The sequence below is a fragment of the Scyliorhinus canicula genome, chromosome 10 (assembly GCF_902713615.1).
Source record: "Scyliorhinus canicula chromosome 10, sScyCan1.1, whole genome shotgun sequence".
NCBI classification, from domain to species: domain Eukaryota; kingdom Metazoa; phylum Chordata; class Chondrichthyes; order Carcharhiniformes; family Scyliorhinidae; genus Scyliorhinus; species Scyliorhinus canicula.
The window spans coordinates 22,428,608-22,927,737 of NC_052155.1; the positions used below are offsets into that span (position 1 = coordinate 22,428,608).

The following is a 499,130-nucleotide window of genomic DNA, read 5'->3' on the forward strand; positions in this document are numbered from 1 at the left end:
GTCTGCAGCCCTCGCGTCCCTCAAAGTAGACCCCCCCTCCTTGTTTGCTAATCTCACTCCCGATTGCAAACCCGTCGCGACCCGGAGCAGACGGTACAGCGCCCAGGACCGGACCTTCATCAGGTCCGAGGTCCAGAGGTTGCTGAAGGAAGGGGTCATCGAGGCCAGCAACAGTCCCTGGCGAGCCCAAGTGCTGGTGGTCCGGACTCGGGAGAAAAACCAGATGGTCATCGACTACAGTCAGACCATCAACCGGTTTACGCAGCTGGACGCGTATCCTCTCCCCCGTATTTCCGCCATGATAAACGAGATTGCGAAATACAAAGTCTTCTCCACGGTGGACCTCAAGTCCGCTTATCACCAGCTCCCCATTCGCACGAGTGACCGCAAGTACACCGCGTTCGAGTCAGATGGGCGCCTCTACCACTTCCTCAGGGTTCCATTCGGTGTCACAAATGGGGTCTCGGTCTTCCAACGGGAGATGGACCGAATGGTCAACAAGTACGGATTACGGGCTACCTTCCCGTATCTCGATAATGTCACCATCTGCGGCCACGACCAGCAGGACCATGACACCAACCTCCGAAAATTCCTCCAAACCGCAAAACCCCTTAACCTAACTTACAATAAGGATAAGCGCGTGCTTAGCACCGACCGTCTAGCCATCCTCGGCTACGTAGTGCGTAACGGAGTGATAGGCCCCGACCCCGAACGCATGCGCCCCCTGATGGAACTCCCTCTCCCCAATACCCTCAAACGCTGCCTGGGTTTCTTCGCTTACTACGCCCAATGGGTTCCCAATTACGCCGACAAGGCCCGTCCCCTCATTCAAACCACGACCTTCCCGCCGTCGTCAGAGGCCTGCCAGGCCTTTAGCCGCATCAAAACGGACATCGCAAAGGCCATGATGCGCGCCATCGACGAGTTCCTCCCCTTCCAGGTCGAGAGCGACGCATCAGAAGTAGCTCTGGCGGCCACCCTGAACCAAGCGGGCAGACCCGTGGCCTTCTTCTCCAGAACCCTCCAGGCTTCCGAACTCCGCCACCCCGCTGTGGAAAAGGAAGCCCAGGCCATAGTCGAAGCTGTGCGACATTGGAGGCACTATTTGGCCGGCAGGAAGTTTACCCTCCTCACAGACCAACGGTCAGTAGCCTTCATGTTTGATAATGCACAGAGGGGCAAGATTAAGAACGACAAGATCTTGCGGTGGCGGATCGAGTTGTCCACATAGAACTACGATATCTTGTATCGTCCTGGGAAGCTCAATGAGCCTCCTGATGCCCTGTCCCACGGTACCTGCGCCAGCGTGCAGATAGACCGCCTCCGCTCCCTCCACGCGGACCTCTGCCATCCAGAGGTGACCCGTTTCTATCATTTCATAAAGACCCGCAACCTGCCCTACTCCATCGAGGAAGTCAGGACAGTAACCCGTGACTGCCACATCTGCGCAGAGTGCAAATCGCACTTCTACCGCCCCGAGCGCGCGCATCTGATCAAAGCATCCCGCCCCTTTGAACGTCTCAGCATAGACTTCAAGGGGCCCCTTCCCTCTAGCAACCGCAACACTTACTTCCTGACGGTGATCGATGAATACTCCCGCTTCCCCTTCGCCATTCCCTGCCCCGACATGACTACATCGACCGTCATTAAGGCCCTCCTCTCCATCTTCTCCCTGTTCGGCTACCCCGCGTACATATATAGCGATCGGGGGTCCTCATTTATGAGCGACGAGCTGCGTCAATTCCTGCTCAGCAGGGGTATAGCCTCTAGCAGGACGACATGCTATAACCCCCGGGGTAACGGACAGGTCGAGCGGGAGAATGGTACCATCTGGAAGACCATCCTACTGGCCCTCTGGTCCAGAGATCTCCCTATTTCCCGATGGCAAGAGGTTATCCCCGATGCCCTACATTCTATCCGCTCCCTCCTCTGTACAACAACTAATCAAACACCTCATGAACGTCTTCTTGTTTTCCCCAGGAAGTCGTCCTCCGGATCCCCTCTCCCGACGTGGCTGGCCGCCCCCGGACCCATCTTGCTCCGGAAGCATGTGCGGGTGCACAAGTCCAACCCATTGGTGGAATAAGTCCAGTTACTCCACGCTAACCCGCAGTATGCGCATGTGGAGTACCCCGACGGTCGGCAGGACACGCTCTCCCTCCGGGACCTGGCACCCGCCGGCGTGCGGCCTTCCCCCCCTTCACCACAGACCCCCCCACCCCTTTTCCCTCAGCGCCCCACCCAGGCCACCCCTTCCCCATCCATGGCGTCTCCACCACCAGCCCGGGGTATGGAGACAGTTCAAGGACCATCGCTCCCGGAGTCCAGGACATCAGCTGAACCACCACCATCGGCTGAACCAACGTCACCAACTCCACTGCGGCGGTCTGCCAGGACGTCACGGGCAACGAAAAGGCTGATCGAGTCCATTTAACTTCAACACCACCATGGACCTTGTATAGACAATATGTACTGTTGCTAAATGTCTGGCCCAGTGGGAAGCCAAGGATACATTTTTTTTCTCCTTACTACTCATACCACCAGTTCTCCCCCCCCCCCCCCCACCCCCCCAGCTCTCGTTGACACCCCCCCACCGGCTTCTTTCTCCGCAAGGAGTGAATGTGGTGGTATGATTAGCATAGCTGCCTGCCATTGGTGCAGAACACCAGCTTACCATTGGCCCTGGTAGGTCATGTGCCTCTCGACCAGTTGGTTGAGACCAGTCATGTGACAGCTCCCCGATTGGTCGAGAGGCTGAGTTAACCCCACCTCCAGGACGGGGTATAAATACCCAGTACTCCCGGCGGTCGTCCTTCTACTGTAATCGACCGCAGGGCTTAACATCTAGTATATTAAAGCCATACTTTTGTTCAGCAACTCGTCTCGCGTTCAATTGATGGTATATCAGGGGCGTGGGTGGAAATCAGAGGCATAATTGTGTTATCCTAACAGAATATTTGGATGTTTTGCCTGCCATGGCCGAATAGCTGGAGGTTATGTGGAGGGTTGACGAGAGTTAATAACAATCTTTATTATTGTCACAAGTAGGCTTACATTAACACTGCAATGAAGTTACTGTGAAATGCCCCTAGTTGCCACATTCCGGTGTCTCTTCGGGCTCACAGAGGGAGAATTCAGAATGTCCAAATTACCTAACAGCACGTCTTTCGGGACCTGTGGGAGGAAACCGGAGCACTTGGAGGAAACCCACACAGGCACACGGAGAACATGCAGACTCCGCACAGTGACCCAAGCCGGGAATCGAACCTGGGACCCTGGAGCTATAAAGCCACAGTGCTAACCACTATGCGACCGTGCCGCCCACTGTCAATGTGAGGGTGCAGTGGGGAATTTGGATGTTCCTGCGTGAGTACTGAGTGCCAGTGAGTGTTGATAGGTGAATGGTTTGGGTGTCCTTCAATGAGCACGCCAAGCCAAACAGCTCATCTTAAAAATTCTTTCTATGGGATGTGGGCCGTCTTTGGCTGGACCAGCATTTAGTGCCCATCCTGGATTTCAGAAGGCATTTTAAGAGTCAACCACATCGCTGTGGGTCTGGAGTCACGTGTAGGATAAGCTGGGTGAGGACAGCAGATTTCCTTTCCAAAGGGGCATTAGTGATTAGGTGGGGTTTTTGTGACAATCAATAAGGGTTTCATAGTCACCGTGAGACTTTTCATTCCAAATTTCTTTTATTAAATTCAAATTTCACCATCTGCTGTGGTGGGATTCGAACCCGGGTACCCAGAGACCCCCTGGGTCTCTGGATCACTCGTCCACTGATATTACCAACGCGTCACTGTCTCCCCATAAAATAAATCAATCGTCATGGGGGCACACAATTCGGGGCAAGGGCAATAACTGAAGCTGATTGCCCTTTCAGAGGGTGGGCACTGTTTTGCCACCCGCGGTCCACTGCACACACCTGTCCAAAACCACCAGTTGCTGTTGCTCAGCCATTGGGAGTGCTCCGGAGTGTTTTTGGAGGTGTTGTGGCGCGTTCCTGGATTTGGCAGGGACTGGTACTGTATCCTTCACAGAGAGGGCACAGGATTTGATGACCTGTCCACACAAAGGTTGCAACAGATATGGGGATGGCAGGGGCAGTGGCACTGGATCTGTACAGATGGTAGTTGGAGCACAAGCTGCCAAGAGGGGAAGCTCTGTGCAGTGCCCTGTGCCAACTTGGAGACAGACTGCTCCCCGCTTCCAGAGACTGTCCGGCAGGCTGGTCAATGCATCAAGTATCTCAGTGTGCATTCCTGTATGTCGCCCCATTGACGTCCTCATCTCAGTCCCCACCTTTACCTGCTGGCCTGGTTGTAGCCCAGTCATGTTCAGTGACTCACCATGTGATGACCCCAACTTTACACTGCGCTTCAAGGTATCAGATCTGCTGGCTGTATGTACTGGACCAAGTGATTATCTTCATCAGTGCTGTCCTCCATCTCTCTCTTACTCCTGGGGCTGCAATGACTGGATAGGTGGCCGTTCTCAGGTATCTGAGAGCCGAATGTCAGATGGGAAAGGTTAGGGAAGAGGAAAAGGGGCTGGGGTGGAAATCAAGATGTCCACGGTGACACCATCTGCAGATTGCCAACCATGCCAGGATGAGGATGAACAGCGAGGTGAGAAGGGGCATAACACAGGAACATACTGCCGTCGTCAATAATTTCAGATGCCATAGGATCTGTCGCAGCCATTTTCATGATGCAGAGAAATATGTCCTCTAGGGCTCAGGAGATATAGGCATCTTTGCCCCCTGCCAGCTCCAATTCCATCTATTATGTGCCACCTTGTCCTTTTAAAAATTATTTCCTAGGATGTGGGCATCGCTGGCTAGGTGAGCATTTGTCGCCCATGTCTAATTGCCTATGAGAAGGTGGTAGTGTGTCACATTCCCTGGTAACCCATAATGACCCAATGACAGTGAAGGAACGGCGGGCGATATACTTCCATGTCAGGATAGTCAGTGGCTTAGAGGGGAACTTGCAGGTGGTGGTGTTCCTATCTACCTACTGCCCTTATCCTGGTCGGTGGTAGAGGTTACAGGTTTAGAAAGTGCTGTCGATGGAGCTTTGGTGAATTGTGTAATGCATCTTGTAGATTATGCACTCTGCTGTCACTGTGCGTCAGTGTTGGAGGGAGTGAATGTTTAGGGCGGTGGATTGAGTGTAAGACAGAGGTCACAATGGCAGTGATTGTGTACCATGTCCATTCTAATGTATTTTTTGTGTGTGTTGTCCACTTGAAGCTACAATAGATATATATAGGGTGGGATTCTCCAACTCCCCGCCGGGCGGATAATCCCCAGGAGGTGGCGTGAAGCCCACCCCGCCACTCTGTCGCCGGCTGCCGCATTCTCCGGCGCCGGTTTACGGGCGGGGGTGGGGATCACGCCTTTAGCAGTTGCCCCCTGGCAATTCTCTGGGCCCCGATGGGCCGAGCAGCCGCCCATTTGTGGCCAGTCCAGCCGGCGTGAATTGGACATGGTCCAATCCTTACCTGGCAGGTAATTTGGCTGGTGCAGTCCTCGGGGGGGCACGGGGGGATCTGACCCCAGGGGGGCGTCCCATGGTGGCCTGGCCCGCGATCAGGGCCCACCGATCTGTGGGCGGGCCTGTGCCATGGGGGCACTTCTTCCTTCCATGCCGGCCCCTGTAGGGCTCCGCCATGGCCGACGCGCAGAAGACACACCCCCCTGCGCATGCGCCAGCATATGCCGGCCGGTCTGCGCATGCGCGGAGCAACGCAGGTTAGCGCGGCGCCAACCCCTCCAGCACTGGCCTAGAATTCCGCAACTTCCGGTCGGCCTGACACCGGAGTGGTTCGCACCATTTTTGACGTCGGCGCCAGGCCATCGCTTCGATCATGAAGAATCCCACCTATACTATTATGTTCTGTGATATAACCATTTTAATGATGTACACAGAATATATAGCTGTTTAACTATAAAGATGATTTATTAACAAACACGTGGAAAAGATAACTAATGAACTATAGTACAGACGATGACTACTAAATGTATTCAGTGAATTCTCCTGGAGATTCTCTAAGTGTAACTATCTTCTTGTATAACTCACTATCAACTGGTGAGTGTCCCAAGTCACGTGATATGAAAATGAAATGAAATAAAAATCACTTATTGTCACGAGTAGGCTTCAATGAAGTTACTGTGAAAAGCCCCTAGTTGCCACATTCAGGCGCCTGTTTGAGGAGGCTGGTACGGGAATTGAACCATGCTGCTGGCCTGCCTTGGTCTGCTTTAAAAGCCAGCGATTTAGCGCAGTGTGCTAAACCAGCCCCTTATATAGAGATATATCTCTAATGCCATCTGCTGGTTGGAGGTCGTACCGATAACTATGTGCACTGATAGACAATTATATACGTTGATGTGTACATGCATATCACCACATCCCCCTTCCTTTGGAAGTGTTAATATTTACCTGATATACATACTAACTTTAAACATATATTGTACACAGTTTATCTCAGGTTCAGTCTGTCGGGTTTATGCCATAATCTGGTTGACCTCCGGAGTGATGGCTGAATCGGCGATCGTGTTCCACCTTCATTTGTTTTTGGTGTTCCTGCTCGTTCCACACTTATTGCTGCGGATGCTTCTCTGATCACTGGCTCTGTTGAATGGTCTGTGTCCTCCTCAAGTGTTTTGGGATTGCACACCAGCTTTTCTGCTGGACTCAACACAAAAGGACCTTGCACTTTTAACAGCGTTCTTCGGTTCCTTCGCAAAATCCTCAGTAAGAACCAAAACCGAATGTGGACCTGCTTGTTGCAATATCTTTGCCAGTTTTACCCATCCATTTCCATTGGCATCCTCGTGTCTGACTGCACCTGGGTGCAGTGGCTGGAGCTTCCTTGTGGATCTATTGTAGAACCCTTTCTGCCTTCCCTTTTGAAGAAGCAATTTCTGCTCCGGTGTTCGATCCACAGGGTGAGTAGCAATGGAAGGCAGGGTCGTTCGTAGCTGCCTATTCATTAGCAGCTGTGTTGGTGATAGCCCATTGACAAGTGGCGCTAACCGATAGCTTAGAAGTGCCAGATAGATGTCTTCCTGGCTATCAATGACTTTTTTAAGCAGCTGTTTTACAAATTCCACATGCTTTTTCGGCCATCCCTTTTGACTGGGGATATAGAGGGCTTGAGGTGATATGCCTAAAATCATAGTCACGGGCAAATTCAGTCCACTCATAATTTTTGAAACAGGGACCATTGTCAGACATGACAATGCTTGTATGCCATGTTGGGCAAAAATTGCTTTGGCGTTTTGTATGACACACCGAGCAGTCGAGTTTGCCACCTATGCTACCCCTGGGTAATTAGAGAAGTAGTCAATAACTACAAGGTAGTCTTTCCCATTAAAGTGGAAAAGATCCATGTCCACCTTTATCATGGACTTGCTATGATTTGACCCATGTGCGTCGGCTCTTTGCTTTGCTTGTAGTGGAATTTGTTAAACAAATGGATGCTGTGGTATGAAGAGATAAAAGTCCAGCTCCTTTTCACAAACACCTTTATTTCACTTTAACAGACTATGCACTAAACTCAATCATCACATCACAAGATCCAGAGTCCACCTGAAGCCCCTTTACATATCAGTGTCAATCATTGAACACTTAACATAAATGAGACAATCATTGAACTGTTAACATAAATGAGACAACTAATTGCAATGTCTCTTAACCCATTACTTAACAGAATTTCTGACTGTCACAGTGGTTGACTATGCCCGCAATGACTTGGGTGATCCCTGGCCCTGCGCTTGCACTTCTCAATGCCCAGGTGCCCTTCATGGAGTTTCTTGAGCATGAGCGGCCCCAAGGAATGCGGAATCACAATCCTACGCTGTCGCAGAAGAAGGCCATTTGCCTCACTCAATTCTGGCCTCACATTGTAGTTACCTGAGCAGGAACCTTTAGGCCATCCCTCTCAGAGACATTTGACTACCTTTTGTAGGACCACGTCCTTGGCTGTTTCTGCCTTTATTAAGCGCGACTTCTCATCAGAGACTGGAAGCGACACAGCGACGGAATTGGCATGTAGTTGCACATCCGCATCAACCAGGTGTACTTCCTTGATGCCCGTGGCTTGAGAAAGTGTGTCAGCGATAGTAAGTTACTTGCCTGGTGTGTGGATGAGGTCAAAGACGTAGCGCTGGAGCTTCATCATCATGCGCTGGATTCTCGGGGGCATTTGGCACAAATTCTTCTGACAATGGATACAAATGGCCTGTGGTCAGTCTCCACCAGAACGTCAGAAGCCCATACACATAATCATGGAATTTTTCCAAACCCGTGACTAACCCAAGGCATTCTTTTTCAATCTGCACATACCTGTGCTCCGTTTCAGACATCGCTCTGGACGTGTATGTCACCAGCAGCTAGCTATCATCTGCACCCTGCTGCAGCAATATTGCTCTTAGGGGCACATCGGTCGAAATATTTGTCTTTTTCACCGGGTCAAAGAACGCGAGAACTGGCGCTGTCGTCAGCGAGATACACATGCTTGCCACTCCTGCTCATGTTTGGGAGACCATTAAAACACTCCGTCCTTTTTTATCGAGTCTCATAGTTAGGATGTTTTGGAGGCCACATTTGGAATAAACTTGCCAACAAAGTTGATCATCCCTAGGATACGTAAAATGGCGTTTTGTTTGTGGGCCGTGGCATCGTCAGAATGGCCTTTATCTTTTCATTATCCAGCTGCACACACCTTGTACCGAGAGCCTGTCCCCGAAAAAGGTGATGTATCAACTCCGATTTGACGTTTTGTTTTATTGAGCTTGAGGCCATTTTTTGAGACCTGTTGTAAGATTCTGAGAAGTTTTTCATCATGCTCCTCTGGTGTGGACCCCCAGATTATGATATCATCGACATAAACACTGATGCCTGGTAACCCCTTAACTATGTGCTTCATGGCACGATGGAAGATTTCAGACACAGAGATTATGCCGAATGACATTCTTAGGAAGCAGTAGCCCCCGAACGGTGTTAAACGTGCACAGCCAGGACAGCACGGTGGCACAGTGGTTAACATTGCTGCCTCATCACGCAGGTCCCAGGTTCGATCCCGGCTCTGGGTCACTGACCGTGTGGAGTGTGCGCATTTTCCCCTAGTTTGCGTAGGTTTCGCCCCCACAACCCAAAAGATGTGCAGGGTAGGTGGATTGGCCACGCTAAATTACCCTTAATTGGAAAAACTTAATTGGGTACTCTAAATTTCAAAAAAAGTACACAGCCTGGTGCTCGCTTTGTCCAGCTTGAGCTGCCAGGAGCCCAGTGACACGTCCAACTTACTGAAACACATCGCTCCAGGCACTTTGCACGCTGTTTCCTCTCTCTTCGGAATTGCGTAGAGCTCCTTTTGATGTTAAGGTTCAGGTCTATGGGGTCCATGCGTATCTTCAGGTCATCATTCCTATTTTTAACGCACACCATGGAGTTAACCCAGTCGGTGGGTTCCTCTATTCGTTTGGTGACTTCTAGAGTTGTCATTCTGTGTAACCCAGCCTTTAGTTTGTCCTTCAGTGGAGCAGGTACACGTCTTAGTACATGCACGTCTGGCTTCTCATTCTCCTTCAACTGGATGCTGATGTAAAAGGCAGCAAGCCAAAGCCTTGAAACACCTCCACAACGTCCGTTTTGATGGATTCTACAGATACATGTTGCCAGAGAGCCATGCTTTCTGAAGTGTACACCCTCCTAACAAGACCAAGCTCTTCACACCCTTCCACTCCTATCAGTGGTTCGCACTCCGTCTCCACTATGGAAAATGTGATCATGCCCATTCTGTCCTTGACAGTGACTGCAAGCTCACATACTCCTAACGTTGTGATCTGATGACCATTCTATTCCTTCAGTAGCACTGTTCTTCGGACCATTTTTGGTTTAATTTTCAGTCGTTTCAACACTAACAAAGTGATCAGATTGACCCTCACTCCCATGTCGAGCTTGCATCTGATTAGTGTGCCATTAACCATCAACGGAATCATCCATCTATCCTCTCTGGTCTTCGCATCTGCATCACTGTGGCTGCAAATGGTGAGGAAAAATTGAGTATTGAGTACAAGAGTTGGCACAAAGGAGAGGGACAAGATGGATGTTGAGGCTAGGGATGGATGTTTAAATACTCTCGGTCAAGTTGTCATACGGAAGGGGGAAGTTTTGGGTATTCTGAAAGACATTAAGGTGGACAAGTCCCCAGGACCGGATGAGATATACCCCAGGTTGCTGAGGGAAGCGAGGGTCGAAATAGCGGGGGCCTTAACAGATATGGGCAGCACGGTAGCATGGTGGTTAGCATAAATGCTTCACAGCTCCAGGGTCCCAGGTTCGATTCCCGGCTGGGTCACTGTCTGTGCGGAGTCTGCACATCCTCCCCGTGTGTGCGTGGGTTTCCTCCGGGTGCTCCGGTTTCCTCCCACAGTCCAAAGATGTGCGGGTTAGGTGGATTGGCCATGCTAAATTGCCCGCAGTGTCCTAAAAAGTAAGGTTAAGGGGGTTGTTGGGTTACGGGTATAGGGTGGATACGTTGGTTTGAGTAGGGTGATCATGGCTCGGCACAACATCGAGGGCCGATGGGCCTGTTCTGTGCTGTACTGTTCTATGTTCTGTGTTCTATATCTTTGCAGCATCCTTGAGCACGGGTGAGGTCCCGGAGGACTGGAGAATTGCTAATGTTGTCCCTTTGTTTAAGAAGGGTAGCAGGGATAATCCAGGGAATTATAGACCTGGGAGCTTGACGTCAGTGGTAGGCAAACTGTTGGAGAAGATACTGAGGGATAGGATCTATTCACATCTGGAAGAAAATAGACTTATCAGTGATTGGCAACATGGTTTTGTGCAGGGAAGGTCATGTCTTACAAACCTAATAGAATTCTTTGAGGAAGTGACAAAGTTAATTGATGAGGGAAGGGCTGTAGATGTCGTATACATGGACTTTAGTAAGGCGTTTGATAAGGTTTCCCATGGCAGGTTGAAGGAAAAAGTGAAGTCGTATGGGGTTCAGGGTGTACTAGCTAGATGGATAAAGAACTGGCTGGGCAACAGGAGACAGAGAGTAGTGGTGGAAGGGAGTGTCTCAAAATGGAGAAGGGTGACTAGTGGTGTTCCACAGGGATCCGTGCTGGGACCACTGATGTTTGTGATCTACATAAATGACCTGGAGGAAGGTATAGGTGGTCTGATTAGCAAGTTTGCAGATGATACTAAGATTGGTGGAGTTGCAGATAGCGAGGAGGACTGTCAGAGAATACAACAAAACATAGATAGATTGGAGAGTTGGGCAGAGAAGTGGCAGATGGAGTTCAATCCAGGCAAATGCGAGGTGATGCTTTTTGGAAGATCAAATTCAAGAGCGGACTATATGGTCAATGGAAGGGTCTTGGGGAAAATTGAAGTGCAGAGAGACCTGGGAGTTCAGGTCCATTGTACCCTGAAGGTGGCAACGCAGGTTGATAGAGTGGTCAAGAAGGCATACAGCATGCTTGCCTTCATCGGACGGGGTATTGAGTACAAGAGTTGGCAGGTCATGTTACAGTTGTATAGGACTTTGGTTCGGCCACATTTGGAATACTGCGTGCAGTTCTGGTCGCCACATTACCAGAAAGATGTGGATGCCTTGGAGAGGGTGCAGAGGAGGTTCACCAGGATGTTGCCTGGTATGGAGGGTGCTAGCTATGAAGAAAGGTTGAGTAGATTAGGATTGTTTTCGTTGGAAAGACGGAGGTTGAGGGGGGACCTGATTGAGGTCTACAAAATTATGAGAGGTATGGACAGGGTGGATAGCTTTTCCCAAGAGTGGGGGTGTCAGTTACAAGGGGTCACAATTTCAAGGTGAGAGGGGGAAAGTTTAAGGGAGATGTGCGTGGAAAGTTTTTTACGCAGAGGGTGGTGGGTGCCTGGAACGCTTTACCAGCGGAGGTGGTAGAGGCGGGCACGATAGCATCATTTAAGAAGCATCTAGACAGGTATATGAATGGGCGGGAACAGAGGGATGTAGACCTTGGAAAATAGGAGACAGGTTTAGATAAATGATCTGGATCGGCGCAGGCTGGGAGGGCCGAAGGGCCTGTTCCTGTGCTGTAATTTTCTTTGTTCTTTGTTCTCTTGACATGTGTGTTTTATATGCTGGTTTTCTTTTTGCTCTGTTTCCGGCTGGGACTGTCTGTTGGATATGGGTGAGGGGTATGTGGGGAATGTTGGGGGTTTGTGTTTTATATGTTCTCTTCTGTACGGGGCTGGTGTGAAACTGGATTTTGGGGAGCTGCGTCAGAAGGGTGGGGTGTGGCAGTGTGAAAGCGCGGGCTTTCCTCTGGTTTCCCGCGCTGTGGGGCGGGGGGGTGGAGCTGGCGGTGGGGGCGTGGCCTCTACTGGTTTTCTTTCCCGCGCTGAAGCAATGCTAAGGAGGTGTGGTAAGAGGAGGATGACCCCATGCCAGGAGGGGATGGGTTCTGGCGGGAGCTGCCGGGGTCAGCAGAAGTCAGCTGACTCACGGAAGTACCATGGAGGGTGCGTCGCGGCTAGGAGGGGTCCTAGCCTGGGGGGGTGGGGGGGATACCGGGGTGCTGCTGGAATGGCCAGGAAGGAGCTGGTGTGGGCCGGGGGTTGGAGGAGAGGCGTTATCGCCATGGGGAACGGGTCGGGCGGGGCGAGCTGGCCTGGGGCGAGCAGTCGATAAGCTATGGCTAGCCGGCGGGGGAGGGGGGCAGGTTGCCCTCTGATCCGGCTGATTACCTGGAACGTGAGGGGGCTGAATGGGCCGGTTAAGAGAACTAGGGTATTTTCTCATCTGAAGGGGTTGAAGGTGGATGTGGCTATGCTCCAGGAGACCCACCTGAAGGTGGCGGACCAGGTTCATCTGAGGAAGGAGTGGGTGGGGCAGGTTTTTCACTCAGGATTGGACGCGAAGAACCGGGGGTGGCGATTCTGGTGGGGAAGAGGGTGGCGTTTGAGGCGGCTGAGGTGGTGTCGGACAAGGAGGGCAGATATATTATGGTGAAGGGTAGGCTGCAGGGAGAGAAGGTGGTGCTGGTGAACGTATATGCCCCGAATTGGGATGATGCTGGCTTCATGAGGCGCTTGTTGGGCCGCATTCCGGACCTGGAGGCGGGGGGCCTGATCACGGGGGGAGACTTTAACACAGTGCTGGATCCCACACTGGACCGGTCCAGTTCAAGGACGGGTAGGAGGCCGGCGGCGGCCAAAGTGCTGAGGGGATTCAGGGACCAGATGGGAGGCGTGGATCCCTGGAGGTTTGGGAGGCCGAGAGCGCGGGAGTATTCCTTTTTCTCTCACGTCCATAGGGTTTATTCCCGGATAGACTTTTTTGACCTGAGCAGGGGATTGATCCCGAGGGTGCAGGATGCCGAGTATTCGGCCATAGCAATTTCAGACCATGCCCCGCACTGGGTTGATCTGGAGATGGGGGAGGCGCGGGACCAGCGCCCGCTCTGGCGTCTGGATGTGGGGATGCTGGCGGTGGAGGAGGTGTGTAGGAGGGTCCGGGGAAGTATTGAGGGGTATCTTGATACCAATGACACGGGGGAGGTCCGGGTGGGGATGGTTTGGGAGGCTCTGAAAGCAGTGATCCGGGGGGAGCTGATCTCCATCGGGGCCCATAGGGAAAGGAGGGAGAGGAAGGAGAGGGAGAGACTGGTGGGGGAGCTCCTGGATGTGGACAGGAGATACGCGGAGGCACCGGAGGAAGGGTTGCTGGGGGAACGGTGTAGTTTGCAGGCAAAATTTGACTTGTTGACCACCAGAAAGGCGGAGACAGAGTGGAGGAGGGCGCAGGGCGCGGTATATGAGTATGGGGAGAAGGCGAGCAGGATGTTGGCGCATCAGCTCCGCAGGCGAGATGCGGCTAGGGAAATTGGTGGAGTGACGGATAAGGGTGGGAATGTAGTGCAGAAGGGGACAGAAGTAAATGGGGTCTTTAGGGACTTCTACGAGGAACTGTACCGGTCGGAACCTCCGATGGGGAGAGGGGGGGATGGAGAGCTTCATGAACAGGCTATGTTTCCCAAGGGTTCAAGAGGAGCTGGTAGAGGGTCTGGGGACACCGATAGAGTTGGAGGAGCTAGTCAGGGGGATTGGACAAATGCAGTCAGGTAAGGCCCCGGGGCCGGACGGGTTCCCGGTGGAATTTTATAAAAAGTATGCGGATCTGGTGGGCCCCCTGTTGGTGCGAACTTTCAATGAGGCACGGGAGGGGGGGGCTTTGCCCCCGACGATGTCGCAGGCACTGATCTCGCTGATCCTGAAGCGGGATAAGGACCACTTGCAGTGTGGATCATACAGGCCTATCTCGCTCCTCAATGTTGACGCTAAGTTGCTGGCGAAGATCCTGGCCACCAGGATAGAGAACTGTGTGCCAGGGGTGATACACAAAGACCAGACAGGATTTGTCAAGGGACGGCAGCTCAACACGAATGTGCGGAGACTGCTAAATGTTATTATGATGCCGGCAGTGGAGGGGGAGGCGGAGATAATGGTGGCACTGGATGCAGAGAAAGCGTTTGATAGAGTTGAGTGGGGGTACCTGTGGGAGGTGCTGGAGCGGTTCGGATTTGGGGAGGGATTCATCAAATGGGTGAGGCTGCTCTACGCGGCTCCGATGGCGAGTGTAGTTACCAATGGAAGGAGATCGGAGTACTTTAGGCTCTACCGTGGGACCAGGCAAGGGTGCCCCCTGTCCCCCTTGCTCTTTGCACTGGCGATTGAACCTTTGGCTATGGCGTTGAGGGAGTCAGGGAGATGGAGGGGTCTGGTGCGGGGTGGGGAGGAACATCGGATATCGCTGTATGCGGACGACCTGCTGTTGTATGTGGCGGACCCAGAAAGGGGAATGCCGGGGGTGATGGAGCTGTTAGCGGAATTTGGGGGCTTCTCGGGCTATAAGTTAAATTTAGGCAGGAGTGAGGTATTTGTAGTACAGCCGGGTGATCAGGAGGAGGGAATTGGGAGGCTCCCGTTTAAGAGGGCAGTGAAGAGTTTCAGATACCTGGGGGTGCAGGTGGCCAGGAGTTGGGGGACTCTCCATAAGCTTAATTTTACCAGGCTGGTGGAACAGATGGAGGAGGAATTTAAAAGGTGGGACATGGTGCCGCTATCGTTGACGGGTAGAGTGCAGTCCGTCAAAATGACAGTTCTCCCGAGGTTCTTGTTCCTCTTCCAGTGTTTGCCCATCTTTATCCCTAGGGCCTTTTTTAGAAGGGTGACCAGCAGCATCATGAGCTTTGTTTGGGCGCATGGGACCCCGAGGGTGAAGAGGGTCTTCTTGGAGCGGGGTAGAGATGGGGGGGGCTGGCGTTACCCAATCTCTCGGGGTATTATTGGGCGGCCAATGTGTCGATGGTGCGCAAGTGGGTGATGGAGGGGGAGGGGGCAGCATGGAAATGGATGGAGAGGGCGTCCTGTGGAGATACAAGCCTGGAGGCCCTGGTAACGGCGCCGTGGCCGCTCCCTCCTACGAGGTATACCACGAGTCCGGTGGTGGCGGCTACCCTCAAGATTTGGGGGCATTGGAGGCGACATAGGGGAGAAGTGGGGGGCTCGATGGCGGCTCCGTTAAGGGAGAACCATAGGTTCGTCCCGGGGAACATTGATGGGGGATTTCAGGGTTGGCACAGAGCGGGCATCAGACAGCTGAGGGACCTGTTTATCGACGGAAGGTTTGCGAGCCTGGGGGAGTTGGAGGAGAAATTTGGGCTCCCGCCGGGAAACATGTTCAGGTATCTGCAGGTAAAGGCATTTGCTAGACGGCAGGTGGAGGGATTCCCTTCGCTTCCCGTGAGGGGGGTGAGTGACAGGGTGCTTTCGGGGGTCTGGGTCGGAGAGGGGAAGATATCTGATATCTACAAGGTTATGCAGGAGGTGGAGGAGGCGTCAGTAGAGGAGCTGAAAACGAAGTGGGAGGGGGAACTGGGGGAACAGATCGAAGACGGGACATGGGCTGATGCCCTGGAGAGGGTTAATTCTTCCTCCTCGTGTGCGCGGCTTAGCCTCATCCAATTCAAGGTGCTGCACCGGGCCCACATGACTGGGACGAGGATGAGTAGGTTCTTTGGGGGTGAAGACAGATGTGTCAGGTGCTCGGGGAGTCCAGCGAACCATGCCCATATGTTCTGGGCATGCCCGGCACTGGAGGAGTTCTGGAAGGGGGTGGCGAGGACGGTGTCGAGGGTGGTGGGATCCAGGGTCAAGCCAGGATGGGGACTCGCGATTTTTGGGGTTGGGGTGGAGCCGGGAGTGCAGGAGGCGAAAGAGGCCGGTGTGCTGGCCTTTGCGTCCCTAGTAGCCCGGCGAAGGATCTTGCTACAATGGAAGGATGCGAGGCCCCCAAGCGTGGAGACCTGGATCAATGACATGGCTGGTTTCATTAAGCTAGAGAAGGTCAAATTCGCCCTGAGAGGGTCGGTACAAGGGTTCTTTAGGCGGTGGCAACCTTTCCTCGACTTTCTGGCTCAACGATAGGGTACTGGGACAGTAGCAGCAGCAACCCGGGGGGGGGGGGGGGGGGGTGGGGGGGGGGGGGGGGGGGGGGGGGGGGGAAGGGGGAGGGAAAAGAGGGGGGGGGGACGTTGACTATGTTTGTTTGTTTAATTTTAATTTATTCTTAAGTTCTCTTGTTGTTTATTGGGGTTGGGGGGGGGGTGGGGGGATGTGATACATGCATTGATGCGGTCTGGGGGTGTTACAGTTATTATGGGTTATTTTGTTGCATTTCATTGTTTGTCGTTATATTTTATATTTTCTGTAAAAAATTCCAATAAAAATTATTTTTTTAAAAAAAGGAATACGGTCAGCCAGAGTTGGCAATGTTGGTCCCATCTGGTAGTGGTTTGCTGCAACTTTGTTCTGCAGCAAAGGCAACAAACAGCGCCACCATTGGGTCAGAGTCTTCAGTTTGCTGAGGGAACGGAAACTAAGGACAGAGAGAATGGAGGGAGTTCCCAAACAACACCTGCAGCCACAGGTCGTTGGCAACATCTTATTGAAGAGCTTTTCAGTCCAACAGTCCCTGCTTCCCAGAGTCAGCAGCCATGGGCAAAATTCATCACGGCCTCTCCACTCTCAAACAAACAGCATTCACCTGAAGACTAATATTGCAACATCGAGGGCCGAAGGGCCCGTACTGCGCTGTAATGTTCTATGTTCTATGTTCATGCAGGGGCATGGGAACCTGGATTGTAGTTTTGGGGTACGGGAGATTGAGAGTATAGAGGTCAGGAGCACAGATTTGACTTCGCAGGAGGGAGCCAGTGTTCAGGTAGGTGGTTTGAAGTGTGTCTACTTCAATGCCAGGAGTATACGAAATAAGGTAGGGGAACTGGCAGCATGGGTTGGTACCTGGGACTTCGATGTTGTGGCCATTTCAGAGACATGGATAGAGCAGGGACAGGAATGGTTGTTGCAGGTTCCGGGGTTTAGGTGTTTTAGTAAGCTCAGAGAAGGGGGCAAAAGAGGGGGAGGTGTGGCGCTGCTAGTCAAGGACAGTATTACGGTGGCGGAAAGGATGCTAGATGGGGACTCTTCTTCCGAGGTAGTGTGGGCTGAGGTTAGAAACAGGAAAGGAGAGGTCACCCTGTTGGGAGTTTTCTATAGGCCACCTAATAGTTCTAGGGATGTAGAGGAAAGGATGACGAAGATGATTCTGGAAAAGAGCGAAAGTAACAGGGTAGTTGTTATGGGAGACTTTAACTTTCCAAATATTGACTGGAAAAGATATAGTTCGAGTACATTAGATGGGTTGTTCTTTGTACAATGTGTGCAGGAGGGTTTCCTGACACAATATGTTGACAGGCCAACAAGAGGTTGGGTAATGAACCAGGCCAGGTGTTAGATCTGGAGGTAGGTGAGCACTTTGGAAACAGTGACCACAATTCGGTGACCTTTACGTTAGTGATGGAAAGGGATAAGTATACCCCGCAGGGCAAGAGTTATAGCTGGGGGAAGGGCAATTATGATGCCATTAGACATGACTTAGGATGTGTTGGTTGGAGAAGTAGGCTGCAAGGGTTGGGCACACTGGATATGTGGAGCTTGTTCAAGGAACAGCTATTGCATGTTCTTGATAAGTACGTACCAGTCAGGCAGGGAGGAAGGGGTCGAGCGAGGGAACCGTGGTTTACCAAAGAAGTGGAATCTCTTGTTAAGAGGAAGAAGGAGGCCTATGTGAAGATGAGGCGTGAAGTTTCAGTTGGGGCACTTGATAGTTACAAGGAAGCGAGGAAGGATCTAAAGAGAGAGCTGCGACGAGCAAGGAGGGGACATGAGAAGTCTTTGGCAGGTAGGATCAAGGAAAACCCAAAAGCTTTCTATAAGTATATCAGGAATAAAAGAATGACTAGGGTAAGAGTCGGGCCAGTCAAGGACAGTGGTGGGAAGTTGTGTGTGGAGGCTGAGGAGATAAGCGAGATACTAAATGAATACTTTTCATCAGTATTTACTCAAGAAAAAGATAATATTGTGGAGGAGAATGCTGAGACCCAGGCTATTAGAATAGATGGCATTGAGGTGCGTAGGGAAGAAGTGTTGGCAATTCTGGACAAGGTGAAAATAGATAAGTCCCCGGGGCCTGATGGGATTTATCCTAGGATTCTCTGGGAAGCCAGGGAAGAGATTGCTGAGCCTTTGGCTTTGATTTTTAGGTCATCATTGGCTACAGGAATAGTGCCAGAGGACTGGAGGATAGCAAATGTGGTCCCTTTGTTCAAGAAGGGGAGTAGAGATAACCCCGGTAACTATAGGCCGGTGAGCCTAACGTCTGTGGTGGGTAAAGTCTTGGAGAGGATTATAAAAGATACGATTTATAATCATCTAGATAGGAATAATATGATTAGGGATAGTCAGCATGGTTTTGTGAAGGGTAGGTCATGCCTCACAAACCTTATCGAGTTCTTTGAGAAGGTGACTGAACAGGTAGACGAGGGTAGAGCAGTTGATGTGGTGTATATGGATTTCAGTAAAGCGTTTGATAAGGTTCCCCACGGTCGGCTATTGCAGAAAATACGGAGGCTGGGGATTGAGGGTGATTTAGAGATGTGGATCAGAAATTGGCTAGTTGAAAGAAGACAGAGAGTGGTAGTTGATGGGAAATGTTCAGAATGGAGTTCAGTTACGAGTGGCGTACCACAAGGATCTGTTCTGGGGCCGTTGCTGTTTGTCATTTTTATAAATGACCTAGAGGAGGGCGCAGAAGGATGGGTGAGTAAATTTGCAGACGACACTAAAGTCGGTGGAGTTGTAGACAGTGCGGAAGGATGTTGCAGGTTACAGAGGGACATAGATAAGCTGCAGAGCTGGGCTGAGAGGTGGCAAATGGAGTTTAATGTGGAGAAGTGTGAGGTGATTCACTTTGGAAAGAATAACAGGAATAAGGAATATTTGGCTAATGGTAAAATTCTTGGTAGTGTGGATGAGCAGAGGGATCTCGGTGTCCATGTACATAGATCCCTGAAAGTTGCCACCCAGGTTGATAGGGTTGTGAAGAAGGCCTATGGTGTGTTGGCCTTTATTGGTAGAGGGATTGAGTTCCGGAGCCATGAGGTCATGTTGCAGTTGTACAAAACTCTAGTACAGCCGCATTTGGAGTATTGCGTACAGTTCTGGTCGCCTCATTATAGGAAGGACGTGGAAGCTTTGGAACGGGTGCAGAGGAGATTTACCAGGATGTTGCCTGGTATGGAGGGAAAATCTTATGAGGAAAGGCTGATGGACTTGAGGTTGTTTTCGTTAGAGAGAAGAAGGTTAAGAGGTGACTTAATAGAGGCATACAAAATGATCAGAGGGTTAGATAGGGTGGAGAGCGAGAGCCTTCTCCCGCGGATGGAGGTGGCTAGCACGAGGGGACATAGCCTTAAATTGAGGGGTAATAGATATAGGACAGAGGTCAGAGGTGGGTTTTTTACGCAAAGAGTGGTGAGGCCGTGGAATGCCCTACCTGCAACAGTAGTGAACTCGCCAACATTGAGGGCATTTAAAAGCTTATTGGATAAGCATATGGATGATAATGGCATAGTGTAGGTTAGATGGCCTTTAGTTTTTTTCCATGTCGGTGCAACATCGAGGGCCAAAGGGCCTGTACTGTGCTGTATCGTTCTATGTTCTATGTTCTATGTTCTATTATTCAGGTCAGCTGCCCATTGCTGGATTCCTGTTACTTCAGGAACGCCTCTCTGTACAAACAGCTTTCAAAAAGTATTAAAATTGTAATGGCTGATGACACCTATTCTCACCCTGGTGACAGCCTTTAATACTTGGCCCAACAACAATTGTGTGTCAGCACTTCATTGTAGAAAACATCCAAGTGCTGATTTTCCTGCTCTAGTTCCTTCTGTGTCTCTGCTACCAGGAAAGGTTTGTGCCTCAAGAGATGCATAACACCAATATAGTCTCTTTGTACGAGAAGGGGATCAGAGCGACTGGGACAATTACCGAGACGTTTTCTTGTCAAGTATGGAGGTGGGGGGGGGGGGGGGGGGGGGTCTGGATTCATGTTGCTCTGACCAGATTACAGACCCTGACATCCCGCATCGACCCTGAATTTCAATGTAGTTTCAGAGCTGGCAGATAGAATCCCTACAGTACAGAAGGGGGTCATTTGGCACGTCGAGTCTAAACTGTGATAAAATGGCCAATGGCCTGAATCTTAGGGCCGATATAGAGTTTTTTTCAAACACATTTTATTCAAACTTGTATCAAAGTAGGTTACAGCAAATAAACACCCCGGGAAACATTGCTCCCAACAATCAACTATACAGTCTGTACAAATTTTCTCCTTTTTCACCCCCCCTCCCGATGTCTTGGCCTTCCTCCTCTCCATGAGCTCCGGCTTCTCTGAAACCCCAAATATTGCCACCAAAGGGTCCAGGTCCACTCCCTCCTCCACTATCCTGGCTAAGACCGCGAACACCCTCGCCCAGAATCTTCCCAATTTTTCACAACCCCAAAACATGTGCACATGATTCGCTGGCCCCCGCCCACACCTCTCACACTCATCTGCTACCCCCTGAAAGAACCCACTCATTCTCGCCCGAGTCATATGCACCCTGTGCACCACCTTAAACTGTATCAGGATCATCCTTGGACAAGAGGAGGTCCCGTTTACCCTTCGCAGTGCCTCACTCCATACTCCCCAATTGATCTCCCCTCCCAACTCCGCTTCCCATTGCTCCTTGATCTTCACCATCCGCTCGCCTCCCTGCTCCCCCAGCCACTTATATATATATCCCCAATTCTTCCCTCCCCTTTCACATCCAGAAGCAACAATCGCTCCAGCAGGGTGTATCCTGGCAATCTAGGGAACCCCTTCCAGACCTTTCGTGCAAAGCCCCTAACCTGCAGATACCTAAACTCACTCCCCCTCGGCAGCTCTATCCTCTCCCTTAGCTCCTCCAGACAGGCGAACCCTTCCTCCAAATACAAATCCCTCATCTTGACCAACTCCACTTCCCTCCACCTCCTGTATACACTATCCATCCCCCCCCGGCTCAAACCCATGATTCTCACACTGCGGCGTTAGCACCAACATCCCTTCCACCCTAAAATGCTTCCTCAGCTGATTCCATATCTTCACCGTGGACTGCACCACTGGGCTCCCTGAATACCTACTCGGAGCCATTGGCAATGCTGCCGTCACTCTCTAACGGATCCGAACCATACAGCAAGAGGTCATCGGCACTGAGCGACAGCCGATGCTCCCTCGGTCCCCTCATTATCCCCTGCCACTCTGCCGACCCCCTGAGAGCCATCGCCAATGGCACTATGGCCAGTGCAAACAGCAGCGGCGACCCTGCCTCATACCCCTGTGTAAGTCAAAGCTTTGTGAGCTCATATAATTCGTCCTCCCCGTCGCTCTTGGTGCCACATACAGCAACCGCACGCATGCCACAAATCACGGCCCAAACCTAAACCTTCCCAAACCTTCGAACAAGTACAGCCACTCCACCCAACCAAATGCTTTCTCCACGTCCACGGACACCACCAACTCCGGTACCAGAGCTCTCGACGATTCACCATCACATTCAAAAGCCGTCTAATATTACTTGCGAGCTGCCTGCCCTTCACGAAGTCTGTTTGATCTTCTGCAACCAACCCCGGGATACAATCCTTCATCCTCCCCGCCAACAACTTAGCCAATACATTCACATCCGTGTTCAATAGTGATACGGGTCTATACGACCCACATTCCACCGGATCCATCCCTTTTTTGGGGATTAGTGTGATTACTGCCTGCTTCTTCATCTCCGGCAACTCCCCCATCTCCAGTGCTTCATTAAACGCCCCCAACAGATGCGGTGCCAGGTCCGCCACAAATTCCTTCTAAAATTCTGCCGGATACCCATCCGGCCCAGGGGCCTTCCTCGACTTCACCCCTTGATACTATCCAGCACCTCCCTCAGCCCCAGGGGCTCCTTCAATGCCTGCCTCTTTGCTGGGGTAATTCCAGCATGTCCAGAAACCACCCCATGTCCCCCTCCTCTCCTCCTGGGTCTGCCTCATAAAGTCCCTGGTGATACTCGCTAACTGCCTCATGTATCTTCCCTGGCTCTGACACCACATCCCCAGTCCGGATCTTTAATACTTCCCAGGATGCAGCCTGCCTCCATAGCTGGTGCGCCAGCATGCGGCTCACCTTCTCCCCATACTCGTATTGCATCCCTCTTGCCCTACCGCCCTCCCCGTTGTTAGCCTGTCAAATTGCCCCTGCAACTTGTTCCACCTCACCAATCCCTCCACGGTGGGCACCCTTGAATATTCCCTGCACGATCTCCATCTCCACGATCTCACTCACTAGACAGTAATGTTCCACCCTCCTTTCCTTATTCGCACGAACCGTAAATGAGATAATTTCTCCCCGGACCACTGCCTTCAGTGCTTCCCGAAAAATGTCCGCCGACACCTCCCAATTCTGATTGAACTCCACATAATCCCTAATCGCCAACCGCACCTTATCACAGAAACCTCCATCCGCCAACAACCCCAAGTCAAACCTCCACCTTAGCCTCTGCTCTCGTCCCGTACTGAACCGAATATCCAACCAGTGGGGTGCATGGTCCAAGATAACTATCCCTGCATACTCTGCCCCCTCCACTCCAACCAAAATCTCCCCACTCACTACAAAGTAATCAATCCTCGAATACACCTTACAGAAGTGTGAAAAGGAATACTCCCTTCCCCCTGAGTTTCTGAAAATGCCATGGATCCACCATACCCATTCTCTCCATAAACCCCCCCCCCCCCAGCTCCCTTGCCAGTTGTACCCTTCCCACCGACTTGGGGCTCGATCTATCCACCCTCGGCTCCATCCCATGATAAAATCTCCTCCCATGATCAATTGGTCCGTGGCCAAATCCTTATAAAACCCACATTATCCCAATTTGGGGCATACATATTTACCAACACTACTTGTGGCCCTTCCGATACCCCACTCACAATCGTATATCTCCCACATGGATCCCTCACCTCCTTCCAATCCCAAATCACATATTTTTGCTCATCAAAATCACCACACCCCTTTATTTCAAATCAAACCCCAAGTGAAAAACCCGACCCACCCCTTCCTTAACCTAACCTGGTCCTTCACACGGAGGCGTGTCTCCTGCAAAAAGACAACCCCCGCTTTCAAGCTCCTGAGGTGCGTGAACACCCGCGACCTTTTAACCGGCCCATTCAGTCCCCGGACGTTCCACGTTACTAACCTTACCGGAGGTTTGCACCTCCAATCCCCTCTACCGTCCATCATCTCCCCCACTTAACTCCCGCCCCTTTAATTCCACTCTGTACCTAGCCCATCCCAGATGGCCCCTTTCTTCGCCCTTGACCAGGTCATCTCTCACTCTCTGCCGCATCACAGAAACCCTCCCCCCGCTTTTCCCCTTCCCCTCTTCCCCCCCCCCCCCCCACTTCCTCTTTCCCCTCTCCCCCCGGCCACCCCTCTTGGCCCTTCTCCCCCACCACCTCCGTTCACCAGCATAACCTGCTAGCGTGGCTGCCCCTGCCCAAAGGCACATCCTAATGAACTCCCTCTCCCCCCCCCCCCCCCTCCCCCCCTCACTCCTCAGCTCAAAGAAGGCGGCCTCCTGCTGGCCTTACCCTCTCCCACCCAAACAAGGACTTCTCCTGACCTGCAGGTAGCCTTCTCCAAAAGCAAACAGGCAGATGTTAAACACAAACAGTCCCATAAAACAGGAGGGAGAATGGGAACATCCATCCCCACCTAAACTTTTCACCCCGACAACTCCTTACAATCTGAACATTGAACAGAACCCCCCCCCCCCCACGAAAGAAAGGCGAAAATCCCCCAATCCCTACACCCACTTCAACCATGCTCCCGACCATTACATAGTGCCAGCATCCCAGTTTCCAGAACATTGTCCACTCAGTTCTCCCCCAGTTTATGCTGCTTAATGAAGTCTTCGACCACTTCTGGGGTCTCGAAATAATACTCCCGGCCTCCGAACGTCACCCATAATTTCACCGGGCAGAGCACCCCAACCTGATCTGCCACGCACCGCCTTGACCTTATTGAAACCTGCCCGTCGTTTTGCCAACTCGGCTCCGATGTCCTGATAAATCTGGACGTTAGGGCCGATGCAGGGTTAGACACTTTCAATTGAAGTCACATTCAGAACCACAGGTAGGCCAATTTGGATACACTGGACAGACAGACAGCCGGGGGGGGGGGGGGGGGGGGGGGGGGGGAGACTGGGCTTGTCCACATCGGAAGACAATCGGTCCCATTCAAGTGGTTCGATTATTGCGGATTGGCCAGATGAAGCCAGACTTTCTGACACATAGATTTACCATCGTTACCTTATATGGATAAGGTTACGTGCGGACAATGCAACTAAGGATGGTCCCTGCGGTGGGAGTTCCTGGTGTCCTGCAGATTTGCAAGCAACGACTTATTTGTGTGTTGTGACCCCCCCCCCCCCCCCCCCCCCCCCCACCCGCCCTGCAATCTCATTGGCCTAGGGCCAGGGAAACTTCTGGAATGGTGCGAAGAGGGGGTTAAGAAGAGACACTCAGAGACTCTCCCCAGTGAAGACATGATGCAGAGGCGAACCAGAGAACGGACGGAAGAGGCGTGGGAGACCCACCTTCACAGACGAGGGCCCTGAGATGACTGAGACTCAGAGGATCGGACCCACAGCTCGATCAAGTTCATCGGCACGGGTAGTATTCGAAACTTGGGCATATCGCATTTGGAATAATTTGGGAGAAAAACTGTTTTATTGTGTTTGTGAGTAAATTTGGGTTGAATCGAGAGCTCATGTTTGTCCTTTGTGCATCTCACAATATGAGATTGTCCTTTGTGCATCTCCATTTCACCTCCTGCACCACTTGCTTTTTTGACTCCCACACATTAGTTCAGAAACGTTCACTTGGCGGGCAGCCAATAATGTGAGGGAAGATGGTGCCCAGGCGATTCACAAAGCACCCGGAAGACAGAGGAGTGTGGAATGGTTGATGAGGTGTCGCATTCCCATTGGAAGCCCAGAGGCTTCAGAGCAGTGCAACTCAGTGCTCATGGGTACTCTCATGGAATGAGGGAAGATCACACTTTCCCAAGACTCTCAGGATAGACTCTGGATGTGCAGCAACTCACAGCAGTGGCTTGGGAGTCTACAATCTTCATCTTCATTCACAGCAACAAGAGTGAAGTTTTTCCTTAACTGCAGGATTCAATGGCATCTTCACAAGAATCTGTAGCAGCAATCATCTGGCATCGCCCCATCATCAAACCTGGCCCAACAATAGTCGCTGCCTTTCCGCCATGGGAGCGCAGAGCAGGTTCGGGCGGCTGTAGCTGGGGAGATTGATCAGTATGCTGCATACCAGCTCAGACTCTGTGAGTGGGATGCCTGCTTCTGTCTTTCAGACCTTTCAGGGTCTGATACCTGCCGACCAACCTACTGAACAGTGGATGTTACAGCCTCAGGGCACAATGGAGTGATGAAGGAGGCTTACATCGCTCAGGACAACTGCAGAGGCCCGCATCCAGCCTTCCCTGTGCCTGTGATACAAAGGAAATGAGTCCAGGTTGTCCAAGCTTAATCTCCAAGGATAAAGCCAGCAGTGTTTCCATCTAATCAATGTTTTATTTCTTTATTTTTAAATAAATTTAGAGTACCCAATTAATTTTTTCCAATTAAGCGGCAATTTAGTGTGTCCAATCCACCCACCCTGCACATTTTGGGTTGTGGGGGTGAAACCCACGCAGACACGGGGAGAATGTGCAAACTCCACACGGACAGTGACCCAGGACCAGGATTCGAACCGAGGTCCTCAGCACTGTAGGGAACCACTGCACCACCGTGCCACCCCCATTTAATCACTGGGCTGCTACAAGAGAGGGGGCCTCATGCACTTCCTGACCTTTTATTGATCGATGATGTTTAAAGGCCCATCTCTTGTCTCTGCCTTGTTTATCATTATTGGTGGTATTTGAGTAACGGCACTGAAGATACTGCGTTTTGACTGAATTAAAAAATTGCCTTCGTCACTTTGGCCTGGAAGTTAACTCTGTTTCTATCACCAGATGCTGCCGGCGAATTCCTCACCGCTATCCAAAGACGCTTCGTCACTTTTGTGGGCCCTGGGGAGTTTCTCACTGGTTTAGTCCACACTTTGGGCAGGATTCTCCGGCCGTACTGGTCGGGCGATCGGAAATTGCCGGACGAGGACAATGGACCTTTATGTGGTCCGCGTCCCACCCATGGCAGCTTTCAGTGAGTGCGGCAAAACAATCCAGCCCTTTGAATTTTTTTTTAGCACTGGAGAGCTGAAGGCAGAGATCGGGCCACCATTTTGAAAGGGTGCCCCGAACTCTAAGTAAACTTGTGGATCCCACATCCGCCACACGCATGGACACTACTCCACATTCCCCAAGTGAGGACACCCTGCTAGTTGGTCCATGGGGGTCCCCCCTCTTCAGGCCCCCCATGCTCACTTACAGGCCCCTCCCCTTCCAGGACCCTCACCCACCCCCCCCCCCCCCCAACTCCCAGAGGCCCCGACCTACCTGCCCTGCACACCCCCACCTTTCAACCCCCCCCTTCCACCATCCTTTCATGGGCTTGGCCCCCCTCGGGCCCTGACCCTTGGCAGTGCCACCTTGGCACCTGGGCACCCTTGCACTGTCTCTCTGGCACCCGGGCAGTGCCAAAGCGCCAGCTGGGCAGAGCCAAGGTGGCTGCATTTCAGGGGGAGGGCCAGGGAGTCACCCTGCACTGCTCTGTAAATAAAAATGCCAAAGAAGAATGTTGTTTGGAACAAAATAAACAGAATAAAGTAAACATATAAAAAATATAGGTAAAGGAACATGAGGGAATATCAGAGTGCTATTAAAAGCTTGAAAAACAGCATGCACACAAAAGGTCAAAACTTTGATAAAATTTGAGAACAAATAGTGGGCATAGGAAAAGATCGTTAAGAAAGTTGCAGTTTTTAAAATAGGCAGGAAAGCTATCAATTATTTTAAGACACGTAACAATTTTTTGAAACCTTTGTGGAAAAGGGGAAAATTTAATTTTGGAGACATGGCAAGCTTGAACAATGAGGGCCTTGAGCCTTGAGCAAGGTGTTAAACGGCTTAAAGCTAACACGCTTGGCAGAGGAAGTTTTTAAAAAATGCGAATGGTTGAAAAAGACAAAGATAGAAACAACTTAACGGTTTTTTAGACTTTGAGCAGAATGCAACACGTGTTTTTTGAAATGTGTGACAGTCTTGGGCATGATGCGAAATCACGGTTTTAAAAGTAACACATCTATTTTGTTAAACATGAGACAATGCTTTGTAATTGACATGCGCTGGAGAGACAAACTAAAAATGTATAAAGTCTCGGAATGCCAGTTGCAAAGGTCACAAGCAGAGGAGAGAGAGGGGAAGAGACAGGCTGAGCCATTCGGTTAGAATTTATTCTTCGATTCGATCCAAATCAGCTCCCATAGTTCCCATTTGGTATCAGCAAGGGAGTCTGAGGATATAAGACCTTAAAGTGGCCAACTAGTTAAGAAGTTATAGGATATAGTAATTCAGAAAGGATTAATATCTTTAGTCTTAACAAAAGTTGATCATAAAAATGCATGGTGCCCAACGTGGGGCTATGGATAGAGAGTTTTGAGCCAATATGTGGTTTGTATAGTGTAGCTACCTGGGGTGGCCACTTCCCGATTCCAAAATGGATGCCTGCATAGAATGTAGGGAAAATTGGCCAGGCACAGGAAAACAAGCAGGTGCAAGGTTTCCTCTGTATTAAGACCTGCAGAACCCAGACAGAACCGAAACTGTCATCTACATACTAATGAGCAATCCCCAGGAACAATTAGAAACACTGAAGCGATCGGGACCAAACCAGACTCCCCGGCGCCAGCGGGAGCCAGGACAAAGGCAGGCCAACGGACACATAGGGCCCGCCCAATGATCAGGGAACAACTCCAGTATTGGAGGAAATCGATGAAAACGATTGGGACATGGTCCAATTGATTGGGACCAGGTCCGGGGTCTGCCCACTATAAAGTAGAGTCCCCAAGTTCAGTTCGCTCTCTTGGCAGCTCTCAAAGAACACTTGACCGGGACTCTCAACGAGGAGAGACCTGCCTAGCAGCTGCACCAACCAAGTAAGTCTCCAGTCAACGCACGCTATGAGATAGATGCTCCTAACTACTATTCCATACCAGCTTGAAGCCTGCAGACTCAGGACCGGACAAAGGCCATTGTTCCTCTGACCTGGTGGGCCATTTGGAAGCTAAGTATAGGCCTTTAGTTGCAGTGATAGTTTAGTAAGTAGAGTTTTATGCACGAGTAGTGATTGACTGCGTGTATAATAAATGTGTTTTGATTTGAAACTTACTAACTGGTTTATTGAGTTATTGATCAGCACTTGGCCTTGAACCCCGTGGTGGTATCAGAAAGATACCTGGTGACTCTAGAGCAAAGGTTATTAAAACAGAGCAATTAAGTAAAAGCACACTTAGCAACAATAGTCAAACCATACCTGTCGTGTTATGCTTAATAGCGATTGCTATTTTAATCTCACTTCGGGACCAATCTGTGGATTGTGGGGCTGGAGAACAGGGGCGGAAATACCTGTAGTTGAATCTCACTGTACTCATAACCCAGAACAGTTGGTAAGCAACATTAAACTGGAATACGCCAGCCTGGTAATAGTCGGGTCCATTACCAATTAAGAAGGAAACCCAAGAGCACTAAGTAAGGAAGGATAGGTGACAAAAGAACCTAGAAATTTGGGGACGCCCTTTATCACTAGACAAAGTTTCCTACCCTTAATAAGGGGGAGAGAGATGGTGAAACACAGGATTGTGGAAAACCTTGAAACAAGAAAGATTAAGTTGGATCAGGGAAACTGCATCTGATGAATCAGTCAGTTTCTTTGTCAGGGTACCCAGAAAAACCCAAAGTCGAGATCCATTAGGTTCAATGAAGGCATGATGTAAATGGGCAGATGAAATCCAAGCAAAGGAAATGGTAGTCACTGGAACGAGGCAAATCAAGTCGGCAGCAATGGTTGGAGCAGTGTATTCCAGGACAGTAAAAATTATCGACAGAGATACTGAGCAAGAAATAGTCCAAGTAAAACATCCTCACAGGACAAGCAACAAAGCAATTCCAGAATATAAAAAACAGTCACAGAAAAATGAGATACTAGGAAAAGAAGATGAAGGTGAGTCGGCAGATGATACAGATGGGACGTGTCAAAATACTTGGGCAGGACAGGAAAGATCAGATGAAGACCAAGAGGGGGACTTTGAAATAGCGGGTGCAAAATCAATGGGAGGAAGTACAGTAGTATTAATACAAGGATATTTTGGTGAAGCAAATCAAATGACCCAAGTAAACGCATCAAACTCACAGGGACAATTGGGAGAGGGTATATCAGGGATACTAAAGACAAAATTTGGCCCAGAACTACAGAGGTTAATGAATGAGGAAGTAGCTCTACATGGAAGATTCCTGGTGGGAGAACCCAGACAATTCCAGGCGGGAGAAGCAAACAAAATGATAGGAGGAGGCTTAACAGGCCTCATTAGTAGGATGTATGTAAATGATCCAAAAAACAAACCAGTTAGACAAGAAAAGAGGAGATGGTGGCTGAAGGAAATCAGCTATTTCTGATAGGTAAAAGGCCATTTTAATGTAAATATTAAAGCCCAGTCTTTAATACCCATTTTAAAATAAGGATTTCAGTATTCATAACCTTAGGCCATGACAAAACACATAACTTAAACAGAGGTACAAAGCTTGACACATTTACAAACAAGTTGAAGATAAAGGCAACATTTCGACTGACGGGCAGCACGGTAGCATGGTGGTTAGCATAAATGCTTCACAGCTCCAGGGTCCCAGGTTCGATTCCCGGCTGGGTCACTGTCAGTGTGGAGTCTGCACGTCCTCCCCGTATGTGCGTGGGTTTCCTCCGGGTGCTCCGGTTTCCTCCCACAGTCCAAAGATGTGCGGGTTAGGTGGATTGGCCATGCTAAAATTGCCCGTAGTGTCCTTAAAAGGTTAAGGGGGGGGGGTTGGTGGGTTACGGGTATAGGGTGGATACGTGGGTTTGAGTAGGGTGATCATTGCTCGGCACAACATTGAGGGCCGAAGGGCCTGTTCTGTGCTGTACTGTTCTATGTTCTAATATGAACTGACTCGTTCTAATGAACAGATTTCATATTAAGAGAGGAGCTGTACCAGTAATCAGATCAAGGTCGAAATAAGCACCATAGCGACATAAAACCACCATTGTTCAGAATATGGATAAAATGAGAGTCAGCAGAAAATCAGTAAGAACCAGACTCGATTACAGCACAAAATCACATTCCATAGCACACATTCAAGCATGAAACATTTCAAACTGATGTTGCACATTGAGGATTGACAGTTAAGTATCCAATCAAATGTATTTGAAACTCACCCAAACCAATTAGGACAACATAGAGGTATGGAGAGATGGCCTCAGACTGATAACAGTTTCCTTAAACATGAGAGTTCGGACAGCCATTTTCTATCCAGGATCACTCTATACTTTGATCTAACTACTTGCTATCTTTATTTTCCTATTTTCACTTTTCCATTCTAACTCTTGAAGTTCGCGCAAGCTGTTTTGCTTTAAGCAAGAAACCATTTCTGTATTATTTTTGAACATTAAAATTGTTTTATAAGTTACTTCTCTTTAAGTCTTTTGCTGGCAAGTCTTTATTGAAAATAGATTTAAGTTTCTCTCAATTGTAATCAGTAGAGGCAATAAAAGATTCTTACTTCACATCCGAGGAGTGTAACTCAAATTTCTACCGAGTTTTGAAGTGTATGCGAGACTGCACTTGAACCGCATGGTAGATCTCTACAGTGGCAAAGGAGATCTGGAAATTCCAGAGTGGGTACTTCTAGAATCTCCAAGAAATAGATGTTGAATGAAAAATGATAGGGACCCTCTCCACCTAATCCAAATTGTTAATTATGATTTTGCAGATGGAGAAAATACTTGGAAGATAGATAAGTGGAAGAAAATCGTCACGGGCAAGGATTGGAATAAGCCTAAAAATAAGGAAGCTTTGGGTCCAGAATGCAAGTAAACTAGATTGGTTAAAATGGGGAGCGAAAATGTTAATGGGGGTTACAGTAATTAGTTTGGGAATATTAGTATGGCTAATCACCATAGGAAAATCAAGTGAAGTAATGGGGTATGGAAAAATAGACAACAGATTGAATCACATAGAACATGTAATGAAAATAAGAATAATCAAATGTTTAAACATAATGGTAAGAAATCATTAATTTCCAAGACGTCGAAGAGTTAGGCGCGATTCTCCGCAAATGCGGAGAGTCGTGAAGGCTGCCGTGAAACCAGCCGTGTTTCACGGCAGCCTCCGCGCCCCCTCCCTGGACCCGATTCTGCTCCCCGGTCAGGGCTAGCAGTGGGGCCCCGTGAACCTCGGCATCGCAGACTTAGCGAACTCCGCTAAGCCCGCGCACCAAAGTTAACGACGGCTGATGCGCACGATGACGTCAGCCGCGCATGCGCAGATTGGACGGCTCCAACCCGTGCATGCGCGGATGATGTCATCACGCATATGCGTGAAACCCGCGCATGCGCGGGCCATTATGCCCCTCAGCCACCCAGCGGACTGATCCAGCGGGGCGGCGGAGGAACAAAGAGTGCACGGGGTTCGGACCCGCTGCCCGCAATCGTGCCCACCGATCGCGGGCCCATGGCACCCTTGGCACGGCCGTGGTGCGGCCGTGCCAATCGGTGCCATGGTTCCCCAGAACGGCACTTTGTGGCCGTTTTCACGAACGGTGAGAGCAGGTGTGTTGGAGTTCGTGAAAACGGCCGTAAAGGCTGGGAAATCGGCCCATCGGCTAGGGGAGAATCGCTGCTCGGCGTAAAAAAATGGTGAGCAGTGATTCGTGTCGGGGGGCGGCCATGGGGGGGGGGGGGAGAATAGCGGGAGGTCGGGAAAAATGTCGGGAAGGCCCTCACGCTATTCTCCGACCCGTCGTGGGGGGCGGAGAATCGCGCCGGTTTGACAGCAGTATGTTAGAATCAAGAAAAAGCGTCAGTAACAACATGTTCAGTAAAATGTGGGGAGTGCTTCCAAGCAGCCTGGGATACATGCTAAACCTATCAGACAGATTAAGGATTTTTAGACAATATTGGGGAAAAACTAATGGTACTCAATGGGACCCCAGGAAAGGGCAGGTTAAGGAAAGGGCAGGTTAAGATAGGAAATACGATACCAAACAAAACCACAAGTAGGAGAATGAAACAAAATAGATGGAAGAATTGCCAGAAACCACCAATAAAAGGACGTTTATGTGAATTAAAACCTAATCTCACAGGGATTAGGGATGTATGAGTGAATGAAGGATGTATTGAGTTAACTCATACAGAACAGGTATGGGTAAAGGAAATAATGAACAGATTAGAAGGCCGGAACTAAGTCACTATAACCAAGAATGTAACGTTAGTAGGTAGAGGGATATGTTATGAAGTAATACGCTGAGAGGAAGTCATAACCCAAATTTGTTTAGATAATCCTAATACTAATAATAATAATAATAATAAAGATAATAAGATATCAGATAATCAGATGAAGACCTGGTGGAACCATTTAAAGGAGAGGTGGCGGAAAGGGTTACCTGGCATTGCCTGTTATTCCCATGTTAATGAGAGGTGGCAGAACGGGTTACCTGGCATTGCCTGTTATTCCCATGTTAATGAGAGGTGGCAGAACGGGTTACCTGGCATTGCCTGTTATTCCCATGTTAATGAGAGGTGGCAGAACGGGTTACCTGGCATTGCCTGTTATTCCCATGTTAATGAGAGGTGGCAGAACGAGTTACCTGGCATTGCCTGTTATTCCCATGTTAATGAGAGGTGGCAGAACGGGTTACCTGGCATTGCCTGTTATTCCCATGTTAATGAGAGGTGGCAGAACGGGTTACCTGGCATTGCCTGTTATTCCCATGTTAATAAGAGGTGGCAGAACAGGTTACCTGGCATTGCCTGTTATTCCCATGTTAATGAGAGGTCCGGTGTGGCTGGCCATAAGACCAGAGGATAAGAACAAAGTAAAGATAGCATTGAATATTTCCTTTCCATGGGTACATTATAGGGAGGAATGGGGGCTGGCTACATATTGGGGGCAAAAAACTTCTGGACAAACAGTCAATATAGAACGAATTATTGGCATCCGAGGAAAAAAACTAAAACTAAAAAGAAATATGTTACTAATGGGTGGAAGGGTTTGGCCACCCATTCAGGAGATGCTGAGGGATATTAGGTCCGTGTAAAGAACAATGTGTCAGTAGTAGTCTCTCTAAAAGAGCAACAACTTGCGATGCCTCTGAAAGAAGATACAACTGTACTAAGCAGTTGCATGAAGAAAGAATGGAAAAATATCTCGTGAGACAAAGTGTAGCAGGAGGATTTAGTCAACTTGAGGCTTATAAAGGAAGTTTAGGCACAGCCTATGAGTTTATTGGATTTACTGAAGGAGAGCTGATTAAAATACTGGAAAAAACCAACAATATAGACACCTGAATATACGTTAGTATTGGCAAAATGGTTTGGTGGCTTCTTTATCAAAAATTCATTAAAAATAGCGACACCAGGGCAGCACGGTGGCGCAGTGGGTTAGCCCTGTTGCCTCACGGCGCCGAGGTCCCAGGTTCGATCCCGGCTCTGGGTCACTGTCCGTGTGGAGTTTGCACATTCTCCCATGTTTGCGTGGGTTTCGCCCCCACAACCTAAAGACGTGCAGAGTAGGTGGATTGGCCACGCTAAATTGCCCCTTAATTGGAAAAAATTAATTGGGTACTCTAAAAAAAAAATAGCGATACCATAAAGAGGGAGATTATCAAGAGGGAGATATCACTGGAATAGAGAAATTAAAATTGCATCAAGGGCAGTGAACACAGGACATAGGGCTGTTGTTCCAATCCCTTGGGTGAGAACCAAGAAAGGATATAAATTTTTAGGAAAAGTTAGTAAATGGAGAGAACCTACGAAGGAGATTGAATTTATACAATGTCAATGGGGAAATATGATGAGGGTGAAAGATAGTAAGAAGGGAAACCACTGTGTTTAAAAAGAGAACACCCTGAAATGGGGCCAAGTCTGATGAAACAGTTAACAACAAGATATGGGGTCAAGAAAAAGGAAGGTGTGTTAGCCACTTGATATTGAATCGAGCCGTCGGGACAGGAATAGTGTGTCAGGTAGATGACAATGAAATGTTAATGGAAGGATGGGACGATTTCAAGAAATGGGAATAGTGCAAGTGTGGAAATTGGACCCAGACAAATCCAGATAACACAATTAACACTTGTATATCTGGAATAGGGCACCTTCCATATTACCCCAGCTGGAGTCATTTCGGAAACGATTGAATAGATGTCAGCATAAAAATTAAAGAAACAGCTCAAAAAGCAATCAAAATTGTGATAAGTCCATTTCAATGGTTTTGGAACAATTTAACCTGGATTCTAAAAAATTGGTACTTGTTTGTATCAGTAGCGGGAGGAACAATAATCGCTATATTCTCTGGAAATTGGGAGTTTTTAAATTATGTCGAGTCTTATGTTGCGGATGTTGCAAAAAATGTCACTCGGCAGAAAGAAAGAAAAATGATGAAATTGAATGACAAGGGCGAAGGAAAGCTTTACGGGTTAGAGATAAACCAAAATATCAAATTATCACCGAGCAGTGAGACATCCAGTCACACATCGCTGACTGGACATGTGTCCTGGACGTCAGTGGATGGTTGATCTGCAGTCTCCACAAGGCACATGCTACCCAGTTGCTTTATTAGGGTTCTCGGCAGACGGCGGCCACTGACGAGGAATCCATACACGCTTAATATAAATAGCTTCAAATTTCAGCAACAGCAGCTTGATGATGAGTGCGCCAGGCGGATATTGCCGGATACCGGCAGTAGAATGGGGAAATGTGGGGGCATGTGTTTTATTGATTGTGATCTGTTGCGCGATTGTCGGGTCGAAATGGTGGGATTGGAAAACTATATGGTCCCTGTTAAGTTTTCTGTTGACCTTACTTTAATGTATTCGAGGGATCACCAGGCGTTCAAATACTTTTTCTATCTTTCCATGGAACTGCTTTTGAAACGCTGGATTCTAGGATCCCCATGATACTTACAACTTTTCTTTTTTTTAAAATAATTTTTATTGAAATTTTTGAAAAATGTATAACAAAAAAACAATAATACTAACAATAATAAACACCCCCCGGACCGGTAACAACGCATATAGCGAACCCCCCCAACCCCCCCAAACCCGATGAACAACAAAATAAATTTAAAATAAATTAAATTTAACATAAACAATACCCCCCTGAACCCACCCCCCCTTCCCCCCCTCCCCCCCCCAGGTTGCCACTGCTGCTGACCTAGTTTCCTATTGTTGAGCCAGAAAGTTGAGGAAAGGCTGCCACCGCTTAAAGAATCCCTGTACCGACCCCCTCGGGGTGAATTTGACCTTCTCCGGCTTAATGAATCTCGCCATGTCATTGATCCAGGTCTCCACGCTTGAGGGTCTCGCATCTTTCCATTGCAACAAGATCCTCCGCTGGGCTACTAGGGACGCGAAGGCCAAAACACCAGCCTCTTTCGCCTCCTGCACTACCGGCTCCACCCCAACCCCAAATATCGCGAGTCCCCAGCCTGGCTTGACCCTGGACCCTACCACCCTCGACACCGTCCTCGCCACCCCCTGCCAGAATTCCCCCAGTGCCGGGCATGCCCAAAACATATGGGCATGGTTCGCTGGGCTCCCCGAACACCTAATGCACCTGTCCTCACCCCCAAAAAACCTGCTCATCCTCGTCCCGGACATATAAGCCCTGTGCAGTACCTTGAACTGGATGAGGCTAAGCCTCGCACATGAGGAGGAGGAGTTCACCCTCTCCAGGGCGTTCGCCCATGTCCCCTCCTCAATCTGCTCCCCCAGCTCCACTTCCCACTTAGCCTTCAGCTCCTCTACCGACGCCACCTCTACCTCCTGCATCACCTGGTAGATGTCAGACACCTACCCATCCCCGACGCACACCCCCGAAAGCACCCTATACCTTACCCCCCACGGGGGCAGCAAAGGGAACCCCTCCACCTGCCGCCTAGCAAACGCCTTGACCTGAAGGTACCTGAACATATTCCCCGGGGGAGCTCAAACTTCTCCTCCAGCTCACCCAGGCTCGCAAACCTCCCGTCAATGAACAGGTCTCCCAACTTCCGTATGCCCGCCCTCTGCCACCCCACATACTTACAACTTTTCAATTGCTATCTATGTATGTGGGGTTTGTTGGTAATTTTTGTGAGGGTACGAAGACATATGCAATACTACCACCCTTATTATTCATTTCGGGATGTGCTGCTATTATACTTGGACGGCTATATAGAAAGGTGTTGCTTGGTAACGTGAAAAACATCATTCAGATGATTTTGTTTAAAATAAGAACATAAGAATTAGGAGCAGGAGTAGGCCATCTGGCCCCTCGAGCCTGCTCCGCCATTCAGTTAGATCATGGCTGATTTTATGTGGACTCAGCTCCACTTTCCGGCCCGAACACCATAACCCTTAATCCCTTTATTCTTCAAAAAACTATCTATCTTTATCTTAAAAACATTTAATGAAGGGGCCTCAACTGCTTCACTGGGCAAGGAATTCCATAGATTCACAACCCTTTGGGTGAAGAAGTTCGTCCTAAACTCAGTCCTAAATCTACTTCCCCTTATTTTGAGGCTATGCCCCCTAGTTCTGCTTTCACCCACCAGTGGAAACAACCTGCCCGCATCTCTCCTATCTATTCCCTTCATAATTTTATATGTTTCTATAAGATTCCCCCTCATCCTTCTAAATTCCAACGAGTACAGTCCCAGTCTATTCAACCTCTCCTCGTAATCCAACCCCTTCAGCTCTTGGATTAACCTAGTGAATCTCCTCTGCACACCCTCCAGTGCCAGTACGTCCTTTCTCAGGTAAGGAGACCAAACTGAACACAGTACTCCAGGTGTGGCCTCACTAACACCTTATACAATTGCAGCATATCCTCCCTAGTCTTAAACTCCATCCCTCTAGCAATGAAGGACAAAATTCCATTCGCTTTCTTAATCACCTGTTGCACCTGTAAACCAACTTTTTGCGACTCATGCACGAGCACACCCAGGTCTCTCTGCACAGCAGCATGTTTTAATATTTTATCAGTTAAATAATAATCCCTTTTGCAGTTATTCCTACCAAAATGGATAACCTCACATTTGTCAACATTGTATTCCATCTGCCAGACCCTAGCCCATTCACTTAACCTATCCAAATTCCTCTGCAGACTTCCGGTATCCTCTGCACTTTTCGCTTTACCACTCATCTTAGTGTCATCTGCAAACTTGGACACATTGCCCTTGGTCCCCAACTCCAAATCATCTATGTAAATTGTGAACAATTTTGGGCCCAACACGGATCCCTGAGGGACACCACTAGCTACTGATTGCCAACCAGCGAAACACCCATTAATCCCCACTCTTTGCTTTCTATTAATTAACCAATCCTCTATCCATGCTACTACTTTACCCTTAATGCCATACATCTTTATCTTGTCAAAACTTTCTGGAAATCCAGATATACCACATCCATTGGCCCCCCATTATCTACCACACTGGTAATGTCCTCAAAAAATTCCACTAAATTAGTTAGGCATGACCTGCCCTTTATGAACCCATGCTGCATCTGCCCAATGGGACAGTTTCCATCCAGATGCCTCGCTATTTCTTCTTTGATGATAGATTCCAGCATCTTCCCTACTACCAAAGTTAAGCTCACTGGCCCATAATTACCCGCTTTCTGCCTACCTCCTTTTTTAAACAGTGGTGTCACGTTTGCTAATTTCCAATCCGTCGGGTCCACCCCAGAGTCTAGTGAATTTTGGTGAATTATCACTAGTGCATTTGCAATTTCCCTAGCCATCTCTTTTTGCACTCTGGGATGCATTCCATCAGGGCCAGGAGACTTGTCTACCTTTAGCCCCATTAGCTTGCCCATCACTACCTCCTTAGTAATAACAATCATCTCAAGGTCCTCACCTGTCATAGTCTCATTTCCATCAGTCACTGGCATGTTATTTGTATCTTCCACTGTGAAGACAAACCCAAAAAACCTATTCAGGCCTCAGCCATTTCCTCATCTCCCATTATTAAATCTCCCTTCTCATCCTCTAAAGGACCAATATTACCTTAGCCATTCTTTTTTGTTTTATATATTTGTAGAAGCTTTTACTATCTGTTTTTATATTCTGAGCACGTTTACTCTCATAATCAATCTGACTCTTCTTTATAGCTTTTTTAGTAGATTTCTGTTGCCCCCTAAAGATTTCCCAGCCCTCTAGTCTCCCACTAAACTTTGCCACTTTGTATGCTTTTTCCTTCAATTTGATACCCTCCCTTATTTCCTTAGATATCCACGGTCGATTTTCCCTCTTTCTACCATCCCATCTTTTTGTTGGTATAAACCTTTGCTGAGCACTGTGAAAAATCGCTTGGAAGGTTCTCCACTGTTCCTCAACTGTTTCACCATGAAGCCTTTGCTCCCAGTCTACTTTAGCTAGCTCTTCTCTCATCCCATTGTAATCTCTTTTGTTTAAGCACAAAACACTAGTGTTTGATTTTAACTTCTCACCCTCCATCTGTATTTTAAATTCGACCATATTGTGATTGCTCTTTCCGAGAGGATTCCTAACTATGAGATCATTAATCAATCCTGTCTCATTACACAGGACCAGATCTAGGACTGCTTGTTCCCTCGTAGGTTCCAGTACATACTGTTATAGGAATATATCGCGGATACATTCTATAAACTCCTCCTCAAGGCTGACTTGACCGACCTGGTTAAACCAATCGACATGTAGATTAAAATCCCCCATTATAACTGCTGTACCATTTCTACATGCATCAGTTATTTATTTGTTTATTGCCTGCCCCACCATAACGTTACTATTTGGTGGCCGATAGACTACTACTATCAGTGACTTTTTCACCTTACTAGTCCTGATTTCCACCCAAATGGATTCAACCTTATCCTCCATAGCACCGATATCATCCCTAACTATTGCCCGGATGTCATCCTTAAATAACAGAGCTACACCACCTCCCTTACCATCCACTCTGTCCTTCGGAATAGTTTGATACCCTTGGATATTTAACTCCCAGTCGTGACCATTCTTTAACCATGTTTCAGTAATGGCCACTAAATCATAGTGATTCACGATGATTTGCGCCATCAACTCATTTACCTTATTCCGAATACTGCGAGCATTCAGGTAAAGTACATTTATGTTGGCTTTTATACCTCTGTTTTGACACTTCGATCAGTAACCTCTCCTGAGTTATATTTCCTCTTAACTTTTCTCCTAATTTTCCTTGTCGTTGAACCCATATCTTCATGTAACAACCTGCCGCGTCGCTTACCATTTATGTTTTTACTTCCCGTTTTATTCCTTTTAGTATTACTGGGCCTATTCACTGAGCTCCCCTCAGTCACTGTACCTTGTACTGTTGCCCTTTTGATTTTTGACTCTGGCTCCTCTGCCTTACACTTTGCCCCTTACTGCCTTTTGTTTCTGTCCCTGTTTTACTACCTTTCGACTTCCTGCATTGGTTCCCATCCCCCTGCCACATTAGTTTAAACCCTCCCCAACAGCTCTAGCAAACACCCCTGCTAGTACATCAGTTCCGGCCCTGCCCAGGTGCAGACCGTCCGGTTTGTACTGGTCCCATCTCCCCCAGAACCGGTTCCAATGCCCCAGTAATCTGAATCCCTCTCCCTTGCACTAGCTCTCGAGCCGCGCATTCATCCTATCTATCCTGACATTCCTACTCTGACTAGCTCTTGGCACAGGTAGCAATCCTGAGATTACTACCTTTGAGGTCCTACGTTTTAGTTTAACTCCTAACTCCCTGAATTGAGCTTGTAGGACCTCGTCCCATTTTTTACCTATGTGCACCACGACAGCTGGCTGTTCATGACGTCATGACATCACTTGCTTTCTCCTTGTTTAGGGAGGAGATTTAACATTTAAGTTTGGAGGAATGCAGGAGATGGAAACTGATTCTTATGGGGTAATATTTAGCAACAGGTGAGAATGGAGGTCTACATGGAGCCGGTAGGTGTTGGGTTTGAAGTGAAGTCGCTGACCACGAATGGAGAATGGTGGAGGCGGATCATTGTCTCCAATGCGGCAAAAGCTGTTGTCACGGAGGGATGCAATGCACCATTGAACGTTTATGCCCCGATTGGTATAAAGAGAAATATAACATGCATATTTTAACAGACTATTATGTTGAGGAAAGGGATAAAAGTGAGACATGGCTAACTTTGCAAACTGCTTGCTTCCCGGATGGAGTTAGGAAAACGTGGTTTAGGACCATGTTGCGTATGAATGGAAGGTGCCCGTTTGACAGTGCAGGAACGCTTGAACCATATTGCTTATTTGAGCGGTGTGGAAGGTTGAAGTCCACTCTATTCACTTGTGTGGAACATCAGAGCTTCGTAAGGTGATTAGGTTGGGTCCCGATTGGGATTTGACCTTGGCAGGACCAGACAGAGCTCCGTTTTGGTTATTACCGGACTGACGTTTGCTGTTCTGTTGCAGGTTGGGGACACTGGGAGCCTGGTAGCCTGCGCCTTCCTGAAGAAGATCTTTGCTTTGGGAGGGGTGCAGCGCACAGGTATACATGTTGTGTACAGTGCTTGGAACCGCATTACAGTCTCTCGGCATTCCGGATGAAGGATTTGGCCATTATTAGACCTGGTTTAGCCACGGGCACAGTTCTGAAGAAATAACAATACAATCTTGATATTTGGGAAACTGTGGACAGGGCGAATGGATGTATGCGAGTAACATCTGTCGGGGGAGGTAGCGGTGATGCAGTGTACATCATGTGTACATGGGCGGGATATGGCTAACTCTGCACACTACTTGTTTCCCGGATAGAGTTAGGAAAACATGGTTTAGGACCCCATGTTGCATGTGAATTTATGTTAATATGTGTGAATATTTTGTTTCATAGACATAGAATTTACAGTGCAGAAGGAGGCCATTCAGCCCATCGAGTCTGCACCGGCTCTTGGAAAGAGCACCCTACCCCCTACCCAAGGTCAACACCTCCACCCTATCCCCATAACTCAGTAACCCCACCCAACACTAAGGGCATTTTTGGACACTAAGGGCAATTTAGCATGGCCAATCCACCTGACCGCACATCTTTGGACTGTGGGAGGAAACCGGAGCACCCGGAGTAAACCCACGCACACACGGGGAGGATGTGCAGACTCCGCACAGACAGTGACCCGAGCCGGAATCGAACCTGGGACCCTGGAGCTGTGAAGTGATTGTGCTATCCACAATGCTACTGTGCTGCCCAAGGGTTAAGGGTTATTTTGTTCCAAACTCAAGAGGGGGTGTAAATGAACATGGGAAAGAAGAATGTAGTTTGGAACAAAATAAACAGAGTAAAGTAAGCATATAAAAAATATAGGTAAAGGAACATGAGGGAATATCATTAGAGTGCTATTAAAAGCTTGAAAAACAGCATGCGCACAAAAGGTCAAAACTTTGATAAAATTTGAGAAAAAAAGTGGGCATAGGAAAAGATGGTTAAAAAAGTTGCAGTTTTAAGAATAGGCAGGAAAGCTATCAATTATTTTAAGATGTTAATAGTTTTTTGAAACCTTTGAGAAAAAGGGGAACACGTAATTTTGGAGACATGGCAAGCTTGAACAATGAGGGCCTTGAGCCTTGAGCAAGGTGTTAAACGGTTTAAAGCTAGCACGCATGCAGAGGAAGTTTTTTTAAAATGAGAATGGTTGAAATAGACAAAGATAGAAACAACTTAACGGTTTTTTAGACTTTGAGCAGAATGCAACATGTGTATTTTTTAATGTGTGACAGTCTTGGGCATGATACGAAATCGCGGTTTTAAATGTAACACATCTACTTTGTTAAACATGAGACAATGCTTTGTAATTGACATGCGCTGGAGAGACGAACTAAAGATGTATAAAGTCTCGGAACGGCAGTTGCAAAGGTCACAAGCAGAGGAGAGAGAGAGGGGAAGAGACAGGTCGAGACATTCGATTCGAATTTATTCTTCGATTCGATTCGAATCAGCTCATCGGTCCATGGGAGTCGGAAGATGCTGGAAGACTGAAGAATAAGAATAACCACAAGCTATCAAAACAGAAGAAAAATCGTTAAAGAGAGCTCCTGAAGTCTGATCAACTAAAAGAGCCTTTTAAATACAAAGTAATTTGTTAAGATTTTGTAAAAGCAAATAAAAATAAGTGTGATATTAAATTTAAACCTGAAATAGTGGTTTACCCATAAGCCTCGCCTATACATCCTCAACAGATCCAGACCCTTAAAGGACATTGAGTGGGAAGTGAGTTAGAATTCTTCCTTGAAGATTTGGGATCCTATAATAACTTGAAATATAGTTTGAAATAGATTAGTTCCCATCTGGTATCAGCAAGGGGTTCAAAGGGATAGAAGACCTTAGAGTTGGCAACTAGTTAAGTAGTTATAGGATATAGTAATTTAGAAAGGATTAATATCTTTAGTCTTAATGAAAGGTGAGCATAAAATCACAGATCCTAACCACCCAGTGGTCTCTGATAGCCCGGGAGACCCCCTGGCTGCCATTCTGCCTTGTCCATGTTTGTGTGGATTAGTGCTGAACAGTGCCCGGCTATGGCCTCACTGGGGAGGCCGGTGGATGCCCGGTGAGCTCGCTGAAGTCGGTTTAAAACCGGCTTCGGCCAGCTTGCCATGTTTCTGACTCGGATGCCTTGCGGGATTTGGGGTGGATACCGTGTGGAGTGAAGACTGCCGGGCAGCCTGCGAGAGGCCCCTCCCGCCATTCACCGGCTGCACCGCGTGCGAGCGAGAGAGCAACGCAGCCGGTCAATCACGCACAACGTTTCCAGTTCCTAGACACTTCATCAGAACTGAAGAGAGGCAAAATGCATTCGAACTGTAGAAACAGGGCCCGAGTTCGATCCCGGCTCTGGGTCACTGTCCCTGTGGAGTTTGCATATTCTCCCCGTGTCTGCGTGGGTTTCACCCCCACAACCCAAAGATGTGCCGGTAGGTGGATTGGCCACGCTAAATTGCCCCTTAATTGAGAAAAAAATAATTGGGTACTCTAAATTTATGAAAAAAAGAACTGTAGGAACTGCAACTTTAAGAACAAGAGACCTGTGCGAGGTGTGTGTGTGGGGGTGGGAGAGGATGGGAGGGGTTGCATTGAGGCAATACATTTAAAAAAGAATTCAGAGTACCCAATTATATTTTTCCTGTTAAGGGTCAATTTATTATTTAGCGCAACCACATAACCTGCACATCTTTGGGTTGTTGGGGGGGGGGGGGGGGGGGGGGTGAGACCTGATGTGATATCTGTGTTGGTTTAACACAGACTGCAACACAATGCAGTATCACTTAAAAACAGGCTTCCAGCGCTGTAGATGGTTCAACACTGCTTTATTGAATTTGTTGAGTAATGTACATAGTGATGCAACCATCAATTCACACGAGACAGAGAGTTGAAGTGAACAGTGGCTTTAATCAACTAGAACAGTGCCTGCCTGCGACTGCTCTGCAAGTGAGAGCCGCCTACAGGGCAGCTGCTCTGTATACCTCCCCTCACGGGGGCGGAGCAAGGGGCGGAGCCCACAAGGGCACCAACATGATACATTCCGTGTAGTACAGTACAATGGTCCATAGGTGGAGCCCACATGGGCAACAGTGTGATACAATGTAGTACAGTGGTGAATGGTTACTATAATACGTTCACCACACATAGTTCGCTGTGAGTCACCACTCTATTCATCTAAGCTTGCTAACCTTGGTCTGGCTTGCCCAGACTTGCTCTATGCCATGTGTAGTGGGTGCTGACTGTACATTGCACACTGACTGTTGCTACAGCGATCACCAGAACGAAGAGGCCGAGCCTTCCTGCCTCGTGTGTTTTATATTGGTAATGTACCCTGCAGTGTCCTGCCCGGTGATTGCTTGTTCTGTATTCTGTGTGGTGATTGGTTCCTGCGTGTGTCCATCACTGCCTGTCTGTATCTCATTATGAACATGAGTGTATATTATGACATCTCCCCTTTTTAAATAAATTTTGGATGCTTGTGGCTGTGTGCTTGTATTTACATGTTTTACTATGTGCAAAATGGTGAGTGAGTGAACACATATACATGGGAAGGTGTCTATCATGCATAAACAAGATCAACAAAATTTACACAGTTAAAGTCTATGGGCGGGATTCTCTGACCCCCCCTGGCGGGTCGGAGAATCGCTGGGGGGCGGCGTGAATCCCGCCCCCGCCGGTCGCCGAATTCTCCGGCACTGGAGATTTGGCGGGGGCGGGAATCATGCCACGCTGGCCGGTGGCCACTCGCAGCGCTCCCCCCCCCCCCAGCGATTCTCCAACCCGCGATGGGTCGATGTCCCGCTGGTTCTTTGCCAGTCCCACCGGCGTAGATTAGACTAGGTGCCATACCGGCGGGACCTGGTGGTGCGGGCGGGCTCCGGGGTCCTGGGAGGGGGGGGCGCAGGGCGATCTGGCCCCGGGGGTGCCCCCACGGGGGCCTGGCCCTATATCGGGGCCCACCGATCTGCGGGTGGGCCTGTGCCGTGGGGGCAGTCTTTTCCTACGCGTCGGCCGTGTCAGCCTCCGCGATGGCCGACACGTTGGTGAACCCCCACCCAGCGCATGCGCGGGGATGATGTCAGCAGCCGCTGACGCTCCCGCGCATGCGCGGACTCGCGCCGGCCGGCGGAGTGCCTTCGGCCCCAGCTGGCGTGGCGCCAATGGCCTTCCACGCCAGCCGGTGGGGCGCAAACAACTCCGGTGCCATACTAGCCCCTGAAGGTGCAGAGGATTCCGTGCCATTGGGGCGGGCCGACGCCGGAGTGGTTCACGCTACACCATCCCGCCGGGATCCCCCGCCCTGCCGGGTACGGGAGAATCCCGCCCTATAAGTCCAATCTTTGTGGTGGGCAGCGAATTCGTGTCGACCGCCTCAGAGGTGGCCGGGGGAGGAGGGGGGGGGGGGGGGGGGGACGCCGGCGTCTCGACAGGCGGGATTGCTGCCACATTGCGGGCTTGTGGTTTGAAATGTCTGGAGGAGGCGTCTTGACATATGGAGGGGTGTGGTCAGGTGGTGGTGGGCAGGCAACTTTGCGCAGCGCCCTTCTGTTGCGCCTGAGAATGGAGCCATCAGCCATGTGAACAACAAAAGACCTGGGGGCAGCCCGTCGTACAACAATAGCTGGGGATGACCAACCTCCCTCAGGCAGCTCGATGCGAACAACATCTTCTGGAGCCAGCACAGGCAAATCAGTGGCATGAGCATCATACGTGATATTCTGCTGGTCCCCGATTCGCTGCACTTTTCTTAGCACCGTGAGGTGATCAAGGTCTGGAACGTGAATGGCTGGAACAGTTGTCCGCAGGTTGCGATTCATGAGGAGTTGAGCCGGACACAGACCAGTCGACAGAGGGGTTGCCCTGTATGCCAACAGTGCAAGGTTCAAATCAGATGTAGAAACTGCAGCCTTGCAGAGCAGCTGCTTGACAATGTACACACCTTTTTCCACCTTCCCGTTTGACTGCGGGTAATGGGGACTGGATGTGACATGTTTGAAGTGGTAGGATCGTGCAAAGTTGGACCACTCTTGGCTGTGGAAACATGATCCCTTCAACCACCGTCAAATCATCCTTGACATTAAAAAACTGGGGGCATTGCCCCTTGCGCCACCCATTTGCCAGGTGGTGCATTAACCTTTGAAGCAGAGGGTCTTTGGCAGTTTCTGCTCGTACCTGGACGACACGTTCATCAGTGGCCGGGAAGTTGCTGGCGCACATCTGCAGCTGTGCCTCAATTTGGCGAGTGAAGTCTACATGTTGGCAGGGCATGGTGATGGATCAGGATAGGGCATCAGCGATTATCAGCTCTTTGCCCGGTGTGTAGACGAGGTCAAAATCATATCGGCGGAGACGAAGAAGTATTCGCTGTAGCCGGGGCGTCATGTCATTTAAATCCTTCTGGATGATGTGGATGAAGGGACTGTGGTCTGTTTCCACCGTGAACTTTGACAGACCGTATATGTAATCGTGGAATTTAACGATTCCTGTTAGAGACCCAGGCACTCCTTTTCAATCTGTGCGTACCTTTACTCGGTCGGAATCATGGCCCTGGAGCGTATGTCACTGGAGCCCAGGACGAGGAATCATCTTTCTGGAGGGGCACCACACCAATGCCGTCCTGGCTTGTGTCCATGGATATTGCTTCCTTGGTCGGGTCAAAGAACGGCAGGACTGGGGCCGTGGTGAGCTTTGCCTTGAGCTCCATCCACTCTGCTTGATGTGTTGGTGTCCACTCGAATACTGTGGTTTTTTTACTAGATGCTGGGGCTGTGGTGTGGGATGCCATGTTAGGAATGAATTTTCCCAGAAAATTCACCATCTCCAGGAAGCGTAGTACCGCCTTTCTGTCCTCTGGGGTCTCCATGGTATTGATTGCCATGACATTGTCGGAATCAGGTTGCTCACCCTGCTGGGATATTTGGTCACCCAGAAATTTGATTGAAGACAGATCAAATGAGCATTTGACCCTGTTTAGCTTGAGGCCATTCTCGTGGACCATTTTAAAGACCTGTTTGAGCCGATCTATGTGCTCCTCGGGGGTCGTGGACCAGATTATCACGTCCTCCACATACACTCGCACACCGTCAATGCCCTTCAGCATTTGCTCCATTATGCGGTGAAAGACTTCGGAGGCTGAAATGATACCGAAAGGCATGCGGTTGTAACTCTTTCATACATTTCATAGAATTTACAGTGCAGAAGGAGGCCATTCGGCCCATCGAGTCTGCACCAGCTATTGAAAAGAGCATCCCACCCAAGGTCAACACCTCCACCCTATCCCCATAACCCAGTAACCCCACCCAACACTAAGGGAAATTTTGGACACTAAGGGCAATTTAGCACGGCCAATCCACCTAACCTGCACATCTTTGGCCTGTGGGAGGAAACCGGAGCACCCGGAGGAAACCCACGCACACACGGTGACCCAAGCCGGGAATCGAACCTGGGACCCTGGAGCTGTGAATCAGTTGTGCTAACCACTATGCTACCGTGATGCCCTTTGTACTGGTGATTGCTGTAGCAACAGTCAGGGTGCAATGTACAGTCAGCACCTACTACACATGGCACAGAGCAAGTCTAGGCAAGCCAGACCAAGGTTAGCAAGCTTAGATTAATAGAATGTCGACCCACAGCCAACTGTGTACATTACTCGGCAAGTTCAATAAAGCCGAACCTGCCGAACGGAATGTTAAAGGTGCAGAGCTTCCTGCTGGAGTCGTCCAGTTGTATCTGCCAGAAACCACGTGAGGCATCCAGCTTGGTAAAGAATTTGGCGTGTGCCATCTCAGAGGTTAATTCTTCCCGCTTCGGGATCGGGTAGTGCTCCCTCATGATGTTGCGATTGAGGTCTTTGGGATCGATACAGATTCGTATTTCACCTGAGGGCTTCTTCACGCAGACCATGGAGCTGACCCAGTCTGTTGGTTCCATGACCCTTGAAATGGTGCCCTGGCTTTGGAGCTCTTGCAGCTGAGCTTTTAAACGATCCTTTAGCGGAGCCGGCACCTGGCGTGGTGCATGAATGACTGGGGTGGCATCTGGCTTGAGTAGTATTTTGTAGCCATACGGGAGTGTGTCCATCCCATCGAACACGTCGGGATATTGCGTGAGGATGTTGTTTATGTTAGGCTGTAGATTCACATGAGATGAGGCAGTTGGGGGAGCAGAGGACATGGCATGGATTCGCTGTACCAGATTAAGGAGTTTACATGCACGGGCACCGAGCAGGGATGCCTTGTCAGGCCTGACAATCTCAAATCTTAATGATTGCCTTGTGGGATACAACTAGATGACACGATCCACTGGCAGCTATGGCATTGCCATTGTAATCAAGGTGCTGGCAGGCTGGCGGAAGAATTTTGGGTTGGTCTCGGATGATGTCGAGGTCTGCCCGGGATGAGGTTTGCAGACGCACCAGTGTCCAGTTTGAATTGGATTCTGCACTGATTCACTTTAACGACAGCGCGCCATTCGTCACCAGAATCCACACTTAGGATTGAGAGGCGCTTTGCACGAGTGGAGGAGACCGTCTCACGTGTGGTGACAATGCCCACCTGATATGGAGACTCGAGGCAGTCATCATTTGGGTCCGTTGGGCTTTTGGGATCGGAATCCTGCATGCCTTGCTGTATGCAGTGGACAGGTCTGCGTTGCTGCTGGGATCGCTGGCTTTTGACCGGTGAAGCAGACCTGCATAAGGCTTCATGGGGCTGGTTTAGCACAGGGCTAAATCGCTGGCTTTGAAAGCAGACCAAGGCAGGCCAGCAGCACGGTTCGATTCCCGTACCAGCCTCCCCAAAGAGGCGCCGGAATGTGGCAACTAGGAGCTTTTCACAGTAACTTCATTGAAGCCTACTCGTGACAATAAGCGATTTTCATTTCATTTCATTTCAATGTCAACATCTCCTTCCTTTGGCTGGGCATTGCCGCTTTAAGTGGGTGGAGGCACAATTTTGGAACGTCATGACGCTAACGTCAGTGCATTCCGTGCGCCTTCGCGCCTGCGCAGTGCGGTCGGCCGACGTTCGCACATGCGCAGGAGGATTTTCGGCCTCATTGCCCTCCCAGTCGCTGTGCACCTGCGCGGGGCCCTGTGGAAAGTCCGCGAAACGGCCACTGGAAGCTGCGAAACGGCCACTCTCCTCAATGCTCAGGCCCTGCAGCCTAGCGATAGCCTGTACGCTTTCTGCCTTGTGGGAGGCTAGTTTTGCCGTTTCTGCCGCCTTGATGTGGGAGGAGCGATTTCTGGCATGTTCAGGGATAACGCACGTTTCGATGGCGATCGGGAAGGTCATAGGTTTTATTTTAAGGAGCTGTTCCCGCAGGGAGTCGGAATGGACCCCGAAAACGATCTGATCCCGGTTCATGGAATCCGCATTCGAGTCATAGTTACGTGACTGCACTAAGATGCGGAGATGGGTCAAAAAGGAGTGAAAAGGTTCATCCTTACCCTGAAGCCTCTGTTGGAAGATGTACCGTTCAAAGCTCTCATTCACCTCGACTTCACAGTGGCTGTCGAATTTTTACAGAATGGACTGGAACTTTGCTTTATCTTCTCCTTGGGCAAACGTGAGTGAGTTAAAGATGTGGATGGCGTGATCCCCCGCCATCGACAGGAGCAGCGCGATTTTCCTGGTATCTGATGCTTCCTCAAGGTCGGATGCCGCGAGGTGTAGGAGGAACTTCTGTCTGAAGACCCGAGGTTGCCGGAGATCCGGAGTTGAGGAGGGGCCTGGATCTTTTCCATACCACTGGCTGTTTGCTACTTGCTTTCCGGTCGTTTCAGATTTACTTGAGGTGGGTCCGTTAGAGTTAATAGTTTCCTGGTACCATGATGTGTTATATATGTTGGATTAACATGGACTGCAACTCAATGCAGTATCACTTAAAAACAGGCTTCCAACGCTGTAGATGGTTTAACACTGCTTTATTGAACTTGCCGAGTAATGTACACAGTTCGCTGTGGGTCGACACTCTATTCATCTAAACCTGCTAACCTTGGTCTGGCTTGCCCAGACTTGCTCTGTGCCATGTGTAGTAGGTGCTGACTGTACATTGCACCCTGACTGTTGCTACAGTGATCACCAGTACGAAGAGGCCGAGCCTTCCTGCCTCGTGTGTTTTATATTGGTAATGTACCCTGCAGTGTCCTGCCCGGTGATTGGTTGTTCTTTATTCTGTGTGGCGATTGGTGCCTGTGTGTGTCCATCACTGACTGTCTGTATCTCATTATGAACATGAGTGTATATTATGACAAGACCCACACAAACTCCACACGAACAGTGACCCACGGCCAGGATTGAACCCAGGTCCTCAGCACTGTAGGCAGCAATGCTAACCACTGCACCACCGTGCTGCCCTCATTGAAGCAATGCATTGGTGGGATATTAAAAACAAGAGGGGTTTAAGAGGGAGGAGAAATGTTCAAATCTAAAGCTGCTAAACTCAATGTTGAATCGCGAGGGCGGCAAGATGCCCAATGGGGAGATGAGCTGCTGCTCCTCCAGCTCGGGCTGGACTTCACTGGAACATTGCCACAGGCCAGGGACAGACAGGTGGGCATGACAGCGATGTGCTGAGTTAAGGAAGACATGCAGAAAAACGGACAGTAAGAGTTTCTACAGGTATATAAAGAGACGAGGGTAGCTGAAGAAATGATGGCCCCTTAGAGGGTGAGGTTTGAGAAACAAGCAAGGGGCAGGAACTTGGAGCAAATATTTTGTGTCTGGAACCCATAGAAAAGTGACGCCACACATAGAAAGGCCATTCAGCCCAGTGTGTCTGTGCCGGCCAAATAAAAGAAACTTGCCATTCATTTTAATCCCACTTTCCAGGGCCTGCACGGCAGCCATGCAGGTGAGAACACTTCTTTTTTTTGGGAGTTTTTTTACATTAATTCACAGAATATCAGACGAACAACTCACTAACCCAACAAACAACCCCAGATTACCAAACCCTCTGATATCATCACCCCACCACATCCCCACTCCCCCCTTGCTGATCTCTCAATCCTCCTTAAAGAAATCAACGAACGGTTTTCACCTCCGGGTGAACCCTTCTACCGACCCTCGCAGAGCGAACTTGACCTTCTCCAATCTCAATAATTCTGCCAGGTCTCCCACCCACACTCCTGCCCTTGACGGCTCCGAGACCCACCAGCCCAACAAAACTCGTCTCTGGGCTATCAGAGAGGCACAGGCCAATACACCGACCTCTCCCCCCCCCCCCCCCCCCCCCCCCCCCCCGGACTCCCGGTCCCCTGACACACCGAATATCGCCACTTCTGGATTCGGCACCACCCCCACACCCAGAACCTCAGACATAACGTCCGAGAACCCCTGCCAGGACCCCCTCGGTGTTTGGCACGCCCAGAACATATGGACGTGATGTGCAGGCTCACCCTCCACCCTGTAGACCTCCTACACCTATCTTCAACCCCCATAAAGAACCTGCTCATCATTGTCACAATCATGTGGGCCCTATGCACCACTTTAAACTGAATGAGGCTTAACCTTGCTCGCGACGAGGAGACGTTCACACTCCGCAAGACCACTGCCCACGTCCTAGCCTGCACTTCCCCTCCCAGCTCCTCCTCCCACTTGCGCTTGATCTCCGCCATGGGAGCACCCTCCCCCTCCATCAATCCCTTGTCTGTATCCGACACCTATTCTGTCCTCCAACAACAGTTTATCCTGCAACACCGGAAGCAGCAGCCCGGGAAGGTCAGCAGCTCTCTCCTCACAAAATCCCATCCCTCAGGTACCTAAAGCCTTAAGCAACTCATATAATTCCTCCAAACTCCTCCAGGCCCGTGAACGTGCCCCCGATAAACAAGTCTCTAAAATACTCAAACCCCACCTACTGCCACCCCCGAAACCTCACGTCCAGCTCTGCCAGCACAAACCTATAGTTGTCGTTTTTCGGCACCCACAGCGACATGCCCTCCAGCCCAAAATGTTGCCTGCACTGCCCCCACACCTTTAACGCCGACACCATCACTGGGCTCATGGAGTACCTGGCCGGTGAGAACAGCAGAGGTACCAACGACAGAGCCCTCAAAAACCCTTCCCCTACACGACGCCGCCTTCTCCTCCCACCCTGTAATTTATCAAATTCAGTAACACCAGCCCCCCCCCCCCCCCCCTACTTCGCCCCCGTCCCAAAAATACCCGCCTCACCCATGGGGCCTTCCCCGCCCACACAAACCCCCAAATTGTTCCATTGGTCTTCCTTAAAAAAAGACTTGGGGACAAAGATAGGGAGGTTGTGGAACATGATTAGGAACCTGGACAGCAGTGTCATTTTCACTGTCTGCACCCGCCCATCCAGCGACAGTGACAACAATTCCCACCTCTTAAAATCTGCCTTCATTCCCTCCACCAATCGAGCCAAATTCAACCTTATGTTGCTGGGCCCAGCTTCGCTCCACCTGGATACCTGCGCCAGTGTGGGGGGATGATCACCCCTTTCTCTCGCCTCATTATATGTCCTCACCAGCAGTAGCCCCAGCTCTGCCCCCAACTTTTAATAAAACTAGAGGCGTATTACCTTCCCTGGGCACACATACACCATTTGCCCTCAAAAAAACCCATTCGGGTGGGGGCGGACCTAACAATCAGAGAGAGAGGGAGCCACCAAAAGTGCGACCACTCACTCCATGGTCGCCACCGGAAGTCTTTGGTGCTTCTTTCTCACATGCAGATGCTGATGGCAGATACTAGTGTTTCTCTCGAAGCAATTGTTTACACACATTACCATGAATGCCAGACAATGCAACCTCTCACAGGTTCGTCCGTGACGGTGCTGAACGTGCTCCTTGTGGCCAGGAATTTTAAAGTTGCACTACAAGACTGTACTACTAACTTTGGTTAGTAGTGTTAAACACGTCTGTCCAATGTGATATCTTTTACTGGCACGCATATTTGTTCGAATTTCTTTAACGCTTCTGGGTCCTCTTTCACCCCTTGGAAGACACAGGATTCAAAGTTTTAGATTGCCTGGGGAATACTATATTTAACTGTGTGTACGCTTGGACCTTTAAAAAAATTTATTGCAGAGGCCAGTACGACAGTAGATGCGCCATTCTTTTTCAAACTTGGTCCAGCTATCTGTGATGCTTTCATTGAAAATGAGCTGTAGATCAATGTCCCTGTACCAACTCTGCCAAGGTCCTGACACCATGGAGAAGTTATTGGATTGAATAGGCTAACGACAGGGGATTAAGAAGCAGCAGGGCCTATTCAACAATCTTATGAGCTCTTTAATGCTGTGTTTCTGCCCGTGCTGGGGGAGATCACCTATGCTCCTCACAGGTCACTTCCCGTGCCCACTTTATCCCAATATAGAGGTGACCGCCTGGTCTACCTGGGGTTGTGTTATAAGGAAATATTGAGACGGTTTGCCCTATACTTATGGAAGTTCAGAAGAAAGAGAGGTGATCTTTTTGGCTTAATAGGATCGTTAGGAAAACAAGGGTAGTTTTAAGGAATGAATATTTGTATTGGTAAACATTAGAAATAAGGTACAATTTTAAGTGGGTTTAATTTAATGTTTCTATGGAAGGAAGGTTAAAACCTAAATTTCGGGTCATGCTGGAAAAGGTTCTCGTAGGTGTGACGGTTAGTTCAGTTTCAACTGTGATTCTGTTGTAAATAAACCAGCAGTGGTTGCTTAGCAACTGGGGACCTTGTAAGGTAGAAAAGCTTTCAGGTTTTTAGCTGGATATATTGCAGTTGAAGGACACCAGGGAGTGAACACCTCTCAACTTTGTCAGGAGAAAGACTGGACAGGTAGGGAGCTGCAAAGAGGCAAGCTTCCCAAATAACCAATTACTATCTAGTTAACCAGGGATTGGGGACATAAAGAAAATGTCTGAAGTGACTTAAGTTATAGGGGGGACTGTATGTGTTAATGGTGACTATGGGTGGTTCCTGATTCTTTTTTGCTTTTGTTTATGTAAACATGTGGGCTGCAGTTTGGCGGTTTGGTGGGAGGATGGGATTGTTAATAATCACTTAGTGTCACAAGTAGGCTTCAATGAAGTTACTGTGAAAAGCCCCTAGTCGTCACATTCCGGCGACACATTCCATGTTGTTGTTGATATGGGGATTGACATTGTATTCATTACTGCTTATTGTTTATTGTTGGTGGGTGTAGATTTGGGAGAAAATGTGAAAAAGGAGAATAAAAAAAAGATAACTTAAGTTAAGAGAACATAGACCAAGATATTGTTCAGAAAAATTAAAGAAAAAGAAAACAATGTTCTCAGTTTAAGAGACAATTGCAGTAACCAGGGTGAAAGTTGGAAAGCAGACTTCAGAGGTAAATCAAAAGTTTGATGTCATTTTACTAGAGTCTGGGAATCGAGAGTTAAAGCCATTGTGAACAATTTGCACAACAGTGAAGACAAAGATATCCTGGAACAGGGACCTGCGGAGGTGGGACCCGCTTCCGTTCTCCTAGAGGGGGGGGGGGGGGGGGAAGAACCCTAGGATACGTAAAAGTGTCCTGCAAAGGAGGAACATGTAGGGTTTGGTCCTTCTGAACCTCCTATTCCACCACTGGGTGGCCAAAACAGAAAAGGTCGGGGGGTGGATTCAGGCGCCAGATGTAGAATGGAGGAGACTTTCTGCACAGGGACATCCCCCTGAACAATGGCCTCGGCCCCACTCCCATTTCGCCCAGCCAAGTATTCAAGGCGCCCGTTCGTGGTGGCCACTCTGAGATCGTGGAATCATTTCCATCTGGGTGCAAATTCCCCGTCAATACCATAAATTCACCCCTGCAACAATAGAGGTCTCCTTTAAAAGGTGGAGACAGGATGAAGGGGTACTGATAGTAGAGGACCTATATGTAGACGGCAGAGTAGCGACCCCCAGGGGGAACTAATGGACAAGTGGGGGAGCAGGGACTGTAACAGACAAAGGGAGAAGGGGGGGGGGGAGAATGGGGTAGAAGGGAGCAGGGAAAATACCACCTAGGGTACAGTGAAAGCAGGGCAAAGGAACCGAAGGGCACTGAAGGAAAGAGAACCCATGGTGCAGCCACGACAACAACAACGGGGTCTTCCTTGGTGGCTGCAAACACGCCCCTGGTATGCTTTAATACTATGGGGCCATATATGAACAGTCAAACCGTGCGGTTATGGTAACCAATTACTGGGAGCCCAGTGTTGACATGCTCTGTATCTATGTGTATATGTTTCCTATGTATTCAGAACTGATTACTTTGTTTTCCCTTTCATCATTGTATTTTTCTGTATGTATATTTTATTCTTTTGCTTTTTACAATGTTGTCACAATCAAATGCAAAAACTATTAAAAAATAGGGAATGGGACAGTTCAGCGCTGACGTTTCAGCGCCGCCGTTTCAGCGCCAGGACGTTTCAGCGCCAAATTTTTCAGCGCCAAATATTTCAGCGCCAGGACGTTTCAGCGCCAAATATTTCAGCGCCAGGACGTTTCAGCGCCAAATATTTCAGCGCCAAATATTTCAGCGCCAGGACGTTTCAGCGCCAAATATTTCAGCGCCAGGACGTTTCAGCGCCGCCGTTTCAGCGCCAGGACGTTTCAGCGCCAAATATTTCAGCGCCAGGACGTTTCAGCGCTCATTCATTCAGAAATCATTCTTGAGTATGGTCACAGGTATGACACAGGTATACCAGCTTTTACACTTAGTTATTTGGTCGTTTCATCGTTCTAACTGTCTTTAGATTTTGTTGGAGTTTTATTATGATTACTGTTTAGATAATGTTAGAGTTTTGTTAACAAGTTTTTATACTTACTTAGTTATTTGGTAAATTTCTTTTGGTAAATTTGGTAAGTTCCATATCTTTAAACCCATGGCTGAATCAGTGAAAAGCAAGCGAGGCAGAGAGAAGTTCTGCCATGAAGGTTTTATATATCGTTTCAACAAAGAAAGCAAGAAACAAAAGCAAGTTAAGTTTTGGCGATGCCATGAGGATGGTAGGTGCAAGGCTCGCATTCACACGTTAGAAAGAGAGGTGATCGAAAAGATCAACGAACATACTCATCCCCCATCTGCAGTTGCTATCGAAGTGGAAAAGGTCATAACTGATGCGAGAGACCGGGCTGAAAAGACTTGTGAGCCTCCAAGTACGATTATCAACAAGTGCATTGAAAAAATGTCCGTGGCAGGTATGGCACAGTTACCAAACAGGCAGGCAATGCGAAAAATTATTCGTAGAAAACGAGTTAATCAGGTCCCCGATAATCCAAGATCGATTCAAGAGCTTCAGTTACCTCATGAATACATGATGTATAAACCCACCCCTGGGTTTTGAACGCGCTGCTTTTACCGCCATGAAAGACTCCTTCCCCAATATAGAAGTAAGAGGCTGCCTTTTTCATCTGTCTCAAAATATACTTAGGCAGATAAGTGGTTTTGGTCTCATGCGTTTATATAAGAGCAATCCCGATTTTGCATTACATTCGAAAATGATAACTGCCCTATGTTTTGTGCCAGTTGACGACCTTGACAGTCACGTGGATTCTTTAGCAGGTAATTTACCGGAGGAGTTAATTCCGGTTTTAAACTATTTCGAAGACAATTATATCGGCCGTCCTAATCGCCGAGGAGCAGGCAGACAAAGTCCTTTATTTCCTACCGAGATGTGGAATATGTATCAAAGAACCTTAGATGGGGATGACAGAACAAATAACTACGCTGAGGCGGCCAACAGGAGATTGAAAAGTGAACTGTTAATGTCACACCCAACTATCTGGAAGTTCATTGATGTCCTTAAGCATGTTCAAAAGGGAAGAGACGAGCACTTCGAGAAACTTTTAGCTGGCAATGAACCTCAATTAAAATTACTTAAATATAGAAAAGCTGATGAGAGGATATTGAAAATTGTTTCCGAATATGGCAGCAGGAATGAAATTGACTACCTTCGTTCAATAGGGCACAATTTAACAAACTAAATGCGTTTTTTCCAATGAATATCCAATGAATGTCCAATGAACTTTCTTTTTAATGATTGATTTTATGAACTTACAGATTTGTAAATTGTTTTAATGTACTGTTTTTGGATCTTTATAAGTGGATCTTTTACAATAAAAACATTTTGTTATTTTATGTTCATTTTATGAACTTACAGATTTGTAAATTGCTTAGTGCCAAAAAAATTCTGTCATAACTATATGACAACATTGGAGAATTTTTTTTTTCTGGCGCTGAAATGTCCTGGCGCTGAAACAGCTGTGCTGAAACGGCGGCGCTGAAACGTACCGCACCCTAAAAAATATTTTTAACAAGCTGGAGCAGAGGTTTTGTTTTAAAGTAATTTGGAAAACCTGGACTGGATTTCGGAATGCCTGCCCGTCTTCTTCTTTTCTACCTTATCAATACATGGTTTTAATTGATATCGGCCTGACACCCGATTTCTTTATAGTCATAGTTACTCTTCTCACTGAAACATAATACGCAGTCTACTGACCAATGGCCATTAAATGTATGCTTGTTGGATCTCATACGACTTCTGCTCATTTCGGTCACCCGGGTAGGGAGTAACGGCACTGATCCCTGCCCTACCTGAGGGTCCCAGAATTATCCGGTCAATCAAGCTCGGGTAGTGGAGTAACGGCATTAACCTCCAGCGGCCCACACGCACCTCATCTTCCCTTCACGCTCCCTGGAATGGTTTACTACACGCTACACTGATTTGGGCAGATCTTGAATCTTTCTTCCGCTCCACAGTCTAAACCCTTACTTCTTTCACTTTTCTTTAGAACCCTTCGGGTCGCTTCCAAGTGCTATTTACACTTAAAAACACAATGGTTGTTGATCACTGCTGCTACCTCTGAGCCCCTGGGATGAAACTTTATGAAACTGGTCGCCCTAAAATTTGGCTGGTTAAGCAAAGCCTCCACCTCCCATGGTTGTTAGTAAAGATGGACACTGGTTGAAGAAAGCATCCGCCCACTCCTAGCATCGACCACACAAGCTGTGAGACACTTGAACAATTGCATTGCGGCACTTGGATTAGTACCTCTCAACATTTTATTTTTAAACAAAATGGGGAAGTCACACATGGCGACAATCATAAAGGGTAATTGGAACTAAGAGAGAAAGACTAATACACACAGATATTAACCCAAGAACAGACACACCGTAGGATGAATCCAGGACACATATTCTTCACATGGATAATCGCTGGATTTACCGAACTCCGAGCGCAAAACACCAAAGACTCTCCACAGCCCAGCAGCTTGTGGTATAAACCCCCGGATGCAGGGGAATGTGAGGACGGGACACTTTGGGTCAAGCCCAACAGAAGTATCCTATTTGGGTGTAATAACAAAAGGACCACATCAGAATGTTACATCAGCACAACTGGGAAAGGAGATTCATGGGAATTTACTAATGAAGGGTGCCCCGAAATTGGATGTTTAAAGAGAAGATAGAGGTGTACAAGGTGATGAGAGGCATGGATAGAGCGGATAGCCAGAGACTTTTCCCCAGGATGGAAATGGCTGTCACGAGGGGACATAATTTTAAAGTGATTGGAGGAAGGTATAGGGGAGATGTCAGAGGTAGGTTCTTTACACAGAGAGTGGTGGGTGTGTGGAACACACTGCCAGCAGAGGTGGTGGAGTCAGAGTCATTAGGGATATTTAAGGGACTCTTGGACAGGCACATGGACAGCAGTAAATTGAAAGGGTGTAGGTTAGGTTGATCTTAGATTAGGAGAAATGGTCGGCACAACATTGTGGGCTGAAGGGCCTGGACTGTGCTGTACTGTTCTATGTAATGCACACCACTAATGTAAAGCATTGCGAAAGAAGATTTTTTTAGCCCGTTTTTATGGGAGTGGTGTTTGGAAACTCTCACGTGACGATTAACTGGGAAGATTCTGAGGAGAAACCCACAGAAACTAAATTGAGTTCAGAGCGGACTGTGTGTATTTGACCATAGCCAATTTAGAGGGACTTTGCGTAATGGGGACCGTTGTATCTTAAGATATACATTGTAATTAATGTTCATTTTAAAATCTGTGTGCATTCGTTAAGGAAAGGGGGGTAGGGGGAAAGAGGAGTAAAGATGTCATATAATAATCCAATTTTCATGTTTAATGATTTTGTTCAAACTAATTAGCCATCCTGTTGTTCTATTCCTCCACGTTCTATATAAAAATAGTAAAAGTTATGCAGTGGAATTCTCCGTCGGTGGGATCCTTTGGTCCGCTGACAGAGAGTCAAGGGCTATGACAGGAAAGTGGAAGTCAAGCCACAATCAAATCAGCCATGATCTTATTTAATGGCAGAGCAGGCTTAGGGGCCAAATGCTTTAAAAAAAATTCATTTCCAGGATGTGGGCGTGGCTGGTTAGGCCAGCATTTATTGCCCATTCCTTGTTGCCCTTCAGAAGGTGGTGGTGAGTTGCCTTCTTGAACCGCTGCAGTCCTGGAGGTGTAGGTACACCCACTGTGCTGTTAGGGAGGGACTTCCAGGATTTTGTCCCAACAACAGTGAAGGAATGGGAATATATTTCCAAGTCAGGGTGGTGAGTGATTTGCAGGGGAACTTCCAGGTGGTGGGGTTTTATTTCTTATGCAATAGGGGTGAAAAAAGGCACATTTAGATTCCTCGGGAAAGCACGTGTCTGAAGAGTAGCTTGGCCGTTGGAGTTTGTTGTGTCAAGAGATAATGTTCATTTTTGTGTTTTGTTCATAGTATCATAGAACTTACAGTGCAGGAGGTCATTCGGCCCATTGAGTCTGCACCAGCCCATGGAAGAGCACCCTACCCAAGCCCACACCTCCACCCTATCTCCATAACCCCACCTAACCATTTTGGACACCAAGGGCAATTTAGCGTGGCCAATCTACCTAACCTGCACATCTTTGGACTGTGGGAGGAAACCGGAACACCTGGAGGAAACTCACACAGGCACGGGGAGGACGTGCAGACTCCGCACAGACAGTGACCCAAGCCGGGAATCGAACTTGGAACTGGAACTGTTAAGCAACCCCTGGAGCTTGTCATACACAAATGGGTGCACTGATTATGTGTTGACTTATTCAGGTAGAGAAGTAGGTCCATTTCACAGAAGATATGAAATGCAAAAACCATCACACTTTATAGACACAATGATAGAGGATACTGCAACGACATACAGTGGCATCACACTCAATGTCATGGGGAAGGCCTTTGCTCTGTCATACTTAAAAGACTCCATCATTATGATACGTGTCATTTGGTGTTTTTAAGAATTAAATGTAAATAACTTTGCAGGCTAAAATGGAACCAATTCAAAGTTTTATTAAAAAACAATCTAATTTAAACCTGCATTTCACTGGATTCTCTGGGGTCCTTTTGTAACCATCCTTAATTCAATTGGAGTTATTTTTCCCTCCAGCTTTCACAAGTCTGTTTGCACGTGTGGTACTGGAAACACGCCAAGACACATAGGCCAGGAACAGAAACTACCACAAGGCCCTGGTTTAACTGATACTGGTCATCTGCACTTAAGTCAACACATAAACGCATTATTGCTATATGGGCTGTGTGATTACTCATCCACGTTTACCCAAAAAGCAAGACCATACTATGACTGTAACGAACTTCCAGACACAGGCGATCAACTTTGTAGCAAGACAAACAAGAGGCCATCAGACTCCATATGGAGCTAATAGCTGGTCAGACAAGAGTGTTTCAGAGGGCAATGGATCTTGATTGAATCACTCTGGCTGAACACGAGTATCCTGTTTATTCCCATTAACAAGTTTAAGTCTGGATGGGACTACAGAACTCAAGCCAGGTGCAGGGAGTATGCCTATGACACAGGGCTAGTAGACCGGCATTAAAGAAGGAATATTCGAACAGATCTTCAGCAATAACCTGGGTGACCGCAGGCACAACCATTGCAAGAAGGGACCCTGTGTTTTGAAGCCCAGAGAAGATATCCACATTGAGTGATCATTGCCTGGCCAACCTCCTTCATGAAGTGCGGGTAATACGTAGAGCTCAGCTCTGAGTCATATATTGAGAGAGTGAGAAAAATGTGAATAAAATTGTGAATCTGTTTTGTCCTTTGTCCATATCGCAAATAAGGGGTAAAATGTTTGAATAATAAACTGGCTGAAATGTCTGAGATTTTAGACACAATACATGTGTGAATCTTCTGTGATAGTGCTTACAATAAACTTTTTAATAGAATCACAGACCCATATCAAAGATCCTTTGTATAGCATGTTACTCTTAAGAACATAAGAACAAGCAGCAGAAGTAGACCGTCCGGCCCTTCGAGCCTGCTCCGCCATTCTATAAGATCATGGCTGATCTTTTCGTGGTCTCAGAACCACTTACCCGCATTCTTGCCATATCCTGTAATTCCTTTATTTTTCAAAAAAAATCTACCCTATCTTTAAATATGTTCAATGAAGTAGCGTCTACTACTCCTTTCGGTAGGAATTCCATACTTTAACCACCCTCTGAGTGAAGAAGTTCCTCCTTGATTCAGTCCTAAATCTGCTCCCCCTAATCTTGAGGCTATGCCCTCTTGTCCTACTTTCACCTACCAGTGGAAACATCCTTTCTACTTGTATCTTATCCATTCCCTTCAAAATTGTATATGTTTCTATTAGATCCCCCCTCAACCTTCTGAATTTCAGTGAATATAATCCCAATCTACTCAGCCTCTCCTCATAAGATAACCCCCTCAACTCCGGAATCAGCCTAGTGAACCTTCTCTGCACCCCCTCTAGTGCTAGCACATCCTTTCTCAAGTGTGGAGACCAAAACTGCACACAGTACTCCAGGTGTGGCCTCACCAGCACCTTGTACAACTGCAACGTTACCTCTCTACTTTTAAACTCAATCCCCTTCGCAACGAAGGACAAAATTCCATTTGCCTTCCTAATTACTTGTTGCACCTGCAGACCAACCTTCTGTGACTCATGCACAAGTACACCCAGGTCCCTCTGCATGGCAGCATGCTGCAGCTTTTTACCATTTAAGTAATGATCCAAATTCCTTTTTTCCAAGTTTCAAATTCCTAGGGGTGCACATCACCAAAAATCTATCCTGGTCCACTCATGTCGACGCTATCACCAAGAAAGCACAACAGCGCCTATACTTCCTCAGGAAACTAAGGAAATTCGGCATGTCCACATTAACCCTTACCAACTTTTACAGATGCACTATAGAAAGCATCCTCTCGGGCTGCATCACAGCCTGGTATGGCAACTGCTCGGCCCAGGACCGCAAGGAACTTCAGAGAGTCGTGAATACCGCCCAGTCCATCACACGAACCTGCCTCCCATCCATTGATTCCATCTACACCTCCCGCTGCCGGGGGAAAGCAGGCAGCATAATCAAGGATCCCTCCCACCCGGCTTACTCACTTTTCCAACTTCTTCCATCGGGCAGGAGATTCAGAAGTCTGAGAACACGGACGAACAGACTCAAAAACAGCTTCTTCCCCACTGTCACCAGACTCCTAAATGACCCTTTTATGGACTGTCCTATTAACACTACACCCTGTCTGCTTCATCCGATGCCAATGCTTATGTAGTTACATTGTATATCTTGTGTTGCCCTATTATGTATTCTCGTGTATTTTCTTGAATTCTGTTCAATTCCCTTTTCTTCCCATGTACTGAATGATCTGTTGAGCTGCTTGCAGAAAAATACTTTTCACTGTACCTCGGTACACGTGACAATAAACAAATCCAATCCAATTCAATGATCCGTTCTATTGTTACTCCTACCAAAATGCACGACTTCACACTTATTGACATTATACTCCATCTGCCAGACCTTTGCCCACTCACTCAATGTGTCAATGTTCCTCTGTAAAGTTTTACAGTCCTCAGGCCACTTTGCTCTGCCACACACCTTTGTGACATCTGCAAACTTGGATACCTTACACGTAGTTCCCAATTCCAAATCGTCTATATAAATTGTAAATAATTGTGGTTCCAACACCGATCCCTGAGGCACACCACTCGTCACTGATTGCCAGCCAGAATAGCACTCATTTATTCCCACTCTTTGTTTCCTGTTAGACAACCAATCCTCTAACCATGCTAGTACTCTACCCTTAACACCATGCATCCTTATCTTATGCAGCAGCCTCTTGTGCGGCACCTTGTCAAAGGCCTTTTGGAAATCTAGGTACACCACATCCACTGGGCCCCCTTTGTCTACCTTGCTCGAAATGTCTTCATAGAATTCCAAGAGATTCGTCAAGCATGACCTGCCCTTCATGAATCCATGCTGCGTCCGTTCAATGGGACAATTTCTATCGAGGTGCCCTCCTAGCTCTTTCTTGATAATAGACTCAAGCATCTTCCCCACGACAGAGGTTAAGCTAACCAGTCTATAATTCCCCATCTTTTGTCTACTTCCCTTTTTAAACAGTGGTGTCACATTTGCTGTTTTCCAATCCTCTGGGACTGCCCCAGTGTTCAGCGAATTTTGGAAAATTACCGCCAGTGCATCTGCTATTACTCCAGCCATCTCTTTCAGTACCCTGGGATGCATTCTATCAGGGTCAGGAGACTTATCTATCCTGAGCTCCATTAGCTTGCCCAACACTTGCTCTTTCATGATAGTAATGGTTTCCAGGTCCTCACCTACCTTCTTCTCTCGGTCAATTGCTGGCATGTTATTAGTGTCCTCCACTGTGAAGACCGATACAAAATATTTGTTCAATGCCTCCGCCATGTCATCATATCCCATAACTAAATGACCACTCTCATCCTCTAACGGACCAATGTTTACTTTAGCCACTCTTTTTAGTTTTATATAATTATAAAAATTTTGCCATCTGTCCTTATATTCTGTGCCAGTTTTTTTTTGTGTTCTATCTTACTTTTCTTTATGGCTCTTTTTGTGGCTTTCTGCTGACCTTTAAAGTTTTCCCAATCTTCTAGTTTCCTGCTGATCTTGGCCACTTTGTAAGCCTTCTCTTTCAATTTGACAGCCTCATGTATCTCCTTAGACACCCATGGTAGATTACCTCTTTTCTTACAATTCTTCCTTCTCACTGGAATATACTTTTGTTGAGCACTATGAAAGATTTCTTTGAAAGTACTCCACTGCTCCTCAACTGTCCTACCATAAAATATTTGTTTCCAGTCTACTTTAGCGAGGTCCTTCCTCGTTCTATCGCAGTCCCCTTTGTTCAAGCATAGGACCCTGGTATTGTATTCTATCATCACACTCTCCATCTGTATACTAAATTCAACCATGCTGTGATCACTCCTCCAAAGAGGATCCCTAACGACGAGGTAATTAATTATTCCTGCCTCATTACACAGGACCAGATCTAGAATAGCTTGCTCTCTCGTCGGTCCATTACATATTGTTCCAGAAAACTATCCCAGATACATTCAACGAACTCCTCTTCAAGGCTACCCTGACCGAGCTGATTTGACCAATCTATATGCAGATTAAAATCTCCCATAACTGCTGTACCCTTTTCACAGGCATTAGTTATCTCTTCATTTACTGCCCGTCCCAGTATGATGCTATTATTTGGTGGCCTATAGACTATGCCTATCAGTGTCTTTTTCTTCTTAGAATTTCTAATTTCTATCCAAATGGATTCAACCTCATTCTCCATAGAACCTATATCATCCCTCAATGCCACCCTGATGTCGTCCTTGATTATTAGTGCTACTCCACCTCCCTTACATACCTGTCTATCCCTCCAAAACGTCTGGTACCCCTGGATATTTAACTCCCAGTCGTGACCATTCTGCAACCATGTCTCCGTAATGGCTATCAAGTCATATTCTGTCGCGATGATTTGTGCCGTTAATTCATCAACTTTGTTACGAATGCTTTGAGCATTCAGGTAAAGTGCCTTAATGCTGACTTTCTTATCATTATTAGAGAAATTGGACATCATGAGATGTCTTAAGTTATCCTTCCTTTTTGCTTCATTCCTAGTCTGCCTTGAACTTAAACCCACCTGCACACGTGCTAACCTGCTGCTTATCCTTCCATTTAACTCCCTACTCCCTGTCGCTTTCCCTTCCCCCCGACTCAGAAGTTTAAAGTCCTACTGACCACCCTATTTATCCTTTTCGCAAGAACACTGGTTCCAGATCGGTTCAGGTGGAGACCGTCCCAACGGTACAGATCCCCCCGGTTCCAAAACTGGTGCCAATGCCCCATGAAATGGAATCCCTCTTTCCCACACCAATCCCTTAGCCACGTGTTTACTTCCCTAACTTTCTTATCCCTATGCCAATTAGCACGTGGCTCGGGCAGTAATCCGGAGATTATGACCCTCGAGGACCCGTTCTTCAATTTCCTTCCTAGTGCTTGATAATCCCCAAACAGGTCCTCCACCCTAGCCTTGCCTATGTTGTTAGTCCCAACGTGGACCACAACAACTGGATCCTCCCCCTCCAGTATCCTTTCAAGCCAGTCGGAGATGTCCCGCACCCTGGCACCGGGCAGGCAACACACCATGCGGGACTCCCTATCCGGCTTGCAAAGGATACTATCTGTCCCTCTAATTATAGAATCCCCTGTAACTACTTGTCATTTTGCTCCCCCTCTTGAATGGCCTTTTGCACCATGGTCAGCTGGCTCATCCTGTCCACAGCCCTTTTCCTCATCCGTTCAGGGAGCAAGAATCTCATACCTGTTGGATAAGGTCAAGGGCTGAGGCTCCTGCACTCCGAATCCCCCTACGTGCCTCACTTACAATCACACCCTGTTTTTCTTGAACACTTACTGAATTTGAATTACTTAATCTACCGGGTGTGACTGCCTCCTGAAGCAAAACGGCCAGGTAACTCTCCCCCCTCCCGGATGTGCCGCAGAGTTTGAAGCTCAGACTCCAGATCATCAATTCTGATCCGGAGTTCTTCCAGCAACCAACACTTGCTGCAGATGTGGTCACTGCCGTTCACAATGGGATCAGCCAGCTCCCACATCAAACAGCTACAACACATCACCTTTCCATTCTAGGTGTGATGGGCAGCACGGTGGCGCAGTGGTTAGCATTGCTGCTTCACGACACCGAGGTCCCAGGTTCGATCCCGGCTCTGGGTCACTGTCCGTGTAGAGTTTGCACATTCTCCCCGTGCTTGCATGGGTTTTGCCCCCACAACCCAAAGATATGCAGGGTAGGTGGATTGGCCACGCTAAATTGACCCTAAATTGGAAAAAATGAATTGGGTACTCTAAATTTAAAAAAAATTAAATTCTAGGTGTGAATCCTTTCAGGAATAGGGCAGGGTGGGGGGCGGGGAAGAGCAGGGGTGGTTTAGCTCATTTGGTTCGGTGGCTGGTTTGTGATATGGAGCGACACCAACATCGTGGGTTCAATTCCTGTATCAGCTGAGGTTATTCTTGAAGGTCGACTTTCTCAACCTTGCCAGTCACTTGAGGGGTGGTGATCCTCAGGTTAAATCACCAGCAGTCAGCTCTCAAAGGGGAAAGCAGCCTATGGTCATTTGGGACACTGTAGCAGCTTTACGAGTAATATTACATTCTTGGAAATGAATGTCTATGTCAGTTGCAGAGCTAAAATGTCATTCTTACACTAAATGGCAAGAGTCTGTTCCTTTAACAAAATTACTGTTAAACAATGATTTTATATGGAGCTTAATTAAGAGACTTCTGTTCAGAACAGGGTATGCCATTTAGCGTCTCAAACCTCTTCCGCCATTCAACAAGATCAGGCAGGTATGGCCCAACTCCATCCCCGTTTAAAATAAATTTCTATAGATGCCAATTAAGAGACTCCGGATATCCTGAAATAGAAACAGAAAATGCTGGATACACCCAGTTCTTAAATGGAAACTAGAAGATGGTTAAGTGGCTAAAAAGGTAGTTAAAGAGAAATGAAAATAGAACAGGCACCTGGGATTAGGGCTGCTGCTAGTGGAAGATAAACACCACCATGGAGCGGTTATGTTGAGTAGCCTGTTACCATTTCACAATTTCCATGAAAAACCTTTATATTTATTAGATAGAGAGATTTATGATTTACAGAACAAAGTCTAATGCAAGAAAACACTTTTGACCAATGAAGCGTCTGTGCGATTATTCTATCATGGGTGCTGGCTCCCAAAATTTAACTGCAGTTAAAAGGTGTTCTTCTGACTAAAGCAAATAGGAATTGGTTATCTCAAGTTCAAAAGCAGACAATGAAACAATCCCCATTTCACTTGCACAACCAGAGACAACTCCATTTAATTAACATGACCATTAAAATTTATTTAACAATATATTTACATGTATTTACATATTAATCAACAGGTAAATATTAAAATAAACAATTTACACTTTTAGAACTATAATTCAAAAAGCATTTGTGCTGAAAAAATAGGTTCTGCTGCAGATTTTTCTTCAGGGTGTGGGGAAAGAGGGGAGGAGAAGAACAGGACATTGAAGATAACCTGGTAATGCATGCATTGCATCATAAGTGTAATCTCAAACAGTTGCGGCAATGTAAAAAAGCAAACCCAAACACATGCCTAACAAACAAGGTCAAACCACAGCACACTACAATCAATATAAAACCAACTATCAATTGCAACTTTGGTCCATTGAAACATTAGACAATTAATGAGCTATACAATCAAAATAACTATATAATTTTCTTTATACATACTTTAAACAATATTGTTAAATACAATGTTATTTACATCTGCGCAATGATATGTAAAAAATAACTTATTTTTAAAAAAAGACAAAATAATACATCTGTGCAGAATTTCCCCTGCCCCAAAAACAAACAAGACAATCTGTACAACATTGACGATCAGAACAGATAACTGTGAAATGAACAAGGTGGGACTATTCTTTTGTTACTAATTTGTCTATCCTTTCTAAAATTCAACTAAGTCTTTTTCAGAGTATAGTGCTTGCCTCTTCATGGCAGTAAAGCAATTAAAGCCCCATGGTGTATTTTCTGAGGGTACAATTGCTTATTGGGAGATATAACAGGGCCCAGCTATAATGTACTACTTGGGAGCCAGGAAAATAGGTTACAGTGAGGAACAATATCAGCATGTCTACTAAACTGCTTCTATATTGCTTTAGGGTGCTGGCCATGCCACTGACTCCTCACATGTAGATCGTGTACAACGGGTGGCAACATCAAAGCAAGCATATAGGATTAATTAAGGCCAATGATGGCGAACGCTTTTAGTACCGGGGTCTTCCCAGTGGCCAGCCTTATCAAATGCAGTAAATTACTTTGGTGCTGGCATTGGCTGCACAAGGCCTAAGCATTGGGAACTGGTGGTTCTCCTTCAGTGTTAAACAAAAGGCAGCTTTAAAGAATCCCAGTCTTCTCTTTTGTAACCACTTCATTCTCTTTGGCGAGAATAATATGGCTGACAAGAGATCAAGGCCACACCTTCGTGAACCCAGAGTGAGGATGGCTTGAGCAGTATGGCAAGCTCAACACTTTGGCTCAGCTCAGCTTTTCCCAGTCTTCTCAAGATGACCCAAATGAGAATGGTCAACTCAAATAGCTTCTCTAACCACCTGCAACCAGAAGCCAGAGTCAAGATCAAAACTTGAACTACTGCCTTGCATTTAACAGACATGTGCTCTAACCTTTAGTTGTTTGGGATCATGTTTTTATAAAATGATAGTGAACAAAGTGGCAGCAGCAGAACAGGATAGTGAATAGCGCTGGGAGAATGTTTTATTTTAAAGTCAAAGCTCTGCATCCATCTGAGCAAATAATGAACATCTACAGCAGAGCAGCTTGCTCAAGAAAGGTGCATCCAACCTGTAGTCCTCAGTCTACATGTGACTCCTGCACCCCAGCAACTTTAGTCCCATTTATATGTTTTTTGGTGGTTTGTACTGGCTGAAGTTTGAAAGCCTGGAGGTTTAGAAGGGATTGTTGTCAACAATGGCAGATGACTCCTTTTTTACATTCTAACACTTACCTGTTACCATCAATACCTTGATATCAGAGGAAAATAATTGGAACATGAATCCAAACTTCTTTCGAGCTTCCCCACCAAAGTCTCCTTCACGAGCCCACATGCCCACAAAGACAAACACTTGGATAGCCCCCAAGGTAAGAGACATGGAAAAAGTGTTTTTTTTTTTAAAGTAAGGTGATGAAAATAGTTTGAAGTGCTCAAAACAATAAGGTGAATAATTTTAACAAAGTGCAAGCATGTAAACAGAGAATGTATTTAAATACCATTAATTTCTGAAACATTTACCAAACCAGCAAGTGCCTCTTAATGCAGTAGTTTTTGTTTTAAATTGAGAGAAAGATACAGTAAAGTATGGTATTTTCTTTGAAATTAGATAGACAAATTTGAGTTCTTTGTTAGAATGTTATCCAAAAACAGATCTGTATATTTCAAGATGAAAAGTTTATGGTAGTTTTGAGCAATTGTGTGATGTTATAAATGAGGCAGCACTCTACCCATGAGTGCTAATGTGAGGTTCTACTGTACCATGAATTCCTTCTTGGGGATAGAGTATCACTGGTCTATGCCCCTATCACCGTGCAGCTGCCAGCGCTGCTGGTATGAACATAACGTAGCATATGCAGCAAATGCCCCCATCTTGTAAACTTTAAAGTATAGGCAGATATTAAGAGTGAATGATACCTATATATCAGCTATGTATACTACAGAAATGTAGTAGTGGTTTCTGGTAAACAGCGATGGGAAGTCACAGTGCGTTAGTGCTGAATCTCACATCATTATGCAAGAATGGTACTGCACCTTCGTTGCCACAAGCACCCATATTCTCAGTTCTTCACTTATCTTCAAAGTGCTCTGGAGCCAAATATGCAAGCCTGTCTGTAACTGTCCTGTATCTTTCAGCAGTGACTGTAACCAGGTCATTTTATCCACTTGCTTAAAACCTCCAAAACACATGCACAATCATATTGGTGTCAAGTCAAAGTCATCATTGACATCAACAAGAGGGATGTAAAACTCGGGAATCTCAAAGATGCTCAACGATTTGTGTGAAGAAGGATCAAGTTCTTGTAGTTTCAGCTGCCACTCTAATCTTTGCACTGCATTCATTGCTGCAGCTTCGTGCTGCTGTCTCATAAGAAGACATGTCTGTAATACATTAATCAGAAAATATTAATTGCAAGGGGCAATTAAAAGGCATCATTTAGTCTATTCAATTAACATAGGAATATTGGAAATAGGAGCAGTAGGCCCATTCAGCTCTTCTCAACCATACTATTCGATCATGGCTGATCTTCTACCGCAATGCCATTTTCCCGCACTATCCCCCATACACTTTGATGTATTTAATAGCTTGAATTGTATCGATTTTTGTCTTGAATATATTCATTGAGCTTCCACATCCCCTGGGTAGGAGGATTCTAAAAATATAATACTCATTGGGTGAATAAATTCCTCCTTATCTTAATAAAAGCAAATTACTGTGGATGCTGGAATCTGAAACCAAAAGAGAAAATGCTGGAAATTCTCAGCAGGTTTAGCCGCAGGAGAGAAAAGAGCTAATGTTTTGAGTCCAGATGACTCTTTGTCAAAGCTAAATGACATAGGAAGTGGGAGATATTTATACTGTAGGGTGAGGGAATGAACGATGAGTCATAGCCACAGAAATCAAGGGAAGAGAGAGCTAATGGCAGTCCCCAGAGAAAATGAAAAGTGTGAAAGACCAAATGGCAGAGAAACTAAAATCAGAGGGTAAGCTGTGACAGATGTAGATGTGGGGGGGAGGGGAGACATGGGTGAGAGAGAGGTAAAATGAGAAAACAACGGAGGGGAAAAGGGGAAGCAAAGGGGAGAAAAGGTAAGGAAATGGGGGGTAAGATAGGGGGGGGAAATATATATAAAGATAGGCCAGAAACAACAAAAGATAAAAGACAGTTAAAATGAAATGGAATAAAAACAAAGGGGTCGAGGTGGGGTAGAGCTAATCACCTTCAACTACCTTATCCTTAAAACACACTGGGCTGGATTCTCTGCCTCGTGCCGCTAGTAGCGGAGTTCACAATGTGGTGGAGACTCCAAAGAGAATGTTTCCGATGCTCCTGCCCCCCGATGGTGTCAGTACCGAGGTTCGCACCCTGTGCCAGCGGGAGGATGCAAATGCATCATTAAGGCCCATTTTCATCCTTTTAACTGGCCGAGCACCATATTCTCTGTGACCGTATGATTCTCAGGTCCTGTGAACCAGGAATCATGTGGCCATGAATTGGTGCTGGTTATGACAAGCGTGTATTTGCCGTGGTGGACCTCGAGGTGGGCCAAGGGAGTAACTCTTTAAGGGAGTTGCCCCAAAAGTCCAATGGATAAAAGTCCAACTCCAAATGATAGATATGTCCTTCCCACCCCACCAGACCCCCCCCAAATTAAAGAGATGGCCCACAGACCACCTAAGGCGACCCACCCAGAGACTCAGTAAATAGAGACCCCAGAGCCCGCTTAAATAAAGAGATCCCCCAGAGACTCCGTAAGTAAAGAGACCCTGGGAATTCCTTGCAATCCTCGCCATGCAAAAATTTGCAGGGAGGATTGTGAATCCCTTCTTGATTTGTGCTCCCAGCATGAGCGCAAAGCAGGTGCAATTAAGCTCCGGCAGAAGAACATAGTCTCCCAAAATGAGAATCCTGCCCATTGTACCAAGTGTCTATATATCCTCATTCTTCACCTCCTCCACTTACCCTCTGGACTCATATTTCCAAAACATAAATATTTTGCTGTATTTGCTTTTCAAAATCATTAGCACGTAAATGAATGGAAAACCGCATAGAAAAGAATCTGAACCTAACAGTGAAAGCTCAGTGGACAGTATAGTTCTCCAATGGAAAGTTTACTTTGCATAAGCATTTATGATTGATGGTGTTGATTAAGCTGTGCTAACACTCTGAGTCAGAGTGGTGGAAGCAGATCTGCATCTCCAATCTTAACTATGTTCAATGGTGACATAATCAGAAATAGAGCGACAGTGGAAGGAAAACTGGAACACATCTCCATGTTACTTATAAAGCTCCAATTGGTCAGTTGCATAGCAGTATTAGCTGAACCTGGAAACTGGGAAAGGTATCACGTCACATTTTCTCAAAATGAGCTAAAGAAAGAAATAAGACTTTTTTTTCTTTCGTAGGATGTGGGTGTCACTGACATGTCCAACATTTGTTGCTCATCTTTAACAGCCCTTGAAATGAGTAGTTTGTGAGACCATTTCAAAGGGAAGTTAAGAGTCAACCACATTACTAGGGATCTGGAGTCACATGTAGGCCAGATCGGGTAACAGCAGATTTCCTTCCCTGAAGGACATTAGTGAACCAGATGAGTTTTTGTATGCTTTTCATGGTCACCATTATTGAGACTATTTTTCAAATTCAGATTTTATTAATTGAATTTAAATTCCACCATCTGCCAGGATGGGCTTTGAACCAATGTCCCCAACGCAATAGCCTGTGGGAGACTAGCCCAGTGGCATTACCACTAAGTCACCTGTCAAATCAGGATTATATGAAGAATGAGGAGACAAAGAACTGATTTGCCTCATTGCAGTGACAGGCATATTCAGCTTTCAGGCACAATGGGTTATCCCTCTATTGCGTATTCATTTACTATTAATTGTTCCAGTAAGCCATTACAATGGCAGGGGACAGCTCCATAAACATCAGTATCGTTAATGATGGAGGAGCCCAGCACATCAGTGCAAAAGACAAGGTTGAAGCATTTGCAGCTATCTTCAGCCAGAACTGTTGAATAGCCTCCCCCCCCCCCCCCCCCCCCACCGAGGTCCCCAGCATCACAGGTGCTAGTCTTCAGCCAATTCCATCGCTCCACGTGATATCAAAAATAATAATAATCTTTATTGTCACAAGTAGGCTTAAATTAACACTGCAATGAAGTTTTTGTGAAAAGCCCCTAGTCGCCGCATTCCGGCACCAGTTCAGGTACACAGAGGGATAATTCAGAATGCCCAAATAGCACGTTTTTCGTGACTTGTGGGAGGAAACCCAAGCAGACAGGGGGAGGACATATAGACTCCGCACAGACAGTGACACAAGCTAGGAATCGAACCTGGGACCCTGGAGCTGTGAAGCAACAGTGCTACACACTGTATTACCGTACTGCTCTTAAAAAACTGCTGAAGACACTGTATACCGCAAAGGCTATGAGCCCTGACAATTTTCCAACGATAATACTGAAGGTTTGTGCTCCAGAATTATCTGCGCCCTTGACCAAGTTGTTCCAGTACAGCTGTAACACTGGGATCGACCTGGCAAAATGGAAAACTGCCCACAAAGAGTCCCCCCCCCACCCCAATGCTGCTGCTGAACATTACTGCTCTCCTAGAAAGTCGTGGAACGGCTGCCACCTCCGAGAAAACCCCGCCATGAACCCTCTCAAGGCAAACTTTATTTCCTCGAGACTGAGAAACCCAGCCATGTCACTAACCCAAGTCTCCACACTCGGGGGCTTTGGGTCCCTCCACATTAAAAGGATCCGTCTCCAGGCCACCAGGCAGGCAAAGGCCAATACGTCAGCCTCTTTCGCTTCCTGAACTCCCGGATCGTCCGACACACCAAAGATCGCTATCTCTGGACTCGGCACCACCTGCGTGTCTAAGATCTTGGACACTGCCTTCGCAAAACCCTGCCAGAATCCCTTAAGAGCCGGGCATGCCCAGAACATATGGACATGGTCTGCAGGGCTTCCCGCACACCTCGACTCCAAAGAGCTTGCTCATCCTGATTGCCGTCATGTGTGCCCAGTGGACCACCTTAAACTGGATTAAGCTAAGCCTGGCACATGATGAGGAGTAATTGACCCTGTTTAGGGCATCCGCCCACAGGCCCACATCTAGCTCCCCGCCTAGCTCCTTCTCTCATTTACCCTTAAGTTCCTGCACTGGGGGGCAGCACGGTGGCTCAGTGGGTTAGCCCTGTGGCCTCACGGCGCCGAGGTCCCAGGTTCGATCCCGGCTCTGCGTCACTGTCCGTGTGGAGTTTGCACATTCTCCCCGTGTTTGCGTGGGTTTCGCCCTCACAAACCAAAGATGTGCAGGCTAGGTGGATTGGCCACGCAAAATTGCCCCTTAATTGGAAAAAATGAATTGGGTACTCTAAATTGATAAAATAATAAATAAATAAATAAATAACAGTTCCGCATCCTGAAGTTCCTGGTAGATGCACGACACCTTCCCCTCCCCTACCCAAGTGCCGGAGACCACCCTATCCTGTATCCTGCGTGGGGGTAGCAGCGGAAATTACACCACCTGTTTTTTCAGTAAGGCGCGTACCTGAAGGTATCTGAAAGCATTTCCAGAGGGTAAACTGAATTTCTCCTCCAGCACTTTCAGGCTGGGAAAGGTCCCTGGGCGCGATTCTCCGCTGCCCACGCCGGTTGGGAGAATAGCGGGAGGGCCTCCCGACATTTTTTGCGCCCTCCCGCTATTCTCCCCCCCCCTCGCCCGATCCACGTCATGAATCGCCGCAAAGCCGAGCGGCCGGGCCTTTACGCCCGTTTTTTCACGGCAGCAAACACACCTGCTTGCTGCCGTCGTAAAAACGGGCGCTGGATGCCCGTTTGGGGCGGGAGCACCACCGTTGTGCTCGGGAGGGGACAGGCCCGCGATCGGTGCCCACCGATCGTCGGGCCTGCGTCCAAAAGTGACGCACTATTTCCCCTCCGCCGCCCGACAAGATCAAGCCGCCACATCCTGTCGGGCGGCGGTGGAGAAATGCGGAACCGCGCATGCGCGGGTTCCGTCAATGGCGTGATGATGTCACCCGTGCATGCGCGGGTTGGAGCCAGCCGCGCGTCATCTTGGCGGTCGTTAAGGCCGCGACGCCGTGATTCCCGGGGTCCCGCTCCTAGCCCCGATTTGGGGGGGGGGGGGAAGAGAGAATCGGGTCCCGGGAACGGGCGTGAAGGCTGCCGTGAAACACGGCCAGTTTCACGGCAGCCTTTATGACTCTCCGCATTTGCGGAGAATCTTGCCCCCTGTCTCTGAACAGGTACCCCCATCCTTTTAATGCCTGTCCTATGCCAGCTTTGAAACCCTCCGTCTATCTTGTCCAGGACAAATCTGTGATTGCTGCGTATCGGGGTCCAGACTGAGGCTCCCTCCACCCCCCTGTGCCTTCTCCACTGACCCCAGATCTTTAATGCCGCCACCACCACCAGACTGGAGGAGTAGCGCGCCGGCGAGAACGGCAGAGGTGCTGTTACAAGTGCCCCTAGGCTGGTACCTTTGCATGAGGCCACCTCTAACCGCTCCCACATTGATCCCTCCCCCAATACCCATTTCCTAATCATGGCTATGTTAGCCGCCCAATAGTAGCTGCAAAAGTTCGGCAGCGCCACCCCACCCACTTCCCAACTGCGCTCTAGATACAGTCTCTTTACTCGTGGGGTCTTGTTTGCCCATACGAATCCTGAGATGATCTTGTTCACCCGCTTAAAGAAGGACTTGGGGATGAAGATGGGAAGGCACTGGAAGACGAACAGGAATCTGGGGAGAACCGTCATCTTAACGGTCTACACCCTCCCCGCTAAAGATGGCGGGAGCAAGTCCCACCTTTTGAAGTCCCCCTCCATCTGCTCTACCAGCCGAGATAGCTTAAGCTTGAGGAGGGCATCCCACTTTCGAGCCACCTGTATCCCTAGGTACCGGAAGCTCTTCTCGACCATCTTCAGCGGAAGCCCTCCCAGTCTCTTTTCCTGCTCCTTAATCGATGCAGCATTTGACCGAGTGTGGCATCAAGGAGCCTTGCTAAACTGGAGTCAATGGGAATCAGGGGGAAAACCCATTACTGGTTGGAGTCATATCTAGCACAAAAATAATATGGTTGTGGTTGCTAGTGGGCAATCATCTCAGTTATGGGACATCACTGCAAGAGAGTTCCTCAGGGCAGTGTCCTAGGTCCAACCATCTTCAACTGATTTATCAATGACCTCCCTCCATCATAAGGTCAGAAGTGAGGATGTTTGTGGATGATTGCACAATGTTCATTAGTACAATTCATGTATCAACAGACACTGAAGCAGCCTGTGTCCATATGCAGGAAGGCCTGGATATTATTCAGGCCTGGTGTGATAAGCGACAAGTACATTCGTTCCACGTAAATACCATCGACAAGGCACAAGTCAGGAGTGTGATGGAATACTTCCCACTTGCCTGGCTGAGTGTAGCTCCAACACACTCGACACCATCCAGGTCAAAGCAGCTCGCTTGATTAGCACCCCATCCACCACCTTCAACATTCACTTGCTCTACCACTGACACATAGTGGTAGCAGTGTGTACCATTCTACAAGATGCACTGCAGCAAATCATCAAGGCTCTTTTACAGCACTTTCTAAACCCACGGCCTCTACAATATGAAGGACAAGGGCAGGAGTTGCATGGCAACATCACCACCTGGAAGTTCCCCTCTTAAGTCACATACCACCCCGACTTGGAAATCTATTGTCACACTTCACTATCGCTGGGTCAATTCCTGGAACTCCCTCCCTAATAATGCTGCCTACCTACACTACACAGACTGCTGTGATTAAAGAAGCGAGCTCACTACTCAAGGGGAATTAGGGATGGATAATATATGCTGCTTAGCCAGCCCACCCACATCCCATCAATAAATAGGGGAATTAGGGATGGATAATATATGCTGCTTAGCCAGCCCACCCACATCCCATCAATAAATAGGGGAATTAGGGATGGATAATATATGCTGCTTAGCCAGCCCACCCACATCCCATCAATAAATAGGGGAATTAGGGATGGATAATATATGCTGCTTAGCCAGCCCACCCACGTCCCATCAATAAATAGGGGAATTAGGGATGGATAATATATGCTGCTTAGCCAGCCCACCCACATCCCATCAATGAATAGGGGAATTAGGGATGGATAATATATGCTGCTTAGCCAGCCCACCCACATCCCATCAATAAATAGGGGAATTAGGGATGGATAATATATGCTGCTTAGCCAGCCCACCCACATCCCATCAATAAATAGGGGAATTAGGGATGGATAATATATGCTGCTTAGCCAGCCCACCCACATCCCATCAATAAATAGGGGAATTAGAGATGGATAATATATGCTGCTTAGCCAGCCCACCCACATCCCATCAATGAATAGGGGAATTAGGGATGGATAATATATGCTGCTTAGCCAGCCCACCCACATCCCATCAATAAATAGGGGAATTAGGGATGGATAATATATGCTGCTTAGCCAGCCCACCCACATCCCATCAATAAATAGAAAAAATGTTTTTAAAAACACAGACACATGTGCGTTTGTTTACTCTTTGCAGAATTCTTTGAATGCGCCAACATATTTAATTGTTCATTTTTTTGGGTACTAGAACTTTTATTTATCTCTTTCGTACTCTTCCCCAAATTCCAAACTACATCTTTGTAGAACATCACTAGTTACGATCCACTCTGCTCCAGAAAGATTTTTCCTATCGCATTCTTCCCCCACTGCAGCTTTCCATTGCTGGCATACATTTTTATCAGTATTAATTACAACATGCCACCAAAATCCATCTGAAACTTGAAATAATTTACAAGCACTTTGTTTCCCTCATCCACTTACTCTTTTGTAACAGAGTGGAAGAGATCAGCCAACGGATCCTGAGCGCTCTGTATCCACTACAGGAGCACAGCTTTAAAAAAAAATTACATTTCAGAATGGCCAACATAGTATAGTTGAAAGAAATCTTTAAAGGCTATTAAGGTCAATCAGGAACAATTCTCAGCTAGGAAGGATAAATGGCAGTAAATTGATTCAATTGGGGAGTGGAGATGAAAGTACTAAGAGTGAGAATTTGTGTGCTGGAAGGTACTGTTACTGTTTTGGTCTCTGCAATTGAAGAAACAACTGGACCATTTCCCTTCCCTTTAACTTTACATGCTGGGAGTCGTTCCTGATTGACCTGAATTACCTTTCAAGATTTCTTTGAATTATTCTTTCCTGATGATTGTGATATTTTATACAATTTCTTAAAGCTGAACATCTATAATGGTTACTGAGCCCTCAAAAGCTGATGCCTCACATTGTCCCTCTCACTGCACCCTCCATTGTTAGCTCTCCAAAGAATTCTAGCTGATTAACAAGTCATGACTGTTGCTCTAATTCATGTTCTACCCGCCAAGAAGTTCTGTGCTTGCTTGAATAGCTCTCATTATAAACAGCATTTAATTGCAGAATATTTATTACACCTTATTTAAATACTTGCTGAAGGAAACTTACCTTTAATTTATCAAACTTATCATCTACATCCTGCAACCATGACATAAATTGACGTGCATTGAATCGATCCCTCACTGATGTTTTGTTTTCATCACCCTAAAGCAAAAATTTTACAACAATAATTTGTAAAACAGCATTCAGGGGCATTTAATAAAAAGTATTATTTCAATTCGATTTTCCTCTTCACCTGAGGATCCTGAGGCATATTGTAAACTTCTGCATCCAGAAGTACAGTACAGGCACTGAAGGGCAAAGTCTGATTTGCTAGTGTCCTTGCTGCACGGTAATGGACTCTCAGAACTTCCTGCTCATTTGACATAATGAGTTTCTCCTGAAAGTAAACACAAGGAATACATTTAAAAGAAAATAAATGATGCCTCAATGAATTATACTCCCTCAATAACGTAGTTATGTACATTAACTGTATACTTTGCACTACCAATAAGCTTTTGAGAATTTTTTTTACTGTAGTGCAATTTCAACCATCATTCAAGTAGCTAGTGCAAATATTTTGAACCAATCAGCGTCCGGATAAGATAAATTTGCTCACAGGATCGGTTAAAAATTTTAGGGTCCAGATCTTAAGATAGAAATAACAGAGCTGATTGCTATTGAAGTGCATCTTGGCCAGCAAATTCTGGTGATTGCACATGCAGTTAAATGGAAATCCAAAAGTAATGTTTCCCTGCACCATACCGGGATATCACTGAGAGACTTAGCATTTAAACAGATGCAATGGCTTGAAGCTACTGTACTTGTGCAACGTTTACCTACAAACAATTGCAGAAGAAAACAGGGCTCATCTATGCCAAGTAATTTTAAAAATTATTATTCATTAATAATTAAGGTTTTGGGGCGTCGCTGGCTAGGCCAATTTTTATTGCTGATTCCTAACTGCCCTCAAGAAGGTGGTGGTGAGCTAATTTCTTTTGGGGTGCAATAAACCTTAATTACTGCCAAATGACCACTCTGACACTGAAAATTAACTTCAACAAATGTGAAGTCTCATTCCTTCAGATTTAAAGGAATACTTTTAAAAACTTTTTCTTTCTGTATAAAACACTCTCAGTCCTATATTTCTTTCCTCCTCTTTCTTGTCAAATTGAATGAATGCTGGAACTATTCATTTGTCGCTGACTGCAAAATCCAGCCCAACAGATTCACAAGTTGGGCAGATTTGAGCAGGTATATATTTGAGTTCATTGACGGCATGTCAGAAGTTTAGAACACTCTGACAATCTGTAAATGTCCTCTCATGTTTTTGAAGAACGTTTAATATTTACGTTGAAAGGACATAGTTTGAAGGCCATCCATTTGGTCGGTTCCAAGGAAATGTAGCTAGCTCCCAAATCAACACATTATAGTGGTGAGTTTCAAACTGTATCATCCAAGAGCTTCAATGCTCAAAATCATAGTCCTTAAAAAAGAAAAGTACCCGTTCAATACTATGCTGTAATCGAAGCTTCATTCGTATAACTTCATGTTGCCTGAAGAGTTCTTTCAGTGCTTCTGACAATGACGGAGGAGGAGTTATCTAAAAAAACAAGTGATCAGTATTAATGTTAAGTGCAGCAATTTGAAATCATTTTATTAGCTCATGCTGGAAAAATGCACCAAAAATAATGGCGTTACTATTCTCCTAAATGATAAATTATATACACTGTGATGACTCCTTGTTGCAAATACCAGGAACTGGTCACGAATAAAGGAGTAGAATCTTCCAAATAAAGTTCTTTCCTGTGTTAGTGCTGAATTTGCACCTTTCTCCAGTTTCCCCTAATTCTCCACATGCCCTTTCCAGTTCATTTTGCCCACGAGACCTACTTCCGCTCCCTCAACCCTATTCATGGCACTGTAAATTCTTTTCCTTCTGGTTCTCATGTTAACTGATATTATTAATAGTCCTTCCCTTCTTCAGGTGATGTCCCTCTCCTTTATACCTTCTGCCATCACCCCATCACTTTTAAAAACTTTTCAACCACCATCCATGCCAACTACTGTCCCATTTCCAACCTCGCTTTCCTCTCCAAAATCATGTTGTCCTCTCCAAGTCTTTCTTGGAATCAAAGTCTGAATCCTTCCAACCAGGTTTCCACAGTACCAAAATGGGTTTTATCCTATGTGATAGTGACAAAGGTAACCTGTCTGTTCTTACGCTCTCTGTCTTGTCTGCAGTCTTTGGCACAGCTGATCACACCATCCTCCTCCAGAGGGTGGGACTTCTCTCACCTGGTTCCATTCTTATCGATTTAATTGCAGTCAGAGTATCACAATCAATAGTTTCTCTTCCCACTCCCAGACCATTACTCAAAGTCCCTACACTGCAGAAGGAGGCCATTCGGCCTCTGTTACGACCCTCTGAGGGAGCACCCCACTAGGCCCAACCCCACCTAACGTTTTGGGCACTAAGGGACAATGTAGAATGGTCAATCCATCTAACTTGCACATCTTTGGCACAATTCTGGTTGCCACACTGCCAGAAGGATGTGGAGGCTTTGGAGATGGTGCAGAGGATGTTGCCTGGTCTGGAGGGTTTTAGCTCTGCGGAGAGGCTGAATAGATTCGGACTGTTTTTATTGGAACAACAGAGATTGTGGGGGGGGGGGGGGGGGGGGGGGGGGGGGGGGGGGGGGGGGGGGGGGCAACCTGATAGAGGTCTAAAAGATTAGGAGAGGCCTAAAGATTAGGAGAGGCATGGGTAGAGTGGATGGGCAGGTACTCTTTCCCAGGGTGGAGGTGTGGCGGGGTCAGTCTAGGGGGCATAGGTTTAAGGTCCGTGGGGCAAAGTTTAGAGGAGATGTGTGAGGCAGGTTTGGAACGCGTTGCCAGGAGAGGTTGTGGAAGCAGATACATTAACGACGCAAAAGGCATCTTGACAAATACAGTCATAGGATGGTTATAGAGGGATACAGCACTAAAAAGTGCCGAGGATTTTGGCCAAGGGTGGCATCATGACCTATACAGGCTTGGAGGGCTGAAGGGCCTGTTGCTGTGCTGTATTGTTCTTTGGACTGTGGGAGGAAACCATTGCACCCAGAGGAAACCCATGCAAACAATGGGAGAAAGTGCAAACTCCGCACAGATAGTCACCCAAGGCCGGAATTGAACCCGGGTCCCTGACGCTGCGAGGCAGCAGTGTTAATCTCTGTGCCATCATGCTGCCCCTTCTGGCGTTCCCCATGCATCTATCATGACGCCAATCTATTTCCAATCTACGTGCTGTATCATCCAAAAGCCAAGTACTCGTTTTCTCTACTTCACCACTGCCCCTTTCGATTCCTCTAATATTGTTAAACTATCAGACGGTTTATCTAACACCCAGGTTTGGAGGAATAGAAATTCTCTCCAATTAAATGTTGGATTGAAGCCATTGTTTTCAGCCTCCTCTCCAAACACCATTCCTTAGTTTATCCAACTTCCCTTACAACAGCCTGGAGGTTAAATCAGTCTGTTCATAATCGGTGTCATAGTTTTCATTTCTTTCCAATTAAGGGGCAATTTAGTGTGGCCAATCCACCTATCCTGCACATCATTAGGTTGTGGGGGTGAAACCCGTGCAGACACGGGGAGAATGTGAAATCTCCGCACAGACAGTGACCCGGGGCCGGGATCAAACCTGGGTCCTCAGCGCCGTAGGCAGCAGTGCTAACCACTGTGCCCCTGTGCCGCCCACTTGGTCTCATCATAGATTATCATAGAATTTACAGTGCAGAAGGAGGCCATTCGGCCCATTGCGTCTGCACCGGCTCTTGGAAAGAGCACCCTACCCAAGCCTACACCTCAACCCTATTCCCATAACCTAGTAATCCCACCCAACACTAAGGGCAATTTTGGACACTAAGGGCAATTTATCATGGCCAATCTACCTAACCTGCACATCTTTGGACTGTGGGAGGAAACCGGAGCACCCGGAGGAAACCCACGCACACGAGGGGAGGATGCACAGACAGTGACCCAAGCCGGGAATCGAACCAGAGATCCTGGCACTGTGAAGCAACAGTGCTAACCACTGTACTACAGTGCCGCCTGATTCAATTGCAACACTTCTCTACCTTTATACTCTAGTCCTTTTGCAATAATGTCAACATTCCATTTGCCTTTTTAATTACATGCTGCACCTGCATACCGAATTTCTGTGATTCATGTACAAAGACACCCAGATCCCTCTGCCCAGACACACTTTAAATCTGATTTCCATTTGGATAATAATTTTGTTTTAAGAAATTTAGAGTACCCATTTCGTTTTTTTTCCAATCAAGGGGCAATTTAGTGCAGCCAATCCACCACCTGCACATCTTTTGCTTGTGGGGTGAGACCCACGCAAACATGGGGAGAACGTACAAGCTCAGTGAAGACAGTGACCCGGGGCCGGGATAGAACCCAGGTCCTAAGCGCCATGAGGCAGCAACGCTAACCTCTGTGCCACCATGCCGCCCTTCCATTGGATAATAATTTTCCATTCTATTTTTTTCGGCCAAAATGGATAAACTCACAATAAGCCCATCAGAATATCATCAGCTGTTCCTTATCTAGCTTCCCCTTAAATGCATTTATATTGTTCATTAAACCACTCCACATGATAGCAAGTTCCAAATTCTATCCACTCTCTGCATAAAGATGTTTCTCCTAAATTCCTTATTGGGTTTACTCATGACTATCTTATATTATGGCTACAAGAGCAGGTCAGAGGAAGTCTGCAAGTAACTCACCTCCTGATTCCTCAAAACTTGGCTGGATGAGTGCAGCTCCAACAACACTGAAGAAGCTGAACACCATCAGAACAAAGCAGCCTGTTTGATCTGCACCCCATCCACAAACTTTCATTCCCTCCACCACCAACAAACAGTAGTAGCAGTACCATCTATAACATGCATGCAGCAACTCCGCAAAGCTCCTTGGGCAGCAGATTCCAAACCAATGACTGCTATCTTCTAGAAGGACAAGGGCAACAGATACCTGGGAACACCGCCACCTGGAAGCTGCCATCTAAGTCACTCGCCATCCTCATTTGGAAGACTGTCGCTGTTCCTCCAGTCGCTGGGTCAAAACCCTGGAATGCAGTCCCTAACATCACTGTGGATGTACCTACACTACAGGGACTACAACAGTTTAAGGCAGCTCACCTTCTCAAGAACAATTAGGGATGGGCAATAAATACTGGCTCAGCCAGCGGCACCCACATCCCATAAGTTATAATTTTTTTAAATTAAGGAACCTCATTTTGATCTCTTCCACAAGTGGAAACAACTTCTCTACTTCTACCCATCAAACCATTTCATAATTTTAAATGTCTAATTAGGTCACCACTTAGGCCTTCTCTTTTCTAGAGAAATTAACCGAGCCTGTCCACATCTTTATCGAGAGTTATAACCTCTCAGTTCTGGTACTACCCTGGTAAATGCTTTACACTTTCTCCAGTGTCTCTACTCAGTCTGGTCTACTGAAAGTTCGACAAGAGTTTCACAAAGCTATTCTTCTATTTCATTTTATTCCTCTATAAATGACCCCCAATTCTTTGATTGCAATATAAAAAATAAAATTCAGAAAAATGATTGATTCTGTCAAAGTATTTTATTCTCCACTGCCCTAAAATACTACCCTAACCATTCTCAAATACAACAGATCATGGTAGGTTATTATTCCACAAGTTTGAGCAGTTATTCTTTAGCATCCCACTTACAATGCGCAAACCCGAATAGGAAGGTATCGGGGATTACACAAATATGGATGGCAACATCAACAGCAAAACAGGAACCGGATATCTGCTGTTATCCACAAACATTTCCAGCAGAGGGTGCCTTCTCCCGCAGGTAAAAGTTGCTCAAAGACAACTAACTCTCGTAATGTCATCCTGTGATATTAACTAATTCAGAACAGATTAGTATTGAACAGGACACCTCCCTAGCTACAGCAGTGATGGTGCCCTGGAATTTCCAATATTGCACAGCATAATTTATTCACATTAAGCACAGCATGTTTAAGAAAATCAATAGTGCAGACTTTACTCTTTTTGAGGTAATAGATTTCAATGAAAGAAAAAGGAAGACCTATAATTATCTAGCACTTTCCAAGACCACATATCTCTGCAGTTGCATCTTTGCTCTGTTATTTGCATATTTAGACGGGGGATCTTTGTTATGTATCTGGGAACACATTCTTGCTGGTTTGTCACTTGATTTGTAGTGACATCAGCAGAGTGTTTGCACGGGCTTTGAGCAGATCACCATCCTAATTGTTTTTAAAAATTCATTTATGATGTGGGCGTCGTGGTTAGGCCAGCATTTACTGCCCGTCCTTAGTTGCCCTTCAGAAGGTGGTGGTGAGTTGCCTTCTTGAACCGCTGCAGTCCTTGAAATGTGCTGTTAGGATGGGGTTTCCAGGATGTTGCCGCAGCGACAGTGAAGGAACAGCGATATATTTCCAAGTCAGGATGGTGAATGACTTGGAGGGGAACCTCCAGGTGGTGGGGTTTCCAGGTATCTGCTGCTCTCGTCCTTCGAGATGGTAATGGTTGTGGGTTTGGAAGGTGTTGTCTAAGGAACAGTGGCGAGTTACTGCAGTGCATCTTGTAGATGGTACACACGGCTGTCACTGCTCGTCGGTGGTGGAGCGTTTGAATGTTTGTGAAAGGAGGAGCAATCAAGCGGCATGCTTTGACCTGGATGGTGTTGAGCTTCTGGAGTTTTATTGGAGCTGCACTCACCCAGGCAAGTGGAGAGCATTCTGTTACACTCCTGACTTGTGCCTTGTAGATGGTGGACAGGCATTTGGGGGGTCAGGAGGGGAGATACTCGCCATAGGACTCCTAACATTTGACCTGCCTTGGTATCTACAGTATTAATATGGCTAATCCAGTTCAGTTTCTGATCAATGGTAACCCCCAGGATGTTGAATGTGGGGGATTCAATGATGGTAATACCCGAGCTGAGTGACCACGGTGGAACCCAAACTGAACATCCATATTGGGCAACACCCTTAATAAACCTCTTATTGTGTTTTACGAGAATTCAGAATATGGGCACTCCAGCGGCTGGATTCTCCACCGACTGGATACTCCGTTTTGCCGGTAGCCCGGGGGTGTACCAATGGCGTGGGACTGCCCCACAATGGGAAACCCAATTGACTGGCCGGTGTAACGGAGCATTCTGCCGACTGGGTGAAATTGAAATGTGGGCTGGGCGGAGAATCCAGCCCCATACCTTTTCTCTTTGCAGCAACAAAGAAATATAATGATCAGAAAAAAGAATAATTTGCAAACTCATTGATCAGATAATATATAAAGTAGAATCGGCCCCAAATCATTTTGGCTCGAGTTTTAAGATTTACAGAAGTACTAGGCATTATGAAATGCTATTGTTACTAGACATAGCAAAGGCGCAATTTAGTGTAATAATATTTATCAGGTAATTTGAAGTAAGGAATCCTGTAGATCATGAATTTTAACTGGGAGTGGGACACGAGGAGGTGGGCAACAGCACAACGATAGTGATTTTAAAATCCTGGCCTCATCTAAATGCTGCTCACCAGCTTTCCATTGTGAGGGAGCAGGGATTTAATGATATGGCAGCAGCTATGAACAAAACTTTTCTCCATTTGAACACTGGGAAGACCAAAACCATGGTTGTCAGTCCTTGCCATAAACTGTATTTCCTAACAAACAATGTCATCTCCTTCCCTGAGCTTGAGTTGAGTTTCTGACCCTATAATCCATCCCCAACAGTGTATTTCCATCTTCATAAAATTACCCATTCCCGCCCCTGTCTCAATTCTTCTGCCGCCGAAACCGTCATCCATGAATAGACTAGACTATTCCAATGCTCTCCTCGCTGGCCTCCCACATTCCATCCTCCAAAAACTTGCCAAAAGCTCTGTTATACGTGTCCTAGCTTGCACAACACAACCTCTCAGTTTTTAGGTCACCTGTCTTAATTCTTCCTTATGTGGCTCGTGTTAAATTTTGACTAACGCTCATAAAACACATAGGGACATTTTACTACATTTGAAATTGCCATAGAAATGCAAATTGTTGATTTACCCGCAAGAATATTCTCCCCCATTGCCACCTGATTTCACTTCCTTTTTCCTATTTATTTATTTGCATAGAAATCATTTTCCCTTAACAATGGAAGGGAAGAACGTTATTTGAGGGTGTTTCACATAGAAAGTAGGAGCAGGAGTATGCCATTTGGCCCTTCGAGCCAGCTCCGCATTCAATATGATCATGGATGATCAGCCAATTTAGTAACCTATTCCCACTTTCTCCCCAAATCCAATGATCCCTTTAGCCCCAAGAATTATATCCAACTCCTTCTTGAAAACATACAATGTTTTGGCCTCAACTGCTTCCAGTGGTAGAAAACTAATTTCTCCTCATCTCACTCCTCAAAGGTTTACCCCGTATTCTTAAAACTATGACCCGTGATTTTGGACACTGCCTCCAAAGGGAACATACTTCCTGCATCTACCCGGTCTGGTCCTGTTAGAATTTTAAAGGTTGCTATGAGATACCCCCTCATTCTTTTTTTTAATAAACATTTTATTGAGGTTTTTTTGGTATAGCGACAACAAAATAAATAATATACATGAAACTATAAACATAGTGCAAAAGCCATTTACCTCTTGTACCTCTTGTACTACCCTTATTGACCCCCTACTCTAATCTAAACTACTCCTATCACCCCACGATTAATTTCCCGCAAAGAAGTCGGCGAACGATTGCCACCTCCGGGCGAACCCTAACAGTGACCCTCTAAAGACGAACTTGGTTTTCTCCATACAGAGAAAGCTAGCCAGGTCTCCGACTTCGGGGGCTTTGAATCCCTCCATGCTAATAGTATCCATCTCCGGGCTACCGGGGAAGCGAGGCCAGGACATCTGCCTCTTTCTCTTCCTGGATACCCGGGTCTTCTGACACCCCGAAAATCGCCACCTCTGGACTCAGCGCCACCCTTGTTTTTAACACCGTGGACAGGACATCCGTAAACCCCTGCAAAAATCCCCTAAGCTTTGGACATGTCCAAAACATGTGGACATGGTTCGCCGGTCCTCCACCCCAAAGAATCTGCTCATCCGGGCCACTGTCATGTGAGCCTGGTGGACAACCTTAAATTGTATCAGGCTGAGCCTGGCACATGTTGCAGACGCGTTGACTCTACTCAACGCGTTTGCCCATAGACCATCCTCTATCTCACCTCCCAGCTCCTCCTCCCACTTGCGCTTCAGCTCCTCGGTCTGCATCTCCTCCGACCCCATAAGCTCCTTATAAATGTCAGAGATGCTCCCTTCTCCTACATACCCTCTTGAAACTACCCTGACACCTGTTTACGAAGAAAGTCACGCACCTGCCGATACCCGAATTTGTTTTGCCTCGCCAACCCAAACTTTTCCTCCAACACCCTCATACTCGGAAAGCTCCCCTCGCTGAACAAATCCTCCATCCTCTCAATCCCCGCTCTCTGCCATAACCGGAACCCCCGTCCATACTCCCCGGGGCAAACCGGTGATTATCATGCTCCCACATGCCGCCTCCACTGGCTCCAAACTCTCAGGGCCGCCGCTACCACCACTGGACTGGTGGAATACTGTGCTGGCGGGAGCGGCAGAGGCGGAGTTACCAATGCCCCCAAACTGGTGCCCTTACATTAAGCCGCCTCCATACGCACCCATGCCGACCCTCCCCCCACCACCCACTTCCTGATCATGGCTATGTTAGCCACCCAGTAATAGTTGCTAAAATTTGGCAGCGTCAGCCCGCCCTCTCCCCGACTCCGCTCAAGCATTACCTTCCTTACTCGCGGGGTCTTGCCCGCCCAGACGGAGCCCGTGATCACTCTGTTGACCCGCTTAAAAAAGGACCGCGGAATAAAGAGGAGACACTGAAATACAAATAGGAAATCCCCCCTCATTCTTCTGAATGCCAGTGAATATAATCCTAACCGACTGAATATCTCCTCTGACATTAGTCCCACCATCCCATGAATCAATCTGGTAAACATCTCTTAGGACTTTAGGATTTTCTCTCAGGCCCGTTTAGGTTTTTCAAAGGAGTAATCATGGCTTCCCCCACCAACCTCCAGGTATTCCACTTAACGTCATATTAATGCAGCTAAATCAAATTTATTCCCTGCACATCCCTCATTAAAGAAAAAGTAAAACACCCACTTTTGAGTGTCTGAAGTTCATCTAGCTATGCTGACAATTGAGAAAAAAAACAGGCCTGTACTACATTGAAGCCAGGAGGTTGCAGGTACAATTTCCACTGTATGAAAATGTGCATTTATGTAGGATCTTCTTGGTGAAGTGCTTTAGAGTGCTGGTTAAAAGATATGAAAATGTCAGTTTTCCTCCGACTAAAAAGCATCCTTCTTCCTTTAAGAAGCCCACTTTATAGGGATAAGTCGAAAGACTTGAATGCTACATCTGGGGTCTTGCAAACAAGGGCTACTGTATTACAGCATCATCAGATGAGGAATTGTACAGTGAAGAATTTGACAATAATGCATTATAATACACATTTCACTAATGTGTCTCCTGAATATTGCTCTCTCACCAATGGCAAAAGTGGCTTCAGAAGGAAATCTGCAATGTAACAATATTGTCATCACATTATTAGCAGCGCTCTTCATAGCCATTTCCCAATAGTAGCACATAAAAGTAATTGAATTGCACAATGCAGAAAAGGCCCTTTGTATCTGCACCGACAATAGCCACCGCTAATCCCATTTACGAGCGCTTGTTCCATACTCTGGTACTTCAAGTGCTCATCCAAGTGCTTTTTAAAGGTTGAGGTTTCCAGCCTCCACTACCTTCTAAAGTGTGGTCACTGACCTCAGGTAGCAAAGTATTGTACACACCCCTGTCTGCATCAATGGTGCTGAGGTGGAGATGGTTGACAGCTTCCAATCCAGATGTGTGCACAACACAATCTGTCCTAGTCCACCCACGTCAATGCTATGACCAAGAAAGCACAACAGCACCTATACTTCCTCAGGAAACTAAGAGAATTCGGCATATCCACATTAACTTTTACCAATTTTTACAGATGCACCATAAGAAACATCCTATCTGGCTGCATCACTGCCTGGTATGGCAACTGTCCGGCCCAAGACCATAAGAAACTACAGAGAGTCGTGAACACATCACGCGAACCCGCCTCCCATCCATTGGCTGTCTACACCTCCCGCTGCCTTGGGAAAGCAGGCAGCATAATCAAAGACCCCCCCCCACCCAGCTTACTCATTCTTCCAACTTCTTCCATCGGGCAGGATATACAAAAGTCTGAGAACACGCACTAACAGGTTCAAAAATAGCTTCTTCCCCACTGTTACCAGACTCCTGAATGACTCCCTTATGGACTGATCTGATCCCTTCCCACATCTTCTCTGCTGAGTAGTAGTGCACTCCTGTATGCTTCACCGGATGCCTGTGTCTATGTATTTACATTGTGTATTTTGTGTACATTGTGAAGGGGCTGGTTTAGCATAGGGCTAAATCGCTGGCTTTGAAAGCAGACCCAGGCAGGCCAGCAGCACGGGTTCAATTCCCGTACCAGCCTCCCCGATCAGGTGCCGGAATGTGGCGACGAGGGGCTTTTCACAGTAACTTCATTTGAATCCTACTTCTGTGACAATAAGCGATTTTCATTTTTTTTTTCCATTTTTCATTTATGTATGTCCTATATTTTCATGTATAGAACAATCTGTCTGCACTGTATGCAGAACAATAATTTTCACTGTACATTGGTACACGTGACAATAAAACAAATCCAATCCGCCCAAGCAGAGCATTCCAGATTCTTAACTCCCTCGGAATCTCCTGCTCCTCACTCTAAACTATGCCCTCTTGTGATTGACCCCTCATTCAAGGGAAACAGCTGCTTCCTATTTACCCTGTCCAAACCCCTCAATCTTAAACACCTCAACAATATCCCCCCTCAGCATCGTCTGCTCTAAAGAAAACAATCCAAGCTGATCCAATCTCTCCTTTTAGCTCAGACGCTCCAGCCCAGGTAACATTCTAGTGAATCTTCTCTGTAATTCCTCCAGTGCAATCACCTCCTTCCTATAGTTGGTGACCAGAACTCCACAAAGTACTCGTGCTGTGGCTTAACCAATGTTCAGTACAGCTCCAACATAACCCCCTTGCTCTTATATTCTATGTCCATGAGTGATAAAGGCAAGTGTCCCATATGCCTTAACTACCGTATTCACCTGCTCTGCCTCCTTCAGGGATCTGTGAACAAGTACCCAAAGATCCATCTGTTCTTTGGAGCTTCCTGGTGTCCTGCCATTCATTATATACTGTCCCGTTTCTTCTTCCAAAGTGCACCACATTACACTTATCGGGTTTAAATACCATTCGAAAATCGAAAATGAAAATCGCTTATTGTCACGAGTAGGCTTCAATGAAGTTACTGTGAAAAGCCCCTAGTCGCCACATTCCGGCGCCTGTTCGGGGAGGCTGGTACGGGAATTGAACCGTGCTGCTGGCCTGCCTTGGTCTGCTTTAAAAGCAAGCGATTTAGCCCAGTGTGCTAAACCAGCCCCTCACGTTATCACGTTGAATAAAGAGCCTGAATGAGGGACATGCGCCTGAGGTCACACATAGCCCCGTTTTGTAGAGCGGGGAGCTCCGCTCGCCGGAACTCCCCAGTGTAGCGAGAGATCGGAACAACATTTTTAAATGGTGTCCCGATCTCCAAGGCACCCCAAAATGATTCCCAACCGTGCGCCCCAGCCAGAACGCACTATTGGAGGGTCCCCCCAAACACACGCGCAAGGCACCCCCAGTTCAATCGGAGACTGGGTGATCACTTTGCTGAGCACCTTTGGTCTGTGCGCATTCAGGACCCTGACCTTCCGGTTGCTTGTCAGTTTAACAAAAGAACCTGCTCCCATGCCCACATGTCTGTCCTTGGCCTGCTGCAATGTTCCAGTGAAGCTCAACGCAAACTGGAGGAACAACATCTCATCTTCCGGTTAGGTACACGCCAGCCTTCCGGTCTCAACATCGAATTCAACAACTTCAGATGATTAGCTCTATCCACCTTGACCCATTTGTTTTCATCCTATTTCATTTTAACTGTCTTTTACCATTACTTTCCTTCTGGTCTTTCTTAATATATATTTAACCCCCCCCCCCCCATCTTATCCACCGATCCTTACCCTTTCTCCCCTTGCTTACCCCTTCCCCTCCCCCCACATCTACATCTGTCACAGTTTACCCTCTGATGTTAGTTTCTCTGCTGTTTGGCCGTTCACACCTTCTGTTCTCTCTGGGGACTGCCATTAGCACTCTTTTCCCTTGGTTTCTGTGGCTATTAGCACCCCGTTTCCCTGGGTTTCTGTGGCTATGACTCATCTTTCATTCTCACTCCACAGTATAAATATTTCCCACTTTCTCTGTCTGTTAGCTTTGACAAAGAGTCATTGGACTCGAAACGTCAGCTCTTTTCTCTCCCTACAGTTGCTGCGAGAACTGCTGAGATTTTCCAGCATTTTCTCTTTCGTTTCAGATTCCAGTATCCGCAGTAATGTGCTTTTATTTATTAATTAAACACTTGTGTTGGAGCCCCTGCAATTTCTGTCCTTGCCTCTCAGCAGCCTGGGATCCAATTCACCCAGGCCTTGGGTGTCTGCTTTTACGCCCGTCAAAGCTGCCAATACCTCCTCACTTCTGTTGTCAAACTGCTCAAGGTCCTCACAGTCCCATTTCTTGAATTACATACCTATGTCCTCCTTCTCCTGAGCGAAGGTCGATGAGAAGTATTTATTTAACACCCAAACAATGCCCTGCGGCCTCACATAGAGATTGTCCCCTTGGTCTCTAATGGTCCCTACTTTTTCCCTGTTTAACCTCTTCCCTGTAATGTATTTATCGAATATCTTAGGGTTCTCCCTAATCTTATTCGCAAGTTAGTCCTTTTTCGTGCTCCCTTTTTGCTCTTCTAATCGCTTTCCCTCTTACACTTCCCATATTACTTTCCGGCCACAGTTGAATTTCTCTCTTTAGTCTTGCCTTTCTATTCCTCCTCATCCAGTCCTGGATTGTCCTAGACCTCCAGGGATCGTGAACTGATTGCTCCTACATTTCCCTATAAAGAACATGTTGGACCTGTACTCTCCCCAAATAATTTTTGAATGCCCTCCACTGCTCCGCTGTAGATTTTTCTGCAAGAAGCTGTTCTCAGTCAACTTTGGCCCGATCATGCCTTATTTTATTAAAATCTCCCGTGCTCTCCAAAACCGTCTTTCGCAAGTCATCTTTTTCCTTGTCCATAACAAATGTGAACTGTACCCTGTTTTGGTTGCTATCACTAAAAGGCTCCCCCATTGCCACATTGAAAACTTGTTCGGCTTCATTCCGCAGAACCCGATCCAGCACTGCTCCATCTCTGGTTAGGTTTTCTACATATTGATATAAAAAACTCCCCTGAATACATTTCAAGAATTTTCCCCGATAGAGGCCAATGTTGAGGCCTGGTTCCAGATAGACCACAGTTTCAGTACAGACAGGTTGATTGAGTATTGAAGAAAACTGATTCCATTTGGTTATAATTCTTTCCAATGGAAGCAGTTGAATGCAAAACATCTATCAATACCCTACATTACGGACCAAAAGGTTCACATTGTTTACCAGGGCACATTTTGAATAAATGATTCAAGTGAGATTCTTATAGTTGACTTGCAAACTGAATAACAGCTCTGAGTAACTTAAATAAACAAGTTCTATAAATTATTTTCATGGAAAACACTTACAGTTGGTATGCAAAGTCTGCTCAAAGGGTTTCCATCCAGCAGGTATGATCCAGTGAATGTAACAAATTCATCGTAAAACTGTGGTGCCTGAGGGGTGACACTACATAGCACTTTACGTTTTTCTTCTATCTTTTTTCTAATGTGGAGATATTCATAGTAAGGGTTTGCTTTTTCTGAATGGTAAGGTTGAATTTCTTCTAGCTTTAAAGAATCTACAATTGCTGCCAGCGATTGCTGCGTCTTTTCCTTAGCTTGTTGCAGTGTTGATTTTACTTGTGCAGGATGCGGGACTCGTGACATCTTTCGTTTATGTGGATGGTGCACCTGACCTTCTTCCTCCTCTGTAAACTTGGACTTGGTTTTCACAGGTGTGGAGGATTCTGTATCTTTGTCAGACACCTGTGCACAGTTGACAGCAGATAGTTTGCTTTGATTGGCCAGTATATTTGCTCTGTTACGAGTAATCCTCTGAGGAACATCTTGTTCTGTTCGGTCAGCTTCCGTTTGCTCTTCCAGCTCCTCTTTAATCGACTCAGTGGACTGCCTTTGTTCATCTGCCGCTGCCTCATGCATCACTGCAGCATCTTGAGCAGCAGTTGTAGAAAGTTCAGAAACTTCCATCTCCAATGAGGAATCTTGGTCTTGATCTTTACTTTCCAAGGGCTGAGGCTCATCACTAATTGAATTTGTGTGCTCATGTTCAGTGGAAGATGTTGCTTCAGGTAATTCTTCTGTTGGCTCAGACTGTATTTCATCAACTATGGCTACTGGGACTTTGACTAATATTGAGCTCTCTTGATTACATGCTGGCTCATGACTAGCTGAAGTGATATTTTTTGTACCTTCTTCGGTCTTTTCTGGAGATTCAGTTGATATAGTCTGCACAGGCCTCGTTTGGTCTACAAGGCTTTCGTTCATGTTATTGCTATCTGATAATGTTGTGGATGATGGAGATAAATTCTCTTCCAAGCTCTGCATTTCATCTGATTTGCAATAGTTCAAAACATCTTCCACTGTCTTCTGACTAGTATGGTCCACAGCTGTGTCAAGAGGAAGACATTTAGTATCCTTCCCATCAGCTAATCCTACACAGTCTGACTGTGGTTTGCATGAAGCTGAAGGCTGTTCGGTATCCTGCAAAGTTTGAGTTTGTGGTAGATCTTCTGGAGTTCTACATTTTGGCCAAAAGAGAACTCGAGGGGTAATATCATTTTCTAATGATGGCCTCATACAGGATGTATTGGAAGAATGTGTAGGTGAAAAATAAGATGGTGCTTCTTGGAGATTTGCTATTTGGGAAGGTTCACTGCAGGGTGTTTGTGGAGACTTCGATACCAATTCCGATGTTAACTGGTCTGAACATCCCCACTCTTGTGAAACATGTAATGGGCTAAAAATGTTTTTCTCACAAGCTGAAGATGAAAACCCATCATTGTTACTGTGTGAAGGAGGATCAAGCCCATCATAAGGCATTTCCAAAGGTTTATTGGGCTGATTGCTACCAATTACACAGTTTAGTTGTGGCTGTACCACAGTCATCTGCTGGGAAGTATTTTGAATTATGCTGTTGGAATTTGCATCCTGCGTTAAATAATTTGTGCTGCTTGGCACAATGACAGCAGGTGGCGTGGAAATAGAAGGCTCTAAACAGGAAGTACTATCTTCCGTGCCACTGTCTGGAACTGGTTCTGGACGAGGAGAAGTACATGCTTGCAGTTGTACTGCTGGCGAAAAACTATATGGTTTTTCACTTGAAAGCGGCAGGTTACCTTCAAGATGCTTGTGAGACGGTTTATCATGTTCATTTGCAACAGCTGGTATACTGCATCTCCGAATATCACCTACTAACCGGCATTCATTCTCATATCTAGTACTGTCAGCAGAGACTGATCGCAGATAAGATCCTGAAAGTTTACTGGAGTATGGTGATTTAAGTCGTTCTGGCAAATCAGCTAAAACATCAGAGTCTCGGTCATATACAGCAGGTGATTTGGCACTGGACAGAAATACTGACTGAGAAAAGGAAGACTGAGACTCAGAACCCTCAATAGTGAAATCGGAGTCATAGTCTGTTAAAGGCCGCGGCGTTGCTACAGCTGAAGTCTGACAGGAGTCTTCTGAACTTGCAACAGAAATCATTGATATGGATCTTGATGTTAGCCCTGCCCGATCACGTTCTTGTCTGGGAGATGCAGTTAAATTACTTTCACAACTTATGAAAGGTCTTGGTGTGTCTGGCAAATTCTGTTTTGCATCAGTGGACAGTGATCTCACATTGTTAAGATCTTTCAGCTGCTTGTCTTTAGAGTGCACCTCTGAAGGATCTGAACTTTTTGATCTAGTAAGTTCTTTGCTTGTTGTTGAACTCTTCAGTTTTTCTCGTTCTTTTATTTTTGTGAGCTCAATGCCAGATCGATGCCTCTGTCTTTCCTTTTCTTTAAGCTTTATCTTCTCTTTGTGCTTTTTGTGCCATTGTTCAATTTCGAGGTCCTTCAAACTTAGCATCCTTTCAAAACTGGTCTGCATTAAATCATCATTTACTAACCTCTTCTCTTTTGGCCGCACATCCTTTGCAGAATTAGAGTCTTTAGACTTCAATTTTTCAGTTTCTACTTCTTTATGCTTTGCTTTAACAGTGGTATTTACTTGTATTCTCTCTTTCTGTCTGTCTTTTTCCTTCTTCTCCTTCTCCCTTGTTTCAGGAGTTTTAAGAAAGTCCTCCTTGATTTTATCCTTTGAGGAAAATAATTTATCATGAGATGCTTTGTTACTCTCAATAGTGCTACGTTTCTTCTCGTCTTGCAAGTGCTTGGAGTTTGTCACGAGATCCCCCTCTCTTTCCCTAGACTTCTCTTTCTTCTTCTCCTTTTCTGTTTCTCGGTCTTTCTCTTTCGCTTTTACGGCCTTACTGGGAGTGACATCTTGCACATCTTTTTCAGATAATTTTGCCTTCTTCTCCGTAGCATGCTTTTCTTTTTCCACTTTGTCCTTCATCCCACTAGAATGCCGCTCTCTTTCACTTTTTTCTCTCTCATGCTTTTTCTCCAATTTTTCCTTACTCTTTTCTTTCTCATCAGGCTTTCTAACCGAAAATATATTCTTCAATTTATCATTTTCCCGGTGGACCTTTTCTGCAATGGAATACAAGTTACTAGATCGATCTTTTTCTTTTGTTCTCTCTCCACTGTCCTGTAATTTACTAAATGTTTTCTCCTGTGTTTTTTCATGAGGCTCAGACTTGTCTTTCTCCAACCGGTTTTCATGTTTTATTTTCTTTTCTCGATCAGAATATTTTTTCTCACACTTTTCCAAGTCCCTCTCTTTAGTTGGGGACTTTTTTTCACTTTTCTCTTTGTTTTCCTTTTTGTCCCTATCGGGAGTGTCAGATTTGTCTTTATCCATAACTTTCTCTTTCTCAAATAACTCCGTATGCTCTTTCTTCATAATGACACTCGAGTAAATAGTGTCATCTTTGTCCGCAAGTACAATTTCCTTTCTTTCTTCCAGATTTGGAAGTTTAATTTCTTTTTCTTCTTTAGGATGTTTTTCTTTTTTAATTTTTTTAGATTTTTCCTTCTCTCTGTCCTCTTTGCAAGGCCTTTCTTCTTTAAAATATTTCTCCTTTGTTTTCTCTTCTTTTACTGGAGTTTTGTCTTTCATTGACTTTTCTGATGGGGTTAAATCAGAATTTTCATCTTTGAATGTTTCGTTAGTGTCATCATTTTTGAAAAAGTTCTCTTTCCAGTATTCTCTATCAAACTCAGGATATACATCTTTTTCATTCTCCTTTTGTCTGTGTTTTCCTCTTTCGTTTTCATGCTCTTTTTTAATTTTGTTTTTCTCTTTATCTTTATGCTTTAGTTTATGCTTTTTTATAACTTTGCCATCCTTGTCTGTCTTTTTAAGCACTTCTTCCATGTTATCAAACACGCCTGTCTCCTCATCTTTGCTTCTCTGTCCAGACTTATCAACAAATTCCACATGTAGGTCCTTTTTGCGATGCTTAGTCTTCGCTTTGTACTTAAAAGACTTGTTGCTGGAACTCTCAGAGGTGTAGTCAGAGTCTGTAAGATGATCAAATCGTACAACTTCAGATTGGAAAGACATGTCTGAGGCTCCTGTAGATGGGCCAGTTTTGGCATTCTCCTGTTTAAGTGGTTTTGCTCGTTTTTCACTTAATCCACATGCATGTTTAGGTGACTTGGCAGTTGAAAGGTGGAACTGATGACCTGAAGAGTCATCTTTCATACACAAAGACTTTCTGAATGAATCTTCCTCTCTTGTACGTTCTAATGAGTCCAAACCAGAGCAAGTGGAGAAAAGTACCAATTTAGCATTTTCCTTCTCTTCTTTCTCCTGTTTGAACTCTTGGTTCTCTTTGTTTTTACTTTGTTTCTTCATCTTTTTCTTCCCCTTTCCTTTCTCTTTTTGTTCAATGGCAACCAGATTTTCTTTCTTCATCCTTACATCAGATTTACTGCTATCTGGAACAACATCTAGAGAGCTTGTTGAACAAGTTTTTTTATCTTGATGTAGCTCTTCATCTGAGCTTTCAGAGCTTGATGAAACAAGAACTCTTGCTGATTTTTGCTTTTTAATTTTGAATGGTTTCTGCAATTCTAGCTTTGGTGGTGTTAAATAGCTGCTGTTCTCTTTTATCATATTCTTTTTACCATCCTTTCTTCGAATCCTTTTCTGATCTACAAGTTTGCCCAATTCTTCTACTTCTTCATCTTCCTCGTCATCATCATCCTTGAATTCGTATTCATCCAGTGCAGACGATGCAACTGATTTGCAGGGTGTTAATTGCTGGTTGGCATCAGTTTTTAATTCTTTTTCTGGTTCGGAATCATCCACGTTGTCATCCACGCTAGATGGATTCACAGAAGGCAACTCTTCAGATTCTAGAAGAATGCACAAATAAAACGGAGTAGACAGTTGGAAATGGTGCAGTTTTTTTCTAATGCTGCCCGCGCATAACAAATAAAACAATGTAAGATCTCAGCATGCCCCAGTTGGAAATATTCCATATATGGCAGTTTTACTAATGCCAATTTATATGGGAAAGTTACAACAAAAAGATGGAAAACTGAGCTGAAAAGGAATTTTCTTGGACTGGAAAGATGGCTTGAGCAGTGTTTTGTTTTTATTTACCATGAACTGCTCACAGGAATTGAGGAAACAAAATAAAAATTGATTGACGATACCAAACAAGTGTACGAAATCTGTTGAAGACCATTTTAATACATTTGTTCATGGGATGTGGGCATCGCTGGCTGGGCCAGCATTTATTGCCCATCCCTGAGGGTATTTAAGAGTCAACCACATTGCTGGGGGCCTGGAGTCACATGTAGGCAAGACCAGGTAAGGACGACAGATTCCTTCCCTAAAGGACATTAGTGAACCAGATGGATTTTTACGACAAGTCGACAATGGTTTCATGGTCACCTTTCAACTTATTTCCAGATCTTTTTTATTGAATACAAATTTCACCATCTGCCATGGCGGGATTTGAACCTGGGTACCCAGAGCAGGATTCTGGGTCTCTGGAGTACTAGTCCAGCGACAATAACACTGCGCTACTGTCTCCCCGTGAAACGAAGACAGAGGTTGGCAGGATGAGATGGCAGATGTCATTTAATGTTGATAAAATATTAAGTATTTGAATAAGGAAAAGAAATACATCTTAAATTGAGTAGACAGAAGTACCTTAGTGTCTACGTAGTCTGACACTAAATGCTAGTAGTTAAAACCATAAAAAAAATTAAAAGAATCGATATCAACTCCAAAATGATTCTAAATATAAGCATGTGAAAAATAATTACTCTAAGTACAGTGGGACATTGGCTTGTAGATATAACAATAATCAATGACCTATATTGGAGTGATAAAAGTGAAGAGATTGAACTGGGGTAGCGAGGAGATACTAAAGGTCACATTAAAAAAGTAGCGGGAAGGGGAAGAAACAGGTGATGGAAGATGGCATCGTTGGAAAATTCTTGTCCATAGGATCACAGCATACAGTTCTGCAAATTGGAGCTCATCATTGGCCTAGTGAAATACTGAAGTCAAGGGGCAGGAGGCTAAACATTTTTAAAAACAGCTACGCTGACTTTTGGCAAACTCTCACGGGGTCAAGTGAAAAACTGCAAAAAGTTATTTTTCTTCAGAAATGTTTTCTGTAAACTGTTGGAGACACCAGATTTGTACTTTGTTTTACTGTCAACATTTAAATAGAATGTAATGCATTTATGAAATATAATATATTTAACTGGAATATACAGTCACTTGATTATGTGAATGACTAGATTAATACTATGCTTCTATAATGTTAAAACTGACAGTAAGATAACATGTTTAGTTTAAAAGGCTCTCTCATAACCTGTACAACTGTCATCATCTTCATCATCAGAAAGAGGAAGCTGTCCTTTCAGAAGCTGCTCCATTTCGTCTGAATCAGCTACATCTACAGGACGCTCTCCACGGTGATTCATTTGATACGCATCCCCACCATTGCGCAAAAGCAGTTTCACAATCTAGAGAGAAAGATATTAGTCTGAAAATTCGAAAATGGCTGTCCCCCATACGAGGTCAGGTTTAGCAAAATTATGCTTTTAAACAAGTGTGAGAGTACCAAAAAGTTGAACAGGCTATCAATTGAGGAAGTAGTTTGAGTCAGAAGTTGGCTTTTAAAATACATCATACTAATCACTATTGAAGGCAAGACATGGGCGACTGGTGAACCACATAATAACCAATACACTTTTCTATATAGTTTTCTGACGCTTTCACAAAGAAATCACAAGCACTTGCAACTTGTATGCATATTATTTAGTCCAACAATGTGAAATGCATCATTCATTCATGTTAATGTTTTCTGTCAGGGAGTTTTGAATACGTGGGATTTAGTGTAAAATGTTTGCTATTTAAAGAGTTTCAGGAGGAAAGAACAAAGTATGTGTGTCTTAAGCAAGTTTTGTAAACTGGATTACAATCAGCATCAGCAAGGCACGTAATATTATTCAAAGTAATTTGTTTTATTACAGCAGTGGGCTGGAACATAATGCAACAGTCTTACATTTTGGCCGAAGCAGGGTTGTAGTGAATATCAAAAACAAGACTAGATGTCCCAACCACTTGTATGCAAGTCCTCAGACTTTTTTCCTTTAAAAGTTCTCAAGGTTATCAAAGAAACATTAAAAATCAAAAGTTGCTCATTTCATCTTTTAAGGAACTGTTCTAATCGGACAGTTGCTTCGTGTAAAATCACTACAAAATTAAACTACTGAAGCAATAATTTTACAAAATCTATAATGACGATGGGGAGATAGAAAGAATGATTACTGGAATTCCATCAATTCTTTTGCACATCAAATATACCAATTTCCCCCCTACAGTATTGCAGGCATCCATCTCTTTGATATTGCAAAAGGACAAGGATCCGGAGCAGTGTGGATCGTACCGTCCGATATCGCTACTGAATGTAGACGTCAAGTTGCTGGCAAAGATGTTGGCTTTGCGAATTGAGGACTGCGTCCCGGGAGTAATGGGCGAGGACCAAATGGGGTTTGTGAAAGGGAGACAGTTGTTGGCAAACGTGCGGAGGCTGCTTAATGTGATTATGATGTCTCCGGTGGGCAGGAGGTGCAGGTGGTAGTGGCGATGGACGAGGAGAAGGCTTTCGACCGGGTGGAGTGCGAATATTTGTGGGAGGTACTGGGGCGGTTCGGGTAGGGGTTTGTGGACTGGGTCCAATTGCTGTACAAGGCATCGTCCGAAAGTGTGCGAATGAACTGCTTGAGTTTGGGATAACTCGGGCTGCATCACGGGACGAGGCAGGGGTGCCCACTCTCCTCGTTCCTTTTTGCTTTGGCTACAGAACCATTGGCAACGGTGCTTAGAGCATTGAGGGATTGGAAAGGGGTTCTTTTGTGTGTGTGTGTGTGTGTGGGGGGGGGGGGGGGGGGGGGGGGGGGAAGGAGAGGGAGAGAGAAAGCGCGAGTGAGCGAAGGAGAGAGGCGTCGAGCACAGCTGTATGTGGATGACGGGCAGCACAATAGCAGTGGTTAGCACAGTTGCTTCAGAGCTCCAGGGCCACGGGTTTGATTCCCGGCTTGGATCACTGTCTGCAGAGTCTGCACGTTCTCCCAGTGTCTGCGTCAATTTCCTCCAGGTGTTCCGGTTTCCTCCCACAATCCAAAGATGTGCAGGTTAGGTGGATTGGCCATGAAAATTGCCTTTAGTGTCCAAAAGGTTAGGTGGGGTTACTGGGATAGGGTGGAGGTGCAGACCTAAGTAGGGTGCTCTTTCCAAGGGCCAGTGCAGACTCAATGGGCCAAATGGCCTCCTTCTGTACTGTAAATTCTATGATCTGCTGTTTTATATTTTGGACCCATTGGGTGGCATTGGCGACATCATGGGGATTTTGGAGGACTTTGGCTGGTTCTCCGGGGGGTTGTTGGGTTACGGGTATAGGGTGGATACGTGGGTTTGAGTAGGGTGATCATGGCTCGGCACAACATTGAGGGCCGAAGGGCCTGTTCTGTGCTGTACTGTTCTATATTCCTGCTGGTATTTCGTAACCTCCCTATCTTTGTCCTGAAGTCAGGGAGGGAAGAGAGAGGAGAGACCCGCGGGTCAAAATGGCTTTTTTGGAGCGGGGGAGGGGGCTGGCAACGCTGAATATAGTGAACTACTACTGGGTGGCGAGCATCACCATTCTTATGAAATGGGTTGGGGGATTTGGCATGGGGCCGAATTGAGGTGACTTCCTGTAGGGGAACGAGCTTAAGGACATTGTTAACAGCCCCTCTGCCGTACTCGCCGGCTAGGTCCTCCAGTGAGCCAGTGCTTCGCTGGTTAGGCCAGCATTTATTGCCCATCCTTTGTTGCCCTTCAGAAGGTGGTGGTGTTGCCTTCTTGAACCGCTGCAGTCCTTCAGGTGTTGGTACACCCACTGTGCTGTTAAGGAGGGTGTTCCAGGGTTTTGTCCCAGCAACAGCGAAGGAACTGCGATATATTTCCAGGGGGGAGAGGGAGGAAGGGGCGAGAGCACGGAGCGGAGGTAGTGGGTGTTGGTTATTTATAAAGTTGAATAATTTTACTTCTGCTTTGGTTTGTTTTTTATGAAAATACCTGAATAAAATATAGATATATTTTTTAAATTCCAATTTCATTCAGTTTTCTAATTGAAATTGCAGTATTAGCTTTATGTAACATAACTTATAAATCATAGTGAAAGTTGCCATAGTCCCATGAGAGAGAGAGAGAGGGAGAGCGGACCGGTGATGATTTAACCAGAGGGTCACCACACTTCAGGCGAGAGACAAGGTTGAGAAGGCAGGGTCTTCATGAATAACCTCAACAGCTAAGGGAATTGAACCTGCGCTGTTTGCGTTGCTCAGCATGACAAACCAGCTGTCCAGCCAAGTGAGCTAACCGACCCCCAATGTAGTACATACATCTCTGTGTCCATTGCTTGCAGCATCATGCAGTGGAGTATCATTATCAAGTCCCTGGGTGTTCACATCTGCTCCTGCTAGTATTAGCTGTTTAGCAACTTCATAGTAACCCAAGTTGCAGGCTTCATGCAGTGGAGTCCAGCCTAGATAATAAGAAAAAAAATAAAAAAGCACAATTATTTACCTCTATTGTAATCTCCTTGCTTCAACTACTGTCTTCCAGAATCCAGTGTTACGCATAAAATTAATTCTAATTATTTAACTGATAACAACAGCAAAGGTTACAAAAATTGATCATCATTTCATCTATACAACAAATTTTTTAGGTGAAGAGAAAACCTTAACATGTAGACTGTAATTTGGGCTGTTGCACCTATGCCATGTTACCTCTTCAACTGGATATGCCTACCCTAATTCAATTTCCTTAACTTGCACAAATCCTGATCTGTTCCTTTTCAAACATCTATCCAACTTTATTTTGAATGCTGTACATAGGATCTGCCTCAATAGCTACTTGTGGTGAATGAAGCATTCCATTTTCTAATAAATATTTTGTGAAACAAATTCTTCTCAGCGCCCACTATTATCATTCATGTGATACTTCAGAGTCTGAGACCTTAGTGCTAATTCTTCAACCACAGAAATATCTTTTACTGTTACCATATCATAACTGCATCGGCAGTTTCTGCAGGACAGTTGCTGCTTAACGTCAGTCTTGGCCTGACTTTTGGCAGAGTATGCTTCATAGAGTGGGGAGCAAGAGAGAACAAGTGTGAAGGACACAGTCAGAGTCAGAATTTAAAAAAGCTAGCCACAATACCATCTCCCAATTCGCATGGAAAGGAACAGGTGAAAAAAATTATAAAATGCTCCGTACTCCTTTGCTTTTAGTGCACTGTGCAAATGGAAGCCTACAAATGTCAGCAGTCAACCACTGAGATTCAGAATCTCTGGGACTTGTCAGACTTCTGCTGCTTTGGAATCAAAAGTCCCAATGAAGGAATCAGTCACTGGCCTACAAACGTTTTTCGAAATCATTCCCCTCGTACTCATATCACAATAAAATTATTTGGGTAAAGACTCCTCAGCCTTTACCACTGGAGATTTGGTTACACCACTGATGACCAGAGGGGGCTGTGGAATAGTTTCAAATACAATCACCAGCTGAACAAAAGTCTTCAGACATCTGCACTCTCAATCTGTAAATTGGATGACATCCACTCCACATTGGATCCTTGAGTAAACTTTAAAAACTGTGGGAGAATTACATTTTCTAATAGCCTGTAGAGGGTGCAGTGGCGATGTCCAAGAAAGAAAGGAGACCTAAAACATAGCTTTACATTTCCTTCAATAGGACTTTCAAGCCTTCCTTAGCAATCAGTTTGCAGTGGAGACCTCCTGTTAAATGTGCACGACTACGACTTCCGGTGACGGCGGGTGGGAGGCAGCCGCGCGTTGGAGGGCTCCCGCTCGGGAACGGCATTGTCGGGGGGGGGGGGGGGGTAAACGCCCGGTCCTACGGGCAGCGGAGGCAGCAAAAGTCGGGAGACAGCACAGGGGGAGAAAATATTGAAGATCAGCAAAAAAACAGACGTGAAAAAAGCGGCTGAAAGTCCGTCGGGGAGTGGAAAGGTCACCGCGGGGTCAGTAAAGAAAATGGAGGCTAGAGCACCAGGGGAGGCTGCATTGCTTACGGCTGAAGAAATAACTAAGGTGATAGCCGTGGAAGTCGAAAGGCAGTTTACAAAACACATGGAGGTAATGAGGAAGGAGATGGGGGCGGTTTTGAAAGCGCTGGTGGAGGAGGCAATTACCCCAGTGAGGACGGCGGTGGCGAGCGCAGTGGCGGAGGTGCGGGAGCAAGGGGAGATGCTGAAGGAAGTGGAGGAGACATTACTCTAGCACAGTGATCAACTTACCTTGATGGGGAAGGAGATGCGGAAGGTGACAGAGATCAACAAGGATCTGTGAGGCAAAATGGAAGACCTGGAAAACACATCCAGGCGACAGAATTTGAGGATTGTAGGGCTGCCCGAAGGAGTTGAAGGACCGAGGCCGACTGAGTATTTTGCCACGATGTTGGCAAAACTGTTGGGGGAGGGGGAGGACCCCTCCCGATAGGAACTGGATCGGGCCCATCGGTCGTGGAGGCCTGTACCAAAGGCGGGTGAGCCGCCAAGAGTAGAGACTCTGTGCTTCCGTAGCTACAGTGTAAAGGAGAAGGTCCTGTGCTGGGCTAAGCAGAAGCGGGTGGTGCAGTGGGCTGGTATACGTGTATACCAGGACTTTACGGGGGAGCTGGCGAGGAGGCGGGCTGCCTTTAACCGGGTGAAGAGGGCACTGTTCATTACCAAGGTGCAGTGCGGCATTGTATATCCAGCGAAGCTGAGGGTGACCTACAAGTTCAAGGACTTTTATTTTGGGATGGCGGAAGCAGCAGAGGAGTTTGCGAAGGCAGAAGGACTGTGGCAGAATTGAGAAATGGTCTTGTACCGCTGTAGCCTCATGACTGTATTTTTTCTTTTTTTTTGTTTCACTGCGTGCTGGTGTATGGGCTATAGGAGCCAACGTTGTATATATTTGGACAAGGGAAGAAATGGGACTTTCAGTCGTAATGAGGGTTCTTTGGGGTGTGGGTGTATATGCAGGGTTTGTGTGCTAAACGGGACTTCTGGGTTTTTCCTGGGGCCGGGCAAGGGGGAAAGAGACCCGGGCGGGGGCCTCCATGCCGGCCGGTTTAAGCTGGCCAGTGAATGGGGGTGAGGTGGGGGAGGGGCTGCGGCCATCGGAGCCTGGCAGAACAGGGTCCGAGGGGTATAGCCGGGGTGGAAAGTTGGGGGGAAGGAACCGAGGTTGGGGGGGGGGGGGGGGGGAGGATTTTTACAAGAGGAAGTGGAGGGGAGGAGTTGGGGGGGGGGGGGGGGGCAAGACGGGGATGACGACTCTATTGGTTAATGGTGACCATGGGCGATTCCGGACTCCTTTCTCTGTTTCGCCTTTGTTTTTTTCCCCACCGTGGGAAGGTTTGTTTTATTTTATGCATATATTGACAGGTGCAGCACGGTAGCATTGTGGATAGCACAATTGCTTCACAGCTCCAGGGTCCCAGGTTCGATTCCGGCTTGGGTCACTGTCTGTGCGGAGTCTGCACATCCTCCCCGTGTGTGCGTGGGTTTCCTCCGGTGCTCCGGTTTCCTCCCATAGTCCAAAGATGTGTAGGTTACGTGGATTGGCAATGATAAAATTGCCCTTAAGTGTCCAAAATTGCCCTTAGTGTTGGGTGGGGTTACTGGGTTATGGGGATAGGGTGGAGGTGTTGACCTTGGGTAGGGTGCTCTTTCCAGGAGCCGGTGCAGACTCGATGGGCCGAATGGCCTCCTTCTGCATTGTAAATTCTATGATCTAGGTGGGCTGTTGATTGAGGTGATGGGAGGATGGGATCGTTGCTGATGTTAAGGGCATTGATTTTGTATCTGTTACTGTTTACTGCTTGTTGGTGGGGTATAAATTTTGAAGGAAAATGTGATAAATGGAGAATAAAAACATTTTTTTAAAAATGTGCACGACTACACCAAGCTTGGGAGAGCACTTGCTATTGGCTAATACCACCTGTTACCGTATATTTGAAAGCACCAAGTTCGATTGGTACTTGGGGAAGTGGTGAGCAGATCCACTTTCCTTTTATGCCAAAGGTGCGCTTCTTAAACTTCATCTGCCAACGCAGATAGAAATTTCACCAAGCTGATTTGAAAAAAGCCACCTCCGATCATTGAGGACTAGTTCCCACCACTGGACAAGTCCTACACAGGGTGCTAACCAGTATATTCTCATTGCTGCCACTAGGCAGCAAAGAGTGTGTCACCTAGGGTGAGACACCTATACCCAGAGGTCTGAGCATTGCCTCTTTTAGTGTTTAGGGATGAAGTACATTGATGTAGTACCCAAAGAACCAAAGCCAATTATTACTACCAGCAGGATTTTACTCTTCGAATCAGTCTGCTGGTAGGATTATTAGCTTGGGTACTGACAGCGAGTGTGATGTGAAACTGGATCCATTGATCTGCCACCAACACTGTCCCACAAGTTCATCTATGCTTATGACCTGCAACAACCACGTCTCGCAAGTTCATTTATACTGATGAAGCCTATTGTGCCATCCTTCTACACTCTGGACCAGATTCTTAACAAAAGCATTACAAAGTTGACATACTACTGCAGCACATGGTGCCTCATGTCAAATTCCTCCAAAACCATATCCTCTGCATTTCACCTTCATAATGCCACTGCTGAAAAAGAACTGCATATCTGCATGGAAGGCTGAGATGATCGCAACACAGCTTAGTTGAAAGTGGGTTGAGATAGACTCTATCCTTCTGGGAACATTTGAAGAAAACAGATGGAAAGGTCAAAACCAAAAATAACTAACTAACCTAATTTTCTGGATCGAAGTGGGGTCCTGCGGCCACAACACTCTCGCCCCATCATACTCCGCTTGAGAGAACTGCGCATCTGACTGGAAAAGTTCATCACACACATCTTGTTGACACTCAACTGAATGCAACAATGTACATCATAACTCCCTGCTCAACATCCCTCCTCTGGCTTCCTATTCTTGCAAATGTCACTCCTCCACACATCTGCCCATTGATGAAAACTCACAAGGCTGGCTGCAACCATCCATGCGTCACTTCACTTACCACTCCATGTTGACCTGCTTAACCCACCTATTGCCTGCCTTCCATCTCGGTACCCCAAATGGAGCACCAGTGTTGAGCAAACACTATCAGCAGTTATCTTCTGCCCTCGGAAAAAAAATCTCACCTGTCTTAAATGTTTTAAACCGTGACCCCTAGTTCTAGATTCTCCCACAAGAGGAAACATCCTTTCCACGGCCACCCTGTCAAGACCCCTCAGAATTTTATGTTTCAATTAAGTTGCCTCTTAATCTTCTAAACTTCAGCGGAACAAACTTAACCGTCTAACCTTTCCTCATAGGGTAATCCACCCATTTTTGGTATTGCTTCCAATAGTGCACAGTGGTCTCACCAGTGTCCTGTATAACTAAAGCATAGCCTCCCTACTTTTGCATTCCATTCCCCTTGCAATAAATGATAACATTCTATTAGCTTTCCTAATTACTTGCTTTACCTGTATACTATTCTTTTGTGATTCAAGCGTTAGGACACCAAGATTCCTCTGCATCTCAGATCTCGACAACCTCAGCGGTGGCACAGTGGTTAGCACTGCTGCCTCATGGCGCTGAGGATCCGTACTATTAACTACAGTACATCAACAGCACATGTTACTTCTTCAAAGAACTCCAGAAATTCTAACATAGAACATACAGTGCAGAAGGAGGCCATTCGGCCCATCAAGTCTGCACCGACCCATTTAAGCCCCACTTCCACCCAATCCCCATAACCTACCCTATCCCCTCCTTACCTTTTTGGTCACTAAGGGCAATTTATCATGGCCAATCCCCCTAACCTGCACATCTTTGGACTGTGGGAGGAAACCGGAGCACCCGGAGGAAACCCATGCAGACACGGGGAGAACGTGCAGACTCCGCACAGACAGTGACCCAGCGGGGAATCGAACCTGGGACCCTGGCGCTGTGAAGCCACAGTGCTATCCACTTGTGCTACCGTGCTGCCCTCAAATTGGTTAAACATGATTTCCCTCTCAAAACCTTGTTGACTCTGCCTGATTACCTTCAACGTTTCTGAGTGTCCTGCTATAACATCTTTAATGATAGCTTCTAACATTTTCCCATTGACAGATGTTAAGCGGAAGTCTGACAAGCCCCAGAAATTCGGAGTGTCAATGGTTGACTGCTTTAGATCAAGGAATAGAAAACATGATAAGTTATTAACAAGCTCCTCATGACAAATATGGACAGAAGAGCTGTACTTCAGAGGTGTCCATGGATTGCAGTAGCGGTCAAAGAATGCAGCTCACCACCGCCTTCTCAAAGGCAATTAGTGATGGGCAATAAATGCTGGCTTAGCCAGCAAAACATCCCATAAAAAAATTAATTAAAAACCCGGAATGGCAGGCTTTGAACTGGCATGACGACAATGCTCCTTACGAAACAGGTTGAGGACAGGCCAGCTCCCCTGCGCAACCTAACTCCATTACTGTAGAAACCCCCATTTGCAATTGTGGGAAGACAAAAACAAATGCTGCATATTACAAGAATGTCCCTTCTACATACTAAGTGGCTGACCTTAAACTCAGAAAATGAGGAGGCTATCACTTGGATTTGCATTTGCTAAATAATTAATTAACTAGCAGGGTTAAAAGTGTGTCAGGGTGTGGCGTTAATGCACCTCTGGTTGATGCCAATCAAAAAATATACAATCCTGATATTTCAGGAAAACAAGGTACCTGCGGGGCAGCATGGTGGTGCAGTGGTTTGCACTGCTGCCTCACGGCGCTGAGGACCTGGGTTCGATCCCAACCCCAGGTCACTGTCCGTGTGGAGTTTGCACATTCTCCCCGCGACTGTGTGGGTCTCACCCCCACAAACCCAAAAGATATGCAGGGTAGGTGAATTGGCCATGCTAAATCGCCCCTTAATTGGAAAAAATGAATTGGGTACTCTTTGGATTGAAGCACTTTACCAAGACTGCTGGGTCACTCAGTTACCAATGGCTATGTCCGAGTATATTTGTTAATGTGCTCAAATTCAAAGTGCATGGGCAGATGGACATAAACTTTTAAAAATAAAAACTGAGCGAAAGGTACTGTGAAAAAACACACTTCTTTATCTGAATAGATTGTAACAATTTTCTAAAAGATTCAAGTGGATGTTATAAAACTGCCAACAAGCGAAGAACATGTGCAAACAGCCCAGATAAAGTGGTGCATGGGAAGGGCAAGTGAATGACATTTGGAAAATAAAATCCTTCAATGTATGTGGACTCTCCAGAGACAATTGCCCAATCAACCATTCAGGTCTATTCCTGTGGAAGGATGCAGGAATGAAGATTTTGTTTCAAATATTTATAGTTTAATAACTTATGAGGACACTGTACTCTATTTTACATTAGATTATGCTTAGTGACAAATATTAGAGAACCTGTTGTCTTCCATACATTAACATCTCCATCACACAATTTATAATAGCGAAAGTCTATAGTCCAAAGTAAATCTGAAAAATTAGTTTACCATTTAGCTCTATTTTAATCAGTCATACTATTTCCCAAATTCCATGTATATTAGCATTAAGGTGACAACCAAGACCTCTCCCCAAACCTTTTCTGAGTATTATCCAATTTCCTCCCCATCCATCTCCTACAACGTGCTGGCTGTTCTCCATTCTGTTTCACCAGCAGCCATTATTCATGTGAGCTTTGAAGACTGCTTTATCAATAAAGCGGCTGATGGTTTTTTTGCTCCCTAACAGAGGGGCACAGAGATCAAATCACAGAATCAATCATGGAATTTACAGTACAGAAGGAGGCCACTTTGCCCATCTAGTCTATGCCAGCCCCTGAAAGAGCACCTCACCTAAGCCTATGCCTCCACCCTATCCCTGCAACCCAGTAACCCCATCTAACCTTTTTGGACAGCAAGGGCAATTTAACATGGCCAATCCACCTAACCGGCACATCTTTGGACTGTGGGAAGAAACCAGAGCACCTAGAGGAAACTCATGCAGACACGGGGAGAAAGTGCAAACTTCACACAGTCAACCGAGACCGGAATTGAACCAGGGTCCCTGGAGCTGTGAGGCAGCAGTGATAACCACTGTGAAACCATGCCGCCCGGTGCTCAACTCAACACAGACCCAAGATTGAACTCGGGATCTTTCAGTCAGGCATGGCTCAGTTTCTACAGAAATAAACCCAGAAACATCAGAGGAAACCAAAGCCTCAAGCCATTAAGTAATAAGGACAAGAGATCATAGAAACACGTAAAAAAAAAATCTCCACTTCTCTAGTACTTACAACCTTAGAAAGTCAGATATCATCGACGTACCAGCAAAGTCCTTGACATTAACATCAGCGCCCTGACTGATGAGCTCTTTGACCTGCTTGGATTCACCTCGAATGGCTGCCATGTGTAACGGAGTTTCTCCTCGCTCATTTCGTTTATTAACTTTGTCTTTTTGTCTGGATGAGGAACTTGGAGTCTTTTTTTGCCCTGGTGTTGTTTGAGATGGGTGGTTCGGAGTAGAATCTAATAAGGAGAAAAAATTAAAAAGTCTGTTCAGTAAACCTGTGCCAAACTGTCCAAATTTATGTTTATTCCAACAGACTAGTTTGACTTCATACATGATGCACAAAAGTGTGAGCATGTAGCCTGTGCAGTCATTTTCTTATCCAAGGGTACAATTTTCTTGCACTCCCTTTCCAGCAAATTCTTTTGTCCCTACATCTGTAGTATCACTGGCCAAGAGGATGGGCAACCACCTTCCACCAATGCTATCAAATTATCTTCAGGGAGATTCAGAGTTTACTGGAATAAGGCATGAGGCGCAAACCACATCTGAAAGACTGACAGTAACTATTCTGTGGCACGATTTTTAAACATAGTGGTGAGGTAGAAAGGCTGGACTGAAACTTTCTTATATTTTCCACTGGTCTTTCCGAAATCAAAAGAATTGAAGGACTGATACGGCGCATCTGTTAAAGACCTAATATGGAAATTTGAGTATAATGTACAACATCATGCATGTGCATTGTTGTTTGGATTTTAACATGGCTATGTTGTGAATGCACAAAGAGAAAAAAAACAGTGCAAAGAGAAAAGGGCAAGAGAAACAAAAATCCATAACACAACTCTAGTCTGTCAAAGAATTACTGGAAATGATATTCGTAAATGTGGGTCCAAATATTAGGAGAGACTGTTTCCTGAAACAAGAAGCACAATGCTTCTATCTAATGATAATAATAATCTTTATTGTCACAAGTAGGCTTATATTAACACTGCAATGAAGTTACTGCGAAAAGTCGCCACACTCCGGCGCCTGTTCGGGTACACGGAGGGAGAATTCAGAATGTCCTTTTCACCTAACAAGCACGTCTTTTGGGATTTATGGGAGGAAACCGGATCACCCGGAGGAAACCGCAGACTACGCACAGTTACCCAAGCCGGGAATCGTACCAAGTCCCTGGCACTGTGAAGCACCAGTGCTAACCATTGTGATACCGTGCCGCCCGTTGCAAGACATAGGTGAGAGTTTGTACCAATTCACTTGGAGGGGCATGTCACAGTGAGTGTGAAATTAAACAGGTTTTGCTTTCTGAATTTACTTTGCTGGACCTGAAGAATTTTCTGTGCCACTTGTGTTTTTGAATGCAAAAGTACCATAGAATCCATTATACTAACAGGCTTTGCAATATCAGTGTTTATCAGAGGGCAGTTAAAAGGCACCTTACCATCAAATAGAGCATATTTATGCTATTTTGTATTACTGCAGCGGAGGATCTTGCTCCAAACCAGAAAGGTGCTATTTTGTTTATTTCAGGGTTTATTTAATTTAAAGTTTATTTCCTTTTGAAATTATTTAAATAAAAAATCAAGAGAGTGAGTGAAGCTTTTACTGCCCCCACATATGACAAAAGAGAAAGGAAACACTAATTTTCTGGTCATGATACATTTTTTCCCAGAGATGGAATGGCTCAAAGAGATGGAATGGCTCTCACAGTAAAGGGCTCCATCTTGTGGTTTCGCCTAAAGCCAGTAAAGTACTTTTGTTAAGAAGCATCAAGATTAAATAATGATCAAGACAGGGAATTAACTTTTGCACCTGACATTACAGACGTTTTATTGATCATTATGTGAAGAACTTCCTCAAATTATTCAAATTTTGCCATTTAACTTGTATCCTTCTGATAGTCAGATTAGTTTGAAGTACTGATCTGGATCTACCTTTTTATATATTTTATGTTTTAGCATACCCGTACAACACAATCTTTCAGTTGCCTCCGTTCAAGCGGATGTCTGAATTTCTTCAATCTTTGCTTCTTGTTTCTTCTCTAAATTGAACTCTTTTCATGGTTGAGCAGAGCATATAGGGCTATCGGATCTGCTCCACCACTTGACTGATCTCATGTTGGCCTTAACTCCATCGTCTTTCCGTTCTCCGTAACCCTTCAACCCATTACCAATTAAAAATCTGTCTAACTCCTCCTTAAATTTACTCACTGTCCCAGCATCCACCGCATTCTGGGGTAGCAAATTCCACAGATTCACAATCCTTTGGGAGAAGTAGTTTCTCCTTTACTCTGTTTTAAATTTGCTATCTCTTATCCTAAGACTATGACCTCTCGTTCTATAGTGCCCCGCAAGAGGAAGCATCCACTCCACATCTACTTTATCCATACCATTTAACATCTTGTATACATCAATTTGATCTCCTCTCACTCCTCCTCTCACTCTTCTAAACTCTAGACAGTATAGGCCTAAACGGTTCAATCTCTCTTCACACGACAAACCCTTCATCTCTGGAATCAACCCCTCTCTGAACAGCCTCCAATGCCACTACATCTTTCGTCATATTTGAGGACCAAAACTGTGCACAATACTCCAGGTGTGGTCTCACCAATGCCATGTATAGTTGCAACAACACTTCCTTACCTTTATACTCTATTCCTTTATATATAAATGCCAACATTCCATTCAATTTATTATCTGCTGCACCTGCATGCTAGTTTTCTGTGGCTCATGAACGAGAACCCCCAGATCCCTCTGCAATGGAGCATCCTAAAGTCTCTCCTCTTTTAGATAATAGGCTGCTGTCCCATTTTTCTGCCCAAAATGTATGACCTCACACTTATCCATGTTAAACTCCATCTGCCACATTTTGGCCCACTCCTAAACTATCTATATCCATTTGTAAGGTTCTTACTTCCTCATTGCAACTTACTGTCCCACCTATTTTTGTGTATGGCTCCCATTGACTTTCTTTTGGACACATCATTTCAGCATTTTTTGTTTTAATCACTGCTACTTCAGTGATTGGCCAGGCTGAATCTGGTAAAGTACTTTAATTTATCAAGAATTAATTTTAAGTTGCACCAATCACTGATATTGCTCATATCTGTTTGCAGGATCTGACAGTCGTTCATTTTTAATTTTCCACTATTTTCCACTTACATATTTATGGTAGTTATTTTGTAGTTTCCAAATTACCGTACATTACTCCTAGCCTAGAATGGAGTAACACAAGCTCTTTGTTTCGGAGTTTGAGCAGATGTGTTGTACCTCAATGGGATCGATTTGTTTGTAGGGTGGTTTGGCAGTGCTGTTGGGCAAGATATTTACTAACTTGGCAGGGAGATGGAAACCAGGATGTAGTATTAGGAAGGGTAAATGAGGTGCACAACAGGATTGGGAGAGACAGAAAGAAACGGAGTAAGAAACATTAGGAATAAGGTGGGCTCAGACGAAGAGGAAGTAGTACATTAAGACCATATTCAGGTTCACAGTGCATGCATATAACTGCATGGAGTGTGGCAAATAAAGTTGGTGAGCTACAGGCATAACTAGCCAAATAGGAATATAACTTTGTGGCAGAGAGCTCTGGCTCAAAAAGGGGCTGAACTTGAGACACAATTAGCTTAATTCTCGGCCGTCGGGATTCTCCGTTTTGCCAGCAGTCCAGGGGTTTCCCGATGGCGTAAGGTTTCCTCACAATGGGAAATCCATTGACCAGCCGGCAAAACGGAGAATCCAGACAACATGTTGAACCAGAAATCTGGTGCGGCAGGACAGAGAAACCCGCCCAATATTCCTGGATAGGAAAGGAAAGAAAGCAGAGAGTAAGAGTATTGAGTATATTATAGTATTGGAGAGAGAGGATGTCCTGGAGAGAACAAGGACAAAATCTATTGGCCGGTATTGTCCGTTGGCTGACACTGAAATCGTGAAACGCAATTGTGCGGAGAATAGGTTCCAACGCCAAAATCGCGATGGGTGCCGATTTGACGACAAATCACAGTTCTCCATCATCTCGACAGTGGCATCAATGTGGCCCAGAACACATGTTAACACCGTTTTCATGGCAGTGGCATACCTGACCCGGTATTCTCCAGGTCCTCCATGATTCTCCGCCTCCGATCGGCATAGTTCCCGACAGCACGGTTCACTTGTGCTTTTAAAAATCGTGAAACCTGGATCGTGGCTGATGAGGGAGAGAGAGACAGAGAGGAGGTAGGAAACAGAGACGCGCCTGAGGGCCGTCTGGCTTGGGTCCTGCCAGGGCCGGGGGAGGGGTGACGCGGGAACAGGCCAAGTGGCCAGGGTGACCCCATGGGACTGGGGCGGTGTCCAGTCACGGATCGCCATTGCCACGGCCTGCAATGCAGCCATCTTGCTCCGCACCACACTGATCACCCACCTTGGCCCCTGGCTCTGCAGAGTGACACTGGCCGTTTGGGTGCCCCCCTCCCGGGTGCCACCACCAACAGGGCCAGGGCTGTGGAGACAAAGTCCACAGTGCTAACCGGGGGCATCGTGTACTCCGTTGGAGCTGGTTGGGCATGAGGGTATGCAATCTGCAACATGTCGGCCTTTCACCCCTGCAGATAATGGATATTGTAATTCAACCCAGCAATGGACGACATGGTAGCACAGTGGGGTTAACACTGTTGCTTTGCAGCATTCAATTCCCGGCTTGGGTCACTGTCTGTGAGCAGTCTGCATGTTCTCCCTGTGTCTGTGTGGGTTTCCTCCCACAGGTCCTGAAAAAAGTGCTCGATAGGTGAATTAGGCATTCTGAATTCTCCCTCAGTGTACCCAAGCAGGCACCGCAATGTGGCGACTAGGGGATTTCCACAGTAACATCATTACAGTGTTAATGTAAACCTACTGTGACACTAATAAAGATTATTATTACTTAAGTGCTGTTAGCAGAGCTCCTAATTTTTACTCAGAATACAATTCTACAATCATTTTGATAATTAGAACTAAATTTGACTATTTTGCCTGTGTGTTTTCAAGTGGCCTGATGGAGTTATGTTCGGTACACTGGGGAAACAATCCCCTAAACTTAGAAAATTACAAGAATACATCTATACTTGGAAAAACAAGAATTGTAACAGGATCAAGATAAAAATGGCTGATAAATAATTTAAGCAAAATTATTTTAAAAGATACCAGCAAACAACAGCAGTAAGGACAGTCTGAATGGGAGTCAGACAAAATCAACTGGCCTATGAAATTTAACCTTTCTCCTTCTTTATACCTCCATACAAAACTATTATTTGGGGTAAGAGTGGTGATGGGGACAATCGCCATTAAGGACAATCTCCTTTTTCAGTTTAAATAATTTCTCTGCCATCTTTGCTGACTCTTGTACTATTGATACACAACAGGTAAAGATGTTCAAGCTGACGACAGCACTAGTCTGACTTGGTCCATTAAGTTTGACATTTATCAAGATGATGTAACCTAGATGCACTATAAATCACATGCCTTCCCCCTTGCTGTCATCTCCTGAAAGTTATCTTAATTTGTAAATAAATGTAAAAGTTGATGAGATCAAACACTTTAGAAGGTGTATAAAAATAGACCTTCTCCACTCCTCCCATCCAAAACAAGATATCAAGAACATTCCAAGCAATAATACAGCTGAAAGAGACGAACATTGGTCTTCTATAAACTTTGTATGTGAAGGTTAAGAAGGAGCAAGCTTATACCTCTGTTAGTAATATAGAATTCTTCCTCATTTATTCAATTTAATCATGGAAAGAGTAAATGTACCACAATTGTATGTGATACTTGAACAGTTTCCAGTATTACTGGGCAACTCGAGGACAATGTAGACAGCTGGAGCTGACACAGAGAAGATTCAACAGGAAAATAGTGTTCTGAAAAGTCATGAACACTGTCCGAAGTAGGTTCCGTGGAGCCATTCTTCATGGAAACTCATACATTAGATCTCCACACCCAATGTATATAACCCCAGTCAAATAGAAGCTTTTAAGGGCAACATTTTGGATTTGTCCTTGAGCGGAGGTGGTTTTATCTGCAAATAATCAGGAAACGCTGAATTTATTCACCGTTATTAAGCTGTTTGTGAAGTTGTACAGAGCAACAATAATTTCTATCGATCCCCTACCAGGTCCAACATATGAAATAAGTTAGGAGAGGAAATATATAAAGAGGCTGGCTGGTCATCACTTAGCATTTTGACATTTACTGACATTGATTAATCCAAAATAATTGTGTGCATGTGTGTGAACATTCATACTAGTACCTTAATATCTGCCTCGGCTGAAACAGAGAGCTGTGGTAGTGAAAATTAAGCATGTCACCTGGACACACTCTGTCATAGGTTTTGATCCATGTTGGATGATAGCGTTTCAGAGTCGAGATTGTGCCTTGAAGGCCAGGCTCAAAAACTGAGGCACATCTCAGTAACCAAATGTGGGAGGAGATTGCTTACACTGTCTTAGTACCTTCTTTCCCCACGACACAAGTTTCCATGGGATGGGAACACAAAATTTATTGAAGCATTTCTAGAATATTTTATCTCCCATTGATCCATGATTGAAGTGTTTCAGAAGTGTCTGTACTAAGTTTCCCTGAATCTGGATGATCTGATATTGGACACATTAAAGGTTATAATTCCTTTACAGTAATTTTGATGAGCTCTGTGACGACTGCAACTAGGTTTTGAACAAATTTTATGAGTTAAAATTGGAAATCAATCAAAGAAACCAGCACAACTTTGCAGGTCCCAGTACCTGAAAGATTCTGTGATCATGTAAACATATTATGAAGCCTCATATTGGTTTGAGGTAAAACAAACAAATCTACATTGCCACATAGGTGCTAATTGGATATTGACTTGTAGTACTTAAAAAAAGTAAAGCAAACCTGCAAAGAAAATACAGAGAATGACGTAAAACGTAAAGCCATTGCTTTACTTTTATTCCTTAACAGAGCAAAATTGAATACTATTGGTTACAGATGCAGTTAACAGAACATGCATTCCACATAACAATTAGGCCGAGATTCAATAAAAGAGAGAGAGGACACCTGCTTTGAAATCTGAAATTACAGAAGGATACAGATCCTGACCAAAAATAATGACACCCAAGGGTTAGAGAGAATTCCAATTTGCACATGTGCTGACAGACGAATATGGAGTATATAAAAAAAATTAGGAGTACCCAATTATTTTTTCCCAATTAAGGGACAATTTAGCGTGGCCAATCCACCTACCCTGCACATCTTTGGGTTGTGGGGGTGAAACCCATGCAGACATGGGGAGACTGTGTAAACTCCACACAGATGGTGACCCAGGGCTGGGATCGAACCGGGACCTCAGCGCCGTAGGCAACAATGCTGACCACTGTGACACCCTACGAAAATTGAGTATTAGAAGAAATAAAAGGACAGCAGAAAATCTGAATGCGTACAAAAAAGCCACCTCATCGATTAAATAGGAACCTAGATTTTCTCCCAAATACCGCTTGTTCTTCATAATAATGGAGTAAGCGGTGGGTCAACCTGCTGTCCATTTTGAAAAATTGCCAGTGGCATTTTCCTTTGTCCTGTTAATGATGGGGTATAGGCTTGGATTCACATCCTATATGTCAGTAATTATCTCTGCTTCCCCAGGAATAATGTCTGTATCAAAAAGGTGTTTGAAGTCTTTTGGTGGCTGAAGCGAAGTTGAAAGCATTACGACATTGAAGTCCTCCTTCAGTTGTAGGTACTTCTCGTTGCTGTTTCCTATCGTTTTCAGAAGGATTATTTGAAACAAAAACCTGCTTTTCAAATTTTTCTGAGCTGCTGACCTGCCACTTTCAAGTATTGGAAGTGAGTGAAACAGGATATTCCCTCCCACATTGTAGCCATTTTGTCTTAAGAATCTATAATGTATGAAAGTAAAAAGCTTGTATTATGAAAAAAACCGCGAGGAATGATCAAGTTTCCTGTGCCAGATGACATAAACTCTAGAATCCTCAAGAAAACGATAATGAGGTAAAATACCAATTATGCTCCCACTACTGAAACTGCTGATTCATAATGAGGTGTGGGGTACCATGGCATACAGCAGCACTCCAGGATCAACAAATGGCATGCTGCACCTGCAAATTTTATTTTTTAATAAATTTAAGAGTACCCAATTTTTTTTCCCAATTAAGGAGCAATTTAGCGTGGCCAATCCACTTAACCTACACATGTTTTGGGTTGTGGGGGTGTGACCCACGCAGACACAGGGAGAATGTGCAAACTCCACAAAGGCAGTGACCCGGGACCAGGATTGAACCTGGGTCCTCAGCGCCGTAGGCAGCAGTGCTAACAACTGCACCACCCGTCACATGTGAATTGTAGACATCGAGTTTCAGTCATAAATAAAAAGATGAAAGATGAAAATCGCTTATTGTCGCGAGTAGGCTTCAATAAAGTTACTGTGAAAAGCCCCTAGTCGTCATATTCCGGTGCCTGTTCGGGAGGCTGGTACGGGAAATTCAATCATGATAAACCAAAGGAATTGCTGCCCAAGGAACAGTGAGGGGAATCAGCATCTTCAGAAGAGATGGGAAGAAAATTAAATAAAAATTAAATCAAGAGAACATAGGTAGTTTATTTTTCTCACAAATATTCTCTATGCTCATGTGCTGTTAAGATATAGTATTATAAAAACAAAATACTGGGTATGCTGGAAATCTGAAATGAAAACAAGAAATACTGGAAAAACGCAGCAACTGTAGCAGCATCTGTGGGGAGAGAAAAACCGAGTTAATGTTTAAAACATTAACATTGTTTCTCTCTCCACAGATACTGCCACACATGCTGAGCTTTTCCAGCAATTCCTGTTTTCATTTCTATTAAGAAACAGGATACCTAGATAACGTCCAGTAAGAAGTCTTACAACACCAGGTTAAAGTCCAACAGGTTTGTTTGGAGCTACTAGCTTTTGGAGCCCAGCTCCTTCATCAGGTGAGTCACCTAATGAAGGAACTGGGGTCGGAAAGCTAGTAACTACAAACAAACCTGTTGGACTTTAACCTGGTATTTTAAGACCTCTTACTGTGCCCACCCCAGTCCTTCACCAGCATCTCTGCATCATATATAATGCCCATCTAGCAAGCTTGTCATCTTATACTGGAAAACCTCATATTGTGCACCTGGATACAGGATAGCTTACTTCTGAACTAAAGTTAACTGAATTTGTCAGGGGATTTTGCATGTTCTCACAGCACTTCACATTTGTCAATCTCAGTGTGATGAACGTTGCAACATTATTCATTATTCTACATGAACAAAGAGCTTAAAAAAAATGAGGAGATCAAAGATATTACACAGTTATACAATTTAATAAAAAAATTTGGTTGGTATAACCTGGACTGTTATCTCTTGCAGTCATCTGCATCACTAGAGCCATCTGCTGACGTTCCGACAGTGGATACCCAATAAGTATGCCGCCAAGCGTGGCTTTGCAAACAGGAACAGATTTTTTGCTTCCGGGTTCCTTTTTCATTTTCTTTTTCTCAGGACCTTCCTTTTCTGAAATTTAAAAAATATTGAATAAGTTACTTTTAAAAAAAAAATCTATCTCTGAAAATTTACACCACTTCCGCAGCTCACTTGGTTACAATAATTTAATAATGCATGATCTAAAACTAGTATGAAAAACACTCAACAATTCAAAATTTCCGGTCCCATTGTTTATATTTCACGGGGAGGAAATTATCCTTCAGTGTGCATACTGTACTTTGGTCAGATCCCATCTGGAGTACTTCATTTTAGTTTTACACACTCTACTTCAAGAAAAATATTGATCTAGGAGAGGGTGAGTACAGATTCACCAAAATTATGCCAAAGCTTAAAATGTTAAATTGAGGACAGGTTGCGTAAACATGGTTCTTATTCCTTGAATATCGAAGAATTTGACTCTGATTGAGGTATTAAAATGTTAAAAGGATTTTGTACAGAGAAAATATTTCCTCTAATGTGGAAATCAAACATGATGGGGCATAATTTTAAAATTAGAGCTAGGCCAGTTAGGCTTTTTCTACACAAAGTGCAGTAAAGATTTGGAATGTTTTCCTCCGAAAAGACACTGGCACAATTGAAACTTTTCAGGTTAAAATCCACAGATTTTGTTTGACAAGGGATTGAAGGGGCAAAGGTTGGTAAGTGGATTGGAAGTTCCAATCAGCCATGATCTCACTGAATGATGAACAGGCTCAAAGGGCTGAGTGGCCTACTCTATTCATTGGTTACGGCAGCATTTAAAAAAGTATAAAGGCTCTACTGAACTACCGGGCTGACAGCTTGAATAGACATCCTGTAGGTTATTTCCCTTTCCTGGGAGACAACGCTAGCCTACATTCAGCATCTATGCAGCGTTCATTCTGTAAGAAGCTAGGGGAATAGCCCATGTCCCATCACTCTAAATTGCAGTATAGCTGCCTTGAGCAATACAAAATTTAGGATTGTGGCTGCCAAATAATCTTTTATGAAAAACACAGCTCTAGCACCAGGATTTGAACAGCTTGCAGAGCAGATGAGAATAAACGTTAATGTTTTAAGAGTTGTAAGCGTGGCAATAAAACATACTTAAAACAGATCTTGTTCGTGAGCAAGTGACTTACAATGATGTTCCTCAATGTTCTATATCTTAGATTAGGAATGGTCGGCTCAACATCATGGACCAAAGGGCCTGTACTGTGCTATGTTCTAATACAAATTCCAGATTCAGTTCACCATTTTATTTAGCATAGCCTCTTCGAAAATCAATGGACGCAAACTAGCACAAAATTAGTTTTTACATTTGAGATTTGCAAAAAGATCTTTTACAGTACTTTAATAATCTTCCATTTCAGCTTTAGAATCTCCAAGGAGATCAAGGTGAATAAAGGTAATCTACACCATCAATTTACAGATGGTTAATCTTACTGGACACTTCATTAGAAAGGCAATATGTATTTTAAGTTTGAAACTGTAATTTAAAAGAATTTGGGTGTAATGCAGTTCAGAAATGTGCCCATTTTAACTCATGCTTCCAACTTCCATTTCAATTGGTACCAACTGCAGTTTAAGTTACAAAACTGAAAGGAAAAGAAAAGCACAAAAATTATTTAAGTTTGATCTGTTATATTTTGAAGCATTTTCAACAGTCAACTTTACTGGAATAAAATAATGATATTTTTAATCACACCACTTAGACAAAATATTTGAAAACATTTCCCTGTTTAGACCATTATGGTGAGTACCAGTTACTGAATAACCTTCTGGAATTTTTCTACTTAATTTACCCAAGATTGGAAATATTAGTGAACAAGTGCTGCTTCTCCCTTTGAAAATTTGCTGTCTTGTGTTGGCAGAAGCAAGGCAAACTATAATTCTCCATAAATGCCCAGTTGATGTATAACGTGCAGGTTTTAAAGGTAGCAGTAAAACAGATGACCAGGTTAACCAGCAGAGAGAGACAGAAGGTACAGCATGTGCGACAATCATCTCTTTGTACAACAGAAAGCCTGAGCCGAGAAAGATAAGACAGCTGGCATTGTGATTAACTGTGTTCCTGCAGACATAATAGACCCCAATATTAGTGTTAAATCACATGACCTTGAAGGTAGCATTGATTGTACAAATTGACTTTAGAAATATTAAAAGACTTAAATGAGATTACCATGGATACAGAAGTGTAGTGGAAGAATGGTGAATGGAGAAACCTTGAGAGATGAGACCTACTGTCTGTACAACAGAACGAAACAAAGTCTGTTTCAGTCATTTCTTTGACAAGTAGAATAGCAAACGCATCTTGTGACCAAAGTCTCTGTGTTAAAGATGACATAAATAGAGAATACACTGCTGTTCTGTGGCCAGCTGAATGTGAGTGAGTTCAAGCTCAGGATGCCCAAGTTTCTGCCCAAGTTGCAGTTAAATGCAAATATACATGAAGGTGATACATACCCGTGTGATGTTTGATAGGCCAAAGATAGGACAGAAGCTACCCTTGTATTTCTTATTAAGATTTCCGAAACTGGGCTCCTGAAGCTACCTGGAGCAACGATATTCGTAGACAACTCATTTCAAAATCATGAGGGGTCAGATAAGAATAGATAGGGAAAAATTGCTCCCCCACATGAAAGGATTGAGAATGAGGGGCCATAGATTTAAAATAATTGGCAAAAGAAGGAAAAGTGACATGAGGGAAAAGCTTTTTCACGCAGCGAATGGTTAAGGTCTGGAGTGCACTGTCCCAGAGTGTGGTGGAGGCAGGTTCAATCGAGGCATGCCAAAATGGAATTAGACGGTTGTCTGAAAAGTAAGAATGTGCAGGGGTATGGGGAGAAGGCAGGAGTATGGCACTAAGTGAATTGCCATTTGAGAGTCCGTGCAGATACGATGGACCGACTGGCCCCCTTTTGTGCTGTAACAATTGCGATTCTGTGAAGTTTCCATGGCAGAACTGCAAGTTAAACCAGAGGAGCTTTTTTTTTGTTGCAGTTTTTAATTGTGGGGCATAATTAAATAGGTTAAGAAGCAAGTGGGATTGGCTACAGAATGCGGTCACGTTGTAGCATACTGCACACACCAGTGGGAAGTAAAAAAGATAAATTGTCACAACCATTAAATAAAAATAACCGGGAATTAGACATTTTTTCAAGTAATAATTATTTGAAGAATGGGAAAGAGACGCTTTCACAAAAGTTAACAGCATTTACCAGAGTATGTCCTATAAGGTGGTACTAATCGTTCTCCCCAGGTTTCACTTGAGTGTCCTGGATCTGAATCTAAAGACCAAGAGAAATAGAAAATGCAGAGTAAGAAAAATATTGAACATTGAAGTATTTTGTTAGCAAAGGAAATCCTGTATTCTTTAGTAAGCTCGGGTGATGAGGAAGTTGAAGCCCGATTGCAGCCTGTTCAAAAACGTTTTCATCAAGACCATGAACAATTTTGTGATGTTTCAAATGGAGGCAGCATTTACACATTTTCAAATGACCACAGCCCAAGTATTGCCGAAAATCCCTCCCTTCTCCACCATGAATACTGATCAAAACTGCTCCCGGGTTTGCCAAGGAGAACTTGGCATAATTTGAGGAACAAAATTCTGTCCATAAACATTGATCAATGAGTAAAATATCAAAGGTTTGGCTCTTTTATGTGTTGAAAGAGAAAGTTAAAAATCCCACAACTTACTAGGCTGAAGTAATGAAAAACAAGCGTGTGCAACCTTCTCAAGGTTGAAATACATTGTTGAAAAACATGTGTGCTCCTGTGAAGTCTATTTTTAGATCCTTGCAAACCACCATCTCAGAAACTTAAATTTCCAGTCATGTGAATTTGGTCAAGTGGAATGTCCATAACTAGCTAATCAAATAGACAAATTTAAGTCACGTGACTCGAATCTAAGCTAAAAGGGACTTTCCTTTCTGTATTTGTAACATATGTGTAATTGAACTGGGAATAGTAGCACAGTGGTAATGTTACTGGACAATTCTGAAGGCCAGACTAATACTCCGGAGACACAAGTTCCAATCCCACCAAGACTGCTGACGAAATTGAAATTTAATTAACAAGTCTGGAACAATAAGCTATTCTCAGATTGGTGAATATGAAGCTACCAGATTGTTGTAAAAGCCCATCTGGTTCACGAATGTCCTTTAAGGAAAGAAAATCCATCCTTGCCCGGTCTGACCTACATGTGATGCCAGACCAACAGCAATGTTATTAACTCTGAAATGGCCATGCCACCCAGTTGTAACAAACTGCTACAGAAAAGTCAAATAACATTAAAACCAACAACCTGACAGTAACATGCAGAATCATACCTCACAGCTAATGTCCCAGACTCTTTCACAATCACCCCTGAATTTGTCCGCCAACCATCAAGACAGACCCACCAGAGGCACAGTGGTAAACAGTCACGAGTGAGCGGCCCTGGCAGTCCTCAACATTAACTCTGGATCCCATGAAATCTCATGATAACAACTGGTCAAACGTGGGCAAAAAGCAATGAGAGAAGATTGCAAGGGCACAAAATGTATTGTGGGTGGGGGACTTCAATTTCCATCACCAACATGGCTCGGTGGCATCACTACTGGCCAAGCAGGCAGAGTCCTGAAGGACTACTATACTGGGCCTGTGGCAAGTGGTGAGAGAAGGGAAAAGCCAACTTGACCTCAACCTCATCAATCTACTCATCACAGATACATCAGTCCCTAACAGCTTTGGTAGAAGTGACCATGGCACAGTCCTTATGGAGACAAATCCCATTTTTACAATCAGGACACCATCCATCATGTTGTGCGGCACCACCATTGCACTGAATGATTATATTCAGAACAGATCTAGTAGCTCATCTGGGTATAAGACAATAACACATAGGAGCAGAATTAGGCCTTTCGGTCCATTGGGTCTGCTCTGTCATTTAATAATGATAATGGCGGAGCGTTGCTTCAACTCACTTTTCCAATCCTCTTCCCATATCCCATAATTCCCCATCTATCCCAGCCTTAAATGTATTCAAAGATGGACCATCCACAATTCTCTAGGGTAGAGAATTTCAAAGATTTAGAAACTTTTGAGTGAAATAACTTCTCCTTAGATCAGTTTCAAATGATCTGCTCCTTATCGCGGTGTTTTAGATTCCCGATCAGCGGAAACAATCCATTAGCATTGACTCTATGATGCCTCTTCAGAACTTTGTAAGATTCATGGAGATCACTTTTCATTTTTCTAAATCCAGAGTGTAAACCCAATTTACTTGGTCTTTCATCATAAGAGAAGCTCCTCATCCCAGGGTCCAATTTAGTGAACCTTTGATGTACTACCTCCAATCTAAGTATATACCTTCATAAATGTGGCCTCCAAAACTTGGACAGTACTCCAGATTTAGGCTCACCAAAACCCTGTATAACTGCAGCAAGATTTCTTTATTCTTGTACTCCAATTCACTTGCAATAAAGGCCAACATACCATCTGCCTTCATAATTGCTTGCTGCGCCTGCACGCTAACCTGCTGAGTTCCTTGAATGAGCACACCCAGCCTCTTTGAACATGAACACCATTTCTCACTTCAAAATAAAATTTCTGCTTTTTTATTCTTACATTCTCTTAATATTCTGAATACGTGAAGACTTCATCAGCAATAACCTGCTTACCAATGTTCAGTTGGGTTGTGTCAGAGCCATTCAACTCCTGACTTTATTACAGTCTTGGTCCAAAAAGTGAATAACTTCACATTTTCCTACACTATACTCCATCTCCCATCTCGTTGCTCCACTCACCTAACCTATCTATATCTCTTTTCATCCTCTGTGTCCTGCCCACAGTTTACCTTTCCACGTAGTTTGGTATTCAATGGGTGCTGTGGACCATCAGCAGAATTGTATTAAACCAGGATCTGTAAGCTCAAGGCCTGGCATATTCTTCACTCCACCATTATCATCATGCCAGAGGATCAACTCTGCTTCAATGGAGAGTATGCAAAGAGCAGTACCAGTTATACCTAAAAATAAGTGGCAACCTGTGGAAACTGCAACACAGGACTACATACACATTGGACAAAGGAAGCAGCATGTGATAGTGAATTGACGCATGACCCTCAAAACCTGCAATTCCTGCCACATCCAGTCGTGAATGATGGTGGACAATTAAAGAACTAACAGTGGAGGCAGCTGCACACAACATTCTCACCCTCAATGATGCGAAAGCCCAGCACATCAGTTCAAAAGACAAGACTGAACTATTTGTGATCATTTTCAGCCAGAGATGCCAAGGAGATGATCTCTCTCTGGCTCCTGCAACCAACACAGATGTTAGTCTTTAGCCAATTTGATTCATTCCTTGTGATATCAAGAAACAGCTGAAGGTACTGGATACAACAAAGGCTATGTGTCACGAAAGGATTCATGCTAAACACAGGACTATCATTTTGACTATTGTCCAGGTACACCCTCTCCATAGAAAGGATCAATCAAACATCGTCAAATGTTGCACCCATCAGGCTACTCTCAATCATCCGCAAAATAAAGGAAGGTGCTGTTGACGGTGCTATCAAAAAGCAGTTTCACAGTCCTCTCAATATGCGCTCCCTCTAAAATATCTTTTAAATGTCTGAATGTGAGAAAACTTCATCAGCAATAACCTACTTACTAATTTTCATTCAGTTTGTCTTCTGTCAGGGCCACTCAACTCCAGCCTTGGTCCAAAAAAGTGTGAGTGACTGCCCTTGACATCAAGGCATCTTTTGACCAAGTGTGGTACAATGGAGCCTGAGTAAAATTGAAGTCAATGAGAGCCAGGAGGAAAACTCTCCACTAGCTGGAATCATGCCTGACACAAAGGCTTTGGTTGTTGGAGGCCAGTCATCTCAGTCCTAGGACATCACTGCAGGAGCTCCTCAGGGTAATGTCCCAGGCCATCCATCTTCAACTGCCTTCCTTTCATCATATGGTCAGAAGAGGGAACGTTCACTGTTGATTGCACTCTGTTCATTTGTGATTCCTCAGATACTGAAGCAGTCTGTACCAAAAGCAGCAAGGCCTGGATATCATTCAGGCTTGGGCTGACAAGTAACATTCACACCATACAATTAGCAGGCAATGCACATACAAACATGGAGCAAGAGTGGACTATTTGGCCCCTCCAACTTGCTTGGCCATTTAATAAGATCATAGCAAATCTGATTGTAACCTCAAATCACCCCCGACAACTTTCACTCCCTTGTTTACCAATAATTTATCCACCTCTGTCATAAAAATGTTCAAAGACTCTGTTCCCACCTCCTTTTCAGGAAGGGAGTTCCAAAGACACATGGCCCTCAAAAGAATTTTGCCTCACCTCCTTTTTAAATGGACGACCCTTATTTTTAAAATAATGACACCTAGTTCAGATTCTCCCATAAGAGGAAACATCCTCTCCACATTCACCCAGTCAAGACCCCTCAGGATTTTACATGTTTCAAACAAGTCACTGTTTAATTTTCTAAACTCTAGCCTAGCCTAGCCTAGCCTGTCCAACCTTTCCTCATAAGACAACCAGCACATTCCAGGTATTAGTCTGGTAAACCTTCACTGAACTTCTGCCAATGCATTTGCATCTTTTTCTATGTTCTATAAATAAGGTGACCAATAGCACTGCAGCTGTGGTATCACTCTACTGGCCGTCACGGTAACTGTGGTTAGCACTGCTGCTTCACGGGGGCAGCACGGTGGCACAGTGGTTAGCATTGTTGCCTACGGCGCTGAGGACCTGGGTTCGAATCCCGGCCCTGGGTCACTGTCCGTGTGGAGTTTGCACATTCTCCCCGTGTCTGCATGGGTTTCGCCCCCACAACCCAAAAGATGTGCAGGATAGGTGGATTGGCCACACTGAATTGCCCCCAATTGGAAAAAATAATTGGGTACGCTAAATTTTTAAAAAAGCAAAAAAAAAAAGCAATGCTGCTTCTCAGCACCAGGATCCTGGATTCGATTCCTGCTTGGGTAATTTGTGCAGAGTCTACACATTCTCCCAGTATCTACGTGGGTTTCCTCCGGATGCTCCGGTTTCCTCCCACAAGTCCAGAAAGACGTGCTGTTAGATGAATTGGACATGCTGAAGCATAACCTCTCTATTTGTGTATTCAATTTTATCTGGAATGATCAACTCCAACAAGAGAGGGAATCTAACCAGCTCCATTATCATCGCTGAATCCCCCACCATCAACATCCTGGGAGGTTGGGGGGGGGGGGGGGGGGGGTTTACCGTTGATAACTCCCCTCCCTGTCCACCTTCTACAAGGCAAAGTGTGATGGAATTCATTTGTCTGGATAAGTGCACCTCTAACATTCAATAAATCTGACCTTGTCAGTGATGCTCATATCCCATCAATGAACAAAAAAATTAGAATATGTTTGGAATGTCCAAAAGGTGACAAGTATGGACTATCTGCACCATATTATGGATGAAAATTAACTCATTACCGTGGTAGCACCTGACAAAATGACTACGTTCTCTTGAAGTAGCGCTGGAATAGTTTTTTAGTCCCTGACTGACTTAGCAGTTCTTATAGGTGAAGGGAAACTGGGATTTTATGGGTACTTATTTTCATATACAGAGGTTCAACAATACCACAGACCATCCATGAGCAGAAGCATTACAGTCGCATGTCAATTTAAATCTGAAGATGATAAGTTTGAGCTCCTAATGATGTGATGTTAGTGTGGCATTAAGGGAGTGCTGCTTTGCCAGAAGTGCAGTCTTTCAGAAATATTAGAGGGAACGTCCACATGTTCTTTACATTCCCTCCTGTAACAAGTGTCACGTGTAGTCCCCGCAAGTACAGAAGACAAATCCACAAGAAACGCAATTCAATTCAAGCAGGTTCTCTTTCCCACAGACCATAATATGTTTCATCAGGGCGCTCCCAAAGAACCGTGCCAAGATAAAACCCGCAGGTTTATCTCAAAGACGTCCCCTACATGCTATTCAAATGTCACACTGACGTTGAACCAGAGTGTTTTTGAAGCTTTGATGTCCTATTAAGCTATGAGCTTCAAACTCATCCTCATCACCAAGACTGCCACTTCCACTATTTCCACCATATCCAGCCCAGCTCTGTTGCTGTCAGGCAATCAAATGCAAAAACTGACATCCACGACTTGGTTCCCTTCTAAATTCTATTCCAAAGCACTTGGGAGAAGATGGTGGTGTAGTGTCACTGGATTCCAGAGGCCAAAGCTAATGTTGGGGGCATGGTGGCTCAGTGGTTAGCACAGTTGCTTCACAGTTCCAGGGTCCCAGGTTCGATTCCCGGCTTGGGTCACTGTCTGTGCGGAGTTTGCACTTTTTCCCCATGTCTGCGTGGGTTTCGGGGGGGAAGGGAAAGGGAAAGCGACAGGGAGTAGGGAGTTAAATGGAAGGATAAGCAGCAGGTTAGCACGTGTGCAGGTGGGTTTAAGTTCAAGGCAGACTAGGAATGAAGCAAAAAGGAAGGATAACTTAGGACATCTCATGATGTCCAATTTCTCTAATAATGATAAGAAAGTCAGCATTAAGGCACTTTACCTGAATGCTCGTTCATTCGTAACAAAGTTGATGAATTAACGGAACAAATCATTGCGAATGAATATGACTTGATAGCCATTACGGAGACATGGTTGCAGGATGGTCACGACTGGGAGTTAAATATCCAGGGGTACCAGACGTTTCGGAGGGATAGACAGGTATGAAAGGGAGGTGGAGTAGCACTAATAATCAAGGACAACATCAGGGTGGCATTGAGGGATGATATAGGTTCTATGGAGAATGAGGTTGAATCTATTTGGGTAGAAATTAGAAATTCTAAGAAGAAAAATATACTGATAGGCGTAGTCTACAGGCCACCAAATAATAGCATCACACTGGGATGGGCAGTAAATGAAGAGATAACTAATGCCTGTGAAAAGGGTACAGCAGTTATCATTGGAGATTTTAATCTGCATATAGATTGGTCAAATCAGCTCGGTCAGGGTAGCCTTGAAGAGGAGTTCGTTGAATGTATCCGGGATAGTTTTCTGGAACAATATGTAATGGAACCGATGAGAGAGCAAGCTATCCTAGATCTGGTCCTGTGTAATGAGGCAGGAATAATTAATGACCTCATCGTTAGGGATCCTCTTGGGAGGAGTGATCACAGCATGATTGAATTTAGTATACAGATGGAGAGTGTGATGATAGAATACAATACCAGGGTCCTATGCTTGAACAAAGGGGACTGCGATAGAATGAGGAAGGACCTCGCTAAAGTAGACTGGAAACAAATATTGTATGGTAGGACAGTTGAGGAGCAGTGGAGTACTTTCAAAGAAATCTTTCATAGTGCTCAAAAAAGTATATTCCAGTGAGAAGGAAGAATTGTAAGAAAAGAGGTAATCTATCATGGGTGTCTAAGGAGATACATGAGGCTGTCAAATTGAAAGAGAAGGCTTACAAAGTGGCCAAGATCAGCGGGAAACTAGAAGATTGGGAAAACTTTAAAGGTCAGCAGAAAGCCACGAAAAGAGCCATAAAGAGCGTAAGATAGAACACGAAAAAAAACTGGCACAGAATATAAGGACAGATAGCAAAAGTTTTTATAATTATATAAAACTAAAAAGAGTGGCTAAAGTAAACATTGGTCCGTTAGAGGATGAGAGTGGTCATTTAGTTATGGGATATGATGACATGGCGGAGGCATTGAACAAATATTTTGTATCGGTCTTCACAGTGGAGGACACTAATAACATGCCAGCAAATGACCGAGAGAAGAAGGTAGGTGAGGACCTGGAAATCATTACTATCACGAAAGAGCAAGTGTTGGGCAAGCTAATGGAGCTCAGGATAGATAAGTCTCCTGCCCCTGATGGACTGCATCCCAGGGTACTGAAAGAGATGGCTGGAGTAATAGCAGATGCACTGGCGGTAATTTTCCAAAATCCGCTGAACACTGGGGCAGTCCCAGAGGATTGGAAAACAGCAAATGTGACGCCACTGTTTAAAAAGGGAAGTAGACAAAAGATGGGGAATTATAGACCGGTTAGCTTAACCTCTGTCGTGGGGAAGATGCTGGAGTCTATTATCAAGAAAGAGCTAGGAGGGCACCTCGATAGAAATTGTCCCATTGAACGGACGCAGCATGGATTCATGAAGGGCAGGTCATGCTTGACGAATCTCTTGGAATTCTATGAAGACATTTCGAGCAAGGTAGACAAAGGGGACCCAGTGGATGTGGTGTACCTAGATTTCCATAAGGCCTTTAACAAGGTACCGCACAAGAGGCTGCTGCATAAGATAAGGATGCATGGTGTTAAGGGTAGAGTACTAGCATGGATAGAGGATTGGTTGTCTAACAGGAAACATAGAGTGGGAATAAATGAGTGCTATTCTGGCTGGCAATCAGTGACGAGTGGTGTGCCTCAGGGATCGGTGCTGGGACCACAATTATTTGCAATTTATATAGACGATTTGGAGTTGGGAACTACGTGTCAGGTATCCAAGTTTGCAGATGACACAAAGGTGTGTGACAGAGCAAAGTGTACTGAGGACTGTAAAACCTTACAGAGGAACATTGACACATTGAGTGAGTGGGCAAAGGTCTGGCAAATGGAGTATAATGTCAATAAATGTGAAGTCGTGCATTTTGGTAGGAGTAACAATAGAACGGATTATTACTTAAATGGTAAAAAGCTGCAGCATGCTGCCATGCAGAGGGACCTGGGTGTACTTGTGCATGAGTCACAGAAGGTTGGTCTGCAGGTGCAACAAGTAATTAGGAAGGCAAATGGAATTTTGTCCTTCGTTGCGAAGGGGATTGAGTTTAAAAGTAGAGAGGTAATGTTGCAGTTGGACAAGGTGCTGGTGAGGCCACACCTGGAGTACTGTGTGCAGTTTTGGTCTCCACACTTGAGAAAGGATGTGCTAGCACTAGAGGGGGTGCAGAGGAGGTTCACTAGGCTGATTCCAGAGTTGAGGGGGTTATCTTATGAGGAGAGGCTGAGTAGATTGGGATTATATTCACTGGAATTCAGAAGGTTGAGGGGGGATCTAATAGAAACATATAAAATTTTGAAGGGAATGGATAAGATACAAGTAGAAAGGATGTTTCCACTGGTAGGTGAAAGTAGGACAAGAGGGCATAGCCTCAAGATTAGGGGGAGCAGATTTAGGACTGAATCAAGGAGGAACTTCTTCACTCAGAGGGTGGTTAAAGTATGGAATTCCCTACCGAAAGGAGTAGTAGACGCTACGTCATTGAATATATTTAAAGATACGGTAGATGTTTTTTGAAAAATAAAGGAATTACAGGATATGGCGAGAATGCTGGTAAGTGGTTCTGAGACCACGAATAGATCAGCCATGATCTTATAGAATGGCGGAGCAGGCTCGAAGGGCCGGACGGTCTACTTCTGCTCCTAGTTCTTATGTTTCCTCCGGGTGCTCTGGTTTCCTCCCACAGTCCAACAATGCGCAGGTTAGGTGGATTGGTTATGCTAATTGGCCTTGGTGTCCAGAAAAAAAGGTTAGGTGGGGTTACTGGGTTGCGGGAATAGGGTGGAGCTTTGGCCTAAGGTAGGGTGCTTTTCCAAAGGGCTGGTGCAGACTCGATGGGCCGAATGGCCCCCTTCTACATTGTAAATTCTATGATTCTGGGGACACGGGCTCGTTTGAAGCCCATTACAGAATTTGAATTCTATTATTAAATCTGGAATTAAAAAGATAGCTAATGGTGGCCATAAAACCACTGTCGATTGTCGAAAAAACCCATCTGGTGTACTAATATCCGGTAGGAATTCTGCCGTTCTCACTTGGTCTGGCCTACATGTGACTGCAGACCCACAGCAATGTGATAAGACTCTTAAATGCCTGCTGAAGTGGCCTAGCAAACCACTCAGTTGTATTCAATCCACTACGAAGACTAAAAGGTGTGAAACCGGATGCATCATCTGGCATTGACCAATGGAACCAGAAGCAACAATCCCACACTGAGCCCTGTTGAGCCTCCAAAATCCTCCTGGGAGCTTGTGCCATAATTGGGAGAGCTGCCCCACAGACCAGTCAAGCAATAGCTGAACATTATCTGCAAGGTATAATTCTGAGAGTGTCCCAGACATCACGGTGGCACGGTAGCACAGTGGTTAGCCTGTTGCTTCACAGATCCAGCATCCCAGGTTCGATTCTGGCTTGGGTCACTGTCTGTTTGGAATCTGCACGTTCTCCTTTTGTCTGTGTGGGTTTCCTCCGGGTGCTCCGGTTTCCTCTCACAGTCCAAAAATGTGCAGGTTAGGTGGATTGGCTATGCTTAATTGTCTGTAATGTGGGGTTATTGGGATAGGGTGAAGGTGTCGGCTTAAATAGGTGCTCTTTCCAAGGGCTGATGCAGACTCGATGGGCCGAATAGCCTCCTTCTGCACTGTAAATTCTATGATCACCATCAGCATCCCTGGGTATGTCATAGAATTTACAGTGCAGAAGGAGGCCCTTCGGCCCATGATGTCTGAATCGGCCCTTGGAAAGTCCACCTGAACCCACACCTTCACCCTGTCCCCGCAACCCCGCCTAACCGTTTTTGGACACCAAGGGCAATTTAGCATGGCCAATCCACCTAACCTGCACATCTTTGGACTGTGGGAGGAAACCAGAGGAAACCCACGCAGACACAGAGAAAACATGCAGACTCCGCACAGACAGTGACCCAAGCTGGGAATCGAACCTGGGACCCTGGAGCTGTAAAACAACTGTGCTAACCACTGTGCTACCATTCTGTCCCACCAATAAGAGAAATCCTCCAGAGATGGTGGCACAGTGGTATACAGTCAGGAGGGAGTTGCCATGAGAGTCCTGAATATGGACTCTGAATCCCATGAGGTCCATGGCATCAGGTCAAACATGGACAAGGAAACCAGCTAGTTACGCCTACAACCTACGATCCCCACCCTCATTCAATGCAATAATGCTCTTCCATGCTGAACACCACTTGGAGGAGCACCAAGAATGGCGCAGGCTCAGAATGTACTCTTGGTCGGGACTTCAATGTCCTTCATTAAGATTTATTGATTGATTTAGATTTGCCACGTTTACCGAGGTACAGTGAAAAGTATTGTTCTGCGCACAGTCCAGGCAGATCATTCGATACATGAAAAACATAGGGCATATAATAAATACACAACGTAAACAATTAGACATCCTCAGTAGAGAAGATGCGTGGAGAGATCAGTTCAATCCATAGTGTCATTCAGGCGTCTGGTAACAGCGGGGAAGAAGCTGTTTTTGAACCTGTTAGTGCGTGTTCTCAGACTTTTGTATTTCTTGCCCGATGGAAGAGGGTGGAAAAGAGAATAGCCCAGGTGGGAGGGATCCTTGATTATGCTGCCCGCTTCAGAACATACAGTGCAGAAGGAGGCTATTCAGCCCATCGAGTCTGCACCGACCCAGATAAGCCCTCACTTCACCTTATCCCCGTAACCCAATAATCCCATCTAACCTTTTTGGTCACTAAGGGCAATTTATCATGGCCAATCCACCTAATCTGCACGTCTTTGGACTGTAGGAGAAAACCCACGCACCCACCCGGAGGAAACCCACGCAGACACAGGGAGAACGTGCGGACTCTGCACAGACAGTGACCCAGTGGGGAATCGAACCTGGGACCCTGGCGCTGTGAAGCCACAGTGCTATCCACTTGTGCTACTGTGCTGCCCAAGGGAGCGGGCAAGGTAGCTTGGTAATTAACACACAGAGGGATGGTGCAGGCACGGGGGGGACGGCGCAGGTATGGGGGGGATGCAGACAGTGTGAGCGACAGAGAGAGGAAGACGTACAAGAGGCAAAGAGGGAGAAACAGAGAAAGAGATAGTGACGCACACTGAGGCAGACAGAGAATGGGAAATGACAGTGAGAGACTGAATGGGAAAGGAGGGAAAAGAGAGACAAAGAAGGTTAAGGAGAGCATGGAAAAGGAAAGCAAACAAAACACTGAACGAGTTTCAGGAGTGCGAGACATAGCAGCTATGCTATTCAGGGACTGTTTGGGTGATTTGGTGTTATTGAAATTGAATTTACAGTATTCTATGCATTATTTTCAGTGCCTTATTTTATCTTGCAAGTCATTCAAGCTGGAAAAATGTAGTGCCTCACATCTAGAGTACAGTGGATCAACTTGTACGTTATTTTTTTCCAGGCAAGAAATGAATTCCAATTGGAACACATGATTCATTTAAAGTAATTTCATTGAAAGTCATGATTTTCAGGAAAGCAACCACAAAGCGAGGACTTACTCTGCTGAACAACTGTACTTTTGGCACTCAATGTCAACAGGCATTTTAAAATGAGTTGCAACCTGGTCTCTTCACTTATTCATCAAGTTTCAAGTAACATTTCTGAACAACCTTTCAGAGAATTTAGGACAGACCTTGAATAATGCCACAAGTCTACATTACTGGACAAAACTGGAAAAATATTGGAAGCCATTATTACAGATGTTATAACAAGGCATCAGGCAGAGAGTTATAATGGTTTTGTGAAAGGGAAATCATGTTTAACCAATTTATTGCAGTTTTTTTAAAGGCGTCACATGCGTTATGGACGAAACCTGTTAATCATGGTTTACTTTGCTGTTGTTAGATGAGCTTTTGAAACTAAAAAGTAAATTGTACCACTGGATATCTTTCAAAAACTAGTATTGACACCTTCAAGAATTTCAGAAAATGAGGACAGTTCAGCTGGTTTTGAATATTAACGTATGATCTCCCCACTTAAACAAAAACTAAACTACAGGCATTTCATCAGAGATATTAGGTTAACTGATAATTTTGATCCCTTGTGATCTTTACTGACTCCCAATCAAACAACGTCTTGAATTAAATTTTCATTCTCGCTGTCAACCCTCTGTGACCTCACCGGCTCCCTTTCTTTACAATCTCTTCCAGCCCCACAATCCTCAGATAACTGCACTCTTAATTCTGGCCAAGTGTGCATTCCTGATTTTAAATCACTCTCATTAGTGGTGGCTTTGCCTTTAATTGCCCAATTTCCAAGCTCCCTACAACTCGCCTCCTTCTAAAATCACTTTCCTCCATCACAATACCGCTAAAAATATATCTCTGATACTTTGTCATCCAACTTATATCACGTAGTTTAGTGTCACATTTTGTTTGACAATGGTCCTTGGGTTTTTTTATTCGATTTGTATAGAAACTTTAATGTAGGTTATTGCTGTTTGTTTTTTTACTATTGGAATAATTTAAACAATTTTCCAGTTCTCAGGTACTACACACTTTATGGAACTCCTAAATAACCATATCCAATCTCATCTCTTAAAAAATATAATGCTTACATTCATAGCAACTCAAACCACACTCTAGATCTGTTTAAAGCAGCTTTCAGTTTAACAGAAAGGCTCTCCTCGTATGAGAAAATGTCTAGTAATGGGGAGTGGTAGAAAGTTATTTTTAAAAGAGGTGCCTGAAGGCATGGCAGTGTGGTTTTAGGAGAGTAAAGAGCTGGAGCAAAGTGATTAAGACTTCCAAATATGGAACAGAGGGAACAGCCGAATACACAGCAATCCATGAGGCGGCAGGAAGGTGCATACCATACAAGTGAAAAGTGACCGTAAACAAAGACAAAAATCTTTAGGTTGGTCTTCCTTAAAACTAAAATTTTAAAAAAGACCAAAATAATGGCAGCACAGCACCTCAGGATCAACTTCCATATTTTCAACAATCAGAATTCTGTAAAATGATTAGTCAATAGCATAAATTGGCAAGTAAGAGAAAATTAACTCTAAACGTTCTATAGTAGATAACAGTAGACAATCAGAAATGTTTTGCAGGTGACTTCCGGTTGCGGCTACGCGGAGCCAAGTCACACGTTCGGCAGCTCCCGCTAGCATAGGACTTTTGGGCTCTTTTTAGGGCCCGCTACGCCGCTTGTTCGACTTATCCTGGTGTGGAAAGGGAACAGCAACATTTCCCTGCTGGTGTATGGATTGGACCAGGAGCGGGGCGATTCAAAAAGTGGCATTGGAGCAGAGAAAGGTGCGAGGGAGGAAGACCAAGATGGTGGCGGGCGGGGACCAGGCAGCGTGGATGCAGTGGGCGCAGGAGCAGCAGGAGCTGCTGGAACCGCTAAAGGCCTCATTTGACAAACTCCTGGAGACCTAGACGGCCCAAGGGGCGGCGAACCGGGAGGTCCGGGTAAAGGTCTCGGAGAACGAGGATGAGATCCTAGGCCTGGCGGTGAAGGTGGAGGCGCACCACAAGACGTGGCAGGCGAGGTTCGAGGAGATGGAGAACCGGTCGAGGCGTAAGAATCTGCAGATCCTGGGCCTCCCGGAAGGGCTGGAGGGATCGGACATGGGGGCCTATGTGGTCACCATGTTGAATTCGCTGATGGGAGCGGGGACCTTCAAACGGCCCTTGGAGCTGGAGGGGGCCCACCGAGTGCTGGCGAGGAAGCCCAAGCCCAGCGAGCCGCTGAGGGCGGTGCTGGTGCAGTTCCACCGGTTCGCTGATCGAGAGTGTGTGCTTAGGTGGGCCAAGAAGGAGCGGAGCAGCAGATGGGAGAATGCGGATGTCCGAATCTACCAAGATTGGAGTGCGGAGGTGGCGAGGAAGAGGGCCGGTTATAATCGGGCAAAAGCAGTGCTGCACAGGAGAGGGGTGAAGTTTGGCATGCTACAGCCGGTGCGCCTATGGGTCACCCCCAAAGACCGTCATCGCTATTTTGAGTCCCCGGAGGAGGCCTGGGCCTTTGTTCAGGCCGAAAAACTGGACTCAGACAGGGTTGGGGGATGGTTGTGTTGTGCTTCGAGGGGGGGTTCTTTCTTTGTTCCTTTGTTCTTTGGGGGGTTGATGGGGCATTGTTCAGGCCCGCCAGATGGGCTCGTGAAGGGGGGGTTAGGCGCTTAGCCTGGGGGGGTCTGGCCTAGGAAGGAAGGGCTATGGCTGATCGGGGGGGGGGGGGGGGGGGGAGGAGGGAGAGAGAGAGAGAGAGAAGAGAGAGAGATCAGGTAAGGTTGAGAAAGGGGTGGGTAGGACAAGTGTTCCATTCAGGCTTAGATGCGATTTTGGTGGGGAAGGTAGTATCGTTCGTGGCGTCGAGCGTGGTGGCGAACAGTGGCGGCAGGTATGTGATGGTAAGTGGCAAGCTTCAGGGGGAGCGGGTGGTGCTGGTCAATGTGTACGCCCCGAATTGGGACGATGCGTGTTTCATGCGGCGTATGTTGGGCCAGATTCCAGATCTTGAGGCAGGGGGTCTAATAATGGGAGGGGATTTCAACACGGTGCTGGACCCGGCACTTGATCGCTCCAGGTCCAGTAGGAGGTCGGCGGCGGCCAAGGTGTTGAGGGGGTTCGTGGACCAGATGGGAGGGGTGGACCCCTGGAGATTTATGAGGCCGGGGGTTAGGGAATTCTTATTCTTCTCCCATGTCCACAAGGCCTACTCCAGGATTGACTTTTTTGTCTTGGGCAGGGCGCTGATTCCGAGGGTGGAGGATGCGGAATACTCGGCGATAGCCATCTCAGACCACACTCCGCATTGGGTGGACCTTGAGTTGGGGGAGGAGAGGGACCAACGTCCGATATGGCTTCTAGAGGTGGGGTTGCTGGCTGACGTGGAGGCGAGTGGGCAGGTCCGGAGGTGTATAGAGAGGTACCTGGAGACTAATGATAATGGGAAGGTGCAAGTTGGGGAGGTTTGGGAGGCGCTGAAGGCGGTGGTTAGAGGGGAGCTGATCTCCATTAGGGCACACAAGGAGAGGGGGGAGAGGAGAGAGAGGGAGAGGTTGGTGGGGAGATGGTAAGGGTAGATAGGAGGTATACGGAGGCCCCGGAGGAGGGATTGCTGAGGAAGCGACGTAGCCTCCAGGCTTAGATTGATTTATTGACCACCAGGAAAGCGGAGGCGCAGTGGAAGAGGACGCAGGGGGTGGTATATGAATATGGAGAAAAGGCGAGTCGGATACTGGCGCATCAGCTTTGGAAGCAGGAGGCATCTAGGGAGATTGGGGGAGTTAGGGACGGAAGAGGGAGCATGGTATGAAGCGCGGCGGGCATCAATGGGGTCTTTAGGAGCTTCTACGAGGAACTGTACCGGTCAGAGCCCCCAGTGGAGGAGGGAAGGATGGATCGCTTCCTGGACAGGCTGAGGTTTCCGAGAGTGGAGGAGGAGCAGGTGGCGGGGTTAGGGGCGCCAGTTGGACTGGAGGAGTTGGTCAAAGCGATAGGGAACATGCAGACAGGGAAGGCACCGGGGCCTGACGGGTTCCCGGTTTAATTCTACAAGAAGTATTCAGACCTGCTGGGCTCGCTGCTAGTTAGGACCTTCAACGAGGCAAGGGAAGGGGGGCCTCTGCCCCCGACGATGTCCAGGGCGCTGATCTCCCTGATCCTGAAGCGGGATAAGGATCCCCTACAGTGTGGGTCATATAGGCCGATTTCACTCCTAAATGTAGATGCAAAGTTGCTGGCAAAGATATTAGCCATGAGGATTGAGGACACCGTGCCGCAGGTCATACACAAGGATCAAACGGGTTTTGTGAAAGGGAGGCAGTTGAATGCTAATGTACGGAGGCTCTTAAATGGTATAATGATGCCGGCAGTGGAAGGGGAGGCAGAGATAGTGGCGGCGATGGATGCGGAGAAGGCCTTTGATAGGGTGGAATGGGGATACCTATGGGAGGTGTTGAAAAGGTTCGGGTTTGGAGAGGGGTTCGTTAGGTGGGTGAGGCTGCTATACGAGGCCCCGGTGGCGAGTGTGGCTACGAACGGAAGGAGGTCAGAGTATTTCCGACTGCACCGGGGGACGAGGCAGGGGTGCCCCCTGTCTCCCCTGCATTTTGCGCTGGCGATTGAACCCCTGGCCATGGCGCTGAGGGAGTCGAGGAACTGGAGGGGGATAGTGCCGGGGAGGGGGGGGTGGGATGTGCTGCCACTCTCCCTAGCGGGCAGGGTCCAGTCAGTCAAAATGACGGTGCTCCCGAGGTTTTTGTTCTTGTTCCAGTAACCTCCCTATCCTGATTCCGAAGGCTTTTTTCAGGCGGGTCAATAGGAGCGTTATGGGGTTTCTGTGGGCGCAGAAGACCCCGAGGGTGAGAAGGGTGTTCCTGGAGCTGGGCAGGGATGGGGGGGGGGGGGTTGACGCTGCCTAACCTCTGTGGGTACTAATGGGCCGCCAACGTGGCGATGATACGTAGGCGGGTAATGGAGGGGGAGGTATGGAAGAGGTTCGAGATGGCTCCTGTGTGGGCACGGGTCTGGGGGCGTTGGTGATGGCGCCGCTACCGCTTCCCCCAACGAGGTATACCACGAGCCCTGTGGTGGCTACCCTCAAAATTTGGGGCCATGGAGGCGGCATAGGGGGGAGGTGAGGGCTTCAGTGTGGTCCCCGATACGGGAGAACCACCGGTTTGTCCCAGGGAGAATGGACGGAGGGTTTCTGAGCTGGCACAGGGCAGGTATTAGGCGGTTGGGAGACCTATTTGTAGATGGGAAGTTTGCGAACCTGGGGGAGCTGGAGGGGAGGTTTGGCCTCCCCCCGGGTAACACCTTCAGATACATGCAGGTAAGGACGTTTGTCAGGCGGCAGGTGGCGGAGTTCCCACTGTTGCCGTCAAGAGGGGTTCAGGATAGGGTGCTTTCGGGGACGTGGGTTGGAGAGGGGAGGATTTTGGTAACCTATCAAGTGATGCAGGAGGGGTAGGAAGCCTCGGTGGAAGAGCTGAAAGGTAAGTGGGAGGAGGAGTTAGGAGAGGAGATCGACGAGGGGACGTGGGCGGATGCCCAGGGCAGGGTGAATTCCTCCTCCTCTTGCGCAAGGCTCAGCTTAATTCAATTTAAGGTGCTGCATAGGGCGCACATGACTGGGACAAGGCTGAGCTGGTTCTTTGGGAGAGAGGACAGGTGTGTCAGGTGTTCAGAGAGCCCAGCAAACCACACCCACATGTTCTGGGCGTGCCCTGCGCTGGAGGGATTTTGGAGGGGCGTCGCAGAGACGCTGTCAAGGGTGGTTGGTTCCAGGGTTGAGCTGGGCTGGGGGCTCACAATATTTGCGGTAGCAGTGGAGCCGGGAGTGCAGGAGGCGGAAGAGGCCGGTACTCTGGCCTTTGCGTCCCTGGTAGCCCGGCGCAGGATTCTTCTACAGTGGAAGGATGTGAGGCCCCCGGGCGTAGAATCCTGGGTCAACAATATGGCTGGGTTTATCAAACTGGATAGGGTCAAATTTGCCTTAAGGGGGTTGGTGCAAGGGTTCTTCCGGTGGTGGCAGCCGTTTCTAGACTTCCTGGCGGAGCATTAGGTGATGGTCAGCAACAGCAGCAACTCGGGGGGGGGGGGGGGGGGGGGGGGGGGGAGAGAACGGATGGATGGAGACAGAAAACAGGAAACTACAGGCCAGTTAGCCTAACATCTGTCATAGAGTTAATGTTAGAAGTCATTATTAAAGATGTTACAGCATGGCATTTGGAAAAATGGCAATCAGGCAGAGAGTTATCACGGTTTTGTGGAAGAGAAATCATGTTTAACCAATTTATTGGAGGTTTTTAAAGGAGTCACATGTGTTATGGATAAAGGGGAACGGGTAGATGTACTGTACTTGAGATTTCTAGAAGGCATTTGATAAGACACCACATCAAAGGTTATTGCGAAAAATAAAACCTCCCATGATCTGTGGGGAAACATATTGGCATGGATTGAAGATCTGTTAGCTAACAGAAAACAGCTGTCAAAAATGGGTCTTTATCGGGTTGGCAGAATGTGACGAGTAGTGAGCCACAGGGATCAATGTCGGGGCCTCAACGTTTTATAATTTATTTAAAAGACGGGTGAAGGGACTGAAGGTATGGTTGCTAAATTTACTGACAACACAAAGCTCGGTAGGAAAGTAAATTGTGAAGAGGCTACAAAGGACAGGTAGTTTAAGTGAGTGGGTAAAAATCTGCCAAATGGAGTATAACGTGAGCAAATGTGAAATTGTCCATTTCGCAAGAAGAATTTAAAAAAGCATGTTATCTAAATGGTGAGAGATTGGAGAGCTCAGAGGTGCAGAGGGATCTGGGCATCCTATTGCATGAATCACAAAAGGCCAGAATGCAGGTACAGCAAGTAATTAGGAAAGCTAATAGAATGTTATTGTTTATAGCAAGTGGAATTGATTACAAAAGTAGGGCGGTTATGCTTCAGTTGTGCCCGGTATTGCTGAAGCCACATCTGGAGTACTGTACACAGTATTGGTCCCCTTATTTAAGGAAAGATGTAAAGGCATTTGAAGCAGTTCGGAGAATGTTTACTACACTAATACCAGGAATGGGTGGGTTGTCTTACGAGGAAAGGTTGGAAAGGATAGGTTTGTATCTACTAGAGTTTAGAAGAGTAAGAGACAACTTGATCAAAACCTTTTAAAGATCTGAGGAGTATTAGCAGGGTGGGTGTGGAGAGGATATTTCCACTTGTCGGAGAATCTAGAACTAGTGAGTCTCGGCCCATTTCATTTAAGACAGAGATGAGGAGAACATTTTTCGCTCAAGAGTCTTGTGTGTCGCTGGAACTCTCTTCCTTAAAAGGCAGAGAAGTGGAATGTTTGAAATTTTTTAAGGCAGAGCTAGATAGATTCTTCATTAACAAAGAGGGCATGGTGGTGAAAGGTTATCGGGGTATGCAGGAATGTGAGGTCGAGGTTACAATTGGATCAGCCATGATCTTACTGAATATTGTAGCAGGTCCGAGGGGCCGAGTGGACTACTCTTGCTCCTAATCCGCATGTTCGACGAATGACAAAGGAATTTAAATCATACAAAAGAGGGATATATGATACACTTGCTGGTTCTCACCATTTCCGTGGTATAGGCTTTCAACTGCTGATTAAACCCAACACTGGATAAACATTTTGTGCAGATCATCACCTGACACAACCTCACAAAATTCTGGTTTAGTACCAGGAGGACAAGTGCACCTCGCACACTAAACCCATTTTACACGTTTCATTGAACAGCAACTCAATAAAGGTCAAGGACATTGTCAAAAAAAAAACATCTGCTGTCTTCATCTAACAGTTTAAATAAATAAAACCATGGTGAAGGACACAGTTGTTGTTTCCATTTGCAATATTTAATATTTAGTGATTGGTCAGTACATAATCAGCGTTTCAACTGTGTTAATTGAGGTATATTAATTGAGTTAATGTTAAACTAAGTATTTATGATCTAACCAATGTAATCCATAACAAAAGCCGGCAATCAGTTTGTAAATAGTTCTTAAACACAGTCATTGCTTCCAATGACATAATGCAGGAGGTTTGCCAAGATTCCTTTGCTCCCAATGTTTGAAAGTGCAGATGTAGGAAGATTTTGCATTCTGCTACTTGCTTACATCCTGTTTCAACTGTATATCAATTTATTTTTTAAAACTCAGCATTGCAAAGTCGAAATCAGTCAGTAGCGAACAAACAATGCTTGCCATTCATTCCACTTGCAGCTGTCCAGACTTTTAGTAAGCTTTTGTGTATCACTTATGGTAATTAGAGTGCCATTTCAGTGTGGCATCCTGCACAGGAGATGTGTGTGAACAGGGCAAGCAATAGTTCATCTTTTCAACCAACTGGATTAAAGAACCCTTACTGAGACAAGTAGAGTCAAAACTAGGAAGCCAAAGTTTAAATTACTCTATGCAAAATTACGTACAGAAAGAAAAATAATTATTTTTAAATTTCCAATAATAAACCTGCTGAAATAATTTTCAGTGCTCGGAAGTTTGGTAGTAATAAAGACTCATCACGCCAAACTTCTGGTGGTGGCCATGGAGTGAATGGTTGCACACAGGGCAGCTACAGCTTAAAGGTGTTGGTTTGGGCATTTTATACCCGTTAGTGGGTAGCTCCAACAGGAAAATGGTTCACAAGGAGAGGTTCTCACCAGGATTGGCAAGTCTACTGGCTACCAGACCTGGCAAAAAACAGTCAAAGACCTGGCTAAGGAACTGGAGGGGACCTGTGGCACAGCAACAATTGTGAAAATGGTGGAGGAGGAAGGGGCGACCCAGTGGGAAAGGCCCAGATGGAACAGTTGATGAATTATGACAGCAAGGAAGGAGATGCATGGGGACTGGACGAAGGTCATCGAGCGAGCAGCAGCACCTATGTGAGGGTCTATGGACAGAGTAGAGAAGTGTCTTGAGGCACAAGGGGCGAAGATACGAGAGGTGGAGACGGTGGTGTCTGACCAGAGCGACCGGAACGTGTCCTCAGAGGCGGGGATCTGGGGGACTTACGCAAGTCGCTGAGGGTGAAGGTGGCGGAGCAAGAAAACAGGTCCAGGTGGAGAACCTACGGATTCTGGGGCTGCCAGGTGCAGAAGGAACGAGTACCACAAAATATGTGTCAAGGATGTTAACCGGGCTGGTGGAGCAGGGAGTGCTGGACAAGGCCCCGGAGGTGGACAGGGCCCACGGGTCTTTGAGGCAGAGGCCAAGAGTGGCGGAGCCGCCGTGGGTGGTAATTGTGCAGATGCACAAATTTGTGGCGAAGGAAAAGATCCTACGATGGGCCAGGGAGAAGCGAGACTGTGAATGGGAGGGGAACCGTGTCCAACCAAGTCAGGATATTGTGTGAAGTGGCAAAGAGGCATGTAGGATTCCACAGGGCCAAGGCAGTGTTGTACTGAAGGCAGATCCGGTTTGGGATGCTGCACCCGGTGAAACGGTGGGTCACTTTTGAAGGCCGGGAGCACTATTTTAAAATGTCAGAAGAGGCTAATGACTTTATAAGGAACCACAGGCTGGAACGAACGGAGTTGTTGTGAGATACATAGAATTTACAGTGCAGAAGGAGGCCATTCGGCCCATCGAGTCTGCACCGGCTCTTGGAAAGAGCACCCTACCCAAGGTCAACACCTCCACCCTATCCCCAGAACTCAGTAACCCAACCCAACACTCAGGGCAATTTTGGACACTAAGGACAATTTATCATGGCCAATCCACCTAACCCGCACATCTTTGGACTGTGGGAGGAAACCAGAGCACCCGGAGGAAACCCACGCACACATGGGGAGGATGTGCAGACTCCGCACAGACAGTGACCCAAGCCGGTATCGAACCTGGGACCCTGGAGCTGTGAAGCGATTGTGCTATCCACAATGCTACCATGCTGCATTGATGGAGCTATATCTGTAAAGGTTGACTGCTATGGTTGTTGTATGTTTCTGGAGTGTGTTTTTTTCCATCTTTTGCTTGTTGATGTTTTTGTACTTTGGGGAATTGCAAGTTTGTCCAGGGATTGCTGCTGCCCCATCCCCCGTCCTCTGTGGTGTTTTTCTTTTGGAGGGGGTGGTTTGTGACTGGTTATTTTCTATCTACGGGGGTATTGTTGGGGGGGAATATGCGGGAATTGTGATATCCGATCATGCGCCTCATTGGTTGGAGGTGAAACTCAGCGAGGGGCAGGTCAAGAGGCCACTATGGAAGCAGATAACAGATTCTGTGAAAAGGCGAGGTCAGCGATTGGGGAGTATGTGGAAATCAATCAGAACGAGGTGTTGGCGGCCACATTCTGGGAGGCGTTGAAGGTGGTGGTCCAGGGGAGATTATCTTGTTCAAGGCACACAGGGACAGGAGGAGGAGGGAGGAGCACGGACGGCTGTTGGATGAGATAGTCTAGATGCACAGGAGATATGCAGTGGTCCCCACTAAAGAGCTGCTGGCGGAGAGGAAGAGGTTGCAAGAGCTGTTCAATCGGTTGATGACGGGGTGGGCAGTGGGGCAGCTAAGGAGGGCAAGAGGGATTCAGTATGAATATGGAGAGAAGGCGATCCGCATGCAGGCCCACCAGGGAAATTTTACGGTGCGAACGGAGAAGGGGGAGATAGTCAGAGACGGGGAAGATAAATTAAGTGTTCCGGGGATACTATGAGAAGTTATACAGGGCAGAGTCGGATTGAGAGGAAGGTGATATGGGACAGTTCCTGGATGGATTGGAGTTTCCAGAGTTGGAGAAAGAGAGGGTTTGAAGGAGCTGCTGGGACTGAGGGAGTTGATTGATAGCATTACGGAGATGAAGTCGGGGAAGGCTCTGGGGCTGGATGGCTTTCCAGCAGAGTTCTATAAGGCATTTGCAACGGAGTTGGCACTGCATTTGTTGGGAAAGTTTAGTGATGCACTGTTAAGGGGGAGCTGCCAGAGACATTGATGTAGGTGCCGATCACGCTAATCCCAAAGAAGGGGAAGGATCCGTTGGATGCGAGTCTGGGTTATCTCGGCCCATTTCATTGCTGAATACAGACGTGAAGGTGCTGGCTATGTTGGTGGCGGGAAGGAAGGAGGGATGTGTGCCGGTGGTGGTTGCGGAGGACCAAACGGGTTTTATAAAGGACAAGCAGCTATCCAGCAACATCAGGGGGCTGTTATATGTGGAGGCCATTTTCTCTATGGATGCAGAGAAGGCTTTTGATCAGGTGGAGTGGAAGTAACTATTTGTGATCTTGGGGGTAGGTTTGGGTTTGACACAAAGTTTGTGGCATTTGCGCGCTTGTTATATGTAGCTCCGGTGGCAAATCTATGTACAAACGGGACGAGTTCACGGAATTCTGGGCTGCACAGAGGTATGAGACACGGGTGTCCGCTGTTGCCGTTTGCGCTCGTGACTGAGCCCTTGGCAATATCCCTCAGGCAGTCAGTGGAGCGGCAGGGGATTGTGAGGGGGAGCAGAGAGCACCGGGTGTCGTTGTATGCAGACAATCTGTTGTTTGTTTGTGTCGGACCCGCTGGAGAGTATAATTAGGATCATGGGAATATTGGAGAGGTTTGGGGCGTTTTCTGAGTATAAGTTATATGTCGGGAGGAGCAAGGTGTGCCCGGTGAATGCAGCGGGGCTGGGGGCCAACTTGGGGATGTTACCATTTAAGGTAGCTAGGGAACGGTTCAGGTATCTGGGCATTCAGATGACAAGGGAATGGGCTACAATGCACAAGTGGATTTCGACAACATTGGTGGAGGAGGTTAGAGGGGATTTTAGGAGATGACACTGGCAGGGAGGGTGCAGGTTGTGAAAATGAATGTGCTGCCAAGGTTCCAGACACTTTTTTCCAGATTATCCCGGTCTTTCTTGTGAAGTCCTTCTTTTGGAAATTGGAGAGGGTGATTTCAGAGTTTATATGGGCAGGGAAGGTGCTGAGGATAAAGAGGGACCTGCTACAGAGGCAGAAAGGGGGGTTGGTGCTCCCGAAACTGCTGCACTACTATTGAGCAGCAAACATGGAGAAGGTGAGGGCTCCACTGCTGTTAGCTCCAGGAAAGCATACAGGGAGTCGGTGGTACAGTGGATGGTACAGCTGAGGAGGCACTTTAAGTTGGAGGGGATGTCTGTGTTGGTGCCACTGTGTGGGAACCATAGCTTTAAGCCAGGGGAGATGGTTGGGATATACGGGAAGTGGAGGGAGGCGGGTCTGGAGAGGGAAAAACTTGTATCTGGAAGGACCGTTTGCGGGTCTGAATGAGCTGAGGGAGAGATTTGAATTGCCGAGGGGGTGTGAGCTTAGATATCTGCAGGTGTAGAGCTTTGTAAGAAAGGATTGGGGGGCATTTCCCAGGTTGCCGGGTATACCCTAATGGAGCAACTGCTGCTCCCAGACGAGTCGCGAAAGAGTAGGATTGGGGACATGTATGGGAGGTTACAGGAGCAGTGGTGAGGATTAAGAGTAGGTGGGAGGAGTAGGTGTGAGGGGGTGGGGCTGGGCGAGAATAGACAGGGGTCGGTAGTGTGAGGCGATGCGTAGGGTGAATTCAATCTTTTCTTGCGTGAGGATGAGCTTGGTTCAGTTCAAGGTAGTGCATAGGGTGCATATGACTCGGACGAGTGGTTCTTCCAAGGGGTTGTTGATGACTGCGGAAAGTGTGGGCGAGGGCCGGCAAAATCATGTGCACATGTTCTGGGGTTGCAAGAAGCTGTAGAGATACTGGGAAGCAGTGTTTGGGAAGTTGTCGAAAATTATGGGGGTGGAAGCAAGGCCAGACCCAATGGTGGCGATCTTTGAGGTATCGGAAATGCTGGAGCTGATGGAGGGGAAGGGGACCAATGTTGTGGCCTTCGCCTCTCTAATTGCCCAGCGAAAGATCTTGCTGAATTGAAGGTCGGCACCCCGCCGGGGGTGGCGGCCTGACTGGGGCATGTGTATGACTTTCTTCGGTTGGAAAAGATCAAATTTGAGTTGAGGGGGTCGGAGGAGGGCTTTGAGACATGATGAGGGTTGTTCATGTCAATGTTTGAGGAACTGCTCGTCGTGGACGATGTGGGGGGGAGAGATAGTAGGAAGTAAAAAGGGGAAAAATTGTACACACTGTATATTGAGGTCGTAGAGTGTGTCGATGTATATGTTAATGTTTTTACACATGTTTGTAATAAAATACATTTAAAAAAGAAGACCCATCATGCCATTACAAAATTTACTTAAAAATGTTTTGTGGATATCTAGCAGATAATTATTGGAACTTCATGCCCTTCCTGGAGTTTTAATACTGAGTCTCTTGGCGAGTTACAGGTGTAGCAAAGGTTGTGAAAGAGGACAAAGTAGATGGCAATTTCCTGATTTTTGCATTTAACTGTGCATGTTCAAAAGCTGGAAGTTGCAGGATTTATAAGAGATCACCGATAGCCTTCGCATTATTCCTACCGCCAAAATGGTGTGAATAACTCCTTGCGAGGGTTCTGTTCCATGGGTGCTGATGCTTCTCAAGCCTCTCTGCATAACTACTTCTACCAGTCCAGTAAATCGCCTCTGCATCCTATTCAAAATCTTGACACCTTTCCTCAGGTGCTGCACCCAGAATTGGACATAATATGCCACCTGAGGCCTAGCTAGTGAATTATACATGTTTAGTAGTTCATTTAAAAAAAAAGGTTTGCTTTTGTATCCTGTTTCTATTTAAAAAACTAAGGATCCAACAAGCACATTTCACCAAGGATTACTAAAATAGCCGGAGCTGAACTCCATTTTATTTCTTCCTAACTCACTGCCGTTCAGGCCAAATATAGCACACCTATTGTTCTCCCAAAGGTTACATAATTCAGCGCAGGCTGGGATTGAATATGGTAACTTCCTGCTCCAGTGTATGAGATTGTCAGTTGGTGCACTGTGCTCAACTTGCTCTTCTCATCAACGTGCACAGGACCCCAGCAGATCGATCCGACTTGAATAGTTGCATGTGATGATAATGCTCTAATAGTTCCTCTTGTAGGATTTCTCAGAAAAGAAAGATATATGCATCTCTGTCTTCCTGCAAAGGTGTCCCACACTTCCCCAAATTTTTGCTTTTGATCTGTATTCCCCATTCTTTTTTGCCTATTTCTCTTTCTCTATGGTTAGCATACATTACATTCCGTTACTGCCTGCAATTCTCCATTTTTCTCTAATTGTTCCCACCTCACTGCTTACTTTGTTCTCTCCAAGTTTTTATCATTTTCACTGTATGCCTCTTGTACATGTTGCCGTACTATTGTACTCAACTGTAGCATTTTTGAAACTTAAGGCATGTACAAAGATGGCAGCATATATTACAAACGTAAGGGTACATAGAGTCCTTCACGTTTCTTTGATCACCTAGGATTAAGGTGGATTTTCTACCTCAACTCCATTTTACCACTTAATAGAGGCTCAGACGGAGCCAGGTGAAATACAGTGGCTTGAAAGTAATTGGGGCTCAGGACAGGAGACAGCACAAGGGCAGTGTCTTGATGATAGGAAAAAAATGGTATTGGGAAGGAAGAAATAGCGAGGTTTATGCTTGCTTGACAAGGTGTAATTTTCTGCTAATTATAATGAAAAGAGAAAATAAGGAACAAGTGAGTGCAGAAGTGGAAAACCCCACCCACTTTGTACAAGTAATGCAATCTATTTTGTAGTTATTTACTGCATTGTGTTTGCATTACAATTTCAGGCATTGTATTGTTGTTTTTGCCAGAACATATTTCATTGCTAATACCTGTTGTAAAGAGTCACCATATTCACGCAGGTAACAGAGGCTTCAGGAGCATCATGCTCCTGGAAAACAGCCCTCAATTTCTGGGTCACTTGCAAGTGTGCAGTTGGTTTGTTGTGTCAATTTCTTTATTATAACATGAATGTGGAACTCTGAAAAAATATTAGAATCTCAGGCTCAGTTGAAGAACATAAGCTCCGGCAACCTCAGACCTGGAGGCTGGTTTAGCACACTGGGCTAAATCGCTGGCTTTTAAAGCAGACCAAGGTAGGCCAGCAGCACGGTTCAATTCCCATACCAGCCTCCCCGAACAGGCGCCGGAATGTGGCGACTAGGGGCTTTTCACAGTAACTTCATTGAAGCCTACTCGTGACAATAAGTGATTTTCATTTCATTTCATTTCATTCACCTGTGTGGCACTTTGCTTCCCTGGGTGCAGAACTTGTCTTGGGAAAAGAAAAGAGCTAAGAATCATGGTGCATGTTGGAACAGAGGGCAGTAGGAGGACGAGGTTTGAGATCCTGCAGTCATATGTTTACAGAGCTAGGAAGTCAGAAAGCAAAACATTCAAACCTTTAGATTATTTTCAGTGCTATGAGATGGCGAGAATAGAAATAGAGGGGCATGGCAGGTTAGTGCATAGTTAAGAGACATGATACAAGAGGGAAGGCTGGAACATGACAGGAAGTACCTCTTCAAGAAAGATAGCTGTAGCTGATCAGAGCTGGGCCATTACTCTGGAGTACAGGTTAACGGTTACTCTGGGGGAGGAGTTAAACTAATTTGGTTAGGATTTCAGCATAAAGCTATAGTAGAAACTGTATTAAATGGGGCAGTGATTCATTAAGGGCAAAAAAGGGGAGGAATTTCTCAAATGTGCATTTTTCAGGATCAGAATGTTCCATTGAGAAACAAAGTGCTTCAAGTACAGAGTGTCACTGTAGTAAAAGGGTTAACAGATGGGATATGCATGTAGATGATGAGGTACTACTGACATTAGTCAGTCAATCAGTCATCTGTTTGATGAGAGAGAGAGAGAGAGAGAGATTGGCATCATATCTATTTTTTTAAAATTCAGATTACCCAATTCATTCCCCCCCCCCCCAATTTTAGGGGCAATTTAGCTTGGCCAATCCACCTACCCTGCACATCATTGGGTTGTGGGGGCGAAACCCATGCAAACACGGGGAGAATGTGCAAGATTGGAATCATACCTCTGAGCAACATGCCTACCTTGTAGCCTGTTTGGATGTAGTACTAACAAACGTTAAGCAGACACAATGGTGTACCTATAGTCTGTCTACTAACCAAGCCCCATGACTAAAATCCAAGATAGAAGGACCATCTTGTAAAATGTTGAAAGCAGCTTGTGAAAAAATCAACAGAAGTACAAGTATGCATTGGTGGTGATCTTCCAGGATTCTATAGACTCTGGAACTGTCCCTGCAGATTTGAATGTAGCTCACATCACGCCGATATCCAAAAAGGGAGGTAGAGAGAAAGCAGGGAATTTTTGACCAGTAAGCCTAACATCGGTAGTGGGGAAAATGCTTGAATCCATTATCAAGGACTTTATAGCGGAACATTTGGAAAGCAGTGGCAGGATCAGCAGAGTCAGCATGGATTTATGAAGAAAAAATCATGTTTGACAAATCTGTTAGAATTCTTTGAAAAGGTAACCAACACAGTCCACGAGGGGAGCCAGTTGATGTGGTATATTTGGACTTTCAGAAGACGTTTGACAAAGTCCCGCATAAGAGATTATTGTGCAAAATTAAAGCGCATGGGATTGGGGGAAATAGAAAACTGGTTGGCAGAGAGGAAACAAAGTAGGGATTAATGGGTCCTTTTCAAATTGGCAGGTAGTAACTAGTGGTTTGTGCTAGGACCCCAGCTATTCACAATATATATTAATGATTTGGATGAGGGAACAAAATGTAACATCTCAAAGTTTGCAGATGATACCAAATTAGGTGGAAGAATGAATTGTGACGAGGGTGCAGGGATCCTACAGCAAGATATCAACAGGTTGGGCGAGTTGGCAAATCAATGGCAGATGCAGTATAATTTGGATAGGTGTGAGGTTATTCATCTTGGAAGCAAAAACAGGAAGACAGATGAGAGGGGAGTGTGCAGCTGGACCTGGGTGTTCTTGTGCACCATTCGCTAAAGGTAAGCATGCAGGTGCAGCAGGCGGTAAAGAAGGCTAATAGTATGTTGGCCTTCATGGCAAGAGGTTTAGAGTATAGAAGCAAGGATGCATTGCCGCAATTGTACAGGGTCTTGGTGAGGGCACACGGAGTATTGTGTGCAGTTTTGGTCTCCTTCTCTGAGGAAGGATGTTCTTGCTCTCGAGGGAGTACAGCGAAAGTTTACCAGACTAATTCCAGGGATGGCGGGACTGTCATATGAGGAGAGATTGACGAAGTTGGGATTGTTCTCGCTGAAGTTCAGAAGAATGAGGGGGATATCTCATAGAGACGTACAAAATTATAAGAACATAAGAACTAGGAGCAGGAGTAGGCCATCTGGCCCCTCGAGCCTGCTCCGCCATTCAATGAGATCATGGCTGATCTTTTGTGGACTCAGCTCCACTTTCCGGCCCGAACACCATAACCCTTAATCCCTTTATTCTTCAAAAAACTATCTATCTTTACCTTAAAAACATGTAATGAAGGAGCCTCAACTGCTTCACTGGGCAAGGAATTCCATAGATTCACAACCCTTTGGGTGAAGAAGTTCCTCCTAAACTCAGTCCTAAATCTACTTCCCCTTATTTTGAGGCTATGTCCCCTAGTTCTGCTTTCACCCGCCAGTGGAAACAGCCTGCCCGCATCTATCCTATCTATTCCCTTCATAATTTTAAATGTTTCTATAAGATCCCCCCATCCTTCTAAATTCCAACGAGTACAGTCCCAGTCTACTCCACCTCTCATAATCCAACCCCTTCAGCTCTGGGATTAACCTAGTGAATCTCCTCTGCACACCCTCCAGTGCCAGTATGTCCTTTCTCAAGTAAGGAGACCAAAACTGAACACAATACTCCAGGTGTGGCCTCACTAACACCGTATACAATTGCAACATAACCTCCCTAGTCTTAAACTCCCATCCCTCTAGCAATGAAGGACAAAATTCCATTTGCCTTCTTAATCACCTGTTGCACCTGTAAACCAACTTTCTGTGACTCATGCACTAGCACACCCAGGTCTCTCTGCACAGCAGCATGCTTTAATATTTTATCGTTTAAATAATAATCCCGTTTGCTGTTATTCCTACCAGGACTAGACAGGGTAGATGCAGGGAAGATGTCACCAATGATGGGTGTGTGCAGAACCAGGGGTCCCAGTCTGAGGATTCAGGGTAAGCCATTTCGGACAGAGATAAGGAGACATTTCTTCACCCAAAGAGTGGTGAGCCTGTGGAATCCATTATCACAGGAAGTAGTTGATGCTGAAACTTTTAATATATTCAAGAGGCAGCTGGATATAGCACTTGTGGAGAATGGGATCAAAGGTTATGGGGTGAGTGCTGGATTAGGCTCTTGAGTTGGATGATCAGCCATGATCGTGATGAATGGCGGAGCAGGCTTGAAGGACAAATAGGCCTCCTTCTGCTCCTATCTTCTATGTTTCTATCTATGCTGCAGTGGTTAGCATTGCTGCCTCACGGTGCTGAGGTCCCAGGTTCGATCCCGGCTCTGGGTCACTGTCTGTGTGGAGTTTGCACATTCTCCCCCGTGTTTGCGTGGGTTTTGCCCCTACAACCCAAAGATGTGCAGGGTAGGTGGATTGGCCACGCTAAATTGCCCCTTAATTGGAAAAAATGAATTGGCACTCTAAATTTTTTTTTTAAAGTGCAGATTGAGTCATAGAGTACAAAGGCTAGGAAGGTACGCTAAAACTGAAATAAAATACAACCTGGAAACAGCTGTGTCCAATTCTGAGTAACACACTTTAAGAAGGATAAGATGACTTTGAAGAGAGTGCAGAAGCCATGATACAATGGTTTCAGGAACAAGGGATTACAGTGTAGGGGATAGACTGAAGAAGCTGAGATTGTTCTCCTAAGAGGAGAGAAAGCAAAGATGACATTTGAGCTTAAAATCAGAGTTTACAAAATGTAAAGAGAAATTGTTTCCAACAGCTGAAAGACTGATAGCCAGAGACCAGAGGACACAGATTTATGATAATTGATATAGGAACTAGAGTAAACAAGATGACTGCACAATGTTCAGTACAATTCACAACTCTTCAGACACTGAAGCAGTCCGTATCCACATGCAGCAAGACCTGGACAAGCTTGGGCTGATATGTGGCAAGTAACAATCGTGTAATACAAGTGATGAGGACAATGACCAGAATTCTAACGATTCTCACCTCAGCATTCAATGGCATTGCAATTGCTGAATTCCCCATCAACATCATTCAGGGGCGGCACGGTGGCGCAGTGGTTAGCACTGCTGCCTACGGCACTAAAGACTCGGGTTCGATCCCGGCCCAGAGTCACTAATCGGGTGGAGTTTGCACATTCTCCCGTGTCTGCGTGGGTTTCACCCCCACAATCCAAAGATGTGTAGGTTAGGTAGATTGGCCACGCTAAATTGCCCTTAATTGGGAAAAAAATAAATGGGTGCTCTAAATTTAAAAAAAACATCCGGGGGTCACCATCGGCCAGAAACTGAATTATCCATATAAATACTGTCGCTACAAGAACAGATTAGAGGCTGGGAATTATTTTGCTGAGTAAATTACCTCTTGATTCCCCAAAGTCTGTCCACCATATACAAGTCACGAGTATGATGGAATACTTTCCACTTGCGTGGATGTGTGTGGCTCTAACAACACAAGAAACTCAACACCGTCCAGGACAAAGCAGCCTGCTTGATCGGCATCTCGTGCAGCACCGTAAACGTTTACTTCCTCCACCACTGATGCAGAGTAACATGGGTGCATATACCTTATACAAGATGCCCGACAGCAACTCAACAAGCCTCCTTTAACAGCAACTTCAAAACCAGAGACTCCGAACATCTAGAAGGACAAGAGCAGCATATAGCTGGGAACACCACCACCTGGAGTTTCCCCTTGCAGTTCCTTGATTGTTGTGAGGTCAAAATTGTGGAAATCCCTCCCTATTAGCACCATACGTCTCCTTACACCTTTGGGATTTCAGCAGTTCAAGGCTGCAGCTCAGAAGGGCATCTAGGGATGGTCAATAAATGGATAGGGTGGCCTAAAGAGTGACACCCACATCCCGTAGAAATAAATTAAAAACAACTATGTTGGTTTATGCAGGTCTCTACTAGGTTGAAATATCGAACAGGATATACTATTGGATTTTGAATCCTGTTTGGAGTACTATTAAATTACATAAATTAGTTGGCAATGATAACCTTTGCAGAATTTGCTACAAAAATAACCAGTGAGTGGCAGCATGTGCTGAAAATCATGAAGTTATAACATGCTTTCAGTTGTGCTTTTCTTGCAATTATTAAATAAGATGAAGATACATTTTTACAGGATGATTTCATAGTTTGGCAGAGCTGTATACTTAGATAAATTTCCTCATATTATGTTGCAATTGTTGCGCCTGAAAGAAAAAATGTTCACACCTCCTTGACCATCATCCCTTTCAGGCCTGATCATTTTGCATTCCAGAAGATGACAGCCTTAAGTAATTAAAGCTGATGGCTACCTCAGTAGTTACAAAGTTCTCTCCTTTGAGGCCTGCTTGAAAGAAATTGCAAACCAGTGCTTTACTGCTGTGCATTTTTAACTTCTCAAATAATTATTCAGTTTTACGAATGCAAAACCAAAATTGTCCAAAAATATAAAAATGTGAAACTATTAATTGTTAATGTATTAATTTATTGTACAGCGAGCCATATTTAGTTTCCTGAACAGTTAAATTACCATGGAATCATAATTACATTTCCATATGCTGGGAGACATCTTGAGGATGCTGAATGGTGGTATATTTGATTATGCCTTTGTAGAGTATTTAGATATATTTTTCTGCAGGTAAAATGGTATATAACGGCAAGTCATTGTTGTAGCTTTATACAAATGCAAGTTTTGTGTGTAGGTAGAACTTGGATGTAATATATATAAATTGTTACTTTAAAAAAAGCTTTATTCTACAGGATACTGTATGAGAAAGGATTTTTGTTATGTTGAACAGATTATTGGAGCCATCTTGCCCAATATGTAGAAGTAAATACGATCAGGCTCAATAGTAAATGGAATGGAAAACAATTACAGATGTGTCACCATCTGGAGTAGTGGGTGCTGGATACCATCCAATACTTGCCATGAGATGTCTGAAGTACAAGGAAAGGGAACAGACGGCAAGTTGGTTTTTAGTAGAGAAAAGGCCAAGTGGGGATCTTATCAAGGAACATGAGATCATTCAGAATATAGTACTGACAAGCTGAACCCAAGAATGACATTGGAGAGGAGAGCTTGTGATGTTTTCTGTTTTATTACATTTTATGCTCATTGTAATGTCAATAAACACAACTGGATGTACGTGTATTTTATTCTTCACAGTGCACAAAAATAATAAGATGCAAAAATTCAAAAGTATCACAATCATACATTTAAACAGTTTAAAAGGAAATTATGTACCTGTGTCAGATTCCCTCTGCTCACTCCTAGATGGACTAACAGTAAAAGGTAGTTTACGTTTCATAGAAGTTTTCTCTTTCACTTCTTTTTCCAATTCACTGCGGTCTATTTTAGGTGTCCTGTTGTAAGATGAAACTTTCTCTTTATTCTAAGAAGAAAAATACAAAGATATTAATACAAAATATCAAGCTTTATTCAAATGCTAGGGTAATTTAAATGTTATGGGACAGAAATAAAATGAAGGATAAAACTGCTCTTAAAGAATTTTTCATTTTTATTAAAATCCAACTACTCCCGTTATTCAGTATAACAACTAATGGAAAATTCTCCCAAAATTATATTTGCATCCTTGAAAATCCCCAATAAAAGGCAGTTGATGCCTGCTGAAAGTTGCGTGAAGAGATGCTTGTTTTTGCCTCTTTTGCATGAGGTGTTCATAAATTCGGTCACTGGCTTCTGAATTTCACAATCTTATCTTTAGTTGAAGTGTTTTTCACAATGTTGTCGGATACTGACAACTTTCAATATAATAATAATCTTTTATCAGTGTCACAAGTAGGCTTACATTAACACTACTGTGAAAATCCTCTCGTCGCCACAATTCAGCGCCTGTTCGGGTACATTGAGGGAGGAAGAATTCAGAATGCCCAATTCACCTAACAAATACATCTTTCGGGACTTTGTGGGAGGAAACCCACGCAGACATGGGGAGAACATGCAACTCCGCACAGACCGTGACCCAAGATGGGAATCAAACCTGGGGCCCTGGCAGCTAACCGCTGTGCTACCATGCCATCCTTTCTGTCATTGTAAAGTCAATTCTTTGAGGGATAGCTTTCCTACTTTGATTGTACACATGTAGGCGCAGGACATCCTTTATTAACAATGCCAGGATTGGCTTGAAGGTTTTTCCTGCGCACAATGTTAGGGGGAACAGTTCCCATCGCAGAGTTCACCTAGTAGTTGCCCACAAACTGGAGTGCAAATTTCCTGCAAATATAAATTTCCTTAAATTCAAGAAGTCTGCATGGTCTGTCTTAAAATGATACGGGTATTATATTCAAGCTTATTAAGTATGTGGACACCCTGTGTAGAGTTGATCTTCCACACCCACCCCCAGCAGTTTAATAGCTTTTTTTTAAAAAAAGGATTCTTCGGGAGAAACAAGCTTCTGTTCCAACTGGTGACTTTCTTTACTTAGAACAGCTCATGTATTTATTAAGGACAAATAAATAGGGTCTTCCATGAGTAAATTTTATCACATGAATTGTTTCAACATCCTGACATCATAGCCAGAGCTGCAGTGGAGCTCAATTTTTGTCGACTGGTCGTCATTTTGAATAATTTACATGTTACATAAATACGAATTACTGCTGTTCGAATTCTTATTGTGGTACTAAGTTGGTAGAAAATATCACTGATATAAGAGAGTGAAGGTGGGTGGGAGAAGAGTTTATAAAAGGAGTAGGATTGAGAAAAAGTAAAGAGGATTCTGTACACAATGCAAAAACAAGCACATGGCACTGAATCTATACAATACATTTGTTAAGTCACGGTTGTTAATGTTTCTCGAAATGTGTAATACCCGGTCAAGGGAAGACATCAGGACGTTGCAAAGTGGACAACCAAGATTTACTTGATTGCAAGGAGTGTAAAGTTACAGTTAGAGAAAAAGGGTTAAGCATTTTTCACAAGGAACAAGGAAGGCTCTCGTTTCATCGGGTACAGGTTAATAATACTTTATTTAGTTCTTTCAAACAAAATTGGTCCTGCATCAACACTCTTTTCCCATGAGACAGACTAGCTTTCCAACCCTCCCTGGGTTCAATAGAGATTTTTAAAAAGTTTGATAGCTTTCAAGAAAATAAATAATGCAAAGTCGTTTCCAATGACTGGTAAAGATGGGACTTAAATTTAGGATTTTAAAATAGTTAACTAAAAGCAGTATTTAGGAGATCTCCCCTTACCCCAGAAAGGATTATGAAAACATGTAGTGCTTTTTAAAGATGTGTTTAATGGGATGTGGGTGTGGCTGGCTAGGTCAGCATTTATTGCCCATTCCTAATTACCCTTGAGAATGTATTGGTGTGCTGCTTTCTTGAACCAGCAGCACGGTTCGATTCCCGTACCAGCCTCCCCGGACAGGCGCCGGAATGTGGTGACTAGGGGCTTTTCACAGTAACTTCATTGAAGCCTACTCGTGACAATAAGCGATTTTCATTTCATTTTTCACTGCAATCCATGTCTTGTACAAACACCCACAGTGAATTAACTGGAGACTGGCACCTGTGATGATGGGGACTTCTGAAGGAGGCTGGGAAGGATCATCCACTCAGCACTTCGGGCTGAAGATAGCTGCAAATTCTTCACATTTGTCTCATTTGTAGGGGCTGGTTTAGCTCACAGGGCTAAATTGCTGGCTTTTAAAGCAGACCAAGCAGGCCAGCAGCACGGTTCAATTCCCGTACCAGCCTCCCCGGACAGGCGCCGGAATGTGGCGACTAGGGGCTTTTCACAGTAACTTCATTGAAGCCTACTCGTGACAATAAGCGATTTTCATTTTCATTTCATGCATTGGTCTGATGTGCTGGGCGTCCACCTCTCCCCTCCCCACCCCCCATCATAGAGGATGTGGATATTTGTGGAGCTGTTTGGCATTAAGTAGCCCTATGTCGTAGGTTCACCAGATTGACACCTCATTTCCAGGTATGCCTGATTCTGCTCCTGGCATGCCCTCCTGCTCTCTTCATTAAACCAAGATTGACCCCGACTTGATGGTAATGTGATGGATATGCCAGGCCATGAGGTGGCAGATTGTGCTTGTATGCAGTTGCTCCTAATGACCTGCAGCACCTCCTGAATGCCCAGTTTTGATGATACTGGATCAGTTCATAATACATCCCAATTAGAACAGTGTTAGTGCCACACAACACAATGGAGGCTATCCTCAATGTAAAGATGGGACTGCGTCTCTACAAGGACTATACACAGTCATACTATCACAGACAGATGGATGAGGACAAATGGGTTTTTCCCTCACCATCTGCCACGGTCCAGCTGCTGCAGCCTTTAGGACTTAGCCAGCTCGCTCAGTAGTGGTGCTAACGAGCCACTCATGGTGACACAACAATCTGAAATAAGTCCCCCCGCCCAGAGTACATTCTGTGCCCTTGCCCCCCCTCAGGGCTTCCTCCAACGTGTGTTTAAAATGGAGGAATACTGGTTCATCAGTGCAGCTGGTAGTGGTAAGTGGTAATCAGTAGGAGGTTTGCTTGCCCCATGTTTGATCAAATGCCATGAGACTTCATGGGGTCCAGAATAGATATTGAGGACTCACATGGGAATTCCTGCCCGACTGTATACCCTCCACTCGCATCACCTCTGGTAATGATGGTGTGATTCTGTGGGTATTACTATATCAGGCTGTTGCTTGACTAGTCTGTAAAACAGCTCTCCCAATTTTGGCACAAACCCCAAGATGTTAGTATGGGGGACTTTGCAGGGTCAGCAGTGCTGGGTGCGCTGTTGTTGTTTCTGGTGCCCAGGATTATGACAGGTGGTTCCTTGGTTTGGTTTAATTCCTTTTAGAGTTTGTAGCGATACAACTGAGTGGCTTGTTATGCCACATCAGAGGGCACTTAAGAGTCAACCACATTGCTGTGGATCTGGAGTCACATGTTGGCCAGACTAGGTAAGGGTGGCAGAGATTGTCTTCCCTAAAAGGACTTTACTGAACCAAATAGGTTTTTACAACAATTCATACAAAACCAAAAATGGTTTTGTGGTTGCCATTAGACCAGCTTTTTGATTCCAGGCTTATGAATTTTAATTTTAATTTGATCCTGTGCCCCCACAGCATTAGCCCGGGCCTCTGGATTACTAGACCAGTGTCGTTAACTCCATCACCTCCCCAGAAGTGTTTGAGGAGATAGAAACTAAATATCGTGGGGAAACTGGATAGGTATTTGTTCTTTGTATTTGAAAATTAAAAATATAAAAGGAACACTGCAATGAAGTTACTGTGAAAAGCCATCTAGTCGCCACATTCCGGTGCATGTTCGGGTACAGAGAGGGAGAATTCAGAATGTCCAAATTATCTAACAGCACGTCTTTCGGGACTTGTGGGAGGAAACCGGAGCATCCGGAGGATACCCACGCAGACACGGGGAGAACGTGCATACTCCGCACAGACAGTGACCCAAGCCAGGAATCAAACCTGGGCCCCTGGCGCTGTGAAACAACAGTGCTAACCACTGTGTGGCTGTGGCGCCCCAAATTAACAAATCGCAGAATAACATTTGGCCCAATGCACCTATATTGATACATCTCTCCAGCCTGATCTATGCACACAAATCCTATTTGGGTATTTGGCTCCAGTGAGAGCTAGCAAAAGTAAAATATACGGATTAATTTTCTGTGCTGCAATTTCTGAGCTATGAAAACTGCATTCTCGAGATGAACAACTTGAAGAGTGGGAAAGGGGGTTTAAATTGCAAACATTGGATTGTTAGTATGGTCTACTTAGCGACCCGAATTAGTGGATTGAAAATAAGGACCAGCAAATAAAAATGAGAAACAGGAGTAGATCATATGTCCCTTTCGAGTCTAGTCCACCATCTAATTAGATCATGGCTGACCTTCTACTATAATACTAACAATATTTTCATATTGCAAATATTAAATATTGGCTCTTTTAGCTCTTAATCAACAATCCACTAAAAGCAGGCATTTATGATCTGGTTCTTTTTGACCTGGTTCTTTTTGATATCTGAAGTAAACAAAATATGCCTCTTCAAAATAGCGGACTAAGTCTGTTAGAGGGCTTCCTTGTCGGTAAAAGTAAGTCTTGCACGAGTCTATCATTTGCTTCTATTTATAAAAAAGTGCATTACAAACAAAAAGTGCTCCTTTTCCTTTCATGTAACAGCACAATTAAGAACAAAAATGATTTGCATCCTGCAAATTTCACCATCTGATCAGCTTTTTCTTAGCTGCATTTTGATTTGCAAGAGTAAAAATATTAACCTGTACCAAAATGAAAACACTTTTGAGATATTAAGCTATGGTGTCAAGTTGCAGAAGGCGCAAACAGTAGTAACAGGAGAAAGACATGTCAGAAGGTACAACTGCTCCCTCAGCAACCCGAGCTTTGAGGAGAAAGCGGAATGGAAAACTTCCACCAAAACAAACCACACAAACGTACTCAGTTCAGAGAATACATCACCGTATATTCAAAAGTTCTGGAACAAGGAGCAATGTGAAAACTGGGGCGGAATTCTCCGACCCCCCGCGGGCCCGGGAATCGGCCAGAGCCGGCGTAAATCCCGCCCCTGCCGTGGCCGGAATTCTCCGCCACCTGGGAATCGGCGGGAGCGGGAATCACACCCCGCCGGTCGGCATGCCCCCCGCGGCAATTCTCTGGCCCGCGATGGGATGAAGTCCCGCCGCTGACAGGCCAATCCCGCCAACGTGGTTTAAATCACCTATGGTGCCGGTGGGATTGGCGGCGCGAGCGGGCCCCGGGGGGGGGGGGGGGGGGGGGAAATCGGACTCCAGGGGGTGCTCCCACGGTGGCCTGGCCCACGATCGGGGCCCACCGATCGGCGGGCGGACCAGTGTCGTGGGGGCACTCTTTTTCTTCCGCCGCCAGGGCCTCCACCATGGCGGAGGCGGAAGAGACCCCTCTACCGCGCATGCGCCGGTGGTGACATCAGCGGCCGCTGACGCACCTGCGCATGCGCGGACCGGCGAAGGCCTTTCGGCCAGCCCCGACGCCGGGTGGCGTAGTGCCAAAGGCCATTGCCGCCATCAGCGGAGCGGAAACCACTTCGGCGCGGGGCCTAGCCCCTAAAGGTGTGGAGAATTCCGCACCTTTGGGGAGGCCCGACGCCGGGGTGGATGGCGCCACTCCACTACGCCGGGACCCCCCGCCCCGCCGGGTAGGGGAGAATCCCGGCCCAGATTCTTTTTTTCAAACTTGCATACGTGATAGTTATGCAAGTCTCAAGACAAACCTAATTGTCTAGCCAAGACAATGGGTACAGATTATTAAGCATAACATTTAAAATGCAGTGCAATTTTTGAAATACATCGCAGAAACTATTTAATTCTGTCACCAGGATATGGAAACTGGCCCATGGCTTGGAACAACCCTCCTCTGCAATTTAAGCTGAACAAATGTCAACTATCCTGACCAATAAGCCACAGAGGTTAGTGTAGAATATAGCAACCATTAGAAATTTAACATTAGTTTATTACTATGGGAATTTACCTCAAATTTATTACACTGCTCTGGGTTTTTAAAAAATCACAAAGTTTTTTTCAATTATTAATATTTTGTTTCAAGTTTCAGTATTCTATAAAATCATAAATGTTTTAAAATATGAAAATATCTTGCAGTAATACAGTCTGCACTCTTCTGATGATCAGTTAAATTTTAAGGTCAAAGCAGTTATTCTTTTCCAGAAGCCAACTATCGCCTGTACACTTCCAGCAATTTGCTTCTATTGCACAACGGTCTTGACTAAAGAGACTCAATTATTAGTCACACGTTCAACGGCTTAAAAAGATCAGAATGGCTTCTGTTACTTTGTCAGGTGGTGGTTTGGGCTGTAGAAGAAAATAAGGAAGCAGGCGCACAGGATTGTAACAACAAAGCCAGCAGGCATGCTCGGGACCAGGGCAGTGACACCAATTCAATGCTTTTCTAGTATTTGGAACACACATTCTCAGGTCCGCATTTCCTAACTTCTGAAAGACAGCATCAGCTCCCAAAAGAAAACACAAATAGAAAAAAATCTGCAACTGTTTGAAATCTGAAATAATTAATTGTGGAAATACAAAGCAGATACTTTAGCATTTATAAAATACATAAATATCAGGTTAATGATTGTTTGAGGGCGGCACGGTGGTGCAGTGATTAGCACTTCTGCCTCACGGCGTTGAGGACCCGGGTCGATCCCGGCCCGGGTCACGGTCTGTGTGGAGTTTGCATATTCTCCCCATGTCTGCGTGGGTTTTACCCCAACAACCCAAAGGTGTGCAGGTTGGAAAAAAAATAAGTTGGGTACTAAAAAGGTTAACAATTACAATAATAATAATAATCTTTTTATTGTCACATGTAGGCTTACGTTAACACTGCAATGCGGTTACTGTGAAAAGCCCCTGGTCGCCACATTCCGGCACCTGTTCGGTTACCCAAAGGGAGAATTCAGAATTCTCAGCCAGTATGGGAATTGAATTCCGTACACGGCGCTTGCTGGCCTTGTTCTGCATTACAAACCAGCTGCCTAGCCCGCTGAGCTAAACCATTTCGCTACAAACTGATGAACACACTACATGCTTCTGGTATTTTCGTCTCCTCATGTTTATAGCAGAAGTGTCTAAGATGTATCTTTATAATGAAACTTGCTGCGGCTTGCATAGAAACAGCATGCCCAAAAAATGTTTAAATTAATGTTCTCATTAATTTACATTACTCTCAAACTATGGATACACATAAACCTTAAATTGGAACATACAGATCTATCTACCAATTTGGTAGGTGTCATAAGAAACTCCTTATACAAACTTTGAAGCCTAGAAAATTTTACAAGACTATCTGTAAAAGTGTAGATAGAACTGAATTGAGAGTTTGCAGTCAGGTGGCCTACCATCAGAAATTCAAACATCCAAAGATCATGACTTGTGATGAATGTAGGAATTTCAGATATATAGGGCATGACTCTTCCCAAAAATTTCTAATTCAATTTGTGGTGATTTTTTCAGGGAGTTTCCCGCCAGCTCTGCTGGCCAGTTCCCCCACCTCTATTCAATGACACTTAGTCACTTTTTTGGGACCAGGGGAGTTTCTCACTGGTTTAGCCCATACTTAGAATTTCTTTTAGCACAGGGGAACTGAACTCGGAGATCGGGCAGCCATTTTGAAAGGGTGCCCTGATCTCTAAGTGAGGTTGTGGATCGCCTCCAACCATGGGCAATGTCATTCCCCCCCACCACCCCACACACATGGACACTACCCCACACTCCCCAGATGGGGACACCCGCAATGGGGTGCCCTCTTCAGGTTCCCCCAAGCCCCCTTACAGGACCCTCACCCATCACCCCTCCAACCTCCAAAAGTCCCCTACTTACCTGCCACGGTGCCCACATTCCTTGGGGGGGAGGGGGGTGATGATGTGACCATCAATTCACACTACACGTGGTTAGAAGTGAACAGTGGTTTTAATCGTCTTACAACATAGCCTGCCTGTGACGGGATGAACTCGAGGTGAACTGGCAGCAGGCTCACAGCACTGATCTTTATACTTCCGGCTGGGGGAGGAGCCATGGGCGGAGCCAAGGGCAGAGCCCAGTACAAACTCCTCATCTCCCCCTATGGGCAGGGCTGTGCGATTATACACAATCCGGTACAGAGTACAGGCTCAATACATGTGGTACAATACACCACATTCATCCCGTGTAAAAAATTCACCACATTCACCCCCTGTGTAAAAAATCAAGTCCGGCGGGGGTGATGGGTCTACAAATTGAGTCTGTCCGGTGGCCGAGTTGTCCTCTGTGATCGGCGGAGCACCGGAGTTGCAGCCTCTTCCGGTGGCTGGACGATAACGGTTGGTTGGGGTACGATGGCGGACTCCGGGGGTGATTCTGTCCGAGCTTCGTACCCGCCTGGTTCAACTGGTGACACTGGAAGCTTGTGGGTGCGGGTGCGCGGAACACGGGTAGCGAACCGGTAGGTGCGGGGGAGTGGTGCGCGGCGAGTTGGGTGGGGTGTAGTGTGAGGGGTACCTCGGCGGTGGTAGTGGTGGGGTTAGATCCTGCAGGCGCTAGGTCCCGGAGGGATACAGTGTCCTGACGGCCATCAGGGTACTCTATGAAGGCGTATTGGGGGTTTGAGTGGAGTAGGAGCACTCTTTCTATGAGTGGGTCAGTTTTGTGTGCCCTGACGTGCTTCCGGAGAGTACTGGGCCCGATGTCTTCAACCATGCTGGGAGCGAAGCCCCCGTGGTAGTGCCCCTGGAAAAAACAAAGAGCCGCTCGTGAGGCGTCTGGTTGGTGGCCGTACATAGGAGGGACCTAATAGCATGGAGCGCGTCGGGGCGGACCTCCTGCCAATGGGAGGTCGGGCGATTCCTGGACCGGAGGGTCAGTAGGACGGTCTTCCAGACCGTCGCATTCTCCCTCTCCACCTGCACGTTCCCCCTGGGGTTATAGCTGGTAGTCCTGCTCGAGGCGATGTCCTTGTCGAGCAGGTACTGACGCAGCTCGTTGCTCATGAAGGATGAACCCCTGTCGCTGTGTACGTTGGGGAAACCAAACAGGGTGAAGATGCTATGCAGGGCCCTAATGACTGTGTGGGAGGTCATATCGGGGCACGGGATAGCAAAGGGGAAGCGGGAGAATTCGTCGATGACATTCAGGAAGTACACATTCCGATTAGTCGAGAGGTGTGGCCCTTTAAAATCGATAGCGAGGCGTTCAAAGGGCTGAGAAGCCTTGACCAGCTGGGCCCTGTCTGGTCTATAGAAGTGCAGTTTGCACTCCGCACAGATTGGGCAATCCCTGGTGATGGCTTTTACCTCCTCAGTGGAGAAATTCAGATTTCGGGCTTTGACGTAGTGGGTGAGCCGGGTGACCCCCGGGTGGCAGAGGTCATTGTGGATAGCTTTCAGGCGGTCGTTTTGCGTGCTGGCGCACGTACCGCGGGACAGGGCATCGTTGAGCTTCCCCAGTCGATACATAATATCGTATTTGTAGGTGAGAGTTCGATCCTCCACCTCAGGATTTTATCATTTTTAATTTTGCACCTTTGAGAGTTGTCAAACATTAAGGCAACCGATCTTTGGTCGGTGATGAGTGTGAACCTTCTACCTGCGAGGTAGTGCCTCCAGTGTTGTATAGCCTCCACAATGGCTGTGCTTCCTTTTCAACCGAGGAGTGTCGAAGTTCCGAAGCGGAGAGGGTTCGGGAGAAAAAGGCGACTGGTCTCCCTGCCTGATTCAATGTGGCTGCGAGAGCGACCTCTGAGGCATTGCTCTCTACCTGAAAGGGGACGGATTAATCCACCGCCCGCATGGCCGCTTTGGCGATGTCCTCCTTGATCCGAGTGAAGTCCTGACGAGCCTCATCCGATAGAGGGAAGAGTGTGGCCTTAAATAGTGGGCGGGCTTTGTCCGCATATTGAGGGACCCACTGGGCATAATACGAGAAGAATCCCAGGCACCTTTTGAGGGCCCTGGGGCAATGAGGGAGAGGGAGTTCTAAGAGGGGGCATACGGTCCGGGTCGGGGCCCAGGACTCCGTTTTCCACGACATAGCCGAGGATGGCTAGTCTGGTCGTGCGGAAAACGCATTTCTCCGTGTTGTAAGTGAGGTTGAGTTTCTGGGCCGTCTGGAGAAAACGGTGGAGGTTGGCATCATGGTCCTGCTGGTCATAGCCGCAGATGGTGACGTTATCCAAGTACGGAAACGTGGCCCGCAGCCCGTACTGGTCCACCATTCGGTCCATTGCTCGTTGGAACACCGAGACCCCATTCGTGACGCCAAAGGGAACCCGGAGGAAATGGAAGAGGCGGCTATCAGCCTCGAACGCCGTGTAGTGGCGGTCCTCCGGGCGGATTGGGAGCTGGTGGTATGCAGACGTCAGATCCACCGTGCAGAAAATACGATACTGGGCGATCTGATTCACCATGTGTGCAATCCTGGGGAGGAGGTACGCATCGAGGAGCGTGAACCGATTAATGGTCTGACTTAGTCCACTACCATTCGGAATTTTTCCCCGGTCTTGACGACCACCACTCTCCAGGGGCTGTTACTGGCCTCTATGATCCCCTCACGTAGGAGCCTCTGGACCTCAGTTCTGATAAATACCCTGTCCTGCAGGCTGTATCGCCTGCTGCGGGTGGCTACGGATTTACAGTCCGGAGTGAGATTGGCAAAGAGTGGAGGGGGGGGGGGGGGGAGATTTTTAGCGTCGCTAGACTGCAGATAGTGAGTGGGGCTAGGGGTCCGCCGAAGCTGAGTGTGAGACTTTTGTGATTACACCGGAAATCGAGTCCCAGTAAGAGTGGGGCGCAGAGTTCGGGCACGACGTATAGCTGATAATTCGAGTAGCTAGCGCCTTGGATCGTTAGAGTCGCGACGGTGCGCCCTTGGAGGTGAACAGAGTGGGAGCCCGAAGCGAGGGAGATAGTTTGCCGTGCAGGAAAAACAGGGAGCGAACAGCGTCTTACCAGATCTGGGTGTACGAAGCTCCTGGTGCTCCCGGAGTCGAAGAGGCACGGTGTACTGTACCCGTTGATTTTAACGGTCATCATCGAGTTGCGGAGGTGTTTTGGATGTGACCGGTCCAACGTGACCGCGTTGAGTTGCGGGTAGTCGGCGGCTCGATCAGCTGTGCTGGAGTGGCCCCGTGATGAATGCCCACTGAGGTCGCAGTCTTCGATTTGAGTTTCTGAGTTTGGAGAGGATGGAGCCCAAGATGGCCTCCCCCGTGGATTGCACGTGGCGGGCGGCGAGGAAGATGGCGTCCAAAATGGCGACCCCATGAGGTGCACATGGCCGGCCGCGAGGTGGGGGGTTGCCAAGACGGCGGCCCCCATGGGTCGCACGTGGCGGTTGAGGGCGGAGTGGGAGTACAGACTGCAGCTTTATGGGGCCTACGGGCCTGCGTGTTCAGGGAGCGAGTGCTCTGGGCTGCGGGAGAATTTGGAGAGGGGGATTTCTTCGTCAGGCAGACCCGGGCATAGTGTCCTATGCGACCACAGCTGCTGCAGGTCGCGTCGTGGGCCGGGCAGTGCTGCCGCGGGTACTGGTACTGTCCACAAAAGTGGCACGCTGGTGCAGTATAGTGGCTGGGTGACCGCGCGGCGCAGGCCTGGGGCAGTCGCTGGTCGGTGACCCATGACGGGGTCGTGGGGTCCGCAGGGAACGAGGGGAGGCTGCAGAACGAGACCTCCATAGTAGTGGCGAGTTCTACCGTGTCTTCTAAGTTTTGGGCCCCCTTCTCAAGCAACCGCTGGCGCACGTAGTTGGACCTGAGGCCAGCAACGAATACATCTCGGACAGCGAGTTCCCTGTGCTCGGCAGCAGTTACAGCTTGATAATTACAGCCCCGGGATAAGGCTTTTAAATTGCGCAGGAATTCTTCTAGCGATTCTGTGGGGCGCTGGTGGCGAGTCGTAAAAACGTGGCGCGCGTAGACCTCCTTGACGGGCCTCACGTACATTCTGTCGAGCAGGGCCAGGGCCTCCGTATATGAGTTGGTACAATTAAGTTGAGTAGAGATACGATGGCTCACCCTTGCGTGCAGTAGGCTGAGTTTCTGCTCCTCCGTAGTTTCTGTAGTGCTTGCTTCAGCCAGGTAGGCCTTGAAACATCTGAGCCAGTGTGAAAAGATTTCTTTCGCCTCTCCATCCTGTGGGTCGAGTTCCAGTCGATCAGGTTTGAGGGCTGATTCCATAGTCGTTTCTTACTGTTTCTTAAGACGATTAAATTAATGAGACCATCAATTCATGCGACACGTGGTTAGAAGTGAACAGTGGTTTTAATCGTCTTACAACAGAGCCTGCCTGTGACGGGATGAACTCGAGATGAACTGGCAGCAGGCTCACAGCACTGATCTTTATACTTCCGGCTGGGGGAGGAGCCATGGGTGGAGCCCAGTACAAACACCTCATCTCCCCCTATGGGCAGGGCCGCGCGATTACACACAATCCGGTACAGAGTACAGGCTCAATACATGTGGTACAATACAGTGTGAATTACTGAGGTTTATAATTCACCACATTGGGCACCCTGCACTTACCCAGGCCACCCAGGAGTTTCCAATGGCCCGGGAGACCCTACAGGTGCCTGTAAAAACTAAATAATCATTCATTCCAACGATGGATATTGTTTACCTGAAGTTGGGCTAATGGAATTTTGTATATATAAAGAAGGCTCCCTGTGGAGCAGATAATTAAGTGTCACTGGGGTGGATTGTTCATTTCAGCGGCTAAGTGCTGCCGCCAGTGGAGCATGTGTGGTATTTTACAACCAAAAAATATTTGTGAAACCCTCACCGATTCTGGGCCCGGTGAGGGGCGAGCACCGGGTGAAACTCCCGGCTCCTGCGCCGAAAACAACCTGACCGGGTCCCATGCCGCGTATGTGCATGCTGATGACCTGCAGTGGTCGCACTGATGCGCAGACCTGTTCTTTCCCCTTTAAAATTTTTTTTAAAAGAGTACCCAATTCATTTTTTCCAATTAAGGGGCAATTTAGCGTAGCCAATTCACCTTTAGGTTGTGGCGGAGAAACCAACGCAAAAATGGGGAGAATGTGCAAACTCCACACGGACGGTGACCCAGAGCTGGGATCGAACCTGGATTATTTGAACCAAGACTGTAGTGAGGTCTGCAGCCCACTGTTCCTGGTCGTACCAAAGCAAGGACTAGTGCACAGATTATTGTGTATATACTGTTTTGATAGAAAAATTGAAAAACGACAATGAAACCTTCCATCTCTCACAGATTGAGTAGGTGAGATATGGCAGCAACTGGCCGACATGGATTTATCCTCCTCTTCATGGGCAGGACATACACAGACAATTTTACAAGTTATTGCGTAAATGTCGGTGTTGTGATGTACTGGAACAGCTTGGCCAGAGACACAGCTTGTTGTGAAGAACGGGTCTTCAAGCGTTACAGCTGGGAAGTTGTCAGAGCCCACAATCGTTGCTGTTTCCAATGTACTCGGCCATTACTTGATAACATGCAGGGTGAATCAAATTAGCTGAGGGCTGGCTTCTGTGATAGTCGAGGCTTCAGGAGAAGGTAGAGATGGATCAACTGCTTTAGACTTCTGGCTGAAGATGGCCATAAATGTTTTAACCGTTTGTTTTTTGCACTCTTAGATTCACTCAGAATGGGCATGTTAATGGAACACCCCCTCTCCCATTAGTTGTTTAAAAGTGCACTGCCAATCACAACTGAATGTAGCAACTCTGACCTATTGGTAGTAGGATCACTTCGCTTGAAGAATGTGGCTTCCGATGTTTCCCGCACCCATGTAGTAGCTTCATCTAAATATCTTATTTAGATATGTCTGGTCTCCTTCTGGCAGGTTCTTCTATATTCCTCACTGAACCAAGGTTCGGCACCTGCCTTGATGCAAGTATATGCTGTACCTTATGGTTATAGTTTGTGGTGGAATATCATTTAACTACTCCTGGCACACCACAATACCTCATGAATGCCCAGTTTTGAGCTAGTAGATCTATTCTGAATCTACTCTATTTAGCACTGTGGTGGTGCCACACAACACGATGGAGGGTGTTCTCATTGTGAAGGGTACAATGTAATATTTGTACAGACCTCCAGAAAGACTGAGGTCAATGAGAAAATAGTCATTACAACAGTTGCTAAAGATTTGACAGTCATATATGAATATGGTTCAGATATCATGGGAGTACAATCTCTGAAGTCCCAAGACATCATTGGCGGAGTTCCACACCATAGTAGCATCAGCCCAACAATCTCCAGCTTTTTTAACAACCTCCCCTCTCTTATTAGGTCAGAGGTGGGATTGCTTGCTGACTAATATAGTGCTCAGCTCAATTCATAACTAATAATGGAACAGAACATCCAATGCAAGTCTCCAGTGGAAGACAAAAAGCTTGGACTTGCATGCGGCAGATACAATTTGTCACTTGTCTAGCAATAACTTTTGAATAAAAAATTGATAAATTTCATTCAATATTCAACTGCACCTACATCACAATTATCAATTCTTGGGGTCTCCATAAAGCAGAAGGCTAACCAAGCACATAACATTGCAGCTGTAAGAGTAGGGTTTAGAACATCTATTAGAGCAGTGGGGGAGGAGGGGGGGGGGAGAAGAGGAAGGAGGAGAGAGTCTATTAGAACGAGGGCAGATGGGAGCCCAGTAGGGCGCGGGGGGAGGAGAAGACGGAAGGGTCCATTAGATCGGGGGGGGGGGGGGGGGGGGGGGGGGGGGAAGAGTCCATTAAAGTAGGGATAAGTAGGGACTGGTTTAGCACAGTGGGGCTAAAGAGCTGGCTTGTAATGCAGAACAATGCCAGCAGCGAGGGTTCAATTCCCGTACTGGCCTCCTCCCCGAACAGGCGCCGGAATGTGGCGACTAGGGGCTTTTCACAGTTTTTTCCCAACAGAAATCAGTGTTCCAGATACCAAAAACCAGTATTTTGGTAGTAAAATCCAGATTTTCATTTCAAAGGAAAAACGGTCACCAATTTGAAGTATAACTTTACACCTTTATTGCACAAATCTAAAACACAAGTAGAAAATGCAAATCTAATGCCTCATACATGTACACCAGATGAGTGGGTGTTTTCAAATTAAGTTTCAAACATTCAATAAATCTAAGAATAAAAAATGTGAAAACAATTGCCGTTTTATATGAAGTCTAAAATTGTCCTGAACGCTTGACTAATTTAATTGAATTCTTACAAGAAACTGTACATAGACAAAAGGAATCCAGTGCCTTTCTTTCTTTCAAAAAATATTTTCATGAAGTAACAGATTTGACGTTCAAATTAGGATTCCTGATGTTAAAGGTAAAAGAGCACAAAGAGAAGAATGGCCACAAAAAGCAGAGTGTATGGTTAAATAGATGCATGATGATTCAGCTTTACTTTTTCAGCATTTTTGTTTTCTGCTCACAACAAAAAACTCAGTTTCCACAAGTAAAACAAGGATTTATGAAGTGAATCCTGCTGAGACTTAATAATGTGCAATGTAATGAGCTGCACCCTATCAGTATAAGAGGGAAGTGGAGTTAAAATTTCAGATCCATGACCTTTCAACAATTCTGAAATGTTAACTCTGCTTCTCTCCCCATTGATGCTGCCTGACCTGAGTATTTCCAGCACTTTTCTTTAAATACATAGCAGTGCTCTACAATGATCAGTGATAGAGCTCGTGTTGAGTCTACTTACTGTAGTCCACCCTCCCTCGACGTGATTTTTTTATCCCAATAAAATCCAGGCACCTCGACGCCTCAGAGGCCACGCGAAGGTCAGGATCACCTGACACTGCGTGCTAGTTGGCAACTCTGATTAGGGAGTACGGGGAGGGAGAGGCGAGAGTACATTAGGGAGTGCGGGGAGGGAGAGGCGAGAGTCCATTAGGGAATGCAGAAGGAGAGCCGCGAGTCCATTAGAGAGCAGAGCCAGCAGGGGGCTGTGTATTAACCGTATTCAGAGAATGATCAAAGTGTAAGGTCACAGGGAAACGGATAAGTGGTTGGTTGATGTGTATTTCTCTTCGCCCAACTTTCAAGATTGTGTAATTTATTAATAACTGCAAGGTTTTATTGGTATAATCAAGGTTTGTTAGCAGCAGTAATAGTTATTGGGAGTAATAGGGTTTATCAATAATTTTTAAAAAGTAATTAATTAACTGACATCATAAAAATGACAGGACATATGATGTGTTGCAGCTGTGGATACCAGTGTGATCTAGGGAAAACACATCTGCATTAAGTGTCTACAATTTGAGAAACTTTGGCTCAAAGTCATTGGGCTGGAGACAGAGCTGCGGACACTGCCATGCTTCATGAAGGGGGACTATTTCCTGGACACTTTATTCCAGATGTTAGTCACACCCCTTGGGCTAGGAAGAACTTTTGGTCAACATTCAGAGACAGTAGGGTGTGGCTACAGATCAGGTAAATATAGAAACCCAGCACGTAATTCTGGAGGAACCTCAGTCCCTGGCTTCGTCCAATGGGTATGAGGTGTTTGATGCCGGTGTGAATGAGGAGAAGGACCACAAGGTGGATGAGCGGATTGACCCATGATGAAGGATGCCATTCAAGTGGGTGGAGCCAAGGGGAACATGGTGGTGATAGGAGACAATATAGTCAGAGGAGATAGAAACTGTTCTTTGCAGCCATGACAAGGAACTCCGAAGGTTATGTTGCCTGCCCAGTATCAGGGTTAAGGACATCTGCTCATGGCTGCAGAGGAACTGGAGTGGAAGGGGGAGCATCCAGTTGTTGTGATCCATGTGGAAACAGTTGACCATTTTTCTCAACAGAATTTGAGAAGTTAAGAGTCTAAATTAAAATATTGAAGATCAAAAGTGATCACTTCTGGATTGTTACCTGAACCACATGCCAATTAGCAGAGACTTAAACAGATTACAGAAATAAGCAGGTGCCTTAAAGTGGGAAGAAGAGGTTTTGATTCATGAGGATTGACATCAGTACTCAAAGACAGAGTTATTACATTGGGATGGGCTCCATTTTAACTGGCTGGGACCAGTGACCTAGCCACTTGTATAACTAGGGCTGTGGATATGGCTGTAAACTAACAGGAGGATGGGGGTGAAATAACGGGTGACTTTGAAGTCCAAACAGAAAGGTCGGGGTATCGGAACAGTAGTGATGTGAGCAAAGACAAGCAGAGAGGGACAGGAAAGGACAGAGTTTAAACAAAAAACGTACATTAGCGAATAAGGTAGGGAATAGAAGTTTAAAAAAACACAATAAAATTAGAGGCTCTTTATCTGAATGCATGAAGCATCTGGAATAATGTGGATGAATTAGTGGCACAAATAGAGATAATTGATTGATATTTAATCACCATTACAGAAACGTGGTTACAAGGGATCAAGGTTGGGAAATAAATATTCCAGGGTCCAACAATATTTCCAAAATACAACTAGAATGGCGAACAAGGCGGTATAGCCCTGAAAGCAAATGACATGAAAAAATATCTGGATATCATGAAGTAGAATCAGTATCGTTGGATAGTTAGGAATGGCAAGAATAGTAAGGGGATGGATCCAGGAGCCAGAAGCCGAGTGGGTGCGTGCGGAGGAGGCCTCCTGCATGGGAACCTCCCTCCGGGCCCTCGCCACGGCAGCACTCCCATCCCCACCCAAAAAACACTCCACCAGCCCAGTGGTGACAGCCACCCTCCAATCCTGGAACCAACTGCGGCAGCAATTTGGCCTGTACAAAATGTCGGACAAGGCTCCCATCTGCAACAACCATAGGTTCAAACCAGCACTGACCGACGCCACCTTCAAAAGGTGGAGGCAGGACGGGGGGACACTGACAGTCAGGGACCTATACACGGACGACAGGATCGCAACACTGGACGAACTGACAGAGAAATTTCAGCTAGCTGGGGGGAACGAGCTACGGTACCTGCAGCTCAAAAACTTCCTACGAAAGGAGACAAGGACGTACCCACAACCGCCACGACAGACACTATTGGAAGACCTACTGGACGCAAGTATCCTAGAGAAAGGGAACTGTAGTGACATGTATGACCGACTGGTAGACAGGGACGACACCGTACTGGACGCAACAAGAAGGAAATGGGAGGACGACCTGGGGATGGAGATAGGGTGGGGACTCTGGAGCGAAGCACTGCATAGGGTCAACTCCACCTCCACGTGCGCAAGGCTCAGCCTGACGCAACTAAAAGTGGTACATAGAGCCCACTTAACGAGAAACCGTATGAGTAGGTTCTTCCCGGAGGTGGAGGACAAATGTGAGCGGTGCCAAAGAGGCCCGGCCAACCACGCCCACATGTTCTGGTCTTGCCCCAGACTTGTGGAGTACTGGACAGCCTTCTTCGAGGCTATGTCCAAAGTGGTGGGGGTGAGGGTGGAGCCATGCCCGATAGTGGCGGTCTTCGGGGTTTCAGACCAGCCAGATCTATTCCTGGGGAGGAGGGCGGACGCCCTTGCCTTTGCCTCCCTGATTGCCCGCCGTAGAATCCTGTTTGGCTGGCGGTCAGCAGCACCACCCAGAGCTGCAGACTGGCTGTCCGACCTCTCGGAATCTCTCCAAATGGAGAAAATCAAATTCGCCATCCGAGGGTCGGACGACGGCTTCCACAGAACGTGGGAGCCATTCATGCAACTGTTCCGGGACCTGTTTGTGGCCAACGTACATGAGGAAGAATAGTCGGGAATGTAAAATATGTATGCTGGCTAAAGGGGGCGGCCACAATTATTGTTATGAAGATGCTTACCTGTAAATATTCATGTAAAAAATTTTTGTGTTTTCCTTTTTTTTTCTCTCTCTCTAATAACTTGTAATTTGTCATATATAAAATATGAAAACTCAATAAAAAAACATTTATAAAAAAAAAAGGAATGGCAAGAATCATTGGTGCGAGTAGTTTTTAGGTCCCGAACAGTAGTTATACTGTTGGGCAGAGCATTAGGGCAGAGCATTAAACAAGAAATTATGATGCCTGAAACAAAGGAAGTGTAATTTGGGGGACTTTCATCTTCACAGACTGGGACAATCAAATTGGCAAGAATGAGTTTGTAGAATGTTTCTGTGACAGTTTCTTGGAGCAATACATAAGAACGTAAGAATTAGGAGCAGGCAATTCAGCCCCTCGAGCCTGTTCTGTTATTCAATATGATCAAGGTTCATCTAATCTCGGCCTCGCATCCTTCCTACCCCTGTACTCTGGGGCAGAAAATTCCAGAGATTCACGGCCCTTTGAGTGAAGTAATTCATTCTCATTTCTGTTTTAAATCTGCCACCCCTTAGCCTAAAACTATGGCCTCTCGTTCTGGAATGTCCAACAAGGGGAAACATCCACTCTCCATCAACTCAGTCAATCCCCTTTAGCATCTTATATACCTGAATTAGTTCTCCTCTCATTCTGCTAATCTCCAGTGAGTAGAGGCCTAAACTGTTCAATCTTTCTTCATAAGACAAGTCCTTCATCCATGAAATCAATCTAGTGAACCTTCTCTGAAACACCTCTAATGATTTTAAATCATCCTCAAGGGGACAAAAACTGTGCACAGTATTCCAGATACAGTCTCACCAATGCCCAATATAGCTGCAACAACACTTTCCTATTTTTATACTCTATTCCATTAGCAATGAATACCAGAATTCTATTTATTGCTTCGTCTGCATACTAACTTTCTGGAATTACATACAAACATACATAAAAAATAGAAGCAGAACCCACTTTAGGTACTGGGGAGTGCAGGTGGCGTTGGCACGGTGGGACAAAAGTCTCGGTCGTTGGCAGGTCGGGTGCAGGCAATTAAAATGAATGCGTTACCGTGATTTATGTTCTGATTTCAGTGCCTGCTGGTCAGTGCCTACTGAAATCTTTCTTCAAGGGGGCTGGACAAATTGGTCACCTCGTCTATTTGGGGGGTGGGGGGGGTGGTCAGGGCTAGGAGGGTGGTCTTGCAGAGTGGGCACCAGGCAGAGAGAGGGTGCTGCCCTCCCAAACTTACTAATGCGGAGAAGGTGCAGGGCTGGGTTAGGGGGGGAATCCCGATGGCTTGAGATGGAGGAGGGTTCGTGTAGGGGGTCAGGGTTGTGGACGCTGGCAACGGCGCACTCGCGATGGCACCGGGCAAGTATTCGGTGAGTTCGGTTATGGTGGCCACTTTGAAGATCTGGACACAGTTTAGGCTGCACTTTCCAAGCTGGGGGCCCGGTCAAGGGGGTGTGCTGATTAGAGAGGATCATGGGTTCAAGCCGGGGAGGATGGTGCAAGGTTTTGGAAATGGACGAGAGGAGGAATAAGGAAATGAAGGATCTGTTTCTTGGGGGATGATTTGCGAGTTTAGAGAGAAATATGGGTTGGCGCAGGGGGAAGGGTTTAGGTATCTGTAGGCTCGAGATTTTGCAAGGAAGGTTTTCCCGACCTTCCTGATAACGTTGTTGGAGGTGGTATAGTCAGCGGGGGTTTTGGAGAAGGCGGTTGTATTGGTGATTCATGGGAAGGATCCTAGAGGAGGGTAGGGTATCCATGGAGGATGGAGGAGCAGGCTCGAAGGGCAAATGTTGTGTATCAGGCACATCTCACAAAATCAAAGATGAGCCGGCTGTTTGGGGGGATGGAGGATGTCTGTGAGTGATGTGGGGGGGGGGGGGCACAAACCATGTTCATATGTTTTGGTCCTGGCAAAAGCTGGAAAAGTATTGGAGGGAGGTATTTAGCACTATCTCGGGGGTTCAACATACAATGTGGAGCGGGTCCCCTGGAAGCCGTTTTTGGTGTGTCAGACCGGCCCAAGTTGCAGGTGGGTGCGGGAAAGACATTTTAGCCTTCGCCTCACTGCTTGCTCGTAGGCGGGTCTTGTTGGGGTGGAGGTCAGCTTCTCTGCCCTGTGCTTCAGCATCGCGGGAAGACCTTTTGGAGTTTTTGACCCTGGAGGTGGTGAAGTTTGTTTATTATGCATCTTTGGGAGTTGGTTGCCATTGAATGCTAAGGGGGGGGGGGGGGGGGGGGGGGGGGGGTTTTGTTCTACGAGTCAATGTTTTAGGTTTTATATTGTTACATGCAGACCCTCTGCACCAAAACATTTTGAAGTTTCTCTCCATTTAGATAATAAGTTGCCCTTTAATTCCTCCGACCAAATAGATAGCCTCATATTTATCCATAGATTCCATCTAAACATAGGTTTATTGCTCGTCGGTTCCACAATCTTCGATCTAGTATTGAGTATTGAAGTTGGGCAGGAAAAATTATCATTTGGAATGAGGAAATAGCAGAAACATTAAACAATAATTGTGTGTTTGTCTTCACAATAGAAGACACAAATTCCATAATAGAAATAAATGTTAACTGATGGGCTAAAATTAGTGAGGAATTTACTATCAGCTGAGATGTATTGTATTGGAGAAACTTGAAGGATGAAATTCCAACAAATCCCCGGGGTCTGATGGCCTATACCCTCGGGTTCTAAAAAAGAGATAGCTGCAGTAGTCCTATGCTGTACTTTTCTTTGTTCTTTTGATGGTGGATATTCTAGCTACGGTTTTCCAAAATTCACTACATTCAGGAATGGTCTGTGTAATATTCTGCGAGGTGCCTACGGACTGGGAATGCTCATCTTCCCCTGCTTGGGGGGGGGGTTTATCTCAATTACCCAGCGTATACAAGGCTGGCCAGTAAGACATCGACCACAGAAGTACTCGGTAGGGGTCTTCCAGGGAGTGGAAATATACTGTTGTAAATAAAACTTTGTTCTTTTTTATTCGGTTTGGACTCCCACATACTTATTAAACTGGCGACGAGGAGTAAACTGGGTTTTTGTCGAACAACCTCCCAGATTTTCTGGACCCAGGTTTGGATTTTCTAGATTTGCCATGCCTCTATTTGGGTGGTTAGATGCATTTGATGCTGGTGTTAAAGATGGAACGAATATGCTGAACAATTGCATTATTTCTTCCGGGCCAACAATATCATGGAGTCACAGAGAATGCAAGTTAATTGTGTATAGTGAAGGTTCACTAAAATGGTATCTGGATCAAGGGGGGCACGGTAGCACAGTGGTTAGCACAGTTGCTTCACAGCTCCGGGGTCCAAAGTTCAATTCCTGGCTTGGGTCAGGAGAGGAGTCTGCATGTTCTCCTCGTGTCCGCGTGGGTTTCCTCCCACAGTCCAAAGATGTGCAGGTTAGGTGGATTGGCCATGCTAAATTGCCCTTACTGTCCAAAAAAAGTTGGGTGGGGTTACGGGGATAGGGTGGAAGGTGTGGGCGTAGGTAGGGTGCTCTTTCCAAGGACTGGTGCAGACTCGATGGGCCGAATGGCATCCTTCGGCACTATAAATTCTATGTTTGTTCTATGATGAGAGGCCAAGTAAATTAGACCTATATTCACTGGAGTTTAGAAGAACGAGAGGTATGTCACTGAAACCTACAAAATTCTAAAGGCTTTATAGGATGGACACAGAGATTGCTTCCATTGCTTTGAGGAATCTAAAACATGGGGGCACAGTCTCGGGGTAAGGACTGATGCAGAGAAATTCCTTCACTCAAAGTGATGTGCATCAAAAGAATCACTACAGTGCTTAAGGAGATTGTTTGGCCTATCGATTCTGCATTGATCCTCCTAAAGAGCACTCTATCTCGGCCCACTTCCCACTCCATTCCCGCAACCCCGTGCATTGATCATGGCCAATCCACCTAGCATGCACATCTTTGAACTTTTTGGGAATCTTTGTCTGTGCCCCAGAATGTTGTGAGTGCTCCATCGTTGAATACATTTAAGGCTGGGATAGGCAGAATGTTCCAGCAAATTAAGGAATATGGAGAGCCAGCAGGAAAATGGAGTTGAAACCAAAGGTCAGTCAAGGTCTCTCAGAATTTATAGTGATGGTCAGAGGATCATCTGAAATTAGCTTGATTTAATAAGAGGCGAGTTACTGGCGCCTATCATGCCTCCAGGGCAGCTTGCACTACAGTTCGGATCAGATTAGGGCCTGTCTGCATAATTCAGCAATAGCAATCACTCCCCAGCCCCTGGAAATGACAGTATAACACACCAGCACAAAGAATGAAGAGAATTTCAGAACAGAACTTGTTCTCTTATTTGGCAGTGTTATTCCTGCATCTTGAAAAGTAGAGCACATTAAATGCATTGTTTTCCAATGTCATTTGCTCTGAAATGCACTTAGCAGGAGTGTCCTGTCATAATGATTAGAATTTTGTATACATGCAGTGACTCAGAATTGGCTTCAGAACCTCAGGGAAAAATAAAAACTGTGAAATTATGTCTACGTGACTGGTGTGAAAACGACTCAAATTGTAGTATGCTGCTTTACATAATAATTTGTTCTCGCTGCAAAGACTTAAGAAAAACTATACCTGGTACTAAAACCATAAATGCTTCGATCTAAAAATGTAGAATGCAGTAACTTTATTATTTTGAATATTGTAGCCTCAGTAGCAAAGAGATTAGTGGTAACTAACATGGAGGATATAGAATACATGTTTATATGGAGGACATGGAATACATGTCTATGTGACAGCATGAATGCTCTCTTCCAGTCAAACTTTTGACTCCTGTCAGATAAAGGTCCTCAGTCCAACGGGGAAATCAATACTCAACCGAAATTCAAATAAGCAAAGCTCACAGAATCAAACAAAAACTCTTTTCTTGAATAATGGTCATTGAAAATGAGACTTCACGTTGGGAGTTTTTTCCTGAGATGGGAAATTCAAATGAATACATTCAAATTTGCACATGTTAATACAAGTGCGCAAATCTACAGTTATAACAAACAAACAAAGACAGTCATTCAAACCTATTGTTTACAAGAAGATTGTACTATAAAGCATGGCTTACCTTTCTTCCAGTCTGTTTTTCAACCATATTGCTTGTGCAATCAGAACTTTCAGTCTGTGCTGTTCTGGCAGACCCAGATTTGGGCATTTTACAGCTTTTGTTCCTTTCCCCCTCAGCTGCCTGTTTCAGGCAACAATATGATCATCCTTTATCTGAAAAATAGAACAAATAAAATGCATTTTTCGTACTGCATTCAAAGCTTTAGAAGTGCAATTGACATTCTGTAATGGAAATTGTTTGGGATTTTTAAAATTAGTTTTCAGCATGGTGGTGATTTCATTTGTCTGACGTCAGTTAAACCTAAGAAGTCTGAATATTAACTAAGTCAACACTGGCCTGACATGGAGTGTTTATACCGTCCCTGTAGGGACAAATTATACTTAATAAACCAAGAAAGGTGCAAGTCTACAGGAAATAAAGCTCAGGGACTCCAAGTGCACTCAGAAGTACACCCGTTGCTTAACTAGCTAACACCAAGCAGCCTAAACAGCAGTGTGCATTAGTAAGTACACATCTAGGTTAACCAGGCCACCCTTATCCATTTTGCCACTAATTACAAGATTATCTGGCAACCAGTAAGAAGAATCCTAGTTCCCAGAAACATGTCAACCCCTCAAGATTCAATTGAACTTCATCAGCTAGTCAATTATCATTTATGCCTAGAGCACAGTAGGTTGGGCTGATTCAGCACTCCACAACAGATCAATTTGGTTACATTTCCCTTTACCAAGCTCCAACTTGACCCTGTTTACTATGTTTCCCCCTTCATGCCAAGCAGAAGAACGGTTATCATTTATACTTTTGGCTACAAATCCTCCTTAGTACTTCTCTCCAATCTCTTGCATGTTACCTAGTTTTCATAATCTTAAAGGAGTCGTTTTTGGACACATATCTCATTTGTCTCAAGATCTGCAACAGGATTTGATATTACAGAGAATATGACCAGAGCATTCCTCTCCCTTGTTGAGTGCTGTCCTGAACTACTCTGTCCAATCCAAATTTGGCTTTCAGAAAAATAATTCCAGATATGAATTATTTCGAGCACAAGCTATAATACTTTGATTCTCACCCTTCAGCTGCTGTCAATTTCCCTTTCAAAACCACCATCTTCTTCACACAAAAAAAAATCACTAAGTCCTAAAACATGGAGTCTGCTCTCAGATTTGTGCACCTTTCCATAGCACCAAAATGTCATGAACCAAAGTCACAAATAACATTTTCTTGATCAACACTTAAAGCAGTCCAAATGGGGAGAATATCCCAGCTGGTTTTACTCCAGCAATTTGGCCAGGGAGTGAATATGGAGAAAATAAACGGACACCAGAGAAAGATGTTATGGTGAACATTTATACAACATAGGGGAGGATGAAGAAAAGATTGAGGAGAATGATTCTGGGATTTCAGTTATGCAGAAAGATTTGAGGCACTGGGGCTGATTTCATTAGAGATGAAAAAATTAAGTAGAGATTTGATGGGGATCTTCAAAATTATGAGGGTCTCGGACAGAGTGCAGAAGGAGAAACTATTCCCATTGTTTGAAGGGTTGAGAACTAGGTAACACTGATTTATGGTGGTTGGCAAAAGAAGTGATCCCTCAATGAGCTTCTCGCATCCATCCATCCATCCACATCATCATTAAGACAGCCTTTGTCCAGTTTTGTAACAATACCTGCTTCCACCCTTTCCTCAGTTATCTACTGCTGAAACCTTCAACTAGATCTTTGTTATCTTCAGACTTGGTTGAAAGATTAAAAGTATGATTAGCTTGAACTTTGTAGAGGGGACAGGTTATATTAATTGCTGGTAATTGCTGGGCAGCACGGTAGCATGGTGGTTAGCATAAATGCTTCACAGCTCCAGGGTCCCAGGTTCGATTCCCGGCTGGGTCACTGTCTGTGCGGAGTCTGCACGTCCTCCCCGTGTGTGTGTGTGGGTTTCCTCCGGGTGCTCCGGTTTCCTCCCACAGTCCAAAGATGTGCGGGTTAGGTGGATTGACCATGCTAAATTGCCTGTAGTGTCCTAAAAAGTAAGGTTAAGGGGGGGGGGGGGTTGTTGGGTTACGGGTATCGGGTGGATACGTGGGTTTGAGTAGGGCGATCATGGCTCGGCACAACATTGAGGGCCGAAGGGCCTGTTCTGTGCTGTACTGTTCTATGTTCTAATACTGTACAATAGTTGCTTAAAAATAGTATAGTTTTTATACAGTGTGCATTGTAGCCACCTGGGGTGGCCACGTCCCGATTCCAAAAGGGACACTCGCAAAGAGTGCAGGGAAAAAAGGACAACACTAGAGAAAACAAGCAGGTGCAAGGTTTCCTGTGTATTAAGATTTGCAGAACCCAGACAGAACTGAAACCAATAGCCATTAGCATATTAATAAGCTATCTCCAGGGAGAAAAAGAAACATTGAAACAATCGAGACCAGGACAGACTCCCCGGCACCAGTGGGAGCTAAAACAAAGGCAGGCCAACGGCCACATAGGGCCCGCCCAACGATCAGGGGACAACTCTGCCGGGATCCGCCCAGAAGGGCGCAAAACCCCTGGGGACTATAAGATAAGAGTCCCCAAGTTCAGTTCGCTCTCTTGAAAGCTCATGGAAGAACTCTCACCTTGGCATTTGGCTCTCAGCGACAAGAGGCCCGCCAAGCACCAGCCAAGTAAGTCTAAGGTCAACGCACGCTACGAGATAGACGCTCCTAGCTACTATTCCGTATTACTTCGAAGCCAGCAGTATCAGAACCAGACAACGGCCATTGTTCCTCTGACTGAGTGGGCCACTCGAAGCTAAGTATAGGCTTTAGTAGTAGTTGTAGTTTAGCAAATAGAGTTTATGCATGAGTAATAATTGACTGTGTGTGTAAATAAATGTGTATTGATTTCAAACTTACTAACTGGTGTATCGAGTTATTGATCAGTACTCGGCTTTGAACCCTGTGGTGGTATCAGAAAGATACCTGGCGACTCTTGAGCAAAGGTAATTAAAACAGCAAATTAAGGGAAAGCATGAAAATGCGTTTGAAACCATGTGATCCTGAATTACATTAGATGCATAAATAACAATCCTTGTTGCATCTGTAACTACTGGATATCTGCCAACAAACAGCACTGTGCTTTATCCTCATTCTTCATCCTCTGCAACCTTGACATGGTTAAACACACCTCCAATATTCAGTTTGTTCCCCCTCAGTTTCCTGATACTAGGCAGGGGACTTGGACTAATAGATTTGCTTCCCATCCCTGCACTTGGCATCACCTTGAATCTTCAAGAAGGATCTCTTCTGTGACTTCTAACCTTCAGCTCCTTCACTGCCTTTATGGTGTTGAAACTGTTTTGCAATATCTAATTTTAGATAAGCCATGAATTTAGCTAGCCAACTATTGGAAAGACCAAAATTACTGTCTTTGGCCTCCATCACAAACTCACTAATCTTGCTAATAACTCCATTCTTTTACCCAGACACACTCCTTTATCCAGACACACTCATGGGCTTAAAGAAAGTGTTTGCAAACTTGTTGTTTTATTCAGCCCAAGTTGAGTTTTTGTTCCCATAACCTCCACTAGAAAACCTGCCAATTGCATCTCAATACCAATGTCCCACAATGCATCTACTATCAAAATACTTAGACGTGCTTTGGTCTCCTGGCCAGCCTCCCGTTCTCCACCAATGTCAGCTCACCAAAACTCTGCTGCCTGTCTCCTATCCTGAAACAAGGGCCTCTTATTCATCAACCTTATCCTTGCTGATGTATTTTGGCACCTGGTCCTTCAATACTTCAAATTAAAATTATCATATTTGTTTCCAAAACCCTTCATGGCCTGTCCAATCGTCTTAAACCCCCTCGAGCACTACAATCCTGCCCTCTTAAATTCATTTTCTTCTCATCTTCCACACCTTTACTTTTGTATTAGAACATAATGTTTGGACATTGACAAACTTATTTACCTTCAATGCATAAAGTATATTTTGGAAAACGCTTAACAGTGACACAATGTTGACTAATGTGTTAACGTTATGATTTCCAAAACACTGATGAAAAAAGTGAACTCCCGTCATATTTATCTCCTTACTGTTGATGCACATTATAGGCATAACTGAGCTGGCAATAGGAGAATTGGCATTCTTGCAACACTACAAAAATTAATTTATACTCAGCTATTGCAGGTGTTCATATATTGATTTCAAATGCAAGATCATTGGCCAATTAGATGCAACCAAAAACAAACTGTTGATCCAAACATTTTATGTCTTTTAAAGTGTAAAAAAGTCTCACTAGAAGAATAATATGGTAGATTATTCTTTGTTGTATCGGATTATAAAGAGAATCATTAAGGAAATGATTTTCTGTTTGAACCCAGGTTACTCCAATTATTTAACAGCAAATGAAATAGATTTGAAGAGTAATAATAATAATCTTTATTGTCACAAGTAGGCTTACATTAACACTGCAATGAAGTTACTGTGAAAAGCCCCTCATCGCCACATTCCGGCATCTGTTCGGGTACACAGAGGGAGAATTCAGAATGTCCAAATTACCCAACAGCACGTCTTTCGGGACTTGTGGAAGGAAACTGGAGCACCCGGAGGAAACCCACGCAGTCACAGGGAGAATGTGCAGACCGTCCGCACAGACAGGGACCCAAACCGGAAATTGAACCTGGGACCCTGGCACTGTGAAGCAACAGTGCTGCCCAAAGTCACCATTGCAGTGAAAATCCACAACCACAAGACTCAGGAGAGAGTGAGAGCACACTGCTGAGTCTAAAGTGGACATAAACAAAACCGTAATTGTGGACTGTAAAAAGAGAATCCAAATGACAGGACAAGCTACATGGATGAACACCGATCATTGCCATAGTGCGTTAATATATGAAGTAAATGAGCAAACGACAAAGATCACCTAAAAATACACTGCAACAGACATTGAAAGCAGCAAAACCTCGCTTCAAGGACAAACGAAGGTCAGTCATCCAGTTCAGTTGAGGCTTGAGAGTTTGAAGCAAATATAATTTGATAGTTTCTTAGTAATCGCCAACAAATAAAACGAGGAAAGCAATAAACTCCAGAGCAAATATGATTGCATTTATATATTGAATGTCTTTGTATGTGTAAGTGAATACATTATGACTGCAGAGGTTTACTAGGCGACAAGAAGCTGAATAATGTACTGCTGAATTATGCAAGGCTTTTTTTGATAAGCTTCAGCATGTATGAAAACATCAGCTTTGTAAATCTGTGCCAAATAAACTCAAACAAAAAGACACCCATATTTGTATTGCTTTGGCCAAGTCCATATGAAGTATTCCATTCAGAGTAACTAAAAGTGAACTTGTCCACTTTGGCAGGAAAAATAGAAAAGCAGCGTATTATCTGAATGGAGACAAGTTGCAGAACTCGAGGTGCAGAGCGGTCTGGGTATCCTAGTATATGTTAGAATGGAATCATAGAATCCCTACAATGCAGAAAGAGGCCATTCGGCCCATCGAGTTTGCACTGAGCCTCTGAAAGAGCACCCTACCAAGGTCCACACCCCCACCCTATCCCCGTAACCCCACCCAACTAAGGAGCAATTTAGCATGGTCCAATCCACCTACCCTGCACATCTTTGTTCTGTGAGAAGAAACCGGAGCACCCGGAGAAACCCATGCAGACACGGGAAGAACGTGCAAACTCCACACAGATGGTCACCCAAGGCTGAAACTGAACACAGGCTCCTGGTGCTGTGAGGCAGCAGTGCTAACCACTGTGCCACCCTAATCACAAAAAGTTAGTATGCAGGCAAGGCAAGTGATCAGCAAGGCAATGATATGTTGTTGTTTATTGCAAGGGGAATGGAATATAAAAGCAGGGATGTTTTGCTATAGTTGGAAAGGGTTTTGGTGAGACCACATCTAGAAAACTTTTAGTTTTGGTCTCCTTATTCAAGGAGGATATAACTGAATTAGAAGTAGTTTGGAGAACATTCACTTGATTGATTCCTGGGATGGAAGCTTATCTCATGAGCAAAGGTTGGACAGGCTGGCCTGCATCCATTGGAATTCAGAAGACTGATAAGGTGATGGGCAGCACGATGGCGCAGTGGTTAGCACTGCTGCCTCACGGCACCAAGGACGAGGTTCGATCCCAGCCCCGGGTCATTGTCCGTGTGAATTTTGCACATTCTCCCAGTGTCTGCATGGGTCTCGCCCCCACAGCCCAAAACAATGTGCAGGGTAGGTGAATTGCCAGGCTAAATTGCCCTTAATTGAAAAAAAAAGAATTGGGCACTCCAAATTTAGAAAAAAGGTTGAGAAGTGACCTTATTGAAACATACAAGAGGGCAGCATGGTAGCACAGTAGTTAGCACAGTTGCTTCACAGCTCCAGGGTCCCAGGTTTGATTCCCGGCTTGGGTCACTGTCAGTGTGGAGTCTGCAAGTTCTCCAGTGATGCGTGGGTTTCCTCCAAATGCTCTGGTTTCCTCCCACAGTCCAAAGATGTGTAGGTTAGATGGATTGGCTATTCTAAAAATTGCCCTTAGTGTCCAAAAATGTTAGACTTTGTTACAGGGATAAAGGGGACAGGGTGGAGGTGTGGGGCTTAAGTAGGGTGCTCTTTCCAAGGGCTGGTGTAGACTCAATGGGCTGAATGGCCTCCTTCTGCATAGTAAATTCTATGATTCTGAGGGGACCTGCCGAAGTGGATGCTTCCCCTTGTGGGATAGACCAGAACTAGGGGACACAATTTAAAAATAAGGCCCCTCCTATTTAAGACAAAATTGTTGCGAGTCTGTGGAACACTCTTCCCCAGAGTGGTGGAGACAGGCCAATGTTTTTAAGACAAAGTTGGGCAGATATTGGTTGAGAAGAAAATCATAGGGTATGGGGACAGTTGAGGCCACAGTCAGATCAGCTAAAATCTTATTGAATGATAGAACTGGCCTGAGGGGCCAGATGGCCTATTCCTGCATCTAACTTGTATATTTACATGTATCGGTGTTGTAGAATCTCCCATAACACCAATGATTTATAAAGAGTCAGCATTACCTCACTATTTCAGCTGAGCATTGGACCTTTTAATACATGAGCAAATGCTCATAACACATGCTCCTTCCTCCATAAGAAATTACAATGACATGAAGCAAAGAAGAGTCGCAAATATTATCACCAAATCATATAACGTAAATGGAAGTCATTCTACCCAACACATCTATATCAGATCTTTGAAAGTGCTAGCCAACAAGTCCTGTTTCCATGTTCTTTTCCCAGAAACCTATAGCCACCAAGTCCTCCTATCCCGCCACGTAATCTATGGGGAAAAGGTGGGAGAATGGAATGAGCCAAATTACTCTTAGAGGTTTGACACAAACTTGGATGTGTAGCCACCTGGGGTGGCCACGTCCCGATTACAAAATGGACACTTGCAGAGAATTAAGGGAAAAATGGACAATGCTGAGAAAGCAAATAGGTGCAAGGTTGTCTGCTGATTGGAGTTTGCAGCTCCCAGACAAGACCGATACAGTAGTCCCCCGTTATACCGCGCTCCGCAATACTGCGGTTCGCGATATACCGCGGGGGGGCTTATGGACCCCAACTGTCAGTTGTGTCAATTTCAGCGGCCGGCTGATTATTTCAGTGAGAGCAGCTTCCCTCTCTGGATCAAAGTGAGCCGGCCGCTGAAATTGACACTGCCGGCTGCTCTCTCCCTCCAATCAGAAACATTAAAACTTAAAAGTTGGATTGGAGAGAGAGCAGCCGGCAGTGTCAATTTCAGCGGCCGGCTCACTTTGATCCAGAGAGGGAAGCTGCTCTCTCACCGAAACAATCAGCTGGCCGCTGAAATTGACACTGCCGAGGGGGGGGCGGGTGTTGAGGGGGGGCGGGTGTTGAGGGGGGGCGGGTGTTGGGGGGGGGGGGGGGAGAGGAGGGGGGGGCGGGTGTTGGGGGGGAGAGAAGAGGGGGGCGGGTGTTGGGGGGGAGAGGAGGGGGGCGGGTGTTGGGGGGGAGAGGAGGGGGGCGGGTGTGGGGGAGACCCCCCTGGGGGTGTGGGGGAGAGAGGGGGGCCCTGCGGGTGTTGGGGGGGGAGAGGTGGGGGGGCGGGTGTTGGGGGGGAGCGGGTGTGGGGGAGACCCCCCTGTGGGTGTGGGGGAGACCCCCCTGGGGGTGTGGGGGAGAGAGGGTGGACCTGCGGGTGTTGGGGGAGAGAGGAGGGCCCTGCGGGTGTTGGGGGAGAGAGGGGGGCCCTGCGGGTGTTGGGGGACGGGGGAGGAGAGGGGGGGAGGGGGCGAGCCGGAGGGTGTGGGGAGGGGGCGAGCCGGAGGGTGTGGGGGGACAGGGGGTGAGCTGGACGCTGTGGGGGAGAGCAGGAGGGTGTGGGGGAGAGGGAGCGAGCCGGAAGGTGTGGGGGGAGAGGGGGCGAGCTGGACGCTGTGGGGGAGAGCAGGAGGGTGTGGGGGAGAGGGGGAGAGGGAGCGAGCCGGAGGGTGTGGGGGGAGAGGGGGCGAACCGGAGGGTGTGGGGGGAGAGGGGGCAAGCCAGAGGATGTTGGGGGGGGAGAGGGGGCGAGCCGGAGGGTGTGGGGGGAGAGGGGTCTAGTTGGAGGATGTGGGGGGAGAGGGGGCAAGCCGGAGGGTGTGGGGGGAGAGGGGTCTAGTTGGAGGATGTGGGGGGAGAGGGGGCGAACCGGAGGGTGTTGGGGGGGGAGAGGGGGCGAGTCGGAGGGTGTTGGGGGGGGGATAGGGGTCTAGTTGGAGGATGTGGGGGGAGAGGGGGCAAGCCGGAGGAAAAAAAAAGAAATTGACACTGCCGGCTGCTCTCTCCCTCCAATCAGAAACATTAAAACTTAAAAGTTGGATTGGAGGGAGAGAGCAGCGGGCAGTGTCAATTTCAGCGGCCGGCTGATTTCAGTGAGAGCAGCTTCCTTCTCCGGATCAAAGTGAGCCGGCCGCTGAAATTTTAATTGGATCCACGATGGGGGTTTTAAATTTATTTAAAAATCTATGCTAGCGCTTCCCATTGTGAGTCTACGGGGGTCTGACCTCTCCCCCCGCCCCCCGTAGACTCACAATGGGAAGCGCATGCATAGATTTTTAAATAAATTTAAAACCCCCATCATGGATATCCGCAGCTCGGATACAACGCGGGTGGCTGTCTTGGACCCCAACACCCGCGTTATAAAGGGGGACTACTGTACTGCAAAGCCATTAGCATACTAATGAGCGATCTCCGGGGACAAAAGAGAAACATTCAGGCAAACGATACCAAAGCAGCCACCCCAGTGCCAGAGGAGACTGGAACAAGGCAGGCCAACGGCCACCTAGGGCCCGACCAGCAATCAGGGCAGCCACCCCTTTATTGGAGGAAATTGATACCAATGATCAGGATATGGTCCAATTAATTGGGACCAAGTTCAAGGACTGCCCAAAGGCGCGTGAAGCCCCCTTTGGGTATAAGAAGAAGCCCCCAAGAGAGAATCGTTCTTCTTGGACTTGGCTCTCAGCGACGAAAGGCCTGCCTAGCAGGTGCACCAGAACAAGTAAGTACAAAGTCAACGCACGCTACGAGATAGACGCTCCTAGCTACTATTCCATACAAGTTCGATCCCAACAGCCTCAGAACCGGACAACGGCCATTGTTCCTCTGACTGAGTGGGCGCCCGAAGCTAAGTATAGGCTTTAGTAGTACTGATAGTTTAGTTAGTAGAGTTTGTGCATGAGTATAATTGACTGTGTGTAAATAAATGAGTATTGATTTCGAACTTACTAACTGATGTATCGAGTCTTTGATCAGTATTCGGTTTTGAACCTTGTGGCGGTATCGAAAAGATACTTGGCGACACTCGAGCAAGCATAATTAGAATTAAGGACGGCGACCATATTAGCCGCCATAAACAGTGCCAATTAAGGAGAGAACATAACGAGCAACAGATGGGCCAAATTTTCATTACCCTTTCGTGCAGTACACTCAAGATAATCATATTGCATTAAAAAATTCTCTCAACTCCTCCCTTCTCATTACCATAAAGTTGTGTTCGCCGATTTCTGAACCATTGCTCGTGGAGTCTGTTTTTTCTGACCAAAAGCGTTATAATTTTGAACACCTCTACCACTTCAATCCGTAACTTTATCTGCTCCAGGAACAAACCTCACTTCTCTGATCTCCCAAGTCCTTAATACCTGATAATATTCTCGTAACTATTTGCTTCATCCAATCCGAAGCACTGACATTCCTTCCTGAAGTGTGGTGCCCAAGTACTTCAGCCGTGTCTTAACTAGTGATTAAGGTTTGGAATACTTTCTTTGCTTTGATGCTCTACATCAATTCATAAAACCCAAGATCCAATATGCTTTTTAAACAGCCTTCTCAACTTGTCCGCGACTTTGAAAGATTGGTATATGTGAACTCCTGAGTCTCTGATCCTGGAACCTTTCCAAAATCATACCATTTAGTTTCTATTGCCAGAAAATTCCAAAATGAGCCACTTCACACTTATGCATGGTAAATTTCATATATCATGGGCCGGTTTCTCCACCCCGCCGTCGGGATTCTCCATTTCGCCAGATGGCCAATGGGGTCTCCCATTATTGGGCAGCCCCATGCCGTCGGGAAACCCTCAGTTTGCCGGCATAACAGAGAATCACGACGGCGGAGAATTCAGCCCCATGTATTAATAATAATACTAATCGTTTATTGTCACAAGTAGGCTTCAATGAAGTTACTGTGAAAAGCCCCTAGTCGCCACAATCCGGCACCTGTTCGGGGTGGCCGGTACGGGAATTGAACCCGCACTGCTGCCATTGTTCTGCATTACAAGCCAGCTGTTTAGCCCACTTTGCTAAACCAGCCCCTTTAGTGCAATGTATTTAGTGCATGGGAGGACAGTGCTTTCTAATTCTGTGACCTTCACTGTGTGGAAGGACTGCAGGTGCATGGAAACTCCACCAAGCCAAACTCTCCATCTGGTTACTGCCGTCATGACTGGAAAATATACCGTTCCTTCATCACTGCTGGGTCAAAATCTCTCCTTAACAGTACCGTGGAAAGAAGATATCTGATATCTACAAGGTAATGCAGGAGGTGGAGGAGGCGTCAGTAGAGGAGCTGAAAGCTAAGTGGGAGGGGGAACTGGGGGAACAGATCGAAGATGGGACATGGGCTGATGCCCTGGAGTGTTAACTCTTCCTCCTCATGTGCGCGGCTTAGCCTCATCCAATTCAAGGTGCTGCACCGGGCCCACATGTCCGGGTCTAGGATGAGTAAGTTCTTTGGGGGCGAAGACAGGTGTGTCAGGTGTTCGGGGAGTCCAGCGAACCATGCCCATATGTTCTGGGCATGCCCGGTACTGGAGGAGTTCGGGAAGGGGGTGGCGAGGACGGTGTCGAGGGTGGTAGGATCCAGGGTCAAGCCAGGCTGGGGACTCGCGATTTTTGGGGTTGGGGTGGAGCCGGGAGTGCAGGAGGCGAAAGAGGCCGGTGTGCTGGCCTTTGCGTCCCTAGTAGCCCGGCGGAGGATCTTGCTACAGTGGAAGGATGCGGGACCCCCAAGCGTAGAGACCTGGATCAATGACATGGCGGGTTTTATTAAGCTAGAGAAGGTCAAATTCGCCCTGAGAGGAAAGGGTTCTTTAGGCGGTGTCAACCTTTCCTCGACTTTCTGGCTCAGCGATAGGGTACTGGGTCAGCAGCAGCAGCAACCCGGGAGGGAAAAGTGGGGGGACGTTGACTATGTTTGCTTATTTAATTTAAATTTATTTTTAAGTTCTCTTGTTGTTTACTGGGTTTGGGGGGGTGGGGGGGGGGGGGGGGGGTGATACATACATTGATGCGGTCTTGGGGGTGTTACAGTTATTATGGTGTTTTATTGTTGCTTTTCATTGTTTGTTGTTATATTTTCTGTCAAAAATTTCAATAAAAATTATTTTTTTTGAAAAACAGTACCGTGGAAGTAAGTTTACAACATTAACTGCAGAAGTTCAAAAAGATGGTTCACCACCACACTCTCTAGTGCAATTAGAAATTTGCAAGAAATGCTTGCCTTGCCAGCAACTCCCATATCCTGCAAATAAAGTCTGCCCATTTCACCAATCTATCCAAATTCTAATGACTATCCCTGTGACTATCCTCTTCACTAAACAGTCCTAATACCAAATCACCAGGCTCATTTCTTTCCTGTGCCTAGCCAATTATGGCTCTTTCTGGTCTTCATCCTTTAAAACCATGGGCTTCAATTTTGCTAATAAGTCTATTATGTGACAATTCATTAAATATCTTTTGAAAGTCCATATATACAGCATCAACCACACTACCCTCAAACCTCTTATTGTGTTTTCGAAGAACTCAATCAAATTTGCCTGTAACAAATCTGTCACGGTTATCATTTATTAATTCATGCCTTTCCAAGTGTTGAATTATGGTTCTTACGCAATATACTTGGCTTATCCCTTTCCTCTTTGAAGATAAAGTTTACGGGTATAACATTTGCAATCTTCCAGCATCTCTCCCATATCAAAGGAAGGTGGTTAAAGCCTCTGCTATTCCGACCCTTAATACCCTCAGCAAGCAACCTAAGTGCTGACTTTCTACTTTTATCTACTCAATTTCTTGACCCGTCTCTTACTGTAGCATTGGCAGTAACCTCTCCTTTTGTGAAGACATAAACAACATATTAATTTAGTACCCCAACACTAATTCAACTGAGCGCATGAAGTTCAATGAAGGATAGAGACCAGGCTGTAAAGGCACAGGACTCCATACCAGGGTTATTACACTACAAACACAGGGAAGCTGTGCCAACAGCATTCAGGCACAGACGCAGAACTTCATTCAGACTTAGCGGTGGCTGCATGCCAATTATCTTTTCCCCTACAGCTGTGGAAGACAATTATGATTTCTGCAAAGTGGAGAGATTTGAAAGATTCAGTTCTGAAAAGTGTATTGCATCTGTGTGTTTTTGCCATCCAGATTTGGCAATGGACACATGCCTTGAAGCTCAATTTTAAAATATAAATTTTACGAAGTGGAGTTGGACTTGTGCTGATTATCTAAAGGTGTTAAAGATGCAGAAAAGATGCAGGGAGTGGACCTGGACCTTATGGTGGCGATATTTGGGGTTTCAGAGAAGCCGGAGCTCATGGAGAGGAGGAAGGCCGATGTCATGGCCTTCGCCTCTCTAATTGCACGACGCCGAATTTTGCTGGAGTGGCAGTCGGCATCGCCACCGGGGGTAGCAGCCTGGTTGGGTGACCTGTACGACTTCCTGCGGTTAGAGAAGATAAAGTATGAGTTAAGGCGCTCAGCAGGGGAGTTCGAGAAAAGGTGGGGGATGTTTGTGACCGTGTTTGAGGAGCTGTTCGTCGTGTCTGTGTGTGTGTGCTTTTTAACATAATAAAATGATCCCGCAGCAATTCATAAGTATGTGAACAGTCAAAAGAAAAATTGACAACAATCCAATCAAGACATTAGCACCAGCAAACTAAAATATTGTCAAAAAACCAAGGTTTTAATGAACACCTTAAAAGAGAAAGGAGGAGAAATACAGGTCTTGGGGTTTTGACAGATGAAGGCACTGTCATCAATTGGGGGGGGGGGGGGTAAAAGGGAGATAGAAGAGGAAAGAGGAAATGGTGGGGGAGTCCAGAACCAGGGGTCACAGTGTGAGGATACAGGGTAGACCATTTAGGATTGAGATTAGGAGAAATTTCTTCACCCGGAGAGTGGTGAGCTTGAGGAATTCGCTACCACAGAAAGTAGTTGAGGTCAAAACATTGTATGTTTTCAAGAAGGATTAGAGATAACTCCTGGGCAAAAGGGACTAAAGGATATGGGGGAGGGGGGTGGGCAGCAACAGGCTATGAATTGGATGATCAGCCACAATCATAATGAATGGCGCAGCAGCCTAAAAGGGCCGAATGGCCTCCTCCTGCTCCTATTTTCTATTTCTAGAAATAGACCTTGTAAACGTTAGAATGTAGGCAGAGTTTTAGACGGACTCATGTTTATGATGACTGGAAAAGGGGAGACAACCAGGAGGGCATTGGAAGAGTCAAGTTTGTAAATATCCAAGGCATGAATGGTTGACAGTTTCTTTCCAAACAGTCTGAGGCAGGTGCAGCGAAGAGCTGAGGGTCAACTTGGGGGCTGAGGCATACAGCCTGTGCAGTATGAAACACTGGTTATGGAATCACTGCCAAGGAGTGTGTGGCAAGGGTGGGGGGACAATGGTGTGGGTGTTCCCAGTGTTTAAATGCAGGTAATTTCAACTCATTCAGTATTTAATGCCAGATAAGTAGCCTGACAAGAGACGGTGGAAGGGTTGAGAGAAATAGTGGACAGGTAAAGCTTGGACTTGCCAATGCACACTTGGATCCTGATATTGCGTTTTCAGATGACATTCTGGAGGGACAGCTTTCAGATGCAAAAATCCAAAGGGCCCAAAGGGGGTGAAAGACTCTCCATGAGGAATGACTTAAAGGTGGGAAGTGAAGCCAATGCAGAATATTCACCAACTTGGACTGGATGGATAAGAATGTCACAAACTGGACCACAGCTGGATGAGGATAGCTGAAGGAGAATGATTTGGTCAACAGTGTTCCCAGTGTTTAAATGCAGGTAATTGGGGGCCTCACGGTAGCATGGTGGTTAGCATCAATGCTTCACAGCTCCAGGGTCCCAGGTTCGATTCCCGGCTGGGTCTGTCTGTGTGGAGTCTGCACATCCTCCCTGTGTGTGCGTGGGTTTCCTCCGGGTGCTCCGGTTTCCTCCCACAGTCCAAAGATGTGCGGGTTAGATGGATTGGCCATGCTAAATTGCCCGTAGTGTAAGGTTAATGGGGGGATTGTTGGGTTACGGGTATATGGGTTACGTGGGTTTAAGTAGGGTGATCATTGCTCGGCACAACATCGAGGGCTGAAGGGCCTGTTCTGTGCTGTACTGTTCTAAATTCTAAAAGTGTCACAGGCAGTATACAGGTTGAGAATCCCAGTTGCAAACGTCACTGTGACACTGATTTAGGTCATTTAGTAGTATATGTAGGATGGAAACTCGATTGGAAATCTCCTGAAAAGGTGGGCAGAGAATATTTTGGGCATCGCTGACACGGGTAGCATTTGTTGGCCATCACCAATTCTTGAATTCAGTGGGTAAATAAGAGTCAACCACGTTGCTGTGGGGCTGCAGTTAAATGTAAGCCTAACCTCGTAAGATTGCTGAATTCCCTCCCTAAGGGGCATTAGTGAATCAGATACATTTTTACAACAATCGCTGATAGCTTCACGCTCATCTTATTGAGGCTAGCATTCAATTCCAAATATATTTATTGAATTTAAATTCCTCCAGCTGCCATGGTGAGATTTGAACCCATGCTCCCAGAGTATTAGCTGGGGTCTCTGGATTGCTAGTTCAGTGACATTACCACAATGCCACCATCTCCCCCCAAGGACCAGCGACAGCCATTCCAAGGACGTTAGACAAGAAAGGGAATTTCCAATGTAGAAATATCCCAGAAAAAACTAGATATTTAGGACAAGCAACTTGTTACATTCAAGGGGGATGAAATGTCTGCTTGGCTCTCTTCTTTGAGTCAGAGGAATATAGATATAGATTAGTGCCCCACTCTAGGGTTTGGGTATATAATATAGATCGATGCTTCACTGCAGAACACAATGTCTGAAGTTCATCTTTCAGCTTTGATACTAAATTGAGGCCCCGTTTGCATATTCGGGCGGACTTTTTCCTGGTGCCATCGTCAATATGCACCCATAAATCAACACAACCAACTCAATCACTTTACTGCTCTTCACTGTTGTCAAACTGATTGTTACCTTTTCCTGCAAAACAGTAACTACAGCTCAAAAGTAACTCAAGGGTTCCTGGGGCTGTTTAGCTCACAGGGCTAATCGCTGGCTTTGAAAGCAGACCAAGGCAAGCCAGCAGAACGATTCGATTCCGGTAACAGCCTCCCCGAACAGGCGCCGGAATGTGGCGACTAGGGGCTTTTCACAGTAACTTCATTTGAAGCCTACTCGTGACAATAAGCGATTTTCATTTCATCTACATTGGTAGTAGGTAACCTGGAATAGAAAGGATTTTAACTCATGATAAATAGATAGTGATCGAAGTGGGGAAGCGCACATATCTGGATGAATATCAAGTGAAAACAGGATTAGCCGAGCTGTAATTCTCCCAAGTCAGGAAGCTTGCACAGACTCATTGCTTATGTTCGTGAACGGAGACAATGCCATTGGTTGAGGTATTACAGGGTCATCTTTGCTGTGGAACCACATCTCAGAAAGTAGTTAAAATCTTCAGTATTGTAGAAATAGAGTGTTAAGTAGAAAGAAGCCTTCAAGAAACACAAGGAAGAAAAAAAAGAGGGACACAAGGACAATTTGGGCACTGCAGCAGAGAATTCCAAATATGAACTACCTTTGATTTTCCCCCACCCCCAACCCACTCATTTTATTTCTTTGAGATTAACTTAAATTTGTGCCCGATTGTTAGTCCCACCAACTACTGGAAACAATCTATATCTTTATGATAATTTTTCATAATCTTGAAGACCTGTTTGGTCATGCCTGCCGTTATAGTGAAAAAGCAGGTTACTGATGTGTAAACTTTACTCAAACATTCTTCAGTTAAATCTTTAAACTGACAAAATATTTTTGTATGTTATTGATTTTAGAATCAAGTAATCCAGAGCTCTACTTTACAAAAATTACATTGATTAAAAGCTGATGTATATATATTGATGCTGTGCCACATGACAATAGAATACAACTTAATTTAAATAGTCGAAAACTGTTAAGCACTACATTCCTATTTTGCTGTCTAATGCTGCTAAATTAAATTTTCTTTATATAATCAGGAATAGATCCTCACCTCAGCAACTTTAATCAGCTCCATGGTGCCATGACGACTGGGTTAGCAAGTAACATTAGCAACAAGCAAATGGCAGGCAATGAACATCTCCAGCAAGAAAAGGTCTATTTGCCCGCCTCCTCCTGCCCTTCAATGGCACTGTCACTGACTAGGAAGCTTATTTGGATCAGCCTTATCAATGCAGAAACTACAAGGAGAACAAATGTTAGCTAACCTGAAATAAGGTGGCTCACCTTCAGATCCTCTAGCGCCTCTCCACTATTTACAAAACTCAAATCATGAATGTCATGGAACTCAGCACTCGCTGAGGTTAAGTGCAGCTGGAACAACATTCAAGATGCTCAACAACATCTAGGCCAGAGCAGTCCATCTGATTGATGCTCCTGCTACTGGAATCAATATCAAACACCATTATACTATTGCTGCAGTATGCACTATCTGCAAAATGCACTGCAGCAACTCACCAAGGTTACTTTGACAAAGCTTCCAGTTCTCTACTTCGCCACTGAGAAGGACAAAATCAGCAAAATTTCAGGAATACCATTAATTTCTAGTTCCTCCAAGTACCTTTAACATAGCAACATGTAGTCAGTTATATGTGCCTTTAACATAGTAAAACATCCCAAGGCACTTCACAGGGGTAAACAAAATTTGACACTTAACCACATCATGAAAATGTTAAACTTGGCATGCAGGTAGTTTAAAAAAGTCTCTCAAAGGAAGCAAGAGGTGGAGAATGGAGGCAGGTTTAGGTAGGCAATTCCAGAGTTTAGGGCCCAGGCAGCTGAAGGGGCAGCTGCCAAAGCTAGAGTAATAAAAACTGGGGATGCACAAGAGCCCAGAATTGCAGCAGCAGAGCTGGAGAAGGCTAGAGACGGGGAGGGATGAGGCCGCCCTGGAAGGCTTTGAAAAGAATGATGAGAACTTTTATATCTGAAAATAGTCATTGCTGGCCCAGAGCCAATGTGGGTCAGAACACTGATGTGGGATGGGTCACCAGAGCCTGGCAACTGAAGTGAGGTGCATGCAGTTTGCTCACAACATTGACTGTGAGAGTTGTGCACTCCCTCTGCTTCCAAAGTGTAAATATCCTATAACTCATTATGTGTGGGCTGTGACTTCTGGCGTTCCACAGCGACCAGTGCTGGGACCATTGCTGTTTGTAGTATATATAAATGATTTCGAGGAAAATGTAACTGGTCTGATTGGTAAGTTTACGGACAACACAAAGGTTGGTGGAATTGCAGATAGCGATGAGGGCTGTCAGAGGATACAGCAGGACATAGATCGGTTAGAGACTTGGGCGGAGAGATAGAGTTTAATCCGGAAAAATGTGAGGTAATGCATTTTGGAAGGTCTAAAGAGGTGGAAAATATACAGTAAATGGCAGAATCCTCAAGAGCATTGACAGGCAGAGAGATCTGGGTGTACATGTCCACGGGTCACTGAAAGTGACAATGTGGGTGGAGAAGGTAGTCAAGAAGGCATTGGCATGCTTACCTTTATTCGCCGGGACATTGAGTATAAAAATTGGCAAGTCATGCTGCAGTGTATAGAACAGGGGTGGGCAAACTACGGCCCGCGGGCCGCATGCGGCCCGCCAAAGGTATTTCTGCGGCCCACCAAGTCATTAAAAAAAAAAAAAAAAAATTAAAAATTTTTTTTTTTTTTTTTAAATTTTTTTTTAAAGGGTAATGGGTGGGGGGGCTGTTGGGTTACTTACTGGTATAGGGTGGATACGTTGACTTGAGTAGGGTGATCATTGCTTGGCACAACATCGAGGGCCGAAGGGCCTGTTCTGTGCTGTACTGTTCTATGTTCTATATGAGGCGCCCACAATCATAACCGGGTGAAGTAATTATTTTACTTAATATACTATGCGGCCCTTTGTGAATTGTGAATTTCTGAATGCGGCCCTTGCACGGAAAAGTTTGCCCACCCCTGGTATAGAACCTCAGTTAGGCCACACTTGCAATTTAGTGTTCAATACTGGTCATCAAACTACCAGAAGGATGTTGAGGCTTTGGAGAGGGTACAGAAGACGATTACCAGGATGTCGCCTGATATGAAGGGCATTAGCTATGAGGAGAGGTTGGATAAACTCTGTTTGTTCTCACTTGAACGACGGAGGTTGAGGGGCGACCTGACAGAAGTCTACAAAATTATGAAGGGCATGGACAGAGTGGATAGTCAGAACCTTTTTCCCAGGATGAAAGAGTCAAATACTAGGGGACATAGGTACGAGGGGCAAAGTTTAGAGGAGATGTGCGAGAGAAGTTTTTTTTTGCACAGAGGGTATTGAGTGACTTGGACCTGCTGCCGGAGGACGAGGTGGAAGCAGCTACGATAGTGACATTTAATGGACAAATACATCAATAGCATGGGAAGAGAGGGATACGGGCCCCAGAAGTGTAAAAGGTTTTAGGCTAGACGGGCAGCATGATCGGCGCAGACTTGGAGGGCCGAAGGGCCTGTTCCTATGCTGTACTTTTCTTTGTTCTTTGTTGAAATATTCAATGTGTATTAAATGTATTTAATCTTATTCATGGGGTCATGGTTAGTGAACAAGCTTTATTTCTAACTTGCGGCCCACTGATTGAAGGAGGGCCAGCTATGTGGCTGACTCACTAGCATAGGATGCCCATCACCGATATAGGAGTGATGTGACAATTGTATAAAATACTAATTTGGTCACAGCTGGTGCACTGAACATGGTTCTGGTCACCATGTCACAAGAACAATGTGACTGCACTACAAAGGGTACACAGGAGATTTACAAAGATGTTACTAGGAGTAGACAATTTTGGCCAAGAAGAAAGATTCAACAGTCTGGGGCTGTTTTCTTTGAACAGAGGAGACTGTTTTAATGGGGGCAGGAAATTATGAGAGATTGGTATACAGTGGATAGGAATGAGTTACTTTCTTTCCCAAAGAGGTCAATAACAAGACAGCACAGATTTAAAGCAATTGGAGGGGAATGGAGGAGAAATGTTTTCACCAGAGTGTGTGGTCAGGTTCAGGAACTAACTGTCCGAAAGGGTGGGAGGCGCAGAAACCCTCTCACATTTAAAATATACAATAAGTGTGGTAAACCTCAGGGTTCCGGCCCAAAAACTGGAAGGTGGGATTAGGCTGCATCTTTTTTCCATGGCATAGATATATAGATTTACATAGAATTTACAGTGCAGAAGGAGGCCATTCGGCCCATCGAGTCTGCACCGGCTCTTGGAAAGAGCACCCTACCCCCTACCCAAGGTCAACACCTCCACCCTATCCCCATAACTCAGTAACCCCACCCAACACTAAGGGCAATTTTGGACACTAAGGGCAATTTATCACGGCCAATCTACCTAACCTGCACATCTTTGGACTGTGGGAGGAAACCGGAGCACCCGGAGGAAACCCACGCACACACGGGGAGGCTGTGCAGACTCCGCACAGACAGTGACCCAGCCGGGAATCGAACCTGGGACCCTGGAGCTGTGAAGCGATTGTGCTATCCACAATGCTACCGTGCTGCCCTAATATGATGGACTAAATGGTCTCCTTTTGTGCTATAATTTTTCTATGTTCATAGAGACTTACAACGCGATTCACCCGCCTCATTAAGCCCTTGCTCAATTGAAACGAGGTCTGTGAAAAGCGAAAGACCAAAAACTAGATCCCCGCCAGGCGCCAGTTTGTGATGCAACCAGCCCACTCCCATCGGCGAAATCAGGATCTCGTTGTAGCGAGGCGAGAAACCAATTATTACCACTTAAGCCCTATTCCCATACAATTAAAGGGAACCACTCCATATCCAACGGCCTCGTGTCATTCATCGGCCTCCCCAGCTGCCGTTGATTAACTCCTTTTTAATACGTGAACCTGGTGAAAGGGCTGCTGTGGGAAGCCAAGGAGGTGAGTAGGTATCTTTGCTCACAGGCAGAGAGCCCGGGGGTGCTGGGCTTGCTGCCCTGGGACCCTTGGGGGAATAGGACATCCCTCCTGACCTCCACCGTGCCTAACAGCCTCCCCAGGTCAGCATCCCCGAATCTTCGGGCCGGTGTTCACGGCGCCACTGTTGCGAGCTGCCTGGGGTTGTCTGAGCAAGTACAACTTAAGTGCTGCTCGACCTTGTTTGGGGGGGGGGGGGGGGGGGGGGGGGGGGGGGCGCGCGACCTCGTTAAGTGGACCAATTAACGTTGAATTGCGTTGCCATCCTCTCTGGGCCGAACACCAGGAAACCCGCAGGAATTCCCGCTCACTGCCACACGTAGATTTTGTTCTGGAGAACTGCACCCTATATAACAATAACTACTCAGTGTTGGCTGGCCCATCTTTCTTTCCATCATCATAAATTCAAAACCAGAAATAATTTGGAGATTTTTGGGTTACAGAATATGGGTTAGAGATATGCCCAAGAAATGTGTCCTGGAATGGTTTTGATTTCCATTTATATAAACAAATTGTTCATAGCACAAGTGATATCAATATTTCCTAATGTTAGTAAATAAGAAGGAACAGTAAAATGTTAGGAAGAACGCAACAACATAGAGAGACAGGTTGGTGGACATGAAGTTCAGATAATTGTGTAGTACATTTTGGAAACAAGGAAAGTGAAATAGAGTATGGTCCTTTCAGCACGATTTTCAAGTGTGGAATAACAAAGGCATTCAGGATTTTAGATAGACAGACTTTCAAAGTGATAGGGCAGAAACTGTAATTTAAAAAATAGTGGATTCTAGAATTTAGAAATTACAACACTCAATATCCAAGCAAGGACTTTCGATTTGCCGGAGTAAACTACAGAGCTAGACAAAACTGTTTCATTCAGAACGTTATTAGAACAAGTACTGCTTTATCGCACTTGCTATTGAGGCTAAAAGATAATTGAATATGCGTCATTTAAGAGGTTACAAGGAAAGGGGTTTAAGAGTTGACAGTTCCAATTGAAGAGCTGACAATTGCCCAGGTGCTGCGGGTCAAATGGCCTTCTGTAACAATTTTTGATTCCATGATCACTGCAATGTACATCCATGGAATATTCATTTGTTTATAGTTTATGAAATCATAATCGATTTATACTATGACAATGATTTCATGTAATTTTCTAGCAAACAAAAAATATCAGAGTTACTCCTGAAACTACCTCCTACAAAGTAGATGCCCTCTTACATTACTTTGCCTATTAGAAGGAATCGCAAGAAAATATTAGAACAACCATCTTTATAAATGCATATAAAAGGTTTTATATTTTCATTGGGAAATTCTTTTGCCAACACTTCTACAATGGATGAGCCAAGTAAGAAGAAAACCAATACAGCTGTATCCTTTTTAATATACACTTGATTTTGAACTTGACAACAAAACTTATTTATCTGGTTCTTGGACCCAAGGCAAGTTTGGCCTAATTTAGATGTTGAATTACCAACTATACAAAACAGGATTTGTACACTCTTGCACAGCTCTGGCACTTTTTGTATAGTAAATGTGATATTGATGAAGGATTAGCACTGCAGGGTATATACTCCCATACCCACGTGCCTGCTCGAGCGAACTGTATACTACAATGATTAAGGCCTGCACATCTGCTAGGCTGTGCTAAACAATTATTTTGTTACTTTGCTGAGGAGTTTAAAAGAACTAAAACTCAAAATTCAGTCAAGAGAGCAGGATAAAGCTCCTTTCATTTTGCCTCAACAATGTTCCCAGTGGCGATTTCACAGATACCAATGTGACCGTAGTATTTACTCCAGCACGAGCAAGGAGGGCAGCACGGTAGCACAAGTGGATAGCATTGTGGCTTCACAGCGCCAGGGTCCCAGGTTCGATTCCCCACTGGGTCATTGTCTGTGCGGAGTTTGCACGTTTGCCCCGTGTCTGCGTGGGTTTCCTCCGGGTGCTCCAATTTCCTCCCACAGTCCAAAGACGTGCAGGTCAGGTGGATTGGCCATGATAAATTGCCTTTAGTGACCAAAAAAAGTTCGGAGGGGTTATTGGGTTACAGGGATAGGGTGGAAGTGAGGGCTTAAATGGGTCAGTGCAGAATTGATGGGCCGAATGGCCTCCTTCTGCACTGTATGTTCTATGTTCCTTCAGGAAGCATTTAAACTTCAGTCAGTATTACCAATTAATAGTAAATTGGCAGTTTTTGCAGTGGGCCCATGCCTTCAAGGAGGTAGGTTGAAACTGAACGAACCAATTTTGTTGGTGCAAGTCATTGATCTGGAAGGGGTTATTTACCCCTAATCTCAAGAGTTGAAAGTATGAGTTTTAAACCCAATATAAAACCTAATACCCCAAAACAGATTCCTTAAACCTGAAATAAGAAATCAGTACTTGTGCCAATTGCAATAGATCTTCAAATAAGGCAGCAATTAAGTAAAATGGTTGCTGATTTATACTGCAAGGAATGATATCACTAATATTTTTGTGGTTGCAGTTTCATACTTTTTGACTAGCCCATTGATATGGCTGTGTAGCAATGAGGTGAAAGATGGGAGAGGAGGGGTGGGGGTAGTTTGGTGACAGTGACTGCAGATTTTTATTTGATTTGATTTGTCACATGTAATAGTATATAGTGAAAGTATTGTTTCTTGCATGCTATGCAGACAACGCATACCATACATAGGGAAGGAAGGAGGGACTACAGAATGTAATGTTAATCTGTAAGTGATTGAATTAGAACATTGTTAGCGAGTTTAAAAAGAGTTAGAATGAAGTTTTAGAAGTATAGAATGAGAGTACAAGATAGAATTAGAGGGTATGCTGTGCACAGCTTGCAAGAAGTCGTCTCGCTCCGGCACCATCTTGGAATTTCATATTAGTCTTGTTGGTGGGTTTGGCGGCCATCTTAGGTGGTTGCTGTACTTTCTATGGGCGTAATTCTCCCCAAATATTTCTAATTTCATTTGTGGCGGTTTTTTCAGGCGAGTTCCCCACCGCTAATGACACGTAATCATTTTTTTGGGCCCTGGGGATTTTCTCACCGGTTTAAACCACCAAGACCTTTTTTTTAAGCACTGGGGAGCTGAACTCAGATCGGGCCGCCATTTTGAAAGGGTGCCCTGATCTCGAAGTGAGCTTGTGGGTCTCCCACACCCCCCCACCCATGGGCAATGTCACCCCCCGTAATCATGGACGCTACCCCCACACCCACCAAAATGAGGACACGCCGCGATAGGATCCCACCCCTCTTCAGAACCCCATAAACACCGTTACAGCACCCCTTCCTTCTACAACCCCCCCATCACCCCAACCTCCCGGAGGCCCCTACTTACCTGCCCTGCATTCCCATACCCTTTAAACCCCCCTCACCCTCTGGCCCTTGGCAGTGCCACTCTGGCATCCGAGCACTCGTGTACTGCCACCCTGGCAGGCTCCTGCTGGCTTGGCAGTGCCATCCGGGCACCCTGACAGTGCCAGGGTGGCAGTGCCAAGGTGCCCACGTTTCAGGAAAGGGCAAGGGGGCCACCCTACATTTTGCCTGGCCACCCAGGGGTCTCCGATGGCCTGGAAGACCTCCAGGTGCCGTTCCGCCTGGTCCACGTTTGTGTGGACCAGCACTGATCAGTGCCCTGCTGCAGCCTCCCTTGGGAGGCCGGTGAATCGATGGAGCCAGTGGATGCCCTGCAGATAGGTCGTAAGTAGTTTATGACCTACTTCGGGAGCATCATTCGGTCCAGACCATTTGGGGCAGGGTTCCAACTTCGACATCTCGCAGGATTCCAGTGAATTTCGCGACGCGGAGACTGTCGGAGGCTCGTTGCAGGCCTCTCCCGGTATTCTTTCACGCTTGAGCGCAACGCAGCCGGAGAATCGCACGCTATGTAACTGTTGGATAATCCCTCTTGGAAATGGCGGACTCCAGGTCAAGGGAATGTGGAGGGCCCCAATTTGTTTGGTCACCTGGAATGTCAGAGGGTTGAACGCCCCAGTGAAAAGGTCGCGAGTATTTGCTCATCGAGCTTAAATGCCGACGTGGTCTTTCTGCAGGAAACTCACTTGCGGGTCAGAGGCCAAGCAAGGTTGTGGAAGGAGTGGGTGGGACAAGTTTTTCATTCGGGCTTTGAGGTAGGGTCCGGGGTGCAGCAATATTAATCAATAAGCAAGTTCAGTGTTTTGCCCATAACATCTTGGCTGACCCCTAAGCTGGACATATTAATGTCTGTGGATCTTTGGCAGACACTTTAGGGGTTCTGATTAATATCTATGCTCCATACGGGGACGATTTTATAATAAACTGCTGGATTTTATTAATAAACTGCTGGCCTCCATCCCCGATATGGATTTGCACCAGCTTATTTTGGATGGTGACTTAGGCAGTCTTCTGGACCCATCCGGGCCCAAACCTGTGACACCATCAGGCCTGGCCAGGGCACTGTTTGGGGGCAGCAGGTTACTCACGATTGTAATTTCAGACCACGCCCATTTTGTTGTTTGGCATTAGAATCAGGTCCCTTCCAGCAACTGCCTTGGAGATTGGATATTTTATTATTAGCGGACAAGAGATTTTGTGAACGCATGTCCACCGCCACTGGGGTGTTTAATAAAAGTGAGTCTATCTCACCTTCTGCGCTTATGGTGGTTATCGGGGGAAGATCATTTCCCACAAAGTGCAAATGGTAAAGACAAGCAAGGCCGAGTGACAGATCCTGGTGGACTCCATTCTGGAGGTGGATCACCAGTATTCACTGGCCTCAACCTCAGAGCTGTTGGCAAGCAGGAAAAAGCTGCACACACAATTTGAATTATCAATGGATGAGGCAACGTTTGAGGGGTGTAGTTTATGAACATGGGAAGACAGCCAATCTCCTCTTAGCTCACAAGCTGAGATGACAGGTGGCTTCCCGGGAGATTGTAGAGGCACGTGACTAGAGTGGCAGCCTGGTTTCCACCTGCCTCAGGTCAATGTGGCTTTTGAAATGTTTTATTAGGACTCAATAGATCAGAGCCCCCGCGGAGAGTTTGACCATGACTGATTTTTTTGGTTGGATTACCATCCCATCTGTGGAGAGGATAGATGTGAAGAGTTGGAACCCCTTTTGGGTCCAGTGAAAATGAAATGCATTGGGTTGGAGCAGATTGGTAAACCCCCTGGCCCTTGAATTTTATAAGACGTTTGCAGAGCAACCGGTACATCTTATTTTAGAGCTGTTCAATTACTCATTATCCTGGCGTTTGTTGCCCTTTATACTCACGCAGGGCTCTTCCATGATCCTTAAGACAGGCAAGGACTCGACAGAGTGTGAGTTGTACTGACCTATTTCATTTTTAAATGCTGGCATGCAGGTGGAGCTGCCTCCCAGAGGTGATCTCAGAAGACTGGACAGACTTCGTCAAGGGTAAGGAATTTTCAACCAAAATATCTGTTAAACATTGTCCTCTGCCCCTCCTTGGTGCCCAAACTGGAAGCAATTGTTTCCCTACACGCTGAAAAAGCGTTTGATAGAGTGGAGTGGGAATATCTCTTTTGGGAGGTTTGGATTTGGACAAAGTTTATATCCAGGGTTTGCTTATTGTTTAGGGCCCCCACTGCTAGTGTTTGCACAAGGCATTGAATTCTAGCTACTTTCTGCTGATTAGGGGCACAAGACAGGGATGACCATTGTCTCAACTGCTGTTTGATTTGGCAACAGAACCAATTGCCGTAGTTCTGCGATCTTCTAGAAAGTGGAGGATGATAAATCGGAGAGGGGTGGAGCGTAGGATTTCCTAGTATGCAGATGACCTGCTTCTTTATATTATGTATCCACTATGGATGAGATAATTAAGCTGCTTTGGTGGTTTGGCCCCTTCTCTGCGTACAAATTGAATTTGGATAAGAGAGAATAGTTCCCGGTTAACCTTCGGGGAGGGTAGCCTATCTGGGGATATTACGGGGCAGCACGGTCGCACAAGTGGAGGGGCAGCACGGTAGCACAAGTGGTTATCACTGTGGCTTCACAGCACCAGGGTCCCACGTTCGATTCCCCGCTGGGTCACTGTCTGTGCCGAGTCTGCATATTTTCCCAGTGTCTGTGTGGGTTTCCTCCGGGTGCTCCGGTTTCCTCCCACAGTCCAAAGGCGTGCAGGTTAGGTGAATTGGCCATGATAAATTGCCCTTAAGTGACCAAAAAGGTTAGGAGGGGCTATTGGGTAAGGGGAATAGGGTGGAAGTGCGGCCTTAAGTGGGTCGGTGCAGATTCAATGGGCCGAATAGCCTCCTTCTGCACTATGTCCTGTATGTATTACATTTTAGCTACGCGAGATCTAGCTTTCATTATCTGGGAATCTGGGTGGACCACAAATGGGTCTTGCTCCTAAATTAAATTATAACTAGTCTGGTTAATGGTGTCAAATCTGATTGACAGAAGTGAGACAACCTCCCCTGTCCTTGACAGATAGGGTTCAGACTATTAAAATAAATGCACTCCCGAGATTTTTATTTCTTTTTCAATGACTCCCCACTTTTCTCCCCAAGTTCTTCTTTGTCAAATAATAAACTCGTGTCCTCACTTATTTGGGCGGTAAGACCCCAAAGGTCTGTCGGCATTCCTCCAGAGAGATCGGCAATCAGGAGGCGTGGCTTTACCCAATTTATTATTTTACTATTGGGCAGTCAATATTCAGAAGGTACTGTTGTGGTTCAGTAATTTGTGTTCCATATGAGGACTATGGGAGGAGAATTTCTGTAAGGGTTCTAGCCTTGGTGCAACATTAACTACATCATTCCCGTTCTTTCCAGTTCCTCGGTTCATCCTGAGAATCTGGCTGTAGTTCAGACAGCATTTTAAAAAATATTTCCAATTAAGGGGCAATTTAGCATGGTCAATCCACCTATCCTGCATCTTTTGGGTTGTGTGGCTGAGACCCACGAAGGCACGGGGAGAATATGCAGACTCCACCCACACTGAAGGAGCGACACAGTGGTTAGCACTGCTGCCTCATGGTGCTGAGGACGCTGGTTCAATCCCGGACCACTGTCTGTTTGGAGTTTGCACATTCTCCCAGTGATTGCGTGGGTCTCACCCCAACAACCCAAAGATGTGCAGGCTAGGTGGACTGGCTACGCTAAATTGCCTCAGCACCGTGAGGCAGCAGTGCTAACCGTGAACGCCATCCTCAGACAGCATTTTAAACTCAGTTTCATGTCTGTGCTGGCCGCTATCTGCAATCATCGCCCTTTTATCCCCCCAGCGGGTTTGGATTTGACGTTTAAGTAATGGTAGGGCAAGGATTTGGAAAGATTTGGGAACCTGTTCGTGGAGGGATGGTTTGCCAGTTTTAAGGAAATGTCAGAGAAATTTCAACACCCTGGTTCCAATCTTTTCAAATACCCAATTGTTTGCGCAAGTCCTTTCCCATTTTGCCCGTGGCACCACCCCCTCCATCTTGAAGACGATTTTGTCTTTGGCCTGGTGTGGCGGGCGGGACAGGGACGACTTCTTTGTGCGTATACCGCCAGATCCCATCCGCGGTGTCAGCTCCGTTGAATTAGGTAATGTTGAATTGGGCCCCATTCTGGATAGAGGTATGGAGCGAGGCCCTTCACAGGGTCAACCCATGTTCTCATGCACTCAGCTTAGTCTGATTCAATTCAAGGTGGTGCTCAGGGCCCATCTGGCTAAAGTGAGGATGAGCGGATTCTTCTATGGGGTCAAGAACAGGTGTGAGCATTGTTCTTGGGGCTGGCTAACCACACAGATATGTTCTGGTCTTGTCCCAAGTTAATAAGCTTTTGGGTCTCTAACTTCAACACCATGTTAAAGATACTCAATGTTGATTTGAAGTCATGCCCACTGGTAGCCATTTGGTGTCAAACTCAATTAAACCAGATATCCTCGCATTTGCCTCATTAATAGCCTGAAGGCAAGTTCTGCTTGGGTGGAGGAATCCTACTCTGTCCAGTGCCTCAGTTTGGTTGGGTGACCTCATGTCTTTCTTGAATTTGTAGAAGGTAAGTACACCATCAGGAGGTCGGTTAAAGGGTTGTACCTAAGATGACAGCCATTCATTTCCTTTTTTAAAGAGCTAGTTTAGTTCCAGCTAGTTTTGTGTTTAGTTTAGTTCTGTGTGGCTAAGTTAATTTGTGTTTGTTTGTTTGTTTTGTTCTTTGATCTTGACCCTCCTTAACCCGTTCATTCCTGGGCTCACCGGAGTAGATTCTCAGCTACATTTTACAAGGCAAGAGTTTTTTCTTTTTTTCCTCACAGTTACTGGAGGGTAGCAAACTAGATTTAATATTGCTAATGAGTGGAGCGGAGATGAGCGGTTGGACAGACAGCATCTTGGGAAGTTAAGCGGTTAAATGGTGAATCTGAGTGTTAGACTGGGGAGAAATTGAAGAGGGACGTCACAGGATGTTTGTGATTAGATTGGCCAAGAGGGGACCTTCTGGTAAGTAGTGGTGACTGGTAAGTAGTTTTTCTTTTCATTTATCTATTTTTTGTTTGATTTTCATTTTTTTTTGGCATTGTATTTCTTTAAGTTAACCTAAGGTTTAAGACATGGCAGGAGATCCCAGACCCATGGCATGCTCCTCGTGTACGATGTGGGAGTTCAGGGACACATCCGCTGATCCTGGCTCCTTCACATACAAGAAGTGTGACCAGCTGCAGCTCCTGTTAGACTGCTTGACAGCTCTGGAGCTGCGGATGGACTCACTATGAGCATCCATGATGCTGAGGATGTCGTGGATAGCACGTTTAGTGAGTTGGTCACATCGCAGATGAAAATTACTGAGCGAGATGGAAAGTGGGTGACTAAAATACAGAGCAAGAGTAGGAAGGCAATGCAGGTGTCCCCTGCTGTCATTACCCTGCAAAACAGGTATACCGTTTTGGATACTGTTGAGGGAGTTGGCTCACCAGGGGAAGACAGCAGCAGTCAGGTTCATGGCACCGTGGCTGGCTCTGCTCCGCAGGAGGACAGGAAGAAGAATGGCAGGGCTATAGTGATAGGGGACTTAATCGTAAGGGGAATAGACAGGCGGTTCTCCGGATGCAATCGAGACTCCAGGATGGTATGTTGCCTCCCTGGTGCAAGGATATCTTGGAGCGGCTGCAGGACATTCTAGTAAAACGGGGCCAGAAACAAAAAGCAATAAGGGGGAAAGTGTAAGGCAGAGAAGCCATAGTCAAAAATCAAAATGGGCCACAGTACAGGGTACAGTGACTGAGGAGAGTGTGAAAAGGGAGGTGGCCAATGCAGGATTGAGGGTGTTGTACCGAAATGTGCGCAGTAAACGGAACAAGGTAAATGAGCTTGTTGTGCACACTGATATTGACCGGTATGATGTTATGAATATCACAGAGACGTGGCTGCAAGGGGATCAGGGCTGGGATCTAGATATCCAAGGATATATGTCCTATCGAAAGGACCGGTAGATGGGCAAAGGGGGTGGGGCTGCATTGTTAGCAAGGAATTAAGTTAAATCGATAGCAAGGAGCAATATAAGATCAGAAGGCATAGAATCTCTGTGGGTAGAGTTGAGGAATTGCAAAGGTAAAAAGACCCTGATGGGAGTTATGTACAGGCCCCCTAGCAGTAGTCAAGATGTGGGGCAGAAAATAAACCAGGAGATTGAAAAGGCATGTAAAAAGGGCAATATCACAATAATCATGGGGGACTTCAATATGCAGGTGGACTGGGAAAATTAGGTTGGTAGTGAATCCCAAGAAATGGAATTTGCGGAATGTCTTAAGTTTTTATTTGGAGCAGCTTGTGACAGAGCCCACAGGCAATTCTGGATTTGGTGATGTGCAATGAGGCAGACTTGATTAGGGAACTGAAGGTGAAGGAACCCTTAGGGAGCAGTAACCACAATATGATAGAATTTACCCTTTAGTTTGAGCGGGAGAAGCTGCAATCAGATGTAACGGTATTACAATTAAATAAGGCTAACTACAAAGACATGAGGGGGGAGCTGGCCAGAGTTGATTGGAAAAGGAGCCTAGCAGGGAAGACCGTGGAACAGCAATGGCAGGAGATTTTGGGGGTTATTAGGGAGGGACAACAAAAATTCATCCCAAGGAGGAAGAAGCATGCTAAGGGGAGTACAAGGCATCCATGGCTGACGAGCGACGTCAAGGACAGCATAAAAGCTAAAGAAAAAACATACAAACTGGCGAGGATTATTTGGAAGCCTTTAAAAGCGAGCAGAGGACGGCTAAAAAAGCAATAAGGGGGGAGAAGATGAAGTATGAGTGCAAGCTAGCTAGTAATATAAAGGAAGAGTTTTTTCAATATATAAAAGGTGAGAGAGAGGCACAAATAGACACTGGAAAATGTGGCTGGAGAAGTAATAATAGGAAATAAAGAAATGGCAGACGAACTGAATAGTTACATTGCATCGGTCTTCACAGTGGAAGACACCAGTGGGATGCCAGAGCTCCAGGAGAATCAGGAGGCAGAGGTGAGTGCAGTGACCATTCCTAAGGAAAAGCTTCTGGGGAAACTAAAATGTCTGAAGGTGGATAAGTCACCTGGACCGGATGGACTACACCCCAGGGTTCTAAAAGAGATAGCTGAGGAGATTGTGGAGGCATTGGTGATGATCTTTCAGGAATCACTGAAGGCAGGAAGGGTCCCAGAGGACTGAAAAGCAGCTAATGTAACACCACTGTTTAAAAAGGGAGGGAGGCAAAATACGGGAAATTATAGGCCGGTTAGCCTGACTTCGGCCATTGGTAAGATTTTACAGTCTGTTATTAAAGATGAGTTTGCGAAGTACTTGGAAGTGCACGGTAAAATAGGACTGAGTCAGCACGGCTTAGTCAAAGGGAGGTCATGTCTGACAAATCTGTTAGAATTCTTTGAGGAGGTAACAAGGAAGTTAGACAAAGGAGAACCAGTGGACGCAATTTATTTAGATTTCCAGAAGGCCTTTGAGAAGGTGCGGCATAAGAGATTGTTAAATAAGTTTAAAGCCCATGGTGTTAAGGGTAAGATCCTGGCATGGATAGAAGATTGGCTGACTGGCAGAAGGCAGAGAGTGGGGATAAAGGGGTCTTTTTCAGGATGGCAGCCGGTGACTAGTGGTGTGCCTCAGCAGTCTGCTCTGGGACCACAACTTTTCACAATATACATTGATGATCTGGAAGAAGGAACTGAAGGCACTGGTGCTAAGTTTGCAGATGATCCAAAGATCTGTAGAGGGGCAGGGGGGCTGCAGAAGGATTTGGACAAGCTAGGAGAGTGGGCAATGAAGTGGCAAATTAAATACACAATGTGGAAAGTGAGGTTATGCACATTGGAAGGAGGAATTTAGGCGTAAACTATTTTCTAAATGAGAAAATGCTGAGGAAATCAGAAGCACAAAGGGACTTGGGACTCCCGAGGTTAATGTGCAGGTTCAGTTTGCAGTTAAGAACACAATGCAATGTTAGCATTTATGTCAAGTGGGTTAAAAAAACAACACCAGGGATGTACTTCTGAGGCTGTACAAGGCTCTATTCAGACTCCATTTGGAGTATTGTGAGCAGTTTTGGGCCTCGTATCTAAGGAAGGTTATGCTGGCCTTGAAAAGAGTCCAGAGGAGGTTCACAAGAATGATCCCTAGAATGAAGAACTTGCCGTACGAGGAACGGTTGGAGTTTAGAAGGATGAGGGGGGATCTTATTGAAACTTACAGGATACTCCGAGGCCTGGAGAGAGTGGACATGGAGAGGATGTTTCCACTTGTCGGAAAAACTAGAACCAGAGGATACAATCTCAGACTAAAGGGACAATCCTTTAAAACAGAGATGAGGAGGAATTTCTTCAGTCAGAGGGTGGTGAATCTGTGGAACTCTTTGCTGCAGAAGACTGTGGAAGCTAAATCACAGTGTCTTTAAGACAGAGATAGATAGGTTCTTGATTAATAAGGGGATCAGGGGTTATGGGGAGAAGGCAGGAGAATGGGGATGAAAAAATATCAGCCATGGTTATCAGGAATGGCGGAGTAGACTCGATGGACCGAGTGGGAGAATTCTGCTCCTATGTCTTATGGTCTTATGATGTTGTAACTTCGGTTAATTGGTTTAGATTATTTTGTTTAGAACGGAAACATTTTAATAAACATTTAAAAAAAAAATTCTATTGATTCGTGCTCCCATGAATTAAAGAAAATTCTACCTAGCTTCTATAAAAAATAACCAAAGTTGAAGAGAAAATTTATTCATATACTAAACTATACAAATAGTCCCAAATCAGTTTGTTTTACATAGCCTGTTTACAGTACTGAAACAGGCTATTTATCAGACCAGGTCTATTTTTATTCACAGTCCACATTAGCCTCCTCACTAATATATTGAAGACTGCAGCATGTATGTCAACCCGGCAGATAAGAATCTAATTTTCATGGCACCAAAAGGCATGCTTAAGGCTAAAAATTGCATTAGAAGGTGGCCTCAATTTTGTTTAGCTCAGAAATAGTGTTATACTCGCCTTAAAAAGTCAGTGCGTGGGATCAAGCAGGCAACACAATACATGTTGCCAAGAAAATGTGGAGTTTAATCGTGCCCACACACATCAATGTGCCCTGAATACATCAGTGGTAACTAATGAACAGCAAGTGGGTCCTCCTCCACCAACACTTCACACTTTATACTGGGTGTATAAGTCAACCCCTGTTTTTGAGGGGATTTTCAAAGCTTCAAATTTCGACTTCTATGCCGGATACATAACTAACTTTTACTAAAATACATTTTTCCTACTTTAGTCAACTACTTCATGCAGTAGCAAGTTCTAAGTTCTAACCACTTCTCTAAAAAGTTTCTCCTGAATTACGGTTGGATTAAGTGGCTCTAATACTCAGATATTCAATTGTTGTGTTGCATGAGAATTAATAACTGTTTTCTTCTAATCAATATGATTTGGGGGGGATACATTATGAAAATGCAAATCATTTTCATGTTTTTTGTTTTTGGAGGTGAAAATTAGACTTGTTATGGATTTAGTTGCTTGTTCTCTTTTGTGGGCTTTTAGAAGCCATATTTACAGAAAATATATCATTGAACAGGACACGTGACTCTACAAAATTGCAAGACTCCTGTTTGCAAAGAGCTAGTCGAACCATCACGAAAATCAGAGGCCTCTAAATCCAAATATTTCAATAACCTTTACACACAAAAATTCCAAGTCTCCACATATAAATTATTTAAGTTCTTCCTAATAAGGTCCAGATCCTCAAATCCAGGGGGGGGGGGGGGGGGGGGGGGGGAAACGACGACAAGAGAGTGAGGCTGCAGAGGCCTGGATAAGTGGAGACTAGGTGTCGTAGACAAAAAGAATGGTGGTGATCATGTTTCAGAAGGGTGCTGATACTGGCACATTAAGAGATCAGGACGTGTTAATTGCAGAACAAAGGTAGGCAATGTGTCAAAAGGCAAGCTAGAACAGTGACAGATAGCCCTAGTGGGTGGTGGTGGTGGTTGGGGGAAGAAGAAGAGACAGATTGATGGGAGAAATTAAAGTGAATAAAAATACAGAGCAGCACGGCGGTGCAGTGGTTTGCACTGCGGCCTCACGGTTCCAAGGTCCCAGGTTTGATCCTGGCTCTGCGTCACTGTCTGTGTGGAGTTTGCACATTCTCCCCGTGTTGCGTGGATTTCGCCTTACAACCCAAAAGATGTGCAGGGTAGGTGGATTGGCCACGCTAAATTGCCCCTTAATTGGAAAAAAATGAATTAGGTACTCTTAAATTTATTCTAAAAAAGGAAACAGAAACAAAAACATGGTGGTGGCAGAGGAGAGGTATCACACTCTGTAGTTGTTGAACTCAATGTCAAGTCTGGAAGGCTGTAATAGGCCTAATTGGAAGATGAGGTGCTGTTCCCTCCAGTTTGTATTGGGCTTTGAGGAGCCATCCAGACTTGAAACCTTAGCTCTGTTCTCTCTCCACAGATGCTTGTCAGACCTGATGAGACTATCCAGGATTTTCTGCTTTTGTTCCAGATTCCAGCATCCACAGTAATTTGCTTTTATATTTACGTTTGTTCACTGGAGGTAGGCCACACTTACCAGTTACACACAACAATGCAACGGTGCTTTCACAATAGTATTAGGGAATTCAAGAGTTATGACTCATTAAGGATGAAGGAATAGTAATAGAATTCCAAAGCAGGATGGTTTAAAACCCAGGACAGAGTGATGTTCCTTCTTGGTCGACAAGGTTGCATGGATGGGAGATGCGGTTGAAGTACCATAGTTCCTGCAGTGCATCTTGCAGATAATTATCAGTCCGGCTACAGTAGGCCAAAGGTGACAGGCTGGGTATTGAACCAGTGGCAAGGACCTCTTGTCTCTGGATAGTATCAAGCCTTTTGTGGCAAGGTTGAGATAGACAGATTTTTAATCAATAAGGGAATCAAGGAATATGGGGATGAGGTGGGAAAGTGGAGTTGAGGATTGTCATAATCAAATCAAGCTCCTATGTCTCATGGTCTTGTGCCTGTTTCTCTTGATCCTCTGGCAGTCAACCATTCCTTTTCTACCTGTGTACTCCTTAGCTGCGTTTTGACCACCTCTAAATGTACTATCCACATAATCCTCAGCCTTGCAGATGCACCACAGTAACTCCAACCACCACTCGATTTCAACTACCCAGAGCTCCAGTTTCTGCAGCTGGTGACACTTCCCCCAGATTAAGTCATTGAGGGCACTTTGTACACCATGTCCTACACTCTACAGCAGTGCATCTCAAACTATCTGATGTGGCGTACCGGCAGTTATTTTTTTCAATGTGCCAGGGATCGGTGAGCAAAACAAGCCAATCCAGGATTACTGTCTCTTTCTTTTCTGGAAACACTCCAAGTACCGGCAGACGATGGCTCGCGTACTGGCACCGGTACGCGTACCACACTTTGAGAAGCACTGCTCTACAGGATGCACATTCCACATGGTGGCGCTGCACTAACAACTTCGCATTTAACTCTCATTTCACTCCCTAGTCGTCCCTTCTATGTCTACTTACGGATCTCCTTTGATGGCACTTTAAGATTTTGTATATAAATTCAAGACTCTCGATTACGCATGCTTTTTCTCGCTCTCAACACCCACTACTCTATGGGGTTCCCCTGTAGTAAAGTCAGAGCCAGCTACTGGAGTCTGAGAAAAGTAGAAAATGAAAGGATCACCTCCTTCTCCTCTTCACCATATTCCCTCACGCCCCAAACTTCAACTTGAACACTCTAACGCACACTTGTGCGTCTCAAAAACTTTTCAGATTTTTTGTTTTGTATCTTACTGGTCAACATATTGGGTCTTGGCTGTGATTTGGTCCACAGAAAATGTGTTGTCTTCAGTTAACCACTTGGAAGTACAAACTTTTAACAAAAATGCCTGAGAACCAAGGTGGCATCAATACCAAGTCTAATCCTGTTTTCACCTGCCTTGCAATGCAACCAATGTATCGTGAGAAATAATTGTGTGGTCGCAAGCCTGTTTTGCCCTCCCTAACATGGGACACTGATGCCAGATGTGGTGATTCTTATTACCTCCCTGGCTGACATCAACTAACTATAATTTTTACACAGCTCAAGTGTCAAGTCACAACCATCTCCAACAAGAGGAAGTCCAATTAATTCCTCTTGACTTTAATGGCACTATGATTATGGAATCCCTCAGAATCACCATCTTGAAGTTCAGCTGCACTATTCGTATCAATATCATGGCTACACAAACAGTATAAAAGATGGATACCTTGCCATAATTGACTCAGTTTTAGATCTTTCAAAGTCTCTGCGAAATTGAGCATGATGGACAAGCTGCACCATACTTAATGACCCAGCCTCTACAGCCCATGGTAAAGAATTCCACAGATTCACTACCTTCCGAGAGAAGAAATTCCTCTTCATTACGGTCTTAAATAGATGACCCGTGACTCTGAGATTATGCCCTCTGGTCCTAGACTTTCCTACAAGGGGAAACAACCTCTCAGCATCTACCCTGTAAACCCCCTGAGAATCGTATGTGCCTTAATACGGTCACCTCTCTATCTTCTAAATTCCATGAGTACAGGCCCAACCTACACAACCTCTCCTTCAGAAGAAAATCCTCTATACCCAGGATCAACCAACCTAGTGAACTGCCTCTGGACCACCTTTAATGGCAGTATATCTTTCCTAAGATATTGCAACCAAAACTGTTCACAGTATTCCAAGTGTGGTCTTTTAACAAAACATTTAGAGTATCCAATTCCCTTTTTCCCAATTAACGGGCAATTTAGCGTGGCCAATCCACCTACCCTGCATATCTTTGGGTTGTGGGGGTGAGACCCGCGCAGACACGGGGAGAATGTGCAAACTCCACATGGACAGTCACCCAGGGCCAGGATCGAACCGGGGTCCTCAGCGTCATGAGGTAGCAGTGCTAACTACTGTACCACCATGCCACCCTAAGTGTGCCTTGTATAGTTTTAGCAAGGCTTCCTTATTTTTATACTCCATTCCCTTTGAAAGAAAGGCCAACATTGTATTTTCCTTTCCCATTACTTGCTAAACTGCAAGATAATTTGTGATTTACACATGAGCAGCTCCAAATCCTTCTGTGCTACAGCTTGCTGTAGTCTTTCTCCATTTAAATACTATTCAGCTCCTTTATTCTTCCTACTAAAGTGTATAACTTCACATTTTCCTACATTACATTCCAGTTGCCCACTCACTTAACCTGTCTATAATCCCTCTGGAAACTCTACATCATCCGTCCCACATGCTTTCCCACCTATTAAAATAAAAGCAAATTACAGCGGATGCTGGAATCTGAAATGAAAGGGGAAATGCTGGAAAATCTCAGCAAGTCTGGCAGCATCTGTAGGGAGAGAAAAGAGCTACCGTTTCGAGTCCGATGACTCTTTGACAAAGAGTCATCGGACTTGAAACGTTAGCTCTTTTCTCTCCCTACAGATGCTGCCAGACTTTGAGATTTTCCAGCCTTCCTACCTATTTTTGTGTCATTCACAAACTTAGTACATTCACTTGCCCCAGCCAAGTCATTAGGGCAGCACGGTGGCACAGTGGTTAGCATTGCTGCCTACAGCGCTGAGGACCCGGGTTCGAAACCCGGCTCTGGGTCACTGTCCATGAGGAGTTTGCACATTCTCCCCGTGTCTGCATGGGTTTCACCCCCACAATCCAAAAGATGTGCAGGATAGGTGGATTGGCCACGCTAAATTGCCCCTTAATTGGAAAAAATAATTGGGTACTCTAAATTTTTTTAAAAAATGAATATATATTGTAAATAATTGTGGCCACAGCATTGATCCCCGTGGCACTCCACTAATTATCGCTTGCCATCCTGAAAATGCCCCTCTTCTCCCAACTCTATCAGTTAACATATCCTCTTTCTGCTAATATACTACCCCCAACACCATCTTATTAAGTAGCATTTTGAAAAATGAAATGAAAATCGCTTATTGTCACGAGTAGGCTTCAAATTAAGTTACTGTGAAAAGCCCCTAGTCGCCACATTCCGGCGCCTGTTCGGGGAGGCTGGTACAGGAATTTTGTGTGGTATTTTGTGTGGTACCTTATCAAATGCCTCTTGGAAATCAGAGTATCTCACAACTACTAGTATCCCTTCATCTATCCTGCTCGTTACCACGTCAAAGAATTCTAATAAATTTGTCAGGCATGCTTTCCCCTTTGTGAAGTCATGCTCACTCTGCTCGATTAGGTCGTGCCTAATGCTCTCTCATGTTCTCCAATCGCTTTGCCATTCTGGATACGGAGGACTGTAGCAGGAGCCACATTTGTGGCACCACGGATGGCTCAGCTGCACAAGAGGAAGGAGGAAAAGTGGAAGGGGAATTGGTAAAGGGATTGCTTAGGCAAGTATCTCTGCAGCAATAGCTGTGACTCCACGATAGTTTGTATCCTACCTGGTGCCAGGATTGGTGCCTGCACGACATTCTTTGGGAATGGTGAACAGCCAGAGAGATGAGGCCCTGAAAGCAGATTTTAAGGAGTTAGGAAGTAAATTAAGGAGGAGCACCTCAAAAGCAAGATTCCTTCCAGTGCTAAGTGTTTGTGTGATGATCGAGCAGTTCAACATATGATTGGAGAAGGAGGGCGGCTTTAGATTTCTGAGGCATTGAGACTAGTTTTAGGGCAGGTGGGACTATACAAGGATGATGGTGGATGCCGGGATTTGAGCCCAGCCCGGGGTCACTATCCATGTGGAGTTTGCACATTCCCCCCCGTGTCTGCATGGTCTCACCCCCACAACCCAAAGATATGCAGCAAGGTGGATCGACCACGCTAAATTGCCCCTCAATTGGAAAAAACTAAAAAAAAAAGGGATTTAAAAAAATGTACTAAATTAGTCTGATGAATGCATATCAGAGTACCAGGACAAGAAAGCATCAAGGCCAGAGCAAAACTGGAAGCCAGCTTAGAGCTAAATTTCTAAGATGAAAGTCTTTTGCTACAGTGTAGGGTAATATTCCAAAAGATGGGTTTCCAAAGGTTTTGAAATTGTTTACCAATGAACAGCAGAACTCCAAATATTCTGGCAAAAACAATCCAAATGTTCTGGTGAAAACAGTCAACAGTAACAGGTGATCATAGCCAAGGTGGATTAAAAACTAAACCCTTGAAAATAGGAGCTGAGAAAAGCCGATCTATCTTTCCGCTTTGAAGCTAAATTTCCAGCTCCGAAACCCGAAGAGACTGGAAGCTAACCAATAGGATACTGAGTACAGACTGCATTGTAGGGCACAAAGAAAAGCCTTGCATTTATATAGCGTCTTTCATGACTGTGGGACGTCCTGAAGTACTTTCTAGCTAAAGAATTAAGTTTAAATTTTTTTTTAATGTGCCCAATTATTTTCTTCCCAAATAAGGGACAATTTAGCATGGCCAATCCACCTACCCTGCACACCTTTTGACGTGGGGATGACACCCACTCATACATGGGGAGTGTGTGCAAACTCCACACGGACAGTGACCCGGGGCCAGGATCAAACCCGGTTCTCGGCGTTGTGAAGTAGCAGTGCTAACCACTGCGCCAGCTGCTAATGAAGTACGTATGAAGTGTTTTCACTGTTTGTGATGCAGGAATTTACAACAGAGAATCCTTATTTGGAAATATATTTCAAAAATACAAATACTGGCACCAAATTATTTTGCTTCCAAGTTTTTGTAGCCTGTTTGCAGCCACAAAAGAAGTGAAGCTAACTGAAATATTAAATTTCGTGAAACAAGCAGGTGGGAGAAGTTTATCTTTTGTGCTGAAACTGGAACTGTTTTATCATTTTCATTCTTGATCTGGGGTTGTCACATTTCAGGGTGGCCAAACTGTGGCTCATGATCCGCATGCTGCTCTTTGATACACAAGAATGTGGGTCACTCCCTTGAATCACACATTGCAAATGAGGTGAGCAGCTGGGTAAAATCTTAGCCATGATCAGATTCACAGAGGGAGAATTGGTGAGGAGGCCATAGCAGCACTGGGAGGAGGGTCAAGAGCAACCATTGATTCCAGGACTATAACAAGACTAATTTCATAGTTTTGCACTAGTCTAACATAGGGTCACGTGACCCTTAGTGCTACTTTCTCCAGCGCCCTCACCCACCCTCCCACTGTTGCGGCTCCAACTTGCAATGTCTGCCGAGAAAGAGAGGGTACAGTTTCATACAGAGCACGCTATTGGGACACACGTACTCTGGTTCAAATTTGTTGTTCTGCAGGTAGTGGTAAGCACTGTTGCTTCACAGCTCCAGGGCCCCAGGTTTGATTTCCGCTTGGATCACTTGTCTGTGCGGAGTCTGCACATTTTCCCCGTGTCTGCGTGGGCTTCCTCTGGATGTTCCTGTTTCCTCCCACAAGTTCCGAAAGACGTGCTTGTTAGGTGAATTGGATATTCTGAACTCTCCCTCGGTATACCCGAACAGGCGCTGGAATGTGGCGGCTAGGGGATTTTCACAGTAACTTCATTGCAGTATTAATGTAAGCGTACTTGTGACAATAATAAAGATTATCATTACAACTCTGACCTCCCCTAGTAAAATCAACCTTTTTTTTGGACTGCTTTTCTGCGCTGCAAGAGCAAGGCTGTCAAAACCAGTTGAGTGGAGCATGTGCTAGCTCAGGTATTTCAGTGCTCCGGGTTTGTTTTTGCCATGATCTAAAGTGTGTGTGAAGGAAGCGCGAAGATATGGGACATAAAAGCTGAAGGTTTCCTCATGGAAGTATGTGCAATATAATTTTAAAAATGACTGTTCAAGGTTGTCCCAGCTCTTGAATGTCTGAAGATTATTGTACGCAGCTCTAATGCTCAGACGGCTTGGCCTCTCGCGTCATGGATAGCACAATCATTAAATGTACAGATATTACAATTGCTCAGAGCGTGGTGTTTACACATTCGCCCCGTGTTTGCGTGGGTCTCACCCCCACAACCCAAAGATGTGCAGGGTAGGTGGATTGATCACGCTAAATTGTTCCTTAATTGGGAACTAAAAAGAATTGGGTACTCTAAATTTAAAAAGAAAACTGCTCAGTAAAGTTAAAGAACGTAAAAGAGGGAAATAAATTGCATTGAATCTGCAATTGCATTAAATTACATTGAAATAAGTCCCATGACTAACAAATATTTTTCTTTCTATAAATGCATGTTATCGATGTACGTATGCATGGTGAAGTATTCCATTAGTGAGTACAGTAAAGCCATTACGAAGCCATAAAGATTTTGCTGTGAAAATGATCCAATCTCAAAGATAAACGTGCAATGTTGGGAGGCTGCACCCCTGCCTCCGCTTCGAAAAGCAAACTGCTGTCTAGTACCAAACTAGCACTATGAGAACAAAGTTGTACAAAACATTAATGAAACCTTATTGGGAGTATTTTGCACAATTTATTGGTGGTTCACCTGTGGAGCAGAATTCTGGAACTGCTAGCGAGAAAGAGTGCAATATTTCAAGAAGCTATTTGTTGTTGTGGAGTGATGTTGGGTGGGAATTGGAGAGCGTTCGACAGAAGGAGTTGAAGATACAGCCACTAAGAGCGAGGCAATTAAAAATCAGGGATGCTCAGAAGACCAGAATTAAATGAGTGCAAATATTTTGGGTGGTTGTAGAACTGGAGATTAAAGAGATGGAAGGGGTGAAACAGGGAGGGATATGAAAACAAGGATGAAAATTTTAAAATTGCTCGACTGGGAGTCAATATAAATCAAGCATTGTTGTGATAGGCAAACATGACTTGGCGCAAGTTAAGACATGGGCAGCAGAGATTTGGATGATCTCAAGGTTAGGAATATTAGAATGTGGGAGATCAGCCAGGAATGTATCGAGATAATAAATAATAGAGGTAACAAAGCTATGAATGAGAGTTTCAGTAGATGTGCTCAAAGACAGGTGGTGTTACAGAGGTTGGAATAGGTGGTCTTAGTAATAGCGCGAATGTGTGATCGCAAGTTAATCTCAAGAGTCAACTATGACATGAAGATTGCAAACTGACTTGTTAATTCTCAAGACTGCTGCAAGGGAGAGGGATGAAATTGGAAGCTAGGGAATGGAGTTTGAAGCAGGCACCAAACTAATTACTCCAAAAGACAGAATGTGTTGGGGGGGGGGGGGGGGGGGGGGGGGGGGGTTCCAAAGGCTTGCTTGACCACATGTAGAGATCAAGAGAAGATGTTTTGACAAAGAATTTCTATCAAAGTTTCTCTACAAGTACATGAGATGGGGATTCAGCATTTTTAGGGATTGAGGTTTGGCCTGCTCGCAACTTGGAAAATGTGATGCAACATTACAAACAGCTTAGAAATTGCTAAGAGATGATGAGGCAATGTTAATAATTGTACTAAAAGTTCCTCAAAAACTTGTATCAAAGGGACTTTCTCTGAACTTTGTAAATTTATTATTCCTTAAAACCAATCATTTTCAAATTCAGGGATGTGGGCAGATGTCGGGAGGGTCACAGGGCCATCGGTCTCGATGTTCCGGATTGCAGGAAGAAGTGGCAAACGGTCTCACCGGCTTTCAAAATTGCCGGCCACCCTGCACAAGTGTGCCTCCTCAGGAGTGTGCAGGCCCAGAGTCCAGCAAGGCAAACTGCCCCTCCTGACGCCAGCGCGTCGACCCAGGAGCAGATTCTTTCGAGAGAAAAAATATCGATGGGAGTCTTCTCTCCAGAAGCAGCGGCGGCAGAGAGCAGGTCATGCGCTGCGTATACTGATGTCACATGCTCTGGGCACGAGAGAGATTCCTCCATTTTGTAGCTGCAAGCAGTGCCGGTGTGAGCTCCAAGACTTCTGGTGAACAACCCATTGAGAAGCTGAAATCAGGAACTTAGCAGGATATAAATATGATTTCTTGAGGTATGGGTTTATTAATTGAGCCACTGAAAATGAGTTTGCAAAGTTCATGAGTGCTATATGCAGGGAAGGACTGGCAAATGGAAGTTTTAAACAATCATCAGCTGAAGTCCTGAGCAGAATGTGTATGTGTGTGTATTGTATGTGTCAATGTACCAAAGACAAATAATCTATACATATCTGTACAAACGAAATGACTGATTTTACACTTAGAGCAAGGCATATAACAGAAGAAAACAAGCAAGACTCATTTCGCCCGAAAAAACAAGCCAGAAAGGTGCATGGAGAAAATTAAATTCCAAAAATATAAAAGCCACAATCCTAAAAATGGAGTACATATGTAAAAGAATGATGGCCATTAGAGGGCTTAGGTGGAACAAAAAGACTAGGTCATCTGTTTTATTCTGCATATTTGCAGTTACAAATATTCTTAATATGCAACAGATCAGGTTGAGTTATTGAGATCAGTTATTGAGCAGGTTCGAAGTGCCGAACGATCTACCTCTGCTCCTATTTTGTATGTCGTAAATGATAAACTGCATATTCTTCGTTGTCCATTCACTCACCAAAGAAGCTAAAATAGTCTCATTGAGTTTCTAAATTTATTGCTTATGCTGCACATCATTTACTATATTTTACAATATAATAATATATAATATTCTTTATTGTCACAAGTAGGCTTACATTAACACTGCAATGAAAGTTACTGTGAAAAGCCCCTAGTCGCCACACTCTGGCGCTTGTTCAGGTAGTGAGGGAGAATTCAGAATGTCCAATTCACCTAACACGCACGTCTTTACTTATTTTTATCGGGACTTGTGGGAGGAAACTGGAGCACCCAGATGAAATCCACGCAGACACAGGGAGAATGTGCAGATTCCGCACAGGCAGTGACCCAAGCCAGGAACTGAACCTGGGACCCTGGCACTGTGAAGCAACAGTGCTAACCACTGTGCTACTGTGCCGCCCCAGAGACTTTACGTGGTTGAATTCTAATTAAACTATCAATAAGGATAATTGAAGTAGGCTTTTATTGTCTATTAAGACAATGTGAAACTTTGTCAGTTTTCAAAATAAGAGGAAGTCAATGTGAAAAGGGTCAAAGATCCTTGTAAATTTGGAGACATTATTTTCAATTTCAAATTTTGTAAACTGCAAGTAAAGAAGCAAAACGTAAAAGGCTTAAGTATTTGTGGTCAGCCTGTTGCTTCACCACTCCAAAGTCCCATGTTCGATTCCGGCTTGGGTTACTGTCTGTGCGGAGTCTGCACGTTCGGTGTTTGCGTGGGTTTCCTCCAGGTGCTCCGGTTTCCTCCCACAAGTCCCGAAAGACAGGCTGTTAGGTAATTTGGACATTCTGAATTCTCCCTCAGTGTACCCGAGCAGGCGTCAAAATGTGGTGACTTGGAGCTTTAAACAGTAACCTCATTGCAGTGTCAATGTAAGCTTCCTTATGCCAATAAAGATTATTATCTGGTAATCGCAACAATGCACTAGGAATAAAAGAGTGGCATAAAGAATATATTGCATTAGAAAGAAAATATATAGTGTCCAGGACAAAAATCTATTCCAAATCACAGGGCCTTCACTTCATATCTTGCTGTAAAAAAATGATCATTCCAACAGTAACATCAACATATACTTTGCAGCATTAATATTTCAGTAAATGATTTCAGTGATCCCCAGGAAAAAACCTAAGCAATTGTTATGAATGCAACACTTAAGACAGGTTATGTTTCAAACTGTCTCTTTTAATTTATGATAAACAGATTGTCCTGGAATGGGAGGTGGTAATCATGCCAAAATCTCTCCAGAAACATGCAATTCAGTTGCCATAGGGACAGGAGGCTCACTTTAATCTCCTAGAAAATCAAGTGCTAGTTTTCACACATTAACACAAAAGAAGAGCAGCTGGTTTTGTTGGATACAGTCTCTTCAGCCTCAGCCAGATAGGGAGACCTGGAAAGGAAGGCCGAAAACAGTGGATGCTGTGCCAAACAGAAGGCAGAACTGTTTTTGTTTTAACCACCTAGCAGGATGCTGTGAGAATGGATCCCTTGTTAGAAAAGACAAGACCTGTGGATATATAAAGATCCGGTAGTCACCAGAGGGTGCCTTACTACTGGAAATCAATTTGAATACACACATGAGATCAAGTGAAAGGACTTTTAAAAAGGACAGTGGAAGCCTGGTGGTACAGGGACAAGAGAACCTGTTGAATCTCCACCAGGAATTTTGGACTTGGAAGGCTACATATCTGCTGGGAGTGTGATGCAATGCATAAATGTGGCATGGGGTTTTGGTTGTGGCAACGAGTTATGTGTGGCGAGAGGGGGTACCTTTTCTATAGTTTAGGTAATTAGTTGTCTACTATGCTCAGTCAATGTTGATTTTAGTATGTTTGTCTTAAAACATGAAAATTTGTGATTGGATTGGATTTTGTTTATTGTCACATGTACCGAGGTACTATGAAAAATATTTTTCTGCGAGCAGCTCAACAGAACATTGAATACATGAAAAGAAAAGAAGATGCAATTTTTGCACCGTTCACTTTTAGTTATCGGTCTCTATGGGGTCGCAACGGGATTGGCCAAGAGGGCAGCACAAGTGATTATCACTGTTGCTTCACAGCGCCAGGGTCCCAGGTTCAATTCCCTGCTGGGTCACTGTCTGTGCAGAGCCTGCACGTTCTCCCCGTATTTGCGTGGGTTTCCAGGTGCTCTGGTTTCCTCCCACAGTCCAAAGACGTGCAGGTTAAGTGGATTGGCCATGATGAATTGCCCTTAGTGACCAAAAAAGGTTAAGAGGGGTTATTGGGTTACGGGGATAGGGTGGAAGTGAGGGCTTAAGTGGGTCGGTGCAGACTCGATGGGCCGAATGGCCTCCTTCTGCACTGTATGTTCTATGATGAATTGACAAATAAATGAGTAATCTTTTCATTAATAGCTTTGCCATCTTTAGACATTCTTGGCTCTGGAAGACAACAAAGATTAGATGCAAGGGATTTCAATTAGGACATCTTGAAAGCACAAATGGAAAAGTGAAATGAAGAAAATATGGTGGGTGTGTGCTACAGTATTAGATTACTTTATTAAATTTTTAAATTGCTCTGCAATATAACACTATAAACAGAGGAAATATTAAGAATATTGTTTGTTGCCAAAGATTGTCAGAATTTAAATGTAACATTTATTTAACATGGGACATATGCAGCACATAACCAATCCAAAGCGGAAACATTTTCCAAATTTATTTGGATTTTGTTGTCACGTGTACCGAGGTACAATGAAAAATATTTTTCTGCATTTATAATTTACGTTGTGCACTTTCACATGAAAAGTGTCTCCACAATTTGAATGGAAGAATAAGAAGTGAGCAAAAAATTATATAATTTTAGGAAAGCAGTCACCTTGCTATTACTGGATTGCCCAAAGGATTGCATGTACAGTATAACCCATAGTGCTCTTCACTGCTGGAACATGGATCTGAATTGAGCCTGAAGCAGCAAGGTAAAATCATCTTTCTGTAACAGTTGTAAAGATCCACATTGGAATGACCGTTGTTACATTTGAGTTTTTATACATATTTCTCATGTTTAATGGCCAGGATTATTAGGGGAGGTGGTAGCATAGTGGTACTGTAGCTAGACTAGTAATTAAAAGACCCAGGGTAATGCTGTGGGGTCAAGGGTTCAAATCCCATCATCACAGATGGTGAAATTTGAATTCAGTAAAAATAAATCTGGAATTTAAAGTACAATGATGGCCATGAAACCATTGCCGATTGTCGTAAAACCCCATCTGGTTCACGAATGTCCTTCATGGAAAGAAATCTGCCGTCCTTCTTCGGCCCGACCTATATGCGACTCCAGACCCACAGCAATATGGTTGACTCAAATTGCCCCCCTTTGAAATGGCCTAGCAAACCACTCCGTTCCAGGGCAATTAGGGATGGGCAACAAATGCTGGCCCAGCTAGTGACGTTCACATCCCAAGAACAACTATGAAAGAAATTGGCCAAGAGAGCCCTCACTTACAATGAAATAAAGTGCAACTTAATACACACAATATTCTGTACTACTGTACTGCCCACCAGCCTTACAGATGTTTGACATACATATGACAAGCCTTGGAAAGCAATACAATAAATGCTAAGATAATACAAAAACTACAGCAAAAAAATTATAGAATTTACAGTGCAGAAGGAAGCCATTCAGCCCATCGAGTCTGCACCGGCCCTTACAAAGAGCACCCTACTCAAGTCAACATATCTACTCTATCCCCATAACCCCATCTTAACCTTTTTGAACACTAAGGCCAATTTAGTATGGCCAATCCACCTAACCCGCACATCTTTGGACTGTGGGAAGAAACCGGAGCACCCGGAGGAAACCCACATAGACACGAGGAGAACGTGAAGAATCTGCACAGGCAGTGACTCAGCCGGGAATCGAACTTGGGAACTTGGATCTGTGAAGCAACTATGCTAACCACTGTGCTACCGTGCTGCCCAAAAGAGGTTAGATAACCAGGAAGAGCGCAGATTGCAGAATTTTACTGTTTATCTCAGCCTTGAACATAAATAATGACCAGATCTCTGCAGAAAAGAATTCCACAGATTTAGTACCCTCAGAAGACATTCCTCCTCATCTCGGTCTTAAATGGGTGATCCCTTATTCTGAGATATATGTCTTCTGTCCTAGACTCTCCTACAGGGGAAACAACCTCTCGACATCTACCCTGTCAAGCTCCTGAGAACCCTCTTATTCTTCCAAATTCCAATGAGTACAGGCCCAACCTACTCAGCCTTTCCACATAAGAAAATCCCCCCATACCAGGGATCAACCTAGTGAACCTTCTTTAGACTGTCACCAATGCCAGTGTATCTTTCCTGAGATAAGGGGGCCAAAACTGTTCCCAGTATTCCAGGTGTGGTCCAAGTAATGCTGTGTACAATTTGTAGCAAGATTTCCCTATTTTTATACTCCATTCCCATTGAAATAAAGGCCAACATTCCATTTGCCTTCCCCATTATCTGCTGAGCTTGCATGCTAGCTTTTTGTGATTTATGCACGAGGACCCCCAAATCCTTGTGTTGCAGCTTTCTGCAGCCTATTTCCCTTTCAGTAATATTCAGCTCCCTTATTCTTCCTACCAAAAGTGTATAACTTCACATTTTCCACTTTTTACCCACTCACTTAACTGGTCTATGTTCCTCTATGGACTCTGTGTCATCTTCACCACTTAGCTTCCCACATATTTTTGTGTCATCCGCAAACTTGGCAATAGTGCATTCACTGCGGAATAACAGATGAAATCGCTGCTCCAAAAATCCATGGGTTTAGTCAGACCCAAGAAGTTATATTTAAAATTGACAATTTTAGACAGAGAAAGAGAAACAAATGACTTCAGCCTCACTCCAACATAGCGTCCGACTTCATCTAATAAATACCAATCCATTTGTTAAGGTGCTGCCAATTTCATTTTATTTGACTGCACATTTGGTGAGCAAAGTAAATAATTCGGTAGCACAGTGGTTAGCACTGTTGCTTCACAGTACCAGGGACCCGGGTTCGATTCCCAGCTTGGGTCACTCTGTGTGGGGTCTGGACATTCTCCCGGTGTCTGCGTGGGTTTCCTCCGGGTGCGCAAGTTTCCTCCCACAAGCCCCGAAAGACATGCTTGTTAGGTGAATTGGACATTCACAATTCTCAGTGTACCCAAACAGGTACCGGAGTGTGGCGATTAGGAGATTTCGACAGTAACTTCATTGCAGTGTAATGTAAGCCTACTTGTGGGGCGGCAAGTGGTGCAATGGTTAGCACTGGGACTGCAGGGAATTAGGTACTCTAAATTTTTTTTTAAATGTAAGCCTACTTGTGACACTAATAAAGATTTGATTATTAAATTATTAACAGATATGTTTCTGGCAAAATTACCCGCAAATTGTATTCTAGCCAACAAACAGACAGGGTGCAAAACAATAAACAAAAAACCTCGGTGCGCCGAACCAACCTCTATGAGGTGGTTGGGTTTGGGTACATCCGACAATACATGGCAAAAAGGATCCGAAAAATATGCACCTCTGCCGTAATAGTGACATTATTTTCTAACAACAGAAAATAAACATAAATAAGTGCCGTTTACATGGATTTCAGCAAAACCTTTGACAAGGTCCCACATGTGAGATTTAAAGAAGGAAAATGCATATGGGATACAGGGTAATTTGAGAAGGTGGATTCAAAACTGGATTAGTTGTAGGAGACAGGGGGTGATGACAGAAGGCTGCTTTAGTGACTGGAAGCTGGTGCCCAGTGGCGTACCATAGGGATCTGTGCTGGGTCTCCTATTATTTGTCATTTATATAAACAACATAGAGAACTATGTGGTGGGGGGTGGAGAGGAGGAAGAGGAGGAGGACGACGACTGTAGGATCAGTAAGTTTGGCCTGGGTGTTTAACAGTGAGGTTGTGTTTTGGGTTACAAAATGATATAGACGATATATGGGATGGTCAAATAAGCAGTTACAATCAGGTAGATGGAATTTAACCCTGAAAAGTGTGATGTGATGTAATTTGACAAAGAAGTATTCAATGAACACTGGGAAGTTGAGGAACAACGGGAGCTTGGCGTGTTTGTCCACAGATCTCTAAAGGTGGATGGGTAGATTAATAGGGTGGTGAAAAAGGCATATGGGACAATTGAGGCATAGATTACAAAAGAAGGGAGGTCATGTTGGAGTTGTATAGAACTTTGGTGAGGCCACAGCTAGAGTGCTGTGTGCAATTCTGGTCACCACATTATACGAAGGATGTGATTGCATTGGATGTTGCCTGGGATGGAACATTTAAGTTAAATTATGAAGAAAGGTTGGGTATGCTTTGGTAGTTTTCGTTGGAGCAGAGACGACAGAGCAGTGCCTGGATCGAGGTGTGCTAGATAATTTTTCTTTTAATATAAATTTAGAGTCCCCAATTCTCTTTTTTTTTCCCAATTAAGGGGTAAATTAGCATGGCCAATCCACCTACCCTGTACATCTTTGGTTTGTGGGGGTGAGACCCATGCAGACACGAGGAGAATATGCAAACTCCAGTGACCTGGGGCCGGGATCGAACCCATGTCCTTGGCAGTGAGGTATACAAATTATGAGGGGCATGGATAGGGAGCAGCTGTCTTCCTTAGTTGAAGGGTCAGTCATGAAGGAACACAAGTTCAAGATGAGGGGCAGGAAAACATTTTTACCCAAAGGGTGGATGAGCACTTGGCACATCATAACATTCAAGCCTATAGGCTATGGGCCAAGTGCTGGTAAATGGGATTAGGAGGTAAGTCAGGTGTTTTTCACTTATTGGTATAGATGCGATAGGCTGAAGGACCTCTTTTGCACGGTGTGATTCTGTAAGAAGTCTCACAACACCAGATTAAAGTCCAACAAGTTTATTGAAATCACAAACCTTCAGAGCGTTGCTCGGTGCGATTCTGTAAGTGGATAAAAATACGCTAGTTAAAAACCCCATCTGATTCACTAATGCTGTTCGGGGAAGGAAATCTGGCGTCCTACCTGGTCTGGCCTACACATGATCCAGACCCACAAGAGTGATGCGGTTGACTCTTAATTGCCCCAACTGAAATGGTCTAGCAAGCCACTCAGTTCAAGGGCAACAAATGCCTAGCCCAGCCAGCAATATCTACATCCCAGGAACGAATTTTAAAAAAAAAACAATTTCCCTTTCAAGTATTTTTCAAATTTTCTTTTAAAGTTATTTTTGAATCAGCTGCCACCACCCTTTGCTGTAGTCCTTTCTAGATCGTACCTCACTGTAAAGATTTCTTCCCCTCATATTGCCTTGCTCTTTAACTGCTTTCTTCTGGTTACCAACCTGTCAGTGGAAACCGTTCATCCTTATTTGCTCAACCCGTCACCATTTTGAACACCTATATCAAATTTCTCTCAACTTTCTCCTCTCCAAGGCCTATTGGAAATCTATTTTCGAATGGTGAATGATATTTCAACTTCTGACATTATGAAAACAACTAGTGTTTTGAATATTACAAGTATAGTCAGTAGAACACATCCTCTGATCAAAAATGAACAGGTGTCAGCCATGGCTCTGTGGTAGCATTCCCACCTCAGTTGAATAGTTGTGGGTTGAAGTCCTACCCCAGGCATGCGTGCACAATGAGGCGGCTTTGGATGATTATAGCAAGAAGTCTCACAATACCAGGTCAAAGTTAATCCTAACCGACTTGAGTCTCTCCTCATAGGACAGCCCCAAAGTCCCAGAAATCACCCTAGTAAACCTTCACTGCACTCCCTCCATAGCAAGAACATCCTTCCTCAGGTAAGGACTCCAAAACTGTACACAATACTCCAGGCATGGCCTCATCGATGCCCTATACAATTGCAGTAAAGCATTCCCATACTCAAATCCTCTCACTTTGTAGGCCAATATATCATTTGCTTCTTTACTGCCTGCTGTACCTGCACGCTCATTTTCAGCAACTGATCCATGAGGACACCAGGATATCGCTGAGTGTCCACCTCTCTCCATTTACATCCATTCAAATAATAATCTGCCTTCTTATATTTGCTACCGAAGAGGATAGCCTCACATCTATCTACGGAATACTGCATCTGCGATGCATGTGCCCACTCACTCAGCCTGCCCAAATCCTGCTGAAGCATCTCTGCATCTTCCTCCTACCTCACCCTGCCACCCAACTTTGTAACATCATCAATGTCCTGAGGTTGTGAATGGCCCTTTGTAAAATAAGTCTCCTTTCGCATTTGTGCTTTCACTAACTTTCCTGCTAAGTTCTATGTACATTCATGTACGGTTTCAACAAATAATACTATATACATATCCTGTATTGTCCTGAACCTAATACTCATCGTGTCAAAGGCAGGCTGCATCCATAGGTGGATTCCCCACCCACCCACACAGCCCAATACAGGGTTGCCTGAAAGGGTGGTGGAGGCAGAGACCCTCATATTCAGATTAGCACTTGTGATGCCAAGGCATACAAGGCTATGGGCCAAGTGCTGGAAAATGGGATTAAAGTACTTAGGTGGTTGTTTTTGACTGGTGCAGATGCAATGGCCAAAGGGCCTTTTCTGTGCTGTAGACCTCTACGACAGGCTTATCGCAGCCTACTGATGGTATCACTGATTCCTCTAGTCGTGTTGTAAAATTGAGATTTCACACAGCTTTGAAAGCATCAGTGCACTGGTAGCACAAGCAGATTGCTAGGATGGCATTTTTTCCTCTGATCACTAATCTGTGAGCAGTTTTCTCATCCTTCTACAAAGAAATGGCTTTCAAAAGTAAAGTTGCAACAAACAATTTTAAAATAAATTCACATGCACAATGACTATTTTCTCCAGTGACACTAAAACTGCCCTATGTGAACAGGAAGGAAGCTGTTTGATTCAAAAACCCAAGCATTATATAAATTTTACTTGAAGTGGTTCTGTGCTGTAGACAGCGATGTAAAAGCAGAAAACATATGTTTAAAATTAACATGAAGGGAGTTGACAGAAATTGCTCTTCCTCCTCTGCCCCTGTTTTGGATATGCAACAGACTCTCACCAAAAACAAGTTGCAAATCAACCTCTCGGGGCAAAAAAGCACCACAGGTGAGGCCTGAGGAAATTTAAAAAGAGCAGTAATAGAATCAGCAAATATAAAAATGAGAGAGAATTTGTGAAAACATCTCAGTAAACATGGAAGGTAGAGCTCTGACTGCACTAGAATAACAGGATAAGTAGATATAATCAGTCAAATTAATCATTTCATTTCACAGTAAAACAAATTACTAATAGTTAAACCAGCAAATAAATTAATCAGATTGTTTATTAAAATAAAGAGATTTTTAGAAAGTTAAATAATAAATAACAACATGACCAATTAGAGTTAATGCAGTTCACCAAGGTACACAATACAATTAGATTACCAACCGAAATCAATTGTCTTCAATTCCCATCTTGATGTGGGAACAGCAGTAGCCTCCACATGTGCAGGGAATCGGACCGCCAGATGCTTGATCTCAGGATTTAGGAGCTGAAGGATGGTTGGAATCATTTCAGGACACATTGGAGGCTGGAAATATCTCGGTCCTACATTCCAAGAGGTGGCTACCCCACAGCCACAGGGAATTCAGGATAAAATGAATGGGTATCAGCAGGGTAGGACGAGGCTTGCAGTGCAGCAATCATCCGGGGAGTGTGGCACCCACAAGCCATTTTAATGCACTGAATACCAATGAGGGTGTCAATACCTCAAAGGAATCATAGAACACCACAGTGCAGGAGGCCTTTCGACCCATCGACTCTGCACAGACCCTTGGTAAGAGAACCCTACTTAATTCCACACCTCCTCGCCATCCCCGAAACCCAGTAACCCTACCTAACCTTTTGGATACTTTAGCATGGCCAATCCACCTAACCAGCACATCTTTGGGAGGAAACCAGAGCACCCAGAGGAAACCTTCGCAGATACAGAGAGAAAGTGCAAACTCCACACAGACACCAGAGGTCGGAATTGAACCCAGGGCCCTGGAGTTATGAGGCAGCAGTGCTAACCACTGTGCCGCCCAATAAAGTGTATGAATGGAATGGTTATAGGCTTTTTCTTTAAAGTATTTTTATCGCAAATTTACATTTTAGTGAATAATGAAACAAAGTTACGATAATACATTTCCATAGGAAAGGAGAAAAAACCCAAAACGGCTTAACCTACACGAGTACAGATCAATTCAGATGGGCAACACGGTAGCACAGTGGTGAGCATTGTTGCTTCACAGCGCGAGGGACCCGGGTTCAATTCTGGCTTGCGTCAGTCTATGCGGAGTCTGCACGTTCTCCGGTTTCCTCCGGGTTTTCCGGTTTCCTCCCGCAAATCCTGAAAATGATTGTTAGTTGAATTGGACATTCTGAATTCCCCCTGTGTACCCAAACAGACGCTGTAGTGTGGTGACTAGGTGATTTTCACAGTAACTTCATTGCAGTGTTAATGTAAGCCTGGTTGTGACACTAATAAAGATTATTATAGATGGAATAGGAGAAAAACATCACAACTGGCTCAATACAATCGTTCGACAAAACTACATACTCGTATTGCCCAATCAGAGACCAAGCGAGAAATAGGATAGAATCATGAAAACATGACAAAATTGTGCACACCCTACCACACTTCACAAACCGGCAACCAACATGAGAAATCAGGATAAACGCCATGATCGGGTGCGCACCAACGTACATTCCTCTCAACTCCAGCAGCGCCAACAACCCATCACAGCCTCCTTTTTCTGGATACTAAACCCATTTGCACACATGAAGGAGTCAAGAGTCATACCCACCCATACAAAAGCAAAATAATATAGAAACTAGATCTAAGGGGGAGTTCCATATGTACCACACAACACAACTAAACCCCCAAAACAGGTTATGATCAATCCTTCAGGGCCCAAGATAGAAAAGAAAGAAAAGCAGAGTGAGAAAAACCAGCAGATCAGATTTAAATAGAAAAAATATGAAAGAATGAGGAATGGCAATATCAAACACAGGACGGGGAGAAGAAGCCAATTGGTTGGGACACCGAAAAGGTCTTGGTCAACGGGAGAAGAGCTGCAGGTGGAGGTTCTGGAACATGTTCCACCAACTACGCACAAATTTGGCGGCACTGCCCGCTAACTTGTGTTGTATAAATGGTGGGTGGTTGACAGGTGAACTTTTAATGGGGTAATTCCACTTTGACCTATCCAGTTTGCACCAAGCGGCTTTGACATGGTATCCTTGGTAATTGCCTGATGTCCAATGGGGCAGCTTCCAGTCGTGATGGTAGAAGGGCTACAGTCGTAGTACTACTGCTAGATCCTCCCGTTACCTGACCCTGTTACTCTCCATCCTAAAAGATGGTCTCAAGTCCTGATTCTATGCTGTAAAGATGGATGTAGGATTGCTGGTACCCTCGAGTCCGCTTGTCCCTAATCCATCTTCAGAAATCAGAATATGGAGGCTCAATTTCATACCATTTCTACTCCAGGAATATGTCTTTTCTTGGCACAATTGGAGGCAAGGTGTTAACCTCCTTCACACAAGCCAGCAGCAATGGGAGGATCATGCTAACGACCACAGGAAAACAATCCTTTGCTAGCAAGCTCGGCTTAACCAGCAGTATACCTAACTAGTAGGTTTCTTTCATCAGATGTAACAAGGGTAAAACCTTCAATGTCCAGAGTACTCTGTTATTGAGAGCAAGGCTGGGCCTTGGTTCTAGCCCCCCTCTCCATAAAGGTCATGCTAGTGAGTGTAATCACTGTGCTACCCCAATGGTTCCAGGAAGTTTATTAAACTTCAGGACATCACTGGGAGCAATAATTAGAGGATTTGTTTCTTTAAATACTTTTTAAGGAGCTTGGCTGTGGAGTGTAATTGTAGATTGTGGCGGCAGGGTGGCACAGCTGCTTCACAGTGCCAGGGAACCAGGTTCAATTCCAAAATTGGTGACTGTGTAGAGATTGCACGTTCTCCTAGCATTTGCGTGAGTTTCCCCCGGGTGCTCCGGTTTTCTCCCAAAGTCCAAAGATGTGCAGGTTAGGTGGATTGGCCACGTTAAATTGCCCCATAGTGTCCAACAACCATCAGGGATGCCAAGAGACAATACCAGACGAGGCTAGAGTCGCAGACTAACAACACCAACTCACGTCGATTGTGGCAAGGCATATACAATATAATGGGCTATAAAGCAAAGCAGAGTAGAATCTCTGGTAACAGAGCATCCCTTCCCGATGGACTCAATTCATTCTATGCTCATTTTGAGCAGGAAGCCAACGAACCAATGACACCTGCCCCAACAGCATCAGACACACCTATAGAATAGAGAACAAAGAAAAGTACAGCGCAGGAGCAGGCCCTTTGGCCCTCCAAGCCTGTGCCGACCATGCTGCCGTCTAACCCAAAATCTTTTACACTTCCGGGGTCCATATCCCTCTATTCATGTATTGTCAAGAGGCCCCTTAAATGTCACGATCATGCCTACTTCCACCACCTCCTCTGGCAGCGAGTTCCAGGCACCCACTACCCTCTGTGTAAAAAAACTTCCCTCGCACATCTCCTCTAAACTTTGACCCTTGCACCGTAAACTTATGCCACCTAGTAATTGACTCTTCCACTCTGGAAAAAGCTTCTGACTATCCACTCTGTCCATGCCCCTCCTAATTTTGTAGACTATCAGGTCCGTCAACCTCTGTCATTCCAGAGAGAATAAACTGTGTTTATCCAAACTCTCATCATAGCTAATGCCCTCAATACCAGGCAACTTCCTGGTAAACCTCTTCTGTATCCTGTCCAAAACCTCCACATCTTTGTGGTTGCGTGGCGACCAGAATTGGACACTATATTCCAAATGTGGCCGAACCAAGGTTCCATACAGCTGTAGCATGACTTGCCAATTTTTATACTCAATGCCCCGGCCAATAAGGCAATGTCTTCCTGATAACCTTCTCCGCCAGCTTTACCACTTTCAGTGACCTAAGGACTTGTACACTCTGAAACCGTTGCCTGTCAATACTCTTATTCCCACCTGTAATAGGCCTTCCAAATGCATCACCTCTCATTTGTCTGGATTAAACTCCATCTGCCATCTCACCGCCCAAGTCTCCAACTGATCTACATCCTGCTGTGTCCTCTGACAGTCCGCATCACTATCCGCAATTCCACCAACCTTTGTGTCGTCTGCAAACTTACTAATCAGACCAGTTACATTTTCCTCCAAATCATTTATATATACTACGAACAGCAAAGGTCCCAGCACTGATCCGTATGGAACACACTATTCAGAAAAGCACCCTTCCACTGCTACCCTCTGTCTTCTATGACCGAGTAAGTTCTGTATCCGTTTTGCCAGCTCACCTCTGACCCCGTGTGACTTCACCTTCTGTACTAGTCTGCCATAAGGGACCTTGTCAAAGGCCTTACTGAAGTCCATGTGGACAACATGCACTGCCCTACCTTCCATTAACAATCTTTCTCACTTCCTCGAAAAACATGATTAAGTTAGTGAGACACGACCTCCCCTTCACAAAACCACGCTGCCTCTCGTCAATACATCCACTTGCTTCCAAATGGGAGCAAATCCCGTCTCGAAGAATCCTCTCCAATAATTTCCCTTCACTGACGTAAGGCTCACCAGCCTGGAATTTCCTGAATTATCCTTGCTATCTTTCTTAAACAAAGGAATAACATTAGCTATTCTCCAGTCCTCTGGGTGCTCACCTAAAACTAGTGAGGATACAAAGGTTTCTGACAAGGCCCCAGAAATTTCCTCCCTCTGTATTCTGGGGTAGATTCCATCAGGCCCTGGGGACTTATTTCCCTTAAAATGTTTTTCAAGACACCCAATACCTTCTTTTTGATCTCAATGTGACCCAGGGTATCTACACACCCTTCCCCAGACTCATCATCCACCAAGTCCTTCTATTTGGTGAATATTGTTGCAAAGTACTCATTTAGTACCTCACCCATTTCCTCTGGTCCTACACATAGATTCCCTCCCCTTTCCTTGAGTGGGCCAACCCTTTCCCTGGCTACCCTCTGACCAACCCTTTCCCTGGTTACCCTCTTGCTCTTTACATATGTGTAAAAAGCCTTGGGATTTCCCTTAATCCTATTTGCCAATGACTTTTCATGACTCATTTTAGTTCTCCTGACTCCTTGTTTAAGTTCCTTCCTGCATTCCTTATATTCCTCACAGGCTGTCTGTTCCCAGTCTGCTAGCCCTTACAAATAGCAACCATCACAGCTTCAGTAGATAGATCGGCCTTCTCGAAAGTGAATTCACGCAACGCAATGGGACCTGATGGAGTCCCTGGTCATACACTCAGATCCTGCGCAGATATAATAAATATAATAACGCTGTATATATAAATGATTTGGAGGAAAATGTAGCGGGTCTAATCCTGCTGGTGGGGCGTGTTTACAGACATTTTTAACTTCTCCCTACACCATTCTGAGGTTCCCACCTGCTTCATGAGGACCACTCTTATACACGGTGCCAAAGAAGAACCAGGCAACGTGCCTCAACGACTACCGCCTGGTGGCCCTATCATCTATTATTATGAAGTACTTCAAGATTTTAGTCATAAGACACATCACTTCCAACCATCCAGGTTACCTTGATCCACTGCAACTAGCCTACCGCTACAACCAGTCCGCAGCAAACACCATCTTCCTGGCCGTACTCATATCCCTGGACCATCTCAAGAACAAGGACACCCATGTCAAAATCCTGTTAATTGACTACAGCTCCGCCTTCAAAGCTAAAATCCCAGCCAAGCTCATACCAAACTCCAAAAGCTAGGACTCGGCTCCTCCCTCTACAACTGGATCCATGACTTCCTGACCCACAGACCGCAATCAGTAAGGATAAGCAACGATACCTCCTTGACGATAGTCCTGAACACCGGGGGCCCCCGCAAGGTTGCGTACTTGGTCCCCTACTGTACTTCTTATACACATGGCTGTGTGGCAAAATGTGGCTCCAACTCCATTTACAATTTTGCTGATGACATGATCATATTGGGTCAGATCACAAACAACAGTGAGTCAGAGTACAAGAGGGAGATAGAGAACTTAGTGGCATGGTGCAATGACAACAATCTCTCCCTCAATGTCATCAAAACAAAGGAGTTGCTTATCAACTTCAAGAAGACAAGTGCCGTACATGCCCGTCTATATCAATGGTGGACAGCTTCAAGTTTCTAGTTGTAAACATCACCAACAATCAGTCCTGGTCCACCCACGTAGACACTATGACCACGAAAGCACAACAGCACCTTCACTTTCTCAGGAAATTATGCATGTCCACAATGAGTCTTACCAATTTTTATAGATTACCGTAGAAAGCATCCCATCTGGCTGGATCACAGCCGGTTATGGCAACTGCTCGGCCCAAGACTGTAAGAAATTACAGAGAGTTGTGAACACAGCCTAGTCCATTATGCAAGCCTTCCTCCCATCCACTGACTGTCTACATCAGGGTTTTTCAAACCCAGGATCGTGACCCGTGGGTGGGTCAGGGGCGGGTGTTGGGAGGATCGTAGAGCGATTGGTCGTGACGCCCCTGAACACATCACGAACAGCCATTAGCGGCTTTTAGGTTGAGAATGCCGCCCGCATCTGCCAGCAGTTGCAGCATTTTGCCTTGCAGTCAGATTATCAAAGGCGATTAGCTTTCTTTGTTCTTTCCAACATCACACCTGACGTCTAATTGTTCCACTAACCAATAGGAGGAAACGGGGGTGTTACTTCCAGCAGTGGAACTGTTGGAGCTCGGGCCTGTGAAGGATACGGAGAGTGGCTGAGTGAAGTTTGTGAGGGATAAGAATTGCGGGTCACGAGGCTGGCAGTCAGCACTACTTCACTGGATTCCACATTACTTCAATGCCCACACCATCACAGGGAGGAGAAAGTATCTGATAGCTACATAATCAAGGATTGCAGCAACTTGTTTGTTCTTCAAATTGAGATCCAAGAAGAAGGCACCAAAAATCTCAGAAAATAAATTGTGTGGGGTTCACTTCTGGGGCAGGGCGAGTGGAATTTAAGCACCACTGGAATAGGGCAGCACGGTAGCATTGTGGATAGCACAATGGCTTCACAGCTCCAGGGTCCCAGGTTCGATTCCGGCTTGGGTCACTGTGCGGAGTCTGCACATCTTCCCCATGTGTGCGTGGGTTTCCTCCGGGTGCTCCAGTTTCCTCCCACAGTCCAAAAACGTGCAGGTTAAGTGGATTGGCCATGATAAATTGCCCTTAGTGTCCAAAATTGCCCTTAGTGTTGGGTGGGGTTACTGGGTTATTGGGATAGGGGGAGGTGTTGACCTTGGGTAGGGTGCTCTTTCCAAGGGCCGGTGCAGACTCGATGGGCCGAATGGCCTCCTTCTGCATTGTAAATTTTATGATATCTATGTGAACTCTGTGTGAATGTTTGAAACCTCTGCAATTGTGTCACTATAATGGTATATTTGAAGTTATTAGTCTTCACAAATAAAACTCATGGGATACCATGTACTGTTTTTAAAAAAAGAGAATGCCATCCTCATGGATGCCCTCTCAGGCAGATCCAGCAGTGCATGGGCCCGGTGCCCAGCGGGGCAGAATGCTACCTCCTGACGTCAGTGCGCTATCCCAGTACCATCTTGCCCCAACGTCAGCACACTTTCCAGTACCGCCTCCTCCTGACGTCAGTGTGCTGTCCCCGGACCACATTTCTTATTATAAAAGGCAGTCTTCATACCAGAAGTGGTGAGAGAGCAGGTCATGCATCCGGCACGTACGCAGAGTCACGCGATCGTGCTTTGGCCGTGAAATCCTGGAGGAGAGATTCCTCCACTTTGTAGTTGCCAGCAAGCAAGCAACAGGAGTGTGTGAAGAACTGAAGATGCATCAGTTTGTAACAAGGGAAAGAGGGTTAGAGACAGAAACAGGCAGGATCTCAAAAGAATCTACTGGAGAGAGCTTCTCAGGAGACTCCACGGCAAGACAAAGCAGTGCTGGTGTGAACTCCAGGGTCTCTGGTGAACAACCCATTAAGAAGCTGAAATCGGAAACAAAGCAGTATAAAAATAATTTCTTGAGGTATGGCTTCATTACTGGTGCCGATGCAATACCCATGTGCAGGGAAGTACTGGCAAATGAAAGATTAAACCCTTGAAACTTCAAAAGCATTTGCAAGAAGCATGGCAAGTTAGAGGACAAACCTCTTGATTTTTTTCAAAGGACAGCTGAAGCCCTTAGCAGAAATGTAACATTGAATGACAAAGCAAGTGAGATCGGAAGGACCAAGCAGGCTCACCTGTCGCATTAAAGGCAAGCAAAAAAGGTCAGTCGCGAAATTAGGGTAGCATGGGTCGCGAAGGTCAGCCGGCAGTGGGCTCCGAAGAATGGCTGGTTGGTAAAAATGGGTCTTGGCCAAAAAAGTTTTTAAAACACTGGTCTACACCTGCCTTTGCCTTGGGAAAGCGGGCAGTATAATCCAAGACCCCTCCCACCCGGCTTATTCTTTTTTCCAACGTCTTCCATCAGGCAGAAGATACAAAATTTTGAGAATGTGCACCAATAGATACAAACAACAGCTTCTTCCCTGCGGTTACCAGATTCTGAATGGCTCTCTTATGGACTGAACTGGTTGTTCTACGCTACTTCACGATATTCCTTATGCTGCACCCGATGTCTTATGTTTATGGATTTACATTTGTATGGTCTATGTATTCACATATGGAGTAATCTGCCTGGATTGCGTGCAGAACAATTATTTTCCTTGGTACATGTGACAATAAATACATTTTTAAAAATGCAACGGTTAGGTGAGGTTACGGGGATAGGGTAGGGGCATAGGCCTATATGGAGTGCTATTTTGGAGGGTGATGTCTCGGATCGTATTTTCGGGATCCTTAAGGGGGAGGGGGAGCAGCCCCAAGTCATGGTCCACATAGGCACCAACGACATAGGTAGGAAAAGGGATAGGGATGTAAGGCAGGAATTCAGGAGCTAGTGTGGAATCTTAGAACTAGAACAAACAGAGTTATTATCTGTGGGTTGTTACCCGTGCCATGTGCTAGCGAGACGAGGAATAGGGAGAGAGAGCAGTTGAACACATGGCTACAGGAATGGTGCAGGAGGGAGGGTTTCAGGTACCTGGATAATTGGGGCTCATTCTGGGGTAGGCGGGACCTCGACAAACGGGATGGTCTACACCTGGACCAGAGGGGTACCAATATCCTAGGGGGGAAATTTGCTAATGCTCTTCAGGAGGGTTTAAACTAATTCAGCAGGGGGTTGGGAACCTGAATTGTAGCTCCAGTATACAGAAGGTTGAGAGTAGCGAGGTCATGAGTAAGGTTTCAAGGTTGCAGGAGTGTATCGGCAGGCAGGAAGGTGGTTTAAAGCGTGTCTACTTCAACGCCAGAAGCATCCAGGGGCTGGTTTAGCACACTGGGCTAAATCGTTGGCTTTTAAAGCAGACCAAGGCCGGCCAGCAGCACGTTTCAATTCCCGTACCAGCCTCCACGAACAGACACCGGAATGTGGTGACTAGGGGCTTTTCACAGTAACTTCATTGAAGCCTACTCGTGACAATAAGCAATTTCCATTTCATATTTCATCCGGAATAAGGTGGGTGAACTTGCAGCATGGGTTGGTACCTGGGACTTCGATGTTGTGGCCGTTTCGGAGACATAGATAGAGCAGGGACAGGGATGATTTTTGCAGGTTCCGGGGTTTATATATTTCAGTAAGCTCAGGGAAGGTGGTAAAAGAGGGGTAGGGGTGGCATTGTTAGTCAAGGACAGTATTATGGTGGCAGAAAGGACATTTGATAAGGACTCATCTACTAAGGTAGTATGGGCTGAGGTTAGAAACAGGAAAGGAGAAGTCACCCTGTTGGGAGTTTTCTATAGGCCTCTTAGCTTAACTTCAGTAGTAGGGAAGATGGATTTCAGTAAGGCGTTTGATAAGGTTCCCCACGGTAGGCTATTGCAGAAAATAAGGAAGTATGGAATTGAAGGTGATTTAGCGGTTTGGATCAGTAATTGGCTCGCTGAAAGAAGACAGAGGCTGGTGGTTGATGGCAAATGTTCACCCTGGAGTTCAGTTACTAGTGGTGTACCGCAAGGATCTGTTTTGGGGCCACTGCTGTTTGTCATTTTTATAAATGACCTGGAAGAGGGTGCAGAAGGATGGGTTAGTAAATTTGCAGATGACACGAAGGTCGGTGGAGTTGTGGATAGTGCTGAAGGATGTTATAGGATACAGAGGGACATAGATAAGCTGCAGAGCTGGGCTGAGAGGTGGCAGATGGAGTTTAATGCGGAAAAGTGTGAGGTGGTTCACTTTGGAAGGAGTAACAGGAATGCAGAGTACTGGGCTAATGGCAAGATTCTTGGTGGTGTAGATGAACAGAGAGATCTCGGCATCCAGGTACATAAATCCCTGAAAGTTGCCACCCAGGTTAATAGGGCTGTTAAGAAGGCATATGGCGTGCTAGCCTTTATAAGCAGGGGGATTGAGTTTCGGAACCACAAGGTCATGCTGCAGCTGTACATAACTCTGGTGCGGCCGCACCTGGAGTACTGCGTGCAGTTCTGGTCACCACATTATAGGAAGGATGTGGAAGCTTTGGAAAGGGTTTAGAGGAGATTTACTAGGATGTTGCCTGGTATGGAGGGAAGGTCTTACGAGGAAAGGCTCAGGGAATTGAGGTTGTTTTCGTTAGAGAGGAGAAGGCTGAGAGGTGACTTAATAGAGACATATAAGATAGTCAGAGGGTTAGATAGGGTGGACAGTGAGAGTCTTTTTCCTCAGATGGTGATGACCAACACGAGGGGACATAGCTTTAAATTGAGGGGTGATAGATATAGGACAGATATCAGAGGCAGTTTCTTTACTCAGAGAGTAGTAGGGGTGTGGAACGCCCTGCCTGCAACAGTAGTAGACTCGCCAACTTTAAGGGCATTTAAGTGGTCACTGGATAGACATATGGATGAAAATGGAATAGTGTAGGTCAGATAGGCTTCAGATGGTTTCACAGGTCGGCGCAACATCGAGGGCCGAAGGGCCCGTACTGCGCTGTAGTGTTCTATGTTCTATGCTGGAATCTATCATCAGGGAAGAAATAGCAAGGCATCTGGATGGAAATTGTCCCATTGGCAGGCGCAGCATGGGATTACAAAGGCAGGTCGTGCCTAATTCATTTAGTGGAATTGTTTGAGGGCATTGTCTGTGCGTAAGATAACAGGGAGCCAATGGATGTGGTATATCTGGATTTCCAGAAAGCCTTTGACAAGGTGCCACACAAAAGATTGCTGCATAAGATAAAGATGCATGGCATTAAGGGTAAAGTAGTAGCATGGATAGAGGATTGGTTAATTAATAGAAAGCAAAGAGTGGGGATTAATGGGTGTTTCTCTGGTTGGCAATCAGTAGCTAGTGGTGTCCCTCAGGGTTCAGTGTTGGGCCCACAATTGTTCACAATTTACATAGATGGTTTGGAGTTGGGGACCAAGGGCAATGTGTCCAAGTTTGCAGGCGGCGCTAAGATGAGTGGTAAAGCAAAAAGTGCAGAGGATACCGGAAGTCTGCAGAGGGATTTCGATAGGTTAAGTGAATGGGCTAGGGTCTGGCAGATGGAATACAACGTTGACAAATGTGAGGTTATCCATTTTGGTAGGAATAATGGCAAAAGGGATTATAATTTAAATGATAAAATATTAAAACATGCCGCTGTGCAGAGGGGAATCTTTTTGAGGGCATTACCTGTGCGGCAGATAACAGGGAGCCAATGGATGTGGTATATCTGGATATCTATAGGCCTCCGAAAAGTTCCAGAGATGTAGAGGAAAGGATTGCAAAGATGATTCTGGATAGGAGCAAAAGTAACAGCATAGTTGTTATGGGGGACTTTAACTTTCCAAATATTGACTGGAAACGGTATAGTTCGAGTACTTTACATGGGTCCGTTTTTGTTCAATGTGTGCAGGAGGGTTTCCTGACACAGTATGTAGACAGGCCAACAAGAGGCAAGGCCACATTCGATTTGGTACTGGGTAATGAAGCAGGACAGGTGTTAGATTTGGAGGTAGGTTAGCACTTTGGTGATAGTGACCACAATTCGGTTATGTTTACTTTAGCAATGGAAAGGGATAGGTATATACCGCAGGGCAAGAGTTATAGCTGGGGGAAAGGCAATTATTTTGTGATGAGGCAAGACTTATGATGCATAGGATGGGGAAGGAAACTGCAGGGGATGGGCACAATTGAAATGTGGAGCTTGTTCAAGGAACAGCTACTGCGTGTCCTTGATAAGTATGTACCTGTCAGGCAGGGAGGAAGTGGTCGACCGAGGGAACCGTGGTTTACTAAAGTAGTTGACTCACTTGTCAAGAGGAAGAAGGAGGCTTATGTAAAGATGAGACGTGAAGGTTCACTTAGGGCTCTCGAGAGGTACAAGTTAGGTCGGAAGGACCTAAAGAGAGAGCCAAGAAGAGCCAGGAGGGGACATGAGAAGTCTTTGGCAGGTAGGATCAAGGATAACCTTAAAGCTTTCTGTAGGTATGTCAGGAATAAAAGAATGACTAGGGTAAGAGTAGGGCCAGTCAAGGACAGTCGTGGGAAGTTGTGCGTGGAGTCCGAAGAGATAGGAGAGGTGCTAAATGAATATTTTTTGTCAGTATTCACACAGGAAAAAGACAATGTTGTCGAGGAGAATACTGAGATACAGGCTACTAGACTAGAAGGACTTGAGATTCATAAGGCGGAGGTGTCAGCAATTCTGGAAAGTGTGAAAATAGATAAGTCCCCTGGGCCAGATGGGATTTATCCTAGGATTCTCTGGGAAGCTAGGGAAGAGATTGCTAAGCCTTTGCCTTTGATCTTTATGTCGTCATTGTCTACAGGAATAGTGCCAGAAGACTTGAGGATAGCAAATGTTGTCCCCTTGTTCAAGAAGGGGACCAGAGACAACCCCGGTAACTATAGACCAGTGAGCCTTACCTCTGTTGTGGGCAAAGTCTTGGAAAGGTTTATAAGAGATAGGATTTATAATCATCTAGAAAGGAATAATTTGATTAGGGATAGTCAACGGTTTTGTGAAGGATAGGTCATGCCTCACAAACCTTAGTGGGTTCTTTGAGAAGGTGACCAAACAGGTGGACGAGGGTAAAGCAGTTGATCTGGTGTATATGGATTTCAGTAAAGCGTTTGATAAGGTTCCCCATGGTAGGCTATTGTAGAAAATACGGAGGCATGGGATTCAGGGTGATTTAGCAGTTTGGATCAGAAATTGGCTCGCTGTAAGAAGACAGAAGGTGATGATTGATGGGAAATGTTCAGCCTGGAGTTCAGTTACTAGTGGTGTGCCACAAGGATCTGTTTTGGGGCCACTGCTGTTTGTCATTTTTATAAATGACCTGGAGGTGGGCGTAGAAGAATGGGTGAGTAAATTTGCAGATGACACTAAAGTCGGTGGAGTTGTGGACAGTGCGGAAGGATGTTGCAGGTTACAGAGGGACATAGATAAGCTGGGCTGAGAGGTGGCAAATGGAGTTCAATACAGAAAAGTGTGAGGTGATTCATTTTGGAAGGAGTAACAGGAATACAGAGTACTGGGCTAATGGCAAGATTCTTGGTAGTGTGGATGAGCAGAGAGATCTCGGTGTCCATAGATCCCTGAAAGCTGCCACCCAGGTTGAGAGGGTTGTTAAGAAGGCGTACAGTGTGTTAGCTTTTATTGGTAGAGGGATTGGGTTTTGGAGCCATGAGGTCATGTTGCAGCTGTACAAAACTCTGGTGCGGCCGCATTTGGAGTACTACGTGCAGTTCTGGTCGCCGCATTATAGGAAGGATGTGGAAGCATTGGAAAGGGTGCAGAGGAGATTCACTAGGATGTTGCCTGGTATGGAGGGAAGATCTTATGAGGAAAGGCTGAGGGACTTAAGGCTGTTTTCGTTAGAGAGAAAGTTAAGAGGTGACTTAATTGAGCCATACAAGATGATTAGAGAGGGTGGACAGTGAGAGCCTTTTTCCTCGGATGGTGATGTCCAGCACGAGGGGACATAGCTTTAAATTGAGGGGAAATAGAGATAGGACAGATGTCAGAGGTAGGTTCTTTACTCAGAGTAGTAAGGGCTTGGAATGCCCTGCGTGCAACAGTAGTGGACTCGCCAACATTAAGGGCATTTAAATGGTCATTGGATAAAAGTATGGATGATAAGGGAATAGTGTAGATGGGCTTTAGATGGTTTCACAGGTCAACGTAACATCGAGGGTCGAAGGGCCTGTACTGCGCAGTAATGTTCTATGGTACGAACTTAAATGGGCCGAATGACCTCCTTCTGCACTGTAGGGATTCAATGATTCTCTGGAAACAAATGGTGTAATATTAAAGGTAATGCAGGATCAGAGAGAGGGGTTCACATTTATAGGTCTTTGACGAATGACAGGACAGGTCAACAGAGCATACAGAAGCCTGGGCTTTATAACGAGAGAATAAAGTACAAAAGCAAGAATGTTATGCTAAAGTGTATAGGAAGGATCGGTTTTCACTGGCAAGGTAGTTGGCAAAACAGCGTGGGGGGTATATGAAAATTATTTTGCCAGTTATGATTATCTGGCATGTGCTGCCGGAATGGGTGGTGGAACAGATTCAACAGTCAGGGAACTGAAAAAAAGCAAACTCTGCAGTGCTATAGGGAAAGAAGAGTGGAGTGCAACTAACTGGGGAGCTCATACGAAGAACCATCAAATGCATGATAGAAGATCAAAAGTACAGGAGGGTCATTAAGCCAATGGTTCAAATGCAGCAGTCCAAAACTATATCTCCTGCATCATAACTATACACTAGAGCAGGGGTGGGCAAACTTTTCCGTGCAAGGGCCACATTCAGAAATTCACAATTTTAAAGGGCCGCATAGTATATTAAGTAAAATAATTACTTCACCCGATTATGATTCTGGGCACCTCATATAGAACATATCGGCCCTCGACGTTGTGCCGAGCAATGATCACCCTACTCAAGTCAACGTATCCACCCTATACCAGTAAGTAACCCAACAGCCCCCCCCCCCCATTAACCTTAAAAAAAAAATTAAAAATTAAAAAAAAATAGAAATTTTTTTTAAAAATGTTTTTTTTTTAAATGGTGGGCCGCATAAAGACCTTTGGCGGGCCGCATGCGGCCCGCGGGCCGTAGTTTGCCCACCCCTGCACTAGAGTGTAGGAAATGTCTAATTTCTTCCTTTTTTTGTCCTCCTGTACTTCTTAGGCATAACTTAAGTTCTAGCAACATTGTTTTAGAAAGTTCAAACATGTTGAGCACAGAATATTCCAAGCATGTTGAGCACAGAATATTCCTTTACCTAAAAAAATACTTTGTGGGCAGCACGGGTGCACAAGTGGCTAGCACTGTGGCTTCACAGCGACAGGGTCCCAGGTTCGATTCCCTGCTGGGTCACTGTCTGTGCGGAGTCTGCACGTTCTCCCCGTATCTGCGTGGGTTTCCTCCGGGTGCTCCGGTTTCCTCCCACAGTCCAAAGACTTGTAGGTTAGGTGGATTGGCCATGATAAATTGCCCTTAGTGACCAAAAAGGTTAGGAGGGGTTATTGGGATAGGGTGGAAATGAGGGCTTAAATGGGTCGGTGCAGACTCAATGGGCCGAATGGCCTCCTTCTGCACTGTATGTTCTATGTTCTAACATTGTAGGAAAATGCTCATCGAGGAAAACTACTGTACTTTTCAACCTTGTAATACAAGCACTGATGAGATGGAACTTGAAATGAACCAAATTATTCAATTTTAATATTCTTCACAGACACAAGGTACTTTTGATTCATACTGAAGGCAAAGGATATTATTTTTCACTCCTTTTTCAGCACACCTAATTACACAAGACCATTTCAAAGCTGTATGTTATGAAGAACCTTCATCAGAACCTTCCACATGCAAAATACATTTTTTTTCTCTTTAATATCTCTGATCCCTGTGTTTTCTATTTTTTTTAATGTTACTAACAAAGTTATGAAACTAGCCATGCTCAACAGAATAAAACAATTATAGGTCTCACATGCTAATGCTGAATATATTATCTGCTATATGGTAACTGGCTCACCTTGAAGGCCACAATCTATTTGGAGCTGTTTAGCACAGGGCTAAATCGCTGGCTTTGAAAGCAGACCAAGGCAGGCCAGCAGCACGGTTCAATTCCCGTAACAGCCTCCCTGAACAGGCGGCGGAATGTGGCGACTAGGGGCTTTTCACAGTAACTTCATTTGAAGCCCACCTGTGACAATAAGCGATTTTCATTTCATTCATTTCATATTTGCTCGAGGCTAAAGGAGGCTTTCCACCTCAGGCATTGTGCTTTAGCTCCTGCGTCAAATAACTTGTTGATTACTTTGTGCAAGAAAGAAATTTGTATATGATGGAGAAATATATATTTTTAAAATGCATGCTAGACACACCATTTTACTATATTTATTCACAACCCATGTGAAGATGCTCATGTTAGACTGGTTGAGAGCCGTTTTGTAATAAGCATATCATATAACTTAATGAGCAATTTATTAGTCTGTTGCCACGGTAAAATTGTTTCTCTTAATGGTACAAAGTTTAATTACTGCGAAACAAACACTGGGTGATGATGGAGTTTAATTGCTCTTTGGATTGCAGCTCACAAAACCCTGACTTGCTTACTTCATATATAATAATCTATGAAGTCAGAGAGGTTACAAAGTACATATACTGGGATTCCTGTATAGAACCATTGTTTCTTTTATTGAAGTCAGATACAGAAATTGGGTCTGACACTTGGCACAATAGAGAAATGAGATAGGAAACTTAATTCCTTTCTCATTCTCACAAGGTCAAAATTGTGCACCTGCCAAGTTACAAAATATACATTAAACATTAATAAAAACACATTTTAAACATCATTTAGGTGAGATAAAGTTGTATAAAAAAAGAAACAGATAATGACGATTTGCTCCATATCTATCGTAGTTACTCAGAGAAATAATGATCTCCATTTAGTAAAAAGGAATTATACGCCAACTAAAAAGCAAATTAATGATTGACATGACACCTCATTTAAATAACTTGCACAGCTATCCTGTTAAATGCTTAATTCCATACAACACTTTATTGCAGTTTTGTTTTCTTTAAAAAGGTTGTAGGGGGAAACCCATACTAGTTGTGGAACCTGCTCACGGAAAGCCACAACACATATATATATATATATCGATCTGAAGGCCTAAATGTGAGGCATACATCAAAAGCCACAAAGTATTATTCATAATTTTAGTAAGTATCTGCTAATTTAGTGACGCAAGTTATTTCCATAACAAAAATGTTACACACTGCCTCATCTGAAATTGCCACTTGCTTCTCTTCCTTCCCTGCTCCCAACTGGTAAATGCTGGGTGCTGACTACCCAATTAGCTTTCAATGCCACATGATCATCAGAATACTTTTAACATTTTCATCCACAACATTTCGATGGAGTGTTTTTTTAAATTTAGTGTACTTTTTTTCCAATTAAGGGGCAATTTAGCATGGTCAATCCACCTACCCTGCACATCTTTGGGTTGTAGGATGAAACCCACGCAGATAGGGGGAGAATGTGCAAACTCCACACGGTGACCTGGGACCGGTATCGAACCTGGGTCCTCGACAGCGTGAAGCAGCAATGCTAACCACTGCGCCAACCCTTGAGTGTTTATATTGATGATGGTACTATTTCACCATTACTTTGAAAAGAAAAACTTGAAACCTGAACGTTGCAAATTAAAGCACAGATAAGAGATATGTAAGAACATCAGTAGGCCATTCAGCTCCAAGTCTATTCTGCCACTTAGAGTGTAGCTAATTTATATGTTTACTCCCAAATGCCTCATTCAATTACCTAACAAAAATGAATTGATCTCAAGCTTGAAAATTCCAATTGAAAGAGCACCAGAGCACTTCCAGGTATCCACCATCTTTGCCTGGAAAAAAGAGTTCTTGCTTCACTGCTGAGTGACCTAGCTCCAATTTCATGAGTGAGGTTCCTTATTTCACACAAGAGCACAAGAACTGGGAGGATTAGGCCATTTAGCTACTGGAGTTTGCTCTGTTACAGATATGATCATGGCTGTGGCCTACCAAAAGAATGTGTGAGCAACAGTGCAACTGAGAGGACAGTGCAACCGAGTGCAGGGCAGGACAAACCCAAACCGTCCAATTATTACTTTTTCTTCAGCAAAGTGATGGAAGGTGTCACCAACAATCTTATCAAGCAACAGTTATACACCTGCTCACTGACATTTAATTTGGGTTCCACCAGGACTACTCAGCTGCTGACCCCATTACAGCCTTGGCCCAGACATGGACAAAAAACCTGAACTCTACAGATAGGCAAGAGTGACTGCCCTTGACATCAAGGCAGTGTTTGATCAAGTATGGCACAAAAGAGCCATAGTGAAATTGAAGTCAATGGGAATCAGGATGAAAACTATCTTTTGGCTGAAATGTCAGGCGCAACGATTTTCAACTATTTCATCAATGTTCTTCCCTCCATCTTACAGTGAGAACTGAGAATACTCTGATGACTGCATTGTGTTTAATTCCATTCACAAATCTTCAGATAATGCCCAGACACAGCAAGATCTAACAACTTTCAGGTCTGACCTGATAAGTGACAAGTAACATTCATGCCATACAAATGTCAGGCAATGATCATCTCCAAGTTGAGAGTCTAAACACCTACTATTCATATTCAACAGCATTAACATCGCTGAAACTCCCACCATCAATATCCTGAGAATTATCAATCAGAAACTCAATTGGAGCATCAACATAAGCGACAGAAGCAGAGTATTAAAAAATGTTTTTATTCAAATTTTCAACAGTTTAAACATTTAACAATTTTCAACAAATAAACACAATCCCCAACACTACCCCCCCCCCCCCCCCCCCTCCCCCCCCATTGACGGTAACCAGATCTCCAAAGTGTAAGATGAACAAACCCCATCTCTTGTGGAACCCTTCATCTGCACCTCCCAGAGCAAATTTCACCTTCTCCAAATACAGAAACTCCATTAGATCCTCCAGCCACACCAAGGCACAGAGGGGAGAAACTGGCCTCCACCTCAAAAGGACCCTCCTGTGAGTGATCAATGAGGCGAAGGCCAAGTCATCTGCCCCTGCACCTGTCTGCAGCTCCGACAGGTCTGACACCCTGAATATTGCCTCCAGGGTACCTGGCTCCAAATCCACATGTAGAACCTCAGGCATGGTACTGAAAAACGACCCCCAAACAAAGCTGAGTATTTTGCAGCAAGTGACTCACCTCCTGACTCCCCAAAGCCTGTCTACAAGACATACATGGGTCATGTGTGAGATTGAATACTCTCCACTTCCCATTCTTGCCAAGGTGAGTGCAGCTCCAACTACACTCAATAAGCTCAAGACCAACATAAGACACAGCAGTCCACTTGATTTTGCACCCCATCAACATTCACTCCCTCCACCGCCATACAATGGGGCTCCAGCTATATACAAGGTGCAGCAGAGAAACTTACCTTCCGGGAGCAGAGGGAGCAGACCTGCGCGGACACGGATCCAAGGGAAAGAATAAAGACAGCGCCAGGCTCGAGGCCTTCACTTACCTTCCGGGAGCAGAGAGGAGTGGACCTGCATGGGACACTGTGCTGCAGGTAGAACAGCTGCAAAATTGTCCAAAAAACGGTAAAGTGACGTAACAGGAGACTGTGACCTGATTGGCTGAAAGGCAGACTGGGGAAATTTGAATATTTGTGGAGTTACTAGTTTTAGTTTGATTCAAATTCCTATTTTTAAGTTGATTTGAATTACTATTTCTTAAATTTTAAATCTCACTTAAATAACTATTTTAGGTTGATTTAAATTACTATTTTTAATTTGATTTAAATAACTTTTTAAATTTTAATTAAATAACATTTTTAATTTAAATTAAATAACTATTTAATTTGTTGTAAGATCAAGCAAGATAAATACTCAAGGATAAAGCTAATTAAATAGTACACGGGGATTGGATTTAATCTGACATAAAAACATCTTAAGTTTAATTTTAGGACAGGACAGCTCCAAGGCGTGATCTGCTCCTCTTGCTCCATGTGACAGGCTGGGGACAGTTCAGTCCCCAGGGTCAGAATGTGTGCAGGAAGTGTCTCCAGTTACAGCTCCTGGAAGCTCGAGTTTCAGAGCTGGAGCGGTGGCTGGAGACACTGTGGAGCATCCGCGATTCGGAGAGCATCATGGATAGCATGTATAGAGAGGTGGTCACACCGCAGGCTCAGGCTCCGCAGGCAGGAAGGGAATGGGTGACCACCAGACAGAGCAAGAGAGCGAGGCAGGTAGTGCAGGAATCTTCTGTGGCCATTTTCCTTCAGAACAGATATACCGCTTTCGATACTGTTGAGGGGAATGGTCTCTCAGGGGAAAACAGCAACAGCCAAACTCATGGCACCACAGTTGGTTCTGCTGCAGAGGGGAAGGGTGATGTGTGACAGTGCAATAGTTATAGGGGATTCAATTGTAAGGGGAATAGACAGGCGTTTCTGTGGCCGCAAACAAGACTCCAGGATGGCATGTTGCCTGCCTGATGCTAGTGTCAAAGATGTCTCGGAGCGGGTACATGACATTCTGGAGCGGGAAGGTGAACAGCCAGTTGTCATGGTACACATCGGTACAAACGACATAGGTAAAAAAAGGGATGAGGTCCCAAAAGCAGAATACAGGGAGCTAGGAAGGAAGTTAAGAAATCGGATTTCGAAGGTAGTGATCTCAGAATTACTACCGGTGCCACGTGTTAGTCAGAGTAGAAATGACAGGATATATAGGATGAATACGTGGCTGAAGGGATGGCGTCGGGGGAGGTGGGACCTGTACAAACTGGACGGGTAACACCTGGGTAGGACTGGAACTGATGTCCTTGGGGGACTATTTGCTCGAGCGGTTGGGGAGTAGTTAAACTAATGTGGCAAGGGGATGGGAAATGATGCAGGAAGTCGGAAGGTAGTAATACAAGGGCAGAAACAAAAGGCAGTAAGTGGGAAAGTGTAAGGCAGAGAAGCTATAGTCAAAAATCAAAAAGGGCGACAGTACAAGGTACAGTGACTAAGGGGAGCTCAGTAAATAGGCCCAGTAATACCAAGAAGAATAAAACGGGAAGTAAAAACATAAATGGTAAGTGACGTGGCAGGTTGTTACATGAAGATATGGGTTCAATGACAAGGAAAATTAGGAGAAACGTTAAGAGGAAAAATAACTTAGGAGAGGTTACTGATCAAGGTGTTAAGATTCAAAACAAGAGGTATAAAAGACAGCATAAGTGTACTTTACCTGAATGCTCGTAGTATTCGGAATAAGGTAAATGAGTTGATGGCGCAAATCATCGTGAATGACTATGATTTAGTGGCCATTACCGAAACATGGTTAAAGTATGGTCACGACTGGGAGTTAAACATCCAAGGGTATCAAACTATTCGGAAGGACAGAGTGGATGGTAAGGGAGGTGGTGTAGCTCTGTTATTTAAGGATGACATCCGGGCAATAGTAAGGGATGACATCGGTGCTATGGAGGATAAGGTTGAATCCATTTGGGTGGAAATCAGGAATAGTAAGGCGAAAAAGTCACTGATAGGAGTAGTCTATCGGCCACCAAATAGTAACGATATGGTGGGGCAGGCAATAAACAAAGAAATAACTGATGCATGTAGAAATGGTACAGCAGTTATCATGGGGGATTTTAATCTACATGTCGATTGGTTTAACCAGGTCGGTCAAGGCAACCTTGAGGAGGAGTTTATAGAATGTATCCGCGATAGTTTCCTAGAACAGTATGTAATGGAACATACGAGGGAACAAGCGGTCCTAGATCTTGTCCTGTGTAATGAGACAGGATTGATTCATGATCTCATAGTTAGGGATCCTCTCGGAAGGAGCGATCACAATATGGTGGAATTTAAAATACAGGTGGAGGGTGAGAAAGTAAAATCAAATACTAGTGTTTTGTGTTTAAACAAAGGAGATTACAAGGGGATGAGAGAAGAACTAGCTAAGGCAGACTGGGAGCTAAGACTTTATGGTGGAACAGTTGAGGAACAGTGGAGAACCTTCCAAGCGATTTTTCACAGAGCTCAGCAAAGGTTTGTACCAACAAAAAGGAAGGATGGAAGAAAGAGGGAAAATCGACCGTGGATATCTAAGGAAATAAGGGAGAGTATCAAATTGAAGGAAAAAGCATATAAAGTGGCAAAGATTGCTGGGAGATTAGAGGACTGGGAAATCTTTAGGGGGCAACAGAAAGCTACTAAAAAAGCTATAAAGAAGAGTAAGATAGAGTATGAGAGTAAACTTGCTCAGAATATAAAAACAGACAGTAAAAGTTTTTACAAATATATAAGACAAAAAAGGGTGGCTAAGGTAAATATTGGTCCTTTAGAGGATGAGAAGGGAGTTTTAATAATGGGAAATGAGGAAATGGCTGAGGAACTGAACAGGTTTTTTGGGTCGGTCTTCACAGTGGAAGACACAAATAACATGCCAACGACTGATAGAAATGAGGCTATGACAGGTGAGGACCTTGAGAGGATTGTTATCACTAAGGAGGGAGGGATGGGCAAGCTAATGGGGCTAAAGGTAGACAAGTCTCCTGGCCCTGATGGAATGCATCCCAGAGTGCTAAAAGAGATGGCTAGGGAAATTGCAGATGCACTAGTGATAATTTACCGAAATTCACTAGACTCTGGGGTGGTCCCGGTGGATTGGAAATTAGCAAACGTGACGCCACTGTTTAAAAAAGGAGGTAGGCAGAAAGCAGGAAATTATAGGCCAGTGAGCTTAACTTCGGTAGTAGGGAAGATGCTGGAATCTATCATCAAGGAAGAAATTGCGAGGCATCTGGATAGAAATTGTCCCATTGGGCAGACGCAGCATGGGTTCGTAAAGAGCAGGTCATGCCTAACTAATTTAGTGGAATTTTTTGAGGACAATACCAGTGCAGTAGATAACGGGGAGCCGATGGATGTGGTATATCTGGATTTCCAGAAAGCCTTTGACAAGGTGCCACACAAAAGGTTGCGGCATAAGATAAAGATGCATGGCATTAAGGGTAAAGTAGTAGCATGGATAGAGGATTGGTTAATTAATAGAAAGCAAAGAGTTGGGATAAATGGGTGTTTCTCTGGTTGGCAATCAGTAGCTAGTGGTGTCCCTCAGGGATCCGTGTTGGGCCCACAATTGTTCACAATTTACATAGATGATTTGGAGTTGGGGACCAAGGGCAATGTGTCCAAGTTTGCAGATGACACTAAGATGAGTGGTAAAGCGAAAAGTGCAGAGGATACTGGAAGTCTGCAGAGGGATTTGGATAGGTTAAGTGAATGGGCTAGGGTCTGGCAGATGGAATAAAATGTTGACAAATGTGAGGTTATCCATTTTGGTAGGAATAACAGCAAACGGGATTATTATTTAAACGATAAAATATTAAAGCATGCCGCTGTTCAGAGAGACTTGGGTGTGCTAGTGCATGAGTCACAGAAGGTTGGTTTACAAGTGCAACAGGTGATTAAGAAGGCAAATGGAATTTTGTCCTTCATTGCTAGAGGGATGGAGTTTAAGACTAGGGAGGTTATGTTGCAATTGTATAAGGTGTTAGTGCGGCCACACCTGGAGTATTGTGTTCAGTTTTGGTCTCCTTACTTGAGAAAGGACGTACTGGCGCTGGAGGGTGTGCAGAGGAGATTCACTAGGTTAATCCCAGAGCTGAAGGGGTTGGATTATGAGGAGAGGTTGAGTAGACTGGGACTGTACTCGTTGGAATTTAGAAGGATGAGGGAGGATCTTATAGAAACATTTAAAATTATGAAGGGAATAGATAGGATAGATGCGGGCAGGTTGTTTCCACTGGCGGGTGACAGCAGAACTAGGGGACATAGCCTCAAATTAAGGGGAAGTAGATTTAGGACTGAGTTTAGGAGGAACTTCTTCACCCAAAGGGTTGTGAATCTATGGAATTCCTTGCCCAGTGAAGCAGTTGAGGCTCCTTCATTACATGTTTTTAAGGTAAAAATAGATAGTTTTTTGAAGAATAAAGGGATTAAGGGTTATGGTGTTCGGGCCGGAAAGTGGAGCTGAGTCCACAAAAGATCGGCCATGATCTAATTGAATGGCGGAGCAGGCTCGAGGGGCCAGATGGCCTACTCCTGCTCCTAGTTCTTATGGTATTGCTCGCTGGCTCTCCGGGAATGATATCTGTCAAATGGGACCAGTCTCCTACCAAGTTTGGGTCTGGAGGAACTAATGAAATAACACCTGGATCACATTCGGTCAGGGTGGTTGCTCGCCTGTGAAATGCCTTGAAAGAAGCCTGCCTTGATCCTCTTGCTCCATTGCCGAAGCAGCCCACTGTAGCGCTTCCAATCTCTCTCACCGACATGCCCGAAGTTGTCTCATCGGACTCCGAGATAGTGATGCAAACCTTGGGGGCCTAGGATACCGACTCCGTAGTTCAGCCGCCTCCTGAAGATTAACTACCATGTCGCCACAGATGGCATTCACAGCTCTGATTATACGGTGACTGATCCAGAGCATTAGTTCCATGAAGACAGAGCCGGGGGAAAGATATCTCAATTCCCTAGAGTACAAAAGGTCGGCCAGTAAGGCAGTGACCAGAGAAGGACCTGGCAGGGGCCTGCTGGAGTGGGTAAATATACTGTACTCAGTTTGGACTCCCGCGTCCTTGTGAAACACTTAAAACCAGTTTTTAAATATTCCAAGTTTGTTTATTCATTCTATATATTCACTTTTCCATCAACTTCTTTGGTTACACTTTGTTTCTTTCTACATCTCTCCCATCCTCAGACTACTTACTACAGTACTGCTCTTTGCAACATTATATTTCCACAGAGCAATCTGCGTTTATAACTCACCAATCTCATTTACTACATTTCACGCAGTCCCTACATGCACAGTAATCCTAATTTAATTTTATTACTTTTTCTCTACTCTGAACCCACCTAATTTACTATTTCCTCTTAGTCCCCCCCCCATCTAATATGGAACTATTCCCTTGAGAACTCCCTAGTATTCATACGCAAATTATTCATTCCTCTTTTCTACTTCTATACGTTGGCACCCATTTGGGGCAGCACGGTAGCATTGTGGATAGCACAATTGCTTCACAGCTCCAGGGTCCCAGGTTCGATTCCGGCTTGGGTCACTGTCTGTGTGGAGTCTGCACATCCTCCCCGTGTGTGCGTGAGTTTCCTCCGGGTGCTCCGGTTTCCTCCCACAGTCCAAAGATATGGAGGTTAGGTGGATTGGCCATGCTAAAATTGCCCTTAGTGTCCAAAATTGCCCTTAGTGTTGGGTGGGGTTACTAGGTTCTGGGGATAGGGTGGAGGTGCTGACCTTGGGTAGGGTGCTCTTTCCAAGAGCTGGTGCAGACTCGATGGGCCAAACGGCCTCCTTCTGCACTGTAAATTCTATGAATTCTATGAATCTCCCTACACATTTAGTTTATATTCTCGCTCCTAGGTTAAAGACAAAAAAAAACTCACCAGCTATTGGAGGCAAAACAAAAAGAATAAAAAACAACACCTGCTTTCTCTCTGCACCCAGGTAAATGCATAGGTAATATTTTATAATTGTATGCTGACCAATTAAAGTAGTTTGTCACTAACAAGGCTGACAGACTCATCCTGAAAAAGCACTATCGGCAGGGCATTCGCTGCCAACAGTAACCTCAAACACATGGCTACCCATCTGCCTAGGCTATAATATTCACCACTGTTAGCCTCAACTTTTCAAAAGAGAAATGCTTCAGCAAAGTGCCACAGTATGTAGAGGGATGCATCCTCTTGGGCTCTTCATGCCAATGAGTAGCTCAAATTAGTCCTTCATTGTGGAGTAATGCAGAACCTTACAGTCGCTTAATTATCATAGCAACTACTGCAAGTATCCATTTGCTCAAATTGCAGATCCAATTAGTGTGAATGCAACTCCAAGATCCTTCTCACAAATGATCATGGATTACAGCAGCTCCCAGCTCGAGGTGGTAATTAAAAATTGGAGTGAATAAATACAGGGAATTAAAATTTTTCTTTTCAATGTGACCAGGAACGTTCCACTCTGATGACAGAACAATAGAAGCATGGGGGAAAAGGAGGAGTGGGCAGAGAAAAAAAAGAAGAGGGAAAGGTGTAGGGGAAAAGATGGCTCATAGAAGTATGGAAGAGCCGGATAACTTTAGCTTAAGGTGATCATTTCTGATCCTACTTGGGAAACAGTATGCGCGAGGAGGGCATGACCAGGTTCATTTATATTGTCATCTGCACTAAAGGTAACATGGGAAAAATGGATAGTTGGGAGAATTTTAAGGATTGTTTGCACTAGAGGGGCCATAGCCACCATGAAATATTACAGGACAAGTGGGTTGAGCAATAAATGTCACATTTCCAAAAGAAAAAATATTGTGGGTTTCTTTTTAAAAAGACACAAAAACTGTTCCGAAATCTGAAGAAACGCAATTATAATGTCAACTTAGGGCAGCACGGTGGTACAGTGGTTAGTACTGCTGCCTAACGGCACAGAGGACCAGGGTTTGATCCCGGCCCGGGTCACTGTCCGTGTGAAGTTTACACATTCTCCTAGTGTCTGCTTGGGTCTCACCCCTATAACCCAAAGATGTGCTGAGTAGGTGGATTGCCCACGCTAAATTGCCCTTGATTGGAAAAAAAGAATTGGGTACTGATAATTTTTGTAAGAAAAAAAAAGTACAAGGTTAACTTGGATTTCACAAACATTAGATTTGTGGGAATCATCCACAGCAATTTATATTAAAAATACGCATATAAAAGTTGGAGGTGGATAGGTCTTAAAGAATAAATCGGATCGCAATAGCGTTAGAATACTCAAAATATTAGGGACTATTGTGATCATGTAAGGCAGCAGACATTTTGTAATAACAACTGTAACCATCCTATGATTCTATGAAACAGGCCCTGGTGAGAACAGCAGTAGCTATGATAGTTAAATGAATATGTCTGCAGTTAATATTAGTACCATGAGGTAAAGTAAAACAACTGTTCAGCTTCAGAAATGCTACCTTTTTAATGCTGAATTGCTTCCTTTATTCTATTATAATTAACAATTACTAAAAAGGGCGGCACGGTGACACAGCGTTTAGCACTGATGCCTCACAGTGCTGAGGACCCGGGTTTGATCCCGGCCCCGGGTCACTGTCCGTGTGAACATTCTTCCAGTGTCTGCATGGGTCTCATCCCCACAATCCAAAGATGTGCAAGTAGATGGATTGCCCACATTAAATTGCCCTTAATTTGGGGGGGGGGGGGGATTGGGCACTCTGAATTTATTTTTAAAAACCTCAATTGCTAAACAAAGTAATTTCAAACCAACTTTAATGGAAACACAAAAGAGGCTGCATATACACTCTTCTAGGTGTCGTCAAGTGGTTTCAATTTACTTATACAGCAATTGCAAGATTTTAGACCATAAGACATAGGGGCAGAATTAGGCCACTCGGCCCATCGAGTCCGCTCCACCATTCAATCATGGCTGATATTTTTATCATCGCCAATGTCCTGCCTTAATGATCAAAAACCAATCTATCTCTGTTTTAAAGACAGAGTGATTTGGTCTCCACAGCCTTCTGTGGCAAAGAATTCCACCACCCTCTGGCTGAAGAAATTCCTCCTCATCTCTGTTTTAAAGGATTGTCCCTTTAGCCTGAGATTCTGTCCTCTGTTTCTAGTTTTTCCTACAAGTGGAAACTTTCTCTCCACATCCACTCTATCCAGGTCATGCAATATCCTGGAAGTTTCAATAAGATCCCCCCTCATCCTTCTAAACTCCAACGAGTACAGAACCAGAGTCCTCAACCGTTCCTCATATGACAAGCTCTCCATTCCAGGGATCATTCTCGTGAACCTCCTCTGGACCCTTTCCAAGACCAGCACATCCTTCCATACAGATACGAGGCCCAAACTGCTCACAATATTCCAAATGGGGTCTGACCAGAGCCTTATATAACCTCAGAGTACATCCCTGGTCTTGTCCCTCTCAACACAAATGCTAACATTGCATTTGCCTTCCTAACTTCCGACTGAACCTGCATGTTAACCTTAAGAGAATCGTGAACAAGGACTCCCAAGTCCCTTAGTGTTTCTGATTTCCTCAGCATTTTCTCATTTAGAAAATAATCTACACCTAAATTCCTCCTTCCAATGTGCATATTCTCACTTTCCACATTGTGTGTTTCATTTGCTACTTCATTGCCCACTCTCCTAGCTTGTCCAAATCCTTCTGCAGCCCCCTTGCTTACTCAATACTACCTGCCCCTCTACAGATCTTTGGATCGTCCGCAAACCTAGCAACTATGCCTTCAGTTCCTTCCTCCAGATCATTAATGTATACTGTGAACGGTTGTGGTCATAGCACCGACCCCTGAGGTACCACTAGTCACCGGCTGCCATCCTGAAAATGGCCCCTTTATCCCCACTCTCTGTCTTCTGCCAGTCAGTCAATCCTCTATCCATGCCAGGATCTTACCCTGAACACCATGGGCACTTAATTATTTAAGAGAACCTTGTCAAAGGCCATCTGGAAAATAAATCCCGTACACTGGTTCTCCGTTGTCTAACTTCCTTGTTACTTCCTCAAAGAACTCTTAACAGATTTGTCAGACATGACCTTCCCTTGACGAAGCCGTGCTGACTCAGTCCTATTTCATCATGCACTTCCAAGTACTCCGCGATCTCATCTTTAATAATGGACTCCAAAATCTTACCAATGACCGAAGTCAGGCTAACCGGCCTATAATTTCCCGTCTTTTGCCTCCCTCCCTTTTTAAACAGTGGTGTTACATTAGCCGCTTTTCAGTCCTCTGGGACCCTTCCTGCCTCTAGTGATTCCTGAAAGATCATCACCAATGCCTCCACAATCTCCTCAGCTATCTCTTTTAGAACCCTGGGGTGGATCCACCTTCAGACCTTTCAGTTTCCCCAGAACCTTCCCCTTATTAACGGTCACTGCACTCACCTCTGCCCCCTGGTTCTCCTGGAGCTCTGGCATCCCACTGATGTCTTCCACCGTAAAGACTGATGCAAAGTAACTAGTCAGTTCATCTGCCATTTCTTTGTTTCCCATTATTACTTCTCTAGCCACATTTTCCAGTGGTCCAATGTCTATTTTTGCCTCTCTCTTACCTTTTCTATCTTGAAAAAAAAACCTCTTCCTTTCTTCCTTTATATTACTAGTTTGCACTCATACTTTCATCTTCTCCCCCCTTATTACTTTTTTCTTTGTCCTCTGCTTGTATTTAAAGGCTTCCCAATCCTCTGGCTTCCCACTAATCCTCGCCACTTTGCATGCTTTTTCTTTAGCTTTTATGCTGATCTTGACTTCCCTCGTCAGCCATGGATGCCTGTTCTCCCCATAGCATGCTTCCTCCTCCTAGGGATGAATTTCTGTTGTTCCGCCCGAATAACCCCCCAAAAATCTCCTGCCATTGCTGTTCCACTGTCTTCCCTGCTAGGCTTCTTTTCCAATCAACTCTGGCCAGCTCCTCCCTCATGTCTTTGTAGTTACCCTTATTTAATTGTAATACTGTTACATCTGATTGCAGCTTCGCGCTCTCAAACTGCAGAGTAAATTGTATCATATTGTGCTCACTGCTTCCCAAGGGTTCCTTCTCCTTAGGTTTCCTAATCAAGGCTGCCTCATTAGGGGCAGCAGGGTAGCATGGTGGTTAGCATAAATGCTTCACAGCTCCAGGGTCCCAGGTTCGATTCCTGGCTGGGTCACTGTCTGTGTGGAGTCTGCACGTCCTCCCCCTGTGTGCGTGGGTTTCCTCCGGGTGCTCCGGTTTCCTCCCACAGTCTAAAGATGTGCGGGTTAGGTGGATTGGCCATGCTAAATTGCCCGTAGTGTCCTAATAAAAGTAAGGTTAAGGGGGGGTTGTTGGGTTACGGGTATAGGGTGGATACGTGGGTTTGAGTAGGGTGATCATGGCTCGGCACAACATTGAGGGCCGAAGGGCCTGTTCTGTGCTGTACTGTTCTATATGCTCTATTACACATCACTTAAATCCAGAATTGCCTGTTCCCTAGTAGGCTCTGTCACAAGCTGCCTCCATCGCTATTAAAATAAAGTCTATTTTAATATTAAAATATAGTATGCTGTGGAATTGCAACTAATCGAAGAATATCTGAACATCCCAATAATTTTCCGTGTTTCTTAGCTGGATTGATGTTTGGGTACAGACCTGGGAGATAACAGGAGCACTGGGGATTTTGCCCAAATGACCGTTCTTGTTCGAAAATCTACACTACAAATTTCAATGATGGGAAGTTAAGCCAAATCATGTCCATGCCAACATCATGTCTTATGCACAAATCAGAAGGGTGACAGGACAACAATAAAGAATAAGAAACTGTCTGGCAATGTTTCTCAATAGTGCTGAGGCCAACTATCATCCCCATGGACCAACCAAGATAATAATAAATCAAATTTGGGACCATCCTAATTTTAATCCAGCATGCATTTGTGAAGGGAAGATAAAGCCTGACTAATCTTAATGATTTTTTTCAAGAGGTGACTAAGGAGTGAACAGGGGAACATCTATTTATATGGACTTCCAGAAGGCATTTGATAAAGTTCCAGGTAAGAGACTGTTAACTAAGGTGGAAGCCCATGGAGCAGAGGGCAAATTATTGCCATGGTTAGGAAATTGCTTGAGTCGAAGGCGCAGAGTGGGGAATATGGGTAACTACATTAATCCACAGGGGGTGACTAGTGGTGCACCACAGGGATCCGTGTTGGGGCCTCAATAATTCACACTATTCATTAATGACTTGAATAATGGCAGAGAAAGTCATATATCCAAATTTGCGGATGATACAAAATTAGGTAGCATTGTAGGCAGCTTAGATGGGTGATTGCAGAAAATTGCAAGGAGATATTGGCAGATGAGGTGAATGGGCAAAATTGTGGCAAACGGAATTTAATGTAAGCCAGTGTGAGGTTATCAATTTTGGACCAAAAAAAAAACACAGAGCAGAGTACTTTCTAAATGGAAAGAGTTTTGGTACAGTGGATATCCAAAGAGACTTGGGAGTTCAGGTGCGCAGATTCTCAAAATGCCACGAAGTGCAGAAAATATTCAAAAAGGCGAACATAACTAAGAGAATTGGCGTATAAAGACAGAGACATGCTGTAGCTATAAAAAAAACCCTGGTTAGACCCCCACTTGAGTACTGTGAGCAGTTCTGGGCACCACAACCCAGGAAGGATATTTTGGTCTTGGAGGCGGTACAATGTAGGTTTACTAAAATGATACCCGACTACAGGGATTTTTATGAGGAGCGATCGCACAAATTAGGCCTATATTCACTAGAATTTCGAAGGTTATGGGGTGATCTGATCGAAGTATTTAAGATACCACCAGGGAAAGACAGGGTACATAAAAGGTAAACTATTTCCTCTGGTTTGAGATTCTAAAACTAAGAGGCATTGTCTAAAAATTATAGTTAGACCGTTCAGGAGAGACATCATTGCTCATTAGTAGGTTTGCAGATGACACAAAGGTTGGTGGAATGATGAGGACTGTCAGAGGATACAGTAGGATTTAGATCGTTTGGAGTCTTGGGCGGAGAGATGGCAGATGGAGTTTAATCCGGACAAATGTGAGGTAATGCATTTTAGAAGGTCTTATGCAGGTAGTAAATATACAGTGAATGGTAGAACCCTCAAGAGTATTAACAGTCAGAGATCTAGGTGTACAGGTCCACAGGTCACTGAAAGGGGCAACACAGGTGGAAAAGGTAGTCAAGAAGGCATACGGCACGCTTGCCTTCATTAGCCGGGGCATTGAGTATAAGAATTAGCAAGTCATGTTGTAGCTGTATAGAACCTTAGTTAGGCCACACTTGGAGTATGTTGTTCAATTCTGGTCGCCACACCACCAGAATGATTGGGAGGCTTTGAAGAGGGCACATAAGAGATTTACCAGGATGTTGCCTGGTATGGAGGGCATTAGCTAGGAGGAGAGATTGAATAAACTCACTGGTTTGTTCTCACTGGGACGACGGAGGTTGATGGGAGACCTGATAGCGGTCTACAAAATTATGAGGGGCATAGACAGAGTGGATAGTTAGAGGCTTTTCCCCAGGGTAGAGGGGTCAATTACTAGGGGGCATAGGTTTAAGGTGCGATGGGCAAGGTTTAGAGATGTACGAGGCAAGTTGTTTTTTACACTGAGGGTAGTGGATGCCAGGAACTCGCTGCCGGAGGAGGTGTTGGAAGCAGGCACGATAGTGGCGTTTAAGGGGCATCTTGACAAATATATGAATAGGATGGGAATAGAGGGATATGGACCCAGGAAATGTAGAAGATTTTAGTTTAGATGGGCAGCATGGTCGGCACAGGCTTGGAGGGCCGAAGGGCCTGTTCCTGTGCTGTACTTTTCTTTGTATCATAGAATCCCTAGAGTGCAGGTCCCATCGAGTCTACACCTGCCTTTTGAAAGAAAACCCTATCTAGGCTGACAGCCACGCCCTATTCCCGTAAACCCACCTGACCTTTCGACATTAAGGGGTAATTTACATGGCCAATCCACCTAACCCGCACAGCTTTGGATTGGGAGAAGAAACCGGCCCACCGGAGGAAACCCATGCCAACACGGGGAGAACGTGCAAACTTCACACAGTCACCCAAGGATAGAATCAAACCTGGGTCCCAGGTGCAGAGAATCAGCAGTGCTAACCACTGTGCCACTATGCCACCCAGTGGTTTCTTTGTTCTTGCACCCCTTTTAGAATTGTGTGTTTTGGTTTACTTTGACTTTACTCAATTTTCCTCCCCAAACGTATCACAGAGTTGTTAAGGAAGAGTCCCAGCAGCAGACTGTGCAGTGCATCAGGGAGCCAAGAATTATCCAGACACTATATTCCAGAAAACAAAGGAAAATTGGGAAGAATTGGGAAGGACAAACCCCAAAAGCAGCAGCATGCAAAACTCTAAAATAAAGGGTGCTTTTGTCCCTGCCCTATCTCCACTCAGTTGGGGCAGAATTAATTGGATTAGGAAGCACTTCTTCACATGAAGGGAGGGGTTTGGAACTCTCCCACAAACAGCAATAGAAGTGAGAACTGTTGTTAATTTTAAATTGGGGATAGATTTTTGTTGAGCAAAGTTATGAAGGGATATGGGCGAAAGGCAGCTATATGGAGTTAGGCCACAGATCAACCATGGTTACATTAATTAGTGGGCTAGGCTTGAAGGGCTGAATGGCCTACTCATTTTCCTATATTTAAAAACTCAATACCACACAATATTATTTTTTTTTAAATAAACATTTTAGAGGTATTTTTGGTATAGTAACAACAACAAAATAAACAATATACATGAAACCATAAACATAATGCAAAAGCCGTTTACCTTTCGTACAGGTCCCACCCTTCTCACCCCCCTACTCTAACCGAACCTACTCATCAACCCCCCCCCCCCCCCCCCCGCCCCCCCAGTCTGCCGACGATTAATTTTCTGCGAAGAAGTCGATGAACGATTGCCACCTCCGGGTGAACCCTAACAGTGAACCTCTCAAGGCGAGCTTAATTTTCACCATACAGAGAAAGCTAGCCATGTCCGATAGCCACGTCTCCGACTTCGGGGGCTTTGAGTCCCTCCATGCTAATAGTATCCGTCTCCGGGCTACCAGGCAAGCAAAGGACAGAACATGTCTGCCTCTCTCTCCTCCTGGGTTCCCGGGTCTTCTGACACCCCGAAAATCACCACCTCTGGACCCAGCGCAACCCTTCCGTGGACATGATGTCCGCAAACCCCTGCCAAAATCCCCTATGTTTTGGACATGTCCAAAACATGTGGACATGGTTTGCCGGTCCTCCCGCACATTTTGTGCACCTGTCCTCCATCCCAAAGAATCTGCTCATCCGGGCCACTGTCATGTGAGCCCGGTGAACAACCTTAAACTGTATCAGGCTGAGCCTGGCACATGTTGCAGACGCGTTGACTCGACTCAACGCGTTTGCCCATAGACCATCCTCTATCTCACCTCCCAGCTCCTCCTCCCACTTGCGCTTCAGCTCCTCGGTCTGCGTCTACTTCCACCCCATAAGCTCCTTATAGATGTCCACAACTTCGGACAGCTCAACCACCCACTTCCTGTTTGGGGCAGCACAAGTGGATAGCACTGTGGCTTCACAGTGCCAGGGTCCCAGGTTCAATTCCCCGCTGGGTCATTTCTGTGTGGAGTCTGCACGTTCTCCCAATGTGTGTGTGGGTATGCTCCGGTGCTCCTGTTTCCTCCCACAGTCCAAAGACGTGCAGGTTAGGTGGATTGGTCATGATAAATTGTCCTTAGTGACTAAAGAGGTTAGATGGGGTTATTGGGTTACGGTGATAGGGTGGAAATGAGGGCTTAAATGGATCGGTGCTGACTCGATTTGCCGAATGGCCTCCTTCTGCATTGTATGTTCTATGTCCGAGACGCTCCCCTCCCCCACCCACCCTCTGGAAATTACCCTATCCTGAATCCCCCTTAGCGGTAGGAGCGGGAATGTTGACACCTGATTTACTTTCCCCTTGCCAGCCCAAACATTTCCTCCAATGCCCTCATACTCGGAAAGCTACCTTCTATGAACACATCCCCCATCCTCTCAATCCCCGCTCTCCGCCATAACTGGAACCCCCCCATCCATCCTCCCCAGGGAAAACCGGTGATTATCACAAATTGGGGCCCAGATCGATACTCCCACATGCCGCCTCCACTGGCCCCAAACTCTCAAGGTCGCCACCACCACTGGACTGGTGGAGTACCGTGCCGGTGGGAGTGGCAGAGGCGCAGTTACCAATGCCTCCAGACTGGTGCCCTCACATGAAGCTGCCTCCATACGCACCCATGCCGACCCTTCCTCCACCACCCACTTCCTGATCATGGCTATATTAGCTGCCCAGTAATAGTTGCTCAAATGTGGCAGTGCCAACCCGCCCAGACGGAGCCCGTGATCACTCGTTGACCCACTTAAAAAAGGACTGCAGAATAAGATGGGGAGACATTGAAATACAAATAGGACGTTTGGGTGGACCGTCGTTTTCACCGTTTGCACCCTCCTGGCCAGAGACAACGGAAGCGCGTCCCATCTCCGAAAATCGTCCTTCATTTGGTCCACTAGCCGGGCCAGATTCAATTTATACAGCCGGTCCCATTCCCGCACCACTGGGATGCCCAGGTACCGAAAACCACCCCCTACTGACCTAAACGGCAGCTCCCCCAGTCGCCCTTCCTGTCCTCTCTCCTGAACCACAAACATCTCACTCTTTTCCACATTTAGCTTATACTCCAAAAACCGGCCAAATTCGCCTAAAATCTTCATGATTTCTTCCATCCCCCCTACTGGGTTCAAAACGTACAGAAGCAGTTAATCCGCATAGAGCAAAACCCTGTGCTCCCCCCCCCCCCCCCCCCCCCGGGAACCAGTCCCCTCCAACCCATCGAGGCTCTCGGAGCAATTGCCAACGGCTCTATGGCCAGCCCAGCGCAAGCAACAGTGGTGAAAGGGAGCATCCCTGTCCCGTCCCCCGTTGCAGTCTAAAATAGTCTGAACTTGTCCTGTTCGTCCGTACACTTGCCACAGGAGCCTGATACAGTAACCTGACCCAGTCAATAAAGCCCCGCCCAAATCCGAACTGCCCTACCTTCCGGGGGCGTCATGAGCACATTTAACAGCCTTCTTACATTGGCCACCAACTGCCTACCCTTACAAACCCAGTCTGGTCCTCCCCAATAACGTCTGGAACACAATCCTCAATCCTGGAGGACAAGATTTTGGCCAGCAACTTGGCATCCACATTCAGCAGTGAGATCGGCCTGTAGGACCCACACAGCTCCGGGTTCTTGTCCCACTTAAGAATCAGCAAAATCGTTGCCTGTGACATCGTCGGGGGCACCATCCCTCTTTCCCTTGCCTCATTGAACATCCTCAACAACACTGGCCCCAGTATCCCTGAGAACTTTTTATAAAACTCCACTGGGTACCGGTCCGGACCCGTGGCCTTAACCGCCTGCATGGCCTTCAAGCCCTCCACTATCTCTTCCAGCCCAATTGGGGCCCCCAGCCCGTCTACCCGCTCCCCGTCCATCGTTGGGAAATTCAGCTCCTCCAAGAAGCGCCTCATCCCCTCTGGCCCCATAGGGGGTTCCGACCTGTACAGCCGGCTGTAGAAATCCCTAAACGCCTTATTCACCCTGACCAGGTTCCCCTCACCGTCCTTTACTTTCCCTATCTGCATCCCTCTTCTTAATCTGCTGTGCAAGCATTCTGCTAGCCTTCTCTCCATGTTCAGCTGCTCTACTGCCGTCCCTGTGGTCAGCAAGCTAAACTCCGCCTGCAACCTCCGCCGTTCCCTCAGAAGCCCAGCCTCTGGGGTCTTGTAGCCATCTGGGATGACCACTTACAACTAGATAAAGAGAAACTCGCAAAGCCTAGCGTGTAAAATGAACAAGCCAAGACTCAGCAGGCTCAGAGCCTGAAATGCATATTTGAAAGCAAAACGTCCAGACGGTATCGAAACTCCGACCAATTAGCATTTTAATGGAGCCGATTAGCATTTGATGGCTTATCTTCTCCAAAACAAAGGACTGGTACTCGAGCAACCGGTGCAGTCCCAGACATTTTGGCGCCACTCCCTGCTCAAGGGAAACGCAAACAACGGGGTCAGTGACCGTTTGGGACACACCCAGCCATCCAGATCCCCGCCCACATATTGGTTAGGAATCGAACAGAGTGATCAGTGATCACCCAATTAATAGGGCCCAAACCGAAGGATCGCCCAAAAGTGCACGAAAACCCCCAAGTATAAGAAAAAGAGGTCGCCACATGTTCGTTCTCTCTTGGACCTGGTACCCCGGTCATGTCCATCTCCAAGTGCAGCAACACCAGAAGCAAGTACTAGTTCAACGCTTGCTACCAGACGGATGAGCCGAGCTGAGCAGTAGGTACCCCTTCGGTCTCGATAGATCCAGAATCGAACAGTGGCCACTGTTTCTCTGGCCTAAGCCAGGTGCCTGAAGTTAAGTACAGGTTGTCTTAGTCGATAGGTGTAGTTAACTAGTAGCGTTTATGTTGCATGACTAATTGTGTGTAAATAAAGTACCCTTGATCTTGAGCTAACTAACTGGTGTTTGGCTCCTTGATTGATAGCTGGTTGAAACTTGTGGTGGTATCATTTGATACCTGGCGACTCGAAGCATTAGGACATAGATAACATAGAAAGAAGGGCAAATTCACTGATTGCCGTAATTGGAACAGAGCCACAGAAAGGACAGAGTAAAAGAAAAAAAAAAGGCAACAGTCTCCGCATATCTCCTCTCGATCTGTAATATCTCCTTTGCCAGTCGGTCCGTCTCTGCCCTGTCAACCTTCTCCCTATGAGCCCGGATCGGGATCAGCTCCCCCCTGACCACCGCCTTCAGTGCTTCCCAAACCACCGCTGCTGAAATTTCCCCCGTGTCATTGACCTGCAGGTAGCTCTGAATACATTTCCTCAGCCGCTCACACACCCCTTCATCCACCAAAGGTCCCACATCCAGGGCAGCACGATGGCACAGTGGGTTAGCTCTGCTGCCTCATGGCATCGAGGTCCCAGGTTCGATCCTGGCTCTGGGTCACTGTTCATAGAACATAGAACAGTACAGCACAGAACAATGGCCCTCAATGTTGTGCCGAGCCATGATCACCCTACTCAAACCCACGTATCCACCCTATACCCGTAACCCAACAACCCCCCCTTAACCTTACTTTTATTAGGACACTACGTGCAATTTAGCATGGCCAATCCACCTAACCCGCACATCTTTGGACTGTGGGAGGAAACCGGAGCACCGGAGGAAACCCACGCACACAGGGGGAGGACGTGCAGACTCCACACAGACAGTGACCCAGCCAGGAATCGAACCTGGGACCCTGGAGCTGTGAAGCATTTATGCTAACCACCATGCTACCCTGCTGCCCCTAATGAGGCAGCCTTGATTAGGAAACCTAAGGAGAAGGAACCCTTGGGAAGCAGTGAGCACAATATGATACAATTTACTCTGCAGTTTGAGAGGGCGAAGCTGCAATCAGATGTAACAGTATTACAATTAAATAAGGGTAACTACAAAGACATGAGGGAGGAGCTGGCCAGAGTTGATTGGAAAAGAAGCTCAAAATAAAATCAATCCAGGGGTACACTTTATGCACGTGTGCGTAGAAGGAGAACTCCTTCACCCTCGACTGCCCAAACCTTCATGGATCCACCCCCCCCCCCCAAAGGAACTAAGAGGGTTCATGGAGCTGATTGGGGGAGGGGGGGGGGGGCTCCCCCAATCAGCTCCATGAACCCTCTTAGTTCCTTTGCCGTTGCTGGCACCCTGCCCGTTTTTGAGCTTGATCTTCTAAGCCAGGGTCAATAACTGTATTGAAGTCCCCTCCCATGACCAACCTGTGAGAGTTCAGGTCCGGTATCCTTCCCAGCATCCTCTTTATAAACTCCACATCATCTCAATTTGACGCATACACATTTACTAATACCACCTGCACCCCCTCTAGCTTCCCACTGACCATAATGTACCAACCTCCCACGTCCGAGACTATTCTACCCACCTCAAACACCACCCGCTTATTGATCCGGATGGTGACCCCTCTAGCCTTTGAATCTCGTCCCCAGTGATAAATCTGGCTGACCCAGCCTTTCCTCAATCGAACCTGGTCCTTTACCTTAAGTTGCGTCTCCTGCAACATTACCACGTCCACCTTCAATTCCCTAAGATGTGCGAACACACGTGCCCTTTTAAGCAACCCATTTAACCCTCGAACATTCCAGATGATCAGCCTAGTTAGGGGGCTCATTGCCCCATTGCCCCCCTGCGCTTATCAGCCATCCCCCTTTTTTAGGCCCGCCTACAGCCCATGATCCGCGCCTCCACCAGTCCACCACTCCACCTTCTCCCGGAGCTTCTTCTGCTGGTCCCTCAACATCCCCACCTCTAGCTCTACCGCAGTCTGATGCTTCTCCTGCTCAGCCAGCACCTTCTCCACCTTCTGGATCGCCTGATCCTGGGCTTTCGATCTGAGCTACAACCGCTCAATCAACGCTTCTATCAGGTCCCAGCAGTCCCGTTTCTGCACAGCAAAGCCTTCCTGAATGACTTGCATCAGCTGCTCCATAGACTGCTGGGTCCACAAGCCAGAGGTTCGCCCCTCCACCAAGTTGTCTCCTGTAGCAACTACAGCCCAAGTCTTCTCTGTCTTTTTGTTTCTGCCCTTACGAACATTTGTAGTCCTTTTCTCCATGTACCGAAGTGGGAATTCAATAGAGAATTGCCACTAACATCCGTTTTACAATTCAAGTCAGTTAAAAAAATTGGGGGAAAAGGTCCAAAAGTCCGACCAGAGCAGGAGCCACCAAATGTGCGACTCACTCCTTCATAGCTGCCACCGGAAGTCATACAATATCAATTTATAAAGCCACAAGGGAACCTGACTATAAAAAAATACACTAAGTTGACAGTTTCCCAGGTGACGTTTTAAAAAATAAATGTTTTCTACCAACTAAAGTTGCCACTAGTCTGCAGACTTGAGGATCATGGAGACTGCTGGTGTTAGAGTAGACGTTGAAATCCGAGATACAGACAGTGTGAAACTGATAAACATTCAAGGACAGAGCAAGTCAATTAAGGTCAGAGAAGGAAAGAGAATACAATATTTCACAAAGAAAGAATATTCAACAGTATAAGAACAATTCAGTTGCAGTATTCATAATCAGCAATACACTTATGTGAGTGGGAGGAAAGAGGGGAAGAAATGAAACAAATACAAGCACGCTGTTGGTGATGCTGAATGTAATGACAAAGTAAATCATACAGATTAGACAACTTGCGGCTGAACTTCAGAAAGTCCAAATATTCAACCCAAAACAACCTGGCCTGTCTGGAACATTTTTCAAAACCAATTCCCAAAGTCTTCGTAATATATTTTTAAAATAAATTTAGCGTACCCAATTCATTTTTTTTCAACACGCAAACACGTGGAGAATGTGCAAACTCCACACGGACAGTGACCCAGTGCTGGGATCGAACCTGGGACCTTGGCGCTGTGACTTCTAGTAATATTTAATGCATTGTCTGAAAAATGGTACAAGTCTTATCTGGAGTACAAAAAATCCTATTTGAAAAGTAGGTAGGTTCTTCCAGTGTCCATACAAACATTTATCCTTCAATAAACACCACAAAATGTTTTATTGGTAATTTATCATATTTCTGTTCATGGAAACTTGCTGAAACAAATTGGATGCCATGCCTCCCTACACTGCAATAGTCCTTCATTGGCAGTGAAGTACTTTGAGATTTCTTGAGCATTGTAAACAATACTGTAACTGTACACACTATAACTTAGCATTAGCATTTAAATATATAAAAAGGGAGAGGCCAAAGTGAACATGAATATCTTACAAACTGAGGCTGGTGAAATAATAATCCTTCTGACGCAGTCCCTCAGCGTCGAGGATGGCTTGTTTTCACTCCGGGGAGGTAGGTTCTGTGGTGGCTGAAAAGTCTGATCCTGCATCCGCAGACTTTGCCAGAGGTTTGGCAGATGGTGTTTGATGAGGTGGGGAGGGTGTGATGCTCTGGGTTCTGCGCTCTCCTCCTGCTGTTTATGCTTGGCGCTCGAGGTGATTGGCACCTCTGTGTATGATTTTTCTCCAGCTTGTGCGTTCTAAGGCAAGCCATGTCGATGTGTCGGTGGTGATGTTGCTTTTATTTAGGGGGGCCTGACCTTGTAGCATTTCCTCTATCCTCCTAGTGATCGTTTGCCACTGCGGAAATCAGAGTAGAGTATTTGTTTTGGGACTCTGTCGGGATGCGGGTGATGCAACCTGCCCGTCACAGCTGGTCGAGTGTGAACAGTGCTTCGATACTAGGGTTAGGATGCTCACGGTGGCACGCTTATCCTGCCACTGGATTTGCAGGATTTTGCGGAGGCAGCGTTGGTGATATCTCTCCAAGGATTTGAACTATCTGCTATACAGTGCCAATGTTTCTGATGCATATGGGGGGGGGGGGGCATAGCTGCATTGTAGGCCATGAGCTTGGTGCTGGGTTTGAGGTCTCGGTCTTCGGAAACTCTGTTCCTCAGGCGCCTGAAGGCTGCATTGGAGTCGCTGTTGGATTTTGTCACCACACCGAGTGGAGGCTCCCCAGGTAAGGGAAATTATCCATATTGTCCAAGGGCTTACTGTGGACATTGATGGTTGGGGGGCTGTTTTGTGTGGCAGGGGCGGGCTGATAGAGAACCTTTGTTTTCTGGATGTTTAGTCGGAGGCCAATTCTCTCATGGCTCAGTGTTGACAATGGTTTGTAGCTCGGCCTCTGAATCTTCGCCCACAAAGGTGTTGCTGCATACTGCAGGAGCAGTGCTCCGAAAGCTAGTGTTTGAAACAAACCTGTTGGACTTTAAACTGGTGTTGTAAGACTTCATACTGTGATCAGAATTTTTGTTCCAGTTGTATCCCTCCCTTGGCCTCTTACCCTCCCCAGACATCTTCATTGGGAACTACCAGCCCCCATCATCCACCTCACTTTTCTGGGCTCACCTCTGAACTTACAGAGCTGTATTCCCTTGGGTTCAACTCTCATTGTTTCTGATAGGGATACAAAACAACATCCAACTTGGACATTGAACACTCAGCGTTCGTTGACTGGAGGTAGGATTTCTGCCCCTCGTTCAAAGTCCCACAGAACTGCTGGACATCGTCCCGTCAAGCTGCAGTCAACAGGGCTGAGAATGCAAGCAGTTTTTAGATTAAGGTCCGAGGAATCAACCAACCTGAAAATTTATGCTGGAAATGGCCCTCAATTGGTCATTAAGTCACTACTAAGGGTTTTAATTAGGGCAAGGGCAGCAGGTTGGTCTAGGCCTCCAATTTAAAATGTAAAATTGCGAGAGTTTGGGGCCTTCTACTATGCCTACGTGTTATGGTAAATTCCACAGCTTGGAGCTTTTTGCTTGCATATGGATTTAAATTGACAAAGTTGTCATTTTTGAAGAAACCACAAATAAAATGGTCATTTTGTTGTCAACAGTCCGATCTAAAAATTACATATATCTTGCAAATTAAACAGAGTGAAGAAACTTTAACCAAAGAGAATTCAAGCATAAATGCTGAGATATGCAGTAATGACCCAACCGAGAACTGCAATAAATCATTTCTGACAAACATAACCAGCCCCTTAACACTTTGTTTAATAAAGCATCTTTCATGTGGCATAGAAACGAGAAGTGCAAAATCATGAAAAAAAATGCAGTAGGGTTGATGCTCGCTCTTTACTTTCAATTTCCTCTCATTATGCAGCTCAGATATTTCTGCGCTACCGCAGACGCAGCTAGCTAAAAACATGGCTGAAATAGGCCAAATGGTCAATGTTTATTCACCAATGAAAAGGTTAAAAAATGATTTGCTTAGGGCAGCACGGTGGTGGAGTGGTTAATTGCAGTTAATCTGGTGTAGGTACACCCACAGTGCTGCTTGGGAGTTTGTTCCAGGATTTTGACCCAGCAACTGTGAAGCAACAGTGATACCATTCCAAGGCAGGATGAGATGTCGCTTGAACAGGAACTTTCAGGTGGCTCTGTTCCTACTCGTCTGCTTGTCCTTATACTTGTTAGATATCATGGGTTTGCAAGATGCGGTCAAAAGGAGTCTTGGAAAGTCACTGCAATCTTGTAGATGGCATACACTGTGCACCAGTGGTGAAGACAGGGAATGCTTACAGTAAGTTTGGTAGTGCTATGTTTTGGATCATATTGCACTTTGAGCGATTATAGAGTGGCATTCATCCAGGCAAGTGGAAAGCATTCCAACACACACTTGACGCGTGCCTTGTAGATGGTGGACAGGCTTTGGGGCAGCAAGTTACTAACTGCAGAATTCCCAGCAGCCTCTGACCTGCTCTTGTATCCACAGCATTTAAATGGCTGGATCAGCTAAGCTGCTGAACAACGGTAACCCCATCATCAACAGATGTTGTTGTTCCGGTGTATTATGCCTTTAGATTATCTCTTGTTGGAAGTGGCATTGTGTGGTGCATATTATTTGCCATTTATTAGCCCAAGTCTGAAAATTGTCCAGGTGTTGCTGCATGCGAGCACAGACTGTTCCATTGTCTGATGAATTGCAAATAGCACTGAACTCTGCAATCAGTAAACCTTCCCACTTGACCCGATAATGGAGGTACAAATGAAACAATTGATGATAGTTGGGCCTAGGATATTACCCTGAGAATTCCCACTTGATATCCTGCAGCTGAGCCAACTGGTCTCAACAACCATCTTCCTTTGTACTAGGTATGACTCCAACCATTGGAGAGTATGCTCCTTGAATTCAATTTTCCCAGGACACCTTGATACCATACTGTGCTTGATATCTCATCTCTCCTCTTGAATTCTGCTTTTTATCCAAATTTGAACCAAAGCTGCAGTGAGAGCCAAGGAGGACTGGCTAAGCAGAATCTAAACAGGCAGCGCGGTAGCACAAGTGGATAGCACTGTGGCTTCACAGCGCCAGGGTCCCAGGTTCGATTCCCCGCTGTCTGTCACTGTTTGTGCGCAGTCTGCATGTTCTCCCAGTGTATGCTTGGGTTTCCTCTGGGTGTTCCAGTTTCCTCTCACAGTCAAAAGGCATGCAGGTTAGGTGGATTGGCCATGATAAATTGCCCTTAGTGACCAAAAAGGGTAGGAGGGGTTATTGAGTTACGGGGATAGGGTGGAAGTGAGGGCTTAAGTGGATTGGTGCAGACTCGATTGGCCGAATGGCCTCCTTCTGCACTGTACGTTCTATGTATAAACTATACATCAGTGAACTGCTGGTCACTGAACAAATGCTGCTTGATAGCATCGTCAATGGTGCCTTCCGTAATTTTCCTGCTGATTGAGCAGACTGGTGGCTTGGTAATTGATTGGATTGGATTTGTCTGCCTTTTAGTTCATTGTTTTAGATTTCTCCAGTAGTATAAACTATTGAAATCATGTGAAATTTGGAATTCTTGCATTTGGCATGATGAGTACAAGATGAAAAACTTCAGCAACACGTTTCTTTTCAGCAATCAAATCCTCGTGGTTCATATAATCTTAAGAAATGCCTTAAGAAACACAAATTAATGGGCCAAAATGTAAGTAATATTCAGATGACATCAAAAGAGTGAGCGAGTACATTATCACAAATTGCCAATATGCACATACATGTAAATTAATGGAAAATTGTGTTTAATCCGTAAATATAGCCTGACCAGAAAAACCCTTGTCCTTATGAAAGAAATCTAAGGTACAGCCAAGCAAATAATTCACACATTCAGCTTACTAAATTCCCAGTGACAAAGCCGTTCTCTGCAAATCAGACTAAATATCACATCTCATACTTATCCATAATAACCTACATGCAGATATTTCAGGGTTATTTAAATCTCATCAAAATGAAAATGTATAGGAACCGATAATCTTGTTTCTTGGGGTACCGTGGGCAAAATAAAATCACTTTCTCAAGCTCCCTTTCTTTGAATTTCATACCGAACAATCATGAGTTCTACTTTATCCAGTCATGGCTTAGTTGGCAGCACTCTTGACTCTTGAGTCACAAGGTTCCGGGTTCAAGTCGCACTTTAGGTCATCAAGTACAAAAATCAAGGCCGCCAATTCAATGCAATACTGAGGGAATGTTGCTCTGTCAGAGGTGCCATCTTTCGGATAGGTTTTTCAACCAAGACCCCATCTGTCTACTCCTGGCACTACTTCAAAGAGGATCAGGGATGATATCCCTAGTGCTACGGCCAATATTTATCCTTCAATCAACATCATAATAAAACAAATTATCTGGTCATTTTTTACATTGCTTATTGTGGAAGCTTGCTGTGCACAAAGTGGCTGCTATGTTTCCTACATTACAGCAAAGACCATGCTTTAAAGTACTTAACTGGCTGTAATACGGTTTGAACGGTTGAGGAAAGTATTATAAAAGTGTTTTTTTAATTCAATTCATCCAATTCCAGCATTCCTACTAATTAACAACATGAAACAGACCACATTTGAATACGGGGAGACGGTGGCTTAGTGGTATCGTCACTGGACTAGTGAACCTGAGACTCAGAGTAATGCTCTGAAATTTGAATTCAGTAAAAATCTGGAATTAAAAGTCTAATGATGACCATGAAAACATTGTTGGTCATCATAAAAATCCATCTGGTTCACTAATGTCCTTTAGGGAAGGAAATCTGCCATCCTTACCTGGTCTGGCCTACATGTGACTGCAGACCCACAGTAATGTGGTTGCCCCCACGAGGGTAATTAGGGATGGGCAATAATTGCTGGCATAGCCTGCGATGCTCATGTCCCATGAATGAATAAAAAATATATATTACACATATTTGATAGAATACTGTATTCTAAAATCTGTTTTAATGTCTCTTCTCCCCCCCCCCCCCCCCCCGAGAATATCAGTTAATGATTAATAACAAAACATGGGAGTTTGAAGAAGCCAGGCAACTGTGCAGAGTGCACTAAAGGTATCAACTTAACAAATTAGATATGTTCATGTCCTGCCGATAATTTAGGGTAATGCTCCTTTTCTGAAAGAAGGCTCATGAAGCAACACTATTCAAGAAATATGACTGAACATCTACTGTTATGTACAAAGCCCTTGAGAAAAACTGCAAATAAAGGAAACTAGCAACGGACATATCCCATGACATTACATGTACAAACAAGTTGATGCAGAAATACCAAGTTGATGCAGAAATACAAACCCCAAGTGCCTCAGGAAAGAAAATGTTTACATTGTGTCAATCTTCATCAATTTGAACAGGCAACAAAAATTTTACACTGGAATTTAATACTACAATACTGTGAAAACAGCACACTCATGCCAGAGTTTTAATTCAAACCTGTTTCTATAATTGTTATCCGACCCTGGAATAAGCTGAAAATGAATTTTGTTTGTGCCTTCAGCTGCCAAGGTCTTAGGCTTTGGAATTCCCTCCCTATCCACCTAATTATCTTTCCTGCTTTAAGACACTCCTTAATACCTACCTCCTTGACCAAACTGTGCCCTAATATCTCATTTTGCTCAGTGTCATATCTCCTGTGAAGCATTTTGGTATGTTTAAACATGTTTTTATACAGCACTTTTTAAACAAGTAGTCAGTGTCATCATACCAGTTTTTTGCGGAACCCACAACACTGGCAGAAATAATGAATTGAGTTGTTAAAAACTGCACAAAATTCAAGACTGTGAAAGTCCAACAGTGCACACTCCCCAATATCAGTGGTTGGTTCAGAACACTTTGATGATACCAAACAATGCTAGTCTATACAGGCAGAACATTTTGTTTACATCAGAATATTAATATTGGAGTCAGGGTATGTCTGGTGGCGATGTTGCTTTTATTTAGCTTTTTTTCTTTAAAAACTTTGTTCTAATACACAACAGCTAATTTAATAAATTGGTTTAAACTGTTTACTGTCTAATACTTTCAGTGATGATAACAGAGTAGATATTATTACAGTATAGAAAACTGTAATTGGCCCACACAATCTGTCAACATTTATGCAGTACATGAGCCACTACCACCCTTCTTCATGTAATCCTGTCCACATATCCTTCCAGCCTCAGCTTCTCTTTAAACATATGTGCGTTATTCACTTTAACTACTCCTTCTGGGAGTACACTACACTGTCATCATGCTTTGGGTAAAAGGAAGTTTCTTCTCAATTCTCGGTTGGATTTATCAGCTACAAATTACAACTCCTAGTTTTGGACTCCATACAAGTGGAAATATTTCCTCCACATCTACTCTATCAAATCTTTTCTTATCTTAAAGGCCTCTTTCAGGTCACCCTTTGGTACATTCTTTTCAAGAGAGACTCAGGCTGCTCAGCCTTTCTTGTCGTGTATATCCTTATGGAGTGGATGAACTTCAGGACAGGCGATGTACTGTAAGGATTGGCGTAAACGAATAAGCTAGTTTGGTAATATTGAGCTAAATGGGTTAAGTTAAAACAAACAGGCTTTTGATCACAGTGGGGTAGGGAGGAAGTTCAAGAAAAAAAGATTACTGCAATATAAAAAAGGTTACAGGTTCCTGTTGCTACATTGAAGGTTTTCATAAAAGACTAAAACTCAGGAAAGCAATGGTAGGAAGTCATGGCATGGTGTGATAAGACAGGAGGCCCCTCATCCCAGGCTAACAATCTGCTCAAAGTTCTATGGTTCATTAAAAAAACACCTCCTGGTTCTAAAGCCAGCAGGAACTAGGTCATAAAATAAAAAACGAGATAGCTTTCAGTTAGTAGAAATCTTTGACTACCTTCACAGCCAGGTTACGTGAAAAGACTTGGATAAGCGGGCTCACAATTTCCTCTGGAGTTCCCGGAATACATGGTTTTAGACCTAGGGCAAATTTGTACTATTCTGGATGGCTTGAAACAACAAGTTAATACTCAGACATACTTTTCAAGTCTTTTCAAATTTGTTGAAAGGATAGGAAGGAATAAGTAGGACCGATCGATTTTCTATATGAATGGGAAATGGCAACCAGATTAATGGGGGGTACAGTATTGACACACTGTACTGCCAAAATTGTGCTGGAATCTGAAACAGAACATTCAACACTTCAGGTACGTTGGTTTCATTTTGCCAGGATATTAACCAATTGTGACCTGACTAGATTGACCGAATTGCAGGCATTTTGTTTGTACTTTAAATTTCCAACATTTCCTTTCACATAAACAGTTAAAAAAGATTAAGTTAGAAAAGGCTGCAAACTGCTTAGCTCAAAAAAAAATTCAGCTCCTTGGTAATCAAATCTGATTATTTACTGGGGACAAATGGCCAGGCAGCAAGAAAAACAAACAGAAGAGAATGGAAATCTCCAAACAATGCTGATGTTACTCACCACTGTGACCAGCTCCTGCACTGCGCAGTGACCAGCTCCTGCACTGCGCAGTGACCAGCTCCTGCACTGCGCAGTGACCAGCTCCTGCACTGCGCAGTGACCAGCTCCTGCACTGCGCAGTGACCAGCTCCTGCACTGCGCAGTGACCAGCTCCTGCACTGCGCAGTGACCAGCTCCTGCACTGCGCAGTGACCAGCTCCTGCACTGCGCAGTGACCAGCTCCTGCACTGCGCAGTGACCAGCTCCTGCACTGCGCAGTGACCAGCTCCTGCACTGCGCAGTGACCAGCTCCTGCACTGCGCAGTGACCAGCTCCTGCACTGCGCAGTGACCAGCTCCTGCACTGCGCAGTGACCAGCTCCTGCACTGCGCAGTGACCAGCTCCTGCACTGCGCAGTGACCAGCTCCTGCACTGCGCAGTGACCAGCTCCTGCACTGCGCAGTGACCAGCTCCTGCAAAGTGACCCAAGCCGGGAATCGAACCTGGGACCCTGGCTCTGTGAAGCAACAGTACTAACCACAATGCTACCGCACCTCTCCCATGTAAGCCTACTTGTGATAATAAAGATTATTATTACTTCATTTCAATTTTCACTAGCATGTCAGTGAATGAATGAAATGAAAATCGCTTATTGTCACGAGTAGGCTTCAATGAAGTTACTATGGAAAGCCCCTAGTTGCCACATTCCGGCGCCTGTTCAGGGAGGCTGGTACGGGAATTGAACCGTGCTGCTGGCCTGCTTGGTCTGCTTTAAAAGCCGGCGATTTAGCCCAGTGTGCTGAACCAGCCCCTGTGATCCTGATGACTCTCTCAAAAATTGCAATTAAACGGAGCTTTACAAAGTTGATACCTGGAATCCAAGATCTCCTGCAGATATCTCTGTTTATTTTTAAAATCAGCAAGTTTGTACAGAATATCAGTAACGAAACCTTACATGCCAATTCAACTGCCTATGAAACTACTTTACTCCCCTTCTTCTGCGCAAGCATTTCAACGAAGTGAACTATTATTTTCTGAACTCAGGTTGTTGGAAGATGCAACAGGCTACAGTAAATTTGTAATTTGTTCAACCTTTTAATTGTGCAAATTTAAGACTTTTTCTTCATAATCACCAGACTCAAGCAAGAACAAAACCTGCATCCACATGAATCCTGGCACCTATTTTTAATACTTTAAATTTTGATACAAAATCAATTATTCTGATATATTATGAAAGCAACCAATGTATCCAAATTTTAGTTCAATGTTTAATATTTTGTCGCCAGTCTATTCTTTAACATATTATAAAACTGCAGCTCATTTGTTCATTGCAACATCAGGAAGTTGTACTCTTGTTAAAGAGTACAGTAGTACGCATATATACACATTCACATGGTGAATGATGGGACAGCGTCTCAGGGGAAATTCAAAATCTTTTTAAATGCACACTTGCTAACTTATTTTCCTATTTGCACCATCACACCTTAATGGGCTGCCTTTAGCAGTTTGAAGCAAGATCAGCACTTAATTTTCCAATCAACGTTTGATTCTAGCAACACATCATTTTTAGATTGCAGAATTCAGAGCACTGAAGCAACTTAAATCAGGTATAGCTAACAATTTTTAGTTTCTGACAACTAACCTTCCCTGACAATTGACCTTCTATGGAATCAATTCTACAATCATATTATCAGGTATAGATCATATATCGAATTACATAACAGTATAGTATATTCAGTCGAATGCTGCATTTTGATAAAACATATTCAGATGATTTTTAAATATGTGTGTCTATTGATATAAACAGCATTTTACCTCTCAGAACACCATGTACAAAGAATTTGAAGGAGCCAAATATAGCAGCATTTTGTATAAGGAAAGAATCCACAACGAAGAAAAAAATTCATTAATAGTTTTGGTTATGGAAGGAATATTACCAATGAAAATAATTACTGGACTTTTACTATTCATGAAAGGAAATGGGGGGCTCAATTTACTGCTGCCTCCAGAAGGCATGGGGGTCGGCAGCAAACTGGTAGTGTCACGGTTCAACAAAATGCTCCAGAGATGCGGGTTCAACTCCCACAGCAGGAGCTTGGGAAATACATATTCAACGAATTAATACATCTTGACTAAGATACTCGTCTCTAAAAATGGCCAGAACATCATTTTTAAATCTTGTTCTCCAAGGAGGAGGAAATGGGTCATCTTTACCTGGTCTGGTCTACATGTGACACCAGATCCAAAGCAATGTGGTTAACTTGGAAATATCCCAGCAAGCCACTCATTTATAGGTGGCTCACCACCACCTGCTCAAAGACAATTAGGGAAGAGCTGGCTTTTCCAGTGATGCTCACAATTCAAGGCGCCGGAGTGTGGCGACTAGGGGATTTTCACAGTAACTTCATTGCGGTGTTAGTGTAAGCCTACTTGTGACAATAATAAAGATTATTATTAAAAAAACAAAAAAAGACAGTCATACTTCACGAAACCTGTTAGTGCAAATGAAAGTGAATGGAATTGGATAAAACATACTGACACAAGTAAGGAATTATTTAGCAGTCAGTAAACTGTATTTTGAGATCAGTGGTAATGGAATGATGCTTGCCACTAACTTTGAAGAACGCTGCCCACAAAGACACTGGATTTCTCTTGCATGAATGTCCCCTTTCCTGAGGTTTGTTTGAATTTGGTGCGCCAGGCCAAAGGAATCGCCAGACCAGGAAAAGTGATATCATCAAGCAGATAACCAGCCAATCACATTGAAGGATTCTTACAGGCAGTAAACCAGAAAATAAAATGCATTGATTACTCTTCATTTTAAAGAGACTGAAATAAATGATTTGGGGCAAACATACAACCTCCTTTTAGGCCATAAGAAGCTTGCGATGTTGTGAAAGACGGAAGCTGAAATATCGTTAAAAAAAACAATTATTTTCAAAAGATGGATTGCTGTTAATGAGAAATTTAATGTTCTATAAATATATTAGATTTCTAGGGCATGGGAGATTGTTGAGCTTTGTCATTAAAAACCCAGTTACATCTCATTCCACAAGATGCAACTTTTTCAGGGAGATTTACAGCCAGGCTAATTGTCTAAAGAAAAGGGCACATTCATCAGTTCAGTAATTTCCATTTGATTGCAATCTGTCAATCTTCGACAGCGGATGCTGTTGAGAAGTGTAGAATCACTGACAGCAACTTCTGGATTTTGCATATGCAGACAAGAAGTTTAAATTTCAGAGGAGTAACGATAATGAGTACGTGCTCCAATTGGTAGGGTGAGGCTAGTGGTCTCTCTCAGGAATTTGTACTGGAGCTTCAGCCTTTCACTGAATTTATAAACAGTAGACAGCCATGGCTCAGTGAGCAACACACCTGTTTGAATTAGAAGTCTTGGGTTCAAATCCCACTCAAAAGACTTGAGCAGAGAATCGAGGCTGGCTCTTCAGTGCAATGCTCAAGCCGAGAATCGAACCTGGGAACCTGGAGCTGTGAAGCAATTATGCTAACCACAAAGCTGCCGTGCTGCCCATAAATATATATCCAGGTCAGGAGGATCAGAATGGGGGTATCTTACCAGATTTGCCATCACAGCTCCAATGATGACTCTGCAGAATGTAAAGTACAGAAAGAAAGCAAGACCCTTGTATGCAGATTAGGAAGTTGGAAAGAAAACTGCTAAGGAGTTATCCACATGGCACCCTTGTAAAGTTCCTGCAGACTCACGTTGGCAAACATCTGCTTACACGGAGTGTGATACAAGTTTTTTTTTAAAAATAGGATTTTTAAAATCTCTAAGCATGTCAAACTTTTGATTATGGTTATTACTTACATAGTACCCTCATTAACAAGATAATTTTTTTTAAATCTTGAAGAATAGCTATTATATTAACAGGAAGGTTAAGAAAAGGTATAGAGAGCAAACATAGATAAACAGATAAATAGTATTGCAGGAAACTGTAATAATTAGTGTATTTTGATTTAACGTTCAAATGCAAAAAACACTTTTAATATATACATAAAAATGCTAGGTGTAATAATACTTTGGTGGAGTAACATGATCTAGAAAACGTAAGTACTTAATGTCAGTCAGCATATCCTGCAACAAGATTTGCTTAATATTGACATACTTGTACAATTTGTTCAAATGTTCTACACTCATGTGAGAAATAAGAGGATGATCAGAGTGAGAGTAGGGCCGATCAGGGATAGTGGAGGGAACTTGTGCCTAGAGTCTGAAGAGGTGGGGGGAGGCCCTAAATGAATACTTTGCTTCAGTATTCACGAGAGAGAGAGGGACCTTGTTGCCCATGAGAACAGTGTGAACCAGGTTAATAGACTCGAACAGGTTGATATTAAGAAGGAGGATGTGCTGGAAATTTTGAAAAGCATCAAGATAGATAAGTCCCCTGGGCCAGACGGGATATACCCAAGGTTACTACAGGAAGTGAGGGAGGAGTTTGGTGTGCCGTTGGCGATTAACTTTTATGATTAGATTTATGATTATTTAGAAAAAACATAGTTTGATTAAAGATAGTCAGCATGGCTTTGTGAGGGGCAGGTTATGCCTCACAAGCCTCATTGAATTCTTTGAGAATGTGACAGACACATTGATGAAGGTCGGGCAGTGGATGTGGTGTATATAGATTTCAGTAAGGCATTTGATAAGGTTCCCCAGAAAGTTAGGGGGCATGGGATACAGGGAAATTTGGCTGTCTGGATACAGAATTGGCTGGCCGAAAAAAGACAGCGAGCGGTAGTGGATGGAAAGTATTCCGCCTGGGACCTCTGCTCTTTGTGGTTTTTATAAAGGACTTGGAAGAGGAAGTGGAAGGGTGGGTTAGTAAGTTTGCCAATGACACGAAGGTTGGTGGAGTTGTAGATAGTGTTGAGGGTTGTTGCAGGTTACACAGAACATTGACAGGATGCAGAGCTGGGCTGAGAAGTGGCAGATGGAGTTCAACCTTGATAAATTTGAAGTGATTCATTTTGGAAGGTCGAATTTGAATGCTGAATACAGGGTTAAAGGCAGGATTCCTGGAAGTGTGGAGGAACAGAGGGATCTTGGGGTCCACGTACATAGATCCCTCAAAGTTGCCACCCAGGTTGAAAGGGTTGTTAAGAAGGCGTATGGTGTGTTGGCTTTCATTAACAGGATGATTGAGTTTAAGAGCCACGAGGTTTTGCTGCAGCTTTATAAAACTCTAGTTAGACCACACTTGGAATATTGTGTCCAATTCTGGTCGCCTCATTATAGGAAGAATGTGGATGCTTTAGAAAGGGTACAGAGGAGATTTACCAGGATGCTGCCTGGACTGGAGGGCATGTCTTATGAAGAAAGGTTGAAGGAGCTAGGGCTTTTCTCACTGGAGCGAAGAAGGCAGAGAGGTGACTTGATAGAGGTGTACAAAGTGATGAGAGGCACAGATAGAGCGGATAGCCAGAGACTTTTCCCCGGGGTGGAAATGGCTGTCACGAGGGGACATAACTTTAAGGTGATTGGAGGAACGTATAGGGGAGATGTCAGAGGTAGGTTCTTTACACAGAGAGTGGTGGGTGTGTGGAATGCACTGTCAGCAGAGGTGGTGGAGTCAGAGTCATTAGGGACATTTAAGCGACTCTTAGACAGGCACATGGACAGCAGTAAATTGAAGGGGTGTAGGTTAGGTTCTTAGATTCGGATAAATGGTCGGCACAACATAGTGGGCTGAAGGGCCTGTACTCTGCTGTATTGTTCTATGTTACACACCGGTAGGAACAATGAAATAATAGATTTAAACATTAAATTGCATAGTTACATACATCCTGAAATATGTTGTACTATACATTTTATTATTGAAATGACAAGAGCAGCTGCTCCACAGAAGCCCATCATACCTCAGCTTTGTATAATTGGTGCACACCATCACAACTGCACTCCTTCCTAACCCTGTTCATAACCGCCTGGGAGAGACACAAAAATTCTCAACCTTCAGAAACAAAATCATAGGCCATCCAGATTTTTATTTTTAAGAAGCTGCTGAGCCAAGTTCACCAGAATATGACATTGAAAAACAGAGAAGTCATCTTATTGGTAACAGCTGTGGAGCTCATAATAAATGCCTGAACCAACATGCACCAAAGATAGTTCCCATTGCCAGGCCAACATCTGCAATCCAAGTGATAGATTTTAAGTGAGATTCTGTGATGACTTTACATCACAATAATGTTTGTTGCAAGAAGTGATTGCTGCACACAATGCTAGTGTGCTTTTTATGTCACATGGCTGCAGGAGAGGACCTGAAGACAATCCTTTGCCAAATGCTTTCAACATTATAAATTCATTCTTCCAGCAGAGGAAGCAGCTGCATCTGACAGAGTTTAGGATCCCACACAAGCACCAATACAAACTCAAAACATTGAACATTTGATTTCTCTGTTTTGACTGCAAGCAGGCCCAAGCTTTGATTCCAGTGCAGTGTTGATGAGGGATCATTATGACTAGTAGTTATTTATGCCGTGCCAGGAGCTGCTGCTGTGTAAGTAGTGAGGAACAGGCCCAAGCCAGTGGGTCCAGCATTTAGACAGATGCAGAGGAACCACCACAGCCATGTGTGACTACTGATGAAATATGACAACTAAGCCAGATGTCCCAATGAAACAGTTCATTGCACTAAATATAATTAACAATTTCATGGAACATCGTGCTGTGAGCAGGAAGCAAACCAAAATCACCAAGTACTTTGTATAATTGTAATTGGTATAATTGTAAAATAAAATTGTATAAATCGACCTACTGTATAATTTTACATTGCTGAACAGAAAACTATGAATTAACAGAAAAGTGTAGTATTTACACAGTACAATGTTTGGTAAGATTTTTTTTGGCGGAGAAATTGTACTGTACAGTACAATACAAAACACGTATTGTGCTGTAGTTTGACGGTGCTGCTTTGGACAGTTTCAGGATGAAGAGTGAAGTGAAACGGGGCTGTATCCTAGCCCCTATTTTGTTGTTTCCTTTTCTCCATGCCTCCTGGCCTTTGCCTTCCCTGCATATATGAAGGTGATCATCTGCATACTAGGTCAGATGGCAAGCTCTATAATTTTATCCAGACTGAAAGCTACACAAAAAGTACAGCATGCTTTGATCAGAGAACTCTTTGACACGGATGATGTTGACGTGGAAACCCAGCTACTAATGCATAGTCTCTCTTAAGCCTGTAACTACCACCCAACCGGAAGCATCAAGAAAACCGTGGTCATTGAACAAGGCGTCATATCTCTGCTCTTGATCACATAATAGCCTGCAAATTCTGCCGGTGTGTGTGAAGGCAACAATCTATCTCTTCGTGTAGAACTCAATTATTTGCATCGGGAATATAGCTTGTACCTTTGGTTGAATCACAAAACGCACATTGAATAGCATCAAGCACCTTAGGCCAAGATGCGGTGTTCTCAGCACCTTGTTGTATGGTTATGAAACATGGACAACCTACAGCTAGCAAGAAAGGAAGCTCAATAAATCTTCACTCTTTGCAGCATATTTTGGGCAACTCATGGAAGGACAAAATCAGGAATGAGGCAGCCCTCTCAAAGGCAAAGCTCCCAAGTATGTTGGCACTCCTCATGCAAGGGTGACTTTGCTGGCTTCGTACACAGGATGGAAGGTGTTCGCATACCTTCGATTTCCTGTATGGCGAGGTAGCCAGAACCAGACGAGAAGTAGGACACTCAAAGTTCTGCTACAAGAATACTTAAAAACATGAAGTCCCTAAACAGCAATTCACGCACCTGGGAAACACCAACTAAGTGCGTTTCAAACTTTTTTGCCCGGGGCCCATTTTTCAACCGGCCATCCTTCAGGACCCATGCCGACCGACCTTCAAGACCCGCACCGGCCGACCTTCGGGACCCGCCATTTTCATCAACCTTTAATTTGCAGGTGAACTTTCTTGGTCCTCATGATCTCACTTGCTTTGTTATTCAATGTTACATTTCTGATAATGACTTCAATTGATGATTTAAGATTTCACCTCATCCATTGAAGAAAATAAAGAGGGTTGTCGTCAAACTCGCCATGCTGTGTCTTCCAATGCCTTTGAAGTTTTGAGGGTTTTAAACTTTCATTTGCCAATGCTTCCCACACACGAACTTCGAATCCTGCTTTGCAGTGGCACAATTAATAACTCATACCTCAAGTAATCATCTTTTATGCTGCTTTCTTCCTGTTTTTAACTTCTTCTTCATGGGTTGTTCACCAGAGGCCCAGGAGTTCTCACCAACATTGCTGGCAGCTCCAGAATGGGGGAGTCTCTCTCGTGCCCAGAACATGTGACGTCAGTGTACGGGGTGCGTGGCCTGCTCTCTGCCGCTGCTTAAATCAGGAAAACTCCAGCGATTTAAAAAAAAATCTGCTCCTGGGTCAATGTGCTGACGCCAGAAAGAGGCGTTCTGCCCCACTGGGCTCCGTGTCTGCAGATTGCTGAGGGGGCACACATGTGCAGAACGGCTGGCATTCTGAAAGCTGGTCGCGGCTGACATTTCAAAAGTCAGTCGCGCCATTGGGCACTTTTTCCCGCGATTGGAAATGCTGACACATGGCCCCGCAACCCTCCAGACACCCACCCGTGCCCCACCTCGGTGTCCCGACCCCAAGTTTGAAAATGATTGCACTGCCTGACACCAGAGGAAAATGGCAACATCATCTGTGGGTTGGTGTGTGCCACCATGATGATTGTGGCAACAAACACCAATGCCGAAAAGAATGCAAAATAGCAACTGATAACTGCTTCATATGTGGCAATTGTGGTTGAACCTACATCTTGCATATTAATCCCTTCAGCAAAAGTTACCTCATCCCCAACATACCTGATTTACCTGAAGAATAGCAGGAAGGTATTTTTTTCTTAATCTTCATGCAGTACCTCTTCATGCATTACCCAGAGCCCTCAAATGAACACCAACATTATGCATGGACATGGATAATTAAAACAGGTTCCAAACTCCATTCATTTTGTCTTTCTTTGCTCCACAAATTATAAGCCACTCAATCACTTGCATTAATACTGCACTTAGTATTCCAAAAATAAGCACTGGATTTGTAAGTCAATTTGATACATTAGGAATCTTTCTGGAATACTAAACATCACAACTTCAATCAATGCATACGAGTTTGCAGCTGGTCATAACACCCCACTTTTGTCCCCTCCCCCAAATGGTTTATCTCAGCAATTCTGTAGTTTATTATCCACAAAAACAACCATGTGACTTTCACTACCAAACCCTTTTTCCCCAACATACGCTCTACTTCCTCTGATAATTTTGCAGTCAATGGATACTCTATCCCACCTCCATGCAGCAGTCAAAATAGCTAAACAAAAATGAACAAGTGGAAAAAAATCCCCAATTAATTTATCCTTTCTTTAAAACTACACCCACCCAGCTGTCAACAGTGAAGGAGGAATAAAAGGACGGGTTGACCTCGCAGCTTCATAAATCATGCATAAACTAATCAAGGTTCAAAGTGCATATGGGGATTATCCTGTTGTGCAATGGTGTAACTTCCATACACAATTGATTCCTATCCCATACAAACCTCTGGGAAAGCCAAATGGAAAACATAAAACCAAAATTAAAAGATTTAGACCAAATAAGAATAATTTCTGTAAATTCCTCTCAACCCCCAAAGCAATCAAGGATAGCTCGGACGGACCAGGGGTGGATACAATTTCTAAAAAATTCTCTCATGGGATGTGGGCGTCGCTGGCTGGGCCAGCATTTATTGCCCATCCCTAGTTGCCCTCGAGGGGGCAGTTAAGAGTCAACCACATTGCAGTGAGTCTGGAGTCACGTGTAAGCCAGACCAAGTAAGGATGGCAGATTTATTTTTCTAAAGGACATTAGTGAACCAGATGGGTTTTTTACGACAATCGACAATGGTTTCATGGTTATCATTAGACTTTTAATTCCAGATTTTTGTTGAATTCAAATTTTACCATCTGCAATGGCAGGATTTGAACCAGGGTCGCCAGAGCATCACGCTGAGTTTCTGGTTTACTGGTCCAGTGACAATACCACTATGCCACCGTCTTCCCCTTGTTATTCTAGAACCTTTTTAAAAATGTTATAAAAACTTTCATTCCACTACATTTCATTTCCCATTTTTAGAATTGCCATTTTTTTAAAAATATATTCCGAGGGATGCTGGGTCAATTGAAATTTTCATGGCTGAGATTTCATGGTTGAGATTGGCAGATTTTTGTTGGAAGGATATCAAGGGATACGGAACAAAGAAAGGGTAAACAGAGCTTATACGGAGCAGCCATGATCAAATTGAATGGTAGAAGAGGTTAAAAGGGCTAAAATAGTCACCTCCTTTTCCTATATACTCATTTTAGGATTTCATTCTCTTTTCTACTTGTGCTGTTCTGCTTCTTCCAGGTGGTGAAAAATAACACTTTCCATGATCTGCATATTTATACTCCTCTAACCTCCTCACAGCTCCAGCTCCCCCACCCCCCCAAAACTCCAACCGACGTCTGGAGACAACTCCCAACAGTCTAGTCTCCTTTGCTGTTACATAGTTTTATCCAGTGTTTCCTTTCTCCTGTAGTTGTGCCATTTTTATACCAATGTTGTTGACCATCATTCTTTCCCTGCCCTTTCTAAAAGCTTGGAATATTTAGCTTCCATTCATGCGTGGCTTGTAGCAAAGTCTTTGCAGCATCTATGTCATAACCGTTACAATTAGAAGCACAAATTAAATTTGTTTTCTTTCTTATACTACATGCATTTCTGTATAGATCTCTTTAGGTGATTGTCCTCCCTCCATCTATATGCAGGAATGGCATTTTTCTCACTTTTTGGCTCAAGACTTTTGCTGTTAATATGCTGTAAATGGCTAATAAGTCCATTTAATATCCTTGTATTTGTCTTTATTGTTAATGCACGTTATATAATTACCTTCCATTCCTTAAGTATTTATGTTACCTAGATCACCTTTTGCACTCTGACCTTTGCGTCGATCCTGGCGTCTATCCTTTCCTTACTTTTTAAGTTATTGCCACCTTGAACCACACTTGCCATTACTGGTTCAAAGCCCTGTCTTGTCCTGTTAATTGCTTCCACAATCCTGGCTCAGATGCATCCCATCCCAGCAGGACAGCACCTTCAATATTGATGCCATGGCACATGAAACAGAAATACCCCATTCCAAAGAAGTGCATTTACTTTTCATAGATACAGTGCAGGAGGCCATTCAACCCATTGAGTCCGTACCGACTCTCCAAAACAGGAACCTACGTAGGCTCCCGCCCTAACCCCACATGTTTGGATACTAAGCAGCAATTTAGCATGGACAATCCACCTATCCTGCATATCTTTGGACTGTGGGAGGAAACCGGAACACCCGGAGGAAACCCACGCAGACACGGGGAGAATGTGTAAACTCCACATAGACAGTCACCCAAGGTTGGAATCAAACCTGGGTCCCTGGCGCTGTGATGCAGCAGTGCTAATCACTGTGCCACCCCAGGTGATATGCTGCAGTGCATCCCGAGACAGAACACACTTCAAACATGATATGCCAATAGTGTGGGTACCAATCTAGTGCACTGCTCTGTCCTGGGACCATCATTATTGGTGCTGCATTCATCAGGGAATTGCAGAGTAACCAACTGTACTCCAGGTGTGTGCCCTGTAGGTGTAGAGGCTACAATACAAATACCAAGGCTCTGATCTATTGCCATAGCCATGCCATATACACAGTTGATCCAGTAGTTTCTAAACAAAGATGACCGCCCACCCCTAGGATATTGATGGGGGGGGGTTTCTGCAAAGGTAATGCCACTGAAAGTCACAGGGAGGTGGTTAGGTTCTCACTTTCAGGAAATTCGCACAGTGCTCAAATGTTACTGTCACTAGCAGCCCAGGGCTTGTTGTACACAGACACAGAATGCTTAAATTTTCAGAATTATGAATGAAGCAAAACACCTTGCAAATCATTATCAACCAGTCTCACGTCTAATCTAATGATGGAGAGAAGGTCGTTGATACAGCAGCTAAAGATAGTTGGGCCTGGGGAATTGCTCCGAGGAACTCCTGCTTTGCATAACATACAGAACGACCTTCCTTTGTGCCAGTTATGACTCCTGATCTCGATTGACTTCAGTTTTAGTAGGGCCTTACTGCCATAATCAGTCGAATATTACCTTGTTGCCAAGAGCAGTAACTTTCAAATCACCCCCGAATTCAGCTTTTGTTTCGATGGCTGGGCCTCTCTTCATATTGTGAGTGTTCTGTATATTCCTCCCCCTTTTGTGTTGGAGTGTCTCTAACTCACTGTCTAGAACAAGACATTTCCCACAGATGTTCCAATTCTGGAAGGGCCCACTGATTCCCACATACAGTAGTCCTGACACACTGCTTGTGCTACAATTATCCATATTAATCCTATACCCACTACTTTCTCAAATTTACAGCATTTCAGATTTGAAATTAATTTTATTAACAGCCTTTTGCAAAATGCATCCTTAAAGTTATTGTCTCACATTTTATTTGTATTTTGGGAGCTAATTTGAATTTGTAAATATATTTTGTTCTGCTGGATTTAATTTCTTCTAGAAATCCATTTGAGCAGTGTATCATTTGTCTGCAGCTGCCCTCCATTCATTGTCCCTGGAATTCTTGCTAATCATGGACAGAGAACCTGTTCCAACAACGTGACTAACAGTAGGATTTGTTTTATATTTGTTTGTGAGATGTTGCTAATGCTGGTGGGGAATGTAAAGTATCAGATGACTACTAGTCTAATACATAGTTTAAGGTCATGCAGACTTAAGTTGCAAAAGCATGAAACTAAGTTAGATGATCAGAGGGTTCAAATTGCCCACAAATGTAGTGTGCAGATTTTCTAGAAAGGGAACTGCTGCATCTAAGGTTACCTCACAAGTGCTCACGGCGTTGCGGGTAACATATTAGCATGGATAGAAGATTTGTTAGCCAACAAGAAGCAGAGAATAGGGATGAGACATTTTCAGGTTGGGGAAATATAACAAATGGAGCGCTTAGGATCAGTGCTGGGGCCTCAACTATTTACAATCTAGATTATGACTTGAATGAAGAGACTGAATATATTGTAGCTAAATTTTTTGGTGATACAAAGATTGGTAGGAAAGAAAGTTGGCATGGGAACATAAGAGTCTATGAAGGGCTTTAGATATTTTATGCGATTAAACAAAATTTGAACATGCCCTTTGGGAAGAATGATCTTATTTAAATGGAGAGAGATTGCAGAATTCTGGGATAGAGGGACCTAGGTACTATGGCACATTAATCACAAAAGGTGCTCATCAGGTACAGCAAGAGATTGGGAGGGCAGATGCGATGTAGCCATTTATTGCAAGGGGAATGGAGTTGGTTTAGCACACTGGGCTAAATAGCTGGCTTTTAAAACAGACCAAGGTAGGCCAGTAGCATGGGTTCAATTCCCGTACCAGCCTCCCCGAACAGGCGACGGAATGTGGCGACTAGGGGCTTTTCACAGTAACTTCATTTTGAAGCCTACTTGTGACAATAAGCGATTTCCATTTTTTTTTCATTTTTCATAAAAGTAGGGAAGTGTTACAACAATTGTACAAAGTGAGGCTGCATCTGGGATGATGTGTACACTGGTCTCCTTACTCAAGGAAAGATATAATTGCATCAGAAGCAGCTCAGTGAAGGTTCACTTGACTGATTCTGGGGATAAATGGGTTAGCTTATGAGGAAAGGTTGAGCAGGTTGGCCCTATACCCATTACAGTTTAAAAGAACAAGAAGTGATAGATTGAACATCTAAGACCCTGGGAGAACTCGACAGGATGGATGCCGAGAGGATGTTTCCCCTCATGGGTGAGACTGGAACGAGGGGTCTCCCATATATGATTGGAATGAGTAGAATTAATTTTCTCTCTCAAGGGAATCTTTAGTGCGTGGAATTGTCTTCCCTAGAGAGCAAGAGAGGTTAGGTCATTGAATACATCGAAGGCAGAGTTAGATTCAAGGGTTTGGGAATGCAGTAACAAACGAAAGTGGAGTTGAGGCCACAGTCAGAGAAAAAACATAGAACATAGAAAAATACAGCACAGAACAGGCCCTTCGGCCCACGATGTTGTGCCGAACTTTGATGAGAAACAGGCAGCCTCCTCTAATCAAATGCTTCACAACAGGTCACAAGCAACTTCACTAAGACTGAATTTTCAATGCAAGTTATTTTGTTTTTTCAGATCTGCCATGGTCTTATTGCAGGCTCGACGGGCCGAACAACCTACATTTGTTCCTAATTCTTGTGGTTGTGTTGTGGACTAGTTTGAGTGTACAGAGAACTGGAAATCTGGAACAAAAGAGAAAAATGCTGGAAAATCTCAGCAAGACTGGAAGCATCTGTAGGGAGAGAAAAGAGCTAACGTTTCAAGTCCGATGACACTTTTGTCAAAGCTAACAGGCAGAGATAGAGTTTTTCGAAGAGGTCACAAAGATGATTGATGCAAGTAGGGCAGTGGATGTTGTCTATATGGACTTCAGTAAGGCCTTTGACAAGGTCCCTCATGGTAGACTGGTACAAAAGGTGAAGTCACACGGGAGCAGGGGTGACCTGGCAAGGTGGATACAGAACTGGTTAGGTCATAGAAGGCAGAGAGTAGCAATGGAAGGGTGCTTTTCTAATTGGAGGGCTGTGACTAGTGGTGTTCCGCAGGGATCAGTGCTGGCACCCTTGCTGTTTGTAGCGTATATAAATGATTTGGAGGAAAATGTAACTGGTCTGATTAGTAAGTTTGCAGACGACACAAAGGTTGGTGGAATTGCGGATAGCAATGAGGACTGTTAGAGGATACAGCAGGATTTAGATTGTTTGGAGACTTGGGCGGAGAGATGGCAGATGGAGTTTAATCCGGACAAATGTGAGGTACGGCATTTTGGAAGGTCTAATGCAGGTAGGGAATATACAGTGAATGGTAGAACCCTCAAGAGTATTGAAAGTCAGAGAGATCAAGGTGTACAGGTCCACAGGTCATTGAAAAGGTGGATAAGATAGTCAAGAAGGCATACGGCATGCTTGCCTTCATTGGCCGGGGAATTGAGTATAAAAATTGGCCAGTCATGTTGCAGCTGTACAGAACCATAGTTCTATCAAATCAAAAGACCCTGCTCCCATGCCCACATGTCTATTCTTGGCCTGCTGCAATGTTTCAGTGAAGCACATTGCAAACTGGAGCAACAACATCTCATCTTCCGGTTAGGCACTCTACAGCCTTCTTGCCTGAGCGTCGAATTCAACAACTTCAGATTATCAGCTCTACCCCACCCCAGCCCATTTGTTTTCATTTCATTTTAACTGTCTTTTACCATTTATTTTTCTTCGTATACATTTAATTTCCCCCCAAATCTCATCCACCTTTCCTTCACCGGTCTCCTCTTTGCTTCCCCCTTCCCCCACATCTACAGTTCATCCTCTGATGTTACGTTTCCCTGCTGTTTGACCTTTCACCTCTTTTGTCCTCTCTGGGGACTGCCATTAGCACTCTTTCCCCTCGGTTTCTGTGGCCATTAGCACCCGGTTAACCTAGGTTTCTGTGGCTATGTCTCATCTTTCATTCTCACTCCACAGGATAAATATTTCCCACTTTCTCTGCCTGTTAGCTTTGACAAAGAGTCATCGGACTCGAAACGTTAGCTCTTTTCTCTCCCTACAGATGCTGCCAGACTTGTTGAAATTTTCCAGCATTTTCTCTCTTGTTTCAGATTCCAGCATCCGTAGTAATTTGCTTTTATCCACTGTAAATCTGGAATTCAGTTTTTTTCCTTCGAAGCCCTCAATTGTGTTTGACCTTTCAACAATGTTGTAATTTTAAAGTAAAATAGTGTTTATGGGCTCCTTGTTTTGATTTAATAAATTCATTCAAATGCCATTCCATAAGGGGTGGCTAGCACTGCGTCCTCATGGCACCGAGTTCAATCCCTGCCCTGGGTCACGGTCAGTGTGGCGTTTGCACATTCTCCGCGTGTCTGCGTGGGTCTCACCCCCACAAGCCAAAGATGTGCAGGGTAGGTGGATTGGCCACTTAATTGGAGAAAAAGGGAATTGGGTACTTTAAATGTATTTTTAAAAATCCCATTCCCTAAACAAACATTTTACTCATCACAACTCTTTAATGAATAGTATCCAAGGGTTACGCAAATTATCTTCAGCAAGAGGGTTGAGGGGAGGGGGGGAAAGAGAGAAGGAACAAGTAGAATAAAATTAGAGGTGGCCTTTTCCCCCCTATAAATCATTTGATAAAATATCATAAATAGTCCATCAATAGACTATCAAACGTCAGATTCGGATTCATGGCACTGAAACAGAATTTCATGACATCACATGGTACAACTCGACATAAAATGGCTGCATTCCACACAGCTTGCGCTGAAACTTAAATTTCTATAGTCTTAGCAAATTTATGTTCTTACAACTGCGAACAATATTGATTAAAAGCTCACGGTGCCATTGTTAATCCTGGCCTCTTTTAGCAAATATTATGGAACTATTTTTCTTCCAATCTTCAGGTTTCCCCAATAAGTTGTCCCATATCTTTGACTCCTTACCCTGTACTCGACCTCCACACAATTTCAAGTAAAACAATCAAAGAAGGCTGTACTAATAACAATTGGAGTGAGCACCTCACAAGAAATACTAAAAGCATCAGGCATACATACATGGTTTCAAGGATCATAAACCCTTTTCTGCTAATTGTCAATATTAAAAAGTTAATGTCATAGCTTTCAGCAAGGTACTAGCAAACACAGTGACAAAGATGTCCGATAGCTTGTCGAAACAGTTTTAGGATTCTATCGATAAACACAATTTTGAGGGGCGGCATGGTAGCGCAGTGGTTAGCACTGCTGCCTCACGGCACGGAGGACCCAGGTTCGATCCCGGCAAACTGTCCATGTGGAGTTTGCACATTCTCTCTATGTATGCGTGGGTCTCACCCCCACAACTGAAAGATGTGCAGGCTAGGTGGATTGGCCATGCTAAATTGCCCCTTAATTGAAAAAAAAAAATTTGTACTCTAAATTTATATATAAAAAACAGATATTCACAATTTCAGCTTTAAATTGGTCAACATCAGTTGTTGGAACACGTGGTTGGTAAAATTCTAAGTTCCAGATTCTAGTGAATTTGGAACCAAGGTCTGTCCTATCACAAATAATGGTTTGGTACAAGAAAATCAGCATTGGTTAAAAGGAAACGTGTATGTAATCCTACCTCCTTCAAATCCAAATTACACCATCCTCTTTAAATCTTTTCCATCTTGACAGCGTACTGCAATACATGCCTTGACTATTATGCTTTGTTCTCAATTTTTAAAAATGCAGCAGGAAGGAAACAATTAGACATCTTACACAGAAAAAAGCACTGCCCCTTTAATTTTGTGGTTACACACTAATAAGTAGCAGTACAATTCTCATCTGGTAGCATTGTGGGGGGGAAAGTGGGGGAAGTGAAATAACGCGGATATATAAAAAAAAACAAAGAAAACATGCCTTTTCCTCATACAGTGCATATCAGGTTTGCTATTAACAAATTCCAGAAGACTTCTAAAAGCTGCAGAGAAAGCAGGTTTCAGCAGAGTGTTGGCAACAGTGGCAATGCAGTTAGCTTCAGGATTAAAAACTAGAGAGGAGGAAAAAAATCTTCTTAGCCTAATTGCTGTCCAGAGGCCCTTCTGGAATGCAAGTACATGCAAATTGTTGACATGGACAGAAATCAGCTTGATTTTAGCTTCTCAGTCAGATGACATCAATGCCACAGACTATATAACCATATTTGAACACTGGTGACAGACAGTATTCAGAACAGGGGAAGAGTAAAGATTGAAAAGAAAATGAAAAAAAAAACCACTACTATTAGCATGCTGACAAAAGATTGGACTGTTGAAAATAAAACAGATTTTCATTCCTTGAACCATATGCCACACAAATTCCGAATATCATCTCAGTTCCTCTCGCACATGGTTTTGAAAATTATGTTGATTGAAAATAAGGGCATGAACACATTGCTTATGTTCAAGTGTAAAGAGCTTTGCTTTACTTGAAAATCCAGGTGTTACTAAAGTGGAATATGGCCTGTCACTTGTGAAGTCTAAGACATGGACGAAAATCCTTTTTTTATAAATAAGGTACCTCTTCAAAAAATCTGTGTGTTTGTTACGACATTTATAAATATATGAAGTTGTTTTTTAAAGTAAATATGGCCTTACTATACATCATAAAACACAAAGGGAATAAATTATTCTCCTGTCCAACCGGTTCCAACCTACCTTGCATAATGACTTGATTAACTGGATTGAAAGAATGACTAAGCTAAGCACATCAGTTACACCATGTTGCCGGAGGAACTGATTCAGGCTGTGGGCAAGTGGGAAATTACATTCACAGTCTGCTCATCCTGTTTGTTTACGAAATGGTTGGTAGCCCCGTCGAGAGTTTAAGTTAAACTAACTAACCAGCAGTGGAATAGAACTGTAGCATTAAAATATCAATATAATTAATTTCAGGTTCCTTGTGAAATTCCCTAAAATACCAGTACATTTATTTTAACTCCCCAAACATGGAATTTTCTTGTGGCTCATCCTTATTACCCTTTACCCTTCGGTATCTTTCAATTTCTTAGCATTTTTCCCCTCCATGACTGCACAGAGGAATTGTTTTCAGCAACGTACACAGAAAAAACCGCTGGAGCATGTGTAGCTGTCTCGAATGTTTAAAATGCACTTCTAAAATAACAATACTATGTCATACGTTATCTTATATAAATAGTTAAAATGCTGGCATGAAACAAAGATAGGAAATGGATGGATTATTAACTAAAACAGTCACTATCTGGGATAAAAGCAAATTACTGCGGATTCTGGAATCTGAAACAAAAAATACTGGAAAGTCTCAGCATGTCTGACAGGATCTATGGAGAGAGACTAGAGCTAACATTTAGAGTCTGGATTACTCGTCATCAGAGCTAGGGGTCCATTCTGGGACTTCCAGCTGACCCGATGGAATCAAAGCAAATCTTCCTCATCACAGTAAGGGTCCAACATTAAATTTATTTTGTTTCTAACCAGTAGTTAGTGGCTATGGGTTGACGAAATAAATACAAATAATTCAGCACAAACTGGTAATCTTCCTCAAAAGTCCATAAAATATGCTGGTATGGAAAATTCAAAACATACTGCTTGTGCAGCAAGGCTTGAAGTTGGGCTAAGAGATATGGGAATGGGAAGAAACAATTCTCTGCCAAAACATCCTTCGCAATTAAACGCTTTTGACGTTCCAATGTTCTGAATTATCACCCTCCTTCATGATGGCTGCAAAGTGCAGTCCAGAAAAAGGAACAATCAGTCATATTCATCCGATTCAACTGATGATCTACATTGGTTTTGCTCACACTTATTACAATTCTATGTTCTAATTCCGGACCAGACCCCAACAGTGGCTAGGGTACTGGACCGAAACCACAATATGTGGGTACGGCAGGTGCGGAAAGAATACCTTTCTCCGGGAGTGATTGCATGAAGAAATAGGGATTTTTTTGTTAACACAATATTAAACTCTTTAACACACCCAAAAATAGCTTACAAATTACACCTTGAACTATACTACTCAATACAGTAAATACCATACCCGTAATTATTATATCTATTCCCAACAAGGAAAAAAACGCATAGCTCTCAATCCATCCCAATGGCACAGAGCAATATTTGCTTTCCAGAATAGATTTGGCCCCGTTAGAATCCCTGCAGTTTCTGGCTGATATCTTCAAAAAGCTATTTCAACTGTCTTGTTTCAGCTTCTTAATTGTCCTCAGACAAGTCTGCACTACTTTAAATACTGTTACTTGTCTACTGTGAGAGCAGAAGTCTTTACTTCTGGTCTTAAAGAGTAGCCAGATTAGAACTCAATTCAAAAACTTTCTCAAAATGTCTGAATACCTTAGCACCACCCAGCAATGACATCATCTTCCCAAGCTCAAAACAAATCAACTCTCCAGGCTGAAACTACATTAACTCCCCAGGACTTTTCCCTAGTCAAACAGCAGCACACCAGCCCAGGCTGTTTTATTCTGTGGTCAATTTTACCTCAGGCTTTTAAAAGTTTTCTGGTCTTGCAAAACAAGATTTAAAAAATAACATGACTACCGCAGTCAAACACATGAATCAAAGAACAAAACAGCAATGATACTGGCCCTTCAGCCCTCCAAGCCTGCGCCGACCATGGTACTTGCCTAAACTAAAACCATAAGCACTTATGGAGTCCGTATCCTTCCATTCCCACCCTATTCATCTCTGTCTAGATGTCCCTTAAATGCCTCTATCGTACCTGCTCCCACCATCTCCCCAGGCAGCACGTTCCATATATTTACCACTCTCTTAACTTTTTTTCCCCGCGCACTTTCAACCTATGTCCCCTAGTACTTGGCTCTCCTACCCAAGGAAAGAGCATCTGACTAACCACTCTGTCCATGCCACCTTGTAGACCTCGATCAGGTCCCTCTCAACCTGCGTCGTTCCAGTGAAAACAGATCCAGTTCATCGAACTTCTCCTCATAGCCGGTGCCCTCCATACCAGGCAACATCCTAGTAAAAGAAGACCCAAGGAGTTTGAGTAAAGGCAAGCAACCAGCAGAGGGCAGCAGAGCAGAGCTACTGATCAGCTGTTCTGGGGAAATTTGCATACGTGCCGTGCGGTCAGCCTAAGTTGAAGGTGGTTTGTGGAGGGGCTGTTGGCAAGTGACAGTTAAACCCGAAACACTTTGTGAGTGTTTCCCACCCTACCTCCTCCTCTAACCAACCCCCCCACCCCACGGTGGTTGGGAAGCGGGAGCAGGGGCCTGTCGTGAAGGTGAGTGAGTGCCTTTAAATTTGCTTACCTTTCAGCGGGATCAGGGTTTGAGGTAATATCAGGTAAGCTCTTCCTTTCTTTTTCTTTTTCTTGTTTTTTTTTAATCTAGAGGGGATGTCAGGGAAGGCAGTACAATGCTCCTCCTGCAGAATGTTTGAGGTGAGGGACGCCGTCAGTGTCCCTGCTGATTTCATCTGTGGGAAGTGCACCCAACTCCAGCTCCTCAAAAACCGTGTTAGGGACCTGGAGCTTGAGCTGGATGAACTTCGGATCATTCGGGAGGCAGAGGGGGTCATAGATAGGAGCTTCAGGGAAGTAGTTACACCAAAGACTGGAGATAGATGGGTAACTGTAAGAGGGACTGGGAAGAAGCAGTCAGTGCAGGGACCCCCTGCGGTCGTTCCCCTGAGTAACAAGTATACCGTTTTGGATACTTGTGGGGGGGACGACTTACCAGGGGTAAGCCATGGGGTACGGGCCTCTGGCACGGAGTCTGTCCCTGTTGCTCAGAAGGGAAGGGGGGAAAGGAGTAGAACATTAGTAATTGGGGACTCAATAGTCAGGGGCACAGATAGGAGATTTTGTGGGAGCGAGAGAGACTCACGTTTGGTATGTTGCCTCCCAGGTGCAAGGGTACGTGATGTCTCGGATCGTGTTTTCCGGGTCCTTAAGGGGGAGGGGGAGCAGCCCCAAGTCGTAGTCCACATTGGCACTAACGACATAGGTAGGAAAGGGGACAAGGATGTCAGGCAGGGCTTTAGGGAGCTAGGATGGAAGCTCAGAGCGAGAACAAACAGAGTTGTTATCTCTGGGTTGTTGCCCGTGCCACGTGATAGTGAGATGAGGAATAGGGAGAGAGAGCAATTAAACACGTGGCTACAGGGATGGTGCAGGCGGGAGGGATTCAGATTTCTGGATAACTGGGGCTCTTTCTGGGGAAGGTGGGACCTCTATAGACAGGATGGTCTACATCTGAACCTGAGGGGCACCAATATCCTGGGGGGGAGATTTGTTAGTACTCTTTGGGGGGGTTTAAACTAATTCAGCAGGGGCATGGGAACCTGGATTGTAGTTTTGGGGTGCGAGAGATTGAGAGTAGAGAGGTCAGGAGCACAGTTTTGACTTCGCAGGAGGGCGGCAGTGTTCAGGTCTGTGGTTTGAAGTGTGTCTATTTCAATGCCAGGAGTATACGAAATAAGGTAGGGGAACTGGCAGCATGGGTAGGTACCTGGGACTTCGATGTTGTGGCCATTTCAGAGACATGGATAGAGCAGGGACAGGAATGGTTGTTGCAGGTTCCGGGGTTTAGGTGCTTTAGTAAGGTCAGAGAAGGGGGCAAAAGAGGGGGAGGTGTGGCGCTGCTAGTCAAGGACAGTATTACGGTGGTAGAAAGGATGCAAGATGGGGACTCTTCTTCCGAGGTAGTATGGGCTGAGGTTAGAAACAGGAAAGGAGAGGTCACCCTGTTGGGAGTTTTCTATAGGCCACCTAATAGTTCTAGAGATGTAGAGGAAAGGATGGCGAAGATGATTCTGGAAAAGAGCGAAAGTAACAGGGTAGTTGTTATGGGAGACTTTAACTTTCCTAATATTGACTGGAAAAGATATAGTTCGAGTACATTGGATGGGTCGTTCTTTGTACAATGTGTGCAGGAGGGTTTTCTGACACAATATGTTGACAGGCCAACAAGAGGTGAGGCCACTTTGGATTTGGTTTTGGGTAATGAACCAGGCCAGGTGTTAGATCTGGAGGTAGGTGAACACTTTGGAGACAGTGACCACAATTCGGTGACCTTTACGTTAGTGATGGAAAGGGATAAGTATACCCCGCAGAGCAAGAGTTATAGCTGGGGGAAGGGCAATTATGATGCCATTAGACATGACTTAGGATGTGTAGGTTGGAGAAGTAGGCTGCAAGGGTTGGGCACACTGGATATGTGGAGCTTGTTCAAGGAACAGCTATTGCATGTTCTTGATAAGTACGTACCAGTCAGGCAGGGAGGAAGGGGTCGAGCGAGGGAACCGTGGTTTACCAAAGAAGTGGAATCTCTTGTTAAGAGGAAGAAGGAGGCCTATGTGAAGATGAGGCGTGAAGTTTCAGTTGGGGCGCTTGATAGTTACAAGGAAGCGAGGAAGGATCTAAAGAGAGAGCTGAGACGAGCAAGGAGGGGACATGAGAAGTCTTTGGCAGGTAGGATCAAGGAAAACCCAAAAGCTTTCTATAGGTATGTCAGGAATAAAAGAATGACTAGGGTAAGAGTAGGGCCAGTCAAGGACAGTGGTGGGAAGTTGTGTGTGGAGGCTGAGGAGATAAGCGAGATACTAAATGAATACTTTTCGTCAGTATTCACTCAAGAAAAAGATAATATTGTGGAGGAGAATGCTGAGACCCAGGATATTAGAATAGATGGCATTGAGGTGCGTAGGGAAGAAGTGTTGGCAATTCTGGACAAGGTGAAAATAGATAAGTCCCCGGGGCCGGATGGGATTTATCCTAGGATTCTCTGGGAAGCCAGGGAAGAGATTGCTGGGCCTTTGGCTTTGATTTTTAGGTCATCATTGGCTACAGGAATAGTGCCAGAGGACTGGAGGATAGCAAATGTGGTCCCTTTGTTCAAGAAGGGGAGTAGAGATAACCCCGGTAACTATAGGCCGGTGAGCCTAACGTCTGTGGTGGGTAAAGTCTTGGAGAGGATTATAAAAGATACGATTTATAATCATCTAGATAGGAATAATATGATTAGGGATAGTCAGCATGGTTTTGTGAAGGGTAGGTCATGCCTCACAAACCTTATCGAGTTCTTTGAGAAGGTGACTGAACAGGTAGACGAGGGTAGAGCAGTTGATGTGGTGTATATGGATTTCAGTAAAGCGTTTGATAAGGTTCCCCACGGTCGGCTATTGCAGAAAATACGGAGGCTGGGGATTGAGGGTGATTTAGAGATGTGGATCAGAAATTGGCTAGTTGAAAGAAGACAGAGAGTGGTAGTTGATGGGAAATGTTCAGAATGGAGTTCAGTTACGAGTGGCGTACCACAAGGATCTGTTCTGGGGCCGTTGCTGTTTGTCATTTTTATAAATGACCTAGAGGAGGGCGCAGAAGGATGGGTGAGTAAATTTGCAGACGACACTAAAGTCGGTGGAGTTGTAGACAGTGCGGAAGGATGTTGCAGGTTACAGAGGGACATAGATAAGCTGCAGAGCTGGGCTGAGAGGTGGCAAATGGAGTTTAATGTGGAGAAGTGTGAGGTGATTCACTTTGGAAAGAATAACAGGAATGCGAAATATTTGGCTAATGGTAAAATTCTTGGTAGTGTGGATGAGCAGAGGGATCTCGGTGTCCATGTACATAGATCCCTGAAAGTTGCCACCCAGGTTGATAGGGTTGTGAAGAAGGCCTATGGTGTGTTGGCCTTTATTGGTAGAGGGATTGAGTTCCGGAGCCATGAGGTCATGATGCAGCTGTACCAAACTCTGGTACGGCCGCATTTGGAGTATTGCGTACAGTTCTGGTCGCCTCATTATAGGAAGGACGTGGAAGCTTTGGAACGGGTGCAGAGGAGATTTACCAGGATGTTGCCTGGTATGGAGGGAAAATCTTATGAGGAAAGGCTGATGGACTTGAGGTTGTTTTCGTTAGAGAGAAGAAGGTTAAGAGGTGACTTAATAGAGGCATACAAAATGATCAGAGGGTTAGATAGGGTGGACAGCGAGAGCCTTCTCCCGCGGATGGAGGTGGCTAGCACGAGGGGACATAGCCTTAAATTGAGGGGTAATAGATATAGGACAGAGGTCAGAGGTGGGTTTTTTACGCAAAGAGTGGTGAGGCCGTGGAATGCCCTACCTGCAACAGTAGTGAACTCGCCAACATTGAGGGCATTTAAAAATTTATTGGATAAGCATATGGATGATAAGGGCATAGTGTAGGTTAGATGGCCTTTAGTTTTTTTTTTTTCCATGTCGGTGCAACATCGAGGGCCGAAGGGCCTGTACTGCGCTGTATCGTTCTATGTTCTATGTTCTAAACCGCTTCTGTACCCTCTCCAAAGCATCCACATCCTTCTGGTAATGTGGCGACCAGAATTGTACACAATATTCCAAATGAGGCCTAACTAGGGTCCTGTCCAGCTGCAACATGACTTGCCAATTTTTATATTCAATGCCCTGACCGATGAAGGCTAGCATGCCTTCTTATCCACGTGTTGCCACTTTCAGTGATTGGTGAACATGCACGCCCAGGTATCTCTGCCCATCAGTATTCGCAAAAGTTCAACCATTTCTTGTGTAATTCCTACATGCATTGGACCTTCCAAAGTGCATTACCTCACATTTTTCCGGATTAAACGCCATCTGCTATTTCTCCGCCCAAGACTCCAACCAGTTATACCTTGCTGTATTCTCTGACAATCCTCTTCACTATCCACAACTCTGCCAATTTTTGTGTCGTCTGCGAACTTACAAATCAGGCCAGCTACATTTTTTTTCCCAATCATTTATATACACCACGAATGACAAAGGCCCCAGAACTAATCCCTGTAAAACGCCACAAGTCACAGCCTTCCATTCAGAAAAGCACCCTTCTACTGCTACCCTCTGTCTTCGGTGCCCAAGCCAATTCTGTATCCAACTTGCCAGCTCTCCTTGGATCCCATGTGACTTCACCTTTTGTACCAGTCTACCAAGAGATACCTTGTCAAAGGCTTTACTGAAATCCATGTGTACATCTACTGCCTTTCCCTCATCTATCATCTTTGTGACCTTTGAAAAACTCGATCAAATTAGTGAGGCACAACCTCCCCATCACAAAACCATGCTGCCCATCACTAATAAGTCCATTTGTTTCCAACTGTGAGTAAACCCTATCTGCAAGAATATTTTCCAATAGTTTCCCTACCACTGACGTGAGGCTCACCGGCCTATAATCCTTCTCTTTGGTGAATACTGAGACAAAGTATTCATTTGCCTCCCAAAGAATCCCAGACTCTTAACCCTTAATTGTCAAATGTTTATAATCCAATATATCTCAAATCCTACATTTGTCACACAGTTTATAATACAAACAGTAGACATCTTTCTTTTTTCCCCCCATTTACAGAATGGAGGCATTTCTGGCTAGGCCACCATTTACTGCCCTTCCCCAGTTGCCCTTCAGAAGGTGGTGAGTTGCCTTCTTGAACTGCTGCATTGGTACACCCCCAGTGCTGTTAGGGAGGGACTGCCATAATTTTAACCCAGCGACAGTGAAGGAACGACGATATATTTCCAAGTCGGGATGGTGAGTGACTTGGAGGGGAACTTCCAGGTGTTAGTGTTCCCAGGCATCTGCTGTTCTTGTCCTTCTAGATGGTAGTGGTCATGGATTTGGTATGTGCTGTCTAAGGCACCATGGTGAGTTACTGCAGTGCATCTTGTAGATGGTGCACACGGCTGTTAGAAGGTGGTGGAGGGATTTAATGCTTGTGGAAGGAGTAGCAATCAAGCGGGCTGCTTTGTCCTGGATGGCGTTGAGCTTCTTGAATGTTGTTGGAGCTGCACTCATCCAGGCAAGTGGAGAGTATTCCATTAAATTCCTGACTTTTGCCTTGTGGATGGTGGACAGGCTTTGAGGGGTCAGGAGGCAAGTTACTTGTAGGATTCCCAGCCTTTTGACCTGCTCTAGCATTACAGTATTAATAATAATAGCTTATTGACACAAATAGGCTTCAATGAAGTTATTGTGAAAAGCCCCTAGTCGCCACATTCTGCCACCTGTTCAGGGAGGCTGGTACGGGAATTGAACCCGCGCTGCTACCTTGTTCTGCATTACAAGCCAGTTATTTAGCCCAGTGTGCTAAACCAGCCCCAGGTTAATATTAATATGGCAAGTTCAGTTTCTGGTGAATGGTCACCCCCCCCGCCCCAGGATGTTGATTGTGGTGGATTCAGCGATGGTAATGTCATTGAATGTCATGGGGCGATGGTTAGATCCTCTCTTGTAGGAGATGGCCATTGCCTGGCACTCGTGTGGCGCCAATGTAATTTGGCAATTGTCAGCTCAGGTTTTGCTGCATTTGGACAGGGTCTGCTTCATTATGAGGAGTCATAAGTGGTGCTCAACATTGTGCAGGCATGGACTTCCAGTGTCGGCTATGAAGGAGTAAGTCGCACATTTGGTGGCTCCCGCTCTGGTCGGACTTTTGGACCTTTCCCCGGTTTTTCTATTGGACTTGAATTGTAAAACGGATGTTAGTGGCAATTGTTTACTGAATTCCCACTTTGGTGCATGGAGAGAAGGACTAGAAATGTTCGTAAGGGCAGAAACAAGATAGAGAAGGCTGGGATGTAGTTGCAACAGAAGACCGCATGGTGGAGGTTCGAACCTCTGGCTTGTCGACCCAGCAGTCTGTGGAGCACCTGATGCAAGTCATTCAGGAAGGCTTTGCTATGCAGACTGCTTGGACCCGATAAGAGTCAATTGAGCGGCTGGAGCTTAGACTGGACACCCAGGATCGGGCGATCCAGAAGGCGCTGACTGAGCAGGAGGAACATCAGACTGCGGTGGATCTGGAGGTGGGGATGCTTGAGGGATCAGCAGAAGAAGCTCCTGGAGAAGGTGGAGGACCTAGAAAATAGGTTCCACCAGCAGAACCTAAGAATCGTTGGGCTCCTGGAGGGGTCCGAAGGAACGGCATACATCGCAGACATGTTTGTGAAGCTGCTGGGGGATGGGGCATTCTCCTGGCCCTTGGAGGTGGATAGGGCTCACAGTGCACTCGCGAGGAAGCCGCGAATGGGAGACCCCCCCCCCCAGGGCAATTGTGGTGAGATTCCACAGGTTCCTGGCTAAAGAGCGCATTCTACAGTGGGCCTAGCAGACACAAAGCTGTAAATGGGACAAATGCATCCTGCGAGTTTACTAGGACCTGAGTGTAGAGGTGGCCAGGAGCAGACTTCAACCAGATCAAGTCGATCCGTTTTAAGAAAACGGTGAAGTTTGGACTGTTATACACAGTCCTTCTCTGGATCACGCATAAGGGTCAGCACATCTACTTCCAGTCGCCTGAGGACGTGTTGGACTTTGCGATAAAGAAAAGGGCTGGGGATGGATTGAGAACTTTTGAACTTGACTGCAACGTTCATGTTTTTGTTTCTCTGTTTTTGTAAAAAGTTTCTCGTTTTGATTTCATGGAAGATGTTTGTGATGCCGTTTGCATTGATTTGGAACCAGCGGCAGAGCTGAGTGAGTTACGGTTTTCATTTGCACTGTTGGGGGATGGAGGTGTGCTTGTTTTGATCTTGGTGTTTTTCTGTTGGGCATTTGTATGGGGATTGTTTGATGGAGGATTTTGTTTGTATGAGCGGGCGGGGGGGGGGGGGGGGGGGGGGGGGGGAGATGTTCTGCTGACGAGGGAGGGACAGAGAGGAGGTTGGGGGCGGGGTCTGCCTGGGGGTGGACCGGTGGAGGCGCGGAGCACAGACTTGAGGTGGACCTAAAAAAGGGGATGGCTGATCGGCGAGGGGGCGGCAATGAGCACCCCCCCCCCCCCCCCCCAACTAAGCTGATCACCTGGTATGTTCGAGGGTTAAATGGGCTGGTCAAAAGGGCACGTGTGTTCGCGCATCTTAGGGATTGAAGGCGGACATGGTAATGTTGCAGGAGACGCACCTTACGTTACGGACCAGATTGGATTGAGGAAAGGCGGGGTCAGTCAGGTCTTTCACTCGGGACTAGATTCAAAGACTAGAGGTGTCGCGATCCTGATCAATAAGTGGGTGGTGTTTGAGACGGGTAAAATAGTCTCGGACATGGGAGGTCGGTACATTATGGTCAGTGGGAGGTTAGAGGGTGTGCAGGTGGTATTAGTAAATGTGTATGCGCCAAATTGGGATGATGTGGAGTTTATCAAGAGGATACGCAGGTTGGTCAAGGGAGGGGACTTCAATACAGTTCTTGACCCTGGCTTAGACGGTCAAGCTCGAAAACGGGCAGGGTGCCAGCAATGGCAAAGGAACTAAGAGGGTTCATGGAGCTGATGGGGGAGTTGGATCCATGGAGATTTGGGCAGACAAAGGTGAAGGAGTTCTTCTACTCACACGTGTATAAAGTGTATTCCCGAATTGATTTCTTGATTTTGAGCAGGGCCTTGCTGGCTGGGGTGGTGGACGCGGGGTACTCGGCGATTACAATCTCAGACCATGCTCCGCACTGGGTTGACCTGCAGGTTAGTAAAGACAGCAACCAGCGCCCGCACTGGAGGTTGGATGTGGGACTTTTGGCGGATGAAGGGTGTGCAAGCGGCTGAGGAAACGTATTCAGAGCATCCTGCAGGTCAATGACACGGGGGAAATTTCAGCAACGGTGGTGTGGGAAGCACTGAAGGCGGTGGTCAGGGGGGAGCTGATCTTGATCCGGGCCCATAGGGAGGTGGTGGACAGGGCAGAGACGGACCGACTGGTAAAGGAGTTACTACAGATTGATAGGACGTATGCGGAGACCCCAGAGGCAGGGCTTTTAAGGGAACAGCGGAGTTTTGTTTGCTGACCACAGGGAGGGCGGTGGAGCAGCTGAGAAAGGCGAGGGGGGCGATCTATGAACATGGAGAGAAGGCCAGCAGAATGCTTGCACAGCAGATTAAGAAGAGGGAGGCAGCTAGGGAAATAGGGAAAGTAAAGGACGGTGAGGGTAACCTGGTTGGTGATTCGGTAGGGGTGAATAAGGCGTTTAGGGATTTCTACAGCAGGCTGTACAGGTCGGAGCCCCCTACGGGGCTGGACGGGATGAGGCACTTCTTGGAGGGGCTGAATTTCCCAACGGTGGACGAGGAGCAGGTAGAAGGGCTGGGGGCCTCAATTGGGCTGGAAGAGATAGTGGAGGGCTTGAAAGCCATGCAGGCGGTTACGGCCCCGGGTCCGGACGGGTACCCAGTGGAATTTTATAAAACTTTCTCGGGAATATTGGGGCCAGTGTTGTTGAGGATGTTCAATGAGGCAAGGGAAAGAGGGGTATTGCCCCCGATGATGTCACAGGCCACGATTTCGCTGATTCTGAAGCAGGACAAGAACCTGGAGCTGTGTGGGTCCTACAGGCTGATCTCACTGTTGAATGTAGATGCCAAGTTGCTGGCCAAAATCTTGTTCTCCAGGATCGAGGACTGTGTTCCGGACGTTATTGGGGAGGACCAAACGGGGTTTGTTAAGGGCAGGCAGTTGGTAGATAATGTAAGAAGGCTGTTAAATGTGATCATGATGCCCCCGGAAGGTAGGGAGGTGGAGGTAGTGATCGGAATGGATGCAGAAAAGGCTTTCGATAGCGTAGAATGGAACTGTCTGTGGGAGATACTGGGACGGTTCGGATTCGGGCGGGGCTTTATTGACTGGGTTAGGTTACTGTATCAGGTGCCTGTGGCAATAGGACAACATCGGACTATTTTAGACTGCACCGGGGGACGAGACGGGAATGCCCCCGGGAATGGGACCGGCTGCATAAATTGAATCTGGCCCGGCTGGTGGACCAAATGAAGGACGATTTTCGGAGATGGGACGCACATCCGTTGTCCCTGGCTGGGAGGGTGCAAACGGTGAAGATGATGGTCCTCCCGAGATTCCTATTTGTATTTCAGTGTTTCTCCATCTTTATTCCGTGGTCCTTTTTTTAAGCGGGTCAACAGAGTGATCACGGATTTCGTCTGGGCAGTCAAGACCCTGTGAGTAAGGAAGGTAATGCTTGTGCGGAGTCGAAAAGAAGGCAGGCTGGCACTACCAAATGTTTGCAACTATTACTGGGTGGCTAATGTAGCCATGATCAGGAAGTGGGTGGTGGGGGAGGGATGGCATGGGTGCGTATGGAGGCAGCTTCATGGAAGGGCACCAGTTTTGGGGCGTTGATAACTGCGCCTCTGCCGTTCCCGCCGGCACGGTACTCCACCAGTCCAGTGGTGGTGGCGGCCCTGAGAGTGAGTTTGGGGCCAGTGGAGGCGGCATGTGGGAGCATCAGCCTGGGCCCCAATCTGCGATAATCACCACTTTGCCCCGGGGAGTATGGATGGGTGGGTTGGTTCTGGTTATGGCAGAGATTGAGAGGATGGGGGATTTGTTCAGCGAGGGGAGCTTTCCGAGTATGAGGGCGTGGAGGAAATGTTTGGGATGGCGAGGGGAAACGAATTCAGGTATCTGCAGGTGCGGGACTTCCTTCATAAACAGGTGTCAACCTTCCCGCTCCTACTGCTAAGGGGGATTCACGACAGGGTAGTTTCCAGAGGGTGGGAAGGAGAAGGGAGCGTCTTGGACATTTAGAAGAAGCTTATGGGGTCGGACAAGACGCAGACCGAGGAGCTGAAGCGCAAGTGGGAGGAGGAGCTGGGAGGTGAGAGAGAGGATGGTCTATGGGCAGGCGCGTTAAGTAGAGTCAACACGTCTGCAACATGAGCCAGGATCAGCCGATACAATTTAAGGTTGTTACCGGGCTCAAGTGGCAGTGGCCCGGATGACCAGATTCTTTGGGGTGGAGGACAGGTGCACAAAATGTGCAGGAGGGCCAGCGAACCATGTCCACATGTTTTGGACATGTCCAAAGCTTTGGGGATTTTGGCAGGGGTTTACGGACGTCATGTCCACGGTGTTAAAAACAAGGGTGGCGCTGAGTCCAGAGGTGCCGATTTCCGGGGTGTCAGAAGACCCGGGTATCCAGGAGGAGAAAGCGACAGACGTTCTGGCCTTTGCTTTCCTGGCAGCCCGGAGGCCTGTACGAGAGGTAAATGGCTTTGCACTATGTTTATGGTTTCATGTGTAATGTTTATTTTGTTGTTGTTACTACACCAAAAATACCTCAATAAAATGTTTATTAAAAACAAACTTGCGCAGTCATCTGCGAACATCCCCACTTCTGACATTATGGTGGAAGAGAGGTCATTGATGAAGCAGCTGAAGACCGTTATCCCCTAACATTGCATAAAATTCTAATTAATTGTTTTTGAATGTACTCATTGTTGCGAAGACAAAAGCAGAAGATATCTGTCAGCATCATGAATTAAAGTCATGAATAAATCAAAACAAATACATGCACTCATGTTAGCCCATAGAAAATTTTATTTTGAAGGTGAACTCTGAATTGAATCACAGTGCTGAAACTAAATTTTCCTTCAACCTCAAATACACATTGATTAGCACGCCACCAGTTTTAGCTCAGTTGGTTGGTCAACTGGTTTGTGATGCAGAGCAAGGCGGGTTCAATTCCCCCACTGGCTGAGGTTACTCATGAAGTACCTTCTCTACCTTGCCCCTCACCTGACATAGAACATACAGTGCAGGAGGCCATTCGGCCCATCGAGTCTGCACCAACCCACTTAAGTCCTCACTTCCACTATCCCCGTAACCCAATAACCCCCTAACCTTTTTGGTCACTAAGGGCAATTTATCATGGCCAATCCACCTAACCTGCACGTGTTTGGACTGTGGGAGGAAACCGGAGCACCCGGAGGAAACCCGCGCAGACACGGGGAGAACTTGCAGACTCCGCACAGACAGTGGCCCACCGGGCAATCGAACCTGGGATCTTGGCGCTGTGAAGCCACAGTGCTATCCACTTGAGCTACCGTGCTGAGATGTGGTGATCCTCAGGGTAAATAACCACCAATCAGCTCTCTCTATCAAAGGGGAAAGCAGCCTACGGTCATCTGGGACTATGGCCACTTCTTTTACCCCAATAAAACTAATCTATTCCCTGCACTTTACCATAACGTTGCAAACTAAATATGGATTTGATATTAAAGAAAACCAAACTACTTTTTCACTAATCCTGTTCAAAAATATGCTTCTAATCATCAGCTGAGGACAGGATCAAATTTTGTCCAATGATAGTGACCATGCAAATTCAAATGTAAATACAGACACACAAACAATGTAATGGAACAATACCCATACCGTCAGGGAATTAAAAAGTTAACGGGGATAAAGTTACTGGGTATTAGAAGTGGCTTCAAGACCTCCAAATGATACAAACGTATGATTTCAGGAGGTGAGGGTGTGCAGATGATGAACTTGAATCTAGAGCATCCATTTCTATAGTGCTCCACAATGAAGTGGAGCCAACGGAAGATGGAAGAGAGGTGGCTGTATTTAAAAAGTGTTGGAGTAATCAATTGTTGTGATGAGCAGCTATGGAGACGGGGACGGGTTTTTCAGGCAGACAATGCAACAGATGATGGGCGGCATGGTAGTGCAGTGGTCAGCACAGCTGTCTCACGTGTCAAGGACCTGGGTTTGATCCTGACCCCGGGTGGGTGTCCATGTGGAGTTTGCCCATTCGCCGTGTCTGCTTGGGTCTCATGCCCCTTAATTAGAAAAAAAGAACTGGGTACTCCAAATTTAGTTAAAGAAAGACAGTGCAGCAGATGAAAAGCTCAAGAATATGGATGGAAAACAGATAGCACAATGGTTAGCACTATTGCTTCATAGCGCCAGGGTCCCAGGTTCGATTCCCGCTTGCACGTTCTCCAGTGTCTGCATGGGTTCCCTCCAGATGCTCCGGTTTCCTCCCACAAGTCCCGAAAGATGTACTTGTTAGCTGAACTGGACATTCTGAATTCTCCCTCAGTGTATCCGACCAAGTGCCGGAGTATGGCGACTAGGGGAGTTTCACAGTAACTTCATTGCAGTGTTAACGTAAGCCTACTTGTGACAATAATCAAGAGTTGAAAATTCAGCACCGGCATGATCAATGGACCTAAAGACCTCCCACGGGTCTGATTTATATGATTCTGGACCATAAAATTGGCCAACCCAGGATGCAAAATTTAACTGAAAGAGAATGTGGAGGATCTAAATCTATATTTAACCTGATGAGACTAATTAAGTTGAAAGTAGAAGCACATAGATGGTGTCAGGACCCCAAGGTGAAAGATTCTGGCCTCTCCTACATGAAGCTCAAGGAAATTTCAACTAATGCGCAATCTGTGATCCAGCTAAACATCTTTTATTTAAACATCTTCTATTTCAGCACTTCTTCCATCTTTTCTCTGAAGGGCAGTCATTAGATCTCTTTCAATGTTTCATTCTTCCATGCTCATCCATTTTATCTTGTTACAGAGGGAATTTTTTTTCATTATATGCTACCTTATAGTGACATTATCTACAAGAGGTTTTACCACAATATTGAATTTTACTAATATTTAGCTGAAGAAAGTGTTGACACATCCATGATTTAATCGCCAGTCAGGCAGTTCAGTGCAGAGTATAGCAGCACCATTGGCATTGATGGCGCAGGCAAAGTTAGGTTATTGCAGCAGAAGCCGAGGCTCGTGGGTGTCACCCAGATGTAGTATATTAGAAAAAAAACAATCAGAGAACCTTGCATCTACTTCTCACCAGCCCAGCCTCAATGCCACCCTGCTGCTTCCTATACTTCAGCACTGTGATAGGACAGGCTAAGAATACAGCCTTAGGCATATCTAACAAAATTCCCTACTTAAAATTGACATCTTTGACTTGTAAACAAAATGTGATTCAAATTCTAAGCCACAGGAAACTGATATTTGGCTTTAACTCAAGTCAGGTATTGAATAAAGTATTTTCCACTAAACTATTAAGAGAAAAATCTGAAGTACCAACGACTAAAGTCTCTAAGCTCACCATAAAAATTAGATTTTCATTATTCTGAAAAGCAGAAATGAAAAAAGGCCTGTCACATGAAATAATGTACGACACCAAGATATAATGCACAAATCACAACAGCCTGCTTTCTTCTTGGGGAGGGCGGATAAATTAATGCCATTGGGGCAGCCTATTTTCAAAGCTCTAATTTTAAGCCACAAAACGTCAGTTGCAAGAGCTCATTTCAGTCTTACTGAAATAGAGTAATTTTTGCGCATAACACTTTTATGCCGCTATAAATAAAGCTTTTAAAAGCAACATAAACCCATTTCCTGTTTACTAAACTGGTCCTCATTCTCTTGGTGATCCAAATCTGATTTCAGACACACACACGCACAAAAGTCACGATTTGCAAAGATTTAAAATGTCTGCATTCCCGAGAGAATTGTAATTCGCACTACCAGACTGTTACATCGTAATTAAATCTAGGGAATTGAATTAAATAGTCATCAGATCGTGTGTATATACACATCAAAACGTGTTTAGATGAGTCACTCACATTTTTTAAAAAACTTCCATCTAATTATCAGCGGATTTAATTTGAACCACTTTTTTTCCTCTATAATGCTCATCAACCAACCTGTGCCTCGATCATCCAACACTTAAGTGAAATGGTTGACCAGTCTCCTTTCGTTACAGCAGCATCATGTCATTATGCGATTACCGGCATTATTTGCCAAGCGGATTCGGACAACCCACATACAAATGCTGCCTTCCTTACTTACCAACAAGCCACTGACTACAAGCATAAAGCCATTTTAGTTCAGCACAAGACGCGTCACCACTGCCGTGTCTCAGAAAGCTGCACCACTTTTTAAAGAGATACTGCTGCCTTTTCAAATTAAAGTGAAAGAACAACGCTTCCCTCCCTCCAAACACAAACCTTTCAAATCCCTTCAACAGCGTTTCAGTATACGACGGGAAGAGGGGCGATTTTCTTTCTCCCCCCCCCCCCCCGCTCCAAAAAAAAATCAAACATACATGAGCAACAAATTCAAAGAGTCGCTCCACGACAGTCAACAATTGTTATCGGTGCAAATATTTACTCCCGAATTATTTGGGAGGATGGGGGGGGGGGGGGGTGGAAAGAGAGGGGGGGGGTGGAAAGAGAGGATGGGGGGGGTGGAAAGAGAGGATGGGGGGGGGGGTGGAAAGAGAGGATGGGGGGGGGGTGGAAAGAGAGGATGGGGGGGGGGTGGAAAGAGAGGATGGGGGGGGGGGGTGGAAAGAGAGGATGGGGGGGGGGGTGGAAAGAGAGGATGGGGGGGGGGGGGGGGAAAGAGAGGATGGGGGGGTGGAAAGAGAGGATGGGGGGGGTGGAAAGAGAGGATGGGGGGGGGTGGAAAGAGAGGATGGGGGGGGTGGAAAGAGAGGATGGGGGGGGTGGAAAGAGAGGATGGGGGGGGGGGGTGGAAAGAGAGGATGGGGGGGGGGGGGGGAAAGAGAGGATGGGGGGGGGGTGGAAAGAGAGGATGGGGGGGGGGGGTGGAAAGAGAGGATGGGGGGGGGGGGTGTGGAAAGAGAGGATGGGGGGGGGGGGGAAAGAGAGGATGGGGGGGGGGTGGAAAGAGAGGATGGGGGGGGGTGGAAAGAGAGGATGGGGGGGGTGGAAAGAGAGGATGGGGGGTGGAAAGAGAGGATGGGGGGGTGGAAAGAGAGGATGGGGGGGTGGAAAGAGAGGATGGGGGGGTGGAAAGAGAGGATGGGGGGGTGGAAAGAGAGGATGGGGTGGGGTGGAAAGAGAGGATGGGGGGGGGTGGAAAGAGAGGATGGGGGGGGTGGAAAGAGAGGATGGGGGGGGTGGAAAGAGAGGATGGGGGGGGGTGGAAAGAGAGGATGGGGGGGGGGGTGGAAAGAGAGGATGGGGGGGGGTGGAAAGAGAGGATGGGGGGGGGGGTGGAAAGAGAGGATGGGGGGGGTGGAAAGAGAGGATGGGGGGGGTGGAAAGAGGATGGGGGGGGGGTGGAAAGAGAGGATGGGGGGGGTGGAAAGAGAGGATGGGGGGGGGTGGAAAGAGAGGATGGGGGGGGGTGGAAAGAGAGGATGGGGGGGGGGGGAAAGAGAGGATGGGGGGGGGGGGTGGAAAGAGAGGATGGGGGGGTGGAAAGAGAGGATGGGGGGGTGGAAAGAGAGGATGGGGGGGTGGAAAGAGAGGATGGGGGGGTGGAAAGAGAGGATGGGGGGGGTGGAAAGAGAGGATGGGGGGGTGGAAAGAGAGGATGGGGGGGTGGAAAGAGAGGATGGGGGGGTGGAAAGAGAGGATGGGGGGGATGGGAAAGAGAGGATGGGGGGGTGGAAAGAGAGGATGGGGGGGTGGAAAGAGAGGATGGGGGGGTGGAACGAGAGGATGGGGGGGTGGAAAGAGAGGATGGGGGGGTGGAAGAGAGGGATGGGGGGGTGGAAAGAGAGGATGGGGGGGTGGAAAAGAGAGGATGGGGGGGGTGGAAAGAGAGGATGGGGGGTGGAAAGAGAGGATGGGGGGGTGGAAAGAGAGGATGGGGGGGGTGGAAAGAGAGGATGGGGGGGGTGGAAAGAGAGGATGGGGGGGGTGGAAAGAGAGGATGGGGGGGGTGGAAAGGAGGATGGGGGGGTGGAAAGAGAGGATGGGGGGGTGGAAGAGAGGATGGGGGGGGGAAAGAGAGGATGGGGGGGGGTGGAAAGAGAGGATGGGGGGGTGGAAAGAGAGGATGGGGGGGTGGAAAGAGAGGATGGGGGGGGTGGAAAGAGAGGATGGGGGGTGGAAAGAGAGGATGGGGGGGTGGAAAGAGAGGATGGGGGGGTGGAAAGAGAGGATGGGGGGGGGTGGAAAGAGAGGATGGGGGGGGGTGGAAAGAGAGGAGGGGGGGTGGAAAGAGAGGATGGGGGGGGGGTGGAAAGAGAGGATGGGGGGGGTGGAAAGAGAGGATGGGGGGGGTGGAAAGAGAGGATGGGGGGGGTGGAAAGAGAGGATGGGGGGGGGGTGGAAAGAGAGGATGGGGGGGGGTGGAAAGAGAGGATGGGGGGGGGTGGAAAGAGAGGATGGGGGGGTGGAAAGAGAGGATGGGGGGGGTGGAAAGAGAGGATGGGGGGGGGTGGAAAGAGAGGATGGGGGGGGTGGAAAGAGAGGATGGGGGGGGGGGAAGAGAGGATGGGGGGGTGGAAAGAGAGGATGGGGGGGGGGTGGAAAGAGAGGATGGGGGGGTGGAAAGAGTGGATGGGGGGTGGAAAGAGAGGATGGGGGGGTGGAAAGAGAGGATGGGGGGGTGGAAAGAGAGGATGGGGGGGTGGAAAGAGAGGATGGGGGGGTGGAAAGAGAGGATGGGGGGGGGAAAGAGAGGATGGGGGGGGGAAAGAGAGGATGGGGGGGGTGGAAAGAGAGGATGGGGGGGTGGAAAGAGAGGATGGGGGGGGTGGAAAGAGAGAATGGGGGGGTGGAAAGAGAGGATGGGGGGGGTGGAAAGAGAGGATGGGGGGGGGTGGAAAGAGAGGATGGGGGGGTGGAAAGAGAGGATGGGGGGGGGTGGAAAGAGAGGATGGGGGGGTGGAAAGAGAGGATGGGGGGGGGGGAAAGAGAGGATGGGGGGTGGAAAGAGAGGATGGGGGGGTGGAAAGAGAGGATGGGGGGTGGAAAGAGAGGATGGGGTGGAAAGAGAGGATGGGGGTGGAAAGAGAGGATGGGGGGGGGTGGAAAGAGAGGATGGGGGGGGTGGAAAGAGAGGATGGGGGGTGGAAAGAGAGGATGGGGGTGGGTGGAAAGAGAGGATGGGGGGGTGGGTGGAAAGAGAGGATGGGGGGGTGGGTGGAAAGAGAGGATGGGGGTGGGTGGAAAGAGAGGATGGGGGGGTGGGTGGAAAGAGAGGATGGGGGGGTGGGTGGAAAGAGAGGATGGGGGGGGTGGGTGGAAAGAGAGGATGGGGGGTGGGTGGAAAGAGAGGATGGGGGTGGGTGGAAAGAGAGGATGGGGGGTGGGTGGAAAGAGGATGGGGGTGGGTGGAAAGAGAGGATGGGGGTGGGTGGAAAGAGAGGATGGGGGTGGGTGGAAAGAGAGGATGGGGGTGGGTGGAAAGAGAGGATGGGGGTGGGTGGAAAGAGAGGATGGGGGTGGGTGGAAAGAGAGGATGGGGTGGGTGGAAAGAGAGGATGGGGGTGGGTGGAAAGAGAGGATGGGGGTGGGTGGAAAGAGAGGATGGGGGTGGGAGGGGTGGGTGGAAAGAGAGGATGGGGGTGGGAGGGGTGGGTGGAAAGAGAGGATGGGGTGGAAAGAGAGGATGGGGTGGAAAGAGAGGATGGGGGGGTGGGTGGAAAGAGAGGATGGGGGTGGACAGAGATAGTGGGGGGGGTGGACAGAGATAGTGGGGGGGGTGGACAGAGATAGTGGGGGGGGGTGGACAGAGATAGTGGGGGGGGGGGTGGACAGAGATAGTGGGGGGGGGGTGGACAGAGATAGTGGGGGGGGGTGGACAGAGATAGTGGGGGGGGGGTGGACAGAGATAGTGGGGGGGTGGACAGAGATAGTGGGGGGGGGTGGACAGAGATGGGGGGGGTATGGACAGAGATGGGGGGGGTGTGGACAGAGATGGGGGGGTGGACAGAGATGGTGGGGGGGGGGTGGACAGAGATGGTGGGGGGGGGGTGGACAGAGATGGTGGGGGGGGGGGTGGACAGAGATGGTGGGGGGGGGGTGGACAGAGATGGTGGGGGGGGGGTGGACAGAGATGGTGGGGGGGGGGTGGACAGAGATGGTGGGGGGGTGGACAGAGATGGTGGGGGGGGGGGGTGGACAGAGATGGTGGGGGGGGGGGGGGGGGAAGAGAGAGAGACACACAAAGTGAAATAACCAAAATAAATTAAGATAGAGGATCGAACATTTAAACGACGTGAAAAGGGTCTAATGCTAAACCATTCGACAACAAAATAGAGGACAGAGGCGGGCACTCTGACCAAAAGGGCAGGACAAGCTCCTGCATCAGGAACAGTCACAACACATTATCACCGATGGCGGCCGCGGAGGAGGGGGGGGGGCCCCCTCATCATCAAAACATCATTTAACCGCTCGGCCCTTTTTATTTTACCTGATCGAAGGGGACGTGGGAAGAAGAAACGCGTTGAAAATTGCTGGGGGCGGGGGAGACAAAATACACGCGCTGCAGAGCCACCGGGAAAAGCGCGACGTTAACTCTAACGTGACTGAGGAAGGGAGATGGGTAAATAAACGGTACGTACGTGTATTGATATTGTAAAGCCAGGAATTATAAGCGGCGAGACCTTTGATAAGGTTCCATCTCCGCGACGGCCTTTGACTTTCCGCGGGCCCAACGCTCCCCCCGATTGGCCGGGGCCGCCTCACGTGAGCCGCCGGCCCAAGCCTTTTGTTACGGGCCTCCCGATTGGTCCGTTTCCCCAGGTCGGCCCGGCCCTTTTAACGATTTACAATTTAAAAGGAATCCTTTTTTTTTCTCATAACATGATGTTCGACCCCCTCTCTCTCTCGTCCCCCTCCCGATGAAATATGATTCACGCCCCCACCCCGGTTTGTGTTCTGGGTGAGCTCGATGGGAGCCTCAAACAGGCACTTTCCCGGCATCCACCGGCGGCGCCTGGCCACCCGTGACGTAACGTCTCCGAAGAATGTTCTAGAAAAGGAAGAGGGGGCTCCGTTCCGCCAGCGAGCCGGAGAGTAGCTTCCTTTAGCATAGCATTCGCTCCTGAAGGTTTTGAATATATATAAAAACGAGTTAAACGCAAAATTCGTCCGTTGGCTCAATTAGTTAAAAGGTTGGTTAATTTTATCAGTCGACGGATTTTGCTATTGTGTCGATGAGGGAAGGGAGTGCGGTGTAAATGCTGCGAGGCGCTGCTTTTCTCGGGAGGAGACGGTTTGCCGCTGCATTCCTCTCTTTTTTTTTATTAAGGGGGCTGGTGGAGGAAGCGCGTCCAGGCGCCGTGACATGTGGCAGCTGTTTGCGGAGGCGATGTTTGTGAGTGGAGTGGGTGGGGGAAGGGCGCGCGCACGCGCCGTGAGGCCTTCGGCCGCCGGGTTGTGTGTGTGTGTGTGTGTGCGCGCGCGCGCGGGGGGCGGGCGGGGGTTCCGCGAAGGCGCTGTGGCAGCTTCGGCGGGTCAGGGGTGGAGCGGGGGAGAGGATCGCGCAGGCGCCGTAACTCTTGCTCGAGGGCGAGTTTGTGACGTGGCCCCCCACGTTGTGAAGGGTTCGCGCAGGCGCGGAAGCTGATTGCTGTGCGGTGGGGGAGGGGCAGCGTCTAGGTCGCGGCTTGTCGCAGTGGCTGAGGAGGAAGCAGCAGCTGGTGCTGCTTGGCGCATTATGGGGGCGGGGCGGGGGAACGAACCTTGGTCTGGGACCTTGGAAGCGTTGCACGCAGCAGGCGCGGATGTTGGGCAATAATGCGCCAACTATAGCTGTGAATAGATTTTGGTGTGACTGAATGTTGGTGGTTCAGTTGAGACAGAACACTGCAATGCTACAGATGCACATTGGGTTAAGATTTATATTTAGTGTTGTGCCAGGTCCTGGCAGAAGGAAGGGAAGCTTGGCGGCTATATGTCTGGGAACATTGAGCGCAGGCGGGAGTGTTGCTGGCTGGATATTTAATACAGAGCTCTGGACAGTAATCCCAGACTCTTAAGAAATGGGTGGAGTGGAGGAATATTATAGGCAATACTTAAAAGGATACATTTTAGCTGTCTGGAGGAAGTTTTTAATTGTCCAATTAATTTTGGGTGTCGGTGGGCAAAATCGGTAACTAATGGGAAATTCCCAATATCTCAACAAAAGGGAAGGTAGTTACGGCACAAGAGGCGACCATTCGGTCCATCGAGTCTGTCGGCTCGCTCTACATTCAGTCCCCTTTTCCCCTACAATAAAAACTCAGAATGCTGAGAACAGACAGCATTTGTGGGGAGAAAACAGTCAAACGTTGATGACCTTTCATGGGAAACCGAATGTTTGTGTTTTTTAATACATTCTTCCAGTGCCGATTTCCATGTAGCCTTGTTCGCATTTTTAAAATACCATACTGGTGATTTCTGTATGCTTTTAGCAGTACTTAATAAATTGTTTGAATATGAATAGCGTTTTTGTGATATTTAATTGTAAATATTTTTCCCAGAATATTCAACGTCAATAATAAAATTTGGGTTTTCGACGTTTGCAAGATCTGGAATTTTGGAAAATGCAATCCTTTGAGCAATTTGTCGAATGACGAACTGTGCATTCGCTTATTTTTGCCTTTTCATCTCGTTTTACGGTTTGAATTAGGCTATAAGCACTACATAACATTTTAAAATGTCCACTAGTGAGAAAAGAAGATATGTGGCTAATTAACTCCCTTTCGTTTTCTACCGCTGCTCGAAACAGATTGAAAACTAAAAATGCCGTTTTCACGATTGAAACATTTCGCCACCATGTCTGTATTAAACGGCATATGTTTTTGTTGCTAATTTAAGAATTTCGGAATATATTGCAATTTACTTTATTAACAATCCAATGCAAAGCAATTTGGTTCTGGAATCCAATTTCTGTTCACCCGTAACAATCCAAATCTAGGCTGTAGCAAGCCAGATTTTTTTCCCGTCACCTGATATTCTCACACTTTCAGCAGGGTTACTCTTGTAACTATTTATCCTGCGCCCCACCACACCCTGGCACTAAAGTTAATTATACAGTTCCTACCACTATCCAAGTGGGAATTTAATGAGATTTGAATTTGGTCTGGTTCAATTACTGATGGTTGTTGCACAACATTGGAATTCCATGTAACACGATGTTAATGTATCAAGGTAGAGTATTTTCTCTATGACTTGCATGGCAAGTATAAATAGCATTTTGTTTGAGCAGCTGGATAAAACACCAACCAAAATCGGCAATAAAGATTAGCTAAATCTCATCACTTGTTTAGAAATGCTTGTGAAAGCATTCCAATCGGATTTGCTTTTGGTGATCTCTATGATCTAATGCTCAAATTATGCTAGTCACAATTTACCTAAATTGACTGCGTTTTCCGTTTTGGGTTGTACCGCATTCTCCATTTATTTTACTCGTGCTTCTACCACCATCTGATGTAGTTAAATGCCAGTAAGAAACCAAGACTTGACCAGTTGACCAATAAGCTGTAAAAACCCTGATATGCCACTTCTGTTTCTGAAGTCAGTGCTATAAACTGCACATTTGAATTTTGTTCCATTTGTTAACCTACAGCTGTTGATTTGGGCCTAGCTTTAAAAGCAATACTTTGAAAAGGTGATATTTGTATGGCTTTTAAACTTCATAAACATCTAACTTCAATCATCTTGCAGAGAGTGCATGGTATAGAAACCAACCCAATTTGTCCCTCTGGAGTTTGCTCCCGTGACTGGTTTCCTCCCACAGTCCAAAGATGTACAGGCAAGATGAATTGGCAATGTTAAATTGCCTCTAGTGTCCAAAGGTTAGTTAGGGTCACGGGGATAGAGAGGGGCGGTGGGCTTGGGTAAGATTCTCTTTCGGAGGGCCGCCACAGACTCAATGGGCCGAATGACTGTCATTTTGCACTGTAGGGGTTAGAACATAGAACAGTACAGCACAGAACAGGCCCTTCGGCCCTCAATGTTGTGCCGAGCCATGATCACCCTACTCAACCCACGTATCCACCCTATACCCGTAACCCAACAACCCCCCCCCCCTTAACCTCACTTTTATTAGGACACTACAGGCAATTTAGCATAGCCAATCCACCTAACCCGCACATCTTTGGACTGTGGGAGGAAACCGGAGCACCCGGAGGAAACCCACGCACACAGGGGGAGGACGTGCAGACTCCACACAGACAGTGACCCAGCCGGGAATCGAACCTGGGACCCTGGAGCTGTGAAGCATTTATGCTAACCACCATGCTACCCTGCTGCCCCAACATAAGAACATAAGAACTAGGAGCAGGAGTAGGCCATCTGGCCCCTCGAGCCTGCTCCGCCATTCAATTAGATCATGGCTGATCTTTTGTGGACTCAGCTCCACTTTCCGGCCCGAACACCATAACCCTTAATCCCTTTATTCTTCAAAAAACTATCTATCTTTACCTTAAAAACATGTAATGAAGGAGCCTCAACTGCTTCACTGGGCAAGGAATTCCATAGATTCACAACCCTTTGGGTGAAGATGTTCCCCCTAAACTCAGTCCTAAATCTACTTCCCCTTATTTTGAGGCTATATCCCTGATCAAGTTACGGGCAGACCAAAGTTCCCAGACTGCTCACTGTGATGCTGACTGTGCGGACTCCGTTCCCAGACTGCTTCACTGTGACGCTGTGAGGACACTGTTCCCAGACTGCTTCACTGTGACGCTGTGAGGACACCGTTCCCAGACTGCTTCACAGTAACGCTGACTGTGCGGACACCATTCCCAGACTGCTTCACTGTTATGCTGACGGCAGGACACTGTTCCCAGACTGCTTCACTGACGCTGACTGTGCGGACACCATTCCCAGACTGCTTCACTGTGATGCTGACTGTGAGGACACCGTTCCCAGACTGCTTCACAGTGACGCTGACTGTGCGGACACCGTTCCCAGACTGCTTCACTGTGATGCTGACGGCAGGACACCGTTCCCAGACTCTTTGACTCTAAGTCTCCTATTTTATCTACCTAACCCCAGCCTTTCACCCAACGTTTTATTCTCGTCTCCCTTGCATTTAATGTTTTTTGTTTGAAACCATCTAGGCTATATCACTTCCTGGTATTAATGAATTCTACATTCTAATGAGTAAATACATTTGTAATTTCCCTATTAATTTGCAGCCTGTTCTTTTGCCCCCTAGTTTTGGATTTTCCCTCAAGTGGAAACATCTACTCTGTTCAACCCATTCATAATTTAAAAACTTATTTCAAGTTACAAAATCTTCTCTTTTTCTAAAGAAGGAAGCTGTTCCAATATTTCCAAATAGTTACAATCTCTCAGTTCTGACACCATTCTTGTAAATCTCTTTACACTCTAGCTGGAGACCAGAACTATGCACATTCCTTTACTTGCAAGTGTGGTCTGCCAAGGGTCCAATGCATAATAAAACATCACTAATATTGAATTTATTCCCTAGAAATAAACCCCAGTACTTCATTAATGTTTTTAATTGCTTTGCTAATCTGTGATGCTGCTTTTAGTTGGTTCACCTGTATCCCTTGATCCCTTTGCTCTTCTATACCATTAATTTCCTCCTTTTTTAAAAAAAAAAGTGATTTGTTTCCTACCAAGTGCATCCAAGTTCATTTGTCACTTAACTAACTGCACAGTCATTTCTAATGTCTTGTATTGCATTCTTCTTAGTTTTAGCTATACCGGATTGGATTTCTTGTCACATGTACAGAGGTACAGTGAAAACGTATTCGGAGTACAGTTCAGATGGATCGTTCCATAATGTATGGATGGTAAATACATAGACACAGACATTGTTGCCAATTTGATAAGATGAAATCATTAATGTAAATTGAATGTGGTTCCAGCATTGATTGTTGCGGAACACTGCTTTTCTCCCTCCAAACTGAATAAATGCCATTTACCCTTGCTATATTTTTTCAAGCCAAGTCATGTAATGCCTTGATTTGAATGAAGTCCCAAAGCATTTGAGGCAAAATAATTGAAGAACATCAAGCAGTGCTGGTAAAAAGGTTTGGGGCCACAACGAAAGCAAAATCAAAGGAGTAGGTTTTGAAGGAGGGAAGCAAGTAGGGAGGCATGGATTACAGGGAGCCTTCCGGAGTGTAGAACAGAGGCCTCATTGTCAGCCATGCCATCTAGGGTGACTGCTGAATCAATGAATAAAACTAACAATAGTCAGAAGTAGAAGGTATTCTAAAATAGCTTTCATTTGTATACCTCCACTTCTTGGATTACAATTTGCATAAATGAAATGTTGCATTCAGATTAACGCACGGTGGCATTGAACGAAAGAATGCAGAATTGTGCGTTTGCTGTGTTTTTGTTTTTAATTAATTTTGGCCACTAGGTAGTGGACCAAATACAGCTATTTGACTTAGCTTCCTTTTATCACTGACTACATCTAATGTTGTGAAATGTCTGGACTAGGAAAGTCCCAGATTGATCCCATTTGCACTGTTTTTAAGTTTTGGAGATACTGAAGGGTTGCATACACTTGCAGAGCCATACCCTGTAGCATGTGGAGATGGGAGATATAGCAGGAAATGGTTTTGTGTTGAAGTAGTTTCTGTCTCATCTGTACACTGCTTTCTTTTGGATATTTGTTATATCATGACCATCACTGTTTAATAAAGCCCACTTCAGTTGGTGCAATTTTAGTTCCCGTTTTTAAATACAATAAATATATTCCCAGTTCTGAATTTTTTTTTCATTATTCCACACTGGGTCACAAACTTTAAAAAAAAATGTATTGATATTTTTCAGTCTGGGTTGTCTCCGGTCCTCTCAAAGGCCAGGTTATTTTTCACAAAGCTGTAATCTGTTTTTATGATTTCTGTAGCCTGATAAGAGTTCTGTATTAGCACTTCTAATGCTCCTCCGTCTGACTTGATTTATATGAAGTACTGTATGTACCAGTGTAATAGGATTCCATTGGTGTTTTTGTGCTGTCAACCCACTTAGTTACTTCTGTTCCACTCTATGCCCAATTTCCTCTATATCCAGTGTCCTCTAAACGTACTTGAACGCTTTTAGGCAATCCTTTGTCCAACCAAAAGCTTGCTCTAGTTATAAAGAATCAGCATGTTAAATAGATCAAACTGCAACAGTCTTTCAGTTACTGTTGATATACGTTTTTTGCATTTCGAATACTCTTCATATGCTAGTTCACATTGCCCTTTTGTAGATGTACCTTTTTTTAATCATTCAAGGGATGTGGAGTCATAGGCAAGATCAATATTTATTATTCATCCCTAATTACTTTTGGCACCACCTTGGACCACTGAAATCTGAGTAGCAAGTACTTCCACTGTGCTATTGGTTAGGGAGTTTTATATGCAGCATTTCAAGGGATGGTAAATCTCAAAGCACATCTTTGGAATACTTGGCCCTAGCATTTGGCCACACATGGCTTGTGTTTTAAATATGGATCTCCTCCAAATGGGTGGAATAAAACCAGTTATCTCGGCCGGTTAGCTTAACATCCGTCATTGGGGAAAATGAGTCCATTTATAAAGGATGTGAAATACGTAATATAATCCAGCAAAGTCAGCATAGCTTCATGAAAGGGTAATCGTGCGTGACAAATTTATTAAGAATTCTTGAGATAGTAACAAGCAGGATAGATAAAGAGGAACCAGTAGATCTGATATTATTAAATAGTCTTTTGTGCAGTATGAGCCCATATACTATGGGGTAATATATTAGCATAGTAGAGGATTGGCTAGTTGATGGAAGACAGAGTTGGGATAAGAGGGACATTTTCAGATGGCAACCTGTAATTAGTGGAGTGCCACAGGGATCATACTGGGACCACAACTATTCACAATACATATTAATGACTTGGATAGGGGAAGTGAATGTTTTACTATTGCCAAGTTTGTGGATGACACACAAATAGGTTGCAAGGCACGTGGTGAAGATGACAGAGTCTACAGAGGGGTATAGACAGGTTAAGTGAGTGGGCAAAAACTTTGCAGATGGAATATAATGCCAGAAAATGTGACAGTATGCACTTTGGTAGGAAAAATAAAGGAGCTAAATATTATTTGAATAGAGAGGCTACAGCACAGGGATTTGGGTGTCCTCATGCATAAATCACAAAGCTAATATACAAGTTCAGCAGGTAATGGGGAAGGCAATTGGAATGTTGGCCTTTATTTCAAGGAAAATGGACTGTGAAAACAAGAAATGAGAACAGGATTCGGGGGGGGGGGGAGGAGACTCAGCGGGTATGGCAGCATCTGTAAGGAGAGAAAGCAGAGTTAAGGACGCCATGTTAACTTTGCTTTCTCTCCTAATAGATGCTAGCACACACGCTGAGATTTTCCAGTATCCTGTTGTTTCAGGTTCCAGCATTTGTAGTATTTTACTTATTATAAAAATAGGGACCAAAGAAATCCTACAATGCAGAGGAGGCCATTTGAGTCTACAACAAAAGAGCACACTACCCAGGCCCACTGCCCTGTAACTGGAGCTTCCAAAGGAAACCCACCCAGACACTGGGAGGGCAGCAGAGTGGTTAGCACTGCTACCTCACAACACTAGGGACCCCGGGTTCAATTCCAGACTTGGGTTACTGTCTGTGTGGAGTGTGCACTTTCTCCTTGTGCCTGTGTGGGTTTGCTCCGGTTTCCTCCCGCAGTCCAAAGATGTGCAGGTTAGGTGGGGTTACGGGGGAAGTGGGGTAGGGTGTGCTTTCACAGGGACAGTGCAGATTCAGTGGGCCAAATAGTTTCCTGTAGTGTAGGGATTCGATGGAAGTGCAAAACTTTTCATCAGTAAGGGTATTAAAGGTTATGGAGGTAAAATGGGAAAGAAGAGTTGAAGGTTATCATAAGATCAGGCAGAATTTCATTGAATGGCAGAGCAGATCGATGGGCCAAATGTAGTCTTCTGCTCCGATGTCTTATGATAGTTGTTTGCAAAAATTAGCAATCTGAAATGATCCCATTACATTTAAAATCAACGTGAATTTACAATGACATGACTTTGCATATAGCTGTTTAAGAATTAATCTAAAACCCAGCATGAGGAATTATTTGGAGTCAAATCTTTTCCACAGGCCACGTGTCCCCTGTTGATTAGGTAGTCAGCATTTTATGGAACGTTAACTGTGCTGGGAACCATGTTAGCAGCTATTTTAATTAGATTCCTAGCCCCTTGTGTTTTTGCTGTTAAACCGGTTTTCCATAGCTCTGTGGTATACTTGGAAAGTTTTATCTTAGTTGTAAACTACCTGATCCAAAAGTGTGTGTATCATGCCCTCCCCCCCCCCCCCCCCCCCCCGGAAGAACCTTATTTGGGTTAGAAAGGTTGTGTTTCGGTGTGGCAGAGAATTAGTGTGATGTCAGAGGACTGGAGAGAATGTACCTCCTTCAAAGGTGAAAGGATAAGCTCAGCAACTGTAGGCCAGTCAGTTTGACCTTGGTGATGGGAAACCCTGTAGAAATGATAATTGGGACATTAACTGTTACTGGGACACTATGCAAGAAACAAGATTTTGATGGAATGAGCCCTAAAATGTGCATATATGTGGGTGATACATTTACAATCTTTGAATCTCCAGCCATATGCAAGAATTTTCTTTCAATTTTATATATTCCATCCCATACTCAAGATGAACCAATCAAAGATACTCGTGTTGATGAACTAGTTGAGAGATGTACCAATGGTTTCTCCACTACTGTTTACCCTAAACCTACCATTATTGGTTAATCTACAGGTTGGTTATGGGGCTGATTTAGCACACTGGGCTAAATCGTTGGCTTTTAAAGCAGACCAAGGCAGGCCAGCAGCACGGCTTCAGTTCCCGTACCAGCCTCCCTGAACTGGTGCCGGAATGTGGCGACTAGGGGCTTTTCACAGTAACTTCATTTGAAGCCTACATGTGACAATAAGCGATTTTCATTTCAATTCATTTTCATTTAATTTCAGGTTGGGATTTATGTAGTTTGGTCGGCCTTTTCAGCAATCTTGTAAATAACTATTTGCTCACTTTGCAAACTCAATGCAATAGGTTATCAGAGCTATTCTGCAGGACAGTGGCTATCCTGAGCAGATCATTGTTCACTATGCATAGGCCACGGCAAACCACTTCCAGACCCAAAGTGACTGCTCCACCCTAAAATACCCAGGAAACGTGAAGCAGCTCAAATAAGGCAGCACAGTGGATATTGCTATTGCTTCACAGCTCCAGGGTCCCAGGTCCGATTCCAGGCTTGGGTCATTGTCTGTGTGGAGTCTGCATGTTCTCCACATCTGTGTGGGTTTCCTCCGGGTGCTCCGGTTTCCTCCCACAAGTCCCAAAAGGAGTGCTATTAGGTAATTTGGACATTCTGAATTCTCCCTTGGTGTACCTGAACAGGTGCCGGAATGTGGCAACAAGGTTTTTTTAACAGTAACTTCATTGCAGTGTTAATGTAAGCCTACTTGTGACAATAATAAAGATTATTATTATATAAGATGCTCATAATGCAGCTCATTTATAAAAATGTAAATTCATTTGCAGGGATCTATTCTCTGCAAGCAATTCATACTCTGGGACCTATTCTCTGCAAGCAAATGATACGTTCAAGCCTTGTGCCTCTTCTAATTTACCGGGGAGCCTATAGTTTCCTGTGACTTTATTCTCGGCAACATCTTGGCCAATTAGTCGATGTGCATCCTTTTGAAATTTGGCATTCTTGTCTTTGTCCTGATGGGTGCAAGACAAAAAGCTTTGGCAACTTCTTTTCCGCAATATTCAAGTTGTGTGCTGCCAAGTAACATTTTAACTTTGAGGTCAGAGAGTTGATGAGGGTAATGTGATTGTGGTGTACATAAGCTTCCTGTACATAAGCTTCCAAAAGGTTTTTTGATAAAGTGCCACTTAATTGGCATGTCAGCACACCATTGACTAAAAGGATCAGGAGCAACATGAAACTGTAATGGTAAATGGTTGTATTTTGGACTAGAGGAAGATGCATAGTGGGGTTCTCCAGCATTTGCTGTTAAGATCTCCTTCGGTATATATTAATGGCCTAGACTTGGATGTACAGTGCACAATTTGAAAATTTGCAGGTGACAACCTGGTTGCATTTTGAACATAGATTTGTGGAATGGATGGACAGCTCAGTGCAGGTTATGTACCTCAGTATAAAATGTGCAGAAATTATTGAATGTGTCAAGGCAGGTTGAAAAGTTCAGAAGGAGCCAAAAACCTGAAGCAAACTGGAAGCAGGGGTGGGTAAGATTAGACAAGAATTTTTAAATATTTGCAGATAATCTTCACTTCTGGAACAACAGCATTCCTTCCTATGCTTCTATGGTTCTACTATAGAAATAAATTTGACCCCAAGATCAGCTTCTAACCACATAGCCACATCACTAAGCTGCCAATTTCTACCTCCAGCATTGTCCAACTCTGCCACAGCTTTTCTGCTACTGAAACCTTCATCCATGCATTTGTTAATTTGGTTATTCCAATAAACTCCTGGCCAGTCTCCCACATTCTACCCGTCCATAAACATACTGCCCTTGTCCTAACTTGCACCATCAAGTTGACTGGCCCCTGGTTAAGCAATACCTCAATTTTCAAATTCTCAACCTTTTTTTCAAGAATTCTTTCTAAACTTCACCATCTCTTCAAAATCTACTTGGTCATCTACCCTATTGTGTCTTAACATTGGTACCCCGTGAAGGTTAATAGACATGTGAATACATAGGAAGACAACAATATCTGCACTCTACTGATTTTCTTACTGCATAGTTCGCAATGAATGAGACTAAATGCACTAAAATGTTCATGTAGATTTTGAATCATGTGACACCAATTGATTTTTAAAAATCAGTTCACATTTTCGAAGTAGAAATCGGGCTATTTGGCAGCATGATGCCATAGCTTGGATTATCAAAAATGTTTACAATCCCATTATAAAATATCTGTTTGGCAACTATGTCAGATTGAGTCCATGACATTGACAGCTTCAATTAACACTTGATGCACCTGAATTTATACAATGTTCCCTTGAGTGGGAAATTGACTTACAAACTGAAACAAAGGTCCACACCAGGTTTGGCACCACTTCTGTGCCATCTGCAACTCTACTCAGACTTGTCGCCACAATGTAAAGTCTGGGGACAGAAACTAATCCAATCAATTTTAAATTCTGCAGTCATATAAATCTAGTATTGCTGTGAATCGCCTGTAATTCACCAGTGATTGAAAATCATTGCTGTAATGCTGTTCCAACAAAATTTTTAAAGAAATACATTTTTCACATCCCCACCTGCTTAATTTTGCTGAGTTATACTTGTTAACTGTACAGCAGTGGCATTGCTTTCTTTTTAACCCTCTGATTAGGCTGCTACTACTCGTATGGGCTCAAGAATCTGGAATGCAGCAAAATTGGGAATAGAATTTTTTTCAAACTTTAAATATATGCTCCTATGGGTTATTAGATTTATCGAATTAGATCTAGCTCTTGGGGCTAAAGGGATGCGGGAGGATCAGGGTATTGACCTTGATGATCAGCTTTGATAATGAATGGCAGAGCAGACTCGAAGGGCCAAATGGCCTCCCGCTCCTATTATCTATGTTATTATAATTTGACATTTACTGTGATGTTCAAGTTGGGAAATCAAGATTTGTTAACGATCACGTGCCATGGGTGGCACAGTGATTAACACTGTTGCCTAGGGTGCTGAGGACCCAGATTCGATTCCAGCCCCGGGTCACTGTTTGGGGTTTGCACCTTCTCCCCATGTCTGCTGGGGCCTCAACCCCCACAACTCAAAGATGCGCAGGGTAGGTGGATTGGCCATGCTAAATTGCCCCTTAATTGGAAAAAAGTGGGTACAATAAATTTAAAAATCATGTGCCTTATCTGATCCTAATATGGATAGTTTCCCCAATCTGTGCTTGTACTGTTTCTACTCCAATGTAAGCCTGAAACTGAACTGGACTAGCCATATTAATACTGTGGCTACCAGAGCAGGTCAAAGGCTAGGAATCCTATTGAGAGTAACTCTCCTGACCGCAGACCCCCCCCCCCCCCCCCCCCCCCAACCATCTACAAGGCATAAGTCAGGAGTATAATCGAAGCTTGACACCGTTCAGGACAAAGCAGCCCACTTGATTGCTACCCCTTCCACAATCCCTCCACCACCGACAAACAGGGCAGCCATGTACACCATCTATAAGATGCATAACTTGCCACGGTTCCTTAGACAACACCTTCCAAACCTACGACTGCTACCATCCAGAAGGACAAGCGTGGGAACACCAGCTGGAGGTTCCCCTCCAAGTCACTCACCACCCTGATTTGGAAATATATCGCCATCCCTTCACTCGCTGGGGCAAAATCCTGGAATTATCTCCCTAACAGTACTGCAGGAGTACTTGCACCTCAGGGACTGCAGCGGTTAAGAAGGCAGTTCACCATCACTTTCTGAAGGGCAACTAGGGATGGGCAATAAATGCTGGTCTAACCAGAGACGCCCACATCCCGTAAACACATTTTTAAAAATTTAAGTATATCACAAATGTTCTTATTTCTAAAAACATCAGTTAAATAGCCTCTCTTAGCTTCCATTTAGTGAATTTTAAGTGGATTAAATTCATAATTCTAAGGATGGAAAGGGCAGAAATTTTTAGCAAGTCTTCAACAAATCAATTTCCACAATTTTCTATTTGATGCCCTTTGCCTGTAAAAGACCATGGCACATGTATTAAACTCAGCCTTAAGTAGTAGATCATAGAGCTCCAGCTAATTTTTAAAATGTTAACATGATCTGGTCAGAATCATGTTTTCTAAAATACACTCTCGATTACTCTTCCTTTCGGAAGGAAAGGCATTGGGGCACAAGGAAAAATAATCAAATCCCTGTATTTTTGAAATAGCTTCACACAATTAGAAAAAATAAATCTTAGTTGTCCACCTGGATCTTTCAATTCGTTCTTGGAATATGTTGTTTGCTGGTAAGGCCAGAATTTATTGGCCATCCCTAGTTACTGTGGTGGTGGGCTGACACCTTTAAACCACTGATTATTTTGAATGGTGACCCAGCAAGCCAGAGGGCAGATGTTGATGTGCGGCTGAAATCATCTACACCAGACCTGATTAAATGTTTACATTTCCAGACTTGCTTTATGCAGAGCTCAGATTCTCAAACTGTTTGTGGCATTTGAAGTTTTCTGGAATATTAGTCCATTATCAATCACCATTGCTATACTGTTGAAATTCAAAGTATTTAGTGGACATAGAATCTACACTGCATCTTGTAGATGGGACACACTGCTACACATATGGGGATTGGGGGGGGGGGGGGGGAGAGAGAGAGTTTAAGGTGGTGGGTGGGAATGGCAATCTAGCAGACCATTTTGTTTTGGTATCTTGTAAATGGTGGCATGTTTTAGATAGGCAGCAGAGTTATTCAGCATATCCACCTCCAACATGCATTGTAGCCACAGTATATGTATTAGAGCTGCTGCAATAATCTGCAAACCACTTCTCTGCGTGGTGGGATAATCATTGATAAAGCAGCAGTTTGTTGAGCCTGGGACACTGACAAACCTTTATTCTGGGTCTGAGCTCCAAATTAATCATTATTTGTTAGCTATAACTTCAGCAGTGATTTTCCTGTTTCCCATTGCCCCGAAACTTACACGGGATACTTGAAGCGGAGTGGCCCTGACAGCATTGATAAGTGCTGCTTCATAGCAATGTAAACAAAATGTCACTACAGTCCCAGAGGATCATAGGCTGCTCTCTCCTGAGAGAGCTGACTGGTGCTGATTTAATCTGGATTGGTTAAGAAGGCAACACTCAGCTGGTATGGGAACTGAACCCATACTGTTGTCACACTGCATCACAAACCAGCCGTCCAGCCAACTGAGCTACTTTGCCCTTTGCTTGATCTCACATCTTCAGTGTAATTGACTGGATTGAACTGATCTCCTTTTGCCTTGCACCATCATCCCTTTTCATTCAATCTCCTGCCTTTCACTCATCGCCAATATTCCATTTTGGGCTTGAGGCCAGTGGGAATGCGATATGAGGAATCTTATGCACCCCCATTACCTGTAAACCCACCAGCAGGGAAATGTAAAATTCTGCCCAGGATTCTTCCCATTTTGATTTTCTCCCCATGTCCATGCTCTTCCTGCTTACATCTGTGACTGATGTGGACTTCTAATCCCTCTACAACCCCGACCATAATAGCCTTTGGCCACTCACAGCTTCTTTCTTGAATATAGGTGCAACTAGTTTACATCAGTTCCTTGTGATAATGTCCTCGTCCTAACCATCTGAAACTGCTTCAAGGACCTTCCCTCCATTGTAAAGTCAATTTGAGTTCAGCAGTGGGGCTGCCCATTGATGAACGGGACTGGGACATACTTTTCCATTCAAAATTCCTCCCCAACATTAAGGGCATTTAAATGGTCATTGGATAAACATATGGATGATAAGGGAATAGTGTAGATGAAGGGCAACATCAAGGGCCTGTACTGCGCTATCATGTTCTATGTTCTAATTAAGCAGCTCCTGCTTACATGCGGCAAGTCTTGGGTAATTAATATGTGTGGCTACAAGTGTCAGGCAATGACCATCTCAATTAAGAGTCCAAATTCTTCCTAGACTTTAAAATGGCATTACTATTGCTGAATTCCCCACCAGCATTTTACTATTTTAGAAACATTTGGACCAATCCCAAATGTCAGATTTCCTAATGTGCAGATTGAATTGTTTTTCCAGCCCCCATTTAATGTCAAAACACTGCTTGCTGTCCTGTGGAAATATATTCAATAAGAACCAATGCTTCACTGTTCAGTACTCAACAACAGAATTGGCAGTCTAAAGTCAAAGGATCCACACATTTAATTTTTGTCCAACAATTGTATTGAAACTTGTGGGTGCCAAAATTAGCTACACCCATATGTTTGTGTAATGAAGCAATTAAGTTTTTTCTGCTGAGATATCTGAATCAACACACTTTATTGATGGAAGGACTGTGCTAGAATTAAGTTGCATGGGGAGAAGGACAGCTGACACCTTGAGTGGAGTGCCTGAAATAAGGGGGAGATCCAAAGCAGTAGGACATTTATTCAGGGTAGGTGGGGGAAACCAGCAGCTTTTGGGGTCCTTATTTTGCAAGTTTCTGCCAAGCTGAAAATGTCCTGGAAATGAGAGAAAACTACATCCAACTTTTGAGTTCTGTGATTCATGAGTGGAAATAAAATTGTTTGTATTTAATAAAACAAGCCTTTAAGATGGTATGAACATTTTTATATACACTTGTACCTTGTGTACACACACTGAACACCATAATTTCAACATTGATCATGTAACTGGAACAAGCTGGTTAAAGGCCTGGCTGCATTCCAAAACCTGGTCCCTTGGGTGGTTCTAATAGTGAAGTTAAACCTTTAGCAGGCTCACAAGAAAAACGTCCATTCCTAGAAAGGACAAAAGATAAACTGAGTCAATATGTTCAAATACTATGCAGTAAGGTTAGTTTTAGTAAAACACACACCATTCTTCAGTGAAGTATATGCTTGCATAGAGTACTACCGACATTGGTACTACTATCACAGGGCTACGCCTCAATTTCAAATGTTTAAAATAAAATGCATTTTTCCTGAATATTTTGTAACATTGATTAGTACACCAACAATTTGCATTTATGGTTCCTTTAATTTGGCGAAAATCTCTCGGTATTTAACGGGAATTTTAAACAAAATTTGACAGCCAATGTGGAGATATTAGGTGGCTAAAAACCTGTCCATGAGGTGGGTTTTAAGAGAGCATCTTAATGAAGAGGTAGAGAAACAAAGGATTTAGAGAAGGGAATTACCTCAGAGATGGAATTAGTGGCAAGGGAGCAGCGAATGTAGCAAGAACCAAAGACTCTGGCTTTGACCGTCCCAGTATTTAATTGGGAGAAAATTTCTGTTCTTGTAGCACTGCTGTCTCACAGCACCAGGGACTGGGTGGAGTTTGCACTTTCACCCCGTGTCTGCGTGGGTTTCCTCTGGTTTCCTCCCACAGCCTAAAGATGTGCCCCTTAAGATTAGGTGGCTTTGTGGCAAGGGAGTGGGCCAGGATAGGATGCTCTTTCTGAGGGTCGGTGTAGACCCAATGGGCAGAATGGACTCCTGATCTGTAGGTATTCTATATTGGGCAAAGAGGAGAAGAATGAGGAGAGATGGTGGTGAGCAGTAGAGGCTGGATTACATATTTTTTAAGTTGAGTTATATAGGAGTCAAAGGGTATAAGAGGGTAGACAGGAAGGTATTTTTTACGGCCACAATTAGATTTGTGTGGGGGTTTGAATGGCTCTAGTTGCCTCCCACTAGTTTCCTCCCACAAGTTCCGCAAGACGTGCTGTTAGGTAATTTGGACATTCTGAATTCTCCCTCCATGTACTCGAACGGGGGCCGGAATGTGGTGACTAGGGGCTTTTCACAGTAACTTCATTGCAGTGTTAATATAAGCCTACTTGTGACAATATTTCTATCCTGCTCCAAATACATGTTTTGTATGTATTCCCTGTATTAGAATAACAGAGCTACAGGTGAACTTGTGGAGATTTCTGTACAGATTCATTAGCAGACCAACTTTAGCTTTAGTACCACCAAACAGCAGACTATTTGAAATTTACTACCTTTCCAACAAGCTTTCCTCTGGCTCTCTAAACGTCTATTTTGGGAATACAGCTAAGCAATGGCTTGCAGATGAATTCCAGGAATTAAGAGTTCTGGGCCTCAAAGATTTTACACTCCCCACCCTAAATTTGTTGAGAATTAAAACAGATTAAACGAATGCTATGTTTCTAGGTTTCCTAATGGTTAAAAAAACATTTTTTTAAAACAGCACAGTTTGCACAATTTTCACCACCCCGTGCATCATGTCTGCTTATTCAGCATTAACCATCTATAATCAGGAAATAGTGCAAACCATTTGCCATGGTGCAAATTATAAAGCATTGCATACAACTCGAGTATGCCAATCATTTTGCAGTTTAAGCAAATGTTTGCACTTTGATCAAGTTATTCTATGCCCGCAAGTAGGACTTCTATATTGAAATCAGTTGATTTTCCCATATGGAGGAGAAGTTTGAACAAGTCAAAATTACTTTTAAAAGCCCTCAGAACTCTTGCACTGCTGCATATCCTCTTGCTGAGCTTGACACCCTCCAAGTCAGTTTTAAAATTAATTACTGAAAATGTGTTTGAAAAATGACCGGAATACATGAACATGGTTGACAATGCTCCCTCCTGCTGAAATTAATTTTCAGTTACTCTTAATTTTGATAGCAGCAGTTCTGGTCTTCGCATGCAGCAAGTAGACAATTTGCGTTCATACAAATATGTCCATTATAAACGATAGGACTGACTCCCTTCAGGTCTGATCCTTGTTTTTCACATGACTGAATAAGGCAAAACTGATTTAACTGAAACTTTGGAACAAAGTGTGTGCTTCAAATAGTGAACAAAACTGACTTGTTAACATGTCGTCTGGTTTATTTACAGTACATGGAACCAAATTTATACAGGCCTACATTAGAATGGTTGAGACTGATTTACATAAATTTCTAAATATAAAATGTGACCCAGGTTGTCATTGGTTGATTTAAAGCTAGCAAGTAAAACAGCTGCTGGGACATTGTTCAGACACGCAGCTGCTTGTCTTAAATATTGAAATGCAACAGAGGTTGTTTAATGTAACTGCCCCATCCCATGTCTGTGACAGGAAAACAAGATGGAAATTAAAATGTCACTAGCTGCTGTGGGTTTTTAAAAAATTGAAACAATTTCAAAACTAATTAATAGATTTGTAATACAGGAGAAACACTTGCAGGATTTTATTAAATTTCATTACAACCATACTACTTTTTTCTCTCAATGCTACAAGGATTAAAAACATCCTTTTTAACAAGGTCAAATTCTCCTTCCCCTGCACTGCAGAGAAAGCACGTGAGAAGAATATAAGTAATAATCTCCTTCCTCAAAAACAGAGCATTGGTTGTCCAGACTGACATGAATATAATCTCATACACCCAAACCTAAATTACCATTTTTAGGGGAATAAAAGGGGAGAGGAGGGAATAGAGAGTGGAGAGAGAAGAATGCAGAAATTCTCTCATCGGGCTGGCTTATAGTTTTGCACTTCCCTTAAACGAATCTGTCTGCAGACCTGTTGCAGCCTAGTGGCTTTGCCATTCAGGCTTCAATTAAAATGCAACCCTGATCCATCTGATGCAATACATCTTCGGCAGGTGCACTTTCTTAGAACTACGCATCTAAAATTACTCCAGGATAGAATTCCCTACAGTGTAAAAGGTCTGCACCGAACCTAGGCCCTATTTTTGTAACCCCACCTAATCTACACATTTTTTCCTATAAATTTAGAGTACCCAATTATTTGTTTCCTAATTAAGGGGCAATTAAGCATAGCCAATCCACCTATCATGCAAATCTTTGGATTGTGGGTGTGAAACCCACACAGGCAAGGGGAGAATGTGCAAACTCCACACGGACAGTGACTGGGCTCGATTCCAACCCGGGTCCTCAGCGCCATAGGCAGCAGTGCTAACCACAGTGCTGTGACCTAACCCCAACATTTTTGACATCCGAAAATCCCTTCCAAAACACCCTCAACCTCGGACATGCCCCAAAACATGCACATGATTTTCCGGCCTCTGCACACCTATCCTCTACCCCCGGAAAGAACAGACTCATCATGTGGGCCCTTTCCACCATCTTAAATTGGACATGGCCTAGTCTTGCACACGACAATGACGCATTCACCCTCCACAGAGCTTCACTCCATACTCCAGCCCCCAATGCCCTCTCCAACAGCTCGCCATATATATCCGCAACTTTCCCCTCGATCTCAACCTTGGACAAAGCTTATCCTGTGGCACGGGGGGCAGCATCGGAACCAACAGCATCTCCTTTCTCATGAAGTTGCTAACCTGAACCCATTCCCCTTCGGCAACTGATATGTCCCCTCCAACTCCTTCCGGCCTGTAAACATTCCTCCCACAAACAAAAAAAATATTCTTTCCCCACTCACTTGCCACCACCCCCGGAACCTCGCATCCAACCATGGCGGAGCAAACCTTTGATTATCGCAAATCAGCGCACACAAAGGCATGCCTTCCGATCCAAAGTGCTGCCGACATTGGTTCCAAACCTTCGGTGCTGAACCACAAGACTCGTGGAGTAAGTGACCAGGGAGAATGGAAGGGTCATTAACAACAGTGCCCTCAGGCTGGTCCCCTTACAAGAGGCTGGTCCCCTTACAAGAGGCTGCCTCCATCCGCCCCCACCACCCATTTCCTAACCATTGCAATATTAGCTGCCCAGTAGTAGTTCGACAAGCTCCGCAACGCTATCCCCCCCCCCCCCCCCCCCCCCCCCCACACACACAAGAAAGTGCCAACACAAGGAGCCTTTCCTACCCACACAAACCTCAAGACCATCCCATTAAGCTTTCTAAAAAGGACTTGGGCACAAAAATCTGGAGGTTTTGAAACTTCGACAACACTGTCATCTTTACAGTCTGGCCCAACCCATCAATTACAATGGCAACACACCTCACCCTCTTCAAGTATGGCCTTATTCACTCCACCAGACATAGCAAGTTCAACTTATGCAGCTGGGCCCAACTCCGTGCCATCTGTATCCCAAGGTAACGAGAGTTCGCCCGTAACAACCGAAGCGGAAGTTCCCCCAATGTCCGCTCTTGTCCCATGCATTAATTGGGTGTATCTCGCTTTCCCCCATATTACGCTTATACTCCGAAAAGCGGCCAACATCCCCATGATCTTATCAAAGCTCCCGACCGGGTCCGAAATATTCAGCAGAAGATCATCCGCATACAAAGAAACTCGGTACTTGACTCACCCACCCAACCCCTCTCACTCCCTCCCGCAGAGATAGCAGTCACCCATGCCTTGTCCCCCCGGTCCAACCCAAAATAATCCGAACTGACCTTGTTCATCTGAATACTTGCTTTACGCGCCTATACAAGTGAACCCAACCCACAAACCTTTGCCCAAATCCGAACCGCCCCAACACCTCAAATGAATTTGCCCATTCGATCAAGTCGAACGCCTCCAAGTCCATTGCTACAACCACTTCCACTTTTCGGACCTCCGAGTGCATCATTATAACATTAAGCAACCTCTGTACGTGCGCCGACAACTGCAGCCCCTTCACAAACGCCGCCTGGTCCTCACTTATCACTCCGGCACACAATCCTCTACTTACGTTGCCAGCACCTTCACCAACAACTTGTATCTACATTGTATAGTGAGATTGGGCGGTACGATTCACACTGCTCTGGGTCCTTGTCCTTTAGAATGAGCAATACCGAAGCCTGAGACAGTGTGGCAGGGTAAGCTCCCCCCTCACCATCGGCATCCCCACTAGCAGGAGCCCCAGTTCCAACCTGAACTTGTTCTAGAACTCAAATGGGAACCCATCCGGACCCGGGGCCTTCCCCACCTGCATCAATCACACGCAATCCATTACCTTCCTCAGCCCGATTAGGGCCCCCAGCCTCTCCACCTTGCCTCCTCAACCCTCGGAAACTTCAACCCATCCAAAAACTACCTCATCACTTTGTCCCCCACCGGAGACTCCAAATTATACAATCTCCTGTAAAAAGCCTCAAAACCCCTGTTCATGCTCTTCAGCTCCGATACAACACCCCCCCCCCCCCCCCCAATGCCCCTATTGTCTTGCACCCTCCCAATTTCCCTTGCCATCTACCTGCCTCCTCAACCCAACTCCTGCTAGCTTTCTGCCCATACTCAAATACAGCCCCTCTGGCTCTACACAATTGTTTTAAACCCCTGCCTCTCAGAAAATCCAGATAATGCCAATTTGGGGTATACAGGCTAGCAGCATGGTTCAATTCCCGTAACAGCCTCCCCGAACAGGCGCCAGAATGTGGCGACTAGGGGCTTTTCACAGTAACTTCATTTGAAGCCTACTCGTGACAATAAGCGATTTTCATTTCATTTCATTCACTAGAACCACCAGCGTACCCTCCAGCTTCTCACTCACCATCACAAATCTACCCCCTCCCCATATGTCTCGAACATCTTCACCGCATACTGTGGCCTGCGTTCCTCAATTCCTTCAGACAGCCCCACATAGATACATAGAAGACAGGAGCAGGAGGAGGCCTTTCGGCCCTTCAAGCCTGCTCCTCCATTCATAGGATCATAGAATTTACATTGGGCCGAATGGCCTCCTTCTGCTATCGCGTCTGCACCGGCTCTTGGAAAGAGCACCGACTTCAGCCCACACCTCCACCCCATCCCAGTAACCCCACTTAACCCAAGGGCAATTAAGCGTGGCCAATCCACCTAACCTGCACATCTTTGGGCTGTGGGAGGAAACCGGAGCACCCGGAAGAAACCCACTCAGACATGGGGAGAACGTGCAGACTCCACACAGACAGTGACCCAAGCCAGAATTGAACCTGGGACCCTGGAGCTGTGAAGTGACTGCTAACCACTGTGCTACCATGCCGCATTCAATATATTCAATGATTTAGCATCAACTACTTCCTGCGGTAATGAATTCCACAGGCTCACCATTCTTTGGGTGAAGAAATGTCTCCTCATCTCTGTCCGAAATGGTTTACCCTGAATCCTCAGACTGTGACCCCTGGTTCTGGACACATCCATCATTGGTAACATCTTCCCTGCATCTACCCTGTTTAGTCCTGTTAGAATTTTATACGTCTCTGAGATCCCCTCTCATCCTTCTGCACTCCAGAACAATCCCAACCTAGTCAATCTCTCCTCATATGACAGTCCCGCCATCCCTGGAATCAGTCTGGTAAACCTACGCTGCACTCCCTCGAGAGCAAGAACATCCTTCCTCAGAGAAGGAGACCAAAACTGCACACAATACTCCAGGTGTGGCCTCACCAAGGCCAGCAACACATCCCTGCTTCTGTACCCAAAACATCGCGCAATGAAGGCCAACATACCATTAGCCTTCTTTACTGCCTGCTGAACCTGCATGCTTACCTTCAGCGACTGTTGCACAAGGACACTCAGGTCCTGCTGCACAATCCCCTCTCCCAATTTACAACCGATTAGGTAGTAATCTGCCATCCTGTTCTTGCTTCCAAAGTGAACAACCACACTTATCCAAATTATACTGCATCTGCCATTGATTTGCCCATTCATCCAACCTGATCAGATCATGCTGTAGGATCCCTGCATCCTCGTCACAATTCGCCCTCCCACCAAACTTGGTATCATCTGCAAAGTTTGAGATGTTATCATTAATATATATTGTCAATAGCTGGGATCCCAGCACCGATCCCTGTGGCATCCCACGTTACTGCCTGCCAATTTGAAAAGGACCCATTAATTCCTACTTTTTGTTTCCTCTCTACCAACCAGTTTTTTATCCACAATACATTTCCCCCAATCCCATGCACTTTAACTTTGCACAATAATCTCTTATGCGGGACTTTGTCAAACGCCTTCTGAAAGTCCAAATATCCCACAATCCGGGGATTCTAACTCCTGGAACGATTCTCCAGGTCCGCCACCTTCTCCCAGCACCTCTTGTGGCTCTCCTCCAGGAGCAACATCTCTGCCTCCAATGAGGCCCGCCAGTCCTCTTGCTCACCTGCCACCTCCTCCACCTCCCTGTACCTTCAGTCTCTGCTCCAGTATCTCGATAGCTGCTCTAAGTAGCCCCACCACCATTGCTAGGTCCTCGGAGTCTTCCTGCCTCTGCTGCTGGAACTTTGCATTCAGAAAATCCACCAGTTACTCAGTAGACCATTGGGTGAGTAATGCCACCCCAGATCCCTCACCATCTTTTCCTCTGTCGCACCTCGAATAACCTCTCGGCCAAGATGCTGCCTCTTGCTCATTACACTCCTCGTCTGTTAAGCCATAAACCGACCCCAGCGATGGAGCACGACTATTTCTCAGCTTTTATGTACCTCACACCAGCCATAACCCCTTAAATAGGACCAAGCAATTCCACCTCGAGCGAGAGCCACCAAATGTGCAATCACTCATTCCATGGCTGCCACCGGAAGTCGCCTTGAAAATGAATAAAACATATTGCATTTTACAGTATTCATGCATTCTATTTACCTTGGGCCAGGTTTGGGAATTTTGCCAGCTTTCAATTCATCAATTATTCCCTCCATATCTTTTGCCGTTAGATCTTCCTGTAATGTAATAACATTAATATCCATGAGAAATTATACAACGTCCTGTTTTTAATGTAAATATAGCACCTCCCCATATAGTTTAACAAGGTAGAGAAGGAACACCCACTATGGTAGCAAAGCTAAAAATCCCCCAAAAAATAAGGTTCAATTCCTGGTTCACTGAGCTAGCTGACCTCAGCCAGGGTTCCTGATCACTAGTAGAAAGTACAAGTGGGAAGATTAGGCAAGAAGAGGAGCTGCTGCTTTGTTTGCCAACTCTTACAGTATTGACAGTAAGGAGTGGCCCTTGGGGAAAGGGTAAGTGTTGACAAACTGTATAAATCTAATTCACTAATGTATAAAGCACATTTAGTTCATATAAAAAATTAGGTATATAAATTCCAAATTATAAATCAGTTAACAGTCACAACTAGACAAATTGAGCAAGATTTGTATTTAAAGCTGCACAATTAAAAATTAGTGCCAAGAGCTGGATAGAGAGCGTATTGTCTATTAAATGGCAACCATTTCAACTTCCTTCAATTATAAAATAATCATCTGCTGTGGACCAAATTTAGAAATTACCTTTATTGCCATTTAAGGTTGAATAGTAATTTGAAATTAGATTTAGTGTTGAAACCATTTCTAGTATAGACTACGGTAAAGATGTCTAGAGTGTTGTTAAAATTGTGCTATTGTAGCATATAACAGCATAAAACAATGACAATCCATTTCAAAGACTTACATAATAGTTGTCATTAATTTGCACCATTGGTGCATTGACGCAGGCACCCAGACACTCTACCTCTGAGAGAGTGAAAAGCTCATCAGGTGTAGTTTCTCCAATAGAGATACCTAAAGATGAAAAGAACTTAATTGAAAATACAGATTCACCTTTAGAAACTTGTCAGAACCAACCTGACTGGATTCAGTTGTTTCCAAGTATCTTTTTAAAAAATCCTTCAAATGGTTTTGATACCTTGCTTCCATTGCAATACAGTTTTAGAAAAGGCACTTTTTAAAAAGATACAACCATGATCAACAAGTAAAATTTATATTAGGCCTCTGTACCAGATTCAATATTTTAAAAGCAGCATGACAAATGTTTTACCGTAAAACAATATGTTGTCTTTAACATAGAACATTGCACAATTTACAGTGGGATTAAAGATACCAGAATCAAGAAAATTTATTTCAACAAGGAGTTATAGTTTATCTATTCAATAAACAAATGCATGTATAGTACCAACTGGAATTTGGGTTAATAGTTTCGATGGTGGAGGTCAAGGCTTAAATCAAATATATGTTCCCTGCTGCATTTCCTTTAGCTGCGCTGGTCCATTTGGCATAGTGAGGGGAGGAGAATTTTCTAAATATCAATTAAGAGCACCTTGAAGACAGAAAACACAATTCTTCTGGTACTTTCTTTACCAAAGGAAAATAAGGTTAGGATTCTACTATAAATTGAGAGAATGCAGTTATACGTTATGATATGCTAGAGATAGATAACCTGCAACAAAAACAGAAAATGCTTTGACAAAGAATCATCCAGTGTCAAAACAATACATTCCTTCTGTTTTTGTTTCAGATTCCAGCATCTGCAGTCATTTACTTTTATCATAGTTAGTTAACCTGCTTATCACTTTTGAGTGATGGTCACGAGTTGTGGTTAGCAGCTTGCATGAGGTACAATTCATACCCCGAAGGTATTCATACATTTGAGTCATCAAACAGGAAGATATTCTGCAATTTGATCTGCAGCAGCTTTGGGTTAGCGTTCAGCAAGGGTTTGAGTTAGGATGGGAAGAGAGCTAACATTTGGAATAGTAGCCTCAAAAAAACGATTGGGTTTTATAAAAAATACAAATCTACCTGCATGAGAGTCGTGATCAAATTTAAGTAAATTTATAAAATATAATTTAAGTAGGACTGTATTCTCTAGATCAGAGGTTATTGGGATCCAATCAAGTTTGAAAATATAAGCTGATTATTTTCACTGGCCCATGAAGGATTTGAATTAGTACAAAAAAAACAAAGGGGGTGCTACGGTAAATGTTAATATCAGACTTCTTAGATCGTTTCCACCAGTAGCCACTGAAGCAGAGTCGTAGCCACTGAAGCTGAATCAATCATGGTAACTAAAAAAGTAGATAAATAATAAAAGAATACGTTATCTCTATGTACTAGCAACTGATATTGACAGGCCATTACATGAATTCTCATTTTATGAAATGCACAATGAATAAGCACTCTGACAAGGCAAGACCCAGGTTGTACACATTAATGAACATCTATTTGGACAGAAGAATCTATAGCTTCCTACGTTGGAGTTATGAAAATAAATATGCAACTTGTTTCCTCTCAATATCAGTTCTAAGACAGAAGACTACTTCTCTAGCTTAACCTCTCAAGTTGTTTATTCAGGTTTTAAAATATAATCACATTATTTCTGCTGGTTATGAATGACAGGCCACTATTTCGCACAGACCACCCCAACCTCAGGGCACTGTTCTGGCAAGACAATCAGATCCTTGTTCAATGAGTTATAAATCAGAGGGTTACAAATTGGGGAATAATACCAGACTGTGGCTCACAACTGACCTAATTAATTATGTCAAACTGTCTACTCACTAATATTGAATGAAGCCAATCTATTGGTGGATGCTTGCCAATTATTGTGAACATTCTACCTAACTAGTTTTCGCTACTGAACACAACTTCAATAACTTTCATAAATAAGCAACATTGATCCAAACACGTGTTTAATTATCATTTAAGATTGCGGATTTACTACTAGCTTAAAAAAGCCCCACAATGCAGCCATTGGGTGTTACCACTTGTTGTATAGGACCATGATGCAGCCATTGGGTGTTAACCACTTGTTGTGTAAGAGAAGGGTTGAGAAATTACATCTAACCCACCCAAAAATCTATTTTATCACAGGATACTTGCCTTTTTATTTATAAATTTAGAGTACCCAATTAAGGAGCAATTTAGCGTGGCCAATCCACCTACCCTGCACATCTTTGGGTTGTGGCGGCGAAACCCAGGCAGGCATGGGGAGAATGTGCAAACTCCACATGGACAGTGACCCAGGATCGAACCCGGGTCTTCGACACCGTGCAGCAGCAGTGCTAACCACTCTGCCACCGTGCTGCCCCATCACAGGATACTTGTTAATCCTAACTTTCATCAGAAGCATTTTCAGAGTTTGAATCTGGCATCTGCTGAGTGCAAAACCAACTTTTACCTAAAAAGAAATGCTAGAGTTGAGAGAACTGAATAAACAATTTCTTGATTTCTTGTTAGCTTTGCTCGGTAGAAGCTTTCTAACCCAACTCAAAGCTTGTAGTTTCAAGCTCCACTCAGAACTTGTGTAGTGAAGGAATGCTGTGTTGTTAAACCAAGATCCTTGCTGCCTATTGAGCTGTATATATATCATATGGCATACTGTAGAAGTGCCTTATATTTAACCTGGAATCAAGAGTACCAAAACATAATAATTGGACTTTAATCGCACTGCTGTTGTGTGTAAAATGGTTGCTGTTTCTACCTACAAGACAACAACGATTACATATCAAAAGTATTTAATTGGTTGTGAAGGGTAGCAAGGATAATCCAGGGAACTACAGGCCGGTGAGCCTTACATCAGTGGTAGGGAAATTACTGGAGAGAATTCTTCGAGACATGATCTACTCCCATTTGGAAGCAAATGGACGTATTAGCGAGAGGCAGCACCGTTTTGTGAAGGGGAGGTCGTGTCTCCCTAACTTGATAAGAGCTTTTCAAAGAGGTCACACTGATGATTGATGCAGGTAGGGCAGTGAATATTGCCTATATGGACTTCAGTAAGGCCTTTGACAAAGTCCCTCATGGCAGACTGGTACAAAATGTGAAATCACATGGGATCAGGGGTGAGCTGGCAAGATGGATACAGAACTGGCTAGGTCATAGAAGGCAGAGAGTAGCAATGGAAGGGTGCTTTTCTGATTGGAGGGCTGTGACTTGTGGTGTTCCGCAGGGATCAGTGCTGGGACCCTTGCTATTTGTAGTATATATAAATGATTTGGAGAAAAATTTAACTGGTCTGATTAGTAAGTTTGCAGACGACACAAAGGTTGGTGGAATTGCAGACAGTAATGAGGACTGTTAGAGGATACAGCAGGATTTAGATCGTTTGGAGACTTGGGCGGAGAGATGGCAAATGGAGTTTAATCCGGACAAATGTGAGGTAATGCATTTTAGAAGGTCTAATACAGGTAGAGAATAAACAGTGAATGGTAGAACCCTCAAGAGTATTGACAGTCAGAGAGATCTCGGTATACAGGTCCACAGGTCACTGAAAGGGACAACACAGGTGAAGAAGGTAGTCAAGAAGGCATACGGCATGCTTGCCTTCATTGGCCGGGGCATCGAGTATAAGAATTGGCAAGTCATGTTGCAGCTGTATAGAACCTTAGTTAGGCCACACTTGGTCAATTCTGGCCGCCACACTACCAGAAGGATGTGGAGGCTTTAGAGAGGGTGCAGAAGAGATTTACCAAGATGTTGCCTGGTATGGAGGGCATTAGCTATGAGGAGCGGTTGAATAAACTCTGTTTGTTCTCACTGGAACGACGGAGGTTGAGGGGCGACCTGATAAGAGGTCTGCAAAATTATGAGGGGCATAGACAGAGTGGGCATAGGTTTAAGGTGCGAGGGGCAGGGTATAGAGGAGATGTACGAGGCAAGTTTTTTTTACACAGAGGGTGATGGGTGCCTGGAACGCGCTGCCGGAGGAGGTGGTGGATGCAGGGCGATAGTGACATTTAAGGGGCATCTTGACAAATACATGAATAGGATGGGAATAGAGGGATATGGACCCAGGAAGTGTAGAATATTTTAGTTTAAATGGGCAGCATGGTCGGCACAGGCTTGGAGGGCCGAAGGGCCTGTTCCTGTGCTGTACTTTTCTTTGTTCTTTGCTTTGTGATGTTCTGGATAGATGAAACGGTACTGCAAATAAATAACTTTGAAAACGTATAGGAGCATTAAATGGTGGAATATTTTGTTTCAAATGTCCCTAACCATAATTTTGACACCGAGCATACTTACAAATACTTTCAATAAATGCAGAGTACTAATCACTTATATTTTCTCTTCAGTAAACTAAGCCATAATCACAAAATCAATACTAGAATATTTTTGTACACTAACGTTAGCTTTCACAGTATTTAATTTTTTTTTTTTAATTCAGGATTTTCCAGCAATATTGATACTTTAACAAAAAGATTTTCCCATTTCAGTGAGCGACTATGGAGTATCCAGATTTTCTGCTTACCAAGCTTTTTCGTGATACATGCTACAATGCTGTCAGAGTCACGGAGCATGCACGGTGTGGTTGTGCAGATCTGCATGTGGAACTTTCCCACTGGCTTGCGGTTAAACATGGTGTAAAATGTTGCTACTTCATATACCCTCATAGCAGGCATATTCAGAAGCTCACCAACCTTTTAAAGAAAAAGACATTATAGAAAGTGATTTGAAGATTTAGCTTCCTAGAATAGATGCTAATGAAACAAACTGCAACTTTCCATCAATTCAGCCCAGCATTTTCAAATAACTATATTTGAATGAATGAAATTTATGCAATTGATGAGATATCCAGTACATGTCAACATTAAGATAACATTATCCCATCTTCATACAGCACAAGTGAAAACCCAAAGAAAAGCTACATTTCTTGAAACTATGGAAAGACACAATGAAGTCTTCTGTTTAAAAACGATCTTCAACTAACTGAATACGTTATGACTCAGGAGGATCTTTACACAGGAAAAACTAACCTCTTACATTTGTGTAGCTGGACCATTATTGTGTAACGGCTCTCCATAACATCCTTGTTTTTGTATTCTGTATCTAGGTCATTAACTTAAAAGCAGTGAGCCTAGTACTGATCCATGGAGAGCTACACATCTTTCTCCAGACCAAAAAACAACATTTACCACTACTTTCCTGCCTCGGGCCAATTTTGTATTTCTGCACAATAGGCTGGTTCGTAGGATGAAGGGGTTGTCTTATGAGAAAAAGGTTGAGCAGGTTGCGCCTTTTGTCATTTGGAATTTAGAAGAATGAGAGGTAATCTGATTGAAACAGATAAGAGTCTGAGGGTAAACTCTGTTTCTGTCTCCACAGATACTGCCAGACTTGTCGAGTTTATCCACCATTTCATTTTTATTTCAGATTCTGAGGGAACTTGACAGGGTAGATATGGAGAGGATGTTTCCTCTTGTGGTAAATTTGGAACTAGGAGGCACAGTTTAAAAATAAGGAGTCTCACACTTAAGACGGATGACGAGGAATTTTTTTCTGAGGGTTGTTCATCTTTGAAATTTTCTTTCACACAAAGCAGAAGAGGCTTGGTCATTGAATATGCTCAGATTTTTTATTTACAAGGGGGAAGGTAGGATTATGACCTGGCATGAACTGCCTGAGATTGGTGGAAGCAAATACAATATTGACACTCAGAAGAGAATTGAATATATTCCTAAAGGAAATATTTAAGAATATGGGGAAAGAGCATGGTCGTGGGACTAATTTGGCTAGTTCTTCCAAACAGCCAACACAGCTACAATGAACTAAATGACCATCTTCTATGTGCTATGATTTTATTATATTTTCTCTTGTATTTCAATGGGGAGAGGGTGTACTGGTAAACTAGGACAATGGTGCACATAACTGTACCAAATCTGGATGAGATAAGCCAAATTGAATAGTTGTTCCTTTCCTGTGTATCTTTTATGGGATAAATCGACAATATAATGTGCAAAACATTATATTATCACAGACCAGAAACTGCATCAATATCCTAGTTTGACCATATCTGAGAATCTGTTAAGAGTTGGGGAAAATTAAGATTTTAAAAATGAAACTGGGATCAGATAAAATAAAACGGGAACCGATAAGGTCAGGTTTTGATATGTGGATTAATTTTTTAAATAATCTTTATTGGCACAAGTAGGCTTACATTAACGCTGTAATGAAGTTACTGCGAAAAGCCCCTAGTCGCCACATTCCGGCACCTGTTCCTGTACACAGAGGGAGAATTCTGAATGTCCAATTCACCTAACAGCATGTTTTTCGGGACTTGTGGGAGGATGAGCAGCACGGTAGCATAGTGGCTAGCACAAATGCTTCACAGCTCCAGGTTCGATCCCCGGCTTGGGTCACTGTCTCTGTGGAGTCTGCACGTTCTCCCCGTGTGTGCGTGGGTTTCCTCCGGGTGCTCCGGTTTCCTCCCACAGTCCAAAGATGTGCAGGTTAGGTGGATTGGCCATGCTAAATTGCCCTTAGTGTTAGGTGGGGTTACTAGGTTATGGGGATAGGGTGGAGGTAGGGTGCTCTTTCGAAGAGCCAGTGCAGACTCGATGGGCCGAATGGCCTCCTTCTGCACTGTAAATTCTATGGAAAAAAAGGGGAAAAAACCCAGACAGACTCCACACAGTGACCCAAGCTGGGAATCGGGCCTGGGACCCTGGTGTTGTGAAGCAACAGTGCTAACCACTGTGCTACCGTGCTGCCATATTAGCACATCAGTGAGAAAGTGTTTAACTATGTGAAATGGGGAAAACAATGGCGTATAGAAGAGATTTAAGGGAATGGGCATTTATAAGCTTAAAAAGTCAGGTCCACACGTTGGATAACATCAAAGAGAAAGAATGATATATCCATAGCACAATAACTGAAGAAAGGGACACAGAGACATCTACCACCATAGCCACACCCAGCTGCAGAGATAGTCTTCTCTGAAAACAAGTTATTCCTAAAAGGGCAGCTGGTTAAAATCCTAAACTCAAACCGAGAAGATTGCACCGTCGCTGAAACTGATCTTCCCAAGTGTGGTAATTATCTGCTGGATTTAGCTCAGAGTTATGTAATATTGGATGTTGTTTAAGAAGGGGGGGGGGGGGGGGGGTGATGACTTCCAGTGGCGGCCATGGAGGAGTAGGTCGGACATTTGATAGCTTCCGCCTGTGACGGACCTTTGGGCCATTCCCCCCCCCCGTTTTTTTCTGGATTTTATGGGATAAATCGGTGAAGAGTGAGACAGTGAGGAGAAATCCCCCTCTGGTGTAAAGGGATTTGGACCGGAAGTGGCCCTGCGAGCAGAGCCGGTAACGCGGGAAAGCATGGCGGAGAGCAAGGGCCGAGGGGAGACGGCACAGTGATCGACGGAGCAGCTGGTGAAGTTTTTCGAAGATTGCTTCGCCAAGCTGAAGAAGGACACACTGGACCCGATTTAAGGCTTCGATTGATCAAGTGGTGCAGAATCAAGAGACCCACGGAAGAGCGATCCAGGTGGAGAAAAGATGTCCGAGCACGAGGACCATGCTGGAGACCAAGGTGGAGATGATGAACGACCGCCAGAAAAGAATGCAGGAGAAGGTGAAGGACCTGGAGAACGGGTCCAGGAGGCAGAATCTTGGAATTGTCCGACTCCCTGAAGGCAGTGATGGATCGAATGCGAGGGCTTATGTGACGGACATGTTGGAGAAGTTGATAGGGGCTGAGGCGTTCCCTCGGCCCCTGGAAGTGGGTAGAGTGCACAGAGCCCTCGCGAGGACGCCCCGAGCGATCTTGATCAACAAAGGAGTGGCATTCACGGCAGTGAGAATCGTGTCAGGCGGGGGTAGGTAAATAATGGTGAGTGGGAAGCTGGAGGGGGTGCGGGTGGTACTCGTGAACGTATATGCTCCGAATTGGGACGATGTGGAATTTATGAAGCGGGTGTTAGGTAAGATCCCAGAAGTAGAGTCACGTAACCTGATCATGGGGGGAGATTTTAACACAGTCATTGATCTGAATTGGACTGGTCAAAATCCATGACAGGGAGGAGGAATTGAAGGAGTTTATGGATCAGACGGGGGAGTAGACCCATGGAGATTTGCACGGCCATGGACGAAGGAGTTTTCTTTTTTCTCATGTCCACAAGGTATACTCATGCATCAACGTTTTTGTTCTGAGCAGGGCGCTAATACCGGGGGTGGTGGATACTGAGTACTTGGCAATCGCAGTGTCGGATCATGCCCCACATTGGGTGGATCTACAGGTTAGTGTGGAGATAGGGTAACGCCTGCCGTGGATATTGGAAGTGAGGTTGCTAGCGGACGAAGCGATCTGTGGGTGGGGTAACAAGTCCACCAGAACTACCTGGAAACAAATGACACGGGGGAGGTCTCTGCAGCAACGGTTTGGGAAGCTATGAAGGCAGTGGTCAGAGGGGAATTAATCTCGAAACGGGCCCACAGAGAAAAGGTGGAATGGACTGAGAGGGATAGGTTAGTGGAGGAGATATTCCAGGCAGACAGGAGATACTCGGAGGCCCCGGACGTGGGCCTACTGAGGGAGCGGAGGAGGTTACAGGCAAGTTTGGGTTGTTGACCGCAGGGAAAGCAGTGGAACAGTTGAGGAAGGCAAGGGGGGACGATTTATGGGTACGGGGAAAAGGCAAGCAGAATGTTAGCGCACCAGCTCAGGAAAAGGGAGGCAACCGGGGAGATAGGGAAAGAAAAGAGTAGAGGCGGGGAATGCTGTCCTGGACCCAGTGGAGGTGAATGACGTGTTTAAGGACTTTTATAGTAAATTATGAGTCGGAACCCCCGGCTGGGGTGGAGGGGATGAGCCAGTTTTTGGATCTGTTGACGTTTCCAAGGGTAGATGAGGATCTGGTGGAGGGGCTGGGAGCCCCAATTGAGATTGAGGAAATAATCACGGAGCTGGTGGGTATGCAGTTGGGCAAGGCCCCGGGGCCTGACGGCTACCCGGTGGAATTCTATAAGAGGTTTTCAGAGATATTGAGCCCACTGCTGGTGAGGACATTTAATGAAGCAAGAGAGAAGGGAGTCCTCCCCCCAACAATGTCGCAGGCCTCGATTTCATTGATCCCGAAACGGGAGAAGGATCCGGAGCAATGCGGGTCATACAGGCCAATTTGTCTCCTGAATGTGGACATCAAACTGCTGGCTAAGATACTGGCCACAAATGAAAATGAAATGAAAATCACTTGTCACGAGTAGGCTTCAATGAAGTTACTGTGAAAGCCCCTAGTCGCCACATTCCGGCGCCTGTCCGGGGGGGCTGGTACGGGAATCGAACCGTGCTGCTGGCCTGCTTTTTTAAAAGCCAGCGATTTAGCTGAGTGAGCTAAACAAGGATAGAGGACTGTGTCCCAGGGGGATAGGATTTGTAAAGGGCAGGCAACTCACGGTCAATGTTTGAAGGCTTTTGAATGTTATTATGATACTCTCAGAAGGAGAGGAGGTAGCGATGGATGCGGAGATGGGTTTTGATCGGGTGAAGTGGAATTACCTGTGGGGGGTGCTAGGAAGGTTTGGATTTGGTGAGGGCTTTATTGGCCATGGCGTTAAGAGCCTCTAGGAACTGAAAGGTCTGGTTCGGGGGGGGGGGGGGGGGGGGGGGGGGGGGGGAGACTCTTTACCCGGATCACCTGCTCTTGTACATTGCAGACCCGTTGGAGGGGATGGGGGAAGTAATGTGAATCCTGGGGCAATTTGGCAATTTTTCAGGGTATAAATTGAGAAAAGCAAGACGTTCGCGATCCAGGCAAGAGGACAGCAGAAGAGACTGGGAGAGCTGCCGCTTAGAATGGTCGGAAAAAGCTTTCGGTATCTGGGAATCCAGGTGGCCCGGGAATGGGAGGCACTGCACAAGTTAAACTTATCCCGGCTAGTAGATCAAATGGAAGGGGACTTTAAGAGATGGCACATGCTCCCGCTATCACTGGCGGGGAGGATACAGACCATGAAAATGACGGTTCTCCCCAGATTTCTGTTCGTCTTTAAGTGCCACCCCGTCTTCATCCCAAGGGCCTTTTTCAAGCGGGTGAATAAGGTTATTTTGGGCTTTGTGTAAAACCCCGCGAGGGAAGAAAGTGTTGCTGGAGCACAGTTTGGGTGGGGGGGGGGGGGGGGGGGGGGGGTGGCGCTGCCGAACTTCTGCAATTACTACTGGGCGGCTAATATAGCCATGATTAGGAAGTGGGTAGTGGGGGAGGGGTCGGTGTGGGAGCGGATGGAGGCAGCGTCATGCAAAGACACAGGTTTGGGAGCACTGATAAACAGCATCTCTTTCGTTCTCACCGGCCTGATACTCCACAAGCCCGGTGGTTGTGGCGGCTCTGAGAATCTGGGGGCAGCGGAGGAGGTATAAGAGGAGGGAGCACCGATTTGGACCCCGATTTGTAATAACTATCGGTTTCTACTGAGTAGGCTGGACAGTAGGTTCTGGAGATGGCAACGGGCAGGAATTAGAAGGATGGGGGATCTATTTATAGACGGGACCTTCCCCAGCTTGAAAGCACTGGAGAATAAATTTGAATTGCCAGCAGGGAATGGGTTTAGGTATCTGCAGGTGCGAGGTGCGCGGGAAGTCCAGCAAATCATGTCCACGTGTTTTGGGCATGCCCGAAGCTTAGAGTGTTTTGGCAGGGTTTTGTTAAGGCAACGTCCACGGTACTAAAAACACGGGTGGTGCCGAGTCCAGAGGTAGCGATCTTTGGAGTGTCGGAAGAGCAGGGAGTTCAGGGGGTGATAGAGCCTGATGTCTTGGCCTTTGCCTCCCTGGTAGCCTGGAGACGGATCTTGTTAATGTGGAGGGACTTGAAGCCCCCCGAGTGTAGAGACCTGGGTTAGTGACATGGCTGGGTTTCTCAGTCTCGAGAAAATAAAGTTTGCCTTAAGAGGGTCAGTGTTTGGGTTCACCCAGAGGTGGCAGCCGTTCGCCGACTTTCTCGGGGAAAATTAAAATGTCAGCTGATGCAGTATTCCGAGGGCAGATTGTTGTTTTATCTTTGGCGCGTGTGAAGATTGGGATGGGGTGGAAATGTTTAATATACCATGTTTATGTCATTATTATAAAAATGTTCAAATACCTTAATAAAAATATTCTTTAAAAAAAGCGGGGATCTCAGAGTTCAGGAAATGTAGGTGATTGGGAACAAAGGGGTAACCTCATGTAATACTGTGTGTACAGCCATCAGTAGCTAAGTGTACTGTTGTAGTGTATTATAGTCCTTGTGTTTTTATTTTACGTTAATATTGAGGTGGCACAGTGGTCAGCACTGCTGCCTTACAGCGCCAAGGACCCGGGTTCAATTCCGACTTGGGTCACTATGAAGTTTGTATATTCTCCCCTTATCTGCTTGGGTCTCACCGCACAACCCAAAAATGTGCTTGGTAAGTGAATTGGCCACGCTAAATTGCCCATTAATTGGAAATAAAAATAATTGAGTACTCTACAAAAAATTTTTAAGTGAATAAATATTCTTTATTAATTGATAACAAAATGACTGGACTATTCCTCTCTCCCTGGTTTGCACATCTTTTCTCACAGTATACCAAATTCAAATTATACACCAATAAGGACGAGTGTTCCATGTTTTATACACATGGCTGTATACACATCAGCGAGGTTCATAACAGAATCAAATTCATGTTTATTTTTTTTTACTTTAGAGTACCCAATTCTTTTTTTTCCAATTAAGGAGCAATTTAGCATGGCCAATCTACCCTGCACACCTTTGTATTGTAGGGGTGAGACCAACGCAGACACAGAGAGAATGTGTAAACTCCACACGGATAGTGACCCGGGGCCGGGATCAAACACAGGTCCTCGGACCATGAGGCAGCAGCGCTAACGCTGTGCCGCCTCTAATTCATATTTAGCAACAAAAAAGGAAAATTGATTTTACATGAATATTGAACTTAAAATCTGAAAATATGCCTGACATTTTTACTATTGGTTGCCAGTCACAATCACATGTTGCTTATTTCAGGGAATGTTTTTGTCCCCAGTGTCTCCGACGGTTAATATCAAACGTGTAGCTCAAAATAACATGGATGCAGTCTAGTGAGCTGAAAAGCATCAGAGCAAAATTGCATTTAAGTGGAACAGACCACCAACAAAAGCATGCCTGATTAGATCTGAACTGCTGTAACACACAGCAGATGGCTGACAACACACTGCTTTATTTATACAGTATTCCTGAAATCAAGATTGTTTCTCAGTAACTCCACAAGACCATCAGATCAATCTCTGTAGTAAGTCACCATTTTGAAGGTGCCACCCTTTATCAAAGGAATATTATGTAGTATTTTTGAAGTAGGTGAAGGAAACCGACTGCATTATTGAAAAAAACGATAAAAACACCAAGATGCAAAAACACATAGCAGATGGTCAGAATTGCAAAGTTGAGTCATTCATATGGCAATATGGTGAGTTTGGCTCCCTCTCAATAATGCTGAAAACACCATCTGATCAATCAAGGTACAGCACTGGACAATTTAAAGGCCTCCCAAAGTGATTACGTTTTGGTGGGTCATTGGTTTGTGAGTCATATTAAAATGAACAAACAAAATTACCTACAGATTTTTTCCCCCTCTTTTCACATACATAAACTGTATATAAAATCATAATTTTGCCTTTTAAAATTGTGACTAGGGAATTTTAAAAATTGTGGACCATGAAACATTTTCTTTCCATCCAGCAAATTGAGTTTAATTTTCAGGACAGCCATACAACCAAATGTATGGGGCATACAGAACCATTAATTTCAGGATGTGGGTGATCCTGGCATAATATATATTGCTCTTTCTTAATTGCTCTTGAACTGCTCCAAACCCTATAGTGCTGATGCTCACAAAAGGCATACAGTAAAGGATTTCCAAAACTTTGACCCAACAGTAGTGAAAGAACAGTTATGTATAGAATTTACAGTGCAGAAGGAGGCCATTCGGCCCATCGTGTCTGCACCGGCTCTTGGAAACAGCACCCTACCCAAGCCCACGCCTCCACCCTATCCCCATAACCCAGTAACTCCACCCAACACTAAGGGCAATTTTGGACACGAAGAGCAATTTAGCCAATCCACCTAACCAGCACAACTTTGGACTGTGGGAGGAAACCGGAGCACCCGGAGAAAACCCCGTAGACACGGGGAGAATGTGCAGACTCCGTACAGACAGTGACCCAAGCTGGGAATCAAACCTGGGACCCTGGAGCTGTGAAGCAATTGTGCTATCCACAATGCTACCGTGATGCCCATAAATATATATCCAGGTCAGGAGGATCAGAATGGGGGTATCTTACCAGATTTGCCACCAAAGCTCCAATGATGACTCTGCAGAATGCAAAGTACAGAAAGAAAGCAAGACCCTTGTATGCAGATTAGGAAGTTGGAAAAAAAACTGCTAAGGAGTTATCCACATGGCACCCTTGTAAAGCTCCTGCAGACTCACGTTGGGAAACATCTGCTTACACGGAGTGTGACACAAGTTTTTTTTTAAATAGGATTTTAAAAATCTCTTTAAGCATGTAAAACTTTCGATTATGGTTATTACTTACCTTATTCATGGCAGAGATAGGTAGCCAACCATGTTGTCTCTGAGCCAGATCTAGCACTGGGATTACAGCAGCTGATTTATGCCCTTCTGGATAACTACTGAGAATAACATCTATCCGCTGAAAAAATAAATATAAAAAAGAAAATTACATTCAAAGTGTGATGTTAATCATGTACTGGCAAATCTTTTATGATTTTAGTCAACGAACCAGTTTGGAAGCAGATAGAACATAGGCACACTATTGACTTCCCAAATGTTGCTGTATTATTAGAGGGTGAGCGGGTAGAGGCACTTACATTTCTTGACCTCAGTGTCCCAAAGCATTTCTGAGCCAATATAAAAACAGAATAAGTGGAAGGGGGAAAAGTAATGTTTTGCACTAACAGCATGAACACACCAAATCTATAGCACAAAATGTAACACCGTATTAATTAATACCACCCAAAGTTTAACAACGTAGATTGGGTATGTTTGAACATTTATGATACATTTTATTCCATTCCAAGTTTCACAGCCAATTAATTACTTTTGAAGAGCAGTTAGTTGTTAAGTTAACCTAGATATATGAAGATTCTCCTACTTTCCAAATGAGTCGACACATTCTCCCGATCACACTGGCTCCCCCAGACAGCAGGTCATTTGGCTAACCCGCATTAACTGTTATCAGCAGTGCTCAGATCGAGCACTATCAACCTAAAAGTGTGAAGACCAGGAGATCAGAAACCTAAGCAAGAAGGGGTTGTAGGCAGCACCAAAGAATCCATGATGAGCAAGGGCATGGCACCCAGTTTGTAGCATGGGAGCAGACCTCCAAAAATTGTTAGAATTTTATCCACAAAATGACTTTACATAAGAGCCATACACCCAATTTTAATCCTAGTGATTTAAATGTCCAATCTTGCATGAGTCGTAATTGGCCATAATTAGGACAGGAGTGAGAACGTAACAGTCTTGGCTCATTTTACTGCAGCTGGAAACTCCGCAGAAATGATACAATGTGAAGACATGGGTTAGGATGCAGAATAATGGCTGCAAACGCACACACAGAATTTCCAGCTTCAGTATTCTGTATGGAGAATCACCAAAGGCTGCAAACATGGAATAGCACTCTTAATGCAAAACAGTCAACTTTACACAAGATAAATAGGCCAAGTTCGACTGAAGGCTGATAGCTTTTAAGGGTTTGGTTTTGGGTTTCAGCTTCACAATAGGAATTTCCCTTAAAAAAAAATAACAGCTTGATCTGGCACTTAACTGGACAGCAGCAACCTTTCCCAAAATTGAGGATTCCAGAGGCAGATCCTGCTTGCCCACAGTTTCCGGCCAGAGGCCAGCAACTCTTTATTGTCCAGCAGCCCCACTGGGAAGACAATGGTTGTTGCTGGTACTACACCTACCACAGGCTTTGGATCAACGAAGAACCCAGATCATAAACAAGTGGTGACAAAGGGGAGTCACTGGTGAGGGGGTCCAACAGCAAGGGCAGGGAGGTCAGCTGGCCACAACATTTTCCCGGTACCGGGCCCCTTGATCAGCCACAGCGTAATGCCAGCGTGGGGTTCAATCCCCATTCCAGCTATTTTAATATTTAACATTGCAAACAATTCATTGAATTCTCCAAAAATTACTTATTGATGAAACTTCCAAAAGAAAACAAATGCCACGGTGCACTTACCTTATAATTTTCTGGTGTGAAATCAAATGGTGTATCTGGATTGTTAGTGGGTGTATCTCTATGCTTAAATAGAAAAAATAAGTTTTAACATATACTGAAAGCAATTCACTTCTCAATACAACAATAATTCAGACCTTTAAAGTGCCATTTAACGTTTTAAAGGATCTTCAATGAAGCAAACATACCAGACATCAAGCACTGATGAAAGGAGGATTGGAAAAGGCTTACAAAGGAGCAGATTTTGAGAAGATTTAAGATGAAGTGAAGTAGAAAGAAGGAGGGGCTTATGGACTTCATTCTAGAACGGAGCAGGATATAGCTGAAGACTTTGGAGCAAAGGGAAAGGAGATGCAAAGGAGGCGAAACAACCAAGTATAAATGTGCGCATGAACAGAATAAGGAGGTCGCTGAGGTAGTGAGGGGTAAGGCAATGGAAGATTGTTAATGGAGGACAAGGATTTTAGAAATTATGCATTTTAACAGGAGGCAATGAATATTGAGAAGACCAGTTTTTTCTTCTTTCAAAAACATACCTTGCTAAATTAATTTACAGGATGAGGGTGTCGCTGGCTGGGCCAGCATTTATTGCCCCTTTCAGAGGGCTTTTGAGAGTCAACCACATTACTGAGAGTCTGGAGTCACATGTAGGCTAAACCAGGTAAGGATGGCAGATTTCCTTCCCTAAATAACATAAGTGAACCAGATGTGTTTTTATGACAATGGTTTCATGTTTTCTGTTTGCTTCCAGATTTTTAAAAATTGAATTCAAATTCCGCCATTTGCGATGGTGCCAGATCTTGCCTTGGGTTTCTGGTTTACTAGTCCAGCGACAATACTGCTATGCCACTGCCTCCCCCCTACATAACAGCTCAAATCTGACATTACATAAAGTGCAATATAGTTATATTTCTTTCCGTGAGACTAAAGAGCATCTTTCACCAGATTGATGGTCCTCCTGCAGCAGCTCATGTTTATCTTAGTGTGCATCCCTGGAACAGCCTAGAGCATAGAATCCTTTATTACAGAGCTACTCTGGATAAATCTCAACAAAAACCACTGCATCTCTTCCCAGATTTGCTTTACAAAGGCACATTTCAGGAGGTGGGCGACTGCAACGTCCCTATTGCAGCTGCGCCGAGACCTCAGTTATGCACAAAGAATCTGATCCGGAGGGACGTTCTCACCACCAGCCAAGCTACATCTGGGGGCTTGCTTGAAAGTTCTGGCAATGAAGAATTCTGTCAAATGAATTTGAGTCCACTTGGGGAACCATCAGACTGGATGCACCAAGTACTTACCTCCCCAGGGTGTGGAGAATGTTACTGTGGACCTCTGCCTGATGGATTTGTGGTCAAAGGGGTTTTTCTATGTGGGATAGGTGGCGTGGTTCAGTCCAGCTGAGCAAAGTATTGCACAGCAATGTGGCTAGACCTATCCTCCACAACATTAGGGACATGTAGATCTCAGGAGGCAATGACATTGGTGCTTACATACTACCCACAACTTAACGCAACTGCACATAAAGTGGCCATGAAGTTTAAAAAAATAATAATAAATTTAAAGTACCCAATCCACACCCCCCCCCCCCCCCCCCCCCCACCTAATTAATGGGAAATTTAGCATGGCAATCCACCTACCCACCACATTTTTGGGTTGTGGGGGTGAGACCCACGCAGACATGGGGAGAATGTGCAAATTCCACATGAACAGTGGACCCAGGGCTGGGATCGAACCTGGGTCCTCAGCACCATGAGGCAGCAATGTTAATCACTGCTCCACCGCGCCGCCCCCAAGTGGCCATGAAATTGAGAGTGACATTCCCCCTTTATCTTTACACAGTTTCCTTTAGACTGAATTTAATGTATTTACCCAAGATACCATCATAAACCCTGTAGAAACTATAGCAGGGTTAGAAGGGTTTCATTTTTTCTACATCTTAGTTCAAGACTTAAAACAATGCATTTCCATTTAGCAGTCTGAAGTCTTTCTACTCATCAGTAATGATTTTCAGACCATAAGGTTGCATACTTCAGTTAATTTGGTAGTGCTTATGATTCCAACCCAAATCTTATATTTTTTTGCCAAGATGTATGCTGTTCTCAGAAATATCCTGAAAGTCTGAGTAATGCAAGTTCACAGATCATTCTTTCCTAGATACAATTCTTACAGGCACCTAGCAAGAATTTCCAAAATACTTTTCTATGCCATTGAAATGACTTTTACATTTTTCTTTAGATGGAATCACATGAAATGTGACTGCTCTAAACACAACAGCTGAAATATTTCAATTCCATAGAATCACTACAGTGCAGGAGGCCATTCGGCCCATCAAGTGTGCACCGACCCTCCAAAAAAGCACCTTACCTTGACCCACTCCCCGCCTTATCCCCATAACCCCACGTAACCTGCGCATCTTTGGACACTAAGAGCAATTTTGCATGACCAGTCCACCTAATCTATACATTTAAAAAAATTAATTTAGAGTACCCAATTATTATTTTTTTTCCAATTAAGGGGCAATTTAGCGTGGCCAATCCACCTAACATGCACATCTTTGGGTTGTGGGAGTGAAACCCATGCAGGCAGGGGAGAATGTCCTCAGTGCCGCAGTCCCAGTGCTAACCACTGCACCATGTGCCACCCCAATCTACACATTTTTTGACTGTGGGAGGAAACCTGAGCACCCAAAGAAACTCGTGCAGACAGTCCGCCAAGGTTGCAATTGAATCCTGGGCCCTGGCGCTGATACTGTGAGACAGCAGTGCTAACCACTGTGGCGCCTAGTTAAGCAATCATTCATGGATTGCTAATATACCATGTACCAAAGCATATTGAAAAACCATTTCAACCCATGGATGCCAAATAGTTAAATCTCCAAAGTAATCTCAATATATGCATTTGCTGAACTTGATATTTTATCAAAAACTGCTCACATATTTATAATAATCAAGCATTACTTCTGGAAAGTTAAACCATAGGGCAGACATTGCAGAATTAAATACAACATTTCCCAAAACAATGTTGAGTGGAAGGTCAAAACAGTGATCTCAATGACAGATAAACTCTTCTCAAATTCACCCAAATAGTGGTCTCACATAAGTCACAACGATACTCGAGTGTGTGGTAGACTCCTGTCTGAGTGTACCACCACTCAGATGGAATTTTGCAATGGCCCCAGGCCTCCCTCGATGCCAGAGCCCCACAATCTGAGTCGCCTCACAGAAAAGCCCTCCATGCATGGTGCAGACGGGTATTCTGCATAGGCTGCTGCTGCACACCTTTCAACTCCTTGCGTTGTTGCCGTGTTCCAGCAGCGGAGATCCCCGGTGGAGGGCTGTCTGCACATATTATCCCGTAACATCGGAGACTTGGGGTAGAGGTTGTTGTGCACAGCAGTCCCAGTTGCTTCTGTGGTTATATTCGCTGCCAGGTGTCCCTGGAAAGGGAACACGCAGTGCCTGCTGGCACCATTGAGGCCTTCCATGCCTGGTGGGCACCGTAGGGACTGGAGTGCATTATCGACCTCTTGAATCAAATTTTGTTTTGATGTTTTAAGTTTCCTTTGAGATTCTGTTTACTTTGATGCAGGTTCCCTTTAAGGAACTGCATTTTTAATTTATCCCAGTTTGTTGATTTAGTTTATTTGGTTAATGCAAAGAAACACAACCTTGGGGTGGGGGAGGGGCGGAGGGAAGAGAAGGAGGCAGCGCATAGTGGTATTGACACTGGACTAATAATCCAGAGACCCAGGATAATGCTCTGGGTTCAAATCCCACCACGGCAGAAGGTGAAATTTGAATTCAATGAAAATCTGGAATCAAAGGTGAAATGGTGACCATGAAACCATTGTCGCTTGTCCCAGACCCACAGTGATGTGGTTGACTCTTAACTGCCCCCCACTACAATGGCCTAGTAAGCCACTCAGTTCAAGGGCAATTAGGGATGGGCAACAAATGCTGCCCAGCCAACGACGTCCACATCACAAGAACGAATATTTTTTAAAACACTCAACATAGACAATGTGACATTGTGAAATGAAAAACGCTTATTGTCACAAGTAGGCTTCAAATGAAGTTACTGTGAAAAGCCCCTAGTCGCCACATTCCGGCGCCTGTTCGGGGAGCCTGGTACGGGAAATGAACCGTGCTGCTGGCCTGCCTTGGTCTGCTTTCAAAGCCAGCGATTTAGCCCTGTGCTACACCAGCTCAGTCGGATGTGGGTTGAATATACCTTATCTGCATTTAGTATACTCTGGCACAAGATTAAGACTTTCAACCTATTAAGTTAAGTACCGGAGTTCAAACACTGACACCAGAAGTAAAAGCAGGGTTGTAACCATTGTAGTATCAGGTTAATCATAGGATCCCTACAGTGCAGGAGACCATTCGTCCCATCGAATATGCATTGACCCTCTCAAAGACCACCCTACCTAATCCCAATCCCAGCCCTATCCCCAGAACTCCACATAGCCTTTGGACACTAAGGGGCAATTTAGCATGGCCAGTCTACCTAACCTGCACATCTTTGGACTGTGGGAGTAAACCGGAGCACCCGAAGGGAACCCACGCAGATACAGGGAGTAAGTGCAAACTCCACACAGTCACCCACCGCCGGAATTGAACGCGGGTCCCTGCTGCTGTGAGGCAGCAGTGCTAACCACTGTGTCGTCTTAACTAAAATTATCCTAAATTAACTTAAAATTAAGTTTTGAAAAAATACATGTTCCTATATTGTTCATCAATTACTTACCACAAACGAGGCTGCACCACTTCCTCCTGCACATTGAGCAGTCCTTTGTATATGACGGATCTGTCTCAGCTAGAATGCAAGAATATAAAGGTTAACATTCTCAAATCAATACCAGAGACAGACACAATTTTCTTTGTGCTAAATAACAAATTGAAATGTGTTTTTCGATCATTTTTTATAAGTAGCTGATCCAAAACTATTACTATTCTCAGGAGTTGCTTGTTGGTATAATTAAAACAACTAGTTAGAGCCATAATGATGAAGTTGAAAGTGTTTGAAAATATTTTGTATTGCAGACAATACAAATCCACAGATCATTTAATTATTAAAATATTAGCAAGCATTCAAAAAAGATTACATAGCTTGGTTTACCATTTGTGGGGTGGGGAAAGGTAGTATTGTAAATTGCCAATAATATTGCAAAAAGTATAGATAAATAATCTTGACACTTCAATTTTGAAAGGTGTTAGCCCAAGGTGATTAAAGTCAGGTCCTCTAATTTATTATGCGACTAAAGTGATGAAACATGGCAGCTGCGATTTTTCAAAGTAGCACTAGTGAAAGTGTGGAAACAGTTCCCTCATTAAATTACAAAAGGAAGTCTCAAGATAAGGAATGAACAGAAAGAAAATAAAGGGTGATGCAGTGTATTATGGTGAGGATGCCTAGTTTAAAAAAAAACAAATGGAACATATGGCACAGCGGTTAGCACTGCCGCCTCACAGCGCCAGAGACCCAGGTTCCACTCTGATCTTGGGTGACTGTCTGGAGTTTGTACATTCTCCCCTTGCCTGCATGGGTTCCCTCCGGATGCTCTGGTTTTCTCCTACAGTTCAAAGATGTGCAGGTTAGGTGAATTGGCCATGCTAAATTGTTGCATAGTGTCCAAAGATTGGGTGGGACAGGGGAGTTGGGCAAGGTGAGGTGCCTTTTCAGAGGTTTGGTAGATGGCCCGAATGGCCTCCTGCACTATAGGAATTCTATGATTCTAAATAGCTTCATCACTAGAAGCTGATGTGGGAGATTGGGAGGCGGGGGAGTGCAGAGGGCTGTCTATACATTAAATTCTTCCATTTAATACCTTCATTATAAAACGGTTGCTCACATTGAGCTTGTGACAACTGGTTCCTGAAATGGAATTTCAAAAAGTGCATCTTTGAAAATCCTCTTAAAACAAAGGATGGTGACATTACCAACTCATGTCCAATCTAGTGATGGTGAACATTTATTTTACTTAGGTTTAGATTTATTGTCACGGGTACTGAGGTACAGTGAAAAGTACTTTTCTGCATACAGTCAAGACAGATCATTTCATACATGAAAAACATAGGACATACGATAAATACATAATGTAAAATACATAGACATAGGGCGAAGCACGCTTTTAAAGATATACAGTTTTCCAGTATTATAGTTATTTATAAGGATAAAAACTACTGCGAGTGTCTGCAAGAGCACTTCAGTTTCAGAGCTATTTTCTTTTATTCAAAATGATAAGACTTCAACTAGTTGGCAAGATCTTGTGAACACTGGCAACACCCCTGAAATGGCACTTGATGCCCATATCCAAGAATACAATTGTTTTAAATACAATCCTTCAGGCAGAGAATGCCAGATACCCTCAGTGAAAAAAAAATCCCCTCAAATTATCTCTAATCTTTCAGCCAATTACTTTAAATCTATTTCTCCTGGTCACGGACCTCTCTGCAAAGGGAAATAGGTCCTTCCTATCCACAATATCAGTGCACTTCAATCCAATGCCCCCTCACCCTCAGTTCTATAGAAAGCAACCCCAGGATTTCCAACCTTACCTCATAGCTAAAATTGTCCATTCCTGATAACATCCTCGTAAATTCCTTTGTACCTCTCTACTGCAATCACGATTCAAAAATAACTCAAGCAGGTCCATTCAACCCAATAAATTGCCTTTCAAAAAAATAAATATTACATAAAACAATACAGGAAGAGTAGCACTGCAATTTTCATCTCCCAATATTGCCTATTCCTTCTGTCTCTAAATTCAAATCAAGCCTGGATTCTCAGTGCTGAATGGTAACCCTGGAATCAAGAACACTTTTGATTCTTAACTGAGCAATGCACCCACCAGCTGAGTCCTTATTCATTAAAACAAAGAATCTAGTCAGGTGAAATCAAGCAACTGTCTTTTTCATCAGCTAATTAAATCTATTATTCATCCAAATGCATTGAAAATTATTTTACAGCAGGTTTGTACAGGTGCTTAACTGCCAATGATAACTCCAAGGTCAACTAAATAAATGAGTTGTTGCTCCCACATTGTTGATTTGGTTGCTGTAGAAACAACCACACAATTAAAATGGCACAATTCTGGCAGCTGTGGAGTGGAAATTGATGGAGGAGATATAAATGCAAAATTAGGCTTTATTTACACACCATAACTGATCTACAACAATCACAATTCTGTTAGAAAAACTCAGAATGATACTGCAGAGAGAGTCAGTCTATTGACTCCATGCCAGCTCTTTAAAAGAGCTACTCAATAGGGCAGCACGGTGGCCTAGTGGTTAGCACAACCGCCTCACAGCGCTGAGGTCCCAGGTTCGATCCCGGCTCTGGGCCACTGTCTGTGTGGAGTTTTCACATTCTCCCCGTGTCTGCGTGGGTTTCGCCCCCACAACCCAAAAATGTGCAGAGTAGGTGGATTGGCCACGCTAAATTGCCCCTTAATTGGAAAAAATAATTGGGTAATCTAAATTTAAAAAAAAAAAAAGAGCTACTCAATTAGTCTCACCCGCCTGCCCTACGATACTTTTCCTTTAAGCATTTATCAATTCCCTTTTTAACGTTATTTTTGAATTTGCATCCATCACCTTTTCAGACAGTGGCTCCAGATCCTAACAACCAACTCACTGCATAATTTTGTTGCGCCTTGTAATACTTGATAATAGTATTATATTCCTCGGGGTTTTGTATAGGGTGAACTAATGTTTATGAATTTTTAAGTTATCTTTTTTTTTATAGTTCACTTTGAATTTTTGTTGGATAATTAACAATTAGAGTAATTGGGGGAAGCAGGAAGGCAGTTACTTGTAAGAACCACATTTAAATTAAGTTTACAACTTCAATGTAAATTTCTTTGCTTTGAAGGAAAAGTTAAAAGTGCCGAGTTTGATAGTTTTAACTTAGAATGATGAGACATTATGTTTCAATAAACTATGCATTGCTTTAATTGATCTGCCCTAGAAGGAAACATTTATTTTCCAATATTAGGGCAGAAAGTGTTTTTAACATTTGTTCTCAATAGTTTTAATATTTGTTCATGTGAATGATAGGTGTACTATTGACAAGAGAAAGAATGTAACATTTGTTCACAGTGAAATGTGAACTTCCAGGGCCTAGTAAGAGATAGGGCTGACTCAGCTTACAACCCATGAAGGTGGTAACACTCACCAATGAAGAATTCTGAGTAATTTGGGCTATTTTCAAATAAGGAATAATGAGAAGTGGGAACAACAGTTGGAAAATTAGTATTTTTGTTCGCACTCTTTTACCATTGCTTCAATGGTATACTTTTTCTAAGAACTAGTTCATAATTACTTTTGAGACAGAAGAAATCAGACTTCACCTATATTGCCAGAATCCTAAGCCTTTGAAGGGTAAAGTATTTTGAGGCTGCCTTCACTGCTTAAGTACATTTTACATAAATTCTGCTCACTTGGGCAGTATGGTGGCACAGTGTTTAGCACTGCTGCCTCACTGCACTGAGGACCCGAGTTCAATCCTGGCCCCAAGTCACAGTCGGTGTGGAATTTGCACATTCTCCCCGCCTCTGCATGGGTCTCACCCCCACAACCCAAAAAGATCTGCAGGGTAGGTGAATTGGCCATGCTAAATTGCCCCATAATTGGAAAAATCAGGTACTCTTAAATTTAAAAAATAATTATTCTGCTTACTTAACAAATACTAGTCGTTCATACCTTGTTAGGTCAAGCACAAATGAGAACCCCTTTGCTTTGGATTAAACATTTGGAACTCGTAATTTTTTTAAAGGGTTTTATACTTTGAAACCCTCAAATTTTACAGCCTCCTTGCATAATCTCTGGTCCCTAATCAGCCCTGTTCCACTATCACAGCTTGGTATGGCAACTGCTTGGCCCAAGACAGTAAGAATCACAGTTGTGAACACAGCCCAGTCCATCACGTGAACTCGCCTCCCATCTATTGATTCTGTCTACACCTCCCTCTGCCTTGGGAAAGCGGACAGCAAAATCAAAGACCCCTCCCACCTGGGTTATGCTCTCTTCCAATAGGCAGAAGATACAAAAGTTTGAGAACACGCACCAAAAGATTCAAAAACAGCTTCTTCCCTGCTGTTACCAGACTCCTGAATGGCCCTCTTATAGACTGAACTGATCTTTCAAAGCTTCTTCTCTACAGTTGTAGCACTATAGAATCATAGAATTTACAGTGCAGAAGGAGGCCATTCAGCCCATCGAGTCTGCACCGGCTCTTTGAAAGAGCACCCTACCCAAGCCCACATCCCCACCCTATCCGCATAACCCAGTAACCCCACCCAACACTTAGGGTAATTTTGAACATTAAGGGCAATTTAGCATGGCCAATCCACCTAACCTGCACATCTTTGGACTGTGGGAGGAAACCGGAGCACCCGGAGGAAACCCACGCACATACGGGGAGAACGTGCAGACTCTGCACAGACAGTGAATCAAGCCGGGAATCGAACCTGGGACCCTGGAGCTGTGAAGCAATTGTGCTAACCACCATGCTACTGTGCTGCCCTATATTCCTTATGCTTTGTCCGATAAATTGTGTTTATGTATTTATATTGTGTATTTATAGCATGTTTAATAGGGCGGCACGTTACATTGCTGTCTCACGGCGCTGAGGACCCAGTTTCGATCCTGGCCCGGGGTCATTGTCCGTGTGGCATTTGCACATTCTCCGTGTCTGAATGGGTCTCACCCCCACAATCCAAAAAGGTGGATTGGCCACATTAAATTGCCCCTTAATAGGAGAAAAATAATTGGGTACTCTAAATTTATTTTTCAAAATTTATAGTATGTTCTATGTATTCATGTATGGAGTGATCTGCTTGGACTGTACGCAGAACAATACTTTTCACTGTACCTCAGTGCACGTGACAATAAATAAATCAAATATACATATAGAAGACTTTTGGATTCCCATTTTTATTAGCTGCCAGTCTCCTCTCATATGCTCGTATTTTGTTTTCTCTTCCCTGTGAACTTTCTATTTCAGCTTGGTTATCATTTGTATTGTCAACCCACCTTCTACCGTACACAGTTTTTTTCTGTTTCACCTTACTCTCTATTCCTTCCATCATCCAGGGAGTCCTGGCCTTGTCTGGTGGTAACTACCTTTCTCCCTCATGAGAATGTAGCTCCCCTGTACTTGACCCAACTCCTCTTTAAGGCAGCCCATTGTTTAATTACTGTTTTGACTGTCAATCGTTTATTTCCATTTAACTGGGTCAGATCCATTCTCACCGCAATTCATTGTTTTTTTTCTCTGGATTGCTCTTTTTCCATGGCTAACCTAAACCTTATGAAACCTTGATCAGCATCCCTAAACATTCCTGTACTGACCACATGGCCCACCTCATTCCCCAGAACCAGATCCGTTATCGCCACAACACCATGCTCCCATGAGGCTCTCTTCAGTTCACGGGGAGGTTTTGGCGTAGTGGTACAGTAGTCCTCCGTTATACCGCGCTCCGCAATACCGCGGTTCGCGATATACGGCAGGGGGGCTTATGGACCCCAACTGTCAGCTTCCCTCTCTGGATCAAAGTGAGCCGGCCGCTGAAATTGACACTGCCGGCTGATTGGAGGGAGAGAGCAGCCAGCAGTGTCAATTTCAGCGGCCGGCTCACTTGATCCGGAGAGGAAAGCTACTCTCTCACTGAAACAATCAGCCGGCCGCTGAAATTGACTCTGCCGGCTGCTCTCTCCCTCCAATCCAACTTTTAAGTTTTAATGTTTCTGATTGGAGGGAGAGAGCAGCCGGCAGTGTCAACTTCAGCGGCCGGCTCACTTTGATCCGGAGAGGGAAGCTGCTCTCTCACTGAAACAATCAGCTGGCCGCTGAAATTGACACTGCCGGCTGCTCTCTCCCTCCAATCCAACTTTTAAGTTGTTAAAAATGCAGCAGTGCTTGTTTTAATTAGATCCACGATGGGGGTTTTAAATTGATTTTAAAATATATGCTAGCGCTTCCCATTGTGAGTCTACGGGGGTCTGACCTCTCCCCTCTCCCCCCGCCCCCCCCCCCCCCCCCCCGTAGACTCACAATGGGAAGCGCTAGCATAGATTTTAAAATAAATTTAAAACCCCCATTGTGGATATCCGCGGCTCAGATGCAACGTGGGTGGCTGTCTTGGACCCCAACACCCGTGTTATAAAGGGGGACTACTGTATTGTCACTGGACTAGTAATCCAGAAACGCAGGGTAATGATCCGGATCTGAAACCCACCACGGCAGCTGGTGGAATTTAAACTTACTATAATATAGAACATAGAACAGTACAGCACAGAACAGGCCCTTCGGCCCTCGATGTTGTGCCGAGCATTGTCCGAAACCAAGATCAAGCTATCCCACTCCCTGTCGTTCTGGTGTGCTCCATGTGCCTATCCAATAACCGCTTGAAAGTTTCTAAAGTGTCCGACTCCACTATCACACCAGGCAGTCCATTCCACACCCTAACCATTCTCTGAGTAAAGAACCTACCTCGGACATCCCTCCGATATCTCCCACCCTGAATCTTATAGTTATGCCATCTTGTAACAGCTACATCAACCCGAGGAAATAGTCTCTGAACGTCAACTCTATCTATCCCCCTCATTTACTTATAAACCTCTATTAAGTCACCTCGCATCCTCCTCCACTTCAAAGAGAAAAGCCTCAACTCAACCTTTCCTCATAAGACCTATCCGGCAAAGCAGGCAGCATCCTGGTGAATCTCCTTTGCATCCTGGTAAATCTCCTTTGCACCCTTTCCAATGTTTCCACATCCTTCTTATAATGAGGTGACCAGAACTGTACACAATACTCCAAATGTGGTCTCACCAGGGTCATGTATAGTTGCAGCATAACCCCGCGGCTCTTAAACTCAAGCCCCGTTAATAAATGCGAACACACTATAAGCCTTCTTCACAGCTCTATCCACTTGAGTGGCAACCTTCAGAGATCTGTGGACATGAACCCCAAGATCTCTGTTCCTCCAAATTCCCCAGAACCCTGCCGTTGACCCTGTAACCCGCATTGAAATTTTTTCTACCAAAATGAATCACCTCGCACTTTTCAGGGTTAAACTCCATCTGCCATTTTTCATATCTGGAATTAAAAGTAAAATGATGACCGTGAAATCATTGTCGATTGTCATAAAAACCCATCTGGTTTACTGATGTCCTTTATGAAAGGAAATCTGCCACCCTTACCTGGTCTGGTCTACATGTGACTCCAGACCCACAGCAATGCGGCTGACTCTTAAATGCCCTCTGAAATGGCCTAGCAAGCGACTTGGTTGTATTCAACCGTGACAAAAACACAAAAAAAGGGAATGAAACCCGACAGACCACCCAGTGTTAATCCAGGCACCAGAAATGACAACCGCAGCCCCGTCGACCCCGCAAAGTCCTCCTTACTAACATCTGGGGGCTTGTGCCAAAGTTGGGAGAGCTATCTCACAGGGTAGTCAAACAACAGTCTGACAGTCATACTCACAGAATCATACCTTACACTGTGTCCCAGACACCACTATCACCATTCGTGGGTATGTCCGTCTCACCAGCAAGACAGACCCAGCAGAGGTGGTGGCACAGTGGTATACAGTCAGGAGACAGTTGCCCTGGGAGCCCTCAACATCAACTCTGGACCCCATGATGTCTCATGGCTTCAGGTTAAACACGGGGAAGGAAACCTCCTGCTAATTACTATGTACTGGCCACCATCAGCTGATGAATCATACTCCTCCATGTTGAACACTTGGAGGAAGCACTGAGGGTGGCAAGGGTACAGAATATAAACTGGGTGGGGTACTTCAATGTCCATCACCAAGAGTGGCTCCTTAGTACCACCACAGACCGAGCTGGCCAGGTTATAAAGGACACAGCTGCCACACTGGGACTGTGGTGAGGCAACCAACCAGAAGAAAAAACATACTTTTTAATGGAAAAGCCCCCAGTCGCCACATTCCGGGGCCATTCCACTGTTCGGGCACACAGAGGGAGAATTCAAAATGTTCAATTCACCCAACAGCATGTCTTTTGGGACTTGTGGGAGGAAACCAGAGCACCCAGGGGAAACCCATGCAGACACGGGGAGAACGTGCAGACTCCGCACAGGAATTGAACCTGGGACTCTGCAGCTGTGAAGCAACAGTTACCTGTGTTACCGTGCCGCCATACTTGACCTTGTCGTCATCAACCTGCCTGCTGATGCATCTAGCCATCAGAGTATCAATAGAAGCAGAGTTGCCAACCTTTCCCAACATAAATCAGTATTGTGGAAGTAAAATCCAGATTTGGAACTGATCATCAACTTCAGGAAGCGTAGCACGACACACACCCCCGGCTACATCAATGGCTCCAAAGTAGAGATGGTCGACAGCTTTATGTTCCTGGGGGTCACCGTCACCAACAGTCTGTCTTGGTCCACTCACGTTGATGCAATAGTCAAGAAAACCCAACGTCTCTACTTCCTATGGAAGCTAAAGAAATTCGGCATGTCTGCATCGACTCACAAACTTCTACAGATGTGCCATAGAGAGCATCCTATCCGGTTGCATTACAACCTGCTTTGGCAACTGCTCGGCCCAAGATCGCAAGAAACTGCAGAGTGTGGTGAACTCAGCCCAACGCGTCACACAAGCTTCTCACCCTCACATTGATTCTGTCTACATCTCCTGCTGCCTCAGGAAGGCAGACAGCATTGTCAAAGATCACTCCCACTCAGGCTTTGCCCTCTTCCAGGCCCTTCCATCAGGCAGAAGATACAGAAGTCTGAAGACCCGCACATCCAGACACAGGAACAGCTTCTTCCCCAGACTCTCCCTTGGACTGATCTGTTCTCAGTAAGAACACTATTCACGCCACCCTATGCTGCTCTTGTTTGGCCTTGTTCCGCACTGTAACCAATCACTATCTGTTGATGCACCACTGTCAATGTATTCTTGATTATTCTTTTGTATACTATGTACGTACTGTGTATGTTCCCTTGGGCGCAGAAAAAGACTTTTCACTGTACTTCGGTACATGTGACAATAAATATCAATCAATCAATTTTCATTTCAAAGTAAAAATGCCCACAAACTGAAGTATAGCTTTACACCTTTATTGCACAAATCTAAAACACAAATGGAAAATGTAGATCTAATGCTTCGTACATGTACACCATGATGAGTGGGTGTTTTCAAATTAAGTTTCAAACATTCAGTAAATCTAAGCATGAATAATGTGAACAAAACATTTGCCTTTTTTACATGAAGTTCAAAATTGTAAGTAGCACTAGCAGATTTGATGTTCAAATTAGGGTTTATGATAGTAAAGGTAAAAGAGCACAAAGAAAAGAATGGCAGGACAGCACGGTGGCGCAGCGGTTAGCACTGCTGTCTCATTGCGTCGAGGTCCCAGGTTCAATCCCGGCTCTGGGTCACTGTCCGTGTGGAGTTTGCACATTCTCCCTGTGTTTGCGTGGGTTTCGCCCCCACAACCCAAAGATGTGCAGGTTAGGTGGATTGGCCACGCTAAATTGTCCCTTAATTGGGAAAAATTAATTGGGTACTCTAAATTTATATTATAAAAAGACACACATGCGCTGTTAGTGTGCAGGGCAGAGAGGAACCGGGGACTCTGCGTGGGGCCCTGTCACCAAGGAAACCAAATACGTGTTTCGGGAGGCGGCTTGCAAATCAGCTGTCTCCTTTTCTGTATTGCTAGGAGAGAAAGCATACTTCCTTATTCGAATGGATTTTCCGTATAAAATTTGAAAAATCCGTGCTAGTTGCCAACTCCATAGAAGTGACTACTGCACAGTCCATGTGGAGACAAAGTCCCATCTTCCCATTGAGGATACCCTCCATCGTGTTATGTGGCACTATCATCGTGCTAAATGGGTTAGACTTGGAACAGATCTAACAACTCAAGACCGGGCATCCATGAGGTGCTTTGGGCCATCAGCAGCAGCAGAACTGTACCAAACTATAATTTGTAACCTTATGGCCCAGCATATCCCCCACTCCACAATTAACACCAAGTCAGGGGTTCAAACCTGGTTCAATGAAGAGTGCAGGAGGACATGCCAGGAGCAACACCAGGCATCCCTAAAATTGAGGTGTCAACCTGGTGAAGCTTCAACACAGGACTACTTGTGTGCCAAACAACAAGTAATAGACAGAGTTAAGCAATTCCGCATCAGATCTAAGCTGTGCAGTCCCGCCACATCCAGCCGTGAATGGTGGTGGACAATTAAACAACTCACTGGAGGAGGAGGTTCCACAAATATCCCCATCCTCAATGGTGGAGGAGCCCAGAACATGTGTGCAAAAGTCAAAGCTGACGAATCGCAAGAATCTTGAGCCAGAAGTGCCGAGTAAATGATTATCTCTGTCTCCTCCGGAGGTCCCCAGCATTACAATGTCAGTCTTCAGCCAATATGATTCACTCCACGTGATATCAAGAAAAGGCTGAAGGTACTGAATACTGCAATGGTTATAGGCCCTAACAATATTCCAGCAGCAGTACTGAAGACTTGTGCTCCAGAACTTGCCGCACCCCTAGCCAAGCTGTTCCAGTACAGCTACAACACTGGCATCTACTCAGCAATGTGGAAAATTGTCCAGGTGTATTCTGTACACAAGAAACAGGACAAATCCAACCCAGCCAATTACCGCCCCATCAGTCTACTCTCCACCATTGGCAAAGTAATGAAAGAAGTCAACAACAGCGCTATCAAGTGGCACTTACTCAGCAATAACCTGCTCATGGATGCTCAGTTCGGGATCTGCCAGGGGCACTCAGCACCTGACCTCATTACAGCCTTGGTTCAAACATGGACAAAAGAGCTGAATGCCAGAGGTATGGTGAGAGTGACTGCCCTTGACATCATGACAGCATTTCACAGAGTATGACATCAAGGAGCCCTAGCTAAATTGGAGAATGGGAATTGGGGGAAAACTCTCCACAGGTTGGAGTCATACCTGGCACAAAGGAAGATGATTGTGGTGGTTGGAGTTCAATCACCTCTATTATAATAATAATCTTTATTGTCACAAATAGGCTTGCATTAACACTGCAATGAAGTTAACTGTGAAAAGCCCTTAGTCGACACACTCCAGTGCCTGTTCTGGTACAGAGAGGGACAATTCAGAATGTCCAAATTATCTAACAGCACGTCTTTCGGGACTTGTGGGAGGAAACCGGAGCACCCGGAGGAAACCCACGCAGAGAACCCCGAGGAAACCCACAGGCAGACTCTGCACAGATTGACCCAAGCCAGGAATCGAACCTAGAGTCTGGCGCTGTGAAGCAACAGTGCTAACCAATGTTCTGTTAGCTCCACGTCATCACTATAGGAGTTCCTCTGGGTACTGCCCTAGGCTCAACCATCTTCAAATGCTTCACAAATGATCTCCCTTCCATCATAAGATCAGAAGTAGGTATGCTTGCAGATGACTGCACAATGTTCAGCACCATTCGCTACTCCTCAGAAAATGAAGCAGTCCATGTCCAAATGCAACAAGACCTGGACAATATCCAGGTGGCAAGTTACATTCGCACCGCAAGTGCCAAACAATGACCATCTCAAGAGAAGATCTAACCATCGCTAAATTCAAACTTGACAACCATCACTAAATACCCCACAATCAACACCCTGGGGGTAACCATTTATCAAAATAAACTGAACTAGCCATATTAATACTGTGGCTCCCAGATCAGGTCAAAGAGCTGAATGTCAGAGTTACGGTGAGATGACTGCCATTGACATCATGACAGCATTTCACAGAGTATGACATCAAGGGGCGAGTAACTCACCTCCTGATCCCCCAAAGCCTGTCCACCATCTAAAAGACACAAGTCAGGAGTGTAATGGAATATTCTCCACTTGCCTGGATGAGTGCAGCTCCAACAACACTCAAGAAGCTCGACACCATCCAGCACAACGCAGCCCGCTTGATTGCCACAAAATTCCCCCACCACCGGCGAACAATGGAAGCCATGGATAACCAAGGTAAAGTCGCCATAGTCCCAGATGATCATAGGTTGCTTTTCCCCTTGAGAGGGAGAGCTGACTGGTGGTGATTTAACCGGAGGATCACCACACCTCGGGCAAGGGGCAAGGTTGAGAATAACCTTAGCTGGTATGGGAATTGAACCCACGTTGCTGGCCTTGCTCTGTATCATGAACAGCTGTCTAGCCAAGTGAGCTAATCCAATTTTAAGTATTCAAAAAAATATTATATGCTCGTTATCTTTTAGAACCAACGGGAATCAATTTGGAAAAGGGACCAGGCCTTTTGCAAATCAAAAGTATTTTCCAACAGCCCTGCAGGAGAATGTCAATTCACCATTGGCACTCCCCAAATTAAGATTAAAACAAAATACAGTTCGGGTAACATCAATGGACCAATTATTATATTTATTTTAAAAATAAAATCCCTGGAGAATTCTAGAACCAATAAATAACATCTTCATACACTGAATACATACATAGCTCACAAACTGAAGCAAAAGTAACCCACTTCAATTTGCATACCGTCGCAACCGGTCCACATCAGATGCCATTTCCCTGGCCCTACACTCATCCCTAGAGCATCTCGAAAACAAGGACTCTTACATCAGACTCCTATCTATTGACTACAGCTCCGCCTTCAACACCATAATCCCAGCCAAGCTCATATCAAAGCTCCAAAACCTAGGACTTGGCTCTCCACTCTGCAACTGGATCCTTGACTTTCTGACCAACAGACCACAATCAGTAAGAATGAACACCAACACCTGCTCCACAATACAGTAGTCCTCAATACCGGTGCCTCGCAAGGCTGCGTACTTAGCCCCCTACTCTACTCCCTGTACACACACGACTGCGTGGCAAAACTTGGTTCCAACTCCATCTACAAGTTTGCTGACGATGCGACCATAGTGGGCCGGATCTCGAATAACGACGAGTCTGAATACAGGAGGGAGATAGAGAACCTAGTGGAGTGGTGTAATGACAGCAATCTCTCCCTCAATGCCAGCAAAACTAAAGAGTTGGTCATCGACTTCAGGAAGCAAAGTACTGTACACACCCCTGTCAGCATCAACGGGGCCGAGGTGGAGATGGTTAGCAGTTTCAAATTCCATGGGGTGCACATCACCAAATCTGTCCTGGTCCACTCACGTCGACGCTATCACCAAGAAAGCACAACAGCGCCTATACTTCCTCAGGAAACTAAGGAAATTCGGCATGTCCACATTAACCCTTACCAACTTTTACAGATGCACTATAGAAAGCATCCTATCGGGCTGCATCACAGCCTGGTATGGCAACTGCTCGGCCCAGGACCGCAAAGAACTTCAGAGAGTCGTGAATACCGCCCAGTCCATCACACGAACCTGCCTCCCTTCCATGGACTCCATCTACACCTCCCGCCCGGCTTACTCACTTTTCCAACTTCTTCCATCGGGCAGGAGATTCAGAAGTCTGAGAACACGCACGAACAGACTCAAAAACAGCTTCTTCCCCACTGTCACCAGACTCCTAAATGGCCCTCTTATTGATTGACCTCATTAACACTACACCCTGTATGCTTCAACCGATGCCAATGCTTATGTAGTTACATTGTATATCTTGTGTTGCCCTATTATGTATTCTCATGTATTTTCTTGAATTTTGTTTAATTCCCTTTTCTTCCATGTACTGAATGATCTGTTGAGCTGCTTGCAGAAAAATACTTTTCACTGTACCTCGGTACACGTGACAATAAACAAATCCAATCCAATCCAATCTCCGATCCTCATAGTTTACATAAAAACTTAGCTGATGCAAACTTGGTAGCATTTTTTGTATTTAGTAGATTATATATTCAAGGCATTTCAACAGAAACAATTGGACCAAAATAGATACCAAATCAAAGCAGGAAGGGGATGAACAAGGTGAAGATACTGAGTGCCAACACATTAGGATTCATTTGAAATTCTTCAATTGCAAATTAAATGGAACACAATTGGGGATATGGTGGGGGAATTCAGTCACAGTGAACAAGTCACATTTGTGTAACTATATTGAACAGAATGTCAATTAAAAAGTCCAAACAGTTGTAAATACACAGGGTGAAATGGAGGGGGGTGGGGGTAAAAACTAATGACACGAAGCGCAGCCAGGGTTACTGGACGATGAATGAAAGGCTGGAGGAAGCTGCAGAGCTCAGGGTGAAGCCGGCTTCTCTCTGAAGGTCAAACCCACCACTACCACCGCCGCCATGTTGACTCTCAGTCAGCACAGGGCCCGCATTGACTGCCTCATTCGCTTTCAAACAGGCTCCACACACACAATCAAAAATACCTCATCTCACTCGGTTTGCAATTCCCGGGAATGACTTAACAAACGGTGTCGATCCTTACCGAGTGTGAGACGACAGAGCGGTACAGGCCGGACAGTAACATGGCGGCGCAGCTCGGCGGCCGCCAACCGTCAGCCACCCGATCGATACAATCGCCGAGCGACTGCACAGCCTGGCGCACAGACCCTGCAATCAAACTCAGAGCAGCATCTGCAACCATTCCATGATTCATGTGCAAGTAGCTGTATCTGACGTGCAGATTTGTGATCTCTATAACTAACTAGGTGCCCAGGATGCATTGGTTTCTAAAGTCCAAACAGTTAATCTATAACTAATTGTATCTGATATATTAATTTACACAGCCAGTCCATACATTTAATCTATAACTAGCTGTATCTGATATATTAATTTACACAGCCAGTCCATACATTTAATCTGTAACTAGCTGTATCTGATATATTAACGTACACAGCCAGTCCATACATTTAATCTTTAACTAGCTATATTCTTCCACACCTGCTGAATTTATCCAGTTAATCTGTTTTTATTTCAGATTTCTAGCATCCACAGTATTTTGCTTTTATTTATGTATTTAAGGGTAAGCTGGGTAGGTACAGAAGGGAGGAAAGAATACAAGGATACTTTGCCAGTGTGAGATGAATTAAGGTGGTTGAAGCATAAACATCAGCATAGACCAGATGAGCTGAATGCCCTCTCCACTTTCCTGGATTAGTGTAGCTGCACTCAAGAAACCCGGACAAAGCAGTGAGCCCGATCAACAGTGCAGCCACCATCTTAAACTTCCACTTAATCCACCACTGGTGTACTGTGGATGCTATTCACTGGGTGCACTGCTGCAGGTTTCTTGGGCATCATCTCCCAAACCTGTGACCTCCACCACCTAGAAGAACATTAGCAACAGCTATGTGATAACACTGCCACCTGCATGTTCCCCTCCAAATCTCACACCATAAGACTGGGTAATCTAACACCATGACTTCATTGTTGATGGGCCAAGATCCTGAAGCTCCCTAACAATATTGTGCAAAATTTAAGCTGCACCAACTCTTTATTACAGAGGGCACAATGTAATGGAAAAGTTTCAAACTGGACTTGAACTAGGGGTTGGGGGTTGCGGGGTCGGTTGTAATACTTTATTGTTGGATTCTGCTGTTGCTGTGTTCTCTTTTTCTGTACTTTTGCAATTTTGATATGGTTATTTATGGGGGTGTTGTTCTGTTATTTTTTTTTGCTGTGGGGCATTGTTTGAGTTTTGTATCTTGCGGGGAGGGTTGGGGGGGTTTGTTGTATTCTATGTCGGGTTGGGGGTATGGAGTGGGGCTGGTATTTGGGAGCTGCGTCAGAAGGGTGTGGTGGGGCAGTGCGAAAGCGCGGGCTTTCCTCTGGTTTCCCGCGCTGCGGGGCTGGGGGGTGGAGACGATGACGGGGGGAGGCGGGGCCTTAACTGGTTCTTCCCCGTGCTGGAGCGGTGCCTGGAGGAGGGATAGGATGGGGGATGATCCCACTTTGGGAGGGGTCGGGTTATTTGCGGGAGTTTCCGGGGTCAGCAGAACTTAGCTGACCCACGGAAGTACAATGGAGGACGGTTCGCGGCTAGGAGGGTTCCCAGCCTGGGGGGGGGAGGGAGGGGGGGAAAGGGGAATACCGGGTTGCTGCTGGCAGGGTCAGGAAGGAGCTGGTGGGGGCCGGGGAGACAGAGGTGAGGTGTTGTCGCTGTGGGGACTGGGTCGGGCAGGGGGTGCTGGCCTGGGGCGGGCAGTCGACGGGCTATGGCTAGTCGACGGGGGAGGTGGGGGGGGGACGCCCTCTGATCCGGTTGGTCACCTGGAATGCGAGAGGTTTGAATGGGCTGGTGAAGCGGTCGAGGGTACTTGCTCATCTGAGGGGGCTAAAGGCAGATGTGGCAATGCTTCAGGAGACCCACCTGAAGGTGGCGGACCAGGTCCGTCTGAGGAAGGTTGGATGTGGGGTTGTTGGCGGAAGAGGAGGTGTGTAGGAGGGTCCGGGCGAGTATTGAGGAGTACCTCAAGGTGAATGATACACTCTGGGTTGGATGTGAAGAACCGGGGAGTGGCGATTCTGGTGGGGAAAAATGTGTCGTTTGAGGCATCGGAGGTGGTGGCGGATAAGGGGGGTAAGTATGTTATGGTTTTTTTTTATATAATTTTTATTGGAATTTTTTACAGAAAATATAAAACATAACGACAAACAATGAAATGCAACAAAATAACCCATAATAACTGTGACACCCCCAGACCGTATCGGCGCATGTATCACATCCCCCCACCCCCCCAACCCCAATGAACAACAAAAAAAACTTTAAAATATTAAAATAAATAAACAAACATAGTCATTGTCGGCCCCCCCCCTTTTCCCTCCCCTTTTCCCTCCCCGGGTTTGCTGCGCTGCTGTCCCCGTACCCTATCGTTGAGCCAGAAAGTCGAGAAAAGGCTGCCACCGCCTAAAGAACCCTTGTACCGACCCTCTCAGGGCGAATTTGACCTTCTCTAGCTTATGAAACCCGCCATGTCATTGATCCAGGTCTCCACGCTTGGGGGCCTCGCATCCTTCCATTGTAGCAAGATCCTTCGCCGGGCTACTAGGGACGCAAAGGCCAGCACACCGGCCTCTTTCGCCTCCTGCACTCCCGGCTCCACACCCAACCCCAAAATCGCGAGTCCCCATCTGGCTTGACCCTGGATCCCACCACCCTCGACACCGTCCTCGCCACCTCCTTCCAGAACTCCTCCAGTGCCGGGCATGCCCAGAACATATGGGCATGGTTCGCTGACTCCCCGAGCACCTGACACACCTTCCTCACCCCCAAAGAACCTACTCATCCTCGTCCCAGTCATGTGGGCCCGGTGCAGCACCTTGAATTGTAAGTATGTTATGGTTAGGGGCAGGCTACAAGGAGAGAAGGTGGTACTTGCTATTGTGTATGCCCCAAATTGGGATGATGCGGGCTTTATGAGGCGTATGTTGGGACGGGTCCCGGATCTAGAGGCGGGAGGTCTGATCATGGAGGGGGGGACTTCAATACGGTGTTGGATCCTTCACTGGATCGGTCCAGCTCTAGGACGGGTAGGAGGCCGGCGGCGGCCAAGGTACTGAGAGGGTTATGGACCAGATGGGTGGGGGGATCCATGGAGGTTTGTGAGGCCGAGGGCACGGGAGTACTCTTTCTTCTCCCACGTACATAGGGTCTACTCTCGGATAGACTTCTTCGTGGTGAGTAGGGGACTGATTCCGAGAGTGGAGGAGGCCGAGTATTCGGCCATTGCAATCTCCGACCACGCTCCGCATTGGATAGAGTTGGAGATGGGGGAGGCGCGGGACCAGCGCCCGCTGTGGAGGTTGGATGTGGTGTTGTTGGCGGAAGAGGAGGTGTGTAGGAGGGTCCGGGCGAGTATTGAGGAGTACCTCAAGGTGAATGATACAGGGGATGTTCAGGTGGGGGTGGTCTGGGAAGCCCTGAAAGCAGTGATTCGTGGGGAGCTGATATCCATCCGGGCACACAGGGAGAGGAGTGAGAGGGATAGACTGGTTGGAAGGATGCTGGAGGTAGACAGGAGGTACGCTGAGGCACCAGAGGAGGGACTGTTGGGGGAGAGGCGCAGCCTGCAGGCTAAATTTGATTTGCTGACCACTAGAAAGGTGGAGGCACAGTGGAGGAAGGCACAAGGGGCAGTGTACGAACATGGTGAAAAGGCGAGTAGGATGCTGGCTCATCAGCTCCGCAAGCGGGATGCGGCAAAGGAAATTGCTGGAGTGAGAGACAAGAGTGGGAATGTGGTGCGGAAGGGGGTAGAGGTGAATGAGGTCTTCAAGGACTTTTACGGGGAACTGTACCGGTCGGAGCCAACGGCGGAGAGGAGGGGAATGAAGAGGTTCCTCGACGGGCTTTCTTTCCCGAAGGTGCAGGAGGAGCAGCTGGAGGGGTTGGGTGCGCCGATTGAGCTGGAGGAGCTAGTTAAGGGGATCGGGCAGATGCAGTCAGGGAAGGCATCGGGGGCCGGATGGGTTCCCGGTGGAATTTTATAAAACGTTTGTGGACCCCCCTTGCTGGTGCGGACACTTAATGAAGCGTGGGAAGGGGGGACTTTGCCCCCGACGATGTCGCAGGCGCTGATCTCGTTAATCTTAAAGAGGGACAAGGATCCCCAGCAGTGTGGTTCATACAGGCCCATATCTCTCCTCAACGTAGATGCCAAGGTGCTGGCAAAGATCCTGGCCACCAGGATAGAGGACTGTGTGCCAGGGGTTGTACACGAGGACCAGACAGGGTTTGTGAAGGGAAGGCAGCTGAACATGAATGTGCGGAGATTGTTGAATGTCATCATGATGCCGGCGATTGAGGGGGAGGCAGAGATAGTGGTGGCGCTGGATGCGGAGAAGGCCTTCGATAGAGTGGAGTGGGGGTACTTATGGGAGGTGTTGGGGAGGTTTGGATTTGGTGAAGGGTTTATTAGATGGATGAGGCTGCTATATGAGGCCCCGATGGCGTGCGTGGCCACGAATGGGAGGAGGTCGGAGTACTTCTGGCTTTACCGAGGGACCAGGCAGGGTTGCCCCCTGTCCCCCCTTGTTGTTTGCATTGGCAATCGAGCCGCTGGTGATGGCGTTGAGGGATTCAGAGAGGTGGAGAGGTTTGGTGCGAGGTGGGGAGGAACATAGGGTGTTGTTGTATGCCGATGACCTGTTACTGTATGTGGCGGACCCGGTGGAAGGGATGCCGGGGGTGATGGAGCTGCTAGCTGAGTTTGGGACCTTTTCAGGTTATAAACTAAATTTAGGCAAGAGTGAGGTGTTTGTGGTGCACCCTGGAGACCAGGAGGAAGGAATTGGTAGGCTCCCGCTTAGGCGGGCAGGGGAGAGTTTTAGGTACCTGGGGGGTGCAGGTGGCCAGGGACTGGGGGACTCTTCACAAACATAATTTCACCAGACTTGTAGATCAGATGGAGGAGGAGTTCAAGAGGTGGGACATGCTGCCATTGTCGTTGGCAGGGAGGGTGCAGTCCGTCAAAATTACAGTGCTTCCGAGGTTCTTGTTCCTCTTTCAGTGCCTGCCCATCTTTATCCCCAGGGCCCTCTTTAGGAGAGTGACTAGCAGTATCTTGAGCTTTGTGTGGGCACATGGGACTCCGAGAGTGAAGAGGGTTTTCCTGGAGCGAGGGAGGGATAGAGGCGGGCTGGCGCTGCCCAACCTTTTGGGGTACTATTGGGCGGCCAATGTGTCAATGGTGCGTAAATGGGTGATGGAGGGGGGAGGGGCGGCGTTGAAAAGAATGGAGATGGTGTCATGTAGATGTACGAGCCTGGGTGCCATGGTAACGGCGCCGTTGCCGCTCTCCCCTAAGAGATTTATCACAAGCCCGGTGGTGGCGGCGACCCTAAGAATCTGGGGACAGTGGAGACGGCATCGGGGGGAAACAGAGGGCTCGATGGAGGCTCCACTGGGTGGCAACCATCGGTTCATCCCGGGGAACAAGGATGGAGACTTAGGGGGTGGCAAAGGATGGGCATCAGTAAATTGAGGGACCTGTTTATTGGCGGGAGGTTTGTGGGCCTGGGGGAACTGGAAGATAAATTTGGGCTTCCCCAAGGAAACATGTTCAGATACTTGCAGGTAAAGGCGTTTGCTAGGCGACAGGTAGAGGGATTCCCTTTGCTGCCCTCGCGGGGGACGATGGACAGAGTGCTTTCGGGGGTGTGGGTCAGAGAGGGGAAGGTGTCTGACATCTATAAGGTAATGCAGGAGGTGGAGGAGTCATCAGTGGAGGAGCTGAAGGCTAAATGGGAGGAGGAACTCAGGGAGCAGATAGAGGACGGGACTTGGGCGGATGCCTTGGAGAGAGTCAACTCTTCCTCTTCATGTGCGAGGCTTAGTCTCATTCAATTTAAGGTGCTGCACAGGGCCCACATGTCCGGGACTAGGATGAGTAGGTTCTTTGGGGGTGAGGACAGGTGCACCAGATGTTCGGGGAGTCCAGCGAATCATGCCCATATGTTCTGGGCATGCCCGGCACTGGAAGAATTGTGGAAGGGGGTGGCGGGGATGGTGTCGAGGGTGGTTGGATCCAGGGTCAAACCAGGGTGGGGACTCGCGATTTTTGGAGTTGCGGTGGAGCCGGGAGTGCAGGAGGCGAAAGAGGCCGGTGTCCTGGCCTTTGCGTCCCTAGTAGCCTGGCGGAGGACCTTGCTGCAGTGGAAGGATGCGAGGCCCCCAAGTGTGGAGACCTGGGTCAATGACATGGCGGGATTTATAAAGTTGGAAAGGGTCAAATTTGCCCTGAGAGGATCAGTACAAGGGTTCTATAAACTGTGGCAGCCTTTTCTGGACTTCCTGCCTCAAAGATAGGTATCTTGGTCAATAGCAGCAGCAACCTGGGCCGGGGGGGGGGGGGGGGGGCAAGGGGGGGGGGGGGGGGGGGGGGAAGGCGGGGGGGGGGGGGGGGGGGGGGGGGGGGGGGGTGCAAGGGGGGTGGTTCCTCATATATAGGTTTCTATATTTGTTCGCTACGGTTATGTAACTAACTTGTGTTAACGTAAGTTGTTGTTAATATGTTTGGGTTGTTCATTGAGGAGGGGGAAGGTTCATGTTTGTTGTCATTACTGTTTATCGTTGTATTTTAGTATGGTTGATGTGTGTTGTATAATTAAATTTTTCAATAAAAATTACTTTAAAAAAAAATGTAAGGGAAAAGTTTCATAACTGTCGCAGCAAGGTGGGGAAATGTGCCCAAGTGTTCCCCTCCCGACAGCCCACCCGGCAAGACCACACTGCCGGTATCAAAACACAATTAGCACAGGGCTAAATTGCTGGCTTTGAAAGCAGACCAAGGCAGGCCAGCAGACGGTTCAATTCCCATATCAGCCTCCCCGAACAGGCGACTAGGGGCTTTTCACAGTAACTTCATTTGAAGCCTACTCGTGACAATAAACAATTTTCATTTCAAACGCCAATTAGGGTGATTAAACCACATTGGCTCCATGTCAGAAATGACTGCCCCCCCCCCCCCCCCCCCCCCCCCCCCCCCCCCCCCCCCCCCCCCCCCCCCCCCCCCCCCCCCCCCCCCGCCTCAGCTGATTCACCCGGCAGATCTCCGCTAACGAGGGGGAGCAGCACTTAAACCGATCCCGCAGAGCAAACCCCAGACAGCAAGCAGCCATGTTACCAAGGTGACCTGCACCACGATTCAGGGATTCCGACCTCGCCAGACTGTTGGGCGCGGTGGAGTCTAGACAGGATACCCTGTTCCCCCGAAGGGGTTGGAAGGTCAGCCACAGGGTAGCCAGTGCCGCCTGTGAGGCAGTGGCAGAGGCCATCACCACGAGGACCAGCATCCAGTGCCGCAAGAAGCTCAAGGACCTCCACCGGGTTGCACAGGTGAGCTGGCATTGGCCCCATGGTGCTGGTTCTGCCTGCCACCCCTGGTTGTTCCCCGCCCCCCCCCCCCCCCCCCCCCCCATCTCATAGCACAATACCGTGCCTGTACCTCAGCATACCCTGGTACCCACTTGCACTTCCCACCCATCACCAGCTGTGGTGTAGCATGTGGCTTTTGAACCTCAGAGGTTGTGGGAGGCTAGTCCAGAGCTTAGGCCTTAGGCAACTGAAGGTGCAGGCACCGATTGTGGAGCAATTAAAATCAGGGATGCTAAGGGGATCAGAATCACAGGAGCTCAGATATTCCAGAGAGCTGTGGGGCTTGTTGGCTTCGAACTTGGGTCAACAGACGCTGTGGACAAAGATACTCAAACTCTTGGAATTATTGTACAGAAAATCTCCGTTATCGTGCTCTACCAAATTACCACAAATGTATCAAGCTCCATTGCACAAACCTTAGTACACAAGGTATTAAACTACACAAAATATCCAAACTCACGACTTAGAATTAGCGACTACCCATGACGTGATCAGTTGATCAGACTCCCTTCAGAACGGTTTTGTTCGGATGTCCCCAAGACCCAGGTCCAGGGTCTTGCTGCTTTTTTTTCAGTGGTTGGTCCTGGCTTACTGGTCCAGAAGTTCCTTTGTCTCTTCTTCTTATACAGCACTGATCATGCTCTCAGTTATGTTCTCAAAGGACCAGCGCTAATCAATCACTGTCCTATAGTCACGAATCCTCAGGAGTCGTGACTCACTCGGGAGTTTTATTTCTCTCAGGAGCATGTCACACAGGAGTCTGTGTTCAATGACTTGTCTGTTCGAGGCATAGCACCAGCCACTGTCCAACCACCTCCTGTGCCTGGTCTTCACTGCAGAACCCCGCAGCCTTGCTGCTCCCACAGTCCTTAGGCCTGATACCAACCTAGCTCTTTTAACTATCGGGCTTTGCTGGTGTCTACACTTTGCAGGTGTCTTTACAAATACCCATCAGGCTACAGGCTGGAGGAGATTGCAGCGATAGGGAGGGTGAGGCCTTGGAGAGGTTTTAAAACAGGGATGAGACATTGCCTGACAAGAGGTCAAAGTAGATCAGTGAGCACAGGGGTGATGGGTGAACCGGACTTGTTGCGGGTTAGGAAATGTGCCAGAAATTTGACATGGCTCAAATGTGACAGCAAGGTTGGAAAAGACTGACTTAATCTCACACCGTTTCCCGAGACAGGGATGGAGCCAGTAGCTCGGAAGAGAATTTAGAGCAGGAATCAAAAACAGTTCCTTCAGACACCCCAATCTTTAACAAGAGGAAATTTCCTCTCCTCCAGTACTGGATATCAGATAACAAATGCAGTGGTGTATTTGTATGAAATTCCTTTACAGTAAAAAAAAACCCCACAGCGATTCAGAATTCTGCTCACGGAGCTGTTCACAATGAGTGCTGTCTGGCAAGCTATTTGCTGAAGGTTCAAAATAAATGGCTTCTCTCTCGTCAAATTGCAGACAAAGAGGTTTTAACAAGCATTGTTAACACGTTCGTCAGTAATATTCAGCCCATTCATTGGCCAAGCACTGAAATGTCTGAGTTTTCATTAAAAAAATGAGGTCGACATATCAGTAAAAGATGCAAATGAAACATTTTTTAGTGAAAATAGATAAAGGTCTTTGTTATTTTCAAACAGAAAATCTTTCAATTGAGCATCTCAAATTAGGAATCAGTCTCTAGTGCCCCCTGTGCACAAAATCGGAAATGCAGAATTAAAAACTGAAAGAATGAGGCAAAAATAATCAGCGAAACTGTAATGTTATAGCAATACATTCTTTTCGTATTAGTGTGAGCTACTAAAAGCAACGTCGCTTATAATTTATCTTCCCCTTGCTTTTCAGGGATAAAGTGCCTTGGGCACCTTTTGTGCTCCAGTACCTTGCCATGGCCACTATCATTCATAAGAGACCCACACAAATGACTGCCAAGATGTTATTTTACTGCAGGAGCATCAAGGGAAGACCAACTGGGGGGTGTGTTCGCAGACATCTTCAATCTCCCCCTACTCCGTTCCTAGGTTCCCATCTGCTTCAAGAAGACCACCATCATACCGGCGCCAAAGAAGAACAAGGCAACGTGCCTCAACGATTACCGTCTGGTGGCCTTGACATCGATCGTAATGAAGTGCTTCGTGAGGTTATGAGACACATCAACTCCATGCTCCCAGAATGCCTAGATTCACTACAATTCACATACCGCTGCAAGCGGTCCACAGCAGACACCATTTCCCTGGCCCTACACCCACCCCCGGAGCATCTCGACAACAAGGACTCCTCTGTCAGACTCCTATTCATTGACTACAGTTCTGCCTTCAACACCATGATCCCAGCCAAGCTCATATCCAAACTCCAAAACCTGGGACTTGATTCCACTCTCTGCAACTAGATCCTCAACTTCCTGACCCACAGACCAAGAAAGCACAACAGGCCTGTCCTTCTTCAGGAAACTAAGGAAATTTGGCATGTCCACATTGACTCTTCCCAATTTTTACAGATGCACCATAGAATGCATCCTATCTGACTGCATCACAGCCTGGTATGGCAACTGCTCGGTCCAAGACAGTAAGAAACTTACAGAGTTGTAAATGTAGCCCAGTCCATCACACAAACCTGCCTCCCATCCATTGATTCTGTCGACACCTCCCGCTGCCTGGGGAAAGCAGGCAGCATAATCAAAGATCCCTCCCACCCAGCTTACTCACTCTTTCAACTTCTTCCATCGGGCAGGAGATATAAAAGTCTGAGAACACGCACTAACAGGTTGAAAAACAGCTTCTTCCCCACTGTTACCAGACTCCTGAATGACCCTCTGATGGACTGAACTGATCTCTTCCCGCATCTTCTCTGCTGAGTAGTACTACACTCCTGTATACTTCACCTGTGCCTATGCATGTACATTGTATATTTATGTATGTCCTATATTTTCATGTATGGAACAACTTGTCTGCACTGTATGCAGAACAATACTTTTCACTGTACCTCAGTACACGTGACAATAAATCTAAATCTAAATCAAATCCAAATCCATCAAAGTTAAGACCAAACTTGCTGCATCAAAGCCCATATACATGTATATAACCCCTGTCACCCAGGAGCCAACCCTGCACGCTGACCCATAGCCGAAACCCTCGCCCCTAAGGCCTCTACCACGGATGCCACCCATGCGGTGTTGTCCTGGGTGATACACATGGTCGGCACCACCTCCTGCTCCTGCACACAGTTGGACTCCTCCACCTGAGCCTGCAGGTACTGGATGCTCGCTGACAACCCCTGGGTCTGTGACTGCATTTCCATGATCGATGGGACTCTCTGTTCTAGATGCCTGAAACCCGTCTGGACGGCAGTTAGTCTCTGGGATTGGCCGGCACTCCGACCGTCCGCCCCCTCGGGGTTCCTACCTCCACCTGCTGGACCGCAGCACGTGTGTGGTGAGCACCAGATAGTATCCCAGTCGCCTCTTCACTAATGTGCCCAACCGAGGTGTGTGTCTCTGGGATGGTGGAGGGTGTTGGAGACAGCTGTGACGGGATGTCAGTGTCATTCTCCGACTCGAGCCCCGGGGTGTCCTGAGTCTTGGGTTTGTGACTCGCCTCCATATCGATATCCATATAATTGCTGGTCGGCACCTGGGATTCTGGCTGTGGCTGTGGCTGGGGGCGAGGGACACGAGAAGGACCCACCCCATCACCAGCAGTTCCTGCAAGACACAAGACAAGCCGCATGATTAGACTGCGGGCCGGGGGAGAGGGGCAGGTGGGATGGTGGGGGTGTTTTGGGGATGGGTGTGTTAAGGAGGGGGGAGTACGGGTGGTGGTAGTGATAGAGTGGGGGTGTGGGTGTGATGTGAGGGTGGTGTGTGGGTGAGGGGCTGGTGTGGGGTTGAGGATGGTGTTGGGAGGGGTGACGTACATGTCAATGGGAACCGCTGCTCAGCTGGATCGCACTTCCTCGCCTGATGGCGACCTCCACTCTGGTGACTGCTTTTTCCTCGGACCCACCTACCACATCCAGGGCCCGCTGCTCTGCTGCGGTGAGGGTCCGCAGGTCCGGGTCCCCCTCCAGTCTTTCTGCCGCTCCCGGCAGTTCTGGGCTGTCTTCTCCTGGGTCGGATGGGGAAGTAGACAACGCACAGTGTTAGACAGCCCGCGCAGGTAGCTCAGGGGGAGGGTAGCTGGTGGCTTCAGTGGTCAGGGAACCCGGCCATGGCGGCTGGCATGGGTACCGGCATGTGGTGCAGGGTGGGGATTCGTCACCCACCTGGTTGGGGGGGTGGTGAGGTTTGTGAGATCAGGGTTGGTGCCGGGGCACAGTGCTGCCTACTCACCCTGGCCGTCCTGAAGAGGTTTCCTCCGGCACTGCTGGCCGGTCCAAGTGGTGCTGACCGCCTCTGCCACCTGCGCTATGGCACGACAAACGGCGGTGGCCAACAGCCTCCTTCCCGGGCCGGGGTACAGGATTGCCCGCCTCTCCTTCACGGCGTCTAGCCGTCTTGTTGGCTGGGATGGCGTGTGTGGGATGGCGTGTGTGGGATGGTGTGTGTGGGATGGTGTGTGGGGAGTGAAGTGTGGAAATGCAGCTACAGCTTGTCTGCCTCCTGAGTGTCAATCGTGAATCCAGCGAATCCCGCACCGTTTGCCATTGGAATCGCTTGTGCTCCACGTGACGCCAGTGCTAGCCTCTCAATGGTCGTTTGGTCCAGGTGCGGCACCAGTTTTGGCGTCATAGAAGTCCATAAATTCTGCCGCGGTGTCAACCCTTAGTTTCAGGAAGGGAGAATTCTGCCGATTGTTGATTGACTATTTAAAGTGGAATATTGCACATTGATGGAACAGAACTGGTGCTCTTCTGATTGGCTGTTCAGAGAGTGTGCACAATCATGCATGTCTGACTCTTGTTTCCAACTCTCATCTCCATGCTGCTAAGTTGTATAGGAACAGACGCAACAGGATCATCATCCCAATTGTAACTGGGGGGGGGTCCCTCAAGTTAGGGAGTCTCTGTGGGTGGTCCCTTCTGTTAGGGGTCTCTTTGAGGGGTCCCTTTAGCTAAGGGGTCTCTGTGGGAGGTTCCTTTAGTCAGGGTGCCCTGGGTTCTCCCTATTCATGGGGTCAATGGAGGATCTTGCTCTTGGGCAGCACGGTAGCACAAGTGGCTAGCACTGTGACTTCACAGCGCCAGGGTCCCAGGTTCAATTTCCCGCTGGGTCACTGTCTGTACGGAGTCAGCACATTCTCCCCATGTATGCATGGGTTTCCTCCGGGTGCTCCGGTTTCCTCCCACAGCCCAAAGACGTGCAGGTTAGGTGGATTGGCCATGCTAAATTGCCCTCAGTATCCAAATGGTTAGGAGGGGCTATTGGGTTACCGAGATAGGGTGGAAGTGAGGGCTTAAGTGGGTCGGTGCAGACTTGATGGGCCAAATGGCCTCCTTCTGCATTGTATGTTCTATGTTCATGGGGTACCTGGAGGGATTTCCCTATTCATGGGGTCCCTAGGGGGAGGGGGGGTCTTCCTATTAAGGGGTCACTGGGGTTCTCCATATTAAGAGAGTCCTGGGGGCTGGTCTCCCTATTAAGGGGGTCCCTGGGGTAGGACCACACAGGCAATCCAGGGGTAGGGGGCTGCTTTGTGGTGTGGGGGTGGATGGCTGATTATGGCTGGCTGGCTGCGGGTCTTCACTACAGGGCTGCCCATGCGCCCTTGGGAATCCCACCTATTCCTCATCATGGATAAATTTGGATGGCAAGGGACACGGTATTGCTTCCTGATTTGCGCTCCCAGGGAGAACTTAAATTGGGTGCAATCCTCCTCCGGCAGGAGAAAATAGTCTCCCAAACAGAGAATCTCGCCCAATCACCTGGAGAGGTGGCGACACAATAGAATGTAGTCAGGAGGGAGTTTCCCTAGGAGTTTTCAACATTGACACTGGATCCCATGAGGTCTCATGGCATCGGGTCAAACATGGGCCAGGAAATGCCTACTGATTACAACCTATTTCACCCCTCCTCCCCTCAGCAGTACTCCTCCATGTTGTAAACCACTTGGAGGAAGCATTGAGGCTGGCCAAGGCACAGAATGTACTCTGGGTGGGAGACTTCAATATCCATCACTAAGGTGGCTTGGTAGCACCACTACTGACCAAGTTGGCTGAGTCCTAAAGGACATCGTTGCCCGACTGGGTCTGTGGCAGGTGGCGAGGGAACAACCAAGAGGGAAAAAGCCTGCTTGACCTTGTCCTCACCATCCTGCCAACTGCAGATCCATCTGTCCATGACAGTATTGGTAGGAGTGGCCACTGCATAGTCTTTGTAGAGACATAGAACCGTCTTTACATTGATGATGCCCTCCATTGTGTTGTGTGGCAGTGTTACCATGTTAATTTGGATAAACTTCGAACAGATCTGGCAACTCAAAACTGGGCAGCCATGAAGCGCTGTGGGTCAATTGTACTCAACCACAATCTGTTTCCTCATGGCCTGGCATATCCCCCATTCTGCCATTGCCATCAAGCCAGGCCATCAACCCTGGCTCAATGAAGAGTACAGGAGCAGCACCGGGCACACTGAAAAATGAGGTGTCAACCTGGTGAAGCAACAACATAGGACTACTTGCCAAACAGCATAGGCAGAAAGTAATAGACACAGCTAAACGATTCCACAACCAATCGATCAAGTCTGAGCTCTGCAGTCCTGCCACATCCAGCTGTGTATGGTGGACAATTAAACAACTCACTGGAGGAGGAGGTTCCACAAATAGCCCCATCCTCAATTATGGGGAAGCCCAACACATCAGTGCAAAAGACGACGTTGAAGTATTTGCAACAATCTTCATCCAGAAGTATCGAGTGGATGATCCACCTCGGCCTCCTCCTGATGCCAGTCCACAGCCCATTAGATTTACTCCACGTGATACCAGGAAATAGCTGAAAGCACTGGATACCACAAAGACCACCGACCCTGACAACATTCTGTAATAGTACTGAAGAGCTGTGCTCCGGAATAAGCTGTGCCCTTAGCCAAGCTGTTCCAGTACAGCTTGGGGAGGCTGTGGTGTAGTGGTATTGTCACTGAGCTAGCAATCCAGACACCCAGGGTAATGCTGTAGAGACCTGAGTTCGTATTCCACCCTGGCAGTTGATGAAATGCAAATGTAATTAAAGTCTAATGTCAATTTCTAGTGTCAATTATTATAAAAACCCATCTGGTTCACTAATGTCCTTTAGTGAAGGAAATCTGTTGTCCTTACCTGGTCTGGCCAACATGTGACTCCAGACCCTCAGCAATGCGGCTGACTCTTAAGAGCCCTCACAAATGGCCGAGCAAACCACTCAGTTCAAGGGCAATTAGGGATGATCAATAAATGCCGGCTCAGACATTGATGCCCACATCCCATAAATAAATAAAACTACAACATTGGTAATGTGTAATATTGATAGGTGTATCCGATCCTCAAAAAGCAGGACAAAGTCAACTGCCCCATCAATCTACTCTTGATCAGCGTCAACAGTGCTATCAAGCGACCCTTACTCAGAAACAACCTGCTCATTGACAGTTTGGGTTGCGCCAGGGTCACTCAGCTCCTGACCTTGTTACAGCCTTGATTCAAACATGGACAAAAGAGTTGAATGCCAGATGTGAGGTGAGAGTGACTGTCCTTAACATCAAGGCAGCATTTGACTGAGAAAGGCCTCAAGGAGCCCTGGCTAAACTGGAGTCAATGGGAACCCGGGGTGGGGGCAGGGGGAACTTACCTCTGTTGAAGCCATACCTGACACAAAGGAAGATGATTGTGATGTTGGCGGTCAATTATCTTAGTCCCAAGACATCAGTGCAAGAGTTTCTCAGGCTAGTTTCCTAGGTCCAGCCATCTTTCACCAATTCCCTTCTCAAGGGCCCTACCCGAGCTGAGGTATCACTGGAGCTGAAAGCATATTTATCAGGAAAAAAATGATTCTGCAAAGGCTCATTTTTTAAAACGCCATTCAAAAATAAAACTCAAGTATAATCCTCCCCAAGGCATCGCTGTCTGCATTTAGTCCAATTACTGAATAAGAACTTTGGTACTGTGAGGACCTCCAAGGCTTTCTCCTGGAACCACTTACGTATGGATGTCGGCTTTTAATAGGCTTGCGTGTGGCAGTGATAGCCTTTGTGATGAATGCTCGGGGTTCACAGTAAGCGTTATTACTTGGATGAAAATGTATGAGAGGGTAGCCGATACTGATGGAATTATAAATGAGTAATGCATTCAGTGCTTCATGTCAGCAGGTGGGGAAATGAGAGAATTAGAAGGGTGAAATGATCGCTAAGACAGGGGTTAGCAACTCAAAGGGGTTGAGTTTAAGTTCCACCCTGGTATGCTGTAGAATTGAGTGCGCACAACATAGCAACTTGATACAGTGACCTGGGCTAGCCATCATGTGGTTGATTCAATAAAACCTTCTTTTTGTCATAAAGTGTTCTTATTGGGTTTTCACATTTTGTGTTTCACAACTCTTATGTTACACTTTACAAAACCTCACCGATAAAGAAATAAATGAGCAAGAAATAAAAGGAGCTAAAAAGACAGGCAGATGTCAGTACAGATGTTTACATACAATTGCTTTCCCCCCCTTTGGTCGGCGTACCTTTGTTGCAATTCCTAGTTTGGCTCGGGCGTGTATTTATAGATGTCTATCTACAGTTTTGGTCACTTATCCCTCTTGTTTTCCTTGTCTTCCTATGAACAGATCTCGGGACAAGGTGGTGAATGGCTTCCACAGAATCCTGTGCTGTACTTTTTTTTTGTTCTTTGTTCTTTGATGCTTAGGTGGAAAATGTTATTTTCTCCAGTTGGAGAAACTCCTCCGGGTCGGACAGCCAGTCTGCAGCCTTGTGTGGTGCTGCTGATCACCAGCCGAGCAGGATTCTCCGACAGCGATCAGGGAGACAAAGGTTAAGACATCAGATCCCCCTCCCCATAACAGAGTTCTGGCTGCTCTGAGACCCCGAAGAGCGCCACGTTTAGGCATGGCTCCACCCTCACTCCCACAACCCTGGACATTGCCTCAAAGAAGGTTGTCCAGTATTTGACACGGCTGGGGCAGGCCCAGAACATGTGGGTGTGGATGGCTGAGCCACCCTGGCACCGTTCACATTTGTCCTCCACCTCCGGAAAGAACCTACTCATTCGGGTTCTGGCCAGGTGTGTTCTGTGCACTACCTTTAGCTGCATTAGGCTCAGCCCTGCACCTGGAGATGAAGTTCACCCTGTGCAGTGCTTCAATCCAGAGTCCTACCCCCATTTCTATGCGTCGTTTCTCCTTCCACTTTTCCCTTGTCTTGTCCAGGGGGGAGTGTACCTCCTCCAACAGTCGGCCACATACAGGTCACCACAGTTTCCCACCTCTAGTTCACCCACGTCCAGCAGTTCTTCGACTAACGAATGTCCTGGTATCTGGGGGTACGTTGTTGTTTCCTGATGGAGGAAGTTTTTGACCTGTATGTGTCTTAGCTTGTTTCCTTTTGGCAATTGGAACCTCTCCGTGAGTTACCCCAGGGTCGCTACTCTATCGTCTGTGTACACGTCCCTAAACATCAGTGTCTCCTCATCCTGTCTCCACCTTTTGAACGTGGTGACCATTATTGCGGGAGCAAACGTATGGTTGTTGCAGATGGAAGCCATGGCGGACATTTTGGTTAAGTCGAAGTATTGCCTCATTTGGTACCACATCTGGAGCTTGGCTACTACCATGGCTACTTCTCGAGTGCATTGTCGAGGGGGATGGAAGGGCAGTTGTGACTAGGGCTCGGAGGGACGTTCCTATGCAGTAATTCTCCTCCATCTTCACCCATTCTGCTTCCAGCTCCTTCACCCATCTCCTCACTTTCTGCTGTGGCCACCCAGTGGTAGAACTGTAGGTTTGGGAGGGCCAGTCCTCCCATGTTTATTTTCCTTTGAAGGACTTTCTTTTGGAACCTCGGGTTCTCTCCCAAAGTTAATCAAAGAAACTAGAACTGGGCAATAAACTCGGCCATGCTAATGCTTTTTTTTTTATTTTTTATTTTTTTATAAATTTAGAGTACCCAATTATTTTTTCCAATTAAGGGGCAATTTAGCGTGGCCAATCCACCTATCCTGCACATCTTTGGATTGTGGGGGTGAAACCCACGCAGACACGGGGAGAATGTGAAAACTCCACACGGACAGTAACCCAGAGCCGGGATTCGAACCCAGGTCCTCAGCGCCGTAGGCAGCAATGCTAACCACTGCGCCACCGTGCTGCCCTGGCCGTGCTAATGTTGATCACTTGTGGAGAACACACTTTCTTAAAAAAACGTATTCTGCGAATCTTGAAAAATAAGATTAATATGATATAAATTGATTGATTTGTATGTCATTACAACTCCTACAGTCTCAATATCTTCTCACTTTCCTGAATAAATCCCTATTTTTCTTCTCATATCAGTTGAGGTGTGCCTTCTGACACAACCCACTCTCTGTTGTTTCTGAACAGAAAGAATTTAATTTCCTTTCCCATAAATTGAGCCCATCCTTTTTAAATGATTTGTTGCAACAGGGCAGCACGGTGGCACAGTGGTTAACACTGCTGCCTCACAGCACCAGGGACCCGGGTTCGATTCTGACCTTGGGTCACTGTCTGCAGAGTCTGCATGTTCTCCCCATGTCTGCGTGGGTTTCCTCCCACACTCCAGTGATAGGCCTAGGTAGGGTGGTCTTTCGAAGTGTCAGCGCAGACTCAATGGGCCGAATGGCCTTTTTCTGCACAGAAGGGATTCTATGAACAGCGGTGATTGCAGACACCAGTGTCAGTCTTTCTTTGTCTGCTCACATTGTGTTTCTCAAACATTGAACGTCTTTCGTCTTTTAAAGCTGTAACTCATACGTCTCTGAATGTTTTGTCAGAGGTGGAGGGATTTCTCTTCTGCATGGTGATTCTACAGCAGGAGCCTTGCAGAACATGAGCATCCACATGTTTTAGGCTGTGCACCTGCTTGTAAATGCCAGAGGAAATGGTGGCCCAGTGGTTAGCACTGCTGCCTCACAGTGCCAGGGTCCCAGCTTCAATTCTGACCTCAGGTGACAGTGTGGGGAATTTGCATTTTCTCCCCGTGTCTGCGTGGGTTTCCTCCGGGTGCTCCAGTTTTCTCCCACAGTCCAAAGATGTGCCGGTTAGGTGAATTGGCCATGCCAAGCTGCCCCTTAGTGTCTGAAGGTTTGTGAGGTTATGGGGATAGGGTGGGGACTGGGCCTGGCTCTTTCAGGGGTTGGTGCAGACCCAATGGGCTGAATGACCTCCTTTTGCACTGTAAGGATTCTATGATACTTATTCGGAGTGCTCAAATATAAATTAAACTAACATGCTGAAAGAAATTTCTGTCTAACTGATTTTGAAATTTAACAGTAGGAGGTGAGGCTTTCTAAGCTTGCGATTGGCCCAGATCAATCTTCAGACCACATCACCACACAACTGGTGGGTGGTACTAAACCACCTCAGAGAAGGTATTGGGAGCACTATCAAAGTAACCATGAAATAAAGGGACCATCATATTACTCGGTTTGCATTTAGCAACATTATGCAACGCCTGGAATAAAATGTATCTGAAGCGATAAAGAGCTCAGCATTTGTGTGATTAGGACAGAACGTTTCTTGTGTTTGATATGAACCAGTCCTTTGATATTGCGTGCCGTGAGAGTGGGCTAGTCTGTCAGGTATACAGGGCGGAGTCTGGGGGTGCTATGTGGGTATATTTCCAGTGCTGCTGAAAACAGATTCTGCAGGAGAGGTTCCCATTCAGATCAGCATGACTTCCGAAAGAGTTTCTCTGAGAAAGTCGGTGTACCACCCCGACCGAACTATGCAACCGAACGCTCACGTACCAGATTTTGAAACGTACAGGCAGCTCCATAAGAAATCAATTGAAGACCCAGAAGGTATAGTATTTTATTCTAAGAGTTCAAAAACGAGCTGACCCGAAATCCAATTTGGGCATCAAGATTTGATTTAAGCGTCCTTCTGCTGGGACTCCTGGCACTATCCTGATGTTGAGGTATTTGCTGGCTCCGGCTACTGCAGCTGATGTTTTCTGTGTCAATCCTGCTTGTGGCAGGCTGCAACAAACTTGCTTCAAACTTCAGACACTTCCGTCTCTTTTTACACAGGCAGTGTTCTGTGCTGAGGCGAAGCAGTTTGCTGCAGCCTTCACCTGCCAGTGCCCCCTTAAATGCTCTGGAATACCCTCCGTAAACCCCTCTGGAATTCCCTCCCCAAAACCACTCTGGAATTCTCCCTCTAAATCCCTCTGGAATTCCCTCCCCAAAACCACTCTGGAATTCTCCCTCTAAATCCCTCTGGAGTTCCCTCCCTAAACTCCTCTGGAATTCCCTCCCCTAAATCCCTCTGGAATTCCCTCCGTAAACCCCTCTGGAATTCCCTCCCAAATCCCTCTGGAATTCCCTCCCAAACCCCTCTGGAATTCCCTTCCTAAATCCCTCTGGAATTCCCTCCGTAAACCCCTCTGGAATTCCCTTCCTAAATCCCTCTGGAATACCCTCCGTAAACCCCTCTGGAATTCCCTCCCCAAAACCACTCTGGAATTCTCCCTCTAAATCCCTCTGGAATTCCCTCCCCTAAATCCCTCTGGAATTCCCTCCGTAAACCCCTCTGGAATTCCCTCCCAAACCCCTCTGGAATTCCCTCCCTAAATCCCTCTGGAATTCCCTCCCAAACCCCTCTGGAATTCCCTCCCTAAATCCCTCTGGAATTCCCTCCCAAACCCCTCTGGAATTCCCTCTCTAAATCGCTCTGGAATTCCCTCCCTAAATCCCTCTGGAATTCCCTCCTAAACCCCCCTGGAATTCCCTCCCTAAACCCCCCTGGAATTCCCTCCCTAAATCCCTCTGGAATTCCCTCCCTACCTCATGCCTCTTCCACCAAACTTTCCATCAGCTGGCTTCATAGCTCCTCAGTGCCTAATTTGTTTTGCTAACACTCCCGGTAGGCACATTGGGACGGCCGTATCTCACTGGCGGCGCTAGGTAAATGCAAGTTGCGAAAGTATTTGGCAGCTGTTTCTTTTGCAATGTAACCTCGGGGTTGGCGTTTCTGATCAATGTTATTCTCTGCAACATCACTGGGTGGTTACAGGCGATGACGAGCATTCCTGTTGGGCCATTCAGCTTCAAATCCCCTCCTCCTGTCGCAGCGCCCACTCTATAGATTCACAGCAGGTAAGGGAGCCATTCAGCCAGTCATGTCTGTGCTGTCCCCCCCCCCCCCCCTCAGGAACAATCCTCCTCGTGCCACACCCATGTCTTTTCCCGGTAACCTTGCACATTTTTCCTTTTCAGATAATGATGCAGTTCCCTTTGGAAAGCCTCGATTAGCCCTGCTTCCAGCTCACTGTCAGGCAGCAGCATCCCCAAACCCTCACCACTCGCTGCTGGAGTCCTTTCCTCCTGTCATCATTGCTTCTTTTGCCACATTCACCTTAAATCTGTGCCCCCCCCCCCCCATTCTCGATCCCCCCCACCAATCCGAACGGTTTCTCCCTAATCTACTCTATCCCAGACTCCTCATGATTTTGAATACCAACAATCACATTTTGAATAATCAAATCTCCTGTCAACTTTCTCGCCAAGGCCAACAGCCCAGCTTCTCCAAACCATGGACATAACTTACCTACCTCATCCCTTTCACCTTCCTCCTTCACATCTTTCCTAAAGTGTGAAACCCAGGATTGGACACAATGGACTGGATTCTCTGGTCGCCGACGCCAAAATCGCGTTTGGTGATGGGCCGGAGAATCACAGTTCCTGACCAAATTGGGGGCGAAACTCCGCCACATCCAAAGCAGCATACTCGACGGCCTCTGAGGCCTGCACTCGATGCTCCGCCCCCGACTGGCTGAGATCCCGACGGTGTCGGTCGCGTGTCGTCTCACCCGTCGGGAACTCGGCGCGGCGGCTGCAGACTCAGTCCAGCACCACCACAGTCGGGAGAGGGCCGATCCGCGGGCAGGGGGGGGGGGGACATTATCAGGGGCTGGGGGCACTGTTGGGCTGGTCTGGGGCGTGTGAGCCGGCCAAAGGGGGACTATTTTGCCGACCGGGTCCACGAGCAGCCGGCGCCATGCAGCATGCGTGGGCATGGACCCGCAAATTCTCCGACCATATCGGCAGCTAGAGCCAGGTACTCTACACTGCCGGCATGCCGCTAGCCCCCGGCCAAACGGAGGATCGGTGGCCACTTTCTGCCATTCTTTCTGTCGCAAAACGCCACAGATCCCACGCTGGCATGGGGGACATAGCCTCAAAATCGGAGAATCCAGCCCAATATTCCTGTTGAGGCTGAAGCTGTGCTTTATGCAGTTCAACATAACCTCCTTGCTTTTATACTCTGTGTCCTTATTGATAAAGCTCAGGATACTGAATGCTTTATTTACCGCGCTATCAACCAGTCCTGCCACCTTCAATGATTTAAGCACATTTGCACCCAGGTCCACTGCTCCTGCACCCCATTAAGAATATATCCTTTATATTAGAACATAGAACAGTACAGCACAGAACAGGCCCTTCGGCCCTCGATGTTGTACCGAGCAATGATCACCCTACTTAAACCCACGTAACCCGTATATCCGTAACCCAACAATCCCCCCATTAACCTTACACTACGGGCACTTTAGCATGGCCAATCCACCTAACCTGCACATCTTTGGACTGTGGGAGGAAACCGGAGCACCCGGAGGAAACCCACGCACACACGGGGAGGACGTGCAGACTCCACACAGACAGTGACCCAGCCGGGAATCGAACCTGGGACCCTGGAGCTGTGAAGCATTGATGCTAACCACCATGCTACCGTGAGGCCCCTATTATATTGTATCTCCACATTCTATCAAAATGAATCACTTCACATGCTTGTCTGCCCCTGTCCTTTTGAAGCTGTACACTATCCATAATACTTTCAAGTTTTGCACCAAGTGCAAATTTTGCAATGGTACTCTGGCCACCAATGTCCAGGTTATATTATATATATCAGGAAGAGCAGGGGTCCTAATGAGAGTCCTTGGGGAATTCCACTACAAACCTTCCCCCAGTTTGTAAAATAACTGTTCACCATTAATCTCTTGCCCATCACTTTTGTACTGTTGCTACTGCCCCTTTTATTCAATCAGCTCTGACTTTGCTCACAAATTCATCTTGCAGCACTTCTTTAAAAAAAAAATTTTTTTAAGTACCCAATTTATTTTTTCCAATTAAGGGGCAATTTAGCGTGGCCAATCCACCTACCCTTGCACATCTTTGGGTTGTGAGGGCAAAACCCACACAAACACGGGGAGAATGTGCAAACTCCACACGGACAGTGACCCAGAGCCGGGATTGAACCTGGGACCTCGGTGCCGTGAGGCAGCAGTGCTGATCGTTCACCATATGAAGTTGAATCGGTGCCAAATTGATCTCTCTCTTAGAACATAGAACATAGAACAGTACAGCACAGAACAGGCCCTTCGGCCCTCGATGTTGTGCCGAGCAATGAACCCTTGGTTCAGTGGTAGCCCTCTCACCCTTGGGCAGAATATTGTCCCAGACTTGAACTTGGAATCCAGGTTGGAAGGTATGTGCAGTGCTGCACAAAGCCATATTTCGGATTAGGACCCAGCTGCCCGCTCAGGTGAATGTAAAAGATCCCATGGCGCTAGTTTGAAGCACATCAGATCTCACCTGGGTGTCTTGGCCAATATTAATCCCTTAATTAATATAACATAAAAACAAACTATTTGGACATGTATCACATTGCTGTCTGTGGGATCCTGCTGTACAGCAATATGGGTGGAATGTTCCGAAAAACATGACAAAGTTTCACTTTGAGTGTGAAAATCGGTGCGATTCCGCTAGCCCAGCAGCTGATCCGGATCGCAATTTTCAGGCACGCGGAAGAAGTTTTTTCCCCATGTGGAAAACGTCACACCTGAGGCGCGAAGCGTCTGATTCGCCCACGGGGGGGGGGGGGGGGGGGGGGGTCCCTTAACACTTCAATGAAGGGGGCGCTGCATTTAGACGGCTCCACAGCACTCACTCTCAATCAAGCCAGGAGGATGGCAGCGAGGAAATCAGCACCTCGATTCACGTAGGAGGGCCATCATCCATATGCTGGATGCCATGGAGGGCTACAATATACCCTGGAGCTGGCAGGAGGCCCTGGCTAATCCTGTCTGGAAGACGGTCGCAGTCCTGGTCAGTGCCAGCAGCCTGGCTAAGACGACGGGAGTGCAATGAAGGCAAGAGATGAATGGCTACCTCCGATCAGCCAGGGTAAGTGCACCACGTCTCCTCTCTGCACTCCACCCTTCCGTCACCCACCGGAATATCACCCACCTCGCTGGGTCCCGACTTCCTACAAACTTCCTCAACCCCCCAGCTCTCCTCATCAGAACCCCTCCCTGCTTCTGTGCAACGCCCACAAATGCCAGGTGCCTTGGATCTGACCCACCAAGCGGCCAGATCACATCATTCCCATTTGTGTTCCTACAGGAGAAGTTCCCCCAAATCCGAACGTGAATAAATTAAGACGGACAGTGGGATGCTGGAGCTGAGGATCCTGACTCTGTACGACGAGAGACCCCTGGAGCTCACAGGATAGGAGCAGGAGTGGGCCTGTGCTGTCAGCGAGGTGAGCCTGTGCTGTCAGCGAGGTGGGCCTGTGCTGTCAGTGAGTTGGGCCTGTGCTGTCAGTGAGGTGAGCCTGTGCTGAGAGGGAGGTGGGCCTGTGCTGTCAGTGAGGTGGGCCTGTGCTGTCAGCGAGGTGGGCCTGTGCTGAGAGGGAGGTGGGCCTGTGCTGTCAGCGAGGTGGGCCTGTGCTGTCAGCGAGGTGGGCCTGTGCTGTCAGCGAGGTGGGCCTGTGCTGTCAGCGAGGTGGGCCTGTGCTGTCAGCGAGGTGGGCCTGTGCTGTCAGCGAGGTGGGCCTGTGCTGTCAGCGAGGTGGGCCTGTGCTGTCAGCGAGGTGGGCCTGTGCTGTCAGCGAGGTGGGCCTGTGCTGTCAGCGAGGTGGGCCTGTGCTGTCAGCGAGGTGGGCCTGTGCTGTCAGCGAGGTGGGCCTGTGCTGTCAGCGAGGTGGGCCTGTGCTGTCAGCGAGGTGGGCCAGTGCTGTCAGCGAGGTGGGCCTGTGCTGTCAGCGAGGTGGGCCTGTGCTGTCAGCGAGGTGGGCCTGTGCTGTCAGCGAGGTGGGCCTGTGCTGTAAGCGAGGTGGGCCTGTGCTGTCAGCGAGGTGGGCCTGTGCTGTCAGCGAGGTGGGCCTGTGCTGTCAGCGAGGTGGGCCTGTGCTGTCAGCGAGGTGGGCCAGTGCTGTCAGCGAGGTGGGCCTGTGCTGTCAGCGAGGTGGGCCTGTGCTGTCAGCGAGGTGGGCCTGTGCTGACAGGGAGGTGGGCCTGTGCTGACAGGGAGGTGGGCCTGTGCTGACAGGGAGGTGGGCCTGTGCTGTCAGCGAGGTGGGCCTGTGCTGTCAGCGAGGTGGGCCTGTGCTGTCAGCGAGGTGGGCCTGTGCTGTCAGCGAGGTGGGTCTGTGCTGTCAGCGAGGTGGGCCTGTGCTGTCAGCGAGGTGGGCCTGTGCTGTCAGCGAGGTGGGCCTGTGCTGTCAGCGAGGTGGGCCTGTGCTGTCAGTGAGGTGGGCCTGTGCTGACAGGGAGGTGGACCTGTGCTGTCAGCGAGGTCGGCCTGTGCTGTCAGCGAGGTGGGCCTGTGCTGTCAGCGAGGTGGGCCTGTGCTGTCAGCGAGGTGGGCCTGTGCTGTCAGCGAGGTGGGCCTGTGCTGTCAGCGAGGTGGGCCTGTGCTGACAGCGAAGTGGGCCTGTGCTGTCAGCGAGGTGGGCCTCTGCTGTCAGCGAGGTGGGCCTCTGCTGTCAGCGAGGTGGGCCTGTGCTGTCAGCGAGGTGGGCCTGTGCTGTCAGAGAGGTGGGCCTGTGCTGTCAGCGAGGTGGGCCTGTGCTGTCAGCGAGGTGGGCCTGTGCTGTCAGCGAGGTGGGCCTGTGCTGTCAGCGAGGTGGGCCTGTGCTGTCAGCGAGGTGGGCCTGTGCTGTCAGCGAGGTGGGCCTGTGCTGTCAGCGAGGTGGGCCTGTGCTGTCAGCGAGGTGGGCCTGTGCTGTCAGCGAGGTGGGCCTGTGCTGTCAGCGAGGTGGGCCTGTGCTGTCAGCGAGGTGGGCCTGTGCTGTCAGCGAGGTGGGCCTGTGCTGTCAGCGAGGTGGGCCTGTGCTGTCAGCGAGGTGGGCCTGTGCTGTCAGCGAGGTGGGCCTGGCTGACAGTGAGGTGGGCCTTTGCTGACAGCGAGGTGGGCCTGTGCTGTCAGCGAGGTGGGCCTGTGCTGTGTGATAGGTGAGCCTGTGCTGTCAGCGAGGTGAGCCTGTGCTGTCAGCGAGGTGGGCCTGTGCTGTCAGCGAGGTGGGCCTGTGCTGTCAGCGAGGTGGGCCTGTGCTGTCAGCGAGGTGGGCCTGTGCTGTCAGCGAGGTGGGCCTGTGCTGTCAGCGAGGTGGGCCTGTGCTGACAGCGAGGTGGGCCTGTGCTGTCAGCGAGGTGGGCCTGTGCTGTCAGCGAGGTGGGCCTGTGCTGTCAGCGAGGTGGGCCTGTGCTGTCAGTGAGTTGGGCCTGTGCTGACAGGGAGGTGGACCTGTGCTGTCAGCGAGGTGGGCCTGTGCTGTCAGCGAGGTGGGCCTGTGCTGTCAGCGAGGTGGGCCTGTGCTGTCAGCGAGGTGGGCCTGTGCTGACAGCGAAGTGGGCCTGTGCTGTCAGCGAGGTGGGCCTGTGCTGTCAGCGAGGTGGGCCTGTGCTGTCAGCGAGGTGGGCCTGTGCTGTCAGCGAGGTGGGCCTGTGCTGTCAGCGAGGTGGGCCTGTGCTGTCAGCGAGGTGGGCCTGTGCTGTCAGCGAGATGGGCCTGTGCTGTCAGCGAGGTGGGCCTGTGCTGTCAGCGAGGTGGGCCTGTGCTGTCAGCGAGGTGGGCCTGTGCTGTCAGCGAGGTGGGCCTGTGCTGTCAGCGAGGTGGGCCTGTGCTGTCAGCGAGGTGGGCCTGTGCTGTCAGCGAGGTGGGCCAGTGCTGTCAGCGAGGTGGGCCTGTGCTGTCAGCGAGGTGGGCCTGTGCTGACAGGGAGGTGGGCCTGTGCTGACAGGGAGGTGGGCCTGTGCTGACAGGGAGGTGGGCCTGTGCTGACAGTGAGATGGGCCTGTCCTGTCAGTGAGGTGGGCCTGTGCTGAGAGTGAGATGTGCCTGTGCTGACAGGGAGGTGGGCCTGTGCTGACAGGGAGGTGGGCCTGTGCTGACAGTGAGGTGGGCCTGTGCTGAAAGTGAGATGGGCCTGTGCTGAGAGTGAGGTGGGCCTGTGCTGTCAGTGAGGTGGGCCTGTGCTGAGAGTGAGATGGGCCTGTCCTGTCAGTGAGGTGGGCCTGTGCTGAGAGGGAGGTGGGCCTGTGGGGGAAAAGTGAGGAGCCACTGCAAATTCATCCAGATGATCAGTCTCAAGTGAGTTCTGTGAAGTCCAAACCCTTGGCCAGGTCATGTACTAAAACCATGTCCCTTGCCTTGAGGAACATAACCCAAAGGGCCTGGCCCATCCACCAACAGTGTCCAACTGCCCACCGTTGACACCACCTTGGAGGAGAACACGGATGAGGAGTCATGGATGTCACCCACACTATCCACCACCCACCTCTGTGGGCAAAGTTAACAGGCAAGCTTCTGGTTCACTATATTGCTTCTGATGCACATCGGGTGGAGGCAGGAATGTCCCAGGGATCGGAGAGTCGGACGTCTGCTGGATGCCAGGACTCAGCTGTGCCCCAGCCAGATGCCTTGCCTCTGAATACGCTCGTTCCTCAGCTACTAGAGATGAAATGTAGAGCCAGGAATACCAGGACGGGTTGTTAGCGATACTCCTGCAACTGCAAGGAGGAATGGAGGAGTCCCAAAGTTTTCAATCACATGAGGTGGTGCCAGCAATGCGTGTCACCCAGGCCAACACTGCAAGGGTGACGTCCACAATGGGAATGCTGGGTGAAGAGGTCAGATCCATGACAGGAAAACTCTGAAGTGTGGCTCAGTCCCTGAGCTTCATGGCTGGGCGCTTCAACTGCACGGTGCAGACAATGGTGGATCTCCAGGACTGGCAGCGCCATTGACATTGAGCATTCTGCAGCTCATTCCAGCTGCCCCTCCATCCCAGGCAGTAACCTAGGAGCCACGAGCACTGGAAGGGAGGAGGATCCTCTGGAGCACATCCCAGGAGACCCTGGAAGTGACCAGCGAATGTGAATCTTACCTTCCTGAGATCGCTGCACCTCAGACACGACGGGCAGAACAGGGTGACGCCATTGCCAGCCGAATATAGACTGGGGCTCTCCAGGTCCTGACACTCCACAGGTTGCCCACCAATGCCATCTTAGGCAACAGGACGTGGAAGGCAGTAGGCTGCCTCCACCTCTGATGTGCATCCTGGGAATACACCGAGATATAGTGGGAGGATACGGAAGTCAAAGAAATTGTAGGGGCATCGCGTGGGCAAGGGTGAATTAGGCACAGGTTGTTGGGGGCATTGTAAAACTTGGTAAATCTGGACATGTTAATGAATAAACTATCATTGTTCTTCATCACCTTAACGTTTCACATTCTTTAACCCTCCTCCCATTTGCGTAGCACGCCTCCCTATCAGGACACTGGTGTTCTCACTGGCCCTCCCTGACCACCACACGATTAGGCCCCCTCCTTGTGAATGCTTCATTTGCAGTGATAGGACTCAGGCATGTTTCAGTGAACCCGATACCTTCGCTCCTAATTCCCCTCTAGAGCAAAGGGGCAAAGGAATGTAGGGCAGAACCTCACTCAGACATGAGCTAGGGAGTCAGCAGGCAGACAGGAGTCAGACATAAGCAGTAGCTGAGGAGCATCACTGATCATTCCTCATTTCTAGTCATCATCACATTCCGTCATTGACTGGGCAGCAGTCACTCATGGACTCCCCAGCCCCAGCACTCTGGCGAGTAATCTTCACTCCACCGCAGAGGGATCACAACGTCCTGTGGGGAACGGGGGATGGTGTTGGGGGGTGGGGGGGGGGGGTTACGTGTGCATGTTGTTGACATCAAGCTAGTCCTATTCCAGGAAACAGAAGGCAATGAAGACATTTCTAACCCTCCTGCCCATGCGCACCCTCGTCCCCGCCTGGTGTCCATCCTCAGGATCCTCAGTGGGCTCTTCCTTGTCTCCCTCCTCAACGTCCTCTTCATCAGAGGACAGATGTCGCTCCTTGAGTTCTTTCTCACAAAGGCCGCTGCCCTGTTGCAGAGCCAAATTATGTCGGGCACAGCAGACCACCACAAAGTGGGAGGCCCTCTGGGGGCTGTATTGGAGGGCCCCACCGGACCTGTTGAGGTAACGGAACCTCATCTTTAGGAAGCAGGCGCACTGCTCGATTACAGATCGGGTAGCACTGTGAGCATCATTGTACCTGGTCCCTGCTGTGGTCTCTGGCTCCACACTGGCATCATCAGCCAAGACCTGAGTGGATATCCCTTGTCCCCAATGAGCCATCACTGCAGCCTGAGGTGACCCTTAGAGATGCCAGGGATCTGCGATTGGCCAAGGATGTATCTATCATGCATCCTCCCCGGAAAACAGGCGCACATGTGCATGAATCACATCTGGGGTCACACATCAGTTGTACATTGAGGATGTAGACCTCTTCCAGTTTCTGAAGGGGACTCTCTGGTGCCACAGGGCATGAAGAGCGACATGGGTTCAGTTGATCTCCCCCTGCGCCTATGGCAGACCAGTTATGTTGCCAAAGACCATAACCCTCTCATCCTGCCAGGCCTGGTCCAGATGGTAATGTATAAAGTCCAAACCCGAGCATAACGTACATCCATGGCATCGTGGATGCACTTATGGGCACTTTATGGCCACAGGGAGTGTGTGTCCTCCGACGCCACATGGCACCAAGTCTGCAAGGATGTGGCACAGTACCGCACAGTCTCCCTGGTGAGGCGGAGTCTTCTACAGAACATGTTATCTGAAAGCTCCATGAAGGAAACAGGAGTCCTGTACACCCTTGGCCTCCTTCTGTGCCTTTTGTGCTCCCTGTACGGCGGGTGTGGCCACTGGCCCCTGAGCCTGCCCTGTGGCCCCCTGGTATTGTTCTGCAGGGTCTCCCCTGGATGCCGCCACACGCTGCTGCAGGAGTCTGTACCCCTCCAGTGCTGTGATAAGAATGGCCAGCTCCACTGGCTCCATACCAATATTGATCGGATCTCTGTCAAGCATTAGAAGGAGGGAGTGAAGTTGTTGTTGCAGCCAGTGAGCGTCATTACCTCCCTGACCCATTGGCCGACTGGACCCGGAAGCAGCCAGTCTCCGACCTTATTGGGCGGTGACCACCCACTCACAGCTCAGGACTGGGCCCGGCCTCTGCCAATGCCCAGTTAGACTTGCTCCCGTCTGGTTCTTCCCTCCCTCATGCTCTCTCACACTGGGAGGTCTGACAAGAGGGTGATATGCTCACAGATACCCAGTGGCCAGGGTCAACTGGATGGTGAAATCAGCCTGGGGGTGTGGGGGGGGTGGATAATGGATCTTGACTGGCAGGCAGTGGGGCCAGTGTTTCACGCCAGTATCAACGGGCCCCTTGGCCCAGCGATTCAGGGGGCCACCGTGGCGTAGGAGTGCACCGCGCTGCTCCAGCTGCCAGTCCGTGGCCCTGTACTGCTGGCGTGGCACTGCTGCTGTGGCAACATGGCGGAGCCACACAGCTGGTCGGCGCGGAAGGTAGGCCCCTCCCAGGTCATGCGTGCCTGCCGATCGGTGCCCCCCCCCCACCGGAGACTGATCCCTCCGACCCCCACCGCAGCCGCGACACCGCGCTCTCGCCGGGTAAAACCATACATGAACCATGCTATCTGGAACTCGGCTGGCCGACCGCGGAGAATCGCCGTGAGGGCCTCTTTCAACGGCCCCCGGCCGGCGCCGCGTCAACCGCGCGTGCGCGACTGGCGCCGATTCTCCGGTAGGTGGTGGGGGCTGGTGAGGAGGGTTGGGGGTGGACTCCCTGTTCTTTGCAGACAGAAAGAACACACATTGCACCTGTTTCAGCTAAACAAAACAAAAGACAGCCTTTGCTGGTTTATTTCTCAGGGCAATGTCTTCACCAATCGGAGTCAAGCTGCCTGGTTTAAGTTTCCTATCAATGCTCAACCGTTAACTGTCAGTCATTATCAACTGGTGTATTTTCCGGGGTGATGCCTCCACCAGACACAATCCACTTTCCAACCAATCAGCACCCTCTTCCCATACCGTATAAAGATGTTGGCCGGGATTCTCTGATCCCGCGGCAGATCGGAGAATCGCCGGGGGGGGGGGGGGGGGGGCGAGAATCGTGCCATGCCGCCCCGACGCCGGGCCGCCGAATCTCTGGCGACTGGAGAATTGCACCAATCGTACCCGCGCAGTCGCTGCTGATTCTCCGCGTTCGACGGGCCAATTCCCGCCAAGTCCCGCCAGCGTGGGTTACATATGGTCCCACCCGGCGGGACTTCGGAGTTCTGGCTGCGGTGGCCGTCTTGGTGGGGGGCGGGGGGATCCAAGTCCGGGGAAGGCCTCCACGGTGGCCAGTATCATGATCGGTGGCTACCGATCGATAGGTGTGCTAATTCCGGGTGGGGCCTATGTTCCTCCGCGCCAGATCCTTGTATGGCTCTGCCATGTTGCCAGCCGTGGCACGCATGCGCGGACCCGCGCTGGCCATGGCGTGCATGCGTGGACCCGCGCCGGCTTCGAGCGCACAGCACTCCAGCGCGTACTAGCCCCCGAAGAAGGGGTGAATGCCTGGGCCTGGAGGCCTGTTGACACCGACGTTGCTCGCGCCTGTTTTGACGACGGCGTCAACACGTGGCTGGGATTTTGGAGAATCCCAGCCGTTGTTTCCCAGACATTGGCATCCTTTATTATTCCTTTATCATAGAATCTCTACAGTGCAGAAGGAGTCTTTCAGCCCATCGAGTCTTCACCGACCCTCTGAAAGAGCCTTACCCTATCCCCGTAACCCAGTAACCCCACCTAACCTTTTGGACACTAAGGGGCAATGTAGGACGGCCAATCCACCTAACCTGCACGTCTTTGGACTGTGGGAGGAAACCGGAGCACCCAAGGAAACCCACGTACACACAGGGAGAAAGTGCAGATGCCGCACAGACAGTGACCCGAGGCCAGAATTGAACCTGGGACCTTGGCCCTGTGAGGCAGTAGTGCTAACTACTGTGCCACCGTGCCGCCCCTTGCGATTGTCCTGATGAGTGCCAGATGAAAAGCTTCAAGTAAATGCCTGTTTTCAGCAATACTAGTTTGTTTTGGTGTCATCTCTGATTTATCTTTTCCCTATCACCTTACATTTTATTTACTCTTGTACTATCACCCCTCAGATCCCACATTTCAAGAGCAAAAATGCCCAAGTTTTCCAGTTTTTTTTCTCATAACGAAGAACGTTAATATTTAGGGATCGGCATCAATTCTTATCTGCACTGCTACCAAATCTTGAATGTCTCCTTTGTGGTTAATAGATTAGAATCCTTTGCTGTACTAAAGGTGCGTGCACGGTACACTGTGATCAAGAATTCATTGACTTGCATTTTACTCTGAGTTATGTAGATTGAAGCTTCCTATTGACTGCACATATTTCATATTGAACCTACTAAGACCTGAATGGGGAGAAAATGAATCTCTCCATGTGTGCTTCCTTCCTATGTTTCCTTCCAAAGTTCAAAGGTGTGTAGGTTTAGTGGATTGGCCATGCTGAATTGCCCCTTAATGTCCAAAGATTAGGTGGAGTCATGGGGATAGGGTGGGGGAGTGGGCCAAAGGAGGGTGCACTTTCAGAGGGTCGGTGCACACATGATGGGCCTCCTTCCGCACTGTAGGGGTTCTATCCTATTCTATGGATGAGGGAAGCTTGTACTGTGGGTGCTACCTCAGCAGCTTAATCAGAGGTCCTCAAAGGAATTGATCGAGACCATTCCATCGCTTGTCCTGGTTCCACAAAAATACTGTGGGCTACTGATAACCTATCCTGTCCACTTTGTCTCCGTCAGACCCTAACTATGTCCTGCCCATCATCAGAACCAGTCAGATTGGCCACTGCATGGCGATGCCCAGGTTAGTGTCAGATTCATTGCAAACTCCCTGATTCATTGCAAACTCACTGATTAATTGCAAACAAAGCTCGGAGACCAATGTTCCTGACGTCATTGGAATTCTACTGCCCATTCTGTTCTGGAAACTGGCACAAGTTGAATATCTGCTTCTAGGTCTTTTTGAACTTCATCTTGAGCTATTTCAAGATTTATAGAATATGTGCTTCTCATTTTTGTTTCCTCAGCACTTGTCTGAGATATTTTGTCCAATTTATTCTGCAATCGTTGAGCTGCATTCTGATGACATTCTGATTTAAGAATGGATGATTGTGACGTAATCAATACATCTTTACTGATCTTTAAATTATTATTTAATATGAAGCAACTACAGTTATTCAATGTGGGGTAATGGTAAAATCTCCAGGATGGCTAAATGGGTAAGAACAAGTTCAATGTGGGATACCTATGTAACTGGAGAGTCGATTTTATTGCCTGATCTGACCTTAGCTAGATTAAAGTAGGCCAGCCACATAGGAGCATAGGACTTAGCAGACGAGTAAGCCATTCTTCCCTTCTCGCCTGCTCCGCCATTCAATAAGATCTTGTCTCTCTGGTTGTGATCTCAACTCCACTTTTCTGTCTGCCCCTCAAAAGGTTTGAATCCCTTGTCTATCAAAAATCTGTCTAGATTTTGTGTCCGCCGGCAGATCCAAAAATATTTTATAAAACTCAACTGGGAACCCATCTTGCCCCAGTGTCTTGCCCATTTGCATCTTCCCTATCGCCACCCGACCCTCCTTAATCCCCATTGACTCATACCCCGGGGACAATATTTTATTAAACTCCTCAAATGCCCTATTCACCAGCTCTGGTGCCACCAGCAGCTCCTCTGCCCCATTCCGGACCTGAACAATCTCTTGTGTGGTTGCCTGACGGTGAAGCTGGCCCGCCAACAAGCGACTGGTCTTCTCCCCACATTCAGATACCACCCCCTTCACCTGCCTCAACTGCTGAACTGCTTTTCCTGTGGATAGAAGGTCAAACCATGTCGGCCATTCCTTTCTCTTCACCAGATGTTCCGGAGTGGGATCCTCCACAAATGTGCCATCCACCTACTAGATTTCCTCAACCAGCCATTGTGGCTCCACTCTTGCCTCCTTATCCACCTGAGCCTTAAACAAGATGATCTCGCCCCTTACCACCGTCTTCAGCACCTCCCAGGCCACTGACGGAGAGACCTCCCCATTCCTGTTGAGCCCCACATAGTCAACAATCACCTTTCCCATCTTTACACAAAAATTCAGATCCCAAAGCCATCCCCTCCCAACCACAACATGAAGAAAAGCAAAGTCTAAACTCAGTTCAGTCCCAGTCCTTCGGACTTCACAAACGGCTTCACCTCCTCCGCCGTCTCAAAGTAATAGTCCCTGGAGTTGTGTGTAACTCTTAACTTTACCGGGTAGACCATCCCAAACCACACATTGCTCTTGTACAACGATGCTTTCGCCCTACCAAAGGCCGCCCGTTATTTCCTCAGTTCCACCGTGAGACCTTGTCAGCTCCACCGTGAGATCTTGGGAGATATGAATACCACTGCCCTCCCACCTCACCTCTCGATTCTGCTTAGCCCACCTCAAAACTTTCCCCTTCACCTGGTATCTGTGGAAGCAGTATATCAGACCCCTCGTTGCTTCATTCGTCTTTGGCTTCCATTGGAGGGGTTGAACCCTATCCTACTCACAGAGGGAGGGGTCCTCCTCCTCCCTCAACAACTTGGTGAACATCTCCAAAATGTACTCTGTCATCCTCTGGCTCTCCAGCCCCTTGTGCAATCCCACAATCCGCAGATTCTGCCGCTCTGACCTTTCTCCAGGTCCTCCAGATTCTGCCGCTCTGACCTTTCTCCAGGTCCTCCAGATTCTGCCGCTCTGACCTTTCTCCAGTTCCTCCAGACTCTGCCGCTGTGACCTTTCTCCAGGTCCTCCCGATTCTGCCGCTCTGACCTTTCTCCAGTTCCTCCCGATTCTGCTGCTCTGACCTTTCTCCAGTTCCTCCCGATTCTGCCGCTCTGACCTTTCTCCAGTTCCTCCAGATTCTGCCGCTCTGACCTTTCTCCAGTTCCTCCAGATTCTGCCGCTCTGACCTTTCTCCAGCTCCTCCAGATTATGCTGCTCTGACCTTTCTCCAGGTCCTCCAGACTCTGCCGCTCTGACCTTTCTCCAGGTCCTCCAGATTCTGCCGCTCTGACCTTTCTCCAGTTCCTCCAGACTCTGCCGCTGTGACCTTTCTCCAGGCCGTCCCGATTCTGCCGCTCTGACCTTTCTCCAGGTCGTCCAGATTCTGCCGCTCTGACCTTTCTCCAGTTCCTCCAGATTCTGCCGCTCTGACCTTTCTCCAGGTCCTCCAGATTCTGATGCTCTGACCTTTCTCCAGGCCCTCCAGATTCTGCCGCTGTGACCTTTCTCCAGTTCCTCCAGACTCTGCCGCTGTGACCTTTCTCCAGGTCCTCCCGATTCTGCCGCTCTGACCTTTCTCCAGTTCCTCCCGATTCTGCTGCTCTGACCTTTCTCCAGGCCCTCCAGATTCTGCCGCTGTGACCTTTCTCCAGGTCCTCCAGATTCTGCCGCTCTGACCTTTCTCCAGGTCCTCCAGACTCTGCTGCTGTGACCTTTCTCCAGGTCGTCCAGACTCTGCCGCTCTGACCTTTCTCCAGGTCCTCCAGACTCTGCTGCTCTGACCTTTCTCCAGGTCCTCCAGACTCTGCTGCTGTGACCTTTCTCCAGGTCGTCCAGACTCTGCCGCTCTGACCTTTCTCCAGGTCCTCCAGATTCTGCCGCTCTGACCTTTCTCCAGGTCCTCCAGATTCTGCCGCTCTGACCTTTCTCCAGGCCCTCCTGATTCTGCCGCTCTGACCTTTCTCCAGGTCGTCCAGACTCTGCCTCTCTGACCTTTCTCCAGGTCCTCCCGATTCTGCCGCTCTGACCTTTCTCCAGGTCGTCCAGATTCTGCCGCTCTGACCTTTCTCCAGTTCCTCCAGATTCTGCCGCTCTGACCTTTCTCCAGGTCCTCCAGATTCTGCCGCTCTAACCTTTCTCCAGGTCCTCCCGATTCTGCCGCTCTGACCTTTCTCCAGGTCCTCCAGACTCTGCCGCTCTGACCTTTCTCCAGGTCGTCCAGATTCTGCCGCTCTGACCTTTCTCCAGTTCCTCCAGATTCTGCCGCTCTGACCTTTCTCCAGTTCCTCCAGATTCTGCCGCTCTGACCTTTCTCCAGGTCGTCCAGACTCTGCCGCTCTGACCTTTCTCCAGGTCGTCCACTTTGCCTCTCAGCTCTTTGTTGCTCTCCTGCACCTTCCGCAGCTCCTCTCCCATCGAGGTGAACTGGTCGCTGTGCCGCGACAACGCTGCCTCCACCTCCCTCAACACCTCTCCTTGCACCCGCACCGCCGTCGAAGACTTTTCCAGAGCACCCTTTATCGGGGCCAGCATATCATCCACCAACTCCTTGAGCGAGACCATCATCTTTCAATGCCTAACGAAATGCTGGGCGAGCTGCTGCTCAAACTCCCCCACCATCACCTCAGCCAGCTTGTCCACAGTATTGGGCACAGTCCCACCCGGAGAGCTTGCCCACTGTAATGGGCACAGTCCCACCCGGAGAGCTTGCCCACTGTAATGGGTGCTGCCCTACCCAGAGAGCTTGCCCACTGTAATGGGTGCTGCCCTACCCAGAGAGCTTGCCCACTGTAATGGGTGTTGCCCTACCCAGAGAGCTTGCCCACTGTAATGGGCACAGTCCCACCTGGAGAGCTTGCCCACTGTAATGGGTGCTGCCCTACCCAGAGAGCTTGCCCACTGTAATGGGTGCTGCCCCACCCAGAGAGCTTGCCCACTGTAATGGGTGCTGCCCCACCCAGAGACCTTGCCCACTGTAATGGGCACAGTCCCACCCAGAGAGCTTGCCCACTGTAATGGGTGCTGCCCCACCCGGAGAGCTTGCCCACTGTAATGGGCACAGTCCCACCCGGAGAGCTTGCCCACTGTAATGGGTGCTGCCCCACCCAGAGAGCTTGCCCACTGTAATGGGTGCTGCCCCACCCGGAGAGCTTGCCCACTGTAATGGGCACAGTCCCACCCGGAGAGCTTGCCCACTGTAATGGGTGCTGCCCCACCCTGAGAGCTTGCCCACTGTAATGGGCACAGTCCCACCCGGAGAGCTTGTCCACAGTATTGGGCACAGTCCCACCCGGAGAGCTTGCCCACTGTAATGGGCACAGTCCCACCCAGAGAGCTTGCCCACTGTAATGGGCACAGTCCCACCCAGAGAGCTTGCCCACTGTAATGGGCACAGTCCTCCCGGAGAGCTTGCCCACTGTAATGGGCACAGTCCCACCCAGAGAGCTTGCCCACTGTAATGGGCACAGTCCCACCCAGAGAGCTTGCCCACTGTAATGGGCACAGTCCCACCCAGAGATCTTGCCCACTGTAATGGGTGCTACCCCACCTGGAGAGCTTGCCCACTGTAATGGGCACAGTCCCACCCAGAGAGCTTGCCCACTGAAATGGGCACAGTCCCACCCAGAGAGCTTGCCCATTGAAATGGGCACAGTCCCACCCAGAGAGCTTTCCCACTGTAATGGGCACAGTCCCACCCAGAGAGCTTGCCCACTGTAATGGGTGCTGCCCCACCCAGAGAGCTTGCCCACTGTAATGGGAGCTGCCCCACCCGGAGAGCTTGCCCACTGTAATGGGCACAGTCCCACCCGGAGAGCTTGCCCACTGTAATGGGCACAGTCCCACCCAGAGAGCTTGCCCACTGTAATGGGTGCTGCCCCACCCGGAGAGCTTGCCCACTGTAATGGGCACAGTCCCACCCAGAGAGTTTGCCCACTGTAATGGGTGCTGCCCCACCCAGAGAGCTTGCCCACTGTAATGGGCACAGTCCCACCCGGAGAGCTTGCCCACTGTAATGGGCACAGTCCCACCCGGAGAGCTTGCCCACTGTAATGGGCACAGTCCCACCCGGAGAGCTTGCCCACTGTAATGGGTGCTGCCCCACCCGGAGAGCTTGCCCACTGTAATGGGCACAGTCCCACCCAGAGAGCTTGCCCACTGTAATGGGCACAGTCCCACCCAGAGAGCTTGCCCACTGTAATGGGCACAGTCCCACCCAGAGAGCTTGCCCACTGTAATGGGTGCTTCCCCACCCGGAGAGATAATGAGATGCGAACATGGTTGCAACTACGTGCGGCGCACGTTGCAATGATGCCGATTTGGAGCGGACGGAACATCGCAACCCGATGTCAAACCGGCTCCTGCCACGATTTCCGCATCCGGAATTATCCTCCGTTTCCGATTTCGGCATCGGACAACGGAGAATCCGCCTGATGTTCTCTGGTCGAGGAGAATTGCAACCGATTTACGTTCCTCCTGGGAGCACAAGTCGGGAAGCAATTTCGTATCCCTTTCCATACAAATGTATATATGGTGAGGAATATGAGGGATTCCTGAGGGAATTCCGCTATCTGGCCACCATTTTGAGTGGACAGCCCAATGGCGAAGTCTTGTGGCCAACCACCCCTCACAATGCAAATCAAACCCCACCCCTGCACCGCAAATCAGAGCCCACCCCTCACAATGCAAATCAGAGCCCACCCCTCACAATGCAGATCAGACCCCACCCCTCACAATGCAAATCAGACCCCACCCCTCACACTGCAGATCAGACCCCACCCCTCACAATGCAAATCAGACCCCACCCCCCACAATGCAAATCAAAGCCCACCCCTCACACTGCAAATCAGACCCCACCCCTCACAATGCAGATCAGACCCCACCCCTCACAATGCAGATCAGACCCCACCCCTCACACTGCAAATCAGACCCCACCCCTCACAATGCAAATCACATCCCACCCCTGCATCGCAAATCAGACCCCACCCCTCACAATGCAAATCAGATCCCACCCCTCACAATGCAAATTAAACCCCACCCCTGCACCGCAAATCAGAGCCCACCCCTCACACTGCAAATCAGACCCCACCCCTCACAATGCAAATCAGAGCCCACCCCTCACACTGCAAATCAGAGCCCACCCCTCACAATGCAGATCAGAGCCCACCTCTCACACTGCAAATCAGACCCCACCCCTCACACTGCAAATCAGACCCCAGCCCTCACACTGCAGATCAGACCCCACCCCTCACAATGCAAATCAGAGCCCACCCTCACAATGCAAATCAAAGCCCACCCCTCACAATGCAAATCAGACCCCACCCCTCACAATGCAAATCACATCCCACCCCTCACAATGCAAATCAGACCCCACCCCTCACAATGCAAATCAACCCCCACCCCTGCACCGCAAATCAGACCCCACCCCTCACAATGCAAATCAGAGCCCACCCCTCACAATGCAGATCAGAGTACACCCCTCACAATGCAAATCAGAGCCCACCCCTCACAATGCAAATCAGAGCCCACCCCTCACAATGCAGATCAGACCCCACCCCTCACAATGCAGATCAGACCCCACCCCTCACAATGCAAATCAGACCCCACCCCTCACAATGCAGATCAGACCCCACCCCTCACAATGCAGATCAGACCCCACCCCTCACAATGCAGATCAGAGCCCACCCCTCACACTGCAAATCAGACCCCACCCCTGCACCGCAAATCAGAGCCCACCCCTCACACTGCAAATCAGACCCCACCCCTCACAATGCAGATCAGACCCCACCCCTCACAATGCAGATCAGACCCCACCCCTCACACTGCAGATCAGACCCCACCCCTCACAATGCCAATCAGACCCCACCCCTCACAATGCAGATCAGACCCCACCCCTCACAATGCAGATCAGACCCCACCCCTCACAATGCAGATCAGACCCCACCCCTCATAATGCAAATCAAACCCCACCCCTCACAATGCAAATCAGACCCCACCCCTCACAATGCAAATCAAAACCCACCCCTGCACCGCAAATCAGAGCCCACCCCTCACAATGCAAATCAGACCCCACCCCTCACAATGCAGATCAGAGCCCACCCCTCACACTGCAGATCAGAGCCCACCCCTCACACTGCAGATCAGACCCCACCCCTTACACTGCAGATCAGACCCCACCCCTCACAATGCAAATCAGAGCCCACCCCTCACACTGCAGGTCAGACCCCACCCCTCACAATGCAAATCAAACCCCACCCCTCACAATGCAAATCAAACCCCACCCCTGCACCGCAAATCAAACCCCACCCCTGCACCGCAAATCAGACGCCACCCCTCACAATGCAAATCAAACCCCACCCCTCACACTGCAAATCAGAGCCCACCCCTCACAATGCAGATCAGACCCCACCCCTCACAATGCAGATCAGACTCCACCCCTCACACTGCAAATCAGACCCCACCCCTCACAATGCAGATCAGACTCCACCCCTCACACTGCAAATCAGACCCCACCCCTCACAATGCAAATCAGAGCCCACCCCTCACAATGCAAATCAGAGCCCACCCCTCACAATGCAGATCAGACCCCACCCCTCACAATGCAAATCAGACCCCACCCCTCACACTGCAGATCAGACCCCACCCCTCACAATGCAAATCAGACCCCACCCCCCACAATGCAAATCAAAGCCCACCCCTCACACTGCAAATCAGACCCCACCCCTCACAATGCAGATCAGACCCCACCCCTCACAATGCAGATCAGACCCCACCCCTCACACTGCAAATCTGACCCCACCCCTCACAATGCAAATCACATCCCACCCCTGCATCGCAAATCAGACCCCACCCCTCACAATGCAAATCAGATCCCACCCCTCACAATGCAAATTAAACCCCACCCCTGCACCGCAAATCAGAGCCCACCCCTCACACTGCAAATCAGACCCCACCCCTCACAATGCAAATCAGACCCCACCCCTCACACTGCAAATCAGAGCCCACCCCTCACAATGCAGATCAGACCCCACCCCTCACAATGCAGATCAGACCCCACCCCTCACAATGCAAATCAGAGCCCACCCCTCACAATGCAGATCAGACCCCACCCCTCACAATGCAGATCAGACCCCACCCCTCACAATGCAAATCAAACCCCACCCCTGCACCGCAAATCAGACCCCACCCCTCACAATGCAAATCAGAGCCCACCCCTCACAATGCAGATCAGAGTACACCCCTCACAATGCAAATCAGAGCCCACCCCTCACAATGCAAATCAGAGCCCACCCCTCACAATGCAGATCAGACCCCACCCCTCACAATGCAGATCAGACCCCACCCCTCACAATGCAAATCAGAGCCCACCCCTCACAATGCAGATCAGACCCCCCCCCTCACAATGCAGATCAGACACCCCCCCTCACAATGCAGATCAGAGCCCACCCCTCACACTGCAAATCAGACCCCACCCCTGCACCGCAAATCAGAGCCCACCCCTCACACTGCAAATCAGACCCCACCCCTCACAATGCAGATCAGACCCCACCCCTCACAATGCAGATCAGACCCCACCCCTCACACTGCAAATCAGACCCCACCCCTCACAATGCCAATCAGACCCCACCCCTCACAATGCAGATCAGACCCCACCCCTCACAATGCAGATCAGACCCCACCCCTCACAATGCAGATCAGACCCCACCCCTCATAATGCAAATCAAACCCCACCCCTCACAATGCAAATCAGACCCCACCCCTCACAATGCAAATCAAAACCCACCCCTGCACCGCAAATCAGAGCCCACCCCTCACAATGCAAATCAGACCCCACCCCTCACAATGCAGATCAGAGCCCACCCCTCACACTGCAGATCAGAGCCCACCCCTCACACTGCAGATCAGACCCCACCCCTTACACTGCAGATCAGACCCCACCCCTCACAATGCAAATCAGAGCCCACCCCTCACACTGCAGGTCAGACCCCACCCCTCACAATGCAAATCAAACCCCACCCCTCACAATGCAAATCAAACCCCACCCCTGCACCGCAAATCAAACCCCACCCTTGCACCGCAAATCAAACCCCACCCCTGCACCGCAAATCAGACGCCACCCCTCACAATGCAAATCAAACCCCACCCCTCACACTGCAAATCAGAGCCCACCCCTCACAATGCAGATCAGACCCCACCCCTCACAATGCAGATCAGACTCCACCCCTCACACTGCAAATCAGACCCCACCCCTCACAATGCAGATCAGACTCCACCCCTCACACTGCAAATCAGACCCCACCCCTCACAATGCAAATCAAACCCCACCCCTCACACTGCAAATCAGACCCCACCCCTCACAATGCAGATCAGCCTCCACCCCTCACACTGCAAATCAGACCCCACCCCTCACAATGCAGATCAGACTCCACCCCTCACACTGCAAATCAGACCCCACCCCTCACAATGCAAATCAGAGCCCACCCCTCACAATGCAAATCAGAGCCCACCCCTCACAATGCAGATCAGACCCCACCCCTCACAATGCAAATCAGACCCCACCCCTCACAATGCAAATCAGACCCCACCCCTCACAATGCAAATCAGACCCCACCCCTCACAATGCAAATCAGACCCCACCCCTCACACTGCAAATCAGACCCCACCCCTCACAATGCAGATCAGACCCCACCCCTCACAATGCAGATCAGACCCCACCCCTCACACTGCAAATCAGACCCCACCCCTCACAATGCAAATCACATCCCACCCCTGCATCGCAAATCAGACCCCACCCCTCACAATGCAAATCAGACCCCACCCCTCACACTGCAAATCAGACCCCACCCCTCACAATGCAAATTAAACCCCACCCCTGCACCGCAAATCAGAGCCCACCCCTCACACTGCAAATCAGACCCCACCCCTCACAATGCAAATCAGAGCCCACCCCTCACACTGCAAATCAGAGCCCACCCCTCACAATGCATATCAGAGCCCACCCCTCACACTGCAAATCAGACCCCACCCCTCACACTGCAAATCAGACCCCACCCCTCACACTGCAAATCAGACCCCACCCCTCACACTGCAGATCAGACCCCACCCCTCACAATGCAAATCAGAGCCCACCCCTCACAATGCAAATCAAAGCCCACCCCTCACAATGCAAATCAGACCCCACCCCTCACAATGCAAATCACATCCCACCCCTCACAATGCAAATCAGACCCCACCCCTCACAATGCAAATCAAACCCCACCCCTGCACCGCAAATCAGACCCCACCCCTCAAAATGCAAATCAGAGCCCACCCCTCACAATGCAGATCAGACCCCACCCCTCACAATGCAAATCAGAGCCCACCCCTCACAATGCAGATCAGACCCCACCCCTCACAATGCAGATCAGACCCCACCCCTCACATTGCAAATCAGAGCCCACCCCTCACAATGCAGATCAGACCCCACCCCTCACAATGCAGATCAGACCCCACCCCTCACAATGCAGATCAGAGCCCACCCCTCACACTGCAAATCAGACCCCACCCCTGCACCGCAAATCAGAGCCCACCCCTCACACTGCAAATCAGACCCCACCCCTCACAATGCAGATCAGACCCCACCCCTCACAATGCAGATCAGACCCCACCCCTCACACTGCAAATAAGACCCCACCCCTCACAATGCCAATCAGACCCCACCCCTCACAATGCAGATCAGACCCCACCCCTCACAATGCAGATCAGACCCCACCCCTCACACTGCAGATCAGACCCCACCCCTCATAATGCAAATCAAACCCCACCCCTCACAATGCAAATCAGACCCCACCCCTCACAATGCAAATCAAACCCCACCCCTGCACCGCAAATCAGAGCCCACCCCTCACAATGCAGATCAGACCCCACCCCTCACAATGCAGATCAGACCCCACCCCTCACACTGCAGATCAGACCCCACCCCTCACACTGCAGATCAGACCCCACCCCTTACACTGCAGATCAGACCCCACCCCTCACAATGCAAATCAGAGCCCACCCCTCACACTGCAGGTCAGACCCCACCCCTCACAATGCAAATCAAACCCCACCCCTCACAATGCAAATCAAACCCCACCCCTGCACCGCAAATTAAACCCCACCCCTGCACCGCAAATCAAACCCCACCCCTGCACCGCAAATCAGACCCCACCCCTCACAATGCAAATCAAACCCCACCCCTGCACCGCAAATCAAACCCCACCCCTGCACCGCAAATCAGAGCCCACCCCTCACAATGCAAATCAGACCCCACCCCTCACAATGCAAATCAAACCCCACCCCTCACACTGCAAATCAGGCCCCACCCCTCACAATGCAGATCAGACCCCACCCCTCACAATGCAGATCAGACCCCACCCCTCACCCTGCAAATCAGACCCCACCCCTCACAATGCAAATCACATCCCACCCCTGCATCGCAAATCAGACCCCACCCCTCACAATGCAAATTAAACCCCACCCCTGCACCGCAAATCAGAGCCCACCCCTCACACTGCAAATCCGACCCCACCCCTCACAATGCAAATCAGACCCCACCCCTCACAATGCAAATCAGACCCCACCCCTCACACTGCAGATCAGACCCCACCCCTCACAATGCAAATCAGACCCCACCCCCCACAATGCAAATCAAAGCCCACCCCTCACACTGCAAATCAGACCCCACCCCTCACAATGCAGATCAGACCCCACCCCTCACAATGCAGATCAGACCCCACCCCTCACACTGCAAATCAGACCCCACCCCTCACAATGCAAATCACATCCCACCCCTGCATCGCAAATCAGACCCCACCCCTCACAATGCAAATCAGATCCCACCCCTCACAATGCAAATTAAACCCCACCCCTGCACCGCAAATCAGAGCCCACCCCTCACACTGCAAATCAGACCCCACCCCTCACAATGCAAATCAGAGCCCACCCCTCACACTGCAAATCAGACCCCACCCCTCACAATGCAAATCAGAGCCCACCCCTCACACTGCAAATCAGAGCCCACCCCTCACAATGCAGATCAGAGCCCACCCCTCACACTGCAAATCAGACCCCACCCCTCACACTGCAAATCAGACCCCACCCCTCACACTGCAAATCAGAGCCCCCCCCTCACACTGCAGATCAGACCCCACCCCTCACAATGCAAATCAGAGCCCACCCCTCACAATGCAAATCAAAGCCCACCCCTCACAATGCAAATCAGACCCCACCCCTCACAATGCAAATCAGACCCCACCCCTCACAATGCAAATCAGAGCCCACCCCTCACAATGCAAATCAAAGCCCACCCCTCACAATGCAAATCAGACCCCACCCCTCACAATGCAAATCACATCCCACCCCCCACAATGCAAATCAGACCCCACCCCTCACAATGCAAATCAAACCCCACCCCTGCACCGCAAATCAGACCCCACCCCTCACAATGCAAATCAGAGCCCACCCCTCACAATGCAGATCAGACCCCACCCCTCACAATGCAAATCAGAGCCCACCCCTCACAATGCAAATCAGAGCCCACCCCTCACAATGCAGATCAGACCCCACCCCTCACAATGCAGATCAGACCCCACCCCTCACAATGCAAATCAGACCCCCCCCCCCACAATGCAGATCAGACCCCACCCCTCACAATGCAGATCAGACCCCACCCCTCACAATGCAGATCAGAGCCCACCCCTCACACTGCAAATCAGACCCCACCCCTGCACCACAAATCAGAGCCCACCCCTCACACTGCAAATCAGACCCCACCCCTCACAATGCAGATCAGAGCCCACCCCTCACACTGCAGATCAGACCCCACCCCTCACACTGCAGATCAGACCCCACCCCTCACAATGCAGATCAGACCCCACCCCTCACACTGCAGATCAGACCCCACCCCTCACACTGCAAATCAGACCCCACCCCTCACAATGCCAATCAGACCCCACCCCTCACAATGCAGATCAGACCCCACCCCTCACAATGCAGATCAGACCCCACCCCTCACAATGCAGATCAGACCCCACCCCTCATAATGCAAATGAAACCCCACCCCTCACAATGCAAATCAGACCCCACCCCTCACAATGCAAATCAAAACCCACCCCTGCACCGCAAATCAGAGCCCACCCCTCACAATGCAAATCAGACCCCACCCCTCACAATGCAGATCAGAGCCCACCCCTCACACTGCAGATCAGAGCCCACCCCTCACACTGCAGATCAGACCCCACCCCTTACACTGCAGATCAGACCCCACCCCTCACAATGCAAATCAGAGCCCACCCCTCACACTGCAGGTCAGACCCCACCCCTCACAATGCAAATCAAACCCCACCCCTCACAATGCAAATCAAACCCCACCCCTGCACCGCAAATCAAACCCCACCCCTGCACCGCAAATCAAACCCCACCCCTGCACCGCAAATCAGAGCCCACCCCTCACAATGCAAATCAGACCCCACCCCTCACAATGCAAATCAAACCCCACCCCTCACACTGCAAATCAGAGCCCACCCCTCACAATGCAGATCAGACCCCACCCCTCACAATGTAAATCAGAGCCCACCCCTCACAATGCAGATCAGACCCCACCCCTCACAATGCAGATCAGACCCCACCCCTCACAATGCAGATTAGACCCCACCCCTCACAATGCAGATCAGACTCCACCCCTCACACTGCAAATCAGACCCCACCCCTCACAATGCAGATCAGACTCCACCCCTCACACTGCAAATCAGACCCCACCCCTCACACTGCAAATCAAACCCCACTCCTCACAATGCAAATCAGACCCCACCCCTCACAATGCAAATCAGACCCCACCCCTCACACTGCAAATCAGACCCCACCCCTCACACTGCAAATCAGACCCCACCCTTCACACTGCAGATCAGACCCCACCCCTCACAATGCAAATCAGACCCCACCCCTCACAATACAAATCAGAGCCCACCCCTCACAATGCAGATCAGACCCCACCCCTCACAATGCAGATCAGACCCCACCCCTCACAATGCAGATCAGACCCCACCCCTCACAATGCAGATCAGACCCCACCCCTCACAATGCAACTCAGACCCCATCCCTCACACTGCAAATCAGACCCCACCCCTCACAATGCAAATCAGACCCCACCCCTCACAATGCAGATCAGTCCCCACCCCTCACAATGCAGATTAGACCCCACCCCTCACAATGCAAATCAGACCCCACCCCTCACAATGCAAATCAGACCCCACCCCTCACACTGCAACTCAGACCCCACCCCTCACAATGCCAGTCAGACCCCACCCCTCACACTGCAGATCAGACCCCACCCCTCACACTGCAACTCAGACCCCACCCCTCACATTGCCAGTCAGACCCCACCCCTCACAATGCTAGTCAGACCCCACCCCTCACAATGCAAATCAGACCCCACCCCTCACATTGCCAGTCAGACCCCACCCCTGACAATGCCAGTCAGACCCCACCCCTCACAATGCCAGTCAGACCCCACCCCTCACAATGCCAGTCAGACCCCACCCCTCACAATTAAGGAGAGTAGTCCTGGGATGGACTTTGGGGGAAACTCTCTTTCGAAGTTACCCCGTTGGCCCACAGTAAGGACCACCACGTCAGGCCCACATTTGGTGAGAACTGTTGTAATCCCCACTCATGTGATTCCTGTTCCTGGGGACCGGAAAATCACAGTGGGCCGGAGATTAGGATGCCAGGCCCACTAATTGGATGCAAATGGGTCGTTAAGACCCATTTAATTCATTTACATCCTTCTGCTGGTACGTAGGCCCGATACCCAATCCCGCCTACAGCGGGGTGTCAGAGCATTGGGACTTCGGGTGACCCGGGATGGAAAATTCACCCCCCATCACTTCCAAGTCCCTCGGCAAATCACACACCACCCTGACGTGAACCTGCATCACTGTACCTTCATTGCAGCTGCATCAAAATCCTAGAATTCCCTAGCTAACGGCATTGTAGGGAATACCATCACAAAACAATGCAGCGGTTCAGGAAAGCAGTCTACCACCATCGTCTCAAGAGCAACGAGGAATGGGCAATAAATGTTCGCCTCGCTGGTAAAGCTCACAACCTCAGAATGAATGAATAACAAAAGCTACACTGATCACCATTATCTTCATGATTGTCAAGGATAAAAGAATTTCAACCCATGGCAAATTACTAGGGAAGAGTATTGCTTGTGAAGGTCCCTTTTATTATTTATAGATTCATCCTTTTCTCAACAGAATTCTGGGGTGAACTTGCAAAAGGATTTTACTGGAACAGTCCTCCGACAGGGACAATTCTAGATTACAATTTTGATGTGACGAAAGGGAATGTGTTTGTGAAATTCATGGACGGAGCAACAACAAACATCTGCTACAACCTCCTGGACAGAAACATACAAGAAAATGGCCAGGGAGACAAAATAGCTTATTACTGGTAATCAAGGCGTTATATTTTCCGTTCTTTCTTTATATATATATTGTTGCAGTTTTAAAAAAAAATATCCTCTTCAAAAATAGTTGTGAATCCAGCAGATGACAAATGTTCTGAACATAGTTTTTGCTTAGACCTCAACAAGGGCGTTTAGACAAATTTTGTTGATCCAGGAAAGGTCTTCGGGAGATGAAAATTCTTGTTTTCCACGAATGACACCAGCTAATATTGGAGTATGGTGCTATTTCATCCAGTGGTAACTTGATGGTAGCTCACCCAAGTGGTTATTCTTCATGGTAAGGCAGTAGGGCAGTCGTTGTTGTCTATATGGACTTCAGTGAGGCCTTTAACAAGGTCCCTCATGGCAGACTGACACAGAAGGTGAAGTCACATGTCAAGATGGATACAGAACTGGCTCGGTCATAGAAGATAGAGGGTAGCAGTGGAAGGGTGCTTTTCTGAATGGAGGGCTGTGACTAGTGGTGTTCCGCAGGGATAGGTGCTGGCACCTTTGCTGTTTGTAGTATAGAAAATTATTCGGAGGAAAATGTAACTGGTCTGATAATTAAGTTTGCGGATGACACAAAGGTTGGTTGAATTGCAGATAGTAATGAGGACTGTCAGAGGAGACAGCAGGATATAGATTGGTTGGAGACTTGGGCGGAGTTTAATCTAGACAAACGTGCGGCATTTTGGAAGGTCTCAACCAGGTGGGAAATATACACTGAATGGCAGAACACTTAAGACTATTGACAGGAAGCGGGATCTGAGTTTTCAAGTCCATAAGTCACTGAAAGTGGCAACACAGGTGGAGAAGGTAGCCAAGAAGGCATACGGTATGCTTGTCGTCATTGGCCCATTGAGTATAAAAACTGGTAAGTCATGTTGCAGCTGTACAGAACCCTAGTTTGGCCACACTTGGAGTATAGTGTTCAATTCTGGTCGCCACACTACCAGAAGGATGTGGAGGCGTTAGAGAGGGTGCAGAAGAGATTTACCAGGATGTTGCCTGGTATGGAGGCTATTGGCTATGAGAAAAGATTGGATAATCTCGGTTTCTTCTCACTGGAACAATGGCAGTTGAGGGGCGACCTGATAGAAGTCCACAAAATTATGAGGGGCATAGACAAAGTGGATAGTCAGTCTCGCTGCCAGAAGAGGTGATGGAAGCAGATACGATAGAGACTTTTAAGTAACGTTTAAGGGCCATCTTGACAAATACATGAATAGGATGGGAATAGAAGGATACGGACCCCGGAAGTATAAAATGTTTTTGATTAGAAGGGCAGCATGGTCAGCGCAGGTTGGAGGGTCGAAGGGCCTGTTCCTGTGCTGTACTTTTCTTCGTTCTTTGTTTGTAACCATAGAATTCCTGCAGTGCAGAAGAAGCCATTTGGCCCATCGAGTCTACCCTGGCCGTCTGAAAGAGCAACCTACCCAGGCCTACTCCTCCGCCCTCTCCCCTAACCCCATAACCCCACCCTAACCTGCACATCTTTGGACACTAAGGGTCAATTTAGCAAGGCCAATCCACCTAACCTGCACATCTTTAGACTGTGGGAGGAAACCAGAGCACCCAGAGGAAACCCAGGCAGACAGGGAGAGAAAGAATAATGTGAAAGGAAAAGAAATGAAGGGTAAATGCAGACAAACAGAACTAGAGTAAATGGCTCAACCTGAATAGTTAGGATCAGCATCAGACTAATGGACTAACTGGTCTCCGTGAAGTAAGATGGGTCGGCATGATCTCGCGCATGCGCAGAACCGCCGGCGTGATTTCACGCATGCGCAGACCGTCGGCGTATTTTGGCGCATGCGCGGGAGGTGCTCTTCTCTGCACCGGCCATGGTGGAGCCCTAGAGGGGCCGGTGCGGAAGAAAGGAGTGACCCCACGGAACAAGCCCGCCCGCAGATCGGTGGGGCTCCGATCGTGGGCCAGGCCACCGTGGGGGCCTCCCCCGGGGTCGGGATCCCCCCCCCCCCCGAGGACCGCACCCGCCAACTTACCTGCAAGGTCCCGCCAGTACGTGAGTTGAGTGTTTCACGCCGGCAGGTCTGGCCAAAAATAGACGGCCAGTCGGCCCATCGGGGCTCGGAGAATCATCGAGGGGGCCACTGCCAACAGCCCCCGACCGGCGTCGCAGGAATCCAGCCCCGCCCGAAAAACGGCACCGGAGAATACGGCAGCCAGCGGCAGGGCGGGATTTGCGCCCCCCCCCCGCCCCCCGGGGATTCTCCAACCCGGCGGGGGGTCGGAGAATCCCACCCAAGGTGTCGATGGCGTGACCAACATGTATTGCCCATCCCTGAATGTCCTTGAACTGCATGGTTTGCCATTTCTGAGGGCATTTAGGAGTCAACCACATTGCTGTGGGTCTGGAGTCACATGTAGGCCAGACCAGGTAAGGACGGCAGATTTCCTTCCCTGAAGGACATTAGTGAACCAGATGGGTTTTTACACAATCGAAAATGGTCACCATTAGATTTTTAACTCCAGATTCTAAGGATGTTATAGGCGTTCCTTTGGTTGCAAACGAGTCTCCAGGATGATCTGTTGCCTCCCAGGTGACAGGATCAAGGATGTCTCGGTGAGGTCGGTGTGATGACTGGGCATTCTGGAGGGGGAGGGTGAACAGCCAGTGGTTGTAGTACACATTAGTACAAATGACTTAGGTTTAAAAAAAAGGATGAGACCTTAAAAGCAAACCATAGGGAGTTAGGAAGTAAGTTGAAAAGTAGGACCTCAAATATAGTGATCTCAGGATTACTACCAGTGCCACATGCTAGTTAGAGTGGTAATAGCAGGGTATATCGGGTGAATACGTGGCTGAAAAGATGGTGCGAGAGGAAAGGTATCAGATTCCTGGGATATTGGGACCAGTTATTGGAGAGGGACTGATGTCCTGGGGCGTGTATTTGCCAGTGTGGTTGGGGAGGGTTTAAACATGAATGACAGGGGGATGGGAAATTAAGCAGCGTGACAAGGAAACTCTACCTAACCTTTTCGACACTAAGGGGCAATTTAGCGCGGCCAATCCACCTGACCTGCACATCTTTGGACTGTGGGAGGAAACCGGAGCATCCGGAGGAAACCCACGCAGACACAGGGAGAACGTGCAGACTATTGTTAGAATCTATTGTTAGAATCAGACCACTGTTAGAATTGCTAATGTTGTCCCTTTGTTTAAGAAGGGTAGCAGGGATAATCCAGGGAATTATAGACCTGTGAGCTTGACGTCAGTGGTAGGCAAACTGTTGGAGAAGATATTGAGGGATAGGATCTATTCACATCTGGAAGAAAATAGATTTATCAGTGATAGGCAGCATGGTTTTGTGCAGGGAAGGTCATATCTTACAAACCTAATAGAATTCTTTGAGGAAGTGACAAAGTTAATTGATGAATGTGATATACATGGACTTCAGTAAGGCGTTTGATAAAGTTTCCCATGGCAGGTTGATGGAAAAAGTGAAGTCGTATGGGGTTCAGGGTGTACTAGCTAGATGGATAAAGAACTGGCTGGGCAACAGGAGACAGAGAGTAGTGGTGGAAGGGAGTGTCTCAAAATGGAGAAAGGTGACTAGTGGTGTTCCACAGGGATCCGTGCTCGGACCACTGTTGTTTGTGATATACATAAATGATCTGGAGGAAGGTATAGGTGGTCTGATTAGCAAGTTTGCAGATGATACTATGATTGGTGGAGTTGCAGATAGTGAGGAGGACTGTCAGAGAATACAGCAAAATATAGATAAATTGGAGAGTTGGGCAGAGAAATGGCAGATGGAGTTCAATCCAGGCAAATGCGAGATGATGCATTTTGGAAGATCTAATTCAAGAGCGGACTATACAGCCAATGGAAGAGTCCTGGGGAAAATTGATGTACAGAGAGATCTGGGAGTTCAGGTCCATTGTACCCTGAAGGTGGCAACGCAGGTCGATAGAGTGGTCAAGAAGGCATACTGCATGCTTGCCTTCATTGGATGGGGTATTGAGTACAAGAATCGGCAGGTCATGTTACAGTTGTATAGGACTTTGGTTAGGCCACATTTGGAATACTGCGTGCAGTTCTGGTCACCACATTACCAGAAGGATGTGGATGCTTTAGAGAGAGTGCAGAGGAGGTTCACCAGGATGTTGCCTGGTATGGAGGGGGCTAGCTACGAAGAAAGGTTGAGTAGATTAGGATTGTTTTCGTTGGAAAGACAGAGGTTGAGGGGGGACCTGATTGAGGTCTACAAAATTATGAGAGGTATGGACAGGGTGGATAGCAACAAGCTTTTTCCAAGAGTGGGGGTGTCAATTACAAGGGGTCACGATTTCAAGGTGAGAGGGTGAAAGTTTAAGAGAGATGTACGTGGAAAGTTTTTTATGCAGAGGGTGGGTGGGTGCCTGGAACGCTTTGCCAGCGCAGGTGGTAGAGGCGGGCACAATAGCATCATTTAAGATGCATCTAAACAGATATATGAACGGCCGGGGAACAGAGGGAAGTAGATCCTTGGAAAATAGGCGACAGGTTTAGATAAAGGATCTGGATCGGCGCAGGCTGGGAGGGCCGAAGGGCCTGTTCCTGTGCTGTAATTTTTAAAAAAATACACACAGTGACCCAAGGTCGGAATTGAACCTGGGTCCGTGGTGCTGTGAGACAGCAGTGCTAACCACTGTGCCGCCATGAAGACAATGAATGATTTGAAGGGGAAATGTAATGGATATTTCAGTGGGGCTATGGGGATTGAAGGGCACTGACTGAATTGATCCTGAGGCAGCATGAACTTGAGGGGCTGAATGCCCCTCAGATTCCCACTCATTTCCATTTTGCCAAGGCTTCTTGATGACATACCCGGTCAAATGATGCCTTGATATCGAGGGCAGTCACTCCTACCTCACCACTTGGGCTCAGCTCCTTTGTTTATGTTTTGATCAAGGCTATAATCTTCACCAAATACCTCACCCGGAACCATTCTGGTAAATCTCCTCACAAGGACCCTCACATCCTTTCTGTTGTGTGGTGACCAGGACTGGACTCAACACTCCAGCTTTTGCCACTTCCCTGCTTTTATACTCCGTGCCTCTATTTAGGAAGTGCAAGATATCATCAAAGAATTTGCAATGCAGAAGGAGGCCATTCGGCCCATCGAGTCTGCACCGGCTCTTGGAAAGAGCACCCTACTCAAGGTCGACACCTCCACCTTATCCCCATAACCCCACCCAACACTAAGGGCAATTTTGGACACTAAGGGCAATTTATCATGGCCAATCCACCTAACCTGCACATCTTTGGACTGTGGGAGGAAACCTGAGCACCCGGAGGAAACCCACGCAGACACGGGGAGGATGTGCAGACTCCACACAGACAGCGACCCAAGCTGGAATCGAACCTGGGACCCTGGTGCTGTGAAGCAATTGTGCTATCCACAATGCTACCGTGCTGCCCTGATCATATATGTATTAATCTTTCAATGTGTCTGCCACTTTCAAATATCTAGGCACACAAAACCCCAGGTCTTTCGGTCCCTGCACACACTTCACAACTGTGCCATGAAGTCTCTATTGTCTCTTTGTATCCTTTCTGGAAAAATGTATCACCTCATCCTTCTCTGTATGAAATCCCATCTGTCACTTGGAAGCCTGTTCTACTAGCCTATCTATGTCTCGTCACAATCGGTTGGTATCATCCTGATTGTCTGCCGCATCTCAACTTTGGTATCATCGCAAATTTTGAAACTTTAGTCTGTATTACAGTATCTGACCCATTTATATATATCTCCGGAAAAAGCAATGGTTCTCTCACTAATTCCTGGGAACACCATTATCTACCATCCTGCAGACTGAAAAACAACCACCAACCATAAAAAAAATCATTCTTTCTTCACTGTAAGTAAGAGGGACGTTATCATTGACCAGAAATTGAACGGGTTTACCTAATAAACAATGTAGTCTGATCTGCCAATGTGTTGGTGGCAATGTGTCTGATAGAGAGGTAATTTAATTAAAGGGCTAACTGTTTTAAGGCACCACTGAAATTTGATCCTGAATTTTCATTCTTGAGCCATATAGAGAGAGTCAGAAAAATTCCCGATATGGCCCATCCACCTTGGGAGAAAGTGCCCTCAAAGGCAGGATCTTCATTGCTGGAGGCGTGAGCCAGGCCAGCCCACCGAGGAAGAGGTTTGGAGGTAGCCACTGAGGCAGGCTGTTTAAAAGGCCTGCTTAAAATAAAAACACAAAGGCCCTCCAACCCTCACCCCTCACACACTCCAAACACTCCCCATCTGCCATCCATGCCACCTCATGCCCCCACTCAGCCCCTTGGACCCCTCATGCACTCTATGGCAAGCTGTGCCCCTCTACCCATATTCCTTAGGTCCTTTAAGCCTTCTAAGCCCTCTATGTGAAGCTATGCCCCTTCACCCACCTCTCAGAGTCATCATTCCCCTATACTAAGCTCTGTCTTTCCACCCAGACCATATGTCCCCTCATGTTCCCATGCTGCTCTTGCACTCCTTATGCTAACATGCCAGATCTGCCCTTCCACCCAAATTCTACGTCCTTTAAGCCCTGATGCACGGCTCTGGCATGTCTATGCCTATTGACCCACCGTACACTTTCTAGAACCAATGAACACAGTGTATAGTGACATGTGTGGACTGGAGAACAAGCTACCAAAAGTGTCAATCATCCAGGCCCTTTGACATTTCAAAAACCACAATCCACAAATCACAAACATGTATCAATAAGCACTGTAAAATTTACAGCAGAGATCAGAGAGCCTGAACTGCCAATCAAACAATATTTCATCTGGGAAGCAGGTATTCTTGTATTCTATTGGCTGTCTGGGCTCTCAACCAAGCATACACAATGAGGTTGGATCACTAACTTAGTGGAAAGAGGTGTGGGAAGGAAATCAGTACAGAGAATTGAAGTGAGAGTGTAATAAAATGAAACATTTAGTTGAGTTCAGGACAGAGACAGATGGATGATGGGATGAATGATATTGGAGGAATTATGTTTTTTAACGAGGCTGATTTTTGACTTTTTTCCAGGGAAGGAAATGAACCTGAGGACTGCTCCACCATCACCTACTCTCAGCTCTTAAAGGAAGTCTGCAAGTTTGCTAATGTCCTACGGACTTTAGGTGAATAATTCCTTTTTCCAGGCAGCAGTAGAGAGCTCTTATCTTGTCCATGTAAGTAGAGAGCTTGTTAATCCAGTGAGTAAAGAGCTTGTTAATCCAGTCAGTAGAGTGCTGTGTTATTCCAGGGAGTAAATTGCTGCTATTTATTTCTTTTTTAATGCATTCATGGGATGTGAAAACTGTTGGCAGGGCTAGCATTCATTGCCCTTCCTTAATTGCCCCTGAGAACTTGGTGATGAACCACTTCCTTGAACTGCTGTAATCCATGTGTTGCAGGTATACCCACAGTGCTGATTTTTGATGTTGACCCAGTGACGGTGAAGGGAGGGAGATATAGATCCCAGTCAGGATGGTGTGTGGCTTGAAGGGGAATTTGCAGCTGGTGCTGAACCCTAGCACCGGCTGCCCTTGTCATTCTCAGTCAAAGGAGCCTTGGTGAGCTGCTGCAGTGTATCTTCTAGATGTTACACACTGCTTCCACTGCATGGCATGGCGGAGGGAGTGGAAGTTTAACCTAGTGGATGGGGTGCTGATTAACTGGGATGTATTGTCCCGAGTCTTGTGTGGGAAGTTGGGAGTAGGGAGTTCTGTTAACCTAGTGTGTAAGGTTTTCACGATTCAGTAAGGAAGGCTCAATGTGCCTTGTGAGGAGAGCTCAGTAATTCCAGTGTGAAGAAAGCTCTGTTATTCCAGTGATCAGAGAGCACTGTTATTCCAGAGAGCAGGGAGCAGTTATTCCAGTGATCAGAGAGCACTGTTATTCCAGAGAGCAGGGAGCACTGTTATTCCAGTGAACAGGGAGCACTGTTATTCCAGAGAGCAGAGAGCACTGTTATTCCAGTGAGCAGAGAGCACTGTTATTCCAGAGAGCAGAGAGCACTGTTATTCCAGTGAGCAGAGAGCACTGTTATTCCAGTGAGCAGAGAGCACTGTTATTCCAGAGAGCAGAGAGCACTGTTATTCCAGTGAGCAGAGAGCACTGTTATTCCAGTGAGCAGAGAGCACTGTTATTCCAGTGAGCAGGGAGCACTGTTATTCCAGTGAGCAGAGAGCACTGTTATTCCAGTGAGCAGAGAGCACTGTTATTCCAGTGAGCAGGGAGCACTGTTATTCCAGTGAGCAGGGAGCACTGTTATTCCAGTGAGCAGAGAGCACTGTTATTCCAGTGAGCAGAGAGCACTGTTATTCCAGTGAGCAGAGAGCACTGTTATTCCAGTGAGCAGAGAGCACTGTTATTCCAGTGAGCAGAGAGCACTGTTATTCCAGTGAGCAGAGAGCACTGTTATTCCAGTGAGCAGAGATCACTGTTATTCCAGAGAGCAGGGAGCACTGTTATTCCAGTGATCAGAGAGCACTGTTATTCCAGTGAGCAGAGAGCACTGTTATTCCAGTGAGCAGAGAGCACTGTTATTCCAGTGAGCAGAGAGCACTGTTATTCCAGTGAGCAGAGAGCACTGTTATTCCAGTGAGCAGAGATCACTGTTATTCCAGAGAGCAGGGAGCACTGTTATTCCAGTGATCAGAGAGCACTGTTATTCCAGTGATCAGAGAGCACTGTTATTCCAGAGAGCAGGGAGCACTGTTATTCCAGTGAGCAGGGAGCACTGTTATTCCAGTGAGCAGAGAGCACTGTTATTCCAGTGAGCAGAGAGCACTGTTATTCCAGTGAGCAGAGAGCACTGTTATTCCAGTGAGCAGGGAGCACTGTTATTCCAGTGAGCAGAGCGCACTGTTATTCCAGTGAGCAGAGAGCATGTTATTCCAGAGAGCAGGGAGCACTGTTATTCCAGTGATCAGAGAGCATTGTTATTCCAGAGAGCAGAGGGCACTGTTATTCCAGTGAGCAGAGAGCACTGTTATTCCAGAGAGCAGGGAGCACTGTTATTCCAGTGATCAGAGAGCATTGTTATTCCAGTGAGCAGGGAGCACTGTTATTCCAGTGAGCAGAGAGCACTGTTATTCCAGAGAGCAGAGATCACTGTTATTCCAGTGAGCAGGGAGCACTGTTATTCCAGTGAGCAGAGAGCACTGTTATTCCAGTGAGCAGAGAGCACTGTTATTCCAGTGAGCAGAGAGCACTGTTATTCCAGGGAGCAGAGAGCTCTGTTATTCCAGTGGGAAGAGAGCTCTGTTATTCTGGTGGGAAGAGAGCTCTATTATTCCAGTGGGAGGAGAGCTCTATTATTCCGGTGGGAAGAGAGCTCTGTTATTCCGGTGGGAGGAGAGCTCTGTTATTCCAGTGGGAGGAGAGCTCTGTTATTCCGGTGGGAAGAGAGTTCTGTTGTTCCGGTGGGAAGAGAGTTCTGTTATTCCGGTGGGAAGAGATTGCTCTTATTCCGGTGAGAAGAGATTGATGTTAGTCCGGTGAGAAGAGATCAATGTTATTCCAGTGGGAAGAGATCGCTATTATTCTGCTGACAAGAGATTGATGTTAATCCAGTGGGAAGAGAGCTCTGTTATTCCAGTGAGAAGAGAGTTCCCATTATTCCAGTGGGAAGTAAGCTGTGTTGTTCGGATTGTGTCTCGGATCGTGTTTTCGGGATCCTTAAGGGGGAGGGGGAGCAGCCCCAAGTCGTGGTCCACAGAGGTACCAACAACATAGGTAGGAAAAGGGATAGGGATGTAAGGCTGGAATTCAGGGAGCTAGGGTGGAAACTTAGATCCAGGACAAACAGAGTTATTTTCTTTGGGTTGTTACCCGGGCCATGTGCTAGCGAGACGAGGAATAGGAGAGAGAGCAGTTGAACATATGGCTACAGGGATGGTGCAGGAGGGAGGGTTTCAGATTCTGGGATAATTGGGGCTCATTCTGGGGTAGGTGGGACCTCTACGAACGGGATGGTCTACACCTGGACCAGAGGGGTTCCAATATCCTGGGGGGGAAATTTACTAATGGGAGGGTTTAAACTAATTCAGCAGGGGATTAGGAACCTGAATTGTAGCTCCAGTATACAGGAGGTTGAGAGTAGTGAGGTCATGAGTAAGGTTTCAAAGTTGCAGGAGTGTATCGGCAGGCAGGAAGGTGGTTTAATGTGTGTCTACTTCAATGCCAGGAGCATCCGGAATAAGGTGGGTGAATTTGCGGCATGGGTTGGTACCTGGGACTTCGATGTTGTGGCCATTTCGGAGACATGGATAGAGCAGGGACAGGAATGGTTATTGCAGGTGCCGTGGTTTAGATATTTCAGTGAGCTCAGGGAAGGTTGTAAAAGAGGGGGAGGGGTGGCATTGTTAGTCAAGGACAGTATTACGGTGGCAGAAAGGACGTTTGATGAGGACTCGTCTACTGAGGTAGTATGGGCTGAGGTTAGAAACAGGAAAGGAGAGGTCACCCTGTTAGGGTTTTCTATAGGCCTCCGAAAAGTTCCAGAGATGTAGAGGAAAGGATTGCAAAGATGATTCTGGATAGGAGCGAAAGTAACAGGATAGTTGTTATGGGGGACTTTAACATTCCAAATATTGACTGGAAACACTATAGTTCGAGTACTTTAGACGGGTCCATTTTTGTCCAATGTGTGCAGGAGGGTTTCCTGACACAGTATGTAGATAGGCCAACGAGAGGCGAGGTCATATTGGATTTGGTACTGGGTAATGAACCAGGACAGGTGTTAGATTTGGAGGTAGGTGAGCACTTTGGTGATAGTGACCACAATTCGATTACGTTTACTTTAGTGATGGAAAGGGATAGGTATATACCGCAGGGCAAGAGTTATATCTGGGTGAAAGGCAATTATGATGCGATGAGGCAAGACTTACGATGCATCGGATGGGGAAGGAAACTGCAGGGGATGGACACAATGGAAATGTGGAGCATGTTCAAGGAACAGCTACTGCGTGTCCTTGATAAGTATGTACCTGTCAGGCAGGGAGGAAGTGGTCGAGCGAGGGAACCGTGGTTTACTAAAGTAGTTGAAACACTTGTCAAGAGGAAGAAGGAGGCTTATGTAAAGATGAGACGTGAAGGTTCAGTTAGGGCGCTCGAGAGTTACAAGTTAGCTAGGAAGGACCTAAAGAGAGAGCTAAGAAAAGCCAGGAGGGGACATGAGAAGTCTTTGGCAGATAGGATCAAGGATAACCTTAAAGCTTTCTATAGATATGTCAGGAATAAAAGAATGACTAGAGTAAGAGTAGGACCAGTCAAGGACAGTAGTGGGAAGTTGTGCGTGGAGTCCGAGGAGATAGGAGGGGTGCTAAATGAATATTTTTCGTCAATATTCTCACAGGAAAAAGACAATGTTGTCGAGGAGAATACTGAGATACAGGCTACTAGACTAGAAGGGCTTGAGGTTCATAAGGAGAGGTGTTAGCAATTCTGGAAAGTGTGAAAATAGATAGGTCCCCTGGGCCGGATGGGATTTATCCTAGGATTCTCTGGGAAGCTAGGGAGGAGATTGCTGAGCCTTTGGCTTTGATCTTTATGTCATCATTGTCTCCAGGAATAGTGCCAGAAGACTGGAGGATAGCAAATGTTGTCCCCTTGTACAAGAAGGGGAGTAGAGACAACCCCGGTAACTATAGACCAGTGAGCCTTACTTCTGTTGTGGGCAAAGTCTTGGAAAGGTTTATAAGAGATAGGATGTATAATCATCTGGAAAGGAATAATTTGATTAGAGATAGTCAACACGGTTTTGTGAAGGGTAGATCGTGCCTCACAAACCTTATTGAGTTCTTTGAGAAGGTGACCAAACAGGTGGACGAGGGTAAAGCAGCTGATGTGGTGCATATGGATTTCAGTAAAGCATTTGATAAGGTTCCCCACGGTAGGCTATTGCAGAAAATACGGAGGCATGGGATTCAGGGTGATTTAGCAGTTTGGATCAGAAATTGGCTAACTGGATGAAGACAAAGGGTGGTGGTTGATGGGAAATGTTCAGCCTGGAGTCCAATGAATAGTGGTGTACCAGAAGGATCTGTTTTGGGGCCACTGCTGTTTGTCATTTTTATAAATGACCTGGAGGAGGGCGTAGAAGGATGGGTGAGTAAATTTGCAGATGACACTAAAGTTGGTGGAGTTGTGGACAGTGCGGAAAGATGTTACAAGTTACAGAGGGACATAGATAAGCTGCAGAGCTGGGCTGAGAGGTGGCAAATGGCGTTTAATGCAGAAAAGTGTGAGGTGATTCATTTTGGAAGGAATAACAGGAGGACAGATACTGGGCTAATGGTAAGATTCGTGGTAGTGTGGATGAGCAGAGAGATCTCGCTATCCATGTACATAGATCCCTGAAAGTTGCCACCCAGGTTGAGAGGGTTGTTAAGAAGGCGTACAGTGTGTTAGCTTTTATTGGTAGAGGGATTGAGTTTTGGAGCCATGTGGTCATGTTGCAGCTGTACAAAACTCTGGTGCGGCCGCATTTGAAGTATCGTGTGCAGTTCTGGTCGCCACATTATAGGAAGGATGTGGAAGCATTGGAAAGGGTACAGAGGAGATTTACAAGAATGTTGCCTGGTATGGAGGGAAGATCTTATGAGGGAAGGCTGAGGGACTTGAGGCTGTTTTCATTAGAGAGAAGAAGGTTAAAAGGTGACTTAATTGAGGCATACAAGATGATCAGAGGGTTAGATAGGGTGGACAGTGAGAGCCTTTTTCCTCGGATGGTGATGTCTAGCATGAGGGGACATAGCTTTAAATTGAGGGGAGATAGATATAGGACAGATGTCAGAGGTAGGTTCTTTACTCAGAGAATAGTAAGGGCGTGGAATGCCCTGCCTGCAACAGTAGTGGACTCGCCAACACTAAGGGCATTCAAATGGTCATTGGATAGACATATGGATGATAAGGGTATAGTGTAGATGGGCTTTAGAATTGTTTCACAGGTCGGCGCAACATAGAGGGCCGAAGGGCCTGTACAGCGCTGTTATGTTCTATGTTCTATTCCAGTGAGAAGAGAGTTCTGTTATTCCGGTGGGAAGAGATCGCTGTTATTCCCTTGGGAAGAGAGTTCTGTTATTCCAGTGATTAAAAAAAGAGCTCCGTTATTCCAATGGGAAGAGAGCGCTGTTATTCCAGTGGGAAGAGAGCTCTATTATTCCAGTGGGAAGAGATCGCTGTTATTCCCTTGGGAAGAGAGTTCTGTTATTCCAGTGATTAAAAAAAGAGCTCTGTTATTCCAGTGGGAAGAGATCGCTGTTATTCCAGTGGGAAGTGATCGCTGTTATTCTGGTGGAAAGAGGTCGCTGTTATTCCGGTGGGAAGAGATCGCTGTTATTCCGGTGGGAAGAGATCGCTGTTATTCCAGTGGGAAGCGATCGCTGTTATTCCAGTGGGAAGAGATCGCTGTTATTCCAGTGGGAAGAGAGCTCTGTTATTCTGGTGGAAAGGGGTCGCTGTTATTCCAGTGGGAAGAGAGCTCTGTTATTCCGGTGGGAAGAGATAGCTGTTATTCCAGTGGGAAGAGAGCTCTGTTATTCTGGTGGAAAGAGATCGCTGTTATTCCAGTGGGACGAGAGCTCTGTTATTCTCGTGAGATGTGCTCTGTTATTTCAGAAGTGCTCTGGTTCGCCCACATGTGACTCCAGATCCCACTGACTCAGATATACCCTCTGAAATGACCTAACATGCAACTGTGTTGACAGGCTATTGGGTTTGGCAATAAATGCTGGCCCAGCCAGTGGTACCCACATCCCATTACCGTATAATTTAGAGAAATATTGAGTAGGGAGCTTTGTTGTTCCAGCGAGTGGCTGTGGGTGCATTGTGTTGACAGGATGTATCTGAGACTCACCGTTCTCTACAGTCTTTTAAAAAAATTATCATTATTGTCACAAGTAGCCATTTATTAACACTGCAACAAAGTTACTGAGAAAAGCTCCGAGTCGCCACACTCAGCTACCTATTTGGGTACTGATGCACTATCAATTGACCAAAGAAGCGAAGTTGTAGTCCGAAACTGAAGGCTTTAATAGACAAGATGTTTCCCCAGCCGCTCAGGTACAGAAAGGAAGCTGTGGGGAACACACGGGCTCTTATACCCCGCCTTACAGGGCGGAGCTACCTTACAGCTCTAACCAATGGGTGACTAGTGTTACCTACCATTGGGCCAATGAGCAGCGAGCCTTCTCCACCAATGGTGTCTCGGCATTGCTAGTTACCGTAATACCTCTAGTCATACTACTACAGGTACACAGAGGGCGAATTCAGAATGTCCAAATTACCCTACAGCACGTCTTTCAGGACTTGTAGGAGGAAACCGTAGCACCCGGAGGAAACCGATGCAGTCACACGGAGAACGTGCAGACTCCACACCGAGTGACCCAAGTGGGAATCGAACCTGGGACCCTGGCGCTGTGAAGCAACAGTGCTAACCACTGTGCTACCGTGCTGCCCCTACTCTGTTTCTGGTGTGAACTACTCCATACAGGGCGATCAGGAGATATTTCTCACAGGAACAGAAATGATGATGAAGAAAAAGGAGAAAATCAAACTTGGGTCCAAGTGATTAATATTAGTTTCTGGAAATAAGTCAGAGCCCTAAAGAAGGTGGGGGGGGGGAGACAAATTTTCTAAAAAAACCTCAGAGTGTTTGCAACATGAAACAAAATGTTTAACCCTCACCTTATATTAAGTCAAAGTATATGAAATGTGTTAATGGTGTCTACAATAAACCTATTTGTGAGGATTTTCCTTTCAGAAAATTAGGTAGAATATTTGCATAGAGACAGACCATGCGAGTCAGCTAACGTGTGCTGGCGTTGATACTCTGCCGGGTTTCCATTATCAGGACTGTTTTAGCTAGTACTAACCACATGGATGTGCGGGAATGGGGATGTTGATCTGTTGCACTGACACAGTGAAAGCAGAGGCAGAGGTACTGAGTCCCCTCCCATTCCAAGGTCCTGGCGTCAAGGCTGGAGGGATGTCTTCCGAAGGTGATTGTGTCGGACCAGACGGGTTACGTGAAGGAAAGGCAGCTGTTCGCGAAGGTGAGGAGGTTGCTGAATGCAATCCTGTCTCCAGCGGAGGGAAAGGAGATGGAGGTGGTGGTGGCACTGGACGCAGAGAATGTGTTTGATTGGGTCGACTGGGGTTACCGGAATTCCTCTAGTCATTCTACCACATTCACCCCCTGATGAAAAAGAATCCAGCGGGGGGGGGGTCGACCATAACTGGTGGTCCGCCCGGGTTGAATAGCATACTGGTGGTATGACTATTGAGGTACTGTACTGCACTACTTTCGTATTGTGTCTGTTTCGTACTGTGTCTGCCCACTGGCCCATAACTATTTACAAAGACACAATAGTTTTGCAATTACGCAATTGGCCATGTACGTGTCACATTAAAAGATCTATATACAGTTCATAGCGACACAATCAGATGGCTGGGGGCCTTGGTTGTCCTTTGCGATCGACGGGGCTTCGGCAGAGACGTTGGTGGAAGTGCAGCCGTCTGTGACTCTGGGAGCCTGGATCCATTTTCCGTAGCGACTTCAACACCCCTAGATGGCGCTGGTGAGGGTGGCTGACCCGGGGAGGGGGCATCCAGACCTCTACATGGCACTGGTGGGGAGGTTGACTGGCTAGTGAACGGAGCGTCTGTAGAGTGCTGCGGTGGGCAGGGGGGTCCAGGCAGGGCCGGCAGGAAAAACTGTTGTCCAGGGCAGGGGGTGACAGTGAGGTGCGCCGGTGGGGGGGGAGGGTGGGGATCCGGCGGGCATCAGGTCCCGTAGGGAGAACGTGTCTTGTCGGCCTTCGGAGTACTCCACGTACGCGTACTGGGGGTTAGCGTGGAGTAAATGGACCCTCTCGACCAACGGGTCCGACTTGTGCGCCCGCACGTGTTTCCGGAGCAGGATGGGCCCAGGGGCTGCCAGCCAGGTCGGGAGCGAGGTCCCTCAGGAGGACTTCCTAGGGAAGACAAGGAGACGTTCATGAGGCGCTTGGTTAGTTGCAGTGCAGAGCAGAGACCGGATGGAGTGGAGGGCGTCTGGGAGGACCTGCTGCCAGCGGGGGACTGGGAGATTCCTGGACCATAGGGTCAGTAGGACGGTTTTCCAGATCGTTCCGTTCTCCCTTCGACCTGTCTATTATCCCAGGGGTTGTAACTGGTCGTCCTGCTCGAGGCAATGCCCTTGCTAAGCAGGAATTGACGCAGTTCGTCGCTCATGAAGGAGGATCCCCTATCGCTGTGTATGTAGGTGGGGAATCCGAGCAAGGAAAAAATGCTGTGGCGGGCTTTGATGATGGTGGGTGTGGTCATGTCGGGGTAGGGGATGGCGAACGGGAAGCGGGAGTACTCGTCAATCATGTTGAGGAAGTACGTGTTGTGGTTGGTAGAGGGGAGGGGACCTTTGACGGGAAGCCTTTATCAGATGCGCTTTCTCCAGGCGGTAGAAATGCGGCTTGCACTCCGCGCAGATGTGGCAGTTCCTCGTGACTGTCCTGACCTCCTCGATGGAGTAGGGCAGGTTGCGGGTCTTTACGAAATGGAAGAAATGAGTGACCCCCAGGTGGCAGAGGTCCTCGTGAAGGGCTCGGAGGCGGTCCACTTGTGCTTTCGCACATGTGCCGCGGGACAGGGCATCGGGACAGGGCATCGGGAGGCTCGTTTAGCTTCCCAGGACGATAAAAGTTGTCGTAGTCGTAGGTGGACAACTCGATCCTCCACCGCAAGATCTTGTCGTTCTTTATCTTGCCCCTCTGTGCATTGTCAAACATGAAGGCTACTGGCCGTTGGTCAGTGAGGAGAGTGAATCTCCTGCCGGCCAGGTAATGCCTCCAATGTCACACAGCTTCTACTATGGCCTGGGCCTCCTTCTCGACCGAGGAGTGGCGGATTTCGGAAGCATGGAAGGTACGTGAGAAGAAGGCCACGGGTCTGCCCGCTTGGATGAGGGTGGCCACCAGAGCTATGTCGGACGCATCGCTCTTGACTTGGAAGGGGAGGGACTCGTCGATAGTGCGCATCGTGGCCTTTGCAATGTCTGCTTTGATGCGGCTGAAGGCCTGGCTGGCTTCTGTCGACCGGGGGAAAGTGGCTGTTTGGATGAGAGGACGGGCTTTGTCGGCGTAGTTGGGAACCCACTGGGCGTAATACGAGAAGAACCCGAGGCAGCGCTTCAGGGCCTTGGAGCAGTGAGGGAGGGGGAGCTCCATCAGGGGGCGCATGCGTTCCGGGTCGGGGCCTATCACTCCATTTTGCGCTACGTAGCCGAGGATGGCTAGGCGATCGGAGCTAAACACGCATTTATCCTTGTTATACGTAAGGTTAATGATTTTCGCGGTCTGGAGGAATTTTTGGAGGTTGGTGTCGTGGTCCTGCTGATCGTGGCCATAGATGGTGACATTATTGAGATACGGGAATGTTGCCCATAAACCGTATCGGTCAACCATTCAGTCCATCTCTCGCTGGAAGACCGAGACCCCTTTAGTGACACCGAAAGGAACCCTTAAAAACTGGTAGAGTCGCCCATCTGCCTTGAAGGCAGTGTACGTGCAGTCACTCGTGTGGATGGGGAGCTGATGGTAGGCGGACTTAAGGTCCACCGTGGAGAAAACCTTGTGCTGCGCGATCCTGTTTACCAGGTCAGATATGCGGGGGAGAGGGTACGCGCCCAGCTGCGTAAACCTGTTGATGGTCTGACTGTAGTCTATGACCATCCTATTCTTCTCCTCGGTCTTTACCACCACTACTTGAACTCTCCAGGGGCTGTTGCTAGCCTCAATGACCCCTTCCCTCAGGAGCCGCTGGACCTCGGACCTGATGAACGTCTGATCCTGGGCGCTGTACCGTCTGCTCCTAGTGGCGACGGGTTTGCAATCCGGGGTGAGGTTTGCAAACAGGGAGGGGGGATCGACCTTTAGGGTCGTGAGGCTGCAGACAGTGAGGGGGGTATAGGGCCGCCGAATTTGAACGTTAGACTTTGGAGGTTGCACTGGAAGTCTAACCCTAGGAGAGTGGCTGCGCAGAGGTGGGGGAGGACATAGAGCCTGTAATTCTTGAACTCCCTCCCTTGGACGGTGAAGTTCGCTACACAATACCCTTTTATTGCAACAGAATGGGAGCCAGTGGCCAGGGAAATTTTTTGATTGACGGGGTGGACAGGAAGAGAACAGCACCTTACCGTTTCAGGGTGTATAAAAGCTCTCCGTGCTCCCAGAGTCGAGCAGACAGGACGTCTCGTGCCCATTGATCAATACCTCGTCGTTGCAGTGGAAAGAGTGCGGGGTCGAGACTGGTCCAAGATCACCGATGCCAATCGTGGCAGGAGTTCAGAATCGTCTTCGGGTGGTGTGTGGTCACCCGTGCTGGGGTCCTTGGAGCCGGTCCAAGATGGCGGCGCCCACTGGTTGGGGATGGACAAAATGGCAGCGCCCATCCCCCGCACGTTGCGTCGGCAGAGCAGGATGGCAGAGTACGGAGGCCCCACATGGCGCTGGGGGAGGAAGCTGGCGATGTTCGTGGGTCGCTCGGGGCCCGTGGAGAGGGTTGGAGCGGCGATCCGCACTCGCCGCCCGGAATCTCAGCGACCACCCGAAATGGCCCTTTTTGCCGCACCCCTTACACATTGCCGAACGGGCTGGGCAGCGCTGTCGGGGGTATTTCACCTGCCCGCAGAAATAGCAACGGGGCCCAGTGGGGTTGCCGGAGCGTCTCGCAGTGCAAGCCTGAGGCGATTCAGAGTCCACTGGGGGGTGGGGGGGATTCCACACTGCGCAGGGGGCCGCCGGGGCGTAGGCGCAGGCGTTTCGGGAGGCAACGTCCAGTGAATCGGCAAGGGCCTGTGCCTCCTTGAGGCCCAGAGTGTCTTTCTCAAGCCGTCTCTGGCGGATTTGCTGGGACTGCATACCCGCAACAAAAGCGTCCCGGATCAAAAGTTCAGTATGTTTGTTAGCCAAAACCTGTGGGCAGCTGCAGTTTCTCCCCAGCACGAGGAGCCCACGATAGAACTCGTCTAGTGACTCACCAGGGCTCTGCCGTCTCGTTGCCAGTAAGTGCCGGGTGTAGACTTAACTGGGCGGATATAATGTCCTTTGAGTAGTTCCATTGCGGAATCGTAGTCCGTAGCGTCCTCGATGAGCGTGTAGATGTCCGGGCCCACTCTCGAATGCAAGATCTGTAGTTTGTGCTCCCTCGTAGGTGTGCTTTCGGCCGTGCCGAGGTAGCCGTTGAAAGATGCTAACCAGTGCTTAAAGGTTGCTGCTGCGTTAGCCACGTGGGGGCTGAGTTGTAGACACTCGGCTTGATGCAGAGCTCCATCCTTTAAAACTTGTCTATTAAATTGATGCACTATGAATTGACCACAGAAGCAAAGTTGTAGTCTGAAACTGAAGGCTTTAATAGACAAGATGTTTCCCCAGCCGCTCAGGTACAGAAAGGAAGCTGTGGGGAACACACGGGCTCTTATACCCCGCCTTACAGGGCGGAGCTACCTTACAGCTCTAACCAATGGGTGACTAGTGTTACATACCATTGGGCCAATGAGCAGCGAGCCTTCTCCACCAATGGTGTCTCGGCATTGCTAGTTACCGCAATACCTCTAGTCATACTACTACAGGTACACAGAGGGCGAATTCAGAATGTCCAAATTACCCTACAGCACGTCTTTCAGGACTTGTAGGAGGAAACCGTAGCACCCGAGGAAACCGATGCAGTCACACGGAGAACGTGCAGACTCCACACCGAGTGACCCAAGTGGGAATCGAACCTGGGACCCTGGCGCTGTGAAGCAACAGTGCTAACCACTGTGCTACAGTGCTGCCCCTACTCTGTTTCTGGTGTGAACTACTCCATACAGGGCGATCAGGAGATATTTCTCACAGGAACAGAAATGACGATGAAGAAAAAGGAGGAAATCAAACTTGGGTCCAAGTGATTAATATTAGTTTCTGGAAATAAGTCAGGGCCCTAAAGACGGTGGGGGGGGGGGGGGGGGTGGGGGGGGGGGGGGGGGGGGGGGGGGAGACAATCAATCTGATTTTCTAAAAAAACCTCAGAGTGTTTGCAACATGAAACAAAGGGCGAAATTCTCCGACCCCCACGACGGGTCGAAGAATAGCGGGAGGGCCTTCCAGACATTTTTCCCGCCCTCCCGCTATTGTTCCCCCCCCCCCCTCGCCCAACTCCCGACACGAATCGCTGCCGCCGTTTTTTTACGGCCGGCAGCGATTCACAGCTGTTCGATGGGCCGAAGTCCCAGCCCTTTACGCTGTTTTTACGAATGGCAAACACACCTGGTCTGGCCGTTCGTAAAAACGGCGGGAACAACTCGCTTTTTATAACCATGGCACCGATTGGCACGGCCGTACCACGGCCGTGCCAAGGGTGCCATGGGCCCGTGATCGGTGCCCACCGATCGCGGGCCCGATGCCCGTGCACTATTTGTCCTTCCGCCGCCCCGCAGTATCCATTCGCGGGGCGGCTGAGGGGCATCCCGCCCCGCGCATGCGCGGGTTTCGCGCAAATACGCGATGACGTCATCCGCGCATGCGCGGGTTGGAGTCTTCCAATCCGCGCATGCGCGGCTGACATCATATGACGCGTCAGCCGGCGCTAACTCCGGCAAGCGGGCTTAACGAAATTCGTTAAGCCCGTGATGCCGGAGATTGCGGCGTCGGGCTGCTAGCCCCGACCGGGGACCAGAATCGGTTCCTGGTCGGGAAGGGGCGCGCTGGCGTCAAACCCACCCGGGTTTGACGCCAGCCTTGCGATTTCTCCCGTTTTGGGAGAATCGCGCCCAAAATGTTTAACCCTCACCTTATATTAAGTCAAAGTATATGAAATGTGTTAATGGTGTCTACAATAAACCTATTTGTGAGGATTTTCCTTTCAGAAAATTAGGGAGAATATTTGCATAGAGACAGACCATGCGAGTCAGCTAGTGTGCGCTGGCGTTGATACTCTGCCGGGTTTCCATTATCAGGACTGTTTTAGCTAGCACTAACCACATGGATGTGCGGGAATGGGGATGTTGGTCTGTTGCACTGACACAGTGAAAGTAGAGGCAGAGGTACTGAGTCCCCTCCCATTCCAAGGTCCTGGCGTCAAGGTTTGAGGGATGTCTTCCGAAGGTGATTGTGTCGGACCAGACGGGTTACGTGAAGGAAAGGCAGCTGTTCGCGAAGGTGAGGAGTTTGCTGAATGCAATCCTGTCTCCAGCGGAGGGAAAGGAGATGGAGGTGGTGGTGGCACTGGACGCAGAGAATGTGTTTGATTGGGTAGAGTGGGGTTACTTGATGGCGGTGTTGGAGAGGTTTGGAATTGGGTGTGGATGCAGCTGTTCAAGGAGCCGATGGCGAGAGCTCGGACTAACAGCATGAACTCGGGCTACTTTGCATTGCACTGGGGTACGAGATGGGGTGCTCCATATCCCCTCTGTTGTTTGCATTGTCTATAGAGCCCTTGGCCATCGCGCTAAGGAACTCGGAGTTGTGGAAGGGGATAGTGAAGGGGGGGGGGGGGGGGGAGTGGAGCATAGGGCGTCCTATGCCGATGATCTGCTATTGCATAGTTGGGAACCGAGCACATTGGTGGGCAGTACAATGGGACTGCTCCAGAGATTCAGGACGTTGACAGGTTAGATGTTGAATTTAGGCATGAGGGAGTATTTCATGGTCTCCCAGCCGGGAGTAGGGGTTGGGGTGGCGGGGGGTGCCATTCCGTTTGGCGACGACCCACTTTAGGTACTTGGTGGCGCGGGATTGGGGAGGGCTCCGAAAATTTAATTTGACTAATTTGGTGGGGAGGGTGAAGGCTGATGTGCCAAGGTGGGACAGCCTCCCTCTGTTGTTGATGGGCGGGTGCAGGCAGTTAAAACATTTTTTCTTATAAATATTTTTATTGGCATTTTCAACATTAAGTACATTGATGTTCGTGTTAATTTATTGTCCAGTGTAACAAAAAAAAGGCTTTTGTCTTACGTTACTTTATTTACAGATTGCTGCTGTCTAGGTTGGCGTGTCCTCTCCTCCCCCCCCCCCCCCCCCCCGTGCCTCCCCTCCCCCCAGCCCCCCTGTCCCTAGCCCCTCCCCGTCTCCCCCACCCACCCCCCTTGCTATCCTCGTTGGTCGATCAGGGAGTGCACTCCCCCTCCCCCTTGATCAATCCCTTTTCTCTTCTTCCTTTGTCGGTTTCAGCTATGGTGTGCTCCCCCCCCCGTCTATCCCTCAGACCTTCTGCCCACCCCCCACCCCCTGGGTTGTGTGTCCCTTGTGTTCCTCCTTGTCTTTTGTTCTTACTTCTCTCTGATCCTTCTGGTTCCCCCTCTACTGGCTGTTGCTGGCCTCAAACAGGTTTTGGAACAGGCTGACAAATGGCCCCCATGCAGTAAGGGAGCCTTCCTTCGATCCCCGGATGGTGTATTTTATCTTCTCCAGGTGGAGAAATTCCGAAAGGTCAGCGAGCCAGTCTGCAGCTGTGGGCGGTGCTGCCGATCGCCAGCCAAGCAGGATTCTCCGGCGTGCGATTAGGGAAGCGAAAGTGAGGGCGTCGGCCCCCTTCCCCATGTGCAGCTCTGGCTGCTCCGATACCTGGAAGATTGTCACTATTGGGCATGGCTTCACCCCCACAACCTTAGACATTACCTCGGAGGAGGCTGTCCAGAACACGGCAAGTTTGGGACAGGCCCAGGAAATGTGGGTGTGGTTGGCCGGGCCCCTCTGGCACCACTCACATTTATCCTCCACCTCCGGGTAGAACCTGTTCATTCGGCTTCTGGGGCAGTTAAAATGAATATGTTGCCGCGATTCTTGTTTTATTTCAGTGCCTGCTGGTCTTTTTATCAAAGTCCTTCTTCAGCGGGGTGGACAAGTTGATCTCCTCGTTCATTTGGGGGGGGGGGGGGGGGGGGGGGGAAGGTGGCAAGGATTAGGAGGGTGGTTCTGCAAAGAGGGCCACAGGTGGGCTGGCTGGGCCTCCCAAACTTATTGTACTACTATTGAACGGCGAATGCAGAGAAGGTGCGGAACTGGAGTAAGGAGGGGGAGGCCCGATGGGTTAAGATGGAAGCGGGCCCGTGTAGAAGGTCTGGGTTGCGGGCACTGGTAGCGGCGCTGCCTTCCGATGGCTCCAGAAAGGTATTTGGTGAGTATGGTGGTGGTAGCGGCCACATTGAAGATTTGGAGGCTGTTCAGGCTACAGTTTAGGCTGGGGGCCGGGTCAGAGGTGATGTCGATTAGGGGGAAATCATAGGTTCGAGCCGTGAAGAATGGATGCGAGATTTGGAGAAGGGATGAGAGGGGGAATCAAGGAAATGAAGGATTTGTTTCTTGGGGTATGATTCATGAGCCTGGAGGAGTTGGGAGAGAAGTATGGGCTGGTGCAGGGGCATGGGATTAGGTACATGCAGGTTCGGGATTTCACAAGGAAGATTTTCGTGACCTTCCTGATAGCGCCGGCCTCTTCATTGCTGAAGGTGGCGCTGTCAGCGGGAGGGCTGGAGAGGGGGGGGGGGGGGGGGGGGGGGGTATATTTGGCGATCTATGGGAGGATCCTTGAGGAGGACAGGGTGCCTATGGAGGGGATTAAGGGACAGTGGGAGGAGGAGCTGGGGGGTTTTGGGGATGGAAATGGGATTTTTTCATAGAATTTACAGTGCAGAAGGAGGCCATTCGGCCCATCGAGTCTGCACCAGCTCTTGGAAAGAGCACCCTACCCAAGACCATACCTCCACCCTATCCCCATAACCCAGTAACCCCACCCAACACTAAAGGCAATTTGGACCCTGAGGGCAATTTATCATGGCCAATCCACCTAACCTGCACATCTTTGGTCTGTGGGAGGAAACCGGAGCACCCGGAGGAAACCCACGCACACATGGGGAGAACGTGCAGACTCCACACAGACAGTGACCCAAGCCGGGATTCGAACCTGGGACACTGGAGCTGTGAAGCATTTGTGCTAACCACTATGCTACCGTGCTGCGATTGTGGTACGAGGTGTTGGGGAGGGTAAATGCCTCAACCTCGTTGGATCAGAAATTGGCTAGCTGATAGAAGACAAAGGGTGGTGGTTGATGGGAAATGTTCTGACTGGTGTCCAGTTACTAGTGGTGCACCACAAGGATCTGTTTTGGGGCCGCTGCTGTTTGTCATTTTTATAAATGACCCAGAGGAGGGCGTAGAAGGATGGGTGAGTAAATTTGCAGATGACACTAAAGTGGGTGGAGTTGTGGACAGTGCAGAAGGATGTTACAAGTTACTGAGGGACATAGATAAGCTGCAGAGCTGGGCTGACAGGTGGCAAATGGAGTTTAATGCAGAAAAGTGTGAGGTGATTCATTTTGGAAGGAATAACAGGAAGACAGAGTACTGGGCTAATGGTAAGATTCTTGGTAGTGTGGGCGAGCAGAGAGATCTCGGTGTCCATGTCCGTAGATCCCTGAAAGTTGCCAATATAAATCAGGCCATCCGAAAAGAACATTTCAGGGGTCAGTCTCTCCACCCTGTGCCTCCATGTGGGGGGGGGGGGGATCTGCTGGAGGTTTTGACCCTGGAGAAGGTGATGTTTGAGCTTGGGGGGGGGGGGGGAAGCGAAGGAGGGGTTCTATAATTCTTAGGGTTTGTTCATTATGCAGCTGTAATATACCTTTAAGGGATAGTAGCATGACATCAGTGGAAGGAAGTGTGTCATGTATTTATTTCACTTTTGCCTTTAAGCAGAGCACACACGCGCACACACAGCCCTGCCACTGGTTCTTCAGCCTTTTTGATTTAACTCCAAAAATCTAACATCCAAAATCTTTCAATCGATCATAAATAAACGGCAGACCATCTTATTCTCTTTATAGGGGTGCAGAAAGGAGACAGGGTTGCCATATACTTGCCAGTGATCCCAGAGCTGATATATGCAATGCTGGCGTGTGCGAGGATAGGAGCAGTACACTCTGTGGTGGTACGTATGGAATGTCCAGCTGCTCAATGGGTACTAAATCCTTTAAGTAAATAAACCCCTGGTGAGGGGCTAAGAACCATTGCGAGATACTCCAGCAAGGCCTCACGGTAGCATGGTGGTTAGCATCAATGCTTCACAGCTCCAGGGTCCCAGGTTCGATTCCCGGCTGGGTCACTGTCTGTGTGGAGTCTGCACGTCCTCCCTGTGTGTGCGTGGGTTTCCTCCGGGTGCTCCGGTTTCCTCCCACAGTCCAAAGATGTGCGGGTTAGGTGGATTGGCCATGCTAAATTGCCCGTAGTGTAAGGTTAATGGGGGGATTGTTGGGTTACGGGTATACGGGTTACGTGGGTTTAAGTAGGGTGATCATTGCTCGGCACAACATCGAGGGCCGAAGGGCCTGTTCTGTGCTGTACTGTTCTATGTTCTATGTTCTAAGAGTAGAAGATTAGCACTCTGGGGGTGGGGCTTGGCTTGACAGGCAAGACATAAAAGTGAAGCACCGTGCATCCAATCAGGTGGATGTAAATGAGCCCGTGACAAAAGCTCTCCCGGCACCTTGGTCACCATTTCATCTGTAAACAACACCACTAAAAACAGACAGTCTGGTCATTCAACTCATTTTTTTTTACAGAGACAAGGTTGGCTGATGTGGTTGACTACATTCAACTCTCTATTTCATTGACTGCAAAGCATTTTGTGACCCAACATGGGGTTAGGACCTTTCAGCCTGTGCAATTTCATGCAGTCACGAGCCAGTGAGGGGTCATTTAAGAACCAGTCAGGGGTCAGGAGCCAGACAGGAGTCATAGGGGCTCGTTTAGCTCACTGGGCTAAATCGCTGGCTTTTAAAGCAGACCAAGGCAGGCCAGCAGCACGGTTCAATTCCCGTACCAGCCTCCCCGGACAGGCGCCGGAATGTGGCGACTAGGGGCTTTTCACAGTAACTTCATTGAAGCCTACTTGTGACAATAAGCGATTTTCATTTTTCATTTTCATGAGCTAGACAGGGGTCATGAGCCAGTCAGGGGTCATGAGTCAGTCAGGGGCCATGTGCCAGTCAGGGATTGTGAACATGTCCAGTGAAAGGACATCCATGCAGTAATAATAGCCGATCCTTGATCATGTTTTAATATTACCTATTGCAAACATGGTTTCCTTGATCTTATGTATGTGAATTTGACACCAACTTAAGTTGGCAGTACTTAATATCATTGTTGAACAACCTATAGGAATCTCAAACTAAACCTTTTGTTAGATTTAGAGTGTCCAATTCATTTTTTCCAATTAAGGGGCAACTTTAGCATGGCCAATCCACCTAGCCAGCACATCTTTGGGTTGTGGGGGTGAAACCCACGCAAACATGGGGAGAATGTGCAAACTCCACACGGACAGTGACCCAGAGCCAGGATCGAACCTGGGACCTCGGCGCTGTGAGACAGCAATGCGAACCACTGCGCCACCGTGCTGCCCCCAAACTAAACCTTTATATGGGGCCCCTTAAAGAAAAACATTGCTTCAGTTTATGGGGTATTGAGGTTAGGAAGGGCGCTATACGTTCTGCATAAAACACCTTTTCAATGAAGAACTATTTTCTGACATCAATTATGGATGGCTTTGCAGCTGTGTTGTGCTTGCAACAAACTAATACAAGAGTCAAGACTTATAGCAGTCATCTCAGGAGATGCCCGGTTAATCGCCTAACAAGTGACTTAGCATTACTGCTGGCTTGTTCTAACTGGCTTTTCAGTTGTGCAGGAAGGAAATTTGTGGAAATTTTACAAAATGTTGCGAAGTGAGGGGGCACGGAAACGGGTTCTCAGTGAACACACTCCCTAACCTCAAGGAATGTTCAGCAGGGTTGCCAAGGGAACCACCAGATTGAGGGAAACTAGAGTCAACAAATCAGAATAACCACCTTATATCAGAAGATATGAACTTGGACATGGCGTGAGCCACTTTATTTATTCTCATTGGCTATCACGGGCAATGTACTCATTAAACTGATTAAAGCTTTGTGCTGATTAAACAAAGGAAGTTGTTCCAGCTGTTTTATGTGTTTGTTATTTAGTTTGCAGGTTTCTCAGCTGAGTCTCTATTTGAGAGAATATTAGACTCCCAATGCATATTGCTGATTACTGCAGGTAAGAAGCCTCCCTGTTATTCCTGTGTAATTATTCACTGTGCGCTCTGAAATCTCCCGACGTATTCTGATGAATAGTTGTAACAGTTATGCCAGAAAGCTTTGAGCATCAGTATTAGAGAGCCGTGAGACTTCACCCTTCTGGTTTTTTCCCCCTGTCTTTTAGATGGCTTCTATAGAGGAGAAAAGCTTGTAAACCTGAAGCAGATCGCAGACGATGCTTTGGAGAAGTGCAAAGACAAGTGAGATTTCTGCCCGAGCACCTTTTTCGAGCCTGAGCTCAAGTTACCTTTTGAGAGAAACAACAGCCAGTAAGACCCAGCACTCAGTCCAGGCTGAGCTGTGGCTGATGAAGAGAAGATGGCCCATGGCATGTTTTCCGACAGCGGAAGGGGCTTGCCATTGGCCGCCAATGGGATTTTCCAGTCCCGCCGATGTGCAGGGAATTTTGCGTGGTTCGCCTGTCCTGCCGCCTGGGAATCCACCTTGCGTGACAGGAAAGTCCCAACAACATGTCCATATCATTGGGCGCAGCTGGGAAAATAAATACCACCTTTGAAACCATAGCCAGTAAGGAGAGTGGCGATGGTGGAGCAGTGATTGTGACAAAAATTCTCTGTTGGTTCACGCTGGCGGATTCTCCGCCCCGCTGAGGGGAATGGAGTTTTGGTGAGTGCCAAATTCTCCATTCGCTCTGACAGCGGTGGTGGGGCGAATTCGGATTGGAGAAGCCAGCCCATTATCTAAGTCCTGCTACAAGTAGAACATAATTGCATTTAAAAGACTCATTTACAAATTAATTCATCATTTATTTCAGGGAGGATTTTGTCGTGAAAGTGTGCATTGTGGTGCAACACCTTGGTGACAAGGTGAAAAACAACCATGGACAAATTTGCTGTAACATCCTGCAGGTGATTCAATTCAACAATAACTTGGCTCATGGCTTCTGTCATATAATAATATCGGAAATGTTGGATAGGGAATAAGTCATTTGGTCCTTCAAAACTGCCCAGTCCACAATGTCAATCTGTAAACAACCCCACCCCTCACTCTCCCTCCGGCATTCAAGATCTTAATCCACCCATCTCTCCTGAATTTCCGCAGAACATTTTTTTTGTAGTCTTTGCCCTAGATCTCGGGTCAACAATTTATTTCTTTGGCCCACACAGATCCAGAGTTATTTCTCAGTTCACTTTTCTCCAGACCCTGTTTCTCCAGACATTGTTGTTCTATTGCAGGAGTATGATTTCGCAGGTGATAATTGCAGCCCGATACTACACTGCAGTGGGTTATTATTCACTTGTATACTTTGCCAATGAGCCTTGGGCCTGAACCTTTGTTCCCAGGTTGGGGGTGTCAAGTCAGGAGAATTCCCGGGAACATGACACCTAGGAGTTTAGATTTTCACTCTGGGTGGGGTTGGTGATGCGATGGGAGATTCGTTCACAGACACAAAAAAACCACTTGGTGGAAGCAAACCACCTGCTGGGTGCAGAGGTGGGATGGGTGGAGAGCCGGCCCCAGTGATACGGCACTTGGTCACAGCTACAAGGTAACAAAATACAAAATCGTCCTCTAGTCCTCACCCCCTTCATCCCCCACACACCTTCATTCCCACACAGTTCCTAAGCCCCATCCATGCCACCTCATGCCCCCTAACCCATGACCTCTTAAACCCTCCATGCCACCCTGTGCCCCTCCACTAACCTCCATGGCCCACGAGAGTTCTGTAATGCCAATCCCACCCCGCCTTCCTCCAACCAGCCATCCTTTACCCTTACACCCTCCATGTCAACTCACCCACTATCCACCATGGGCCAGGGTCCATGCTAAGAGGAAATAAAATAATGTTTGTATTCATGAGTTCACTATTTAACAAAAAGCCTCTCATTGATAAAAACCCATTCACTACAATTAAATTTCTTCAGCCACTTAATTTCTTTTAGCAACAAAGATTTGCATTTGTAATCACAATTCAAAGACTTTATAAGAACTGGGAGTTGTCAATCAAACTGTGAACTGTCAGGCACCCCACTATGATAATGATAGGTTGTGAGATCTGTCATGCAGCCTAAATCCTATAATGATAACCCTTTGGCCAATGTCAACAAGCAGAGTGAAATAGCAAGCGCTGATTTAAAAAAATCAGCAGACATTTTTTAAAGAATTTGAAGGCCAGGAGATTTAAATCCCTTGATATCTTGACTGTTCCTATAAGCTTTGACAGTTTCCTTAATTGCTGCTTTGGCAGCTTTACAGATCAATTGACTGTTTCCTTGACAGCTCCCTTGACAGTTACAATGATGTTGACAATTTCATTGAGCGTATTCAATTTTTACACACATTCACATCTACTTTTAACAATCCAAAGGACAACTTACCTCTCCAAAGGGTACTTGACCGCTTTCAAAGGTGTCCTTGAACCTATTAAGAGTACCCTACCTCTCCAAAGAACTCCACTAACTTGAAACATTTCCCTGATAGATTTAAAGTGCGCAAGTTGAGTTTTAGACAACCCATCAGCCAAATTTGGATGTGGCTGAGAGCAGTTCCAAATGCATTCAAGAACCATGGATGTGAAAAGTACAATCTGCCTCCATTCCCCAGTCCCTGGAAAAAATGGTGGGCGCCGGTTCAGGTCGGGACGTCTGGAATCAGGGCTGTGGTGCAAAGTTGCCTCTGCTGGAGACCCCATTCTGTCACCGCAAAAATTCCAGCCTTGGTTATCCAATTGTGGGTCTTAGAACCATACCTGTTCCTGTTCTTGGCTGTCCTCCACAATACACAACAGGGAGCAAATGTTACTGTATCATGATCAGATCAAATTTCCAATTTCTAATCCTGGACCCAGTTGTTGCACTCTGTTAACCAGGTAACCTGGTACAGTCTGGGGATGAATCAATAAAAAATTGGAATTAAAAGTTTAGAGATGATCATGAAACCATTGTCGATTGTCATAAAAACCCATCTGGTTCACGAATGTCCCTTAGGGAAGGAAATCTGCTATCCTTACCTGGTCTGGCCTACATGTGACTCCAGACCAGCAGCAATGTTGGTGACTCTTAAATGCCCTCAGGGATGGGCAATAAATGCTGACCCAGCCAGCGACACCCACATCCCATGAACGAATAAAGAAATAAAAATTCTGTGATTTAAGCGGAAGCAAAATGGTAAGCTCTGAAATCTGTTAATGCACTAATTCCTTGTGGTTTCCTCAAAGCTATTCTGGAACTGTGAAACAGATGTGCGCTGGGATGTGCTAATGAAGGATGCCAGTGACCAGTGTGAGCCAGAATGGGTTGATGCTGAGCATCCACTCTTTATCCTCTATTCAAGTGGATCTACTGGGAAACCCAAGGTAAGTTTCCTTACTGCATGAGATCTTCCCCATTGGAGACCACAGGATGCCAATCGATAGTATATAATTCTACCTTGTACTGTTACCATACTGAATACAAGACTAATTACTGTGTCACACCTACTATTTGAAACCATTCTTTCTCACAGCCATGCATGGCTGACTTTTTTGACAGTCTGATTAGTAAGTTCGTGGATGACACCAAGTTTGGTGGAGTGTCAGATAGTGTTGAGGATTGTCAGAAGATACTGCAGGACATAGATAGGTTGGAGACTTGGGCAGAGAAATGGCAAATGGAGTTTAGTTCGCACAAATGTGAGGTAATGCATTTTGGTAGGTCTAACATCCAAGGGAAATGTACCGTAAATGGCAAAACTCTTAGGAATATAGAAAGTCAGAGAGATCTGGGCGTGCATCTCCACAGATCTTTGTAGGTGGCAACACAAGTGGACAAGGTAGTCAAGAAAGCATATGGAATGCTTGCCTTCATTGGACAGGGCACCTATCAAGGCTGAATAGACTCGGACTGTTTTCATTAGAAAGACGGAGGTTGAGGGGTGACCTGATAGAGGTCTACAACATTATGAGGGGCATGGATAGAGTGGATGGGCAGGCACTCTTTCCCAGGGTGGAGGGGTCAGTCACCAGGGGCCTTAGGTTTAAGGTCCATGCGGCAAAGTTTAGAGGAGATGTGCGAGGCAGGTTTTTTACGCCGAGAGTGGTGAATGCCTGGAATGTGTTGCCATGGGAGGTTGTGGAAACAAATACAATAATGGAATTCAAAAGGCATCTTGACAAACACATGGATAGGATGAGTATAGAGGGATACAGCACAAGGAAGTGCTGAGGGTTTTGGAAAAGGTTGGTATCATGACTGGTACAGGCTTGGAGGGACGAAGGGCCTGTTCCTGTGCTGCATTGTTCTTTGTTCTTTACTTCCCTCAAACGTTCATTCCTCCTACAAGCTAAAACCCAACTTAATTCACCTTTATCACTACTTCCTAATTTAGCTCTTCTTTATCACTGCTCATTTTAACCATGGTGGTTTTGTGCATTACAATCCTTAGTCGTTCCTGTATGGGAATGGTAGTGTAGTGATTTTGTTACTGGATTAGGAATCGTCAGGCCTGCACCCGTGATCTGGAGACATGAGTTGAAATCTGACCACGTCAGCTGGGAACTTAAATCAATTAAATAAATCTGGAATAGTAAAGTAAGTAAAGTGGCCATAGTCTCAGATGACCATAGGCTGCTTTCCCCTTTGAGGGGGGAGAGCTGGCTGGTGGTGGTTTAACCCGAGGATCACCACACCTCGGGCGAGAGACAAGGTTGAGAAGGTGGGGCCTTCATGAATAACGGTATGGAATTGAACCGTCACTGCTGGCTTCGCTCTGCATCACAAACCAGCTGTCCAGCCAACTGAGCTAAACAGGGTAAATCTGGAATAATGAGCTAATGTCATTAATGGTGACCACATATAACTATTGGATTGTCATAACAGCCCAAAGAGTTCACTTCAGGGAAGGACATTAACTGGTCTGGGCTACATGTGACCTCAGGCCAACATCAATGTGATTAACTCTCCACCTTCCATCCTCCACCTTTTTACGGGTAAGTAGGGATGGGCATTAAATGCTGGCCTAGCTAATGACACTCATATTCCATGAATGAATAAAAATAGTTTGTCAGTAAATCCCATCTTGTTAATGCAATTTAATATGTTTTCACAAATAAATCTACCACACAATTTGTACATCTTCCTTTTCTATACCTTAATGACAGTAAGTACTTTATTTAGATCACCCTAACATTTTAAGGTGATGTTTGTGAATTGTAAACGTGCCAAGTTGTCGCAATCTCTATCTAGACCCGCAGACCCAAATTCTGAGAAGCTCCCAAACACTGAGTCACAGGAGGCTGGGGGTCGAGAGGAATGTCATCTGGCTTATTTACTGTCATTCTGTCAGAGGTTTCGCCAATTCTTGCAGCTATTGATCTATAATCTCCACAGCGAAGAATCATTGACTGCACATTGAACCAGTGATAATTCAGGGCTAGTCACAGGGCAATAGCATGATTACTACTCAACGAGTCACCGTGAGGTGAACGCTACTGATACTTGCTTTTATTCTTGCTTTCTTTCTAGGGTGTACTGCACACTGTTGCGGGCTATCTGATTTACACTGCAATCAGTTTTAAATATGTGTTTGACTACCATGATGATGATGTGTACTGGTGCACGGCTGATATTGGATGGATTACTGGACACTCATATGTAATCTACGGTCCCCTGGCAAATGGTGCGACATGTGTTCTAGTGAGTAGAGACAATATTCTGTCCACCTTCTGGAGTAGGGAAAGTATCCTCAAAAGGTTTAGTTCATGAAAAGAAGCTCATGAAAATCTTGTTAAGGTAATAGTCTTTATTAGTGTCACAAGTAGGCTTACATTAGCACTGCAATGAAGTTACTGTGAAAAGCCCCTAGTCACCACAATCCGGCACCTGTTCGGATACACAGAGGGAGAATTCAGAACAGCAACATTACCCAACAGCACGTCTTTCGGGACTTGTGGGTGGAAACCCACGCATTGTAACTGTGAGTGGGGTGAGTTAAATCGCCTCCTTGGGCTCTGGTGATCAGTGCCCAGTTCATCAGTGCCGGTAGATTTATGGGATGAAATAGCGCTGAAGGAGGTACTCTACTTCTCCCATGAAAACAAAATTAAACATTTTTTTAATTGTTAAAAACCAGTTCAAAATTGTTAAAAACCAGCACAACGGACACTGGTGGCTCCGATACACATGACCAGTTCAAACAGGTGTTACTGATGCCAGTCATTTCCAAGTTTGACCTCTTGTTTCTTAAGAGTGCTCCAGCAGTTTGTAAAGAGATACAGAGCATGCACAGACTAATCCTAGGGATGCCTGAAAAGTGCATCCTGTGGCCCCTGGATGTCAGTGGAGCAGCTGCGGTACACTTCCCATAATCCTCAATTTTCAACTGCTGCCTGCCTGTACTTCAGGTGAAAAACATGAGTTGAAAATGGCCGCCATCATTCAGAGGGACTGTTGGGGAAGTCTGAGGCAACACCCCCAATGTGTGCCGTATCCTCTTTAATTAAATTCCTATTAAATTACATTTTAAATTCTATATAGAATTAAATTAATCCATAGAATCCCTACAGTGCAGAAGGAGGTAATTTGGCATCCGAGTCTGCACTGCCCCTTGGAAAGAGCACCCTAACTAGGCCCACTTCCCCGCCCAATCCCCATAACGTCTAATCCCACCTAACCTGCGCACCTTTGGAACACTAAGAGGCAACTTGGCCAATCCACCGAACCTGCACATCTTTATGCTTCATTTCTTTCAAATAATAGAAACTGTTTTATCAACTGCCTTATCGCATCTTCCTACCACACGAAGTCAGACAAGGAACAGGGGAACATTGAAGAATATGTGACGTAATGGCAAAATCCTGCAGATGCTGGAAATCTGAAAAACAAAACCGGAAAGTGCTGTAAAAACTCATTGGCGTCTGTGAAAAGAGAGACAGAATTAACGCTTCGAATTCAATGTGCCCACTCTCTCCGGTTCTGAAAAAGAGTCAGATTGGACTCCAACATTGGCCGGGATTTTCCGGATTTTCCTGCGGCAGATGTGGCATGCCATTGGCTGCTTGCGGGATTTTCCAGTCCCACAGAAGTCTACAGGAGGCTTGCCCACCCCGCTGGCGTTAACCCGCTGTGGGGTGGGGGGTGGGGGGGTCAACATTGATGGGAGGAGCTGGAAAGTCCCACCCATTAACTCTGTTTCTGTCTCCACAGAAGCTGCCAGGCCTTTTGAGTTTTTCAATTGTACAATAATTTCTCGCCAAATAAAAGAGTCAGTAGCAGCGCCGCATTTATCTTTTTCATCTCCTTGGATCTCCCTGTGCCGCACCCAATTGTTTAAGAGACAGCGGGAGAACAGGCAGCCAGCCTGATCCCAGTGTTTGGCAAATCATCTCCTAAATCACAGAATAACACAAGTGCAGAAGAGGCCCATCGACCCATCGGGTTTGAACCGACCCATGAAAAACATCTGACCTACCTACCGAGTCCCCTTTGACAGCACTTGGCCCATAGCCCTGAATGTTATGACGTGCCAAAATATGCAGAGCTATATGAGAAGATGTGCTGGTAAAAAGGGAGGAGGTGCTTGGCCTTACAGTATTCCCTCCAAATCTGTGAGTGTTGCTGGCTCGGCCAACAGTTTGCCCATCCTTCCTGCCTGGAGTCTGGAGCTACCGCAGGATCCGAGCAACAAAACTGAAGGACAGAGCCGGCAGATTTGAGAAAGATAAAAATGTGTGTGCGTGAATTTACATTTTCAGTAAATTTCTTTCCATTTCAGTTTGAAGGTCTGCTGCTGTATCCACATGTTGGGAGGCTGTATGAAATGATTGAAAAGTACAAAGTGACAAAGCTCTACACAGCGCCCACAGTCATTAGAATGCTCATGAAGTTTGGAGAGGAACCTGTGAGGAAGTAAGAAAGTTAGAAATGGGATTTGAAATATCCACTTGTGTGTATGATACATTTACCACGAGCAGTAAAATAAAGTTTCTAAGTGATGTCATTGGGTTAAAGTGTTCTCAGGACCCAGGCCCTCGGTTATTGCCATTTTCATGTTTTAGAGTACTTTGTCGGCTGATCGAATGAAGGGAGATGGAGCCGTAGTGGTAATGTCACCGGGCTTGTAATCTAGAGGCCCAGCCTAATGTTTAGGGGACAGGGGTTCAAACCCCACCATGGCAGCTGATGGAATTTAGATTCAATGAATAAAATCTGGAATATAAAGCTAGTCTCAGCAATGGTGACCAGCAATTGTCATAAAAACCCATCTGGTCCCAACGATGTCTCCCTGCGGAAGGAAATCTGCCGTCCTCACTTGGTATGGCCTACATGACTGCAAACCCTCACAGCAACTCTGAAATGGCTGAGCGAGTCATTCAGACCAAGGGGCAATTAGGGATGGGCAACAAATGATGGGCCTGGCCAGCGATGCCCACATCCCCATGAATAAAAATAAAGGGCTCTTGTATTCTCCCTCTACTGTGTGTGCAGCATGAACACTATGATGGAGTGGCTGAGGCCAACATCCTGTTTCAGGTTGAAGCTGGATATTTGTATTGGATCCCTGAAACAGTCTAGTTTATTCTAAAGCCTTGTTTTATGTGAAATAACCATTGCAGTTTCCATGAGTATATAAACTGTTCATGATGATGATGATGCTGTTTTCCAAGCTTCGGTTTCAGTGGGGGAGGGGTTCATCAAGATTGTAAAAACTCCGATGCTTTCTGAGAATAAGCTCGAGTCCCGTCAGGTCTACAACAGCGGCCCGGTTCGTGGTCACTATTTTAGCGCCCGTCTCTATTTCTTTCTCGATGTGGAGATGCCGGCGTTGGACTGGGGTGAGCACAGTAAGAAGTCTTACAGCACCAGGTTAAAGTCCAACAGGTTTGTTTCAAATCACTAGCTTTCGGAGCACTGCTCCTTCCTCAGGTGAATGAAGAGGTGGGTTCCAGAAACATATATAGACAAAGTCAAAGGTGCAAGACAATGCTTTGAATGCGTGCATTTGCAGGTATTAATTAAGACTTAATTACCTGCAAATGCTCGCATTCAAAGCATTGTCTTGCATCTTTGACTTTGTCTATATATGTTTCTGGAACAAACCCCTTCATTCATCTGAGGAAGGAGCAGTGCTCCGAAAGCTAGTGATTTGAAACAAACCTGTTGGACTTTAACCTGGTGTTGTTAGACTTCCTACTATTTCTTTCTCAGTGGTCTGTCTGCAATTAAGAAGAGTTGCTACGCTTTTCAATCTTCCTCTCTCCTTTTGACCGCTCTTCACCTTTTCATCTGCTCTTCCTTCCTTTTTCCCCCAACCTTCCCCCTTCCTGTCATCGCAGAGGTACTGCGATTGCCAAACCAGCTCATCCAAGTGAGCTGAGGCAGTGGGTGGCAACAGGCTACTCCACTAAGAGGGCATCTTGGCCAGCTTACATAAATGTCCTTCCACGTTTTGTTTTCCACCGCAGGAATCGTTGCTTGGTAATCGGCTGTGGGAATCCTTATTTCGACCCATGAGAAATCCTTCAAGTGTTTTTTTGTCAGGCTGTCACTGGTCAACAATTTCAGAACCTGTGCAGTTTGTGTACAAGAGAGGTTAAAGATATTCCAGTAAGCTAAAAGATACTTTTGTAACAACTATTTAGCAATTTTGTTTCTATCATAATTACCATTTGTTAACAAATTCAGACAGCTCTTAGAAATGTGCTTGATTCCACCAAAAGTGGCTTTGTGCAATATTAAGGTCGGCACTACAAAGCTGAAGTTTAGTCCTGATATTTATTATTTGTGAGGAGAACATTTAAAACAAACACCCTGACCCATTAAAATAATTTATAAAGTTCTGAAGTTGTACCTAAAAGTGAATCCCATCTTTCCATTTCAGCGCTGGCTGACTGACCCTGTTTTTAATTCCCAAAGTTTTCTTTCCCCTCTATTGCAGACTTTGCGTGAATATCTTAAACAGCTGATGAAAGGGTATTTAAAACATTAACTTGTCTTTTCTTGTTCAGTTTCAGATGGACCTTCAGATTACCAGCATTTTGATGTTTTGTTTAAGTTTCCAGTTTAAGGGTTTTTTTTTACCCCACCTCCTCCCATCAAATCTCCGTTGTATCGCAACTTATAATTTTGGGTGTTTTGCATGATTTACAAATCCTTCCTTCCCCTCCGTCAGAAGTTCTTTTTCTCTTGACTGCTTCAGGTTCAATCTCAAGTCTTTGAGGATCCTGGGCTGTGCTGGAGAGCCCATTAACCCAGAGGCCTGGACGTGGTATTATAACGTCATCGGGAATGGGCAGTGTCCCATCATAGATACCTTTTGGCAGACTGAAACGGTAAGCATTCCTGTTAAAGAGCCATCCTCAGAGTTACGTTTAAGAGGGAAGGGACTCAAAAAGAGTGGCATGGTTTTTTCCTCCCTGTGATGTGGCATTCAAGGAAGGCAGGGAATTTTGTTCTGACATGACTACATCCAAGGAATCCGAAACTGTTGTGGAATAAGTGACTTGGTTTGCTGGATTCCCTGCCTATTGACTATGAGTTAATGCAACATTATGGATAGTGTCAGGGATATCACCAATGTTTAAAGATTTCCATTCCTGGCTGCGAGGTTTGTTAGTGTCACACGGGAGGGTTTAAACTAGTATGGCAGGGGGGTGGGTACCGGAGCAATAGGTCCAAAGGTGAAAAAATTGAGGGAGAACTAGGAAATAGGGCCACTTTCGCTCTGAGGAAGAGCAGACAGGGAGATGTTGCTGAAAACAGCGGGACTGGTGGCCTGAAATGAAATGAAATGAAAATCGCTTATTGTCACAAGTAGGCTTCAAATGAAGTTACTGTGAAAAGCCCCTAGTCGCCACATTCCAGCGCCTGTTCGGGGAGGCTGGTACGGGAATTGAACCGTGCTGCTGGCCTGCCTTGGTCTGCTTTAAAAGCCAGCTCTTTAGCCCTGTGCTAAACCAGCCCCAAAGTGCATACGTTTTAATGCAAAAGGTATAACAGGTAAGGCAGATGAATTTAGAGCTTAGATTAGTATTTGGGACTGTGATGTTGTTGCCATTACAGAGACCTGGTTAAGGGAAGGACAAGATTGGCAGCTAAACATTCCAGGATTTAGATGTTTCAGGCAGGATAGGGGGGGGGAGGTAAAAGGGGTGGAGGATTTGAGCTACTGGTTAGGGAGAATATCACAGCTGTACTGTGGGAGGACACCTCAGAGGGCAGCGAGGCTATATGGGTAGAGATCAGGAATAAGAAGGGTGCAGTTACAATGTTGGGGGTTTACTACAGGCCTCCCAACAGCCAGCGGGAGATAGAGGAGCAGATAGGTAGGCAGATTTTGGAAAGGAGTAAAAGCAACAGGGTTGTTGTGGTGGGAGACTTTAACTTCCCCAATATTGACTGGGACTCACTTAGTGCTGGGGGCTTGGATGGGGCAGAGTTTGTAAGGAGCATCCACGAGGGCTTCTTAAAACAATATGTAGACAGTCCAACTAGGGAAGGGGCTGTACTGGACCTGGTATTGGGGAATGAGCCCGGCCAGGTGGTAGAAGTTTCAGTAGGGGAGCATTTTGGGAACAGTGACCACAATTCAGTAAGTTTTACAGTGCTGGTGGACAAGGCTAAGAGTGGTTCTAGGGTGAATGTGCTAAATTGGGGGAAGGCTAATTGTAACAGTATTAGGCAGGAACTGAAGAACCTAGATTGGGGGCGGATGTTTGAGGGTAAATCAACATCTGACATGTGGGAGGCTTTCAAACGTCAGTTGAAAGGAATTCAGGACCAGCGTGTTCCTGTGCGGAAGAAGGATAAATACGGCACATTTCGCAATCCTTGGATAACGAGAGATAGTGTAGGCCTCGTCAAAAAGAAAAAGGAGGCATTTGTCAGGGCTAGAAGGCTGGGAACAGATGAAGCCTGTGTGGAATATAAGGAAAGTAGGAAGGAACTTAAGCATAAGCAAGAAGTCAGGAAGGCAAATAGAGGTCACGAAAAGTCATTGGCAAATAGGGTTAAGGAAAATCCCAAGGCTTTTTTTATTTAATAAACATTTTATTGAGGTATTTTTGGTTTTACAACAACAAAATCAACAATGTACATGAAACTATAAACATAGTGCAAAAGCTGTCACCCTCCCTTACAGGTCCCACCTTTATTAACCCCCTACTCTAAGCTAAACTAACCCCCCCCCCCACTTCTGCTGATGATTAATTTTCCGCAAAGAAGTCGACGATCGGTTGCTACCTCAGGAAGTGGGTGGTGGGGGGAGGGTCGGCATGGGAGCATATGGAGGCAGCTTCATGTAAGGGCACCAGTTTGGGGGCGTTGGTAACAACGCCTCTGCCGTTCCCGCCAGCGCGGTACTCCACCAGCCCCGTGGTGGTGGCAGCTCTGAGAGTCTCGGGCAGTGGAGGAAACATGTAGAAGCAGAGGGCGCATCGGTCTGTTCTCCAATCCAACCCTAACATTGACCCTCTCAAGGCAAACTTGATTTTCTCCAGAGAAAGCTAGCCATGTCCGATAGCCAGGTCTCTGACTTCAGGGGCTTTGAGTCCCTCCAAGCTAATAGTATCCGTCTCCGGGCTACCAGGGAAGCAAAGGCCAGAACGTCTGCCTCTTTCTCCTCCTGGATTCCCGGGTCTTCCGACACCCCGAAATTTGGCACCTCCGGACTCAGCGCCACCCTTGTTTTTAACACCTTGGGCTTGACATCTGCAAACCTTTGCCAAAATCCCCTAAGCTTTGGACATGTGCAGAACATGGGGACATGGTTCGCTGGCCCTTCCGCACACTTTGCACACCTATCTTCCACCCCAAAGAATCTGCTCATCCGAGCCGCTGTCATGTGAGCCCGGTGAACAACCTTGAATTGTATTAGGCTGAGCCTGGCACATGTTGTGGACGCGTTGACTCTACTCAACATGCCCGCCCATAGACCATCCTCTATCTCTCTTCCCAACTCCTCTTCCCACTTGCGCTTCAGCTCCTCAGTCTGCGTCTCCTCTGACCCCCATAAGTTCCTTGTGCTGGTTTAGCACACTGGGCTAAATCGCTGGCTTTTAAAGCAGACCAAGGCAGGCCAGCAGCACGGTTCGATTCCCGTACCAGTCTCCCCGAACAGGCACCGGAATATGGCGACTAGGGGCTTTTCACAGTAACTTCATTGAAGCCTACTTGTGACAATAAACGATTTCATTTCATTTCATTTCAAATGTCAGAGACGCTGCCTTCTCCCACCCACCCTCTGGAAGCCACCCTGTCCTGTATCCCCCTTGGTGGTAGGAGCGGGAAGGTTGAGACCTGTCTACGTAGGAAGTCCCGCACCTGCAGGTACCTGAATTATTTTCCACTATTCAATCCAAACTTCTCCTTCAGCTCCCTCAAACTCATAAAGCTCCTCTCTATAAACATATCCCCCATCCTCTCAATCCCTGTCCTCTGCCATCTCCGAAACCTGCCGTCCATACTCCCCGGGGCAAACTGGTGGTTATTGCAGATTGGAGAACAGACCGATGCGCCCTCTGCTTCTACATGTTTCCTCCACTGCCCGAGACTCTCAGAGCTGCCACCACCACGGGGCTGGTGGAGTACCGGGCTGACGGGAACGGCAGAGGCGTTGTTACCAACGCCCCCAAACTGGTGCCCTTACATGAAGCTGCCTCCATACGCTCCCATGCCGACCCTCCCCCCACCACCCACTTCCTGATCATGGCTATATTCACCGCCCAATTGTAGTTACTGAAGTTTGACAGCCCGCCCTTTCCCCGGTTCTGCTCAAGCATCATCCTCCTTACTCGCGGGGTCTTGCCTGCCCATACAAAGCCAGTGATCACTTTGTTGACCGTTTAAAAAAGGTCCACGGAATAAAGATGGGGAGACACTGAAACACAAACAGGAATCTCAGGAAGAATCGTCATCTTCACCGTCTGGACCCTCCCAGCTAGTGACAACGGGAGCGCGTCCCACCCCCACCGGCCAGCCCCTTCCAGCCCCTTGAGGCTCGCAGTGCAATTGCCAGCGGCTCTATGGCTAATGCGAATAACTGTGCGGAGAGGGGGCATCCCTGTCTCATCCCCTGACGCAGTCTGAAATAGTTCGATGTCCTGGTCATCTGTACGTTCGCTACAGGAGCCTGACACAGTAACCTGACCCAGTCAATAAAGCCCCGTCCAAATCCGAACCGTCCCAGCACCTCCCACAGATATTCCCATTCTACTCAATCAAAGGCCTTCTCTGCGTCCATTGCGGCCACTACCTCCACCTCCCTACCTTTCGGGGGCATCATGATCATGTTTAATAACCTTCATATATTGGCCACCAGCTACCTTCCCTTAACAAACCCCGTCTGGTCCTCCCCAATAATGCAGGAACATTATCCTCAATCCTAGAGGATAAAATTTTGGCCAGCAGTTTGGCATCCACATTCAACAGGGATATCGGCCTGTAGGACCCTCACAGCTCTGGCTTCTTCTCCCGCTTCAGGATCAGCGAAAACGTTGCCTATGACATCGTCGGGGGCAGCACCCCTCTCTCCCTTGCCTCATTGAATGTCCTCATCAACACCGGCCCCAATATCCCCGAGAACTTTTTATAGAACTCCACTGGGTACCCATCCGGCCCCGGGGCTTTACCCGACTGCATGGCCTTCAGACCCTCCACTATCTGTTTGATCCCGATCGGGGCCCCCAGCCCTTCTACCAGCTCCCCGTCCACCTTCGGGAAATTCAGCCTCCCTAGGAAGTGCCTCATCCCCTCCGGCCTTGTTGGGGGTTCTGACCCATACAGCCGACTATAAAAATCCTTAAACACCTTATTCACCCCCTGCTGAGTCTCCAGCCAGGTTCCCGTCTCCATCCTTTACTTTCTCTATCTCCCTGGCTGCCTCCCTCTTTCTCAGCTGCTGTGCAAGCATTCTGCTGGCCTTCTCTCCATGCTCATAGATCGCCCCCCCCTCACCTTTCTCAGCTGCTCCACCGCCCTCCCTGTGGTTAATAAGCCGAACACCGCCTGTAGCCTCCACTGTTCCCTTAAAAGCCCTGCCTCTGGGGTCTCCGCATACCTCCTGTCGACCTGCAATATCTCCTTTACCAGTCGGTCCGTCTCTGCCCTGTCTACCTTCTCCCTGTGGGCCTGTATCGAGGTCAGCTCCCCTCTAACCACCACCTTCAATACTTCCCAGACCACCGCTGCCGTAATTTCCCCCGTGTCATTGACCTCCAGGTAATTCTGAATACATTTCCTCAGCCACCTGCACACCTCCTCGTTCGCTAAAAGACCCACATCTAACCTCCAGTGCGGGCACTGATTACAGTCTTTACTAACCTGTAGGTCAACCCAGTGAGGGCATGGTCTGAGATTGTAATCGCCGAGTACCCCGTGTCCACCAACCCCGCCAGTAAAGCCCTGCTCATAATGAAGAAATTGTAGAAGGAAAACTCCTTCACCCTCGGCTGCCCAAATCTCCATGGATCCCCCCCCCCATCTGCTCCATGAACCTTCTTAGTTCCTATAAACTCCACATCGTCCCAATTTGGCGCATACACATTTACTGATACCACCTACACCCCCTCTAGCTTCCCACTGACCATAATGTACCGACCTCCCATGTCCGAGACTATTCTACCCGCCTCAAACACCACCCCCTTATTGATCAGGATCGCGACCCCTCTAGTCTTCGAGTCTAGTCCCGAGTGAAGGACCTGACTGATCCAACCTTTCCTCGATCTAATCTAGTCAGCTACTCTAAGGTGCGTCACCTGCAGCATTACCACGTCCGCCTTCAGTCCTCTCAAATGCGCGAACACATGTGCCCTCTTGACCGGTTCGTTGAGCCCTCGTACATTCCAGGTGATCAGCCTAGTTGGGGGGCTCATTGCCCCCCCCCCCCCCCCCCCCCCCCTTCGCCGATCAGCCATCACCTTTCTTGGGCCAGTCTCCAGCCCGCGCTCTGTGCCTCCACCAGCCCGCCCCCAAGCAGCCTCCGCCCCCGATCTCCTCTGTCCCGCAGCCACAGTTACTCCCTCGCCAGCAGATCATTTCCCCCCCTCCTCCCCTAGTAACAGCACAATGTAAATCGATCCCTTTGATAAGCCTAACATCTGCTCACCTCCCACTATGCTTCTGTGACCTAGCCGGCCCAGCTAGCTTAGTGGCCCCCACCCCTCGCGCCACCTATTGTTCCCCCCCCCCCCCCCCCCCGCTCATACATACATATTCCAATGACAAACAATCCCAACACAATTGCCCGACAGAAAAAAAGAAAAGATCAAGCAAGAGATCCAACATCTAAAGAAACACACCTCCATCCTCCAACATTTCAAATGTAAAGTTTAACTCACTCAGCTCTGCAACTGGCCTCAAATCAATACAGAAGGCATTACAAATAGCATCCACAAAACGAAAAACGAGAAACTTTTTAAAACATGAACGTTGCAGCAAAGTTCAAAAGTTCTCAGTCCACCACCAGTCCTTTCTTTCTCGTGAAGTCCAGTGCTTCCTCAGGCGACTCGAAATAAAAGTGTTGCTCTTTGTACGTGACCCAGAGGCAGGCCGGATACAGCAGTCCGAACTACACGTTTTTCTTAAAAAGGGTCGACCTGATCTGGTTAAAGCCCGTTCTGCTCCTGGCCACTTCCGCACTCAGGTCCTGATAGATCCGCAGGATACTGTCATCTCCTTTACAGCTCCGTGTCTGCTTGGCCCAATGTAAAACAGGCTCCTTATCCAGATATCTGTGGAATCTCACCACCATTGCCCTCGGAGGGTCTCCCATTCGCGGCTTCCTCGCGAGCGCTTTCTGAGCCCTGTCTACCTCCAAGGGTCGGGGGAATTCCCCATCCCCCAGCAGCTTCTCGGACATGCCCGCTATGTTTGCTCCAGCGTCTGCTCCTTCAAATCCCTCTGGGAGCCCAACGATCCTCAAGCTCTGCCTGCGGGACCTGTTCTCTAGGTCCTCCACCTTCTCCAGGAGCCTTTTCTGCTGGTCTCTCAGCAGCCCCACCTCCAACTCCATCGCAGTTTGATGTTCCTCATGGTCAGCCAGCGCCTTCTCTACTTTCTGGATCGCCCGATCTTGGGTTTCCAATCTAAGCTCCAGCCACACAATTGACTCTTTAATCGGGTGCAAGCAGTCCCGTTTCTGCTTGGCGCACCCCTCCTGGATAACTTGCATCATCTGCTCCATTGACTGCTGGCCCAAGCCTTCTCTGTCCTTCTGTTACTGCCTTTGTGAGTACTCCCAGTCCTCCTCCTCCATGCACCAATGTGGGAATTCAGTTCATCAATTTTTCAATTCAAGTCCGGTAAACAATCGGGGGAAAAGGTCCAAAAGTCCAACCCGAGCGGGAGCCATCAAATGTGCGACTTACTCCTTCATAGCCGCCACCAGAAGTCTCATCCCAAGGCTTTTTACACGTACATAAAAAGCAAGAGGGTAGCCAGGGAAAGGGTTGGCTCACTGAAGGACAGGGGAGGGAATCTATGTGTGGAGCCAGAGGAAATGGGTGAGGTACTGAATGAATACTTTGCATCAGTATTCACCAAAGAGAAGGAATTGGTGGATGTTGAGTCTGGAGAAGGGTGTGTAGATAGCCTGGGTCACATTGAGATCCAAAAAGACGAGGTGTTGGGCGTCTTTAAAAATATTAAGGTGGATAAGTCCCCAAGGCCTGATGGGATCTACCCCATATTACTGAAGGAGGCTAGAGAGGAAATTGCTGAGGCCTTGACAGAAATCTTTGGATCTTCACTGTCTTCAGGTGATGTCCCGGAGGACTGGAGAATAGCCAATGTTGTTCCTTTGTTTAAGAAGGGTAGCAAGGATAATCCAGGGAACTACGGTGAGCCTTACGTCAGTGGTAGGGAAATTACTGGAGAGAATTCTTCGAGACAGGATCTACTCCCATTTGGAAGCAAGGGGTCATATTAGCGAGAGGCAGCACGATTTTGTGAAGGGGAGGTCGTGTCTCACTAACTTGACAGAGTTTTTCGAGGAGGTCACAAAGATGATTGATGCAGGTAGGGCAGTGGATGTTGTCTATATGGACTTCAGTAAGGCCTTTGACAAGGTCCCTCATGGTAGACTGGTACAAAAGGTGAAGTCACACGGGATCAGAGGTGAGCTAGCAAGATGGATACAGAACTGGCTAGGTCATAGAAGGCAGAGAGTAGCAATGGAAGGGTGCTTTTCTGATTGGAGGGCTGTGACTAGTGGTGTTCCGCAGGGATCAGTGCTGGCACCCTTGCTGTTTGTAGTATATATCAATGATTTGGAGAAAAATGTAACTGGCCTGATTAGTAAGTTTGCGAACGACACAAAGGTTGGTGGAATTGCAGACAGCGATGAGGACTGTCGGAAGATACAGCAGGATTTAGATTGTTTGCCGACTTGGGCGGAGAGATGGCAGATGGAGTTTAATCCAGACAAATGCGAGGTAATGCATTTTGGAAGGTCTAATGCAGGTAGGGAATATACAGTGAATGGTAGAACCCTCAAGAGTATTGACAGTCAGAGAGATCTAGGTGTACAGGTCCACAGGTCATTGAAAATGGCAACACAGGTGGAGAAGGTAGTCAAGAAGGCATACAGCATGCTTGCCTTCATTGGCCGGGGCATTGAGTATAAGAATTGGCAAGTCATGTTGCAGCTATATAGAAGCTTAGTTAGGCCACACTTGGAGTATAGTGTTCAATTCTGGTTGCCACACTACCAGAAGGATGTGGAGGCTTTAGAGAGGGTGCAGAAGAGATTTACCAGGCTGTTGCCTGGTATGGAGGGCATTAGCTATGAGAAGAGGTTGAATAAACTTGGTCTTTTCTCACTGGAACGATGGAGGTTGAGGGGCTGGTTTAGCTCACCAGGCTAAATCGCTGGCTTTTAAAGCAGACCAAGCAGGCCAGCAGCACGGTTCGATTCCCGTACCAGCCTCCCCGGACAGGCGCCGGAATGTGGCGACTAGGGGCTTTTCACAGTAACTTCATTGAAGCCTACTCGTGACAATAAGCGATTTTCATTTTTCATTTCATTTCATAGAGGTCTACAAAATTATCAGTGGCATAGACAGAGTGTATAGTCAGAGATTTTTTCCCAGGGTAGAGGGGTCAATTACTGGAGGGCATAGTTTAAGGTGGGAGGGGCAAGGTTTAGAGGAGATGTACGAGGCAAGTTTTTTACACAGAGGGTAGTGGGTGCCTGGAACTCGCTGCCGGAGGAGGTGTTGGTGCAGGGATGATAGTGATGCTTAAGGGGCATCTTGACAAATACACAAATAGGATGGGAATAGAGGGGTACGGACCCCGGAAGTGTAGAAGATTTTAGTTTAGACGGGCAGCTTGGTCAGCGCAGGCTTGAAGGGCCGAAGGGTCTGTTCCTGTGCTGTACTTTTCTTTGTTCTTTGTTCTTGGTCATTGATGCTCATGTTTATTTTATTCATTCAGGAGATGTGGGCGTCAGTGGCTAGGTCAGCATTTGTGTCTCATCCCTAATTTCCCTCGGGAAGGTGGTGGTGAGCTACCTTCTTGAACCTCTGCAGCCCATGTGGTGTAGGTGCACCGCTAGTGCTGTTAGGGAGCGAGTTCCAGGATTTTGACTCAGCAACAGTGAAGGAACAGTGAAATATTCCCAAGTCAGGCTGGTGAGTGGCTTGGAGGGGAACGTCTAGGTGGTGGTGTTCCCATGCATCTCTTGCCTTTGTCCTTCTAGATGATAGTAGTCATGGATTCGGAAATCCAAATTGAGGATCCTTAAGTGCAACACAAAAATTCTGAAAGATTAGATGCATTCCATTGTCTGAATATTACCTTTTCAACAGCCATCTTCGGCAAATGCACTTAGTCTGGCTAAAAAAAAATTAATGTCCAGGTTTGCTTCCTGATCTCTACTGGGTGAGCTTATGGATTTTACCCTAGCCTTTGGTGCCTTAAGGTAAGAAAAGGAAATTCACCAAGGATTCCTTGGTTACAGGGTCACTATTAAATGATGTAAAGCAGTGATGGGCAGCCTAGACTAGTGATTGGGGATATAATACGAAAGTGGTTTATAGTTGACTGGCACGGACTCGATAGCCGAAGGGCTTTTTCTGTGCTGTAGGCATCTATGACTCTCTGAGTGGACCTCCTTCATCTCTGGGCCACAAGATTGAAATCGGGCTTCTTCGCTAACCATCACCTCATGAGTAAGATTAATACATTTAATGCATGCCGAATATTTCAAATCAAGTTATAGAAAATGCTTAATCATTCATATATTAATACAGCTGTGATCGATTTCAAGTGGTTCCAAACAAAATAAATATTGAGGCTTGGTTGGATGCAGAGGGGGCACACTTCTTACCCTCAATGTTGTGAGCAATCAGCACGCACCTCACTTCACTTGCTGTGACATTATGTGCCAATCACTTCAGTCATACCATATTACAGACAAAAGAAGATCTGACCCTAGAAAAAACCCTCCCGGTAGCAGGGGGCCTCACGGTAGCAGGGGGCCTCACGGTAGCATGGTGGTTAGCATCAATGCTTCACAGCTCCAGGGTCCCAGGTTCGATTCCCGGCTGGGTCACTGTCTGTGTGGAGTCTGCACGTCCTCCCCGTGTGTGCGTGGGTTTCCTCCGGGTGCTCCGGTTTCCTCCCACAGTCCAAAGATGTGCGGGTTAGGTGGATTGGCCATGCTAAATTGCCCGTAGTGTAAGGTTAATGGGGGGATTGTTGGGTTACGGGTATACAGGTTACGTGGGTTTAAGTAGGGTGATCATTGCTCGGCACAACATCGAGGGCCGAAGGGCCTGTTCTGTGCTGTACTATTCTAAATTCTAAATTCTAAATATAGTCAGGCAGTCTGAAGTCTGCCAACAACATTTTACGTGGCGAGGTTAAGCCATGTTGACGAGCAACCCCAACTCTCCAGCTCACTAATCAACAAAAGGCGAGAGAATCTCCAGGCCAAGAAAGGCAATCCCCAAACAGACCACCAGAGGGTGGGAGACCACATCAGCATTTTGGAGCCAAACGTCCTCACGGACGACAGCAATGTCCAGCCATCTCAGGGCAGTGTTTCAAATGCAACCAGCTGGGACACTTTGGAAAGCTTTATATTGAGGGCCTCAAGAGCTGTAGGGGATCCCAAAACAGCCCACGACATTGACATACCACCCCAGGAGGAGTTCCAACCATGCTTCTTGGATGAGATCAAGGATCACGGATTCTCATTTTGGATTGCTGATACCTCTGCAAACGGTCACCTCACCAATTTCATGTTAGTCACAAGAGCAGGTGTATGGTCCTCTCGGATAAAGAACTGTGGCTGACAGACCTCTGACTATGGGCAACAGACACAACACACTGTGGTCCTGGAAGAATCTGACTTCCAGTCCTCGGCATGTCCCTAGAACCATTCCATATGCCAACAAGCAGGTATTTGAGATCCTGAATGTCACCAGAAACTAATCCTTTCTCTCAAGCAGGGATGTATAGGTTTCCCAAAATATCCTCAAAATGGCAAATGAGCCCAAAACAACTACAATGATGTGGAGATGCCGCCGTTGGTCTGGGGTGAACACAGTAAGAAGTCTTACAACACCAGGTTAAAGTCCAACAGGTTTGTTTTTGAAACACTAGCTTTCGGAGCATTGCTCCTTCCTCAGGTGAATGAAGAGGTATGTTCCAGAAACATGTATATAGACAAAGTCAACGATGCAAGACAATGCTTTGAATGCGAGCATTTGCAGGTAATTAAGTCTTTACAGATCCTTACCCCTATCTTTGGATCTGTAAAGACTTAATTACCTGCAAATGCTCGCATTCAAAGCATTGTCTGGCATCATTGACTTTGTCTATATATATGTTTCTGGAACATACCTCTTCATTCACCTGAGGAAGGAGCAGTGCTCCGAAAGCTAGTGTTGAAACAAACCTGTTGGACTTTAACCTGGTGTTGTAAGACTTCTTACTGTGATCAACTACAATGGAATGGGAGGTTCCCGCGAAGACCATTGGTACAGATTGTTACGATGATGTGACTTGTGCATGCGTAATATTAATCTGTAATTTCATCGGCTTACCAAACATACACTGAACTGCTTAAAAATGTTTTTGAAAAGACAGGGACTAAAGATGGCTACCACAAGTCATCTGACACCTGGTACTTCAGCAATCTGTTTCTGGAACGTACCAATGTGGAATACAATTCAGACATGTATGATATCCTTCTCTGGAATTTCACACTCGAGGATGTCAAGAACTACTTCAAAGGGATTTATCAAGATATGCTCAACTTACATTTACATTTTTATAAGACTACCTCTCCAGGGGAGACAAAAAGTCTGGTAGAACAATAGTTAAATGCAAGATGTTTTTCTATCTCATCAAGGTGGATAATGACTTCTTCAATGGATTAATGATTGGAACATTGCAGAATCTAATCACCTTCAGCCATGAACAAAAGCACCATCGGTTCAGATATCAGGGGCTGGATTCTCCAAAAATGGGGCTACGTCCCCATGCCAACGTAAAAACGCTGGTGATTTCCTCCAGACTTTCCTGAAATAAATATAGAGCAATTGACTTACCTGCAGGGGCCTAGCAGGGTCCCAGAGTGCTTCAATCAGCTTTGGCTGCGGATATGGGCCCCCGCACGTCCGGTTCCGAGTTTGTGCATGTGCACGGCGGCGGCCGCGCCGATCGCCATGGCGGACTCGGACCGCGGACCAGCATCACAAAACAAGGTCCCCCTGATCATCCCCGCACCACTTCATCCGACCCGCCCCATCGCTGCCCCAGCTGCCCATAAGCCCCCCCCCCCCCAGTACTTGATCCCCCCGCCCATCACCAGGGCGGCCATGGACTGAGCCCGCAGCCGCATGTGTCATGACCGGCCAGACGTGGGCAGAACCACGCCATTGGGAAACTTGGCCGGTCAGGACCGGAATATCGATGGGAGGTCCCCAGGCAATGGCCCCCCAGCCGTGTGGCATAATTCGCGGGGGAGCAATTCACCGGGCCTGATTCGGGTATAAAGGTCGATTCTCTGCCCCCGCGACAAACGTAATTTCGGAGCGGGGCTATGGAGAATCCAGCCCCAGATATACAAACGCCTTCTGAAATCATTATGCGGAGGCAGACGTCAATTGACTGAAGTAACTATTTTGAAATCTCTTTAATTTAGATTGCTGATCTGTAAAAGCTGCCAATGGATAAGTAGGAGCTCCCTTCTCTATTATCCCAAGTTAAGACCCTACCTCTTACAGTTTAAAATCCAGCACGGAGATAGTGAATTTTCATTTGAAAGGATCCACATTGAGTTTTTGGAAAAATGGATGATGGTTTTAAAAGAAATGATGTCTGGCAATTGCAGCTGCATATGCTTCCACTCCACTCCTGGTTCTTCAAAATCACTGTGCAAGACCAACCAAAATCAAAGACTCATAAACAGTGAACCTTCAACTGTTTTACCTTTCAACTTTGGTTAAGAAAGTAACTTCCTATTATACATGACTTCATTATACATATTTTGCATGCTTGTGTATGTGGGTTGCAAAGTTTGAGACGCAGGTTTATAAAACAACCTTTCCCTTAAATATTTTGCTATCTTTACCTAGGTGGGTTTTTAACTCGATATAAACTGATCCCTTTTTGATTCAAACCTCAAGAAAGCCTGTCAGGCTCATTTTTTACAATCAGTATGTAAACGGTTCAACACAGACACTGAATAAATACCTCCACCTTTCTCAATACTTCACCAAACCTATTACAGTCATGTTTTGCCCCTCATGAAAGTGGCAGGTTACATTGAGCGAGCAGTGAGCAAAGCATATGGGATTTTAGGCTTCATAAGTAGAGGTATTGGGTACAAAAGTAGGGAAGTTATGCTGAATCTGTAAAATGCTGTGGTTGAGCCCCAACTCGAATATTGCACCCAGTTCTGGTCACTGCTCTCTAGGAAGGATGTGAGGATTCCTGAGAGGGTATAGAGGACATTTACCAGATTGGTTCCAGGGATGAGGAATTTTAGCTACCAGGTTAGGTTCCAGGGGCTGGGCCTTTTCTCACTAGAAAAAATGGGATTGAGGGACTAGAGGTGTACAAGATCATTACAGGTTTAGGTAAGATTGACAAGGAAAATCTGTTCCCACCACTGACACACAGTAGCAACATTGTGTACTATCTACAAGATGCCCTGAGGGATCTCACTCAACCTTCTCAGACAGCACCTTAAAAAATCCACAACCACTACCATCTAGAACAGTGGTTCTCAACCGGGGTCCACATGGACCCTGGGTGTCCCTGTAACATTACTGGGGGTCCACACAAAAAAAATACCGAATTGGGGGTCCACGGTGATATTTTAGTGGTCCATAGAGCAATTCTACTTCAGAACAATTGTTATTACTGAGAATCAAGTAGAAGAAAAAAATGTTTGTTTTCATGATGAATATTCACCTTTCTCTCTCGCACTGACAAAGGTCAAAGAGAGATTATAATCTATCTAATTTACCTTGAGGGCTGAAGGGGCTCAGAACCAAAAAGGTGCATTTGCTGTGTTTATTTTTGTGGTACTGTATTATGAGAAAAAAAAATCCATACCGGTTGATGACAAATGGGTTTATTGTGCTTTAATGTCAGTTGTTGTTGAAGATTGCCCGGGCTATTGTCCCCTAGGAACAGCCCGGAGGACCTTTAATGACAGAAGCAGCTTATTAAATACCCACGGTTGACCTGACGCTTATGCCACGTTTCTCCTTGACAAGTTTAATGAATGATTTAACACAGTAATCACTAGAAACTGTGTATATTTGATATGAATTGGTTATTTTTAGAGTAATTTAATTCAATTTAGTCAGTAAAAAGTTTTTTTCATTACTTTTCATATTAGAATAAGTTTGGCAACGTACAAAAATACCGCTAATCCGTTTCCAACCCTCACGGTAAGGTAGATGGACTTTAGGATTAGTTTACCACGCATATAAGAAGCTTTTTTTTCTGTGGAATGGCTATGGGGGTCCACAAAAAAAAATTAAGAGGAAAAGGGGTCCATGGGTTAAAAAAGGTTGAGAACTCCTGATCTAGAAGGACAAGGGCAATAGACACATGGGAATACCACCACCCGGAAGGTCCCTTCCAAGACGAAAATAACTTGGAACTATATTGCCATTCCTGCTCTGTTACTGCGTCAAATTCCTGGAACTCCCTCCCTAACAGCACAGTGGGTGTACCTACACCTCAGAGACGACAGTTGTTCAGAAAGACAGCTCATCACCTTCTCAAGGGCAACTAGGAGCGGACAAGGAATGTTGGTCTGGCTAGTGATGCCCACATCCAAAGAATTAATTAAATAAAATAGGAGTAGATATATTTTGAAAAATACAATTGCAAATGGAACGAGATGAGGTGTATGGGACGGGACTAAGTGCATAAGACTTGGGGCAGGCACAGAAACAATGAACTATTCTGTAAATTCGCTGCTTCAATCATTCGCATCTGGTTTTGAAGCAGAAATGTAAGTTGGCAACCCGACTTGTGATTGGCTAATGGCGAGTTCTATGTCATTGGACAGAGGTTGTATTTGGATTGGCTGCCATCATGGAAGTGGAGCCAATTAGATGTACTCAGTTACTATATCCAACTCAAGAAAAAGGGGTTCAGTGCTCTCTCCGCTGCTCTGGCCATTATTGTGGTTGCAATGATGCACTTTCGAAGACTTCATTAGTGAACAAAAAAGGATCTATTGGGTGATCTTCAAGAGCAGGAGCATATTTGCAACTCGCCCTAAAATACCTCTGCCTCGGGTAACTCCTCCCTGTGGGGTGATTCCCCACACTGAGTCCTGATTGGTCACCCAGGTCAGGTGACTCTTACTCTGCTGTGTTGGCCGTAAAGAGACAGCCACTACCGTAGTTGAATTGGAGACTTAGGGTTGTGAATCCAAAATGCCTTTTCTCCCTCAAAACAAAAAACAAAACCTGCTTGTATTAGAATTTTTACTGCACGTAATTTTCTCTTTGATTCTCTCACCTTGTCACTGGCAATGGATTACACCTATTTTTAATACAGTCAGAGAAAATCTGGTTTGTACGCAGTCACTGATGTGTTTTAGCTAAGTTAATGACAGAGGAAATTCACCTCCATATAATTCTCAAGGTTTTAGGTAAATGGCACCTTTAGAACAAGTTTCTTATGTGACCTTTCTCTCTTTTCAGGGTATTTTATTCCTTCTGCCTTAGACACGGGTGAGGTAATGAGCCAGACAATCTCTACTCAGAAACTGGAGTTGTCTAAAATTGGGCGATTAAACTACCTCCTCGAAATGCTCTCCAGTGTGCATTTTAATTAATCTTCCCATCTCCCCAGTAGCTAGGCCCAGATCAAGCATTACCCGTGTGGGTAACAATGGGTGTAGACCCATAATTCATCGCTTTCGCCCTTGCCCCTTGATGCTGCTGTGTGAAATCCCAGAGCACTGTTAAAACCGCATTCCTGAAGAGATCACTTAACTGCTACGTCATTAAACTGCTACATAGAAATTGAACATCGAAAGGCGAACCCCATTGTCCATAAATCATCACCATTTCTTAAGGTTGTGAGTATTACATACCCAGATTGAGAGTGGAGCAGCACTGATGAATGTGTTGACCAACAGAGAATGTCTCGAGGGTTTAGACCAGGATACTGTGAAATGCGTTCTGACCTGCACCTTTGTTGTCTTGTGCTTCTATACAGGGTGGCCCAATGATGACTCCTTTACCAGCTGCTACACCATTGAAACCGGGATCCACTGTAAGCCTCACTTCAATGAATTGCCGCCACGATTTCTTTCACATGGTGTGAGCCATCTCCTTCTTGCACAAACACACTCGACAAATTGCGTTGTTTCTTTTTTCCTCCAGACATTTCCATTCTTTGGGGTTCTCCCTGCAATTCTCAATGAACATGGTGAAGAGCTGGAAGGAGAGGCTGAAGGTTACTTGGTAGGTGCTCAGTTCATCTCCGACAGGACTTTCTTAAAACTCTCAACCGACTACCAAATAAATGTCACAATACCGAGGTTCCAGATAGTTCTGTACACGAGAAATCGTATTTCTTAACTCGTTTGCAAAATGGTGTGGAAGTTGCATGGAACCCTTTGTTGCTGCTGATGTGCTGCGTAGGGTTACATCGCTTTGATGCCAATATAAAATAAGAAGAGGAAATGCTGGAGCGACTCAGCAGGTCAGACAGCCTCAGTACAGAGGGAAACAAAGTTAATGGGCGTGATTTTCACTCTCGCGATGGGCAGCGGAAGTGGGGAAATTTCCCAGCTCAGTATGCCTGCCTCGGGAGACTCGCAGAGTTGGGATTTTCATTCTGGGGTGGAAGCATGCTAACTGGAGTGGCAGCCACAGGGACCGCTGTGTGCAGAAGTGGGCTTTCTAACAGGCCTGTCTCGATGGTCTGGGACCAGTTGCAGTAAGAAAAAGACAGAAAACAGCCCTCTAAACCTCACCCCTCACCCCCCCACCCCGTACACTCCCCATGCCCTCTCCGTGCCATGTCATGTTCTCCACCCACCCACAAGAGCATCTCATGTAGAGTAAAGGTTTAATAGTTATGTTCATGAGATAGTATTGATAATAAATCATGTGTGAAAAAGCTTTAAAAAATAATTGATGCATAACTTTCTTACAAAATCACCTTCTATTATTGCCCTATAAAAGTGGCAATCAACCAGACTGTTAAAGTATCAATGGAAGAAACTGCAAGCACTTGACACCTCTTTAACTTGTGTAAATAAACATTGAGCAAGTGGGAACTAGATCTATCACAGAACGTAGTCAATCAAGCAATGTTTTTCTTTGGCTACAGTGGTTTCAACAGACTTCTAGATTGACAGACAGTTTTCTCTAGATTGGCAGGGGATGGGGCAATGGAAAATCCCATTGACAAGCGGCGAGAGTACAGAATCCCACTGCAATGCATGGCGCAGCCAAATTTTCCGTCCTCGTTTGCAGGGGTAGCGGGCGGATTCGCAATGGAGAATCCCGCCCGTAATAAACGCACTGCACAATGTGTCAATGCCCCTGGAGGACTATGCCAATGGAATTATTTAACTTGTGGAATCAACCTGTTCTGTCTTTGTTTCAGGTGTTCAAACAACCTTGGCCGTCTATACTGCGTACGGTGTACGGAGACAATGAGCGCTTTGAGATGACGTACTTCAAAAAGTTCCCAGGGTTTTATCTCACTGGAGACAGTAAATCACTATTTCTCTTTCAATGAATTTTAAAATTAAATGTCGGCTTACGTGAATAAGCCTCCTTTGTGCTGAACCCGCCTTTGGTGTTTAGATGGTTGGTGATTGGTTTAAAGCTGAGTGACGAAAATGACCTATTTCACTTGCTTTATGCCAAAAGAAAATCACAATCTTGAAGAAATGTTTACAAACGTACAGGTTAGGAGCAAGAGTAGGCCACTCAACCCTTCGAACCTGCTCCACCGTTTAACATGATCATGGTTGACCTGACTAACCTGCGATAACCTTTCACCCCCTTGTTTACCACAAATCCATCTCCCTCTGCCTTGATAATATTCAAAGACTCTGCTCCAACTGCCTTTTGATGAAGAGAGTTCCAAAGAATCAGTGCACTCTGAGAGAAACAAATGTCTTGTTATCCCTGTCTTAAATGGGTGATTCTTCATGTTTAAACACTGACCCCTAGTTCTAGATTCTCAGACCAAAGGAAACATCCTCTCCACATCCACCCTGTCAAAACCCCTCAGGATCTTATATGTTCCAATCAAGTCATTTCTTACTCTTCTGAACTCTAGCAGATACAAGCCTAGCCTGTCCAATCGTTCCTCATAGGATGACCTGCCAGTTCCTCGTATCAGTTTAGTAAAACCTTCTCTGAACTGCTTCCAATACATTTATATCCTGCCTTAAAATAAGGAAGCTAATACTGTACACAGTACTCCAGCTATGGGCTCACCAGTGTCATCTATAACTGAAGCATAACCTCCCTACTCTTGTATTCAATTCCTCTCGCAAACAACAACTTTCTATTAGCTTTTCTAAATACTTGCTGTACCTGCATACTGGCCTTTTGCGATTCATGCACAAGGATGCCCAGATCCCTCTGCACCCCAGAGCTCAGCCATTTAGATAATATGCTTCCTGCTCAAATGGACAGTTTCACCTTTGCCCACATTATTTGCCATTTGCCAGATTTTTGTCCCCTGACTTAACCTATCAATGTTCCTTTGTAGCCTCCCTATGTCCTCTTTACAATTTACTTTCCTACCTATCTTTGCATCATTAGGAAATTTAGCAACCAGACCTTTTGTCCCTTCATCCAAGTTATCTTAAAAAATTTCATCAAGTTGAGGGCCCAATACTTGATCCCTGTGGCACACTATTAACATCACGCCAAACAGACAAAGCACCATTTATCCCTACCCTTTGTTTCCTGTTAGCTCGCCAATCTTCAACACATGCCAATATGTCACGCCCCACACCACAAGCCTTTTATTTTCCACCATAACATTTGACGTGTCAATACTGGGGCATGTTCTGTTGGTACGAATACTGATGACCCAGTAAAAGGCTTCAGAGTTCAATGATACCTAGACTCACGTTTTTCTGTGTTAGTACCTGTGTATAACGTTCTATATTGAGAGACTAAATCGGTTAGGATTATGTTAATTGAGTTTAGAAGAGTGAGGGAGGATCTCATAGCGACTTATAAAATTCTAACAGAATTAGACAGGGTAGATTCAGAAAGAATGTTCCCGTTGGTGGGGGAGTCCAGAACTAGGGGTCATAGTTTGAGGACAAGAGGTAAACTTTTAGGACTGAGGTGAGGAGAAATTTCTTCACCCAGAAAGTGGTGAATCTGTAGAATTCACTACCACAGAAAGTAGTTGAGGCCAAAACATTGTGTAATTTCAAGGAGGAATTAGATACAGCTCTTGGGGCTAAAGGGATATGGGTGGGAGGGTCGGGTGAGGAGGTGGGGGAGAAGACAAGATCAGGGTATTGAACTAGATGATCAGCCATGATCAGAATGAATGGCGGAGCAGGCTCGAAGGGCTGAATGGCCTCCTCCGCTTCTATTTCTATGTATAACTTTTATACATAAACAGTAGATATGTTTGGACTTCAATTCTAATTTGAGTGGTCTAAATTCCTTTAGTGAATTGTTTTATATTATTACTTATACATTTTCCTTCCCCAGTAATACCTTATTGGTGCCATCAAGTTTGGTACTAATTATCAAGTGTTTAAGTATTTTCTCACAGCGGATATGAACGGTTAAAACCTGCGTTCACAGTCCCTTGCTTACAATCATTGGCCTTTAAAAAAATATCTTTCAGACCTTAATGCAGGGAGTAGGAAAGTCGGGGCCAAGATTTAGGCCTGGAAATTTGACTGTGCACGAGAACAGGGCTGGATAGGGACTGCGTGCCGCCAGCTCATTACAATGAGTCATGCCTGCCGACTGCACTACCTGTGCTGTTTATTAGCTGCGTCTGTTTATGGGGTATGGGAGGCATACTTGCTGATGTCACTTAAAGGCAGGGAGAAACTCCTAAACAGGGGGTGCACTCTGGCTGCAGGGAAAGTGGCTCATAGGGGATAAAATAGTTGGAAGAGGGGACCCAGAATGCACCAACAAAATTCAATACAACTTATTTGTGAAGCAAACCCTTAAATAGATCCTTGGTTAGACGGCATCATATTGGCCCAGTTTTGGTTTCCCGAGTGAGTGATGTACTGGCCTTCAAACAGGTTCAGAAGAATGATTGAGGAGCTGGGTCAATGTACTTCATAACGATATGGAAACCCAATAGAGTTATACAAAACCTGAATATTGCTGCAAAAAAAGAGACATTTTTTTGTCGAAGTTTTTCATCTTGCACTCATCAGGACAACCCACAAGAGTACCAAATGTAAAGGGAGCAACAATTTATACTGCATGAGAAGAGTGTGCTGAGAGCGATACAAAATAATCAGAGGGCTGGATTACGTACCTATTGCTCGATCAATTCAGTCAGGCAAATGGGAAGGACATCAATTTGAACTACGGTAGAAATAAGCTAGATATTAGATGGTATTTCTTTCCCCCCCCGAGTGTATTGAGCCTCTGGAATGCATTGCCAGCTTGTGCAGTGTGAGCAGAATTTCTGAATGCCTTGGATCTAGAGGGGATTTGATAGGATGGATATCAGGAGAATAATGAGGGAGTGGAATTTTCCAGATTTTGCTTTCTCTGACTGTGTGAGGAGCCAGTGGGGTGAGCTGGAGGGGGTGGGTCAGAGCCGATGGTACATTCCTGCCTTTTCTTTAAGTGTTACCAATTATTCATGAAGGTTATTCATGAAGACCCCGCCTTCTCAACCTCACTCCTCGCCTAAGGTGTGGGGACCCTCAGGTGAAATCACCACCAGTCAGCTCTCCCCCAAAAGGGGAAATCAGCCTATGGTCCTCGGGGTCAATGGCGACTTTCATTTTATTCATTTTCACCAATCAGATTCAACTGAAGTAATGTTTCAGACTGGTTTGAAGAGAAGCAACAGCATCCTGCGCGATTTAGTTTTGAAACATGAGTACGACAGAAAGCAACATTTAAATATCTTCCTTCTGGTTTTTATTCACAATTAGTCAGCTGAAATGGATAAATAATGAAAGAGCTACTTTTGAAGCTATGTGACTGCCACTGTTACTCACAGAAAGTTTGCTGTCCAGGTTGCAGGCGAGATGGAGATGGTTATTACTGGATCACTGGACGGATAGATGATATGCTGAATGTCTCAGGTAGAAATATTAATGGCCTTTCAAACGGGATTATCGCTTTGTTTAGACCTGGTTGTAACTGAAAGAAAAAAAGTCTAATGTAATTTCTGACCAGCAAGAGGAATGCCTGAGCGGAGATACATCATTTAAAAAATAATTCATTTAGATAGTGCCTTGCACAACGTTCAAACATTCCAAAGTGCTTTTCAGCCACTGATGTAATATCAAAGTGTAATCACTGTTGTAATGTGGAAAACACAACACAGCAAGATCCCAGAATTGGCAAGTGATGATGATCAGATAATCTACTTGGAACCATAGAATTCCTACACTGCACAAGGAGGTCATTCGGCCCATCGGGTCTGCACTGACCCTCTCTGAAAGAGAACCCTACCTAGACTCACACCTCCGCCCCATCCCCGTAACTCCATCTAACCTGTACATCTCTGGGCTGTGGGAGGAAACCGGAACACCCGGAGGAAACCCACGCAGATACAGGGAGAACGTACCAACTCCACACAGACAGCCACCTAAGGTGACTTGAACCCGGGTCCCTGATATTGTGAGGCAGCAGAGCTAACCAGTGTGCCACCGTGCCGCCCTATTGGAGCATACTTGTGTCCTGTCCCTTTAGGAAGCCTTTAGTCAGCATGGAAACGTAATATTCCAGCAGTATGCCATGAATATTTCTACGATTCAGGTCTTTAAATTAAGGATACTTGTTAATTCTGGCTATCAAAAGGGCCACAGGGAGTGCATCTTACTCGTGTGACAGTTTCTTCCTCTGTACTCACTGCCTCAAGCACATATTTTTCCTTGGAAAGATTTTAAGACGGTGTTGGTCTGAGAGAAGGTTCCATAAGGACAGGGAGATGATGACCAAAACATTCCCATTTGGGGACTAAGTCCTGTGGCAGGGGGCGGGAATGTGGAATTTTTCTTGTTATGGGGCGGTGGAAAAACACGGCGAACCTTCTGGTCCCGACCTCATTAATTATATAACCAGATATTATGCGTCATATTCTGGCTGGGCACTCCTCATGGTATGCAGTCCGCTGTCCTTTCCAGTTGCTATATTGAAAAGGCACCTAACATCACTGATCCGGGCTCAAAGGCAATCAGGAGTGGGAAGTTCAGTGAAAGATCCAAAAATCGGTGTTACGCAGGCGTGAATTTATAGAATCATATAATCATAGAATTTCTACAGTGCAGACGTAGGCCATTTGACCCATCGAGTCTGCACCGACCCTAGGCCCAATCCACCGCTCTATCCCTGCCACACCACCTTGGGGCGATTTAGCATGGCCAATCCACCTAACCTGCACATCTTTGGACTGTGGGAGGAAACCGGGGCACCCGGAAGAAACTTACGCTGACATGGGGAGAATGTGCAAACTCCACACAGTCACCCGAGGTCAGAATTGAACCTGGGTCCCTGGTGCTATGAGGCTGCAAGCTAATCACTGTGCCACCATGCCGCCCAAGATCCTTTGCTGATGGCCACCATGGCGGATAGGGAATGCCCCTGGAGGCCAGAGGAACCTCATTTGCATCTCACTAATGGATACAGATGAAGGCTTGACCACACCTGCCTAATTCTCTGTGATGCCGGTGGGAAAAAACGTAAGTGTTAAATATGTTTGGAACACCTTGGCGGGCAGATGTTGGGATTCACCTGAACAATGCCTGGGGCTGCCTCCGGAGTTCAGGATAGAGGCCACCCGCAACTCCGGACCTCGGAACAGCCCGCAGTAGGGCGGCTACATCTGCTGTATCTCAGGTGTCCAGTGCATTGAGTCATTTACCTATCCACCTGTATCTATGGTTCAGCCCTTTGATTGACACAAGATTGGCGGCTGTGAAGCCTGGGAGATGAGCGTCGCTGTGCTGGAGACATTGCTGCTCAACAGGGGTTTTCCCAACACACCACCAATGCCTGACGCAGGAGGACATTTCAGAGAACTTTGCAACATTCATATCTATTGATTGTATCCGCCACTTGGGAGTTCCCCTCCGAGCCACACACCGTCCTGATTTGGAAATGTATTGCTGTTCAAAATCCTGGAATTCTCTCCCTAACAGCACTGTGGGTGTACCTACACCACACGGACTGCAGCGGTTCAACAAGATGGCTGACCACCATCTTCTCAAGGGCAACAGCTATACCCACATTGCAAAGAACGATAAAATAAAAATGATATTGAAGTATGCTTGAGCAATTACTAGACTCACCGGGATTGCTGTAACAAGCAGTGGATTTTCCAAGGAAACCCCTGATGCACGATCAATGACCTCGGAAGCGAGGTTGTAGTCCAACTGAAGGCTTTAATAAGCTAGATGTTTGCCCCAGCAATTCAGATACAGAAAGGAAGCTGCTGGGGCTACACGGGCTCTTATACCCCGCCTTGCAGGGCGGAGCTACCATCCAGTCTCAACCAATAGACAACATGCATTATCTACCAATGGTGTCCCAGCATTATTAGGTACCGTAATACCTCTAACCATACTACCACAACCCCACTGACTTCCCGCTCCTCCGCCCATGTCACATTGGACCTGGACACCGTTAACTCCTAAGCCTCATTAACATGTTCCATATTTGTGTGACCAACGGCTTCCCTCTCACGCTTGAATAATTGTGTTGCTCCAGGAGGGTGTCTCCTGTTAGGAAAGTGAGGGGAGCAGACGTTTCAGACAGGAGAGACTTAAAGCCACCTTGGGAGGGCCTGATGTGATCGACAAGCTTAATCTGATAGGTCTCGTCTGCTTCAGATCTCTCTCTCTGGACTAGCGGGAAGGCTTCCTTACTCAGATCTTGCTGTGGCGCATAACTCGTACTGCTCACCACATCGATATGTGTTTTGAGTCTTTCTTCTTACACCAACAGGTCACCTGCTGAGCAGTGCTGAGGTGGAGTCGGCACTGGCAGAGCACAGTGCAGTGGCCGAGGTTGCTGCAGTGAGCCATCCACACCCAGTGAAGGGCGAATGTATTTACTGTTTTGTCACTCTGAAGGATGGAAGAGAATTGACTCAGACCATTACAGATGAACTGAAAAACAAAGGTACCTCGGCCTAGTTGCACAAGGCTTAGGTTACGCTGGAAATGAGGCTCCAAATGAAGGAACTCAGTAACAAAAACCTGGGACCTGGAGCTTTATCCAACATTCTCTTTATTATGAGGGAGGCTGGGCCTGAGATAAGGAATAGGAGCAGGAGTAGGCCAATCAGCTCCTTGAGTTTGATCCACCATTCAATAAGAACATGGCTGATTTGATTGTGGTCTTAACTCCACTTTCCTGCCTGTCCCCAGCGTGCACCCCCCACTCCCCCCACCCCCACCAACATCACACCCATAACTCTGAACCCATAACCCTTGTCGATCACAAATCTGTCTAATATATTCAACGGGACAGACCCCACTGCTCTCTGGGGAAGAGAACTCCGAACTCTGAGAGAATTAATCTCTTCCCATCTTCATCTTAAACAGAGTGTCGGGGTGGGGGAGGTAGGGGCACGGTGACATTTTTCTGACACCGAGGCCAGAGTGCTACCAACGAAGACACAGTTATCCACTTTCGTGGCCCATATCACTCATGCCAGAAGGCTGCTGTTATGAGAAAAGGGACATCACACCGAAGAAGGACTTTCATGACCTTGACGAGTTTATAGATTTCATAGAATTTCATAGAATTTACAGTGCAGAAGGAGGCCATTCAGCCCATCAAGCCTGCACCGGCTCTTTGGAAATAGCGCACCACCCAAGGTCAACACCTCCACCCTATCCCCAGAACCCATTAACCCCACGCAACACTAAGGGCAATTTTGGACACTAAGGGCAATTTATCATGGCCAATCCACCTAACCTGCACATCTTTGGACTGTGGGAGGAAACCGGAGCACCCGGAGGAAACCCACGCACACATAAGCACATAAGAATATACGAACTAGGAGCAGGAGTAGGCCATCTGGCCCCTCGAGCCTGCTCCACCATTCAATGAGATCATGGCTGATCTTTTGTGGACTCAGCTCCACTTTCCGGCCCGATCACCATAACTCTTAATCCCTTTATTCTTCAAAAAACTATCTATCTTTACCTTAAAAACATTTAATGAAAGAGCCTCAACTGCTTCACTGGGCAAGGAATTCCATAGCTTCACAACCCTTTGGGTGAAGAAGTTCCTCCTAAACTCAGTCCTAAATCTACTTCCCCTTATTTTGAGGCCATGCCCCCTAGTTCTGCTTTCACCCGCCAGTGGAAACAACCTGCCCGCATTTATCCTATCTATTACCTTCATCATTTTATATGTTTCTATAAGATCCCCCCTAACCATTCTAAATTCCAACGAGTACAGTCCCAGTCTACTCAACCTCTCCTCGTAATCCAACCCCTTCAGATCTGGGATTAATTTAGTAAATCTCCTCTGTACACCCTCCAGTGCCAGTACGTCCTTTCTCAAGTAAGGAGACCAAAACTGAACACAATACTCCAGATGTGGCCTCACTAACACCTTATACAATTGCAGCATAACCTCCCTAGTCTTAAACTCCATCCCTCTAGCAATGAAGGACAAAATTCCATTTGCCTTCTTAATCACCTGTTGCACCTGTAAACCAACTTTCTGTGACTCATGCACTAGCACACCCAGGCCTCTCTGCACAGCAGCATGCTTTAATATTTTATCATTTAAATAATAATCCCGTTTGCTGTTATTCCTACCAAAATGGATAACCTCACATTTGTCAACATTGTATTCCATCTGCCAGACCCTAGCCCATTCACTTAACCTATCCAAATCCCTCTGCAGACTTCCAGTATCCTCTGCACTTTTCGCTTTACCACTCAGATTAGTGTCGTCTGCAAACTTGGACACATTGCCCTTGGTCCCCAACTCCAAATCATCTATGTAAATTGTGAACAATTGTTCACACACGGGGAGGATGTGCAGACTCCGCACAGACAATGACCCAAGCCGGAATCGAACCTGGGGACCCTGGAGCTGTGAAGCAGTTGTGCTATCCACAATGCTACCATGCTTACCGCTGTAAGAATCTTCTACGGGAACTGTAAACAAAAGAATGAAAATGTCTTCATTCTTTAATGCTGACGCATTTCACCTGGACAGGCAACAAGGCAAAATCACTGGAAAATAATGCAGTGAAACTTACTTATGATCTCTCTTTACATTTGTAGTACGAGAAAAGATTGGACCAATAGCAATACCTGACTACATCCAGAATGCACCTGGGCTCCCAAAAACCCGTTCAGGTAAATCATGTGTCATTCTGAGGGTCTGAGACCGCAGCGGGTAAAGTTAAGGCCATTTGTAAAAAGCATCCACCTAACAAAACACCTTTTTTAACCAATCATTTCTTTCTTTTCCGAAGGTAAAATAATGAGACGCATCCTGAGGCATATTGCTTGCAATGAAAAAGATTTGGGGGATACTTCTACCCTCATAGACCCGACGGTGGTGGAAGTCCTGTTCAGCCAGCGATGTCAAGCAGCTGCTTAAAATAGTGCAGAGAATGGCCTGTTCCAATCAGATCCAGTACTAAGCAAGGACAACTTTGAACAGACCGGTCCAATTAGGGGCCTGTAATTGTACTGCGCACATATTCTAACCAGCAATGTACTTGTTAAAAAGGAAATCATTACAAATACTTAACAACCTGTCTTGTTAAGGAATTTCTTTGTATAAACTGCTTTTTAACATTCAATTGTTTCTTAAATGATTCTAGGATTTTATACCTCCCCTACACTAGGGGGACTTGATTCCAACATATTGATCTTAATGCCAAAAGGTATTCACTACTATCAATCGGCACGTGACCTTTCACTGGTTTGAATCTATGTCGCCTATTTCTATTTTCCACAATTTAAACCCAGATTCTGCACGAACGTTTTTTACACCACAAACTATATTTGTAACCTTTCTAAATCAATCCCTCTCCTGCTTCCTTTCCAGATTGAAAAACTCAAATTTCCCCCCTTCTTCCTCAGAGTCTCCCACTCTGTCGGAGATTTCCTGCTCCGATTCCAGTGTTTGAACATCTCCTCTGTCTCTCACTGATCATCGCATTTATATTTCCGGCATCCATTTTACCTGCAAAGTTGATGGAACCATCAATTCACTAGACACGTGCTTTAAGATATGAACAGTGGTTTTAATCTACTTACAACAGAGCCAGCCTGTTCCACGTTGAACTCTCGATGAACTGAACGACTGGCTCTGAGCATTGGTATTTATACAGCAGTCCGGAGGAGGAATAGTGGGCGGAGCCAAGGGTGGAGCCCTGTACAAACTCCTAAGCATTTCCAGTCCTACTCCCCCTAGTGGTCGGGCAACACAACTGCGTTTATCAATGCATGGTCTCATGTATATACAATACAGTGTGAATTACGGAGTTATATTCACCACAAAAGTCACTGCGTGGGGAGGGGTATGCGTCTCATGTTTCTCTTCAGAGTCCTTACGCTAATCTTCGGTTTCAAGCCTGTTCGCATCTTTTATGGGTTTGGCCTATTCTCTGCCTTCCAGAGGTTGTGGTGTTGCAAAAGCTTTGCAATATTTCGTTTGGCCGAAGCTGCTGTTCTCCGTTGGCCCTCTAATCACGCAGCATTTTCTTGCTTTCACCTCAGTCGGCCCCTTCTCTTTTCTCCCAGAAGGATTAGTGCCAGTGGTTAGTGCCAGGGACCCGCATTCAATTCCGGCCTCGGGTGACTGTCTGACTGTGTGGAGTTTGCGCATTCTCCCCGTGTCGGCGTGGGTTCCCTCCGGGTGCTCCGGTTTCCTCCCACAGTCCAAAGATGTGCAGGTTAGGTGGATTGGCCATGCTAAATTGCCCCTTAGTGGGGTTACAGGGATGGGGTGGGGGAGTGAGCTTGGGGAGGGTGCTCTTTCAGAGGGTCTTTGCAGACCTGATGGGCTGAGTGGCCTCCTTCTGCACTGTAAGGATTCTATGAAGTAGCGATTCTATGAAGATCATTTTTCCATGTGTCTCACTTTTAATTGGTTTATTAATCTATCTCAAGTCACATTTGTTGAGTCTGAGATTGTATATTTTGGGATCATGTTGGATGCTCAGCATTATACCCATTTATATGGAATTACATCCCATTTAACAAAACTGAGGCACACCATTCATCCCAACCAGTTTGTGTTGGCATTTAACCTCCTTCTTCCCAGTTGCCATTCAATTCCGACATCTCCTTAGTTCCCTTTCCCTCAATTGTTTCATGGTACCTGTTTCAACCTCTAACTCAGGCAATGCATTCCACAGTCCCGCAGCCCCATGTGTAAAAATCTTTCCCTTGCGCCCTATCATCACCTTCATGGTATATCAGTGTGTCCTCATTCTAGGCACCACATAGTTTGTTTAACCTGTCCCGTCCTTTCAAATTTCAAATCAATCTTCTCTGTGCGAACGAAATCAGGCACAATTTCTCAATTCTTTCCTCAAATGAAAATTTTGTTATGCAATGTCTTATTAAAATATTCATTGTGATTAAAATAGCTTGTGAATATTTCCATTTCCCCACTTTCTTCCACTTCTCTCTTTTGGGGGAGATAATCTTGTGAGGGGTGGTCATAATGCCAAAGCTAGTCCTGACGACACTCGGTGGCCATGGTTACCAATACGCCAAACCTTCCCCCACCCCCCTTGGAGCACTGAAAAGATTATGGTGCCATTGTTGTTAGCTGAGGTCGGCTAACTCGGTACAAACCAGACACTGGGAACTGGTGCAGGAGACCGGGAACCGGGGCAGGAGACCGGGAACCGGGGCAGGAGACCGGGAACCGGGGCAGGGGACCGGGAACCGGGGCAGGGGACCGGGAACCGGGGCAGGAGACCGGGAACCTTGGCAGGAGACCGGGAACCGGGGCAGGAGACCGGGAACCGGGGCAGGAGACTGGGAACCGGGGCAGGAGACCGGGAACCCGTGCAGGAGACCGGGAACCGGGACGGGCAGGAGACCGGGAACTGGGGTAGGAGACCGGGAATCGGGGCAGGAGACCGGGAACCCGTGCAGGAGACCGGGAACCGGGACGGGCAGGAGACCGGGAACGGGGTAGGAGACCGGGAATTGGGGCAGGAGACCGGGAACTGGGGTAGGAGACCGGGAACCGGGACGGGCAGGAGACCGGGAACTGGGGCAGTGGACCGGGAACCCGTGCAGGGGACCGGGAACCAGAGCAGGAGACCGGGAACTGGGGTAGGAGACCAGGAATCAGGGCAGGAGACCGGGAACCGGGGCAGGAGACCGGGAACCGGGACGGGCAGGAGACCGGGAACCGGGATGGGCAGGAGGTCGGGAACCAGGATAGGCAGGAGGCCGGGAACCGGGGCAGGAGACCGGTAACCGGGATAGGAGACCGGGAACTGGGACGGTCAGGAGACCGGGAACCGGAGCAGGAGACCGGGAACTGGGACGGGCAGGAGATTGGGAACCGGAGCAGGAGACCGGGAACTGGGACGGGCAGGAGACCGGGAACCGGGACTAGCAGGAGACCGGGAACCGGGGCAGGAGACCGGGAACCGGAGCAGGAGACCGGGAAACTGGGACGGGCAGGAGACCGGGAACCGGGGCAGGAGACCGGGAACCGGAGCAGGAGACTGGGAGACCAGGAACTGGGGATGGGCAGGAGACCGGGAACCAGGACGGGCAGGAGACCGGGTACCGGGACGGGCAGGAGACTGGGGCCGGAGATAGGAACGGGGGCAGTAGTCCGGGAACCGGGACGGGCAGGAGACCGGGAACCGGAGCAGGAGACCGGGAACTGGGACGGGCAGGAGACCGGGAACCGGGGCAGGAGACCGGGAACCGGGGCAGGAGACCGGGAACCGGAACAGGAGACTGGGAGACCAGGAACTGGGGATGGGCAGGAGACCGGGAACCAGGACGGGCAGGAGACCGGGTACCGGGACGGGCAGGAGACTGGGGCCGGAGACAGGAACCGGGGCAGTAGTCCGGGAACCGGGACGGGCAGGAGACCGGGAATCGGGGCAGGAGACCGGGAACCGGGACAGGAGACCGGGAACCGGGACAGGAGACCGGGAACCGGGACAGGAGACCGGGAACCGGGACAGGAGTCCGGGAACCGGGGCAGGAGACCGGGAATCGGGATTGGCAGGAGGCAGGGAACCGGGGCAGGAGACCAGGAACCGGGACAGGAGACCGGGAACCGGGGCAGGAGACCGGGAATCGGGATTGGCAGGAGGCCGGGAACCGGGGCAGGATACCGTGAACCGGGGCAGACAGGATACCGGGAAACGGGGCAGGAGACCGGGAACCGGGACGAGCAGGAGACCGGGAACCGTGGCAGGAGACCGGGAACCGTGGCAGGAGATCGGGAACCGGGAACAGGGGCAGGAGACGGGAACTGGGGCAGGAGAACCGGGAACCGGGAACGGGCAGGAGGACCGGGAAATAGGGGCAGGAGATCGGGAACCGGGATGGGGCAGGAGACCGGGCACCGGGGCAGGAGACCGGGCACCGGGGCAGGAGACCGGAACCAGGACGGGCAGGAGACCGGGAACCGGGGCAGGAGACCGGGAACCAGGACGGCAGGAGACCGGGAGCCGGGACTGGCAGGAGACGGGAACCGGGCAGGAGAATGTGTGGGGGTGAGTGTGAGTGAGGGTGAGTGTGTAAGGCTGGGTGTGAGACTCTGAGTGAGTGTGTGGGGCTGGGTGTGAGTCTCTCAGTGAGTGTGTGGGCTGGGGTGTGAGACTGAGTGAGTGTGGGGGGCTGGGTGTGAGACTGAGTGAGTGTGTGGGGCTGGGTGTGAGACTCTGAGTGAGTGTGTGGGGCTGGGTGTGAGACTCTAAGTGAGTGTGTGGGGCTGGGTGTGAGTCTCTGAGTGAGTGTGTAAAGCTGGGTGTGAGACTCTCAGTGAGTGTGTGGGGCTGGGTGTGAGTCTGAGTGAGTGTGTTGGGGCCGGGGTGAGACTCTGAGTGAGTGTGTGGGGCTGGGTGTGAGTCTCTCAGTGAGGGTGGGGGCTGGGTGTGAGACTGAGTGAGTGTGTGGGGCTGGGTGTGAGACTGAGTGAGTGTGTGGGGCTGGGTGTGAGACTGAGTGAGTGTGTGGGGCGGGGTGTGAGACTCTGAGTGAGTGATGTGGGGCTGGGGGGGAGACTCTGAGTGAGTGTGTGTGGGGCTGGGTGTGAGACTCCCAGTGAGTGTGTGTGGGCCGTGCTGTGAGTCTCTCAGTGAGTGTGTGGGCTGGGTGTGAGACTGAGGAGTGTGTTGGGGCTGGGTGTGAGACTGAGTGAGTGTGTGGGGCTGGGTGTGAGACTCTAAGTGAGTGTGTGGGCTGGGTGTGAGTCTCTCAGTGAGTGTGTGGGGCTGGGTGTGAGACTGGTGAGTGTGTGGGGGCTGGGTGTGAGACTCTGAGTGAGTGTGTGGGGCTGGGTGTGAGACTCTGAGTGAGTGTGTGTGGGCTGGGTGGGTGAGACTCTGAGTGAGTGTGTGGGGGGTGTGAGACTCTCAGTGAGTGTGTGGGGCTGGGTGTGAGACTTGATGTAGTGTGTGGGGCTGGGTGTGAGATCCCAGTGAGTGTGGGGGCTGGGTGTGAGTCTCTCAGTGAGTGGTGTGGGGCTGGGTGTGAGTACTCAGTGAGTGAGTGGGGCTGGGTGTGAGACTCTGAGTGAGTGTGTGGGGCTGGGTGTGAGACTCTGAGTGAGTGTGTGGGGCTGGGTGTGAGACTCTGAGTGAGTGTGTGGGGCGGGTGTGAGTCTCTCAGTGAGTTGTGGGGCTGGGTGTGAGTCTCTCAGTGAGTATGTGGGGCTGGGTGTGAGACATGAGTGAGTGTGTGGGGCTGGTGTGAGTCTCTCAGTGAGTGTGTGGGGCTGGGTGTGAGTCTCTCAGTGAGTGTGTGGGGCTGGGTGTGAGACTCTGAGTGAGTGTGTGGGGCTGGGTGTGAGTCTCTCAGTGAGTGTGTGGGGCTGGGTGTGTGACTCTGAGTGAGTGTGTGGGGCTGGGTGTGAGTCTCTCAGTGAGTGTGTGGGGCTGGGTGTGAGTCTGAGTGAGTGTGTGGGGCTGGGTGAGACACTGAGTGAGTGTGTGGGGCTGGGTGTGAGACTCTGAGTGAGTGTGTGGGGCTGGGTGTGTGACTCTGAGTGAGTGTGTGGGGCTGGGTGTGAGACTCTGAGTGAGTGTGTGGGGCTGGGTGTGAGACTCTGAGTGAGTATGTGGGGCTGGGTGTGAGACTGGGTGAGTGTGTGGGTCTGGCTGTATCTGGGTGAGTGTGTGGGGCTGGCTGTGTGAGCTCTCAGTGTGTGGGGCTGGGTGTGAGACTGAGTGAGTGTGTGGGGCGGGGTGTGAGACTCTCAGTGAGTGTGTGGGGCTGGGTGTGAGACTGAGTGAGTGTGTGGGGCTGGGTGTGAGACTCTGAGTGAGTGTGTGCGGCTGGGTGTGAGACTGAGTGAGTGTGTGGGGCTGAGTGTGACAGTGTGAGTGTGTAGCTGAGTGTGAGACAGTGAGTGTGTGGGGCTGAGTGTGAGACAGTGAGTGTGTGTGGCTGAGTGTGAGACAGTGAGTGTGTGGGGCTGAGTGTGAGACAGTGAGTGTGTGGGGCGGGTGTGAGACTCTCAGTGAGTGTGGGGCTGGGTGTGAGACTCTCAGTGAGTGTGTGGGGCTGAGTGTGAGACAGTGAGTGGGTGGGGCTGGGTGTGAGACTCTGAGTGAGTGTGTGGGGCTGAGTGTGAGACAGTGAGTGTGTGGGGCTGGGTGTGAGACTGAGTGAGTGTGTGGGGCTGGGTGTGAGACTCTCAGTGAGTGAGTGGGCTGGGTGTGGAGAGTGAGTGTGTGGGGCCGGGTGTGAGACTGAGTGAGTGTGTGGGGCTGGGTGTGAGGGGTGGGTGTGGGGGCTGGGTGTGAGACTGAGTGAGTGTGTGGGGCTGGGTGCTGTGAGACTCAGTGAGTGTGTGGGGCTGGGTGTGAGGACTGAGTGAGTGTGTGGGGTGGGTGTGACTGAGTGAGTGTGGGGGCTGGGTGTGAGACTGAGTGAGTGGGTGGCTGGGTGTGAGACATGAGTGATGTGGGGCTGGGTGTGTGATCTGAGGAGTGTGTGGGGCTGGGTGTGAGACTCAGTGAGTG

At 46.5% G+C, this 499,130-nt stretch overlaps 3 protein-coding genes across 14 annotated transcripts; 1 reads left to right on the plus strand and 2 right to left on the minus strand.

The window, feature by feature from the left end:
* Positions 1–67,436: 67,436 nt before the first annotated feature.
* Positions 67,437–321,387, minus strand: ankrd12 (ankyrin repeat domain 12). Of its 8 annotated transcripts, none has more exons than XM_038808695.1 (14): positions 321,181–321,387; positions 219,452–219,517; positions 180,780–180,931; positions 156,675–156,822; positions 123,310–123,378; positions 119,975–120,139; positions 110,648–110,848; positions 102,665–102,807; positions 99,586–99,739; positions 93,204–98,107; positions 79,883–79,981; positions 78,635–78,778; positions 78,448–78,543; positions 67,437–70,299 (listed from the first exon to the last, which is right to left on the minus strand). In XM_038808695.1, exons 3-14 carry the CDS (start codon positions 180,864–180,866, stop codon positions 70,114–70,116), a joined length of 6,396 nt encoding a protein of 2,131 aa, XP_038664623.1. In that variant the 5' UTR covers positions 180,867–180,931; positions 219,452–219,517; positions 321,181–321,387; the 3' UTR covers positions 67,437–70,113. The 8 variants fall into 8 exon arrangements, with proteins under 8 accessions (XP_038664623.1, XP_038664624.1, XP_038664627.1 ...); XM_038808696.1 differs by lacking the exon at positions 321,181–321,387 and adding an exon at positions 316,559–316,665; XM_038808699.1 differs by lacking the exon at positions 219,452–219,517 and having other exon boundaries at positions 119,981–120,139.
* Positions 321,388–336,845: 15,458 nt separating this feature from the next.
* Positions 336,846–380,438, minus strand: ndufv2 (NADH:ubiquinone oxidoreductase core subunit V2). Its single transcript, XM_038808703.1, has 8 exons — positions 380,232–380,438; positions 365,611–365,679; positions 360,862–360,924; positions 359,188–359,304; positions 350,108–350,276; positions 345,533–345,642; positions 344,729–344,805; positions 336,846–337,037 (listed from the first exon to the last, which is right to left on the minus strand). Exons 1-8 carry the CDS (start codon positions 380,400–380,402, stop codon positions 336,944–336,946), a joined length of 870 nt encoding a protein of 289 aa, XP_038664631.1. The 5' UTR covers positions 380,403–380,438; the 3' UTR covers positions 336,846–336,943.
* An 18,857-nt stretch (positions 380,439–399,295) lies between these two features.
* On the plus strand, positions 399,296–492,749 carry acss2l (acyl-CoA synthetase short chain family member 2 like). Of its 5 annotated transcripts, none has more exons than XM_038808704.1 (18): positions 399,296–399,556; positions 428,009–428,204; positions 435,240–435,331; positions 453,055–453,158; positions 455,227–455,299; positions 455,465–455,540; positions 456,116–456,209; positions 458,519–458,656; positions 460,803–460,973; positions 463,051–463,184; positions 465,475–465,607; positions 481,980–482,036; positions 482,147–482,227; positions 483,381–483,489; positions 486,982–487,050; positions 489,917–490,093; positions 492,223–492,297; positions 492,417–492,749. In XM_038808704.1, exons 1-18 carry the CDS (start codon positions 399,427–399,429, stop codon positions 492,542–492,544), a joined length of 2,037 nt encoding a protein of 678 aa, XP_038664632.1. In that variant the 5' UTR covers positions 399,296–399,426; the 3' UTR covers positions 492,545–492,749. The 5 variants fall into 5 exon arrangements, with proteins under 5 accessions (XP_038664632.1, XP_038664633.1, XP_038664634.1 ...); XM_038808705.1 differs by lacking the exon at positions 399,296–399,556 and adding an exon at positions 403,716–403,936; XM_038808706.1 differs by lacking the exon at positions 399,296–399,556 and adding an exon at positions 413,190–413,213.
* Positions 492,750–499,130: the final 6,381 nt, after the last annotated feature.

What these genes read in the sequence shown, in the direction of transcription:
- ankrd12 (XM_038808694.1), bottom strand. Translation starts at nt 180,866, where the DNA reads ATGCCCAAATCTGGGTCTGCCAGAACAGCACAGACTGAAAGTTCTGAT. An exon ending in CAAGCAATGGACACAGAGAT is followed by an intron (nt 99,740 to 102,664) that starts GTATGTACTACA and finishes CTTTCTCTCTAG; the next exon opens with ATTGTGAAACTGCTTTTGCG. An exon ending in GCAGACTTTGCATACCAACT is followed by an intron (nt 79,982 to 93,203) that starts GTAAGTGTTTTC and finishes TTGTTTTTTTAG; the next exon opens with ATAACTCCTCCTCCGTCATT.
- ndufv2 (XM_038808703.1), bottom strand. Translation starts at nt 380,402, where the DNA reads ATGAATCATGGAATGGTTGCAGATGCTGCTCTGAGTTTGATTGCAGGG. An exon ending in GCTCTGTCGTCTCACACTCG is followed by an intron (nt 365,680 to 380,231) that starts GTAAGGATCGAC and finishes CTTGCATTCTAG; the next exon opens with CTGAGACAGATCCGTCATAT. An exon ending in GTGGTGCAGCCTCGTTTGTG is followed by an intron (nt 360,925 to 365,610) that starts GTAAGTAATTGA and finishes TTTCTATTTAAG; the next exon opens with CATAGAGATACACCCACTAA.
- acss2l (XM_038808704.1), top strand. Translation starts at nt 399,427, where the DNA reads ATGACTTCCGAAAGAGTTTCTCTGAGAAAGTCGGTGTACCACCCCGAC. An exon ending in GGAGAGGAACCTGTGAGGAA is followed by an intron (nt 463,185 to 465,474) that starts GTAAGAAAGTTA and finishes TGACTGCTTCAG; the next exon opens with GTTCAATCTCAAGTCTTTGA. An exon ending in AGATGAACTGAAAAACAAAG is followed by an intron (nt 490,094 to 492,222) that starts GTACCTCGGCCT and finishes TTACATTTGTAG; the next exon opens with TACGAGAAAAGATTGGACCA.